This window comes from Protopterus annectens, chromosome 1.part0, assembly GCF_019279795.1.
Source record: "Protopterus annectens isolate FY-2018-M chromosome 1.part0, PAN1.0, whole genome shotgun sequence".
Taxonomy (NCBI): Eukaryota; Metazoa; Chordata; order Ceratodontiformes; family Protopteridae; genus Protopterus; species Protopterus annectens.
Genome location: NC_056725.1, coordinates 1,885,537,970 through 1,886,114,685, shown reverse-complemented (window position 1 = coordinate 1,886,114,685; position 576,716 = coordinate 1,885,537,970). Strand labels below are relative to the sequence as shown.

The 576,716-nt window shown below is 41.5% G+C and overlaps 1 protein-coding gene across 2 annotated transcripts; it reads left to right on the top strand.

Moving 5' to 3' along the window:
* The first annotated feature begins 95,189 nt into the window (after window positions 1-95,189).
* Window positions 95,190-515,652, top strand: SKP2 (S-phase kinase associated protein 2). Of its 2 annotated transcripts, none has more exons than XM_044069967.1 (10): window positions 95,190-95,312; window positions 95,947-96,209; window positions 152,987-153,098; window positions 201,127-201,270; window positions 267,770-267,904; window positions 355,456-355,554; window positions 441,053-441,180; window positions 441,298-441,349; window positions 474,928-475,035; window positions 512,656-515,652. In XM_044069967.1, the coding sequence occupies exons 1-10, from the start codon at window positions 95,290-95,292 to the stop codon at window positions 512,867-512,869; spliced, it is 1,278 nt and encodes a 425-aa protein (XP_043925902.1). In that variant the 5' UTR covers window positions 95,190-95,289; the 3' UTR covers window positions 512,870-515,652. The 2 variants fall into 2 exon arrangements, with proteins under 2 accessions (XP_043925902.1, XP_043925903.1); XM_044069968.1 differs by lacking the exon at window positions 512,656-515,652 and adding an exon at window positions 476,759-476,897.
* The last annotated feature ends 61,064 nt before the right edge of the window (window positions 515,653-576,716 follow it).

Here is a 576,716-nt window from a genome sequence, read left to right as displayed (position 1 = left end):
TAATGCAATAAAGAATACGAAAGTATAAAAGATACAGTATATAGTACAGTTTACAGATATGTACATTCAATGTCAAGCAACAAAGTTCACTGTGATAGATCTAAGGGTTGTACTGTACAGATTCATTTGAACATACATTCTTTCATTTGAAGTGTGGAAATGTTTTACATGCACTCATTTAAAGTAAGTATGGAAACACTTTACATGCACTCATTTAGAGTAAGAAGCTATTTACAAAGTTGAAATTGTGTGCGAGTAGCTATAAGAGTTGCAGAGAGCTTGAATCCACTCTAAGAAATAGTTATGGGAGTTATAGAGAGGTTAGGAACCCAGGAGAAAAAACTCCTTGGGCATTTCCTTAATAGAATTAGGTAGGGTGAAAGCAGGCACATTTCCATTTGGATGACAGGTATGAGAAAAGCTGGGTTTTGAAGTTTTCCAAGTTTGATATTGTCCTTAGTGTGGAAGGGAGAGAATTCCATTTCTTGCCTAGTGAGAAAGAGAGGAGAAGTTGGCCAGCAGGTTGTTTAGGTTTGTGGACAGTAATTAAGTTTTGGTGCTCAGATCTGAGAGTTCTATTAGGGGTGTAGGGGGGAAGGATGTTTGTTAGGGCCGGATATTTTGTTGGGTGAAATACAAGTCTGTGAGCAGTGGTAAGTTGGAGGTAGCCTAGGTAGTTAGTGAGTTCTATCCAGTTCAGAGATTGAAGGGTAGGGCAATGATGGGTGGAATTTTTGAATTTGGAGGCAAATTTAGAGATCTTATTATAGCAGTTTTGTAGTTTAGAGGTGATGGAAGAGGTCAGGTTAGTTAGAAGAGGGGCTCCATATAATAAGGATGGGAGAAGGTAGGCAGTGGTCAGGGTATGCCTAGTAGAGTTGGAGAGAAAGAGATTGTTCCTGTAAAGCATACCTAACTTTTGGTGGGTTTTCTTTATATTTTGTTGAATGTGGATATCGAACTTGAGGTGTTTGTCAATAGTAATACCAAGAAGTTTTGCAAGAGGGACTACTTCTATAGGTGAGCTGGTTTGGCTAAGGACTTTGAATGCATTTTTGTCATAAGAGAAAGTCCTACAGGGAGGGAATAGTAGAATTTTTGATTTATTTCCATCGAGTGAGAGGTGGTTTTGACGCATCTAATTCTCAGTGGTTGAAAACACAGTTTGGGTTTTAGTCAGCAGTTCAGGAAGGTTAGAGGCAGCACAGACTAAAGTTGAGTCATCTGCATATTGAATAAATTTTGCATCAGGAATAGCAGTGTGAAAGTTATTGATGAAGATGTTGAAAAGCATATGTCCAAGGATAGACCCCTGTGGTACGCCGGTTGGAGTAGTTAAGAAGGCAGAGGTGGTGTTCTTCCATTTAACTGCTTGAGATCTACTGGACAGGTAACTTGAGAACCAGGATAAAGTATTTGGTGAGAGATGTAGTTTGGAGAGATGATAGAGAAGGTGATTATGGGAAACAGTATCAAATGCTTTAGAAAGATCGAAAAGAACTGTGGATACTAAGTGTCCTGAATCTTGGGCTTGATTGACCATTTTAATAAGAAGAGTAGTGCGGTTATAGTGCTATGGCCTGGGAGGAAGCCATGCTGGGTAGGTGTAAGGAGTTGGTTTTGGGTCAGGAAAGGCATAAGTTGGAAGTGGATATATTTTTCTCGGATTTTGGAGATTGGTGAGAGCAGAGCAATGGGGCGGAAGTTTGAGATGTTGGTGTTTTTGCTTCCTATGGGAAAAGGAAGAATATAGGCTGTACGCCAGAGTTTGAGAACATATGATTCCTTTATGGATCTGTTTATTATGATGCTGATTGGGAGTGCTATACCATCAGCAGCACATTTTAGGAAGGAGGAGGGAATATTATCAGGGGCGTTGGAGCAAGGTTTTAGTTTGGCCAGAAGTCTTTTTATAAAATTAGTAGAGACAGGTTTGAGCTCGAACATAAGGGGAAGGTTATTAGGGGCTTAGAAGGAGAAGAATGAGGGACAGGTGGGTTATTGTTGGGAAAAGTTTTGGTCAAGTCAGCAATATTTTCTATAAAAAAGTGAGTTAAACTGTGAGCTTAATTCGAGGTCAGATATACTTGGGTCAGGACAGGGGTTATTCTTGGAGTTTGGATTGAGAAGTGAATTAATGGAATTCCAGAACTGTTTGGGGGGGTTTATTATTACTGGACTGGAGCTTACTATAGTAGGATTTTTTGTCCTTAGTGATTAGTTGTTTTGCAAGGTTGTGGAGTTGTGAGTATTGGAGCAGGGTATTGGGTGTTTTATTGTTTTGGTAAAGCTTCCAGGATTTGTCCCTTTGATGCATTATTTGTTTTGTTTCTTTGGATAGCCAAGGAGGAGTATTAGTTTTTAGCAGAAATTTATTAGAATTTAGTAAAAAAAAAAAAAAAAATATATATATATAAATATATATATATAAAAATATAAATATACACACACACACATATATATATATTACACACATATGTATATATATATATATATATATATATATATATATATATATATATATATATATATATATATATATATATATATATATATATATATATTACATATATATATATATATATATATATATATATATATATATATATATATATATAAACACATATATATATATATATATATATATATATATACACACACACACACACACACACACACACACACACACACACACACACACACACACATACATACATCTCCCAAATATGCAACAAAATCTAGAAGATTTCAGATCTCTGCCTGGAAGTGGTTACATAGGTATTTTTATATCCCAGGCAGACTTCAAAAAACTTTTCCTCAGGTAGACAACAAACGTTGCAAATGTGATGAGGCAGAAAATTACAAATGTGTACACTTACCATAAATGTAGATGTTCGAGTGTATTCACTGTTGCAGTCATTACATTTGGGTTATCTGCTTGCAGTAGCCCTCAGTAGGCCTGTAACAAAGTCTTGGGTCCTGCGCCGGTTGCTGTCCCTTCTTCCATTATGTCAGGTTGTCAGGGATATAAAACATGCAGCCGATGCCATTACATCAGTTTTTCTTGGTCCAGATGTCAAGTGCCCCCCTAATGGGAAGCAATCAAATCCATAAATACAAGGATATACCTCCAACAAAAAGGTAAATACACCAAAAAGCTTTTAGAGCATAGTAAGTTAGAGTAGAGGTATAGCCAAAAGAAGAAAGGGGACTGGAGGGAGGGTAACCAGGACTGCAACAGTGAATACACTCGAACATCTATATTTATGGTAAGTGTACACAACTGTACTATGTTCTTAGTGTTTCACTGTTGCAGTCATTACATTTGAGTAGATTCCCAAAGCTAAGGTTGGGAGGAGGAATTTAAATAGAATTCGGACCAGCTATAAGGCCCTGCAAGACTCCAGTGGCAAAACCAGCTCTGGATTTAGAGAAAATAGGCAAATGATGATGCTTGGTGAAAGTATGTACAGAACTCCAGGTAGCAGCTTCTAGGATGTCCCTAGTAGGGACGCCCCTGAGAAAGGCTGTAGGGGTAGATGCAGCCCTGGTTGAATGGGGTCTGATGCCCTGTGGGATACGTTTTCCATGGTGCTTATAGCAGAAATGAATGCAGTGGCCTATCCATTTTGAAATGGTTTGCTTTGAAATAGCTTTCCCCTCTGTCCCTGCAGCAAATGTCACCAGCAGTTGTTCAGATTTCCTTTGAGGTTTAGTCCTGTCCAAGTAAAATCTAAGTTGTCTGTGTACATCTAAAGAGTGCAATATCCATTCCCCTTTGTTCTGTGGGTTAGGAAAGAAGGTAGGCAAATGAATGGACTGATTAAGAGCCACACTGAATACCACCTTGGGCATGAAGGAGGGATTGGTTCTGAGGGACACCCTGTCCGCATGAAAGATGATGAAAGGTTCCACTGCCATAAGGGCCTGTAATTCAGATACCCTTCTTGTAGAAGTGATTGCTAAAAGGAAAGCTGTTTTCCGGGAAAGAACTTTTAAATCTGCAGTAGCAGCTGTCTCAAAAGGAGGAGGAGTGAGTTTATCCAAGACAAAGTTAAGATCCCAGGCTAGAGTAGGAGCTCTCCTGGGTGGCCTTAAATTTTTGGCCCCTCTGAATAACTGCTTGAGCAGTGGGTGAGAGAAGAGGGGAGGCTCTGTGCTATAATGAGCTGAAATGGCTGAGGCATGAATTTTGATGGGGGAAAAAGGCAAGCCCTTATGAAGCATCTCAGTCAAGTATTGTAGAATCCGAGGTAAATTGGGCACTGCTGCGTTCATTCCTTGAGATTGGTTCCAGGCACAGAATCTTTTCCATTTTGCAGCATAAGATTTTCTACTGCTAGGCCTCCTTGCCTCTAAAATGATATCCATCACTGATTTACTGAGGGATGGTAAAGGAGAGATTAGGTAATTAGCCAGGCTGCTAGGTTCAGGGTTTGCAGCTGACTGTGCAGAATCTGGTTCTCCTGCTGAGACAGCAGGGAAGGAGTCCGAGGCAGGTGCCATGGAGCCAAGTGTGACACACTTCGCAAGTGTGGGTACCAGTGTTGGCGAGGCCAGTCTGATGCAATTAAAATTGTCCTTGGCTTGTCCCATTTGATCTTTAATAGTACCTTGGAGAACAGAGGCAGAGGAGGAAAGGCATAAACTGATAGGTTTTTCCAGCTGAAGGATACAGCATCCACTTTCCAAGCTAGCTTGTGGGGAATCCTTGTGCAAAATGTGTCCAGTTGATAGTTCTGGGGGGAGGCAAACAGGTCTATATGGCAAACAGGTCTATATCTGGGCTCCCCCATTTGCTTGTCAACATGTTGAAAATCCTTGGTTACAGTTTCCACTCGTGTGGGTCCATGAGGTTTCTGCTTAGTCCGTCTGCCAGTGTATTTAGTTTTCCTGGCAGGAACTGAGCTTGTAAATTCACTTGTTAGCTCAAGGCTGTGTTCCACAAGGTCATGGCTAGTCTGCAGAGGGAGTAATAATGTGTACCCCCCTGCTTGTTTATGCACCACATGACAGTGGTGGTGTCCGTCTTTACCATTAATTGTCCTTAACGAATGTGGTCCTTGATGGCTGTCAGAGCATTCTGTACAGCTAACATTTCCTTTTGATTTATGTGCAGGTGCATTTGGGTTCCATTTGCCCTGAATGCACTTCCCTGCCAGGTGAGCCCCCCATGCATAGTCTGATGCATCTGTTGTTAAGGTTTGGGTGGCAGGGGGTAATGTGAATGGTAGTCCCCTGTTTTGGTGGCAGGCCTCTACCCACCGAAGGAACTCTAGGCGTAGGCAAGGTATGACAGGAATCCTTGCTTCTTATCTTGTGAATGTTGACACCATAGGCTTTTGAGATACCATTGTAGTTTCCTCATATGCAGCCTTGCATATGGAATTAGAAGAATGCAGGAGGCCATAAACCCAAGGCTTGCAGTATTTGCCTTGCTGATAGCTGGGTTTTTGTGGCCACTTGTCTGAAGTAAGTTGTCAAATTAATCTGTTTCTCTGGCGTGAGGAAAGCCATCTGGGAAGTTGTATTCAAGCTTGCTCCCAGGAATATCATTTGTTGACAGGGTACCAGGTGGGATTTCTTTTCATTTATGGTGAACTCCAGACAAGTCAGTACACTTTGAACAAAGGCCAGATGATTCAAAATGTCCTCGCTTTCTGCCGGAATTAGACAATCGTCCAGGTATGGGTATATCTGAATATTTCTTTGCTTGCAAAATACAATGACTGGAGCTAAGCACTTTGTGAATACCCTGGGCACAGTAGATAAGCCAAAGGGCAGCGTAGAGAACTGATGTAGCCTGCTTTGAAGCATAGGTATCTTCTGCAAGACTCCCTGATAGGCATGTGCAGGTATGCTTCTTTTAAGTCTAGTGCTGCCAACCATGCATCCTTGCCTAGCATAGAAAGCAGCTGGTAAAGAGTCAGCATTTTGAATTTTGGAATCACCAGAAAGGTGTTTAGAATAGAAAGGTCCAGGATGGGACACCATGTATTGCCTTTTCTGGGTACCAGGAAAAGTCTCGAATAGAAACCTTGTCCCTTTTCCTTTTCTGGTACAAACTGAATAGCCCCCATGTTTAAGAGAGAGAGTACTTGATTTTGGGCCTCTGCCCACTGATTTGGGGTAGATCTGGCCACCCGCTTGGTGTTGGTAATGTGTGGAAATGAAATCTGTATCCTTGGGACACTATATTTAAAACCCATTTATCCTGGGTAATGAGTTCCCAGTTTTTGGCCTGCAGACCAATCTTTCCGCCTAAAGGAGCATTCAGTTGGGAAGAGCTTGGAAGCCTTAAAAGCAAGTCATTGAGACAGTTTTCCATGGGAGGGGGGAATCTTACTACTCCCAGGTTTGGGTGCAGAAACCCCCTACTGCCTAGTCTTGTGTGTGCCTTGGGACTGAAACCTGGGGTTTCTGCTGTCTCTGGGTTTGGCTTGAGAAGACCTGGAAGGGTCTGGAAAGGACCTATTTTTAGAGGGCCAGTGCCTACTAAATCTAGGAGGCTGAACTTGTAAGAAATGTTTAACAGTTTGCATGGATTTAGCTTTATCTTCCATCTTTTTTAAGAACTTCCTCAGCCTTGTTGCCAAACAGGCGGTCCTGATTTAAGGGAGCATCCAACAATTTAGCTTTAACATGATCAGGCAAACCTTGCTCCTTAAGCCAAGCATGCTTTCTGAGCACAGACTCAGTAACAGCAGCCCTGCAAGAGGCCTCTAATGAATCAAATCCACATTGCAAAGTATGTTTTCCAACCTGTTCAGCAGAATGCATTAAATCCTGTAATTCTTTATTTTCAGCACAGTCAGGAATTAACATAATTTTCTGTTTAAGCAATCCAATAACATGTTGTTGATACTTTAACATATGAAACTGGCAATTTAAAGCCCTGGCCAAGGTTGCAGAAGTGTAAACCTTCTTACCCCATCTATCCAGCGCCCTGGAGTTTCTATCAGAGGGGGTAGGATTTTTAGCAGTAGAAGCCTTAATGCCAATGGGTCCCTGTGAAATAGTCTCTGGATCCACAATAGGATTTTTAAAAAGGAACTTGTGAGAATCAGGAGCCCTGTAATATTTGTCAGGTTTTCTGGGAGCAGGAGGCAAAGAATCAGGAGCCAAACTAAATTCTGAAAAGGCTTCATCAACAATGTCTAGTACAGGAGGTATAGCTAAAGGCCTATGCTGAGGCAGGAGTAAGAAATCCCTAAGCCTCTTTTTTGAATCAGAAAAATCCTGGCTTTCCCAATGGAAATGCTCCCTTAGAGTATGTAAGGCCTCACCAAAAGAAAAATCCTCTGGAGGGGAAGCAGAGGGAATAGAGTCCAATGCAACAGAATCCTCATAAGTAGATAAGGGCAAATCCAAATTATTAGAAGAATCAGAAAAATCAGAATCCTGTTCAGAAGATTCATAAACAACTTCAGTCCTAGGTCTCTTAGGAGGGGGAGGTTGGCTTCCCTTGATTAGCGTTATAAGATCTTCAGCCATTCTTATAATTTGCTTTTTAGGTATAGAGGCCTGAGCATGTGGCCTGGGCATTGGTTTCTTAGGCATAGTTTGAGATTTTAGCCTAAATTAAGGAGGCGGTTTAATATGCAAGTCCGTAGGCCTGAATACACCCTCAGAAGCCGGTGCCTGCACAGTGGCTCCGGACCCATCCAACGTAGAGACATCCGCAGGTTCCACAATTGAAGCAGCTCGCGGCATACCAGACTCCGAATGGGTCTCAGTAGAGGCCTGCAAGTCCGAAGTAGCGGGTACCAAGGGCTGCAAAAGCACCTCACTGAGTACCGGTGAACTGGCGACTGGCTTAGGAGAAGCGTCGTCGGCAGCTTTGGACCTCGGCGGCCTCTGTCTTTATCTTTGTGCTTTTTCGGAATCCCGGTAGTCAGATGGCTAACCGACGACATTTCTGGATAATTAAACCGAGAACTGAAATATTTAGAAGTGAAAATATACCAACGATGGATAGTGCGCTGATTAAATAAAAGCACAAAACCGACAGCAAGGTATGTCATGGTCAGGGCCTAGGCAAGGAATACAGTACGAATGAAAATCTCTGTGAGGTATTTGCTTTCCACAAGTAATGCAATTATTAACTTTTACTGACATCGGTAAGGAGCAAGAAAAAGTTTCCCCAATGGGGTACTTAGCTTTAGTTGAAGACATCGGTTCTGAAACTCGAAAACAAAAATTTCAGGAGTCAGCCGACTGGCACTTGCAAACTGCTTCTGCTTCAGGCACTGCACAGCAAGAGAGACTGATGTAATGGTGTCGGCTGCATGTTTTATACCCCTGACATCATGGAAGAAGGGCCAGCAAGACTTTGTTAATCAGGCCGACTGAGGGCTACTGCAAGTAGATAACCCAAATGTAGACTGCAACAGTGAAACACGAAGAACATCAGGTAACTGGGAATATATTTTCTGGGAGTGTAATGAGTTGGTAGACTTTAAAAATTCCCTGCAGACTGCTGGAGATACTGGGTGAGCAAGCTGGAGTGACTGGGGAAATTATTTTTTAAGCTGTGATTCAGAGTCTGAATTGCCTAGACATAGTAAGGCCTTGCTGAGTCTAATTATTATGGCTGACAGAAACACAATTACTAGAAAATGGAAATCAAAGTCTAAACCAAGTTTACTAGAAGTAGTGAAGACAGTAACAGAGTTAAACAACTGGAACTGGGCTCTTTAGTAAAGGGTAGGAGCAAATTACATAAGATAAAATGGGAAATGTGGGATCAACACACGCAGAGAAAGAAAAGTTTAAAAGAAGTCAGGCTTTGAGTGAAGTATGTAATGGTTGACTAACAATGACTGGACATGTTAAATGTGATATATAATACTTACAGCTACAGTTGTGTCTCACTGTTTGGAATGTACAATGTTTACAACCAAGACTGTGTCTCTTTGGTTTCATATTTATATATATGCAACATGCCTTGAGGCATTTGGGTTTCTACTAGCATGAACATCACTAATATTTAGTAGTACCTACAAAGGAGCTCAAGCTAGGGGGAAGTGTGGTGGTGAGCTATCTGAAGTGTTTAACCTTACAACAGGAACTAGAGAAGGTTGTCCACTTTCACCATTACTCTTTGCTTTATAGTTATATCCATTAGCCAGGGATATAAGACAATCAAACATAATTGGATATAAATGGAGAAGTCCTAACAAGAAAATAGCTCTTTTTGAAGAAGATAAAATGTGTTAGCATTCCAGAACAGGATATAAAAGTTACATTTGATAAAGAAATATTTCAATAGCATAGCAGGATATAAAGTAAATAAAGCAAAGGCTACAGTAATGAACTATGCTCCAACACATGGCTTGGTACAAAGTTTCTCCTTTTCACGGGGCCATGACAAGATGAGATACTTTGGGATTTGTTTGAAAACAGATGTTCAGCAAGCAGCTAAGGATTTGTTTGAAAACAGATGTTCAGCAAGCAGCTAAGGAAATGTGAGAAGACACTACTCAAAAGATTATAAGAAAGATAAGGCTAAGGAACTGATTATTTACGGATATAGAGAACAGGGCACACATAAGTAAGATGTTTTGGTCCCACTGGTTCTTTATATAGATCAGGCTTGTATACATCAAAGAAGAGACCAGATATGGAAGAATATGAAAAAAATGAAATTGAGTTTCCTTAGGATAACATATGGCAAAGAGTGCAAAGGGAAAAACTAATACTGACAAAGGACTAGGTTGGTTTGGGGCTTCCAGATTATGAGGCATATTACAAGGTCAAGCAACTTAGCTACAAATATCTGATTCAGGATATGCATTATATGCCCAAATGGAAGCACACGATAGGCATAGTGCCCAATGACGTGACAAGTGTATTACACATGGGCATTTGGGCAGATCTAGGAAATTAATATAAAGAGCATTATATATAGCCTGTTTTAGAGAGAGAGGGGGAGAGAGAGAGATGTTGAGCAAGTCTTTAGGTTAAAGGAAAAATTAGATCCTTGAAAAATACAATAATGTCAATAAGTTAAATTAATATAGTAATAAAAAAGACATAGGAGAGAATGTCAAGAGAGTGTTTGGAGAAGAAAGAACAAAAGACTTGAGATTTTGGGAGCAGATGATAAAAGGAGATAAGGTATGAAAATGGGGTGAAGCTAGGCAAGTTTTTAGATTATGGAACTCAGATCAACTTGCATATACAGGTCTAATATTAGAGCTCAAGGAAGATATGCAGAGGCTGGGAATTACTTTTGTTAAACCACAAATAGATTTTATAATTGAAACTACAAAAGAAATGGCAGACCTGAAAGAAAGAGTAACACATAGAGCATATAAGACAATATTACAGTTAAGACAATACAGTAAAATTGTAAAAATAGCATGAAGAAAAGGATTAAATAAAAATATTACAGATAAGCAGATGAGGGAAAAATGTCATAATCCTAGACATACAACTAAATAAAGAAAATTTAGAATGTTTGCATGGAACAGGCAAGTAAAAACTATGGGTAATGCTAGAAGTCAATCTCAAAATGCACTCACTCGAGGCACTCCTTAAAATGGATAACATTGATATCTGTGCAGTGACTGAGACCTAGTTCAAGGCTCCAGAGAGCACCCCTGCACTGCCAGGCTATAACTCATACCACACTTCGGCCATGTAACCTGGACCGAAACACCAAAGGCGGAGGTGTGTCCATACTCATTAAGGATATCCACACCTCCAGGTTAGTTGCTCAGCATAATGCATCCAAGGTTATCCAAGTCCAACTAACTTTGGGCAAAACTGCAATCCAAATTGTAGCTTGCTACAGATCCCCCACCATGCCCCAGGATTCCCACTCCTCTTTTCTTGATGTACTGGAAAATATTAGGGTTCAACCAAACACACTAATAATGGGTGACTTCAACTACCCCACCATTAACTGGGAAAACTACTTGTGTACCAACACCTTAGCTCAACGCTTTCTGGAATTCATAAAGTCCAATGCCCTGGATCAACTTATCCACATGCCCACCAGAGGCAACAATATCCTAGACCTAGTCATTACCAACATGAGTGACCAGTGTTCCACACCTGGTCAACTTCTCGTTGGTCCGATCCGACCAAAAGCTAACCACCCTTGATATCCACACCCCCCCCCCATTAAGGAAACCATGGTAAACAATTTCTCCAAAGCCAACTTCATGCTTCTTAACACAGACGTGGTGAACTTCATGACACCCATGCAGATGGACAATACAGTTACAACTGCTGAATCCTACACAAATGCACTGTATTAGCACTTACACGAGTGCATGGATCATGCTATCCCAAACAGAACCAAGACGCTATCCTCCAAAAAAAGGAAGCCAATCTGGTGGTCCCCTGCCATAAACAAACTGTACAACAGAAGGAAGAAACTGTTGCAAAAGACAGTAAAATCCCATGAGTAGAGGAGCTCCCTGGTCAGCCTCAGTAAGAAGCTGAGATCCCTTATAAGATCCTCCAAAGCTAGCTACGAAAACAAAATCGCCACTTATTCTAAGGACAACCACAAAGCATTCTATAGCTATGTCAAGAATCTCGATGGCAACACCCAGATCTGCTCTGAGTTACAGCACAAAGGCACGAAAATTACAGAACCAACTGATATTGCCAACATCCAGGCAGATAGGTTCAGTGCTAACTTTACCCCCCCACCCCCTATAGGGCCCATATCTATACAGGAAGAATACAGAGTCCCTGTAATCACAACTACACAGGTAAAAGCTGCACTCTCTAAAGCCAAAAGCACAGCATCCATGGGAGCGGACAACATCCCAGGCTGCGTTTTACACGAACTTCAGAATGAACTGGCTCCCCATTTAAGCACCATGTTCAAGAATAGCCTTGCATCAGGCTTTGTGCCCACTGAATGGCACACAGCAACAGTTATCCCACTCTACAAAGGGGAAGCCACCACTGATCCTGGGCACTATTGACCTATTAGACTGACAAGCCTGGTCTGCAAGGCCATGGAACGTATCATCATGGAACTCATAAACAAAGACATTGGTAACCTCCAAACTCTGGATCCCACCCAGTTTGGGTTTGTGAAAGGCAGATCATGCCTCCTGAAACTGATTGACTTCTTTGAGGCAGTCGCCAAAGCCGTAGATGAGGGTAAGGTGGTTCACTTAGCCTATCTTGACCTCGCCAAGGCTTTCGACACCATCCCCCATTCTGGAATTATAGAACTCACTAAACTAGGTATAAATCCCTATGTCACAAGATCGGTTGCCAACTGGCTCACTGACAGAACCCACACTGCAAAAGTTGCAGACTCCAAATCGGACCTCAAAGCAGTGACAACTGGAGTGCCACAGGGTTCGTCCTGGGACCTCTCCTGTTTGGTATCTACTTCTCTGAAGTACAGGCTAACACAGAAGGCCTCTGGCTAACGAAGTTCGCAGATGACTGCAAACTAGGAGCCATAGTCAAGTCCCCAAATGATGAGGACATCCTACAGAAGGGCCTTGCTGAGACAGATGCCTGGTGTCAGAGCCATGGCCTCAAGCTCAATGCCAAAAAGTGCAGTGACATCCCCTTTGGTAAAAGCTCTGTACCCATGAACTACCACATAGGCAGCAATCTACTTAACACCGAATGTGTGATAAGAGACCTTGGGACCCAGGTGGACAGTAGTCTCTCCTTTGATAGTCGCATCGCCACAGTAGTCAGGAAGTCCTTCTACGTGGCACACCTCATCATAAAAGGCTTCTCATCCAGGAAAAAAAGAGATCATTGTTCCCCTCTACTCGACACTCATTAGACCCATTATAGAGTACAACGCCCCTTTTGGAATGTACCTCACAAGACATCTGCAGCAGCTGGAAAGGCCACAGAAGTACCTCACAAAGAGGATTACTGGTCTCAAACAATGCCCTACACTGACCGCCACAAAAAACTCCAGCTTTACTCCGTAGCATATCACCTACTCCGAGGTGATCTCTGCCTAACATATAAAGCTATGTCAAACCCAGAGCTGTTGGACATGCTACACCTAAAGAAATCCCAATCCCTCCGAGCTACATGCTCTAGGGACCTAAACCTTGTCACCACAATAAACAGGAGGGATAGATTCCTGTCCCAGAGACTTCCCATACTCTGGAACAGGCTACCTATCTATGTCAAGCAAAGTTCTTCATTAGCACTCCAAGTAAAATCTTGATGAGTGGATGGGAAATCTGAAATACACCCCAGGGATCACTTCTGTGTCTCTGCTCGACAGTGACACAGGAAAATAACTTTATTGGGTGGCGTAAGTCAGGGAACCTTGTTGGCTAGGCTTATGTAGGCCCTGGGGCTGATAGCCTAGTACCTACCTATGAACCTATGAAATATATTTCTATATCTCTGAGATTTGAAAAATGTTCCTGCATATAATAGGCATAGATTGAAAAGGCTATGGTTCAGAAGGAGATTCTTGTGAACATATATTTTGTACATGTAAAGAGTTGCTCCAGTACAAGAGTGGCCTGAATAATATGCTAGGATACTTGGAAGAGACTTTAACCTCAGTATAGAGATGTTTTTGTTGAGGAGTGTAAAATAATATGTAGTTAAGAAGTGAAAAACTTTTGCTATCTTTAATACTGACAATGGTTAGCAGAAACAAAACGTCATACTAAGAATATGAACCGTTTGGGATCTTAGCACAAATAGGATGTTGACAAGTGACAAAGTATCCAAGATATAAAATAGACTCCAGTACAAGTTGAGAAGTTACTGATCCAGTTGTTAAGACTTGTAGCATAAAATACTATGGTCACTTGTTTGTTTGTCTTTTGGCTTTTCCCGGTAAGGGGTTGCCACAGCGGAACTCCGGTCTGTTAATGATTGGCAGTCAATTTTTACGAAATGCCGAGGTGCCAGCTCGACGGCCAACCTTCAACGAAGGCACGCCCATTTACACACGCATGTCTTTCAAACACTATCCAACCGCGGGGAGGACGTGCAGACTCCACACAGAAGGCACTCCCAAGCCCAGCCGAGAATCGAACAGGAGAACCTCTTGCTGTGAGGTAACAACGCTACCGCCGTACCACCGCGGCATACATAAAAATACTATGGTCACTAATTAATATAAAATAATATGGTCACAAATTAATTCCGGATCCACAGTTATTCTTTGAATGTTTAACTATTTTAATGAGCAATGCTAAATCAAACGTAGTTAAAAATGAATACAATAGCTGATTGTGATACTTGGGATTGCATGCTTAACAAAGCCAAATTATTGATAACTGGATGTATGTACTGACCGTCTTCAATGAGGCTGCTTTTTCAGTACTGCATAAACATAGAAATATAAAATTGTTTTATTAGCAGTCAGTGCTGAAATAAGTGTACCATGCATGAGTGTTTCACAGTATGGTATACTGAAAAATGTTTAAGTATATACATTACTTAAAAGATGGAGCTTATGAAAGCTCCGATGTGGTGGCTCCCGTGCCAAAGAAAGCTAACCATATCCTCTGGCCTTTGAGAAAGAGAGCGGGATTTCTGGTCAATTCTTCCCAAATGAGATACACTACTTTCCTCAAAAAGGCTGCAACTTCCTACAGCAGTGTGGACCAGCCCTTCCGATAAGGAATCCAGAATTCGTATATCCTTTACTTCCTCTTTAAAGGTGTTAAGCTTATTTGGCTTATATGGTGGATTTTCAAAGAGAGATCTCTGATGAAACGCAGCAAATATATAAAGCAGTTGACAGATTGTCCCAAACAGAAACTTCATTTCCAACTATCAGCTGTCCTAGCAGTGACCATCCTCTTGATGTGAATTGTTTACAATACTACTGATGGTTTGGTAAGATACCTGTAAGATTTATTTATTTATTTATTGCATCTGTTTATTGGGAAAGTCCACTGGGCCTAGGAGAGCCCATTTTCAGTGAAGGCCCAGGAAGAAAAGCTCAACATACAAATTATACAGAAAATACAATTTCATTTGCATAAATAGGTAGAAGGCAATACAGTAACAATAAAAGCATGGATTTTAAAATAAAACAGTATAATGTACATGTCAGAGTTAAAGCTGCATTAACAATAATTGATGAGGACAATAGCAGTGCAAAAGACAGGGAGGAATAGGTTCAGGCGGGGTAGTAAGGTACATATATAGAGAGAGGATGAGTATCAAGGTTAGGTAAGGTAACAGGGTTAGGCACAGATAGGATAGTTAAGAGTGCCGACTGGCTAGAAAAAGAGGATGGGAAAGAAGTGGGAGTAGAGTAAGGGTGGTTGTGTCTAGCCAGAGTTATTTTTGGCACGGGCACAGCCAGTAAGAGGAGAGATGTTGTCTAAGAGACCTTTTAAAGATTGCAGGGCTACTGATGGAGGTTATTGTGGATGGGAGGGAGTTCCAGAGTTTGGAAACAGTAAAGGAATAGATCATTTGACCGGCTGAGAGTTGGGGTTTGTCTACTTTGAGCAGGGTATTTTCTGATCTAATGGGGTCTATTTGGTTGGTACAAGGACAGGAGGGAGGAGAAAGAGGGGCATGTTGTGAGTTTGCATATTATTTTATGTGCAGTAGTTAAGTGTAGGTAGTTGAAATAGAGTGGTAGTTCAAGCCAGTTTAGTTGCTGTAAAGAGGAGCAGTGATGTGCTGAGGATCTAGCATTTGTTGCGAATCTGGTGACCTTATTGTAACATGAGTCTAGCTTGGTTTTGAGGGATGAGTGGATATTTGGATAGGGGCACCATATGGCAGGGATGGAAGTAGGAAGGCTGAGGCTACAGCCTTTTTTGCACTATGCTTAAGGTAATAGTTGTGCCTGTGGAGGGTGCCCAGTTTTTTGATGATGTTGAGAATGTGGAGGTCAAATATTAGGTTTTCGTCAATGGTGACTCAAACAGTTTGATGCTAGAGACTACTTCGATGGTGGTATTATTCTGGGAGTGGTTAGGGAATTTGGTCCTATTTAGGGGAGGTTGTTTTTTTGGGAGTGAATAGAATCAGTTTTGTCTTGTTTGGGTTGAAAGCAAGGTGGTGGTTTGACATCCAGTTTTCAGTAGATGTAAAGGCTTGTTGGGTTAGTAGTTGTACCTCAGAAGGGGTTTTAGCAGTGCAGATGATTGTAGAATCATTTGCATATTGGATCATGGTGCCATGAGTAAGGGACTTATGGAAGTTATTGATAAATATATTAAACAGAGGGCCCAATATGGAACCTTGGGGTACACCTGTAGTGATGTTGAGGAAGGGAGAACAGGATTGCTGCCACTTTGTTGATTGATATGTGCCAGAGAGATAGTTTGAGAACCAGTTTAGGGTTGGAGGGGAGACACCTAGATTGCTGAGTTTAGAGAGTAGAAAAGGGTGAAATATGGTGTCGAAGGCTTTTGAAAAGTGGAGACGATTAGATTGGCATCACGTGCTCGATTTACAGTATCCAAAAAGGAAATGAGAGCTGCCTTTGTGCTATGGCCTGGCTTAAAGCCATGTTGGGTCAGGGTGAGAAGTTGGTTATTAACCAAGTGGCTAAATAGTTGAATATGCACATATTTTTCTAATATTTTAGAAATGGGAGAGAGGATAGCGATGGGCCGGAAGTTAGAGATGTCTGAATTTTTGCCGCCTTTATGGAGAGGAAGAATGTATGCTTTCTTCCAGATATTTGGGACGTGGGATTCTTGAATAAACTAATGGGGTAGGCGATGGAGCTTGCGGATATTTTTAGGAATTCAGAGGGTAGGTTATCAGGACGTGCAAGGTTTTAGTTTTAGAAGGAGTTTCATTATGGTGCATGTAGGAACACTACAGAAAGAAAAATTAGGTAGACAGGAAGGTCTTAAATGAGTAGGTGGTTGGTTTGGTGAGTTAGTGTTTATAGGATGAAAGGTGGTGGTCAACTTAGCTATGGTTTCAATGAAGTATGAGTTAAAGAGAGAGGCTATATCAGAGGGTGTTTTATCTGGGTGTGGGCAAGGATTGCTGGTAGAGCCGGGGTGAATTAGGGAGTTGATTGCTCCCCAGAAATTCTGAGGGTTTAGTCTGTGCTGGTCCTGTAGTCCATGGAAATATTTTTTTTGTTCTTAGTGACCTGTTTGGCCTGATTACGTAGTTGCTTATATAGTGCAAGGTCAGGTGGGTTATGTTTTTGCCAGGCTTTCCACACTTTGTCTCTAGTAGACATGATTTGCTTGGTGGATTTGGTAAATCATGTGGCATGATTAGACTTGACTCATTTTAGTCGGGGTGGGGCCACACTATCTAGGATTTTGAGAAATGCTGAATTGAAGGATTCAACTGCTTCATTCAGGGGGGAGGTTCTTAATGGTGACCAGTTGGTATGCTGTAAAATTTCATTTAGGGTTTCTGGTGAGAAGTGTGATAGGTCTCTGGTTTGATCCAGAAAGGCAGTTTGATGGCATAAACTGGTCAAGTTAATGGACTTTGCCAAGGACACTAAGGCATCCTTTATGAATTTCTCCCATTCAGAGGCCTTTGTATATTTGGAACAGAAGTCAAGGCACACCTAGAAAATATGCAGAAGGACAGAAAGACCCTCACAAATGTATACATATTGCATTTCAGCCACTTCAATGTTCCTTTTCAAGGCAACAGGAGAGCTAATGCCAAGTGTACCCCAGGGATCGGTCTTGGGGCCTCTACTGTTTAGGATATACTTTTCTGAGATGCAAGCCAAAACCAGTGGTCTGTGGCTGACCAAGTTTGCAGATGACTGCAAGCTGGGTGCCATCTTAAATTCCCCTAGTGATGTGAACATCCACCAAGATGACCTTACCCAAACTAATGACTGGTGCCAGAAGCATGACCTCAAACTGAATGCCAAGAAATGCATCATTATCCCATTTGGGGAAAATGCTGTCCCCACTAATTAGCACGTTAATAACAATGTCCTAAGCAGTCGTAAAGGATTTGGGCAGCCAGGTTGACAGCAACCCGACTTTTGACCACCATGTTGTCTTCGTTGTACGGAAGGCTTTCTACATGGCCCACCTCATAAGTAAGGGTATTTCATCCAGGAACAAGGAGGTCATAACATCCCTGTACTCCTCCCTTATCAGACCCATTATCGAGTACAATGCCCCTTTTAGCATGTACCTTGCCAAGCACATAGAGCAGCTGGAAAGACCACAGAGGTTCCTGACCAGAAAAAAAAACAGGGTCTCGAACACCTGTCCTATACAGATAGGCTAAAAGCCCTGCCCTGCCCCTCTTCTCAGTCTCGTACACACTGCTCAGAGGTGACCTGTGTCTGACATACAAGGCCATCTCAGACCCAGCCTTGATGGAGTTGCTGCATATCCATAAGTCAAAATTCACTCAGGTAACCTGCACCCAAGGCCTAAACCTGATCTGTGACATTAGTAGAACTTGTTGGCATGATAGATTTGTGTCCCAGAGACTCCCCCATCTGTGAAATAGACTCCCTCTCCATGTTAAACAGAGTACCTTTCCAGCCCTCTTTAAGAGGAACCTGGATTGGATGCGAAACAGAAAATACACCTCTGGGATCCCACCTGTTTCCCTGTTGGACAGGGGAAAAGTACAGTTTTGTACCTACCACAAATGTAGATGTTCGAGTGTTCACCCTGCTGCAGTCATCACACTTGGGTTATCCTGCCATCAGGTGGTCCCGCAGTCGGCCTGAGTTCCAAAGTCTTGGTCCAGCGTCGGTTGCTGTCACTTCTTCCCTGATGTCAGTGCACCAGGGGTATATAAGAGGCATCGACGCCATTTTCTTCAGTTTTTCTTGCCCGAGATGTCAGGTGCCCCCAACAGGTAGGCAAAATATATATATATATTATATATATATATATATATATATATATATATATATATATAACTAGATAAAAATAAAACAATACCTTTAGGCACAAGCAAATACACCACAGAGGTTGTATAGGATAGAGTGGTATAGATAAGTTCAGCTAGTTCAGAGGGGATGGAGGGAGGGTAACCTGGACTGCAGCAGGGTGAACACTCTAACATCCACATTTATGGTAGGTACAAAACTGTACTATGTTCATCGTGTTACCCTGCTGCAGTCATCACACTTGGGTTGATTCTCAAAGCTAAGGATGGGAGGTGGAGTTAAACAGGGTTAGAAGGAGCTAGTAGGCCCTGCAAAACTGCTGTGGCAAAACCAGCTCTAGTCTTAGAATACAGAGGTAAGTGATGGTGTTTGGTGAAGGTGTGCACTGAACTCCAAGTTGCAGCTTCCAGAATATCCTTGGTTGGCACTCCCCTGAGAAAGGCTGCTGATGTAGCTGCAGCCCTGGTGGAGTGGGACCTAATGTTAACAGGTATCAGTTTCCCATGATGCGTGTAGCAGAAACGTATGCAATGCCCTATCCATTTAGAAATGGTCTGTTTTGAGATAGCTTTTCCTTGTGATCCTGTAGCGTAGGCTACGAAGAGCTAGTCAGATTTTCTGAAAGCCTTAGTTTTATCCAAATAGTAATGTAATTGCCTGTGAATTTCCAAAGAGTGCAGGAGTCTTTCTCCTTTGTTCTGGGGATATGGGAAAAAAGTGGGCAAATGAATGGTTTGGTTTATGGCCACACTGGATACCACCTTTGGCATAAAGGAAGGGTTAGTTCATAGAGAGAGACTGTCTTGATGAAAAATGAGGAAAGGCTCCACTGCCATTAGTACCTGTAGCTCTGAGACTCTTCTAGCTGAGGTTATTGCTAGTAGCAGGACAGTTTTCCATGAAAGAAATTTTAAATCAGCTGAAAAATCTGGCTCAAAGGGCGGCAGTGTAAGCTTTTCCAGAACAAAGTTGAGATCCCAAGTAGGTGTTGGTGCTCTCCTTGGCGGTCTTATGTTCTTAGCCCCTCTAAGGTACTGTCTTAGGAGTGGATGTGAGAATAAAGGAGGATCTGTGTTGTAATGAGCTGAAAATGCTGAGGCGTGGATCTTAATAGATGAAAAGGAAAGACCTTTGTACATCTCAGTTAAATATTGTAGAATCTGAGGAATGTTTGGATCAAGGGGATTCAAAATCTTCTCCATTTGTCTGAATAGGTTTTCCTGGTGCTGGGCCTCCTGGCCTCCAGAAGGGTCTATATTATATCCTCGAACGCTTAAAAAAGCGAACGCTGATTGATCAAACTTATTTTCGCGAAACTGCAAAATATCGAAGCAGCAGAAACTTGATTTTTTTCCTAGGGAAAGAATTTGGTTGTCCGTTTCTGTTGCTTCAGTATTTTCAGTGTTATGGTGGAAAGTTACCGGTCAGATTCAGGTAAGTGTGCGATTGTGTGGATGTGAGTGTTAGGGTGATTTAGGTGAGTTAGGGTTAGGGCTCGGGTTAGGTGTGTGTGTGATTGAGTGGACATGAGGGTTAGGGCGGATTTAAGTGGGTTAGGGTTAGGCAGCGAGTGAGGTGAGTGTGCAATAGTGATGGACCTTAGGGTTACGGTTGGGGTTAAGGTAAGTGGGTAGTTAGTGATGTGTGCATAGTTTAGTGTAGGGTTAGGTATCAGATTTTAGGTGTATGTGTGTGGATTTCTGTTTGTTTGGTGTGCTTGTGTTGTGTGTATGTATTTTGGATCAGTGATTTTTTTCCCTGGGAAAAAAATCACTGATCTGACAGTTCGAGATTGTAAGCTTTCACTTAAATTAGATCGATCAATCAGCATTCGCTTTTTTAAGCATTTGATGATATAATATAGACCCCTCCAGAATGACATCCATAACTGCTTTGGATAGAGGTGTTGGCTGGTTGTTTAGGTAATTTGCCATGCAGCCAGGTTTAAAGTCTTGAGCTGGCTGTGTAGAATTTGATTGTCTCGCTGGGTGAGCAGGTGAGGAATTTGTGGTACAATCCATGGTAGGCCGTGGGCCATGTTCCTTAAAATTGGATACCAATGCTGGCGTGGCCAGTCTGGTGCAATGAGTATCATTTGTGGCCTCTCTAATCTGACTTTCAGCAGTACCTTTGCTAGAAGAGGCAGTGGAGGAAAGGCATACACTGTTAATGGTTTCCAACTGAATGAGAGGGCATCCACTTTCCAAGCTTGTGGATGGAATGTCCTTGTGCAAAATTTTTGAAGTTGGTAGTTTTGGGGGCTTGCAAACAGATCTATGTCTGGGCGTCCCCATTTTTGAGCCATCATTGCAAATACTTGTGGATCTAGTTTCCACTCGAGTGGATCCATGATGTTTCTGCTTAGGTCGTCTGCCAATGTGTTTTTCTTTCCTGGCAGGAATTGTGCTTGTAATTGAACCTGGTAAGACAGTGCAGTGTTCCACAAGGTCATTGCTTGCTTACATAGAGGGTAGGAATGTGTGCCCCCTTGCTTGTTTATGTACCACATTACTGTGGTATTGTCAGTCTTTATTATTAGTTGTCCTGGGTGTAAGAGGTCCTTGAAAGCTGTTAGGGCATTCTGTACTGCTAGCATTTCTTTTTGATTGATATGCAGATGCCTCTGATCTGTAGTCTATTTGCCCTGAATGCACTGTCCTGCCATGTGTGCTCCCCAAGCATAGTCAGATGCATCTGTTGTCATAGTTTGCTTGGCTGTGGGTAAGGTGAAAGGCCGACCCTTGTTGAGGTGACATGCCTGTGCCCACCATAGAAACTCCTGTTGAAGGCAGGGAATGAGTGGTATCATTGTTTCCAAGCTGTGGCTGTGCTGAGTCCATACGCTTTTCAGGTACCATTGTAATTTCCTCATATGCAGTTTTGCAAATGGTATTAGTAGTATGCAAGATGCCATGAATCCCAAGGCCTGCAGAATTTTTCTTGCAGGGAGTTGGGTCTTTGTTGCCATTATTTTTAAATATTGAGTCAGCTGTTGTTGCTTGTCTGGTGTGAAATAACCATCTGGGCCGTTGTATTCAAGCTGGCACCCAGGAATATTATGTTTTGTGAGGGCACTAGTTTTGATTTCTTTTCGTTTACTGTGTACCCTAGGCAACTTAGAAGGTGTTTGACAAATGCCAGATGCTTTAAAAGAATGTCCTTGCTTTCTGCTTGAATAAGGCAGTCGTCCAGGTATGGGTATATTTGAATTCCTCTTTGTCTGCAGTATGCAATTACTGGTGCCAGGCATTTTGTGAAGACCCTGGGTGCAGTAGATAAGCCAAAGGGCAGTGCAGAGAATTGATAATGCGTTGAACCTGCAATGAAGCGGAGGTATCTTCTGCAATTTTGTCTGATAGGGACATGCAGATATGCCTCCTGGAGGTCCAACGTTACTAGCCAAGCATTCTTGCCCAGCATGGGAAGAAGCTGCTGTAGTGTTAGCATCTTGAATTTTGGTACTTGCAGATAGGTGTTCAGAGTTGAAAGATCCAGAATGGGTCTCCGTGCTTTGTCCTTTCTTGGGACTAGAAAGAGTCTTGAGTAAAATCCTTGTCCTTGCTCCTGTGTAGGTACCTGTTGAATGGCTCTCATGTCCATGAGAGCTGTAATTTGTTTTTGTGCCTCTGCCCATTGATTTGGTGGCAGGTTTGGCATTCCTTTTATCCTTGGTAAGGTATGAAAGTGGAATCTGTATCCTTGAGAGACAATGTTTAGGATCCATTTGTCTTTTGTGATGATGTGCCAGTTGTCTGCAAAAAATGTTAATTTTCCTCCCAAGGGGGCTGCCAGGAGAGATTTGCTTGTTAGTTTGAGGACTGAGTTGTGTTTGTCTTCTGGTAGCCTGGGGCCTGTCTTCTCCTCCTTTCTGGGTAACAGTACCCCATTGGCAAGGTTTGTAAGGGCCTTGTGACTGACCTCTGCCCCTTGGGCATCTGTATTTGCCTCTCTGTGATGTGTCAGAAGCTGGAAAGGACCAGTTTTTCGTGGGCCAATTTCTGCTGAAACGAGGGGGTTGTACCTGCAAAAAATCCTTGACCGTCTGCATAGACTTTGCCTTATCCTTCATTTTCTTTAAAACCTCTTCTGCTTTGACACCAAATAATACATCCTGCTGTAAAGGTGCATCCAATAATTTTGCTTTAACATGATCAGGAAGGGTTTGTTCTTTTAACCAAGCATGTCTACGTATGACAGAGCCAGTAACAGCTGCTCTACAGGAAGCTTCCAATGAATCAAATCCACATTGTAAAGTATGTTTGCCCACCTGTTCAGCTGCATGCAACAGATCCTGCATTTCCTTGAATTCAAACTGTTCAGTATGGGTGCTCATTTTTTGTTTTAATTGAGACATTAGGAATTGCTGATATTTCAGCATGTAGAACTGACAATTTAATGCTCTCATAGCCAGAGTTGCTGAGGTGTATATTTTCTTTCCCCATCTATCTAGGGCTCTGGAATCCCTTTCTGAGGGCACAGGATTTTTAGCCATAGAAACTTTAGCTCCCTTAGGACCCTGGGAAATTGTTTCTAGATCGGCCACAGGGCTTTTATAAAGGAATTTGTGTGAGTCAGGTACTCTGTAGTATCTGTCTGGTTTGGCTGGAGCAGGAGGTAGAGAGTCTGGATTTAAACTAGACTCCAAGTAAACATCATCCACAATATCCAAAACTGGAGGGATAGCCAGAGGTCTGTGTTGGGGTAGTAAAAGGAACTCTCAGAGCCTTTTCTTAGAATCAGAGTAGTTCTGGCCTTCCCAGTGGAAATGTTCCCTCATGGTATGTAAAGTTTCCTCAAAGGAGTAGTCTTCAGAGGGAGATGCTGAGGGAATAGTGTCTTCAGCATCAGAGTCTTCATAAGGTGGAAAAGTGTAATCCTGCTCCTCAGAAGAATCTGAGGAAATTGAAACCTGGTCAGAGGAATCATAATCCTCCTCTTGTCTTGGTCTTTTATCAGGAGGGGGATGGAAACACCTGATTAGAGTAATCAAATCTCCAGCCATCTTAAGCATCTGTTTCTTAGGCATGGGGCCTTGAACTGTAGACTGATGTACAGTCTTCTTTGGTTTTAAAGGAGTTTTAAGCTTAGCATAAGATTTAATGGTGAGTGTAGTCGGTCTGAAGATACCTTCTGCAACTGAAGGTGTTTCCAATGTACTGGGGTCTACTTCTGCTCCAGTGTCGGAAGGGTCTAATGAAGATGGCTGCGTCGGCCTAGTAGACTCCGCTTGAGAATCTGCAGCTGTCTGGGGTTTCAGTTCTGTGGTCGTCAGGGGCTGCGTAGGTGCCTCACTGAAAACCGGAGAACCGGCGACAGGCCTAGCAGAGGCCTCTGTGTCCGGCTTGTTCCTAGGCTGCCTGTCCTTATCCTTGCGTTTTTTATGCATGCCAGTCGTTGGCTGCTCCGACAGCATGATATAATTAAATTTCCTAACAAAATAATGTCGTGCGAAGTCAAAACGGCGTTTGATTGTTCGTTTATTAAACCTAGTACAAAACCGACAACCTGTGACGTTGTGGTTTGGGCCTAGGCAAGGTATACAAAAGGAATGGAAGTCCTTATGAGGTATTTGCTTCCCACAAGAAATGCAATTGTTAACTTTTTCTGACATTGGACTGAGGCAAGAAAAGGTTTCCCAATGGGGTACTTAGCTTTATTGAAGACTTCGGCCTGAAATTCGAATCGAAAATCTCAGGTGTCAGCCGACCGGCACTTGCGAACTGCTTCTGCTTCAGGCACTGTGCAGCAAGAAAGACTGAAGAAAATGGCGTCGGATGCGTCTTATATACCCCTGGTGCACTGACGTCAGGGAAGAAGTGACAGCAGCCAACGCCGGATCAAGACTTTGGAACTCAGGCTGACTGCGGGACCGCCTGATGGCAGGATAACCCAAGTGTGATGACTGCAGCAGAGTAACACGATGAACATCAGGTGCTGATTTTGTGGGAACAAAGGCGAAATTCTTGGCTAGGATTATAAGGGCCTCCAGACCAATAGCCAAGTATCATCCTATGAACCTATGTGTTTAATGTTTGGCATCAAGGAAAGAAAGCAAAGAACTCGGTAATTTCCAGAAAAGTTACAGTACAGCAGGAAAAGATCCCAGGAAATTAGGCAGCCACGGTCAATCCATGAGTGGTCAACAGCATTGGTGCTACTGTTTTTCTCCTGGTGAGATAAGAAACAGAAGCATTGTATTCCAGCAGCATGAAGCTGTGGTGAGACCAGCATTAGTTGTAGCCCAGTCAGTTGAATCTCCTCTTTTCATCCTTCTTGACACAGCTCATTCTTTCTTTTCAGTATGTACTGCATGATTTGCTGCTGTCTAACCTAACTTCAGAATATCTCTCCAGTACTTAATCCATAAATCATCATGGTCTACTAACTAGTTTCCCCTCAAGTGTTTGTCAGTGCCCTATATAGCCACAGACACCTTGAGTAACATTTTTCCTGTAAAAGCACCCTTGAAGTTCCACCAATACCTAGACGCACACAGGGCAACTAGTTTGCACTGACAAGCACTGTCCCCAAAGCTGCAAAAGAGATAGTCCTGACATTACTTTATATTCTCAGTGCAACTGAGAATTAATTAAAAAAAGAGCCTGTTGCCATGGATATGAACTTTACCACTATTGCCATTACCAGCTTGGTGGATATGAACATCCTGAGGCAATGTAGAAATTGCCTCATGTTTACACATAATCAGTTAATTCTCAAACTGATATGGTATGTGAGAGATGTATTTACACAATGTCTTGGAAGACAAAGCTCTCACATAAAGGCACTGCTAATGTCAATCAGGTAGTAAACATGCTGCACTCATCACACACAGTTCAAAGCAGACACATAGACCCACATATGCTGAAGCACTTAAATGTAACCTTCCTTAACTTCAAAGACCTCCTAGATGAAGTACACGTAACAAATACCCTCACCAGCCCCAAATGCACTCTTTCAAGACAACTCTCACATCAACACATACAGCCACATCTCATGGAGTCTCTACTTCTAAACCCATAAGGCAAGCCACCACACAATCCAACATTCTGGTCATTGGAAACTCCACTGCGAGACACAATGATGTCCCTCTCACCAGGCTGAGTAAGGAGAAAGTTATGGTCAGTTGCTTAACAGGGGCCAGAATCAACCACATTAAGCACACACTCCAGTCACCGGACCACAAGTACCAGTATGCCTCAGTCATAGTCCATGTGGGTTTAAATGACCACAGGCACACCTTCTTAGACTATATGAAGACAGAAATCATGGAGCTTTTGGAATGTGTGTCCCAGACTGGTATGAGCCTAGCACTGAGGAGCATTTTACCTTCTCCAGGGATGATGCCACAATACAAACAGATGACGGCCTTTAATTGGCTTAGTTTCTGGTGCCATTCTAAGGTGTTGCAATATATGTCAGCATGGAATGAGAAGATCTACAGACCATGCTGCTTTGCCAGGGATGGTCTACACCTCTCCCCTTTAGGCTTTTGAGTATTATATAAAAACACTGCATTCCCCCATACTGCCTTTTTTGGGCAATGAGAAACTGAAAGTACTTCTGACATAGCAAAAATGAAGAAAATCTAAAGGTGTTCGTGATCAATGCTAGGAGTCTAAACAAACTCCAGTCCCTACAAGCTATCCTCACCCTACAGAATATGGACTGTGTGTGGCCACTGAGACATGGTTTAAATGCATGGACAGTACACCACACACCAGCAGTGCAAGACAATGCCTTCCACACATTTAGATCAGCTTCTTCACAGACAGGGACTAAAGGTGGAGGTGTCTTGATTTACACCAAAAATAAATATACCTCAAGGCTAGTCAAGCAGGACGATGCACTTGGGTTGCTACACATTCAAATCAGCATAGGCAAAATCTCATACCACTTCCTTGCAAGCTATACGTCCCCCTCTATAACCCAGGAAACCCATAACATTTATTTAAATTTATTGGAAACACTCACCATCCAACCTAATACCATATTCCCGAATGACTTTAATTACCCCACTGTTAACTGGTAATGATATACAACACCAAATGTACAAGCACAAAAATTCCTGCATTTTGTTAACAAACTCCCTGGACCAGATTTGTCAATAGTCTGACTAGGGGTGAAAGCATACTGGATTCTGGTCCTCCCTAATATGGGAGAGTGCTGCATACCCTTCTAGTGTAACATCTTCTCTAATAAGGTCAGACCACAAAATGGTCTTCTTTGAAGTAAAAATAAAATCTGGAGCCCCAGCTAACAGGAATATTCAGGAACTACTCAAAGGCTAAATTTCCTGCTATTAAGTGATAACCTGGCAAAATTCAAGTCTCCCATAAACACTGAGAATACTGCTGCCTATACGGAACTGTTCAAAGAAACCCTATACAACCATGTTAATAGCTGCAGAGAGGCAGCTGTACCTACTGGGAATAAGTACAAAACTCAAAAAATTCCAATCTGAAGGAATCACAACATCAATAGGCTGCATAACAGAAGGAAGAAACTCATGGGGAAAAAATTAGGAGTTGTAGCATCCAAAAGACTAAAAGATCTCAAACTAAACAAACAACTCAGAGGACAAAGCCACATTTGAAGCAAATTTGGCCTCACAAGCCAAGGACAACCACAAGGAATTCTTCATCTATGTCTGGAACCTCAAAGGCAATAGAAAATTGTGTGCAGAGCCCGTTGTTAATGGAGCCACCTATACTGAGCCAGAAGATATAGCAAATCTACCGGCTGACAAATTGCTCCAACTTCACCCCTCTCATCCCCTCAAACTTACCTCAGGAAATACCATGAAATATAACTCCCCCTGTTATCACTAGAGACAGCATTAAGGACTTGTTCTCCAAGGCCAAGAATAATGCATCAATGGGCCCAGACAATATCTCAGGATGCCTTCTAAATAGCATGAAACATGACCTATCAGGCCCTCTGGAACTGCTATATAACTAACCTTAAAAACAGGCTTTGTGCCTCACAAATGGAGAACAGCAGCAGTGATCTCTCTGCACAAAGGTGGGCATTCTACATACAGACCCACAAGTCTCATTACTCTCACATACAAAGCCATGGAAAGAATTATCATGGAAATGATCAATAATGACACAGGAAACCTACGGACACTGGACCCAACCCAATCTGGTTTTGTCAAGGGCAGGTCATGCTTACTCAACCTGGTGGACTTCTTTGAGAAGGTCACCAAAGCAACAGAGAAGGGTAAAATAGATCACACTGCCTATCTTGATCTGGACAAGGCATTTGACAATGCCCAACTTTGGCACTGTTGACAAACTCAAGAGGTTAGATACAAACTCTTATGTCACCGGGTGGAGAGCCAACTTGGCTCACAGGACCCTGGAAGTTAGACCTGAAGAGGCCAGTCACAAGTGGAATCTCTCAAGGATCAGTCCTGGGACCACTCCTTTTTGGCATTTACTTCTCTGAAATGAAGGCCAATGTCAGTAGCCTATGGCTGACTATATTTGCAGATGACTGCAAATTAGGAGCAGTCATAGAATCCTCCACTGACACAAATGTTCTCCACGAAGGGTTGACACAGACAACTAACTGGCGTCAGAGCCATGAACTAAAACTAAATGGCAAGAAATGCATATCATCCTTCAGGAAGTCATTGACCGCTGGTCGCCATCACATGAAAACACACCCGTAAGAGTTGACTCAGTAGTCAGGGACATGGGGGTACTCACAAACAGTAATCTTGCCTTTGACCATCATATGTCTACAGTAGTGAGGAAATCATTCTATGCTGAGCAACTTATAAACAAAGGTGTGGTATCTAGGTCTAAGAAAGTCATTGTTCCACTACAATTGGCATTCATCAGACCTATCATTGAGTACAATGCCCCCTCTGGTATGTACCTAACCAGGCACATCCAACAACTGCAATGTTCAGAAAGGCTCATCATTAAAAGAATACACAGCGTAAGTAACATGCCCAATGTTGACTGCCTCAAGGCCCTATCCCTATATTCCATCTCCTACAGGCTGTTCAGGGGAGATCTTTGCATGGCATACAGGGCACTATCAGACCCCACTCTGATGGACATTCTGCATAACCACAAAACAAATTGTACCAAAATTATCCATTCTAAAGACTTAAACCTGGTCTGTGATATAAACAGGACTTGCTGGAACGGGTATGTATCCCAGAGACTACCCCCTCTCTGGAACAGACTCACCCTCCAGGTGAAGCAAAGTTCCTCCCCAACCCAATTCAACTGTAACTTAGACAATTGGATGGGGAACAGTAAATTCATGTAGAAAACACCAAAAGCCAGCAAGATGGTATCACCATTTATTCAGAGGCACAAAAAGGACAAAACATGTCCAATTCAAAAACTCATACTAGTTTCGGCACCAGCCTTCATCAGTGAGTGAAAATCATTCAAAAATACATGGTCAACGTCAGTTTAAATATGTGAATAAACCAATGACAGTGTAAAGATTTGCATCAAGCTCTCAAATAGGATTTAAAGCAACATGACACTGCTCAAAAAGGAAAATTCATATAGATCCCCATACAATACAAGTATAGTAAATATAGTTCTAATAATGAACTATAATATCATCAAACAAATAATTACATATTGTCATATGTATGATTTAGTCTTGAATTGCAAAGGGAAAAATATATATAAATAGAAAAATGACCAAATAATAAAATGGTTTATAAATGGTCATTGAGACCTGGGGGAAAAAGAGCTCCTAAGTGTGTAATCCAGTATTTTTCCTTGTGGCTCAAAATACCTTGCCATCCTGTTTGGTTTTGCCTATTCCCTGTAATTTTATCAATGATTGTAAACATAAACTTGGCACTGGGATGTTGAACTGTATGTAAGTAGAGGGCATTAGATGCTTTGTGGTTCCGTATATCGCTACGATGTTCCCCAATTCTGATACGTAATGAACGTGAAGTTTTGCCAACATAGAATGATTTACATTGGCACGTGGCCAAATAGATAACCCAGCTAGTGGAACAGTTGCCAAAAATCTTGATGTCATATACTTTGCTAGTATTGGAGCTCGTAAATTGTTTGAGCTGGTTAACATAAACACAAGAAACGCAATGTCCACACCTGAAAGTTCCCAATAGTTCATCCCCCAATATGGTAAGTTGTTTAAATTTAGCTGCCCCACTTTCTCTATGTTTGTAATGAGAAAATAGAGTGCCTAATGTTTTGCCACGTCTGAATGAAAATGAACATTGCTTATCTAGTATTCCCCTCAAAAAATCATTAGCTAATAAGATATTCCAATTTTGGTTCACGGCTTGTCTGACCGTCTGATGATTTTTGCCCAATGTGGTGATTAGTCTCACCTTAGAGTTGTTAATGTTATGACTTTTGTCCCTGTATTCCAACAGTGTCTTTCTATCTTGATTGTCTGAATATGTCCTAGCTAAATCTATATCAGAAATGCTATAACCCCGGTCCAAAAATCTGGTGAGTAAATCAGTTTTGGCTATAGAGTAATCATGTAAGCATGAATTAATTCTCCGAATTCTAAGATATTGAGATTTGGGGATGTTCCGGATGGTGTGGCGTGGATGCATGCTATGTGCATGTAACAGGGTATTAAACTGAGGGTATTTTCGAAAGATTTTGGTGTTGAGTGTGTTATCAATATTACGATATACCGTAACATCCAAAAAAGTGATAACATCTCTATGAAATGTGATTGAAAATTCAATACCCCAGATGTTATTATTCAGATGTTCCAAAAATTCCTGTAGATAGTTCGCATCTGCACGCCACACCATCCAACAATCATCTAAATATCTTCTCCATATGTCTATTTCCACAAGGTATAAATTGTGTAAAGGGTTATAAATCAGGCATTCTTCAAGGTAGGCCATGAAAAGATCTGCATAGATAGGGGCAAAAGAAGCCCCCATGGTGTAGTTGCCAATAGCAATCACCCTGGAAATAGAACACATTTTGTTTAATACATGTTCTGTGAGACAGATAAGTAGAGTATTGAAACCCGGAGAATATAATTCTGACTTAACAAGCCAATATTCCACAGCCTGAAGCCCTGCCCAATGTGGAATGCTAGTGTAGAGGGATTTAACATCCAGAGTGCACATTATCCAATGGGGTTCCAGTTGGCAGTCTTCAATAATTTGTAAAAATTGCGTAGTGTCCTGAATTCTTGCTCTAACCAAGGACAACAGTGGTTTTAGGAATTGGGTTAGAAAAGCAGACAGGGGTTCTGTGAGAGAACCATGACCAGAAACTATAGGCCTTCCTGGTGGATGTGTCAGGGATTTGTGTATTTTGGGTAATAGATACAAGATTTGTTTAGCCGGTTCCTTAACCTGTAGATGTTGGACCGTTTTGTTTGTGAGAATACCCTCCTCCAATGCAGTTTGTAAAAAGATATCTATCTCTTTTTTGAATGTCATGGTTGGATCAATATCCATTTTCATGTAACATTGTTTGTCAGATAGTTGTCGTAAACCCTCATTTATATAGAAGTCCATATTTAAGATCACCACTGCACCCCCCTTGTCAGCTTGAACAATTGCTATGTTATGATTGTTCCTAAGTTCTGATAAAGCCACTCTTTCGGTGGAACTAATATTGTCCCTACCAGTAGCAACCTCAAAAAGGGGGAAGTGTAAATCCTTTAACACCGCTTGTTGAAATATCGCTACATTCTTATTCATAGGTGGCTGAAATGTTGATTTGTGGAAGGTAAAGTCAGTAGATCTTTGAGCATTGGAACTATCCTGTTCTGAAAAAAACAGTTTAAGGTTGAGTCTACGACAAAAATCAATAACATCTAGTGAGGTTTGGTATTCATCACAAAAAAAGCTAGGAACAAAATTTAACCCTTTATTAAGCACTTGTTTTTGTTCTGATGTTAATACATGATCCGATAGATTCAACACATTTTGAAAACCTTGTGTATCTACTTGAGTAGTGCCTGAATTAGCCCTGTCATGGAATCTGTAGATATATTTGTTTCTATGTTTCCTCCCCCCTCTGGATTTCCTACCATGTCTAAAGGGTAATGGGTGTTGGTTTTCTTTTTGAGTGGAGAATTGACAGTGTTAACATATTCACCGTCGGTAGTGGATGACTCCTCCCCTGAGGTACTGGTTTGAAAGTGATCTCTGTTCTTTAATATAGATCTAGGCCTTTTTCTGGACCTACCCCTGTCCATGGTGGATATATTATCTTGAAACCTCACAGATCGTTGCACTTGAAATGGATGTCCTTCATAGTCATTGCTATCCCTGTTAAATTTCTTTATTTTCCTCTCCCTGATAACTTTATCATAGGATGTTAGTTCCTTGGACAACTTGTCTATATGTTCAAAATATTTAGGACTTGATTCATATTTTTTACATGTATTTGCCAGATTTTTAACTTCCGAAAGACATATATCTATTGTTCTTTCATAATAAGAAGCTAAAATTTTCACAAAAACCATGGATCCTTCTTTAAGTGCCGCATCCCATTCTTCATTAAGCCTCTCTTCAGATCTGCTTACAAGTGGGTGCAATTTTATCCGTAGTCCCCTAGGTGCAATGTTTTTATGTAAGTAGGCTTTAAATAGACGGAGATGCCAAATATTGGCTCTTAGTCCTTTCAAGCCTTTTTCCAAATCCCGAAAACAGAACTCACAATTATCTGTGGGATTTGTAACAGGTTGAATGGGGTTGCTGCTTGGGGCTTGGTTAACACCAAAAATAGCCAAGTCTTCCCTATCAGCACACAACCCCTCCAATATTTTATCTAGATCCATGTTGAATGACAAATGTCCAAGGAACAAACAAAAATGTAGTACTAAAAAAATTGTTATAATACTATAAAGAAACAGCAAGAACCATGGAAGGGATGGACAGGGGCAGGACCAAAAACACCCAGAACGAGGTATCAACAAAACTGGGTTGTTTGACTATCCCTGAGATCAATTTCAAATCAGTATAACACTCAAAGTATATCCCTTAAGGAATCAACCCAAATTATATAACTTGCTAGTATCCAACCATTGCCTTGTTTGTCACAAAAATGGCATAAATGTAATATGACAATTACAAGATTTGTAACAAAACATAACTAGGAACCTAGATCAAATGTTGTCTTGTACATATTAATAGAATGCAGCATATATATAATGTTGGCCACTGACAACTTTTGTGAACATGTAAACTCTGTCCACCACATGTAGTCCACTATATGTCAAAAAAACAGATTCAAACCCTTGTTCATCTTTAACTAAAACATAGCCTACAAACAATGTAGTAGACAAGATATCAATACGGTTCAACCAATGTACATCAAAAAGTGGTACTACATGTATGAACAAAACCTGCTTAGCTTGTAATCTATATACACACAGATAAAGTATGTTATAGTCAGAGGCCAATATAGAATGTTAAGCTAACATGAGGGTCCCCTTGATAGTGATCACTAAATAAACTGATATTATATCTTGTTATGTATCAAATCCAATAGCACAGCACTATATATACTGTTCAAAACAAAATGTACATAATATTAAACTCCCATCTATGTATAGGCCAAACCACAGTTGTTATGAACATTCGTGTTAATCAACTATATTATTAAATAAAGAAAATATTAAGAGTGTATTTGCAAAAAGGTTATTGGACCACAAACACAATTATAAAATGTTAATCAACCAAGGTTTGCTTGGTACCAAAACGGAGATGTTGTTAGGAACCACCAAGTAATTTGTTTTTTAAAGGTGTTATCAAAATTGTAAGTTCCAGTTAAATGTGTCAACGGCCCAGAATTACACAACATTAACCCTATACATAACCAGTTGACTCAAAATAATGTCGGACGTTCAGTCCGTACACTAATCATGCCACAATGCGATGTAACACCCCTGGTCAACTGAGAATGAGTAGAACAATGTTAAAAAACAGTTTCCCTGAATACTAATCATTGATCGTGATGAGTAACAGCCATCGCTTGATAAGATATAGTTTAAAGCATTAATACAAGTACATAGTTTGTATAAAGTTATTAAAACAAGCAAAACATGTCCTTATAGTCCCAAACAGACAGTTAGATGAAATGTCATATACGCCAAACATTAACATATGTACATAGTTTCTATCAAGTTATTAAAGAAAGCCAAACATGTACTTATAGTCCCAAACAGACAGTTTGATGAAATATCATTTGCGCCGTGGATCCTTATAGTATGTTGAATTGTTGACAAATCCCGATGTAGAAAAAATAAATAAGAAACCAGTCTAAATGCAGTGTATCAAAATGGAGTCCAACCCTAACACGGTGACAAAAATCTAGGACCAAAACTCGTGAGCATGACAAACACAAAGTTTTAGAAACCATACACTGCAATTCCGTTTCCACTAGTCCAAGTTTTCATATATATTTGACGGATAAATGGCCAACAGTCAAAGATATACGAACAGAATCCAGTTGAAAAATGGCGAAGCCTTGAATCGAGGCCCAATGCTCCCTTACACAGCTCCGTATATAACACAACACCCAGAGAACAGTAAATTCATCCCTGGCTTGGCACCTATGCCTCTAATGGACACGGCCTGTAAATGGTTCATCTCCCAGACCCCTGCCCATAAATGTTTCATCTCCTAAGCCCCTGTGTACACTTATCAGAGGTACCAGAACTTGTCAGAGATTTGGGATGCATAGCTAGGCTTAAAAAAACCCTAGTGGTTGTTAGCCTAGTACACACCTCTGATCCTATAAATCCCTCCCCCAAGTATTAAAAGGAAGGTCCTGATGGGGCTTGCTAAGGCCAAAAGCACACCATCAAAGAGCCCCGACAATATTCCAGAATGCCTCCTGGATAGCCTGAAACATGACCTATCAGGACCACTTTTGAGTCTATTTTCAATTATAGTCTCAGAACAGGTTTTATACCACAAGAATGGAGGAATACAACAGTTTTCCCACTTCACAAGGGTGGACCGTCAACCAGCTCTAGAAACTACAGACTTATTAGTCTAACTACTCTAATATGCAAAGCCATGAATTAATTATCATGGAAATGATCAACAAAGGCATTGGCAACCTTCAAACACTGGACCCAACCCAGTTTAGCTTTCTCAAGGCAAAGTCATGTGTCTACAAAACCTGGTGGGCTTCTTTGAGACGGTCACCAAGGCAATGAATGAGGGAAAAAATGGTGCATACTGCCTACCTGGACATAGATAAGGTGCTTAATACAATACCCCACTTGGGATTAGTTGACAAACTCAACTAACTGTGGATAAGCCCCTACATAACTCAATGGATTGCCAGATGGCTCACAGACAGAACACAGAAGTCAGGATTGGTGATACCACCTCCACTAAGAGACTGGTCACCAGCAAGGTACCTCGGGGCTCTGTGTTGTGACCACTCTAATTTAGCATCTACTTCTCAGAGGTAAAGTAGAATGTTAAGGACCTTTGGCTGTCCAATTCACAGATGACTGCAAATTGTGAGCTATCATAGATCCCCCCATGACACAGACATCTTACTAGAGGGTTTAACACAGACAAATGACTGCTGCCAAAGTCATACACTAAAACTCAATGCCAAAAAAAATGCATTATAGTGCCTCTTGGGAAAACTGCCACCCAAGCTAATTACTCCATCAGTAAGACACTCCTAAGAGTTGAACTGGTAGGCAGGAATCTGGGAACATATGTAGGCAGTAATCTGGCCTTTGACCAACATGTGGTCAAGGTAGTAAAAAAATTTTCTGTGATCGCCAAACTTGGAAATAAGGGCATGACATTCATGGCCAAGGAAGTCATATTGCCACTTTATTCATCCCTCTAGTATAATGCTACCTTCAGCATGTACCCTACCAGACATATGAAACAGGTGGAGTGCCCATTAAGGTTCCTTACTGGGAAAATCCAGGTTTACACACATTTTCCTGTACGAATCACCTTAAAGCCCTCGCTCTCTATACTCTTGTCTCCTACAGGTTATCAACAGGTGATCTGTGCCTGGCACACAAAGCATCATCACATGCAGCTCTGATGGTCTTTTTGCACATTCATAAAATGAACATCATAAGAACAACTAGATCCAAAGATTAAAATTTGTGACATAAATAAGACATGTTGGAGAGACACTTGTGTCTCAGAGGATCCCCATGTTCTGGAACAAGCTCCCCATCCATGTGAAGCAGAGTCCATCCCCAACCTATTCACGCAGAACCTTGACTAATGGATGGTAAATCAGAAATTCACCTTGGGTCTGGCTCCCCATGTCTTTGATAAATACAGGCAGAAAATAATACCCAAAGTAACATACCCCCCGACATAACTTCTAGAAACTTCCTAATATACAACCTCCTGCCCATGATGCATACAGACATAATTGGGTTGGACTGCATGGCTGGTTTAAGGCCCTGGTGGTTACTAGCCTATTATATGCCCATGAACCTATAAAGAATTGGGACATAATCTATCTAAAGTAACCCTAGTCAGATGTTCTTCTGAACTGCAATAAGATTTAGTATACCAAGTACTACAAGTCTCTTCCATTTGTTCCAAGGCTCATTGTAACAGACCACTAGCTACCACGGTAGCCTTCTTTAGAAACTCAGCTCTTAAGATTTGTGTAACAGCTACTGGTCTTCTCTCAATACTTCTGCAATGCACTACAACCTGGATTTGATGTCTTGGTCTACGTCTTCCTTGGTGCAGTATGTTCTTATAAGGCAAGCCACTGAGGACTATCTAACATAGCTGTCCTGCTCTTACACAGAATAGATCTCTTCTTATATTATGGGAAGGTTATACATTTACCACAACAATGGATCTGAAAAGCAGGTCCATCCTATGGGACATACCTACTTAATTTCCCCCAAGTCGATGAAATAGTTTTTGAGTATTAGTTTCACTGTGCATAGTGGCTCAATGACCCAGCTATGGGCCACATAAGATACCAGCTTCCTTTGTTCTTGCCATAAAGGCTTTGCTCACATAAAACCCATTCAGTGCTCTTTGTTAATTAATTGTTCTATTTTTTCTAATCATCTAATGCTTATATGATGTTTACTCCACTGCCTAGCTACCCTATTATGGAAAAATCCCTTTCCTGTTTGTGTTATAATTCTCTAATTGTATACAGTATTTTCTATTTCTTGTCCCTTTGTTATGATCTGTAAACACTATACCTAATATTGTTTTCAGGTTTTCTTCTTTAAGGCATTTAAATGCCCAAATCAAGTCTCCATTTTTTAGTCTGTAGATGAATACATTTTAATGCAATCAGTCTTTCAGTGTAGTTCTTATTAGTAATGCAATTCATGCAGCTAACCTCAGATCTGGAGAGGCAAGGCACACAGGTGCATAATGGGATGAGGGGTCTAGGCAACATGGGAAATTTTTACCTGTCAAGTGGTTCTGATGCTTGATGGCCTTAGTCCTGACATTACATAGGATTGTCCAATCATCTAGATCCATTACTAAGGTAAGTATGTAGCTTTGATTAATTAGAAAAAATAAACCAACAACAACTAATAAATAAAATAAAATAATATAAATAAAATAATATAATAATAAAGAAGTGCTCAGGTTCGATTCTCAGCTGGGGTGCCTTCTGTGTGGAATTTGCATGTCCTCCCTGTTGTCACATGAATTTCCTCCTGGTGCTCCAGTTTCCTCCCACATTCAAAAGACATGCATTAGGTGGATCGGACGTTCTAAATTGGCCACAGGTGAGAATGTGTGTGTGAGTAAGTGGTACGAGTGAACTACTGTGGCAAGGCTAGCCACCCGGCAGTGTAAATCTTGGCTCAAGATGATTGTCACTGCAACAAAAGTGCTGTTATCCAGGCAATGTGGCATTACAGGCAGACTCTGAGCAAGAAATTCAGCAAAGGATAGGTGAATGGAATGCAAAAGTGAAAGCACACGGATTAAACTGAGCACAGATAAGAAAACTGTAATGGCAGCAAACAGGGGTAATCAGGAAGAAGATAGAAGGGAAACAGTGGAACACATTAACAAGCTTCAAGAATCTGGGAGGTGTGGTTGAGGAGAAGGAAAGTCTGAATGAGGAGGTGAAAGCTAGAATCAGAGGGGCTACAGCCAACTGGCACAGTGCGTCAGGGGTGTTTTGTGTGACAGAAGAATGCCAAAGAATCTGTTATACAAACAGTGGTGCAGCTAGTACTACAGTATAGTACAGAGACAGGGGCAGTCAAGGCAGAACACTTGAGGAAGCTAAAGGTGATGAAGTGCCTGAGATGGACAGTAGAATGTACACTAAAGGACTGATGAAGAAATAAGGAAATCAGAGCAGAAGCCCAAGTAGCTCCAACTGCAGAGAAGTTCAAACAAAACAGATTACAGTGGTTTGGGCACATAGGTTCATAGATAGGTACTAGGCTATAGGCCCAAAGGCTTACGTAAGCCTAGCCAGCAAGGTACCATAGCTTACGCCACCCAAGAAAGTTATTTTCCTGTGCCACTATCCAGCAGAGACACAGAAGTGATCCCCGGGTTGTATTTCCTATTTCCCATCCACTCATCAAGATTTTTCTTGAAGAGTGCTAATGAAGAACTTTGTTCGACATAGATGGGTAGCTTGTTCCAGAGTATAGGAAGTCTCTGGGAAAGGAATCTATCCCTCCAATGTGTCCTGTTTATTGTGGTGACAAGGTTTAGGTCCCTAGAGCATGTAGCTTGGAGGGATTGGGATTTCTTTAGGTGTAGCATGTGCAGGAATACACAAGACAATACAGTGAAGAAGATTTGGGACAGACAGGAAGAAGGCAAGCGGAAACAAGGATGTTTGTCAATGAGATGGATGGATTGTGTGACAGAAGGTAGAAGAGTGGCACTGAATTGAGAGAAAGATGATGACTGTTGACACGACACCCTGACTGCATGTATAAAATAGGAAAAAGGGGTTTGATGATGAGAATGATGGTGTTGATAGATGCATACATCATCTTACACTGCAGAAGTGAATACATTTTATAGTCAATGGTGCCTCTCTATCATAAACCCTGCTCCTTACCTCTGCAGTACAATCTCTACATAACCCCAGCACATTCTATACACAGAAACATGCATGCATATATATGTACAGCTATTACACACACACACATTTTATATATATATATATATATATATATATATATATATATATATATATATATATATATATATATATATATATATATATATATATATATATATATATATATATACACACACACACACACACACACACACACACACACACACACATACATATATGTGAGTGCGCATGCGTGAGCGTGTGTGAGAATTAAGGCATCAAGGTTATTCTGTCAGCGGAGTGCAGTGTGTGTGGTAATCAGTCTGAATGGATCTTTGGTCAAGTGTGTGTAATGTTGCTAGGAGGAAGTTATGCTGGGTAAGGTAAATGGTTTGTGAATGTGAAGCTGAAAGTGTCAGATTATCAAAACTTCCAGCATTAGTATATGTTGGTGTGTGTGTCTGCTGGTTATGGTTAAAGGACTAGGGTACGGGACAATTTTAGTGTTGTACTTGTTAACTGTGCGACTGTGTGTGTGTGTGTGTGTGTGTGAGAGAGACAAAGCGAGCGAGCAGAAGGTAAGTGTGCATAGTGTGTGTGCACACAAGTGTTTATGAATTAAGAGTGTTAGGCTGAGGTAATGAGACAGCTTTAGTGTTGTGTATGTACGGTAAAGACATCCTGCCAACCTACTAAAGGGCATTAGCCTTAACACTACCCCTACCCTTAACTCGAACCCCAAACCTTGCCTTATAAATCCCTTTCCGCAACACAACCACTATTCAGACAAATTCTGCATGAAAGTAGTGGCAAGATGTTGGTTATCAGATCACAAAAGGAAACGGTTTTCTTTTTTTTTTTTTTTTTTTCTGTTCATTGTTTTGGGATTTTTTTTTAACTGCTAGAATTGATTGTGTTTGACAGTTTTGAATTTCTAAAGTAATTTTATATGTGTGTGCGGGCTCGCGCAAGCGCGCATGTATATAGGTCTCATGCAGCTGCTCAAACATTATTTGTCTGAGTGCAGAAAAGACATCAAAAAAGATCAAATACTTAATATAGAAGACCACTGTACAATGAGGACTGCAAGTTTGCACTTTCCCTACTGCAGCGCAATCTCAAAGTTGGTAAATAGAAGTAGCAAGGGGCTGTCAGATGCAGGGCGGCTGCCTCTTGCAAAACAGACATTTTAAAAGACTTTGGTTTTTATTTATTTATTTTTTTAAGTTGTGTTTGATTACTACAGTTTTGAACACATTTGTTTGAGTACTCTGTCCTCGATGTTTTATGTTTCGAGGATCTATAGCAGTACAGCACACGTGTTTGTGTAACGTACACATATAAAATGTTCATACAAGTTCTTCTTTTAATGTACCAATGAACAATGTCAGTATGTTGCTATATAATCTGAACAGATAAACTCACAATAATCAGAAAAAAACTACATCTAATAAGAAAATGACCAATCAAAAGTTGTCATTTGTGTACAAAAATGATTTCTAAAAATACAATTCAAACGGATTTCTTATTCTTCCCATGTGAGAAATAAGGCAGACAAGATATCTCCTCAATTAATGTGTCTAAGTAAATAATCATATTAACTGAAAACATGCAATTAAAGTTGCCAACCATACCTCTCAACCTGCAGATACTAGAAATAGAAACTAAAGACCTTGAAACGTAGGTAGATCCTGATAGAAATATAGCCATCTTATTAGCATAATATCTGACTATCAGATAGCACATAACTTTTTCAGATTCCAGTACAAATGTGGGATACTACTCAAACATTTTTAAAAAAACAAACACTGACAAAAATGATGGAAAATATAAACACATTATCAAAGAGACGGTGTAAAATCTGTAGACTTTTAAAATATTTCTACCACACAAGGTCATTTATTCTGCTTCAGAAAATGGGAGATGCAAGATGTGTGTCCTTTCTTTAAATTATTACTGCCACTAGTATATTGGTCATGTAGTGTGTTTTTTTTGTGTACTAAACAACTTCAAAAATCACACGTAATGAGGATGATTCAGAAACCTGTGTGAAGGGGTAAATCAAGCCTGAAAACAGGGACATACTTCCAAAAATAGGGACATCTTGAATAACAGTAAATCAGTCCTGAAAACAGACAAAAAGTATCCAACTGCAGGAAAATCTCTCTCTGCCTAAAATACTGATCCCATAACATTTTTTTTGCTGTTCTGTCAGGTAGCTAGCATATGTAAAAGTCAAACATCTGCTTGTTTAAACATTCATATTAATCTACAGGGCAGAGAGGTATAATAACTGTATAAAAGACCAACCTGTCAAACATTAGTGCATGCATGTAACACACAAGCTGGAACTAGACATAAAAAAAAAGCTGTTACATATAACAGGTGGGCATAATAACTTCTTAACAGAATGACACTTTCTAGATTATCTTTAAATGTAATTTGTCGCAGAAATATATACATAGGATCATAGAAAGTTACTAGGCTACTGGCCCGGCGGCCCTTAGAATTCTAAGAATTTAGCCCATGTTCAAACAAGTCAGCACCTGATGCCCCTGTCCAGCAGGGACACAGGTGGAATCCCAGGGGGTTATTTTCTGTTCCCCATCTGGAATCCCAGGGGTGTATTTTCTGTTCCCCATCCAGTTATCCAGGTTGCACTTAAAAAGGGTTAATGAGGTACTCTGCTTGACATGGTGAGGGAGTCTATTCCATGGAATGGGAGAGTTTCTGGGACACAAATCTGTCCTGCCAACAAGTCCAATTGATGTCACAGATCAGGCTGAGGTCGTGTGTGTGGGTTATTCAAGTGGAGCTTGACTTGCGGATATGCAGTAGTCGCATCAAGGTGGGGTCGGAGATTGCTTTGTATGCCAGACAGAGGTCACCTCTGAGGAGTCTGTATGAGACTTGAGTAGAGGGACAGGGCTTTTAACCTATCTATGTAGGGAAGATGTTTGAGGCCCTGGATTCACTTGGTGAGGAACCTCTGTGGTCTCGCCAGCTGCTGCATGTGATTTGTGAGGTACATGCCGAAACAAGCATTGTACTCAATAATGGGTCTTATAAGGAAGAATATATTAAAAAAATGTAGAGTGAAAATAGATATAATACAGCAGACACATTTGAAAAGAACTGAGCATGTGAATTTGATAAAGAAAGGTTTTCAGGATGGTTATTCAGCAGAATATCTGGGACAAAGGAAAAGGGGAGTACTTACATTAACTGCAAGAGAAGCTCCAACAGTGATAGAAGAGGATAAAAAAAGATAATAATGGTAGATTCGTAGTACTAAGGAGCTACTGCCAAGGGAGGAGAATTATACTGGCATGTATTTATATTCCATCTAAAACTGCTATAATGCAATTTAAGAAAATTTTGGGAGAAATAATCAGTTTTCAGCAGGGAATATTACTTGTAGGTGCAGGCTGGAATTTGATCTGCAGCAGTGAGGATGTATCTGGGGGGCTCAGAAGGGAAAATATAACAAAACAAGGCAGATTTATGAAGAAATTTATGAAAATATTTCACATGGAAGATGTGGCTTCAGTAGTAGTAGGAGTTTGGAGTGAATTTACATATTCCCCAAGATACAAAAACTAGGCTAGGCTAGACAAAACTTATATTCCACAAGAACAAGTGCATTTAATTGAAAGTTTTGACACGTGTCCAACAACTATTTCAGCTCAACTACCAATAATAACTAAAATAAAAATGAGGCACTGGCGGATTCCCACCTATCTGTTGAAAAGAGAGGAATTTAAGGAATGATTAGTGGAAATTATTCACAAGTTATTAGAGAGAACAAACATTTCTTCTGAAAATATAACTAGGGAGTGGGATAAAATTAAAGTGGAGTTTAAAAATAGGGTGGAAATAAAAGAAAGCTTTGGTTAAGAAGTAAGATGATTTTATTTAGAAGGACTGACAAAGGTTAAAGTATTGCAGAATAGCGGAAATCTCACAGAACAAGAGGAGCAACTGCAGAATGCTAGACAGAAAATAAAGGATTACCTCAATAATACACATGAGTTTAGAAAGACTGCTGTTAAGCAACTGTTTTTTGATAACTCCAGAGCACAAAAACTTTTATCACAACTACTTAGACAACAGACAGTAGAAAGGATTGTTGCCGAGCTTACGGAGCCTATAACAAAGAAGATAACAAGAGATCCTATAGAGGTACTTGAAATATTTCGGAAATTTTACGAAAATCTGTATAAAGCACAGAAATATGAAAAACAAGAAAAGGTACAAATGGAAATGTTTATGGAAAATTAAATATGCCAAGGTTAGAGGTCGATTAGGCTCAATTACTAACAGGATAAGAGATGACATAAAAATGATGACTTGTAACTAATCCAAAGGAAAGTTCCCAGGAACAGATAGTATTCCTGGGGAAGTCTGGAAGCTAGGATGGAAAAAATTGCTAAAGATCTGGAAGGTTTTGTTGCACAGTATTTTAAGAGGAGGATTAGCAGTAACATCCTGGAAGAAAGTGGTGGTGGCTTTCTTTAGTTATGTTAGGAACCTGGGTGGTAATTCGCAGATATGCTCAGAATTAGTCCAAAATGACAAAAAATACACTGAACCCACAGACATTGCCAACATCCTAGCTGACAGGTTCAGCACAAACTTCTCCCCCCCTCCCCACCAAAAGGGCAAATATCTATCCCAGCAGAGTGCTGCCCCCCTGACATCTCAGATGCTCAGGTAAGAGCCGCCCTCTCCAAAGCAAAAAACACAGCATCAATGGGACCAGACGGTGTCCCGGGCTGTGTCCTACATGAACTCCAAGAAGAGCTAAACCCAAACATAAAACTACTGTTCAATCTCAGCCTTACTACAGGATATTTGCCCAAAGAGTGGCATACAGCAACAGTGGTCGCTCTCCATAAAGGTGGTGCCTCAACGGATCCTGGAAACTATCGCTCCATAAGCCTGACTAGCTTGGTCTGCAAAGCTATGGAAAGGATCATCATGAACCTCATAAATAAATATATTGGGGACCTACAGACACTGGATCCTACCCAGTTCGGCTTTGTTAAGGGCAGATCCTGCCTCTTAAACCTGGTTGATTTCTTTGAAACAGTCACCAAGGCCATTGACGAGGGGAAGGTGGTCCACACAGTCTACCTGGACCTCGCAAAAGCCTTTGATACAATACCCCATTCGGGCATTATAGATAAGCTCACCAGCTTAAATATAACCCCTATGTCACTAGATGGATTGCAAACTGGCTCAAGGGCAGAACCCACATGGTTAGAATTGCTGGAGCCATGTCAGACTCCAAACCAGTTACAAGTGGTGTCCCACAAGGCTCAGTGGTGTCCCACAAGGCTCAGTCCTGGGACCTCTCTTGTTCGGTATATATTTCTCAGAGGTACAGGCCAACACGGAAGGACTGTGGCTGACCAAGTTCGCAGATGACTGCAAACTGGGCACCATAATCGACTCTCCAGCTGACACAAGCATCCTCCAAAAGGGCCTCATAGAAACAGACAACTGGTGCCAGAGCCATGGCCTCAAGCTAAATGCCAAAAAGTGTATAGTCATCCCCTTTGGCAAAAACAAAGTGCCCACAAATTACCACATAGGTGGTAATCCATTAAGTACAGAAGAAGTAATTAGGGACCTGGGGACCCAAGTTGATAGCAATCTCTCATTTGACAACAACGTGGCCAAAGTGGTTAGAAAAACATTTTATATAGCCCACCTAATCATGAAGGGATTCACATCTAGATCAGTGGAGGTCATCGTGCCTCTTTACTCATCCCTCATCAGACCATAATTGATTACAATGCCCCTTTTGGGATGTACCTTACCAGACACCTGCAGCAACTGGAAAGACCCCAAAAGTACCTCACCAAGAGGATCAAAGGGCTCAAACAGATGCCATATGATGCCCGGTTAAAGAAACTCTAGCTCTACTCAGTGGCATACCGCCTGTTCAGAGGCGATCTGTGCCTGACGTATAAAGCCATGTCCAACTCGGAAGTAATGGACATGCTGCACCTCAGAAAATCCAAATCCCATCGAGCTACGTGCTCGAGAGACTTGAACCATAGCACTGAAATAAATAGGACATGCTGGAGGGACAGATTCATAACCCAGAGGCTCCCTTCTCTCTGGAATAAAATCCCAGTCCAGGTTAGGCAGAGTCCCTCACTGACTCTCTTCAAGAGGAATCTTGATGAGTGGATGGGAGATCGTAGGTTTACCCCGGGTATCACTTCTGTGTCACTGTTAGACAGAGGCACAGTATACTAACCTCGAAAAAGGGCATAGCAAAATAAATTTAAAATGGGTGGCGAAAGCCAAACACATTCTGGCTAGGCTTATAAACGCCCTAGGGCAGATAGCCTAATATGAACCTATGAACCTATAAGTACCTTAAGATGGTAAAGACACATCAGGTGCTGCTTATAGCACAAGGTTGCTATAATTACCTACCTTGTATTCCCCTAGACCTTTACAAACGTGGGAACTGGATTATCCCCGCTGCGCTCGGGCTCGCTCCGTGCTCCACCCTGCCCCGTATCCCACCAGCCCCCAGTACCCCTACATTTATAGTTACGTAGCCACACCTCCTCATTACCCTCTAGCCATTCATTTTCACTGTTATACTTATCTCCCTCCCCCATCCTCATACACATACTCAATCGTCATACATCCCGCATAGATTAACGCTCTGTGATTTCTAAAATAATGAAATCTGCTCCTGCCATCAAAAATATGGTAAAAATAAAAACTATGTGCTTTCTATTACCACTGTTAGCTAGTTTATATCTAATTAGCAAATACGAAGACCAACCATACATAGGATACCACTACCCTAGACAGCAGACGAGAACCTCAGGATCCCCACTCTCTATTAAAGTTAATAACCAACAGCCTTGCTGTATAAAATCTAATACCATCTATTACCACCGAATCAAAATAAACCAAAACCATCCCAAAACCAAGCAAACCCAGAAACTACTACAGAAACTTTTAAGACTTTTATAATATTTTAGTAAAAATATCACCAGTGATTGAGACATCCACCCTAATTCTGGCCCAACATCAATAAACAACCCTGACTGCCCTGCATCTTCCCCAACGACATCCCATTCTCTACAAATTTACCTCCTAAATATCAGAAGTGTCAATAAGAAGGTACATAATTTGCACACTCTCCTAGATACTCACCTACCAGATATAATATGTTTAACTGAAACCTGGCTAAAACCAGAGATCAAAGATAATGAGCTCATCCCACCTGGGTACAATATACATAGGATTGACAGAAACAAAAAAAGGGTGGTGGCGTTGATGCACTCTATAAAAGTAACCTTAACATTACTATCAACTCTACCCAACCACCCCAAATCTCTAATGCTGAAATACTTGCCTTGAAATTGCAACTGAATAAAGAAAAAAGCATAAATTTAGTTGTTATGTATATCCCTCCTGGGAATAATAAAAATACTTTGGAGAACATACTGAGCTGGCTAACTAATAACTACCCACAAGAAACTATAATAATGAGTGATGTTAACATTGACTGGAACCTATGTTCTTCAGAAAATAACCCCACACACATTAACCTTTATGGATTCTCACAAATTATAACCACCTCCACTAGAATAGGAAACTCCAACCAAACAGAAAGTATTCTCGATTGGATCCTTATAAACAGTCACCCCCACATGTACAAGTCCGGGACCCTACCAAATGACATTAGTGATCACCTTATAACATATATTACTAAAAATAAACCAGGTTACTCCACAGTCCCAGTATATAGGTCAGTTAGAAACAAAAAAAAGTTTGACCTCACAAAATTTAAGAATGAGCTGAAATCCTGTAGTTGGGCAACACTCAAGTATCTCCCCCTAGAAGAGGCAGTAGATTACTTTAACACCACTTTCCTAACCATACTAGATACTCACGCTCCTAAAAGACTCATCAAAACTAAAACTAAGATTGCACCGTGGCTCACAATAGACTCTAAACTTAAAATTAAACTCAGAAATAAGGCCTGGGAAACCTGGCGTACAACCAAATCTATCTTAGACCGCACTAAATTCCAACAGCTAAGAAATGTAACTAAAAAAGCCATATTAGCTGACAAAAAAAACTATTACTGCCAACTACAGAATAAACACCAAAATAACCCTCAAAAATTTTGGGCAGGCTTAAATAACCTTCTCCACCCAGGCAAGTCGTCCACTCCGACCCCAGAAGTAGTAATGGATAAAGACCCTGAAGAAATAGCCAATACCTTCAATACTTTCTTTACGAATATTATCCAAACCTTAGCCAACCAACTATCCACCAACAACTTATCGGTAATTGAGAATATCCTAGAACCTATAAATACCTTCAACCTAAAAACCATCCCCACATCCTCAATAAGATCCCTACTACAAAAACTTAAGCCAACTACCCTCTCAGCAGACCTCCTCCCAGCAGAATACCTACAAAAAGCTGCAGATGTCATAGCCTACCCTGTTTCTATCCTTATCAATCGGACCTTTACCGAGTCTATAATACCGTCTATATGGAAAATATCCCATGTTATTCCACTTCATAAAGGGGGGTCCTCCACAGAACTATCTAACTACAGGCCCATAGCTATAATGTCCCCTTTAGCCAAAGTTATGGAAAAATGTATGCATAAACAACTCCTTCAATATCTTATCCAAAACAAACTACTAACTAGTTCTCAGCACGGCTTCAGACCCAACCACAGCACAACGGCCCTCCTCTCCTTTACAGACACAATAAATCATAACCGTAATGACAAAAAAGTGTCATCAGCCCTCTTTCTGGATCTATCAAAGGCATTTGATATGGTCAACCACCAACTACTTCTGGACACCTTAAAAAATCTTTACCTAGATAACTTCACTCTAGACTGGTTCAATGCCTACCTCTCTGGTAGGAAACAAGCAGTACTTTGGCAGAATAAACTCTCCAATTTGCTACCTAACACCATTGGGGTTCCTCAAGGGTCCATATTAGGTCCACTTCTCTTCTCAGTCTTCATTAATGATCTCCATAAAGCCATTCCTGAGGCCATCTGTATTCAATATGCGGACGATTCGACACTAGTATGCTCTGACATATCTCCTGACAGACTATTAACCAAAACTCAAAGCTGCTTTACCAAAGTGGAAAACTGGCTATCTGGTCGTCAGTTAATCCTAAATCCAAAAAAAACTAAATTATTGCTCTTTCAGCCAACCCACAAACTTCACCTTATAGACTTTTCTATAACATCAAATAATGGTACGATTATCTCCCCAGACCCTCACACGAAACTACTAGGAGTCACCATTGATAATAAACTCAGATTTGACACACATATTAATTTAGCCATTAAAACAGTGAACAAAAAACTAGGATCACTATATAGAATCAAAAATTTTCTAACCCCAACGGCAAAAGTGACCATTGCCCGGACACATTTGCTCTCCACCCTTCTTTATGCATCCACAATTTTCACCAACCTGAACAAAACCAACTTAAATAAACTCTCCTGCTCTTACAATCATATTGCAAGATTTGCAACAGGAACTCCATATAGAACTCATCACTGTATCAACCTAAAAAACCTAGGATGGATAGAACTCCCAAACCTTGTAAAAATGACCCAACTTACTGAGGCATTTAAAATACTCAAACACCCTGACAAATGTCCTTCACTTGAGAACTTAGTCTTACCATATACCAACCTAAACAGTCTACGCTCTTCTAACAGGCCACTCTTGAAAATGGTTAAATCTTTCAACGCAGGAGGGGATGCACTATTTACAAACGTCGTTGGAAAAGTTTGGAACTCACTTCCTTTTAGTATTCTCACAATTACTTGTCTACCCCAATTTAAAAAACAACTTTTCCACCACTTCCAGTCGCACTGGCTATGCCAATGCTCATTTCCTGATTAACCCTACCCAGGATACTAATTGTCTTCAATTTCTCGCTCTAACCTAAATCCTCTTTTATTCTTCCTGTAACAAAACTCTCACAATAGACCACTATCCAGTGTCTACTAGTTTCTCACAGGAATAGTCGTCTTCTTACCTACATCTTATGATTGCGTTTTTTTGTTATTTTATCAGTAGAATGTATTAAAGGAAATTACCTATAGAACTTATATTAGTATAATTACTACATTGTTTTATTTGTTCCTATAACATAATGACATGTATTCGTGTAATCATCCACAATATCTAATATGTATATTACTTAACTCACAATTGCTGTTTTTTGTCTGATTTTGGAGCTTTTCTCCCCGGGCCTCCGCTGAAAATGGACATGTATTCAGTCGGATTTCTCCCGGTAAACAAATGTAAAATAAAATAAAATAATAAAATTATATAGGCCCATGTCAATTGTAAACCACAATAATAAAGTGTTTACATCTATAATGGCTAAAATAATGGCAAATGTGATACCAAAATTGACAGATATGGATCAGTGTGGTTTTGTGGAGGGGAAGAAACATTTGACAACATTAACAGAACAATGATGATCCAGAGGGAAGTAGAATGTAAGAAAAAAAAAAAACCCACTGTGGTTGGTGGGTCTTGATGCAGAGAAAGTATTCGACAGAGTAAGCTGGGATTTTATGAAGAGGGCAAAGGAAGCATTTGCATTCCCTGATAGAATCATAACGTTGATTAGGAGGGTGTATGAGAGATCAGAGGCAAAAATTAAAGTGGGTGGGCTCCTCTCTGATAATTTCTATTTGAACAGAAGAACCAAGCAGGGGGTTTCCTCTTTTCCCTTTGCTATTTGAGTTACATTTAGAACCACTGGCAAAGAAAATAAGGGACACAGAAATTCAAAAATATAATGTAGTCAAGAAAAGGTGGCTTTATTTACAGATTATATTATTTTATACCTGATAACCCCCCCCCCCCCGCAAAAAAAGACATTTCAGTGTTGTTGAACATTGTGAGACAGTTTTCAAGTCTTTTCAGGATACAAAATTAATAAAGGAAAAACAAAGGCAATAGCTGTAAACTATATACCCAGACACAATTTGGTTCATCAATATCCATATTTATGGGGACATGAAAAAATGAATTACTAGGAGTATGGATTAAAAAGGATTCTGGTGTGGCAGCTAAAACATGTGGGAAAAGACTAAAGAAAAGATAATATAAAAACTGAGAAATTGGAAGCTCTGTTTTATGGATATGGATAGCAAGATACAAGCAGTTAAAATGTTTTTAGTCCCTTTAGTTTTACACACAAGTCAGGTATATATTTTTAATCAACCAGAGGAAAAGTTGTGGATAGCTATTAATAAAGAGCTAAATGATTGTATCTGGGAATGGAAGAAAGCAAGAGTCAAGTGGGAATAAGCTTCTTCCAATAGAACAAGGTGGTTTGGGATTACCTGATTTGAAGGGGGTATTTCAGAGCTACACGGTTAAGGCTCCTATACATAGTACAAGCAGAAAGCTATAATTCAAAGTCCAAAGGGATAATGACAAAATGGGAGGGGGGGGGCTCAAGAAACAAGGTGAGGCTGAGATTTTGTATACACATCCTTAAGGTGAACAATAACCATACAGGATATTATATTCATAAAGCAGCAGAACGTATACTAAGAACTAAGCCAACACAGGAATGAAGAAAATAGATTCTGCTGATAGGGATGACTGCAATTAGGGATACAGACAATAAGCTGGTATTTATTGGAGATAACTGGCAAAGGAACAAAGGTAGTGTGGACAAATAATTAGAGAAGGAAAGGTAACAGAATGGGAAGAGGCCAAGAATTTATTTGGACAGCAGGCTAGAGATTGCCTTCCCTATCAAGGATTGATAGAGTATAGGCAAAGAGAAATAAACAGGGGGACCCTAAGTGAAGGACCAGCACTGGTAGAATTTTTACTAGAACCGAGAACATAAGCTGCAGTTAAAAAAGGGATAATTAGTAGAGCATTAAAATATTGCATGATAACTAAGAATAAATTAGAGAAGGTTAAAAAGGATTGGGAAGAGATTGGATAAGCAATTCATAAAAAAAAACAATGGGGGGGGGGTATGTATGTCTCCCAAATATACAACAAAGTCTAGAAAATTTAGGATCTTTGCTTGGAAGTGATGACATAGGTATTTTTATACCCAAAGTAGACTCCAAAGACGTTTTCCTCAGGTAGATAGCAAATGCTGGAGTTGTGGAGGAGCAAAAGAAGTAACTGGGAACATTTGTTTGTAGTATAAAGAGTTGGTAAACTTAAAATTCCCTGCAGAGTACTCCATCAGAAATACTGGATGAGCAAACTGGTATAACTAAGGAAATTATTTTTGAGCTATGATACAAAAATCGGAATTGCCCACACATAGTAAGGTCTTGCTGAGTCTAATTATGGTGTTTGCAAAAAAAGCAATTACTATGAAATGGAAATCAAAGTTTATACCAACTCTACTAGAAGCAGTGAATATAGTAACAGAGACAAAAACAACTGGAAATGGGATCTTTAGAAAAGGGTAGGAGCAAATAGAAAACCATGGGAATTATGGAAAAAATACAAGCAGAATAACATTTTGGAGGAATGGGGTTTAAAAGAAGGCAGAATTTGAATGAGCTATGTAATGTTTGACTAACAATGACTAGATAGATAAGTGATGTATAAATGTTTGCAATTAAAATGTGATGATGTGAGGTGGTGCCAGCTATGCCAGAGAAAACAGGGCAGTACATGTGCAACATATGCCAGCATAGCTATTTGGAGTTTTGCAAAAATTGTATGTCATTTGAATAACAAACTGATTTGAACAGATGTGTTAAATTATATTTATAAAGCTGCTTGTGGTAAAAATGTATCAGCAGTGGGTTCTGCTGGACAAAAAAAGAAATATACATGTATGTCAGACTGTATTTTAATGGATGAAATGTATACATTAACAGAGGATGCTGGAAGGGAAGGGGTTAAGCTCAGCTCAGCTAATCTTTAGAAAAATACCTTGAAATTAAATGACATGGTAAAGGCCATAAAGATTTTATTTCACAGGTCTGAATACAGTTAGAGAAGCAATGTCTGGGATGGGATCTTGTTCTTATTGTCCTTAGTGGTGAACCAACTGCTACCCTGGGGTGCCAGAAAATGGCTGGTTAGTCTCTGCAGGAAGGATGGAAGGGTTGAAATTGTTTTACAGTCTCCAGATGCTGAAATAAGCCATAGTAAAGTGCTAGGTGAGTATTGTGACACATATGTGCCAGATTCTGGTTCAGATTCTAGTGCAACTAAATACCAACCCCAGGACCCTTAGATCATCCAATAAACTTATACTCAAGGTTACAAAGTCCCATAATTACTTTGGTGACCCTCTTTTACCCTTCAAAGTAGCCAAACAGTGGAACCTATTACCCCACAATATCTTAAAAAACACAGATCATCCCAGCTTCAAAAAACTCCTAAAGGAATACCTTACTCAACAATGGCTATGCTCCTGTAATACTCCTGGCTAGTTTCTAATGCCTTCAATCAAATATTTTCTATTCTGCTATCTTCTTGTCTTACTTCTACCAAATGAAAATATTACAATGTTTTTTAGTTATATATCTAATGAGTTTCATATTAGTGTCTGTAATAAAGCTTAAGAAATGTAATGTTTTCCCTTTTACATTCACTTTTTTGTAAACTGCAATTGTTGGCAACTGTCAAACTTTTTGTATATTGTTTGTAAATCTTTTAAAAATGTTTGTAATCTTTTTGTACTGTTGTTATGAAGTTTATCTCCCTGGGTCTCTGCTGAAAATGGGCTACTTGCCCAGCTGGACTCTACCCGGTTAACAAATGTAAAATAAAATAAATAGGTTTCTAGTCAGAGGGAGTAGCGTGGGAACCACAGAATCAAGTGACCAGATGTGATGTCATTCTGTAGCCAGCACTGAAACTGTATTTAGATGTTAGTGAGAAATGCAATAGTGACACTCGGCACTCTTGTTTCAGAACGGAGACCACTCACCCACTTCATCTTGCCTTGCTTTAGCAAGTACCCAGGGAATAGTAATTCTTCAGTCAGTGAGGACACTATAGTGAGGCTAGTTAAATATTGTTTTTCTGTATCTGTCTGAATCATTCCATCTGTATTATTTGTCATATTTCCTGTGAATTAAAACTCTGATGTTTATTATAGCTAGATATTCAATGTTTTCTATGTTATTATTTATTACTGAAGATATCTAAATCTTTCAGTGTGTCTGGTCTTTTTAGAAAATAGTTCAACCTTTGAGAGTAACTGCATTTATTTGGTGGCACTGTGGCTTCATGCTCCTGAAAGTCTTGCTGCTTGGTTAATGCTACCATTTCTACTAGTGATTAGGTACACTGGTAAGAGCCTTAAAGTAGCTGGATGCTGGCTATGAATCCACCTTATAGTCCGAGTGGAGGTGGTATAGCTGGTAAATGTGCCAGCCTTTCCCAGTTGTGTGTGAAAATCAAATCTCAGTGTGTGTGTGTGTGTGTGTGTGTGTGTGTGTGTGTGTGTGTGTGTGTGTGTGTGTGTGTGTGTGTGTGTGTGTGCGCCAGCTACTTGGAACAGGGACAAAGAGCATGGATTTCTGCAGTGAGAATGGTGGAGTCTTATTTGGGGCCTGGAGAGGAAAACCCAGTCCCAGGACTGGAGTGTGCTCCATGTGTGCTCTTAAGGGAAATTGTGTTTGGTATAGAGAGCTACATTTGAGCATGCTGTGTGTATTCATTTTTGTTATGTTCCCCACTGGTGTCAGTGGTGAGGACTGAGGCTGAGGCTCCTTGATTACTTGCCCAGAGGAGGGGTGTCGTACATTGGAGAGCAGTGGTGTGGATAGTAATTGACCTTCTGTAGCCTGTAAGCAGTTGTCACTAAAAGTGTGTGTACTCTCAGCAGCCACAAGGTAAACATACATAGTTTAATTTTTCACAACAGTTTTATTTATTTTTGTTAGTTTAGTCATGGGTGGCCGCGGTGGTGCAGCGGTTAGCATTACTGTCTCACAGCAAGAGGTTCTCTGGTTCAATTCTTGGCTGGGGTAACTTCTGTGTGGAGTCTGCATGTCCTCCCTGTGGCCGTGTGGGTTTCCTCTGGCTGCTCCCGTTTCCTCTCACATCCCAAAGACATGCAGTAGGTGGACTGGCCTTAGGTGTGAGTGTGTGCATGTGTGTATGCCTTCTGTAGTAGGTTGGGTGCCGGGCTGGCAACTCGACACCGTAAAACTCCACTGCCAATCGTGAACAGACAGATGATCCGCTGTGGCGACCCCTAACCGGGAAAAGCCGAAAGAAGAAGTTTAGTTTAGTCAGGGAAAGCAGGTAAAGATGTCAGCAGAGGATTATGCCAAGCTGACAGTGAGTCGGTTGTCTAAGGTGTGCAAATCCAAAGGACTGCTGTGTGCCAACCTGACTAAAGAGGAAATTACTTCAGCTTTAGTTGCAGCTACAGCACAGACCAGCAACTAGGAGGACAACCAGTCTAGTGGGATGTGCAGCCCATTGAAACAGAACAGTTCACCTTTTCATCATTGGATTTAAAAGCCCAACTGGAGGGACTTGAACTGGAGGCAAAACTCATGGAATTAAAATCAGCAAAAAGACTGCAGTGTTTGAATGTCAAAGAAAATGAGACATTGTGCATTTGGAGGCCAAAGAAAATGAAAAGCAGCATCACCATGAGAGTGACATGCTGACTCTTCGACAGGAACATGGAGGTAATGGGGAAGGGAATAACCAAATCCCAGAAGTAACAAAGGTCAGTAAATTTCTTCCACAGTATAAAGAAGGTGATATATGAATAAAACTATCAAAATTATTTGAGAGAGTATGTAGACAATGTGATGCTGGCCAACGACTGTGGGTACGGTTCCTGACCAAAGTCAAACTACTGTTTCTAAATTAATTTCTTTCACAGTATAAAGAAGGTGATATATGAATAAAACTATCAAAATTAATTGAGAGAGTATGTAGACAATGTGATGCTGGCCAAGGACTGTGAGTACGGTTCCTGACCAAAGTCAAACTACTGTTTCTAAATTGTCTTACACTAGCTGTTTAAATTATGATGACGTTAAACAGTGTTTATTGGAATGTCTTAACACCTGAAGCTTACAGAAAAAAGTTTTGTGAGCAGACATAAGAAAGTGTACGTGATTATATTGCTGAGCTAAGCATTTATTGTCATAGGTAGGCGACTGGGTGTCAGGGCACCACTTTTGAAAGGCTGACAGACCTTCTGGTGAGGAAACGAGCCCTAGACACATTGACTGAGGACACGAGAATATGGTTGGCAGACCAGGAGTGTAACTCTGCAGATGATCTGGGAAGAAAAGGGGATCTCTACTTAGCAAGCAGGGCACCACTGCACAAGAAGGGGATACCCAGTACTGCACATGGATATAAGGGAACCCATGGTGGGCAGCCTAAACCAACCCAATATATTTCTCCAGTAGCAAGGGAAGCCGCTAGTTCAGGTACACAGCCAGGATCAAGGTTTAGATGTTTTAAATATAACCAGAGGGGCCATGTAGCCCACAAATGTCCACTGAAGCAAGGTGAGGAATGAAAGGTGGGGGAGCCAGCAAGTGGGAATAACAGCATGCCAGTGATAAGTTGTCTGGAGACAACAGGGGTACCAAACTATCACCAAAGTTTGTATCCAATCTTAGTGAATGGAAAACAGGCCACTGCTAAGAGAGAGATGACCTCTGACATAACCACTGTGAAACTTGCAGTAAACAGGAGCAGTACTTACTTGGGCAGTCCATGCCAGTCAGAGCTTTAGGAGAGAACCCTTTCCAAATACCTCTGGCCAGGGTTCACCTTGACTGGAAGGGGGAAAGGAAGCAAGTAGGTGTGTTTGAGGATATCCCTGCTAATGTCTTAACAGGGAATGACTGTGATAATGCAGTACCTTGTGTGCATGCAGTTACACACTTGGAGACAGGCAGGTGGGTCGGGTAGCCTGGGGGAGACCCAGACAGACCCAACACCTGAAGCCAGGGCTGCTGATCTGGCTATTTCAGGGGGGAAGCTATCCTGTAGCAATGAGCCTAAAGGCAAGCCACAGCTGCTGATAGATACTGATGTTTCCTTGGACGGGGTAACTGCAAGGGCAGAGGTGAGTGGTACTACTCAGGCTGACAGTGAGTTGACATTGTCAGAAGATACCAAACTTCCTGTGGAAGGGGTGCTGGGAAGGGTCATAAAGGTAGAGTTGAGACAGGCTCAGCTCTTGGACCCTAGAATACGAGACTTGAGGGAGGTAGCTAAAGAATTACCTGATTCTCAAGAAAAAGAAGAGTCTGTTTACTGGAACAAAGGGTTACTGGCACTTCAAGCCATAGCCCATGACTTTCCTTCTGCAGGTCATATGGGAAAAGTGTACAAACAGACGTATTATGGAGAAAATGTATTGGCCTGGAATTGCAAGGGGATCTAACAGGTACTGCAGAACTTGTGAGCAGTGCTAAAAAGTAGGCAAGGCAGAAGACAAGGTCAAAGGCCCATTGATGCTTTCGCCTGTGATTGAGCAGCCATTTCAGAGTGTAGCTATGGATATTGTGGGGTCTCTGAATACTGCCAGTTCCACAGGGAAGAAATATATCCTAGTAATAGTAGATTATGATACTAGATACCCTGAGGTGGTGGCTCTGTCCTCCATCGAGGCAGAGAAGGTGTCAAATGCTCCATTAGAGAGTAGATTTTCCGAGAGAAATACTGACTGACAGAGGTGTCAGTTTCACATCAGACCTGCTGACTTGTCTATGGGAGCAATGTGGGGTGAAGCAACTAAAGACCACCCTCTACCAGCCCCAGACTAATGGTCTTGTGGAGAAGTTAAACTCTACATTAAAGAGCATGCTAAGGACATTTGCAGACCAGTTTAAGAGATAATGTGACAAATATTTGCCCATCTGCTGTTTGCATACAGAGGGGTACACCAGGAATCCACAGTTTATTTCATCCTTTGAGTTACTGTATGGGCATAGGCTGAGGGGGCCCTTGAATTTGATTTGTGATGAGTGTGAGGGTGACTTTGAATACCACAAGGAGTCTGTTGTGGCATGTGTCCTAAATCTCAGGACAAGGCTTAGGGAGCTCATGGGCCTGGCCCAAGAGAACCTGGCAGGAGCCCAACAGCAAAAAAAAAAAAGGTCTAGTATGACAGGAATGTTCGAGCCCAATAGTATACTGTAGGACAGCAGGTTATGGTGCTCATTCCTGTCAGACACAATAAGCTGCAGGCAGCTTGGGAAGGACCCTTCAAAGTGGTAAGGAAAGTCAGTGATGTTAACTACATAACAGCACTGCTAGGCAGGGGCACAAACTGTACCACATTAACACAATGAAGCCTTACCATGATAGGGAGGCCCTGGTGCTGAGTATTTGCAGTGGATGGCAGGAGGAGTCTGAGGGGATCTGGTGACTGATCTCCTCAGGGAGGCTCGGACTGACCTCAGTGGAAGGGGTAGAAGTGTCCCAGAGTCTATCCCTACCCAGGTTCAAGAAATCTGAGCAGTGTTACAGGAGCTTGGGGGCATATTCACTGGGAAACTTGAATGCACCCACCGGGTGCAGCACCATAGTGGGGTCAGCAATGTCAATGCAGATGGGTTCCCAAGACAGGGTATGGGGTAAAGTATTCCCAGACAAGCTTATTTCTCTCAAGGAACATTTCTCCAGGGTCACTTGAAAAACTAACTTGAGTCTTCAAATGGGGGAAGAGATATGATGATGTGAGGTATTGCTAGCTGTACCAGAGAGAGTAGGGCAGTGCATGTGTAACCTATGTCAGCATAGCCAGACAGAGTTTTGTAACTGATTTGTACAAATGACTGTTAAAAATGTATCAACAGTGGGTCCTGCTGGACAGAAAAAGAAATGTACATGTATATCAGACTGTACTTTAACTGATGAAATGTATACATGTTAACAGAGAATGCTTTAAGGGAAGTGGACAGCCCAGCTAACCTGTAGAAAAATAGCTTGAAGGTAAATTACTTAGTTTAGGCCATAAAGATTTTATTTCACAGGTCTGAAAGCAGCGAGAGATGCAATGTCTAGGCTGGGATTCTCCTCTTATTGTCCTTAGTGGGGAACCAATTGCTATCCTGGGGTGCCAGAGAATGGCTGGTTAGTCTCTGAAGGAAGGATGAAGGGGATGGAATTGTTTTAGTCTCCAGATGCCAAAATAATCCATAGCAAATTCTAAGTATATATTGTGACACATCTGTGCCAGATTCTGGCTCAAGTTTCTAGACAGAGGGGGAAGTGAGGGAACCACAGAATCAAGTGACCAGATGTGATGTCATTCTGTAGTCAGCACTGAAACTGTATTTCCATATTACTGAGATGCGAAAGCTACACTCAGCACTCTGTTTTGGAACTGACAAGACCACTCACCCACTTCATCTTGCCTTGTTTTTAGTAAGTAACCAGGGAACAGTAATTATTCAGTCAGTCAGGAAAATATAGTGAGACTAGTTAAATGTTGTTTTTCTGTATCTGTCTGAATCTTTTGTGTGTTATTTTTCATATTTCATGTGAATTAAAACTCTGGTGTTTATTGTAAATAGATATTCAGTATTTTCATGTTTTCTACTTTATTATTAAATATATCTGAACCTTTCATTGTGGCTGGTCTTTTAGAAAATAGTTTAACCTTTAACCTTTGAGAGTAACTGCATTTAAAACTCTGGTGTTTATTGTAAATAGATATTCAGTATTTTCATGTTTTCTACTTTACTATTAAATATATCTGAACCTTTCATTGTGGCTGGTCTTTTAGAAAATAGTTTAACCTTTAACCTTTGAGAGTAACTGCATTTATTTGGTGGCACTGTGGCTTCATGCTTCTGAAAGTCTTGCTGCTTAGTTAATACCACCATTTGTAGAAGTATTAACTTTACTAAGAGCAATTAAAGTAGCTGGCTGGTGGCCATGAATCTAACTTACAGTCTGGGTGGGGGTTGTATAGCCAGTAAATCTGTGCCAGCCTTTCCCAGGTGTGTGTGTGTGTGTGTGTGTGTGTGTGTGTGTGTGTGTGTGTGTGTGAAAATCAAATCTTAAAGACTGTGTATGTGTCCGATACTTGGAACAGGGACACAAAGCATTTGTGCAGTGAGAAAGGTGAAGTCCTATTTGGGGCCTAGACAGGAGAACCCAGCCCCAGGACTGGAGTATGCTGCCTGTGCACTTTTAAGGATTGTGCTTGGTGCAGAGAGCTGCATCTGAAACTACTATGTGTATCCATTTTTTTAAGTGAATGTTCCTCACCAGTGTCAGTCGTGCGGACTGACGTTCTTTGGTTACTTGCCCAGTGTAGGGATGTCACAATGTCAATATGGTTTGTTTTCATTTATATAAAATGTATGATTGTCTATGTCATATGTGAATTTAATAAAGATGTTTATTTATTTTTTTAAACAAGAAAAGAGAGGTATAATGATGTGGGGAGGGTGTTTTACCTTAAGGGGGAAAGTGCCTGCCCTTTAGTCATGAATTATATCCTTATAATTTAAGAAACAAACTGAGAGTCATCTTGGAGTACACAGTATATTCAAGGAACCCATATTTTTGAAAACCTTGGAGAACATATTCATCATTTCTACCTGCTTTCCTTACAGTATTCATAATGAAAGGCAAGACAGTATGCCACTGTAAAGGTGGATAGAACGAGTCATATGAAAAAACACAGATGGAAGGTGAGGTGTCAGAGGCACAATGAAAAAACTAGAGGGAGGAGGAGTCCATGGCTTTGGCCAGCTAAGAACTTGGTTATATTCAACTGGACGTATAAGAGAATTTAAGTACCTTTATCTGCACTTTTTTTAAAAAAAAATACAGTATTTAATTTGATTTAAACTGTGTATGAAGGAGTGTTGAAGGAATATTTAACTGAAGTTATTCTGCTCTTCAGTAACTTGAACTGAAGCTAGTGTTGGCTGAATTTTGTTATTTGCTAGTAATTACAGGTGTGGGGGTAGCCACATTCTTTGATTTCCTGTCCTTGCATATTTAACTGGTGCATGTGAAATAATTCCTGCTTTAAAACCTCAGCTTTGGCCAGCTAAGAACTTGGTTATATTCAACTGGACGTATAAGAGAATTTAAGTACCTTTATCTGCACTTTTTTTATAAAAATACAGTATTTAATTTGATTTAAACTGTGTATGAAGGAGTGTTGAAGGAATATTTAACTGAAGTTATTCTGCTCTTCAGTAACTTGAACTGAAGCTAGTGTTGGCTGAATTTTGTTATTTGCTAGTAATTACAGATGTGGGGGTAGCCACATTCTTTGATTTCCTGTCCTTGCATATTTAACTGGTGCATGTGAAATAATTCCTGCTTTAAAACCTCAGCTTTGGCCAGCTAAGAACTTGGTTATATTCAACTGGACGTATAAGAGAATTTAAGTACCTTTATCTGCACTTTTTAAAAAAAAAATACAGTATTTAATTTGATTTAAACTGTGTATGAAGGAGTGTTGAAGGAATATTTAACTGAAGTTATTCTGCTCTTCAGTAACTTGAACTGAAGCTAGTGTTGACTGAATTTTGTTATTTGCTAGTAATTACAGGTGTGGGGGTAGCCACATTCTTTGATTTCCTGTCCTTGCATATTTAACTGGTGCATGTGAAATAATTCCTGCTTTAAAACCTCAGCTTTGGCCAGCTAAGAACTTGGTTATATTCAACTGGACGTATAAGAGAATTTAAGTACCTTTATCTGCACTTTTAAAAAAAAATACAGTATTTAATTTGATTTAAACTGTGTATGAAGGAGTGTTGAAGGAATATTTAACTGAAGTTATTCTGCTCTTCAGTTATTCCCACCCACTCACCCTGTTTTTGTTTTGGTGTTAATCTTAGTGGCATTGAAACTGCCCGCCCCTCAGCCTGCCTCTGGGCCCATCTCATTTGCTCACTCACCTGAGTGCAGTGAGATCATATTCTGATTTCAGGCACTCCTACTGTGTACAAAGAGAGCATCTGGGAAATAGAAAAAAAAATTAAGCTTATTTCCTGCCTTTCTTGTTAAGTGGTATAGACTATTTGTAGGCTTCTGAGCCCCCAAGCCCTTCTGTGTTTGAGGGAAGTCTTCTAGCTTGTTTTTTTTCTTATAACTAGCCAGTTTTCTAGTTTCAGCACTCAAATCTGTTTCTTTGATCTCAGCACTTGTTCAGAAAAAAAAAAATAAAAAAATTTCATCTGCTTTTACTGTACTTGTGTTTCTATGTACTTCATTTTATTTTTGCATCATCTTAAAAATACTCAATTGTATTTATTACTGCTTGGTGTAACTCATTCTAAGCCTTTTGGTTTAAACACTTGGGCTTCGGACCAGTTAGTTGTTTTGCACTGAGAGGGTTTGTGGTCTGCACTGTTGTGGCAGAACAGGTAGCTTACATCCTTCTAGGTTGAGAACTGCTGATTGAGGGCTCAGTGTCTGTTATTCTAAAAGTGTATTAATTCTGGTTTAAGCACTTGGGCTTTCAAGCCAGTTATTTTACATTAAGAGGGTTCGTGGTCTGCACTCTTGTGGGAGGAGAGGCTGGACTCTGCCCTTCTGAGCTGGGAATTTATGGTTAAAGGCTTATAGTGCATGCATATCTGAACTGTTTCTTACTGAAGTTGGTGCGCCTTGTTTGCTGTGGCATAGACTGGATTCGGGCCTGCTGGATCTAGCTTTGTTTGTGTAACTTGAGCACTAATCCAGACATTCTCTAAAGTATTCAATGGTATTTATTACTGCTTGGTTGTAACTTGATTAAAGTGTAGCTATCATTCAAGTCTTTTGGATTAAGCACTTGGGCTTCAGACCAGTTGTTTTACATTAGGAAGGTTTGTGGCAAGCACTGTGGTGGCAGGACAGGTAGCTTTCATCCTTCTAAGTTGGGAACTGCTGATTGAGAGCCCAGTGTCCAAGTGTATTAGTTCTGGTTTAGGCACTTGGGCTTCAGGCCTGTTATTTTACATTAAGAAGGTTCATGGTCTGCACTCTTGTGGGAGAAGAGGCTGGACTCTGCCCTTCTGAGCTGGGAATTTCTGGTTAAAGGTTTATAGTGCCTGAATATTTGAACTGTATCTTACTGAAACTGGTACACCTTGTTTGCTCTAGCATAGACTAGATCCAGGCCTGCTGAATCTAGCTTTGTTTATATGCTTGTTGTTTGTTTGCTTGTTATTTCCCTGGAAGCTAATTCCACCTAATACGCAACTTCTCAGCTTCTGTGGATCACTAGTGATATCTGCATTGCTTACTGTACTTATTTCCTTGTTTCACTTGAAAGAAAGTTACTGTTTGTCATTTTGCATTTAGTTACTTGTAACACATTGCACTCAAGTTACCTGGCACTTGCTCACTAAAGCAATTATATAAGTCAGCACTAAAAATTAAAAGCACTACACCCTCACTCCCCACTGGCCCTTGTTTTCAGTTAAGGATTTCCCAATATTATTCTAGCATGTCCAAAGGTCAGTTGTCAATCTCCTCTCGGTCCAGCTGGTGAATCTGGGAATCTTGAGGCAATGTTATAACTGCCTCATGTACACAGACAACCCTCTCCTCCTCCCACATAACACAAATACTTGCGAGAGATGCAGCTATTTAGCCAAACTGGAGGCTGAGCTCTCTCAACTCAGGACTGGCAAGACCAGACAGGAGGAGAAGGCAACTACACACACCACAAAACCAGCCTCACATAATGCTACCACTCCACTGAATCAAACACATAAACACACAAAGACATACTCGGAGGCTCTGAGTAAAAATTTACCTAAACAGCAGAGGCCTCCAAAGCAGACACCCAAACAACTGCTACCTCAAGACACCCCACAAGCAACACATAAACCACAAAAGCAGTGTGCAAAGCAGTCACAGCCCTTAAGGCCAAATACAACACCAAACATACTTGTCATAGGTGACTCCATAGTCAGACACACTGACGTCCCACTCACCAGGCTGAACAAGGAGAGGGTCACAGTAAGCTGCCTATCGGGCGCTAGAATCCGCCACATAACACAAGCACTCGGGTCACTCCACGGCAAGTACAAATATGACACAGTCATTGTCCATGCTGGTGTGAACGACCTGAGATGTACCTCCCTGGACTACATGAAAAGAGACATAGAGGAGCTCTCTGATTATGTAGCCCAGGCAGGTATGACCCTAACCCTGAGCAGTATCCTTCCTTCACCAAGAATGATGCCACAATATAGAGACAAGATGATCAGCTTTAACAATTGGCTTAATGTCTGGTGTCATTCAAAGGGGATCCAGTGTCTGTCTGCCTGGGATGACATGCTTGACAAGCCACGCTGCTCGCAAGGGACGGCTTGCACCTGTCACCCTGGGATTCCGGATATTGGCTAAGGCTCTTGCCACCCCATAGTGCCTTTTTAGGCAAGGCTCAAATTCTAAACCTACCACCCTAGAAAACAAAAATGGGAAGAAACTGAGGGTAATGCTGCTCAATGCCAGAAGTCTAAATCTCAAAATGCACGCACTCGAGGCCCTTCTCAGTATGGAGAACATCGATGTCTGTGCTGTAACTGAAACCTGGTTCAAGGCTCCTGAGAGCACCCGGCACTATTAGGTTTTACCTCATATCATGTGTTGCGGCACCAAAACCCGGACCACACCACAAAAGGAGGGGTGTATCCATATTCATAAAGGATACCCACACCTCCAGGTTGGTGGCAACGCACGAAGCTTCGAAACCATCCAGGTGCAACTAACCATAGGCAAAACTGCTCTACAAATTGTAGCATGCTACAGGCCACCCTCTCAAACTCAGGAACCCCACACAGCCTTCCTGAAGACACTGGAGGGTATAAATGTATCTCCAAACACCATCATATTGGGTGACTTCAACTACCGAATATAGACTGGGAACATTACTCAAGCCCTAACTTTCTAGCCCAACGGTTCCTGGAGTTCATAAATTCAAATGCCATGGAACAGCTAGTCACTGTTCCCACGAGAGGAGAAAATATACTAGATCTCATTGTCACAAACATGGGGACAAAATGCTCCACACCGGAAGTATATCCCTCATTGGTGAGATCTGATCATAAACTAATCTCACTGGAAATCCACATCCCGCCCCCACCCCAAACAAAAGACCATAGTGAAGAACTTCTCTAAAGCAAACTTCACACTACTCAAGACTGGTGTGGTATCCTTCAAGGCCCCTGAGCCAGTGGAAACCACAACCCAAGCTGGAAGCCTTTACAAATGCCTTCTATGAACACCTCCAGGACTGCATGGATCAGGCAATCCCAAATAAAACCAAGACTCTTTCCACAAAGGGCAAACGTCCAGTCTGGTGGACCCCAGCCATTAACAAACTTTACAATAAGAGGAGAAAGCTATTACATGATAGAACAAAATCCATAAAAGGGAAGTCACCCCGATCATTATTAGTAAAAAAATACGAGCACTCATAAAATCAACTAAGGCCAATTTTGAGAGAAAAATTGCCATGGATTCAAAGGACAATCATAAGGCCTTTTTCAGCTATGTTAGGAACCTGGGTAGAAACTCCCAGATATGCTCAGAATTAGTCCAAAATGATACAAAAATCACTGAACCCACAGACATTGCCAACATACTGGCAGACAGGTTCAGTGCAAACTTCACCCCCCTCCCCTAAAGGAGAGATAACTATCCCAGCCGAGTGTAGCCTCCCGGACATCTCAAATGCGCAGGTGAAAGCTGCTCTCTCTAAAGCTAAAAACACAGCATCAATGGGACCGGATGGTGTCCCCGGCTGTGTGCTACACGAGCTAAATGAGGAATTAAACCTGCACATAAGGCAGCTGTTTAATCTCAGCCTTACCACAGGATACGTGCCCAAGGAGTGGTGTACGGCAACTGTGGTCCCACTCCACAAAGGCGCCTCACGGACCCTGGTAATTACCGCCCCATAAGCTTAACAAGTCTAGTCTGCAAAGCTATGGAGAGGATCATAATGGAGCTCATAAACAAAGATATAGGGGACTTGCAGACATTGGACCCGACCCAGTTTGGCTTTGTCAAGGGAAGATCATGCCTTTTGAACTTGGTCGACTTCTTGGAAACAGTCACCAAGGCCATTGATGAGGGAAAGGCAGTCCATACAGCCTACTTTGACCTTGCAAAGGCTTTCAACACAATACCCCACTCGGGTATTGTAGAAAAACTTACCAGCTTAAATGTAAACCCATATGTCACAAGATGGGTTGCAAACTGGCTTAAGGACAGAACCCACAGGGTTAGAGTTGCTGGCGCTATGTCAGACTCCAAGCCGGTCACAAGTGGTGTCCCACAGGGCTCGGTCCTTGGCCCCCTATTGTTTGGCATCTACTTCTCAGAAGTACAGGCCAACATGGGAGGACTTTGGCTGACAAAGTTTGCAGACGACTGCAAACTGGGCCATAGTGGAAAGTGCATCGGACACGGATATCCTTCAGAAGGGACTCACGGAAACAGATAGCTGGTGCCAGAGCCATGGCCTGAAGTTAAACGCCAAAAATGTATAGTCATACCCTTCGGGAAAAACAAGGTAACCCCAAGCTACCATATAGGTGGCAATCCACTAAGCACAGAAGAGGTTATCAGGGACCTGGGGACCCAGGTTGACAGTGGCCTTTCTTTGACATTCACGTTGCTAATGTGGTTAGAAAGACCTTCTACATTGCCCACCTGATCATGAAGGGATTCACATCCAGATCTAGTGAGGTCATTGTTCCCCTGTACTCTTCACTTATCAGACCAATGATCGAGTACAATGCCCCATTCGGGATGTATCTCACCCGACATCTGCAGCAATTGGAGAGACCCCAAAAGTTCCTCACCAAAAGGATAAAGGGACTCCAAAATCTGTCATATGCTGCCAGATTGAAGAAACTCCAGCTCTATTCAGTCGCATACCGTCTGCTCAGAGGTGACATGTGCCTGACATACAAGGCCATGTCCAACCCAGAATTAATGGACATGCTCCACCTCAAAAAATCCAGATCCACCAAAACCACTAGAGCAAGCTACTTAAACCTTAGCATGGATATAAATAGGACGTGCTGGAGGGATAGATTTATCACTCAGAGACTCCCTATGCTGTGGAATAAAATCCCGGTCCATGTGAGGCAGAGCACCTCGCTGACTCTGTTCAAGAGAAATCTAGACCTGTGGATGGGAGATCGTAGGTTTACCCCGGGAATCATCTCTGTGTCACTGCTGGACAGAGGCACAACAAACTAATGGGCACAGTATTTTTTCATATAAGGGGTGGAGTAAGCCACAAAAATTTGGGCTAGGCTTATAAATGCCTTAGGGCAGATAGCCTAGTATAAACCTATGAACCTATGAACCTATAAGTACTGAGTAAATTGGCAATGGTACTACCGAGTCTTGACTAGACTTTTCAACTCATGTGTAGAAAAAGGGGGTAGTCCAAAACACTGGAAAATAGTCATAGTGGCTCCCTTGCATGGAAGATAGCCTAGGTTTTAAGCAGAAAATCAAAGTCTTGTGAGTCTGACCTCTACAGTCAGAAAGATTAGAAAACTGGAGGCTATCCTGGTGAGCAAAAGAATATTTGACTTACAACAGCATACATTCATAAGTAAAAGGTTATGTCAAATTAATCTAATCCACTTCTACGACTGCTGGCATTTGTGATATGCAGATAGTGAGATCAGCTGTGCTGAGCACATCACAGATGTAGCTGTAGCCAGATGGTAGTCTATATATGCAAATGACATTTTTTCCCAAAGTAATAAGTTTAAAAAAAATCCTTTCTTTCATCTCTTGGGTGACTGACACCAGCCAGCTCTGTGCTTTAACATGTTGTGCAAATATGCATGGAAATGCGTGACCTGGTACAGACTTGCTACCTGTTGTGTAGGTCTATACATTTCTATCTCATTCAGACTTAGCTGGACTACATAATTTTTTTCCCTCCTTCCCCCGCACACCTTTTTCTTCCCAAGTTCCTAAAATTCAATGCACTGGCCTGCATGGACAGACAGCAGTCTTCCATCAATCTGTATCCTAAGACAGTGTAATAACTGTCACATACACACAGAAAATGAACCTCTTGCTCAAACAAGTTGATTCTGTGAGAGGTGTAACCACATGGCTAATTTGGAGACAGTCCTCTCAAAATCCCATGTATGCACTGAGCAACGTACTGTTTTACACCCACTCCTAGAAATACATCATCTTCATACTATTGGCATCAAACAGTCATACCTTAATGCCATTAAGAAATCACAACTTAAGACTCCTAGAACTTGTAAAAGTAGGCATCTATCACCTCCCTCCTTCAAATGCATCTACTACACTCACCCCTTCATCAACATGTCACAAACACCCCTGAACTCAAGAAGAATAAATCAGCTTCTGGAAACATTCTAATTGCTGACTCCATTGTTAGGCACACTAATTACATACTCACAGGCTGAACAAGGACAGGGTTACAATCAGCAGCTGTCTCTCAAAAGACAGCATTCCTGACATTTGAAGAGCTCATAAAAAATATCTTCTCCTGTAAGTAAAACTATGATATATAATTATTGTCCATGATGGGAATAATCTGCCATGAAAACCATGCATCAGAACTTGCTGGAACTTTCTATGCATGTTTCTGTCAAGGGTAAAACTATGATCTTCAGTGGCCTCCTCCCCTTACCAGGAGGGGGTGTAGTATGTGTCTTCCTGGGACTAGATGATCAACTATCCTACTTGCTTTGCTAAGGATGGTCTACACCTGCACCATTTTTAGGCACAGCTCATCTAATGAACATCCCAGCCTAGTCAACAAATCAAATCATAAATTATACTACATCAGGATGTCCCTTCTCAATGCCAGGGGACTTAATAACAAACTGCCCAATTTAGAGGCACTTCTCCATAGAGGCTATGCTTGTGCAGTAACTGAGACATGGTTCAAATGTAATGAGGATTTCTTCTGCGACTATCATGCCTTCAATCTCAAAACAGTGGTTTATCTCAATTTTAATTCCAAAACGTGATACCCAATGATCCTCCCAATTGTTGTTCTGTCTTTCGGCTTTTCCCGGTTAGGGGTCGCCACAGCAGAACTCCGGTCCGCTAATAATTGGCATTAGATTTTTACGTGCCGAGTTGACGGCCCTGACGCACAACCTTCAACGAAGGTACGCCCATTCACGCATGTCACCACACAGAAGACGCTCTAGCTGAGAATTGAACAGGACAACATCTTACTGTGAGACGACAATGCTACCGCAGCACCACCACCGCAGTCCAATGATCCTCCCAGTGAACTCACTGAACTCCAGTTTACACAATGTAATTCAGACCTTCAACTTATAACTTGATAATGGTCCCTTCAATTGCCCTGTAGATCTGGACAATTTCCTGCATTCCCCTAAAACATCCCTATTAGAGCTGGATCTCTAATCATCAGTGACTTCAACTACCACAACATAGACTGGGGTTCTTATTAATCTAACACCAGACATGCACATTCTTAAAATGGGTGAATAAGAATTCAGTTCACTGGATCAGATTGTCTATAACCCCACCAAGGTCAGTAATATAGTTCTCAGACTTGGCTCCAGCCTGCTCCCTGCCAAAAGTCAGTCCCTCAGTTAAGTCTGATTGCCAACTGATTACCTTTACCCTCAGAAAATTCCCTCCCCTGGTTACAAACACCATCCTCCTCAGAGACTTCAAAAATGCTAACCTTTTACAACTGTACAATGAAACTGCTACGTTTTTCCAAGACACACTCAAATGGAATTAGGATATGCAATCACCCAAGTCAAGGATCTTTATGGTCATTTAGAGAGGTTCAGCTATTAGGGCTGCCCCTCTACCAGGACCAAACACAGAAACAAAATTCAAGAAAAAAACTCACTGGTGGCTGGTAGATCTTTACAACAGAAGGAAGAAACTGTCTAGTCTACCTTGTAAGGCTAAAACCACTAATTGCAAAGAGAATATAAAGCACCTCACTAAGAAACTGAATAAATCTTCACTTGAACATAGGTTAGTTTCTGAGGGTAAGTATAATTAAGACCAACTTCAGCTAAGTTAGAAAACAAAGGAATAACTCAAATTACTTCTCAGACCTCATCTCTAATGGAACCTCCTATTCATATCCTAATATCACCAACATACTGGCTGACAATTTTGCTCCAAATTTCTCCCTAAAACAATCATCCTTTTCCCAAACATACTGGAGTCACGTCCCTCCACTATCATCTTCCATGGACCATATCCTTATAGTGCTCTCCAAGTCCAAAATACTTCTTCTATGGGCCCTGATAACATACCAGGTTGTATTTTAAACACTGTCAAACAAGCCTTTGCTGATACCCTCCTTACATTACTCAACTTAACCTGCCACATGCTATGCTCCTGAACAATGGTGCACTGTGGTGTTGATCCCCCTTCATAAGGGAGGCCCCACCACTCACCCAAGCAACTACAGGCACATTAGCCTTACTAGTCTTGTCAACAAAGTCATGGAACACATCATCACTGACCTCTTAGATCAAGACATTAAGAACTAAACTTGACCTACAACAATTTGGATTTGTTAAGGGCAGTTCATACCTCCTCAATGTTATGAATTTCATCTGTCAGCACCAGTTTCTGGTTTAAGTCCACTTGTTTTAGTTAGTTCCTGGGTTTTACTCGTCACTCAAGCATTTATCTTTGAAACAATGAAAAATGCTTTTCATGGGCAGAATCTCTGTATGAGTTTTGTTATTGTGCTGGCCATTTTTTTCTTATTATCCTGTTCCAAATGTAACAAAATGTCTTTGATCCTACATACTCTGAAGCAGCTAGATACAGCAACTTAAATCTCACATCTGCCTCTCAACTTCCCAGATTATTGAGATAAACATCATTATCTTCTATATGGTGTAAAGCAAAAAAATAATTTTCCACAAACACTATGCTGTCACAGTTATTAATATATCTTTCCTTCTGACACAGTTTTGTCAGGGGCAGGTCACTGTTGATAGGACTACATCTTTACCAATAAAGGTCTTGGCTACTTTTTCATGGCCATGTTTGGAGCATACCACAGTGTGCCCTTTCAATTAACAAATCTTGAAGTGGAACACCATTCCATTTTATGCTGTTTATTCGTATATTCATAAAGTTAACACCATCTATTCATTTCCGTTTCTCTGGTACAACAGTAAATCTCAGTATCGTTAGTAGACAGCACACACAGAGAAAACTTTTTTTGAGAAGTCTCATGTTCAAATAGTATTTTCTTCACTTCAGTCTCTGATTTTGCAGTTTTTATCAGTTCATCTGAAGCTTCTCCCCCACCCTTTTGAAATTAGACAAGGTAGCTTTTACTTTTTTTTTCTTTTCGGTTTTTACATTGGGAAAGTACTACTGGTTGATCAGTTAACACATCTTGGAAATCTTTTTTTTCTGTTTTGGTAATTTAAAGGAAGCAGGAGACAGAATGGAACAAAAAGACAGAACAGGGGTTATACAAAGAGACTTTCTATGTTTGGACAAATGGCATTAAAATCCTAGCTCTTTGTATTAAAATCGCTGCATTATGACTGCAGCCAATAGCATTAAACTTAGTAAGGACTTATTTTGTTTATGTAATTCAGATCCTATATTCCAGATCATAAGACTCATTTCCTTAGTTACAACCATTTATACCCCCCAACATTTCTGACAGAGTACTCTGTAGGGAATTGTTAAAATCTGCCAGCTTGTCACGCTCCCCAAAATTACTTCCCCAGTTACCTCTCCCTTTTCCATCACACTTCCAGCAGTATGTGCACTGTCAGTATTTAAAATGTGATGATTTAATAAAGATGTTAAAAAAAAAAAAAGGGAAAAAAAAAAGAAAAATGAGAAGCAAAATTAGAGAATGCTTAAAATAATAGTGGTTCCTCCAGGTACTATGCATAAGTAGATGGTGGTGACCTAGAGCACTAAAGCTGACAGGTCACCCTAGCTAGTTTGACCTTCAGCAGCTGGTGCACAGGGTTTTGCCCCCACTGAGCAAGATGCCAGATACCCATGTCTTTTTAGTGCCCCACTATCCCACTCTTTACATTGGGGCTCCAGGGGAGAAAGCTGTAGTCGAGCAGGCTACTTTATACAAGAAAATAAAGGTCCAAATGACAAGTGAAAAAGAAGAAGAAATTATTAATGGAAAAAGGCCATCTCCCATCCTGAGCATGAGGTGGGGAACTGGGATACAACTTTTCTGTACCACTCAATAAGTTTATGCATGAGTTTGGAGTTTCACCCACTCACTCTACTGATTTTTTTTTTTTTGTAGTATAGCTATCAGATGAATGGATGCTATGGGTGCTGAAGTTCAGACAAGTTCTGGCTTATTTTATAGGGAACAGATGATGCCTAATAGTCAGATATCCAAGTACCAGGCATCCACTATTTGGATGCTGGTCTCTCAGACAGGCTTCTGCATTTGACCATAAGAGGTTTGCACAGGAATGTTTTAAGGTGTTGCAGCAATCTTTGGTGGCTTCTTCCACCTCCAAACCTTCAATCATAGGTACTGCAAATCAGAAGAACAGAAAAAAGCCTCCTTCTCCTCCTCTACCCAGTTAGGATAAAGCTGAAATAAGAACTTTGCTTATTCAGATGAGACTGGATCAGTCTCCCAATGGTTAAGATACTGATTCAGGTAATAACGACTTCATCAAGTGATGTTTCATTTGTTGATACCATAAACCTTAGGCATACCCCCCCCAATATTAAATATGACAAATAAAGTTACTAGAGCCCAAAGTACCAGCAACCCCCATATAACTAATTATTTTCAGGATAGGTCTTAGAACTTTATCTATAACCTGATTATATAGAGATATTACAGGACAGAGAATTAAGGTAAATTCCTGCATGCAGATTATGACTAACCCTGCTGTCATAGGCCTGCCTACCTCCAAAGGACAAAGAAATCATATGGTCTGTGTACTCTCCCTAATGGAAAGACAGAAGATGGAGTATTAATGATTAGACCTATAAGGTTCAGTACTAGGCTTTAAAGGAAACAGTACATCCAGCCCATGTTATTCAGGACGTTTCTCATATGAAGAGAAAGATAAAGTTGGCCTAGACTTCAGAAAATATAGGGCCACATGCATTTCTGACTCTCTGGATACTAGCTTCACAACACTGATCTCAGCCATAGTATTACACAGATCTGACTGGTTAAAGGCTCAGTCTTTTGCAGATGATGCCAGAGTTCATTGTTAGATACATATGAATAAAACCCTTCTATATGGTCCTCCTTCAAAATAAAAAATATATATATTAAAACAGCTACAAAAAAGAAAATAAATGGCAAGACTATGGAAAATATAAACATGTTTCTCAATTCCCATGCTCCAATGTTTGTAAGTCTTTGCACTATGAAAGAAAGTGATCAGGAGAGCAGCAACATAACAGAGCAAACAAATAACAGTATAAAAGCAGCACTACGGGAAGAAAAGCAGAAGCAGCCATAATAAACATTTTAGTATGGAAGACTTTTTCTAATGTCACAGAAAAGATTATACCATCATCCATTCCTATCTGCTCTGGACACCCCACCCATTGCAGGAACGCTACTCATATTAACAAATAATTGCTACTGTATCACTGCAGGAAACTGGCGAACATAAAACAAACAGTCTCCACATCTTTACAACACAGAATTTTGTTCTCTCCATTTGCAGGACCAATCCCAGGCATCCTAAAAAGGCCATCTTCAAGCAACCCTTCCTCTGATTCATCAACTTCTCTTACTTTGAGCTATTGCTTGGTGCCTATTCAGAGACAGGAGGGGAGGCTTAGTCATTGTTTTTCCTAGTATCAAAGTCAGAAGAGGGGTGGAGACTTATAGACAAAAATCTTTTAAAATATCAACCTTTCATGTTCTCCTTCCTTTTCATATGCATTATCCTTGATTGGCAACCTTGGATATAAATTAAAAAAGCTCCCCAACCACAGATGTCATAAAAGATAAAATCAAAACAAATCCACCTAGACCCTTTATTGCACCGGCATATCTGTCAGAGTTACTGCCTTTGTCTTCATTAGACTGAAAGAACATATTTAAATGGAGATTAAACAGATGAATACACAAGCCACAAGAAACTGCCTAACCAGTTATTAATGAAATAGTGCTCTACCCTTTAACTTTTCTATGAAATTAACTACTTCATTAATATCTAGATAAATACATGCATCAAGACAGACTTGCTAGGTATACTCCTTTACATCTAAAGCATTTTCTAAGTCCTCCCCTGCAAGTTCACAGTTACAGAATCAATTAAAATAAAATTGTATGAAGTTTTCACACACCTAAGTATGCCTGAAAAATACATTATTGCTTTTATCACTTCTACTGCTATAATCATGTTCATATATCTTAATTTATGGGTAGTACGTCCTACATAAAAAGCTGGACATTTGTGCAGAATAAGCTACACATACCACACATTTGGACACACAAATTATCCATAGACAAGATTCTTTATTTCTTACTACATACCTCGCATAGTTCCTCCTAAATTTACACTGTGGGCAAAAAACAAAACAGACAAAAGAAAACGTATATTTCTTTTTCTTTGTAGTGAACACACTATATTTCTTTTCTGTACTGGACATATCTTTAAAGTTATGACACCTCTAACTATAAATTGCTACAGTCCTACTTTAGATAACATGTCATCATATCAGGCTATTAATCTCCAGTTGTTAACTGCTGTCCATTTTTCTAATGTCTCTTGTAAAAAACAAAAACATACCCAAGCTAGAATCCCAGTTACTTTTAACCTGTGTTTTCGGATAATTCTGGACTGAACGTTGTGTAAAATACAATTTTCCTTTATTTGTTTATCCTCTTTGATGGTATCATTTACCAAGAACTTAGTTCCTCTTAAATGTCTCTGCCAGTACATTACTTTCTTCAACAAAATTATCACCCTTAACAGTTAAATCTGTCGAGCCTGATAGTTTGACCACTAACAATATTTCTTTTTAAAGGTCTTTGTATGTCTGGTAGCATGGAAGCTATTAGTACTGATTTCATTGTCTGCTACTTGTAGTCTCATAACATTTGTATAGTGCAAAGTCTAAATATGTGACTTTAAAATGACAATGTGTGAATTTAAACTTTAAATATTCAGAACACCGATTCATATACAGCTTAAATATTCAGAACACTAATTCATATACAGCTTAAAATAATTCAATGTAGTTTCATCATTTTGTCAATTAATAAAATATCTATAAAGTATGCAAAGAATCTGATATTAGAACGACACACATATTCCAACCCAAATCCTGCTTCTGATAGCATCTGTTCATCATTGGGTATAACAGTACATAAAAAAATCTATGTCTACTGTAACCAAAATATTTCCACTTTCATATTATTATTATTAAGATTATCTATAAAACACAATGGCTATAATGTGTGATTCTCTGTTAGTTACCAAGACTTTGAAAAAATGTTTAACATATATAGTTAGTGGTAGTCTATGAGGGACAAAGGACAATGTTGGTGGGGTAGGAAAAATAGTGCTGATTTTTAAAAATCTGTAAAGGAAAACCTTCCAGATCTATATTACTTTCTTCCCTCCTACTTCCAGATCTATATTACTTTCATCCCTAACTTCTCAATGTCCACAGGAATACCATCTTTTCCCAGAGATGACTCTGATTGACTACACATCACCATTTTTGTCTCGTCCCTTCCTATCTTAGCTATTAACTTTTGAGCTTTGTCTTCCCCTAACAGGGGTTGGGAGGGTGGCCTTGTTGTTGTTGCTTACAAACACAAGGTGCAGGGTTTGAATTGAATCTCACAAATTAATTGGCTAAGAAAAAATGGCTCACAAGGGCAGTTAGCTTAATACTAATCTATGAACCTATGGCATTAAGTTTCTAACAAATATTTCCATTTTGCCCGTTTTGGTTTCTACATCCCTCTGCTTTATACAAATTTCCACAGAATTTCAGAAATATTGAACTTAATGTTGTAGCATATTTTTGCATCTGTAAATATGCCTATTTTTTAGCAAATCCTTGTATCTGTAAATGTTTTATTTCTTATGTGATCCTATTCACATGCCTACAAATGGTCCACTTAGATCAGCACACTACCCCGATAAACAAGCTAATACCTCTGTAGGATCCCTAGTTCCTTATCACAGACTCCCTAAGTTTGGGTACAACCTTTTCTACATTCTGTTGTCAAGTAATCGTGCTAAAAGAATGTTGTGCTCTGGGCCCATTATCAGAAAATAATTACATATCAGTAACCTTTTTAAACTTAAGCACATTATCCAAACAGTCCCTTATTTTCCCTTTAGCGCTCTGCAATTACTCCTCTTCTTATTCTGTTAAGATTCTCATTCTTAGGAAACACAACCATCTTTGACAAACCCTCTAAATGACTACTATTATCTTTTTCCCATATTTCATTCTCTCTTATATTTCTTATTTTTAAACTCTATTTTTATGTTAGCCCACTACCTAGTTATCCCTTCCAAAGAAATTTGTGCCTTCCCTAACGACTCTCAAATTGTTTCCACTACACGTTTCCTAAATCTCTCTCTTTTTACTAGATAAGCAGGAAAATGCAAGTGTCTCCATTTTACTTTACTACCCTGCATCTTTATCTCTGACTTAAGTTACTGAATGTATCTCAAGGATTTCAATTAAATACCCTTACTCTTGTGAAATGTAATTTCTGTCCAGTCTAATCCAGTTAAAGTACATTGGGAAGTAGTATTTAAATATTGTCTGGTTTTCTGCTGGTAATTTCACATTCCATTCTAGGTATTCTCATATACCACATAAGCCCACATCAAATTTCATCTTCTAAATTTTATAGTCTCCATGTATACCCCACTCCCACTTGTTAACACCACTTATCAGCTACTTACAATAAAAGAGTATAATTTGATCATTTCTTTTTTTTTTTTTTGTAAGGGTATACATATGTACACGTATTAAAAGTATACTCAAATGATCAACTAAAGATGGACCCATGCCTTCAAAAAAGGGAAAAAAAAATATATGGGATCCGTACAGATCCCAGACGGCACTTTCTGCCGAAGCAAAAATCACCGAACATACATAACCGAAAGTGCTGTTCACCGAAGCAGCACTTTCAATTATGTATGCTGGTTGTGCCGTTCGCACTACGGTGCGGTTAAGGGAGAATTCCCTTTTCCCCACTGTAGTGCGACCTCGGAGTGAGAATATAAAAGTAGGGGGATGCAGGGAGTCTTGCCCCCCTGCATAAAAGAAGATTTAGTGTTTTTTTTTTTTGAATGGACTTTAACGAAAGCACTTTTTCGGTGAAGTGCGTTTGGGTATTGTGGATTCGGACTATTGAACTTTCGTTCAATAGTCCAAGATCTATATACAAATCAACTTTACTATATTTTAATAACTTTCTCCTTTGTATATTGTACTTTCTTTATTGTCTCTAGATATTTCTGTTAACTTCTATGTAAAACAGACAGTGTACCTTTTCCATGTTGTTCTTGTTTTATTGGAGCTTTTCTCCCTGGGCCTCTGCTGAAAATGGGCTCACACCCAGACGGACTATCCTGGTCAACAAATGTAAAATAAATAAATATATTTCTACAGGAGTCTACCCACTTTTGCTATATTTCCCCTCTAGTTCCCCCTGATCAGAATTATAGCTAGCTCAACCAGCGCCCTACGCCCTCAGCTCTTGAAGTGAACATTGTAGCTATCAGCTCATTACAGTCAGATCCATTCCCCTGTCCAGCTCTTCCACTGAAGAGAAAAAGGATTTCCTTCTACTGGCACACCTACCAGGTAGCCAAATGCCTACCCCAGCCATTCAGCCCCATTTCTGTGCCTTGTCCTAACTCTACTTCTGCATATTTTATTAAAAAGAATAATTTCCTCTTTTAAAACTGTATCAAGCAGCTTGCAGCAAATGTAGAAAACAATTGTCACAATTGTTTTTTTACTTTTAAACTGAAACAAACAGTTGTACAGTTTAGACCACACAAGGAGTGGTACTGCATTAGAGAGAGAGAGATCTGGATTGGTGAGCCATGATTAACCAACACTTTGCACACAGTGAAGTTGCCTCTCTCGCCTTACCCTAGCTATACTACTGCTCTTGATAAATAAATCTTCACTACTGCATATCAGATTCCAGTCCCCACCCAAGCATATGCCCTGCTGGAAGCTAAATTACCATTCCTAAAACTCACTTAAGCTCCATAAAAGTAGCTTTAGGTGGAATGTAAAGACATGCCAATGTAATCCATTTTCCTGCCAATAACCACTTACTATCACAAATCTGCCATTGTTGCATTTCTCCTCCTTCTCCTCTATAATTACTAGAGCCTTTCTTACAATCAGTACTAGTATCCCCCTTTTCCCTTGTCACCGATACTCTGCTGAATAACCCTGAAATCCTTTCTTTGCCAAATTCACATGCTCATTTCTAAGAGCTTAACCTAAAAATATGTTATTTGTGCCCTGTACTTCTTAATATATTCCAGTACTCTTTGCTTCTTTTCAGCACCTAGAATGCCATTCACATTCCATGAAATTAGCAATAACGTGGTCATTTTGATAAGGTGCTACTACTTTCACATATTGTATATGATATATTTTTAAAATAAAACTGTTTAACTTGCAACTTACATGCACACATAATTGTTTGGTAGGCTGATCCTACATGCAGTTGCAGCTTCTTGTCTCTGTTTGGGCCCATGTCATGTTTTCACAGACTTTGTTTCAATAAAAACACTCAAACACAAAACTATGTACATTTTCATTTTAACCCCCAATCCCTTTAACTCACAACAATCACACACAACTATATACACTTTCTAAAAAGGGAAATTACTTCTCCATATACGGACAGCTTTCCCCAAATAAACAGCTAAACCCACAGGCTTTACCCATTTTAAAAAGTTAGGTTTAATTAACTGCACTGCAAATGCATGTTGGAGCATTTGTTCCATCCTACACCTACACCATTCATTTTTGTCCCATCTCACTTCCCTCCCAGATGTGAAAAACTTGCATACTCTCAAGTTGACTGACTTTTAGCCTCAAGAAAGAGTGCCCCGACTACCATTAAGTGATTAGATTTTGCATTGTTGTGATTGAAGCTACTATGAATGCATCTATTTGCATTCTCTTCAATGTATCAGACCTAATGTATTTTCACTGGACTTCTTGTCACTTCTAAGTATTAATTTTAATGTTTCCCTATACAGATGCCTCAATATTCAAGGTTCAGTCATTTCCCGATTATTTTTTCTTTGCTTGCAGACAGGTGTCAGGAACTTTAGACCTCAAAAAAAAAAAAAAAGATAAAGGTTCTGTAATTACATGACACAACTCATCTCAAATGCTAGAAAATTATAATTTTACATGATAAAGCAGTAAACAAAATCCACTCACAAAAATGTAACCCGACTTGTCTGTGTAGCGGTAATAAAGGCTAACGCAGCTTCCCTCCAAAGAGCTTTAATACACACAGAATAACTCACGACAAGAACATATTCCACTCAAAAATCACATTTGTTAAGCGCTTTCATCTGTCATAAGGCAGACTTCATCAGAACAGATAACTTCAGCTACTACTCCATATTTTAAATAAAATTTGGCGCCAAAAACATCATTACATGTTTAAAAGCAGGAACATTTAAAGGTACAAACACTTAGAATAATGTCAAAATTCATATCCTTCAAAATCTTTAAAAAGAGATGAGATAATTGTAATAAAATGTGTCAAAATTCAATGTATATAATTCTACATATAGAGAACGATCTCTCAACTGTCCATAAATATATAATGTATTATTAGATAATAAATAAATGGCAATAAATACATAAATACAGTATAAAATGTAACTTGATAACTGAAATACTTAAAAAACTCTTCTCTACCTATATGTATACTATGTTCTAAATTAATAGCAGTTTCTCACATCCTATCTACACCCTATATTATACTAACTACTATCAATAACAGCATAAATACATTAATATTGTAAGAATATCTGGATTATGTCTATAATAAATATATGTATGCATGTGTACTAATATGCTGTAAAATACATGACTAGTGATAATTCAAAAAACACTGTATAAACACACTGATAAATCTTGTGATACATATGTATAAAACTCTATATAAAAACTATGTAGAATGGTATAATCAATGTGAATGATATGAGTAATGTTTAATTCAAACTGATAAGATTATCGCAGTAATAGAAATGGCTTTATACTAATATAATCATTGAGGCCTGGTTTAGTTGTGGCATCTGTTAACATTTGCCAATTACTTTCTCTACAAGCTAATCTAGATTTCCAGTCACCACCTAATGGGCTTATATATTCTTTATCAATAATTGAGAACTGGAATAAATGATTATTCCCTGCCTCACTGATATGTTTGCAAAGTGAATTGTTCAAATCTTTACATTTAATCTTATAATAGTGTTCATAGATTGTTTTCCTATATAGAATGCAGGGCATTCTCTAAATAAACCACTTCATGCTTTTAATCTTAGTCCCATTCACATTTTCCAATTTGATGTACTGATTATTGATATATTTGCATTGTTTACATCTCCCACATTTCCTAGTAGGGTTGTGTGTAATTTTGTTGATAATACTGCTTGTTCAAGTAATTTCTTTAGATTAGGGGCAGTCTTGTATACAATTTGAGGGTAGAGTCCTATTTTGTCACTATATCCCAATGCCTTGTCAATATTTAACACACTACCTGCTGAAAAACTACTTGTTGATCCTGTCTTCAACTTGGATACATATTTTCCTAATAATTCCATTGATTAGAAACATAAACAATAATGTCTTCAATAAGCTGGATAGGATATCCTCTATCGAGTTGTCTGATTAATTTCATCTCATTCTCCATCTCCTGTCTTGTGGAGTGATACACTGTCCCTTTATAATATTCTTGAATATATGACGTGGATGGTTACACTCTTTCTATAAACCTTTGACAAATTCATTGTTATCTGTTTTGTAAACATATGTGTCTAAATATCTGTCACTAAAATTCACAGTAAATTTTAAAAATTGGTGGTATCATTAATATATTCCACAAATTTAATAATATCATCATTTGATCCCTTCCATAAAATAAAAAACATAATGTTGGAAAAATATTCACTTTTAAATACATAATTAGTCTCCCTTCAAAAGCAATATAATTGTGATCCAGGACTAGGGACAACATATCTAGGGGATACTGGAGAATAAGTCACATACATCTATCGTGACAAATTTATATTCCATATTCCATAAGTCTTTTGACAGTTCATGTTTGGTCCATCTATCTATAACTAGCCCTATATTTTCAATATAGATTTATGTATTTTAATTCTATTATTCAGAAAATATTCTTCTATGGCTAAATCAACTTTATATACTTCATTCATTGATATGTTTTCATAATTCCTGTCTTATATACTGAATTAGAATAAATAACCCTTCATTATTCTAATATCCTTGTTTATTTCTTATATAGTTTTACATACTATCTTTATTAATAACAGGGTTACTGATATTTTCTACAAAATAATTTAATTTGTTTAATACCTTTAAGCCATTAGATACTTCTCAGTGAGGCAGGGGAATAATCATTTATTCCAGTTCTCAATTATTGATAAAGAATATATGGTGACTGGATCTAGATTAGCTTGTTAGAGAAAAAGTTTGGCAAATGTTAACAGATATACATATGTATCACAAGATTTATCAGTGTGTTTATACAGTGTTTTGAATTATCACTAGTCAGTACACATGCATACATATATTTATTATAGACATAATCCAGATATTCTTACAATATTAATGTATTATACTGTATTTATGTATTTATTGCCATTTATTTATTATCTAATAATACATTATATATTTATGGACAGTTGATATATGTAGAATTATATACATTGAATTCTGACACATTTTATTACAATTATCTCATCTCTTTAAAGATTTTGAAGGATATGAATTTTGACATTATTCTAAGTGTTTGTACCTTTAAATGTTCCTGCATGAAGTCTGCCTTATGACAGATGGCGCTTAACAAATGTGATTTTTGAGTGGAATATGTTCTCGGAGTGGAGTTATTCTGTGTGTATTAAAGCTCTTGGTTACATTTTTATAATTTTACATGATTTTAGAGTAAGTTTCCACCTGTATGCAAAACTCACATGTCTTTACCAAATATAAACTCCTGTCAACTAAGCATGGTATTGGGACAAGTTGCAGTACCATGACTGCTATATGGACCCTATTTGATAAGATATTATTCACCATGGATAAAAATAATCTTACTGTAACTCTTTTTATAGAGTTCACTAAACCCTCTGATCTAGGTGGTCACCCCATCCTGTTAAAAATTAGCCTTAGATGCCTCCAAATGGTTTCATAACTACTTATTCAACAGATTTTTCAAAGCCAAGATAGACACAAGATGATATGGCTATGCCTATCTACAAAAAGGTGCTCCTCAAGGTTCATCCCTCTACCACTGCCTTTTCTCCATCTTTGCAAACAAACATCCTTATGACTCATCTTACTTTCAGCTCCCACTATATGTTGATGACACAGAATCATTCAGATCAGGTCTTTCATTCTTAACCTTACAAAATTACAGACAGATTTCCACTTAGTCATAACTCAGCTATATAAAAAAATGCTCTTCTTGACAGAAATACTTCAAATACCTAGGTATCCATCTTGAAAAAAGCCTGACACTTCACTTTCATATCAAAATAAACAAAAGCAAAATTAACTACCTCCATTTCTTGATTACCTTTTTTTGCTAGATCTGCTAGTGAGAAAGGTATACTTTGCACAACCTGAACTTGATCTTCTCTTAATAACAGCTACCTCAAAGAAAAAACACCAAAACTCTGCACAGCATTTCCAACAAAATATATACATTCGTGTAGTAAGAATCTTTGTGTTCAACATCTTTGTATCATGTATAGTAAGGGTTAAAATGTGAAATTGCATTGCAAGCAAAGAAGCAAGTTAAAATAAGCTGTTTTTCTTGTAAAGAATTTGCTGACCAAAGAGGAATGCACAGATGTTACCTTGGTCCAGGCACAAGCTTATCTTGTGACTGACCTCTGACCATCTAAGGCTCCAGTATGTGAATTTATAGCCTTGACTGAAATTCCTTGTCTGGTAACCAGTTACTGTGTACGTGCTGAGAAAGGTATAAAAACTCATGTGAAGTGTACAGAAATTAGACTGCTGACATACCATGTACTTTGTAGCATGTCTCCATGCATGTAAAATAAACCTTTTTGCTTATTTTTATCTGCGTGATTCTTCCAGTATATGCTAAGAGCATTAAAATCTTTTGACAGTTCGTTACTCTTTCTCACAAGCAAAAATATCATTGCCTAACAAACCAGCAAAGCCATTTGGGTACCCACTAAATAGCTGACATTTACTGTGATCTTTATTTTTACTGTTATAATCAGAAGCCATCTCTCCACTAGCTGCCAGGCTAATCTCAAAAAAGCAATACACCTTAGAAAACAAGCACACAAGGGCACAACTTTACCAGTAGAACCAAATTACAATACACCAACAAAAGTTGCTTAATTCTTGGCCCAGACTCTGGAAGTCACTGCCCTCTCACCTAAAACAGCTGACATCTTACATCAAAGGCTGATCACAAGTAAGCCACATCTCCCCCTTAAAACATTCTTATTCCTACCTCATTTTTTCTTATTATTTTTCTCACTTCTCATTAAATGGTTTACAAAATTCTCAGAAAGATTTTGTCGAAAGATTTTACTCTTCTAACATATTCTGGAAGAATCGCACCAAGTTCTTGTAAGCAAGTAAACTGCTACATGATAGTAGTATGCCAGCAGTCTGGCTACTTGTACTTTGAGTTCTGCTTTTATAGACCCTTCTGCACGTACACACAGAACATTCATCAGAAAGTGATAGTTTGATTACTTGTTTTTACCAGCTAGTACCACAGTTATTCTTGCAACATTAACTTTCTTATCAGCAGTTTAAGATTAACTTCTGCATGCCTCAGTGATCAACACATTCCAGAACATTTCAGTTTGCACACAGTGAACATTTTTCTGCTTAACCCTTTATATACAGAATACAAAATATGTTGAACTTCAGTATTTTTCCACATTTCCCCCCTTACAACATTTTGTATACTGTTTATTTTACACAATCCCAGATATGTTTTATACCTTCTCATAATCAGAAAAATATGCTTTTGTAGCATTGGCAGAGATAACCTTCGATATTATCATTTTGATACATGGTATGCAACAGCAGCCAAGCAGCAAAAATATGACTGCACCAACACATACAGCAATTAAGATATTCATTAACACAGAACCCCAGTTTCCAAACAGGTTTTGGAAAAAGTCAGTCAAGGGGTTTGGACCAGGTTTAGTCAGTTCAGAAACTTGTTGAATTATTTCAAGATGGCTCTGATCTCTTGCTCGTTGTCAGGAATAAACGAGCAGCACTCCTCGTGTATGAGAGCGCAAGTACCTCCCTTCGCCGCTAGGGTGAAATCGAGCGCCATACGGTTCTGCAACACTACTGTTCTCATCGCCGTTAATTCATCCGTCACCAATTCTAGCGCTGAAAATGTCGCATTACTCAGAGTCTCTAGCAGTTTTGACAGTTTTCTCAGTTCCCAGATGGATTTTACTGTCCCATACGCTGGCAAAATACCAGCCCAAGCAATTACATCATCACCTAGGTCCATATGTCAGAGTCCTTTGCTGCTGACGTGCGCCAAGTCATGGTGATAAATCCATGACGCATCAATGTTACCTACGGGATTAATAGGTTTATTAAGAGAACGCATTGCATTTTACCTTGAGGTAATGCATTTACATGTCTGATAGCTGGTATCAGATATCCCAAAAAACAACTTCCTGACCAGCCATATGGTAACCATTTATATGCTTTCCTACCACAAATAAAATAACAATCATTCGTTTTGAGGGTGATATTGGTTGGAAATTCATAACTCCCATTTGGCTTTAGCCCTGAAATAACAGGCCATATACATACAGCATTCTTTCAACAAAACTAGTATCATTTACATTGATGTCTTTTTTTATAGCTCCAAACTTGGTCTCACACTGCCCTTCTAGGGTACAATTATGAACTATTGTCAAATTACATTGGCTCAGCCCCACCTTAACTTTTCCAATCTTTTGAAAACACACTGTTCTGTTTTGGCGCCCCAGAAGAGGCAGCGCCACCTTTTCTCTCAGTGGTACTTCTGTGGTTTCAAACAACAAATTATTCCAAGTATCATTTGTTCCCAGAGGGGCTGTCCCTAACATTAAGCCACTATGTACAGTAGGTATTGCAGTACATACCCAACAATTTGAGACATTCATTGAGGATGCATATGCATATTTAATCGCTTGATATGTATTAAAGTTTGGATGCCAGTTGGTGTGTTTGTCTCTTTTTGAATGGCTAGCTTCATTAAAAAACAGAAATGGCCAAAACAGAAATATTACAATCACAATAGTTATAAACAATAAAATATTGCAATAGAACCATTTTCTCTTATTCTCATTATTGTCCTTCATGGTTACTGCTGTCTGTTTGTTCCCCAGGGGGATTCAAGTTTTTATCTAACTTAAAATGTTTTACAATTTTACAATGCGTTAGGTGGATCCATGAGGACCTTTCTTTAATCCGAACTGCCGTTGGAGTTGCGATCAACACCTGGTAGGGGCCCTCCCATTTGGGAGATGCCCAGTTCTTGCGTTTAACGATCTTGACCCAGACCCAGTCGCCTGGTCTGATTTCCGTGATTTTGTCATCTCTTGAACCTGAAAAATAATCATTCGTTAAACAGCTGTTAGTATTGGTCAGCATTTTTCTCATGTAATCTGCTATCTCCTCACCCTTCTCACGTTCCGCAGGCAACAAGTTTTGCCACTGCGGGATGTAATAAGGTCTCCCGTACAATAACTCAAATGGGGTGACTCCTTTTGAGGTGGGAGTTGTCCGCATGGAAAGGAGGGCTAGAGGTAGACGGGTAATCCAAGACTGATGTGTCTCGGCCATGAGTTTTCTCAACTTGCCTTTTAGAATGCCATTGTGGCGTTCCACCAACCCTGCTGAATGTGGGTGGTAGGCACAATGGTGTTTCAGTTCAATTTGGAAAACTGTAGACAGTTTCTGAATTATATGATTAACAAAATGCGTGCCGTTGTCAGAGTAGATGCGTGTAGAAAGTCCAAAGTACGGGACGATGTGATTGACCAAAATTTTAGCCACTGTTTGAGCATCTGGATGTGTCACCGGAAAAGCCTCAACCCACTTACTATCACTAACACAAACTTCTTTAGTTGTGCCGGGGTCAATTCGATGAAGTCCATACATATTGTATGAAATGGATAGGGGGGTGTTGGAAATTATGCCAGGGCAACTCTGACCCCTCCCCCGTGGTATTTAGCACATACTATGCAGGATAGACAAAAACGTTTTGCATATGCAATAAAACCCTTGGTCCAAAAGGTAAGGTGGATAATTCTAACCATAGCTACAGGGCCCAGATGGGAAGGGCCATGCACGACTAGTTCTGCATACCTAAAATGATTAGTAGGCAAAACATATTTATTATCTGGTCCCACATAGATTCCTTTGTTCTGTCTAACACCATACCTAGTCCAGCATTGTTTTTCCTGTACTGTGCTAAGTTCCTGCATGACTTGTAAGGTTTGTAAATCAAACTTATCTGTTGGTTGTAATTCTGTAGGTGTGGTTTCAAGTGAAAAGGTACTGGACATAGCTGCCTCTTTGTCTGCTTTGTCTGCTAGGGCATTACCAAGTGATACCGGATCCTTAGCATGGGTATGAGCAGTGCATTTACAGATGGCCAAACCCCGTGGCCGTTGGACGGCTTGTAGTAATTCAAGGATTAGTTCTTTGTGCATGATGTCTTTTCCCGAGGTTGTAACCATCCCCCTATTTTTCCATTGCTGAGCAAACACATGTACCGTAGAGAAGGCATATTGACTATCCGTATAGATAGTGACATCCCTGTCCTCCGAAAGGAGACATGCCCGTGTTACAGCAATCAGTTCCGCTGCTTGAGCGGATAAGTTCCCGGGGAGTGGTCTTGCCTCTATTATCTGAGTTGCAGTAGTAACTGCATACCCTACTTGCATGGTGCCTGTTTCTGTTTTGCGTGCCGACCCATCTACAAACAGTGTCCAGTCCACATGTAGTAAGGGTTGATCTTTAAGATCCGGTCTTAGTAGAACTTTAGAATGTATGAGATCTAAGCATACATGCGGCATACCGTCTTCAGCAACGGGTAGCAATGTCGCTGGATTTAAGGTAGTGCATCTCTCAATTGTCATGTGTGGCTGTGATAACAGCGTAGTCATACAAGATAAATGTCTGCTAGGTGACAGAAATGTTAACTTGTCCTGCAGAAGGATGACTGCTACGGTCGCGGGACTTTAACGTAAGATCATGGAACAATACCAATGTGGCAGATGCTTGTACCGCCAAAGCGGCTGCAATTACTGCTTGCACACAGTGTGGTAATGCTCGTGCTACTGAGTCTAATTTGCTAGAGTAAAATGCCAATGGTCTTAACTTATCTCCATACATTTGCATTAAAACAGATGTCATAAATCCCTGCCTGCAATCTACAGTCTGTATAAAGGTCTTAGGAAACCCCACTGTCGCTGACCCAGCTATCAGTTGCTTGATTCTAGTGAATGCCTGTACTGCCTTGTCTGTCCAGTGAAGCAAATCTTTTGCCGCCATCGGTATAGCAAAAATTAAGTCTGATAGTGGGTGCACTTCTTCGGCATAGTTGGGAATCCAACTACGACAGAAGTTCGTAATGCCTAAAAAGGACATCATTTCCTTTTTTGTAGTTGGCATGGGGGCTTGTAAAATAGCATTCTTTCTACTGTCATCTAATAGCCTGCCCTTCCCAGAGATAGTATAACCCAGGTAACGTACTTCTAATTTACAAAATTGTAACTTAGACTTATTTACCTTATGTCCTTCGTGTGCCAGAAAGTGTAGTAGTCGAATAGTCTCAGACTTACAGAGTTCTTCCGTAGTCGCGGCCAGGTGGATATCATCCACGTACAGCAGTAGATGGCACCCTTGGGTGGGTTGGAACTGAGCCAAATTGGTGGACATCTCTTGTGAGAAGATGGTCGGACTTTCGCAGTATCCCTGCGGTAATCTGGTATAGGTATAACGCTTGCCCATAAACGTAAATGCAAACCAAAATCTACTATCTTCCTGCAAGGGAATGGAGAAAAAGGCATTACTAATATCAATTACAGAAAAGTAGTTATCTGTTGGAAGGATATCGTTCAGCAGAATAGACGGATCCGGGACCATGGGGGCCCGAGGTACCACCGCGGCATTTATTGCCTGTAAGTCTTGTAACATCCTCCATCTCCCATCCATTTTTTTTACTGGAAACAAGGGCGTATTACACGGGGAGTCTGTGCACGGAATTAATACTCCAGCTTTCAAAAGTGCTGTGATTTCCGGTAAAATGCCCTCCTCTGCCTGCCTACTCAAGGGATACTGCCGTTTATGAGATCTAAATTCTGACTTGGGTGTAATCTTTACCTGTCCTGCCGTTCTAATCAGTCCGATATCGTGCTGACCCTGCGACCATAATGAGTTTGGAATCGTCTGCAATTGAGATTCCTCCATGGGGGTAAGGAGACATAGTCATAATGTCCCAGGGGATTGTATCGGTTCATCTTCCCAGAGGTGCACGGTCGGTCTGGCTTGTGTAATTCAGTTAAGTTTTTGAACCTGAACGCCTTTACCTGCCAACTGTTCTGGTGTCCATCCTACCCATTCAGTTATTTTCTTACCCACGAGGTACCATGACATTCCTTCACCCTCCGTGACTGAAATATGTGTGGTTAATTCATTCTTATACAGCAGCTGCATATCCCTTGTAAGGCTACATGTGACTGCAGAATTACCTAGTGTGTCCCAAAAACGGCTATGCAATACTAGTTTGGTGACTTTAAAACTAAGAAATTTCTTTTCGTATTCTAAATCAGGTCCGGCACATCTTCTGTAATACATTGTGCAATGTAATGGATCTGACACCTTGGATTTTTATTCCGTATTTGCTTAATGCCAAATTTGTAAGATCCGTCACTACACTCTGGGGCCTGTCTCTATCAAATCATTACTATACCAGTAATGTAGATCTCCCTGCCCTCTAATAGCATTGCACTATTTGGTTCAATTCTCCTTGCCACCATCCCAGTGGAAGTTGGGACGGCTGCTATGCCGAACACTTGCATTAAATCTCTTCCTAGTAAATTTACTGGGCAGATTTTTGAAATTATTACTCGGAACCGTATGGTTTGGTTCATCTCTGGGTCGGTAAACCACAGAGGTTTGGACAATGGCTCTTTGTAAATACGACCATTTGCTGCTTTTACAAGCACATATTCATTCGAAGTAACATCGGATGATATGGCAGTACTTCTGACTAACGTTCGTGAAGCCCCTGAGTCACAAAGGAATTCTATGTCTCGGCCCTCAACTTGCAATGTGATCACTGGTTGGGATTCCAATTGCATAGTTGATGCTAGTGCTGTTAGATTTATCATTTGATATTCCTCATTTTCTGCCATTTCCTGTCCCCACCCATCGTCTTCACTTGTACCTACTTCCCCATTCTCACTTTCTTCTTCTTCCTCATACCCTCCATCTACGTCTTTCTGACAGTCATATAGTCATGCGGTACCACCGGAAGCAGCCATCGGTTTCTCCGGTCCTCTGCAATCTCTGGCGAAATGTCCCTTCTTACCGCACTTCCCCCCTCTTTTGCCTACCTTTGAAATCCTCGGAATGACTTACGCCTCCCCGTCCTCCCTCTTCCCCTGCCATGCCCTCTTCCGCGGTTCGCGGAACCTTGAACTAACATTAAAGTTCCATCTTCACTAACTGTAAAAGTCTGGGCTTGTTTATCTTTTTTTTCCTTCAGGTATTTCTCAGCATGTCTAGCATACTCCATAAGGGGCTGTAGACGCGCTGTCCTGTGTGTGATCATATGCTTTTGTATAAAGTTACCAATGGCTGTCTTGCAGCCCTTTAGGAATGCATTTTTCAATTGCTGTTCATAGGGCGAGTCATTTTCCTGATTTTCTACCTTAATCAACCCACTATGAGCATCAAAACGTTGTGTGAGACTATGTAGATAATTGTCTACGGTTTCGTCATCTGATTGAACGCATTGATTAATGCAAGTCCAATCTGCCTTGGGCTTCCAATGTTCTTCTATTTTATCTAAGAGAGTCTTTATTCTGGTTCTACACACTTTGGAGTTAAACGGCAAGGCTCCACCTTCCCCTGGTAGCAGGGGGTCCCAATTTCCACAAATAAGGTGCCACTCTGGTCCTAGGATTTGCCTTATTACTTGTTCAAATTCTACAGCGTTTAATCTATAACTCATTCTCATGCCCCCTACGTCTGTATGGAATTTACGTACATCTACTTTCGGATGGGGAATCCCCTCTACCGCTTTTCGGATGTCATCACGGGTCCACGGTCGGTAGACCAATATTGTAGGACCCTCGCCTCCTGCGCCTGCTTGAGGATTTGCCACTTCTATCAGCGGGTATTCCTCTCCTTCCTGATCTACCTTTTCCTTAATTTTCCAGTGCCCTTCTCTCCTAATACTTCCGCTGCGTAAGTCAAGAGTGTTGTTGGGCTCTCTCTGTAATATAATACTTGGCGTGGGGGGGCCACCCACCGAAGCCTGGTATTGTGGTGGGTCCTGGTCGGGGCACCTCAATAACCTGTGCAGGGTCTGGATACTGGATGGGAGGGCCGAGGATTCTGGTGACTACGACTGACTGTGGAAGTTTCATTATCTTCCTTTTGAACAAAGTACACATCCCTTTCACTTGAATTACCACACCCTTTTTTCAAATTTTGTTCCCTATGTCTCTTATTTGCTTCCTCCAGCCATTTCTGTGCCTGGGGAAACCCCACCTTCTTTTGATTCCTTGTCTTATTTCCTGCCTGTTTGCAGTACTCTTACTAGATTTTGACATTCTGACTTATTTAAACATCCACTAAACCCATGATCTTTTTTCCATTTATCTAAATATTTTACGTTCTTTGGGTGTAAATCAAACATAAACTTTTCATCTTCAGTTTTGTCGTGCCTTTGGCAACTGGTTCCTGTTCCCATTTCTCTTACGAGAAACTATTCCTGTTCCTGAGATCTCTTGTATATGGAATCTATTCACATATACTCCTTATACTTGAGAAAATTAAATTTCTCCCTTGACTAGTCCCTTAAAATTTAGACAAAAATTCCAATCAGAAACAAAAAATAATGTTTTGCTTACCTTTGTGATTCCTCTGCCCTGTTTCGCTGCCACCTCACGGATTGAATCTGGAAAGAGTGACTGGCCTCTAATTTCGACCTGTTTCAGTCGGAGGTCTTTCGTTCGAGGAGAGCCTGATCTCTCCACCTGCGCAGGTTTTCAGCCTCTCTTTGTTCGATTCGCGCCGTGTAGGGGCCGCTCCAACGTTGGGCGCCAGTTATGTCGAAAGATTTTACTCTTCTAACATATTCTGGAAGAATCACACCAAGTTCTTGTAAGCAAGTAAAACAGCTTTATTTTACATGCATGGAGACCTGCTACATGATAGTAGTATGCCAGCAGTCTGGCTACTTGTACTTTGAGTTCTGCTTTTATAGACCCTTCTGCACGTACACACACGTAGCACACAGAACATTCATCAGAAAGTGATAGTTTGATTACTTGTTTTTACCAGCTAGTACCACAGTTATTCTTGCAACATTAACTTTCTTATCAGCAGTTTAAGATTAACTTCTGCATTCCTCAGTGATCAACACATTCCAGAACATTTCAGTTTGCACGCAGTGAACATTTTTCTGCTTAACCCTTTATATACAGAATACAAAATATGTTGAACTTCAGTATTTTTCCACAGATTTTATACAGATCTTTGTTTGTATGAGGATTACTCAATTACTTTTTAATTCAAAATGGTCTACACATTTCTTAAGTAGATTTGTAATGGTTTTAAATTCTAAATGGTCTATATTTAGTAGCTTCATTTAAAAAAATCATTATCTTTGGGTACTGCTACATCGTACATTTTGTACTTTGACTGGTCTTGTTCTTTGAATGCAAATGCCCGCTTCCACATTTTTAATGATTTACAAACATGTTTTGGGTTTTATATCCTCATCTCCAAAACTTCCCAAGCTGAAACTGAAAATGGTACACAAGATCAGTGCTTGACCCAGTATAACAAATAAAAAAAACAAAACAACATATGTCCATTACTGCAAAGTGACTGTTGTGATAAACACAGGAAGCCAGCAGCACACTTGAAACAACTACAGTTGATAGCAACCACAGTGACTCTCAAATCAGGTTACAAGTTTCAGTAAAATCTTTTGAAGCTTCTTTTGAGCAGAATTGTTATAGATCTGATGAAGCTGTGTTGCGAAAGCGCTTATCTTTTTATACTAAAATAAACAGTATATTGGTACTCGTTGCCTAGCTGTTTGATGTTCATTCCATTGGATTCTGTTATATGAAGATTTGTACCTTCTCACGCTGGGGTTTGTCACTGTTTGATTTGATTATTTCCTATTTTCACTCACCCCAGCGCTAACCTGTAGCGAGACTGGAGACCCCTTTTTTAAATTCTAAATGGTCTATATTTAGTAGTTTCATTTAAAAAAATCATTATCTTTGGGTACTGCTACATCGTACATTTTGTACTTTGACTGGTCTTGTTCTTTGAATGCAAATGCCCGCTTCCACATTTTTAATGATATACAAACATGTTTTGGGTTTTATATCCTCATCTCCATAACTTCCCAAGCTGAAACTGAAAATGGTACACAAGATCAGTGCTTGACCCAGTATAACAAATAAAAAAACAAAACAACATATGTCCATTACTGCAAAGTGACTGTTGTGATAAACACAGGAAGCCAGCAGCACACTTGAAACAACTACAGTTGATAGCAACCACAGTGACTCTCAAATCAGGTTACAAGTTTCAGTAAAATCTTTTGAAGCTTCTTTAAAAGCACAAAGTAAAACACTGCTCTATGTAAGCAAACACACATACTAAAAAACTGCTCACAAAGTATAGATATTATATAAATCTCCAAGAGAATTAAAAAATCTCCCAAAAAAGAAAGTGAAGCAAGAGGCACCAAAACAACAAACACTACTCTGTGTAAAAGCAAAACAAGTAATTTGAGGCATCAAGATGATATACAGTAAAAATAAGTTCTAAAAAACTAAACCTGAACTCGACAGGTGAAAAAAAAAAAACAGACAGCGCTGACAATAAAACATACAAATGTAACAGAAACATGAAAAAAAAGCTTGGCAATAATTTACAGTTTATCTGTTCTTGACAGGAAATAATACAAGTCAATAAAAAACTACATTCACACAACCAAAAATACATTACTTTCTTACTGTTAGACTATGTACTACTTTTCCAAACTGAAAAAAAGAAAATAATATAAAATAATGTTAACAGCTACTTAATGAACTTACAACTATTGGAAAACTATATATATATATATATATATATATATATAAACAAATATTTTATCAATTTATTCATTTGTTAACCAGGCAAGTGATCAATTTATTCATTTGTTAACCAGGCAAGTGAAACAGTCCATCTTGGAACCTTTTCAGCCACAACCCAAACTACAAGGACAAAGGTAAATGTGACATATGGACAGTTTAGCAACTGTTATAAATGCTGGACCATAGGTGAATAGGAACATAATTAAAAAAAATATTAATATTACAGCACCTCCACTAAAAAAAAACAAAAACATTCAGATCTCTATTAAAACCAAGTAAAACTATTTTGGGTAAACGTGAAGGCAGAGTTAGTATACTTAATATACGGGAGTGTAAGGACACAGTTCAGTGTAAAACAAAAATAAAAGGTTTCTAATAGGGACACCAATTGTGTGAGACGATCCAGCAAACTATACATACTTAAAGGAGAACCACACCCACAGACTCAAAAAACATGTTTATTTCATCATGGTTTGGGGTTTCCTACATTTTAACACCACTCTGGGACTATTCACAGGTTTTTAAATATTTTTATATGTAATTTCTGAGTCTGACCACATGGGGTCTGGCATCTTAATGTAATTCTGATTGTTTAGACTGTCTCTGGGTATCCCAAAATGCAGTACTCGTCTGTAAAAGGTTACATCATGTAGGCCTCTTCCTAAAGCTCCTGTCACTGCAATGATTTTACACGCACTGTCTTTCAGTCAGTTAGTTTTAAGTAACATTTCATGCCCTTCAATGACTACTTAAAACACAAACAGTGCAAATGCCACATAACAGACATTCAAAGTGCTTTTTACTGCCACTTCTTTTCAGGATGGCTAAATTGCATTTTTTTATGAAGCCTGAATTGTACTACTTTGACTCATCTCCCATTACGCCTAACTTCCATAGCTGTCAAAGTGCAAAGGGTAATATGAGCTGTTACCTGCTGTGATTGACAGCTCACAGCAGGAGACTTGACTCGTGTACTGTTTCCTTGTTCTAGTCTTTACTTTCTGTATGGGTAGGGAAAGGACCTGGGAGCTGTAACATCACAGCATGGGTGGGTTTTTAGGACAGTCATGGTGATGTCAGTTTGGGGAGGCAACTGGCCAGACAACTACCTGGATTCAATGGCCTTGATAACATCAATGAATTGGAGACTGCAGCAAGGGCAGGATAAACGTTTTTTGAAAGTGAAACCTCCCACAGTACATAAGTTACTGTTCTGGTGGAGAGAAAGTCAATTTAAATATTTTAAATGCTGCATGGTTGTATTCATAGCAGGGACAATAAACAGGGAGGAAAAGGACAGAGAAGTTGAGCACTTAATATCATCCCGTTGTTGTCCTTAACTTGGAGAAAAAAACAATACTGTAATCCTTAATATAATCCCATTGTTATCCTTAACTTGGAGAAAAAAAACAATACTGTAATCCGATGTACAATATTCATCTAATCACTGATGCTGCATTGTTGTATTCATAGCAGAGACAATAAACAGGGAGGAAAAGGACAGAGAAGTTGAGCACTTAATATAATCCCGTTGTTGTCCTTAACTTGGAGAAAAAAAACCAATACTGTAATCCGATGTACAGTATTCATCTAATCACTGATTTTCTGCAGTATCCAATCAACATGTTGGGACATAGGAGGAAACAGGATTTTCCTACAAATCGAACACAGAAATGGGGAGAACATGCAATCTTCACACTTACAAAGTCCTGAGATCAGGACTAAACCTTGGAACTGTAAGACAAAGATCATAACCAGGACTCAGTGTGCTAAATTCCTACTTTATGAAAGCAGTAAGGTACTGTGGGTGTGCCAGAATCATTTGCAGCATACTCCATTATACCTTATTGCTTACTCAAATGGTGTAGTTAGCTTACCTGAAAACAGGCTGCAACCAGTTGGGACTAACTTTGTCAACACAAAAAAAAAAAAAAAATCAGAGGAATTCTAGCTAGGAGTCCGAGTAGTATGGAAGTAATTCATTAATGTAGTTCTTTTCATTAAACAATACACGCTTAATAAAATAAACTAAAAATGTGCGTACTAGGAAGGAAAGCCTGACTTCGTCCTAAACAAACAATCATCCACCAAGTTCAAGGCATGCCATACCCATTTTAGTAATTTACCTAAAGAAAGTATCGCAGATTCTCAATACATACATTGTGAGCAAAAAAAGTCCGTTCTTACTTTATTTGTAACGTTGATATCAACTTTTACCTCTTCACTCAGAAGTCATGGGTATCACAAATTATCAAGAACGATACAAATGAAACATCCCTTTAAAATACTGGTATTATTATTAACTTGGGTGTCGTGATAGATTATGTTCCCATCGCACAGCAAGCCCTTTAGCTGTCATTATTTATGGACATTACTTATTACAGCGCTGTGAAAAAAAATCACAATTTCAAGATACAAAGCAGCCTCTAAAGGAAAATTCAGAATTGCTTGCAACAATTGTTTGAAATCATACACTTCTTGCAGCATCATTTCTGAAGGACCCAAACTTGACAAGTATGATGCAAGTGACAGACTCGCACAAGATAAAATCCGTAACATACCAATATGAATTTAAAACAACTGTCATAAACAATGCTCAAATACTGATTTTCTTAAAATAACCACAAAAACATAGCATTAATAACACAATGCGAGCGCCACCAAACCAGTGTGGAAATACAACTATACATCCGCAGCGTGCTGATGACGTTTCCATAACGTCAGGTACAAGCGGGTTGCACAAACTAGCGGTATTTACCGCGGTTTTTAAACAGTTTATTATATTAATATAGTAGTCTAATAAAGAAATAATGGAGCAGCAGTCAAAGTTACGGTATGCAATATGTGGATATGCTTGGTCAGCTTGTAATTCACTACGTGTATTTTTTATTGTTTGTTTGTTTGCACTTTACTTTTAGCTGAGAAAATTAAAGGGTTGTATCATAAGTAGGTGAGCTGTTTAAGTTGTTGCTAAACTAGCCTTTTAGCACAGTAAGTACGTTTACTGCTAAACCTACCTTTTAGTACAGTAAGTAATTTCCTTTAGTAGATCTGCATATCCATTTCTGTTTCTGGAAATGTGAAAACGGGAATTGAGTATGCATGTTACCGAAGTTAATGTTTTTTTCTTTTGCAGAAAGTTCTAACTCCTTTGTTGAATCTGCAACAATTTTAAGGAGTCTGTTTGTGTTTCATATGTTTAAAATGCATGATGTTTCATGTTCCACTTGGCAAGGGGATATCCTCTTAATCTCATACCAAAACAAAAGTAGCCAAAAGATCTAGACAGTATGAGTAGCACTTTCTCAATGTGATTATGTAGACATAGTAGCTGTAATCGCCTCGAAAAGTGTGCAAGCGTGCTGTATGAGGTGCAAAAAAGCTTATTTGATAGCTGATAATAACAAATTACTGTAGTTGTTTAAACTAGCACTGATCTTTTCCCCTCCTTCATCTTTTAACTATAGGAAACATCTACAGGAACTCCCAACTGTTGATAATCATCCTTCTGATTTGTTGTCGTGGGATCCCAGCAAAACTCGACAACTGTTATCTGGGATGGGGGTAGCTCTCATGGACAAAGAGGTGGATGACACTGAAAATACTCCCCACGACATGTTCTTTGGCTGTCTGTCGCCGCCCCCCAAGCGCCAGAAATGCAGGGATCGAAAAAGTGAAAACGCTTTTGTAATTGCACGCAGACCGAGACAGAATCGACGTTTAGAGCCAGGTAATGTGATGTGAATGTTGAGATCATTTAATTTATAGAAAAACATTGAAAGCAGCTAAGAAACAGTATGACATATGGGAGGTGCAGAAACTGTCATATTTGTGTGTGGCATAGCTCGAATTTGAAAATGCATCCATTTAAAAAGCATGTGCAAGCTTTTTGAAGACTACCCTTGAGCGTTTGAGGTAATTGACATCGCAAACCCATTTTGGTCACAGCCTGGATTAACTTGTACACCAATGCTTCCGTAGAACGATGTCTTGGCTGCGCAGTAGCTAACCCCGCCCAAGTCCGTCCTTCAGCAGTGAATGCCCGCCCAGTACCTGGCAAAGTTACAGACCTTTAAGTTGCTGTTTACGGTTCTAATGTGTAGTGTGCGCTACTGTTTTTACACACTATGTCTATACCCTATAATATTGTGGTCGTATTTTTGTATTATTTGTTAAATTTTATTTTAGAATGTGCTTGATTTACGTTTTATCTTTTCGTTACTCCAAAGTAGTTATAGCTGGTTTAAATGCTCGTTAATATATTGTATATAGCATGTAGTCCCTGGTTTTCCAGCCGAGACGTTAATATCGCAATATTTTCTGTATTTTATTGGGGGGTGCATGCCGAAGTCTTTTCATACATAGTTGAGTTTTGCTTGATATTTGTCCTCCTCACGTTGTATATGCATACATGTATGATGTGTTATAACTGGAAATTAAGAATTTATTTAATTGATTCACTTTTAACAGGACTGAATGCGGTCGGGCTGCATCAAATAATGAAGTTACAAACACAGTAGCCCGATGTAGACACGCTAACCTTACCCTAACATTTTAGATCCCAATCCCGTGGAAACTTATCCATTTCCAAACCTGCCCTGCAGCTAGTTTTAAGTTGCGTAGTTTATAACAACCAACACCCAAGAGAGAAAGCTATAGCAAATAATATACTTAACCTAGAACTGATTAGAGAAAGCTATAGCAAATAATATACTTAACCTAGAACTGATTGTGCTTTACTTGTTGCCTGCCTCTACTCTACATACAGCACCCACTATATTCGAACTGCATTAAATGGTATATGTAGATTTATTAATTTGTCCTCTCGACTTGAGAGTCATCGAATCCTTCTCTTAAAAGCTAAATGGCTACTAGTAAAAGTCCCTTCTATTCTGTTACTATCCAACCATAGCTTTAACAATTTCTGTTCATTCTTCAGAAATAAACTACAAATCAAATTCTCCTACTGGTCACTGAGACATCAGGATGACAATGCTCTTATATTTACACTCCCTCCTTTCTCTGTGCTATTCAAATAAATGTTTCAGTAAAATTGTTTCTGCAATTTGTAACCACCTGCCTCCCATCCTGAGATGGACAGTGTAGTAACTGCCCCGTGTTCACAGACAACCATCTACTCCTAGTCCATACAAAATCAACATTTGAGGGATGCAACTATATTAAGAACCTTGAATCCATGCTCTCTCACACCCCATTCAGCTCGTATGACAATGAGCAGGTTGGCAACATGCACATCTCACCACCTACTCCACCTAATCCCACATGCTTACATATGTGGAGGTCGTCACCAGAAACATACCTAAACACCAGAGCCATCACAAACACAAGCACGCTACACATAATACCTCTTCTGCAGAACATAATACACATAATAATTCACACACCTGTTAAGCCCTTAAGGCTAAACACAAAACCAAACATCTAGGTGATTCCATCGTGAGACAAACAGATGTCCCGCACACCAGGCTAGATAAGGAGACTGTCATGGTCAGCAGTCTGTGAGGTGCAAGGATCCGCCATATCACACATGCACTGACTTCTCTCAACAACGAGTACTGTTATGACTCCGTCATGGTCCATGTTGGTGTGAATGACTTGAGACGTACCTCTCTGGATTATATGAAGAGAGATGACTGAGCTCTTGGACTGTGTGCCTCAGCCTGGTATGTCCCTAGGCTTACACAGCATTTTACCTTCACCTAGGATGATGCCTCAATGCAAACGGAAAATTATTCACTTCAATAATTGGCTTAGTTTCTTGGTGTAATTCTAAGGCGATACAGTATCTGTCAGCCTGGGGCGACATCGACAGGCCTCAATGCTTTGCCAGAGATGGTCTTCATCTGTCACACCTGAGATTTTGGCTACTGGCCAAGGCTCTTGCCACCCCAATAGTACCTTTTTATTAGGCAGTGTCTCAAGGACAAAATTCCCGATGTAAAAACTTCATCTAAAAACAACCTCAAGGTTATGCAACTAAATACTAGGAGTCTTAACATGAAACTGCACTCACTGGAAGAATTCCTCATCTTGGAAGACATAGACATTTCCGCAGTCACGAAGACCTAGTTCAAGACTGTGGAGAACACCCCAGCCATATCGGGCTAAACCTCCTTCCACATGTTTAGACCACAAACTGAAGGCATGAAAACTAAAGGTGGTGGTGTATCAGTCCTTGCCAGCTACAGGACCCCCTCCATGAATCGGGGCACCCACTCTGCCTATTTGGATGTACGAGTCTATCAAGGTACAGCGGAACACCATGGTTTTGTAAATTACTTGTGTGCAAACTCCCTTGCCCAAAGGTTCCCTGACTTCATTAACTCCAATGCCCTGGACCAGCTGGTTGACACTCCCACAAGGGGTGCCAACATCCTGGATCTGGTGCTTACCAGTATGGGAGACTACTGTAGCACTCCCACTGTGAGGTCTTCCCTGGTGAGATATGTCCACAAATATTAGTCTCATTCGAAGAACACACCTGACCCCCCCCCCCCCCCCAGCAACAACTAAACCAAAAAAACTTCTCCAAAGCAGAACCTCTTACTGGATGGTACAAATAACTTCACTGCACCTCCCCTCTCAGATGGAACTGGCAACTATGCTGGGTTCTACACAAATGCTTTATACAAACACCGGTATAACTGCATTGACTCCTCTGTATCTGATAGGATCAAAACAAGCTCCTCAAGGAATAGCAAACCTGCCTGGTGGACAATTGCCATTAACAGACTTTACAATAAGAGGAAGAAATTGCTGTCTAAGAGTAAGAGGGAGCAAGGCCTAAACTGGAAACACTCCCTCCTCAGCTTAAACAAGCAAATAAGACTTCTTGTGAAGTCCTTCAAAGCTAATTAGAAATCCAAATTGGCTTCCTCAACTAAGGACAACCATAAGACATTCTTTAGTTACATCCGTAACCTAAAAGGAAAGGCCCAGATTTGTGACAAACTGGTAGTTAATGATACCATATATATTGAGCCTGTGGATGTTGCTAACCTGTTTATCTGACAGGTTCTGTGAAAACTTCACTCCCTGTCCCTGCCATATGTACCCCATGACATCCCTACCACCTGTCCTATACCCTGTAGAGCAGGTCACGAATGCCCTCTCTTGGTAAAAAAACAGCATCTATGGGACCTGATAACATCCCAGGCTGCATCCTACATGGGCTCAAACAAGAATTACCAACACCATTGGGTACTCTCTTCAGTCATAGTCTAAGCTCTGGCTTCATCCCAGCTGAATGCAAAAAAGCCATCGTTATCCCCTTTCACAAAGGTTGGTGCCTCCACTGACCCTGGGAAGTAGACCTATTAGCCTGATGAGCCTTATTTGCAAAGCCATGGAGCATATCATTGGGACCTTAACGACGATATAGGTAATCGCCAAACACGTGACCCTACTTAATTTGGATTTGTCTAAGGGAGATCATGCCTGTTAAACTGGTGGACAGTCACCAAGACCCTTGATGAGGGAAAATCTGTGCATACAGTCTACGATGAGGGAAAATCTGTGCATACAGTCTACCTAGACTTGGCCAAGGCTTTTGACACTATCTCCCATTCAAGAATTATTGACAAACTCACCCAGCTAGCTATCATCCCTTAGATCATTAGCTGGGTCGCTAACTGGCTCACTGATAGATCCCATATAGTCAAAATAGGGGAATCCTCCTCCAGCAGCAGACCTGTAACCAGTGGTGTTCCAAAGGGATCAGTCCTGAGAACTCTACTGTTTGGAATGTATTTCTCCAAAGTACAAGCTAAAACTAATGGTCTGTGGCTGACAAGTTTACTGATGACTGCAAACTGGGAGCGGTCACGGAATCTCCAAATGATGTCAACATCCTACAAGAGAGTCTTGCACAAACAAATGATTGGTGCTAAAGTTATGGCCGTAGCACATTTTTGTTTGCATTGAGTTTATCATCCCTTTTGGTAAGTGCGATGTTTCTGCTAACTACTACATCAGTAACAAAGTATGCACTCTGTGGTGAGAGACCTGGGCACACTGGTTGATCACCATGTCTCCACAGCGGAAAGAAGGGCATTCTGTATTGCTCATCTCATAAGTAAGGGCATTACCTCCAGAAAAAAAGAAGTTATAACTGTGTACTCTTCCCTCATCAGGCCAATAATTGAATATAATGCCCCTTTTGGTATGTACCTTTTCCCAAGCACCTGCAGTAATTAGACCACAATGGTTCCTCAAAAGGAAAAGTCAAGGTCTTCAGCATCTGTCCTATAAGGATTGTCTGAAATCACTGTCACTTTTATTCCGTTTCATACAGACTACTCGGAGGCGATCTCTGCCTTACATTAAGGGAATCTTTGATCCTGCTTTATTGGAAATGCTGCATAGCCTTAAGTCAAATGGTACATGGGTTACTTGCTCTAATGGCCTAACCCTGGTATGTGACAGAACCTGCTGGAGGGACAAATTTGTCTTCCAGAGGGTACCGTGCCTTTGGAATAGACTCCCGCTTCATGTCAAGCAGAGCACCTCAATGGCCCACTTCAAATGCAATTTGGACAATTGGATGGGTAGCCATAAATTCATCCAAGGGGGGTCCACCTGTGCCCCTCTTGGACAGGGGCAATAGGTGCTGATTGTGGAAATGAGGGTAAAACTTGGCTAGGCTTGAAAGGGCACTAGGGTCATTACCCTAGTAACCTCCTATGGTAACAGATATTTTTTTCAATAGAGAACACCAAAAATCAACTTGCATGTATATTTGTTTTATGGACAGAAGCTTAATTCTCCGCTTAGCCAACATTCACCACTTATAAAGTCAGTCTCTTAATAGTATCTTCTTGAACAATCTTCTGTAAATAAGCACATGTGGTTGTATGTCACTGCAGAGACATTTACTTATGAACCAGTAATAACATTTTTTCTACTGTGTGCTACATATTGAACCTAGGACACATTTCGTCAGAAGTTAGAGTAGGTCTTGCAGTTCAAAAACTGGTCTTTATCATAGATTAATAAACTGACTGTTTCTCCAGTAGTAAGAGTTGTATAATAGAAATATGTCTGTGAGAATTATCTTTTCACACTCTAGTATAGAATTAAGCATAACTGTGTTACCAAATAACTGCATTTAGTTTGTGTTACTACTCTGTTCCATGCTATTTACCAACATCACAATGTTCTATATGCTGCAGTTCTGAAGCAAGTGAACTCCATTGTGCCCTTGTGAATGTTTCAAGAAACAAACAAAAATGCATTACTTATTTAGCATGGCTGCTTTATTACGATTGCGTCTTTGCATTTACACTACTTTTGTGTAATAGATGTTTTGATATGATTTCATACTTAAATATGTGCAATTTGAGTAAGTAATTTTTTTTTTGTTTGTTTAGTGTAAAACTGTGTGTGTCTGCACTGGGGTTGTGGTTGAAAATGGTTCAGGATAATCAGGTTAAAATGGAAGCCAAAGCTCCAGAACTTTTCTTTCAGGAAGCCCTCTTTAAACATTTTGATGATCTTGGGCCTGCTGTTGAAACTTTCTTCCTCTTTGTGTAGAAAAGCTGAACCTTCACTTTGTGGTTCATAACGGATTCAGAAAGTGTCTGGTGTAGGTTCAGGAAGCAGGAGTGCATCAGGAATGTCGTTGTTGTGATGCAGTAAATATGGGCTGATTTCTGGGTGATGATTTGATTTAAGGTTTAGAGGACACTTTTTTGAAGAACAATGTCAGATGTAAAAGTGAATCTAGCTTTTTTCCAGACTGTTAAATGTCATATATACTATGTACTAAAAGGTGCATAAAAACTGTAAATGTGAACTCTGGCAGCTTGCACTAAAGTGAGCTTGTATGTCTTTTTGGAGCTTTTCTCTCTGCTTTGACTCTGTAAAGAATCTTTATTACTCTGTTTTGTATACATCTCTGTGTGATATCAAATACATTTCACTGTGATACAAAACTACATGTATGTTGTCAATGTTGTACTTGGGGTATATATGATATTTAACATGTATGTATTTTATGGAGCTTTTCTCCCTGCCCCTCTGCTGAAAAATAACTTTTGTCCAGTCGGACTTTCCCAGTAATCAAATGTAAAATTTAAAATGAGAAATAATCCTAACTGTACTTTTTCTGCAACTGAAAAATGCAGTGTGTGTGTGTGTGTGTGTGTGTGTGTGTGTGTGTGTGTGTGTGTGTGTGTGTGTGTGTGTGTGTGTGTGTGTGTGTGTGTATACGCATACATTTGGGTTGGGGGGTGGTTTGAGTGTTTCCAAAGGGCAGAAACAACTTTTTAGTTAGTGGTTTATATTTTCACTTGAAACAAAATTCCTATTAAAGTATATGGGTAGAATAAATGACAAATTATATGATGCCATGGGAAAGAATGGAATTCCTTCTTGTTAAGGATTAATTTGCTTATTTTTGGAAACATAAGATTTTTTTATTAAACAAAGTGGCAAGTAACCAAAAGTAGTTACTTTGAAAGTATTGCACTTTGGAAAACCGAGACCATATACTGAACAGTCCCACATGCATGTGACTGACAGACATTTCTTGGCCTGCTTGGCAATGAGTCTTTGCAAGAGTGAGGCAGGTTAGTATTTATCAAGCTATGTACATTTTGAATTCCATATACACTTAAAAAAATTAGCTGAAGATGAAATTTAGTGCACACATATAACAGTGTTAACAGTTAATGCAGAACAAATTTAAATGATAGGTGTACGGATCTTGATATGGTTATAACAGCATCAGTTAAAACAAGTATTTGTCAATGCCACATGCTGCTTGTGTAGCATTTGCAGTATTCTATTTGTATGTAATGGCAGAGATTGCTCTGTGGCAGGTTTTAATTTACAGTGGTTACTTATAATGAGGTTGATTTGAAAGTTGCCTAAGGGGAGGAGTCAGACAAGACAAAACACTAAGTCATATTGTTATGATTAAACCGTGATGTAGCGGAAGAATTTCAGTTGTAAAATGATCTCACTGCCATTGCTTTTTAAAATGTATAAATCCTTGGCTCTAGATGATTTGTTACTGAAGTGAAATCCCGACTCCATGTGCACAAATGGGAAAAAGTGTTGTGGGTGGATGGTTGGATGTGCTGCCATGTTGTGTGCATGCATATTTTAATGTGCTTGGGAAATGTAGTGTAGATCAGGCAAATGCTGCCATTGTTTCAAATTTAAATAAACTAATGTTTCAGAAAGCCCGACGTATCCACTAGAAGGCATGTACATAATGTGGTGCAGCTGCACTCAAACTGGAAGTGAAAGTAAAAAGAGAAATGGAGCCTATGAACCTATGAGTGATGATAAAGCACAAGTCTATAGTTTTAAAATGGTAGCACTTTAAAATGTTCTAATAAAACAGTAATTCTAAAATGTTTTATTAAAATACAGTTGAGTCCCTGTTATCTGGTCTCGCTGGGACTGGAACCTAGACTGCATAAACGAATGGCTTGTAATCAGAAAATGCATACAAAATAGCTTTTATAGGTTGTAAATCAGCTAGAATAACCGGATTTGTCAGTATGCATTTTTCTGTTGAATATGAAGTGTAAAGTTCAAATGTCTGTCATTATTTAGCCCAGAGAAGGTGGAAGTGTTGTTCTTCTCTGTCTTGCTAGGATTACGGCAGAAATTTGATGGCCAGTTAGAGAGAAGAAGAAAAAAAAAACTTGTGTTTGGTGTAAGTATTTTTTTTTTTTTTTTTTTTTTTTGATGATGGAAGCAATGGCCCTGATTCGAAAAGACTTGCTGTCAGTGTAAATGACCACTTACTCGTTTTGGAATCTGGTTCCAGTAGTAGTTTATAAATAGACCTTAAACCGAAGTAAGTCTCTTACACGCTGAGAGCAACTCTTTTTCTGGAATCTTGCCCCATGTTTACACAAGCATGCATAGCTTTATATGCAGCTCAGAATGCTAAGTGAGCATTATTTACATAGAAAGATAAGCTGCAGTGAAAAAAAGTATTTATAGAGGTAAGCATAAATTTGTGAGCAATGTTGTACATATGAGCTATGACTGTTGCAAAGTACACATCTGTTGTTTGTCATTTGATTGAATTTGGCCATTTTCCGAGTAATTTTATTGAAAACTCACTTGACAGAAATGTGGAGAGAAGTATATAGAAACTATATGCTGGTGTCATTTGTTATCATGGACGTTCAGGGAAGTGAGAGTAGCAGAGTGTATGGATTGCAATAGTTACTGCCATGTTGTACCCTCCCACATCTGTAGATGATTGTGTCCATGCTCCAGCACTCATTCACTGTGGTGCATTTTTCCTTCTCCAAGGTTGTGTGACCTTGGAGTTGATATAAGTAAGGGGGTGGTGGAGCAAAGCTCCCCACATAGGGAGTGCAGGGGAGCTTGCAAAAACATTTTTATGGTATATTTGTTGTGAAGGTTTTCAGTCAAATGAGTTTTCTTTAAATGGGTTTGACCATTTGGGATTCAATCAAATGACATAGACTCGTATCTATAGCCTAATGTGTACACAAGCACATGGATATAAACTCACTTTTGTACTCGAGATGTAATACTTAACCACAGTCAGCCTTGAGCATTATTTATCAATGAATCCACAGTTGTTATGCATACTCAGGACTGTTTATAGATATAAACAGATATAAATGCATTCACAGAAGTACATACATTCGCATTTTATATATAATTATCTTGTACGTGTACATTTTTTGGCTGTCATTTCCTTATATGTATTTATATATGTTTTGTATATGTAATTCTGGTATGCATGACTACTGTGGACTTGATGCAAAAGGCTGATCGTGTTTATAAGCTATTAAGAGTTGCATGCCTTCATAGAAAACTTTTTCACTACATGACTGCATAGGCACAATTGAAAAACATGCATTTTAATATGTATAATAATTGCATTTTGCATCCTTAATTACTAATGATACAATTATGCACATTTATATACAATGCTGTTAATGAACCAATAAAATAATTCTTTGATAAATTTCCAGTGATGATACATTGTGCAAGCACGCATAATACGTATAAATAATGAGAAAGTTCATATCAACTTTAAAACAATAATTCACATTGTATGGCAAAGGAAAAAAGTTAAAATGCTGAGCACAAATACTAAGCAAAACAACATGGTGTATAAACTTAAGTGAATAAGTTTCTTACCTTCAGTACTATCATCCTCTGTCTGCTACAGCTACTGCTTGATTTAAAATGGGTTTATCTGTTCCTTTTTAGTTAATATGCTATATTCCAACTATTACATTTTGTTTTCTTATGTATAATCAGACAGATGAGAGGAGTTTGGTTCGCTTGTTGATTTGACTGCATAGGCAAATTCAACTACTAATTATTATTTTTATCTGCAGTCATGTATAGAATGGGGGAGTTTTAGACTAAAGGGACCTATGACATGACATGTTTTTTTTTTCTTGTTTTAATTGAAAGTAAAGTTTTACTCAGTCCAAAGCCAATGTTTTAAATTTTTCATAAAAATTTACATAGAAAAAAGTACTCTTTTTATTGTTTTGAATCCAAACATATGCAGCATTTTTTTCAGGCTTGAAATTGTATAGACACAAGAACAGCATTTAACCTTCTAGAATCTGGATTTCTAAGCAGCACAACATGAGAGCTGAACTTGAGACTTTTAGTGCTGGTTGTGGGATATACCAAAGGTGTTGCAGATGCTTCTTTTTATAGCTGCTTATTTAGGAAGACAAATGACTTCAGAGTTCAGTTAAAAGCTGTGAGTTTGAGATGCATGAGAGGTCTTTTTTATCAGTCCTTGGTTTGCTTTTAGTAACTCTAAGATAGGTACTTTGAGGCTTTGACAGCAATGTTTTCATGTGAAGTTTCAAAAACTGCAATGCTTATTTTAAAGCTTGGTTACTGAACATTTTTTTAATCTTTCATGTATGTTTGACAGTAAGAACAGCAGTGATATCTTTACTTCACTGAAAATATGCAGTTTATATTTGTGGTTTCTTGTCTGCCTGTAGTTCCAGTGAGCCATTTTTCACTGGAAACCTGAGGGAAAAAAATGTATGGTCTTAAGTGCATTTTACACTGTTGATAAGATAAAATTTATTGTCTCAATTGTGTAATGTATGCAGACAAGATGTGCACAAATTAAGTTTGGAGTGGGTAGTAATGTTATAATGAAAAAAAGATCTTCATAAGAATGAGCCGAGGCATCCAAAGAGTAGTGTTGCAAGTGGTAGCCAAGATGTACAGGAAGACTCTGATGGGAATGAGTATTTAAAAAAAATGCTCAAAAGGTGAGTAGAAGGATGCACTGCGCACAGCTGAGATTTTAGTTTAATATCACATTGCATTAGTGCTCAAAAGAGTTTCTACCTGTATTAAGATTTCTATGGAGTTTAAGTGCACACACACAGCAACCTAAAAAATGTTAAGTAATAACAGTTTAAATAAGTATGGGCTGATTTGTTTGAAAAAGAGCTTACATTTGTTCCTGTTTAAAAGCCAGAATAGAAAATGCTCTTCTGGACTTTAAATTACTTGCATACAAACTACATTTATACTTTAGTAAAACTGAGATTGAAGGTACGTCCTATAGGAGTATATGCAAAAAAAAACCTAGTGTAGTCAATCCCCCTTGCACCCAATTTTTTCAGTTTTTGAGGAAGTTTGTGAATCTGATGTAAGGAAAAATAACACTAAAAACAAAATGTAGTACAGATGTATGGAAGTTATTAAAACGCATTAAGCAATCGACAGATCAGGCTTATGAAGCCTGATAAAGGTGGGGGGTTGGTTGTATTGAAAATGAATAATTATATAAATAAAATGTTTTGAAGTGTTAATGAGAAAAATATAGCCTACAGGAAATGGGACACCAGTTTAAGAGGAACTGGTTTTAAACAGGTGTTTATCCAGGGGTGACCATGAATATTATTTAGTACCCAAACCCATAATTCCTACGATTTTCACTATCCCTAAAGTACTTAAAAATGTAATGGATCACCCCATGTTCCCGATTGTTGATGCAAAATGTTCCAAGACCTTTTGTATAGCACACTATATTGATTGGCACTTAAAAGATGTGGTGAAAGGGATAACTGCATGTATACAAAGATTCTTGGGACTTTCTAACAAGAGTCTCCAATGATTTGTACAATGATGATTTGACTTTTGTTACTATTGATGTGAAAGACTTATTTTCTGTTATTCCTCGCCAAATTAAAGTTGAATGGTTTTATGATCTTGTATGTAAGAAATCAGACATTGAACTTAATAGGGTCAAAATCTTTAGAATTTTAATGGAGTTATTCCTGGATAATAATTTTATTATGTCTGATGGTTTTATGATCTTGTATGTAAGAAATCAGACATTGAACTTAATAGGGTCAAAATCTTTAGAATTTTAATGGAGTTATTCCTGGATAATAATTTTATTATGTCTGAAGGACAGTTATTTAGACAATGTTCAGGGGTAGTGATGGGGGCTTCATGTGCCCCTGCATTTGCCAACCTTATTATGGCCTATTGGGAGAAACTTCTGTCTTTCCTTTAGGCATCATTGGTCCTTGTATGGGAGATTTTGGATGATGTAATTTTTTGGACAGACACAGTAGACAAATTAGAATTTTTACATTCTACAATTTTTTTTTTTTTTTTTTTTAGAATTTATTATGAACTTTTCTAGTGAGAAAGTAAATTATTTCGATATTGGATATTTCAATTATTAAGAACGGAACTAAGTCGCATTTTGAATTAAATGTGTACAGGAAACCAACATATTCTAACTCCTTATTGCATTATAGTAGTTGGTACCCAGCACATCAGCAAAGATCATTGGTCAAGGGACTGTGTGTGTGTGTGTGTGTGTGTGTGTGTGTGTGTGTGTGTGTGTGTGTGTGTGTGTGTGTGTGTGTGTGTGTGTGTGTGTGTATGTATGTATGTATATATATATATATATATATATATATATATATATATATATATATATATATATATATATGTATGTATAAAACTTTGATTTTTTTTTTTTTTTTTTTTTTTTTAGGATTTTGCGATTAAATTACTTTAAATTTATATGTAGCTACTATTTATGAGGATGGACCGATGAAATATGGTAGGACTTTTGTATCCTGTTGTATTTTGTTATATGGGGAATAATGGACTAGGTTCAGTTTAGTTAAATGAAACTTATTTAATTTTATTTAATTCAATTGTGAATAAGTGTTTGTACTAATTAATTATGTGGATCATATGATGTGTATATGAAATCCAGATATTGGATAAAAGCGCACTCTGTTCACATGAAAGTGTGGTTCCTGAAGGCTCCTGTTTTCTGTTTTTGCTGTTTTGGTTCTGAATATTTCTAACAAGTACTTTGTAGAAAATTTCTGCCAACTCATTACACTCCCAAAATGTATATTCCCAGTTGCTACTTTCTTCCCCATCACACTGCCAACATTTGCCATCTGCCTGAGGAAAAATTCTCTGCAGTTTTCTTGGGGTATAAAAATACATATGCAAGCACTCCTAAATATTCTACGCTTTGTTCTGTACTTGTTAGCCAGAGATATGTCCTCCCATTATCTTCTTGTCAATTGTTTGTTTATCCCTCTTCCAAATCATTTTTTTCTAACCTCCTCCAATTTATTCCTTTAGTTATCAAGCAGTATTTTAACCGTCCTACTAATTAACCCTTTTTAAAAGCAGATTCTGTTCTACATTCAGCTAAAGCCTACAGATCATTTCTTTCACTTAAAATTCCTTTATCCATTTCTCTTTGCCTATACTCTATCTGTCCCTGATAGGAAAGGCAGTCTCCAGCTTACAGTCCAAATATCGTATTAGCCTCTTCCTGTTTTATTATCTTTCCCTCTGTAGTTATTTGCTGCCAATACCTTGGTTCCTTGCCAGTTTTCCACTGTAAATTCCAACCCCCCTCTTGCCTATTCCCTCTACTCCTATTTGCAGTAATCCTTGTCAGCAAAAATCTCCTTTCTTCATTCTCATGTTGGTGTAATTCTTAAAATACTTTCCGTTACTTTGCAGATATAATATTCTGTTTGGCTGTTGTCATTCTCGGTAAGGATTTGCTTCCAACATCCTATACTCTCTTATTTCTTAAATCCCCTCCCCTCCCCCATTTCATCATCTCTTTCCACTTTGAATTGTACCTTTATGAGTCTTAACTGTGTAGCTTTTTAAAATATCCCTTTAAATCAGATAATTCTAAACATCCTTGTTTTGTTGGAAGGATCAGCTTATCCTACTTGACCTTTGCCATCTTCCCCTTCTGGATAAATTCCGATATTTCTTTGTAATCATTATCCACAGCTTCTCCTCTGGTTGATTTTTAAAAATATGCACAATCTATATGTAAAAGAAAAGGACTAAAAACATTTTCACTGATTTGTATCTTGTATCCGTATCCATATACATAAACAAGAGCTCCTTTTTTGTATTATCTTTTTGTTTAGTCTCTTCCCATATAGGTTCATAGGTGGTTACTAGGCTATTGACTCAAAGGTCTTTATAAGCCTAGCTACATGTACCCAATATAATATTAGAGAAAACCAATTAAAGGATCTTGCCTAAACTCTAGATCTTAGTTAGCAATGACTGCCCATGTCTAGGAGGGTCATAGGTGAAATCCCTGGCAGTAATTTACAGTTTCCCATCCTGGCAACGCTTAAACAGGGTTATAGGGGGCTTTGTTTGATGTGAACTGGTATCCTGTTCTAGAAGAGTAGTAGCCTCTGGCAGACATGTCTGTGTCTCCAGCAGGTCCTACTTATGTCGCAGGCCAGGTTAAGTTACCTGGAGCAGGTGAATCTTGTCCCATTTGACTTGCGGATGTGCAGCATTTCCATTAGATTTAGATCCGGGATTGCTGTGTAGACCAGGCACAGGTCTCTTGTAAGCAGTCTGCACGCTACCGAGTGCAGTGGCAGTGACTTCAGCCTGTTAATGTATGACACATGCTTGGAAATTTGTGCCTGGTAAGGTACGTACCAAAGGGAGCATTGTACTCCTATTATTGGCCTGATGAGGTTCGAGTACAGGGGTGTTGTGACCTGTTTTGCTCTTGAGGCAATGCCTTTACTAATGAGGTATGCAGCATAGAATGTCTTCCTTACCACAGACAAATGGTAGTCAAAGATTTTAGGCTAGTGTCAACTTGGGTTTCCAAGTCTCTCTCACTACTGAGTTTTAATACCCTGCAGAGATATTGTTTTTACCGAACGGGATGATTATGCATTTTTCTCTTTTTTTGCATTGAGTTTGAATCCATGGCTTTGGCACCATTCATTGGTTTGTGTAAGTCCCCCTTGAAGTATATTGACATTGTTTGGGGATTCAGTGATTGCACCTAATTTGCAGTCATTAGCAAACTTGGTCAGCCACAGACTTTCTGTTTTGGCCCGACTTCTGATAACTATATTCCGAACAATAGGGGGGCCCAGCACTAACCCCTGTGGAATCCCACTGATGACAGGTCAGCTGGTTGAGCTAAAGTCCCCAGCTTTGACTGAGTGTGACCTGTCAGTGAGAGGTGACAACCCTCCTGATGACATGAGGGTTGATATTCAACTGGGAGAGTTTATCTGTGATGCCTGAATCTGAAATTGTGCCAAAGGCCTTGGCTAAGACAAGATAGGCTATATGCACAGATTTGCCTTCGTCTGTGGCTCTGGTGACGTTTTCAAAGAAATCCACCAGGTTTAACAGGCATCCTGCCTTTGACAAAGCCAAACTGTGTCTGATCAAGGGTTTGAAGATCACATATATCCTCATTTATAAAGTCATGATGATCCATTCCATGGCCTTACAGATAAGGTTGGTTAAGCTTATGGGTCTTGAGTTCCCAGGGTCTGTTGCTGAACCCCCCTTTATGAAGGGGAATGACGGTTGCTGTTTTCCGTTCAGCATGGACAAAAAAATGGTACTCGGGCTGTGGTTGAAGAGAGTACCTAATGAATTTGCTAACTCATGTTTTAGACTATTTAAAATGCAACCTGGGATGCCATCTGGGACATCTGTATCTCATAATGAAATTACCTAGGACTAAAAAAATTTGGTTTAGATGTGCTTTGCCTTGGGGACTTATTTGTTAAGACACTGGTGTTTGTGTTTTTATGTGTACTGAGTGCTGTAGGTGCTGTATTAGGTGTAGCATATTTGTGAGTGGAAAGTCTCTAGCATATGCTGGGGTACGTGTTGAATGCATGGTTTGCACAGGCGGTGTAGTATGTGAGCTGACAACCTGTTTACTGTTTGTGCACGAGAGAGCAAGGATTCCAGATTCTTAGTGTAGATACATCTCTCACAAATTGTACTTGGGTGATTTAGGAGTAGAGGGTTGTCTTTACATGAGGCAGTTTCTACACTGCCTCAGGATACCCATGTCAGTCAGGCTAGTAGGAAAAATGGAGGGGAAACCACTAGATCAAACTTGCTGCTTTCGAAGTGAAATGTGAGATGGATATCGGGGAAACTCCTTAAAAAAAATCCTAAGAAAAAAACTTTAACTTAACACAGGGAGAAAGAAAAGTATTGATTTAGCTAGACCATGATAAATCCAGGCATGTAACGAAGACAGACAAGGGAGGAGGTATACATGTGACCGATAACAACCAAAAGATAGAGAACATGCTGGAGGATAACAGATAGTTATTTACCATGGATGACATAAAAAGAGCATATGATTTATGGAACACTAATCTCACTACATTATGGGAAGAATAACTTATTACTGAAAATCTTTATAATTATTTGTGGAGCCCATGCCAACATTTACCTTACTTTTTTGGAATACCAAAGCCACACCAGAACAGAGAAGACCCACCTTATAGACCAGTGGTAGCAAGTGGAGCTTCCCTTACTGAAGCCACAGCCATTTACCTTGATTACTTGCTGAAACCTTTAGCAGAAAAAACATTATACATAAGAGATTCCGTGGATTTTTTTGAGGAAAATAAAAAAACATTACAGTGGAAGCTGACAGTATTTTATTAACTACTGATGTGGAATCCTTGTACACACGCTCCCTCATATAACAGCAGGTATGGAGTCTTTTACGAAACATAATCAAGGTACACAGGCACAACTGCAAAAGTTAAGCAAGCTCATTAATCTTGTACTGGACTTCACTTTCTTTACTTTCAATGGCAAACACTATAAACAAAAAACTAGTATAGCAATGGGGGCTGCCATGCTCCCAGCATAGCTAACATAGCCCTGGGCAAGTGGGAAGAGGACTTTGTGTTAACACATACTACATGCACCATATCACATGCTATTTAGGTTTTATTGATGACATTTTTATTGTGTGGAAAGGTGACACCTTGCAGCTTGGAGATTTTATCAGTTACCTCAATCAAACAACCCCTTTCCTGAAGTTTACCTCTTCCCACAGCTATACTTCAACCACTTTCTTAGATATGCAGATTTCCAAGGACACCAATAATAACAGAATCACCACTGATCTATTCAGAAAACCAACGATTGTTTAACTTATTACTCCACAGTCAAAGGGGTCTACCTGATAACACTGACACGCCAAAACACCGACAATGAAATAACCGACACGAAACTTCACATGCCCGACAAACCAAAATCCCGACAATCAACAAAATCCCGACAATCAACAAAACAAATACCTTTCCCAAAAAACACACACGCACACCAAAAACCTTACAAACCTACCCTAAACCTTACATACACAACTATCTATGCACTAACCTTAACCCTAACCCTAAGGTCCGCCACTATCGCACACTTACCTTACCCGCACCCTGACCCTAACGCACTTAATCCGCACTAACCCTCAAGTCCGTCACTATCTCACACTTACCTTACCCACACCCTAACCCACTTAACCCGCCCCTAAACCTAAACTCCGTCACTATCACACACTTACCTTACCCACACCCTGACCCTAACGTCCGAACCTATTGCACACTTACCTTAACATGTCGGTGTTCTCAGCATCGGGATTCTCAACTGTCGGTCTTCTCTATCTTCCGGTGTCGGTGTTCTAGTTGTCGGCGTTAGACGTTTTTCAGGTAGACCCTAGTAAAAGTCTATATCCTACAAAAACCAAGTGTGGTGGTGCTGTGGTAACGTTGTCGCCTTACAGTTAGACGCTGTCTGGTTAGATTCTCAGCTAGAGCGTCTTCTGCGTGGAGACATGCGTGAATGGGCGTACCTTCGATGAAGGTTGTGCATCAGGCCTGGCAAGCCGGTACGTAAAAATCAACTGCCAATCATTAGCAGACCAGAGTTCCGCTGTAGCGACCCCTAACCGAGAAAAGCCGAAAGACACAAACAAACAAATGTAGTGAAGTCCCAGGGCTATAGATTAGCTAGAATTACCACAGAGATGGAACCATTTTTGAGAAACCTGAACAACTTTCAGAATGATTTTCTAGGGAGAGGCTTTGAAAGTCAGATGTTAAAAAATATCCTGGAACCCATTATAGAACTGAAAAGGACTGCAGCACCTTCACTCAGCCTCCCCAGTAGGCGAATTTTAAGAAATCCCACAGAGAATAACAAATGCAAAAATAGCTGCATCCTGACATACACTTGGGATTATCACAGTATCAAAAATGTTATTGAAGAAAACTGGGACATTGTCACAGGCAACCCTTTTCTGATTAACATCTTAAGTGAAGCCCCATCCTTTGTTTTATAGGAAGGCCAGGAACATTAGAAGTTTTGTTGAATTTAAACCTAGACCATATGAGAGAAACGCTAAAAGATATGAAACTAATTGTACATTTTGTATATTTATACAGCAAGGTGATAATGATTTTCTTTAAATAAGGGCCAATAAAAACTAAGCCAGTGCAGGAGGTGACTGTAACACTACAAAGGCAATTTACAGGGCACAGTGCAATGAATGTGGTGCATTCTATGTGGGCAAAACTGTAAATAAACTCGAGCGTAGGATTTCATGTCATCTGTCAAAAATCCGCTCTGGATGTAAAATTAATGTACTAGCCAAACACTTTTCTCTTCATAAAAGACACAGGGGTTTTAAGTTCCAGATTCTGGATCGTATAGATATGGGTGATCTTGAAGGAGACATCCCGCATATTCTGGAGAAACATGAACTCATGTGGCAATTAAAGCTGAACTCTTTTTAGGAAGCCTGGAGTAAACTACTACTGTTCAGTTAAAAGTGTACTAGAACTTAGAAAATTGCCACATTGTTTACATGACTAATTTTATTTTATTCTACTAGTTGGTTTTAAATACCATGGCAGTGGTGGTGCAGCGGTTATCATTGCCGCCTCACAGCAAGAGGTTCACCAGTGCGATCCTCGGCTGGGGTGCCTTCTGTGCGGAGTTTGCATGTCCTCCCTGTGGTAGTGTGGGTTTTCTCAGAGTACTCCGGTTTCCTCCCACATCCCAAAGACATGCTGTAGGTGGATTGGACACTCTAAATTGGCCCTAGGTGGGTGTGTGCATGTATGTGCCTTCTGTGGAAGGTTGGGCTGGCAACTCGGCACTGTAAAACTCCATTGCCAATCATGTGCGGACAGGTGATCCACTGTGGTGACCCCTAATCGGGAAAAGCCGAAAGAAGTAGATTCAAAATGATGTGCAACAACAGTACTAACTAATTATACAACTATATATATTTTTATAGATCTTTTTTAGGGTTCTTGTACACAGACCTGAATAAGTCTAGAAGGATGAAAGCTATCTTTAACAATAGGTTATGAAAATAGAATGATTTTTACAATTGATTTTTTTTACATGCAAAATGTTTATTTATATATATTTTTGATTGCCAAATGGACTAAGGTTGATATATTTCCAGCCATGTAGTATATTGTCTTGGATAAAATCACAGACTTAATAATCTACTTGATAATCTGGTTAAATAAGAGGTACCACATCATTATAAATTTTATTTAAAGTACATAAGGGTTATATTATTATGACGGCTACTAAGTAGGGCAGGACCAGCTCGAATGTCACACTGATGAGTGAAGGGATGTGAATTTAACATGTGTACCAATAACACTTTGTTTTACAGCACAATAAACCACTCCCTTGCCTAATAAGTGTGTGTGTATACATATATATAAAATAAAAAAACACCAGTGGTTATCCCCACTGAGCAGTAGTGCATGATGGTGCCCGAAGGTGCACTACGTGTAAACAGATGAATACAGCAAAGCAGTGGCTGGTCACCTAACTCTGTGGAGCTGTGTTAAAACAAGCACAAACGTGGGGTTTATGTGGCAACAGTGAGCAACAATTTAACCAATAAAATTGCTGAAAACTGAGCCCTGTACCAGCAACCTTCGATCAGATTAGTCCTACCTGCACTCTCCTGCCACAAGGGGGGGGGGGTTCTCTGCAAGAAAAGATAGCCTGGTTTAGTGCTCAGTTTAACAAATAGAACTAGATTCAGCAGGTCTGAATCTAGTCTATGCTGCAGCAGACGAAAAGTATGCAACAAATCAGCAAAAACAGTTTTAGAAAATCAGCAATATAGCAAAAGTTTAGTTTAAAAGTGCAAAATACAGTATAAAATTGAACTTCTGGTTAGCGGAACGCAACAGGTTCCTTGGATTGCACAGATGAATACTGCAGAACAGTGGCTGGTCGCCTAACTCTATGGAGCTGTGATAAAACTGTGAGCCTTGGCTGCCATAATTGAAGCCTTTTGAATCCATATTCGTAAATTGCTTCGACTGTTTTGTTTGTAAGTGGAGCATGTTCATTTAAGGTATATGACAGTGCTATCTAAAGGGAGAATATGAATGCTGTTCCAGTTAATATATCTTACGATGGCCAGGACTGCATCTTTAAATTCACATCTTTCCTTGTGTACTAGATTATAGTGGTAGTGTTTCTTGGGGGGGTAGCCACCTAATTGGAGTCGGGGATGGAGACTGAAGTGATATGGTTTGGGGAATTTGTGAGCATCTACTGGATGCTGGAACTTTTTATAACTGGCTTTATTGTATCCGTAGGAGTGGTGATGATTTGGGTGAAGCCATATAAATTGACTGTATTATTGTTAGAAAACTATTATTAATGACTCCAATCTGTATTGCAGCTCCCTCTTATAGCTTCTGATGTTTGCTAAAGCTTATGAAAGGAGTGATGCATAATGTCTTTCATTTAAGTGGGGATACAAAATCTCTGCAGTTTTAATAGCTCGGGTATAAGCGGAGTGGGATGGCTATCTGGTGTTAGAACAAAAAAGTAGGATGTGTATGAAAGTAGGATGTGTGTTATCTAATCTATGTACAGTAAGTTATACTCTGGTAGTAGGATCTCCTCGTCTTTTATATCTTGTTTGAGCCTGGTTTCAGTTAACAACCATGATGTCAGGGAAGTAGAGAGTGATTCACACATGGACCTCTAGGAGTTTTTCTGATGCCTCTGAGGTATAATGCTGTAAAAGTTCAGGTAATTGAATTTAGATGCTTGGCATAATGGGCAAGACGTATTTGCAGTAGTAGTTTGCCAATTCCTTTGTGATAGATGGGGGAGACCTGGGTTTGAATTAATATCTTTTCACGGAGGTTAACGGACAGAGACTTAGCTAGGAGGAAATCCGCTTTAGTTTTGTTTCTTTCATTTATTGTCTGATAGCAAGTCTGTAGATAATGGGTTTGTGAAAGGTATAGATTAATTTGAAAGGTGATTTGTGGATAAAGCCGATTTTTAGACTAGGTGTGATACAGGAATTGAACTAGAGGCTCTGACACTTGAAAACATTGTTGATGAAAAGATGTTGTGAGTTACTGTAAACACACACTCACTCTGTTGGGGTCCCTAAACGGACCAGGAATGAAAAAGGAACAACTTTGCATTGTTTAATTATGATGCACTGCAGTAAAAATGGTTTAAACTACATGCTGTATCAGCTGCATTAAGCAGCAGTCATGTACAGGAATGCACTGTTTTGTTGCATTATATACAAAGCAGCAGAAAGTGGGGTTCCCACAGCCCAAGACAGTTAATGTCAGAACCATGGCCTTAAGCTCAGTGCCAAAAAAATGTCGTTTTCCCCTTTGGGAAAAACCCCGTTCCCATGAATTACCACATTGATGGTAGTCCACTGAACACAGAATGTGCTGTAAGAGATCTGAGAACACAGGTTGATAGCAACCTCTCTTTTGATCACCACATTGCCACTGTGGTCAGTAAGTCCTTCTATGTGGCACTTCTCATTACTAAGGCTTTTGTATCCAGGAAGAAAGAGGTCATTGTCTCCCTTTACTCTTCCCTCATTAGGCCAATCATTGAGTACAATGCCCCTTTTGGCATGTACCTCACTAGACACCTGCAACAACTGCAGAGGCCACAAAAGCACAAAGAGGATCCTAGGCCTTACACACTTGTCGTATATGGACAGACTAAAAAAACTGAAACTATTCTCTGTCTCATATCGCTTACTTAGAGGAGATCTCTTCTTGACTTACATAGCCATGTCTGACCCAGCTCTGTTAGAAGTGCTACATCTAAAGAAATCCCAATCCCTCTGCACCACATGCTCCAGAGACTTCAACCTCATTACCACAATTAACAGAACATGTTGGAGGGACAGGTTCATAACCCAGAGACTGCCCATGCTATGGAACAGACTTCCCATACATGTGAAGCTGAGCACCTCGCTGGCCCTCTTCAAGAGAAATCTTGATGAGTGGATGGGAAATAGAAAATTCACCCCAGGGATAACTCCAGTGGCTCTACTCGACAGAGGCAGTGGGAACTATGCCAGGGTAATCCTATGGCTAGGCTTGTAAAGGCACCAGGGCCATTAGCCTAGTACACACCTATGAACCTAAAAGATGTTGATACTAGCCTAGTTTTTATTGATTTTATTTAAGTAGTAGTACATGCCTAGTTAGTATTGATTTATTTATTTTTTTTTGTTTGGTGGAGGAGGCAGTTGTTTGCTGATCTTGCATGGGTGGGATACAGAAAATTTCAGCCCTTGGTAAGCCTGCAGGTGAAAACGGTTGACCTACAGAAAAGGTAAAGAAGAGGATGGGTGTTTGATAGTATTTACAGGACCTACAGAAGGAGGAGAGACTTTATGTATGTATTTATTTTACATTTTACTTATTGTGGTTGTACACTGATCACAACTAACTGTTTGCAGATATTGCCCAGGTGAAGTAATGTACAAAGAAGAAGAAAAAAGCAAGAGGGCAGAGAGGCAGTAAGCTGTACATATCAAAAGCAGAACAGAAAATAACAATATACAACAAAAACTGTACAACAGCAATTAATAGATGCAGCGAAAATTATGACAGAAGTACAAGTTTTGTAATTCACATGATTATATTTCAGATTTACATTATGGTGGAAATGTGGAGTGGTGAGAGTCAAGGAAGGGGATGGTTGGAGAGTTGGGAGGTGTTGGAGGTTGCAAAGCCCTTCTGTGATGTGGCCTCCTGCTGTGTGGCAGTACAGTTTGATTTGGTATGAAGGAGTTTAAGTTCAGCTGTGAATGTGGAGAAGAGGGGACTGTAGGTCATGTAAGGTGGCTGGGGAGGAATTCCAGTACTTTAGGAGCAAGGATGGAGAAAGCGTGTGGTCAGTGCAGTGTAACCTAGTTTGTGTGGGTTGGAGAAGTATGAAGATGAGAGCCTAGTAGTAGGCCAATTTTGTACTGCATTGGGAGCTGTATGGCATTTCTGAGGGTGAAGCAGTGGTGCCCATTAGAGGGTGAGTTGGAGATAAAATGACAGATTGTTTTCAATAGTTTTGTAGTGTAAAGGAGATTTTCTGACCATGGTTGAGCCAGAAGGATGACTTTGCCTGTTGCTTCCATGCCTTGTTTTGATAGGTAGGTGAGATTTTTCCTGGCCGAGAAGAGAAATTGGTTAACTTCTGCTCTTGATTTTTTTTCTTTATAGGCAATGAATGTTAGTGATTGGTTTAGTCGTAAACTGAGGTTTTTGAATAAGTTGAATGAAGTGTTACTTTGTAGTTAGGAATTGAGGGAGTTCAGATCCTTTAGTAGTTGTGTTTCAATTATAGAGTGGAAGTGGCTGGTCCTAAAGAGTACAGTGTCATCAGTGTAGAGGGGGAAGATCATGAGTTAGTTTAATGAATGTAGAGAAGAGGCACTGGGATAGAATCTTGGGATAGTCCCACTGAAAGAGGTGTGGGCTAAAAGAAGGAAGAGTCTCTCTTAACCGCAGATAATTTGTTTGACAAGAAGTCTTGAAACCAGGTGACAGATGCATTATTAATGCCAATATTCTGATGAGCAAGAAGGAATGGTTGGTGGTTGACAAGCACAAAAGCTTTTGTGAGGCTAATGAGTATTTCTCCTGCCAGGTTATCTTTTGTCTATTATTCAAATATGCGCACACTGGAAACTGAACACCAGGAAATAAAAGTAGCGTTTATTCCTTGAGTGCAAGATTAAGCACTGTCAACTTGTGCTTCATCAGAAACTAGAAATTCTACAAAACAAAAACAATTGTATACATTAAATGATTGATTAATTTATCTTTATCTTTGTTTTTAATGGAGTGATTTAGACTCTGATCATTCTAACCAACAATCACATGTCTTAACATGTCATATATAATGCTTTCTTTCTTTTTTTCTTTTCTTTTTAAACTTGCTCTCAAGAATAAATATTTTTATTTCTTGGTGGTCAGCTCCCAGTGGGCGTTTGGTTTTGGGATTTTTCTCACACCCCTTTGGAGTGTTATTTCTTGATTACCTTTGTCATCAGTTGGGCACCAAAGTGTCTCCATTGTACTACAACCTGTCCAGAATCCATGCTGTGTTAGGATAAGGGAAGGTATTGTTGAATGTAGCTTGAGAATTGTATATAAATGATTTTTTTATAGCACCTTGCCAAGAGAGACTAGGATGGAAATGGAATAAAAGCGTGAAGTGTTTTGGGATTTATTTTTACCACGGGGAAGAAATCTTCATGGAGACTAAATATTTGCGTTAGGGTTGTAACTCCTGTGTTAGGGTCTTGGATGTTTAGTATGGTAGAACAATTTACAGTGTCTGTTGCTGCAGGTCAAGTGAGATCCTTTCCAATAAATAAGGGTATTGGAGGGGTCCTAAACACTAGGCTAGGCACTGTTCAGGTATTCTGGGCAAGTTGAGCAAATATTTTCAGTATCCTTTATAATACGTGTCCAGTGAAATCTGGCTATAATCTTCATCTTTCTCTTAGCCATTCTTTAATTTCTAGCCCAAATATGGCTGTACCAGCTTCATTGCTAGTGATATAAAAGGCTTGGTCACCAACAGCTGTCTTATTATCTGTTCTCTTTCTTTAGCTCTCCTGTAGAGCAACTTATTTTATAGTTCAAATTATTGCTATGAAGTGGAGTGTTGTCTATTTATTTCCCCCGTCTACTCTAGTTGCATTCTGTCTAGCTCTGCTTGGTGTATTGTTTTCCATCTGGGCCTTCTTAAAATTGACACGACTGCAAGTCAACCAGGTCAGGATTACTTTCATTAGTAGCCTGACTAGAGTTGGAAGATGTATCCTTCCTTTTTCCCCTAGAAGGACATGAACAGCCCTTCCTCTCAACTTAGTCTGTCCTCTGAAAAGGGAAATTCATCGAAGCACTTTTCTTCTTCCAGGAGTACTGTCAATTCTGCTGTATGTTGTTGATGGTTCTGTTGCTTGATGTGCCCTCTGAGGTTTGTTTCTGTTCTGGCATGGCAGGGAGAGGCTTATGACTCAACATTATGTGTACAAGCAAACACATGGTGGTAATCGTACTCCCTCAGGCTAATAAACCTTGCACTCCCACTGAAGTAGTACATTTAACAAGTTTGTCTACAACACAGTGACAAAAGGCAGATTCACTAGTTCTTGTAGGAAGTAAAAATTCAGCATTCTCACACTCCATAGGCACATTTTCAAATACAGCCTGTATACCAGCTTGTGGGCTAGCTTAACTAGTTTTACAGGTACAACCCTATTGCTATTAGTTCTACAATACTTTGCTAAGTGTCTTGGCATAGAACATTTAAAATGAACTAGATCAGAAAGTAATACTTTTGTTTGCTGCCAGGCAGAGAGAGAGTTTCAGATGAAGGCTTGCTAGTAACTCTTGCTGTGTGCAAGTCCTAGCTAGAATTTACTCCTTTATAACAAATGTTCTATTGAAACAACTAATGTTTTGGAAGACTTTGGGTCATTTTTTAAAGTTACTAGGGAGTGCCTTTTTAAAATTGGCTACAACTGTGTGTGTGTGTGTGTGTGTGTGTGTGTGTGTGTGTGTGTGTGTGTGTGTGTGTGTGTGTGTGTGTGTGTGTGTGTGTGTGTGTGTGTGTGTGTGCTTTTTTTTGCAACATTCCGGTTCTAACTGCAACATTAATTTGTGATCTTTTCAATTTTGTTTGTGCAGCTGTGATGCTTAGTCCTTCTTCAGTTAAGCACCAACTGTGATGCTTAGTCCTTCTTCAGTTAAGCACCAGCTGTAGCCAATGTTTCTTTTTTCATTTTTTGATGATTATATGCATCAGAACGTTCAGGTCTAGATGGCCTTTTAGGGAGTCTCCAGTCATATGTGAAGACAAAATACTATTCTGCTCCACTACGACCAGTTTTCATATCATTCCTACACCATTAGGTAGGAGACCTTAATGCCGTCCTCTGATTTCAAACTTCTTAAGTGGAACTTTGGTGGAGTAATAGTTTTGAGAATCTCCAGCAAGATGTCCTGTTTCAGGCTATTGAGTATTTACAGGTTTTGTAGGTGTTTAGCCTTGAGAGATGTGGTAGTCTTCTCCAAAGTTTTGAGCAGCTTCTCCATTTTTAAGCACCAGCAGGGGCTATTACAGTACACACAGGTAGAGGCCATTCTCAAAATGAAACATTTCTTTCTTTTATGAGGATAACATTCCTAGTATGCATTCCCATATGGACATGCGTAATGCTCAAAAATGTACTTTTTTTTTCTCGTACAAATTTAGAGGAGCCAACAATTAGCTAAGTTTCTGGTGTCATTCAAAGGTATCTGTCCACCTGGGATAACATGCTTGATAAGCCACGTTGCTTCACAAGAGATGGCTTTCACCTGTCACCCTTAGGCTTTTGAATACTGGCCAACGCTTTTGCCACCCCCATAGTGCCTTTTTTAGGCAAGGCTCAAAAGACAAACCCACCATCGTAAATAGCACAAGTAACCAAAAACTACTCAACACCAGAAGTCTAAACCTTAAATTGCATGCACTCGAGGCACTCCTCCGTATGGAGAATATCGATATCTGTGCAGTAACAGAAACCTGGTTTAAGGCTCCAGAGAACTCCCCAGCACTACCAGGCTATAACTCATGCCATACTTTTTGGCCACAGAATCCTTGACCGAAACACAAAAGGTGGGAGTGTATTCATATTCATCAAGGAGACCCACACCTCCAGGTTAGTGGCACAGCACAATGCCTCAGAGATCATCCATGTGCAACTAACAACGGGCAAAACTGCAATTCAAATTGTAGCTTGCTACAGATCACCCACCATGACCCAGGGACCCCCATTTTGCGTTTCTGGAGACACTGGAAAATATGAAGGTCCTATCAAACGCCCTAATATTGGGTGATTTCAATTACCCAAACATTAACTGGGAGAACTACACAAGTACCAACTCCCTTGTCCAACGCTTCCTAGAATTTATAAACTCGAACGCCCTGGATCAACTGGTCAATACCCCCACCAGAGGTGACAACATATTGGACCTGGTCATCACCAACATGGGTAACTGGTGTTCTACACCGGAGGTCAAACCCTTGCTGGTTAGATCAGACCATAGACTAATCACTCTGGATATCCACACACCCCCCCACCCCCAATTAAGGAAACCACCGTGAAAAACTTTTCAAAAGCAAACTTCATGTTACTTAAGACTGAAGTGGAAAGGTTCACAGCCCCCATGCTAAAGGACAACGCTCTCCAAGCTGCTGAATCCCTTACAAAGGCACTCTGAGCACCTGCAAGAATGCATGATTCGTGAGTCTTGGTTTTGCTTGGGATAGCACTCCTCCAGGAAAAGGAAACCAGTCTGGTCAGCCCCTGCCATAAACAAACTATAAATTAGGAGGAAACTAGTACAGAAAAGAGTAAAATCCCAAGAAGGAAAGGCATCCTTGATCGGTATCGGCAAGAAATTACGATCCCTCATAAAATCATCCAAGGCTAGCTTCGAAAGAAAAATTGCCAAGGACTCCAAAGATGACCACAAAGCATTCTTTAGCTATGTCAAGAACCTAAGTGGAAACTCTCAGATCTGCTCTGAGTTGGTGCAGAATGGCACAAAATACACTGAACCGACTGATATTGTCAACATTCTGAAAGACAGGTTTAGTGCAAACTTCACCCCCTAAAGGGCCCATAACCATACCAGAAGAATGTAGAGCCCTGACAATCACTGACACATTGGTTAAAACAGCCCCATCCAAAGCCAAAAATACAGCTTCAATGGGACCAGATGGTGTCAAAGGCTGTGTCTTACACGAGTTCCAAAATTAACTAACCCCTCACTTAAACACATTTGTTCAAACTCAGCCTCTCTACAGGCTACGTACCCATAGAGTGGCGCACAGCAACCGTTATCCTGCTCCACAAAGATGGAGCCACAACGGACCCTGGGAACTATCGCCCTACAAGTCTGACTAGCCTGGTCTGCAAGGCTATGGAGCACATCATCATGGAATTCATTAACAGAGACATTGGGAACCTTCAAACATTGGACCCTACCCAGTTTGGCTTTAAGGGCAGATCATGCCTCCTAAACCTGGTGACTTCTTTGAGACAGTTACCAAGGCTTTAGATGAGGGAAAGTATGTCCACACAGTCTACCTAGACCTCCAGCAAGGCTTTCAGCACCATTCCCATTCTGGTATTATAGACAAGCTCACCAGCCTGAACATAAACCCCTACGTCACAAGATGGGTTACCAATTGGCTCGCAGATAAAACCCACACGGTGAGAGTTGCAAGTTACAAGTGGTGTCCCCCAAGGCTCAGTTCTGGTACCCCTCCTGTTCAGTATATACTTTTCAAAGGTACAGGCAAGCACCGGAGGACTATGGCTGACCAAGTTCGCAGACTACTGCAAACTGGGGACCATAACTGACTCTCCAGCTGATACAGACATCCTCCGGAAGGGTCTCACTGAGACGGATACCTGGTGTCAAAATCACCTCAAGCTAAATGCCAAAAAGTGCATAGTCATCCCCTTTGGAAAATCAAAGTACCCGCAAACTACTACATATGGGGTAGTCCCCTAAATGCAGAAAATGTAATAAGGGATGTAATAAGGGATCTGGGGACCCAAGCAGATAGTAATCTCTTCTTTGATAATCCTATTGCCATGGTTGTTAGAAAATCCTTCTTTGTGGCCCACCTAATCGCAAAAAGGTTCACATCTAGAACAAAAGAGGTTATTGTGCCCCTCTACTCATCGCTCATCAGACCCATCATAGAGTACAACACCCCATTTGGAATGTACCTTACAAGACACCTGCAACAGCTGGAAAGACCACAGAAGTACCTCACTAAGAGGATTACTGGCCTCAAACAGGTGCCCTATGTAGCCTGACTGAAGAAACTCCAGCTGTACTCGGTTGCATACTGCTTACTCAGAGGTGATCTCTGCCTGACATACAAGACCATGTCCAACCCAGAATTGATGGACATGCTCCACCTAAAAAAAATTAAAAAAAAAAAAACCCAAGATCCACATGCTCTAGGGATCTAAACCTCACCTCAAGGATAAATAGGACATGCTGTTGGGATAGATTTCCTGTCCTAGAGACTCCCCATGCTTTGGAACAGGATTCCAGTGTACATTAGGCAGAGCCCCCTCACTAACACTCTTCAAGAGAAACCTTGACGAGTGGATGGGAAATTGAAAATTTACCCCGGGGATCACTGCAGCGACTCTGCTGAACAGAGGCAGAGGGAACTAATGGCTCTGCTGGACTGAGGCACAGGGAACTAATCTAAGGGGGTGGCGAAAGCCAACACATTCTGGCTAAGCTTATAGATACCCTCGGGCAGATAGCCTAGTACTTACCTATGAACCTAAGCATTCAAGTAGAAAGAGCGAGCCAAAGCTTCTCTTAGTTCACGCACTCACTAATTCACTCATCAAGCATTAGCAGTGGTATTGCATTCTGTTCTTAGGTGGTTAACTGCCCTGGGTGAACTGAGGGAGTGTGTTGCCTGCTGAAACTCATCAGTGTAGTAACCAATTTTGCAGATTTCAAAACTCCGACTTGTTTAGAGAGAGAAAAAGATGCTTTTCAACCTGAGGGTAACATAAGTCAAGAGTACATAGTTCTTGTAAAAACTTTAGTTAACGGTGTAAGCATTTAAAGCCGATGCTTAATGCTTTCTGACCTGCTTTTTATAACTGAATTTTCCAACAAAAAAATTCTGTACCTACAAGCAGCACAGTTTACTCAAGTCCTAGCTTTCAGAAGAAATTGTCACACGCAATTCCTTCTCTACACAAGAAAACGTCTCTCTTAAAAAAACAAAAAAAGGATAACAGTTCTTCCAATGTGTCTTGCAGCAATACTGTTCACTTAATAAGGTTCTTTTTCCAGTCCTTGAAAACTCCTTCAGAAATGTGACATGATTTGGGGCAGTAATCCTTTTGAACTCTATCTGTAGATAACCCTGTTCTCGTTCTCTTGGAGCCCTCCCTGCCTGCCTTAACCTTAAATGGTTGGTTAGCCTAACTGCTAACTGTTGATTTCTAGTTATGACCAATGAGTGAAATGAGGTTTTGGTTTAGGGAGTGGGAGGGGACTCTTAGGCTTAGAGATGGGGTTTTATGAATGCTGTGCAGGATGTAATTTTGGAGGGTTGGTGTAGTTGAAAGTGGGGGTTCGGGATTTTGGTGTATCTGATGGGTTGAGATATGATGACATTTTCATTTATGTTGCTGCTTTTTGTTTAAACAGAGATGTATATGTGTGTGTGTATATATTATTCATATATATATATATATATATATATATATATATATATATATATATATATATATATATATATGGATTCACATAAGACTGAAGCCCACAATCTCAAATCCCATAAGACTGACACCCTTGAAAGCCCAAAAGACTGAAAACACACCGGATACAAACACTGACTATATTCCAGTACAAGGATACAGAGAAACAAAGACAAGAAAAAAACATATTACTTTCCACCAAGTATGAGCGGGGGGGGAGAGCCCCATGTTACCCCCCACACCCCTTGCTACTTAAATATATCAACTCCTGGATTGCACACCACAGAACAAAATGGCAAACATACCATTATGTGTTTCATGACTGCCTGTTGTATTCATAGTATTGTTCTCTTTTAACTTGCTATACTACAGCATAACTCATGTTAGTGTAGTGAAGGGCAATCTCAGAGTTGATAATATTTAAGTAGCAGGGGGTGTGGGGGATGCAGGGGGGGGGCTTGCCTCCCTGCTCACACTTTGTGGAAAGTAATATGGTTTGTCTTGTCTTTGTTTCTCTGTATCCTTGTACTGGAATATAGTCAGTGTTTGTATCCTGTGTGTTTTCAGTCTTTCTTTGAGTTTTTTGAGTTTTCAGTCACACACACACACACACACACACACACACACACACACACACACACACACACACACACACACACACACACACACACACTTTGAACTAGAACAAGGGGACTGGTGTGATACATGAAGGATTCTCTAAACCTACGGTACTAAAACAAAGAATAAATAGTCACGCATAACTAACTGGTTAAAAAAACACAAAAAGAAAAATCTAGCAGACTAGATTTCTAACTGTGTGATACATAGGTCTCAACCTGCTAAGAGACCAAACACAGACCATAGCAGTGTGTGACAAACAGTCAAAATGTGGAACACCCAATTTTCGCACTGCGTGGAAAGCATACTTTGGCCATGTTCTTTCAACCAAAATATACCATATGTAAGTATTTAATAATACACACACACTCTCTTGCAGACACAGATATTTACATATACACACAGATGTAGAAGCAAAAAGACTGGCTCACTCAAATAGAAAAACACACACACACACACACACACACACTTAAAAAGATTCCTTTTAACTGCTGGTGTTTCGGTTATTTACTTTGGTACTGTTTTGCTTCTGTTTGCTATGGTCTGTGTCCCACATTGGCCTCTTAGCCCGTTGAGACCTATGGCTCCAGCCTAAATTTGCCCATGCCCATATAACCTTATCCAATATACAGTAACTTCAGTGCTTGCCTTATTCTCAAACTACTACTCAGTACATTTACCTTGCCTCTTAACATCTACTCTATGTATAGTTCTGAGCCAGTCAACACTTGCATAAAACAATTGGCATAACTTAAACTAGTAACCATTTTATTTCTCATTCTCTCATATTTATTGGCTTAATGTTGCTTTATTATTTAAATTGTATGTGTCATTTTCAAGTCTATATTTTTAGTATTGAAACTGTTGATGTTCTTTCGTCCAATCTCGCCTTCATTTTTACATATGGGTTTGGAGCCGATCCTCTGCTCCGACTCGGCCGATTTTCAAGCTCGAAGACTTCTGGTTGTCTCGTGGCTAAGCAGGTATCCCATGGTGCACCAGTGCAATCCCCAGATCTCGTTTGCTGTGTCGACGAGTTCGGATGTGCTTCTCTTGGCTCTGGCTAAGTCTCTTGCATTTTTTCATTAACTAGTGTTTTTTGCATATTTACTGGAAAGATATATATATATATATATATATATATATATATATATATATATATATATATATAAAGGGCTTTACTTTAATTGTCATCTGTGACCTTAGTAGTAGTATCCTGTGTACCAGTAGTTAGGCGCAGTTGCGCTTTATTGCCTAGATCGTTAGTTTTGGCGGTTTTCGCCGTTCTTAATCAGTAGGTGCTCCTATTGATTAATTTACTGTTAATCGGTTATTGTTAACTGGTGGTCTTTGGCGGGGATCCGCTAAAGTCTTAATCACTTTTACAGTTGCAAATATTTTCCTACTTTATTGAACGTGTGGTGTGGTATACTTGGCCTGTTTGAATTAGAAGACCCAGTTCTTCACAGGTCTAGGCCCATTTAACTTAGAGTACCTAGTCCTCGTGTTACTACTTCACTGCAATTCTATTTAAATAAAATGTCCTGTGTGACTGAATCCCTATCTGTTTGTTTTAGTTGAAAGACCTAGTTTCTCTTACACCAGGCTAGGCCTGTTTAACTTAGAGGACCTAGTCCTCATGTAATTCTTCTGCAGGGCTAGGCCCATTTTAATTAGTGGACCTAGTCCTCCGTTATTCTTTCTCTTTTCTCCTCTGGTTGCTTGTGTGTTTGCAATGTCTAAGGGTAGCAAGGAGCACAAACCCTCTGGGTTAAAAAAATGTATGAAGTGCTCCCAGAAAATGTGTGACGAATGGCCACAGTAGCTGTGTCTACTGCTTGGGAGCCATCCATTTGCAGGAATCATGTTTGTTGTGTTATGCTTTCTCTCCTAGAGTGTTGCAGGAGAGACCGAACAAACTGATACTCAGGGGTCTTCTGAAGCCAACCTTTGAGGAAGCCTTATCTGGTTCGTCAGCTTCTTCGTCTAAGTCTTCAAAGTCAAGATCTGACTCGTAATCAAAAGTTTCAAAAAGGCCTCCGGCACCGGCCGGTGTTTCGGAGCCGCCTTCCAAATTAACAAAATCTGCCTCCTCAACTCCTCAGTCTTTGGAGCCGAAGGAGAGCACCATGGTTTCAGAGTCGGTCACAGGTGCTTCGGTGCCGACTGCTGAACCTTTGGAAATAGTTGACTCTTCTGCTCGGAGCCGGTCTGTAGAGTCCCTACCGGCCTCCTTGCTGGTCAAATCTCCAGTGCCTGCTAGGTCGAGATCCCCTACTTTATCTTCTAGATATTCCCAGGAGTCTTTAGGAAAAATATGTGGAGAGGATGCCTAAATTTTTGTTGGCTCCGACCCAATCAGCTCCGGAGCTGCTCAAACCAGTTTTGCCCTCATCTGTGATTCCTCCTCCGAGCTATGTTGGCTTTTTGGAGCCGGAGTGCTTGTTACCAACGGAGGAACCCTCCGTTGCGGCTCCCCTTGCTATTGCATTGGAGCAGAGTTCGGCTGCGACACTCTCAGCTCTGTCCGTCATGTCCAGGGACCGAAGCTCTTCTGTCGGCGCCGATGGGGAGGGTTTGAAATGATATTAGTCGGGTCCAAGCCTTCCTCTCGATGCTTCCACCAGGGTGAGCTCGGACCCTGCATCTATCTCGGAGCCGATGGCTCAAGCTCCGGCACCGTCCTTTGTCTCTTCAGAGTGGGGATGGTCTTTGGAGCTGGAGAGGTCTGCTTTTGAGGTGATGAGTGTGCTGTCACAATCTACAGCTCCTGCCAGTGGTACAAGCACTTTTCCCCCCTAGGGCTCCCACTTCTGTCTCAGTACCTACTCTCTCCGGAGACAGCAGAGACCCACAGCCTCGGGAGCCACCAGCTGGTGGCCCCCACTCTCCCGTGGCCCCCAAAAGGTCCTTTCGAGGAGCCCCCTCGGAAGAAAGTATGCAAGAGGAAGTATATTGACTCCCAGGATGAGTCTATGACATTGGACACTGACCTCGAGGAGTCGGAGGGGTCCCCCAAGTTGTCCTCTGATGTCTCCTTTGTGGACATTCTAGAGATCCTTAAACAGAGGTGCGACTGGCCCACTGTCAACCCTTCTGATGAGGAGTCTGTGTACCTGAAGGCTTTCGGGTCTCAACCTTCTGCCTCTTGGGTGTCTCCACCTTTCGATGAGCTAATGGATCTGGTTAGTCGGAAGGTGTGGGATACTCCCGATGCAGTGGAGACAGTTCCTAGAAGACCAAATAAGCTCCTGTCTGCCCCTCCTGGAAAAGAATTCTTGTCTAAGTGCGTTCTCGTAGATGCCATGGTGGTGGCGCCACGAAGAAGGAGTTGGCGGAGACTTCTTTCTCTGTTCATCTGCCAAACAAGGAGTCTCGACAGATTTGGAAAGCATGTATTTAGTTCAGTGGCTTTTACACTTCGATCTCTGAACTATCTTACCCATTTCACGAGGTAGCAGAGGGATCTCCTCAAGGAGTTAGGAGATTCCATACAGGGTGCTTGTCCTGAAGCAGTCCCTGATAGGATCTTTGCTCAGTTGTCCACCCTAAATTCGGTAGTTAACTCTTCCATGCGGCTTATCTCCCATGCAGCTGATGGAGCGAGCAGAGCAGCGGGTTCAGGAGTTGCACTTAGGCACCACTCCTGGATGCGCTTGTGTAACTTTGCGGAGCCTTTTAAGTCTGCCTTCACCAATGCCCCATTTGATGGTTCCCCTTGTTTGGTCCCAAGGTGAATGAAACACTCACTCGGTGTGAGCAGGAAAGAAAGACTCTCTCTGCCGTGGGAGTCCATTTTACCGGCCCCTCTCGACCATACCCCAAAGGTCAAAGGGGAGGTAAAATGTGGTTCAAAATGTCCCAGAGGGCCTTTCTGGACACGCAGAGTGAATCCTCCTTCAGAGGCAGAGGAGGAGGAGGAAATTGTAGACGTCGCACTAGAGGCAGGAGCGTTCTGCAATACCAGCAAGGCCGTGATTCCTTTTGAGGGCGGTCTTTTCAGAGCTCCTGATGGTGGGTCCTGACTGCGTTTCTCTGGGGCCAGTCGGGGGTTGCATCTCTTTGTATTCAGAAGCCTGGCTAAATATAACCCAAGACAAGTGGGTACAAAGAGTTGTTACCAGAGGCTATATCATAACCCTTTTCCCTTCCACCGTTTGTTCCCAAAAAGATCCCAGATGTTCCACCCAATCACAGGGATCAGGCAACTGTGGAGATCAACAGGTTGCTCTCAAAAAGTCATCCAGCCCATCCCAGCAGACCAGACAGGATCCGGAACTTACTCTAGGTTCTTTTTAGTCCCAAAACGAACCTGAGACTGGAGGCCAATATTGGACCTCAGCAGATTAGACGAATCCGTGAAGAATTACAAAGTTTTGGATGGTCACACTGCAGTTGATACTCCCGTTGTTAGGGAAAGACTATTTGATGTGATCTCTGGATCTCCAATATGCCTACTACCATATAAAAATGGACAGGACGTTAAGGAGGTATCTGCGCTTCCGGCTGGGAGCCAGGGTGTTCACCAAATGCATGGCAGTAGTGACAGCTCACTTGAGACATCAGGGATTCTAGGTGTTTCCATATTTGGACGACTGGCTCCTGACCGCCCCCCACCAGGCATCTACTCAAGAACGGGGACGCCACCACCCAGCTTTGTGCTCAACTAGGGATCTCCATAAATTGGTAAAAATCTTGCATTACTGCCCTCGCAATCTGTGATTTTTTTATAGGCGCAGAGGTAGACACAGTGGATATGACAGTTCGTCTTCCCGCCGAAAGAGCACAAAACCTCATCTCACAAGTTCACCGTCTTTTTCCACTTCGGAAGGTCAAAGCAAAATGGATTCTTTAACTTCTTGGAATGATGGCCAACCATTCTGTTATTACCTTTTAGCCAGGTTGCACATGAGAATCCTTCAATAGCTCCTGTTCTCCCAGTGGTCATTTTAATGTCTACCGCTGAATCACCCTATTCTGCTGATGGAATTATGCAAAACGGACCTTCGTTCACAGAAGCTCCCTTTCTGCCTACCCAACCCGTTGCCACTGTGACCACGGATGCCTCCCAGGTTGGGTGGGGGGGCATTATCTTGGCAGGACTGTCCATGGCACATGGCAAGAACAAGAGGCTCATCTGCATATCAGCGTTCTGGAGATGAGAGCGGTGCTTCTGGCGTTGCAAGCACTTCAGGACCTTCTTCCTCCAGGTCCGATTACGATGCAATCGGACAACATGTCGGTTGTTTGGTACATCAACAAACAGGGCGGTACCAGATCTTACCCACTCTGTCGAGAGGCCATGCGAGTTTGGGAATGGGCGATTTCTTCCCAGCACTTTCTGGTGGCAACGCACATTCCGGGGACAACCAACATGCTAGCCGACAAGCTGTGCCGGGCAGTCTTACTGCCCCACGAGTGATCTCTGAAACGGGAAATGGTGGAACAGATTTTCCGAAAATGGGGACAACCTTGCTGCGACCTTTCTGCCAGTTCAGTCAGTGCCAAGTGCAGCAGTTATTTTTCCCTAATTCCCCCTCCGGGGGAAACGCCCAGAGACTCTCTGGTCCACGATTGGCCCACAGGACTTCTATATGCTTTTCCTCCATTCCTTCTTATCCCCAAAGTGATACAGAAAGCCAACCGACTGGGAAGCAAGTTGATCCTCACTGCTCCTTACTGTCCTTGTCAGAGAACCAAGCCAACCGACTGGGAAGCAAGTTGATCCTCACTGCTCCTTACTGGCCTTGTCAGGTCTGGTTCCCCTTCCTTGAGCCTCTTCTCTTGGACAATCCTTGGATTCTGGACTCCGTTCCAGATCTATTGACCCACATGTCGGGTTTGCTACACCCCTCTCTCCACACCCTCAAATTGACAGCTTGGCTGCTCCAGTTCCATCTCTAGTCAGGCTTCATGATGTTTCGTCATCAGTGTCCCATATTCTTTTATCCTTGCATAAACCCTCAACCAGAAGGCTGTATGACAGTAAATAGAAAAGGTTCTCTATTAGGGCACAGAAAATGAAAGTGGATCCTTACATCGCTCCCGTTCCTATGATTCTGGAATTCCTTTCTGAACTTTTTCAGCAGGGATCTGCCACGACCACCATCAAAGTACAATTGGCGGCGATCTCACATTTTTATTTAGGGTCTCTAAATGTCAACCTTATGTCTCATAAGCTATGCAAGACTTTCTTGACAGGAGCCACTTTACTGAGACCACCATTACAAGAACCTGTGGCTTCTTGGGACTTAAATTTTGTGTTGTCCAAACTAACATCCCCTCCCTTTGAACCGTCTCATTCATCTTCCTTAAAATATTTGTCTTGGAAGACTGTGTTTTTAGTAGCTATTACATCAGCCAGATGTGTTTCTGAGCTACAAGCCCTGTCTATTAAGCCACCTTATTTAGCCTTTCATAAAGACAGGGTTTCTTTACGTAACGATCCTTTGTTTGTTCCCAGAGTTTGTTCTTCTGCCACATTGAACCAGTCCACTGAGCTTCCAGTTTTCTTTCCCAATCCTAGCAATGTAGCCAAATATAGTTTCCATCAGCTGGATTTTCACAGACCGCTACGTTTTTATTTGCAATGGACCAAAGAATTTCAGAAGTCAGACCAGCTGTTTCTTTTTCCAATTCCAGATTGGGCTTACCAGTTTCTAAGGTGACATTGTCTAACTGGATTTAGAGTTGCATGGCTTTCATCTACATTTCGGAGGGCAGACCTTTACCCCACAGGATCAAGGCTCACTCTACTAGGTCTCTGTCTACCTCTGCAGCCTTTCAAGCCAGGGTATCAATTGATCATATCTGTGCAGCAGCTACGTGGGCTACCCCTCACACCTTCATTACTCATTATAAGTTGGATTTGGCTTTTAGGGTAGAGCATCCTTTGGATCCACGGTGCTCAGGAGTATCTTCCAATGAGCCACCCAAGAATAAGGCGCTAAGGACGCTGTCCCATATGTAAAAATGAAGGTGAGATTGGACTACCTAACATAAAGAAGTTATGTACTCACCATAACGTTCCATGTTTGTAGTCCATCTCAAACTTCATTTTTACCAACCCGCCCTCCTGCCCCCATCCTGGAAGATCTGGAGGTAATACTTTAAATTTCTTGGTTGGCGACCCTTTAGTATTGGTTTGTTGGTTAGGGGTTTCTTTCTGTTTCTAGCGAGCAGCAAATAAGATCTGGGGACTGCACTGGTGCACCATGGGATACCTGCTTAGCCACGAACCAACCAGAAGTCTTCGAGCGTGAAAGTCGGCCGAGTCAGAGCCGAGGATTGGCTCTGAACCCATATGTAAAAATGAAGGGTGAGATGGACTACCAACATGGAACGTTATGGTGAGTACATAACTTCTTTTTTCTTTGTGATGCTGTCGTGCTAAGGGCAAGGTGTTTCATTATATTAAACTATAGTTACTAAATAATTGCCTTTTGTTATTGTAGGCCACTGGACTAGTTATTGCCTGGAAGGGGTCAGTAGGTTAACAACTAATGGGTTTAGAAGCGTAGCTGTCCAAGTGTACCTAATTTACAGGGGCATCCCTAACGCCATTTTATAAGCTCCTCCTAAAATCTTTTGCAGCGGTTATTTTTTATTTGAGAAACTGCAACTTACTTGACAACAGCTATCATTTTAAGCAGCAGTAGTAACATTTAAAAATTTGCCCTCGTTTAGGAAAGTTTGTCTCCAGATTTTTTTAACTATGACCCCGATTCTACGAGTTTATGAACCAAGGGCCTTCATGTGAAAAAAATTGAAAGTATAACATTTATACACACTTTTTAATAGCTGAGCGAAGACGTTATCCTAACAAAATAAGACATTCAAAAAGAAATAAAGCCCCTGTATACCTGTTATGACATGCTACATGCGTAATGTTACTTGGCATCAGTGGCACATAATCTGGAATTATGTGGGCAGTGCAACTCAATATACATTAGAATGAAGTCAGAACAACAGAGGCATATTTAACTGATGCCTGTGAATAAAATATTGCTGATTCTTCAGAGGTCAGACACTGCAGCATATCCTCATGACTTTAACATTCGAGGTGAAACCAGATTAAAATTTTAAAAAGTCTCTCTCCCTGGTTGCGGTGTTAAGAGGTGCAAGAGTGCAAGCTTTCTCTCACTAATTCTGTATCTTATGACAAAGAAAGAAGGCACACTTACACTCACAGACACATGTGGCAGCACAGAGCATGTAATGGGAGGGCACAGAACAGTTCACTCATAAAAGTTTCTTAAGTTGAAGATGTAACTTACTTGACAAAAATCTCAAAGTGGAACCAAGGCTGCAAAATGCGGAACAGCAGAACAGGGGGCTTAACTGATCACAAATGCGGAGCATTCCACACAATCCGGAGCACTTGGCGGCTGCGCAGGTGTGATACCTTAAACCTATTGCATCAGAGGCCTCATGGGATATATGCAAATCACCCTAGTTTTGTAATAAGTGGCAAAATCGTAAGTCATGAACAGGATATTTAATGTATTATAAAGCTATCTCCCACACATTTCTGTTTTCTTTACTTGGAAGTGTTCTTCCCAATTAACTTTGTTAGTTGCTTTTTGAATAGATGTGTTTTTGTAGTAAAAATTAATTTTTACGAATGGTAAATATCCTAGGTGGAGTAGTAGTTAGTTTGATTTTAAGATGATTTTAAATGATTTTGCTTGTTTGTGTTTTTATATCTTTTTAATGCATTTTGTTAATCTTTTATAGCAGTTATTTTGTAGTTAGAGTAGATACTTAGAATTTGACTCTATTTGTCACTAATGCTGTTTTACGAATGTCTGGTTATGGGCACTGTTTTATGTTAACACTTGTTAGGATTTAAATAAATTTAATTTCTAGGGGATTAACTTCCTCAGGTGTTGGCTCCAAGGTGAGAGAAAGGATTTCTGTTTCTGTAGCCCACCTCTCTGAGAGTGTTTTCGGGCAGTGGTGTTTGGCAGAACTCTGAGACAGAGAGACGTTTTCAGATATGGGTATTTATTCTGGGTCTCGGGGAAACCTACCTTCTTTCTTTGTACTACTTTGGACCTTTTGGGGTTGAAGCTAAAGCAGTGTTAGTCCCCCCCCCCCCCACTGCCCTGCAGTAGAAAATCGGCTGCCATCAGCTTATCTCCTCAATCACTGAGTCTACAGGACCTGCCTTACCCCCCAGACTTAACCTGACCCAAGTCTGCGGCCAGTGAGGAGACTGAGGATGATGGTGGAGTGTCATACTGGTGCTGGGGAGTGTGCTGTAGCCCCCATCTTCCCCCTGCAGCCCTGTGAGCACTTCAGTGAATATAGAGCTTGAAGTGTGGAGCTTGCCATGTCCTTTAATGCCGCTGTTGCAGCGTACCCCCCCCCCCCCGGATGGGCAAGGCATTGTCAGCTGCACACTCATGCTCCCCCATGGTGGTCCATCCAGCACCCCTGCTAAGGCGTAGTCAGTGCTTAGGTAGTAGCAAATCTTTTAAGTGTATTCTATTGCATGTGGAGAGGAGGAGGAAGTTCTACCTCCATTGTTTGTATTTGTCTGCATTCTCATACCCTACCCTAATTTTCTTGTTTGTCTGGAGAAGTTTCTTAGGTTCATAGGTAGGTACTAGGCTATCTGCCTGAGGGCATTTATAAGCCTAGCCAGAGTGTGTCTGCTTTTGCCACCCCATTGATTAATTAACTGAGCCTCTGTCAAGCAGAGCCAATGAAGTGATCCCAGGGGTGTACTTTCTGTTACCCATCCACTTGTCAAGGCTTCTCTTGAAGAGTGTTAGTGAGGGGCTCTGCCTAATGTAGTTAGGAATTTTGTTCCAAAGCATGGGGAGTCTCTGTGACAGGAATCTATCCCTCCAGCATGTTCTATTTATTGTTATAGGGAGGTTTAGCTCACTAGAGCGCGTGGCTCGCAGTGACTTGGATTTCTTTAGGTGGAGCATGTCCATCAATTCTGAGGTGGACATGGCTTTAGTAAGTCGGGCAGAGATCAGCTCTGAGTAAGCGATATGCCACTGAGTACAGCCGGAGTTTTTTCAGTCGGGCTGCATAGGACATATGTTTGAGGCCAGTAATCCTCTTGGTGAGGTGCTTTTGTGGTCTTTCAAGCTGTTGGAAGTGTCTTGTGAGGTACATCCCAAATGGGGCATTGTACTCTATGATGGGTCTGATGAGTGACTAGTAGAGGGGCACTATAACCTCTTTATTTCTAGATGCGGACCCCTTAGTAATTAGATGGGCCACATAGAAGGATTTTCTAACTACTTTGGTAATATGATTGTCAAAAGAGAGATTACTATCTACCTGGGTCCCCAGATCTCTTATTACCTCTTCTGTATTAAGGGGGCTGCCGCCTATGTGGTAATTCGTGGGTGTTTTGTTTTTCCCAAACGGGATGACTATGTGTTTTTTTGGCATTTAGCTTGAGGCCATGACTTTGACACCAGGTGTCTGTCTCAGTAAGGCCTTTTTGGAGGATGTCCGTGTCAGCCGAAGAGTCAATTATGGCTCCCAGTGTGCAGTCATTGGCGAACTTGGTTAGCCATAGTCCTCCTGTGTTTGCCTGTACTTCTGAGAAATATATGCCGAACAGTAGGGGTCCCAGAACTGAGCCTTGTGGGACACCACTTGTGACTGGTTTAGAGTCCGACCTGGAGCCTGATATTCTTACCGTGTGAGTTCTGTCTGTAAGCCAGTTGGCAACCCATCTTGTGACGTAGGGGTTTATGTTCAGGGTGGTGAGTTTTTCTATAATACCCAAGTGAGGAATGGTGTCGAACGCCTTGGTGAGATCAAGGTAGGCTGTGTGAACCACCTTTCCCTCATCTATGGCCTTGGTAACTGTCTCGAAGAAGTCAGCCAGGTTTAGTAGGCATGATCTGCCCTTAACAAAGCCGAACTGGGTCGGGTCAAGTGTTTGGAGGTTCCCAATGTCTTTGTTAATGAGTTCCATGATGATGCGCTCCATAGCCTTGCAGACCAGGCTAGTCAGGCTTATGGGGCGATAGTTACCAGGGTCAGTTGTGGCTCCTCCTTTGTGGAGCGGAATAACCATTGCTGTGCGCCATTCTATGGGCACGTAGCCTGTGGAGAGGCTGAGGTTGAACAGCATGTTTAGGTGGGGGGTTAGTTTGTTCTGTAGTTTGTGCAAGACGCAGTCTGGGACACCATCTGGCCCCATTGATGCTGTGTTTTTGGCTTTTGAAAGGGCTGTTTTCACCTGTGCTTCTGTGATTTCCGGGACACTACACTTTTCGGTATTGTTGTGGGCCCTTTTGAAGGTGAGAGGGAAGTGAAGTTTGCACTGAATGTATCTGCCAGTATGTTGGCAATATCAGTAGGTTCAGTATATTTTGTGCTACTTTGCACGATCTCAGAGCATATCTGCGAGTTGCCACTTAGATTTTTGACATAGCTAAAGAAGGCTTTGTGGTTATCTTTCGAGTCCTTTGCTATTTTTCTTTCGAAGTTAGCCTTGGATGATTTTATGAGGGACCTTAGTCTCTTAAAATAACTAGAGGGATAAGTTTAAGTTTTTGGATTAGGTAGAACTTTAGTCCTTTATCTATATAGCATAGTAAGCTCATTAATATCTTCTTTTGTATGGCCAGCAAAGTTTCAGGCATGACTTCTGCGGTTGTATTCCAGGCCATGGATAGTAGCAGCTTGAACATTAAAGCCTGCTTTATAGGAATGTTGTTTATTTAGATCTCTTACTTGACCCACACCTGTTTCCTATCCACGCTTTTCTCCTTAGGTTTTGATAATGGGTCACTGAACTAACTCTCTAACTTTTCTGAGAGGCACATTAAAGTTCTTCCTGCAGCTCTGACATCATTTATTCTGGTGTCCCACTGGGCTAAATCCTTGGCCTGTTGCTGTTTTCAATATTCATTGTACTCTACCTGTGGACCTTCCAAAATGAAAGGTAGTCTGTACTCTTAATTTATAAGGTGGGAAAAACTCCGCACAGACTCGAGCACAGCTGTAGGTCTGGTCTTAACGTTTATACTCCATTTAGTGCTAATGAGGTGTCAATACCTGAAATTTGAATATTGAAAAAGTTTCAGCTACCTCCTTCACATTAACTTGCTTTATTGAGACTCCGGTTCCTTGTGTTCAGATGTACAGATATTTAACCGTTATCCTTCACCTTTATCTACAGTTTCACCTTCATCCTGATTTCATAGCTGAGTTTAGTTGAGAAGGAACTTGTTTATAAAATGATTAGATAAATATTGCTGGACTTGTGCTGAGCCAAAGCTAAGGAAATTCTGATGCCAAAACTTGACTGTGGCTTCATAGGTTCATAGGTTGGTACTAGGCTATCAGCGCTAGGGCCTATACAAGCCTAGCCATAACAATTCCCTGGCTATTTCTTCCCACACTATTTACTTCCCTGGACCCTGTCTAGCAGGGCGACTGACGTGATCCCTGTGATTTCCTTTCTCCCATCCAATCGTCAAGGTTCCTCTTGAAGAGGTCCAAAGAGGCACTCTGCTTGACATGTATGGGCAATCTATTCCAGAGTCTGGGGAGTCTCTGGGTCCGGAACCTATCCCTCCAGCATGTTTTGTTTATTGTGATGACAAGGTTTAGATCCCTGGAGCGTGTAGCTCTGAGGGTTTGGGATTTCTTTAAGTGTAGCATGTCCAACAGCTCTGGGTTTGACATGGCCTTGTATGTTAAGCAGAGATCGCCTCTGAGTAGACAATATGCGACAGAGTATAGCTGGAGTTTTTTAAGATGGTCAGCGTAGGGCATCTGCTTTAGGACTGTGATTCTTTTAGTGAGGTATTTCTGAGGCCTTTCCAGTTGTTGCAGATGTCTTGAGAGGTACATACCAAATGGGGTGTTGTATTCTATAATGGGTCTAATGAGGGATGAGTACAGTGGGACAATGACCTCCTTTTTTCTGGATGAAAAGCCCTTTGTGATGAGGTGTGCCACATAGAAGGATTTCCTGACTGTTGTGGCGATGTGGTTATCGAAGGTGAGACCACTGTCCACCTGTGTCCCTAAGTCTCTTATCACACTTTCTGTGTTTAGTGTACTGCCACCTATATGGTAATTCATGGATACATGTTTTCTCCCAAAGGGGATAACAATACATTTCTTGGCATTGAGCTTGAGCCCATGGCTCTGGCACCAAGCATCTGTTTCTGTAAGGCCCTTTTGTAGAGTATCCATATCATTTGGGGATTCAATAATGGCTCCCAGTTTGCAGTCATCTGCAAACTTTGTTAGAGTCCCTTAGTGTTGACCTGTACTTCAGAGAAGTAGATGCCAAACAAGCCCCAGGACTGAACCCTGTACTCCACTTGTCACTTGTCTGGAGCTGGATTTGGAGTCGGCTACTTTTACAGTGTGGGTTCTATCAGTAAGCCATTTGTCAACCCATTGGGTGACATAGGGATTAATGCCCAACTTAGTAAGTTTATCTATGATTCCAGAGTGGGGGATGGTGTCAAAGGCCTTGGCAAGGTCTAGATAGGCTGTGTGGACCACCTTACCCTTGTCCATGGCTCTGGAGACTGATTCAAAGAAGTCAATCAGGTTCAGGAGACAAGATCGGCCTTTCACAAACCCAAACTGGGTGGGGTCCAGTGTTTGAAGGTTGCCAATGTCTTTGTTTATAAGTTCCATGATAATACGCTCCATGGCCTTGCAGATAAGGCTTGTCAGACTGATGGGACAGTAGTTTCCGGGATCCAAGGTGGATCCCCCCCTTGTGGATTGGGATAACTGTAGCTCTGCGCCACTCAGTGGGCATGAAACCTGAGGTGAGGCTATGATTAAACATGACACCTAGGCGAGGTGCCAGTTCATATTGTAGTTCATGTAGTACACAGCCCGGGATGTCATCTGGTCCCATGGATGCTGTATTCTTGGCTTTAGAGAGTGCGTTTTGTACCTGTGTGGCCGTTATTACTGGAATTTGGCAATCTTCCGGTATTGAGATGGGCCATTTAGGGGGTGAGAGGGGGGTGAAGTTGGCACTGAATCGATCTGCCAGGATATTGGCAATATCCTTTGGATCAGTATATTTAATGCCATTCTGTTTTAGCTCAATGCAGATCTGAGCATTGCCATTTAGATTCTTGACATAGTTATAGAATGCTTTGTGGTTGTCTTTGGAATCTTTGGCAATTTTATTTTTGTAACTAGATTTGGAGGATTTTATGAGGCATCTCAGTTTCTAACTGAGGCCAGTAAGGGAGTTTTTTGCATCCTGGGATTTTCCTCTTTTCTGCAAAAGTTTCTTCCTTTTGTTGTAAAGTTTGTTTATGGCAGGGGACCACCAGATTGGCTTCCTTTTTTTGGATGAGAGCATTTTGGTTCTATTTGGGATGGCACGATTCATGCATGAGTGGATGTGCTCGTACAGTGCCTTAGTGTAGGATTCAGCAGTTGAACTTTCAGTTCCCGTCTGCATGGGTGTTATGAAGTTTGTCACTTCTGACTTGAGTAGCATGAAGTTGGCTTTGGAGAAGTTTTTATGGTGGTTTCTTTACTGGGGGGTGGGGGTGGGATGTGGATGTTAAGGGTGATTAGCTTATGGTCAGACCTGACTAACGAGGGGGTGACCATAGGTAATGACCAGGTCTAGGATATTGGAGCCCCTGGTGGGACTATGGATTAGTTGATCCAGGGCATTGGAATTTATGAATTCCAAGAACCGCTTTGTAAAGGTGTTGGGACATGAGTAGTTTTCCCAGTTAATGGCAGGGTAGTTAAAATCACCCAGTATTAGGGTGTTTGATTCTATCTTAATATTTTCCAGTATGTTTAGAAAGATGTAGTGAGAATCTTGGGGTATGGTGGGGGATCTGTAGCAAGCTACAATTTGGATTGCAGTCTTACCTAGTGTTAGTTGCACTTGGAGAATTTCAGACACATTGTGCTGGCCAACTAGGCTGGTGGTGTGAATATCCTTGGTGAATATTGACACTCTTCCACCTTTAGTGTTTCGGTCCTGGTTTGGTGGCCGAAAAGTGTGGTAAGAGTTGTAGCCTGGTATTGCAGGGGTGCTCTCTGGAGCCTTGACCAGGTCTCAGTTACTGCACAGATATCGATGTTCTCCATTTTTAGGAGTGCCTCGAGAGAGTGCATTTTGAGGTTTAGACTTCTAGCATTGAGTAGCATTACCTTCAGATTTTGCATGCTTGTACCTGTTACGGTGGTAGTTTTGTCCTTTGAAGTTTGCCTTAGGGGTCGGCAGCTCTTAGCACACTAAAATCCTTAATATTTGCCAATGTATGTAGCCCAAGCCATATCCAGACTTCACTACTGTGCTACTCAAAACCTCTTGCTACATTTCCTGTAGTTGAAAGATCCACAGCTTATTTTCCCTTTGCTGATTTTAAAATCTTTTTGCATCTGAATGCTGCCCCAATAAGCTGCACACACTTCAATGTAGCACCTCTTAAGATTCCAGATTAGATGTCTCCAACACATACAATTGTGAATGAGAAATGCTGTTGCTATACATTCCTACACCTTTTCATTTCTGGCCTTTAAGCCTTGCTTTGCTCTAGCAAGCACTGAAGAGTCTTTACTTTTGCTGATGACTTAGTAGTGAGTAGATGCTTGTATGATATGCTGCCAACTGCAGATGTTAGTTTTTATTTGCAGATGTCACAAGTGTACTTTTCATGGGTTCATAGGAGATTACTAGGATAATGGCTTAACAGCCCTTAGAAGCATAGCTAGTATAACTTGACTTTACCCAATATGTGGCCCCTAGGGGCAAGAAGATGGCATAGGTTTGTGCATTTGCTTAGAGTATTTTACAGTTTGCCACTGTCTCTAAGGGACATAGACTCTATCCTCAGGTGTAAATTTGTGACTTCCTCCTTCATTGATTCAAATTGCATTTGAAGTGGGCTAGGAAGTGGCTCTGTTTAACAGGAACAGGAAGCCTTTTCCAAAGAAGGAATAATCTCTGTGGCACACGTCTCTCCAGCATGTTTTGTTTGAGTTGCCCACTAGGTTTAGATCTCTAGATCGGGTGACCCTCATGCTGTTTGTTTTATAGATGTGTAGCAGATCCATCAGGGCTGGATTTGCGAATGCCTTGTAGGTTAAGCTTAGGTCACCCCTTAATAATCGGTAGGAGACATGGTAAAGAGAGAAGGTTTTTAGTCTCTCCACATAGGACATATTGTTAACATCCTGTATTTTCTTTGTGAGGACCCTCTGGGGTTGCTCCAGCTGTCACAAGTGCCTTGTCAAATACATGTCAAATGGCACATTGTGCTTGAATATTTGGTCTAATGAGGACTGAGTACAGTAGGACTATAACTTCTTTGGATTTGGATGCCATAGCTTTAGTTATAAGGTGTGTCACATAAGGTGTGTCACATAGAATGACTTCCTCACCACTGTGTACATGGGATGGTCAAAGTTTGGGCTTCTGTCTGTCTGTGTACCTAGATCTCTCATCTCTGAGTCTAGTGTTAGGGTGTGCTATTGATGTTGACGTTTGCAGGGGTCTTTGGCTTCCCAAATGGTATGATGCATTTTTCAACATTTAGTTTTAGGCCATGGCTCTGCAAGCAATCATTTGTCTGATTTAGACCATCCTGAAGGATATCAACATTGGGGCAGTTGGCTTGCAGTCCTTGACAAACTTTGTCATTCAGAGGCTTTCCACATTAGCCTTGACTTCAGAAAAGTATATTCCGAACAGGAGTGGTCACAGCTCTGAGACTTTGGCACACCACTAGTAACTGGCCTCTTGCTGAATCTGGGTTCTCCCAATTTAACTACATGTGCCCTGTCCTTGAGCCAATTGACTATCTGGTAATGTAGGGATTTATGCCCAGTTTTGTGAGTTTATTTATAATACCGGAGTGTGGAATTGTGTCAAATGCCTTGGCCACCTCGAGGTAGGTGGTATGCACTGTTTTACCCTCATCCATGGCCCTAGTGACTTTTTCAAAAAAATCCCTCCTATTTATTAGGCATAATCTGCCCTTGACAAAGCCAAATTGGGTTGGGTCCAGTGTTTGGAGGTTTCCGATATCTTTATTTATCAGGCCCATGATTATTCTGTCCATAGCCTCCATTACATTACAAAACTAGTAATACTTATGAGTCTGCAATTATCCAGGTAAGTTGATGGTCCTGCTCTGTGCAGAGGATTGACTGTTGCTGTCCACCACTCAACTGGGACAAAGCCAGTCTAGAGGCTGTGGTTAACTAGCGATCCCAATGGGCCTGATAGGTCCTGATTCAAGCTGTTTAAGACGCAACCTGGTATATCTTTGGGCCCCATTGTCGCCCTGTTTTTTAACTTTAGAAAGTGCGATGGCAACCTGTTGTTTAGTGATAATTGAAGGGGGACTTCTGGAGGGTACTTTTGTGGTGGAAAACTGGGGGTGTGAATATGAACCTATCAGCTAGCAGTTTTGCAATGTGTTCTGGCTTGAGTATAGGTGGTTCTGTCCACAACTAATTCCACACATTGTCTGGATGTTGCTGTTGCGATTGCTGACAGAACTGAAAAATGCTTCATGGTTCTCCTTGGCTTTGAAGGCTATTTTTGCCTCAGTCTGCTTTCAGTGTCTTGATTAGTTTCCTAATTTGCTTGTTTAAACTAATGAAATATTTTTTGCTCTGTTGTGCACATTCCCTCTTATTTCTCAACAGGACTTTCTTTCTTTTGTTCTACCAACCTATTAATACCAGGGGTCCCCCAGGGTGGCTTGATTTTTGTGGTTTGACCTGAGCTTATTTTGGTCTGGTACTGCCATTTCTTTTGCAGTTGTTTATATGGTCATAGAGGGTTTCTGTATACATCTGTGCACAGGCTTCTGTGTTTTCTGGGTTTGAAGAGCATGGAAACATAGCTATGTCGTCACTTAATAGGAGGTAGTTTGCCTTACAAAAGTTCTTAAAAGTTTTTGGAGTTGGGTGGGGGTGGAGGTTCTGTTTTTACCTTTATTTCAAGGGAGACCGCTTTATCTGATCTTACCAGTGAAGACATCCCACTTGGGGTGGGGTGGGATGCAACACTCGCCCATATTTGTGAGTACCAGATCTATGATATCTGTACCTGTAATGGGGCTACAGACTAGCTGCTCCAGGGCATTTGAGTTTTACAAAGTCCAGAAATCTTTGGTCCTGCATGTTCATGGTTGAGTATGCCTCCCAGTTAATGGAGGAGTAGTTTAAAATCACCCATGAGAATGGTATTTGGCTGGATGGTGAGTGATTTATAGTAACTTCAGGTATGATGGTTAGGTTTTCTAGTTAATGGGGGGGGGGTCTGTTGCTAGTAAGAATATGGTAAATGGATTTTTTTCCCATGGTTAGTTGGACATGAAGTAGCTCAAGCATGTCATTGTTTCACCAGATATGCTTATCCTTTATGTAGACAGACGGAGCTCTGCCTTTTGCTCTTTCGTGTTCAGTGGGTGGTCGGAATGTATGAAAAGTATTATAGACGTGCAGTGCTGGAGTGCTTTCTGTGGCTTTGAACCACATTTCATTAATTGCACAGATGTCTGCATTATCATGGTGAGGAGTACTAGAGTGCAGTTTCTTGTTGAGACTCCTACCGTTAAGTAACACCTTTAGCTTGTCCTGAATAGCTTTCGCTATGTTCGAAAGTTTGTTTGTTGGTAATGCCTAAAAAAGTACTGTAGGGGTAGATGTTTTTCCAATATCCATAAACCTAGTGGTGACTGGTAAAGACCATCCCTGGCAGAGACCATCCCTGGCAGAGCAGCATGGCCTATCAACCATATCCTCCCAGGCTGACAAGTATTGGATCCTTTTGGAGTGACACCAGTAGCTAAGCCAATTTTCTGTTGGTATTGTGGCATCATCCTTGGAGAGATGGTACAGTGTCGCTCAATGCTAGGCTCATAACTTTTGTTCTTGTTCAGGACACACTGTGTCGCTGAAATTAAGGGATATGGTTGCTGATCCCATGATAGGACTGCAGTCACTGTAACCTCCTGTTCGCCTGACATTGTAAATTGTACCTGATGATCATGCCAGACTTCCATGCAGGAATTATTTATGGACTAGAGAATTTAAAGCGGAACTGGATAATTTCATAACTCTGGAGATGAAGTGGTGATGGGAACTATGGACCTGAATGTCATAATGAGGCACTTCATTTATGTCATGGTGATATGAGGAAGCAAAAAGTCTAGCCTTTAGATTCACAAAGATAAATTGGCAGATCAGGATGATGGAGCTTAATGGAAAAATATCTGAACTGCATGTTTATCCAGGAAGGTGGTGACTGAGATGTTTATCCTGAATAAATTGGTTGAGTGGGCTGGTCTGCATGGAAGTCTGATAAGAATCTCAGCTAAGCATTGCCTAAAAATACTTCTCACCCTCTTAAGTGCAAGAAATCTGGACACGGCCAAAAATAATGGGGGAGCAAAGGCCTAAACATAGGGACAAATTTTAAATATTGCTCCTATAAACTTAAAGTTTCTAGAGTAACCATTTTTATGTTGGCATGCATTTTCTGAAGTATACGAAGTTTGAAAGGTAAATGTGTTTCATTATTTAGTGATTTGAATCCTCAGTGATTTGTCAGAAAACAACAAATATGAGGAATGCAGCAAAAATGTGAGGCAAAACTCTGGACAGTTGAGAGGTATGTGCCTGTGTCAGAGGGATGCAGCTCCGACTGGCCCAAGTGACACATTTATTTTATGGATTGGGTACATGGTGGTGCAGGCAGGAGGGATGGACATGCTCATCTGGGGGAAAACACCTCCATGGCTGATCCCTGAGGAAGCAGTTGATTTGGGGAATGCTGTTGTTTGTCTATGTATAAATGGTAAGCTGCAAGCCCCATTGTAAGTCACCCACGGGGGGGGGGGGTCATGATTCTCAGAGGGAAAGGACATGAGCCTTAAGCAAGAACCTCTCTCTCTTCAGCAATTTGACACTGTCACAGGAAGCCTATGTCTCTTCAAAGGACCTGGACATGGACCTTAGTTGGTCTGCAGGCTGTAGAGTGTGTGTGTGTGTGTGTGTGTGTGTGTGTGTGTGTGTGTGTGTGTGTGTGTGTGTGTGTGTGTGTGTGTATAAGAACCCCTGTGTTCTACATAGTGCATATGGGGTGGTTGAATGCTGTGGATGGGAGACCTAGGCATATTCATGAAGGTGTGAATCTTTCACATAAAAGGAACAGGTACTGACTATTTTGTTTTGGGGCCTAAATAAGGTGCACCAAATTAGAGATGCATGCATATATACAAATGTACTTTTGCGTTTGAATCTAAACAGAGGGCTCAATTTGTGGTATTGACGGAAGGAATGTACTGATAGAGCTGATTTTGTATCATGCTTTATTAAGAAAGTACTTTCACAGGATTTGATTTTGAATTTTTCAGATTCAGGTGAGGGCACTTAAAACTATAAGACTACAACCCCAGTCAAATGGAAGAGGTTAGTCCTAATACAGTGCCCAGGGAAGGAGTAAAGGACTCGTCATCTAAGTCAGGTAGCTTGAAAACACTGCCTGCAAATGAGTTGAAAGAGCCGAGAAAGCCTGTTTACCAGGAAGTATTTCCAGCTTTTCGAATCTGAAGAATTCAGAAGCAGAAGTCTGCAAGTTGTGGGAAATCCAGTATATTGTTTTAAGTTTAAATAAAACAAAAGAACAAAGTAGATATACGCTGTAGAGACTAGAGCTGCCTGTGACCACTAGATTTGTATTTTGGAAAAATGAAAAAATAATTATTTTTGGTTCCCCTCGCACTCATTGTTACCAGCCTGGCCCCCCAGTACCCAACAACCATGCCATATTTACCAGATACTCTTTGACCCCTTCCTTACTCTGTTTTTTTGCTGGGGCCCATCATGGATCCTGAGGGTATCCTGGGTGCTCTGCTTGTCTGTGCTTCCATGCATTTTATTTTATGACCCATCCACCACATTTATTTTATGGATTGGGTATCGACAAGCATCCTCTCACCTGGAGTGGGCATACCCATCCTTTCCTTGCCACTCTGTCAGTTGCCTCAGCTGCTAATAGAACATGGGTCGGCTGGACCATAGTCAGGGCTATATCCTTCTATGCCACCAGGCTGGCTAGTAAAAATTTATTATTACCTGCATCCATGTAACAACAAACTATTATTTTTAAGGCATTCTTTGGATGTGTTAATGCTTAAGTAGCAAATGACTTGACACTTAGTGACTTTTAAAGCAAAGTGATAGTTGTCTGTGTTGACCTATATGGATATTCCATGTGTTTTTGGATGCATCACGGTGGACAGTATGTATTGGTTCAATGGCTATTCATTTGTCTGGATGAATGGTATGCTCACCTATGGATTAGCAGTAAAGAGCATTCTTTGGAGACTTATTTGTCTGTATGATTTATAGCTATATTTTGTGTGTACATTACAGGGAATAAACTGTCAAGTTTTCTTTCTCCATAAAATACTGAATTATTGTCTGTAATCATTTCTGTCAATTCCTATATTAAAACTATCTACTTTTTGTGAAAAATGTTATGAAGTTTACATGCGATGTGCATGAATGGTATCCAATATATATTTTTGCGTTTGATAAAGAATGTGTGTCATTACTTGGAATGTTCAAGGCCTGATTACTTTGGCTAAGGTACAAAGAATTGAGATATTATACAGTCTAAAGCCAATGGCAGTTACATTACAGGAAATGCATCTGAATGTACGTGAGCTGCTGCATTGGTGTGGAGTTATTGGATTAAAGGAATTGCCCCTTGTCAAGTTAAAGGCTTTGTCATTGTTGTCCTGCAGAACAAAGTATACAACTGGTAGCACCTGTCTGCCCATTAGTGATAGCGAAAACCGTGACTGAACAGGGTTGTTATTTCAGGGTGAAAGGACTTTTTGAAGAACATGGGGTCACCCTTGATTAGTATTTTACTTGCCACAAGGGATGGTGTACAGAGAGTTTGGAGAAAGAATGCGAACATTGCTTGGTTTCTTGTTTGTTACTCTGTGCTGTGTTTATAACATTGAGTATGTAAAAAATTTTTTGGGGGGGACTTTGAACCAATCCATCGCCAATGATGATATGTGGGCCAACATGGGAAAAAATGAGCCTCACAGTTGATGTGGAAGAAAGAAAAATGAATTACAAAACAAAATTAAAAGAACTTCAAAGTTACTTGAAGGGAGTGTTGATAGTTTGGTCAAAATGCAGAGAATTTGAGAAGAAATTGCAGTTTTTAGTGATATTTTGAAGGATTTAAGTATTTTAGTAAGACGTCCTGTTCGATTCTCAGCTAGAGCGTCTTCTGTGTGGAGACATGCGTGAATGGACGTTCCTTTGTTGAAGGTTGTGCATCAGAGCTGGCAACTCTGCACGTAAAAATCTACTGCCAATCATTAGCGGATCGGAGTTCCGCTGTGGCGACCCCTAACCGGGAAAAGCTGAAAGTCACAATAAGTTCCCTTGAATATTGAAAGATCTTGGCCAGAAGGCTGAAGCAGTAACACATCCAGAGGGTGATTTGTGGAGCTAAATAATAGGAGAGATGCAGTTATCTTGGGACTCCATATTGATAGTGGAAATATTTTAAGCTTACTATAATGTTTTGCATTATTTTCCAGAACTCGTTTCCAACTGAAATTTTTTTCTGGTCACCTTGGAGAATATCTTTGCTGCTGTTTTGTACAGATGTATTTGAGCCCTATGATGGAAGAAACTTGTTCAGCAACATTTTTCTTAATTCTTAATACATAAATGCATTTACAGAAAAGGCAAAGCGTGCATCTTTGCCCTAATTGGAGAATGGATATTCTCCAACAGGGTGTTTTTAAATGTACAGGTAATGGCTGATAAACACAAGCTGGCCTCACATCAACATATTAAGCTGCTGTGAAGCATACACAGGAAAAAAAATGACGTCCATTTTTTTTTTTTTACACTTTGAATGTGACTTTGCTGTTTAGCAAGCATAACATTTTTAAAAAACTCCGTCTCATGCATAGATACAACCCCCCCCCCCCGTGTATAGTAGAGTGAGAGAGACTGCGACCATGCATGCCAACTTCTTTCAAATATGACCAGCAGTCCTTGGCATCCTAAACAATAAGTATGAAACTGTAATGATTGGAATTATTGATGGACTTTAATCCTCTTTACCAGCAAATCAAACATTCTGCAAGGGACAGAACAGAGCTATATGGCAAAATTAAGACATTTAAGAGACATGGGAGGGTTGCAGTACATTGTACTCTGATTTTTTTTTTCTCCAGTTGATCACATTGTGACATCTGTAGTGTACTCCCTCAAACTGGCTGTAACTGGTGGACATGATTGTATATGCGTGCTCATCTGTGTTTGGTGTACGTAGCTTGTGGATGTGTATGGTCTGTGTGTGCTTACATATGTAGACATTGAATAGTTGAATAACTTTATAGTTTGGGATGTAAAAATACTTCCAACAATTACATATGCAATCTGCAAGTTTGAAACATTGTGTGGTAGGGCTAGCCACCCATCAGTGTAAACCTTGGTTTTAAATGATTCACTGTTGAAGTGACACTACAACCCCATGTTTAAAACTGGGAAATGGGAGATTGTGGATGGATGGATGGATCAGCAAGTTTAAAACATTAGGTAGAGGAACTATTTTACATAAAAAAAAAAAATATTCGGATTCCCTTCAGAGGCTCAAAGTTTCAACATTTCGAACTGCAAATGGTCAAGATCATAAGATTGAAGTTTTGAAAATTCGGACATTTTGAACGGAGATCGCTGTACAGCGTGGAACAGGAAGTTTACTGTTTTCCTCATTGTAGTGCAGTCTACGAGTTGGTATATTTAGTTAGCAAGGGGTGTGGGAGGCGCAAGGGGGTTTGCCCCCCTGCAAAAATGTAAAAAAAATTGTTTCTTATTACAGTTTCAAATTTTGCAGTTCAATGTTTTGAAACTTCGAGCTTGTTAAGTAGATCTGTGTATCTATAAAATTTCAGTAATACAAAATTTAACAACCCATTCTCTTGAGTGTAGTAATGCCCTCCAGAGTAGGCATGATCAGGAAATTAATGCGCTTCTAGGGGTGGTAAGGCCCTTTGTTTTTCCATTGGCCTCAAAAACACCCCCTGGGCATAAGGTTAATTTACGATGCACAACCAGGATAGCACTATTGTATGCTTAAAAGTGAGGTGATGATTGTTGGCAGTTCTGCTTAATATTTCAAGGTCCAGGGTGATATTAGTGATGACGTCATCAGGGAGTAGGCCTGTCCTTTACTCTGTACCTGTATCAGGTGTTATGGAAGGCTAGAACCTTGTTAGAGGAGAAACGGTTTTTACTAATTGGGACAGAAATGAGGAAGCGGAGTTAATAAACTTCAAGTTCACTGGTGTAATGACAGTTGCACTGTCAAGTCAATATAACATTTGAGTTAAGAAAAGTAGACACTAAGGTTTGTGTTTAATTTATGTTTTAGCAAAGATGGATGTGTGTAGTGGCCAAAAGCCTGCTTACAAAGAAATAGTGTATCCATTGCATGCTTCAGTTCTCAACTGCCCTTGAAAGTGTAAACTTTGCTTATAATACTATAGATTGAGCTGCTGAGCATTTCAGTGATAAAAATTTCAATAACCTGAGTAATGAACTGGCTAAATAAAGTGGTGGTATTGTGTGTTTTTTTTGTTAAAACAGGTTCATTTGAACTGTAACAGAGTACATAGTAAAATTAACTAGGCTGAAAATATAGATGGCCAATTTTACTGGACACCATCTCTGCTACTGGCTGGAATGAATCCTGTAGCTTAAAGTCATAAAGCCAGGATTGAAGTAGAGACCTTGTGACTAACTGACATCAACTTTTTTTTTTTTTTTTTTTTTTTTTTGTCAGCTTGTGTATATATATTCTCTACATGTGCTGTGCGTGTGAAAGCTTGCATTGTGTTTGTTTGTTTTTTGTTTGTTTTTTTAATTTGTCTGTGCTTTTCCTGAACCTCCTTATGTATTAGGGTATCATCTTTTTACTACTGTTCTAGATTGTCTTTTCCTAAGCAGTTGGCAGTTTGTGTGTCAAACTGTTGTCATAGTGGTGGAACGTCCTAGCCAAACCTCAGCAGCCTGCATCAGGCAGAATTTCACTTGTTTGTTTTGTGCATTTCATGGGTCAAAGTGGATGTGAGATGGTGACATCAGCTTCACCTTGTACTGTGAGTGTTGTAAAGGCATAGGATGTCAGTAGTAAGTGATGCTTTACAGCGGAGACAAATGCTCACCTGAGAGGATGTTTTGTCTGCTCTAACCCCCCTCCTCTGTACATAAGCTGGTTTGCTGAATGGCATGGTGTATTCTTCAGTTTGGGTCCTTCACAGTAAATATGGGACACCTTGCCACTAGATGATTAAGCTGCATAAAGCCATCCTTCACATACTGAATATGTAACGTGCAACTCCTAGCATACATAATGTCAAGGAGAGGTAGTGAATCTAGATGGTACGAATTCAGACATGACTCTGGAAAGGAAGTAGAAGCCATGTGCAGGCCCACATTTAAGAACTGTCTAGTTCTGTGAAACTTTACAGCTGTGCTAAAAAAAACAAATATACTCTGAATTAAACTGTAAAGTTTTATAGTCCCCCCCCAAAAAAAGATTTTAAATGTTTGAACTTGGAACAGGTTTATTTTAATTTATTTCATTAGTTTTTTTGCAAGTTTTGATTGAGAAGAATGACTAGAACACCATTTTAATTCCTTTGTGAAATTAATTTAGAATTCTTAAACTAAGGTAGGAAATGTATGCTGGAGTAATGGGGGGGGGGGGGGGGCAGAAATCCTGACACCGATCCTGTATGTTGCCAGGCTGCTTTGTGTTTTACCGAAGTTTGCACAACAGATGTAACCATAGTTTGTAGGCTTCCTCACAGGTTTTTAACTTTTTTTTGTTTGTTTTTTTTCTGATTTCAAAGGTGTTTTATGGGAATCCATTCCAGATGAATTGCTACTGGGAATCTTTTTTTTTCTGCCTTTAACTGATTTACTGAAAGCATCACTGGTTTGCAAACGGTGGCATCGTCTAGTGTAAGTGGTTTATTTCTTTTTTTGTCTCTTGAAATTTGGATGTGTAAATATGTACAATTATGTTGTTGGTGACAGTTGACATTGCTGTTGCTTGAGCTGAAAAAAAAATAAATCTGCAAGATCATACAGTAATGATTGTTATTTCACAGTTTAATGTCTATATTAATTGAAAATGTAGTATTGGGGGCCAGTAGAATATAGCATCTAAAAGCCATATTAATTATAAAAAGATGACCATGGAGAAGCCACATACAGTGTTCATCTTGATTCTTTGGCACCTGTTGCTCTGTGATGTCAGAAGTAATAATGCCAGTATTTTACTTTTTTTTCATAACTGCAGAGCAACTGTTGATATGTGACATATTTTCTAGAACAATGCCCTACTCCCAGCACTGCCAGCCTATCACTTGGTTACGCAGGGCCACTACTACTGCCTATCTAGCTAATATCCAGCTTTGACCAAAACATTCTACATGAGTGTTGTCCTTAATGTGATCTTTATCACAGCTGGGGTGTGGAAGCACAATCTAATATTGATCTGGTGTAGTACAACTTGGAAGAATGAGCTCCCTCCAAGTGAGGTGCTAGATGTACATTCAAGTAAAATTAGCTTTTCTGTTTAGTAAGTGTTAATTTATTTGTTATTGATCCTTCTGTTATGCAGAGTCTTCATGTTTTCTGGTGCTGCCATTTCCTCTATAGTAGTTCCTTTGGGACCTTGTTACGTGTGGCTTTTGTCCTGTATTGAAGACATGGAAAATTGGCATCAGAATTTGCTTGAGCAGTGGATACAGTCCTTCCTCAGTTGCCTATGCTGCCTGCATTGTGAATCACAGGACAGAGACTGTTCAAGGCATCCAATATATTGAGGAGGGGAAACTCTCTTCACATTTTCATGGCTATGTGTAGAGGGTACATTTCCTACCTGGTCTTAAATGTTCAGTTTTGGCCTTCTGGAGTACTGAATATGTTAACTGTTTATTGAGAAACTATACATTTAACTTTTTTAAATATTGTACTTACAGTTGCTCAGCAGCAGTTTTTCTAAACTTGTACACATTATCCAGACACTCCTTCATCTTCTGTTTAGCTCACTGCATTTGTACTTCTTGTTCTGTAGATTCCCCTTATTCTGAAATGGTTTACTTTTGTGAGACCATCTAAATAATTATTGTTACTTCTTAATCATATCTTTTTTTTCCTTTTATTTCTACTCTAATTTTTAAACTCCACTTCGATTTTAACCCACTCACTAACTGTGATATCTGGAGAAATTACCTTCCTTAATAATTGAATAATTTCCACTACCCATTCCGTAAATTCCTATGGGGAAGTGCTTGTCTCATTTTTACTTCATTACCTTGCATTTTTATCTCGTGTTATTGGCACATGATCTGAAATAGATGTGTGTTGAAGCTTTCAGTTAAATGTACATGTTCCTGTGAAATGTTGTCTGTCTAGTCTAGTCCAATTATTGTACCTTGGGAAATAATAGAATTCCTACTACTGAGTTAATTTTCCATAACAAATATTTTCATAAATGTCTTCAGAAATTTACCCTCTTGTTACATTTTCTGTTCTAGGGCACCCAGATGCATCCTCAGTGTTGCAAATCAAGTTCCATTCCTTAGCTACAAGTAATATTTCCTACTGAAAGCTGATTAGACCCAAAAATTTCTTAAGCTCCATAACAAGCAGTTTTAGGTGGAATGTAAATATATAGCAGCATACTCCTCCTCTCTGGCTAGTAGCCCCTTACCACTATATAGCTACCATTATCTTTTCTTCCTCTTTTATCAGTACTGGAGCTTTTTTAGCAATTGGTATGGATATTTTGCTAAATATCCATCCTAAAATCCTTTCTTAATCAAAGTTGTATGTTCACTTCCTTCCAGATGTGTCTCCTGAAGCACTTCTATTTGTACTCTCCATTTCTTAATATAATTCAGTACTCCTTACCTATTTGTCTAGACCTGTGAGGCCATTCACATTCTAAAATATGGGTAGTTTAGTCATTATATAAGAAGTTGTTATTCCCACCTATTATATATGACAGTTTTTAAGGGTCTGTTTTCCAGCTTTTATGTTACATGCACCCACTAGTGTTTAGCAGGTTGGTCTTTGTATGTCTTGGTGTTTCCATTTGAACCTATAAGACTTTTTGTTTTACTGAAAACTCTCAAATACACCCCCAGGACACCCCAATAACATATTAACTTAAAACAAACACAACACACAATATACATCTTCAAATAATGAGGTTAACCATCCTGATAGTAATACTTTTCCAAAATTGGCAGCTGCACCCACAGGTATTATCTAACCTAAAATTAAGCTTATCCATGCCAAGGTGCATGTTGGTCTGTGCTCCTACTTAATACTAATTTGTCTTATCTTTATTCCTCTCCAAAATGTAAAAATCTGATTTTATGCTTTCAGAAAACTAACCTTTAACCTTAAGAAAAAAGTGCAGCAGCTATATTTTAAATAAAACTAAATTATACATTGATTTAGTAAATGCATTGAAGTATCCAGGTGCCAGGAAAACTGCTGTCTCTTATTCACTTATAATAATTTCAAACTTTATTTATTTTTACTAAACTGCTTGTTCTTAGAGGGTTTTAATTTTACCTCCGCACACATTGCCCAGAACTTTTGATATTTATTGCTTGCATCTGTAGTCAGCTTAACTCCATGGATACATAAGAATAGAATTTACAGCTGCCCTCAGCTGCAGACTTCTCAACTCGCACTGAACATTTATTTGCTAAAGGAAAATGTTTCAGTACATTCAATGGTCTCTTATTTTTAAAGTCCAGATGCTTGCACAAAAAAATATATTGGATTAAGGCAAGGGCATTAATCCAGACATTTACCTTTTTAAAAGTAGGAGAAAACCTCTCAACTCGTACATTATAATCAGTACAACCCATCCCCCACCCCAGCAGATTACAGCATATTAGGCTGGACAAAAGCATGTTAGTTTTCTTCTCTTTTGACACTGTAATTACTGCATTTATTAAAACTAAAAAATAGTCCTTGTTTACTTTAGGATCTTTATCACATAACCACAATTACTAAAAACGCTTCACTATACAATTTGCAATATATATCATGAAATGTTTTATACAAATATTGTTAAGAATAAAAATTGTTTAACTTGGTTACTTTTATCTTTTAGTGTTCTTCCAAACATTGATGACATGAAATGAGTATATACCTTTCAGCCCCCCTTGCACATATTAACAGAAGTCCAAACTTTCTCAGTCCCTTTTTCTTGCATATCCATACTGCAGAAATGTGATTGATGCTTTAGAGTCTCGCATTTCTCTTCACTAATTTCAGTGTTCCTGGTCATCTTCCTGTTCCATCTCCATCTCCCAACCCCAGTCTATGGTTCAAATCCAAGGTAGTTTTGATTCTTCTAGTAAACTCCTGTGCTTTTTTTTTCTGTCATCAAAGCATTTTCCTTTCAAACATTAGAAAAGGTTTGACTGGCAAAATTTCTCTACTTTCTTATAAGAAGAAAGAGAAGCAGAGTCCCCTCCTGTTTGATGGCTCACTTTTTTTGTTGGATTAGCTTCTGTATTTCCACCTTCACCTGTTCTGCATCAAAAATGACTTGGTCTTCCAGGAAAAAAATATTCTGAAGACAGCTGGATACAACAGCTTGAATCTTGCACCTGCCTGTTGACATTCCCTGATTGGTGGGATAAATTTGCTTCTCTTCTGCTTAGTTTACAATAAATAATCATTTTTAACAAACACTCAGTCTCCAGTTTTTAATACTTTACCCTTCTGCTACCAATTCTTTCTGTTGGTATGATTGCATCTTTACTGATACAGGTATTGGCTGATTTCTCATGGCCACAGTGTGGCCTTTCAGTTAAGTCCTGCTGTGGAAAACTATTCCATTTACTTATTTGCACTTTCATACAAATTCTTTAATACCATCTGTTCTAGTTTCTCTGGTACAGCAGAAAATCTCAGGTTTTCTTTGTGGGCTCTGTCCTCTTCCATTTTTTGAAACCGCTCTTTTGGAACAGTGTCATACTTGGCTAACCCTTTCTTCTTTTTGTTTGACCTCTGATTTTTGCAGTTTGATCAGTTCATCTGAATATTTGTATAAAGTTTCTTCTATTTTTTCCAGCCTTTTATTTGAGTTAATGATAAACGCATTAATGTTTCATTTGTTTTAATCTGCCATTTTTCCTTTTAAAATCAATGGAAGCTATCTCTTGTACCAAAGGTAGAGTTTGAACTGCTTTTTGTTGTACAGCTACAGGATTCTTCACAGTCCATGCTTTCTCTACCTTTTCTAGTTGATTTTTTTACAGGCTAAGTTTCTTTGCTGGCATCCAGGCAGTGTACTTACTAGCTAGTAATTGACTTTTAATAAAATGGGCAGAATGGTTGGTCCTTGGTATTTTAGTTTTCTTTTTTCCACACTGTGAGAACTGCCGTTAAGCCATTGACCAGTGTGCAGCCATTTTGGAAGACCAGTAACACCAAAACCTTTTGCTTTTCAAAACCCTGATGAAGAATATTTGCCCTGGAAACATAAACCATTGGGTGAGAGGCCCAGTACTTAGGATATGTATTTGACCTCATTTTTAGAGATGAGGCCTTTTTATTTGCATAACACTTTGCAGTGATAAGTTTGCAGGAATGTCAGAGTCCTGAAGAAGCTGTAGAACATGGAGGAATAGCAGGATATAGTGTCCACCTTGGCAACTTTGTCCTGTCACTCATCATCAAAACATGCAATACTTGAAATAATTCTAGAAAAAACAGGCTAGAGTCTATATGCATACATTTTCATATAAAGCAGTAGAAACTATACATTGAAAAACTGTTTACACAGCCTGTGATGATGTTTGGTACTATCGGCTATGCCAGGAGAAGTAGGGCAGTGGATGTGTAATAACATATGCCATCATAACTAGCTGGAGTTTTGTAAAGAATTATACGTCATTTGTTTATCAAACTGATTTGTACAGGTACTTGTGTTGAAAATGTATTTGTAAAGCTGCTTGTGTTAAAAATGTACCAACAGTGGGTCCTGCTGGACAGAAAAGAAATACTCTTGTATGTCAGACTGCATTGTAACTGTTGAAATGAAAAATATTGTAACAGAGAGTACTGAAAGAGAAGAGATTAATCTCAGAAGAGGTTAATGTCAGTCCAGCTAGATTCGAAAAATAGTCTTAAATTAAATTACCTGGTTTTAGGCCATAAAGATTGTATCTTACAGTTATGGTTGCAGCCAGAGACAACATGTCTGAAAGCCAGGACTAGAAATCCTACTGTGTATCATCCTTGGGGGTGAACTAATTGCTACCCTGGAAGGGTGCAAGTTTTTGAAATGGGTTTATAGCTTCCAGATGTTATAACACATCTTGGCAAAGCTGTGTATGTGCCTGTGTATATGGTGGCACATGTATGCAAGGTTCTGGCTCAGTTTCTAGGAAAGGGGGTAGTGTGGAAACCAGAAGTCATGTGCCCAGATATGTGATGTCATTCTGTAATCTAGCACTAAAGTGATATTGTAGTACTAGATGAGACAGAAGTCTGAGTTGTCTGTCTGTAAAACCTGACAAAGAAGGATCACTCACCCACTTCATCTTGTCTTGCTCTAGTAAGTGAATTAGAGGACAGTAATTCTTTAGATCAGTCAGGAGAATATAGTAAGATTAGTTAAGTATTGTTTTTTTCTGTATCTGTCTGAATCTTTCCATCAGTGTTATTTTTCTTGTGATTATTTTTCCTGTGATTGAAAGTCTGGTGTTTTGTTGTAAATAAATATTCAGTGTTTCATGTTCACTTTATTACATATATTTAAAATTTTCATTGTGGCTTTTAGGGAATATTTTAACCTTTGAGAGTACTTATATTTATTTGATGATACTGTAGTCAATCCTGAAAGCCTTGCTTTTTTTTTTCAAAATTCTACTATTTCTGTAAGTGTTAAGTTTACTAAGTGTAATTGGATACCTTGGTAAGAGCCTTAGAGTAGCTGGCTTTGGAGTGTTTTGGTGGCAGTATCTACCTTATAGTCTGGGCAGAGGGTAAAGCTGTGCCAGCCTTTCCTAGGTGTGTGTGTGTGTGTGTGTGTGTGTGTGTGTGTGTGTGTGTGTGTGTGTGTGTGCGCACGCACGCTACTTGGAGCAGGGACACAGAGCACTGTTTCACAGAGAGGGTGGTGGAGGACTTTGCTTGGAATACTCTGCTGAAGACTCAACTCTACAGCTGTGGTCAATGTGGAGTCTTATTTGGGGCCTGGAGAGAGAGAATGAGGGATTCAAGTCCTAGGACTGGAGTGTGCATTCCCTTTGTGTTCTTAAGGGAAATTGTGCTTGTTGCAGAGAGCTGCATCCGATAATACCATTTTTGTTCCAAGTGAATGTCCCTCACTGGTGGCCGTGGTGAAGATTGAGACTCCTTGATCACTGGCCCAGAGAAGGGATGTAACACAGCCACTGAAGTTTGCTTATTAAATTGGACTTTTCTCCTTTGGTTTAGACCAAGAACATCCTGCAGAAAGCATCTTGTAAATTAGATTATCAAATGGCAGCTCAAGTCAAATTCTTAACTTGTGAACACATCCAGAGATTAACATTTTCAGAAGGTTGGCTTGGATGCTCTTTCTCCATTTATGAACAAATACAGAGTGGAAAATATGAAATAAAGTATTAACCACCTGCAAACTTGACTGAATTTGAATATTGAAGGTAAAGCATTTGAGGGTCATTGGACTCGTAGAAGGCTATTAAGTACAGCTTTAAAAATTGTGTACAATTGTGTACATTTAGCAGGTGTTAACAGAGGAAAGTCAAGCCTCTCAGCAGAAATAATTTTCGTACCACATCTTGAGGATTATACTGGACTATAGAATTCCGCTGCCAATCTTGGTCATATTCTTTAAAGATAATACCCAGTAATAAAATGTGCTATAAAAAAGGAAATAATTTGAGACTGATATTGTGTATTTTTTCGTGTGCTACCCCCTGAAATATTTTAAAGGAGGACCTGTACTACATGGTGTCAATTATGGAATAAAATTGTGAAATATTCATTATTGCTCCATCTAAAGCAAGCTACCATGTAACTAAATATGTAGTGCACTTGCCTTTGATGCCAGGAAGATCAGAATGCCATGGGGATTATTCTGGCACACGGTGTATTGGATTGATTTACTAGCCCCACCCCTACGCCCACTGTACCACAGCTTCAGTATGTGCTGCACAGCCGAGATCTTCCATTGGATGAGAGTAACTCAAAAATCCCACCTGCTTGACTTGGTGGTAGGTGAGGTGTATATAAAGGATCTCACTACAGTAACTGAAAAGTCTGGAAAGTTTTATATAAAACATAATAATTTACAAGAAGGGAATCATAAGTTGATATTTCCACTTCAACAAAATATACAAGGAAACTTAGCATAACTTGTTTCTGTTTATCCTTTTTCATTAAAAATGATTTACTATTTCTTCTACTTTACACCTTTTAAAATCCACATGCTTTTATTAATTACTCTATAGTGCATTTTACCTTTCATTGATGTATTCTGTTAGGTTTCCCTACTAGAAAACAAAATCCCACAAAGTAGAAATGTTGCTTTTCTGACATCAGTCATGCTTTTATTTCATTTACAATAGTATTGCACCATTTCTTTCTGTCTAACCATTCCATTCTCCATAATATCACTTTTTTATTTTACTGTTTGTCAGGTTTTTTCAGACTTTTCTAAAAGGAAAAAAAGAATATGCTTTATAATATTTAGCAAATAAACAAATTCATGCCAGAGTCTATGATATACATGAGTGAGACTGACTACCCAGACAGCTTGATGTTGATTTAGTGGCTTGAACACTGGATGAGCTAGTTTATAATAGGCTAATGACCACCAGGGTCTTTATAAACCTAGCTGTGGAACCCAACCCAGTTTTGTCCCAGAGTTCCTTGGGCACCTATGTAGTTGGATATGTTAGTAAAGAGGTAGCTAAGGGCTATGCTGGGGGAGTAAGTTAGTTGGAGATTAATTTACTTACCGTCAACCTCTGTCTATCAGAGACATTGGGGCTAGACTGATGGTGAATTTCCAATTTTCCATTCAGTGATCAAGTTTCTTCTGAATAGGGTCAGGTGTGAACTCTGCTTTATTTAGATGGGGAGCTTATTCCATAGCATGGGGATCCTTTGAGATGCACATCTGTCTCTCCAGCATGTTCTGTTTATGTTTCAGGCAAAGTTCAGGTGTTTGGATCTAGTGCTTCTGTTGCTATTTGGTTTGCAGTTATGCAAGAGATCCATCACAGCTGGATCTAAGGATGCCTTTTATGCTAGGCATATAGATTACCTCTCAGTAACCTGTAAGAGACTTGAGTATGGAGATGGGGCCTTAAGGCAGTCTGTGTTAGACAGTGTATTCATAAGCTGGATTTTCCTGGTGAGGAACCTTTTTGAAGCCATTCCAGCTGTTGCAAGTGCCTGGTTAGGTTCACACTAAGGGGGCCATTGTCAATGACCGGTCTGATAAGGGCTGAGTAGAGTGGTACTAGAACTTCCTTGGACCTGGATGCAGTACCTTTGCTTATAATTTGTGTGACATAGAATGATTTTCTTACTGTCTTGGCTACATGTTGGTTGAAGGCCAGATTACTGTCTACATACATTTCCAGATCCCTAACTATTGGGTCATCTCTTAAGGCTGTTTTTATCAGTGGAGTAATTAGCTTGGGTGAAAGATTTCCCAAAGGACACTATAATGCATTCCTTCATGTTGAAGTTTAATGCATGACTTTGGCACTAGTCATTTATTTGCTATACCCTCTTGTAGGATGTTGCCGTCGTAGGGGGGAATCTATGATAGCTCCCAATTTACAGTAATCTGCAAACTTGGTGAGCCAGAGGCCTTTGACATTGGCATCCAATTCTTAGAAGTAAAAGCTAAACAGGAGCAGGCCCAGCACTGATCCCCGGGTACTCATCTGGTGACCAGTTTCCTGGTGTAGGTGGCTTCACCTCTCCCTGACTTCTGGGGTCCTAATTGTGAGCCAGCCTGCAATCCAGTGAATTATGTAAGGGTTTATGCCTAGTTCTGAGAGTTTTGTTACAATACCCCAATCAAGGTAGGTGGTATGCACCATTTTCCTGTCTATAGCCTTGGTGATCCTCATGAAGAAGTTTGCCCTCCCTTAACAAAGCCAAATTGGTATGGGTCCAGTGCCTATAGGTTGCCAGTGTCTTTGGTCCCTTCCATAATTCGTTCATGGCTTTGCATGTCAGACTGATGGGTTTGTAGTTCCTGAAGTTGGGTCGGTTGGTTCACCCTTGTGAAGAGTGATTGGTTGGTCTATGCTCATGAAGAGAGATGACTGTTATGGTCTCCCATTTATTTGGTACGTAACCTGTTTTGAATCTGTAGTTGAAGACTGTCTCAAGTGTTCCAGCTAGGTCATGTTTTAGGCTTTTTAGGAGGCAACAGGGGATATTGTCGCTGCTCGTTGGAGCATTGTGTTTGGCCTTAGCGAGCGTCACAAGGATCTGCTCCCTGTTGATAGTTGGGGGGGATGAGGTTTTGGAGAGAGCCTGATTCCAGCTTGCCCATTCTACAAGATGGAAGTGACCAGGCCCATTGCAGTGGTGGAGCCTGTTGGAGAGAAAATTGAAGAGCAAGCAGCATATGATATGGTGGAATATAGTTGGTGTTACAAAGCTACAGCTACCTTCATGAGGTAGGCACAAGAACATGCATGCTCACAGGTGAAATTATTTGTAGCCCTCATATTTAGGAGTATGCAAATTAGCCACTTGGGGAGGAAGTTGGGATGAGAAAAAGAAAACCCCCTAATGGCTGCTTTGTATGACTGCCTTCACAGATGAGCTTCTACATTGCATGGGGAATGATTGGGCCAGTTTTGTTTTTTTCAAGAGTGACTGCTATTACTGACAACTGGGAAGCAATAGGGGATGTAAAGCACATAAGAAAAATATACAAGAAGTCATACTTTTATTTTGCTGTTCTAATTAATATTTTCCACAATTGTGTTTGCCGGATAAACTTTTGGGTGAATCTGGTACGTATGCTTTTGCTTTCAGGTGTAATTGTATCAGTATAAAATATATTATACACATTTTGTGTAGCAGTAGTTATATCATGAAAAGCAAATTACTATAACGGAACTTAATACAAAATACAGATCTATGTATTCGAATTATTGCTAAAGGCATATTCAGAAAGCTTGATAAAGTTTAATGAATTGGTAGAGCTTATATTAGCACTGAGTGTTCATGTTTACCCTCGCCTCCTTCAGTGGTATCAACTCTCACTTGCCCACAAACTAGTAAACCATCCTCTAAATGTCCCATCCCTCCAGAATCTACTCCAGCTCTTTCGCACCACCAGACCACAAAGATCCAGCAACAAAAATCACTTTCAGATCACTAAAGCCAATAACTCTGCTGGTGAAGCACTATTCTCTTGCACCATAGCCAAATTATGGAACTCCCTTCCACCCACAATTACCTCTGCACCATCATGCACCCACTTCAAAACTTTACTAAAAGCTCACCTAAAAACATGCTGGCTATGCCCTTGCAACTCCCACTCTAATATCGCCCACCCCATCCAACCACTACCTTTCTTTCCACTCCACTAACTACCTTGATTATAGCAAGCTCAGATGCTCATAAGCCTAGTACTTATTATACAGCAGAAACTTCTTATTGCAAAATTTGTTAATGTCTGTCATGTACTTCACAGATAAAGATTCTAGTTGTCTACTGATGTATTATGTTCTTCATCTGTAAATATGTTGTAAGTAATTGCTATGTTAAATTGTTAATCACTCTGTAATCCAATGTAACTACTGTCTGTTTATTTCAACTGTGGAGCTTTTCTCCCCGGGCTTCTGCTGAAAATGGACCTACGTCCAGTCGGACACTCCTGGTCAACAAATGTAAGTAAATAAATAAATGTTACATAATTCTTCTTTTTTTTTTGGCAAGGATAGAATAATTGAGTGGAATAGCAAAATAATAGTAAAAGGTATTTACAGATGTTCATAAAATGGATAACCATTGTAGTAGCCTAGGCTATTTGAATTTTACCTGGCCATATTCTTAGTGTAGAGTTTTCCATGCTCTCAAACCACCAGGAGTGCCTGAGGAGCTCCCTCAAACCACCAGGTGTGCCTGAGGAGCTCCTTATACAGTGTAGCTGAAGTGACAAAATACTTCATTGCTTTTTTTTTTTTTGCCACTGAAGCAAGCCCTTCTTTGATGGGCCTCTGATTCTGTCAGTTGGCTCGCGATCCTTCTACAGGTTGGCAGATAAGTCCCTATTTGAGGAAACCCTTCCTATTTTACTACTATTCTGACTAAACATTTTACTTTTCTTGCCAGTTTTGTTACCTTTGATATAAAACACAGTGACTTGGGCTATTTCCTTGAGATAATACAGTATTGTTGGTGCTTGTGTAAACTTTTTGTGAGGAATGGTTTACTTTTTGATTAAAAAAAATGAAATATTTCACTACCTGCTCTTCAATCATCTTTCCAGGCTTAGAAATGGACTAGCAGTCTTTCTTGCCATGGTTCTTTCTTCCCGTGCTCACACACACACACACACACACACACACACACACACACACACACACACACACACACACACACAGAGACAGACACACACACACACGCACTAAGGAATTTAAAAGGGTTAGGCCTGTTCAGTTGGCCTTAGCCATTGGCCTCTGCTGTGTCCTGTAGTTGTTCCACAGACCAGCCATCTTGCTCTTCTGGTCCTCTTAGTGTAGCCTTCCAAATCACTAAACACTGCTTGTTATCCACTTTTTACATTGTCTGGGAAAGCAGCAGGTAAAAGGTATTAACTTGGCAGGGATGGGGGGTTTTGTATCCTTGGTTCAGTTTACCTAAGAAATGAACATTGTTTAAATGAGGATGTGCTTTGTGAGAAAAACTTCCATCCACCTGTTTTCTATTTCCATGGACAGGCCAGATTTACTGGAATTTGCCAATGTCCTGATTACTGCTTTTCCTCCTCTTCTCAACCTGCTTGGAGAAAATGGAATACTTATAACTTTCAGAATTTTGAGCTGTCAAGCTCGTATGTTACTGTTTTAGCTTTTGTCTTTTTAGAATATACAAAAGTTAATAATTAATCTTCCTTCCTTTTGAGGTAACAAATGAAATGCTTCTGGGGCAGGTGCTTCGCACTTGACAAAACATTTAAAATCTTCTGATACAGTTGACTCCTTCTGTCGGGCTTCTGCATATGGATCAGTTTTGAAGAGACTTGTTGGCTTCCTAATCAAAACCTTCCAGAAGATGTTAAATCTGAAATTTTAATCTCACCTTTGGGGAAAGGAAACTTTCTGGCCATTCTGCAACTGCGATACTGAAGAAGTGTAATGAAAAGGGAAAACTGATATAAGCTGTGATTCAGATTTTCCAACCCTCCTTTTTTAAACCTGTAATGGTTTTTCTTCTTCCTGCACCATCTTTACCCATAAAGAATTTAAACAGCAAGGAGCCAACTGGTCAGGGTTAAAAAAAAAAGTGGCAAGGAGGCTCAAAAAGAAAGAAAAAAATATTGGACATCTCAAGGACAGTCACCCACCTCCACCCTCCGTGAGCATGACTATCCATCTGTTTAGGTTCCTTTTACTTCTCACCCTGGCAATCCTCCTATATTCCTGAAACTGCTTCTTTCCTTATGGCCTCACAGTCTCAGACATTTTGGTTCTAACTGTATTCCATTGGGGATATTCCTGGTGATAGAGAATCCCTTCCTCTTTTTCAGGGGGTCCATCCTCCCCAGGGAACCTGACTTCTCTTTTTCCTCCCATTATGTACAGCATGCTGTTTCAGAGAGTTGCAGAACCAGCACCTGTCAATCTGCTAGTCAAGGTTTTTTCTTTTCAATGCTTCTCCCAAAGGCAACTGCCACATGTGCTTGTAAATCCAGACAAGGTCCGTTTCTTACACCCTGATCTGGAAACTCTAAAACTAGTTTGATGGATGATAGAATTGTAATACCTTTTAAACTCCGAGGACATGGAAGTAGGCACCAAAGGAGGTGAAAAAGCCTGCTACTAAACACACAAAAAAAAATCCTATGTAAACAAGTTGAATAGATTTTCTAGTTAGTGCCACTCAAAGAATTTGAGGACATTTTTCTTTCCCCAGTTGCCTCTGGTTCTTTGTTATTTGTGAGTTACTGTCTAGTGATTTGTTGTACTCTTCTCTTAAGGTACATTTGTCACATTTCTGCTAGTCTACATTTAGAATACTCTTTCGAACAGTGCACAAGTTCAATAGTTTTGAAAGGGGTCTTGCTTACTTGCACGTCTAGGAAATGGGTGTCTCCTTCTCAAGATCTCAACTTGCTTGAAAAGCGTACCTTGTCTTGATTTGAACCAGCTCATGATGATTTGAACAATCAAATAAATTAGATAATAATGAAGTTATTAAAAAAAATTAATGATAAAATATCAAACCTTTTAACATAAAGTAGAGCTAGCTTTAGAAAAAAAATTAAACTTACACAGTTCAGATGACTTCAAAACTCTATATAGATTAGTTAATAGAAGCAAGATGTTAAGCAAAAAGGTACAAATCAGTTTCAGAAATCCTTGCACTAAAATTTTTAGACATAGAGAAAATGCTTAATATTTTTTAAAAAATCCATGAGGATCTCAGAGAGAGAAATAATTGTGATGATTACAAAAATTGACAAGTATTCAAAGAAAAATGTTGCTAATAAACAGACATCTCTGAATAAGCCTATTACCGTAATAAAAGTTAAAGAAGTTTTAAAAAAGGGAAAAGTGGTAAAGCTCCTCCAAGGTTAGATATTTTAAGTGGAACAGCTAATCGATACTCCCACAAGGGGTGACATCTTGGACTTGGTATTAATCGACATGAGTAACCACTGCAGCATCCGTATAGTATCATCCTCCCCGTCCCTGGTAAAATCCGAACACAAAGCGGTCACTTTCGAAGTCACTATCTTTCCCAACCCCCCTCTAGCTAGGATCAGACATAAAAACTTCTCCAAAGCTGATTACAGCCTGCTGAGAGATGGTATAAACAGTTTCACAGCCCCCTCCCCCTCTGTAGGAACTGCCACCAATATCCAAAACTACACCAAAGCACTACATGAGCATTTATATAGATGCATGGAATCAGGCATACCCGACAGGACTAAATCATCCTCTGCAAGGGAGGACTAAATCATCCTCTGCAAGGAAGAGTAAACCTATCTGGTGGACATCTGTAATAAACTCTATAACAAAAGAAAAAAATTGCTGTCCTAGACCAAGAAGGAGCAGGTGTCCAATTGGGAGGCAATGGCTCCTTAGCGTGAACAAGCAAATAAGAGGACTAGTGAAATCCTGCAAAATTGGCCACATCTACTCGAGACAATCATAAGGCCTTCTTCACATATGTCTGCAACCTCAAAGGAAGCACACAGATCTGTTCAGATCTGGTGCTCAAGGACACCACATATACAAATGCTGTAGATATAGCAAATATGCTGGCTGACAGATTCAGCAAAAACTTTACCCCTCTGTCCCCCCCATCAGTAAATCAGGACATCCCCAGTACCTGCCCACTTCCCCTTATATCTATGAAACAGGTCATCGCTGCTCTCTCAAGAGCAAAAAATACCGCCTCCATGGGACCCGATAACATCCCAGGCTGCATCCTATGTGAACTCAGGCAGGAACTTGCAGCACCACTAGGCACCCTATTCAACCGAAACCAGAGTACTGGCTTCGTCCCAGCTGAGTGGAGGACAGCCACTGTCATCCCTTTACACAAAGGTGGAGTGTCCACCGATCCAGGAAATTATAGACTCATCAGCCTAACTAGCCTGATCTGCAAGGCCATGGAATGGATTATCATGGCCCTCATTAACAAGGACATTGGCAGCCTCCAAACACTCAATCTCACACAGTTTGGCTTCATCAAAGGGAGGTCACATCTGCTAAAATTGGTTGACTACTTTGAGATGGTCACCAAAGCCATGGATGAGGGGAAGACTGTGCACACCGCCTACCTTGACCTGGCCAAAGACTTTGACACTATTCCCCACGCGGGCATAATAGATAAACTCTCTCAACTAGGCATCAATCCATATGTTACCAGATAGGTAGCAAACTGGCTCACTGATGGAACCCATGTAGTAAAAATAGGGGAAGCCACCTCAAGCAGTAGACCTGCAACAAGTGGCATACCCCAGGGTTCAGTCTTGGGGCCTCTGTTATTTGGGATATACTTTACTTTTCTGAGGTGCAGGCCAAAACCAGTGGGCTATGCCTGACCAAGTTTGTAGATGACTGCATCTGGATGCCGTAATCAATTCCCCTAGTGATGTGGACATCATCCAAGAGGGTCTCACTCAGACAAATTGACTGGTGCCAGAAACATGGCCTCAAGCTGAATACCAAAAAATGCATCATCATCCCCTTTGGGGAGAGTGACCTCCCCACAAATTGTCACATTAACAACAACGTCCTAAGCACTCAGTTGTGAGGGATTTGGGGACCCAGGTTGATAGCAACCTGACGTTTGACCACCATGTTGCTTCCGTTGTACAGAAAGCCTTCTACATGGCCCACATCATAAATAAGGGCATCTTTTCCAGGTACAAGGAGGTCATAACATCCCTGTATTCTTGCCTTATAAGGCCCATTATCAAATACCTCGCAAAGCACATACAGCAGCTGGAGACCACAGGGGTTCCTCACCAAGAGAATCCAGGACCTCAAACATCTACAATACACAGGCTAAAAGCCCCATCCCTCTACTCTGCTTCATGCAGACTCCTCCAAGGTTATCTCTGTCTGGCATACAAGGCATTCACAGACCCCCACCTTGATGGGACTGCCACATATCCGCAAGTCAAGTTCCAGTCGAGTAACCCGCACGCGTGGCCTCAGCCTGGTCTGTGACATCAACAAGACTTGTTGGTGGGACAGATTTGTGTCCCAGAGACTCCCCCATGTATGGAATAGACTCCCTCTCCACATCAAGCAGAGTACCTCTTTACCCCCTTTTAAGCACAACCTGGATAAATGGATGGGAAACAGAAAATATACCCCTGGGATTCCACCCATGTCCCTGCTGGACAGGGGCATCAGGTGATGATTTGTCTAAACATGGGCTAAAATATTGGCTAGGCTTATAAGGGCCTCAGGGCCAGTAGCCTCCTATGATCTTTTGATAAGTATGGAATTATGTAGTCTGCTTCCACTAAATATTTTAGAATTACTAAGGGACGTTTTCAGAATAATTCAGTGTGACAAAAAAATTCCTTCGTCATGGAAATTTTCTGTAATCTCACCTATACTTAAGGATAATAAGTTAGTTTTCTCATATAGACCTATTCTATTATTAAATGTAGACTGTAAAATATTTGCTTCAATCTTCACTACAAGATTGAGTTATAGTAGAGTAATAAAGATAAAACAGGACTTGTCAATAGATTAACGTATGATAATAAAAAGGGTAGTAACTGTCTTATATTAGTAAAAGGCATGAACAAGAAATTGGCCCTAATTAGCGTAGATATCGAGAGAGAGCTTTTCATTTTGTAGACTGGAACTGCTGGTTTAAAACTTTGAAACATTTGCATTTCCAGAACAATTTATTAGAATATTAAAAAACTTGTATAGCGAGACTCCAAGGCATATGTTAAAATTGGATTTACATTTCTCAAGGATTCACTGTAAACAAAGACACAAAGCAAGGGTGCCCCTCTACTAGTTGCATTAGTTATTGAACCTAGCAAATGGTATAAGAAGCAATGAAAAAATTATGAATTCTCAGTTAACAAGGACTGTCGATCTAAAATACAGCTTTTTGCAGATGATATTTTACTAACTATAGGTGGTTTAAATTGTTTGGTTGAAGAAAAAGATGGGGAAATTTTCAAGAAGTGTCGCTGCTAAAATTAATAATAAAACAAACTTTAAAATCATTTACTAGACAGTAAGTGTAAAAGTAAATACTGGGAGGGGAAAAGAACTAAAACATTTAGGAATAAAAATCAAGATGCGAGTAAGATAATTAATAATTTTGAAATAAAAATAATTTAAATATTATCAGACACATGAATTCAAGATAGCCCTAAAAGACTACCTAAACACTATCTGGACATTGTCATTGTATGAATTCCCCCCTGAACTCTCTACCATATCCTATTCCTTCTCTTCTCATTCTCGTTTTTATACATTCCCTCTCTGAACCCAACCTCCTTCCCTTCCCATCTTGACCACTTACTAACCACCTAATCCTTCTATGATCCTATTTCCCTACCTTAGTTCTCCATAGATCATTTCTTATTTCTCACTATATATTCCTTACAAACAGCTGTCTTATTTTTCTTACTCCCGTTTATCAACAGGATCTTTTCCTTGCACATTACTGCATCTCTTTCTTACTGTTTATATAATTATCTTAATTTAAATATGATACAAAGCTGCATTTTTACTGTTCTTTGTACCTCTGCCTAAATTAAAAATCTCTGTATAATAGACATGTGTCCTAATGTATTAGATCTGTAATGTCTGAATATAATGCTATTGTATTTACTAATTGTAATTTTCTGTGGACCTTTTCTCCCGGAGCCTCAATGAAAAAGGGCTTTAGCTCAGTCGGACTATCCTGGTCAACAAATGTCAAATGAATAAATGACTTACTAAAAATGGGGCAAATATTTTTTTACTTTTAAGGATAGGTTACTACTTATTAAAATAATTATATACATGTTTGTGTGCATGTACTATATATATATATCTACACACACACATGTATAGAATATGTTATTTATTTATATATATCTACACACACACACATGTATAGAATGTTTTATATATATATATATATATATATATATATATATATATATATATATAAAATATATATATATATTGTATTCAGTAGCTTTAATATCTGACGAAAGAACTTTTAAAGAAAATGGAAAAAAATGTTAACTTCATTCTCATGGTATCCTGAAAATCCAATAATTTTTTTATAGAAATCCTATAAATGGGAGTATGGATGTATTGGCTTCCCAGATATAGATATACAAGGAAAGCTTGTCTAAGTTATACAAATTTAATTATAAATAATAATTTTGATGCAAAATTTTGGAACATTTTAGATGGTGAATTGAGTGACCCAATAGATGGTAAGAATAAAACTTTAAAAAAAGTAGTAAACCAGGTGGCTAAAAGTAGATGAATTTAATAAATGGTTAGAGCTTTCACACCAATTCACGATACTTCTTCAGACCATATCACATCACTTCCTTTATATATATATATATATATATATATATATATATATATATATAAATTAATCAATTGTACAATTATTTAGTCAAGTTCTTAAAGTTAACATGTCTACTTAATACCTACTAAACTCATAAAATCAAGCATAACGCATATATTTATGTTAAAACACTAGGCAGTAAATGCATAGTATATTAAAACAACACCTTAAAACGTGTGTGTGTGTGTGTGTGTGTGTGTGTGTGTGTGTGTGTGTGTGTGTGTGTGTGTGTGTGTGTGTGTGTGTATATGTATGTATATATATATATATATATATATATATATATATGTGTGTGTGTATATATATATATATATATATATGTGTGTGTGTGTGTGTGCAAACTTAAAAATATTATTACACATTTCATTTCAGAGGTCTACCTTTTAAATATGGCTTAATAGAAGCTCTTTCATTAAGCCCTGGGGATCTGCTTGCAGCTCTAAAATCCATTTCAGTTCACGTTGTTCTGTCAAGTTTTTTAGACTCCTAGTCTTTGGCTTAAATACAAACATTCTATTACCTTAAAACTAAATTCATGTGTATTGTGAAACAGAGCTGAATGCTTAGCAAGAGCACTTCTATCTATGCCATTGTTTCTAATTGCTCCTAAGTGTTCTCTTATGCATTCCCTTAGTGTCCTATTTGTCATACCCACAATATATAGGAAGTGATGTGATATGTTCATGGTCTGAAGAAGCATCGTGAATTGATGTGAAAGCGCTAATCTTTTATTAAATTTATCTACTTTTAGCCACCTCGTTTACTACATTTTTATTTTCATTTATAGTTAATACAGTTTGTGTAGTAGAGGTTCACAGTGGCATTATTTCTTGAAGAATAAAACTTTGTTACTTGAAGTTTGACTAGTTTGACTACTTGAATTAAGTTTATAGTGGAAAGTTTTTCTGTGGAAATGTATGCATGTAACATTTGTTACTCTATAAAATCTCTTAGTTTTAATAAAATGGCTTGTTCAGTTTGGATATGTAGTAAAGATGTAAAAGCTGATTGGACACACGTTTATTGATTTTGAAAAATGGATATTGGGAAAAGATTAGTGCGTTTTTGAAGGGGTTATGGTCACATAATTGATGTCCTTCAAGGATGCATCTGCAGTCATCACATATGGGTTGTCCTGCCTCAGGCAGCCCTTCGGTCGGCCGGATTCCAAAGTCTGGGTCTGGCGTCGGCTGATATCGCCCTTTCCCCGACGTCAGAACGTCTGGGGTATAAAAGCGTCAGCCGGACGCCATCTTCCTCAGTCTTTCTTGCCACGTGGTGCCCGAAAGCAGAAGCAGTTCACAAGTGCCGGTCGGCCAGCTCCTGTAATTCAGCTACCGAAGACTTCAAAAGCTAAGTACCCCATTGGGGACTCTTTCTTGCCTCAGCCGATGTCAGATAAAGTTAATAATTGCTTAACTTGTGGGAAACAAATACCTCATAAGGATTTCCACTCTTACTGCCTCCCCTGCCTAGGCCCAGACCACGACGTCTCGGCCTGTTCAGCCTGTGCTTCCTTCAACCGACGCACTCTTAGACGTTGGGCGGAGTTTGCAGAGGAATTTTTGAGGCTAGTTTTTCATACAATATGCCGTCGGAGACTCCGACTTCACATTTAACAAAGAAACGGGAGGACAAGGACCGACACACGCGGGCTGCGGTTTCGGCTGAAACCACGGCCAGGCCTACCGCGAGTGTCTCGGTCTCGGCTGAAACAGAGTCCTTGGTACTTCTGACCCCCGAAACCGCTCAACCGACAACCTCGGCCCCGGAGGCCCCTGCTGAGTCTGTTATTAAATTTCCTTCAGAAGCTGGTGTCTTGGAAACTTCCGACACCATTCCTCTAGACAAAACTACACCAGCATGTAGTGCAGCTAGGCCTCCTGCATCCATGGCCATAAAGGCATTCACCAGGGCTAAAGCTGCTAAACATACAAAAGTTATGCCTCCCAGGGTTATTCCTCAGGGACCCTCTACAAGTTCACAGATTCTAACTTTAGCAGAGGACCTTATTTCCTTAATTAGGGGCTCTCAACCCCATCCGGACAGGGGCTCTCAACCCCCTCTAGACAAAAGGCCCAGGGTTGAGCCCTCTGATCCCCACTCCTCAGAGGAGGCCTCTGATGGCTCTGCTCTCTCGGACTACCAGGAGGAGGCTTTTTCGGCCTACGAGGATTCTGATGCAGAGGAATTAATCCCCTCGGCCTCCGCTCCTGATGAACTATCCTTCGGGGAGACCCTTCACACTATGAGAGAGCATTTCAAATGGCAGGGCCAGGAATTCTCTGATTCCAGGAAAAGATTAAGAACTTTTCTGCATTTACCTCAGCATAGACCTTTGGCTATTCCTCCTGTTTTGAATGTCATTGATGATGTGTACTCTTGAGTCTAGCATAACCACTGACACTCTTCCTCCAGCCCCTGTCAAACCCGATAGGTACTACAGGGTCCCGGACTCGCATCTTTTTCTTTACAAGGCCCACTCTGCTGATCCAGAAACTATTTCCCAGGGCCTTAAAGGGGTTGCAGCTGCCATTACTAAAAAATCCACTCCCCTCTGAAAGGGAGTCCAGGGCTTTAGAGAGATGGGGTAAAAAAGTGTTTACTTCTGCTACTCTTTCTATGAGGGCATTAAATTGTCAATTTCATATGATACAGTACCAAGAGTATTTGTTAGATGAATTGCATAAGAAACTGTCTTCACCTGAACCCCTAGATCGCAAATCACTTCAGGATCTGGTACATAACTCCCAGCAGGTTAGCAACCATTTCTTAGTGTGGTTATGATGCATTGGAAGCTTCATGTAGGTCAGCTATGACCGGTGCAGTCATACGTAGGCATGCTTGGCTGAAGGAACAATCTCTGCCAGACCATGTTAAAGCTAAGCTTCTGGATGCTCCACTGGAAAAGCAAAAGTTATTTGGCTCCACTGCTCAGGAGGTCTTAAAGAAATTTGAGGAAAAGGCAAAATCTGTACAAACAGTCAAAGATTTTCTACAAGTCCAACCACCAAGATTCAGCAGAAATTGGCCTACCAAGAATTGGTCCTTTCCGGACACAGAAAGATTTCAGAGAGGCAAGAACAGGCGTGCCAGAGGTAGAGGGCAAGCTAGAGGCTCCTACAGAGGACGTCAATGGCAGCCTCCCAACCAGAGAGGTAGTGCAGGACCTACAACTGCTGCACAAGGACAGACTCAATGACTTTGCTTTGACTCCGCCAACCAGGGCTCAATTAGAAGCACCTTTGGGTGGAAAGCTTTCTTTATTCTCAGAAAATTGGCACAGTATTACAAGAGACAAATGGACACTGCAAATAATAGACAAGGGATACAGGTTCCATTTTCACACATTGCCAAAAAGAAAAGGCATGCCAGACCTGCCACCAAATCAAAGGGCAGAGGCTTTGAAACAAATCTCCAACTTAATGCAAATGAAAGCTATACAAAAGGTTCCTCTTTCAGAACAAGGCCAAGGATTTTATTCCAGACTATTCCTTGTTCCCAGAAAAGAAAATCAATGGAGGCCTATTCTCGACTTGTCCGCACTGAATACTTATCTCATTGTGCCAAAATTCAAAATGCTGACCCTACAGCAACTCCTTCCCATGCTGGGCAAGGGGTCTTGGCTGGTGATTCTAGACCTCAAGGAGGCATACCTGCATGTCCCTATCAGACAAAGTTGCAGAAGACACCTCAGATTTCTTGCAGATTCAGAGCATTATCAATTCTCAGCATTGCCCTTTGGCTTATCTACTGCGCCCAGAGTATTCACAAAATGCCTGGCATCAGTAATTGCACACTGCAGACTTCAGGGGATTCAAATATACCCATATCTGGATGACTGCCTTATACAAGTGGACAGCCAACAAACTTTGGTAAAGGACTTGAATTATGCCATCCACCTACTGCAGGCCTTGGGATATACAGTCAACATTCACAAATCAAGACTTGTTCCATCCCAAACAATAACTTTTCTGGGTGCGGATCTAGACACAACCACCCAAATGGCTTTTCTCACAGAAGAAAAACAAAGACAACTACCGGATTACTTCAAGAATCTGACAAGACAAACTCAGCTGACTGCAAGGAAAATCCTGCAGGCCCTGGGTTACATGGCATCTTGCATTCTTCTGATTCCACAAGCAAGGCTGCATATGAGGAAACTACAATGGTACCTAAGGAGTTTATGGACTCAGCACAGTCGCAGCTTAGAAACTTTGATCCCACTCATTCCATGCCTCCAAAAGGAATTTCTGTGGTGGGTTCAAGCAAGCCAGTCAAACAGGGGTCTGCCCTTCTGCAAGCCAATAGCCAGCCAAACCATTACAACGGACGCTTCAGACCACGGTTGGGGAGCACACGTGGAGGGCAGATGTATTCAAGGACTATGGTCACAAAAGGAGCTACGCATGCACATAAACCAAAAGGAAATGCTGGCAGTGATACATGCAATCGAGGCCTTCAAACTCTTTCTGCATCAAGGCCACCTGCTAATAAGGACAGACAACACCACAGTTATGTGGTACATAAACAAGCAAGGAGGCACCCATTCCTACCCTCTTTGCAGACTGGCAATGAATCTATGGGAACTTTCCTTGAAACTCAATATAGAGCTGCAATCCCAGTTTGTGCCAGGAAAAGACAATATACTGGCGGACAGCTTAAGCAGAAATATCATGGATGCACACGAATGGATGCTGCACCCAGACATCTTCCTACAGATAACACAATCATGGGGAAGGCCAGACCTAGATCTTTTTGCCTCCCCCCACAATCATCAGCTGAAGAAATTCTGCTCAAGGACATACCACCCACAAGCATGGAAAGTGGACGCCTTATCTTTCAGCTGGAGAACACTAACAGTGTATGCATTTCCACCTCTTCCATTAATGACCAAGGTCTTACTGAAGATCAGGACAGAGCAGCCAAAAGTGATTCTGATAGCTCCGGACTGGCCAAGACAGCACTGGTACCCACTGTTAAAGAGCATGTCACGCACGAAACCATGGCCTCTTCCTCAATGGCCACTTCTCCTGACACAGCACAATTACAAAACTCTGCATTCCAACCTGAAAACCTTGCAACTAACAGCCTGGAAAATACCTTGACTCCTCCTCAGGATAAGCTATCCAAGAGAGTGAAGGATATCCTCATGGGAGCTCTTGGCCTTCCACAAGAAAGACATATTCAGCAAAATGGAAAAGATTTCACACTTGGAGCACCACAAAGGGCCTAGATGCGACAGTGATGAACATGGCACATATCCTGGAGTACTTGGCAGAAATGCTCCACAATGGCCTGTCTTACTCTTCCATTAAAATTCATGCTTCAGCAATTTCAGCAGAGTACAATACTGATCCACCTGTTTTTTCTCATCCTCTCCTAAGACAGTTTCTAAGAGGAATTAAAAACATCAATCCTCCAAGGAAACCTCCAGTGCCTACTTGGGACCTTAACTTCGTGTTGGAAAAACTAACTCTGCCTCTCTTTGAACCAGCAGCATCTGCAGAACTACAGTTCCTGTCTTGGAAGGCCGCCTTCCTTCTGGCCATAACCTCAGCAAGAAGAGTATCTGAGTTACAGGCCCTCATGGCAGTACAGCCATTTCTTATTTTTCATCAGGACAGAGTCTCATTGAGAACCAATCCTTCATTTATGCCAAAGGTGGTATCCAGGGTCTCATTAAACCAAGCTATTCACCTGCCTACCTTCTTTCCAAATCCACAAAACAAAGGGGAGAAACTTCTGCACACCCTGGACATACACAGACAGTTGCGCTACTACTTGGACAGGACTAAAAGCTACAGAAAAACTGACCAGCTGTTGGTAGCATAGGCTGCTGGTGCACAAGGAAAAGCAATTTCCAAACAGACAATTTCAAAATGGATAGGGAATTGCATTCGTTTTTGTTATTTCTTTCATGGGAAAACTGTGCCAGCTAACATTAGACCTCATTCCACCAGAGCCACAGCCACCTCCACAGCCTTCTTAAGAGGGGTGGCTACCAAGGGCATTTTAGAAGCTGCTACATGGAGCTCCGTGCATACATTTTCCAAGCATTACAATTTACCTTTATATTCCAGATCCAGAGCAGGCTTTGCTACGGCAGTCCTGCAGGGCATTTTAGCTACATCATCCTTTACATAGATCCTCCACCCCCAGATTGGCTATGGTATTCTACCCATATGTGATGACTGCAGATGCATCTTTGAAGGACATAGTACAGTTTTATACCTACCATAAATGTAGATGTCCGATAGGTATGCATCTGCAGTCAGGTTTATCCTCCCTCCTTCCCCTCTTTGGTATTTATTTGGTACTTTCCCTCTCATAGCTAGCTGGGGTTATCTATTATGGTGTATTTGTTTTATATATAGATATATACATATATATTTCTGTGCAGGTTTGGAATTTATTGCATTTCTCCAGATTTAGCCTTCCTTTGAGGGCACCTGGCATCTGGGGCAAGAAACACTGAGGAAGATGGCGTCGGCTGACGCTTTTATACCCCAAATGCTCTGACGTCGGGGAAAGGGCGACATCAGCCGACGCCGGACCCAGACTTTGGAATCCGGCCGACCGAAGGGCTGCCTGAGGCAGGACAACCCATATGTGATGACTGCAGATGCATACCTATCGGACATCTACATTTATGGTAGGTGCAAAACTGTACTTTAACTAGATCAGTAATATTAATGAATGTTCCTCTTCCTGTATATGTAAAAAAAAAAAAAACAAACAACAGAAAACATTTAGTCTTTTGGCAGTTGCTAGAAAAGTTATTACAAAATATTGGAAATCGAATTTGGTCCTTACATTCAAAGAATTTTTAAATTTAAAAGCAATACTATGTAAAACTGAAAAAAAGTGATCAGGATAAGATTTTAATTTCTTCTTTCCTGTGTATATATTGTAAATGTTAAATTAAGAAAAAATATTCTTAAAAATAATTACGTATAGTACTGTTTTAATATGCAAGTATGCCAGTATGCTGTTTGTAATCTAAAATTAGAGCTGCGTGTAGAACAGCAAACCTAGCGCTGTTCTAGAAGTAACAGCAGCTGGCATTGCACAATAGAGTTACCTAAATATGTAAATAGCATTGTGCATAAGTAGTAGTAGCATTTGTAAAAGTTATTTAATGTCACTGTTAAATAACTGGTATGCTGTTAGAGGAGCTTTATCAAATTAGCTAAAACTAGTACAATGTTAAGAAAGTGTGTGTGTGTACATTTAAATTTTCGAGGGACAGTTCGGCAACCACGGGATGTCTAATAATGATTGGCTGACCCGTGTTGCCAAACCTTCAGTGAATCTCTGTTCAGTGAATGCACACAGTACATTTACACAGATGAAGTCGATCTTGTCATTAGAGATTGCAATACAATGGGGATCGGGAAATTTACCCCTTTTCCCACTGTAGTGAGATCTTGGAGTTGGAATGTATAATGTGCAGGGGGGCACTGCCCCCACAGGGGGGTGCAGGGGGCTTGCCCCCTGCAAATTTATCACGTCACGTGGTGTGCAGTGTCTGACTGCACACCACAGATGTCGAGAGAGGTCGAATTTACAACAGGAAGTGTGTTGATGACGTTTTGACCTTCTCTACTCCATGTTCAATGTTTTAGTTAACATTTCAGGTGGGTCTATCTTTTGAGTCTCGACTATATGATAATAAACCTGTGTGTGTGTGTGTGTGTGTAGTTACACACACACACATACATACATACATACACACACACACACACACACACACACACACACACACACACACACACACACACACACACAAACGTTTTTAACAGTAGTGTTCTAATCTTTGTTGGTATTTATAACCTGACAGTAGTATTTGATCTCTGCTAGAGTTGTAAGAGTGCCACATTTTAGTGTTTTATAGGTAAAAACATTGTATTTGTGTTGCAGACTAAATTGAAATGTACTGTTAATTTAAAAATGTCATGACTGGATTTTTATTACTGTTATAATAATTAGTAGTGTTTGTATTGCTGGACCTGGTCCGGTTGCCTTCTCTGGAGGTTGCAGTTGTTAATATTGGTTTCCAGAAGTGGCAACAATGGTATTTATAGAAAGTTCGTCATCACTGGTGATTCCTTTTGCTGCCTTGCCCTTTTGGCAGGGTATCCCCAGGAAGAATCTTAGTATTGCCACTGTTGCCCTATTGTACTGCTGTAACTATTTGTCCTTTTTTCTTCTTCTTCTAAATGAGTTACTCAAGGTGTACTGGTAATATTGTTTTGTTATCAAAGTTGTTTATCCATTGAAGTCTTGATTTGGTTGGTCTTGTTTAGTGCAAGAAGTGAGGATCAAGGGGCATTGAAAAGAGTTAATGATTATAGTTTGCATCTTTAATTTCAAAACAGTTTTTCTAGTAGTTCTGTTTAAGAAGACATTCAATTAATTTTATGTTGCATTAACTGTATTGCATACAAGTGTGATTACTGGGATGATGTCTTATGTTTAGATTTAATTTTAAACAGTAATATATTTGTAAAAAGTTAAGAAGGTCAGTAGATTTGTAAAATGTAAAACACCTTAATATATATGAATTATAAAGGAATGTGAACAAATTAAGGATGGAAGTAAATATATTGCATTATTCATGCCCAGGATGTCTTATTTTTTCAAGTTTTAATGTGCATATGTTGTGTGTATCTAGGTCTGTAAGGGGTACAGATTTTAAATAATACGGAAGTATCCCAAATGATACAATACTAAAGTAGTTGCATATTTTTAGTTGCAAGAAATTCATGGTATTTGGTGGAAGTAATAAATACTGCATTACGGAACTATTTTGAGGTATTATCGTCATTATTGCTTAGCTTGCTTATTGACTTTTTGTATTTTATTTTTATACTTGCATGGCCACAAGGTTAGTAGTAAAACTGTTGTATTTATTTAGTAACTGTTTTATTATATCTGAATGTTGAAGGAGCACAATTGATTTAGAGTGCTTGTGTTTAGTAAATATGTCAGCAGTGGATAATATGGATCTCTCTTTTTAATGTGAATAGATGGTTGTATGATATGTATAGTAGGATGGTATGCAAATTACATATGTATTAGGTTTAGGAATAACGTGTAGTGAATGGGTAGCATTGCACTTTTTTTGATTAATTTTGTGCAGCTTTTTTTACAGTGAGATGCTCTGCATATTATGAATGTTTAAGGCAATAGGATTTGGAATAATGCAAAAATAGTGTAATATCTGTAAAATTAATTTAATAAGTCAGCATTGACAATGAGCTGCTATAGTGTCATTATCTTTTTGTTTCTTTAACTGCACAGTTTACACTTGAAAACTTTTAACAGATTTGTTTTATGTAGCCAGTAACAAGCAAAGGGCATTTAAAGTGATAAAATAACCATGTGTAATTAATTTCAAAAATGTCCTTTAGTAGTGGTGGTGTGTTTATTAAGGACGCATTTCACTGGAGTGTGTTAAAATGTGCATGCACTTAATTTACAAAAGACTGATTCTGGGGAGGAGTTTTTTTTTTTAAATATATTAATACAATTGTAGAGTTTTAAGAGGGTACACAGATTTCTAAGGTGTGCCTGTTTTATTGATTACAAAAGGATGTATAGCAATGAAGGATGGAAAATCTTTTGGAAATTAATAATGCAGCAGTCTTATAGCATTAATTTTTTTTGAGTGTACTTAAGGCATGCACAAGTATAAAGGTATTAATTGTGTTACTTTCATATTCTGAAACAAGCAACTCTAGTAGTTGTAATGTTGTGCTTTTATAGAACTTGTGTATTACAATGGAGTTGTTATAATTGTGCGTAATGACATCACAATGCTATTAATGTATGCATACTTCTTTTTTTTATTATCCCTTGTAGTTGTCCGACAAAGGCAGGGTGGTAATTTTATGTTTTATTACATTACAACAGGTAATTTTATGTTTTATTACATTACAACAGTGAAGTACTTGGTTGTAATCATGCAGTACATAGTAAAGTAACACAAGGCTAGTGTTGCTTTCATTTCTGCAATACATAATGAAAATAGTACAGGTTGCTGCTCTGTGCAGCACATACTGCACTTATTTCATGATGCCCCCTTTTGCCCAGTACTTAACAATATATGGGCTTGTGACACAAAGGTGAATGTAGAGTAGAATATGAATTTCTAAGTGCAGATCTGACAGTTTGTGTTGCTGTTGCATTTCCAATAACAGAGCTTTGTACCTCACCATTTGTAAGCGATTTAATGCTGTTCTGTGATCTCACTTTGACCACAGTGATAGTAACTGGTTTGCACAGTACTAAAATTTAATGCAAAGTGCATGGGATTATATCCTACTATATTGCAGCTCCACAAGTATTGTTAACTTTACACCAATAATAACATTGCTTTGCACCATACATATTGTAGGAACTCTCCTGTATTCCATGATTTCTATTTGTTCCAGTACACATTACCAATCACCACTGCTTTGTACATCACTTTTTATATTAAAACTCCATATTGAAATAGAAAAGTATTATTATGTACACTGTCAAAAGCACTGTTTTGTGCAGTAGACATAAAAATGAACATCTTTCTGAAACCTAATTTGTACAAAACTGAAGAAAACTTAACAATAGCAACACTGTTTTGCCTTATTTATTTTTTTATTTATTTTACATTTGTTGACCGGGCTAGTCTAGCTGGAGATATTTCCATTTTCAGTAGAGGCCCGGGGAGAAAAGCTCCACAGAGAATACAAAAAAGAAAACATACTTGTGTTTTAAAGAAAGTTTGAATAGACAAAAACTAAGTGAGTTAATTACTGACTCGCACAGTCCACAAAATAAAACAAAAAATACCTAAAACACACAGTGAGGTGAAATGAATTCAGAATAATTTGCAAGACCAGCATCTGACAATGGAGCTCTCGCATGTGCAGCTGCATGTAATTAAGATGGAACAACTGTATACAAACATGTACTGAAATGAGTATTTTACTCCTGTACTGCTGGAAAAAAAACTAAATGAAGGGTTCCTGACTGCACATATAACCTTTAAATTTGTCATTGTAAACTTGAAAACTATTTATTTTCAGTTTATGGTGGTGGCAAACTTAACATGCACATGTTTTAAAGCAACATTTCAAAGTTTGGTATTGAATTTACAAACCGTGTGCACTGCCTCTAAGGAAGAGCATAACAACAGCTTTCCCTTTAAGTACAGAGTGCAAGACACTGCTCACTACTATCGATGATGAACACGTTGAAACTGAGGACCATGTTAAGCCGCTGCTACTTAGTGCAGCTATCAAATATATTGCAGATCTCTTAGCACTTTCAGTGCTGAATCAGTTGCAGCTTCAAATCTGTAGTGCAGCTCTGCTGTCTTGTTCTTTGAGGTTGATAGCAAGATTGCAGCCTTCATGTTCCAGGTATTTTTATAGATATTCCAGCTTCTTTACAGCCGGACTCTTGGTTCCTAGATGTCCAACAAGGGTCATCTGATGATGCTTACCACTAAGTAATACCCACTCCTAATGGATTATCCTATTCCTTTTATCTAGGAACTTTTGGCTCCAGGCTAGGAAACCATCATTTTATCCATTTCCCAAACAGGACCAAGTTAGTAGCCTCTACACATATACCAAGTGGGCCTAGGGATCATCTGTCTCACGAAGTCTGCTGTGGCCTGGCCCAACCACTTGTGTGTGTGTGTGTGTGTGTGTGTGTGTGTGTGTGTGTGTGTGTGTGTGTGTGTGTGTGTGCGTATTTATACAATACACGTGTGTGTATATGACTCCGACATAGTCCATGTTGGTGTGAATGACTTGAGATGTACCTCATTGGACTACATGAAAAGAGACATGGCTGAGCTCTCTGTGTGTCTCAGGCAGGTATGTCCTCAACCTTAAGCTGCATTTTACCTTTGCCTACGGTGATACCTTAATACAAACAAAAAAATGATTGACTTCAGCAATTGGCTTAGTTTCTGGTGTCATTCAAAGGGAATCCAGTATCTGTTGGCTTGGGATGACATGGTTGACAGACCTTGATGCTTTGCCAGAGATGGTCTTCGTCTGTCACCACTGGGATTTCAGTTACTGTCTAAGGCTCCTGCCATTCCCATAGTGCATTTTTTAGGCAGTGCCACAAGAACAAAAAAATCCCAACCTAAAAATACCCTCTTAAAAACAACCTCAAGGTTATGCTGCTAAATGCTATGAGTCTAAACCAGAAACTGCACTCTCTGGAAGATGCTGATATTTGTGCAGTCACTGAGACCTGGTTTAAGGCTGTGGAGAGCACCCCAGCTATACCAGGTTACATTTCTACACTTTCAAACCGCAAACTGGAGGCATGAGAACTAAAGGAGGTGGTGTATCAATATTCATTCAAGATAAATACACCTCTAGATTGGTTAAACAGCACAATTCCCTTGAATTACTTCAGGTTTAATTGACTGTAGTTAAGACCTCTCTTCAGATCATTGCCGGCTATATGACCCCCTCCTTGAATCAGGACAACCACTCGGCCTACTTAGATCTGCTTGAGTCGATCAAGATGCAACCAAACGCCTTGGTATTGGGTGACTTTAATTATGCATCCATAGACTGGGTAAACTTATACGTGTTGTAACTTACTTGTCCAAAGGTTCCTGGACTTCATTAACTCCAATGCTGCCCTGGACCAGATGGTTGGCACACTCACAAGGGGCTCAAACATCCTGGGCCTGGTGCTCACCAACATGGGGAACCGCTATATCCCCCCAGTGTGTGGCCATTCCTGGTGATATCTGACCACATATCAGTCTTGCTAGAAGTAACTATAACACAAGACACCCCCCCCCCCCTTGGCAACAACTAGACTAAACTTCTCCAAGGCCAATTACAACCTCTTACATGACAGCATAAATAGTTTCATAGCCCTTCCCCTCACTGATGGAACAGACGCCTGTGCTGAGTTGTACACCACTGCTTTTATACAAGTACCTGTACATTGTATTAACTCTGCCATATCTGATAGAATCAAAGCAAGATCTTAAAGGAAAAATTAAACCCATCTGGTGGACGACTGCCATTAATAGGCTATGCAATAGGAGAAAGAAATTCCAGTTTTGAGACTGCTCCTTCCTAACAGCAACAAGTTCCTTCCTACTTTTGGACAAGAAACACTCCCTCCTCCACTTAAACAAGCAAATAAGACTCCTAGTGAAGTTCTCCAAAGCTAACGACAAATCATATTAGCTTCCCTAACTAAAGGTAACCACAAGGAGTTCTTTAGTTACATCCTTAACCTCAAAGGTAAGGCCCAGATTTGCACTGAACTCGTAGTTAATAGTATTACATATATAGAACCTGTGGATATAGCAAACCTGCTGGCTGACGGGTTCAGTGAAAACTTCACTCCTCTGTCCCTGCCACATGTACCGCAAAGCATCCCGAACATCTGTCCCCCACCTAGTATCTCCAAGGAGCAGGTCTTAAATACCCTCTCCAAGGCCAAAAACACCACCTTTATGGGACCAGACAGCATCCTGGGCTGTGTTCTATGTGGGTTAAAACAGGAATTATCATCGCCATTAGGCACACTTTTCAATTACAGCCTAAGCACTGGCTTCATCCCAGTGGACTGGAAAACCGCTACTGTCATCCTTTTGTACAAAGGGGGTACATCCATGGACCCTGGGAACTATAGACCCATTAGCCAGACAAACCTTATCTACAAAGCCATGCAACAAATCATCCTGGACTGTATTGACAAAGATATAAAATCTGTAAATGTTGACCCCACCAAGGTTGACTTTGTCAAGGAGTGGTCATGCTTGTTAAACTTGGTGGACTTCTTAGAGACTGTAGCCAAAGCCCTAGACGAGAGCAAATTTGTGCATACGGCCTACCTAGACTTAGCCAAGGCCTTTGACACAATCCCCCACTCGGGCATCGTTGATAAACTCAAGCTAGGTATCAACCTATATATTGTCAGGTGGGTTGCCAACTGGCTCACTGATAGAACTCATATGGTCAAAATAGGGGACTCCACCTCCTCCAGCAGTCCTGTAACCAGTGGTGTTACACAGGGATCAGTTCTGGGACCCCTGCTGTTCGGAATCTACTTCTCTGAATGCAGGCTAAAACTGAAGGACTGTGGCTGCCAAAGTTTTCTGATGACTGCAAACTGGGAGCGATCATTGAAACCCCTAGTGATGTCAACATCCTGCAAGAAGGTCTTATGTAGACTAATGACTGGTGCCAAAGTCATGGTCTTAAACTCCTTAAAAAAATGCATTATCATCACCTTTGACAAGGGTGATATTCCTGCAAACTACCACATTAAATCCTCTTCTCATAATTAAGGGCATTGCCTCCAGAAAAAAGAGGTTATAACCCCCCCCCCCCCAATACTCTTCCCCCATCACTCTACATCAGAGTACAATGCTCCCTTTGATATGTTTCTTTCCAAACACCTGCAGCAGTTGAAAGACCACAAAGGTTCCCTACAAAAAAAATTCGGGGTCTTCAAGATCTGCCTTCTGCAGACAGATTGAAATCATTGCCACTTTACACTGTGTCATACAGACTGAGCAGAGGCAACCTGTGCTGCAAATAGAGCTTTTTCTCACCAAGCTTTAATGGAAATGCTGCACATTCGCAAGTCAAATGGCACATGGGTCACTCTCTTAAAGGACCTTAACCTAGTTTGTGATGTCAACAGAACTTGCTGGAGAGAGAGATTTGTCTCGCACTTTTGTAACAAGCTTCCTACTCATGTTAAACAAAGCCATTTGTTGGCACTATTTAAGCATAATTTGGTTGATTAGATGGGTAACTAGAAATTCACCCCAGGAATTCCACCTATATATAAATGTGTGTGTGTGTGTGTGTGTGTGTGTGTGTGTGTGTGTGTTATATATATATATATATATATATATATATATATATATATATATATATATAAAATGTGCATATATAATGTAATATAGATATTTATATAGAGAGATAAATATTTATATAGCTATAATATCTATATAGATTTTATATAGATATATATATATATATATATATATATATATATATAATCTAGTTTGTCTTTCGGCTTTTTTCCCGGTAAGGGGTCGCCACAGCAGAACTCCAGTCCGCTAATGATTGGCAGTAGATTTTTCCGAAACGCCGAGGTGCCAGCTCGACGCCCAACCTTCAACGAAGGCATGCCCATTTACGCATGCATGTCTTCTGAACGCTACCCAACCGCGGGGAGGACATGCAGACTCCACACAGAATGCACTCCCAAACCAAGCCGAGAATCGAACTGGAGAACCTCTTGCTGTGAAGTAACAATGCTATCGGCGTACCACCGCGGCACATATTTTTGTTTACTAGGAAATTCCGACTGGACACAGGTCCTTTTTTAGCAGAGGCCCGGGGAAAAAGCTCCAACAAGTACAAAATTAGAGAGCTGTACAATAGAGGAATTTTACAATATAATGTTACACTAGTAGATGATCTATATGTGTGTGTGTGTGTGTGTATGTGTGTGTGTGTGTATATGTGTCGTGTGTGATATATATATATATATATATATATATATATATATATATATATATATATATATATATATATATATATATTAGTGTATGTTTTGTGTTTGTGTGTGTATATGGGTTACCTTCAGTTGCCGAATGTCCACTTCCCCGACACACATTTCACTGAGACCAGAACACTAACACTTCAGATCACAGACATCCAGAAAGCCGTTTCCCGCGTGGTAAGTAACTGTTTGGCCATCTACTTGAACTTTGCCCCTTACCCCCGTGGTAGTGCGTTCTCGGAGTTGGTATATTTAGTAAGACGGGTGTGGGTTTAGTTTTTCTTCGGGTACTTCCTTCCGTTGGGATGGCCAAGTGTTTACTTACCCCGCAGGAAACTTCGGCTTTGCGAATGTCTGTGATCTGAAGTTTCGGTGTTCTGGTCTTGGTGAAATGCGTGTCGGGGAAGTGGACGTTCGATGAACTGAAAGTAACCTGTGTGTGTGTATGCATATTTACGCATAATACTCTTGGTCTTTAATGTCCTGGTTTCTTTAGTAGTCTTCCAGCGAATATTTCACAAGAATGTTTTCTGTGGACAACTGATCTTCCTTTTGGGACAGTTGTTGCTGTTGTGCCGGTTTACTCGGAGACATGATTTGAGGAGTTTCTTTGTTGTTGCAATCACAATTGTCACCATCTCTCTCCTCCCAACTGTACTAGTTGTGACAGTTCTGGTTGCTCACTTTCCTTGGCCTGCTAGAACCTCTGTTTAACCCTATCCTCCAGACAGGCTTTATGCCAAACGAATAGACTACTGCACCACTTACTGTTCTATGCAGTGGGGGGGGGGGGTCTCTTCTACGGACCAGGGAGCTACAAACCCATAAGTCTGATTAGCCAAACATGCATGGCCAAGGAAAGAATCATCATGTATCTGATTAACAATGACCCTACCCAGTCATGCCTCCGTAACCTGGTGGACATCATTCAGAAGGCCAATAAAGTTATGGAAGAGGGCAAAACCAGTACAAACTGCCTACCACGACCTGGCTAAGGCATTCTACACAATACCTCACTCGGGCATTACAAAATTGGGCATAAATGGGCCAACATGCAAGAGGGTTTCTCTACAGATGCCCAACACCAGGTGCATATGGAGGAGGCTTAAAGTGTTCTTGCTATGGCAGGACCCCAGGATTCTAGAAGAAGAGGGAGAAGGCTTCAGTGTGGTTGTCTGTCCTTTCCACAGAAGGCTAGGACTTCAAGATCAGATACCCCATTGAAAAATATCCAGAAAACTAAACTCATCTTGACATCTCCTTCCACCAGATGTACACCCAGCCTGTAGGTGCCTGCTTTGTGACCTAGGTTCTCCCTGACCTGAAGATATCCTGAAGGCCTTTTAGGATCTTCAGTCGGGTGCTGAAGTTTGTGTCTGGTGTACCCTCCTCCAAGAAGAAGTTGGATCCATCTCTTGTTCACTCATGCGCTTCTCTGGAAAGTGAGGGGAAATAATTAGATTATGCTTCTCGTATGTCTTTCTTTTTTGGATTTGATACAAATATTGACACCTTCTCCTTTGATTCATCTTTAGAGGTGATCTCCTTTGGCAAAACTCTCTCGCCAAATGAAAGACTATTTCTTCAAATGGGAAGGTAGAGAAGCCTCTGCCCAGAAGAGGTACTATTCTCTACTGGGTCTAGATGCCTCCAAACCAGTGGCTATTCCACTATTACTATGACTTCTGGAGGATGTTTCTTGGCAGTCTGTCAGGAACTGGACTTTGCAGACGTCTGCTTTTAAGAAACCTTATTTACATAGAGCATAGGAGTCCTACAATGCTTAAGTAGGATCCCAGTCACAAATCCACAGTGGTGTGCATGGATCTGGATGAAAGGGTCCAAACTGGTTCCTGCTCATAATACCCTTCCCAGTGTCTCTCTAGATAGATGGTTTCCACATGTATTGTACTATGCTTCTGAGCTATTTACTACCAGATGCACATCACCAAGTTTCAGAGTGCTCTTCAGACCACGTAGGACCTACTCCTTGGGAAGCCAACATTAAAAATATTTAAAAAATGGAGGAAAGGGGGGAGAAGCATGTGGAGTCCAATTCCACTTCTCCTGAATGACGTGTCTTTTGGAGATGCCTTTCTGCCGTATGAGAAATTGCTTGGAAGGGTGAGTATTAACTGGGTAAAAACATTTTTACATCCCCTATGCCATGTTTTGATAGAATTGCCCTTCCAACCCAGGCCTCTGTTTTTCATGAAAGGACAAGGTAACAAACCTAAGGTAAGAAAGTTCAGCTCAGTAAAATATCATAGTCTGATAGAAAGAGATAATCAGTGTAGGGTGGAGGCTTAGACCCTGCTCTCCTGGCATTCCCTGTTTTTTACACCAGGCTGTTTCTAGTCCCCAGGAAAGAGGGCACCTTAAGGCCCAGCCTTAACCTATCCATATTATGTAGGTAGGTATAACAGAAGGGCTAAGATCATGGTAAAAATTAGAAGGTGTAGAACCCAGCGGGATAAAAGCACTCCCATCAAACTATTTGGTCTTCCAGTTGTTTAAAGTTTACCAAAGCCAAATTTGGCCTCCTAGGTCAAGGACAGCTGCAAGGCATTCTTTAGTTATGTCTGCAATCTCAAAGGCAGTGCACAATTGTGTGCAGAGCACATTGTTAATGGAGCCACCTGTACTGAGCCAGAATATATAGCAAACCTATTGGCAGACAAATTTGGCTCTAACTTTTATCTGTCTGTTCCCCCTCAACTTTCTTTTGGGAAATACCATCAAATATAACTCTCCCTGCTATCACTAGGGAACGGGTCCTCAGTGCTCTGTCTGAGGCCAAGAACATGGCCCTGATGAGCCAAGACAATATCCTAGGATGCCTTCTTAACATCATGAAACATCACCTATCAGACCCTTTGCAATTGTTGTTTAACCATAGCCTCCAAACAAGCTTCATGCCTAACAAATGGAAAACAGCAGCACTCATCTGTCTGCTCAAAGGTGGGCAATCTACAGAGTCTGGAAACTACAGACCCACAAGTCTCACTTGTCTCGTATGCAAAGCCATGGAACGAATTGACATGATCAGTAATTTATATAGGAAACCTCTAGACACTGGACACAACCCTATTTGGTTTTGTTAATGGCAGGTCAAGCTTACTGTACCTGGTGGGCGACTTTTGAGAAGTACCCCAAAGCAATGGATGAGGGCAAGACAGTTGACACTTGCCTACCTTGACCTGGCCAAGGCATTTGACACAATACACTACTTGGATGTTTTGATTTAACTGATGTTGGTTATAAATCCTTGAGTCACCCAGTGGATGGCTAACTGGTTTTACAGACAGGACCCAGGAAGTTAGAATTTGGGAGTCCACCTCTACAAAGAGGCCAGTCGGAGGCGAGTCCCTCTGGGATCAGTCCTGGGGCCGCTTCTTTGTGACATTTACTTCTGTGAAGTCAAGGACAATGTCAAGGGCCACCAGCTGGCCAAAGTTGCATACCATTTCAAATTAAGAGCAGTTATAGAACCCACCACCGACACTTATCTGTCAGCCTTCCTGGAGAACATAAGTAACTTGTGTCAGAGCAGTGGACTAAAACTAAATGCCAAGAAATGCATGAGTATCCTTTGTGAAGTTATCCACCCTTGATAACTATCATATTGACAACAAACCCTTAGAGTCAACCCAGTAGTCAGGAACTTCGGGACTTGCACAGACGGTAATCTGTCCTTTGACCATCACGTGCCTACAGTTTGAGGAAACCATTCTGTATTGTGCAACTTGTAAATAAAGGTGTGGCATTTAGGTCTGTGTTGTGCAACTTGTAAATAAAGCTGTGGCATTTAGGTCAAGGAAGTTATTGTTCCACTGTAGTCAGCTTTCATCAGACCTGTCATTGGCTACCCTGCCTCCTTTGGTATGCACCTAACCAGGCACATCCAACAACTGAAACATTCACAGAGGTTATTCAGAAAAGGAATACAGGGCATAAGTAACATGTCCTATACAGACCTCCTCAAAGCCCTATCCCTGTATTCTGTCTCATACAGTCTGTCGAGGGGAGATCTATGCCTGGCTTACAAGGCATTGTCAAACTCCATCCTGATGGACCTCCTGCATATCCGCAAAACAAACTCCACCAGAATTACCAGTTCAAAATACTTAAACCTTAGATGTGAAATAAATAGGACCTGCTGGAGAGACAGTTAGTTATTTATCCCAGAGACTACCCCTTGTCTGGAACAGGTTCTGCACCGATGTGAAGCAGCATTTCTCCCTAACACACTTCAAGTGTATCTTGGACAGTTGGATGGGGAACAGCAAATTCATCCATGGTATTAAACCTGTGTCTCGCAGACTCAGGCAGATGGCAAATGTTTAATCTCCTAGCCCCTTGCTTGTAAATGTTTCATCTCCCAAGCTCCTACCTACATTTATCAAGGGTACCAGAACTTGTCCGAGATCTGGAATGCATGGTTGTTCTTAAAAAGGCCCTAGTGGTTGTTAGTTTAGTTCAAATCCATGAACCTTCTTGAAGGTACCCAGTTTTAAGATGCCAGCTCTTGAGCCTGTGCTCTTCCACCTCAAATTTCCAGAAGCCTTGATGGTCACCCTAGACTTAAAAGATGCCTACCTTCATGTCTCCATCACCAGGACCACAGGCACAATATCAATATCAGATTCTTCACTAGGAGATGCTGTTACTGTTGGTTTTCTTCCTTACTCTTTGGTTTAGGCACTGCACCCAGGGTCTTTACAAAGTAATGGCTGTAGTGCTTGCCTTTTTTAGAACCTAGAACATCCATATCTTCTTGTGCCTGGACAACTGCCTTATTTAGGCACACGCACAGGAAGAGATATTTGGGGCACTGAAGAGTACCATGGATTGAGTTCACCCTGGACTTCCAGAAATCAGTTGTATTGCCTAATGACTGTATCCTCATTTTAGTCTTGTTGATGGCTACTAGCACACAGGGAGAGCATTGTTGCCCCAAGACAAAATGCTAAACAGCCAGGTATATTCGGTCTACTGGCATGGCAGAAACAAACAACACCGAGAGACAATAACAGCAGGCTGGGGTCCATGGCATCCACCATCTCAAAACTAGGCTACATCAGTATTGTGCTGGATTTTCTCGGACCCAACTTGCAATTGTGATTCTAAAACCAATCCTCCTCTGTGTCAACAGAGAAGTGGAATGGTGGGACAGATGGAGAAATGTAAACTTGGGGGGTACCTTTTTTCCTGGAAAAAATTAGACCCTTACAACAGATGCCTGGGATGTGACATGAGGTTCTTTTACTCAGAATCTCAAAATGAGTCTGGGATGCATCACGAAGAAGAAAGCGTACAAGTGTAAAACCGATAACTGTCATTGATTCAAAGCCTGAAAGTTTGACTAGGCTTGGAAAAAAGAACATCTTGCAGGCAGTGACCGACAATACTGCAGTGATATGGTATGTCACTAAACAAGGCTGGTGGTGGGGGAATAAGATTTTATACCCTCTGCAAGTTGGCTAAGATTGCTTGGTATCTATCCCAACAGCACAAAATGACTTTTTAAAAGCAGTGTGCATACCTGCTGAGAACATCTGAACAGATCAAAAGCAGACCGGTAAGAATGAGAGGTAGACTGATATGCATTCCCTGTAGGCTGGACATATATATTTGTTTAGACTTTCTTTTTGAGCCTCTTCCTCCTAATGTTCTAGATCTTCTAGGGGAGAAAGAGGCCCAAAATGATTCACCTTGTCAATCTTCTGGTTCTTCCTAATTAAGCAAATGCCTGGAAGAGAGGTTATAGGTGCTACCAACTTTGACAAACCTTCTCTTGCTTAGCACTAAAGGTCTGTGGACACCCCAGTCTGATGACACTTAAGCTCACTGCTTAGACAATTTCACCCTGTTGCCCTTCCGACATTAATACTCAAAGGATGTGCTGAACATTAAGGAGGGTAGGAATTGAATCTTAAAGAAATCTTGCATATGCAAATGGTAGAGTTTTTCCATTTAGTAACAGACAAAGGGGCACAACCCAAAAGTAACAATAGTGGCCCTGATGCTGTAGTATCTCAGTAAGCTGTATGCTTCAGGTGTGTCTGTAAATATCTTTTAAAGTTCAGTTGATCATTTAAACCTGTCTATAATGGGGTCTGCCCATAGCAAACCTTTGACTAGTGAAAACTTCTGAAAAGTTTTTTTATCTGATAGCACCTTGTCATAGGACTGCCCCACCATAAAATTTGAATTGTGTTAAAGAAAATGTTACTACAGCCCTTTTTGAGCCAGCTGCGTCAGCCCATGTTTACTACTTTGAAAACTGCACTGCTCATCGCCATTACTTCAGCTAGGAAGGAAACTGCATTGGATTCCCTGATGTGCAAATAGCCATTCTTGGATCCACATAAGGTTAATGTGAACCTGAAAACCAGTTCCTCCTTTTTATGACCAAATTACTGAAATAATTCTCCCTCATTCAGACTATACAACTACAAGTGTTCATCCCACATGATTAAAATAATGGTGAAATAATCTTGCAAGCCTTGAATATATGCAAACAACTTAGATGTCACTTGTACAAAACCTAAGATTTAAGGAAAGCTAACCATTTATTTGTCTTTTGCTTAAAAGACTGTAGATGCACCTGTTTCCAAGCAAACAGTTTCAAAATGGCTCCCAGTGTATTAAGTTTTGCTATGTCTGTCAAAGTGAAACTGTGGTAGGCCCAGTCAGGGCTTGTAATACCAAAAATGCTGTGCTACAACTTTCCTAAAGGGAGAATGTACTCAAGATGTTACAGAAGCAGCCACATGGAGATCTGTTTACACCTTCTGAAAGCAATACAGGGTAAACGTTCACGCCAGGTTTAGAGCAGTCTTTGCTCCAGCTATCTTACAAGGCTTGCTGTACTCCAGCCACAGTTCTCTGACCATCGTGCTACCTTCCTAGGGATCTGGGAATTGTCCTAATAGTAACTACTGCAACAGGCTCAAAGGTCTCTTTAAGCAGTGCAGTAAACACTAGATCATAGCTAATGATGTCCTTCATGTTTGGGCATCTACCATCTTCACCGAGGGACTTTATCCTTTATTGAGATTTCTGTAGGCCAAATTTGCTTGTGTGGGTCTCTGATGTGCTTTAGACTGCTAGAATTCCCCTCGTGAGCAAGCTTTTTATGCCAGGTTGAAAAGACTATCAGTTTGAGATCAGCACCATTTTATCTCCTCTGTTGATCAGCCTGCAGGTAATAGTGTATCTTTGGTATCTGTATGATGTAAGCCACTGTTATTGTTTTTTCAAAGTGCATGTGTTAGCACTGTATGACCTAATGGAGGGCAGGAGTGTGGCCCAACACCAGCTAGCTGTTGAGTCCTGCTTCTCTTCCTCTGTTTGAAGACTCCCCACCTTCCCTCCACAGGATCACAACTTAATCGCTGATAGGCTTGCCCATCTGTCTTTTGAGCCTGCTAGCTCGGTAGTGTTAAGTTTGTGTTAATTAAAGATGACCATTTTGCAGTGGCGATCAGCTCTGCACATAGCACATTGAAGCTCAAATTTGGCTTCCTATGCATAAGTGCCCGGCTTTCATAGGGACAGGATATTCCACCTGGATAACCCTTAGTTACTGATGAAGGTGGTTTCAGAGATTTCCATATACCAGTCTATCTGTATCCCAGTTTTGTTTAGTGGTACAAACCAGTGAAAAGAGAGAGAGAACCTTTCCCACATTTTTTTTTTCTTAGCTTTTGCATGAATCAGTTGTGAGACTTTAGGGTGACCAGTTTTGTCTTGTTTGGTTTGTGGGGAGTGATTAGTTTGCCAGGCAGGCACTTTTTTTTCTAGAGCATTTCAACTGCATAATCTTTTATTGTTAGACTAATCACCTGCAAATATGTAACTGCTGTCAGAGCTTGTTCCACCAGAGGATTGGCTGCCTTTATTGCTTACTTAGAGTGCCTATATTGGAGACATTTGTGCTCACACCTTCACTAAGCAGAATTATCATGGCAGTGAACCCAATTCCACAATGCAGGGGCATAAAGTCCTTACTATGTTGCAGAAGACCTGAGATTAATTGGTGGCTCAAGTGCTTGAGATTTGGGGTTGGGGAGCTTGAGTGGCTTAAATCCCAGGAAGGAAGGGTATGCACTTGGACGCACCTTCACATTTGGTTCATGGTGAAGACTGGGATGTGTGTCAGGTATTGTCTACAAGGGGAGTCTGGCATTGGCTGAGTCTCAAGCAGTGGTGTGGATAATGCATCTCTGTTATTGTATGCCAGCTTCTTGGACAATGCTGCTTTACAGAGGATGGAGTTATGCCATAACAGAAAAACACACTTTTCGCAGTATGACCCTGCTTCAAGATGCCTTGATCTTCTCACTGGTCCTGAAAAATTTTGGAGGAAGTCCGTGGGGAGAGCAGGTGGATTTGATAAGCTCAGTGAATAAAAGGAGAGATGCTGGGAGCAGCTGACGGTCCAACAGGCTTGTTGGCTGTTGAAGCACCCTCCAAGAGGAAAAAACGCTGAGAGAAGAAGGGAGCCACTTTTGAGATTTTAAGTATTTTTTCTCTGTTTATTTGCTAAGTTTTTCTGCATAGCTGCCTAGCTTGAGCATTTTCTGGCTTGTTAAACTTGATTTCTATATTAGTAGCTGTATTTAGAGCACAACCAAAAGCTGTTTGCTGAATTTCCTGTTTGCACTTAATTTTAAATCGTTTTTTTCTTAAAACTTGCATATTTTCTGTCCTTGACCTAGCACTCTTCTGTGGGGTCATTTACTGCACTGTTATAACTTGATATTACTTGTGAACCTCTGCTATCTCTGTAAAAACAAAACAAAAAAAAAATCTTGCTTTTTCCCACTTTTCTGAGAGTTAAAAAGTTCAGTTACAGGCTTGCTGTTCCTGAAGTGTTAGAAAGTTTGAGAGAGGCCAATATTGCTTGGGCAGAAGGAGGGGCTCTGTGTACATCAGAGGCAGTGACTAACAATGAGCAGCTACCTGCCCCGTAGAGGTGGTTACTGACTTGAAACTGTAGTTTTATTGGCCACTAGGGGTCATTTCCATAACTCCTTCATTTGTCCTCAGAGGAGTGGTTTAAGGCAGTAACTTGTAGTTTATTGGCTATTTTGGGTCATTTCCTGTCTTTTCCAGCCCCCTGCTATAAAGCACGCTTTAGCTCGATTTAGCCCGATTTAGGAGTTGCTACCGTTGCACACTAGGGCAGCTCGGTTAAGCAGGTTTAAACTATTCGGCTACCTAAAGTCCACTCTTCAAATTTTCCCTTAAAACTACCTTCCTCGAACTATACTACTGATCTAATCAGCGTATCCTATAATTAAAAAGATCATCTCTACTTGACTCCAAGTAGACTATTCTCTATCTGTTAAACGTAGCACTTGCTCCTACAGTACTTATTACCTTGATACGGCACTCTTGTCATAGATAGTACCCCAAAAGGCAACCCCCATTTCTCGGTCACCACGTCCCCGGAATCTTTTTAAAGTTTTTTGTCTATTCCTTCTAGCATGTCGAGGATCAGTTGCTAGTGTCCTCTCCTACTCAGCTGGTGAACCTGGGAATATTGAGGCAATGTTACAATTGCCTCATGTACACTGACAACCCTCTCCTCCTCCCACAAAACACAAATACATGCGAGAGATGCAACTATACGGCCAAACTGGAGGCTGAGCTCTCTCAACATAGGACTGGCATGACCAGTCAGGAGGAGAAGGTTACCACACACACTATAGACCCAGTCTCACATAGTACCATTACAACCTCAAATCATACACATAAACACACAAAGACATACTCGGAGGCTCTGATCGAAAAACTACCAAAACAGCAGAGGCCACGAAAGCAGACACCCAAACAACCACCACCTCAGAACACAACACCTGCAACACATAGACCTCACAGTCAGAGTGTCAAACAGTCACAGCCCTTAAGGCCAAACACAATGCCAGACACACTAGTCATTGGTGACTCCATAGTCAGACACACTGGCGTCCCGCTCACCAGACTGAGTAAGGAGAAGGTCACAGTAAGCTGCCTGTCGGGCGCTAGAATCCGCCACATAACGCAAGCACTCAGGTCTCTCAACAGCAGGTACAAATATGACTCAGTCATTGTCCACGCTGGTGTAAACGACCTGAGACGCACCTCCTTGGACTACATGAAAAGAGACATTGAGGAGCTCTCTGATTATGTAGCTCAGGCAGGTATGACCCTGACCTTGAGCAGTATCCTACCTTCACCAAGAATGATGCCACAATACAGAGATAAGATGATCAGCTTTAACAATTGGCTTAAACACTGGTGTCATTCAAAGGGGATCCAGTGTCTGTCTGCCTGGGATGACATGCTGGACAAGCCACGCTGCAAGGGACGGCTTGCACCTGTCACCCTGGGATTCGGATATTGGCAAAGGCTCTTGCCACCCCATAGTGCCTTTTTAGGCAAGGCTCAAATTCTAAACCTACCACCCTAGAACACAAAAAGGAAAAAACTAAGGGTAATGCTGCTCAATGCCAGAAGTCTAAATCTCAAAATGCACGCACTCGAGGCCCTTCTCAGTATGGAGAACATCGATGTCTGTGCTGTGACAGAAACCTGGTTCAAGGCTCCTGAGAGCACCCCAGCGCTATCAGGTTTTACCTCATATCATGCGTTCCGGCCCCAAAATCCGGACAATACCAAGAAAGGAGGGGGTATCCATATTCATCAAGGACACCCACACCTCAAGACTGGTGGCAACGCACGATGCATCGGAGACCATCCAGGTGCAATTAACCATAGGCAAGACTGCTCTGCAAATTGTAGCATGTTACAGGCCACCCTCACAAACTCAGGAACCTCACATGGCCTTCCTGAAAACACTAGAGGGATAAATGTATCACCAAACACCATCATACTAGGTGACTTCAATTACCCTAATATAGACTGGGAACACTACTCAAGCCCAAACACCCTAGCCCAAAAGTTCCTGGAATTCATAAACTCAAATGCCATGGAACAACTAGTCACCATCCCCACAAGAGGAGATAACATACTTGATCTCATCATCACGAACATGGGAGCACAATGTTCAACACCGAGTGTACCCTCACTGGTGAGATCAGACCACAAACTAATCTCGCTGGAGGTCCTCATTCCCCCCCCACCTGAAATAAAAAAGACCACAATAAAGAACTTCTCAAAAGCCGACTTCACACTTCTAAAGACTAGTGTGGTCTCCTTTAAGGCCCCCGAGCCGGCGGAAAACAGTACTCAAGCTGCTGAATCACTTACAAATGCCTTCTACCAGCACCTGCAGGACTGCATGGATAAGGCAATCCCAAGCAAAACAAAGACTTTTTGTACCAAAGGCAAGCGTCCAGTCTGGTGGACCCCAGCCATAAACAAACTCTACAACAAAAGGAGGAAGCTACTACAAGATAGAGCAAAATCCTTAAAAGGTAAGACACCCTTGATCACTATAAGTAAAAGACTAAGAGCTCTCATAAAATCATCCAAAGCAAATTTCGAGAGAAAAATAGCTAAAGACTCAAAAGACAATCATAAGGCCTTCTTTAGCTATGTTAGAAACCTGGGAGAAACTCCCAGATATGCTCAGAGCTAGTTCAAAATGATGTGAAGATTACTGATCCTACAGACATTGCCAACATACTGGCTGACAGGTTCAGTGCAAACTTCTCCCCTCCCCAAAAGGAGAGATATCTATACCAAACGATTGCAGCCCCCAAACATCTCCAGCCCAAGTGAGAACTGCTCTCTCCAAAGCAAAAACACAGCATCCATGGGACCTGATGGTGTCCCCGGCTGTGTGCTCCATGAACTCAATGAGGAATTAAACCCACAGCTAGGACAGCTGTTTAATCAAAGTCTTACCCTGGATACGCACCCAGGAGTGGCGCACTGCAACTGTGGTACCACTTCACAAAGGCGGTGCCTCCACCGACCCTGGAAATTACCGCCCATTAGCTTGACAAGCCTTATCTGCAAAGCCATGGAGAGGATCATAATGGACCTCATAAATAAAGACCTAGGGAATTTGCAGACTTTGGATCCAACCCAGTTTGGCTTTGTCAAAGGCAGATCATGCCTTTTAAACTTGGTTGACTTTTGAAACAGTCACCAAAGCCATTGATGAGGAAAGGCAGTCCATACAGCCTACCTCGATCTGGCTAAGGCCTTCGATACAATACCCCACTCGGGTATCATTGAAAAACTCATCAGCTTAAATGTCAACCCATACATCACAAGATGGGTTGCAAACTGGCTGAGTGACAGAACCCACAGGGTCAGAGTTGCTGGCGCCATGTCAGACTCAAAGCCTGTCACAAGTGGTGTCCCACAGGGCTCAGTCCTGGCCCCACTCTTGTTTGGCATCTACTTTTCCGAAGTACAAGCAAACACAGGAGGGTTATGGCTGACAAAGTTTGCAGATGACTGCAAACTGGGCCATAGTAGAAAACACATCTGACACAGATATCCTTCAGAAGGGTCTCACAGAAACGGATAACTGGTGCCAGAGCTATGGCCTAAAGTTAAATGCCAAAAAATGCATAGTCATACCCTTCGGGAAAAATAAGGTTACCCCTAGCTACCAAATAGGTGGCAATCCACTGAGCACAGAAGAAGTTATCAGGGACCTGGGGACCCAGGTTGATAGTAGTCTGTCATTCGACACCCATGTAGCTAAAGTAGTTAGGAAGACCTTCTACATTGCCCACCTTATCATGAAGGATTCTCATCTAGATCAAGGGAGGTCATAGTCTCCCTTTACTCATCACTCATCAGACCAATGATTGAGTACAATGCCCCATTCGGAATGTATCTGACCCGACACTTGCAGCAGCTGGAGAGGCCACAAAAGTTCCTCACCAAAAGGATAAAGGGTCTCAAAATCTGTCCTATGCTGCCCGACTGAAAGAACTCCAGCTCTATTCAGTCGCCACCGCTTGCTCAGAGGTGACCTTTGCCTAACATACAAGGCCATGTCAAACCCAGATTTGATGAATATGCTTCACCTCAAAAATCTAGATCCATCAGAGCCACAAGGGCGGGAGACTTAAACCTTGACACGGCTATTAATAGGACGTGCTGGAGGGATAGATTCATCACCCAAAGACTCCCTATGCTGTGGAACAAATCCCGGTACATGTGAGGCAGAGCACTCGCTGGCCTTGTTCAAGAGAAATCTTGACCAATGGATGGGAGATCGCAGATATACCCCAGGGATTACCTCAGTGTCACTGCTCGACAGAGGCACAGCAAAATAATGGGTATAGTTCCCCATACTAAAGGGGTGGCATAAGCCACAAAACGATGGGCTAGGCTTGTAAATGCCCTCGGGCAGATAGCCTAGTATGAACCTATGAACCTATTATGGGGAGCCAAGAATAGGGGAAGAACAGTACTGTCTTGGAAATGACTTGGAGGGGTTTTGGCTACATTTAAGAACTTGGTTTTCTAGAACTCTGTCTGGTCTCTTTGCCTGGGTGATCATTTGGCTCCCTGATGTGTTTACAGCTTCTGATTCGATGTATCCAAGAGCCCATCAAGGACAGTCTTGCATCTAAATTTTGGAACAGACCTCTTGTCATATAATCGGATAACCTGGGAGAGGAAACTCCCACTCATTTATGTCAAGAATACCCTCCCTCTGTTCCCTACAGTTGCTTTCTGCTAACTTCAGCTGTTTGAGTTCTCTGTACATTAGGCACATATATATTTTCTGACACTACTTTATTATACAAAGAATATAAATTGGTAAGATGCCTGCTAGTAGCTCAGGGGTGTGCAGGCGCACTTGAGGAGCACATGCTCATTATATTTGCAGTGTGTATTGTCATGGCATTGATCAGTACAGGCATGTACAAGTCTCTGACTACAGGAGTTTACAGAAAAAATGCTGAATTCTGATTGCTGGGCTGATACCAGGAACACTGGTGTATCTATTTTCTTTTACTTTTTGTACTGCTGAACTTATAGCTAGGAAAAGATTATCCAGATTTACACCTTTGATAACTGGAGGGTATAGTTGTCTGTTCTGTTTAATCCTTGTAACCTTACAGCTTAAGGTTGAAATTTGATGCAGGTTTCTCTTTGTGCTGTTCTGCATCAACAGGTATGACGAGTCCCTCTGGCACAGCATTGATCTGGCAGATAAAACACTTAATCCAGGAGCAATTAGTCATGTACTTTCTGCAGGTGTAGTTGCTATACGATGCCCAAGATCTTTCATAGGGGAGACTATGTTCAAGGATTCAAGGTAAGGATATTGTACATTCTGCTAATACCCTTACTGTATAGTTTGCCTTTAATAACATGTAGGTCTCTCTTGTATGTTTTTTTATTTGTGGATTGTAGAGCCTGTTTTTTTTCCTGTTTAAAAATTAATAGTTTTAATGTTGTACTGTAGTCAGTAGGATAGTGTTCTTGCACTAATCAACAAAATGTTGTTTTTCTTTTTTTTGAATAACCACTGGTGAATTCTTAGTTCACGACACACACACATCCTAGAATATGATAAATGAATAGTACCTGCTGAACATTAAGGAGTTGTTAATTATAGCTGTAGTACATTAGTAGCCATATTGAGCAAACATTGATGGGTTTCGCCTGCTACTCTAAGGAACCTTTTATGTAGGAGTGGTGTTGATGGGGGGGGGGGTTCTAGATACCAGATGCCATTGTTTTGTGACCAGCTTTAATCATTGACAGTTGGATTCATTCACTGTGTCTAGTATATGGAGACTCTGCTTTAACATATGCTTGCTCTTATAGAAAGTAGAAACTGTGTATAGTGAGATGCACCTCTGGTGCTGTCATTTGAAATCTGAGTTGTGCATAGAGAAGCTTCTGCTCAATTGATTGGTTATTAAACTCTAGTACAGGCTTATCAAATCAGCTGACTAACCTTCTACATTGACGTTGCAGAAAAAAACTTCATTAGCTGTATATTTTTTACACAATTTCTAGCCTTTGAACATGTTAAATGAGCACCTGCACCATGATTTCTTGACCTGAAATGTCTTATTTGAAATGTTGCTGTATTAGTAGTTTTTTTTTTTATTTTTCTTCCTGCATTTTAGTGTGGCTAAAACAAAGCAGTTGCCCAGAGAACAGTTGGTTCACACATTAAACAACACTACTATCAAAATCTTAGTATAATCTAACCTAGTCTAATGCCAAACCACAGAGACCACCGAAGGAAACCTCTGTACAATCCAGTCATTGACCAACAGTACCCCACCCAAATACATGTCTAGACAACTTGGATATGCAATTTTAAATGTCTCTGTAGTCTGCTTGGTAAATATGGGCATCTTTGGACAACGTAACAATTGTCTCATGTTCACAGAAAAACATTTAATCCTTTAGGCAACACAGTATGCGAGAGATGCACACAATTTAACTGGAGACAAAACTCTCACATACAAACAAGGTTGTCAAGAACATACACACTAATCCACCACACATATAGTGTCCACCAGACAGACCAACCTATTCTGAGGCACTAAAAAGCAATCTTCCCAAACCTCAAAGACCTCCTAAGCCTGTAAATTGCAATGTCCATCCTCCGCAATCTCTAAAGCACTCACAAAAAGCAACACCAAACACCTTGCATGTGCCTACACCCAGTGGTTTCCTAAGAGTAAAGCCCATAAGTCAAGTAAACGCATTATCCAGGATGCTTGTCATAGGTGACTCCATTGTATGACATATAAATGCCCCACTCACTAGACTGAACAAGGAGGAGGCAACTGTTAGTTTATCTGTAGCCAGGATCCAACAAGTTATGCACGCACTCACGTTACTACACCACAGGTCCTAGTATAATTTTATAATGGTCTATGTGGGCATTAATGACTTGAGGCGTACTTCTGAGAATATAAGAAATAAATTATTGATCTCTTTGAATATGTGTAGCAGCCTAGCAGGCAAGTATGTGCCTTGCATTGAGCAGCATTTGACCTTCAAGAATAATGCCACAGTATGAAGAAAATATTGTATACTTCAATAATTATTGCTTAGTGTGCCTACATTGGAGACATTTGTGCTCTGGTTAGTTGGTTCTCTGGACACGCCTTCGTTAAGCAGAATTATCATGGCAGTGAACCCAGTTCCATGATGCAGGGACATAAAGTCCTTAGTATGCTGCAGAAGACCGGAAGTTAAACAGGGGCTCAAGTGCTTCAGGTTTGGGGGTGGGGTGCTTGAGTGGCTTACATCTCAGGAAGGAAGGGCATGCACTTGAGCACACCTTCACATTTGGTTCATGGTGGAGGCTGGGATGTGTGTCGGGTATTATCTACAGGGGGACTTGGGCATTGGCTGAGTCTCGAGCAGAGGTGTGGATAATGCATCTCTGTTATTGTACGCCAGCTTCTTGGACAATGCTGCTTCACAGGGGATGGAGTTAGGCCATAACAGAAAAACACTATTTTCGCAGTATGACCCTGCTTCAAGATGCCTTGATCTTCTCACTTGTCTTGAAAAAAGTTGGAGGAAGTCCAGGCAGAGGATAGGCGGGTTTGATGAGCCTAGTGAACAAGGAGAGATGCTGGGAGCAGCTGACTGTCCATTATGGGGAGCCAAGAATAGGGGAAGGAAAGTACCGTCTTGGACTTTTCAGGTGTCCTTCCAAGGGAATTCAACAGTTGTCAGCATGGGAGGATATGGTTAGCAAACTACATTACTTTGCAAAGGATGGTCTGTACCTGTCTCCCCCTAGACTTCCAAATATTGGCTAAAACCTTTTCAATCCCTTTATTGCTATTTATATGTAATGACAAATTGACAAACCTACCGATTTAGCAAATAAAACTTAAAGATGTTACTGCTCAGTTCTAGGAGAAACTCCACACCTTACAAGCTCTCCTCACTCTGGGAATATAGGCATCTGTGCAGTTATTGAGACATGGTTTAAATTCACAGAAAGTATTCTGACAGTGCAAGGCTTCAGTCCCTTCCATATATTCTGACCATGAATTGCACAGACGGACAAAATTTGGAGGAATCTCTATATTAACAGCAAGCATAACTCTAAGTTGGTCAGACAGGACAAAGCTCACCATCACCATAGACAAAGTCTCAGACCATATCCTAGCAAGCTGTTGGTTACTTTTCATGTTCCTAGCATCCCATAGCTTGTACCTAGACTACTGGAGATGCCCCCCATTATATCAAATACCCTGTTCCTGGGGGGCTTTATCCTTCTATAGACTGGGAAACATACACTGCCTCATACTCACTAGCACAATTATTCCTGGACTAAACGCAAATATGCTTGACCAGATAGTGTGCACTCCCACCAGAGGTTCAAACAAACTGGACCTGGTACTTGTCAGTATGGAGGAGTGCTGCACCCCCTCCCCAAGTGTCACGTCCTCACTGGTGAGGCTGGACTACAAAGCTGTCTCCTTTGAAGTAAAAAAGAAAATCAGCTTGATAACCCCATTAAACCCTGTAACATTTGGGAATTATTCCAAAGCAGACAACATCTTAAGAGTTTGTTTACAGTTCCTTGCCCCTCCCAACCCTGAGCTCACAGCAACTTGTATGGAATTTACATAGACCCTGTGCAACCACGTAAAAGACTGTATATAGGCTGCTGTACCTACTAGAAGTAAGCCCAAAACATGCTCTAAAAACAGACCACACTGGTGGAATCCTAGCCTTAGCAGAATATATAATAAAAGGAAAAAAGTAATGGCTAAAATCAGGAAGAGAAACTTCCATAATGATAGGAGCTCTCTAATTTAATTAGTTTTTTTAGTTTCCCGTTTAGTTTGTTCAGTAAGGCCAATTTATGAGTTCAAGATAGCATCACAATTTGAAGACACAAGCATAAAGCCTTCTACGGCTATGGCCGTAACCTCAAAGGCAGCCAATATCAGTGTGCCAAACTGGTGGTCAGTGCTGCCACCTTCACTGAGCAGATCAATGTAGCAAATCTGCTGATTTGACAATGTGATGTCCCTGCACTGGCCCAATAACAAGGAGCCTCAATCCTCACCACTGGCAACAGTGGGGGACGTACACACTGGGAGGATGACAAATACACACACAGTAAAGTGCAATTTCCCTTAAGATCACACACAGATCACAGTCGGTCTGGGTCTGGTTTCTCCCGCTTTCTCCAGATCCTCAATACAACTCCCCACTGGCACAGCTATAGGGTTAAAATCTCAGCTGAGTGGCCAAGCCAAAACCACCAGCACCCTCTATCTAACCAGTGCTTTGTGTCCCTGCCCAAGTAGCTGACACACACACACACACACACACACACACACACACACACACACACACACACACACACACACACACACACACACACCTGGCAAAGGCTGGCACAGGTTTACTAGCTAGGCCTCCTTCTGCCCAGACTATAAGGTAGATGTCCTTCAAGAATGCAACTGCAGTCATAACATATGGGTTGTCCTGCCTCAGGCAGCCCTCGGTCGGCCGAATTCCAAAGTCTGGGTCCGGCGTCGGCTGGTGTCGCCTCCTCTCTGACGTCACAACGGCTGGAGTATAAAGGCATCGGCCGACGCCATCTTCTTCAGTCTTTCTTGCCGCGTGGTGCCCGAAGCAGAAGCAGTTCGCAAGTGCCGGTCGGTCAGCTCCTGTGTTTTCAGTACCGAAGTCATCTAAAAGCTAAGTACCCGGGGAACATTTTTCTTGCCTCAGCCAATGTCAGAACAAATTGAGAAAGCTAATAATTGTTTGTCTTGTGGTAAACAAATACCTCATAAGGACTTCCATTCTTACTGTCTTCCTTGCCTGGGCCCAGACCACGACGTCTCGGCCTGTGCTGCCTGTGCTTGCTTTAATAAGCGCACTCAGGCCGGGCAGAATTTGCTGAAGACTTTTTGGCGAATCCTGGCGTATATCATGCCGCCGGATCAACTGACAGCTCAATCTTCCAAAATCGGAAGGACCGACCGCATCCTCGGCCCGTGTCCTCTACCGATACTCCTAGACCCTCCGCTAGTGCTGGTCCCTGCGGGCGATAATTCAGCCACCCCAGGCCGACGACACAGTGTTAACTCCTTCGGTCCCGGAGACCTCTCTGGTGCCGGTTGTTGATTTTCCTCCGGATACCGAAGTTCATGATCTACCTGACACCATTCCGGTGGACAAGGTCACTCCTGCACGTGGGGCTGCTAGGCCTCCTGTATCTATGTCCATCAAGGCCTTTGCACGTGCTAAGGCCGCCAGCCAGGCCAAGGCCCATCCTAAACCTGTTGTCCAGACCCCCTCTTCTGATAAACAGATTATGTCTCTTGCTGCAGACCTTATTTCCCTTATCCGGGGGTCTCGGCCTCACCCAGACAGAGGTTCTCAGCCTCCTGCAGAGAAAAGGCCTAGAACTGAGCAGACTGAAAACCTCTCTTCAGATGAGGCCTCTGGGGATTCTGAGCATTCAGATATTCAAGAAGAATCCTTCCAGGCCTATGAGGACTCTGATGCTGAGGAATCAATTCCCCTCTGCCTCTCCTCCAGAGGATTTCTCTTTTGGTGAAGTCCTGCACTCTGAGGGAACATTTCCAATGGCAGGGTCAGGAATTCTCTGATTCCAGGAAAAGGCTGCATCTTCCTAAAGCTTCCCCAGCACAGACCTTTAGCTACTCCTCCTGTGATGGATGTTTTGGATGATGTTTTCGATTCCAGTGCTAACCCTGACTCTCTCCCCCCTGCTCCTGTCAAGCCAGACAGATATTAGAGTCCCTGACACTCACAAACATCTCTTTAAGGTCCACACCGTGGATTTAGAAACTATTTCACAGGGTCCCAAGGGAGTGGCTACCTCCACTGCCAAAAATCCTTTGCCAGCGGATAGGGAAGCCAGGTCTATGGAGAGATGGGGTAAAAAAGTTTATACCTCTACCACCCTAGCCATGAGGTCTCTTAACTGCCTTTTTCATACGTTTCAGTTCCAGGATTTTTTACTGGATGATTTACAGAAAAAGTTAGCCTCTCCTGAGCCTATTGACAGAAAGGCATTGCAGGATCACATACATAACACTCAGCAGGTTAACAATCATTTTCTTCAGTGTGGTTATGATGCATTGGAAGCTTCATGTAGGGCAGCTATGACTGGGGCTGTGATACGTAGACATGCTTGGTTAAAAGATCAGCCACTGCCAGACCATGTCAAAGTAAAGTTACTTGATGCACCTCTGGAAAAACAGAAGCTTTTTGACGCTAATGCACAAGATGTGTTTAAGTCCATTGAGGAAAAAGCTAAGTCAGTACAGACAGTCAAGGATTTCCTCCAGGTTCAGCCACCCAGATTCAGTAGAAACTGGCCTTCAAAGAATTGGTCCTTCCCAGACTCGGACAAGTTTCAAAGGGGAAAGAACAGGCGTGGCCGAGGCCAATACCGAGGCTCCTATAGGAGACGCCAATGGCAACCTACAAATCAAAGAAGTGCTGCAGCCAGTCCAGCTGCACCACAAGGACAATCACAATGATTTGACTTTCATACCGCCTACAAGGGCTCAGAGAGAAGCACCCTTGAAAATTATCCTTATTCTAAAAAAAACTGGCATATCTTGGACAAGGACAGTTGGGATTGGATTATAGACAAGGGTTACCAGATTCCACTTCCATACTTTACCTACAACAAGGGGCATGCCAAACCTGCCACACCATCAAAGGGCAGAGGCACTCATTCAAGTTTCAAAGCTATTAAGTATAAAAGCAATAGAAAGGTACCTCCCAGGAACAAGGCCAGGGATTCTATTCAAGACTGTTCCTTGTTCCAAGAAAGGAAAACAAATGGAGGCCTATACTGGACTTGTCTACTCTAAATACCTTTCTCATTGTGCCAAAGTTCAAAATGCTAACGTTACAGCAACTCCTTCCCATGCTGGGCAAGGGGTCTTGGCTGGTCACTCTGGACCTCAAGGAGGTATACCTGCATGTCCCAATCAGACAAAGCTGCAGAAGATACCTCAGATTTCTTGCAGGGACAGAGCACTATCAATTCTCAGCATTGCTGTTTGGCTTATCTACTGCGCCCAGAGTGTTCACGAAATGCCTGGCATAAGTAGTGGCACACTGCAGACTCCAGGGAATTCAAATATACCCCTACCTGGACGACTGCCTCATACAAGCAGACAACAGACAAACCTTAATAAAAAACTTGGACTATGTCATGCAATTACTACAGGCCTTGGGATACACAGTCAACATTCAGAAGTCAAGGCTACTGCCATCCCAACAGATTATTTTTCTAGGAGCCAAACTGGACACACAAACACAAATGGCCTACCTCACAGAGGAAAAACAACAGCAGTTACCAGAGTACTTCAAAGGCCTAGCACAGCTCTCCCAGCTGACTGCAAGGAAACTCCTGCAGGCCCTGGGGTTCATGGCATCATGCATTCTCCTGATACCTTTGGCAAGACTTCATATGAGAAAGCTGCAATGGTATTTGAAAAGCTTATGGTCACAACACAGCCAAAGCCTAGAGGATGTAATCCCACTTATTCCATGTCTGCAAAAGGAATTCTTGTGGTGGGCTCAAGCAAGTCAATTAAACAAAGGCATGTTTTTCAACAGACCTCAAGCAGGTCAAATAATTACAACAGACGCCTCAGATCATGGATGGGGGGGGGCGCACATGGAGGGCAGATGCGTTCAAGGTCAGTGGACACCAAAGGAAAGACATCTGCACATAAACCAAACAGAGATGCTGGCAGTGATGCATGCAATCGAGAGTTTCGAAAAATCACTGCAGCAAGGACATTTACTAAGGACAGACAACACCACTGTCATGTGGTATATAAACAAGCAGGGAGGGACTCATTCATACCCCCTCTGCAGACTAACAATGATTCTCTGGGAAAAAGCACTGAGTCTGAAGATACACCTGCAATCCCACTTTGTGCCAGGCAAGGACAATGTACTGGCGGACAAGCTGAGCAGAAATTTCTTGGATCCACACGAATGGATGCTGCATCCCCACATTTTCCTCACAAATAAAAAAGACATGGGGAAGACCGGACATAGATCTATTTGCGTCTCACACGAATCATCACCTGGAAAAGTTCTGTACTAGGACCCACCGTGCATTAGCCTGGGCAACGGATGCTCTCTCCTTCAGCTGGAATTCCCTAAAAATTTATGCATTTCCCCCTCTGCCACTGTTGACCAAGGTGATCCTGAAGATCAAAGCAGAACAACCAACGGGCATTTTGATAGCTCCAGACTGGCCAAAGCAACACCGGTACCCATTGCTGTTGAGCATAACTCGGACCAAACTGTGGCCTCTGCCCCTATGGCCCCTGCTCCTAACACAACACAACTACAGGACTGTTCACCAAAACCTGAAAACATTACATCTGACAGCCTGGAGGTTACTTTAACTCCTACCGCTTCCAGTCTTTCCAAGGCAGTTCAGGACATCTTATTGGAAGCACGCAGACCATCCACCAGAAAAGCCTATTCAGCCAAGTGGAAGAGATTCAGCATCTGGGCTGCCAACAGGGGTCAGGATACAACAGTACTGAGTATACCTCAGATATTGGAATACTTGGCAGAAATGTTTCATTCTGGACTCTCATATTCTTCCATAAAGATTCATGCCTCAGCAATCTCAGCAAGATACAATTGTGATCCACCAGTGTTCTCACATCCTTTTCTAAGACAGTTCCTGAGAGGAATAAAGAATATCAAACCTCCCAGAAAACAACCAGTACCTGCATGGGACCTCAATTTTGTACTGGAAAAATTATCTCTGCCTCCCTTTGAGCCAGCAGCAGCCTCGGAGATGCAATTTCTATCATGGAAAACGTTTTTTCTATTGGCAGTCAAATCAGCAAGAAGAGTCTCGGAGATACAGGCACTCATGGCAGTACCTCCTTTCCTCATTTTCCATCAGGACAGAGTCTCTCTAAGAACAAATCCTTCTTTCATGCCAAAGGTGATTTCCAGGGTGTCTCTAAATCAAGCTATTCACCTTCCTACCTTCTTCCCCAATCCTCAAAACAGAGGGGAAAGACTGCTGCATACCTTGGACATACACAGGCAACTACGCTACTACTTGGACAGAACTAAGGCCACCAGAAAGTCTGACCAGCTGTTTGTAGCCTATGCTGCTGGAATACAAGGAAAAGCAATCTCCAAGCAAACAATTTCAAAATGGATTGGACACTGCATCAGATTCTGCTATTCTTACCATGGAAAAGGTGTGCCAGCCAATATTAGGCCACATTCCACCAGAGCTATAGCCACATCCATAGCTTTCCTAAGAGGAGTGGCTACAAAGGACATTCTAGAGGCTGCTACATGGAGCTCCGTGCATACATTTACCAAACACTACAGCCTGCCTTTATACTCCAGATCCCGAGCAGGCTTTGCTTCGGCAGTCCTGCAGGGCATTTTAGCTACACCATATTTTACTTAGCTCCATCCACCCCCAGCTTGGCTATGGTATTCAACCCATATGTTATGACTGCAGTTGCATTCTTGAAGGACATAGTACAGTTTTGTACCTACCATAAATGTAGATGTCCGATAGATATGCAACTGCAGTCAGATTTTTCCCTCCCTCCTTCCCCTCTTTTCCTTCATTTGGGTCCATTCCCCCTGTTCCTTTTAGCTGGGGGTATCTCCTATGGTGTATCTGTTTATTACTGCTGTGCATGTCTGGAATTGTTTATCCATTCACCAAATTTAGCCTTCCTAGGAGGGCACCTAGCATCTGGGGCAAGAAACACTGAAGAAGATGGCGTCGGCCGATGCCTTTATACTCCATCCGTTGTGACGTCGGAGAGGAGGCGACACCAGCCGATGCCGGACCCAGACTTTGGAATTCGGCCGACCGAGGGCTGCCTGAGGCAGGACAACCCATATGTTATGACTGCAGTTGCATATCTATCGGACATCTACATTTATGGTAGGTACAAAACTGTACTTTTCCACTGCCACCAATCAACTACTTAAGGCCCTTAACAAAGGGTGTCCAATCCTACTGTGTAATGTTACTATTAATGCAAATGGTAGTCTGACCAAGACTTGCAAGGCTATTTAGGAGTGACCTGTACAGTGTCACCAAATACATATGCAAGTACTCTTAAGAGGTTAATATGTATCACAAATATCAGCCACAAAGATAGGTTTAAATATATTTAATAATAAATAAAAACGGAACAAGACAATACTCTGTAAATCAACACAGTAACTTCAGAGTTCAAAATCACATGAAATATTTTAAAACAACATTGTAGGACAGTCTCAAATAAATACAGAAAACATCTAAGGTAATCTTTACTATTTTCCTATCTATATCTAAATCTTACTTACAGCAAGGCAAGTACAGATGGTGATGAGTGGATGTTCTTGCTAGATCCAAGACAAAATACAAAATGCACAGTCTCTCAGAGAGTTCTTCAATTTATATCAAATATAACTGCTGGGTTAATTTGGATGACATCACTTTTTGTCACCTGACTTCAGTTCCCAGGCTAAAACAGTAACTAACTGAATTTAACATCTCTGTGTGAAAAATACATATCTCTCGGATGTTTGCAGATCTTGGAAGTCGTAAAACGATAAAACATTTTTACATTTTAAACCTAGTAATTACTTCTCTTTCAAGGCAATGCAAAAACTACACTGTGTCTGCTACACTGAAACTGAGACGGAACTTTTATAGTACAATCATAAAGCAAATTAATTTTGTTATTTTCTTGAAGTTTTGCAAGTTGGCCCTTTTATGTTCTAGTTTATAGTGTTAAAACATACATTTGCACAGGTATATAGTTTGTATGCATTTTTTAAGTCAGCAAGGCATGCTATGGCTACATTGTAGTTCAGTACATAACGTGCAGTTTTGTATAAGTCATATCAATATTCACAAATGACATAGAATTATTTACAAAATTCCAGATAGCCGGGCTGGCAATATTTCCTTATATCACAGACAAATACGGCTCAAACTTCAGCCCCATTCCCCCCTGCCTACCCACATAAAATACCTACTAGCAACCCCCCCACCCCAACTATTAACAGGGAGCAGGTCCTAGTGCCACTCAATAAGGCCAAAAACATAGCCTCAGTGGGCCTACTAAATAGCTTGAAACATGACCTATCTGGGCCACTTGAGTCACTTTTCAATTATAGCCTCAAAACAGGCTTTGTACCATGAGAATGGAGGACTGCAACAGTAATCCCACTTCACAAAGTTGGACTATCAGCCGACCCTGGAAGCTACAGACCTATTAGTCAGGCTAGTCTAATAACAAAGCCATGGAATAAGTTATCATGAAAATGATCAACCAAGCTCTAGCCAACCTTCAGACACTGGACCCAACTTAGTTTGGTTTTGTCAAGGGAATGCCATGCCTATTAAACATGGTGGACTCCTCTGAGAAGATCACCAAGGCAGTGCATGAAGGGAATATGGTGCATACTGCCTACCTGGACCTGGCTAAGGTGTTTGATACAGTACTTCACTGGGTATAGTGGACAGACTCACTAAATTAAGCATAAAACCCTGCATAACTTGTTGGATTGCCAACTAGCTGACGGGACCCAAAAAGTCAGGATTGGTAATACCATCTCCACCAAGAGACTGGTCATGAGCAGGGGGGGGGTGTACCTCATGGCTCTGTGCTGGGACTGCTGCTATTTGGCATCTGCTTCTCTGGGATAAAGGCTAATGCCAAGGTCATTTGGCTGACCATGTTCTCAGATGAATGCACATTGGGAGGTGCCATATGCCAAAGTCCCAGATTAAAAACTCAATGCCAAGTACATTATAGCCCTTTTGGAAAAACTGCCACCCAGGCTAATTACTCCTTCAATAAAACCAACCCTAAGAGGTGACCCAGTATTGAGGAATCTTGCGAACATATGTTGACAGTAATCTGGCCTTTGGCCAACATCTGGTCAAAGTAGTAATAAAATAATTTTATGCTGCCAATTTATAACTAAGGGCATGGCATCCAGGTCCAAGGGAGTCATACTGCCACTTTATTTGGCCCTTATCAGACCTATCATTGAGTATAATACACCCTTCGGCATGTACCTGATCAGACATGTGCAACAGTTGGAACATCCACAAAGGTTCCTTAAGAGGCAAATCCAGGGTATAAACATATCTTCTTACATGGATTTCCTTAAAGCCCCATTTCTGTACTTTGTCCTACAGGTTACTTAGAGGCAGTCTATGCCTGGCATACAAGGCATCCTCTAATCAAACTCTGGACCTTTTGCCCATCTGCAAAATGAACAGCATCAGAACCATTAGATCCAATTATTTAAATTTTGATAAGACATGGATGAGACGGATATGTGTCTCGGAGGATCCCTATGCTCTACAGCAGGCTCCCCGTACATCTGAAGCAAAGTCCATTCCTAACCATAGTTAAAAATAACCTTGACCAGTGGATGAGAAATCGGAAATTCATGATTGGTCTGGCCCCCGTGTCTCTGATAGTTTGGTCATATCTGTCTGCCTCTGTCTAAAATACCCCCCACATGGCCTCTGGTAACTTCCTAAAATACCCCCTCTTAATCAACACCCATAGTACATGCGGCACAGTTTGGTTAGGTTGCAGGGTTATATAAAGGCTCTGTTGTGCCCCTGTAAACCTAAAAGTGTTCAACATCAAAATTCACGCATACCAGTTCTAGTCCACATGAGCCTTTAACATAATCTGTAGGAACTCATTTGTATCCTTTGATCAGGCTACATACCAAATCACAAAAGTTTCAGGCAACTTTCCAAAAATTTGAGCTGTGGATCCCATGAGTGAGCCTATGCCCAGCACAGTTGATCTTCTACGGCCTGTATTCTGCTATGTAGTTTTAGCAAAAGTTAAAAAAATGTGGTTTGTCTTCAGGAATCATCAATTCATTTTTCATTTTGTTTTTTTAAATATTGCTGCATGTGTGCTTCTGTTTAAACTTCCAAGTTGGAAGAAAAGACAGTTTTGTATAAAAAGTGGGATTTGTGAGTTGCATAGATGCTTTACCCTTGTATAGAAAATCTGTTCCAAACAACCACTCTATCCTCTTATCAACCTGGGTAACAACAACATTTCTATCTTACGTTCTTGAAGAGTTTTTGCTTTACCAATTTAAAACTGAAACTTAAAGAACAGAGGTAGCTCCAAAAGTGAAGATGATTTAATAGTTAAAAGAAAGTTTGGTGAAATTGAAGCTCACAGTGCTAAACATTCCTATATTAAACCACGTCACCCTATTTTGAAACCTTTTTTGTAGGGCTTTTTGAAGTCCTACAAAATTTCGACTGCAAAGCCTACAGTATCAAACTCATAATATACTTCAGATGAAGTTTAAATTTTTATTCCAAAAACTTTTCTAGGTTCATTTAAAAGTGATCCGAAATGCTAAGTAAATTTATTAAAGTCTGTGTGACGGCCTCTCTACCCCGGACCAGTAATCGGGGAGCCTCAATCCTCACCACTGACACCGGTGAGAGACGGTCACTGAAAAACAGGAATAGATATTTTCAGATGCAGCTCTCTGCATCAAGCATGGTTTCCCCCAAGAGCACACAGAGAACATGCTCCAGAGGTGGGGGTGGACTCTGTCCAGATCCCAAACAAGACTCACTTTCGAGGACTGTATCACAGTTCCAAATAGCTAACACAATCACACCTAAGTATTTGATTTTCACACACAAACACTCCTGGGAAAGGCTGGTACAGATTTACTAGCTGTACCCCTTCTGCCCAGACTATAAGGTAACCACGCTGCCACCAGTCAACCAGTCTCAGACTCTTACAAGGGTATCCAGTTCTACTAAGTAAAATCAATGCTAATATAAATGGCGGAAGTGTAACCAAAGTAGCAAGGCTTTTCGGAGTGACCACAGTGCCACTAAAATAAGCACAAGTACTCTCAAGATGTATTCTCTAAAAGACCAGCCACAATGAAATGTATAAAAATATTTAATAATAAATAATAAAACAGAAAACATGAAAATACTAAATATCTAAGTAGAGTAAACACCAGAGTGTCATAGGAGAAATAAAAATAACACAGTTGGACAGATTCAAACAGATACAGAAAAAATGATACTTGGCCAATCTCACTGTATTTTCTGACTGTCTAAGTAATAACCATTCCCTAGCTAACTTAATTAATACACCAAGGCAAGATTAAATGCTGAGATGATTACTTCCACAAGGCAAGGTGATGAGCTTCTATCTGAAACTGAACTAACAAAACAACTGAACAACCTTGGGTCTCTCCTTAAGTGACCACTGGCCTGGTGGGACTGACCTGGTCAATAATATGTAAGTAAATAAACCCCTGACTACTACCCAGATCACCCAGGTTTGAGTATTACATCAGTTGCAAAAAAAGCTGTGTATATGGAAAGTGGGAGTATAGCAGTTGCTGCTGGCTCATCCTGTCATCCTTGAGGGAAGTGGTGGTTGCCATCAAGCCCATTGCCACAGACTACGTGGAGTCTTGCCTGCCATCCAGTAAGGCGTGACTGGTATCATGAGCTTGCTCCTACCAAGCTGGTTAAGGTAGTAGTCATGGAGTGTGTGTTTGTGTGTGTTTGTGTGTGTTTGTGTGTGTTTGTGTGTGTTTGTGTGTGTTTGGTCATTATAGGCCACAGTTATGACTAGAATGCTTACAACTGTTACCCTGGAATAGGGGTTAGGGGTTAAAGTATGAACAGAAAAGCCCTAATGGATGCCTATAAGGTGGCCTCTGCAGTTTGCTCTTGTCTCACAAGAAACAGCTGTTGTCCAGTGGGAAACACCTGGGTTAGGACATGAAAATACTGTTAGTAGTGACACAAAAAGGTGTAATAACTAGCAAGGAGAATGAGTTTGAGGATGCCTTTGTTACTTATTTTAATGGAGATTCAGCCATAATTAGAGGGATTTTAGAAAAAGAATGGGAAAGGTTTAAGAAACTCTGATTTTAGAGGTAATATTTTAAAAAACTCTGAAATGTATTTATAGGAAAGGACAGAACTTCAAAAACGTAGTTGAAAATAACAAAGGAAACAAAACTACTCAAAAAGGGAAAGTAGGCACATATAAATGTGGTTGTTGTCCAGAGTGTATGTTCATCCACAGAGGAGAAACTGTTTAGAGAGTAGAGACAAAACACTTGGTAGTAAATGTTTTGCTAATTGCAACACAGGTGGACTGGTTTACTTAGTAATGTGTGACAAGTGTCCATTTTATATAGGGAAAACAGAAAGGAAATTAAAAACTAGAATCTATGAGCATGACTATATGACATTAGGAACATCTTCTCTTCTTCTCTTTCGGCTGTTCCTGTTGGGGGTTGCCACAGCAGATCTTCTGTTTCCATTTCTTCCTGTCCTCTGCATCTTGCTCTGTCACACCAACCACCTGCATGTCCTCTCTCACCACATCCATAAACCTCATCTTAGGCCTTCCTCTTTTCCTCTTACCTGGCAGCTCCATCCTTGGCATCTTTTTCCCAATATACCCAGCATCCCTCCTCGGCACATGTCCAAACCAAAGCAATCTCGGCTCTCTGACTTTATCTCCAAACCGTCCAACTTGAGCCGACCCTCCCTAATCCTGTCCATCCTTGCCACACCCAGTGCAAATCTTAACATCTTTAACTCTGCCACTTCCATCTCTGACTCCTAGCTTTTTGTCAATGCCAACGTCTCCCATACAACATAGCTGGTCTCGCTACCCTCTTGTAGACCTTCCCTTTCACTCTTACTGGTACCAGTCTGTCAAAAATCACTCCTGACACTCCTTCTCCACCCATTCCACCCTGCCTGTACTCTCTTCTTCACCTCTCTTCCACACTCACCATCACTCTGAACTGGTGATCCCAAGTACTTAAACTCATCCACCTTCACCACCTCTCTTCCACACTCACCATCACTCTGAACTGGTGATCCCAAGTACTTAAACTCATCCACCTTCACCAACTCTACTCCCTGCATCCTCACCATTCCTCTATCCTCCCTCTCATTCACACATGCATATTCTGTCTTAGTCCTGCTGACCTTCATTCTTCTCCTCTCTAGAGCATATCTCCATCTCTCCATGGTCTCCTCAACCTGTTCCCTACTCTCACTACAGATCATAATGTCATCTGCAAACATCATAGTCCATGAGGCCTCCTGTCTGATCTCGTCTGTCAACCTGTCCATCACCATTGCAAATAAGAAAGGGCTCAGAGCTGATCCTTGATGTAATCCCACCTCCACCTTAAACACATCTGTCACTCCCACTGCAGACATCACCACTGTCATACTAACCTTTTACATATCCTGTACCACTCTTACGTACTTCTCTGCCACTCCTGACTTCCTCATACAATACCACAATTCCTCTCTAGGCACCCTATCATATGCTTTCTCCAAGTCCACAAAGACACAATGCAACTCCTTCTGACCTTCTCTATATTTCTCCACTAAAACAACGCAAACATCAAAAAAACAAGCAAACATCGCATCTGTAGTGCTCTTTCCCAGCATGAAACCATACTGCTGATCACTAATCATCACCTCCCTTCTTAACCTAGCTTCCACTACTCTTTCCGATAACTTCAAGGTGTGACTGATCAGTTTTATCCCTCTGTAGTTACTACAGCTCTGCACATCACCCTTATTCTTACAAATAGGTACCAAAACACTTTTTTTTTTTTCTCCACTCCTCAAGCATCCTCTGACTTTCCAAGATTTCATTAAACAATCTGGCTGAAAACTCTGCCATTTCTCCTAAGCACCTCCATGCTTCCACTGGAATGTCATCTGGACCAGCAGCCTTTCCATTCTTCATCCTCATTGTTGTCCTTACTTCCTCCTTGCTAATCTATTTCACTTCCCGATTCATTATCCCCACATCATCCAATCTTCTCTCTCTCATTCTCTTCATTCATCAGCCCCTCAAAGTACTCTTTCCATCTGCTCATCACACTCCTCGCTTGTGAGTACATTTCCCTCACTATCCTTTTTGTCACCCTTACCTGCTGCACATCATTCCCAGCTTGGTCCTTCTGTCTAGCCAATCGGTACATTAGGAACATGTGTATTAATAATGCCCTATATAAACACAAACTTGCATGTCAGAATGCTTGTTAACATTTTTTTTGTGTTAGAAGTAGTACCTAAGGATACAAGAAGGGGTGTATGGGAGACTCTGTTTACAGGGAATTATTCTGGCGATTAACCTTAGAAGCCACCAAGTCTCCAGGCTTGAATGAAGCAGTATCACTGGCCCTTGTTCTTAAGTTAAGAGCAGCAAAGCTGTAATACTATTGTGACTTTTAATTTGGCCACAAGATGGCAGAGGAGGTTAACATGAATGAATAAATAGACTGGTGGAAAAGTACAGTTTTGTACCTACCATAAATGTAGATGTTCGAGGATTCCATTGCTGCAGTCCTTACTATTGGGGTATAGTCCGCGTCCAGTCGGCCCGAATACCAGAGTATAAGGCTGACGTCGGTCAGGGCGCATTAGACTGACGTCAGTACGTCAGGGTACTAATGCGCATGACCGACGTCATATCCTCAGTCTTTTCTTGCCCCAGATGTCAGAAGACCCTAAAAAGACAAGTCCCAAAATACCTGCACCAAAAACATGTACAATATATACAAGAATATATACAAAAATATAAGCATGTAAACTCACCTACACAACCACCCCTAAACACGGAGGGGAAGGAGGGAGGGTAAATTGGACTGCAGCAATGGAATCCTCGAACATCTACATTTATGGTAGGTACAAAACTGTACTATGTTCTTCGTTTCCATTGCTGCAGTCCTTACTATTGGGTAGAATCCCAAAGCAGAGGTAAGGGAGGCTGGCAAATCATAAAGAAGTAGGAGCTGACAACATGCCTTGCAAAACAGCTGTGGCAAAACCAGCCCTAGACTTAGAGTAGATAGGAAGGTGATAATGCTTAGAGAAAGTATGCACTGAACTCCAAGTAGCTGCTTCCAAAATATCCTTAGTTGCCAGCCCCCTTAGAAATGCTGTTGAAGTGGCAGTAGCCCTAGTGGAGTGAGGCCTAATCCCAGCTGGAATCTCCTTGCCATGATGGGAATAACAAAATGCAATGCAAAAGCCAATCCACCTAGAAATAGTTTGTTTTGACACAGGCTTGCCCTGTGAACTCAAAGCAAAAGAAACAAACAACTGCTGAGACTGCCTAAAATCCTTAGTCCTGCTTAAATAATAACGCAATTGCCTGTGTACATCTAAAGTGTGCAAAATCTTTTCCCCTTTATTTTGAGGGTCTGCATAAAAGTAGGCAAATGAATAGTTTGGTTTAAAGCCACACTAGAAACCACCTTAGGCATAAAGGAAGGATTAGTACGTAATGATACCCTATCCTTATGGAAAATCAAAAAGGGCTCTACTGCCATAAGGGCCTGCAACTCAGACACCCTTCTTGCAGAAGTAATAGCCAACAGAAAAGCAGTCTTCCATGACAAGTATTTCAATTCAGCAGTAGCTGCAGGCTTAAAAGGTTGTAGAGTAAGTTTTTCCAACACAAAATTGAGATCCCAAGCAGGAGTAGGAGCTCTACGTGGGGGTCTTATATTCTTTGCCCCTCTAAGAAACTGCTTGAACAAAGGATGCGAAAACAAAGGTGGGTCACAATCATAGTGAGCTGAAATTGCTGCAGCATGAATCTTAATGGAAGAGAAGGACAAACCTTTGTCCAATAACTCAGTAAGATATTGAAGAGCCACACTCAAATTAGGCTCAGAAATCTCCAAATTCTTTGCTGTACTCCAAAATAAAATCTCTTCCATTTTTCTGCGTACACTCTCCTTGTACTAGGTCTTCTAGCTTCCATAATCACATTTAAAACTTGTTGAGGAAGTTGAGACCTGCTGTGTTTCAACACAGAATATGCCAGGCTGTTAGATGAAGAGAGTGAAGCTTGACATTGAGCAGATGACCGTCCTTCTGAGATAACAGATGAGGAATCAGAGGTAAAGGCCATGGAGGCTTCTTTACCAGACTCCGTAGTAGTGGGTACCAGTGTTGCCGAGGCCAATCTGGAGCTATCAAAATCATCCTTGGCCTGTCTTGTCTGACCTTTAATAGTACCTTTGGAAGAAGAGGCAGAGGTGGAAAGGCATACACATGAAGGTTTTTCCAACTGAAAGACAGAGCATCCACTTTCCAAGCTGTGTGATGAAACCCCTTTGTGCAATACTTTGGCAGCTGGTGGTTTAGTGGAGAAGCGAACAGATCTATGTCTGGAGTTCCCCATGACACTGTCAATTTCTGAAATACATGAAGATCCAGTTTCCACTCGTGGGGATCCATGATTTGTCTGCTTAACACATCTGCTAAGGAGTTCTGTGCTCCTGGCAGAAACCTTGCCTGAAGAGTTAGTTGCAAGCTTAGCGCAGTCTCCCATAAAATCATTGCTTGCCTGCATAGAGGATAAGAATGTGTTCCCCTTGCTTGTTGATGTACCACATGACAGTTGTGTTGTCTGTTAGAATCAACACCTGCCCTGGAAGAAGTAACTCCTTGAAAGCCATTAATGCAAACTGGACTGCTAACATCTCCTTCATGTTGATATGTAGATGCTGTAGTCTGGCAGGCCACTTGTCTTGTATCCACTTTCCATTTAGATGAGCTCCCAAGCAATGTCCGAGGCATCTGTCGTTAAAATCTGACTTGCCTCTGGCGGGTCACAGAGAGTCCCTTGTTTAGGTGACATTCCTGAGCCCACCACAAGAATTCTTTTGAAGGCAAGGTATTATTTGAATGACACTGTCCAAATCCTGGCAGTGCTGTGTCCATACATTTTGAGATACCATTGTAGCTTCCTCATATGCAGTTTGGCATTGGGAAGCACCAGAATACAAGATGCCATGAACCCTAATGCTTGAAGGACTGTCCTTGCAGTCAGCACGGACTGATGAGATAGTTGATGGAAGTAAAGTGACAGACTCTTTTGTTTGTCCGGGGTTAAAAAGGCCATCTGGGCTGCTGTATTCAGTCTCACACCCAGAAAGCACATGTCTTGAGAGGGTACTAGACTGGACTTTATTTCGTTCACAGAATACCCTAGGCATCTTAGCACTGCTATAACATATTCAGATGCTGTAGAAGGTCTTCCTTTTCTTGAGCCAGAATCAGGCAGTCGTCCAAGTAAGGATAGATTTGAATTCCTTGAAGCCTGAAGTAAGCTATCACTGGAGCCAGAACCTTTGTGAATACTCTGGGCAGTAGATAAGCCAAAGGGCAATGCAGAGAACTGATAATGAGAATTTCCAGCTCGAAACCGCAGATACTTCCTGCAACTTAGCCTTATAGGCACATGAAGGTAAGCTTCCTTGAGATCTAAAGTTACCATCCAGTGATCTTTGCCCAGCAGAGGTAAAAGCTGTTGTAACGTCAACATCTTGAACTTGGGAATGTCCAGAAAAGTGTTGAGGAGAGATAAATCCAAAATTGGTCTCCACGTGTTCCCCTTCTTTGGTACTAGGAACAGGCGAGAATAAAATCCTAGGCCCCTTTCTGATACAGGGACTGGCTGAATGGCCCCCATCTGGAGTAACTGAGAAACTTGCTTGTGAGCCTCCTTTCTTTGTGGAGGAGGAACGTCTGGCATGCCTTTGAAAGGGGCATTGTATGGAAATAAAATCTGTAACCGTGCTGACTGATATCCACCACCCATTTGTCTTGAGTAATTAAATCCCAATTTTCTTTGAAAGAGCACGCTTAACCTCCCAAAGGAGCTGCCAGACGAGAATCTACTGGCAGCTGAAAAGACAGGTCATTGGGTCTGTTTACGAAAGGACTGACCCTGCCCTCACCAGAAGTCTGAGCAGGTGAACTCCTGTTCTAGGCCTAAAAGAACCTTGAGCCCTGCCCCTACCACGTCTAGACCTACCCCTAGACTGGGAATCATAAGCAGGATATGTCCACCCCTTAGCAGGCCAATTTCTACTAAACTTCGGTGGCTGCACCTGCAAAAAATCTTTAACAGTTTGCATAGACTTAGCTTTGTCCTCCATTTTCTTTAAAACTGCTTCCACAGGCGATCCAAACAACACATCAGACTGTAAAGGAGCATCCAAAATCCTTGTCTTAACATGCTCAGCTAAATTCTGATCCTTCAACCAGGCATGCCTGCGAAGAACAGAACTAGTAGCAGCCACCCTCGAGGAGGCCTGTACAGCATCAAAACCACATTGCAAAGAATGCTTACCCACTTGCTCAGACACATGAACCAAGTCCAGCAACTCTTTACACTCAATACCTTCCGCCAAAGCATCCACCTTAGATTTTAATTGTGAAAGGAGATAATTCTGATATTTTAGCATGTGAAACTGACAATTCAACGCCTCATGGCTAGAGTGGAAGAAGTATACACTTTCTTTCCCCACCTATCCAAGGCCCTTGCCTCTTTATCAGTGGGAACAGGATTTTTAACCACAGAAGCCTTAACACCTTTAGGCCCTTGAGAAATAGTTTCTGGGTCGCCCTAGGACTCTTAAACAAATACTTATGAGCTTGGGCACCCTATAATACCTATCAGGCTTAACAGGAGCAGGAGGCAAAGAGTCAGGATTCAGGGAAGCCTCTGCAAAACATCTTCCACCACATTCAACACAGGAGGAATAGCTAAGGGCCTATGCTGGGGCAAAAACAAGAATTCCCTAAGCCTTTTCCTGGAATCAGAGTAATCCTGGCCTTCCCATTTAAAGTGCTCCCTCATGGAATGCAGAGTCTCTGAAAATGAGAAATCCTCAGGAGGAGAAGCTGTAGGAGTGGAATCATCCACATCAGAATCAGAATAAGTAGGATACTCCTGCAAGTCTTCCGCAGAAGACTCTGAAGCCTCTGAACACTGTTCAAAACTATCAAACTCCGGTTCCACCCTAGGCCTCTTATCAGGCGGGGCATAGAACCTCTAATCATAGTAATCAAATCTTCTGCCATTTTAAGCATATGTTTCTTAGGTACAGAATCCGAAATGCTAGGAGAAGCCCCCACTGAAGCTGAACTAGGCCTACCTTTCAAAGAAGTTTTGGCAACAGAAGGAGAGGCTCTAACTACCTTGGGAAGAGAGGGAAGAACAGTTACCTGAGAAGCCCCTCAGCCTGGCCTACCTCCTGAGAAGGCACATCCTGTAACAGTAAAGTTTCTGCCTGAGACTCCATGGAAACTCCTGGCAAAACCTCTGGCTCCACTGAGCCTTCTAAAGGACCGGCGTCCGGGACTGCCGGTTCATCAACCCTAGGCTTCACTGTTTTGTCCCTGCGCTTCTTGGGCCGGCCGGAGCATCCGGCGGCATTTTATAATTGCAACGCTTCCCAAACACTAACCTGGCACAGTCTAACCTCCTCTTAATAGTGCGTTTGTTAAACCTAGCACAAGAGCGGCAACCAACAACGTCGTGCTCAGGCCCTAAACAAGGTATACACAAGGTATGGTAATCCCTATGAGGTATCTGTTTCCCACAAGAAATACAGTTATTCACTTTTCTGACATCCGGTAAAATACTGAGGCAAGAAAAACCAAAATGTTCTAACGGGTACTTAGCCAACTCTGTTTCGGGTCTGAAACTCCGGTTTCGGAAATATTTCAGAACGCCAACCTGCACTCGCAAAACTGCTTCTGCATCGGACCATGCGGCAAAAAAGACTGAGGATATGACGCCGGTCATGCGATTAGTACCCTGACGTACTGACGTCAGTCTAATGCGCCCTGACCGACGTCAGCCTTATACTCTGGTATTCGGGCCGACTGGACGCGGACTATACCCCAATAGTAAGGACTGCAGCAATGGAAAACGAAGAACATCTTTAGATCCCTTGTTTTTTACACTATTTATATAAAACAAAATATCTTAACATTATATATTTTTAAAGTGTTTTTGTTAACTTGTGATATGTGGTATTTCTTATGTGTATGTATATACATATATTTTTCTAGGATTTTAATGTTCACAGACAATTTATGTATGTAAATTATTTTTAACATTTTTTAAAATGGTTTAATGAACTTTTTTATTTGGTTAATGTTTACTGGTTTTAGTATAAATTACAAACACTTAGAGGGTATGCATTCATCTGAGGAAGTCTTCATAGTGACGAAAACTTATTTTTAACTTGTGGGTGTTTGTGTATTTGTCATGCTTACTGTGGAATTATTAATGGATTACACTCAGCAGCTTGGTGTTTTCTTCCAAAGTGCTCTTTACAACAGTTTTTGTTCATTTTGGTGTTGAGCACCGTTTTTTATGACTTGACAGGATCATCATCAGTCTTTCGGCTTTTCCTAGTTAGGATGATTGTTGGAAATCATCAAGGCCATCCTCCACCTTCCAGCAAGTTAACCTTGTGAAGTATAAGCTTTATTTTAAAACTAATAGCTACCCCACTGCTTGTTTCACATTGCCTGGGGCTCTGAATAATACTTTATGAAACTTGCAGTGGATGCCACAACATAAGATACAAAGATTCAGTAGTAAACATTGGATTGACACCTGAAAGCAACGTTGACACTATGCTGGACTTGTTTCATACAGACTGAGTATTAAATTACAACATTCAATGCAATGCCTCAGGGGGGCAGGCCCTACCTAAGGTAGAGGTGGTAACTTTGACACTTGAGGTACATTGTGGAATTCAGTAATCCTTTTTCACCTCTGTCTTACAGTGGAGTGTTGTTTCATCATTTGGCACAGATTAGGTCATATATATACTAGTCCTTTCTGCACCTTGAATGACTTCCTGGTTTGCTGAGACAGTATCAGACTAAGGTGTAAGATGGTTGTTCTTTCAGCTTTTCCCGGTTAGGGGTCGCCACAGCGGAACTCCGGTCCGCTAATGATTGGCAGCAGATTTTTTTATGGTACCGAGGTGCCAGCTCGATGCCCAACCTTCAACTAAGGCACGCCCATTCACGCATGTCTTTTGAACGTCACTTGACCGCGGGGAGGATATGCAGACTCCACACACAAGGCACTCCAGCCGAGAATAAATTGGGAGAACCTCTTGTTGTAAGACGACAATGCTAACGCTGCACCACCGTTGCTCTGTAAGATGGTACCTTAGGTAAAATAAACAGGTAGAATGGCAAGAAGGTCCTGAGAGTAGGAGAGCATAATGAAAAGAACAAAGCAGTATAACTTTTTTGTAACCAAAGCTAGACAAAAGAAACCATGGAAGAATGGCTACAGTGGTGGTTGGGGAGGGGGGGGGTTTAAACTAAACATTAAAAAGTGAATTATAGCACAGTAGTTCTTGATAAACAAGTTTGTGAGAAAATAGTAGAAGTGAACCAAGGTACCAAAACTAATATAAATGTTATCCCTGTTTAAAAGAAAATCCAAACAAAATGTAGCATAAGTGTGAAATAATTCATTATGCAGTAATGATGGCAAAATATAATAGTTTAAAGAAAAATGTGGTCTAAAAGCTACTTTGCATGTGTTTTAGCTGAGAGTTAGTAAAATAAAGCAACCAGGTAAAAAATACAGAAGCAACCAGTCGCACACTCACTACAACACAAAATGCTACAAAATCCCCGAGTATTGAACACGTTGCAAAAATAAAAGGGCAGATTCAATAAATCCTACACGGTATGCTTATACAGTGGGAGAACTGTGCCTCTGCGTGCACACATGATAGTGCACTGTTTTGGATTCAGTAAGGGGATTTACATGGTGTGTAGAGCTGTGCAAGCAAGGTAAACACTGTGTGGCGAGCTAATTACAGCCTAAGCAGCTGAAATGTGTGCCTAATCAACCAATCCATGATGGAGGAACTATCTGACAAGCTAGAGTCAGTGCTGGTTTTCCATGCAAATTCCAAAATCTGTTGGAATATAGACACGGAAAGGAGTCTACACAGAAAGAATGTTAGAAGTTGCTGTTGCATTAATTCATGTGTATATACAACAGGCTGAAGTCTGTGGTGCTGCTTCTAATAGACCATGGCCAAGAAGAAGAGTTTTCATACCCTGTTTAACTTACTACAATCTGTGTGACACGGTAATTGTAGAACGCTACAGGGTAGATAGAGACACACTGCAGGAACTCTGCCACCTCTGTTGTTCTCAACTCAGACCAAGGATAAACCGAGGGAAACACATAACCAACGGAGACAAAGGTATGTGTAGCACTTCGAATTTTAGCTACAGGAACCTTTCAGAGACTGACACGGGCCATGCTTGGGGTGTCTCACAGGCATCAGCATCCAAGGTCATCCATCAATTCCTGAATGCTATGCTCCAACATGTCAGTGAGCAAATATATTTTTCCTGTACTCCTGAGGACAGGGCCACAGATATGCGGGAGTTCTACCCTGTAGCCCACTACCCTGAAGTACTGGGTGCCATAGATTGCACATATGTAGAAATTAAGGCACCACATGGGGAACAGGGAAGGCTCTACATAAATAGAAAGGGCTTCCACTCTATTAACTACCAAGTCATGTGTAATGCCAAGGGAGTCATCTTGACCATGTGTGCTGGCAACCCAGGCAGTTACCACAAGTCTGATATCTGGCACAACTCCCAACTGTATCAGATGTTCACTGGGGAGATATCCCACAGAGCTATTTATTGGAGGATGCAGGTTATGCACTGGAACCGTGGCTGATGACACCCATCAGAAATGCACACACACCTGCTGAAGAACACCATAATGAGGCACACACACTTGAGCCAGAAATATTATGCAGCATGTGTTTGGGCTGCTGACTTCATGGTTCCAGTGCTTGCATACATTTGTGAGAGCCCTGCAGTACAATACATGTACTGAAATATTCACCATCTGTGCCATGCCATACAACATCATCCTGAGAAAGCAGCTTCGGAAGAATCAACAAGGGGAAGGGCCATTCATCCCACCACCAATGGCAAGGTCACCACAGCCACACACAGGTGAGGAGTCCGAGGGGAACCAGCAGCTGCTGTGGATGTGGGCAGACATAGTCATGCTCAATATGCACTTGCATTGGCTAGGAGACCATGCATAGCACACTCACTCACCAAGGGGCTAAAACAGTCATCTGTGCACATACATATAGTAATATTAATGCTAGGCAGTGCTTACAAACTTTACCTACTCATATAATGGCTATGTACTGCTAGCATCACACAGAGTCAGTCCTGAACTAAAACTGTTGCAAGTGCTGGATTTAGAAGATAAGTGTTGAACCTGGTGTGTATTGTGTATTAATACGAATGAATGGCATAACCTTGCATGTTGTTACTTGGTAAGGTAAACAAGTAAAAGGAGGGTGATTTGTACAGAAATGACTTTAACATGTGACAGCAGAGACTTGTGTGACTACATGTCCTTTTAAGTAGTAGGCCTCAGGAATCAGAGATTCACACATTCATACCTCTCAAAATGTCACAGAATGTCCTCAGTTTGGCCTCATACTTTTATTCTGGCAAATCATTAGAGAGAAGTTAGAAAGTAATGAGACATATTTCAGTGTCAGACTTCACAACCTCATAAGATTATTAAAAACACTGACACAAAAAGTTTGATTCTAAGACCAAAATATGTCAAATGTACAATTGGCAAAACAATAACACAAATGCAGATATACTAAGCATTGTCAGCTATGCACCTTGAGCATTTGACACAGTTGTTCTGTATCCCTGAATCCAAAATATAGAAAATGGGGATATGGCACAGTTATCACTTGCACAGTGTGTGTGTGTGTGTGTGTGTGTGTGTGTGTGTGTGTGTGTGTGTGTGTGTGTGTGTGTGGTTGGTGTGTGTGTGTGTGTGGTTGGTGTGTGTGTGTGTGTGGTTGGTGTGTGTGTGTGTGTGTGTGTGGTTGGTGTGTGTGTGTGTGTGTGTGTGTGTGTGGTTGGTGTGTGTGTGGTTGGTGTGTGTGTGGTTGGTGTGTGTGTGGTTGGTGTGTGTGTGTGTGTGTGTGTGTGTGTGTGTGTGTGTGTGTGTGTGTGTGTGTGGTTGGTGTGTGTGTGTGTGGTTGGTGCGTGTGTGTGGTGGGTGCGTGTGTGTGGTGGGTGCGTGTGTGTGTGCGTGCGTGTGTGTGTGTGTGTGTGTGTGTGTGTGTGTGTGGTGTGTGTGTGGTTGGTGTGTGTGTGTGTGTGTGTGTGTGTGTGGTGTGTGTGTGTGTGTGTGTGTGTGGTTGGTGTGTGTGGTTGGTGTGTGTGTGTGTGTGTGTGGTTGGTGTGTGTGTGTGTGTGTGTGTGGTTGGTGTGTGTGTGTGTGGTTGGTGTGTGTGTAAGAAAGAGAAACAGACAGACAGTTGGATAAAGTAACAAATGGACATTGAGACAAAATAAGCTTTAAGCTTCATGACTGAACCATGTAACTGTTGTGTGTGGGTCTGTATGGGTCTATGACTGTCTGCATTAATACAGCCAAGCTCTACGTCTTGGTACACTGGACAGATGTGAGCCTTGCATGGTAGAGGTGGCAGTTCATCATTCTCATACTTGACCACGAGAACTGGCTCTGCCAGGAGTTGAACTAGCTTGTCCATGCCCATGGTCAGATGCACAGCTGCTACCTGAACGTGACTGATGTTTGTTGGATGAGCTCCCTCTCACGAGGATGCCCAGGACCATGACCCCATGGCCTGACATGTCTGGGTGTGGACACCTCAACCACTGATGGAGCAGTGGAAGTAATGTCACTATGGGAGTGTGATTGGGCTCAGCCACATCGGATAACAGCAGATGATGTGGCTGACTTGTGCCCATGAGGATGCCTTCCCCCTTCCAGCAGACGTTTTGTCAGGCACCGCATGTTCCAACCTGTCATTCATCCAATCCATTGAATCAGCAACACAGTGGAGGCAGTCACGCACGTCAGCTTGTGCCACATCTACAACCCTATGCGTTTCTCTGGAAGATCTATGGGAATGTGCCTGTGCCTCCATGATGGCCCTAAACATACGTTGAGTGGCATGGGGAAGACTCACCAGGATCAGGTGGAGGATGGGCTGTAGGTCTTCTCCGAGCACCCCTAACAACCCTCCTGCATAGCACCTCCCCACACTTTGGCTACAACCAGAGTCAATAGGCATTGAAGCAGCAGTAACCATACTTCCCTGATCAAGTGTCTCACCATCCACCTGTCTAATATCTGAGGGCTCACTGAAATGGGTTGGCATAGGCTTACTGGCTATGTCTGATGGAATTACAAAGGATGGCTGAATGTCAACATCAGGTGGTAAGAGTCCTGTACTTCCACTGTCAGAATCACCTCTGATAACTGGCAAGAAACAGAGGAAAGAAATTATTATAGTCAAGTGTATGCTAACAAAGTAACAGCAGTGCCACTACTACAAACAGTACAGCAATACACACAACATTCCTGATACCCACATTACACTTGTGGATAAAATATATATTTCTTTGAACTGTTCATCACTACTGAGAAAAAAAAATATTTGGCTTACCATGTGCAGTTGATGCTATGCTTCCCATGGATGCTGGTCCTGGAAGAAGTTAAGCCAAAGGTAAAGACAGCATCATCACAATTAACAGTAATACAGGGGCTTAAAACTTTTTCCCCTTTTATATGTCCATTAATGATACTTTTAGCAAGAACCTGGATGACAAATGCAACCTAAGCCCATGTGTAATCAATCAGAATGTGTTAACTGTATCAATCTGCAACTCTGCCCCACCCCCCAAACAAATTGATTGTTAAACAGAAATTGTGTATTGCTGTCAACGTTTTACCATACAGAAGTATTTAACAATTGAGAAACATGAGCCTATCTTGGAAGCTCCTCCTGGGACATGCTTGTTCTCCCTGAAACAGTAGCACCAATGTCAATGATATGCTGTTATGCACTTTCCGGGAGCTGACAGTGGACAGGAGCTCTTCATTTGCTTTTAGTGGTGGCTCTGTTGGAGGCTGCCCCGGTACCCATCCTGTGTGCAGATGAAATCCTGTTAGTGGCCATATGGCACACCTATGTCCTGCTGTGGCCGCCTACTGTGTTCACATTAGCAACTATCTGCTGCCAAATTTGGATTCTGCTTGACAAATCGGCATGTCCCCTCTCCAGCAGAAAGGCGTAGTGTCACCTAAAAGCTTCTACAATGATGATTCCCATGGTCAGTGAAGGGGGTTTTGAGGGATTGGGACACCTGAGTGCCATAGTTCTAGGTGACCTAAAACACAAAAGAGGGATAATACACAAGTAAAAGTCCTGTTTCCAGGTAACACTTAAAAGGTAGCATTTTACCGTTACCTACTGGAGAAACATAAAATGGTCAAGATATTGAAGTATAAAGGAATTTGTGTGATTGTAATAAAGCAAATTTGGATCCAAAACAAGGAGAGTAACTATAGCAAAATATATTCTTTGTGGAAAAACAAAAATGCAGCTTTGCTCCCCCACCCCTAAAAGAACAGGCAAGTGACACATTTTGGTAGCAAACTATCAGAGAAATGATAAAAGTGCTATCAAATGAACTGTCCCTGAAACCTGTAAAGGTTTAACACAGAACATTACATTTTATGCTGTTGCCAGTCAAGTCTAAATGTGGCCAGCACTCCCTTAGAGGTTTGTATGGTACAGCCTATAAGGCTAACTCCCCTGTGTGATTGGCAATATAGGACATTTACATTTCATGGACGTAACAATTGAAGAGTGTACACAGAAAAACAGCTGTAACTTTAGCACTTGTGATGACCGTTCATAAGTCTGTCAGGGCAGTTCACTTTTTCAGATGCACAAACATGCTCATGCCATCGGTACACTTATAAGAAATGCATACATATAAAAGTAGCATTTGCTAATGCATATATATCAACAGATTTTTCTTAATGACATTTTAGCATATGCAGTATATAGTTGAAAAATGCCAGCATACATTATCTAGGTCCGTAGTCTTCTGTGCAGATATATCCCTAAGCAATATACTCATCTGTGTTATCCACATAAACAAGTCTCCTCATCTTCAGGTTCCCCAGCTACATGGCTCCCTTTTTATGGTGTAGATTCAGGGCTGTGAGGATGGTGAAAGTGCAGATGAGGTGTGAACTCATTAGAAGTGCTGAATTCCAATTACTTGGCTCTGTGTATCAGATGTAAACATAATGCAGGCACTTCCTTAGTGTATGTTGATAATGGATTGCAACTGTGAATTACTGTTAGGAGAAGAAAAACACAACAGTAATTCAGACTGCCCTACCTCCAGTGAGTGTGTCAACCAGGTTAGATTTACAAAATGTAGAAGCAATTGTATCAGGGTTTTAAATGTAAGTAAGCACACATTTCACAGTCTGTTTAGTAACATCCAACCTCCCCTTTATTTATTGCCAACTGTATATTATTGCCATTTAATAGCCTTGCATATTTTCAGGGCAATGATGCAGAATGCCTTGCACACTGCACTTCACAGATTACTGCTCAGATAAGACAAGAATGAGCAATAAACACAGAGATGAGACAGAGTTGCATTTCTACAAGCAATAGTCATAAACGGCTATGTGATCATTCTGTGCACTACATCTGAAATTAATACATGTACAAACAGCTGTCATGTTTTGAAAGTACTGTGGATGATGATGCATTTGGTTTTATGCAGTATGATTTCAGTTTCCTGCTGCAAAGCGGTTTGTGTGGCAAAGAGGGATAAGATACCCTTACTGTGATGTTCATCGTGTTTCACTGTTGCAGTCGGCCTGAATTCCAAAGTCCTGGTCCGGCGTTGGTTGCTCTTGCCTCTTCCCTGACGTCAGTGCGCCAGGGGTATAAAAGATGCACCCGACACCATTTTCTACAGTCTTTCTTGCCGCGCGGTGCCCGAAGCAAAAGCAGTTCGTAAGTGCTTTTCAGCTGACCCCTGAAATTTTAGAAATTGAATTTCAGATCTGAAGTCTTCAATAAAGCCAAGTACCTCGTTGGGGAAACTTTTTTCTTGTTCCAGACCGATGTCAGATAAAGTTAACAGTTGTATTTCTTGTGGGAAGCAAATACCTCAAGGATTTTCATTCTTACTGTATTCCTTGCCTAGGCCCTGACCACGACATTACTAGTTGTCGGTTTTGTGCTAGATTTAACCAAAGCACGATTAAGCTTCGGTACAATTTTGCTTTTCATTATTTTGGCAGAAGGTTTAACTATAAAATGCCGTTGGAACAACCGACTACCGGAATTCATAAAAAAACACAAGGATAAAGATAAGGACAAGCATCCGAGGTCCAAAACCGATGACGAAGCCTCTTCTAGGCCAGTCTCCGGTGCTCAGTGACGAGCTTTCGCAACCCCTGACTCCTGCTACCTCAGAGCCACAGGCCACCTCCGACTCCCACGTGGAGACAACTAGGCCTCTGGATACTTAAGGTATTGGCCCTTTGGAAATTAATTCCTCAGATGGGTCCGAAGCCGCTGAGCAGGCATCGGCTTCTGAGGGTGTCTTCAGACCTACACAACTTTATATAAAGCCTACTTCAGCATCCAAGACAAAGTCTAAAGCAGTTTTAAAGACAAGGAAACAAGTACAGCATTCTCCAGGACAGACTTCTATGCCTAAGAAACAGATGCTCAAAATGGCCGAAGACCTAATTACTTTGATCAGGGGTTCCCATCCCCCTCCTGATAAGAGGCCCAGGCAAGACACTGAATATGATTCCTCTGATCAGGTTTCCATTTCCTCTGATTCCTCTTCAGAATAGGGATATTCTATTACTCCCTATGAGGATTCTGATGCTGAAGATTCTATTCCTTCAGCTTCTCCTCCTGAGGACTACTCATTTGGGGAAACCCTGCATACCATGAGGGAACATTTCCACTGGGAGAGCCAAGATTATTCCGATTCTAAGAAAAGGCTTAGAGACTTTCTTTTACTTCCTCAGCACAGACTTCTTGCAATTCCCCCTGTTCTAGACATAGTAGATGATGTATTTTCAGAGTCGGGCCTGTCTCCAGATTCTTTACCTCCTGCTCCTGTTAAGCCGGACAGATACTACAGGGTTCCAGACTCCCATAAATTCCTTTATAAAAACCCTGCTGCTGACCCAGAAACTATTTCACAGGATCCCAAAGGGGTCAAGACTGCTACTGCTAAAAACCCTGCCCCCTCGGATAGAGATTCTAGGGCTCTGGACAGATGGGGGAAAAAAGTTTACACTTCTGCTACCTTGGCTGTAAGGGCTTTAAATTGTCAATTTCATATGCTCAAATATCAGCAATACTTAATGTCTTTGTTAAAACAAAAAATGTTGACAAATTCTGAATGTTCTGAGAACAAAGATTTGCAGGATTTATTGCATGCAGTTGAACAAGTGGGAAAACATACTTTGCAATGTGGCTATGAACTGGAGGCCTCGTGCAGGGCTGCTGTTACAGGTTCTGTTATTAGAAGGCATGCTTTGTTAAAGGAACAGAATCTGCCTGATCATGTTAAAGCAAAATTATTGGATGCTCCTTTACAGCATGATACTTTGTTTGGTGTTAAGGCAGAAGACTTGGTGAGGAAAATGGGGGATAAAGCTAAATGCAGACAGTAAAAGATTTTTTACAGGTACAGCCACCCAGATTTAGTAGGAACTGTCCCTCTAAGAATTGGTCCTTTCAGTGTCAGACAGACCACAAAGACAGATTCAGACGCCCTAGAGGCAGGCAACAGCCCCAGGGCTCATACAGGCCCAAACAGTGGGGTGCCTCTACCTCGAAAAGCGGAGAAGACAAATCACAGCCTTATGGAAAACGGTCCCAATGACTTCCCTCTGCCAATGCCAAGCACTTATTTTTTGGCAGCACCCTTAGGGGGAAAGCTAGCACTTTTTTCACAAAACTGGCACAAGATCACCCAGGACAAATGGGTCTTAAATATAGTCTCTCAGGGCTACCGGTTCCACTTTCACACTCTTCCAAAGGCAAAAGGTATGCCAGACCTGCCACACAATCAATGGGCAGAGGCACAAAAACAAGTTTCATCTCTCATGGACATGGGGGCTATTCAGCCAGTGCCACAAGAAGAGCAGGGATAAGGATTTTACTCAAGACTTTTCTTAGTACCAAGAAAGGACAAAGCCTGAAGACTAATTCTGGACCTGTCTATTTTAAATACTTTTCTGGACGTCCCAAAATTCAAAATGTTGACTCTGCAGCAGCTTCTGCCCATGCTGGACAAGAAGGCTTGGCTTGTAACTTTGGACCTCAAAGAGGCATACCTGCATGTCCCAATCAGACAATCTTGCAGAAGATACCTCAGATTCATAGCTGGCTCAATGCACTACGAATTCTCTGCACTGCCCTTTGGCTTACCTACTGCGCCCAGGGTCTTCACAAAATGCCTGGCACCAGTAATTACATTTTTCAGACAAAGAGGAATTCAAATATATCCCTACTTGGACGACTGCCTTATTCAAGCAGAGACCAAAGATATTCTACTACAGCATCTGGCATTTATAAAAAGACTACTAATTTGCCTAGGGTACACAGTAAACGAAAATAAATCAAAACTAGTGCCCTCTCAAGAGATAATATTCCTGGGTGCAAGCTTAAATACAACTGCCCAGATGGCTTATCTCACTCCAGACAAAGGCAACTGACTTCTTACTTCGAAAACATGGCAACAAACACCTAGTTATCTGCAAGAAAAATTCTGCAGGCTCCGGGCTACATGGCATCCTGCATTCTACTAATTCCATATGCAAGACTGCATATGAGGAAACTACAATGGTATCTAAAAAGTGTTTGGACTCAACATTGCCTCAGCCTGGAAACAGTAATTACTCTCATTCCCTGCCTGCAACAGGAGTTTCGATGGTGGGCACAGGCCTGTCACCACAACAAGGGCCGGCCATTCACTTTGCCCACTGCCAGACAGACACTAACAACAGATGCATCAAATTATGCCTGGGCAGGAAAATGTATTCAGGGCACATGGCCCACAAGCCAAATGCATCTTCATATCAATCAAAAAGAGATGCTAGCTGTACAAAATGCCCTGACAGCCTTCAAGGACCTACTTCATCCAGGACAACTGCTGGTAAAGGCGGACAATACTACAGTCATGTGGTACATAAACAAGCAAAGGGGCACACATTCCTATCCCCTCTGCAGACAAGCCATGACTTTGTGGAACACAGCATTGACTTATCAAGTACACCTGCAAGCACAGTTCCTGCCAGGAAAGACAAATACTTTGGCAGACGAACTAAGCAGAAACCTCATGGATCCTCACGAGTGGAAACTAGATCCACAAATCTTCAGCATGATAGCAGGAAATGGGGATGCCCAGACATAGATCCATTCACCTCCCCTCACAACTGCCAGCTACAGAGATTATGCACTCGGACTTTTCACAAACAAGCATGGAAAGTGGATGCCCTTTCATTCAGCTGGAAAGCCCTTAGAGTATATGCCTTCCCTCCTCTGCTTCTCCTCCCCAAGGTACTCCTAAAGGTCAGACAAGAGAAGCCAAAAATGATACTGATTGCCCCAGACTGGCCACGGCAGCACTGGTACACAATCCTAAAGAGCTTGTCTCAAGGCCCAGCCTGGGTATTACCTCTAATTCCGCATTTGCTGACCCAACAGAACAAATCAGATCCTACACAGCCAACTCAGAACCCTAAATCTGGCTGCATGGAGGATAATGTAACCATTCAGAACACACCTCTCTCTAAAGCAGTTATGGATGTTATTTTGGAGGCCAGGAGGCCCAGCACCAGAAAATCTTATGCAGAAAAATGGAAGAAATTCTGTGCTTGGAACCAGGCGCAGGGAATTGACACGCTTTTACCAAATATTCCTCAGATTTTGCAATACCTAACTGAGATGCTGGACAAAGGCCCATCCTTCTCATCAGTTAAGATCCATGCCTCTGCCATTTCAGCTCATTACAATACGGACCCACCTATTTTTTCTCATCTACTACTAAGACAGTATCTTAGAGGGGCCAAAAACATAACACCCCCAAGGAGAGCTCCAATACCTGCATGGGACCTCAATTTTGTCTTGAAAAAACTCACACTGCCTCCTTTTGAGCCAGCCAATACAGCGGAGATAAAATACTTATCATGGAAAACAGCTCTTCTCCTAGCAATAACTTCAGCAAGAAGAGTCTCAGAGTTGCAGGCACTAATGGCTGTGGAACCTTTATTTATTTTCCATCAGGACAGGGTATCTCTAAGGACAAACGTGACATTTATGCCTATGGTAGTGTCTAGTGTGGCTCTTAACCAAACCATACATTTGCCTACCTTTTATCCAAACCCATAGAATAAGGGGGAGAGACTTCTGCATTCTTTGGACATACACAGACAGCTATGCTTTTACTTGGACAAAGCTAAAGCTTTCAGAAAAACTGAGCAACTCTTAGTGGCATATGCTGCAGGTTCGCAAGGAAAAGCTATCTCTAAGCAGACAATTTCAAAATGGATAGGCCACTGCATTCGTTTCTGCTATTCACAACATGGCAAATCAGTGCCCAAGGGCATTAGGCCACATTCTACCAGAGCAGCAGCCACTTCAGCAGCCTCTCTCAGAGGAGTACCAACCAAAGACATTTTAGAGGCTGCAATTTGGACTTCAGTGCACACTTTTACAAAGCACTACCATTTACCTCTTTACTCTAAATCCAGAGCAGGCTTTGCCACTGCAGTTCTGCATGGTCTTATAGCCTTTCCTAATCCTATTTAGGCCCAGCCACCCAGCCTTAGCTTTGGGATTCAACTCAAGAGTAATGACTGCAACAGTGAAACAAGATGAACATAGTACAGTTGTGTACCTACCATAAATGTAGATGTTCGAGTGTATTCAGTGTTGCAGTCCAGGTTACCCACCCTCCATCCCTCTTTTTTCATTGCTGGTTACCTGTACCTCTCTATTCTATACAACCTATGTGGTGTATTTGCTTGTAGATGAAGGTTATGTGCATGCTTTTTTATGATCATAATATTTTTAGCCTACTCCTTTTGGGAGCACCTGACATCTGGGATAAGAAAAACTGAAGAAAGTGGTGTCGGCTGTATCTTTTATACCCCTGGCGCACTGACGTCAGGGAAGAGGCGACAGCAACCAACGCCGGACCAGGACTTTGGAATTCAGGCCCACTGTGGGTAGCCTGCCAGCAGGATAACCCAAGTGTAATGACTGCAACAGTGAATACACTCAAACATCTACATTTATGGTAGGTACACAACTGTACTTTCTGAAGGCTCATTGGAGTGAGAGTTCAAACCCAGACTAGTGTAAAAATATTCATGTGTCCCAAGAAAAATTTTTGTAGTGTTTTATTTCATAGATCGCTTTTCTTCATTTCATCTAATTTTTCTTTTTTTTCTTTTTTTTTTTTTTTTGTATGCCAGTATTTGTATGGTGAGTGGCTTACTGCAAACAAGGGAAATGGAGAAACATGCCAGTTTTAGCTGTGGCTTATCTTCTTTGCACAACACCTAGCAGTCCACAAACCTGGACTACTAGCACACAGGAAGTAGACAGAACTAGCACACAGGAAGCAGACAGAACACTTATAGACGGGGTGTAAACAGTGTAAATATCAAAACGGATACATTGTTGCAACTTTTGCTTTGTCACACAACACCACTAAATGACTTTGTGCAATGGTGAGCAAGGTTCCCCAACACCTGCAGACAAGATGCAGAGAGTCAATAATTTAAATTGGATACATTCTATTAATTCTGTTGGACACCATGCAAACATGCTAACACCATGCAAACACAGTGTTGCCCAGCAGTTAACACACAAAACTTAATGAATAGGGAATTATGCAACTGCCTGGGTTCTAATACAGGACATTCCAGACATTTTTACTGTTCATTTCACGTTATATTCAATACCACATATAACACTTTAGATAGTGGAGCTTATATAAATTATATGTATGACGGATAAGACACCCTTATGGTGTTTTCAGATGTATGACTAAGGGTATACTGTCTACTGTATTTCTTAACGTGTAATTTGCTATCTAGACTTGGATGTCCTTCACACTTAAATAAGGCACATGCACAAATCTATATACAAGAACCTTGTCAGGTCACATAATACATGGTTAACACCTCAAAACTGTCATCTGTATTTATGAATGATTCATGGCCATGTCTGAGCAGCACTTCTGTGGCAAAGATGGAAAATCACCACTGTGGATGAAAATGTTTTGTCCCTTATGCATAAGCTTGAATCCCACACACAGGTCATGGAATTTATGCCCCCTGTGCATGTCTGCAAAGTTAACTCACCTAACAGTTACAGCAGCAGACACCCCCCAAACTAAAGTCAAGTGCCAGATTAACCTTCCCGTTTCAAAAATTGCTTTCCTTCCTGCTTGCCACTGCTGTTCTTTGCTTAACATCATGCAAACCTGATTGGCATAATTTCTCAGGTTTGGGCAGTACCAGTAAATGTGACAGGAATTGATGGGAAATCATTATTTGCCATTTCTCTACTTTTGGTATTAGACATGTCTGACATAAGGGGAAAGGTGCCCAGTTTAGGGTGCAAAGGTGGGTTGTCCAGGAGTCCATGATATTTACTGGCCTCATGGTAAAGTGCCACAGCCAAAGGCTTCTAAAGAGGGAATATTATGGCTGCCAGTACAAGTCTGAGGCTTGGAGTAGTTTGGCTAAGGCTGTATCCAGTGCGACTGGCATCCCCCATACTAGAGAACTGTATAGGCACCGCTTCAAAGACCTACAAAGGTGCAAGAGGGATACACTCAACTAGTGGTTGACTGAGTTTCACACTGGCCCACAGCTGTGTAAGTATGATAATAAAGAGAATTTTTAATACACAGAAAGCTAAATATAGGCAAGACTGGTATGCATGTTCTTCTGTTTTCTTTTTTTTTTTTTACAACTAATGCCGAGATTGGGTTTAATCAGCAGGCTCGTGCTGAATGTCTGGAGACACTGAGGGAAGCAATTGGTATGTATGCAGCGCAACAAACGTATTATTGTGGCTTTAAAAGTTAATAATAGATTTTTGTATTCTATACAGTAGCCGCAAAGTGAGCATGCATTCCCTAACTGTAAAAGCAAGTATGCATGCATAAGTCTGTAGCACAAACAAACTTTAGGAGTCAAGTGTAAGACTGTAGTCAGAGGTTGTGGGTTCAAATAGCACAAGTAGCAAGTATACAATACTACATTTCCTTCATAATATTACTTTAATTAAAACTCTATACAAGTGGCATAAATGCCCTGTTAACTGAAATCGGTGTACTTTGACCAAGCATGTGTGCAATATATGCACATTGCAAGGATTACTTTGAGTGATTTGCAAGTATAGTTTGTAATTGGTAGGCCGTATGCTTAAATATAATAGTTCATATAAAGTAGTTGTATAATTGTGATAATGCATTGTATGTCGCATATGATGATACTAATTTTAAATCTTTTTTTTCTCTCACCCCAACCCTTATCTCTGTCTCTCTCTCTCTTTTTATTATGTGTCGCCAAAATGTCTCCATGTCATCCATCTGTAACAAATCACTACATGCTTCACACCACAGGGAAATAGGCCAGTCCCGGTGGGTCAGCCTGCTCCCTCTCCACCGGCTTCAGCACTGATACACAGCATATCTGGGAACCAACCTGGCAGCAATGCCTCTGCTGCCCCTGCACTACCTTGTGCCTTCATGTAGCACTGCCCTAGCAGCTGGTGCTGTGGTATCCTCTGGGAGTAGTTGCGGAGGTGGGGATTTCATCACCCACAAGGAGATCTTGTGGTTGGTGCATAGGGTTGCGCACTGATCATTGGTGTATGCCTACACCAAATGGAGAGGCTGCTGTCCCTCATGGTCTATAGCAGGAGAAGATGTGAAGCACTCTACCACCCAGTGGAGTGAGGGGACAGTGATAATAGTCCTGTGGGTGAGGGCAAGATATGTCTCCATGTTTGACCGTTATGAGCTTGCATTGTTCCCTCTCACCCAAGTCATGCTGTCCCCCAACATTTTTGGTCCTTCATTGTCCCTTTGTCTTGTCTTGTTTGTTTGCATTTGCTTCCTCACGTACCCAACTTACCTGACCCACAAACACAGTCCCTTACCCAGCATTCCTCCCTTACTGAATTTAAAGAAAGCACCTCTCAAAAAAAAAAAAAAAGTCGTCCCATGCATAGCTCTCTATTCTGCAGATGTGTCTTGACATACTTGATTTGGTCCACTAGGCTGTAGAACATGATTGTGTCATTGTCATCCCCCTTTGTGGAGGTGACAGGCCAAACTCGGCTAATATTCTGTACATATTTTCAGTTTACACTGTTAAAGAAATGGTTTGCTATGTTTTTCTCACCTCCCTCCTGCACATTCCTGCATTTCTTTCCATTTGTTCTTCTCCTTGCTTGCTCCCCCATTTCACCACTTTCCTATCTACCCCATTTCACCACTTTCCTGTCTACCCTGTTTTAACACCTATAATCTGGTCAAAAAGTAGAATCACTCACAAGTACCAAGGAAACCAGTAGAGCCCTTTACCTTTTGGCCTCTGTTTGTGTGCAGTTTGGCAATGCCATGCGATGGTGACCAGCTCTTCTGTGGTGCGGTTATCTCCTCGTAATGCTGCTTAAACATGTTGTGTTATGTCAAAATACAGTAACAAATGGTGAAGTAGTGTAAAATTTCATTGTGTTATCAGTACTTATTTAAAAATATTACATACACCTGGATTCGAGCCCTATATCATCTGGGCTACAAAATGAATGTGTCAGTGCATTTACACCTGCTGCCACAGAGTCAGTTATGCAACAGGTGTGTTTCATACACTCGGTACTAACTCTCTCAATTTTAGCAATATGCTTTGTGTTTGCATATTGTTTAACTGTGCACAAATAGGGAAGTCAGTAAAAATGTATATCCTGCATGCGCAAACAGTGTGCCAGCCATCTCACAAATCCGCTGCTTGCTGTTGCGCTACACAAAGTAAATAATGGCATGTATTAGATTTGTTTGTTGTCCCCTTAGTCTTCATGCCATGAAACTACATGTGGAAACATAAAAAATGAAAGCCCTATCTAAGAATATGTCACATTCACAATGCAGCCATGTGTTATCTCCCTCCATGCACTGCAACCCCAGTTTCTCTGTACTTGTTAACAAATATGTCAACTACTCTACATAAATTGATAACAAATGTATGGTATACTGTGCACATCTTTAGCATGACAATACACATTCAGATTTTCAAATACTTGTAGTAATGTGGACACCTGTTTGTATATAGTTTGTAAAGCTGTCTCTTAAAGTATACCTGCACATACTACTCATTACACACTCATCAGTCTGGTAACATGCAGAACTTCAACTGTGTTTGACAGTTGAACATGCCTACATATCCATTTCATGCACGTCACCCAACATCATCTCTCCAACATCCAGTGCTGATCTCATCTATCATATGTTGTTCTGCAGTCTTGTAAAAGTCAGACTTGGGTTGTGGTGCTTGCGTAAACTACTGTGTTCTCGAGTTGGTGTACTTGGATAGGTAGGGGTTTTGTTCTAACTGCAGTCAGCTGGGAGGTGTGTGTGTGTTGTGTGTGTGTTTCACTCGCTTGATATTCGAGCATTTTACACCAGCATGTGGGTCACTGCTATTACCATTGCCTCCTCATCAGTTAACAGACTCTGCTTGATGTCATCAGCTGTAGCTGATTTGCAGATGTGCAGTATTCCTATCAGGGCAGGGTCAGAGATGAGCCTGTAGGCCAGACACAACTCACCTCATCTTACACGGTACAGATTACAGTGACGGGGCTTTCAGTCTATCCGCAGACAACATGGCATGATTTGTAGGCCCTGTATTTTCTTGTTAAGAAATCCCTGTGGCCTCCAGCTGCTGCAGGTGTCTGATGAGGTCAAGCAAAAGGGAGCATTAAACTGTCTTAGTGTTCTGATGAGGTTCGAGTACATTGCTATTACATCATCCTCTGATCTGGATACAATGGCCTGACCTATGAGGTTCATGAAGGAGCCTTTCTGTACCACTGTCGAAACTTGGTTGTCGAAGTTCAGATTCCTATCTATGTGTGTTCCCAGCTCTTGCACCACTGGGTTTCAGCATAGGGGGAGTGTTTTCAATGCTGTAGCTAGTGGGGAATTCCACTTAGACCAAAATAATGACACTTTTTTGGCACCAATAAGTGCTATCCCCTCCTGTAGTATGTTATTATCATTGGTGGATTTAATGACTGTACCCAATATGCAAGAGTCCGCAGACTAGGGTAAGCCAAAGGCTGCATACTTTAGCCTGGACTGTCAAACAGATTCAAAACAGTAAATGGACAATCACTGATCCTTGGGGTATGCAGTGATGACAGCTCTACTGATAGAGGTTGATTCACCACCTTTCACAGTATGTATTCTGTCAGTGAGTCAATTGGTTAATCATCTAGTGATGGAAAAGTGAATCCACAGCTTGGAGAGTTTCTCAGTGATACCTGAGTGGAGGATTGTGTCCAATCCTAGGCCAGATCAAGATGGACAGTATGCTTACCTTCATCCAGGCCTATCACACAACATCACAGATCGCCTATAGCGCGACTTAGGATATACACCAATGTGACACAGTTGGATACACACTTCAACACACTCTCTCCAGATGGACTATGTTCCCGTAGAAGGGTGTACATCAACATGCATCCATCTGAGATTTGGGGGGAACAGCACATGATGCATCCATCTGAGATTTGGGGGGAAAAGCACATGATGCATGCATGTATAGACACATCCTGACTCTCCTCATCTGTGCGGTAGCCCCAACATGTTATCATGGACCTTTTCTAAATGACACTAGTAATATTTTGACTGTGTGCAACAGACGTGCGAGTTAATGTTGCATCCATGTCTGTTGCCTGTCCTCAGAGGTCATCGAGGGCATGCATGTTGACAGCACTATCATCCTGTCAAAATTGACCAAGGCATTTGATACAAATCCACATTGAGGTATTCACTCAGCATTGTCACATGTGGCCATAAATACCTATATCACCAAGTGGGTAGATCAGTGGATCACATTTGTGGCATCTAAATATGTTGAAATGTGTAAAGTGACCTATATCTCAGGTCCAGTGATCGTGTCCGTATGCGAGAGCTGTCTGCTAGGCCCTTTCCTGTCCATTATTTGTCACAGACATCACAAATGGTGTACACATTCTGTGTCCAAACAGCTGTCTGAAGGACTACAGATTGTAGGCAGTTACTGACTCCAATTGTGATATATTAGTATAATACAGACAGTATCGACACACACCAAAGATTGCTGCCATAGCCATGACGGCACATGAAATGAAGCAAGAACGGGGGGGGGGGGTTGGTTATGTTAAGAAAACAAACACACAACCCAAGGATTATGTAGCCATCACACCCTATAAGCAGGCCAACTGGTATGTGACCTCTTCCTTGGGTAGATGGTATGTGGAACATCCACCAGCATGTGGCCACAGTGCTGACTACTCCCTACTGAGTATGTGAAGGACATCCACATCACAGGCCCTAATACCTCCATAGTTCACAGCCTTTATCACACCAATGAACGGAGTACAACGCACCCTTTTTCATGTACCTCTCTACACATCTTCCAGTGATGTGCAATTGAAGTGTACCAGCTTTGCCATAGTGAGCTGTCACACATCTTATTGGCCATACCTAGGTATTCTTTTTGTTACATAAACATTACTGCCTAATGGTGCAGATCACCCATCAAGGTGTTACATACACCAGATGCTTGTGTGATACCTGTTCTGATGATGCACACAGTACATACAAAGCTGTTTGACAACATTGATGGCATGGACTACATTCATGATAGTCTGGATTCTGCTCTATATATATATATATATCTGCCATGCACACCAGTCAACTAGCCTTTAGCGTTCCTAATGTCACATAGAGGTATAGCAGTGTACCTCCTAACATCTCCACCATATGTTAGTGTCAGGCCGGTGTGCTTGATTACCATCCTAGATTGCTTGACATGTCATAATAGTTGTACAAGTGTGTGTGTGTGTGTGTGTGTGTGTGTGTGTGTGTGTGTGTGTGTGTGTGTGTGTGTGTGTGTGTGTGTGTGTGTGTGTGTAGAACCATATATGCTCACTCAGAATCACATATGTTATGTCAGAGACATGGGATTACTGGTGGTATTATTCTTATGTTGCCTGTGATTGTGCATGCTTCTTTTACTGTTGTCCATGAGCTTGCAACTTGTTTCCCACTTGTTGGAGACCTCTGCTGACATTACACTCCTATTCAGGCAAATCAGTTTGCACAGCATCACAATATGCACCCGACCCCAGTTGTATATAACATCCTTGATGGATGTTCTCTGCATTATTCATGTCAGGATGCTTATCTCGCAAATACATCTCCATTGTTGTCACCTTGTGTGACAGTCACGTATACATTTTCACTGTGCAGTCTGTACTGTACCATATTGATATGTGATTAGTGTTCTGCTACAACTGCCTTCCCTTGACATGCCCTCATCTGCTATACATTAGGATGTTTCACCAGTCCTCTTGTATCTGTTCATTGCTACAGTTCATCTGTGTGTCCCTATTCAATACACACACTTCCCTTGACTGTTTATTGTAAATGGCAGTCCATATACCCTTGCAGATAATTTACACAACTTTTGTACAGAATGCCTGGAATGGGATTTCACATTACTCTGCACTGCATATACTGTCCTGTACTGTGTTTGGACCATATACATTATTATATGTTAAACCCTGGTAATCATTGTGGCATTCCATGAAATCCTGCTAACCCAGTTTGCTCTATTATAAACACGCTCACTATCTGTGTCCTTTATACAATTTCCTGGCCGGCCAAGAAACCGCTCTTGTTTACGTTTAAATGTGGTGCGCAGCATGATTATGTAATTAGCTCTGTTGCGCACCTCGCAAACACAAACTCCATCTAGGCTTCAAGCAAAGCCTACGCAGAGTTTATTGAATCCCACAAGCAGATTTTTATTGTAAAGCACATGAGCCAAGTGAGTCAGTCAGCTAAAGTACTTTTGGGCTACCAACTCTGGAGAAGTTGCTGGCTCATGATTTGTAGATTATTATTAAAAGTCAGCAAGCTATAACACTGTAATACCATTCTAGGCAAGAAAAATCCCTGTAGAAAACCCAGAATAAGCTCTACTCCATGTAGTGACCCAGGGAAGCAGTGACTGATGAAACCAAGCATTGGGCATGATGGTCAGAAGTTCTGGTATACTTCAAAGACAAAAGCAAAGTTACAGAAAAATGCTGCAAAAATATATCAACACAAAACATTGAACTGGGCAGCTTGAATACTGTAAATATTTTGATATTTTGTAAGATGCAGCAGGCAATTTACTGCAGAACAATTTCTGACCATGGGAGGTCAAAACTCTGAGACCAGCAACACAAACACAAGGTTACATTTGTTAGGGAATGTAATAATTGACACTAGGCAGCCATGTTTGGGGATTGCAAGCATTTCTCAGTGCATTACTTCAGCACCAAGATATAAATGCATCTTAGAAAAGTTTTAATTTAAACAAATAAATAAATAAATGTATATCCAAAACTGCCAAAGAAATATGGTGGTGGTTTTTAATGCAGTTAAATAGTTGAAATGTAGCAGCTGACAGACTAAATAAGCCAACGCAGAGTATAGTGGAGCAGTTGCAATACAAGCCAAGTCTGGTAATCATTTGAAATTTTGTGACCCACTAGAGAGAGTCCCAAAATGCAGAGACTGAATGGTCCAAAAGATCGGACTTGGTATATGCATTTCTAGGAATATTCCCTTTACTCATAGGTATGGCGATCTCAGAGTTTGTATATATAAGTTGTGGGAGTGGGGGTCCGGAAGAGCAATTTTCAAGATTTGCTCTTCTAGTTTTTCGGTCTTTTTTTTTTTTTTTTTTTTTTTTTTTACTTTTAGTGCTGACATTTTAGTAGAGTCTCTCATTAAACAGACACTGAACAGCAGTAGTATAATGCTAAAATAAAATAATTGTTTTTATTCTTAAAACTGATTTATTATACATTTTGCAGTATATAAGATGTGTAGTATGGAAAGCATGTCTTTAATAAATGTACCAATTCAGGTGTAACTAGGACAACTGGATGGCTACAGGAAATTCACCTCTTAGTTTGACACCTATATCTCTAATAGACACAGGCAGCCTGTAAATGGTTAATTTACCAGCCCCCTGCTTGTAACTGTTTCTTCCCCTAAGCCCCTGCTAACACAACCAAGGGTGCCAGAACTTGTCAGAGGTTTGGGATGTGTGGCTAGGCTTAAAAAGGCACCAGTGGTTAACATGCTATACACCTATGAAACTAGGTAAATTGCTTTTATTGGAATGGTATCAAAACTGCTGAAACTAAAAATGTGTAACATTTGCAATTGCAATGCAGTACCTTCTCTGGAGACCATCATGTTGGACTTAACTTCTCCTTCAGCCAAAAGACTTAAGGCTCTGAGAACAGGAAAAACATTTCCAGTTTTTGAATCCAAACCGCAACCACTGCCGTCTACTCCTTGTTCTATGTAGAGAACAAGAGACACTTAGCTTGTTAGTGACAGTCTTCTTAACTTCTGTATGACTTGTATTTTTGGTCAGAGCTCAAATTACACCCCTTTTAATCTACGGGGATTCTACAATTAAATCATGGACTTCTGAATCAGATGTGGCTGGAAATTCTATGCATGTATTTAACTACTGGTAGAGACATGTGCTGGTAAGTTGCTAGTTATAATTCTTCTTTATATTGTCGTATCTATTTAAACCATTGTGTTGTGTATTTCCTTGTGCAAGTTTAAAGCTGCTGCTTTATTTGAATTTACACAATGCATTGCTTAAATTACTTGAAATAAATAAAATTAATTTGATTTTAAATGCACGTGGCTGATAATTTATTATTTAATTTAAGGATTTGACCATTGGAATGGTGCATAATAACCTGTTTGCTTTTACCTTTCAGAGAGTTGCTACTCAGGCTATTGCAACCGTACAGATATTTAACACTTGGCTTATTTTAAGAGTAATTGTGTTTTAGATGCTTTAGTGTGACATGTCTAGGTATTGGTACAATAAAAATAAGGAAAGAGTTGTGAGCAATATCAATAATCACTTCTTAAAGACGTGTGTGTGTGTGTGTGTGTGTGTGTGTGTGTGTGTGTGTGTGTGCGCTCTTGCACAACAATTCTGGTCAAGTTTCAAATACTGTTGTAGAGTGCACCAAAAGGCTCCGAGATGAATGAAATTCAGGAGACCCAGTGATTTTAACTTTGATCATTCGCATATAAATTGACGACAGCTGTGCAGATTGTGAGACTGTAGTCTCTTCACATCACAGATGGTCACTATGCAGAAAAAAACAACTCCACATTTCTAACAGTGAAGTAGGTGTACGGAAAATGCAAACATTTTAAAGGTTTTGAAGTTTTAAAAAATCATGTGAAGTTAATTTAAAATATCACAACATAACCAGTGCTTGCTTGATGAAGTCTTTAAAACATCATGTTTCAGAGCTGACAAGTAGTAGCTTTTTTCACTATCTTGTAGCTGTGTGCTTAGATTGCCTACACCTTCTGTGCTTGATTGCTGCCACCAGTTTCATGGTGCAATTTGTATACCTAAAGATGAATGTGCTATAGTGGACTGTGAAATGATGGCTACAGAGCCCATCCACATGTTCGTGAAGTTGCCTTTGGTGTTGTACCCTTGTCAAAGGGTCATGGAATGTCTGACAGTTCTCAGCAGCCTTTTGGTGGGCCTTCCTTTCTTTAGGTGGACCTGTTACAAATTTTGATGACTGATGCTTTGCCTTGCTTATGATCTGAGGATCCTTTTTAGGCTCCTAAACATTGCATAGGCTGAGATCTGCCTTGAAGAAAGAGACTGCACATCTACATGTTAAAGCTGAAAGTACTTGTGATAATAATGACCTTGAGGAAAAAGCTACTTCTTGGGTTTCTTTGTTCATGTCAGATTTCTAAGTGGGCACAGGATCATACCCCTGTATAGGGAGGCCATTGTCATGTGGTAGTGGATATTAGACAGAAGCATCATTTTTTTTTTCAGTGGTTCACATTCTTAGGGAAGTGTGTGAGCAGGTTGAGATACCCTGAAGTCACTCTTCCAGTCCTCCCTGGAGCTGTGGATTCAGAGGCCGTGTCTAGTACGAGTCTGCCAGAAGAAGATCACAATCTTCTCTCACTCCTTTTCCATCCAGCAGGACAAGAAAGAGCTAATCGTGGACAATCTGCTATGGTACTGTAAATTGCTGTATGCATTCCCATTATTCTTTCTGATTCTGCACCTTAACAAAAAGTGCAGAGGAGAAAGATCAAACCTTTTTTCTTATCACCTTGTTGTGGCTGACAGAGATGTGGTGTCAGGATGTTGAGTTTCTGACAGTACAAAACCTTCTAGCTCAAGCTAAGAACAGAACTTTGCAGATAGGGTGACAACTAGCTACATCTCAGGGGACTTGCGTCTAATGTTGACCATATTGCTTGCTGAATTTGCTGGTTGGGGGCCCAGTAATTATTGAGGTTGCTAGGAATCCTTTCAGCCTGCAGGGCTATGCCTCCAAATGGAAATGGCCCTCAGTTTGGGCATTAAGGCAGCTTGTACCTCCCCAGTCAATCATCTCACTGGTGCATGTGTTGGCTGTCACTGTACATAATGACCTTCTGGAGGACAGGCTTGTATCCCAGCACCAGCTGGTTAAGCAGCTCCTTAAATGAGTATTGCATGCCATCATGTCCTGCATTTATTAATTCCTAGCTTTAACAGTGTTCTGTAGAATAGGGTTAAAATAATGAGTGGTGCTATGTCAAAACAATGTACGTGCCATTAGTATCAAAACCATGATTTTAGCCGCAACTTATGATATAATTTCACATTTAAGGTGCTTCTCCTAATTATCGTGATCACCCATTCATGTGATGAATATTAAAAGTAATTCATGGAATTCATAAGGCAGACTTGAAAATGTAATACAAACTTGAACACATGAAATGGTAATGGAAGAAATGCACTTTTACTGCATCAGTTTTCAGCAAGAATGTCACCTTAGTCCAATTAAAAAAACATCAGCTATTCCTTAGGGAGGCAACCCTCCTTTTGATTACCTTGTAAAATGCAGTAATACCTTGGTTTTATTCTTCTCCTTCAGGTAAGACCTCTTCAGTCTATCTGTCCCTGTTTATACTCTGAATGCAGATGACAGAAATGAATTATCACTGCTCACAAAATCCACAATTTTCTTGTATAACAAGATAATTTATTTAACATCATACTTGCAAGTAAACCATGGTGACCATCTAAAAGCAAATGTATGCTAAAAATATATTTTGTAATTTTGTTTTCCCTCTTTTCTAAATCATTTGCAGTACGTATATTGTCTACAACTAGTTCACTTTACCTTTTCATTTCTTTTTGCTGTTTTGGCTACTGTTATTAAATTGAGTAATGCCTGTTTATTTCTGTCAAATTCAATAGCTTATCGTAACTGTGACGCCCGTGCCCTGGCTCAGCAGTCAAGGAGCCTCAATCCTCACCACTAACACCAGTGAGGGGCGTCTCATATAAGAGGAAAGGATAACAAATACACACAGTAAAGTGCAATTTCCCTTAAGAGCACACAGAGAATGACAGTCAGTCTGGGGCTGGTCGCTCCCTTGCTTTCCAGGTCCCCAATAAGTCTCCCACTGGCACAGCTATAGGATCCAGATCTATGCCTAGTGGGCAAGCTAAAACCTCCAACACCCTCTCTGTCCAACCAGTGCTTCATGTCCCAGCCCAAGTAGCTGACACACACACTTTGAGAAGAGATTATACAATCACACAGACACTTCTGGGGAAGGCTGGCACAGGTTCTCCAGCTGTGCCCCTTTTTCCCAGACTATACGGTAGTACCAGCTGCCACCACCCACTAATATTTATCAGCTACTCAAAGGCCCTTAAAAGGATGTCCAATTATTACTATGCAATATTATTATCCAATTGGTAGTATAGCCCAGGGCTAAGGCTATTGGAGTGTCTTTGTACAATTTTACCAAAGTCATGCAAGTACTCTAAAGAGCTTAAATTATCTCTACAAAAACAGTCACAGTTAAAAGGGTTTAAAATATTTAATAACAAATACTCAAAACACAAGACAATACTTTTACTACAGTGCTAGTCAAGAGTTCAGAGATCACAGAGAAATACTTAATTCAGTAGTACAGTTCTGACATCACAGAAAAACACTTAGTCTAATCTTTCTAGTTTCTAGCTATTTCTAAGAGAAAACACAAGTCTAAGATAAACTTACATATAGAGCAAGACAGTGCTGGTGAGTTGGATGGTCAAGACAAAAATGCTTAATGCTCTCTGTTTTTAAAATTACATTCCTGGTTCCCATTACATCATTCTTCACACTTCCCTGGGTTCCCATTACATCATCCTTTACACTTCCTGGGTCCCCAGGCTAACAGAAAATACATTTACATTCTTCACCTCTGGGCAGAAACCAGAGCAATAAAGGACATTTATGCATGCAAATTCTGGTCATTAACTCTGGCCTTAAAATAATAGGCAAGATGCCTTACTCTGGCTTCAGGTTTTAACATCAAAGGGTCACAACATGATTTACTTGGTCAGTAGAGTGCACTGTTCTTAGATTTTTTTTCAGTTCCACATGTAACACTATTTTTACCATTTAAGACAACAAGCCTGTGGCTTACATTGATATTTACAGATGACAGAATTATTTCCAAAATTCTATCTGGCTAGGCTGGCAGCCTTCACCTATCTTCACCCAATCTTCACAGTAACACACTGCCTTATTGAGCACTTCTAAACAAGGAAGCTCCAGTTTAAATGCAGTCAACCTCTGATAAGGCTAGAACGGTGCACCCAAGTCCCAAAGGCACCTGAATCACATACCTGGCATGCAGGATCCATCTCAGGAAACTCACCAGAGTATAATAGAATATGTAAAGATTTTTTCAGTGAAACATTGTAAATTACCTAGATTTACTAGTACTTCATGGCAAATGCTGTACATATCCTGAGCTTTTTTCATCCAGTCCTTTGGTTTCTCTTTGACTCTCAGCCCAGTCTCTTTTTATCCACTACCCTGCTTTATTTTAGTTGTCAGTATTTCCATCTAGCCTCCAGTAACTGTGAAATTAGTGCAGGTGGTGCTGTTTCTCTAGTGGCTCTGTAAAATCTAGAGCTCATGCAGTGTTTAGATTCTAAGCTCTAAAAGTCATTCAGACCAACTTGTTCTTGAATTTGAATCCAGAAACACCAACTGTCTTCACACAGTATGTGCTCCTAGTACAGCCTTTTAGTTTTTGTCCAGTAATTTAAACCACCTTCACTTGCGGCTCCTGGATAGTTACATCCAATGAGGTAAAAGCAGATTCCTCCATAGTCTTAACTCTTGTTACATAATCAAGTAAAATTAGAAGAACATGTCACACTCTTAGCTGGTTGAGGTTTTATTAACTGACGAAAGTGCTAAATAAAAAACCTCATCTAGCTAAGAGTGTGACTTGTTCTTCTAATTTTACTTTGTTTGAGCATTTCGTGTTTTTTTTCTTGTTATATATTTGTTTCAACATTCCCATTGCCTGTTTTAAATGTAAGGAGGCTCTCCCTGTCTTCCATTGTACAACCATAAAGAAGCATTCATTGTACAAGCATAAAGAACCACTCATGAAGTCTGCCTTATTCTCACCTGATTAGGCTAGTCAATGTTTCCATGCAGAATCATAAATTATCATTGACAAATAAGCCTGACCAGTCTGATCTGTAAGGCTATGGAGCGAATCATTATGGAACTCATAAATGGAGAGATTGGGAACCTCCAGTCGCTGGACCCCACACAGTTCGGCTTCGTCAAGGGCAGATCATGCCTCCTGAACCTGATAGATTTCTTTGAGACAGTTACTCAGGCTATAGATAAGGGAAAGGAGGTACACATGGCTTACCTTGACCTTCCTAAAGCATTTGACACCATTCCCCATTCAGGTATTATTGATAAGCTCACCAGCCTGGGCATAAACCCTTGCGTCACAAGATGGATCGCAAACTGGCTCTCAGACAGATCCCATAAAGTAAGAGTAGCGGGATCTATGTCCGAATCCAGATCAGTAATGAGTGGTGTGCCTCAGGGCTCTGTCCTGGGACCCCTCCTGTTTGGCATATACTTCTCAGAAGTACAGGCAAGCATGGAAGGGCTGTGGCTGACTAAGTTTGCGGAGGACTGCAAACTGGGTGCTATAATAGAGTCTCCGGCTGACATGGAGATCCTCCAGAATGGCCTAAATGAGACTGTTGGATGGTGTCAAAGCCATGGTCTCAAGCTAAATGCAAAAAATTGCGTAGTAATCCCCTTTGGAAAAAACAAAGTAACTGCAGACTACAACATAGGAGGTAATCCCCTGAAATCTGAAGAAGAAATAAGGGATCTAGGGACCCAAGTAGATAGTCAGCTTTCCTTTGATAACCATTTTGCCAAAGTAGTTAGAAAATCCTTCTATCTGACCCATCTGATCACAAAAGGGTTCGCATCAAGATCTAAGGATGTAATGGTGCCCCTCTACTCTTCCCTCATCAGACCCATTATTGAGTACAATGCACCAGTTGGAATGTACCTGGCTAGACATCTCCAGCAGCTGGAGAGACCACAAAGGTACCTAACCAAGAGGATTACTGGCCTCAAACAGTTGCCCTATGCAGCACGATTGAAAAAGCTAAGACTGTTCTCTGTTGCATACCGCTTTCTCAGAGGTGATCTCTGTCTAACGTACAGAGCCATGTCCAACCCAGAATTATTGAACATGCTCCATCTTAGCAAAACCAAATCTACTCGAGCTACACACTCTGGGGATATAAACCTCAACACAACAATGAATAGAACATGCTGGAGGGATAAATTCCCTTCGCAGAGACTTCCCTTACTATGGAACAGGGTCCCGATCTACATAAGACAGAGCCCCTCACTATCACTCTTCAAGAGAAACCTTGATGAGTGGATGGGTAACAAAGTTCACACCGGGGATCACTTCAGCAGCACTACTAGATAGGGGCCAAGGGTACTAGCTGCTAGTACAAGGGTCTAGGGAACTACTAAAGGGGCGGTGAATACCGCACAACGTGGCTGGGCTAATATATCCCTTCGGGCAGATAGTCCAGTACCAACCTATGAACCTATAACCTATGAACCTACAGTAAATAAAAAAAAAATGTATTTGGACTTCGTAAAAGAGGTGCATCCTAGGACTCCCAATTAGCCTACTTCCTTTCCAACAGCTAGCTTTTTCAAAGACACTCCACATTTTCCAGCATCCCATAAAATCTCTATCAGCATATTTATAATTGAATTTAAAATGTGACCTGAAATAGTTCATGGAAAGAACTGGAATACATAAGGCAACACAAAATAATTTAATTCTTGCATTCTCTGTTCTAATTACAGCCATATCATTTTCCACCTTCTAAAATCTGCTTTTAGCCTCTTCAACTCCATATGTGTTTTATTAACCAAGTCTTGTACTAATTTTCTAAGGAAATTCTCTGGTGTTTAATGTAAGGAGCTTCCCACAAAAACCTGTATTTTGCTTTTTGTTTTTTTTTTCTATTGGAATGTAATTTGTGAGTACTTCTCTGTTTACTTGTATTGTATTCCCAAAAATATCAAACCTCTCCAAATGGAAGAAGAATATTTAAATGATGTTCAGGTCTTGTCAGATATATAAGCATTTTATCTGCAAGCAAATAGATTTCCTTATCTCTGACCTCATATCCCCTTGGTTGACATGATCTGTAAATGTAGTCTAGTGTTTCTAGGTATAAGGCAAATAGGATCAGAGACTGTGGACATGTGATAGATCCTCCTTGGTAACCTTAAAAGGTACACAAAGACCCCTGTATGTCTTTATGCAACTATTTAAGTCTGAGTAAATGTCAAAGATGTGCAAGTTGTTTCATATATTCAAAGGCAACCAATACCCTCACTGAATAATACCACTCCATTCTATCAAATGCCTTTTCTGCATCTAAACTTACTAATTCGTCTTAATGTTTTGAGCCATCTTCATTAGCATCCTTGTCTTTATTAATATGGTATCAAATGTCTGATGCCCTTCTTCATAACTTGTAATTACATCTAGCATTGATGGGGCCAGGCTAGCAGCTATAATGGAGAAATAGCTTTTACCTGGTATTGTACAGTGGATATAAAAACACACCTCTGTTAAAATGCCAGGTTTTTGTTATATAAAAAATGAGACCACAATAAATCTTTTCGAAACATTTCCTAACTATAATGTGACCTGCAACATGTACAATTCAATTGAAAAACTAATCTGTTTGGGGAAATGTATAAAAAATAAAAAAACATACAATAAGCTGGTTGCATAAGTGTGCACACCCTTAAACTAATACTTTGCTCTTTCCCGAAAGTCAGCTCATCCTCTTACTAACCCTCCAAAGCCTTACTGATGGTGTACATCTACCACCAGGTACCTAAAAATAGTAAACTTGTTAACCCCCCTCCCCCATAAACCTTACTTCTACATAACTGCAATTTTCTTCTCTCCATGTGCCTTTCACTGCAAGGGAACATACTTTTTATGTGATAAGAATCCGTTCTCTGCATCTAGAGCAGTGATGGCGAAGCTATGATACCCATGTCAAAGGCGACACATGGCGACATTTTGGGTGATACACCAGCGTTCACCAACACCTGAGTTACCAAAGAAACTTCATGAACAAAAATACAAGAAATATGTGACCCTGCATTTATCTGTTTAAAACTTGGCAACAGAAAAGTCATTGATTGATGTTAATCAAATCAAATCAAATGCAATGTGTTGCATGTTTTTTTTTCCAATTCAAAATTACTATTAAAAGTAGGGTAATTTTTTGGTGCACTGTTTTAAGCCCAATTATCAGTGCGCATATTGTTTTCTCTATTGTAAGTTACTGATTTTTATTTTACTTTTATAATACATAGCAACAGACATGATTGGACTGTATTTTTTAAATAAATATGTAAAGAATTTTCTTTTTTGTCAAGATAGGCATTTTCCAAAATTTTGACACTCCAAGCCCAAACAGTTCACCATCACTGATCTAGAGCTTTGAAAACGTTTTTTTTTTTTTTAATCATTTACTCTTATAACCTCATACCCTGAATTAATATTTTATGTTCATGCTCTTCATGTGTCCTGTAATGCTACTATCCAGGGTTACAATTGCTAATCTATCTTTCCTAGACTGATTAGTTGGCACATTTTCATTTCCGGTTAGTGGCCCCAGCTAGTATCTGTCATAAGAATCTTGTTTCTCAGCTTTCCTGCCAAATATGCCCATAAAACTGTGGTAATGGCTGATCACTGTAATGCTTTCATGTTGCCTAGAATAATTTTTCTGAATATGGCACTCTTCATCAAAGATTCTTACTGAATTTGTTGATGTATGCCAGAAGAAAGCATCTGTGTAAAGGTTTTATCTGTAGAAGTGTTCTTGTTGGTATTTTTATACCTCAAGCAGACTTCAGTAAATTTTTCCTCTGGTAGATGGCAATTGCTAGAGGTGTGGTGGGAAGAAGGAAGGTAATTAAGAATGTGTTTTGTTTTTTTTTGGGGGGGGGGTGTAACTAGACTTTAAACATTCTGTATAGAGTAGTTTGTAAGAAATGTTTGGAAAGCAGCTGATTTTAATTAAGGAAATGATTATTGTGTGCTAAAATATAGGACCTGAGCAGGCTAGACTTAGTAAGGCCTTGTTAAGTTTAATGCTTCTGACAGCCAAAAAAAGCAGTTAGTAGAAAATGGACCTCAAAATTTAAACCAAATGTAACCAAAGTACTGAATACTGTAAAGGCGATAATAGAATTGGAATTAGATCTTTAGAAAAGGAAGGAAGGGGCAAACTGTATACAAATAAATGGAATTTTTGGGTAAAATACAAGTGGAATAATGCTCTGGTGGAGGAGTGAAATTTAAGGAAATGCAGGAGTTGAGCAGTTTGTTAGGAGTGAATGATTATTGTCAAAAAAGAAAGCAATATATGTACAATGCAAGCAGCTAATGAAAAATGTGCACTTTTTTTTTTTATAACTGTCCGTCGCGTCATTTAATTGGTCTGAATTTAGTAAGAGTGCTTAACAGATATTTTGTTTTTATATGTTTAAGATTGGCAAATTAGAATTTATTATCTATATAACTGTTAAGTAGATCAACTTTTACTAAATGGAAGTAAGTCTTCAGCTAGGCTTGTGATTTAAGCTTGGTGGTATTTAAATGAGTTATGTTAAGGAAAGAGGAGATTAGACTGCTGAGTGTTCATTTGTGGAAGTGTGCTTAGGCATCCCGTAGAAGCACTATTACTGCAGTATATTAGGGAGTTTTTATGTGTGTTTACATGCTTTTAGTAGTGTAAGATAGTAATATGCCTTCTAGAAATGTAGATATCAAACTGTTCATTTTCAGGATGATGACGTGGGAAAAGTGAGTGAGATCAGCTGCTCCATCAATGCACTGGCAAGATGCCAGCCTGTGCAGCTCCTGCAGTCTGGGTTGTAGTAGTGTATTTGATTTATAGTACTGCATGGGGAGGTTGGATGAATAGCCAAGTCCTGTTTTTGATTCTCTCAGTTTCAAAGGTCCTTACTAAGCTTATGACTAAGAAGACCATTGAGAAGCTCAGTCACATCACCAAGTAGTGATGGGAGACTAGAAATATCCCACATTAAGTAGATTTTCCTCTTCTATCCCAGGTGAAAATTTGCAAAGACCCATTCAGCCATCCAAACTCATTTTAAAAATTGTGAGGGAAGTACCCTTTTTGATATGCAAGGGCGGCCTGTTCTACAAATGGAAAATACTTTGGGTTAGGTACCTTGTGATGTTAATGTGAGATTTACTTCTGTAGAGCTGATGTTTGCTTTACCACTTGTTTTGTTTGGGTGAAGAAGTACAAAGAGTACTGGGTCATTTATAATTTAGAAGGTTAAACATAGATCTCCTCCTCAGGAGTCTATATGACACTGAGTAGATGGACAGTGATTTTAATCCCTCAGTGAAATTAAAGGTATTAGAACCCGAGATCTTTTTGGTAAGAAAACATTGAGAACTCTTGAGTTAGCTTAAGTGCTTTGTGAGGTACATGCCAAAGGGGAAATTGTATTTAAGATGGGCCTAATAAAGGGAAGAATACATTGGGAATTTATCTTTGGACTTTCAGGTGATACCATGGAGGATAAGTTGTGCAAAGTAGAAAAAATTCTAACTATATCAGACATGTGGTCAAAGGAAGGTATTGTTGGCAAAGATACTAAAGTTCCCGATGACTGTATGAGTTTTAAGTGGAGCATTATATTATTATAAGAAACTATACTGCATTGAGGTTAAGCCTATGATTAATGCTTCCTTGGTCTAGAACTTTTGCTTGAGAAATAGAGTATCAGTATTTGATAGCTGCCCTGGTTTGTAATAATCTGCAAACTTGCTTAGCCGTAGTCCATTATTATTAGTTTTTGTGCTAGACTCCACGAAAAATACAATACCCTTTTGTCACTAGCCAGTTTGCCAGTCAGCAGAACTAATTATGGCTTAATGTTCATTTTTTAGAAGAAATAACCCCCAATGGAGAATAGTGTAAGCTTTTTTGCAAATATGATTAGGGTGTGACGAAGTGTATGCCTTTACAAATGGTCTCTCTAACCTTTTCCATTATCTTAACTAGACTGAGCAGGCATTATCATTCTTTAGCAAAGCCAGGCTGGTGTGGATCCAAGGTTATAAGGTCACCTGTATGATTGTTTATTAGCTCTGCTTTAATACGTTCCATGTCCTTGCAAATAATACTAGTGAAAGTAATATGCCTCTTAATTCCCAGCGTCAGTGGAGGGTCTGTCCTTGTGGAAGGTGGGTTTTTTTGGTGGATCTGTTTGACAGGAGAAGTGATCGATAAAGATGGTTTAGAAAAGGAGACAACTTGATGAACATGCTGGCATCTACAGTATGCAGGCGCTTTATCATCTGCATCGTGACTACATATTACCTGTTGCTCCCCCTTTACTCAGCCATCTAAGTATGGATAACTGATGAGAGGCAAAACCAGATAACAGAGAATCCATAACAAAAAGCTGATAAGGATATCCTGACGGATGTGTATTTCTGATTTCAGATGTGTTATTTTCTCTCTTTCACAGCTGTTTGTGGTTATTCTGGTAGCAAAATTGTGTTTTACAATTAGTAATCCATCTCACTCCTAGCAGAACATCTGTTTTGTGCATGATTGCTCTCTTTTGCTAGCCCCCGACAGTTGTACCAATTGCTAGTTTGCTGATGTCATGACAATTCTAGTATTACTGCCATGCAGAAGGAGTATTCTATTAAGCCATTCTAATAATATCTATATTGAATGAATTTGTACATAATTTTTTAACACATCATGTGGTGGTGGGTGGTGTGCGTGTTGTTGCTCAAGACAAGAGGTTCTTCTTTCCCGATTCTCGGCTGGAGTGCCTCTGTGTGTGGAGTCTGCATGTCCCTGGGGTGGGGTGGGCATCACAAGACAAGACATAAATGATTGTTTTTGTTGAAGGTTGAACTTTGAGCTGGCACCTCGGCGTTCTCAAAAATCTACTGCAATCATTAGCGACCACAGTTCCGGCTGTGGTGACCTTAAAGGGAAAAGCGAAGACAGCACTAGTCCACATTAGCTACTAAGAAACAGGAAAATTATTACTTTAAAATTCTGTCACTAGCTCCTTAAAGTTATACGATCTACTAGATTCTCAACTTTGGAGTCTTTTCTTAAAAAAATTCCTGTCAAAACTAACGATTATACAACTGAACAGAGATGAGCAACTCAAAAACTTCACATGCTGATTCCACATTAAGGAAGGAGATCTAGTGCATCCCTACCACTCTCCAGGATTTATCTTTACAAATGGATAGATTTACTGACAACTTTGAAACTTTAAAGATGAACTGTCAACAACAAACTGATATTCTGAAGGAAATACTCCAGCAGCAACAATCCAAAATTCTGAACATTGAAACTTCACTGAATGGCATAGACAAAAGGCTTAAAGAAGATGAATCCCACTGTGAGACCATACTGCAACAAAATAACTGGCTGATAAATAAAGTAGACAACATTGAAAAAGGAGAGAGTAGAACAAATATTAGAATTTTTGGTCTCCCTGAAAAAACAGAAGAAGATATTATTTCCTTCCTAAATTCCTGACTACCTGAATTCTTGGACTTAGAAGGTATGTCCTACTGTATCGAGAGAGCACATAGAGCCATAGGGAAACCTATTTCTTCTTCCTCTAATGCTTCTCCAAGATCTATCATAGTGAAGTTTCTATCCTTTTTAGATAAATAACTTACTCTGAGAACAGCTTGGAGGAAAAGCCCCTTGTCCTTTAAAGGAAACCAAATAAGGCTAGACAATGATTATTCCACAGAGTACTGGAAATGAGAAAAAGCTGTTGGTCATTGGTAAGGCTTTTAAAGCAAAATAAAATTAAAGCACAACTAGTCTATCCAGCCAAAATCAAAATCTATCATCAGAATGAGATGAGATCTTTCAACAATATAGAAGAAACTGTATCTTTTATTCAAAACAATAACATCATCACAGTCCCAGAAGGTATGGACTGGACACCATCTATGACCTTTAAAAGATCATCTGAGAAAAACAACTGGACAGATGTAAGAAAGAAGAAAATGAAAACTGGAGTCAAAGTCACTGGACTTCCTAATTTTCTCAAAGATCAAGCGAAGTCATAAAATGTTTATGGATACCTAGATCTAAAGAAGTATGTATCATTACTTTACTTATCTTACATATGTCTTTATAAAACTTGCAGTTTAAAATTAATAATGCTATATTCCTATTAGATACAATTGCTAGTGATGCCCAAGATATAGGACTAGATGAATTCTGCACACATGTTCATTTGCTTACTGAATTGTCTTTCCTTTTTTTTTTTTGACTTAAGGAAGGAAGAGGGAAGTGGGGTAGGAGGATGTTTGAAACAGGTAATTTTGTAGCTGTCTGCTTGTTTGGTAGTCTGAGGTGGAAAATTTCAGTGTTTGGTTTTGAGTACGCAACGCAAGGAACTCTTGGTGTATTTTATTTGTTTTTTTTTTTTTTGAAATTGTTTCAAGTATTCTGTCATTATAAGACTTCAGCATATTATGGTGTTTTCTTTTCTTCTCAATCCCAGTTACAGTTTAGCGTTTTAACATTCTAAACTGTCTTTTCTCTCTTTCATGATAAACGTAATCACGAGCACTGCTCTGAATTCAAAAGTTGTTTCTACCCTCTTTTTTTCACTCAAGCACTCTCGTGCCTGTCTGTAAACTGAACTTTGTTTAACATTATGAAGCTTGTCTGAATTGCCTTTGCGTACTGTGTCAAAAATCTGTGATCAGCTATACGAGTGTTGCTGACAAACGGGGATTTTCTTTGTCTGTCTCGCTGATTAACAGCCCGTAGTTACTTGAACGTAAGACCAATAAATCATTAAACTAAATGTTAGAAACCATGATAATTATTAACTTGATTCAAGTAAAATAAACTAGATAATGACTTCCATAGTTACCAAGGCGGGACTATGTAAATGGCGATGACATCACTGCTACATTATAAATCTCGAGTGCTTGGGAAGTATTCTGACAGGCTGCAATCACACATACAGTATTATAAAATCCACAGTCGGCTTTCAAAACGTTGGCTTCACATACCTATAATACCAACTGAAATACCAGTTAAATATTTCCCTAACAATCGTATTTCAGAATACTTTGTAATTTATATGAATATTAAGTTGATTATCTGTTTTCAGTAGAAGGAAAGAGAAACTTTGGACTACAAAAAAAACAGTTCATCAACAGCTCCTAGCTTTAATGTCCTATGCTAATTGATAGACTAATTTATTCAACAGTGATGGAACTGCTCCTTATCAGTATCATTCTAGTGCAGGATAAAAAGTTCAAGCTTATCCCCTTTATGGAAATATTACTGTAGGAGTATCAAAATTACTTATTTAGTACTAACAATATCAGAAATAAATCTGCGCATATTGACAGCTGGACATTCGTTCACCACGAAATAATAATGAACAATGACTCTCAAATAAGCCACTACAGTCTGTATAAAATGTTATTCCTTGAATTGGCATAACAGCACCCCAATAGGTGATTTAATGTCTATTTGGTCATGCACTATATGAGATCCCTAGACACTCACCTAAACAAGATCTCATTTCTTCCAGAAAGTCACATTATATTACTAAATACAATCCACTTACCAAAGATCACGCTTTACTAAACTGGCTGCTTACTAATGCCCCTGTGAGAATATTTGCACTAAAGGCTTTCCCACTTTACTGTAACCATTGTATCATCATCATCAAAAAAAGAAAAAAAAAAACACTTCTAAAAAGGTAACTTGGCCAGAACAACATTTGTGCAGACCTAACAATAAAAGCTCCAATGTCTTACTTGCTTAGATGTGTTACAGTAGTTGATCTAGACTAATTGGTATCAGTGAAATTTTATAAAGAAAAAAAAATGCAAAGTAAGATTTCAGAAGTCACAATATCCTAAGTCAGATGTGAATTATTTGAAATGTTTTTTTTTTTTTATTTGCAAGTTAATATCGACCATTATAAGGTAGCAGAGTCTGCTCATTATGTAAATGGCAGTCAGTAGTAAAGACTATTTATACAGTGTGTGCAATTTATTTTAATTAAAGTAGTAATCTGATAAAGCTATACATTTTGCAGCAAAATATAATGTTTTGTTCTCAACTAAACATGCCAAGTATACACATCTTGTCATCAGTCCTGGATGTCGAGGAAATAATTTGGTGACAAATTAGTAGAATATAACATAAAAATTTAGTTACAAATGGCTCTAACACATCTAAACTACCCATGCTTAAAGTCTCTCAGTGGGTTAAATGGAAAAGAGATTTATAGAGAGCGTACAAAATCATTTACTAGTATCATCACTTCACATTTGGACTCGAGCTGTCTCCGTTTTAATTTGTGATATTTACTTCATTTGGTATAACTATGCTGTACTTTACAAAGGAGCCATTGTGGAAATATACATTAAAACTGTTATAAGGGCAGGCCCGTGAGGCACAAATATTTAAGATATGAATACATTTCTGCTTAACCATGTTCAGTGATGTTACTATTAATCTCCATTCTGCAGTTTGTATATAAAGAAGTTAAGCTATTTTCAAAATGTTAAAGCCCTAGAGGATTATGAACGTGTGTGTGTATGTGTGTGTGTGTGTATGTGTATATATATATATATATATATATATATATATATATATATATATATATATATATATATATATATATATATATATACGTGTGTGTCTGTGTATATAAAAGGAAACAAGTACTATGATGCAAACAAAGTTTATACACAAACACAGTATTATTGTAATTAACTAGGTCACCAAGGCCGACCTGGGTAAAAGGTTGAAGTCCTATGTTACAGCAAAAGACTCTCTATGCAGTGTTCAAATGTTCAAATCAATATAAGAAATGTAATGATAAAGGCTAAGGATCATATAGCAAATGTTTCCTTTCATTAAAAGGAAACTGAAAGGGGAATAGAAAGAGGAAATAAAGAGGAAAGACATAAATATGTATGTACAAAAAGAGGGAAAAAGGTGAAGGAAAGAAAAAAAAGAAGGATTTTGCTTGAATTAGTAATGAATCTTACATTTAAATGTGTTTGATATTGTTAACTCTACCAAATTTAACCTCACAATAGTAAAAACTACTCTATTGTTGATGTATTAAGACATGCTTCTTTATATAAAACTTTGCATAATTTGTTAGAAAGTAAATTTATATGTATTAGTTATTGTTGGAATCTTTCCATGACTATATGAACTTTGAGTTTGTGATAGATAGGAACTGCTTGGGTAGCATCTCCTCTGTCAACAATCACCATTTATAAATATACATTCCATTTCCATATGTCCTGCTCATGTTTATATTATGGTAATATTGTTACTATCTAGTAGCAATAGGGAAATATGTGAAATTAATATATAGAGGAGTGACGATCACATAATACCTCTTAGTAAGAGAAATGCTTTGGCAATTAGTTGCATGTAATCTTTATTACTATAAATATTTTAAATGCTGATCTAATACTGTATTGATTTATCCTGATTAATATTGTTATGCTCTATCTTTAAATTACTGAAAATGTTATGTATCCAGATGCTCTTGAGACTTTAATTGATAAATATTATCTATACATGCTTATTATCAAATTGTTAATTCTTCACTTGTATAATAATTCATACAGAAATGATATGTATTTCTTAATCAAAGGCTTATTAGTGAGATTTAATTGTACTAGATACAATTAAACTATGTATTACATCAATATATTGATGTTCCCTCATGTTAATTAATCTATAGAACTTCATAAAATGTATACTCTGGAGCCTCAAGCTGGGCAAATTCATTCCAAAAATTGGAAGTGATGGTTAATCTGACTGTTTTTTTTTTTTTTTCCCCTGTCAGATTAGGAATATTTTACATTCCATGTCAGTTAATGGATTTACTGATTGTTAAAAGTTTAGCTTTGAATATTTCTTTTTTTTCGGCCTGATATTAAATTGTATTTTACATTGGGAAACAACACCTTATTGCTTAAATATAATTCTTCCAAGAAGGGTGTGCAAATCTTATATATTATGATTACTTTATCACATTTATTATACTTTAAACATTAAATAAATAAGATGGATTTGATTTTTTCTTTCCTTAAACGTTAATGGACTAAATAATCCATGGAAAAGACTCAACCTATTAAAATATTTGAAATTAAATAAAGCACAAGTAATAGTCTTGGAAGAAACCCACTTCAAAATAAATGATAGTTTTAGCTGGACCCAAACGAATACTTAAAACTATCCAACTCCTCATTTACCAAAAAGACCAGAGGTGTTCTAACACTATGGAGGAAAAGTGTTATCTCTCCTCAAATTTTTGTATAATTATGAAGATAAGGAAGGACTCGTATCAATTATAATAATAAAATTTAGAAATAGAATTTGGACACTGGTCAATGTCTATTGGTTTCCGGGAATTGGGGTAGCAACAATTAAAACGCACTTAGAACTCATCACTAACAATTCTAAGAGTAGTCTGATTGTAGGAGGAGATTTTAATTGTTTATTGAATGACTCCGAAACTACTAATAAGAGAGCTTTTCGTATTACTGCTATAGGGAAAAATCTTAAAAAATGGGTAGATAACTTAAAGTTATTTGATTTATTTTATCTTAGAAATGATAATTCATTAGAATTTTCCCAGTGTGATTTTAGATGTAGGACTCAAACCAGAATTGATAAAGTATTTATATCCCAAGATCTAAAAACAAAAATATCATGCTTTACAATAGTCCCATGCCCTATGACTGATCATAATGCACTTATTTTTTAAAAGCAGTTTGAAAATTAAAAATATCTTTCATTAAAAGAATACCAGCATACATTGCTAAATTGAAACAGTTCAAACCTTGGCTTGATACAGAGATAGAATTCTTCTTGGATACAAATTTAACCAGCGAAGTAAATGTAGTAATACTTTGGGATTCATTGAAAGCCTACTTATATGGCAAAATTATTGCATGGTTTAATAATAAAATGAAGGAATGGGAGTCGGAATTATCTAATATACAAAAACAAATTGTATTAATAAAGATAATACTAGAACCATTCCACATAAGAAAAAAGAAATAGAATCCTTAAACAAAAAATATAATGACATTTTAACTCGTAAAACCAACTTGGCCCTAGAAAAATTAAGATTAAATTATTTCTCTTATCTCCAAAATACACGTGTAATTTAACACTGAGAGTGAAAAGAAACTCTATTGAAAATAATATTGTGAGTATATTCCATGAAGGGAGAAATAATAAAAAAGTTTCTGATATTGGTGATATTTTGGATGCTTTTAAGTATCACTTCTCAGAACAGTACAAAAAGACATTCAATATGAATTCTCAGAACACAGCTTGAACTTCCTAGTATTTAAGAATCTACCAGAGACTTCGATTAATGAGATTCAGAAACAAATCTGTCTAAAGAAAATTATTGAGAAAATTCAGGAAAGCAAAAATAATAAATCACTAGGTATTGATATTATTAATGAAATATATAAGCTTCTGTCACCTTCTGCTGTATCACTCTTACATAAAGCCCTAAATTAATCTTATTTACGAGGTAGAATTCCTCCCTCATGGAGATACTCATTAATTACGCCTATATTAAAAGAAAATAAAGACTCCCATTTATGCAAATCATATAGACCAATTTCTCTGATTAACAATGATTATAAGCTATTAATGTCTATATTAGTTAACAGATTTAAGAAATCATTAACTCATCTCATTTCAGAGGACCAAACAGGATTCATTTATAACAGACATACCCAAGATAATATTCAAAGAATTATAACTACTATCGATATTATAAATGGAGACAAACAAGAGGCTCTTATAATATCTCTTGATATTGAGAAAGCCTTTGATTCATTAAACTGGAATTATATTTTTAAAATTCTAGAATTATATAAATTCCCCTCTCAATTAATTACTTTTATAAAAAATATTTATTATAATAATTTAGCTTATGCAAAATTAGCTCCATTTGTGTCGGAGTCAATTACAATTACTAAAGGTACCAAACAAGGATGCCCAATGTCTCCGATTTTATTTGCTTTAGCAATAGAACCTCTTTCTTTGGCAATTCAGTCAGATCCTAAAATTATAGGCCTAAATATAAATAATTTAATTCCAAGATGATGTTATTTGCAGATGATATCTTGCTTACTTTAATAAATTCCAAAGAATCCTTACAAGAATTAGATATGTTAGTCAAAACATTTTACTATATTTCTGGCCTTAAAATGAGTAGTTCTAAATCTAATCATATGCTCTTGAATAAAAAAAATTGTAATGATAATACTAATTCAACCAATAATGAAATAATTAGGAAACAGATTTCTTCTTTGAAGTATCTAGGGATTGACCTATGTGAAAATATAGACCTAACTTTTAAACACAAACTATAAAAACATTGTAAACTCACTAAAAACTCTCAAAGAGAAATGGAATAAATTGCATCTAAAATTTGAAGATAGATTACAATTAATTAAAATAATCTTATTGCCAAAAATAAATTACATAGCTCTTTCTATTTCTGTATTACCCAGTAAAAAACTTTTAAAAGAAATAAACAAAACTCTATTAAAATGTATATGGTACCCCAAAAAAATAGAATAGCTCTAACCAGTCATATCAGACCATGGGAGCTTGCAGGAATACAATTTCCAGATTTAGAATCCTATATCAAAGCCTCTAACCTAAAAAACAATATTAAATTGGATAGATCCCAAATACTTTTCGGCTTGGAAAATGCTGCATACAAGTATCATCCTAAATGAAAATAAACTAATAAAAAATTGCAATTAAGTGAATTAAGTAACAAGCGTTGGTATGTACTTTGTATTAATATACAGTATAATACTATTAAATTCACTAATCTAGATTACTTAAATTGTATTTATAAGTCCTTTAGAAGCTTTGTAAATTACAATATTGACATTAAAATATGGATCCAGCTTCTATTCCCCTTTAAAGCTACAAAAAATTTTTTTTTGATAATATTAGTTTAGATGCACTCAGGTATTGGAAAATGAAAAAAATTACATGCTGGTTGCATTGTACAAAATATTTAATTACATAGATGCACAAATTCTGATCAAAGAATATGATCTACCATCATCAGACTGGCTAGTTCTAAATAGTTTGCTTCCATTTACTCAAGACTTATGCAGCACAATACAGAGTTCTTCCTTTAGGTCTCCACCTAAATGCATAACTCTTATGAATGAAGTACTTCATGGTAAATTAATTTCAAAAACTTATAAAATTATTATTACTTATAAGAGTACTCCTAATCAGAGGTTTTGGGATTTTATCACTAAAGATTGCACATTGTCCCTAACTTCTGCGAATAAATCAAATATTTTACATTCTCTTAAACTAACCTCTAACTTACAAATATGGAAAATTTTCTCATGGAAATTTTTGCATAGAGGTTTTTACATGTCTAGTAAGATAGCTAAATTTAGCTCCTCTGAACAGGAGATGTATTGGAGGTGTTCTTTAAAATGCAAGGCCGATTGGTCTCTTATATTTTATGATTGTTCTTGCATTAAGAAAATTTTCTTCAAGCCATCTTTACTGATTCCTTTATATTATCAAAATCATTAATTTTTCTTAATGTAAATGAATCTATTGTATTGAATAACAAAAATGAGTATCTTCTTTGGACAGTTCTAGCAGTAGCCAAAAATGTATTACAAGAAGATGGAAGTCATCCTCCATTCCAACCTTACAAGATTTCAAGATCCTCTTGGTTACAGTGGCATCGATGGAAATAAAAAGTTAAAGAAGCAAGAATATATCCCAGAAAATGGACTGGACTTAACAACCCGTGGACAAGAGTTTCTTCCCTTATTCAGTCATTGAATTTAGATTTGTCTCCATCAAATTAGTCGTATTGAAAGTATGAATGAATGAATATTGTACCATTCTTTACATTTATAACATTTTATATAGTGCTTGAGGCCTTTGTAAAATTTGTATATAGTTTTATTATAATTTGTTGTTTAAATGATTGTTATTGGAAAATCAATAAAAAATTTTGAAAAAAAAAGAATGCCATGTTTTTAATATCTACCAGTGCTGTGCTACTTTTACCTTATAACTGCTGAATTTTTGCCATAGACCTCTTCGTTTACAACATGCAGACCTATCCAATTGTCAGATGACCATATCAGCTCTTGAGGACATCTTTAGTCGCTGTCGGAAACTAGTGAACCTTAGTTTGGAAGGGATGGTACTATCTGATGATATCATTAGGTAAGTAAATAAAAGTAAATGTTAGCATTGCGAATGCTTCATTGTATGTTATTTTAGCTTTTTATTGTGTATATACATTATTCCTGCATTTAGAACACTGAAGACGGAATGGTAGTTCTGACATGCAAGTTTTCATAATGGTCTTAATCCTGAACACTGTTCAGAAATCAAAAAGGATTCCGTCATGGGCACTTTAGGTAGGCATTATCACAAAGATTTTTTTATAGTTATTGAATATTCAAACCGGTATCACACTAAATTAATTTGCATCAATTGCAAATGTGTGGTCATTAGCAAAATCATCACTAATGGAATTAAATTTTTAAAAATGAAATTACTCCCATCTTTGTTTATCAGTACACTCTTCATTCCCTGCCTCAGTGTGGAATGATACAATAATATCAAAAGGGTTTGGAGGAAATTAATCTAAAAGGAGGAATACCTAAAATAGTTTGCACAATACTTACTCTGGATTAATCGAAAGCCATTTCAACATGGTTGATCCAGTTCAGTAAAGTTACTGTCAGCATAAACAAAAAAAGGAGTATTACAAATTCCCTGCCTCAGTGTGAAATGATACAATAATATCAAAAGGGTTTGGAGGAAATTAATCTAAAAGGAGGAATACCTAAAATAGTTTGCACAATACTTACTCTGGATTAATCGAAAGCCATTTCAACATGGTTGATCCAGTTCAGTAAAGTTACTGTCAGCATAAACAAAAAAAGGAGTATTACAAAGCCTTTTGTAGTCCTGGAAATCTTTGTCTTCTGCTTTTTAATAACTTCACAGATGGCTATCACAGTTTATTTTATTGAAAAATGTAAACAGAATGTTAAATCTCCAAATGTTCCTGTTTTCATTCTTTTAATAGCATGGAATGCAGTTCTGACATTAATCGCAGACAGGGTTTTTCTTCCTACCACTACTTTCAAAATCCACATACACTAGATCCATATCAAACCAAGCATTTTCTCAACATATGAACATTTTGGACTTCCAGGATGGCTGCCCACTGATCAACAGCTTATTTTCAGCTGCCCTAGTGACAAAAGAAACTGAGAGATAGGGGCTAGTAAGTGTGCCAGCTTTAGTAAAATTCAATTACTGGCTAGTAAGTACACTTTCTACATGTCCGTAAAGAAGAAACTTAAGAGAACCTGAAAGAAAATAGACAAGAAAAAGTGAAGAGAAAACACTGACTGGGAAAATCCTGCAGCTGTTCAGCAAAAAAAAAAAAAAAAAAGTTTAAGCTTCAGCACAAGAGATCGCTTCCAGAAAATCAAATGTACTCTGAGATAATGAAAACTAATTGAACACTGAAGGATTACATCAACTGAAACAACAAAAGGCTATAAAAATGGAAGAAGGTGAACTGTTAAAAACTGCAAAAATCAGAGGTTGAAATAAAGAAAATATATATATATATATATATATATATATATATATATATATATATATATATATATATATATATATATATATATATATATATATATACATACACACACACACACACACACACACACACACACACACACACACACACACACACATACAAAGAGTATAGTAAGAGGAGGACAGAACACAGACAACATGTGAATCTGGAAGGAACAGACAGTATTAACTGTATGAAATCACAAATAAGCAACTGGATCAGTTCTCTACAGCAGTATTTGTTAAACAAAAGGGCACATTGACTTTGTTCCAAACCTGGCCAAACTACCAAAACCTGTATTAGTAAAGATATAGTCATACAAGCAGAAAGAGTTGATCTTGACAAAACTGTGGCATAAGGGCAAAGTATCAACATTTGGATAAAGTAGAGTATGTGGAAAATTATTATTCATTGTTTACCAGTTAGAAGAGAAGCAAATATATCGCAGCAATAAGGGAATGTTGAGAAGCAGGTGTGAGATTCAAGTTGTTGTATCCAGCTGTCTTAAAAATATTTTGATCCAGGGGGATTAAAGGTATTTCTGATGCAGAGCAGGCTAAGGAGGAAATACATATGCTTGCTTAAAAAAGGAGTCATCAGACAGAAAGGGACTCTGCTTCTCGTTCTTGTGACAGTAAAGCTCGCAGAGACTGTCAATAAAAGTTTTTCCAGTGTCCCAAAGGAAAATAAGAGACGGAAGTACAGGAGCTGATTAGAAGAATTGAGAGTATCTTGGACTTGAACCAGAGTCTGGTGTTGGGAGATAAAAAAAATAAATAAATAAACAGGAAGAAGGCTAGCAACACTGAAACTAGTATATAAAGTATCAGTTACATTTGTGAAATACGACTTTACAAGAAAAAGAGGCTGCTGACTTTGTTAAACTTGTGGGTGAACTGAAAGGCATATACCCAACTTCATGTCATTAATGTTTAGAAGGGCACTTAAAAGTAGCCATAAGTTGACCGTTTCTGTTTTAAAAATTGCATGATATAAACTGCATGTTGTACAGTAAAGCAGATTTATATAATTTGTAGTCAGGGGTATCTAAAATGAGGGGGTAAAGATGAGTCTTCATTGATTGCTGTATGTGATGGTTACTAAAGTAGAAAAGTACTTTTTTGGTTTATGAAATGTAGGCATTAAATGCAAAAGGAGAAGAAAGGCTGGACAAAACCATGTTTAAGTTGATATGCTGTAATCCTGGGCTGTTGGGGAGATGGGGTTTAAATTTTACTGATTATAGAAAGTGATGAGACCTTGGGACACAGGTGGACAGTAGTCTCTCCTTTGATAATCACATCGCCACAGTAGCCAGGAAATCCTTCTATGTGGCACACCTCATCACAAAAGGTTTCTCATCCAGGAAAAAAGAGGTCATTGTTCCCCTCTCGTCACTCATTAGACCCATTATAGAGTACAATGCCCCTTTTGGTATGTACCTCACAAGACATCTACAACAACTGGAAAGGCCACAGAAATACCTCACAAAGAGGATTACTGGCCTCAAAGAGATGCCCTATGCAGACGTCTCAAAAAACTGCAGCTTTACTCCGTTGCATATCGCCTACTCAGAGGCGATCTCTGCCTAACGCACAAAGCTATGTCAAACCCAGAGCTTTTAGACATGCTCCACTTAAAGAAATCCCAATCCCTACAAGCTCCACCTCTAGGGATCTAAACCTCATCACCACAATAAACAGAACATGCTGGAGGGATAGATTCCTGTCCCAGAGACTTCCCATACTCTGGAACAAACTACCTATCTATATCAAACAAAGCTCCTCATTAGCACTGTTCAAGAAAAATCTTGATGATTGGATGGGAGGAAATTCACCACGGGGATCACTTCTGTGGCTCTGCTCGACAGTGGAACAGGAAAATAATTTTCTTGGGTGGTGAAAGCCAGGGTACCTTTGGCTAGGCTTATATAGGCCCTAGGGCCAATAGCCTAGTACCTACCTATGAACCTATGTACAATTGAGATTGTTTTCTCTTACTTTTGCATAGGTGAATGCTTGGGTTAATTCCCTTAGTTTAATCTAAAAGCAAGTTTTATTGTGTAAGCATGTGGGCTTGAAAAATAAGAAAACATGGTGAATCCATTCTTTCCTTTCACAAATGCTCCACATGAGTTAAGTCTGAAGCTGAGGGCAGTTCTACAATAGGTTCTTATCTTTCTATGGAGACAAGCTGATTGAAGGTGCAGGCAATTGAGACAAATGTAAAATTAAAAGGTACAAGGTTAAGTAGCTCAGTAAGGAATAGTTTGAAATTATTTGAAGTGAATAAGAGATGTCAGCTTCCCGTGCATTTAAATACTTCAGTGCATTTACTCGAGAAGAAAATATATTTTAGTTTTATTTAAAGATAGGCAGTGCATTTTCTTCTTAAGGATAACCGTTAATGTCTTCTGAAAGCATACAAGCTGTTTTTCACATCTTGGAGGAGAATAGAGATAAGAAATGAACAGACAGCAATTAGTGTAAGCGGGAACACAGTCTGTAGCACAGGTGCTTTAGCATGGGTAGGCATAATTTAAGGTTAGGTAATACATGTGGTTACAGTTGTTGATTTGGGACAGTTGTTTTATGAGGGTTGAACTTCATTATTTGAAGATGTACATAGTATGTGGATTAAATTAGGAGGTAATGGGGGTGTTCCGGGTGTGTTTTTATAGGTGTGTACTAGGCCAATGACCACAAGGGCCTTCTTAAGCCTAGCCAAATATCTGACAAGTTCTTACATCCTTGATTAGTGTAAGCGGGACCTTGGGAGATGAACCATTTTAAAGGCTACCTTTGTCCATTAGCGACCAGGGATGAATTTCCTGTTCCCCATCCAGTTGTCCAAGTTGCAGTTTAATTGGGTTAGGGAAGAACTCTGCTTCCCATGGATGGGTGAGCTGTTCCAAGGAAGGGTTAGTCTATGGGATACATAACTGACTTTCCAGCAGGTCTTATTTGTGTCACATGCAAGGTTTAAGTCTTTAGAACTGGTAATTATAGTGTTGTTTTGCAGATATGCAGGAGGTCCATCAGGGTGGGGTCTGACAATGCCTTGTATGCTAGGAGTAGATCTCCCTTCAACAACCTGTAGGAGACGGAATACAAGGATAGGGCTTTAAGGTGGTCTGCAGATGACATATTACATGCACCCTGTACTCTTGAGGAATATCTGCAGAAATTCCAACAGTTGTGTGTGCTTGGTTAAGTACATACCAAAGGGGACATTGTAAAGTTTCTCATCATTGAATGATTTCCTCACTACTACAGATCACGTGGTAGTCAAAGGCTAGATTGCTCTCCTTGACTACTGGGTTGACTATTGGGGGTGTGTTAATATTATAGTTACCAGGGATGGGTGACTTCCCAAATGATACTATTATGCATTTTTTGGCATTTAGTTTTAGTCCATGACTTTGACACAAGTTGTCTGTCATCCCTTCTTGGAGAACATTAGTGTCCGTGAAGGTTTCTCTGACTGCTCCTAATTTGCAAGTTTAGTTAGCCAGAGGCCCTTGACAATGGCCTTGATTTCAGAGAAGTAAATGCCAAAAAGGAACAGTCCCAAGACCAATCCCTAAGGAACTCCATTTGTGAATGGCCTTTCTATAGAGGTGGACTTCCAGTTCTAACCTCCTGGGTCCTATCTGTGAGTCAGCTGGCTATTCAGGTGACATAGGTTCATAGGTAGGTACTAGGCTATCTGCCCAAGGGCCTACGTAAGCCTAGCCAGCAAGGTACCGTAGCTTACGCCACTCAAGAAAGTTATTTTCCTGTGCCACTGTCCAGCAGAGACACAGAAGTGATCCCCGGGGTGTATTTCCGATTTCCCATCCACTCATCAAGATTTTTCTTGAAGAGTGCTAATGAAGAACTTTGCTTGACATAGATGGATAGCTTGTTCCAGAGTATAGGAAGTCTCTGGGACAGGAATCTATCCCTCCAGCGTGTCCTGTTTATTGTGGTGACAAGGTTTAGGTCCCTAGAGCGTATAGCTCGGAGGGATTGGGATTTCTTTAGGTGTAGCATGTCCAGCAGCTCTGGGTTTGACATAGCTTTATATGTTAGGCAGAGATCACCTCGGAGTAGGCAATATGCTATGGAGTAAAGCTGCAGTTTTTTTTGAGGTGGTCAGTGTAGGGCATTTGTTTGAGGCCAGTAATCCTCTTGGAGGTACTTCTGTGGTCTTTTCAGCTGCTGCCGATGTCTTGTGAGGTACATTCCAAAACGGGCGTTTTACTCTATAATGGGTCTAATGAGTGATGAGTAGAGGGGAACAATGACCTCTTTTTTCCTGGATAAGAACCCTTTTATGATGAGGTATGCTACGTAGAAGGACTTCCTGACTATTGTGGTGATGTGACTATCAAAGGACAGACTACTGTCCACCTGGGTCCCAAGGTCTCTTTATCATACATTCAGTGTTAAGTAGATTGCTGCCTATGTGGTAGTTCATGGGTACACAGTTTTTACCAAAGGGGATGACCCTGCACTTTTTGGCATTGAGCTTGAGGCCATGGCTCTGACACCAGGCATCTGTCTCAGTGAGGCCCTTCTGTAGGATGTCTACATCATTTAGGGACTTGACTATGGTTCCTAGTTTGTAGCCATCTGCGAACTTGGTTAGCCAGAGGCCTTCTGTGTTAGCCTGTATGTCAGAGAAGTAGATACCAAACAGGAGAGGTCCCAGGACGGAACCCTGTGGTACTCCACTTGTCACTGCTTTGAGGTCAGATATGGAGTCTGCAACTTTTACAGTGTGGGTTCTGTCAGTGAGCCAATTGGCAATCCATCTTGTGACGTAGGGATTTATACCTAGTTTAGTGAGTTTAGCTAGAATTCCAGAATGGGGGATGGTGTCGAAAGCCTTGGTGAGGTCAAGATAGGCTGCGTGAACCACCTTACCCTCATCCATGGCTTTGGTGACTGCCTCAAAGTCGATCAGGTTCAGGAGGCATGATCTGCCTTTTGCAAACCCAAACTGGGTGGGATCCAGAGTTTGGAGGTTACCAATGTCTTTGTTTACGAGTTCCATGATGGTACGTTCCATGGCCTTGCAGACCAGGCTCGTCAGGCTAATAGGTCGATAGTTCCCGGGATCAGTGGTGGCTCCCCCTTTGTGGAGTGGGATAACTGTTGCTGTGCGCCATTCAGTGGGCACAAAGCCTGATGCGAGGCTATTATTGAACATGGTGCTTAAGAGTTTATACCGAACTTTTTGAGTTTCTCAAGAATGCCTGAGCGGAGTGTTATGTCAGATACTTTGGCCAGGTCAAGGTAAGCAATGTGAACCATTTTGCTCTCATCCATTGCTTTTGTGACCTTCTCAAAGTTCAGCAGGTTGAGTGGGCATGGCCTGCCCTTGACAAAACCAAATTGGGTTGAGTCCAGTGCTTGAAGGTTTCCTATGTCATCACTTTCATGATAATTTTTTCCCATGTCTTTGCATATGGGACTAGTGAAGACATATGGATCTGTTGTTTCCAGGGTCTGTAGAGGGCCTAACTTTGTGCAGAGGGATGACTACTGTTGTTCTCCATTCATGAAGTACAAAGCCTGTTGGGAAATTACAGTTAAATAGTAATTCCAGAGATCATCCTTCCTACTATTTAGAAGGTATCCTGGGATAGTGTCTGGGCTTATCAGTCCAGTGTTCTTGGTCTTCGAAAGAGCACTGAGGACCTGTTCCCTATTGATACTAGGGAGAGTTCTATCTGGTGGTATTTCCTGAGGGGAGGTTGAGGGGGAAAGTTAACTCTGAATTTTTTTGCCAGTAGGTTTGCTATATCTAATGGCCCTGTATAGGTGGCTCCATTAGCAATGAGCTCTGCACACATTTGTGCATCTGCTTTGAGGTTGTGGACATAGCTAAAGAATACCTTGTGGTTGTCTTTGGCCAGGGAGGTCAGATTTATCTTAAATTTGACCTTGGTAGACTTTATTTATCCTCTGAGCTGTTTAGCTTGCTGAGAGTGCTTTTATCCTACAGGATACTATGCCTCCTTATTTTTGCCATGATTTTATTCATTTTGATATACACTCTATTGATGTTGTGATTCCACCATGGTACTTTTTTTTGAGTGAACTCTGTACTTCCTGCTGGGAACAGCTGCCTCTATGCAGCAATTAAGAGACGGTTTTGTGGTCTGATCTTGTTGCCAGAGACATTACAACGGGGGTGCGCAGCACTCTCCCATATTAGTGAGGAACAGATTCAGTATGTTTGCTCCCCTGATCAGTGTATTCACAATCTGGGCTAGAGAGTTTGAATTTAAAAATCCAGAAATCTCTGTTCCTGCATTGTTTGTGTCATATATGATTCCCATTAACTCATTATATGCAGATGATAACTGCATCTCCTACTGACGCCTCTAGTCATCAAGTATTGATTGTTCATATTTGCATCAACAATTCCAAAACCATGGTGTGTACAAGGTTTTAAAAGATATCCTCTTAAAGTTTACACAATGGCAAACTCAACTGCATTAATATTTGACCTCTGTCTAGTGCAGGTAAAGAGAGATTAACTGTTGGTTTTATGATATTAATTTATATAAATAAAATTTTCACATTTTTCTAAGTATCTCAGCAACCAAGTAACACAGACAGAACTCTGTAGCCTCTTATAAAATCTTTCAGCTAGATGAATAAAATGCTGGCAGTGTGTGTGTGTGTAACTTGAGTGGTTACTGATATATTGTAAGTTGATTACAAGTGTAATAGATACTCTGTGGACTGTGTGAATTATAAAATTCAAGACCTAGAAGCTAAAGAATACTACCGCTATAAAAATAGTTTGTGCTGAACAGTTTGCCATTAACAGTTATTTCATAAGCCCTATAGTTCCAGAGATATGAACATTTGTTTGAAATATGAGGACATAATTTGGTTCCGTCAAAAGGCTTTGGCTCCGCCCATTGGAAGTTACAGATCAAACTTCCTGAGCTCCATTGGTGTGAAGGAGTTAAAGTTGCCCATGAAAATCAAGTTGGGTTGGCTAGTGAGTGTTTCCAATAAATCTAAATACATGTTATGGGTTTCCCGGGTCATAGAGAGAACTGTAGCTTGCAAGGAAATGGTGTGGGATTTTGGCCACTTTGATTTGAACATGGAGAAGCTCAAGTGTATTGTTCTGCTTGACCAGCCTTGAGGTATATTTACTTTTGATGTAAACAGAGACACCGTCACATTTATTCCCTGTGTGTGTAGTAGCTGGTCTAAATGTGTAGAACGAATTACAGCCTTCAGTACCGATCTTCTTTCTGTGGCTTTAAACCATGTCTCAGTGACTGCACAGATGTCAGCATCCTCTAGGGTGAGGAGTGCTCGTAGGGAGAGGGCCCTCTTTAGATTCCTAGCAGTTAGCTGTAACACCTTTAGATTTTCTTAGTTTTGATTTATATTTAAAGTATTTTCAGCTTGGCATTGCCTAGAAAAGACACTATGGGGGTGGATAATGTTTTGGCTAATATTCAAAAGCCTTATAGGGCAGAGGTGCTAACCATTCCTGGCAAAACAGCGTAGTCTGACCATATCCTTCCATGCTGACAGATACTGCACCTCTTTAGAATGTCACCAGAAACTAAGCTAACTGTTAATCATCTTCTGTCCATATTGGGACATCATCCTTGGAGAAGGTAAAATGCTGCCTCGATGCTAGGCTTATAGCAGCCTGGGACACGCATTCCGAGAGCTCCATGACTACTGTCTTCATATAGTCTAGGGAGGTACATGTCAAATCATTTACACCCACATGGACTGCGAGTCATACTGGTACTTGTGGTTTAATGACCTGAGTGCATGTGTAGTGACTTTCTCCTTATTCATCCTAGTGAGTGGGACATCAGTATGTGTCGCAATGGAGTCTCTAATGAACAGAATGTTGAATTGTGTGCTTGCCTTATGGGCTTAGAGGTAGAGGCTCCATGTGATGTGGTTGTATGTGGTGTTAGTGTTTTGAAAGAGTGCATTTGGGGCTATTGAGGGTATTTGTTACGTGTACTTCATCTGGCGCTTAGGAAGGCTACATTTCAGCATATGTGGGTCAATGTGTCTGCTTTGAACTGTGTGTGATGGGTGTAGCTTGTGTACAACTGACAACCTGATTGATATTAGGAGTGCTTTTATGTGAGAGCTTTGCCTTCTCCCCCATACCATATCAGTTTTTTTTTTTTTTGATGTTCATATCCACCAAGTTGGCAGTGAAGATATTGTGAAAGTTCCTATCCATGGCAACAGGCCTTTTTTTATTGGCAGTTGTGGTGAGAATATAAAGTAATGTCAGAAGTATTTGTTTTGCAACTCTGGGGACAGTGCTTATCACTGCAAACAGGTTGCCCTGTGTGCAGCTAGGCACTGGTGAAATTTCAAGGGTGCTTTTACAGGAAAAATGTCAACTCAAGGTGTTTGTGTCTGTACAAGGCCCTGCAAAACACTCAAGAACTGAGAAGTATAACCTGATTTATGGACGAAGTATTTAGGGAGATGTTCTGAAGTTCGGTTAGACAGCTAATCAAGCAGTGCTTACTGAAAAGGAAAAATAGCTTTGTCAAGAATGATGAAAAGAGGGGGATTCACCTGATTGGCTATTACTAGTGCTGTTCTCACCACAGTTTCACTCTGCTGGGATACAGTGCCCCATTGCTTCTTCTCTAGAGTAGAAGAGTCCAGGGGTCTGTAGGCTTGTTGTAGCATTTTCCTGACTTATGCCTTGAATAGCAACCAGATCAATCAGGAAGGCTCCATACATACACTCGCTGCTTAATCAGTGACCATCTCACCAAGAGCAAAATATAAGCACAAATTCCAAGCTGACTCCTATGAAGAAGTTATCGGGATTTCTGGTCATCAGGAGTGTCCAGGAAATAATGTCCCTGTGCTCCTGCTTTTACCGGGAGCAAAACAAAAGCACTAATTCTAAGATGATTACGGAGAGGTAGAATGTTGGCTGTCCAATAATTGGTGGTCTTGGATTAGATGTTGCAGATTTTTACAAGAAAGATGAAAAATGGGCTAATTTAATAGTTGCAGTGTGCACTAATAGTTAAATATGAAAGAAGAGGGTAAATTGAGCTTTATCAATCTAAGGAGAGAGACACTAATTTTAAAAGAGCAAGATAGATTGGAAGGGGTGTGGATTTAGTATTCTGGCTGTATAGAATAAAGTGGGATGGCCAGTAAATTTTAATAGCTGAAGGGTGTGATTTTACAAAGTGATAATTTTGTGCTTACTGACAATAGCCAATGAAAGAGGAGAGGGAAGTAAATATGTGACCCAATTAACATAAGGGGTGGACAATTACAGAGACAGTTGAGTTGGGGGGAAAAAAAGGCAGCAGAGTGGAGGGTGGGGGAAAATGTAATTTATGTGTGACTCACAAGACACACAGCTGGGGTATTTTTCCTAGCTTAAATATGCAATTGAAAACAGAATACAATTAGAAAACAGTAAAGAAATTACACTACCATGTGCAAAATAAAAGAGGGCAATGAAGCAATACAAATTACAAGTAAGCAAAACAAAATAACCTCTCTCTCACAGTAATCTATGGTAGAGTCTTTTTATTTATTTTATTTTACATTTGTTTACAGGGAAAGTCTGACTGGACATGGGTCCATTTTCAGCAGAGGGTCAGGGAGAAAAGCTCCAGGTTACAGACATATCAGAGTTGAAAAACATTTTCATGTTACAGCATTCATGTAAATATCAGTGACGTGTGGGTATTTCTTTAGGGTTTTCATTTATACAGTTGATGTTTTTTGGTTTGTTTTAAAGATTTAATCTGCCAAACATTAGTGGGTGTATGTAACCCAAGAGCTGGAAACAGAAATTTTAAAAAGCTGTCAAGTATTAGAATGTGGGAATACTTTTTTATTATAATGGCTACACTATTCATATTCTTTTGGAACACAAATAGCTTGACAGATACAGACAAAAAGTAAGTGCATTGGATTATATTAAGAAATGCAGAGTACAAACAGCAATGCTGCAGGAGACACATTTGGAAAGAAATGAGCATGTGAAGAAATGATTTCAAAATGGATATTCAGTAGAATGTTAGGGGCAAAGGGGAAAAAGTAGTAATTGCCAGAGGACTTCCAATAGTGAGAGAAGCGGAAAATGAATAATAATGGTAGATTTGTGGTAGTAACGGGGTACTGGCAAGATAGGAGGATTACGCTGGCATTCCTTTGTATTCTACCTAAAAATGCCATAATGGAGCTTAAATCTTTGGGAAAATCATCCTCTTTCAGCAGGGAATATTAATTGTAGGTGTGGACTAGAACTTGATTTACAACTATCAGAATATAGCTGTGGACTTGGAAGGGAAAATATAACAAAAGAGGCTTGATTCCTGAAGAAATTATGAAAATATTTGGTATGGAAGATGTGAATTCAGTAGTGGGAACTCTTGAGAGAGTTTACATATTATTCCCCAAGGTACAATTTGGCTACACTAGACAAATATATTTCACAGGTACATATGCATTTAATTTAAAGCTTTGACACATATCCAGTAATTCAGAACATGTGCCAATAAAAGCCAAGATGATAATGCAGGGTAATGAAATAAAAAGTAGTTACTAGTGTTTCCCCACCTACCTGTTTAAAGAGCGGGACTTAAGGAACAGGTAGAGGAAATTATTCAAGAGTTATTATGGAAGATGGGAACTACATCAGAAATTATAGCTAGTGAGGGGATAAAATGAAACCATTTAAAAAAGTAAAAGAAATGTGGTTACATAGCAATGGGAATTATTTAGAGTGGCTGACAAAGGTTAAGGTATGCTGCTGTTGGTAGGTCTTGATGCAGAAAAAGCATTCAACAAAGTATCTGGGATTTTGAGTAGGGCAATGGAAGCATTTGCATTCCCATATACAATAATGTTAATCAAGAGGATATATGTGGAATTGTAGGGAAGAATTCAAGGGAGAGGATTTCTCTATGATAAGTTTTATCTGAACAGAGGAACCAGGCAGGGATGTCCTCTTTCCCCTTTATTTGCTTTATATTTTGAGCCATTGGCAAAGAAAATAAAGAACTCAGAAATGCAAGGATATAATTGGTATCGTTCTCAAGAAAAGTTGGCTTTATCTGCAGACTATATGTTTTACATAATAAAACGAAAAAAGGACATTTCAATGCTGTGGAACATTTTGAGATTTTTTTTGGGGGGGGTATGAAATTAATCAAGGTAAAACAAAGGCTATATCTGTAAATTCTGTATCTAGATATGAATTACTTCTGCAACACCCATATGTAAGGGCACATGATAAAATGAAGTATTTACGGTGTTTGATTAAAAAGACTTCTGTTATGACCAATAAGTATATGTGGGCACAGACTAAAAAGATAATAGACTGAAAAACTGGAAGCTCTTGTTCATGGTTACAAGCAGTGAAAGATGTTTTTAGTCCCTTTTATGTTATATACAGGTCAGGCAATTTTTTTATCAACCCGAGGAGAAGCTGTGGAAACTGAGAGTTGAATGAATTTATCTGGGAGAAGAAGAGGACAAGTGGGATAAGTTTTCCTTCCAATAGAGGAGGGTGGTTAAGGATTAACAGATTTGAAGTGATATTTTGGAGCTACAGAGTTAATGCTCATATCCATAACACAAGCAGAAAGCTATAATTCAAAGAGAAAAGGAATGATGAAACGGGAAATTCAGGAAATGAGGAGAGTGGTATTTTGAATGCAGATCCCCAAGGAGAATAGCAGCCATACAGAATTGATAAAGTAGCAGAAAGAGTTTTGAGAACGAAGCAAACATGAGAATGGAGAAATATTTTGCTGATAGGAGTAACTGCAATTAGGGCAACTGAAAGTAGGCAAGTGGGGAAAGAATTTACTGGAGGAAGTCGCAAAGGAATCAAGGTACTGGGAGCAAATAACTAGAGAGGGAAAGGTAATAGAATGGGAAGAGGCCAAGAAGACATTTAGACTGCTGGCTAGAGACTGTCTTCCCTATCTATGATTAATATTGGAGCATAAGGAAAGAGAAAGGGATAGATGGATCCTAAGTGAAAGACCTGCGCTGGTAGAGTTTTTAGTTGAAGATAGAATAAAAGTTGCTGTTAAAAAGGATCATTTAGTAGGGCATATAAAATATTATAGCAATAACCCAAATGTTAACTCACCATATTATTATTTAAGAAAAGAAACATTAAATTTCTTACTATTACTTTTCTTAAATAATGGTATCTTTTAATGCCTGTATACTCTGAATGCATACTGTTGTTCATGACTTACTTTCGGCCATCTACGCGGCGCTATGGCATACGGCTTGCTGTCGTAGCTCAAAGCTGTGGGCAAAAAGCAAGAGAAGCTTTGCTTTTTAAGTTTTTTTTTTTGTTATGCTTTAATAATAAATGATGTTAATGAGACAAGAACAGCATAAAAAACTGACTGCTTTTTAAACTTTTGTCTCCGTTTAATTTTAAAATTTTCTTAAAGCAAAACATATCTTTTAAGATCTTCTCTTTTTAAAAGTTTTTTAAACGCCATGTTAACTCATATGTTAAACTCATTTTAGTTTTTAATTTAACATAAAATATAAGCTTTCTGAGTCTCGTTAACTATTTTAAATCGTCTCTCGCTGTTAAAAATTTTATTAGACATACAGCAGACAGTAAAAAAAGTTATACTAATGGAAAAAGTCCGGGCGACACCTTTTTTTCCATTAGTAAAAACTATTTACAGACGCAGCTGGCTGGCCAATCAGCGTGCACGTTTTGGGGGGATCATGGTATAATGCACAATAACTATAGGTATCTGTCAGAGCAGGTTAGAAACGAATGGGAAGAGATTGGGTAAGCAGTTTACAAGGGGACAATGAGAGGGCATATGTATGGCTCACAAGTATGCAACAAAGTCTAGAAGATTTAGGATTTTTGCTTAGAAGTGCTCCCATTAGTATTTTTATACCCCAAGCAGACTCCAAAGAATTTTACTTCAGGTAGATAAGTTATTGAAGGTCTGATGGGGAAGAGGTAACTGGGAACATATGGTTTGGGAGTGTAATGATTTGGCAGACAGAAGTATTGTGTGGGCAAATCTGTTTAACTAAGGAAATGATTCTTTTGAGCCGGGGCCCAGGATCTGAATAACCTGGACATAGTAAAGTATTGCTAAACTTAATTCTGGTGTTTGCCAAAACGCAATTACTAGAAAATGGAAACCAAAGTCTAAAACAAGTTTATTTGAAGTATTGAATATTATACCAGAGATTATGATAAAAATGGAAGTGGGATCTTTTCAAAAGGGTGACAGCAAATTAGACGGAAGTAAGTGGGAACAATGCATACACAATAATGATCTGGAGAAGGAGTGAGGTTTAGGGGAAAGGAAGTGAGCAATTTATGTAATGCTGGACTGATAATAGTTATGCAAAAGAACATAGGTGATATATAATGCATCTAACTGGGAACTTGCTAATATGATTTTGTTTATATATAAATGTATGTTGGTCTATGTCTTAATTATAATTAATCAACATCTTCATTACATTCTTGTATCTCCTGTTGCCTCCATTAGGAGTGTTTTATTCTAAAATACATGGCTAGTAACTTTGAAAAAAATACTTTGCACATTTTATAGGTGCATAGATAATGATTGATCTGAAGTTATTTTCATTTGATCTTCAACCTGACTAACTTGGATCCGGCACGGATCTGACTTGGCCATATACTCTAGCATCGGATCCAGAGTTAGCTCCTCCCCTACCCATAATGACCTGTTCTCCCTCCTCCCCTCAGATCTTGTTTGCCACTGGCTTTGAACAGCATTGGTTTTCCACTACTCCAAGCTCCGTTAGAGTGTAAGTGTTCTTTTTGGGGTTATCTCTTATCTTTCTCAAATCTTCTTTCCTGTACCTTCTATCCGTGCTGGTGTTGGTCGGTGTTTAAAAAACAAAGGAAAAAAAAGCAAAACTTGTGTGTCTGTCTGTGTGGTCTTTCTTCACATGGTTGACACGCCTACGCCAGGGTTTAGGAAGTGTGGGCATAAGCTTCCATCTTCCGATGCCCACATTCTGTACGTAGTCTGGGAGTTTTCCAGACACCACCTGTTCGATCTGCATGGACTTCAACCCCCACGCTTTGATCGACCGAAGGAACAAACTTATTTTAAAGGGTCTTCTCCCTCCTGCAGAGGCCTCTTCTTCCTCTGGCTTCTGGGACTCAAACTCCCGCTAAGAAGTCCAGAGACAGGGAGAAGGCCCATTCAGAATAGTGGGATCAGCTTAGGAAGAGGTCTGCAGAGTGCTCTTCCTTGGCTGAGCCTCCCGCCAAGTTGCGGATGGATCTGAGCAGGAGTTCTCCTTGGCTCCAGTCTCCTGACTTCTCCCCGGATCCGGAGACCTCTCGGGCTTGTCCCCAGTTGCTACCTCTCCTCTGTGTAAATCTCGGCCAGGGTTGGTGGCTTCTTTAGTACAGTCCACTCTGAGCCTGTCCAAAGCTAAGGTGGACAGGATGATGATGAAGTTTCTTCGGGTCCAAATTCAGCTGGTAGTATTGCCTGCTCCATCTCCCTCCAGGAGCTGGAGCATGCAGTCCGCCTTCCTCCCTATCTCTCCTTCTTCGATCCAACCTGCTGTTTCAGAGCCCTTGGGTCTGAGGTTTTCGGGTGTTGAGGGGTTGGCGCAGATGGTGCTTGGTACCTTAACCCTGACTGTTACCTTGAGCGGTTTGGCTCTGATGTTTTCGGAGCAGACTGACTCTCGGGGCCGTAGCTTTGGTGTTGGATCCAAGGGGGTGGTTTCAACATCGAGACTTTCAGAGTTGTCTCTTCCCTTCGGTGCTTCGGCAGTGTGAGGCTCGACTCCGGCTCCCACCTTGGTGCAGAAAACAGTGGGACAGGCAGCTTCTGGACTCTGCTATGGCTATTCTGCTTTCAGGGGTCCGCTTGCCTTAGGCATTCGAGGTGGTGGAGAAGGTCCTCTTGGCTCCTTCGAGAGCCTTGACACTTTTATTTATGGATTCTGTCCTGGCTCTTTCTATTTCTGGGCTGGAGTCTTTCATCCTGCCCCTTCCGAGATGGTCTGTTGACAGTTCGTCCCAGAAGGTTCCAATCCAGGAACTCCCCAAAGCTTCTGAATTCTCCCCAGAGTTTTCTCATGAGGAGCTCTCTCGGAAGTGTACGTGCAAGAGGAGACAGTCAGACTCCCCCTCTGGTGTCCCTCACTGATGATACTGACTTGGAGGAAGAGGATGACTCCCCCCGATCATCCCTTGATGTCTCCTTTGGGGACATCATGGAACTCCTTCGCCAACGCACTGGGTGGTCTACCCTCAAGCCCAGCCTTGACGAGTCAGTATTTCTGGAGGTGTTTGTCATAGGACTTTCTACCTCCTGGGTGTCCCTCTCTGCACATTCCTTGGTGGATCTCTCTTCCATTATGGCATGGGAGGAACCAGACACAGTTGAGCCCATCCCCAGGTGCCCAGACAAGGTGCTCAGCGCCCCATCAGACAAGCCCCATTGGTCCAAGGGGTCCCCATTCAATGCCATGTTGGTTGTGGGAGCCACTAAGAAGGAGCTGGCTCAGGAGAGCTTCTCGGTCCACCCTCCAGACAGGTAGTCTAGGATGATGGATCATTTTGAGAAGCAGGCTTCTGCTTCAGCCACTTTTGCCTAAAGTGTGCTGAATTATTTGGCACCTGTAATCAGATTGCATTGGGACCTGGTCAAGGAGGTTGGTGAGTCTGCCTCACGGTCCATGTTGACAGAGGAGTAGGTCTTCTCCTCCTCCCACATGGCCACCATCACTGCTATCTCAAATACTTATATGGCAGTTCTCTCCCATGCTACCGAGGGTGCCTCTAGGGTGGTGGGGACCGATTTGGCCATTCGGTGGCATGCCTGGTTCCAGCTTTGCACTTTTTTTGGAGCCCTTCAAGGCGTCTTTCAGGAACTATCCCTACGACAGTTCCACCTTGTTTGGAAAAATGGTTCACGACACGTTAACCCAGAGCAAGGATGGGAAGACCTCGTCTGCTGTGGGGATCTGCTTTTCCACTACAAAAAGATCCTTTTCAAGGAATCAACATAGGGTCAAGAAGCTGTGGTTCCGGAAGTCTCTGAGTTCTCCCAAGGACGCTCTGGATTCATTCCCCCCGCCCCCCCAGGGGCAGAGGGGGGATATGACAGATGCCGCCTTTATGGCAGGGGGGGTCCGAAGAACCAGGGGTCTTGGGATTCTTTCCCGGACAGACCCTTCCAGCACTCCTGAGGGATTACCCGACTGCTTGCCTTTGGAGGCAGTTGGGGGGTCAATCTCTGCACCCAACAGCTTGGGAGTCCATTATGAATGATCGTTGGGTACTGTAGATCACATCCAGAGGATACTCTATCCCCTTTCTTCATCCTCTGTTTCTGCCGAAACACCTCCTGGACATTCCACCAGGTCAACGGGAGGAGGCAGCCATAGAAATCGCCAGGCTGCTCAAAAAGCGAGTCATCCAGCACCCCCCCCCGACCAGTCCAGATCAGGCATTTATTCCTGGTTCATTTTGGTACAAAAGGAAATTGGGGACTTAAGACCCATCCTGGATCTTTCAACCCTGAACCTGTCCATTGCCAAGACGAAGTTTCGGGTGGTTACCCTTCAGTCCATTCTGCCCTTTCTGCAGATAAATGACTGGATGTGCTCTGTTGACCTCCAGGATGCGTACTACCATATCAGGATGGACAGATGCTCCCGGAGGTTCCTCTGCTTCTGTCTGGGAATCTATCACTTTCAGTTCAGAGTGCCCCCTTTTAGACTCAACACTGCCCCCCCCCCCCCGGGTGTTTACCAAAGTCATGGCAGTAGTGGTGGCTCACCTGTGGCTGCAGGGATTTCAGGTCTTTCCCTACCTGGATGATTGGCTTCTCTCCGCTCCCTCCTGGCATCAACTGACTCAGGCCACGGATTATCTTCTCCATATAGCCCCATCCCTGGGTATTATGATAAATCTCAACGTCTCAACTAGCACCGGTTCAGATGTTGGATTTCATAGGTGCTCGCATAGACACTATACAGGGCAAGGAGTTCCTGCCTCTGGACAGACTGTTATCACTTCGGCATCATGTACAGAACATTCTTCAAGACCAGTTTCCCCTTGCGGGCTTGGTTCTTCGGGCGTTTGGTTCCATGGTGGCCACGATAACACTTATTCCTGCCACTTGCCTCCATATGAGGGTCCTTCAATGGACCTTAGCGGTTCAGTGGTCCTTGATAGACCTTTTGTTGTCGCATCTTGTTCAACTGTCTTGTTTGCAGGTACTCCCTTCTTTGGTGGCGCCAATCCCCAGACCTCCTTTTGGGTCCTCCATTTGTTCTTCCCTGTCCCCCAGCCAAGGTGACCATGGACGCCTCCCTGTTCGGGTGGGAGGGGCATTGCATGGGAAGGACGGTCCAAGGCACGTGGTCTGCTCTAGAGACCAGTCTGCATGTGTTCTGGAGATGAGGGTGGTGCTTTTGGCGTTGCAAGCTCTCAATGCCTTTCTTCCTTCCAGGACTATTGCCTTACAGAATGACAATATGCCTGTAGTCTGGTATATGAACGAACAAGGGGAACCAGATCTTATCCCCTTTGCTGCAAGGCCATGAGATTGTGGGAGTCTGCTATCTCCACCGGCCATTTTCTGGTGGCAATGCACATTCCGGGGAATTCCAACATCCTAGTGGACAGGCTCAGCTGTTAGTAGCGGACAAGGTCTTCCTGAAGTGGGGTTGACCTTGCTGTGATCTCCTCTTCTGTCCTTTCAACGTGAAGTGCAGCAAGCATTTTGCTCTGATCCCCCCTCTGGGGGAGTCACCCAGTGGCACTCTAGTCTATGCTTGGCCCTTTGGTCTACTTTATGTGCCCTCCGCTTCCTGTAATTCCCAAGTTTATTCAGAAAGCTCATCGGCTGGGGAGTACAGTTATCTTCACTGCCCCCTTCCTGTCCTCGTCAAGTTTGGTTCCCCACTCTGTGGTCTCATATACTGTCTCCTCCACTCTGTGGTCTCATATACTGTCTCCTCCCTGGACTCTGAATCCAGTTCCAGTTCTGATCACATACCCATCAGGGGTTCCTCACCCAGATTTAGTCAGCCTGAAGCTGGCAGCTTGGCTGCTCCAATTTCCATTATAGCCAGGACTCCCAGTCTTTCTTCTCCTGTCAAAAAGATCCTGATTGTAGCTCACAAGACTTCCACCAGGAAGATCTACTCTAGCAGATGGAAGTGTTTTTTGATCTGGGCTTCTCAGCATGACCTGGATCCCTTTATAGTGCCAGTCTCTGCCATTTTGGAATTTTTAGCATACATTTTTAATAATGGTGTTAGTTTCTCTACTGTTAAGGTACAGTTGGCAGCGATTACTAATTTCCATGTGGGTGAAAATTCAGCCTCCCTTGCTTCCGTCTAAACTCTGTAAGGCCTTTCTGAAAGGTACCTTTCTTCTTCAGGTTCCAGTTAAGGACCCCACACCTCTTTGAGACCTAACCTTCGTTTTGCAGACTTTGGTTTCTCTGCTGTTTGAACCAGCTGCCTCGGTTGATTTGCAGTTTTTATCGTGAAAGACTGATTTTTTTGGTGACTATTAGCTCGGCCAAAAGGGTTTATGAGCTTCAAGCTTTATGTATAGAGCCCTCTTATCTAGTTTTTCATAAAGACGGTGTGTCCCTGCCGACCAATCCATCTTTCTTGTAGAAGGTGACTTCAGAATTGAATATTAACTTGGTCACTAATTTGCCAGTTTTCTTCCCAAATTTCCAAAATAGGGGGAGTACAAATTACACTTACCAGAAGTGCACATACATTTGCATATAAACAAAAGCTTGCGTAAATCGGATCAGCTTTTTGTCTAATTTCCTAAGCCTCATCTGGGAAAGCCTCTCTCTAAGATTACAAGTGCTCACTGGATTTCAGAGTGTATTTCTTTAGCCTATTGAGCTAAAGGTTCGTCTCCACCAGGGCATGTCTGGGCACATTCCACCAGATCAGTCTCTACGTCTGCGGCTTTTTGGTCCAGGATTCTTCTTGATATCTGTTCTGCTGCTACCTGTATTTTTCATTATAAATTGGATCTTCTCTGCAGGAGCAGAGCATCTTTTCTCTCACCTGTGCTCTGGAATATCCTTCCATGAAGACCACCCAGGTTTTTTGGTAGCTAGGGACTCTGTCTCTCAGGTTAAAGATCAAATGAAAAGAACAACTTCAGATAAATAAGTTATGTACTTACCATAATATTCCATCTGAGTTGTTGCTTTTCATTTGTCTTCAACTGTCCCTCCCTCCATCCCCCTGCCTTTTTTTTGGGCTGTGTAGTGGACTGGACTGAAGACATGGGCTCCTTTGTCCTGTCTAGTGAGTATGTGGGACTTTATAGACAGTTGTGCCAGGTTTGATAGGCAGGTATACTATACAAGGTTGGCACTGTTTTGCAACAAACTCAATCTGAGGGGAGGAGGCAGAGCAGGGTATTATGGGTAGGGGAGGAGCTTGGAGTTTGGATCCAATGCTGGAGTATACGCCGAGTCGGATCCATGCCGGATCAGAGTCCCTCAGGTTGAAGACAAATGGAAAGCAATAACTCAGATGGAACGTTAGGGTAAGTACATAACTTATTGTTTAGTTAATTTAGATTACATTTTAAACAAATAGCAGACTGTGACACTGCATCTGATTGGTCTTCCACAGTTCAGCTCAAGGTAATGGAATGTGTGCAAGGAAACATTAACCAAGAAATCTAATGATACAAAAATACATATTATATTGTATTTATATCAGATTCTTTTAAATGGCTTGCTTCTTTTGGTAGATAATGTTCGTATGGATGTGGAGTTTACAGTTCTCTCCATTCCCTCTAGTACAGCTGTTTTGAGTGTTTACCTTTAGGTCCCAGTGGGTGTGGCTTGAGCCATTAAAAATGAAGTTATCTCCTTGCATTTCTAGCAAGTACTCCTTGACAGAGGTCAAATATCAATACAGTTGTGTTTGCCATCATGCATACTTCAAGATAAAATATTCTGATACCTTGTATGTTGCACGGTTTTGGAATTATTAAAGTAAATATGAACAAAGCCTAGAGGCAAAATAGAAGGTAATTGCAGAAACTCGGCTGTAACTAGTGACTCATCTGGATTGTTTACCATAAAGACTTCTTTAAATTGTTCTTAATTGCTGATTTTGTCATAGAAGACTTGTACTGTTATGTTAAAACCAGCTTTTGCTCATTTCATTTCTACTTTCAGATTGGTGGCAGCATTTTATGCATTCTAGTCAATCTGAAGAATTACTTAAGTGGGCCCATTTTGTACGACTGGTAATTTCTAACCTGGTAGCCTAAGGTTAGGACATAGCAAGACAGAAGGATGGGGAAGGGTTTGGGTCTTCCATTTTCTTTTTTCAATTTGTAAATTGTATTTTCACTAATTGTTTTGATCTTTGGCTTGTCACATGGAAATTTTTATTAATTTGTACATGGAAATTTATATTCATTTGTACATAAAAGGAAAGAAAAAGTTGCACTGCAGTCCCAAGTTAAGCTGTTTTAATAATGCATTTAAGCAGAACAGTACTGCTGGGTCACTAAGTTGTGATCCCATTCTTGGTGCATTTAAATGGTTCTGGAGCCAGATGACACCAGCTCTGAGTCCAGTAGCCCCCCTAGTCTCTTGTGTACTGGTGCTAGTGAGGAACTTTTGCAGCATCTATATCTGGCAACCTCCTTTAGGCTGAAGTCTCTTGCATTACCCCACTGGAGGTCAGCTTGCCTTTGCCCCCCTAGTATGCCAGTGATAGCTAAAGTAGTTTGGTCACCATTTGGTCTTGGGATTGCTTCGCAGGCCTTGGGTGTCAACACTTGAATTATCATTAGTGATAGGGAGGATGATATTCCCATTTTGCATGTCCAGGAGAACGTTGAGAGAGACTGTATTGAGGCCTTGGACATGTGCCCATGCACATAGGCTTACAGGGCAGATCACATGCCCAAAGATAGGCCCAAGACACTGGAGCCAAAGTGGTTGTTTGTCGGCCTGCTTTAGCCACTGTTGATTGGGTCTTTACTCCGTACCTTCTAGATCACTACTCAAGACCTCTTCAGGATAGATCATGATTTCTTGGAAATCATTAAGTCTAGGCAGTGGACCTCTGAAGAACCATTTGTGTCAGAATAACTCTGTTAAAAATAAAAGGAAGGCTTCTCCCCAGAGGGAATCCTATACTCCACATCCAAAGGTAAAGGATCTTTTGTTCTGTGAATCAGGGGGTTCTCTGCCTTTTATGTGGGATCTTATAGATGACGAGGCTGATGTAAGGGTGTAATCACGGAGGATCTTTATTTTGGAGATTGCAGAATAATGGAGACCTTCAACTAGAAAACTAAGGAGATTTCCCAGGTGGAGATCATGTACCATTAATTTTTGGGCCTGCCAGAGCAAAGGTCCCTTGGCCATCCCTAATGTGTTAGAAGACCTAGATGATGCTTTTTCTTCTTTCTTAGTCTTATTCACAGCCCCCTTCTAAAAAAAACAGACCATTTTTATATGATGTGTGATCTCTGCAAGGACCTGTACAGAAATCTGGCAGTGGTTTCCATCAATTCCAGGAAGGGGAACTAATGTGGCTGCAGCCAGAAATTCTACTCCCATTCACAAGGAGTTCAGAACAAATATCTTGTTTAGGAAAAAGACATAAACCTCAGTCACCTGGTTATCGGGGCCCTCAACTTCCATGTTCGTAGGTGTGTACTAGACTAATGGCCCTGGAGCCTTTACAAGCCTAGCCTATAGGATTACCCTGGCATCGTGCCACCCGACCTTAGTTCCCAGTGCCTGTGTCGAGTAGAGCCACTGGAGTGATCCCCGGGGTGGGTTTTCTATTTCCCATCCACTCATCAAGATTTCTCTTGAAGAGGTCCAGTGAGGCACTCCGCTTCACATGTATGGGAAGTCTATTCCATAGCATGGGCAGTCTCTGGGTTATGAACCTGTCCCTCCAGCTTGTTCTGTTGACTGTGGTAATGAGGTTGAGGTCTCTGGAGCATGTAGTGCGGAGAGATTGGGATTTCTTTCGATGTAGTATTTCTAACAGAGCTGGGTCAGACATAGCTTTGCAAGTCAAGCAGAGATCGCCTCTAAATAGGCGACATGAGACCGAGAATAATTGGAGTTTTTTGAGTCTGTCCATATAGGACAAGTGTTTAAGGCCTAGAATCCTCTTTGTGAGGTACTTTTGTGGCCTTTCCAGTTGCAGGTGTCTAGTGAGGTACATGCCAAATGAGGCATTGTACTCAATGATTGGCCTAATAAGGGAAGAGTAGAGGGAGACGATGACCTCTTTCTTCCTGGATGCAAAACCCTTAGTAATGAGATGTACCACATAGAACGACTTTCTGACCACAGTGGCAATGCGGTGGTCAAAATAGAGGTTGCTTTCAGCCTGTGTTCTCAGATCTCTTATAAAGCCTTTTGTATTCAGTGGACTACCATCGATGTGGTAATTCATGGGAACCGGGCTTTAACCAAAGGGATGGTGACACATTTTTTGGCATTGAGTTTAAGGCCGTGGTTTTGACACCAGTTGGTCTCAGTGAGGCCTTTGTGTAGGATGTCAGCATCACTTGGAGAGTTAATTATGGCTCCCAAGTTGCAATCGTCTGTGAACTTTGTCAGCCAGGGTCCCTTTGTGTTGGCCTCGACTTCAGTGAAGTAGATACCAAACAGGAGAGGACCCAGGACCGAACCCTGTGGGACTCCATTTGTGACTGGTCGGCAGTCTGACTTGGAGTCAGCTAGTTTCACACTGTGGGTTCTATCTGTGAGCCAGTTTGTAACCCACCTAGTAATGTAGGGGTTGATGCCTAGCTTAGTGAGTTTTTCTATGATTCCCGAATAGGGAATGGTATCAAAGGCCTTGGCCAGATCAAGGTAGGCTGTATGAACCACCTTGCCTTCATCCACAGCTTTGGTGATTGACTCAAAGAAAGTTGACCAGGTTGAGCAGGCATGATCTACCCTTCACAAAACCGAACTGTGTGGGATCCAGAATTTGGAAATTCCCTATATACTTGTTTATTAGGTCCATGATGATGTGTTCCATAGCTTTCCATATCAGACTCGTCGGCCTAATGGGGCAATAGCTCCCAGGGTCTGTAGTCGATCCTCCTGTTTGGAGAGGGATGACTGTAGCAGTGCGCCATTCGGTAGGGACAAAGCCTGAGATGAGGCTGTGATTGAACAGGGCACACAGGTGAGGTGCTAATTCACTCTGTAGTTCATGTAGAACACAGCCAGGGATATTGTCAGGTCCCATAGAAGCTGTATTCTTGGTCTTGGACAGTGCTGTTTTAACCTGTGCAACAGTAAAACTAGGTGCCTGGTAATCTACTGATATTGTGGTTGGTCCTTTGGTGGGGGAGACGGGTAAAGTTGGTACTGAATCTGTCGGCCAGTATATTGGCAGTATCTGTTAGCTAGTTATAGGAGGTGCCATTGTGCAATAGCTCCGAACAAATCTGGGTATTGACGTGGAGATTCTTTACATAAATATAGAAGGCCTTTTGGTTGTCTTTACTATCTGCTGCAATTCTGTTTTTCATAGCTATCTTTAGAGGATTTGATGAGGGATCTTAACTTTTTGTTTAGGCTGATTAGGTAGTTTTTTCCAGTCTTGGGACTTCACCTTATTCGTCATCACTTTCCTCCTTCTGTTGTAGAGTTTGTTTATGGCAGGGGCCCACCAGATTGACTTCCTTTTTTTGGAGGGGAGCGTCTTGGTTCTTTTGGGTATGGCGAGATCCATGCATTTGTGTATGTGTTCGTACAGGGAATTAGTGTATAATTCGGCAGTCATGCAGCTGTTCTCCAATTGCATGGGTACCGTGAAGTTAGCCACCTCTGTTTTTAGGAGCCCAGAGTTAACTTTGGAGAAGTTTTTCATGGTGGTTAACTTTGCGGGGGTTGTGTGTTAAAATTCCATGACTTTCTCCCTGATCAGATAGAACAGAAGGTTAGGGACATTAGGAGGAAGATGCTTGACAAATGCAACTTCAATACCCAGGTTGCTAGGCAGTTCATGAAATGTGACTATATGATGTAGTTCAAGGTGGACCATTTCTAAGGTTTGAATCGGTGGGGGGAGGGGCGGATGCTGCTTGTTACCAGTTCACTTCTTCCTTTTGGCTTGTCTACTGCACCCAGACTATTTGCAAAATGCCTGCCTCCAGTCATTGCCTTTTGCAGGACAAGGGGCATTTTCATATACCCCCACCTGGATGACTGCCTCATTTAGGCTTCACCCAAGCAAGAAATTCAAAGGGCTGTGTAAACTACAATTCACTGCTTTCAGTCCTTGGAATTCTTGGCATTCACTATAACTGCACCAAGGTTCCATTCAGACCAGTCAAGACAAGTCACCTTTTTACAAGCTTCACTGGATGCAGATGAGCAAAAAGCATTCCTCCTCCTCACAAGTAAGATCCTGTTTAGCTTACCCTGCATTATGAAAGAGTTTTTGTGATTGACAGGGAAAGTCTGTCTAAATCTGAGAGTTAGCCATGAAATTGCAGTAGACTTGGGACAGCTCATTCAGAAGCAAGCATATCTGTATAAAGGAGATGTTATTACCCCCAAGGATTCAGCTAACTCCCTTCCATTGCTTTGTAAGGATCTTGATGGTACAAGAGTGATGTTGGCTGAAACCATCTTCAGATCATTCTTACCAAGCACTTCATTTCCATGAATGTCTCCATTTGTCAGTTGGCCTGCTCCCAGAAGTAAGATCAGTACTGTGTGTGTGTACATGTATGTAAATCTCTCTCTCTCTCTCGTATACACCTACTTTTGGCAACATGGAAATGTTCATCTTGAGTCAGATTCTAACGACAGATGCCTCAGACAGGCAAGCAATGATTTTGTGGAGACTGCTCTCAGTTACTAAACCACCAGCTGCCAAAGTTTTGCACAAAAGGTTTCATCCTATTCTGTTTTGAACCATAGTGGGCCTCCACTTCCACGTTACTGGACAAAGGTTTGTCCTTCTGATTGTGACCTACCATTGTTTTCTCATCCTTTGTTCAATCATGGAAGACTGCTTTTATATTATTTGGACAGAACTAAAGGGTTCAGGCAGTCCTATTTCTAAGTGGATTGGGTTTTGCATTGCTTTCTGTTATTCCCATCATGGCAAGGAGATTCCAGCTGGGATTAGGCCTCATTCCACTAGGGCTACTGCCAGATATTTTGGAGGCAGCTACTTGGAGTTCAGTGCATACTTTCTCTAGGCATTATCACCTACCACTTTACTCTAAATCCAGGGCTGGTTTTGCTGTTTTGCAGGGCATTTTGGCAGCTCCTGCTTCCTTATAGTTTGGCCATCCTCCTTACCTCTGCTTTGGGATTCTAGGACTGCAGCAATGTGAGATGAAGAACATAGTACAGTTTTGTACCTACCATAAATGTAGATGTTCAAGATCCACATTTACTGCAGTCAACCCTACCCTCCTTCCCTCTGTAGTTAGTTGGGTTGTCAATATGATGTATATTGTATATATTGTACATCTTTTAGTACTAGGATGGTTGGTTGTTTGTTTGCTGTCTTTGACATCTGGTGATGTCAGTCAAATGCGCTTTGATATTGAGGACAGCGGACTACCCAAGTGTAAGGACTGCAGCAATGTGGATCTTCGAACATCTACATTTATGGTAGGTACAAAACTGTACTTTTCACTGTTGCAGTCCTTACAAAATGCGTTATCCGGCTCCCAGTAACCCACAGTCAGCCAGAATACCAAAGTCTTTGGTATATGATGTCGGCTGCCCTCGGTTTAGGCCTGACGTCAGGACGTCCAGTACAGAAAAAGGCAGCTGACGTCATTTCCTCAGTCTTTCGTGCACCGGAGCCTGAAGCAGAAGCATTTTGCACGAGTGCCGGTCAGCCAAGTACCTTCTTTTTCTATTCCGACTGCTTAGTTGAAGACATACTCAGATAAGTACCCCGTTGGGGACCCTCTTTTCTTGCTTTAACAAATGTCAGAGAAAGTTAATAACTGTCTTGCCTGTGGAAAACAGATTCTGCACTGTGATTTTCACTCCTATTGTATTACTTGTTTGGGCCTTGAGCACAACGTCCCTAATTGTGTTCTCTGTGCTTCTTTCAACCCGTACCATACACTGTAGAGCTAGGATCTTGTTCAAGCATTTCAGAGTTTGGCCTAAGTTCGTCGGTATGACGACTTCTGGTCTCCCGACTTCAGATGTTCCTAAGAAGCGCAAGGATAAGGACCGCGACAGGCTTAGGGTCAAATTAGCCGTCGACGTCCCTGGTAAGTTGCTTGTCGGCCCAGCGGTAGTCACTGAGGTGCTTTCTTTGCCCCTGCAGTCCGCAGATGTTCAGCAGCAGGCATCTGCGGAGACCTTTTCTGAGTCCTCCATACCGCAGGCTTCCACTTCTTCTGACCCATGCCAGTCACCACCTCTGGATCCGGAGCCGCTAAGCAAGTGCCAGCTTCTGAGGCCTCTTTTCTCTGCCCATAGACCAGATCCAGACAGACGACCTTGATTCAGACTTCTGCGGTGGCTAGGACTCACGAGTCCCCCCGCCTTTCTAGCAGGCCATCCAGCCGAAAATCTACTCCTAAGCAGGCGTCTGCCTCCCCTCAAATGCCTCCGGCTCAGATGGTTAAAATGGCTAGTGATCTCTTGACCCTTATCAAGGGCTGTCAGCCACCGCCTTCTAAAAGGATTAGGGAATTGTCCCCAGAAGTGTTCTCTGCCTCATACTCTGAGGTTTCCAGCAACTCTGCTGATGAAGAGGGAAACTCTCCACTTTTTTCTGGTTTTGAGGATTCTGATGCAGAAGACTCCATCCCTTCTGCCTCTCCTCCAGAAGATTTTTGTTTTGGAGGTGCTCTGAATACTCTTGGGGAGCATTTCAAATGGGAAAGTCAGGACTCCCCTCAGTCTAAGATTAGGGAATTCTTGGATTTGCCACAGCATAAGCCTTTGGCTATCCATCCGGTTTTGGAAGTTGTTGATGTTTTCATGGAGAATTCTTTGACTCCTAATTCTGTTCCTCCTGCTCCCAGAAAACCTGACTGGTATTATAGAGTTCCAGATTCTCATCAGTTCCTTTTCAAGAATCCTATTGCTGATCCAGAGATTATTTTTCAGGTCCCTAAGGGTGTTAAAGCCACGGTTGCTAAAAATCCTTCTGACAGGGAATCTAGGGCCTTGAATAGATGGGGTAAAAAGGTTTATACATCCTCCACCCTTGCGATTAGATCAGTTAATTGTCTTTTTCATATGCTTAAGTATCAGCAGCATACTTTGGAGGCTATTAAGGCTAAAACGTGCTGGTGTTCCTTCCCTGATGGAGAGTAAGGACATGCAAGATTTATTGAAATCTGCCACTCTTGTCAGTAAACATTCTCTACGTTGTGGCTTCAACACTTTGGAGGCTTCTTGTAGGGCAGCAGCCACTGGTTCTGTTATTAGAAGACATGCTCGGCTCAGGGAACAGCCCTTTCTGAACCTGTCAAGTCTAAATTACTGGATGTGCCTTTGCACAAGGACAATCTTTTTGGTAGCAAAGCAGAAGAGGTGTTGAAAAAGTTGGAGGATAAAGCCAAATCTATGCAAACTGTTAAGGACTTTCTGCAAGTTCAGCCTCCTCGTTTTAGTAGACATTACCCTTCTAAGAATTGGAATTTTCTTGACCCTAGTAAACAGAGTCGCACTAGGTCTAGGGGTTACAAGTCTTCTAGGGGACAGACTTCCATCCCTCAAAAGGCTAAGCACTGGCAGGCTTCCTATTTGAAATCGGGAAGTTCTAAGCAAAATTCCCAAAGCAAGCCTTCCCAATGACTCCGGCCTTCCCCTGCCTGCCTCTGCAGGCCCAGGGTTTCCTTTGGAGGGAAGGTTAGCCATGTTTGCAAATGTCTGGTTCACCTCACAGATGACAAATGGGTGCTCAAAATAGTATCCCAAGGCTACAAGTTTTCCTTTCACACCTTCCCTGTCCACCAAGGATACCCAGATATTCCCCAAATCAAAGGGCAGACGGAGAGAAACTAGTTTCTTCTTTACTAAACCTGGGAGCAATAGAGCCAGTTCCTGCACTACAGATAGGCCAGGGTTTCTACTCGAGACTTTTCCTGGTCCTCAAAAAAGGGGGCACCTGGCACCCTATTCTGGATTTGTCCATTCTTTTCTGGTTATTCCCAAAGTCAAAATGCTCACTCTTCAGCAGTTGCTGCCAATGCTGGCCAAGGATTCCTGGCTGGTGACTTTGGATCTCAAAGAAGCTTATCTGCAAATCCCAATAAGGGAAAGCAGCAGGCAGTTCCTTCGCTTCAGAGTGGGGAACAGGCACTTCAGTCCTCTGCACTGCCCTTTGGCTTATCTACTGCTCCCAGAGTTTTTACCAAATGCCTGGCTCCAGTCATTGCTTTTTGTAGGCAAAGAATCATTCAGATTTACCCTTACTTGGACGATTGTCTTATTCAGGCAAACTCTCCAGAGCAACTTCTAAAGGATTAGGACGTTTTAAAGAACCTTCTCACCTCTTTGGGCTACACCATCAATGAAAAGAAGTCAAAACTGGTACCCACCAGGGAGATTGTATTCCTGGGAGCGAACCTGAACACAGCCGCCCAGATGGTATTCCTCTCTCAAGAGAAACAGATGGATCTTTCAAATTACTTCAAAAATTTGGCAAGCATGACCCAGCGCGCACTGCAAGGCAATTCCTGCAAGCCCTGGGATTCATGGGTTCATGTATTCTGATGATTCCATACGCCACACTGCATATGAGGAAAATACAATGGTACCTCAAAAACCTTTGGTGTCAATGCACTCAGGATTTAGACTTAATACTTCCTCTGATTCCCTACCTGCAGATGGAGTTCCTTTGGTGGGTGACGTCCTATGCACAGAACAAAGGCCTGCCTTTCTATCCACCTCCTGCCAGCCAGACTCTCACCACAGATGCCTCGGACTACGCTAGGGGAGCACATCTAGATGGCAGATGCATTCAGGGGACTTAGAACTCTCAACAGGTTCATTTGCACATAAATCTGAAGGAATTGATGGTAGTCCAGCAGGCCTTAATGGCTTTCAAACATCTCTCTCCTGGTACTCTTCTGGTCAGGACAGACAACACCACAATCATGTGGTACATCAATGAGCAGGGAGGGACACACTCTTACCCCCTGTGCAGACGGAGCATGATACTATGGTCCATAGCAGCTTCCATGAGCATTCATCTGACAGCTCAGTTTCTTCCAGGAAGGCTCAACACCTTGGCAGACCGGTTCAGCAGGCAGATCCTGGATCCTCACGAGTAGCAACTAAACAAGACCATCTTCTATCGTATCATTCAGCGTTTGGGCACTCCCCAGGTGGATCTCTTCTCATCTCCAACCAACCACCTTCTTCCTACCTTTTGCACCAGGGATCATCACAACAAAGCTTGGAAAGTGGATGCTCTGTCCTTTCCCTGGACACAGCTCTCCATCTATGCATTCCCTCCTCTGCCTCCTCTTCCCAGATTGCTATTAAAGATAAGGGATGAAAAACCAAGGGCCATCATCATAGCTCCAGACCGGCTCTGTTAGCATTGGTATCCACAACTTCTCAGTCTCTCCCAGTCTCTGCCTTGGCGTCTTCCTCCAATACCAGATATCTTGGTTCAGGAGGAGGAGGGAAAATTCTGCATCTTCATCTTCAGACTCTGCATTTGGCAGCTTGGCTCATAATTTAAACATTTCCCAACAAGTGGTTGAGGTCCTTCATGAGGTCAGGAGGCCTAGCACTAGGAAATCTTACGCAGATAAGTGGAAAAGATTCTCCATTTGGATGCAGACTAGAGGGGAAGACCCTTCTCAACCTACTCTTCTTATTATTCTTGACTATTTGGCAGGCTTGCTAAATGGTGGACTTTCCTTTTCTTCTATCAAAATCCATGCTTCAGCTGTTTCTGCTCATTGTTCCTTTGAGCGTCCCATTTTCTGTCATCCCTTGATGAAACAGTTCCTCAGGGGAGCTAGCAATTTAAAGCCTCCTAGAAGGGCACCTACTCCTGCTTGGGATCTCAATTTTGTACTTGAGAAACTTACTCTGCCTCCTTTTGAATTAGCTGCCTCAGCAGACCCGAAGTTTCTCTCCTGGAAAACTGCCTTTCTTTTGGCTATTACTTCAGCTAGAAGAGTTTTCTGAGCTGCAGGCCTTAATGGCAGTAGAGCCTTTTATCATCTTCCATGTGGATCGGGTTTCCCTTTGAACTAATTCCTCCTTTATGCCTAAGGTGGTTTCTAGCCTGTCTCTTAACCAGTCTATCCACCTGCCTACCTTCTTTCCTAACTCCAGCTGTACTCGTTTGCATACCGCTTAGTCAGAGATGATCTCTGCCTGACATACAAGGCTATGTCCAACCCAGAATTGATGGATATGCTCCATCTAAAAAAAAAAACAAATCCCCAAGAGCCACATGCTCTAGAGATCTAAACCTCACCACAATGATAAATAGGACGTGCTGGAGGGATAGATTCCTGTCCTAGGGACTCCCCATGCTTTGGAACAGGATTCCAATCTACATTGGGCAGAGCCCCTCACAAACACCCTTCAAGAGAAACCTTGACGAGTGAATGGGAAACAGAAAATTTACCCCGGGGATCACTGCAGTAGCTCTGCTAGACTGAGGCACAGGGAACTAATGGCTCTGCTGGACTGAGGCACAGGGAACTAATCTAAGGGGGCGGCGAAAGCCAACACATTCTGGCTAGGCTTATAGATGTCCTCTGGCAGATAGCCTAGTACTTGCCTATGAACCCTCAGAATAAAGGGGAAAGTTTACTGCATTTCCTGGATGTGCATAGACAGCTTAGATTTTACCTGGACATAACTAAATCTTTTTGAAAGTCGGATCAGTTATTGGTCAATTTTGCTCCTGGAGCTCAGGGCAAAGCTATTTCTAAACAGACCATTTCTAATTGGATTGCTCATTGTATTCACTTTTGTTAACAGCATGGCAAGGTTCCTCCTCAGAGTATTAGGACCCATTCTATTAGGGCAGCCTCTACCTCAGCAGCTTTTTTAAGAGGTGTACCTACTAGGGACATACTGGAAGCAGCTACATGGACTTCTGTCCACACTTTCACTAAACATTACAATTTGCCCTTGATGTTCATCGTGTTTCACTGTTGCAGTCATTACACTTGGGTTATCCTGCTGGCAGGCTACCCATAGTCGGCCTGAATTCCAAAGTCTTGGTCCGGCGTCGGTTGTTGTCGCCTCTTCCCTGACGTCAGTACGCCAGGGGTATAAAAGATGCAGCCGACGCCATTTTCTTCAGTCTTTCTTACTGCGCGGTGCCTGAAGCAAAAGCAGTTCGCAAGTGCGCCAGTCAGCCGACTACTGAGATTTTCAAAATCGAATTTCAGATCCGAATTCTTCATTAAAGCTAAGTTCTCCGTTGGGCAAACTTTTTTCTTGCTTCAGACCGATGTCAGAAAAAGTTAACAATTGTATTTCTTGTGGGAAGCAAATACCTCCATAAGGATTTTCATTCTTACTGTATTCCTTGCCTAGGCCCTGATCACAACGTTGCTAGCTGTTTGTTTTGCACTAGATTTAACCAATGCACTATTAAGGGTCGGTACGATTTTGCCTTTCATTACTTTGGCCGAAGATTCAATTATATAATGCCGTCGGAACAACCGACGACCGGAGTTTATAAAAAGCGTAAGGAAAAGGACAGGCATCCGAGGTCCAAAACAGATGAGGCTTCCGCTAAGCCAGTCGCCGGTTCTCAGTGAGGCGCTTTCGCAGCCCCCGACACCTGCTACCTCAGAGCCACAGGCCGCTGCCGATTCCCACGTGGAGCCAGCTAGGCCTCTGGATACTCAAGGTATTGGACACTCTGAAACTATTCCCTCAGATGGGTCGGGAGCCGCTGAGCAGGCATCAGCTTCTGAGGGTGTTTTCAAACCTACACAGTTATATGTAAAGCATACTTCAGCTTCCAAAGCAAAAACTAAGGCAGCTCTAAAGACAAAGAAACAAGTACAGCATTCTCCTGGACAGACTTCCATGCCTAAAAAACAGATGCTCAAAATGGCCGAAGACCTAATTACCCTGATCAGCGGTTCCTATTCCCCTCCTGATAAGAGGCCTAGGCAATAGACAGAATATGAATCTTCAGATCATGTTTCCATTTCCTCTGACTCCTCTTCTGAGCAGGAATACTCTCTTCCTCCCTATGAGGATTCTGATACGGAAGAATCTATTCCTTCAGCCTCTCCTCCTGAGGATTTTTCTTTTGGGGAAATCCTGCATACCATGAGGGAGCACTTCCACTGGGAGAGCCAAGACTACTCAGACTCAAAGAAAAGGCTTAGAGATTTTCTTTTACTGCCTCAGCACAGACCTCTTGCTATTCCCCCTGTATTAGACATTGTAGATGATGTATTTTCAGAGTCTGGCCTTTCTCCTGACTCTACCCCCTGCCCCTGTAAAACTAGACAGATACTACAGGGTTCCAGACTCACATAAATTTCTTCATAAAAACCCTGCTGCTGACCCAGAAACTATTTCACAGGGTCCCTTGGGGGTCAAGGCTTCTACTGCAAAAAACCTATCCCCTCTGACAGGGATTCTAGGGCACTAGACAGATGGGGGGGAAAAAAGTTTACACTTCTGCTACTTTGGCTGTGAGGGCTTTAAATTGTCAATTTCATATGCTTAAATATCAGCAATACTTAATGTCACTGCTAAAACAGAAAATGTTGACAAATTCTGATTGTGCAGAAAATAAGGAAATGCAGGATTTATTGCATGCAACTGAACAAGTGGGAAAGCATACATTGCAATGTGGTTTTGATTCTCTAGAGGCCTCTTGCAGGGCCGCAGTTATGGGTTCAGTCATTAGGAGGCATGTTTGGTTAAAGGAACAGATTCTACCTGATCATGTTAAGGCAGAATTACTAGATGCTCCATTTGAGCATGATACTTTATTTGGGGTTAAAGCAGAGGAGGTGTTGAAGAAAATGGAGGACAAAGCAAAATCTATGCAAACAGTAAAGGATTTCTTACAGGTGCAGCCACCCAGATTTAGCAGGAACTGGCCTACAAAGAATTGGTCCTTTCCAGTGTCAGACAGACCACAAAGAGGCAGATACGACGCCCTAGAGGCAGATCACAGCCCCAGGGCTCATACAGGCCTAAACAGTGGGGCGCTCCTACCTCCAAAAGCGGAGAAGACAAATCACAGCCATACAGGAAACAGTCCCAATGACTTTCCTCTGCCAGCACCAAGCACTTATCTTCTGGCAGCCCCCTTAGGGGGAAAACTAGCAATTTTTTCTCAAAACTGGCACATGATCACCCAGGACAAATGGGTCTTGAATGTAGTGTCCCAGGGCTACAGGTTCCACTTTCACACCCTGCCAAGGGCAAAAGGTATGCCAGACCTGCCACACAATCAATGGACAGAGGCACAATAACAAGTTTCATCCCTCATGGACATGAGGGCCATTCAGCGAGTACCACAGCAAGAGCAGGGACAAGAATTTTACTCGAGACTTTTCTTGGTACCCAGAAAGGACAAAGCCTGGAGACCAATACTGGACCTGTCTATTCTAAATACATTTCTGGACGTTCCAAAATTCAAAATGTTGACTTTGCAGCAGCTTCTGCCCATGCTGGGCAAGAAGGCTTGGCTTGTAACTTTGGACCTAAAAGAGGCATACCTGCATGTACCAATCAGACAATCTTGCAGAAGATACCTCATATTCATAGCTGGCTCAATGCACTACCAATTCTCTGCACTGCCCTTTGGCTTATCTACTGTGCCCAGGGTCTTCACAAAATGCCTGGCACCAGTAATTGCATATTGCAGACAAAGAGGAATTCAAATTTATCCTTACTTGGATGATTGCCTTATTCAAGCAGAGAACAAAGGCATTCTACTAGAACACCTGGAGTTTGTAAAATGATTATTGATTTGCCTAGGGTACACAGTAAATGAAAAGAAACCAAAATTAGTATCTCTCAAGAGATAATATTCCTGGGTGCAAGCTTAAATACAACTGCCCAGATGGCTATCTCACGCCAGACAAACAATGGCAACTTACTTCACAATGTTGGCAACAAAGACCCAGTTATCTGCAAGAAAAAATCTGCAGGCTTTGGGCTTGATGGCATCCTGCATTCTGCTAATTCCATATGCCAGACTGCATATGAGGAAACTACAATGGTATCTAAAAAGTGTTTGGACTCAGCATTGCCACAGCCTGCAAACATTGATTACCCTAATTCCTTGCCTACAACAGGAGTTTAGATGGTGGACAATGTCCTGTCACCTCAACAAGGGACAGCCATTCAACCTACCCACAGCCAGGCAGTCAATAACAACAGTTGCTTCAGATTATGCCTGGGGGGCCCACATGGCAGGAAAATGTATTCGGGGCACATGGCCCTCACGCCAAATGCATCTTCATATCAATCAAAAAGAGATGCTAGCTGTTCAGAATGCCCTGACAGCTTTCAAGGACCTACTTCATCCAGAACAACTACTGATAAGGACGGACAATATTACAGTCATGTGGTACATAAGCAGGGAGGCACACATTCCTACCCCTTCTGCAGACAAGCCATGACTTTGTGGGACACAGCATTGACTTATCAAGTACATCTGCAAGCACAATTCCTGCCAGGAAAGAAAAATACTCTGGCAGACGAACTAAGCAGAAATATTACGGATCCCCATGAGTGGAAACTGGATCCTCAAGTCTTCAGCATGATAACAAAGAAATGGGGGGATGCCCAGACATAGATCTTTTTGCTTCCCCTCACAACTGCCAACTACAGAGATTTTGCACAAAGACTTGTCACAAGCAAGCATGGAAAGTGGATGCTCTATCATTCAGCTGGAAAACCCTAACAGTATATGCCTTTCCTCCTCTGCCACTCCTTCCCAAGGTGGTACTCCTAAAGGTCAGACAAGAGAAGCCAAGAATTATTCTGATTGCCCCAGACTGGTCCTGCCAGCACTGGTACCCAATCCTAAAGAGCTTGTCTCAAGGCCCAGCCTGGACATTGCCTCTAATTCCTCACTTACTGACTCAACGAAACAGTCGGATCCTGCACTGCCAACTCAGGACCCTAAATCTGGCAGCATGGCGAATAATGTAGCCATTCAGAACACACCTCTTTCTAAAGCAGTGATGGATGTTATTTTGGAGGCCAGGAGACCAAGTACCAGAAAATGTTATGCAGAAAAATGGAAGAGATTCTATGCTTGGAACCAGGCACAAGGAATTGACACGCTTGTACCAAACATTCCTCAGATTTTACAATACCTAACTGAGATGCTGGACAAAGGCCTATCCTTCTCATCAGTTAAAATCCATGCCTCTGCCATTTCAGCTCATTACAATACGGAACCACCAATTTTTTCTCATCCATTGCTAAGGCAGTACCTCAGACCAGTCTCAGAGTTGCAGGCTCTCATGGCTGTGGAACCTTTTATTATTTTCCATCCAGACAGGGTTTCTCTGAGGACTACCCCCACATTTGTGCCTAAGGTAATGTCCATTGTGGTCCTTAACCAAACCATTCATTTGCCTACTTTTTATCCAAACCCACAGAATAAGGGTGAGAGACTCCTGCATTCTTTGGACATACACAGACAGCTACGCTTCTACTAGGACAGAACTAAAGCTTTCAGAAAGACTGAGCAACTTTTAGTGGCATATGCTGCAGGATCACAAGGAAAGCCTATCTCAAAGCAGACTATTTTGAAATGGATAGTCCACTGCATTCAGTTCTGTTATTCACAACATGGCAAAACAATCCCTAAGGGCATTAGGCCACATTTTACCAGAGCAGCAGCCACTTCAGCAGCCTTCCTCAGAGGGGTACCAACCAAAGACATTTTAGAGGCTGCAACTTGGAGTTCAGTGCACACTTTCACCAAGCACTACCATTTACCTCTCTACTCTAAATCCAGAGCAGGCTTTGCCACTGCAGTTTTGCAGAGCCTTATAGCCTCTCCTAATTCTGTTTAGACCCAGCCACCCTACCTCAGCTTTGGGATTCAACTGCAACAGTGAAACACGATGAACATAGTACAGTTGTGTACCTACCATAAATGTAGATGTTCAAGTGTATTCACTGTTGCAGTCCAGGTTACCCTCCCACCATCCCCCTTTTCTTTGCTGGGACTTATCTGTACTTCTCTATCCTATACAACCTATGTGGTGTATTTGCTTGTAGATGAAGTTAATATTTATGTTATGGCATGCATACTTATTGGCATAAATTTTTAGCCTATCAATTTGGGGGCACCTGACATCTGGGGCAAGAAAAACTGAAGAAAATGGCATCGGCTGCATCTTTTATACCACTGGCACACTGACGTCAGGGAAGAGGTGACCGCAACCGACGCCGGACCAAGACTTTGGAATTCAGGCCGACTACGGGTACCCTGCCAGCAGGATAACCCAAGTGTAATGACTGCAACAGTGAATACACTCGAACATCTACATTTATGGTAGGTACACAACTGTACTTTTTTAAGTCCAGGGCTAGTTTTGCCACTGCAGTGTTGCAGGGCATCCTTACCAACCCTTAAACAGTGGATATTGTTCCTCCCTTTTGTTTTGTTTTTTTCCTGGGCTTTGGGAATCAACCCGTTTTGTAAGGACTGCAACAGTGAAACACGATGAACATAGTACAGTTGTGTGCACTTACCATAAATGTAGATGTTCGAATGTATTCACTGTTACAGACCTTGTCCCCCCCCCCTCCATCCCCAGGACACAGACTGGATTTTTCTTTTCTTGCTCTAACCTTTTTTTGGGGGGGGGGGGCTCCTGACAGTTAAGGCAAGAAAAATTGAGGAAATGGTGTCGGCTGCCACCTTTTGTACCTGACGTCAGGCCTAAACCGAGGGCATCCAATGTCATATACCAAGGACTTTGGTATTCTGGACGACTGTGGGCTACCAGGAGCCAGATAACCCATTTTGTAAGGACTGCAGTAGTGAATACACTCTAACATCTACATTTATGGAAAGTGTACACAACTGTACTTTCTTAATAGTATCTCTTCACCTTAATAATAACAAACAGCTATGTATAGTTGTACTGTACATCCCTCCAGGCCTCGACATTCCCTCCCTTGAAGATTTCTTATCCTGGTCAAACAAAAATATATCACAAGAAACCATCATACTAGGAGATGCCAACATAAACTGACAAAATCTCACATTAGACTCTCCAGCCAACAGCATAAACTTGTACTGCTTTACTCAACTTATCACTACTCCTACACGTGGCATATCCAGTCAATCTGAGTCAATATTAGAATGGATGTTAGTATCACATTCTCAGAATTTCTGTAGTTCAGGCACTCTAACAAATGCCCTGGTGACCACCTTCCAGCCTATACCCTTAGAACCCACACCCAAACTCCCAAAACTCACTCATATAAAGCAATTAGGAACCTCATCCACTTCAACCAGACTACTTATAACTGGGCCCCCCATAAAAACAGTACCTTTAGATGATGCAGTAAATATTTTCAACTTAATTATTTCTTCCTAGATACTCTTAATAGCCTTGTACCAATATGCACCAGACGTATAAAACCTAACCGTGCTCCCTGGCTTACAAAATGAACTAAACATATAATTCTTGTAAGAGACCATGCCTGGAAAGAATGGCAGAAAAATGAATATTTTCTAACGGAACAAAATTTCAAGCAACTCCATAATGAGGACAAAAAACTAGTAAAAAATAAGAAATTCTAAGTGCAACTAACCAACCAACGAAACAACCCAAAAAAGTTTTGGAAATCTGTCTCGTCTTTACAGATCCTGGAACCTTACATAACACAACACCCTCCCCAGACAAAATCCTACAACAAATGGCAAATATGTTTAATGCCCATTTTATTACTTCCATTCAGAAACAAGTTAATAATCCCAATGGTAACAGAATCTAGACTCCCAGAACTCGTGTAGCTCAGTCCAATGCAACAACATCCCTCTCTCATCGCTCCCAACAAACTCTTCTAATACTATCACAACCACTCCTCATTTCACTATACAACCAGTACCCACATCCTTAGTACTTAAACTGTTATCCAAACTAAAACCCTGCTCCCAAACTTCCACCTGAATATTTACAACTTGCTGCCGAATCAGTTGCATACCCAGTCAGTATTCTTATAAATCATTCCATCTCAAAAGCATACGTCCCAAATATATGGGAAAAAAATCTGTCATAAACCCGTTAAATAAATAAAGGTGGAAACTCCAATGAGCTTTCTAACTATTGCCCTATCTCTGTACTCTCCCCTCTATCAAAAATACTAGAAAAATGCATACATGCGCAATTTCTTAAATACCTCACCGACAATTACCTCCTCACCCCAACCCAGCATGGTTTCCGTCCAGCACACAATACCATTACACCCTGCTGTCATTTACTGACCGTTAACAAAGCCCTAAATGCAGGCCTAGCTACATCAGTAATCCTGTTAGGTCTGTCAAAGGCTTTTGACGCCGTCTCATCTTTTACTGTTAAAACAACCAGGAAAGTTGGGCTGCTCCTCTAATACTCTAACATGGTTCTCCTCCTACTTAACAAATAGAGAACAAGCAGGCAAATGGCTCAATGAACAGTCAGAATTCCAATCCAATAATATAGGCGTTCCACAGGGATCCATCCTAGGGGCCCTTACTTTTCAACACCTTCATAAATGACTTTCATAAAGTTTCATTACAAAGTAAACTCATTCAATACTCTGATTCTACCATTGGACGATGCAGTGTTGCAGCGGTAGTGTTGTTGCCTCACCGCAAGATATTCTCCAGTTCAAATCTCATCTGGAGTGCCTTCTCTGCGGGAGTCTGCATGCCCTCCTTGGATTCATGTAGGTTTCTTGCGGGTGCTCTGGTTTCCTACCACATTTCAAAGACGTGTCTGGAGCATTTCTCCCTGTGCCTCCACTGAAAATTGGCTTCGTTCCAAGTTGGACTTTCTGGTAAACAAATGTTAAATAAATTATCTCTTCCTCCAATAGCCTCTTTAACCTCCTTAAACTCACACAAAACTCTTTCATCACCAACCTCCACTCGACCCTTTTTAATAAGTTTCAAGCATGTTGTTATAAAATAGCTAAATTTTCCTCTGGCCTGTCAAACCGTGCACATCATTGTCAAGCTATTTCTCAACTTAATTGGCTTGAAATCCACCACTACCTACACTACATACAACTTACTGTAGCCCACAACTTGTTATTTAAACAAAATAACTGCCCTGCATTCCATTCTTTTCTTCAACCATATACTCCAACCCGCTTGCTTAGATCCACTAATAAACCTCTCTTAAATGTATCCAAACCTAATAAAAGAGCTGGTGAGTATCTGTACTCCTACAGCATTGCCATGCTATGGAATGCCATTCCCTCACACATCACTCAACTTGACTCACTAAAAGCCTTTATATTCATCTTAAAAAAAAAAAAAAAACATATAAATAATCCCACCTGTTCTTGTACAACAAATTTCAACCAACCATAACCCCTTTTAGCCCTCGCTACGCAATAAGTCTACTACTATTTCAAATACAATTCTAATCAAACAGCTAGGAAATAAATCTTTTTACCTCTTGCTGATTTGCGCTTAGACCTTTATGCTTTCTGTTTACATAAAATTTCTACACTGTGACTATTACTATAATTACAAACAGCTAGGAAATAAATCTTTTTACCTCTTGCTGATTTGCGCTTAGACCTTTATGCTTTCTGTTTACATAAAATTTCTACACTGTGACTATTACTATAATTAATGACCTTTTACTATATTGCAAATGTTTGTTTTATTGTGATTATCATATGTCATTTTCATTGTAATGTCTGTGTAGGCTTCTTGCTATTGATCATAGGTTGGTACTAGGCTATCAGCCCTAGGGCCTATGCAAGCCTAGCCATAACAATTCCCAATTTCCTGGATATTTATTCCCACAATATTTACTTCTCTGGGCCCCTGTCTAGCAGGGCGACTGACATCATCCCCGGGGTGAATTTCCTATCTCCCATCCAATCATCAAGGTTCCTTTTGAAGAGGGCCAATGAGGCGCTCTGCTTGACATGTATGGGCAGTCTATTCCAGAGTATGGGGAGTCTCTGGGTCAGGAGCCTATCCCTCCAGCATGTTTTGTTCATTGTGATGACAAGGTTTAGATCCCTGGAGCATGTGGCTCTGAGGGATTGGGATTTCTTTAAGTGGAGCATGTAGATCGCCTCTGAGTAGACGGCATGCCACAGAGTATAGCTGGAGTTTTTTTTAGACGGTCAGCATATGGCATCTGCTTTAGGCCTGTGATTCTTTTAGTGAGGTATTTCTGTGGCCTTTCCAGCTGTTGCCGATGTCTTGTGAGGTACATACCAAATGGGGCATTATACTCTATAATGGGTCTAACGAGTACAGTGGGACAATGACCTCCTTTTTTCTGGATGAAAAGCCCTTAGTGATGAAGTGTGCCACATAGAAGGATTTCCTGACTGTTGTGGCGATGTGGTTATCGAAAGTGAGACCAGTGTCCACCTGTGTCCCTAAGTCTCTCATCACACTTTAGGTGTTTAGCGTCCTGCCACCTATGTGGTAATTTATGGGTACATGTTTTTTTTCCAAAGGGCATAACTATACATTTCTTGGCGTTAAGCTTGAGCCCATGGCTCTGGCACCAGGCATCTGTTTCTGTAAGGCCTTTTTGTAGAATATCCACATAATTTGGGGATTCAGTAATGGCTCCCAGTTTGCAGTCATCTGCAAACTTTGTTAGCCAGAGTCCCTTAGTGTTGGCCTGTACTTCAGAGAAGTAGATGCCAAACAAGAGTGGTCCCAGGACTGAACCCTGAGGTACTCCACTTGTCACTTGTCTGGAGCTGGATTTGGAGTCTGCTACTTTTACAGTCTGGGTTCTGTCAGTAAGCCAGTTGGCAACCCATCGAGTGACGTAGGGATTTATGCCCAGCTTAGTAAGTTTATCTATGATTCCAGAGTGGGGGATGGTGTTGAAGGCCTTGGCGAGGTCCAGATAGGCTGTGTGGACCAGCTTACCCTCGTCCACAGCTCTGGAGACTGATTCAAAGAAGTCAGTCAGATTCAGGAGACAAGATCGGCCCTTTACAAACCCAAACTGGGTGGGATCCAGTGTTTGAATGTTGCCAATGCCTTTGTTTATAAGTTCCATGATAATGCGTTCCATGCCCTTGCAGATCAGGCTTGTCAGACTGATGGGATGGTAGTTCCCAGGATCCAAGGCGGATCCTCCCTTGTGGAGCGGGATAACTGTAGCTGTGCGCCACTCAGTGGGCACAAAGCCTGAGGTGAGGCTATGATTAAACATGACACTTAGGTGAGGTGCCAGTTCATTTTGTAGTTCATGTAGTACACAGCCTGGGATGTCATCTGGTCCCATGGATGCTGTATTCTTAGCTTTGGAGAGTGCGGTTTCTACCTGTGTGGCCGTGATTATCAGAATTTGGAAATCTTTTGGTATTGAGATGGGCCCTTTAGGGGGTGAGAGGGGGGTGAAGTTGGCACTAAATCGATCTGCCAGGATATTGGCAGTATCCTTGTAAAATGTATGTGGAGCTTTTCTCCCTGGGCCTCCACTGAAAATGGATTATGACCCATTGGACTTTCCCAGTCAGCAAATGTCAATAAGTAAGTAAATATAATATATATATATATATATATATATATATATATATATATATATATATATATATATATATATATATATATATATATATATAGGTATAAAGATAATTGCATGGTCTGCGTGAAAGATTCCCCATGGAGACTTGTATTCCCTTTTGTCTATTCTGCCTTGGCCCATAGCATTTAATAGGTGCATGTACATGTTGTGGTAGTTTTACCCAACAGGCACTGTGCTAAATCTCTCTGAGAATTTACAAATAAAAAGGGGAGAAGTGCCTGGTTCTAAGCCACTATGGCTTTGGCCAAGACCTCTGGGAGTCTTCTTCAAAGAAAAAGTACTCTGATAAGAAAAAGTACTCTGATAAGAAATGTGGGAAAAATGTTGGGATATGGGAGGGTGTTCCTCTGAATGACTTGGATCTCCAGAAGTCTGGACATGGTGAGGGAGTTTCACAGATCCTGTCTTTGAAGGTTTTGCTTACAGAAGCCTCTGCTGCAACTGCTCTGCAGGCTGCCACACCACTGGCTTTTTGCATATCCTCCTGGACTGACAACTGTGCCATGTCTTCTGATGCTAAGGGTAGTTTGAGGTTCTTTTGTTGGGGGGGTCTTTCTTGTTACCAAAGAGGAGGGCTGTATTTCCATGATCTGCTTTTAAGGAAGTCCCCAGGGGAATCAATTCAAGGACTAGATCTTCTACATTCATTCCATGGCCTTCAAGTTGTTCATTCTGAAGCCATGAGTCACAAAGCACTGAGGGCTAATCCATTGTCAGTGTGGCTGTACCAGGGTCAGCTGTTTGCCTTACTCTCCAACTTTTCAGGCTTCTTCCCAGCATCTTGTTCAGTTAGCTCGGAACTTCATGTCTTTCCCAAAGTCAAACTGCAAACTCTGGAAATGCCCATGGTATCTGGGGGCTCTTCAGAAAAGAAAAATGTGGATCCTACTATGGAGGATTTTGGATATCCCTTATTCTGAAGCACAGTGAGCTAGTCTGTGTGGGATACATTCCATCTTCTGCTCCTAAGGGTTCTGACACTGAGGGCATCCTATCTTCTGACTGTCCACCAAAAGATTTCAACTTCAGGGACGCCCAAGTTCTAGTGGAAGACAGAATACTCAGAAGCCCATCTTGGATAGAGCTTTTATGATGGGCCTGCTTGAGCCTAGAGTACTTGCTGTTTGCCAGTCATGGATGTTGTGGAGCATGTGTTTCTCAATGTGTGAGAGAGATTCCCTCCCTTCTACTTCCAGGAAACAGGACTGCTTTTACAGAGTCAAGGGGAGCACATAATTGTCTGGTCCAGCTTTGGTGTTCCTGGATTCCAGCAAGGGATCTGCCTTGGCCACAGCCAGGAATCCAGTTCCCATTAACAGAGAGTAGAACATTTGACATATTTGGGAAGAAAGTTTACACCTCTGCAACCCTGTCCTTCAAAGCCTTGAACTACCAGACCTACATGCTTTATTTATCAGCATTCCCTGCTGAAGATGATGAGGACTAAGGCGCAGGGGATATCTGATAAGCATCTGAAGCAGAAGATGCTAGAACTGAGACCTGTCTGCACAAGTGTAAAGACCCTCCCTAAAAATGTGAATATGATTCTGTGGATGCATCATGCAGGGCTGCAGCTATTGGGTCTTTAATTCAGAAAGCTGCTTGGTTGAGGACCCTGCCTGTACCAGACCATATAAATATGGAGCTTCTAAATGCACCTGTGGAAGAGGATGTTTTCTTTGGACTCCCAGTTGAAAGGGTCTTCAAAAAACTGGAAAACTTTGCAGTCTTTGAATAAGTCTTTTCAAACCCAGACATCAAAATTCATCAGAAACTAACTAGATGTTCTGGTCTTGCTTGGGTTATAAAGGCCAAGATTTTAAGGCCATTTAGCAAAAGAGAAAATTCTGAAAGGAATGGTAAGCAGAACCAAAGGAGAAGGCTGGAGGCCATCGTGGATGTAACTCTGAGGGAACTGCACCCCCCCCCCCCCACACACACACACACACACACTCAACCCTCTTACCAATGCTCATGTTTGCCGTCCTTTAGAAAGAATAAGAGGATGCTTAACCATTTTGTTCAGAACTGGGAAAATATTACTCTGGACAGTTCATATTAAACATTTCCCAAGTACAGAAGAATTCCACTTGTTCCAAAAGTGCAAGTCTGGCTAGTTTTCTCTTTGGTGAGATCTACTGGAGCAACGGGTCATTTATAAGAGTGTCCAGGTAAGAGGAACGCACAGGTTTCTACTTCAGACTGTTCTTGGTTCCAAGAAAACAAGGCATGTAGAGATCCATACTGAATCTATCCCAACTAAACAAATTCCTCTTCATTCCAAAATTTAAAATGTTAATTCTCTAAAGCCTTTTATCTCTGATTTTCCCTCATGCCATTATAGTCACATTAGATGTAAAGGAAGCTTTCTCCACAGCCACATTGCCAAAGAAACAGAAAAGCTCTTCAATTTATAGTCTGTGGGGATATTAAACAGTTCACTTTTTTGCCCCTTGGCTTATCTACTGCACCCTAGCTGTTTACCAAACACCTGGTTTGAGTAATAGCCTTCTGCAAGTACAACGGACATTTATATTTACCCTTACATGGATGACTGTCTAATTCAAGTATTTTTTGTGGAGGTGATAAGCAAACCTTTGGACTTTGTCCTGAATTGAGTTAGGAGCCTGGGCCTGTCCATCAGTCTGAAGTCCAATCTTGCCCCCAGAAAGAGCCTAGTTTTTCTTGGGGGTGCTTTTGAAATTGGACCTGCAAACAGCCTTCCTGCCAGAGGGGCACAGTTATCTTTCTGAACATATATCTACAGAATATGTTGGGTAAGAAGGTGTTATGAGTCAAGGAGTTCCTTAGAGTGCTGAACGTCATGGTTTCTTGAACTTTGTGTGTGCCCACATAGACTCTACAAACTAAATCAGAGGAGTCTCTTGTGAAGGTCATAGTGGGATGGACTGTCTGAATGACATTTTGTTGAGTTGGAGCTGTGTTATCCACCACATGATCTGATTGCAGACTTTGTAGAGAAATTGCTCCTGTAGATCTTTCCAAAGAAGTTTGGAAAGCTTTGCTATGCTTGGAAGGGTCCTTGTGGTGGTTATCCTACTATATATCTATGAACATGAGGAAATAGCAGTGGTATCTCTGGAAGAGGTGGTGTCAATACTCCTTACCACTGGAAACCAAAATTCATCTCCTACCTTGTATTAGGAAAGAGATCATCTGGTCAGCTCCAACTCAACATGGAAATGTCATTCAGACAGTCCATTCCACTATGACCTTCACAAGAGACTCCTCTGATTTAGTTTGTGGAGTCTGTGGGCACAAAGTTCAAGAGATCAAAACAAATAAGGAAAAAAACATATACGTGTGAAATAAATCATGGCTGTCACTCTGTGTGAAAGCCTTGTACCAGATTTAGGAAAAAGTTGTCATCCAAATTCTGACAAACAGTGGTAATGTGATTCATCAGCAAACACTTGTTGCACAGACTAGGTCTGGAGATGATGTGTAGCAGATCACAACTAGACCTCAGAAATTGATATTGAGCAGAGATGTCTTACCAGATCTGATCAGGACATGGGGTGGGCCAGAAGTAGACCTTTTTGCTTCACTTCTGAACAGAGAAGCAAGATATTTTTGCTGCAGAACAGGAACACCTGGAGTCTGGAAGATTGATGTGTTTTCTCTCAAATAATCATTTTGTGTTTCTTTCTGCTTTTCTTCCTGTACCACTGATCAGCAGTGTGTTGCGAAACATAAAGGAGCAGAAGCCTAAAGCTGTTGTAGTAGCTCCATTTTGGTAAGGACAACACTGGATGTCCTTCAAGAATGCAACTGCAGTCCTTACATATGGGTTGTCCTGTGGACATAGTTACTCCAACAGGGTCCCACTACTGATAAACAGATCATGACTTTAGCTGCAGATCTAATTTCATATGTTTCCCAGTATCAGGATTTCTTGATGGATGATTTGCAGATTATGTCATTCACTAGACTACTGCCATCCCAACAAATAATTTTTCTAGGAGCCAAACTAGACACAGAATCACAAATCATCTTGCATTCTATTGATTCCACTGGCAAGACTACACATGAGAAAACTACAATGGTACCATCCCACTCATCCCACAGATGCACTCAAGGAAAATGGGCCCCCGACAGACAACACCACTGTTATGTGGTACATAAACAAAGCAGGAGGTACCATCATTACCCCCTTGCAGACTAAACAATGACTCTTGGGAAAAGTCCCTGAAACTGAACATACAGCTGCAATCCCAGTTTGTTCCAGATTGGCCAAGACAGCACTGGTATCCATTACTAAGGAGCATAAGGTTCATCCCAACCTGCAAACTCTGCAGCTGACAGCTATTCAGCCAAATGGAAGAGATTCAACACAGCAATTTCAGCAAAATACAACACTGATCCACCTTTTGAGCCAGCAGCATCTTCAGAATTGCATTTTTTCCTAGTGCAAGGGAAAGCAATTTCTAAAACAAACAATTTCAAATGGATTGGACATTGCATCAGATTCTGTTATTCTTTCCATGGAACTGTACTTTCTCTGTCCTACACAGCTTAGCAAGGGAAAGGTGGAAAATGTGTCAGCAGTTGAACCTTTTCATTCAAAACAAATGGTCCCCTTCTGCACCCCAGTATGGACATAGGCTAACAGTTTGGATAATTTTACCTTCGTCCCAGCTTTGCACATATTCTCTTTGGATGTGCTAAATGTTATGAAGGAAGCTAGGAAACCAAGCATAAGGAAATCATTCCAAACAAAGAAGAAAAGATTCTCCCTCTGGTATGTATCCAGAGACCAAAACCAAATATGGCTCAAGTGGCAATTCACCTAAGTTTACGGACTTTAAGGCTGACAGGCTGGATGATTTAATACTCATGTCTCACATGTACATTCTCTGTGAAGATGTGGTGCATACTTGAGGGAGACCAGGAAAGCCAGTACAAGAAAATCTTGTAGTGGAAAGCAGAAAAGGTTTCTCCCACTAGTGCTGTGGCAGGAGACTGTACCCAATGCCATCACAGATGTTCATCATGTTTCACTGTTGCAGTCATTACACTTGGGTTATCCTGCTGGCAGGCTACCCGCAGTCGGCCCGAGTTCCAAAGTCTAGGTCCGGCGTCGGTTGCTGTGGCTTCTTCCCTGACGTCAGTGTGCCAGGGGTATAAAAGATGCAACCGATGCCATTTTCTTCAGTCTTTCTTGCCGCGCAGTGCCCGAAGCAGAAGCAGTTCGCAAGTGCCGGATCGGCTGACTCCTGAGATTTTCGAAATAGAGTTTCAGAACCGAAGTCTTCAATAAAGTCCCCCGTTGGAGAAACTTTTTCTTGCTCCAGACCGATGTCAGTAAAAGTTAACAGTTGTATTTCTTGTGGGAAACAAATACCTCATAAGGACTTTCACTCTCACTGCATTCCTTGCCTAGGCCCTGACCACGACGTTACTAGTTGTTGGTTTTGTGCTAGATTCAACAAATGCACTATTAAACGTCGGTTTGATTTTGCATTACATTACTTTGGCCGAAAGTTTAACTATATAATGCCGTTGGAACAACTGACCGGAATTCATAAAAAACGCAAAGACAAGGAAAAGGACAGGCATCCGAGGTCCAAAACCGACAATGAAGCCTCTTCTAGGCCAGTCGCCGGTTCTCAGTGAGGTGCTTTTGCAGCCCATGACACCCGCTACCTCAAAGCCACAGGCCGTATCTGACTCCCATGTGGAGACAACTAGGCCTCTGGATACTCAAGATATTGGGCCTACAAAAAATATTCCCTCAGATGGGTCCGGAGCAGCTGAGCAGGCATCTGCTTCTGAGGGTGTTTTCGGACCTTCACAGCTTACTATTAAATCTTCTGCAGCAACCAAAGTACAGTCAAAGATACCATTAAAGGCAAAGAAACAAGTACAGCATTCTCCTGGACAGTCAACCATGCCAAAGTAACAGATGCTTAAAATGGTTGAAGACTTAAATTACTTTGATCAGGGGTTCCCATCCCCCTCCTGATAAAAGGCCTAGGCAAGACACTGACTGATTCCTCTGACCAAGTTTCTATTTCCTCTGATTCCTCTTCTGATCAGGGCTGTTCTCTTCCTCCCTATGAGGATTCTGATTCTGAAGAATCTATACCTTCAGCCTCTCCACCTGAGGATTTCTCTTTTGGGGAAACTCTGCACACCATGAGGGAACATTTCCACTGGGAAAGCCAGGATTATTCAGAATCCAAGAAAAGGCTCAGAGATTTTTTATTTACTGCCTCAACACTGGCCCCTGGCTATCCCCCCCTGTGCTTGATATAGTTGATGATGTTTTCTCTGAATCCAGTCTGTCTCCTGATTCTTTACTCCCTGCACCAGTCAAGCCAGACAGATATTACAGGGTCCCTGACTCTCATAAATTTCTTTGTAAAAACCCTGCTGCTGACCCTGAAACAATTTCTCAAGGTCCCAAAGGGGTTAAGGCTTCCACTGCTAAAAACCCTGTTCCCTCTGATAGGGATTCCAGAGCTCTGGATAGATGGAGGAAAAAAGTTAAAAAGTTTACACTTCTGCTTCTTTAGCTGTAAGGGCTTTAAACTGCCAGTTTCACATGCTTAAATACCAACAGTACCCCAATGTCTTTGTTAAAACAGGAAATGTTTACAAATTCAGAGAATCCTGACAACAAGGAAATGCAGGAATTATTGCATGCAGCTGAACAAGTGGGAAAGCATACTCTACAATGTGGTTTTGATTCATTAGAGGCTTCTTGTAGAGCCGCAGTTACAGGCTCAGTTATTCGAAGACATGCTTGGTTGAAAGAACAAAGTTTGCCTGAACATGTTAAAGTAAAATTATTGGATGCTCCATTACAGCATGATACTTTGTTTGGTGTTAAGGCAGAACAGGTGTTAAAGAAAATGGAGGATAAAGCAAAATCTATGCAGACAGTAAAGGATTTTTTACAGGTTCAACCACCTAGGTTTAGTAGAAACTGGCCTTCAAAAACTTGCTCCTTTCAGGTGTCAGACAGGCCACAAAGAGGCAGATACAGATGCCCAAGAGACAGATCTCAGCCCCAAGGCCTCTACAGACCTAAACAATGGGGTGCTTCTGCCCCCAAAGGAGGAGAAGATAAGTCACAACTTTATAGGAAACAGTCCCAATGACTTTCCTCTAAAAAGGCCAAGCACTTACCTTTTGACAGCACCCCTAGGGGGAAAGCTAGCACTTTTCGCACAAAATTGGCACATAATCACCCAGGACAATGGGTACTGAATATAGTTTCTCAGGGTTACAGGTTCCAATTTCACACCCTTCCAAAATCAAAAGGTATGCCGGACCTGCCACAAAACCAATGGGCAGAGGCACAAAAGAAAATTGCTGCTCTCATGGACATGGCAGCTATTCAAAGAGTACCACAGCAAGAACAGGGACAAGGATTTTACTCAAGACTCTTCCTGGTTTCCAGAAAGGACAAAGCCTGGAGACCAATACTGGACTTGTCAGCCCTAAATACTTTCCTGGATGTTCCAAAATTCAAAATGTTAACACTGCAGCAACTTTTACTTATGCTGGGCAAGAAGGCTTGGCTAGTTACTTTGGACCTCAAAGAGGCATACCTGCATGTCCCAGTCAGACAATCTTGCAGAAGATACCTCCGATTCATAGCTGGCTCAATGCATTACCAATTCTCTGCACTGCCCTTTGGCTTATCTACTGAGCCCAGGGTCTTCACAAAATGCCTGGCACCAGTAATTGCATTTTGCAGACAAAGAGGAATTCAGATATATCCCTACTTGGACGACTGCCTTATTCAAGCAGAGAGCAAGGACATTCTACTAAAGCATCTGGCGTTTGTAAAAAGATTATTAATTTGCCTAGGGTACACAGTAAACGAAAAGAAATCAAAACTAGTGCCCTCTCAAGAGATAATATTCCTGGATGCAAGCTTAAATACAACTACCCAGATGGCTTATCTCACGCCAGACAAACAAAGGCAACTGACTCATTACTTTCAAATGATGGCAACAAAGACCCAGCTCCCTGCAAGAAAAATTCTGCAGGCCCTGGGCTTCATGGCTTCCTGCATTCTACTAATTCCATATGCAAGACTGCATATGAGGAAAAGTACAGTTTTGTACCTACCATAAATGTAGATGTCCGATAGATATGCAACTGCAGTCATAACATATGGGTTGTCCTGCCTCAGGCAGCCCTCGGTCGGCCGGATTCCAGTGTTTCTTGCCCCAGATGCCAGGTGCCCTCCAAGGAAGGCTGTAATCAAATTGGAAGACAAAAACAGGTTTCCAGACAAATAAGTAAGCAATAGATACACCATAACAGATATCCCCAGCTAAGAATAACAGGGATAGGAGTGGACCCAAGGCATAGAGGGGAAGGAGGATATCTATCGGACATCTACATTTATGGTAGGTACAAAACTGTACTATGTCCTTCAAGAATGCAACTGCAGTCATAACATATGGGTTGAATACCATAGCTTAGCTGGGGGAGGTGGAATGCTCTAGAAAAGAGATGGTGTGGCTATCAAACCCTGCAGGACTGCCGAAGCAAAGCCTGCTCTGGATCTGGAATATAAAGGGAGGTTGTAGTGTTTGGAGAATGTATGCACGGAGCTCCTGTAAATCATCTAACAGGTAATCCTGATATTGAAACATATGAAAGAGACAGATAAAGTAGTGGAGGTGAATTGTATAATCAAATTAAAGTCTTCAGGCACCTGAGAGTGCACTTCTGGGGCAAGGCAATGAAGGCAGTAAGAGTGGAAATCCTTATGAGGTATTTGTTTACCACAAGACAAACAATTATTAACTTTTTCAGTAATTTCTGACATCGGCTGAGGCAAGAAACTGCCTGAGGCAGGACAACCCATATGTTATGACTGCAGTTGCATTCTTGAAGGACATCTACAATGGTATCTAAAAAGTGTTTGGATTCAACATTGCCACAGCCTGGAAACAATAGTAACTATAAGTCCCTGCCTACAACAGGAGTTTCGATGGTGGTCCAGGGCCTATCACCACAACAAGGGACAGCCCTTCACCTTACCCACAGCCAGGCAGACAATAACAATGGATGCATCGGATTATGCCTGGGGGGCACACATGGTAGGAAAATGTATTCAGGGCACGTGGCCCAAGGAACAAATGCATCTTCACATCAATCAAAAAGAGATGCTAGCTGTACAGAACGCCCTGACAGCCTTCAAGGATCTACTACATCCAGAACAACTGTTGCTAAAGACGGACAACACCATAGTTATGTGGTACATAAACAAGCAAGGGGGCACACATTCTTACCCCCTCTGCAGGCAAGCCATGACTCTGTGGAGCACAGCACTGACTATTCAAGTACTTCTGCAGGCACAATTCCTGCCAGGAAAGACAAATACACTGGCAGACGAACTAAGCAGAAATCTCATGGATCCGCACAAATGGAAACTAAATCCACAGGTCTTCGACGCCCGGACATAGATCTTTTTGCCTCCCCTCACAACTGCCAATTACAGAAATTCTGCACAAGAACTTATCACTCACAAGCATGGAAAGTGGATGCTCTTTTATTCAGCTGGAAAACCCTAACAGTTTATGCCTTCCCTCCACTGCCTCTTCTTCCCAAGGTACTCCTAAAAGTCAGACAAGAGAAGCCAAAAATGATCCTGATTGCTCCAGACTGGCCACACCAGCACTGGTACCCAATCCTAAAGAGTTTGTCTCGAGGCCCAGCCTGGCCTTTACCTCAAATTCCCCATCTTCTGACTCAACAAAATAATCAGATTCTACACAGTCAACTCAGAACCTTAAATCTGGCTGCATGGCAGGTAATATAGCCACTCAGACCACACCTCTCTCTAAAGATGTTATGGATGTCATTTTAGAAGCTAGGAGGCCCAGCACTAGGAAATCTTATGCAGAAAAATGGAAGAGATTCTGTGCTTGGAACCAGGCACAAGGACTCGAACCACTTGTTCCAAATATACCTCAGATTTTACAATACCTAACTGAGATGCTGGACAAAGGCCTATCCTTTTCATCTATTAAAATCCATGCCTCTGCCATTTCAGCTCATTACAATACGGAACCTCCTATTTTTTCACATCCACTACTAAGGCAGTACCTCAGGGGGGCAAGAAACAGAAGTCCCCCAAGGAGAGCACCAATACCTACTTGGGACCTCAATTTTGTATTCGAAAAGCTCACACTGCCTCCTTTTGAGCCAGCCAACACAGCTGATGTAAAATTCTTATCATGGAAAACTGCTCTGCTCCTAGCAATAACTTCAGCAAGAAGAGTCTCAGAGTTACAGGCATTAATGGCAGTGGAACCTTTCATCATTTTTCATCAGGACAGGGTTTCTCTAAGGACAAACCCAACATTTATGCCAAAGGTGTTTTCCAGTGTGGCTCTTAACCAAACCATTCATTTGCCAACTTTCTATCCAAATCCCCAGAATAAAGGGGAGAGGCTTCTGCACACTTTGGATATACACAGACAGCTATGATTCTGCTTGGAGAAAACAAAAGCCTTCAGAAAAACTGAGCAACTATTTGTAGCTTATGCTGCAGGATCACAAGGAAAGCCCATCTCAAAGCAGACAATTTCAAAATGGATAGGACACTGCATTCGCTTCTGCTATGCACAACATGGCAAATCAGTGCCTAAGGGCATAAGGCCACATTCTACCAGAGCAGCAGCCATTTCAGCAGCCTTTCTCAGAGGAGTACCAACCAAAGACATTTTAGAAGCTGCAACCTGGAGTTCAGTGCACACTTTCACTAAGCACTGCCACTTGCCTCTCTACTCTAAATCCAGAGCAGGCTTTGCCACTGCTGTTCTGCAGGGCCTGGTAGCCTCTCCTAATCCTATTTAGGCCCAGCCACCCAATGTCAGCTTTGGGATTCAACCCAAGTGTAATGACTGCAACAGTGAAACACGATGAACATAGTACAGTTGTGTACCTACCATAAATGCAGATGTTCGAGTGTATTCACTGTTGCAGTTCAGGTTACCCACCTACCATCCCCCCTTTTCATTGCTGGGTCCTTTCTGTACTTCTCAACTCTCTACAACCTATGTGATGTATTTGCTTGTAGATGAAGGAAATGTTATTCTTGTACATGCATGTTTTTTGACATTATTTTTTCCAGCCTTTCCTTTTTGGGGGCACCTGACATCTGGGGCAAGAAAAACTGAAGAAAATGGCGTTGGTTGCATCTTTTATACCCCTGGCACACTGACGTCAGGGAAGGAAGCGACAGCAACCGACGCCGGACCTAGACTTTGGAACTCTGGCCGACTGCGGGTACCCTGCCAGCAGGATAACCAAAGTGTAATGACTGCAACAGTGAATACACTCGAACATCTACATTTATGGTAGGTACACAACTGTACATCTACATTTATGGTAGGTACACAACTGTACATCTACATTTATGGTAGGTACACAACTGTACATCTACATTTATGGTAGGTACACAACTGTACTTTCTCTTGTCCTCCATTATCTGCCAGGCCTATATAAACAGGGCTGTGTTGCACCTCTCTAAAGGTACATGTCTTGGTGCAGTTCTACTTGTAGACTTCCCCTTTCTTCTAGTTGCCAATGAAATAGTTTGTGAAAGGGATGCTTATCTTAGACTCTCCAAAAGAAGGAATTACTTCACCTTGGGATTTTAACTTTGTATGTGAGAAACTTCAACCCCATCCCAGGCTAAACAATCACAATATTGAAACTCCATAAGACCCAGTTTAACCTTTGTTTAGCAATCAAGAAGAGAAGTAAAGAAAAAAAGAGTTGGCATTTTATCACTCGTTCTACATAGAACTCCTGAAGCTTCTGAGCTTTTTGGAATGGCGGTGCACTTCAACATAACATTTGTTTTTCATTGTTGAATATTGATAAGAACTAAGTTAATTTTACTTTTCTCCTTGATCAAACTCTTCTTGTTTGATGTTGTCTTCTACAGCAGAGATCTGTGGTCCAAATTTAAATCATTCATTAAAATTTATCTTGTATTAATGTATTCAGTTAAGTATCTTTAAAAACTATATGTTATATGCTAACGTCTACATTTATATATTACTGTGGAAACTCTTATTTGTGCAATTTCTTACTAGTTTGTTAGATCACAGCTGAAAAAGAAAATGTACCAGACCACCTACCAATCCCCTTCTCCAGTAAGGCTCGGTATCTTGCAGAGACCTATGTCAGATGGAACTTGTCCTTCTGCAGCCCTCCAATCTCTGGGCAGTTTAAGTAGTGATGGTGTCTTGATTGTTGATCTTCAGATATGCCTCATTATTAGCTTTGCCTAGTTTTGTTCTTGTGTATTTTATGCTCGTTTTCCTTTTTGGTAATGAAATGCCGAAAAAAGCACCATTTGGTTCTCCACTACCAGTAAAATAATAAACCCAGAAAACTTCCTCAGAAATTTACACTTATCATGTATAATCAAATTCAAGATCTGAAATGGAGGACTCTAGATGATGGCTTTTTCTGTGCCAGTCTACAGTCATTAACCCCCCCTGGAGCCATGATGACTCTCTTAGGGGGTTTGAGGTGTGCCTGTGATGATCATGACATGATATCATTCTTCAGCTGTATAACTGAGCTCATCCTCCACACCTGCCTCCTTTTTTTAAACACTTACACATTTCCGATATTGGACCTTGCTGTCATTTTTAAAAATTCTCACATTTGCATACTGTTTCGTAATAGAAACCTATGAGAATCTTGAGTGGAGAAGGCAAATGCTTTTGTTATTGGTGACCGGGTTCTCCTTTACACTTGGTAGGTGAGATACAGGTTAAACACCAAAGTCTTCACTTAAAGGATTGACTTGGGTCCACATTTTCATTGGCCATTAGTGGATGCCCAGTTCTATTTCAGTACTTCACTTCTACATATGCAAGGCCTGAGACAGTTGCATCTCCAATTCCTATCCCAGCGATGCATTCTAGACTGGTCAAATCATCCTTCACTGCATAAGTTGACCAGCTGTGGCCTTTGTCCATTTGTCTGCAGAGGTCACTTGATTCTCCCAAACATGGAGTGGGGGTACACAGGCTGAGACTTTGTTTCCTAGGGCTATCAAGGTTTGCTGCCCAAAACTGAGAAAGCAGATACTTAATTGAAACTTGCTGGAAGCGAGAGTCATTGGTACAGGAAAGGGTTCCTAAGGAAAAAATCCAGATGATGCCAAGACCAGTCTATACCACTCTTCTGTAATGTTGCATTTGGGGCACATTTGAGCCCCCCACTGCCTCACACTCTCCAATCATTTTTTCCCCAGTGTTCAGGCCTGACTTTAGAATTATGGGACCATGCAGGGTCATATTTGAGACAGCTGAATAGCTTGAGCCCTTGGCTTCTATGAGTTTCTGTTTGGCTGAACCATCTTTTTAGGAGATCCTGTGTTGTATCAGATCTTCCTTTATCCCTGTGGTTTTGTCTGGGGTACAGTACCATGCCATCCCAGTATTCCCTCCACTGGGGCTGTTGTATGTAGGTGTTGTCTTGGAAGCCTGGAGCCTCACTCTGCTGCTGTGGCCCAGAATAGATGTTGAGCATCATTAAGATTGATGGGCCACGACCTCTGCATGTCCCCCCCCCCCTGCCAGTTCAGGGTTGAGACCAAGGTTATTTTTGCTCCCAGACCTTCTAGTGCTCTTGTTTTCCCAGTGGAGGGAAGGATAGTGAGGCTCAACTGCTTTGGGTTATAACAGTTCCTTTTTGTTCCCTTGTGGAGATCTTCCCAGATGGAAGCCTTTAAATTTGTGTTCTCTGGGTTTGTCTGTCTGTTGGTAGGCCTGGTGGTATGGGAATTCTTCCATAGCTCATTGCCCAGAGAGTCTCACCTTTTGAAAGGGGTCCTGGTTGACATTTTTGACTAGGAGAATACTTTGTCCCTGCCTCATGAAATGGAGTTTCTTTCCTCATTCCCACTTCTGAAAAGGTTGTCTCTATCCGTGATTCATTCTGTTTTCTCTCAGTTTTCATGGGTTGAGATTGGGTACTGGGGTGGAGTGGATCCCCCCCCCTTTTTTTTTTTTCCTGGAAGATTTTACCATTGTGGAGGAGTGGGGCTGATGTGTTTCTATTATTGGGCTGATGAATTTGTGGTTAACCTCCTGATGTAATTAACTGAGGACTGCTCTTTAGTCATTCAGTCCTTGGTGAGTGGACATTCATGCTCTTTGCACTACCAGGAAGTTCCAGCTGCTGACTCTGGTTGTGGTTAACTGCATTTTTTTTCTTATTGCGTTGTCTTGATGTACATGTATCAGACTTGGTTGTCGTCTGTCTTTTGAGTCTTCTGGACTCCTTTCCTGGAATATAATATCAGGGAATGGAGTCAAGAAGATTCAAAAGTATTCTCTGTTCCTGAGTTGAGCTTTTTCTGGCTAGACTTCCCACATAACGTGGTGTTTCTTGGTGGTTCTGGTATAGTCTTTTTTTTTTTCTTCTTGTGGCTGCTTATTGCTTGGTATTCATCCCAGTGATGGAATGCAAAGAAGGTTCTTAGTATTTTGTGTAATAGACGCATTGTATCACTTTGTTCTTTATAGATAATCTCTTTGGGTAGTTATCCTTCTCCCGTCTTCTTGCATGGATCCCCTGGATGATGTTGTTGATTACATTTCTGTGTAAGCTAGATAAGTACATACTGGTATGTCACTCATTAGCAATGGGGAAAAAATTGCACTGCTCATGATTTGTGGGAGGGTGATCTCTTGTTGCTATGGAACAAGCTGGAGTACATGGGAGGTTAGCATGTTGTTGTTAGTCTGTTTTGTGTGTGTGTCTTGGTGACAGATAAGGCTGACCCTGAGGATGGGATCTATCAAGGATGGTCCTTTGATATGCAAAGAACACTGAGGATTATGATCAGGTTTCCAGTTGTAACAAACTTTTGTGTTTATTATGGATGTTGAGGAATTCATGTGGTGTGTGGGACAAAATGAATCTCAAGAGAAAAATCTTGAAATCCATGTCAAGAATACATAACAAGTAGCTATGAACAGAAATACCCAATCGTAATTATTCATATTCTACTGCGGTGGTAGCGTTGCCGCCTCACAGTAAGACTATGTCCTGTTCGATTCTCAGCTAGAGTGTCTTCTGTGTGGAAACATGCGTGAATGGGCGTACCTTCGTTGAAGGTTGTGCTTCAGGGCCGGCAACTCTGCACGTAAAAATCTACTGCCAATCATGAGCGGACTGGAGTTCCGCTATGGCGACCCCTAACCGGGAAAAGCTGAAAGACAGAACAACAACATGGAGTTTCACCTGCTAAGTTATACTACTGGTTACAGAGGAAAAAAGTGTAAAAGCTCAATGTATTTTACAGGTCTGAAAGTCATAAAATACTTAGGGCTGCACGACAGCTATCCACCAGAAGCTAGAAGTGTCACTGATGGACTAACAGTCTTAAAAGCTGTTAAACACTTTAGTCTATTTTTGTATTGCTTCAGCTCAAAATGTTTTGTAACTTTTTTTAGAGATGTTATGGTTTCCTGGTATTTTATAATGAGATGCTTTGTATGCTTTTGCATAAGACTATAGCAAGTTTAGCAGCAGTAACCGGTGTATAAAAAACTTGACGGGCACCTCTGACATCACAGAGGTACAGATGGTTGTATTTTCCCAGATGTTCTTCGTGTTTCACTGTTGCAGTCATTACAATTGGGTAATCTGCTTGCAGGTTGCCCTCAGTCGGCCTGATTAACAAAGTCTTGGGTCCTGCATCGGTTGCTGTCCCTTCTTCCATGACGTCAGGTCGTCAGAGGTAGAAAACATGCAGCCAATGCCATTACATCAGTCTTTCTTGACGTGCGGTGCCCGAAGCAGAAGCAGTTCACAAGTGCCGGTCGGCCGACTCCTGAATTTTTTATTTTCGAGTTTCAGAACTGAAAGTCTTCAACTAAAAGCCAAGTACCCTGTTGGGGAAACTTTTTCTTGCTCCTTACCAATGTCAGTAAAAGTTAATAATTGCATTACTTGTGGAAAGCAAATACCTCATAAAGATTTTCATTCGTACTGTATTCCATGTCTAGGCCCTGACCACGACATGCCTTGCTGTCGGTTTTGTGCTTTATTTAATCAGCGCACTATCAGTCGTCGGTATATTTTCGCCTCTAAATATTTTGGTTCTTGGTTTAATTATCCAGAAATGATGTCGGATAGCCATCCTACTACCGGGATTCTGAAAAAACGCAAAGATAGACAGAGACTGGCTGCCGAGGTCCAAAACTGCTGACGACGCTTCTCCTAAGCCAGTCGCCAGTTTGCCAGTACTCAGTGAGGCACTTTCACAGCCCCTGATACCCGCTACTTCTGATTTGCAGGCCTCTACTGAGACCCATTCAGAATCTGGTATGCCGCGAGATACTTCAACTATGGAACCCACGAATGTCTCTATGTTGGGTGGGTCCTAAGCCGGTGTGCAGGCACCGGCTTCTGAGGGTGTATTCAGGCCTATGGACTTGCATATTAAATCGACGCCTACTTCATTACTAAGGCCTAAATCTCGATCCATGTAAAAAAACAAAAAATAAATAAATAAATAAAACAATGCCCAGGCCACATGCTCAGGCCTCTATGCCTATAAAACAAATGATAAAAATGGCAGATCATCTAATAACTTTAATCAGGGGTAGCACCCCCCCCCCCCCCCACTAGGGCTGAGCTTGATTATTAATCATCTGATCAGGATTATGTTTTTTTCTGACTCTTCTGATGACCTGGTTTTGTCCTTGCCTACTTATGAGGATTCTGATGCAGAGGACTCTATTCCCTCTGCTTTCCCTCCTGAGGATTTTTATTTCGGGGAAACCTTACATACTCTAAGGGAGCATTTTCACTGGGAAAGCCAGGAATTTTCTGATTCAAAAAAGAGGCTTAGGGATTTCTTCTCCTACCTCAGCATAGGCCTTTGGCTATTCCTCCTGTACTAGACATTGTTGATGATGCTTTCTTGGAATCCTGTTTGGCCCCTGATTCCCTGCCTCCTGCTCCCAGTAAACCTGACCGATACTACAGGGTCCCTAAGTCCCACAAGTTCCTTTTCAAAAATCCTATTGCATATCCAGAGACTATTTCACAGGGGCCCAAGGGCATTAAGGCTTCTACTGCTAAAAATACTACCCTTCAGATAGAGACTCCAGGGCGCTGGATAGATGGGGTAAAAAGGTTTATACTTCAGCAACCTTGGCAATTAGTGCTTTAAACTGCCAATTTCATATGTTAAAATATCAGCAACATGTTATTGAACTGCTTAAACAGAAAATGGTGTTGATTCCTGATTATGTGGAAAGTAAAGACTTACAGGATTTAATGCATTCTGCCGAACAAGTTGGAAAACATACTTTGCAATGTGGTTTTGATTCTTTAGAGGCCTCTTGCTGTTACTAGGTCTGTGCTTAGAAGGCATGCTTGGTTTAAGGAACAATCTTTGCCTGATCATGTTAAAGCTAAATTGTTGGATGCTCCTTTAAATCAGGACCGCCTGTTTGGCAACAAGGCTGAAGAAGTTCTTAAAAAGATGGAAGATAAAGCTAAATCTATGCAAACTTTTAAAGATTTTTTACAAGTTCAGCCTCCTAGATTTAGTAGGCACTGGCCTTCTAAGAATTGGTCCTTTCCAGCCCCTTCCAGGTCTTCTCAAACCAAACCCAGACACAGCAAAAATCCCAGGTTTCAGTCCCAGGGGACTCTCAGAATTAAGCAGTGGGGGGCCTCCACTTCCAAGTCTGGAAATAACAAGACACCCCCCTATGGTAAACTGTCTCAATGACTTCCTTTTAAAATTTCCAAGCACTTATCTTCTGACTGCTCCTTTGGGGGGAAAGATTGCTCTTCATGCAAAGAATTGGGAACTCATTACCTAGGACAAATGAGTTTTAAATATAGTGTCCCAGGGATACAAATTTCACTTCCACACGTTGCCAACGCCAAGTGGGTGGCTGGACCTACCCCCAATCAGTGGACAGAGGCTCAAAAACAAGTACTTACTCTCTCAAGCATGGGGGCAATTCAACTGGTGCCAGAAGAGGAAAAGGGACAAGGTTTCTACTCCAGGCGTTTTCTGGTACCCAGTAAAGACCAATCATGGTGTCCAATCCTGGACCGGTCTGCTCTAAACACCTTTCTGGAGATTCCAAAATTCAAGATGCTGACTCTTCACCAATTACTTCCTATGCTAGGCAAAGACGCCTGGTTGGCAGCACTAAATTTAAAAGAAGCATACCTGCACATCCCAATCAGGGAATCTTGCAGAAGATACCTACACGTCAAAGCAGGCTACATGCACTATCAGTTCTCTGCACTGCCCTTTGGCTTATCTACTGCACCCAGGGTATTCACAAAGTGCCTAGCTCCAGATGTTCATCGTGCATACAGCTGCAGTAATCACATATGGGTTCTCTGCCGTCAGGCGGGTCCTCGGTCGGCCGAATTCCAAAGTCTAGGTCCGGCGTCGGTTGCTGTCGCTCTCCTCCCTGACGTCAGTGCGACAGGGGTATATAAGACACAGCCGACGCCATATTCCTCAGTCTTTTGCCGGTGCCCAAGCAGAAGCAGTTCGCAAGTGCCGGTCGGCCAGCTCCTGAATTTACGAAAAATTGGAAACCGAAGTCTTCTTTAAAGCTAAGTACCCCGTTGGGGAAACTTTTCTTGCCTCAGTCCGATGTCAGACAAAGTTAACAATTGTATTTCTTGTGGGAAGCAAATACCGCATAAGGATTTCCATTCCCTCTGCATACCTTGTTTAGGCCCAGACCACGACGTCTCGGGCTGTCGCTTTTGCGCTACTTTCAATAAATGCACTATTAAGCGTTGGGCGGAGTTCGCCCAACATTATTTTGGTAAAGCTTTTGATTATAAAATGTCGTCGGAGACTCCGACTACTGTTTTGTCCAAAAAATGCAAGGACAAGGACCGACACGTGAGGCCCGCGGTCTCCACAGACACCACGCCAAAACCGGCTACACGTGGTCCGGTTCTCAGCGAAACGCCTATGCAGTCCCTGACTACCGACAACACTTCCTTGGCGGTGTCTTCTGTAACCGAGACCGCAGGTTCCGCGGACCTTTCTCAGACAACCAAAGCCACTGTGAGTGTTGAGCCTCCTACTGTGGACAGGTCCACTTCCACCCAGGGTGTCTTTAGACCCTCATCTTCCTTTTCCATTAAGGCCTTCACTAAGTCCAAATCAGCCATGCATCCCAAGAGGCCTGTTGCACAGGGCTCATCCCCAGGCCCCATGCCTAAAAAGCAGATGCTTAAAATGGCTGAGGATTTAATTACTCTTATCAGGGTTTCCCAACCCCCTCCAGACAAGAGACCCAGAGTGGAGGAAGATTCTCCCTCTTCTGAACAGGGCTCCATTTTCTCAAAACATTCTGATGTTGAGGAACACTCGTACTCCCCTTATGAAGATTCCGATGCAGAGCAGTCCATTCCTTCTGTATCTCCCCCAGAGGACTTTTCCTTTGGGGAAACCTTGCACACCTTGAGGGAACACTTCCATTGGTAAGGCCAAGATTTTTCTGATTCCAAGAAAAGGCTTAGGGAGTTTCTTTTGTTACCTCAACACAGACCTCTGGCTATACCTCCTGTCTTGGACATACTTGATGATGTTTACTCGGAGGCTTGTATTAATCTGGATTCCCTGCCTCCTGCCCCTGTCAAACCTGATAGGTACTACAGAGTTCCTAACTCTCACCAATTTCTTTACAAAAGCCATAATGCTGACCCTGAAACAATTTCTCAAGGCCCCAAGGGCATGAAGGCCTCTACTGCCAAGAATCCACTACCTTCCGAAAGAGAATCTAGATCCTTAGAAAGGTGGGGAAAAAAGGTATACACCTCGGCCACCCTAGCCATGAGGGCCTTAAATTGTCAGTTCCATATGCTTAAATATCAGCAGTTTCTGTTATCACAATTAAGAAATAAAATGTCTCAACCTGAACAACCAGATTTGAAGGAATTGCAGGATATGATGCATAGTGCAGAACAGGTGGGTAAACACACCTTACAATGTGGCTATGATGCCTTAGAGGCCTCAAGTAGAGCTGCTGTTACAGGATCAGTCATCTGTAGACATGCCTGGCTTAGGGAACAAAGTTTGCCTGATCATGTTAAAGCTAAACTACTAGATGCTCCTTTACAAAAGGATGTACTATTTGGTACTAATGCTGAGGAGATACTACGGAAAATGGAGGGAAAAGCTAAATCTATGCAAACAGTCAAGGCTTTTCTTCAGGTACAACCACCTCGTTTTAGCAGAAATTGGCCTTCAAAAAACTGGTCCTTTCCAGCCACAGACAAGCCCCAAAGAGGTAGATACAGGCGGCAGAGGACAATCCCAAGGATCATATAGAGGCAGACAATGGCAAACTCCAGCACCAAGAGGTGGCAAAGACAGTGCACAACAATCCAGAAAACAAACCCAATGACTTCCTCCTTTTCATGCCAAGCAAGTCTCAGCTGGCAGCTCCCTTGGGAGGAAAACTGGCATTATTTACAAGAAATTGGCATATTATCACAACAGACAAATGGATCCTGGACATTATAACCAGAGGCTACAGATTTCATTTTCACACTCTTCCGAAAATGAGAGGCATGCCAAACCTGCCACACAATCAAAGGGCAGAGGCACAGATACAAATTTCAAAACTCATGGACATGAGCTATTCAAGAGGTACCTACTCACGAACAAGGTCAAGGTTTTTATTCCAGACTATTTCTGGTACCAAGGAAAGGAACCGACTGGAGACCCATTTTGGACTTATCCATCCTAAATACATTTCTACTCGTACCAAAATTCAAGATGCTCACATTACAGCAGCTTATTCCCATGCTGGGCAAGGAGTTTTGGCTGGTAACATTGGACCTCAAGGAGGCATACCTGCATGTCCCTATCAGACAAAGCTGCAGAAGATGCCTCAGATTTCTTGCAGGTTCAATCCACTATCAATTCTCTGCATTGCCCTTTGGCTTATCTACTGCGCCCAGAGTATTCACAAAATGCCTGGCATCAGTCATTGCCTACTGCAGACTTCAAGGGATACAAATTTACCCTTATTTGGACGACTGCCTGATCCAAGCGGACAGCAAGCACACACTTCTGGAACATCTGGCTTATGCAACACGGTTACTGAATTCTCTGGGATACACAATCAACAAAGAGAAATCCAGGCTAGCACCATCTCAGAAAATAACCTTCCTGGGTGCCAACTTGGACACAAACACCCAGATGGCCTATCTTACGCCAGAAAAACAGGGGCAACTAACTCAGTACTTCAAAATACTAGCAAATTGTACCAGGCTTACTGCAAGGAAAATCCTGCAGGCTCTGGGCTTCATGACATCTTGCATTCTTTTAATCCCATGTGCAAAGTTGCATATGAGAAAACTTCAATGGTACCTAAAGAACATATGGTCTCAACACAGCCACAATTTGGAAACAATAATCCCAATAATTCCATGTTTGCAAAAGGAATTTCTATGGTGGGCCCAAGCATGCCAAACAAACACAGGCCTCCCATTCTGCAAGCCTCAAGCAAATCAAGTCATCACAACAGACGCCTCAGATTACGCCTGGGGAGTGCACATGACAGGCAGGTGCATTCAGGGCAAATGGTCCCAAAAGGAAAAGCACCTTCACATCAATCAAAAAGAAATGCTGGCAGTGATAAATACAATTACAGCATTCAAGGATCTCCTGCATCCAGGACAATTATTGATAAGAACAGACAACACCACAGTAATGTGGTACATAAACAAACAAGGAGGAACACATTCATACCCCCTGTGCAGACTAGCCATGACACTTTGGAACTTGGCTCTGGAATGGCAAATCGAACTTCAAGCACAGTACTTGCCAGGTTTGGAAAACACGCTGGCAGACAATCTAAGCAGAAATGTGACAGATCCACACGAATGGAAGTTGCATCCTCAGGTGTTTACAAAGATAATCCAAGCATGGGGGAGGCCAGACATAGATCTCTTCGCCTCCCACAGGAATCATCAATTGGAAAAGTTTTGTTCAAGGACCTTTCATCCAAAGGCCTGGAGAGTGGACGCCCTTTCATTCAGTTGGACAGCATGGACAGTGTACGCTTTTCCACCTCTGCCTCTTCTGACCAAGGTGCTCTTGAAAGCAAGAGCAGACAGACTGAAGATGATACTGATTGCTCCAGACTGGCCAAAACAGCACTGGTACCCACTCCTGAGGAAGCCTAACTCATACTCCTCCCTGGCCTCTACCTCTAATGCCTCTTTTGCTGACTCAGCACAGCTACAAAACTCTTCACAGTCCGCTGAAAACACTCAATCTTGCTGCATGGAAAATTCCTTAACACCACAACAGACCCTGCTCCCCAAAGAGGTGCAGGATGTCATTCTGGAGGCCAGAAGGCCATCTACTAGAAAGATTTATTCCGCAAAATGGAAACTGTTTTGCTCTTGGAATGAGAAAAAAGGCCAGGACTCCAGAAAACTGAATTTGCCTCTGGTATTACAGTATCTAGCTGAGCTGCTGAAAAGTGGACTTTCATTTTCCTCTATTAAAATCCATGCCTCAGCCATTTCTGCAGAATTCAACACGGATCCACCGTTATTTTCTCACCCACTTCTAAGACCGTTCCTCAGAGGGGCTAAGAATATAAGACCACCAAGGAAACAACCTGTGCCAGCCTGGGATCTTAATTACATTCTAGAAAAATTAACATTGCCTCCTTTTGAACCAGCTGCCTCAACAGACTTGCAGACTCAGCTCGTAGGGTTTCGGAACTACAAGCCCTCATGGCTGTGCAGCCCTTTCTCATCTTCCATCAGGACAGGGATTCCCTTCGAACCAACCCGTCATTTATGCCTAAAGTGGTATCCAGGGTAGCTTTGAATCAAGCCATACACTTACCTACCTTTTACCCCAATCCTCAAAACAAAGGGGAAAGGCTGCTACATTCCTTAGACATCCATAGACAGCTACGTTATTATTTGGACAGAACAAAGCCTTTCAGGAAATGAGAACAACTTTTTGTGTCCTATGCTGTAGGAGCTCAAGGGAAGCCTGTTTCCAAACAGACAATTTCAAAATGGATAGGCCACTGCATACGATTTTGTTTCTCCTATCATGGGAAATCTGTCCCTACAGGCATCAGACCCCACTCCACCAGGGCCACTGCTACCTTACAGCCTTCCTCAGAGGAGTTCCTACCAAAGATATTTTGGAGGCAGCCACTTGGAGTTCTGTACATACCTTCACAAAACACTACCACCTGCCTTTATATTCCAAAACTAGAGCAGGCTTTGCCACTGCTGTGTTGCAGGGCATTCTGGCTCATCCCAGTTCCACCTAGTGCCTACCACCCTGTGCGTAGCTTTGGGATTCTACCTATATGTGATTACTGCAGCTGTATGCACGATGAACATAGCACAGATGTCCTTCAAGGATGCATCTGCAGTCCTTACAAATGGGTTGTCCTGTCGTCAGGCAGCCCTTCGGTCGGCCGGATTCCAAAGTCTGGGTCTGGCTTCGGCTGGTGTTGCACTTCACCCAACGTCACAGCTGCAGTTCTTCGGGTATAAAGGCATCAGCCGACGCCATTTTCCTCAGTCTTTCTTGCAAGCAGAAGCTGTTCGCAAGTGCCGGTCGGTCAGATCCAGAGATTACTACTACCGAATATTACCAAGACTTCTAAAAAGCTAAGTACCCCGTTGGGGACTCTTTCTTGCCTCAGCCGATGTCAGAGAAAGTGAATAACTGTTTATCTTTTGGGAAACAAATACCTCATAAAGATTTCCACTCCTACTGCATACATTGTTTAGGCCCAGACCACGACGTAGCAGCTTATCTAGCCTGTGGTTCTTTTAACCGGCAGACGCTTAGACGTCGGTCGGAGTTTGCTGAACAGATTTTCGGCTCTGAATTTGCCTATATTATGCTGTTGGATCCTCCGACATCGCAAATTACCAAAAAACGCAAAGAAAAGGACCGACACTCGCGGTCCACGGTTTCAGCCTAAACCGCGATTAAGCAAACCGCGAGTGTCTCGGTTTCGGCCGAAACCGAGCAAGCGGTTCTTTCTTCAGCCGAAACCATGCCTTCTACCGAGGCCTCCTCTAACCTGGTAGAATCGGCTTCGGAAACCCAACCTTCTGTTGCGGTTTCTCAGGAATTATCAGACACGATTCCCCTGGATATTTCAACCCCTGCACGTGGAGCTGCTAGGCCTCCTGCAGCCATCTCTATTAAGGCCTTTGCCAGGGCAAAAACAGCCAAAGCTTCAAAAACCAGCTCCCATATGCTTTCTTTGGCTGAGGATCTCATTTCTTTAATTCGTGGATCCCAGCCTCATCCAGACAGGGCCTCTCTCCCTCCTCCAGAAAAGAGGCCTAGAGCAGAGCCCCCTGAGCCAGTATCCGCAGATGATTCCTCTGATGATTCAGAACATACAGACCCTCCTGAGGCTCCTTATTCTCCTTACGAAGACTCTGATGCTGAAGAGTCCATCCCTTCAGCCTCTCCACCTGAGGAATTTTCCTTTGGGGAAACCTTGCATGCTATGAGGGAACAATTTCAGTGGCAGGGCCAAGATTTCTCAGACTCCAGAAAAAGGCTTAGAACTTTTCTACATTTGCCACAACATAGGCCTTTAGCTATACCTCCAGTTCTTTCTGTTGTAGATGATGCATTTAATGATGCTTGCACTGCTCCTGATTCATTGCCTCCGGCTCCTGCTAAGCCCGATAGGTTCTACAGGGTCCCGGACACCCATCACCATTTATACAAGGCTCCTTTTGCAGATCCAGAGACTATCTCCCAGGGCCCTAAAGCTGTAGCAGCTACTTCTTCTAAAAACCCCCTCCCCTCTGAAAGGGAATCCAGATCCTTAGAGAGATGGGGTAAAAAAAGTTTACACCTCTGCTACTTTGTCAGCTAGGGCTTTGAACTGCCAATTTCATATGATTCAATATCAAGAGTTTATGCTTGACCAGTTAACTAAAAAGCTGTCCTCTGAGGAAACTTTAGATAAAAAGTATGTTCAAGAAATGGTACATAACATACAGCAGGTTAGCAACCATTCTTTAAAATGTGGCTATGATGCACTGGAGGCTTCCTTTAGATCAGCCATGACTGGCACAGTTATCAGGAGACATGCATAGTTGAAAGAACAGGCATTACCGGACCATGTCAAATCAAAGCTTTTGGATGCACCTATGGACAAGGTCAATTTATTTGGTTCCCCTGCACAACAGGTACTAAAAAAGATGGAAGAGAAGGCAAAATCTGTACAAACAGTGAAATATTTCTTACAGGTTCAACCTCCAAGGTTTAGCAGGAACTGGCCCTCCAAGAATTGGTCCTTTCCAGACTCCTCTAAGACACAAAGAGGCAGGAATAGGCGTTCTAGAGGCAGACACCAATCCAGGGGTGCCTACAGGGGACGCCAGTGGCAAGGTAACAACCAGCGAGGCACGGATGCAACCACCACCACTACAACAACTCAATCACAGTGACTTGACGGTGGCACCGCCTACCAGGGAACAACTAGGAGCACCCTTAGGCAGAAAACTAACCTTATTTTCAAAGAACTGGCATTGCATCACAAGGGAAAAATGGATTTTGCAAACTATAGACCAAGGTTACAGGTTACATTTCCATACTCTACCAGGAAAGAGAGGAATGCCAAACCTACCACCTACTTAAGGGCAGAAGCTCTAAAGCAAATATCTCAACTATTAAAAATGAGAGCTGTGGAAAAGGTACCATCTATGGAGCAAGGAAAGGGATTTTATTCCAGACTCTTCCTGGTACCAAGAAAAGAAAACAAATGGAGGCCTATTCTAGACCTGTCCGCTTTAAACACATACCTCATTGTTCCAAAATTCAAAATGCTGACCCTACAGCAGCTTCTTCCCATGCTGGGCAAGGAGTCTTGGCTGGTAACTCTAGATCTCAAGGAGGCATACCTGCACGTCCCCATACGACCAATTTGCAGAAGATACCTCAGATTTCTTGCAGGATCAGAGCATTATCAATTCTCAGCATTGCCCTTTGGCTTATCTACTGCGCCCAGAGTGTTCACGAAATGCCTGGCATCAGTAATTGCTCATTGCAGACTTCAGGGGATCCAAATATATCCCTACCTGGACGACTGCCTGATACAAGCGGACAACAAAAACAAGCTAACAGAAGACTTACAAAGAGTCATTTACCTGCTACAAGCCCTGGGATATACAGTCAATTTAAAAAAGTCCAGGCTGATTCCATCCCAAAGAATAACCTTTCTGGGTGCAGAGCTGGACACATCAAGACAAATGGCATTCCTAACTGCAGAAAAGAAAGAGCAACTACCTCTCTACTTCTTGGCATTAACAAAGCAGAACCATCTAACTGCAAGAAAAAGTGCTACAAGCCCTAGGCTTCATGGCATCCTGCATAATTCTGGTCCCTCATGCCAGACTGCATATGAGAAAGCTACAGTGGTACCTGAAGAATTTGTGGTCCCAACACAAGCACAGCCTAGAAACCAAAATTCCAATAATTCCATGCCTGAAGCAAGAGTTCCTATGGTGGGCTCAGGCCTGTCAATCAAACACAGGATTGCCCTTCTGCAACAGTCAACCAAGCCAAACCATCACGACAGATGCCTCAGACCTCGGTTGGGGGGCTCACATGCTGGGCAAATGCATACAAGGCCTATGGACTTAAGACCAGCTGCACCTGCACATAAACCTAAAGGAAATGCTGGCAGTAAAATTGGCAATCCAGTCATTCAGACCTTTTCTCCAAGAAGGTCAGTTGGTGATAAGAACAGACAACACCACAGTTATGTGGTACATCAACAAACAGGGAGGCACACATTCATATCCTCTATGCCGGCTGGCACTGGACCTATGGGATGTGGCTCTCAGCTACAACATTCAGTTACAAGCAATTTTTGTACCGGGGAAAGAAAACATTCTAGCAGACATACTAAGCAGAACAACCACAGATGCCCACGAATGGATGCTGCATCCGGACATCTTCAGAGCCATCGCAAGAAAATGGGGATTACCACAAATAGACCTGTTTGCATCCCCACTCAATCACCAGCTGAAGAAATTCTGCACAAGGACGTACCACCCACTTGCTTGGAAGGTGGACTCCCTATCTTTCAGTTGGAAAAACCTGACAGCATACGCATTCCCACCACTTCCTTTGATGCACAAGGTGCTTCTGAAGATCAAAGAGGAACGTCCGAGGATCATTCTGATAGCTCCAGACTGGCCAAGACAACATTGGTACCCATTGCTGAGGAGCATGTCTCAGGAACAAATATGGCCACTACCCCTGATCCCATTGCTGTTAACACAGAGCAACTACAACATTCTGCATCCAAACCTGAAAACTCTGCAGCTAACTGCCTGGAACATTACATAAGAGCAGTTAACCCAAATTTATCCCAAAGGGTTAAAGACATAATCCTAGAGGCTCGTAGACCGTCAACAAGAAAGAATTATGCAGCAAAATGGAAAAGATATCTCATTTGGAATACTGCAAAGGGGACAGATGTGACACTGGTGAACATAGCCAACATCCTGGAGTACTTGGCAGAGCTCTTCCATGCAGGCCTGTCCTATTCTTCCATCAAGATACATGCATCAGCTATTTCAGCAGAATACAGCTTGGATCCTCCTGTCTTCTCTCATCCTCTGCTCAGACAGTTTCTGAGAGGAATTAAAAATGTAAAACCTCCCAGGAAACCTCCATTGCCAGCATGGGACTTGAACTTTGTGCTAGAAAAATTGACACTTCCCCCTTTCGAACCAGCAGCAACAGCAGAATTACAATACTTATCCTGGAAGACTGCTTTCCTGCTGGCAATAACCTCAGCAAGAAGGGTCTCTGAACTACAGGCATTAATGGCAGTGCAACCCTTCCTGATCTTCCATCAAGATAGAGTGTCCATGAGAACAAATCCTACATTTATGCCTAAGGTGGTATCCAGAGTCTCTTTAAATCAGGCTATCCACCTACCTACATTCTTCCCCAACCCACAGAACAGGGGAGAAAGACTCTTGCATACCTTGGATGTACATAGGCAATTACGCTACTACCTGGACAGGACCAAATCCAATAGAAAAACTGACCAGCTTCTAGTAGCATATGCAACAGGAAAGGAAGGAAAACCTATTTCAAAACAGACAATCTCCAAATGGATAGGAAATTGCATTAGTTACTCCTACCATGGAAAGAAAACTCCAGAGAACGTCAGGCCTCACTCCACAAGGGCTACAGCCACTACCACAGCTTTCTTATGAGGAGTGGCTACCAAGGACATTATAGAGGCTGCTACTTGGACCTCCGTGCATACATTTGCCAAGCATTACGATTTACCTTTATACTCTAGATCCCGAGCAGGTTTTGCCACTGCTGTTTTGCAAGGGATCCTAACTACACCATAATCTCTACTCTTTCCTCCTCCCCTAGTTTAGCTATGGTATTCTACCCATTTGTAAGGACTGCAGATGCATCCTTGAAGGACATAGTACAGTTTTGTACCTACCATAAATGTAGATGTCCGATAGGAATGCATCTGCAGTCAGGATTACCCTCCCACCTTCCCCTCTGTGGTACTCCTAGGGTATTTGCCCATCTTATAGCTAGCTGGGGGGGGATCTATTATGGTGTATTTGTTTGTATATATGTACATACATGCTTATTTTATGTGTTTGCTCTCTACTATTTGGAAACTTTGGCATTTATCCAAATTTAGCCTTACAAGAGGGCACCTGGCATCTGGGGCAAGAAACACTGAGGAAAATGGCGTCGGCTGATGCCTTTATACCCGAAGAACTGCAGCTGTGACGTCGGGAGAAGTGCGACACCAGCCGAAGCCAGACCCAGACTTTGGAATCCGGCCGACCGAAGGGCTGCCTGACGACAGGACAACCCATTTGTAAGGACTGCAGATGCATACATTTATGGTAGGTACAAAACTGTACTTTTGTACCTCCCATAAATGTAGATGTTCCACAGCTGCAGTACAGGTTTCCCTCCCTCCATCCTCTCTTGGTAAAGGACTAGTGGCTAACACCTCCTCACACAACCTAATTTGGGTTATCCTCCTATGGTGTATTTGCTTGCAACTACTATTTTTTGTTTACATTGCATTGCTTGTATATGCGCATATATATATATATATATATATATATATATATATATATATATATATATATATATATATATATATATATATATATAATTTATGTATTGCCTTCCTTCTGGGGGCACCATATATATATATATAATTTATGTATTGCCTTCCTTCTGGGGGCACCTGACATCTGGGCCAAGAAAGACTGAAGAATATGGCGTCGGCTGTGTCTTATATACCCTGTCACTGACGCCAGGGAGAGCGACAGCAACCGACGCCGGACCTAGACTTTGGAATTCGGCCGACCGAGGACCCGCCTGACGGCAGAGAACCCATATGTGATTACTGCAGCTGTATTAGCACTCGAACATCTACATTTATGGTAGGTACAAAACTGTACTTTATTGCATTTTGCAGGAAAAGAAGTATTCAAATATACCCATACCTGGACGATTGTTTTATTCAGGCAGAAAGCCAGGACATTTTGAATCATCTGGCATTTGTAAAAAGGGTTTTAACTTGTCTGGGGTACACCATAAACGAAAGGAAATCACAGCTGGTACCCTGTCAACACATTACATTCCTGGCAGCAAGCTTGAATACAACTTCCCAGATGGCTTACCTCACGCCAGAAAAGCAAAGTCATTTGACAACCTACTTCAAACAAGTGGCCACAAAAACCCTGCTATCTGCAAGAGAAGTACTGCAAGGCTTGGGGTCCATGGCCTCCTGCATTCTTCTAATTCCATATGCAAGTCTGCATATGAGGAAACTACAGTGGTATCTGAAAAGCCTATGGAGTCAACATTCTCACAGCCTAGAAACAATGATTCATGTCATACCTTGCCTACGCCTAGAGTTCTTTTGGTGGGCAGAGGCCTGCCACCAAAACAAGGGACTACCTTTCACACCACCCCCTGCTGCCCAAACCCTAACAACAGATGTGTCAGACTATGCATGGGGGGCTCACCTGGCAGGGAAGTGTATTCAGGGCAAATGGAACCCCAGTCAAATGCACCTGCATATCAATCAAAAAGCAATGTTAGCTGTACAGAACGCTCTGACAGCCTTCAAGGACTACATTCTTCCAGGACAACTAATGGTAAAGACTGACAACACCACGGTTATGTGGTACATAAGCAGGGGGGGGTAAACATTCTTACCCCCTCTGCAGACTAGCATGGCATTGTGGAACACAGCCTTGAGCTACCAAGTGCAACTACAAGCTCAATTCCTGCCAGGAAATTTAAATACACTGGCAGACGGACTAAGCAGAAACCTCATGGACCCACACGAGTGGAAACTGGAACCAAGAATTTTCAACGTTGACAAGCGAATGGGGGAGCCCAGGATGTAGACCTGTTTGCCTCCCCCCAGAACTACTAATTGGACAAATTTTGCACAAGGACTCCCCACAAACAAGCCTGGAAAGTGGATGCTCTATCCTTCAGCTGGAAAAACCTATCAGTCTATGCCTTCCCCCACTGCCTCTGCACTCCAAGGTACTACTAAAAGTCAAACAGGACAAACCAAGAATGATTTTGATTGCTCCAGACTGGCCGTGCCAACAGTGGTACCCCCTCCTGCGCAGTGTGTTACGGTTATCTCCATGGCACCTGCCTCAGACTCCTTCCCTGCTGTCTCAGCACGAGAACCAGATTCTGCACCCTCCGCTTCCAACACTGAACCTTGCAGCCTGGCTAATTACTTAAACTCTCCTTTACCATCCCTCAGTAAACCTGTGATGGATGTCATCTTAGAGGCAAGGAGGCCTAGTACTAGAAAATCATATGCTGAAAAATGGAAAAGATTCTGTGCCTGGAACCAATGTCAAAGGATGAGCACAGCAGCGCCCAATTTACCTCAGATTTTACAATACTTAACTGAGATGCTTCACAAGGGCCTGTCTTTTTCCTCCATTAAAATCCACGCCTCAGCCATTTCAGCTCATTATAACATAGAACCTCCCCTCTTCTCTCATCCACTGCTCAAGCAGTACCTCAGAGGGGCCAGACATTTGAGACCACCCAGGAGAGCTCCAACCCCAACCTGGGACCTTAACTTTGTATTTGAGAAACTGACTCTACCTTCTTTCAAGCCAGATGCTACTGCTGACTTAAAATTTCTTTCTTGGAAAACAGCTTTCCTTTTAGCAATCACTTCAGCTAGAAGGGTATCTGAATTACAGGCCCTTATGGTAGTGGAGCCTTTCATCATCTTTCATGCGGACAGGGTGTCACTCAGAACCAATCCATCCTTCATGCCCAAGGTAGTATCCAGTGTGGCTCTTAATCAGTCCATTCATTTGCCAACATTCTTTCCCAATCCGCAGAACAAAGGGGAATGGATTCTGCATTTTTTTGGATGTGCACAGGCAACTTAGATTCTACTTGGACAGGACTAAACCTCAAAGAAAATCTGAAAAACTGCTGGTAGCATTTGCTGCAGGGGCAGAGGGGAAGGCTATTTCAAAACAAACCATTTCTAAATGGATAAGCCATTGCATTCATTTCTCCTATAAGCACCGTGGAAAACCTACCCCCCAGGGGATCAGACCTCACTCCACCAGGGCTGCATCTACTTCTACAGGCTTTCTCAGAGGCGTTTCTACCAGGGACATCCAAGAAGCTGCTACCTGGAGTTCTGTACATACTTTCACCAAGCAGTATCATTTGCCAATTTTTTCTAAATCCAGACATGGCTTTGCCACTGCAGTCTTGCAGGGCCTTATAGCTGGCCCTAATGCTATCTAAACTCCTCCTCCCAACCATAGCTTTGGGAATCAACCCAAATGTAATGACTGCAACAGTGAAACACGAGGAACATAGTACAGTTGTGTACACTTACCATAAATGTAGATGTTCAAGTGTATTCTCTGTTGCAGTCCTGGTTACGCTCCCTCCTGCCCCCTAACTTCTTTTGGCTATACCTCTACTTTCCATTACTATGCTTAAAAGCCTTTTTGGTGTATTTGTTGTTTTGTTTGAGGTATACCTTTGTGTTTTTATGTTTAATTGCTCCCCATTAGGGGGCACCTGACATCTGGGGCAAGAAAAATTGATGTAATGGCATCAGCTGCATGTTTTATACCCCTAACGTCATGGAAGGATGGACAGCAACCGACGAAGGACCCAAGACTTTGTTAATCAGGCCGACTGAGGGCAACCTGCAAGCAGATTGCCCAAATGTAATCACTGCAACACTGAATACACTCTAACATCTACATTTATGGTAAGTATACACAACTGTACTTTTTGGAATGTAATTATTTTGCTGCATGTACTATATAGACGTTATTTTAAACATAGTTATCTTATGGCTCCCCATTCTATTTAATGGGGTCATCTGGGTAATTTAAGTAACGTATCTGTTTTTCTTTGTAGTGTCATATTAATTTTCAGTATTGCATTATTCTTTGGGTTTTACTACAGCCTATATATTTTAAGAGAACTTTTCATAAATCTTGTATTGAAATGTCCTAAATGTAAGGAAAAGATGGACTTCCAAGACGGCTACACATCGAGTAATGGCTTAATTCTGGCTCTCTGTGTGAAAACAGAAAGCTAGCAGAGAAAGGTAGTAGACCTGGATTTCTGAGTAAATTTCAGTAATTAGTAAGTGCACTGCCTGGATGCCAGGAAGATAGAAATACGGAGGACCAGAAGGAAATTGGCTATACAAGGTGATGAAAAACACTGACTGGGAAAAGTACTGCAACTGTTCAACAAAAAGAAGTGCAAGCTCCAGATATGACTTCCAGTAACCTTGAGGAAAGTATAAATCAATTGCATGCAGACCTGACTAAAATAAATGAAACACTGATGGATTATATAAACTCAAACAATAAAAGGCTGGAAAAAATGGAAGAAGCTTTAAATAAATACTCAGATGGGATGATAAAACTACAAAACTCCGAGGTTGAAATGAAAAAAAAGCCTGGCTGAATATGAAACTGCACAACATTTCAAAAAATAATAGAATTAGAGGACAGAGCATGTAGAGAAAAATTGAGATTTTTTGCTGTTCTCAGGAAGCTGGAAGGAACAGACTGTAATAATTTCATGAAAGCACACTGGACTGGTGTTCTACAACAGGAATTGTTAACTGAAAGAGCACAACATGTGTACGCTCCAAACCTGGCTATGAGAAAACAACTTAGACCTTTAATAGTAAAAATGCAATCTTACCAGCAGAAGGAGTTGATTCTGAGAAAATTGTGGCAGAAAGACAAAGTAGTAAAAGTGGGAGACTGGAGAATGACTACTCATAGTACACCAGGCAGAAGTGGAATACATTTATTCCATTATATAGGGAATGTTGAAAAGCAGGCATGAGATTCAAACTGCTGTACCCAGCAAACTCCAAACTATTTTTCCCTTGTGGAGCAAAAAACATGTTTTCATGAAGTACATGCTAAGGAGGAAATACAAAAGTTTGTCTAACAAAAAGTGAGCTGTGAAACATAAGGAGATTATGCTTCTTGTTCTTCTGATAATAAATACCACAGAGAGACTGTGCCAGTGAAACCTTTCTCAGTGTTTCAACGGAAAATGAGAGCAGGAAAAAAGCACAGGGGTTGACTAGAAGAATTGAGACTACGTTGGAAATGAAGCCAAGACAGGGTTTGGGAGATTGAGATGAACAGGAATAGAACAAGAGAATTTGGAAATATTGGACTTTCTTGGACTTTGTTAAACCTGTAGGGGACTCTAAAGCATATGCCCTACTTCATATCATTAATATTTGGAAAATACTTGGGAGAGGGGAAGAGACAGGAGAGAGTTACGTAAAACAGATTTTTTTCTTAACAGTATTAAGTAGTGCATGATTTTCTTCACAGGTTATAAAGTAATTTTTTTCAGTTATTTTTAAGTATAATGGGGGATACTAGTGCAGATAGGTGCTTCTGTTTATTCTTTTTGTTTCTTCCCCCCTTATCTCTTTCTCATTGTTCAGCTTTAAGAAATGTAAGCACTGCAATGTAAAACCAAAACCAAAAAAAGGGTTCCTGTTAAAAGAGCATGATAAAAGAAAAGTTAATGTACTTTTCTCACCCTTGCATAGGGAAATAACTGGGTTAAGGACGTCCGGTTTATATAGTAACAAGTTTCAACAGAAAGCAAGTAAATGAAAAAGAATATTGAATATTATAAGGTCTTTTTTCTAGCAAACAGTCCTATATCTGGTTCTTACGTCACTAGCAGACAATCTGATAGAGAAATTGCTTGGAGAAAATATCTGATGAAACAACTATTGTTGCGAAAGCGCTCATCTCTGTCTTTTACTTTTTGTTTTCATTAAACATTATTGTGTGTTACCTTGGTGCATTGTGTTTATATTGAAAGAGAAATTGCTTGGAGAAAATGTTTTCTGAAAGTATTCAAGTGTTTTCCCAGTTGGGAGAGCTATAAAGATAAGGCAAAACCAGACAGCACTTAATAGAATCACAGGCTCTACCCTGCATCTTAGCATGGATAATCTTTCTTTCGATTCAGCTCGACTGTGTGTGTGTGTGTGTGTGTGTGTGTGTGTGTGTGTGTGTGTGTGTGTGTGTGTGTGTGTGTGTGAATTTTGAAGTTTTGCCCTATTAAGGGGGGTGAAACTTCAATATTTTAACATGTACTTAGTTTTGTGTTGTTTTTAAGTTAGTATGTTTTATGGGTTATTGAGAATGTGTATGTTTTTATTTGAGGGTTTTCAATAAAACACATAGGCTCAGATGGAGATGACAAGAAACCATTGCATAAAATTTTAACCTGCCAAACAGTACATGCATGCAACACAAAATCTGGAACTTGACATTTAACAAAAAAACTGTTTTACATAAAAGGTGGGAAGAGTAATCCCTCAGGAATGATTCTTTCCATAATTTCTTTAAACTTTAATGGTCTCAAGTTAATACAAAAAAGAAAGAGTAGTGAACTGTTAAAAATACAGAGTGCAAATACCTAAGCTACAGGAGACGCACTTGGAAAGAAAAATTTTCAGGATGGTTATTCAGCAGAGTACCTGGGCAGAGGAAGAGAGAAGTACTTAAATTAATTGCAAGAGGAGCTCCAATATTAATAGAAGCAAAAAAAGGCAATAATGGTAGATTTGTAGTACCAAGGGGCTACTGGCACAGGAGGAGGATTACACTGGCATGTAATTATATTCCACTGAAAACTGCTGTAATTGAGCTAAAGAAAATTCTGGGAGAAATAATCTGCTTTCAGCAAGGAATATTATTTATAGGTGGGGATTGGAAATTGATTTGCCACAATGAAGATGTGTCTGGGGGCCCAGAAAGGGAATGTAACAAAGGAGGGTAGATTTTTAAAGAAATGTATGGAAAATATTTGGCATGGAAGATATGAATTTGGTACTAGGAATTCAGAGTGAATTTATATATTATTCCCCAAGATACAAAAATTGGGCTAGGCTAGACAGAATTTATATTTCACTTGGGCATGTGCATTTAATTGAAGGTCTTGATAGGCACCCAATAACTATTTCAGATCACGTGCCAATAATAACTGAAATAAAAACACAGGGTAATGAAATAAAAATGAGACACTGGGGCTTTCCCACCCATCTGTTAAAAAGAGAAGAATTTAAGGATTGGGTAGTTGAAATTATTCAGGATCTATTGAAGTTTCTATCTTTTCTAATAGTTCCTGAATAATTTATGAAAATATAGCTCAGGAGTAGAATAAAATTAAAGTGGAATTTAAAAATAGGGTGGAATTAAAAGAAATAGAGATATGGTTAAGAAGTAACAATAATTATATAGAGGAACTGAAGTACTGCAGAAAAGGAGGAATCTCACAAAGCAAAAAGAGGAGCAACTGCGTTATGCTAAAACCTCAGCTTTGGCCGGCTAAGATCTAGCTGTATTCAACTGGACGTATAAGAGAATTTAAGCACCTTTTATCTGCACATTTTTCAAATAATACGGCATTTAAATTGATTTATTTGTGTTGCATTGAATATTAACTGAACTGGAAGTTTTGACTCTGTTTTGTCAGTTAGTTCCCCACCCACCCTCCTTGTTTTTGTTTTGGTGTTAATCTTGGTGGCTTTGAAACTGCCCGCCCCTCTTGTAAATTTGTGTTTGGATACTCCTTCTGGGCCCATCTCATTTGCTCACTCAACTGAGTCCAGTGAGATCATATTCTGATTTCAGGCACTCCTACTGTGTACAAAGAGAGCATCTGGTAAAGAAAAAAAATTGTTTTTAAGCTTGTTTCCTGCCTTTCCTGTAAGTGGTCTAGACTGTTTGTAGGCTTTTGAGCCCCCAAGCCTTTCTGTTTTGGAGAGAAGCCTTCTATCTTAATTTTGTTTCTTAGAACTAGCCAGTTTTCTAGTTTCCGCACTTAAATCTGTTTCTTTGAACTTAGCACTTGTTCAGAACCTGTTGTAAGCACTAAATAAGCTGCAAATTACTACAGCACTCAACTTTCCTCACTTGTCTAGAGGAAAGCAGATTTTAGTACTTAATAAATAAGCACCTATCCAGGCATGTCTAAGGGTCAGCTCATGGTGATTTCTCCTGTCTACCTGATGAATCTGGGCATCTTGGGGCAATGTAGCAATTGCCTCATGTACATAGACAACCCTCTCCTCCTACCACCCAACACTACAACTTGTGAGAGATGCACTTATATTGCCAAACTGGAAGCAAAGCTCTCTTCACCCAAGACTGGACCAGACAGTCACGAGGAGAAGGTAAACACTTGCACCACACCACACTCATCACATAGTCCCTCAAAACCTACACCACCAAAACACACACATAGAAACACAAAACACACACCTACATTCACGGAGGCTCTCAATAAAAACCTGCCCAAGCATCAGGGACCTCCAAAGCAGAAACGCAAGCAAACTCCACATCCCAAAACAACCCAAATGACACATAGCCCACAAACTCAGTGTGCCACTCAACCACAGCCCATAAGGCATAACAACGTACCCAACACTCTAGTCATAGGTGACTCGGCAGTCAGGCACTCTGATGTTCCACTCACCAGGCTAAACAAGGAGAAAGTTACTGTCAGCTGCCTGTCGGGTGCAAGAATCTGCCACATAACACACGCACTCAAGTCTCTCCACAACAAGTACAAATATGACACTGTCATTATCCATGTTGGTGTGAATGACCTGAGTCGTACCTCCCTGGACTACATGAAAAGAGACATGGAGGAGCTCTCCGATCTTGTAGCCCAGGCAGGTATGACCCTGGCCCTGAGTAACATCCTGCCATCACCCAGAATGATGCCACAGTACAAGGATAAAATGATTGACTTCAACAATTGGCTAAGCTTCTGGTGTCATTCTAAGGGGACCCAGTATTTGTCTGCCTGGGACGACATGATAAACAGACCACGATACTTTGCCAGAGATGGCCTGCACCTGTCACCCTTCGGATTCCGGATACTGGCTAAGGCTCTTGTCACCCCTATAGTGCCTTTTTTAGGCAACGTTCAAATGACAAATTCACTTCCGTAACAGGTACAAGCAAGCAAAATCTGAGGGTAATGCTACGCAATGCTAGAAGTCTAAACCTCAAAATGCACTCACTCGAGGCACTCCTTAAAATAGAGAACATCGACATCTGTGCAGTTACAGAGACCTGGTTCAAAGCTCCAGAGAGCACCCCTGCATTACCAGGCTATAATTCATACCACACCTTTCCCACCTAACCTGGAACGAAGCACTAAAGTTGGAGGCGTGTCCATATTCATTAAAGATATCCACACGTCCAGGCTAGTTGCACAGCATAATGCATCCGAGATTATCGAAGTGCAACTAACTCTGGGCAAGACTGCAGTCCAAATTGTAGCTTGCTACAGACCCCCCACCATGCCCTAGGATTCCCACTCCTCATTTCTTGATACACTGGAAAGTATTAGGGTACAACCTAACACCCTAATAATGGGCGATTTGAACTACCCCACCATTAACTGGGAAAACTACTCATGTACCAACTCTTTTGCTCAACGTTTTCTGGAATTCATAAATTCCAACGCCTTGGATCAACTTTATTCACACCCCCACCAGGGGCAGCATTATCCTAGACCTGGTCATTACCAACATGGGCAACCAGTGTTCTACACCAGAGGTCAATTCCTCATTGGTCAGATCTGACCACAAGCTAATCACCCTAGACATCCGCATCCCGCTCCCACCACCAATTAGGGAAACCACCGTAAAAATCTTCTCCAAAGCCAACTTCACACTTCTTAAGACAGAAGTGGCAAACTTCATGACACCAATGCAGACGGGCAATAGAGGTACGACTGCTGAATCCTAAACAAATGCACTTTATAAGCACTTACACGAGTGCATGGATCATGCTATCCCTAATAGAACCAAGATGTTATCCTCCAAAAAAAGGAAGTCAATCTGGTGGGCCTCTGCCATAAACAAACTCTACAACAGAAGAAAGAACTTCTGCAAAAAAGAGTAAAATCCCTTTATTGGAGGAACTTCCTGGTCAACCTCAGTAAGAAGCTGAGATCCCTCATAAAATCCTCCAAAGCTAGTTACAAAAACAAAATTGCCACTGATTCTAAAGACACCCACAAAGCATTCTATAACTATGTCAAGGATCTCAATGGCAACACTCAGATCTGCTCCGAGTTATAGCACAATGGCACTAAATATACAGAACCAACTGATATTGCCAACATCCTGGCAGATAGATTCAGTGCTAACTTTACCCCCCTTTCACCCCCTAGAGGGCCCATCTCTATACCGGAAGAATGCAAAGTTCCTGTAATCACGGCTGCACAGGTAAAAAAACACACCCTCCAAAGCCAAGAACACAGCATCCATGGGACCTGACAATATCCCAGGCTGCATTCTACATGAACTACAGAATGAACTGGCATCCTACCTAAGTACTATGTTCAATCATAGCCACAATTCAGGCTTTGTACCCAATGAAGGGTGCACCGCGACGGTTATCCCACTCCATAAAGGGGGAGCCACGACGGACCCCGGGAACTACTGCCCCATTAGCCTGACGAGCCTGGTCTGCAAGGCCATGGAACATATCATCATGGAACTTGTAAACAAAGACATTGGTAATTGCCAAACTCTGGACCCTACCCAGTTCGGATTTGTAAAAGGCAAATCATGTCTGCTAAACCTGATTGACTTCTTTGAAGCAGTCACCAAAGCCATAGATGAGGGTAAGGTGATTCACACAGCTTATCTAGATCTTACCAAGGCTTTCAACACCATCCCCTACTCTGGAATTAAAGATAAGCTCACTAAACTAGGTATAAATCCCTATGTCACAAGATGGGTTGCCAACTGGCTCATGGACAGAGCCCACACTGTGAAAGTAGCAGACTCCAAAGCTGACTTCAGACCATTGACAAGTGGAGTACCACAGGGTTCAGTCCTGGGTCCTTTACTGTTTGGTATCTACTTATCTGAAGTACAGGCTAACACAGAAGGTCTTTGGCTAACAAAATTTGCAGATGACTGCAAAATAGGTGTCGTAATCGAAACTCCTAAAGATGTGGACATACTACAAAAGGGCCTCATTGAGACAGATGCCTGGTGTCAAAGCCATGGCCTGAAGCTCAATGCCAAAAAGTGTATTGTCATCCCCTTTGGTAAAAACTCTGTACCCATGAACTGCCACATAGCTGGTAGTCTACTTAACACCAGAAATGTGATGAGACCTTGGGACACAGGTGGACGGTAGTCTCTCCTTTGATAATCACATAGCCACAGTGGTCAGGAAATCCTTCTACGTGGCTCACCTCATCACAAAAGGTTTCTCATCCAGAAAAAGAGGTCATTGTTCCTCTCTACTCATCACTCATTAGACCCATTATAGAGTACAACACCCCTTTTGGTATGTACCTCACAAGACATCTACAACAACTGGAAAAGCCACAGAAATACCTCACAAAGAAGATTACTGGCCTCAAACAGATGCCCCATGCAGACAGTCTCAATAAACTCCAGCTTTACTCCGTCACATATCGCCTACTCAGAGGCGATCTCTGCCCAACATACAAAGCTATGTCAAAACCAGAGCTGTTGGACATACTCCACTTAAAGAATTCCCAATCCCTCTGAGCTACATGCTCTAGGGACCTAAACCTTGTCACCACAATAAACAGAACATGCTAGAGGGATAGATTCCTGTCCCAGAGACTTCCCATACTCTGGAACAGACTGCCTATCTATGTCAAACACAGCTCCGCATTAGCACTCTTCAAGAAAAATCTTGATGATTGGATGGGAGATGGGAAATTCACCCCGGGGATCACTTCTGTGGCTCTGCTTGACAGGGACACAGGAAAATAATTTTCTTGGGTGGCAAAAGCCAGTGTACATTTTTGGCTAGGCTTATATAGGCCCTAGGGCCAATATCCTAGTACCTACCTATGAACCTAAATAGAAAATAAGGGACTACTTCAATAATATGCATGAGTTTAGAAAGATTGCCGTTTAGCAACTGTTTTTTGATGATCACCCCGGAGAACAAAAAGTTTTAGCACAATGACTCGGGCAATGGAAAGTAGGGCCGTCACCAAGCTTAGGGAGCCTATAACAAGGAAGATAACACGGGATCCTGCACAAGTATGAGACATTTTGGAAATTCGATGAAAGTCTATATACAGCAGAGGAATATGGGAATCACAAAGAGGTACAAATGGAAATGTTTATAGAAGAATTAAATATGCCAAGGCTAGAGGGAGAGAAGGCTCAATTACTAACAGGATAGGAGGAGATTACATAAAAATTGTGATGCATAACTAATTTACAGGATAGTCTCCAGGAATAGATGTTATTCCTGCGGAAGTTTGGAAGCTAGGAGGGGAAAAAACTGAAAGATCTGAAAAGTTTTAACAGTATTTTAAGAGGATGAGAAGTACCAACATCCTGGAAGAAAGCAGCAGTAGCTGTACTCCCTAAAGAGGGTAAAGATCCAGCTTCATACAGGCCCATTTCAATACTAAATCATGATTATAAAGTTTGTCTATAATGGCTAAAAGAATGGCAAAAGTGATACCAAAATTGATATGTATCATTGTGGTTTTGTGGAGAGGAGGCAAACATTTGACAACATAAACAGAACAGTGATGATCCAGAGGGAAGCAGAATGTAAGAAATTACTACTGTTGCTGGTGGGTCTTGATGCAGAAAAGCATTTGATAGAGGAATTGAAGCATTTGCATTCCCTGATAAAATTACAAGGTTGATTAGGAGGATATATGAAGGATCGGCGGCAAAAATGTAAGTGGGTGGGGTTCTCTCTGATCATCTCTGCTTCAGCAGAGGAACCAGACAGGGATGTCCTCTCCTCCCCTTTATTTGCATTATATTTAGAAGCATTGGAAAATAAAATAAGGGACTCAGAAATTCAAGGATATAATTGGTATAGTAGTCAAGAAAAGCTGGCCCTATCTGCAAATGATATTATTTTGTACCTGACAAAACCAGAAAGGGACATAACAGTGCTGTGGAACATACTGAGACAGTTTCAGACCTTTTTGTGATACAAAATGAATGAAGCTAAAACACAAGCAATAGTTATTGGTAAATTATGTACCCACATACAAATAGTTCAGCAATATCCATATTTATAGGGACTTGATAAAATGGATTATTTAGGAGTGTGGATTAAAAACGATAACCAGTGTGGTGGCTAAGGATATGTGGGAAGATACTAAACAAAATATAATATAAAAATTGAGAAAATGGAAGCTCTGTTTATATGGGCATTGATAGTAAGATACAAGCAGTTAAAATTATTTTAGTCCCTTTAGTCATGTATACTTTTATCAGCTGGAGGAGAAGTTGTGGATAGCAATTAAAAAAAAAAAAAAAGAGCCGAAGGATTTTATCTGGGAGGGGAAGACTGCAAGAGTCAAGTAGGATAAGCTTATTCTTACAATAGAGCAGGGCGGATTGGGATTACCAGAGTTGAAGGGGTATTTCAGAGCAATACAGTTAAAGCTCCTATACATAGCACAAGCAAAAAACTAGAATTCAAAATGGAAAGATATGATGAAACGGGGGGGGGGCTCAAATAACAGGGAGAGACTGGGATTTTGAATGCAGACCTTTAAGGAGAATAACAATAATCATACAGAATATTACGGTCTATATTAAAAACACAAAAGTTTACTGACCTGAACACCTAAATGCCGATAGGTCTTCATCGAACCGCGAAGACATCGATCGTCCTCCAAATCTGAAATCCAAAACTTTGAATAGTCATGGTTGGCCCTTCTGTGGTATAGCTCCGTACGTTAAGTGTGTGATAGTTACGGATCTTAGGGTTAGGGTGCGGGTTAAGGTAAGTGCATAGATGGTAATGTATGTTAGATTTAGTGTAGGGTTAGAAGTAGGGTTTTATTGAGTGTATGTGTGTGGATTATTTAGTTTGGTTATAGCTTTTTAAGGTAAGTCTGCGATAGTTACGGACCTTAGGATTAGGGTGCGGGTTAAGTGCATACATGGTGTTATATGCAAGATTTAGTGTAGGGTTAGAAATGGGGTATAGTTTAGGGGTTAGAAGTAGGGTTTTCGTTAGTGTATATATGTGGTTTATTTCGTTTGTTTGTGTAGGTAATATGTAGCGGGCGGTGGGATGGGACAACTATGACATTTCGAGTTTTTGAATTTCGCAGTTTAGGGCGTTCGGTGTATTTACGGTTTGCAGAATATGTGTCTGCATTTAGGTGTTCGGGTAAGTAAACATTCGAGATTTTGATATAGACCCGAATATTATATCCATAAAGTAACAGTAAGTATTCTAAGAACTAAGCCAGCACAGGATTGGAGAAAGGAAATCCTGCTGACAGGGATGACTGCAATTAGGGATAGAAACAGTAGACAAGAGGGGGGCGGGAATATATTGACAAAACTGGCAAAGGAACCAAGGTACTGGGAACAAATAACTAGACAGGAAAAGGTAACAGAATGGGAAGACGCCAAGAACTTATTTGGACTGCAGGCTAGAGATTGCCTTCCATACCAAGGATTGATGTCGGAGTATAGGCAAAGAGAAAGATGTTGGGGGATCCTAAATGAAAGGCCAGCACTGGCAGAGTTTTCAGCAGACTCTGGAACAGAAGTTGCTGTTAAGAAAGGAATAATTAGTGGAGCATATAAAATATTGCATGATGACTACAAGAGTCAGTCAGAGGAGGTTAGGAAGGATTGGGAAGAGATTAGATCAGCAATTCATGAAGAAACAATGGTGGGATATATGTACGTCTTCCAAATATGCAACAAAGTCCAGAAGATTTAGAATCTTTGCCTGGATGTGTTTACATAGGTATTTTTATGCTCCAAGCAGACTTCAAAGAATTTTTCCTCAGGTAGACAACAAATGTTGGAGGATGGGGAAGAAAGGGAACATTTTTTCTGGGAGTGTAATCCGTTGACAGACTTTAAAGACATAGTAAGGCCTTGCTTAGTCTAATTGTGACGGCTGCCAAAAAGCAATGAGTAGAAAATGGAAATCAAAGTCTAAACCAACTTTACTAGAAGTAGTGAAGACAGTAACAGGGATAAAACAACTGGAACTGGGATCGTTAGAAAACGGTAGGAACAAATTACATAGGAAAAAATGGGAAATGTGGGATCAGTATATGCAGAGGAGGAACGAAGTTTAAAAGCAAGCAGGAATTTGAATGAGCTATGGAATGGTTGACTAACAATGACTGGATATGTTAAAAGTTGTTGTTGTTGTGTCTTTCGGCTTATCCCAGTTAGGGGTCACCACAGCGGAACTCCGGTCCGCTAATGTTTGGTAGTGGATTTTTATGTGCTGAGTTATCAGCCCTGATGCACAACCTTCAACGAAGGTACGACCATTCACGCACGTCTCCATGCAGAAGACGTTCTAGCTGAGAGTCGAACCGGACAGCGTCTTACTGTGAGGCGACAACGCTACCGCAGCACCACTACCGTGGGTTAAAAGTGATGTATAATAATTGCAGCTACAGCTGTGTAGGCACAGTTTGGAATGTATAATGTTTGCAAGACTGTGTCATTACGGATTATTTTCATTTATATAAATGTAACATGGCTTATGCCATACATGATATTTCAGAAGTTGTTTCTTGAAAGACCTCATTAATGAAACTACAAGGACACTTTAATGTTTGAAGAGTTTTCTAATAAGGTTTCTGTATAAATATAAGCTGAATTATTTCCAGAGAAAACTTAAGTGTGTATTCTTGTTTCAGATGCATTGGTCACAACTCTGGCCTCAGAAGGTTAAATTTGTGTGGCTGCTCTGGCTTTACTGCAGAAGCTTTGGAGGTCATGATCACCAGCTGTACTAGGTAAGGTACAATTCTGTGTTTTTTTTTGTTTTTACAGCATTTTGTAAAATACATATTCAGAGTTTTTAAACAAGTTCCTACTAAAGCAAACAATTTAGAACTCTGATATTTTCTTCGTGTTTCACTGTTGTAGTCCTGACTTGTGGGACTTCTCACTGTGGAAGCCCTTGGCTGGTTGACTACCAGAGAAAAATCTCCCTCCTCTAACAGTCGGCAGAAGCCCTAAGTGAAATCAGTATGCTTGGGTATAAGGGGAGTCAGCTGGTGCTATGACCTCAGTTCTTTCTTGCTGTTGGAGCCCAAAGCAGAGTTCCAGTCAGTGTGTTGATCAGTCTGCACCAGAGAAAGAAGACTGCAAAAAGCTAAGTACCCTGTTGGGGAATCCTTTTTACATTTTTTGACTGCCAGAGAAAACTAATAATTGTCTCCATTGTGGTATACAGATTCCACACCAAAACTTCCATTCCTTCTGTGTTACTTGCTTGGGCCCAGATCATGACATTTCCAACTGTCATGTCTACGCCCAATTTAATAGTAGAACCATTAGCTGTAGGGCTGAAATTTTAGCTAGGTACCTCAGAGAAATTATCAGGCCATTCCTGTCCTATGGTGTCCACCAGTTGATCTGAAGCTGATGTTCCTAAGCAGAAAAGAGAAAAGGAAAAAAGGCTACAGGCTTAAGGCCTTTGACACCTGCTCGCATTCAGCTGGTCCTCCTAGACTCATCGCTGAAGGAGAGGTGCTTTTGCACCCTTCCACGACTGAGGTGGTGGTGCAGGCTCCTACTGGCCTATTTAGAGTTCATAATGTCTTCAGGTCCCTTGACATGTTCTCAAGCAGTAGGATTCAGTTTGTCAGTTGGGTGTGGGTTCACTTTGCAGGTTTCTGCTTCTGACTGAGCTAATAACGATGATGTATCTGATGTCATTTTCATTCTTCCTCACTGATGAGTTTCAGATCAGACATCAGATCCAGTTCAGCAGGATTTCCAAGATGTATGCATCCGAGTCTCGAGCTCCTCCCTCTTTCGTAAAGCAACATACCTTCCTAGCTGCTCAGATCTGGTTTGCCGCCAGTGCATCCAGATGCGGATTCTTGAGTCTCGAATGTGAATTTCAGACTTGTGTTGAGCTAAGTTTTTCTCTTTTGAGAACTTGTTACATTGTTCGTCACATTTTTCTCACATCTTCCCTCCATCTATAGCTTTCTGCAGACATTGGGGACTGCTGCCTTTCTTTTTCCCCTCCTCCTGCTTTTTCGCCGGTGCCGTTGCACTTGCTTTCTAGCTTTATCTATATAAAATAAAATAAAAATCTTTGCTTATAACATTTTTTTCTGGTTATCTTTTGTAAAATCTTTAGAGATAGAGCGGTTGCTGCTTTTTTGGTGGTCTTGTGTGTGTTTTTTTTTTTTTTTTTTTGTAGAAAGTACAGTGGTCAATTTACTGTTTAAACTTGTCATTTATTGTCAGACTAAATAATGTCTGACAAACCTGCAGGCTTCAAGAGATGCACTTCTTGGAGGCATAAAATCCTTAGCACAGACGCCCACAAAAAGTTTGTCTGTTTAGGACCAGGGCACTTGAATGTTGAGTGTGAGATGTGTACATGTTTTAATCCAAAGGCCTCGTCAGGCAGATGCAACAAACTCATTTTGAAAGGCCTTCTACCTGCATCGTCTCCATCTGGGGCTCAAGCCACCTCTAAGCTTGTCAGCTCCATGGATTTAAAGAGATGAGCCCTCTTTATTTCGCAGAAGGCTTCGTCATAGCTGTGTGAGAAAAGACAAAAAATATTGGAGCCGACTACTTTGAATGTGAGCAAAACTAAGTCATGCTTGGATCCTGTAACCACTTCGGATCTGATAGGTACCATTGTCATTTCAGGTTTTTCTACACCAAGTAACATCACCTCGGATCAATCAAATCTGGCTGTTAGGAGCTGTACACCAGTGGGTCTTATAAAAAACAGTGTCTTTGGCTCCCCGTTCCAAAATTATGCAGACTTAACTAAATCCAGGCCCGCTTCCTCTTCCAGGTCTTGAAGCTTGACAGAGGTCGATGTGGACAGGATGATGCGGGAAGTTCCTCAGAGCTCAGATCCAGATGGGGGTCTTCACAACTCCGTCCCATTTTAGATCTGTGAGTGCTCTGTCACATTTGATACAGACTCCTCCTATGATCCAACCCGTGGTTTTGGAAGCCCAGGATCCTGGATACCCGTGAGAGTCGCAGCTGGATCCAAGAAAGTACCTTCCTCGACTCTGTCCCTTACTAGCTCTGCTCCATTTTTGTTGGATCAGAGTGGGTCTCGGATCAGAGACTTCTCTACCGGGTCCTTGGGGTTGGCTTTTGTTCTCTGTCAGACCTGTCCTTTCCCCTTGGTGCCTTGGCTCTCAACAGCTTGGGTACAACTCTCCTTGGAGGCCTTGGATCTGTTGTTGGTTCTGCTCTCTCTTCCTTGGTTGCTTCAGCTCTGACGGAAAGTGGAGGGGTCTCCCCAGGCCCATCAGCTTTCAGGGCTGTGGAGAGGGCCTTCCAGAGAAGAGTCTCCTCGTATCTTGGATCCTCCCCGTCCTTCATTGGGTCCAAGCACTGAGCCCAAAACTCCTGCCATAGGTCAACCTACCCCTAGAAGCCTCCAGACCACATCCCCTCAGGAAATCCTAGATTCTTCCAATACCTCCCGTGAACATCCCACAGAGGAGATCCCTCAAAAGAAAAAGTGCAACAGAAAGCATGTAGACTCCCCTTTAGAGTCCCTCAGCAAGGACACCAATTTTGATGAGGGAGAAAGGTCACCCCAATCTCCACCTGATAACGTCTTTTTTGGAGACATCCTAGAAGTCCTCAAACAGAAATTTGTCTGGTCCTCCCAATCCCTTTCTTTTGAAGAATCTGTGTTCCTGAAGGCTTTTGGGGGGTGACCTGTCTTTGTCTTGGGTGACCCCCCCCCCCAAGCAGACAAACGTATTGATCTGATGTTATCCATGTCTTCAGTCATCACCACAGGGTCTTGGATCCCATATTGGTACTGAGTCGGCAACATTCAACAGATGGCTAAAAGGCTCTGGCTCCTCCCTCTCCCATAATGCTCTGCTGCCATCTATTGCCCAGATCTCGTTTGCCATGCTTCCTGTGCAAATGCATGTGCTCTGGCTGATTAAGTGAAAATTTCTATTTTTTTTTCCTCTTATCTAGCATAGGTTTTTTTCTTTCTAGAGTAGTTTAGACTAGTTCCATTTGTTTACAATGTTAATCTCCCCTCCATTAGCTTAGTTTAAATAGTGTGTGTGTGTGTGTGTGTGTGTGTGTGTGTGTGTGTGTGTGTGTGTGTGTGTGTGTGTGCGCACGCGCTTTGGCACCCTTTTTCTACTCTTACCTGTTAGGGCTATAACTGTATTTCTATTATTCTCTTGTGCTTTTTTTGTGAAGATAGTTGTTTTTAGTTGTTAGGATGTCTGATAGACAAGCTGGTTTTAAGAAGTATTCCTCATGTGGTCGATAAATGCCTTATTCCGATAAGCACGAGGAGTGTGTGTGTATTGCTTGGGTGTTCTGAACCTGTAGTTTGAGTGCTACCTTTGTGTAACCTCAGGGCTTTAGCGGAGCGCTGCAACAAACTACTTCTAAAGGGTTTGGTCCAAGGGGGCCCTTCGTTTCCCCCTTGAAGGCTTCCTCTTCAATCCGAAGAGGAAGACCTGTTCTCTCCAACCAGTTCCCACCAAGAAACCGCAGCTGTTAGAAGCCAAGTCTACGGAGCCGATCCCAGCTTGACCCACCTTGGATCAGAGGTCTTTGGAGCCAAGAGCAATGGAGCAGTCTGTCTGATCCAGGTCCTCTCTGGGTCAGGGGCCCTCAGATTTGACTGGTTTGTTGGATCTGTCCGCTGAGCCTGTTAAGCCTTTAGATCCGATAGGGTTGTCTGATCTGACAGTTATCTTGGAGGAACTTGCCATCCCTTCCACTTCAAAACTGAGGTCTCATTTGGCTCTGAGGCATCGGATCCATTCCCAAAGCCTGGCAGGAGGTCAGTGAGGTCTCCCTTCAAGTCTACCCACTCGTCTTCTTTAAGATCCTCTAGGAGTCTTTTGCCATCTGACATGGACAGGATGACTTCCCTCACAAATTCCTCGATGAGGCTAATTTCCAATGCAGCAGAAGCTATCTCTCGCAGCTGGTACAGGCATTGCCTAGTGGTGTCACCCCTGGCTATGTTTATGTGGGTTTGTGGAACCCTTTAAGTTGTCCTTTACTAATGCCCCCTTCGGTTCTACTCTTTTTGGACCTTCAGTGAAGGACACTTTGACATGCAGGAAGGGAAGATTCTTGTCTGTGGTAGGGATCAAGTTTTCTGCTCCCCAGAGGTCCCTTTCTAAGACCCAATGGGGAACCAGAAATGTGGTTCCATAAGGCACAGTCTCCCTTTCAGGACAATCCTGATGAATCCTCTTCCAGAGGCAGGGGAAAGGTTTCAGTGAACACTACCACCCTTGAGGCGGGGGGGGTCCACAAAATGAGGGCTAAGGGGAACTCTTCTCTGAGCAGCCCTATCAGCACTCCTGAAGCATTGCCTAACTGCTCTGCCCTGGAGACAGTCGGGGGTCGTATTTCCCTCTACCCACTAGCCTGGACAAACATGACTTCTGATCAATGGGTGTTAAACATCATTTCCAGGGGCTATTTCATTCCCTTTTCACAACCCACTCAGGACATTCCACCCAGTCAAAGGGAGTTGGCCTCCAAAGAAGTTCAACTAAAAAGAGCAATCCAGGAGATTCCAGCAGGACAAAGAGGATCCGGCACTTATTCTCGCTTTTTTTAGTGCCAAAAATGGGGGACCCGTGTCCTATTATGGATCGTGGTGAACTGAATCTTTCAGTAAAGAAATCAAAGTTGTGGATGGTCACTGCTCAGTCCATTCTGCCACTTTTATGCAAGGACGATTGTATGTGCTCTGTGGATCTCCGGAACGCCTACTATCACATCAAAATAGACAAGCATTCCAAGAGATGTCTTTGCTTTTGGCTGGGAGCCAATCATTACCAGTTCAGAGCTCTGCCCTTTGGTCTAACCAGAGCCCCCAGGTGATTACAAAATGCATGGCAGTGTAGCGGCTCATCTTCGGCTGCAGGGGTTCCACATCTTCCCATACCTCGATTGATTGGCTCCTCATGGCACCTTCGAGGCATTGACTGGTTCTGGCGATTCAGCATGTTCTCCCCTCTTCCATCAGCTGGGAATAACAGTCAACCTTGCGAAATCCAATCTGATTCCCACTCAACAGTTGAGTTCATAGGAGTTCAGCTTAACTCCGTTTCAGAGATTACAACTTTACCTCTGCGCAGAATTCAGTTGATACGGGATCACACAGGTATTGGACTTGTCACACCCTCTGGTTCATTTGGTTCTTTGGAAAAGACCATGGATCCGAGAGCCTATTCTTCTTGTTCCTCTGGCCAGGCACCAAATGCATGTGCTACAATGGACTTCAGCTGTCAAATAGTTGGCTCTGCTTCATCCTCTATGACCATAAGACTGACACCTATGTGCAGATGTCACCTCCAGTGATGGCTTCAGTTGCAGGATCTCTCTAGGCAGGCCTTTCTCTGTCTCTCTGTTCATGGCCACAGTAACCACGGAAGCCTTCCTGCTGGAGGCGGGTGGCATTTTCAAGGGAAGACTGTCCAAGGCACGTGGTCCCCAGTAGAGACCAAGTTGCATATAAATGTTCTAGAGATGAGGGCAGTTCTTCTGTTGCAAGCCTTCCAAGACTTCTTCCCTGTAGGGACGATTGCAATTAAGACAGACTACATGGCAGTCATCTGGTGTGTCAACAAACAGGGGGGAAACACGATGTCCTTCAAGGATGCATCTGCAGTCCTTACAAATGGGTTGTCCTGTCGTCAGGCAGCCCTTCGGTCGGCCGGATTCCAAAGTCTGGGTCTGGCCTCGGCTGGTGTCGCACTTCACCCGACGTCATAGCTGCAGTTCTTCGGGTATAAAGGCATCAGCCGACGCCATTTTCCTCAGTCTTTCTTGCCGCGTGGCGCCCGAAGCAGAAGCTGTTCGCAAGTGCCGGTCGGTCAAAACCAGAGATTACTACTACCGAATACTACTTCGAAGACTTCTAAAAAGCTAAGTACCCCATTGGGGACTCTTTCTTGCCTCAGCCGATGTCAGAAAAAGTGAATAACTGTTTAACTTGTGGGAAACAAATACCTCATAAAGATTTCCACTCTTACTGCTTACCCTATTTAGGCCCAGACCACGACGTAGTAGCTTGTCTAGCCTGTGCTTCTTTTAACCGACGGACGCTTAGACGTTGGTCTGAATTTGCTGAGGAGTTTTTCGGCTCCGATTTCGCTTATATTATGCCGTCGGATCCTCCGACTACGCAAATGACTAAAAAACGCAAGGAAAAGGACCGACACTCGCAGTCCGTGGTTTCGGCCGAAACCGCGGTTAAGCCAACCGCGGTGTCTCGGTTTCGGCTGAAACCGAGCAAGCGGTTCTTCCTACAGCCGAAAACTTACCTTCTACCGAGGCCTCTTCCAACCTCGTGGAGTCTGCCTCTGAAATCCCACCTGCTGTTGCAGTTTCTCAGGAACTATCTGACACTATTCCCTTGGGTATTTCAACCCCAGCACGTGGAGCTGCTAGGCCACCTGCAGCCATGTCCATTAAGGCCTTTGCCAGGGCTAAAGCAGCTAAGACTACTAAAACTGTGCCTGCTAAGCCCCCCTCTCACAGGCCTAGCTCTAGTTCACAACTGCTTAGTTTAGCAGAGGATCTCATTTCTTTAATCCGGGGATCCCAACCTCATCCAGACAGGGCCCCTCAGCCTCCACCAGAGAAGAGGCCTAGAGCAGAGCCCCCTCAGCCTATTTCCACAGATGAATCCTCTGATGATTCAAATGATACAGACCCTCCAGAGGCTCCTTTCTCCCCTTATGAAGACTCTGATGCTGAAGAGTCCATCCCTTCTGCCTCTCCGCCTGAGGAATTTTCCTTTGGGGAAACCTTGCATGCTATGAGGGAACAATTTCAGTGGCAGGGCCAGGATTTTCAGACTCAGAAAAGGCTTAGAACCTTTCTGCATTTACCACAACATAGGCCTTTAGCCATACCTCCAGTTCTTTCTGTTGTAGATGATGCATTTAATGATGCTTGTACTGCTCCTGATTCTCTACCTCCGGCCCCTGCTAAGCCTGATAGATACTACAGGGTCCCGGACACGCATTAGCATTTGTATAAGGCTCCTTTGCAGATCCCGAGACTATCTCCCAGGGCCTAAGGCTGTAGCAGCTACCTCTGCTAAAACCCCTCCCTCTGAAAGGGAATCCAGATCCTTAGAGATGGGGTAAAAAGTTTACACTTCTGCTACTCTTTCAGCTAGGGCCTTGAACTGTCAATTTCACATGATCCAGTATCAAGAATTTATGCTAGACCAGTTAACCAAAAAATTGTCCTCTGATGAAGCATTAGACAAAAAAATCTGTTCAGGAAATGGTACATAACATTCAGCAAGTCAGTAACCATTCTTTAAAATGCGGCTATGATGCACTGGAGGCTTCCTTTAGATCAGCCATGACTGGCACAGTTATCAGAAGGCATGCATGGTTAAAAGAGCAGGCCTTGCCAGACCATGTCAAGTCCAAACTATTAGATGCTCCTATGGATAAGATCAATTTGTTTGGCTCTCCTGCACAACAGGTGCTGAAGAAGATGAAAGAGAAGGCAAAATCTGTCCAAACAGTTAAAGATTTCTTACAGGTCCAACCACCAAGGTTTAGCAGAAATTGGCCCTCCAAGAATTGGTCCTTTCCAGACTCCTCCAGAACTCAGAGAGACATGAATAGGCGTTCAAGAGGCAGAAACCAATCCAGGGGTGCCTACAGGGGACGCCAGTGGCAGGGTAACAACCAGCGAAGTACGGCCACAGACACAGCCACCATTACAACTACAGGGCAATCACAGTGACTTGGCACTGGCACCGCCTACCAGGGAACAACTAGAAGCACCCTTAGGCGGGAAGCTAGCCTTATTTTCAATAAACTGGCATTACATCACAAGAGACAAGTGGATTTTACAGACAATAGACCAAGGCTACAGGTTCCACTTCCATACTCTACCAGGGAAGAGAGGAATGCCAAACCTACCTCCAAATCAAAAGGCAGAAGCTCTAAAACAAATAGCTCGATTATTAAGGATGAGAGCTGTGGAAAAGGTACCATCTATGGAGCAAGGAAAGGGATTTTACTCCAGACTCTTCCTGGTACCAAGAAAAGAGAGCAAATGGCGGCCTATTCTAGACCTGTCCACTTTAAACACATTCCTCGTTGTTCCAAAATTCAAAATGCTGACTCTACAGCAGCTTCTTCCCATGCTGGGCAAGGAGTCTTGGCTGGTAACTCTAGATCTCAAGGAGGCATACCTGCACGCCCCCATACGACCAAATTGCAGAAGATACCTCAGATTTCTTGCAGGATCAGAGCATTATCAATTCTCAGCATTGCCCTTTGGCTTACCTACTGCCCAGAGTATTCACGAAATGCCTGGCATCAGTAATTGCTCATTGCAGGCTTCAGGGAATCCAAATTTACCCCTACCTGGACGACTGCCTGATACAAGCGGACAACAAAAACAAGCTAACAGAAGACTTACAAAGAGTCATTTACCTGCTACAAGCCCTGGGATATACAGTCAATATAAAAAAGTCAAGGCTGATACCATCCCAAAGAATAACCTTTTTGGGTGCAGAGCTGGACACATCAAAGCAAATGGCATTCCTAACAGTAGAAAAGCAAGAGCAACTACCTCTCTACTTCTTGGCATTAACCAAGCAGAACCATCTAACAGCAAGAAAAGTACTGCAAGCCCTGGGCTTCATGGCATCCTGCATAATACTGGTCCCTCATGCCAGACTGCATATGAGAAAGCTACAGTGGTACCTAAAGAATTTATGGTCTCAACACAAGCACAGCCTAGAAACCAAAATTCCAATAATCTCATGCCTGAAGCAAGAGTTCCTATGGTAGGCTCAGGCCTGTCAATCAAACACAGGATTGCCCTTCTACAGCATTCAACCAAGCCAAACCATCACAACGGACGCCTCAGACCTCGGTTGGGGGGCCCACATGCTGAACAAGTGCATACAAGGCTTATGGACTCAAGACCAGCTGCACCTGCACATAAATCTAAAGGAAATGCTGGCAGTAAAATTGGCAATCCAGACATTCAGACCATTTCTCCGAGAAGGTCAGTTGATGATAAGGACAGACAACACCACAGTTATGTGGTACATCAACAAACAGGGAGGCACACATTCATACCCTCTATGCCGGGTGGCACTGGACCTATGGAATGTGGCTCTGAGCTACAACATTCAGTTACAAGCAATTTTTGTACCGGGAAAAGAAAACATTTTAGCAGACATATTAAGCAAGACTACCACGGATGCCCACGAATGGATGCTGCATCCGGACATCTTCAAAGCCATTACAAGAAAATGGGGACTCCCAGAAATAGACTTATTTGCATCCCCACGCAATCACCAGCTAAAGAAATTCTGCACAAGGACGTACCACCCACTTGCTTGGAAGGTGGACTCCTATCTTTCAGTTGGAAAACCTGACAGCATATGCATTCCCACCACTTCCTTTGATGCACAAGGTGCTATTGAAGATCAAAGAGGACCGTCCAAGGATCATTCTGATAGCTCCAGACTGGCCAAGGCAACATTGGTACCCATTACTAAGGAGCATGTCTCGGGAACAAATATGGACACTACCCCTGGTTCCATTGCTGTTAACACAGAACAACTACAACATCCTGCATCCAAACCTGAAAACTCTGCAGCTGACTGCCTGGAACATTACATAAGATCAATTAACCCAAATTTATCCCAAAGGGTTAAAGACATTATCCTTGAGGCTCGCAGACCCTCAACAAGAAAAAATTATGCAGCAAAATGGAAAAGAGATATCATTTGGAGTACTGCAAAGGGAGAAGATGCGTCACTGGTAAACATAGCCAACATCCTGGAATACTTGGCAGAGCTCTTCCACACAGGCCTGTCCTATTCTTCCATCAAGATACATGCATCAGCTATTTCAGCAGAATACAGCTTGGATCCTCCTGTCTTCTCACATCCTCTGCTCAGGCAGTTTCTGAGAGGAATTAAAAATGTAAAACCTCCTAGGAAACCACCATTGCCAGCATGGGACTTGAACTTTGTGCTAGAAAAATTGACACTTCCTCCTTTCGAACCAGCAGCAACAGCAGAATTACAATACTTATCATGGAAGACTGATTTCCTGCTGGCAATCACTTCAGCAAGAAGGGTATCTGAACTACAGGCATTAATGGCAGTGCAACCCTTCCTGATCTTCCATCAAGATAGTGTCCATGAGAACAAATCCTACTTTTATGCCTAAGGTGGTATCCAGAGTGTCTTTAAATCAGGCTATCCACCTACCTACATTCTTCCCCAACCCACAGAACAGGGAGAAAGACTGTTGCATACCTTGGATGTACATAGACAGTTACGCTACTACCTGGACAGGACCAAGGGCAATAGAAAAACTGACCAGCTACTGGTAGCATATGCAACAGGAAGGGAAGGAAAAGCAATTTCAAAACAGACAATCTCCAAGTGGATAGGAAATTGCATTAGATTTTGTTACTCCTACCATAGAAAGAAAACTCCAGAGAACATCAGGCCTCACTCTACAAGGGCTACAGCCACTACCACAGCTTTCTTACGAGGAGTGGCTACCAAGGACATTATAGAGGCTGCTACTTGGACCTCCGTGCATACATTTGCCAAGCATTATAATTTACCTTTATACTCTAGATCCCGAGCAGGTTTTGCCACTGCTGTTTTGCAAGGGATCCTAACTACACCATAATCTCCTTTTTCCTCCTCCCCTAGTCTGGCTATGGTATTCTACCCATTTGTAAGGACTGCAGATGCATCCTTGAAGGACATAGTACAGTTTTGTACCTACCATAAATGTAGATGTCCGATAGGAATGCATCTGCAGTCAGGATTACCCACCCACCTTCCCCTCTGTGGTACTCCTAGGGTATTTGCCCATCTTATAGCTAGCTGGGGGGGATCTATTATGGTGTATTTGTTTGTATATATGTACATACATGCTTATTTTTTGTGTTTGCTCTCTACTATTTGGAATCATTGGCATTTATCCAAATTTAGCCTTCCAAGAGGGCACCTGGCATCTGGGGCAAGAAACACTGAGGAAAATGGCGTCGGCTGATGCCTTTATACCCGAAGAACTGCAGCTATGACGTCGGGTGAAGTGCGACACCAGCCGAGGCCAGACCCAGACTTTGGAATCCGGCCGACCGAAGGGCTGCCTGACGACAGGACAACCCATTTGTAAGGACTGCAGATGCATTCCTATCGGACATCTACATTTATGGTAGGTACAAAACTGTACTTTCTTACCCGTTGTACAGAGAGGCCATGAGAGTGTGGGAATGGGCCATGTCCTCCGGATGCTTTCTTACTGCAGCGCACATACCTGGGGATTCCAACTTGTTGGCCGACAAGCTCAACAGATCTATCTTGAGTCCTCACGAGTGGTCCCTAAGTCCTTCAGTGGCGAATCAGATTTTCGACTGTTGGGGTCAGCTGTGCTGCAACTTTTTTGTCTCCCCAGTCAACCACAAATGCAGCAGGTATTTCACCCTGACCCCCCCCCCCCTCAGGGGGAGTCACCAAGGGATGCTTTAGTTCACGATTGGCCTCCAGCTCTCCTTTATGCATACCCTCCTATTCCCTTAATACCCAAGGTTCTGCAGAAACCACAATGCCTGTGGACATCTCTTATCTTTATTGCCCCTTTCTGGCCTCATACAACCTTGGTTTTACTTCGTCTCCACTGAAGTATCCGCCATAGATACTGGATCCCTGCCAGGATCTGATTTCCCATCTGTCGGGGCTTCCTCTCCCAAACCTTCAGACCCTTTGCTTAATCGCATGGTTTCTCCATTTCCAGTGATCATTAAACAGTCCAGGCGAGCCCCAATAAGTGCATTACGAGCCCCAATAAACACATTATTCTGGCCTCCCAAAAACCCTCTGCTAGAAAAGTGTACAGGAGTATGTGGAAAAGGTTCTCGATCTGGGTCAGGCGCAGGAATCTGGATCCCTTTTCTGCTTTTGTTCTTGTCCTCTGTTTTCCAAGAGGGAGCAAGCTTTTCCACTATTAAGCTGCAGTTAGTGGCGATTTCAGATTTTTACGAGCTTTCCGAATCTGCCTTTTCATCTAGGCTTTGTAAGCCCTTTATGAAGGGGGGTTTTCTGCTTCGACCTTCAATTAAGGACCCTTCGCCTCCTTGGGACCTCATACTGGTTCTGCAGTCTTTGACCTTGCTAGTTCCTGTGATCTCAAGTTTCTGTCTTGGAAGACAGCCCTTCTGGTGGCTATCACTTAATTTAGGAGGGTCACAGAAGTGCAAGCTGTCGCCATTACTCCTCCTTACATGACCTTTTACAAGGACAGGGTCTCTTATGAGAAGGAATCCCTCCTTCTTACCTAAGATTGCTTCTTTGTCCACCCTAAATCAATGTATTCAGTTTCCAGTATTCTTCCCCAATTACTCCAACAGAGGGGAGTATATCCTTCATAGCTTGGATGTTCACTGACCGCTGCGGTTCTACTTACGAAAATCTTTAGTCCTATGTAAGTCAGACCAGCTTTTTGTGGCTTTTTCTGCTAACAGATGTGGCTTTCAAGTCTCTAAGGTCACTATTTCTAAATGGATATCTAGCTGCAGCTCTATGGTCTACAATCTTAACCACCTGGAGGTTCCAGGTCATGTCAGGGCCCATTCTACTAGATTGGTTGCAACTTCTTCAGCCTTTGTAGCAAGGCTTTCAATTGATGACATCTGTGCTGTGGCCACTTGAGCTAATCCAGCTTGTAATTGGATATAAAGGTGTGAGGATTTGATTTCTAGGAGTAGGGCTTCTTTTGGCTCCACAGTACTCTGGCATATCCTTCCTTGAGACCTTCCAGGATATATGGTAGCTGGGGACTCTGACCCTGTAGTGATTAATGAAGACATGGATAACATCATATTAAAGAGTTATGTACTTACCACAACTTGGCATCTGTGTTATCCTGCGTCTTCATTCATCACATTTCCCATCCGCCATCCCCCTACCTGGTTCTATTCGTGGAGGAAGTTGGAGTGGTTTCCTTCCACCTTGGTAGGAGTAGCCTTTAGGATTACATTGGCAAACTTAATCTGGAGATCAGCAGGGCATTATGGGAGAGGGAGGAGCAAGTGCCTTGGATCCGTCTGTTGAATGCTGCCGGCTCGGATCCAAGACCCTGTGGTGATGAATGAAGATACAGGATAACACAGATGCCAAGTTATGGTAAGTACATAATTCTCTATTTGGTTTACCACTCGGAGGGAACCGGACACACTCAAGCCCATACTTAAGCTTCCTAATAGGTTCCTTAGTCCAAACTCTGACTGTTTACACTGGAGTAAGGGCATTCCAGTAGATCCCATTGTTGTCAGCAGCCAAAAAAAAGGAGCTAGCTGATCAAAGCTCTGGTGTCCATCCGCCAAACAAGGAGTCCAGAGCATTGGACAGGTATGGAAAGCTCGTTTACGCCTTTGCTACCTTTGTGCTGTGGTTGTTACACTATTTGCCACATTTCACCCACTTGCAGAGAGACCTTGGAAAAGAACCAACAAATTTCTTGCTCAGACCATGTTGGAGGAGGACTTAGAGTTAGGGAGAAACCTTCTTCATCTTTCCTTGCCAGTTCCACGATGAGGCTGATTTTGCATACTTCAGAAGGCAGCTCACAAGCAGCCGGTTCAGGCATAGCTGTCAAAAGACATGCGTGGTTGTGACTTTGCGGAATCCTTCAAGGCATCCTTTATTAATGCCTCTTTGATGGTTACTCCTTGTTTAAACCATCGGTGAAAGATACGCTTATGCGCACAGAGGAGAAGGAAAGATCTTGTCTTTCATGGGGATAAAGTTTTTCACCCCTCAGAGGACCTTTTCTAGGAAACAGCGAGGAGGGAAGGAAACTTGGTTCAGGAAGTCTCTGGAGACCTTTCTAAGACCTGTGCGGAGACGTCCAGAGGCAGAGGGGAGGTTTTTATTTTTACTCAATTTTATTTTCAATTGAATATAACATTTACATAATATTTTTAAGTATCATTTTAAACAACTATATACAATATTCACATTAGCCTGACTTTCAACTATATACACTGTATATTAGTAAATATATAGTAGATGCCCCACACCAGTGGTCACCCCTTCATTGGTCAGGTCTGACCATAAGCAAATCGCCCTTGACATCTACATCCCACCCCCACCCCTCAGTAAGAAAACCTCTGTAAAAAACTTCTCCAAAGCCAACTTCATGCTACTCAAGTCTAAAGTGACAAATTTCATGACACCCATGCAGACGGGAGCTGAAAGTCCAACTGCTGAATCCTTCACTAAGGCACTGTACGAGCACATCCACTCATGCATGAATCGTGTCATCCTAAATAGAACCAAGACGCTCTCCTCCAAAAAAAGGAAGCCAGTCTGGTGGTCCCCTGCCATAAACAAACTATACAACAGAAGAAAGAAACTGTTACAGAAAAGAGGAAAATCCCAGGATGCAAAAAACTCCTTTACCAGCCTCCGTAAGAAGCTGAGATCCCTCATAAAATCCTCCAAAGCTAGTTATGAAAATAAAATTGCCAAAGATTCCAAAGACAACCACAAGACATTACATAGTTATGTCAAGAATCTAAATGGCAATGCTGAGATATACTCTGAGCTACAACAGAATGGCATTAAATATACTGATCCCAAGGATATTGCCAGTATCCTGGCAGATTGATTTAGTGCCAACTTCACCCCCCCTATCACCCCCTAAAGGGCCCATTGCAATACCAAAAGATTGCCAAATTCCAGCAATCACTGCCACACAGGTAGAAACTGCACTCTCCAAAGCTAAGAATACAGCATCCATGGGACCAGATGACATCCCGGGCTGTGTACTACATGAACTACAAAATTAACTGGCACCTCACCTAAGTGTAATGTTTTAATCATAGCCTCACCTCGGGCTTCATGCCCACTGACTGGTGCACAGCTACAGTTATCCCACTCCACAAGGTGGGATCCACCTTGGGTCCTGGGAACTACCGTCCCATCAGCCTGATCTGCAAGGGCATGGAACGCATTATCATGGAACTTGTAAACAAAGACATTGGCAACCTTCAAACACTGGACCCCACCCAGTTTGGGTTTGTGAAGGGCCGATCTTGTCTTCTGAACCTGATAGACTTCTACGAATCAGTCTCCAGAGCTGTGGGCAAGGATAAGGCGATCCACACAGCCTATCTGGACCTCGCCAAGGCCTTCGACACCATCCCCTACTCTGGAATCATTGATAAACTTACTAAGCTGTGCATAAATCCCTACATCACTCGATGGGTTGCCAACTGGCTTACTGACAGAACCCAGACTGTAAAAGTAGCGGACTCCAAATCCATCTCCTGACAAGTGGAATACCTCAGGGTTTAGTCCCGGGACTGCTCTTGTTTGGCATCTACTTCTCTGAAGTACAGGCCAACACTAAGGGACTCTGGCTAACAAAGTTTGCAGATGACTGCAGACTGGGAGCCATTATTGAATCCCCAAATGATGTGGATATTCTACAGAAGGGCCTTACAGAAACAGATGCTTAGTGCCAGATCCATGGGCTCAAGCTTAATGCCAAGAAATGTATAGTTATCCCCTTTGGGGAAAAAACATGTACCGATGAATTACCACATAGGTGGCAGTACACTAAACCCCGAAAGTGTGATGAGAGACTTGGACACAGGTGGACAGTGGTCTCACCTTCGATAACCACATCGCCGCAACAGTCAGGAAATCCTTGTATGTGGCACACCTCATCACTAAGGGCTTTTCATCCAGAAAAAAGGTAATTGTCCCACTGTACTCATCCCTCATTAGACCCATTATAGAGTACAACGTTCTGTTTGGTATGTACCTCACAAGACATCTGCAACAGCTGGAAAGGCCGCAGAAATATCTCACTAAAAGAATCACAGGCCTAAAGCAGATGCCCTATGCTGACCGTCTAAAAAAAACTCCAGCTATACTCTGTGGCATATCATCTACTCAGAGGCAATCTCTTCTTAACATACAAGGCATTGTAAAACCCTGAGCTGTTGGATATGCTCCACTTAAAGAAATCCCAATCCCTCAGAGCCACATGCTCCAGGGATCCAATCCTTGTCATCACAATGAACAAAACATGCTGGAGGGACAGGTTCCTGACCCAGAGACTCCCCATACTCGAATAGACTGCCCATACATGTCAAGCAGAGCTCCTCCTTGGCCCTCTTCAAAAGGAACCTTGACGATTGGATGGGAGATAGGAAATTCACCCCGGGGATCACGTCAGTTGCCCTGCTAGACAGGGGTCCAGGGAAGTAAATATTGTGGGAAGAAATATCCAGGGAATTGTTATGGCTAAGCTTGTATAGGCCCTAGGGCCGATAGCCTAATACCAACCTATGAACCTATAAATATAGAATTGACAGATCAGTTATCAGAGTTACAATATTAATTATTGCAGAGTGTCCAACAAAGATATAACTTTCTTCCATGGATTACTTACCAATGGCCTGGGATAGATTCATGTTTCTTGGATTATCATTGCTGGAGCCTTCCTGTGTCCTGACAGAGTGCTCTTCAAACTATCTGGAGATGTACAGAGCTGAGTATATTTTTCTGGCACTTCAGAGTTGTGTAATGGTAATTGTTGTTTGACTAAGTTTATATCATTGCTGGCTGACTTCAGAGTTGTGCACTGTTATTTTTGCTTCACTGTATAGTTTTTCAGATTTCTGCTGAAGGTGTTGGTTTTTCCATAACCACCTTCCCTATTCCTGTGTTGTTTAAATTTGAAGGCTTTTGCAGTTGCCCACCCCCACTGTAGATTTGATCTGGGACACTCCCCCCAGTCCCATTTCTTTACCTCATTCTACCTAATAGACTCATTCTGCACTTGTTTTTAGTCCTTTTTAATTTAATTGCATTTTTTAAACTGTTTGGTCTAACATTGCTATGGTCTAACATTGCTATATACTCAAGTGTGCTAGCTTGCACTGCATTTGAATTGTTTTTACTGCTGTTTTAGCTACATATATATATATATATATATATATATATATATATATAATATACCTTTCCTGTAACTAGTGTAGTCCAGATTCAGATTTGCTGTATCCAGGACTATATGTAAGCTTCTGAGCCCCCCAAGCTTTCTGTGTTGGAGGGAAGCCTTCTAGCTTATCAGTGGGAGTGGTAAGCACTAGGTAACCTATCTACCGCATAAGGAGTGGTTCTGGCCCAGAAATTGTAGTTATTGGTCGTTCGGAAGTTTTTCCATCTCTCTCAACTTTCTGATTTAAAAGCCCGCACTTGCACTTGTTTCACCCCTTTCCAATAACTAGTTTAGTCCAGATACAGATTCTTAGTTTTAGCACTTGAATTTGCTTATTCGTGATCAGCACTTGTTCAGAACTTGTAAGCACTAATAACCTACTAATTACTGCGGTACTCAACCTTCCTCATTACTTAGAGGAAAACAAGTTTTGGTACTTACTTTCCTCACTTACTTAACAGCTCTTGTACTCACTTTCCTCACTTATCTAGAGGAAAATAGTTTTTTATTCAGGCATTTCCAAGGGTCAGCTCCCAGTGTTCTCTCCTGTCTATCTGATGAATCTGGGCATCTTGGGGCAATGTGGAAATTGCCTCAAGTACACAGACAACCCTCTCCTCCTACCACCCAACACTACAACCTGTGAGAGATGCAGTTATCTAGCCAAACTGGAAGTAAAGCTCTCTCCAATCAAGACTGAACTTGACAGTCAAGAGGAGAAGGTAAACACTTGCACCACACCACATTCCTCACATAGTCTCATTAAATCTACACCACCAAAATCCACACATAGAAACACAAAAACATTCACGGAGGCTCTCAATAATAATCTGCTCAAGTAACAGAGACCTCCAAAGCAGAAATGCAAGCAACCTCCACCCCCCAACACAACCCAAATGACACATAGCCTGCAGAGTTAGTGTGCCACTCAACCACAGCCAATAAGGCAAAATGTACCCAACACACTAGTCATAGGTGACTCTATAGTCAGGCGCACTGATGTCCCACTCACCAGGCTAAACAAGGAGAAGGTTACTGTCAGCTGCTTGTCGGGTGCCGGGATCCGTCACATAACCCATGCACTCAGGTCACTCCACTACAAGTGCAAATATGACTCTTGTCATTGTCCATGTTGGTGTGAATGACCTGAGATGTACCTCCCTGGACTACATGAAAATAGACATGGAAAAGCTCTCCGATCTTGTAGCCCAGGCAGGTATGACCCTAGCCCTGAGTAGCATTCTGCCATCACCCAGAATGATGCCGCAGTACAAGGACAAAATGATTGACTTCAACAATTGGCTAAGCTTCTGGTGCCATTCTAAAGGGATCCAGTATTTGTCTGCCTGGGATTACATGGTCGACAGACCATGATGCTTTGCTAGAGATGGCCTGCACCTGTCACCCGTGGGATTCCGGATTCTTGCCGCCCCTATAGTGCCTTTTTTAGGCAAGGTTCAAATGACAAATTCACCACCATAACAGGAACAGGCAAGCAAAAACTGAGGGTGATGCTACTCAATGCTAGAAGTCTAAATCTCAAAATGCACTCACTCGAGGTACTCCTTAAAATGGAGAACATCGATATCTGTGCAGTGACTGAGACCTGGTTCAAGGCTCCAGAGAGCACCCCTGCACTACTAGGCTATAACTCATACCACACTTTTCCGCCATGTAACCTGGATCAGAACACCAAAGGCGGAGGTGTGTCCATATTCATTAAGGATATCCACACCTCCAGGCTAGTTGCGCAGCATAATGCAGCCGAGGTTATCCAAGTGCAACTAACTCTGGGCAAAACTGCAATCCAAATTGTAGCTTGCTACAGACCACCCACTATGCCCCAGGATTCCCACTCCTCTTTTCTTGATGTACTGGAAAATATTAGGGTTCAACCAAACACCCTAATAATGGGCGATTTTAACTACCCCACCGTTAACTGGGAAAATTACTCCTGTACCAAATCCTTCGCTCAACGCGTTCTGGAATTCATAAACTCCCAATCCCTCCGAGCTACACTTTCTAGGGACCTAAACCTTGTCACCACAATAAATAGAACATGCCGGAGGGATAAATTCCTGTCCCAGAGACTTCCCATACTGTGGAATAAACTACCTATCTATATCAAATAAAGCTCCTCATTAGCACTCTTCAAGAAAAATCCTGATGATTGGATGGGAAATAGGAAATTCACCCCGGGGATTACCTCTGTGGCTCTGCTTGACAGTGACACAGGAAAATAATTTTCTTGGGTGGCAAAAGCCAGGGTACCTTTTTGGCTGGTCTTGTATAGGCCCCAGGGCCAATAGCCTAGTACCTACCTATGAACCTATTATTATTTCCATTGATGCAGTTGTCCTCGGTAAAGTGTAGAATTCTTCTAAGGTCACTGGTGTATTTGAATTCCACCTTCTGGTTATGCATTTCTTAGATATAGCTAGTATTGTCCACAACAAATACATATTTGTCTTATTCAGGTAGGGACCTTCATTTACATTTAATATAATCAATGCTTTAATTAAGGTAAAAGATTCATTAAATAAATCTTGTAAAAATTATTAATTCCATTCGAATATGATTTAATTTTACTACATTCATAAAAAGTATGATTCCAGTCTGCTTTATTTGACTGTTCACACCTCCAGCAAAAAACATTTGTAGTAGAACTGATGATCTTAATTCTATCTGGTGTTAAAAATGCTCTGTGTAAGTATTTCCAATTAAATATTTTCCAGTACTGTGTGTTAGTGGTGCGATTAACTGATAGTAAGATGTTAGATTTAATTTCTTCTGTTAACTGTAATGACTGGCCTTTTTTTTAAGAACTGCCAGTATGATGGTTTGGGAATTGTTTTATATGTTATTATATAAATTCATATAGACAACTTATTAGATTTGGTATATCTTTAAATGAGGAATTATTGATTAATCTGCATAAATTTTGAGTGTACATTAGAATGCTTTATAAGGTTAACCAGTCCTGTGGTGGAATATTGTAAGCAGTTTTTATCATATGTATATCTAAAACATTTCATTTTTTTACACATTGAAGCCAGCATAAGAATCCATTTTGTTCCCAGGAGGTTATTGTTTCCCTATATATTTTGTGAGGAAAGTTCTTAGTGATGGTAAACGGGGCTAAAAGGTCAAATCAAAGTTTTAGATCTATGTTTGCATTGATAAGTTTCCTAAAGGAATTAATGTAATGATTAATCAGAAATGTTTTAGAAGGTTTTGTTATATTATATTGTATACTAATGCATAGTATGTACCAAGGTTTGTTAGATTTGTCTAGTATTAAGAATCTTTTAATAGATTAAATTCATTTATTAATATAACCGTTGTTAATTCTTACCAGTTGGCAAAGTAATTTGGGTTTATCCAATCTATTGTAGTTTTAAGCACAGATGCTTTTATATATGTTTCAATTTCTGGGAAGTTCGATCCTCCTTGTTTCCAGGGTCTAATGTGATGTGTTAGAGCTATTCCATTCTTTTTGGGATACCATAAAAAATGTTATTAAATATGAGTGTATTTCTTTAAGAATGCTTCTTTCAGGAATTAACTGTATTGCTAATGCTACATAAGTATTTTGGCAGTAAGACCATTTTTATTAATTGCAATCTGTCTTCAAAAGTTAATATTATTTTGTTCCCCTTTTCCATATATATTTTTATTGTTTCAATAATGTTTTTATAATTTATTAATGCTGTTTTGTTTAGATTTTTGCATAACACTCTTCCTAAATAATTTAGCGCACGTTCTATGATGGGTTTATCTATAACTTGTAATTCTCTTTTCTTATTTAAAAATAGAAATTTTGATTTTGATCTGTTAAAGTGAAGATCTGAGATCTTATAGAATTTCTCCACTACTTCTTCTTGCTCTTCTAATGACTCTCTGGAGTTTGATAGGGTTAATAAAATGTCACCAACAAAAAGCATTACTTTAGATATGTACTGGTCATAGACTTCTATTTCTTTTATTCTTGGATTATTACATATTATTTCTGCAAGTATTTCTATAGCCAAAGCAAATCGAATAGGAGATAGGGGGCATCCTTGTTTAGTACCTTTCGTTATATGGATAGATTCTGAAGTGTAAGGACCTAATTTAATGTAGGCTAAGTTGTTAATATATATTTTTTTAGTAATAAAATGAAGGGAGGAGGAAATTCAAATAATGCTAAAGTTTTAAATAGATATTCCCAGTTGAGGGAATCGAAGGCTTTGTCTAATCCAATTGCAAGTGTTTCTCTATCTTCTTTATTCACATAATCTATAAGAGTAAGTATCCTGTTAATATTGTTATGTGTGCCCCTGTTATATATAAATCCAGTTTGGTCATTATTAATCGTCTTTGAAAGTGGGATTTTCATTCTTTTAGCTAAGATTGACACGATATATTTTGTAATCATTATTCAGTAATGATATAGGTCTGTATGAGGTGAAAAGGGTCGGTGGTTTATTATCTTTTAGAATTGGCGTTATGAGAGAATATTTCCATGAGGGTGGTATTTTTACTTTTGACTGGACTTCTAGCAAAGTTTTATGAAAAAGGGAGATTACTGTTGAAGGGAAGAGTTTGTAAATTTCCATAATTATACCATCTATCCCTGGAGCTTTGTTCAATTTACTTTCTTTTGTCTTGTCAACAATGTTTTTGTAGGATACAGGTTTTTGTAGGTCTAGTTTTAAGTTTTCTGGAATTTTTTTTATATTGATGAGGTTTGTATCTAAGTTTGTTTGGTTAGTATCTTAATCTTCTTTTTTGAAATGTTCCATATAATGGAACCAGAATACTTTAAGGATGTGTCCTATATCTGACACTTTTTTCCCTTTCTTTTCATGATATATATTACTAATGTTATTTGCTTTGAATTGTATTTTAATTCTTATAGAGAGATTATGTAGATACCTGGGGGAGGTGGCTAATGACTTTACTTTTAATTTTTCCAAAGCTAGACAAGTTTTGTGTGTTAGAATTTCATTATATTTTTTATTTAATTCCTCTGTTTCTTTTTTGACTTCTGGACAATTTTGATTTTTTTCAGATTTTGCTATCAAGAGTCTGGTTTGCAAGTCTAGTGATTCAGATTCCCACTCTCTAACTTTGTTTTGTACCAGCTAAGGGTCTTACCAAATAAATACGCTTTTAATGAGCCTCATACCATGACTCTACTGATTTCTGTTGTATTATTAATTTCAAAAATAATTGTAGTTCTGACAACATCTAAATTCTTTCATTTTCATGATATATGATAGAATTCTAGTTGAGAAGATTAATGGTTTAAACTCTATTTGGAGTTTCATTATCAGTGAGTCATGATCTGAGAAGGGGCATGGAACTACTGAGAAGTTAAGGATTTTTGTTTGTAAATCTTGAACTACGAATAATTTGTTTGTTCTGGTTTGTGTTCCAAATCTATGGTCTTTATGGGAAAATAAAGATTTATCTTTTATTTTAAAAGTGTCTATTAAATGAAATGAATTAATCCATCTTTTTAAGGATTTTAAAATAGTTGCTACGCGAAAAGATTTCTTGGTGGTTTCAGAAGATTCTAAGATGCAATTAAAATCTCCTCCCAATAATAAGGTTTCCTTTATAATTGTTGGAAATAAAATCTAGGTGTTTTTTAACCGTTTTTGCTCCAATTCCTGGGAACCAATATAGGTTGGGTAAAGTCCATATTCTGTTATTAAATTTGACTATAACAAATGCTAATAGACCTTCTTTGTCTTTATATTTATAAATAACTTTTGGAGTGATTATGTTTTTCTTCCAGAGAATCAATACTCCTTTTGTCTTTGTTCTATAGGAGGATTGAGCTAAGACAGTATAGTCCTTAAGGTTCCAAATAAAGCTGTCATTAGTCTTAAAATGCATTTCCTGGGGAAATACTACTTGTGCCTTATTTAGATTTAAATATTTTAGTAAGTCTGAGCTTTTACTTGCATTATTTAAGCCATTAGTATTTAAGGATAATAATGTTAAGTTATTGTTGGAAGAAGCATTTTGTTTCTTTTTTTTTTTTAATTATAGTTGTTATACCATATTCTCTGATAACGATGAATGTTATTTTATGTCTGTAAACTTGGAAGTGCTATTGAATGTTCTTTCTTCTTTAAATAAAAGTAAAGTAGAGTTCTGGTCAGGTTTTAAAAAGTACTTTTATTAAACATTGATTTTAAGTATCAAATACAAGTAAATATGAATTCCCCATTAAATACGGAATGAAAGTAATTCCTAATCCAATAGATAAAGATAGATCTATTGGATTATCACTCATACCTTACAATAGCAACTGAGCTCCATATATTAAATTATTGTATGGAGAATTTTCTTAAGATATATGAAATTCTATATCATTCTATTATTCTATATTTTATACATCAGGGTGGATTACTCGTAGCGTAAACAATTTTGTTGACTTAGAAAATATCCAGTATATAATTACCCTTAAGAGTTCTTAAACATGTGAGATGTCATTTTGGATAAATTAAACACAACGGGGAGCAGGCAGTAGATAAGCCAACATCAAATGGATTATTACTAGAAGAGTTTGACTTAAAAAAAAAAAAAAAACTCTGTAGGAGACAATGGCTAATTACCAATGAAGCACAAATTTACTGTAGGTGTATTGCTCTCCTTTTCTTTTCCTTTCTTCATCCCCACCAACTTCAACTCAAACTTATGAAAATACATGGCTTATCAGTGCTATCCTGTCTCTGAGCAGAGGCGTCCTGCATTCCAGTGTCCAGTGCTTCCACAGGTTTATAGACTTACAAAGAAGAGTCAAACCATGGACTATGATCAGCCTGACAATCCCCACCCTGCATAGGACACCTCCTGCTTCCAGAAGGGGAAATCGCATCAGGTTTAGGATGAATGTATAGGTACCCATATAGTCATCAATACTTGCCTTAGGTAGGTTTTAATCAAGTAGTGTTTAGAGGATCTTAGAGAGTTCACAGGGCAGTTAGAATACACTTAAGCCTCTTCTCCTTTAGCCAAAAACAGAGGTTTCCCTTCTTTTTTGTTATAAAGCAGTACTAATAAAAGTAATTCAGCAAATATAGGTAAACAAAAATAACATTCGGTAGTCCGTCATGAAAATGACTCTCAATCCATTAAACAAACATTATAAAGACAAAACAATAGGGTACTTTTCCGTTATCGGTGCAACAGTCCTAATGTGCTACTGTTGTTGACAATATGGTAATTCCATGTCAATGCAGCTAAAACCACCAATGTTCTTCGTGTTTCACTGTTGCAGTCATTACATTTGGGTAATCTGCTAGCAGGTTGCCCTCAGTCGGCCTGATTAACAAAGTCTTGGGTCCTGTGTCGGATGCTGTCCCTTCGTTTATGACGTCAGGGGTATAAAACATGTAGCCGACGTCATTACTTCAGTCTGTCTTGCCGTGTGGTGCCTGAAGCAGAAGCAGTTTGCAAGTGCCGGTCAGCCGACTCCTGAAATTTTCGTTTTCGAGTTTCAGAACCGAAGTCTTTAACTTAAAGCTAAGTACCCTGTTGGGGAAACTTTTTCTTGCTCCTTACCGATGTCAGTCTTGTGTCTTTCGGCTTTTCACAGTTAGGGGTCGCCACAGCGGAACTCCGGTCCGCTAATGATTGGCAGTAGATTTTTACGTGCTGGCTTGCCGGGCCTAACGCACAACCTTCAACGAAGGAACACCTATTCACGCATGTCACACAGAAGACGCTCTAACTGAGAATCGAACGGGCAACGTTTAACTGTGAGGCAACAACACTACCGCAGCACCATAATTGCATTACTTGTGGAAAGCAAATACCTTCTAAAGATAGTCATTCGTACTGTATTCCTTGCCTAGGCCCTGACCACGACATACCTTGTTGTCGGTTTTGTGCTTTATTTAATCAGCACACTATCCATCGTCGGTACAATTTTGCCTCTATAATTATTTTGGTTCTCAGTTTAATTATCTAGAAATGTTGTCTGTTAGCCTTCTGACTACCGGAATTCCAAAAAAACGCAAAGATAAAGACAGAGACAGGCTGCCGAGGTCCAAAACTGCTGACAACGCTTCCCCTAAGCCAGTCGCCAGTACTCAGTGAGGTGCTTTTGCAGCCCGTGATACCTGCTACTTCTGAGGGTCCGGTATGCCACGACATGCTTTACCTATGGAACCCGTGGATGTCTCTATCTTGGATGGGTCCGGAGCCGCTGTACAGGCACTGGCTTCTGAGGATGTATTCAGGCCTACAGACTTGCGTATTAAATCGACACCGCCTTCATTACTAAGGCCTAAATCTCTATCCATGTCTAAAAAAGTGCCATGTGTTCAGGCCCCTATGCCTAAAAAACAAATGATAAAAATGGCTGAATATATATTTTCTCTAATCAGGGGTAGTCAACCCCCCCCCTCTTTAAGAGGCTTAGGGCTGAATTTGATTATGAATCTTCTAATCGGGTTTCAGTTTCTTCTGACTCTTCTAATGACCTGGATTTGTCCATACCTACTTATGAGGACCCTGATGCAGAGGACTCCATTCCCTCTGCTTCCCCTCCTGAGGACTTTTCTTTTGGGGAAACTTTACATGCTTTGAGGGAGCATTTCCACTGGGAAAGCCAGGAATTTTCTGATTCAAAAAAGAGGCTTAGGGGTTTCCTGCTTCTACCTCAGCATAGTCCTTTGGCTATACCTCAGGTACTAAACATTGTTGATGATGTGTTCTCGGAATCCAGTTTGGCCCCTGATTCTCTGCCTCCGGCTCCTAGTAAACCTGACAAATACTACAGGGTTCCCAAGTCCCACAAGTTCCTTTTTAAAAACTGTGTTGCAGATCCAGAAACCATTTCTCAGGGGCCCAAGGGCATTAAGGCTTATATTGCTAAAAATCCTGCCCCTTCTGATAGAGATTCCAGGGCACTGGATAGATGGGGTAAAAAGGTTTATACTTCTGTGACCTTGGCAATCAGAGCATTAGACTGCCAATTTCATATGTTAAAATATCAACAACATATTATTGGACTGCACAAACATAAAATGATGTTGATTCCTGACATTGTGGAAAAATAAAGATTTACAGGATTTAATGCATTCTGCTGAACCGGCCACGGTGGTGCACCGGTTAGCGTTGCCGCCTCACAGCAAGAGGTTCTCCAGTTCGATCCTCTGCTGGGGTGCCTTCTGTGCGGAGTCTGCATGTCCTCCCTGTGGTCGCGTGGGTTTCCTCCGGGTTCTCCGGTTTCCTCCCACATCCGCTGTAGGCGGATTGGACACTCTAAATTGGCCTTAGGTGTGAGTGGGTGCATGTGTGTGCCTTCTGTGGAAGGTTGGGTGCCGGGCTGGCAACTCGACACAGTAAAACTCCACTGCCAATCATGAGCGGACAGGTGATCCTCTGTGGCGACCCCTAACTGGGAAAAGCCAAAAGAAGAAGAAGAATACATTCTGCTGAACAATTTGGAAAACGTACTTTGCAATGTGGTTTTGATTCTTTAGAGGCCTCCTGCAGGGCTGCTGTTACTGGGTCTGTTCTTAGAAAGCATGTTTGGCTTAAGGAGCAATCTTTGCCTGATCATGTTAAAGCTAAATTGTTGGATGCTCCTTTAAATCAGAACCGCTTGTTTGGCAATAAGGCTGAAGAAGTTCTAAAGATGGAAGCTAAAGCTAAATGTATGCAAACTGTTCAAGATTTCTTACAAGTGCAACCGCCAAGATTTAGTAGGCATTGGCCTACTAAGAATTGGTCTTTTCTAGCCCCTTCCAGATCCTCTCAAGCCAAACCCAGACACAGCAAAAATCCCAAGTTTCAGTCCCAGGGTACTCTCAGAGCTAAGCAGTGGGGGGCCTCCACTTCCAAATCTGGAAATAACAAGACACCCCCCTACAGTAAACAGTCTCAGTGACTTATTTTTTAAATTACCAAGCACTTATCTTTCAACCGCCCCTTTGAGGGGAAAGATTGCTCTTCATGCAAAGAACTGGGAACTCATAACCCAGGATAAATTGGTTTTAAATATAGTGTCCCAGGGATACAGATTTCATTTCCACACATTGCCAACACCAAACAGGTGGCCAGACCTGACCCCAAATCAGTGGGCAGAGGCTCAAAAACAAGTACTTTCTCTCTTAAGCATGGGGGCAATTCAACTGGTACCAGAAGAGGAAAAGGGACAAGGTTTCTATTTAAGGCTTTTCCTGGTATCCAGAAAAGACAAATCATGGTGTCCAATCCTGGACCTGTCTACTCTAAACACCTTTCTGGAGATTCCAAAATTCAAGATGCGGACTCTTCACCAGTTACTTCCTATGCTAGACAAAGATGCCTGGTTGGCAACTCTAGATTTAAAAGAAGCATACCTGCACATCCCAATCAGGGAATCTTGCAGAAGATACCTATGCTTCAAAGCAGGCTACTTTCTTTATCAGTTCTCTGCACTGCCCTTTGGCTTGTCTACTGCGCCTAGGGTATTCACAAAGTGCCTGGCCCCAGTTACTGCATTTTGCAGGCAAAGAAATATTCAAATATATTCATACCTGGACGATTGTCTAATTTGGGCAGAAAACCAGGGCATACTTTTAAATCATCTGGCGTTTGTAAAAAGAGTTCTAACTTGTCTAGGGTACACCATAAACGAAAAGAAATCACAACTGGTACCCTGTCAACAGATTACATTCCTGAGTGCAAGCTTGAATACAACTGCCCAGATGGCTTTCCTCACGCCAGAGAAGCAAACTCATTTGGTAACTTACTTCAGACAAGTGGCCACCAAAACCCTGCTATCTGCAAGACAAATACTGCAAGCCTTGGGGCTCATGGCCTCCTGCATTCTTCTAATTCCATATGCAAGACTGCATATGAGGAAGCTACAGTGGTATCTAAAAAGTCTATGGAGTCAACATTGTCACAGCCTGGAAACAATGATTCCTATCATACCTTGCCTACACCTGGAGTTCCTATGGTGGGCAGAAGCCTGCCACCAAAACAAGGGATTATCATTCACACTACCCCTGCCACCCAAACCCTAACTACAGATGCATCAGACTATGCATGGGGCACTCACCTGGCAGGGAAGTGCATTCAGGGCAAATGGAACCCAAATCAAATGCACCTACATATCAATCAAAAAGAAATGTTGGCTGTACAGAATGCTCTGACAGCCTTCAAGGACTACATTCTTCCAGGACAACTAATGGTGAAGACTGTTATATGGTACACAAACAAGCAGGGGGTACACATTCCTACCCCCTCTGCAGACTAGCCATGGCATTGTGGAACACAGCCCAGAGCTACCAAGTGCATCTACAAGCTCAATTCCTGCCAGGAAAATTGAATACACTGGCAGACGGACTAAGCAGAAACCTCATAGACCCACACGAGTGGAAACTGGAACCACAGATTTTCAACATGTTGACAAACAAATGGGGAAGCCCTAACATAGATCTATTTGCCTCCCCCCAGAACTACCAGTTGGTCAAGTTTTGCACAAGGACTCCCCACAAATAGGCCTGGAAAGTGGATGCTCTGTCCTTCAGCTGTAAAAATCTATCAGTCTACGCTTTTCCCCCTCTGCCTCTGCTCTCCAAAGTTCTACTAAAAGTCAAACGGGACAAACCAAGGATGATTTTGATTGCTCCAGACTAGCCACGCCAACACTGGTACCCCCTCCTGAGCAGTGTGTCGCAAATATCTCCATGGCACCTGCCTCAGACTCCTTCCCTGCTGTCTCAGCAGGAGAACCAAATTCTGTACCCTCAGCTTCCAACATTAAACTTTGCAGCCTGGCTAATCACTTAAATTCACCCTTATCCCTCAGCAAACCTGTGATGGATGTCATCTTGGAGGTGAGAAGACCTAGTACTAGAAAATCTTATGCTGACAAATGGAAAATATTCTGTGCCTGGAACCAGTCTTTAGAGATGAGCACAGCAGCACCCAATTTACCTCAGATTTTGCAATACTTAACTCTGATGCTTCACAAGGGCCTGTCATTTTCCTCCATTAAAATCCACGCCTCAGCTATTTCAGCTCACTATCAGGAGAGCTCTAACCCCTGCCTGGGACCTTAACTTTGTTTTGGAGAAACTCACTCTGCCTCCTTTCGAGCCAGCTGCTACTGCAGACTTAAAATTTCTTTCTTGGAAAACAGCCTTCCTTTTAGCAATCACTTCAGCTAGAAGGATATCTGAATTACAGGCCCTTATGGCAGTGGAGCCTTTCATCATCTTTCATGCAGACAGGGTATCTCTCAGGACCAATCCATCCTTTATGCCCAAGGTGGTTTCCAGTGTGGCTCTTAATCAGTCCATTCATTAGACAACCTTCTTTCCCAATCCACAGAACAAAGGGGAATGGATTCTGCATTCCTTGGATGTGCACAGACAACTAAGATTCTGCTTGGACAGGACTAAATCTCGAAGAAAATCTGAACAACTGCTGGTAGCATTTGCTGCAGGGGCAGAGGGGAAGGCTATTTCAAAACAAACCATTTCTAAATGGATACGCCATTTCATTAATTTCTCCTATAAGCACCATGGAAAACCCATCCCCCAGGGGATCAAATCTCATTCCACCAGGGCTGCATCTACTTCTGCAGCCCTTCTCAGAGGTGTCCCTACCAGGGATATCCTAGAAGCTGCCACCTGGAGTTCTGTGTATACTTTCACCAAGCGATATTATTTACCAATTTTCTCTAAATCCAGAGCTGGCTTTGCCACTGCTGTCTTACAGGGCCTTATAGTTGGCCCTAATGCAATATAATTTCCTCCTCCCAACCATAGCTGGTTGGGAATCTACCCAAATGTAATGACTGTAACAGTGAAACACGAAGAACATAGTACAGTTGTGTACATTTACCATAAATGTAGATGTTCGAGTATATTCACTGTTGCAGACCTGGTTACCCGCCTTCCAGCCCCCTATATTTTCTGACTATACCTCTACCTTCCTTTGCTATGCTTAAAAGCCTTTTTGGTGTATTTGCTTTTGGTTGGAGGTATACTTTTGTGTTTTTGTGTTTATTTTCTCCCCATTAGGGGGGCATCTGACATCTGGGGGAAAAAAAACTGATGTAATGACGTCGCTGCATGTTTTATACCCCTGACGACCTGACGTCATGGAAGAAGGGACAGCATCCGATGCAGGACCCAAGACTTTGTTAATCAGGCCGAATGAAGGCAACCTGCCAGCAGATTACTCAAATGTAATGACTGCAACAGTGAATACACTCAAACATCTACATTTATGATAAGTGTACACAACTGTACTTTCTAAATGCTCATTTCTTAGGGCAGTCTCATTTTCCGGTGGCTGGACTGTTGTTTTACTCTCCCCAATCAAACCTGTTCAAAACAAACAGCACCCAAAGGCGACAGGTTCCTTACATTGTCCTGACAGGATTCCACAACACAACAAGGTCAGGAAATGGAGATTGTGAAAGCCGGCTGAGTTGGTTGTCCTGTCCAAAACGATACAGTGCACTTGGCTGCCGTTGGTCTTTTCGTAACCAGTACCAGATGCCCCTTAAGTACAAGCAATAAGACCTGTACGAATGCACAAGTCACCAGAGAAATGTACAAGTAAAAAATCCTGTTGATAAACAGCCAAGCTCCCTTAATACAGCTGTGTGTAAATCTGACACCCTTACTGATTTGTGATTCAGGCCTCAGTGCATTTTTGATTAGGTTATAAAACTTGCCTTACAGTCAGATGTCACCTTGCTTTTCCTTTTTTCGGGCAACAGTCCTAACGTGCTGCTCTTCTGGACGATTTTGCCTCTTTTTCTGTTTAACATTGCATATTTGACATGACACACATCCACTTGCACTTACTGGTTGCTTTAGAAAAGTCCAAGTGGATTTAAGACACCCACGTTGCACATGTCATGGTGTGAAACAGTGTACAGTACAGCATGCAACACAATAGGTCCATTTTTATACAGCTATCTTACATACACTTGCACTTTTGTAAAGCAACCAGTAACTGCAAGACGATGTGTATCACGTCAAATATATGACGTTAAAAAGAAAAAGAAGATGAATCATCAAGAAGCGTAGCATGTTAGGACTGTTGCCCCGATAACGGAAAAGTAGCAGTAATAGTAATTTCCGAGTTCTTCAAGCTTTCTGATAAAGCAAAATGTTAACAGTAATCTGTTTTAACTAGAAGACTAAAACATGTCAATTCTTCCTCGTATGTATACATTTCTACTTATACTGTACTGTCAAGAACTTTCTTTTGAAATCTGTGCAGTACTTCACTTCTTTCAAATAATTCATTTTTCAGTTCAGTTTATATTTTGCAAAATGGCAACAGCATTTCAAGGGGTCAATTAATGTTTAAACTGATATTTAAATAGCTTATCAGTTTGCCAATCATTAGCAGACCGGAGTTCCGCTGTGGCAACCCCTAACCGGGAAAAGCCGAAAGACACAAACAATCAGTTGCCAAATGAGTTTGTACAGAGTGTAAGGTTACTGCAAACATAACGTGTTGCAAAAAGTAATATGTATCTTTTCGTGTGCTCTAGAGACTGTCATTTGCAAGTAACATATAAAATGTAACATTTATAGAGCAGACAGCTTATGGAGTCAACATGTTAAACTGAGTAATACTTTTTAATCAGGCAGCTTCATTTAAGTGCACATGTAGTTTGGGGACATTTCAGTTAAGTTTCCAGGTATGTGTAATCCAATGTGGGTAGTTCATGAAGTATTTACAAGTTGTCCTATTATGTTACCTAATTTACCCTTCCTTAGGTTATATTTCAATTTAACAGCTAAACAGCATTACTTTTTTATTTGTTATCTGCGAGACTAAATGCACTTTGCAGATTCGCAGTGCCCATAGAAACTGACGCAGTTGTTTTCTGTTGCCATGGCAATACAAATATAGTGGTCCCCAAGCAGTGAATATTAAAAACCTGAAATAGTTCGCGAGGCTAATAGAATGTAAAAAAAAGCCTCACTTCTCTCAACCAACAGTACATTTTTCCCTCCTTTTATATATTTTGTTAATACTAAAAGAAAATAATTTAACTGACAGTATGTATGTAAACGAAACATTTTAGACTTAATCTCGAACATGTCCTGTAACCCAATAAGCATAACAGTGTTTACCATCAATCTAACAAATATTGTAATAACATCTAATTGAGTCCACTTTTCCTCATAAACATGACTCACAATCCATTAAACAAAGCAGTGTCTACCATCTCTCTAATAAACATTGTTTTTGTTCTTCTTTTGGCTTTTCCCTGTTAGGGGTCGCCACAACGGAACTCTGGTCTGCTAATGGTTGGCAGTAGATTTTTTACGGGTGCCGAGGTGCCAGCTCGACTCCCAACCTTCAGCGAAGGCACGCCCATTCTACGCATGTCTTTCAAATGCCACTCGACCGCAGGGAGACATGCAGACTCCACACAGAAGACGCTCCAGCCGAGAATCGAATGGGAGAACCTCTTGCTGTGAAGCAACAGCGCTACCACTGCACCACCACAGCTATATCTCTCTAATAAACATTATAAAGATAAAACAATAGTAATTTCATAGCTCTTTAATCTTTCTGATATAGCAAAATGTTAATAGTAAGCGATTTTAACTGGGAGACAAACATTTCAATTATTCCTTGTGTGTATACATTTCTACTCGTACTGTAGTGTCAAAAACTGTCTTTTAAAATATGTGCAGTATATGTGCAGTACTTCACTTCTTTCAACTCATTAATTTTTCAGTTCAGATTATATTTTTGTCAAAACGGCAGTAGCATTTCAAGGGCACAATTAATATTTAAACTGATATTTTAAATGAATAGCTTATTAGTTGCCAAGTGAGTTTGTACAGAGTGTAAGGTTACTGCAAAGATAACATGTTGCAAAAAGTAATATGTATCTTTTCGTGTGCTCTAGAGACTGTCATTTGAAAGTAACATATAAAATGTAACATTTATAGAGCAGACAGCTTATGGAGTCAGCATGTTAAATTGACTGATACTTTTTAATCAGGCAGCTTCATTTAAGTGCACGTGTAGTTTGGGGATATTTCAGTTAAGTTTCCAGGTATGTGTAATCCAGTGTGGGTAGTTCATAAAGTATTTACAAGTTGTCCTATTATGTTATTTAATTTACCTTGCTTAGGTTATATTTCAATTTAATAACTAAACATTACTTTTCTGTTATTTATCTGCGAGGCTAAATGCACTTCGCAGATTCACAGTGCCCATAGAAACTGCTGCAATTGTTTTCTGTTGCCATGGCAATGCAAATATAGCGGTTCCTAAGCAGTGTATGTTAAAAAAAACTGAAATAATTCACGAGGCTAATAGAATGTAAAAAAAAGCTTCACTTCTCTCAACCAACAGTACATTTTCCCTCCTTTTATATATTTTGTTAATACTAAAAGGAAATAATTCAACTGACATATGTATATAAACGAAACATTTCAGAGTTAATCGCAAACATGTCCCGTAACCCAATAAGCATAACGGTGTCTACCATCAATCTAATAAATATTGTAATAACATCTAATTGAGTCCATTTTTCCTATTAGTCTACCCTATAACTAGATTGTTGTGTCTTTCGGCTTTTCCCGGTTAGGGGTCGCCACAGCGGAACTCCGGTCCACTAATGATTGGTAGTTGATTTTTATGTGCCGAGTTACCAGCCCTGACGCACAACCTTCAATGAAGGTACGCCCATTCACACATGTCTCCACGCAGAAGACGCTCTAGCTGAGAATCGAACCGGACAGCGTCTTACTGTGAGGCGACAACACTACCACAGCACCACCACCGCTGGATCACCCTATAACTAGATTACTTTAGACTATTATTTATCTTGGTATAGGTAGTGGGTTATTAAATATATACAGACTATGTTAGTACAGTAAATAGGAAAGAATATAGAAAGGGAGACAAGATGCAGATAAAAGTAAATAATGAGAAAAAAGTAGACCGAGAAAAGAAAAAAAAAAAAAGAAAGAAAACACACATATTGTGTATGTTGATTAACAATGTATATATTTTTTGTGCTATAACCCTCCTTCTGTGAAAGAAAAGTACCCTGTTTTACATACATGAGGTAATGTAAAAACTCTCGTGTCATCTATTTTCAAAAAATAGAAAGTAGTGTTAAAACAATTCTTATCATATTAGATGCTTTGAGAGATTTGGCTTTTTGACAGGAAATTATTTGTATAACTTCACCAAAGTTTCTAATTATGTAAATTAGTCCTTTATCTGTAAGATTTTATATTTTGAAGAAAAAAATGATTTTTTTTCCTGTTTTATTTAACTAGTTATATGGAACTCTAAAATACTGCTGCTTTCAGTTATCCATTCAGGCTCCGCCCACAGAGGGGAGGTTTTAATGGTAGATGCCAGCCCAGAGGCATGGGGGGTCCACAAAAATCAGGGCTTTAGGGATTCCTTTCCTGATAAGTTCCGTCAGTGCTCCTGAAGTGCAGCCAGACTGTCCATCTCTGGAGGCAGTCCAGGTGGCCATCTGTCCCTGCACATATGACACTTGGGTGCCAAGGATAATATCCAGAGATTACTACATTCCCAGAGGAAACTCCCTGACGTACCACCCAGTCAGAAGGAGCATGCAATTTAGGATGTTCAAAAACCTTTGCAAAAAGAGTCATCCAAAGGGCTCTGACTGAAGAAATATGATTCTGAATTTATTCTCACTACTTTCTGATGACAAAGAAAACAGAGGACCTAAGATCAATTCTGGTTCTCAGCAAGTTAAATCAGTACGTCAAGAAGTCAAAGTTCCAGATGGTAATGGTCCAGTCCATTCTGCCACTTCTACGCAAGGATGGCTGGATGCGCTCTATAGAGCTCCAGGACAAATACTATCATTTCAAAATAGACAGGAGCTCCAGGAAACACTTGCGCTTTCATCTGGGAGCCAATCACTACCAATTCAGAGTACTGCCCTTTGGAGTCACCACAGCTCTCCTGAGTGTTTACGAAATGTGCGACAGTCTTAGCAACTCACCTGAGGCTAAAAGGATTCCAGGTGTTTCCCTATCTCGGTGATTGGCTCCACACTGCCCCAACAAGGCATCAACTCATCCAGGCCAGGCATTACTTAGTTTGGATTTCCAAATCCCTTAGTATCATGACAAGTCTTCCAAAATCAAACGGACTCCTGTATAGGATCTAGAGTTTATAGGAACGCAACTAAACACTGCAACTCAAGTAGCTTCATTACCAATGCATCGTGTAAGTTCTTTGAGACAAGTTCAGGATTTACTGGATCTCCCTGTTTCCCCAGCAAGGTTAGTGCTCCAAATGCTGGGGTCTATGTCAGCTGCTATCATTCTAGCCCCCTTAGCAAGATTTTTCAAGCAAGTTCTACAATGGACCCTGGCAGTTCAGTGGTCCATTCTTTACCAACCTCTATCTGTTCCCATCAAGTTGACTTCAATTTGCAGAAGTCATCTCAAATGGTGGATGCAGTCAAACGACCTGTGTCTGCGCATTTGTTAATAATCCAGACCTGTTTTAACCACAGATTATCGGATATACATATCGCAACATAGTACAGGGGCAGGTGAGCAGGGTCTCTAGGTTATGTCTTCTAGAATCAGATTTTGAAGAGGAGACGACTAGACTTAAGGAGAACTTTAATGATAGGGGCTACAAGCAGAATTTGGTAAATGAAACTGTGGAAAGAGGTAGATCCAAGCGATTCACGGATTATAAGCCCTGGATTTCAAGAGCTTTTGAAAGGGGTGAGGTCAAAAAGAGCAATGAAGCTTTATGCAAAGTCCCGCAGGTCATGTTAAACTATAGCAGTAATACTAGTGATATCTGCAATATAGTGAGGAAGAACTGGAACATCTTGACCAGTGATGGTACACTGGGAGGCATAGTGGGACCTCAGCCCACTTTTAGGTATAGAAGGAATAAAAACTTAAAGGATCTACTATGCAAGGAACCTTCCGTGCCAAATGTGTCCTATGCTTTACCATACTCAATAGGAACGAGTAATTGTGGATTATGTAAAGCTTGTCCCTACATAAATAAAGATACTGTTTTTATTCATCCCATTACCCAAAAAGTGTTTCACTTTAAAGGAAGAGCAACCTGCCGTACAACCAACATAGTATATTTAGCAGAATGCTGTCAATGCCAAGGTTTTTATGTGGGTAAGACGAATAGCATGTTCAAAGTAAGGATTCTTCAGCATCTTTCCAGCATTAGGAATAAAGATGAAAGAAATGCGTCATGTAGACATGTGATTTTGTATCCCACACATACATTTAAATTTAGGGTTATTGTAAATGTTAAACCCAGCACTAGGGGGGGCGATATTGTGCTTCAAACAGAAACTGTAGAAACAAAATGGATTGCTAGCTTAATGGCAAACAGGAAGCCAGGTTTAAATGATTACATACCAATTAAGCCTATTTTGAAAAATAGGCGTGTCTTTCACTGAATGTGCTTGCTATTTCTGAATGTGATTGGCTTTTATATGTATATAAGTGAACCATCTCATTCATTTTATTTATCTGAAGAAGGGTCATCCCGAAAGCGCTTATCTTGTGATTTTAAGAATAAAGAAGATTTTTTAAGCTGTCAGCAGTGTCCAACTTTGCTTCGTTTTTCTTCATTTGTGCTACCTGCTTAAGTTGGACTTTGGCGTCTTACTGGGTATTTGTTTTCTACTATTTTCCTTGGATTTGTGTATCCAGTATTTTGCATGCTATGGCAGCGGAACCTGTTGTGCTAGAAACTACTTCTGTGAATGGACATCAAAACCAAGCTAATAAGAATGCTTTATGGCATCCTAAAAAAGCCCTGAACTGTGGAAATCCATTACTTAATTTGGGCTTTTCTACATGTAAAATAGGCATGAGTGGCTCCAAACCAGTAGCTGTGGATAGGAACTTTGAGGAACTAACCCGTGACTTAACTTTTAAAGTGAACAAATTGCAGAGACTTCAATGGCAGGAATATCATTTAGAGGCTTGTATCCAATATGGCATTGTTCGAGGGGTATGCGGATACTTTGTATGCCAGCACAAGGTGACCGCTACCGAACTTTTGGCCAAATGGCAAACTATCAACATTGAGACTAGTTTTAAGTACATGTCCTTGCTGAATGAGTTCTTTTCTCCGAGTTGGATAATTTAAAAAAGTGACTGAATTGCAACATAAGCTTGAAGCTGAGTTTAGCGATGGGCCATATAGTGAACGCATGGAAGCACTATATGTTACCTTTACTGAGAATGACGATAAATTGAAAAAACAGAAAACGGGTAAATTACAAAGAGATTTCCTGGACTTCACTAATGGGAACATCTTCGTATGGCCCAGGGCCAATGAAAATAGATCGATGGTGAATACTGCTAGGCGATTGGCAGATTCAACCAGGAGGGGAGGGAGGAGTGATGCGATGACGATGACGAACATAGCGTCTGAATGTAACACGTTTCCCACGCCGTTTCAGAAGGAGAAGGAGAGTGGTATCGGAACGCGTTTTGTGACAGCCAATATAACAACACATGAATCAAGGGAGGAAGAACCAACGGCTGACTTGGCTGATGAACAAACGGACACGGAATCTATTCGAGTGCAGGAGGGTCCTGCCAGTGTCACGATTGATGTGACAAACTCAGGTACCAGTTCAAATCATGATGTAGGTACCTGCTCTTCACAACAAATTGTCGTAGTGAACTCTAATTCAGATGGCAATTCCTTGGGGGCACGCCCCAAGATACAAGGAGCGAGCCACAATAGTAAAAAATTTTTTGGGACTGTTACCAGCACCGGTCAAAAAGAAAGGTCCCTGGAAGCGGTCAGTGAGGACAGGGGACCGACAAGAGAAGAAAATTTGGGACTGACTGCTGATAATGATATGGGTATTGTTACTAACTTATCATCTTATGTTTTAAACTCTAGAGAATTAGAGGTGTTGAATAAGGGATTAACCTTTATTCCGAGCAAAAATGGTTGTTATGATGAAATGTTGATAGATATTATGTTATACTGCAGGAATGTGTCACTGAAGTTAATGTATGGTAACAGTAATGAGAAGGATTATTCCCTTAGAAAACCAAGTGGTTTTGTCCATAATTAACATCAAGTTTGAATTTGTTCGTTAGTGCATGTGAGAAAGATATGATAGATTACTACAAGGAAGCAGACTTTAAGAAATATCACAACTTATCTGCTGAACAAAGGATAGCACTGAATAGTCTCATTGCAAACAGGGACATTGTGATAAAAATGCGGATAAGGGGGGTGCCATTGTCCTTATGGACACGACATGGTATAACAACAAATTGAATGAGCTATTACAAGATAGTAACACGTATCTACTCATAAATCCCTAACTGTAAAAAGTATTGTAGATAGGGTGAATATTCAATTAAATGCTCTATTGTTTGAAATGAAAATTTCTGAGGAAACTTATCAGTTCCTCAAAATAGAGAAACCAGTTATTCCGATCTTTAAAGCACTACCGAAGATACATAAATCTATCCAAAACCCACCCCTTAGACCGATAGTATCTGGGAGGGGATGGGTTACGGAGAATGTGTCGATATGGGTGGAACACACTTTAAAACCCTATCTAGATCAAATGGATAATGTGTTGAAAGACACAGCACATTTTTAAGGCTACTAGGTCAATTGAATAAATCCTATAGTAAGAATTTACTGATGGTCACTATGGATATTCAAAGTCTATTCACTGTGATTGACAACAAGTTTGGTATTGATAGTGTACAATTGCTCCTGGGTGACCTAGGAGTTAGTGATGATAAGTCATCACTCATTACATCACTATTAAGCATTGTTTTGGAGAATAATGTTTTTCTGGGAGGTAATGGCATATAGAAAGTTTAGGGGTCGCCATGGGGACCCCCTGCAAATACATATGCAAATTTGGTTCTCTCAATGGGAAAGAACACATGTCATCAACAATGAGGAATGGAGACGCCAAATACAGTTATATCTACGTTTTGTAGATGACATTTTTCTTTGTGGGATGGGACAGAGGAAGAACTAGATGAGTTTATTAACCACTTACACTCCACTACGAAGTTTTTTAGGTTTTCCATCAACATGTCACGCAGTTCCATAGATTTCTTAGATGTATGTGTACAACAGGATACAAAAGGCTTTAGATCCAAGCTACATAAGAAAGATTGCTGGAAGAACTCACTCTTGGCATTTGACAGCATGCACCCTAGATATACATATCGCAACATAGTACAGGGGCAGGTGAGCAGGGTCTCTAGGTTATGTCTTCTAGAATCAGATTTTGAAGAGGAGACGACTAGACTTAAGGAGAACTTTAATGATAGGGGCTACAAGCAGAATTTGGTAAATGAAACTGTGGAAAGAAGTAGATCCAAGCGATTCACGGATTATAAGCCCTGGATTTCAAGAGCTTTTGAAAGGGGTGAGGTCAAAAAGAGCAATGAAGCTTTATGCAAAGTCCCGAGGTCATGTTAAACTATAGCAGTAATACTAGTGATATCTGCAATATAGTGAGGAAGAACTGGAACATCTTGACCAGTGATGGTACACTGGGGGGCATAGTGGGACCTCAGCCCACTTTTAGGTATAGAAGGAATAAAACTTAAAGGATCTACTATGCAAGGAACCTTCCGTACAATGTGTCCTATGCTTTACCATACTCAATAGGAGCAGTAATTGTGGATTATGTAAAGCTTGTCCCTACATAAATAAAGATACTGTTTTTATACATCCCATTACCCAAAAGTGTTTCACTTTAAAGGAAGAGCAACCTGCCGCATAACCAACATAGTATATTTAGCAGAATGCTGTCAATGCCAAGGTTTTTATGTGGGTAAGACGAATAGCATGTTCAAAGTAAGGATTCTTCAGCATCTTTCCAGTATTAGGAATAAAGATGAAAGAAATGCGTTATGTAGACATGTGATTTTGTATCCCACACATACATTTAAATTTAGGGTTATTGTAAATGTTAAATCCAGCACTAGGGGGGACGATATTGTGCTTCAAACAGAAACTGTAGAAACAAAATGGATTGCTAGCTTAATGGCAAACAGGAAGCCAGGTTTAAATGATTACATACCAATTAAGCCTATTTTGAAAAATAGGCGTGTCTTTCACTGAATGTGCTTGCTATTTCTGAATGTGATTGGCTTTTATATGTATATAAGTGAACCATCTCATTCATTTTATTTATCTGAAGAAGGGTCATCCCGAAAGCGCTTATCTTGTGATTTTAAGAATAAAGAAGATTTTTTAAGCTGTCAGCAGTGTCCAACTTTGCTTCGTTTTTCTTCATATATATATATATATATATATATATATATATATATATATATATATATATATATATATACGCGCACACACACACACACACACGCACGAAAGTAGTCATGAACTGTTTCCTATTATGGTAATATCTGAGATATTATTGGTGTGGAGCACATACCTTTTCAAACTAAACGAGGTATGGATTCAGATTGAATCAGAGAAGAAACTAACTTTTTTCACAATTTTAGTAGCCTGTCGAATACGGTTCTTCCTGGGACACTTGTCCCATTATCTTTGAAAGAAGTGGTTATCTGACTAATTCTCAGGACAGGGAGGGTTCCAGTCTTAATAGCCTCATACAGGCCAATGTCAAAGTTAAACCATGATTCTAAACTATGGCCATTCTCGCCAGAACACTGGGAGGCTCCTCTTTTCACTGTTTAGTCTTGATCCGACAAGTTGTACATTTGGGTAAAGTGGGTGAGGCAAAGATGCCACCTTTTCCTTTTTGCACTGTACATTGAATTGTTGGCTTGTTGCCACAGAGCCTCTTCTGTATACTGTAACAGTCACTTAAAGTTGTCACTGACGACATGTTGCCATATCTTACCCACTCAGAGGAGAATCTTTGGTACCCTTTGGGGATATAAAATAAGCAAGGATAAAACAGAAATAGTGGCAGTTAACATATCTCAGCAATAAACATCCAAGACGAAGAATCCTTACAAAACACAAAAACCCCACGATAGGAATCCACTCCAGGATGAAAGCATAATAATTTATTAAGACTTCTGGTACCTCGGCATTTCACCTTCATCTTCATAAAGCCGAAATGCCGAGGTACCAGAAGTCTTAATAAATTATTATGCTTTCATCCTGGAGTGGTTTCCAATCATGAGGTTTTTGTGTTTTGTAATAGACATATCCCAATCTGAAAAGACTAAAATAGCAATTCCATCCAACTATGAAATGGGACAATGGCATATTTAGGCCTGAAGATAGACACACTGACCTTAGGGTCTCTGTAGACCTCCAGTAGGGAAAAAGTGACTAAGGTCAAGTAAGTTGCGTTTCATTAGATGACCTGCAAAAATTGTAGGCCCTAATGTGGTTTCAAGTTCCACTGTTGTATGCTGCTCAGGGGATCCTTCTACCCCCATTCAAACATTTTCTGGCTGCACTCGTATGGCTTGCTTTGAATTTGTTGTGAGAAGAGGGTTGCACCAGGATTTTTTGGGCTGTTGACATTTCCCACATCTCTGGGTAGGCTGAGAATTTCCCATTTGAGTTTGGTCTTACTACAGCTAGATTACAACTCTTATGGAATACTCAGCTCTGGCAAATTATACAACCAGATTTTCTTAATGTGAATGGACCTCACGGTTCTAGTTTGAAGATAAATGGGATTTGCAGTGGCTCTAATGGAAATATTAACGACTTTAGTCTTTTACAATGGATGTTTAGTGTCACAAAACTAGCAATTCAGCCCTGAATGTTAGTTCTTTTTAAGTATTTGAAGAATTCTGCAATTTCAGGTTCAAGTTTGACTGCTGGGATTCTGATGCTGAGGCTGCTACTGTGTCTGTGTTAGAAACACTTGGTACAAGGAAATGCATTGAAATGGACAGCCTTTGGGGAAAATATAAAGGGATTACTATTACTGAAACTTCATATAAGGTTTTGTGTACTGAAAAAATAGAGATACTCCTAGTCTGGACTAGTTGGGTTAGCGTTTTTATCCATCTAAAAACTGGGCTCCCTTTGGTCTTCTTGCCTGATTTCACTAATGTACAGGGCTATAATGGCTACATTGACAGACTCACAAATGGGTACAGATTAATTAGGTAGAGAGATTTGAGGATTACGAACCTGAAGGAGGTTTGATCCTGTTTTATTATCTCCACATTACACCACAAATTCATTCAAGTATTGTTTTTTGGATGGCAAGGCCTGTTCAGATGTTTCTGCATGCTATCTGTTCTACCATGTGTGTTTCTGGCAAATATTCCTGACTGTTGGAGATACGGCAGGTGAGCTTGGGGTGATTGGCTACACATTTTGTGAGTTCAAAGATGTAGAGGGCCTCAAGGAAAGCTGTTTTTATTGTGTAATACATTAAGTCCCAATAAGGTAGTGCCGACTCCTCCTGCATTCTTCAGCTTTTACCAGGGAGCAGAGATGGAAAATACAGGGAAGAGTCTGATGTATAACTACTTTTGGTTGCTAAAAATTTGATAACTCGTGCTTTGAAGAGGTGGGTAACTCTTCGGACAGCAGACCTAGTAGATATAATGTAATAGTTACACACTTTGGAAAGCAATTCCAAAGCACAGGAGTAAAAGGATACACACTGGAGGGTATAAATGTATCACCAAACACCATCATATTGGGTGACTTCAACTACCCGAATATAGACTGGGAACATTACTCAAGCCCAAACTTTCTAGCCCAAAGGTTCCTGGAGTTCATAAATTCAAATGCCATGGAACAACTAGTCACCGTCCCCACAAGAGGAGAAAATATACTAGATCTCATCATCACGAACATGGGGACAAAATGCTCCACACCGGAAGTATATCCCTCATTGGTGAGATCAGATCATAAACTAATCTCACTAGAAATCCACATCCCGCCCCCACCCCAAACAAAAAAGACCACAGTGAAGAACTTCTCTAAAGCAAACTTCACACTACTCAAGACAGGTGTGGTATCCTTCAAGGCCCCCGAGCCAATGGAAACCACAACCCAAGCTGCGGAAGCCCTTACAAATGCCTTCTATGAACACCTTCAGGACTGCATGGATCAGGCAATCCCAAATAAAACCAAGACTCTTTCCACCAAGGGCAAACGTCCAGTCTGGTGGACCTCAGCCATAAACAAACTTTACAATAAGAGGAGAAAGCTATTACATGACAGAGCAAAATCCCAAAAAGGGAAGGCATCTTTTATCAGCACTAGCAAGAAACTACGATCCCTCATAAAATCATCCAAGGCCAACTTTGAGAGAAAAATTGCCATAGATTCAAAAGACAATCATAAGGCCTTCTTCAGCTATGTCAGAAACCTGGGTGGAAACTCCCAGATATGCTCAGAATTAGTCCAAAATGATACAAAAATCACTGAACCCACAGACATTGCCACCATACTGGCAGACAGGTTCAGCGCAAACTTCACCCCCTCTCCCCAAGAGGAGAGATAACTATCCCAACTGAGTGTAGCCTCCCAGACATCTCAAATGCGCAGGTGAAAGCTGCTCTCTCTAAAGCTAAAAACACGGCATCAATGGGACCGGATGGGGTCCCCGGCTGTGTGCTACATGAACTTAATGAAGAACTAAACCCGCACATAAGGCAGCTGTTTAATCTTAGCCTCACCACAGGATATGTGCCCAAGGAGTGGCGTGACGGCAACTGTGGTCCCACTCCACAAAGGCGGTGCCTCTACGGACCCTGGTAATTACCGCCCATAAGCTTAACAAGCCTGGTCTGCAAAGCTATGGAGAGGATCATAATGGAACTCATAAACAAGGACATAGGGGACTTGCAGACCTTGGACCCAACCCAGTTTGGCTTTGTTAAGGGCAGATCTTGCCTTTTGAACTTGGTCGACTTCTTCGAAACAGTCACCAAGGCCATTGATGAGGGAAAGGCAGTCCATACAGCCTACCTTGACCTTGCAAAAGCTTTCGACACAATACCCCACTCGGGTATTATAGAGAAACTTACCAGCTTAAATGTAAACCCATATGTCACAAGATGGGTTGCAAACTGGCTAAAGGACAGAACCCACAGGGTTAGAGTTGCTGGAGCCATGTCAAACTCCAAGCCGGTTACAAGTGGAGTCCCACAGGGCTCAGTCCTTGGCCCCCTATTGTTCGGCATCTACTTCTCAGAAGTACAGGCAAACATAGGAGGACTATGGCTGACAAAGTTTGGATGACTGCAAACTGGGTGCCATAGTGGATAGTACATCGGACGCAGACATCCTTCAGAGGGTCTCACGGAAACTGATAGCTGGTGCCAGAGCCATGGCCTGAAGTTAAACGCAAAAAAGTGTATAGTCATACCCTTCGGGAAAAACAAGGTAACCCCAAGCTACCATATAGGTGGCAACCCACTAAGCACAGAAGAGGTTATCAGGGACCTGGGGACCCAGGTTGACAGTGGCCTCTCGCTTGACACTCACGTTGCTAAAGTGGTTCGAAAGACCTTCTACATTGCCCACCTGATCATGAAGGGATTCACATCCAGATCAAGTGAGGTCATTGTTCCTCTGTACTCTTCACTTATCAGACCAGTGATCGAGTACAATGCCCCATTCGGGATGTATCTCACCCGACACCTGCAGCAATTGGAGAGACCCCAAAAGTTCCTCACCAAAAGGATAAAGGGACTCCAAAACCTGTCATATGCTGCCAGACTGAAGAAACTCCAACTCTATTCAGTTGCATACCGTCTGCTCAGAGGTGACCTGTGCCTGACATACAAGGCCATGACCAACCCGGAATTAATGGACATGCTCCACCTCAACAAATCCACCAAAACCACTAGAGCAAGAGACTTAAACCTTAGCACGGATATAAATAGGACATGCTGGAGGGATAGATTTATCACCCAAAGACTCCCCATGCTGTGGAATAAAATCCCGGTCCATGTGAGGCAGAGCACCTCGCTGGCTCTGTTCAAGAGAAATCTTGACCGGTGGGTGGGAGATCGTAGGTTTACCCCGGGAATCATCTCTGTGTCACTACTGGACAGAGGCAAAACAAACTAATGGGCACAGTATTTCTAACATAAGGGGCAGCGTAAGCCACATAACTTTGGGCTAGGCTTATACCTAGGGCAGTTAGCCTAGTATAAACCTATGAACCTATGAAGTGGTCACCTTGGATAGATTTGAATTGACTTTGTCCCCTCCTTAAGTGTTGTTTAAAGTAAGACTTATTTTGAAATATAGCAGGATCCAAGAATAGGCATGCATGATTGTATTTCATGTAGGGTTATATATTAAGATGGTTCATAATAGCTTTACCTCTTTTACAGTGTTCACGGATTTACTGTTGGATTTATTTTATGAACTAATGAGAGCATTAATTAATATTTATTTCATGCAAGTTGACTTTGAGGTTAGAGATACGAGGACACAGTTATCAGTAGATGATTTTCTGCATGCAGGACCAGATCCAGCACAAGTGGACTTGGGCATCTGCCTAGGACCTGGTGTTGGCTGGAGTTCTGCAAATATTAAAAAAAAAAAAAACTCTCACTATAACTCACATTACTGCTTGACTGCCAGTAATTATTGCTCAGCTGTTCTAGCTCTGGAAAGTCTTTTTCTCATTGGTTCATATGTGTTTGGATGAAATGTAGAGTTAGAGAGAGAGAGAGTGAGAGGCTTCTCAAAGTGTGGTATTTTTGCCATTCATGGGAACACATTTGCTGAAATGGAATTGCAGTTATTTAATGTTGATGAAATTGCATTTGCCATTTAACATTGATGGAACTGGAACAGCAACCATTTGGGACCGTGTTTTGCTGATGTTGCACCATGGAAATGGATTTTTACAGTTTGATATTTTTATATAGGTTTATAGATCAATACCAGGCAGGTTTATAGATCAATAGTAGGCTATTCATCCAGATTACCTTTAGTAACCTAGCCACAGTACCCGAAAACTGTAGGCAGACATTGTCATGATTAGTTATGAAACCTTTCAATGAGGGCTTGAGGGGCCAGGGATGTATTTATGATTGTAGCAGAACAGAAAGCTCAAGTAGGTAAAGCCAAGCCAGGTAACACATCCGTGAAAATCAAACAAGAAAAACCGGCGCAAGGGACCACATGGAAATATAGATAAAATCTTTGTTAAACCACAACAAGCTTCCAAGCTTTCACTAAATACCTTCTCAAGTTGTTTCACACAAGAACAAAGCCAGACATCTTGGATACTAGTCGCTTAATCAAATTCTTATTCTAACTGGCTATAAAATGAATGATTAATAGACGTTAATCAATAAAATTTGTTCCGAATAATAAAGTAATAAATACATTCTACTCATTACAGCCGAGTGACGTCTCCAGACGTTTCTGCAGTTACACCCTACTGCTCCTCTAGGCGTCAAATATTGCCTGTTAATATTTGCATTAATAATTCCAAAACCATGAAAAAAACGCCAAAATTGGTGTTTTGAACCAAAACCATGTTACGTACAAGGTATCGGAAAATTTTATCGTGAAGCATACATGATAGCAAACGCAATTGTATTGATATATGACCTCTGTCAATGGGTATTTATTAAAAATGTAAGGTGATAACTTCAATTTTTAAATGCTGAAACCACGCCCACTAGGAGTTAAAGGTACACACTCCAAAGAGCTTTACTGGAGGGAATGCTAACATGTTACTCATTGCTGTTTCATGTAAAGTACTTCATTTAAAATGCAAGCTTTGGACTATTAACACCATCCATCCCAGGATTAAATCTCTACCTCTTAAGCTTATAGCACTATTTTGGAGTACAATGAATTTAAAGGAGCGTGTCTCATCTGTTTCACTTGTATGCTTCTGTAACGCATTGCTATCAAGCTTCCTTATTTCTGACAAATGGTCACATATCCATTCTTTCAGCTTTCTATTCATTTTGCCAGCGTAGAAGGTAGGACAAACAATACGTGTGGAAATCTACACTAGATTCACAGAATTGCTGTTAAGAGTATGCATTACTTTTATATTCATGATTTGTAACTGCCTATATAAATACATTACTTCTTAATGTATATTGATAAAAAGTACAATCTTTACAGGGGAATGCACCCTTCCTTTAACTAAATTTTATATTTTTAATTGTATTCTTTTCCTTAATTTTTTTAATTTCTGTTTAAAGTCAAATATATTTTATTACTAAAATGTTTCTATACATATATAATTGTGTAGCTCCCTGCACTATGTAAAATATGCCAGAGTTTTCTAATTTCTGAGCTGTATGGTTATTATATGACCATGTTAGTCTCATTATCTTGTCTCCACAAGTTGTCTTCTATGGTAAGAATCCATCTGAGAAAGTCAGTTTACTTGTAGTCTCATGAGTAGACATAATGTACATCTTATCTTCTCGTAGACACGTTTCATTATAACCCCCTCTCTTAAAATCTGCTGTAACTTCTTCCATCTGATGTTCGAGCATTGTTATTTGTATTTAATCTAGCTACCGTTAGCATCTGCCCTTGGATATATTAAAAATAAATCTGTGATGCATACTTGATCTATGCAAATATTGTGTGGACTTTGAACAACGGATTGTTTCATTAAAAAATGAAGCTACGTTGGGTCTACTCATCATACTGTGTCATAGGCTCGGTCATATGCTTAGACAGATACATACCAAAGGGCCAGTTATACTCTATTATGGGCCTAAGGATGGAGGATTAGAGAGGGTATAATAACTTCCTTGGATCGGAAGGAAATATCCTGTTTAGTCTGACAAGGTAAAAGGATTTCTTAACAGCAGATTTATGATAATCGATGAATAGTTTGTTGTATGTGAACGTGTCCAGGTCCTTAATAGCTTAATCAACTTTCAAAGGAGTGTCACCTTTATGGTAGAAGCATGGGTGCCCAGTGTTGCCTAAGGAAGCAATGCTACATTTCTTGGTATTTAGTTTTTAGGCCATTGTCAAGGTACCTATTCGTACTTAGCCCCTCCTGAAGAATCTGGAAGGTAGATGAGGAGTTAGTGACCACTTTAACTTTGCAGCCATGTGAAAACTTGGTAAGGCACAGGCCCTTGATATCAGCATTGACATCACAAAAAACAAAGATGAGTGGGGGGTGAAGCTAGTAACTAAACTTTTTGAAGATATGTGTTCCATACTAATAAATTCAGTTCTGTCAGTTAGCCATTTTCCTATCCAGTGGATAATATGTAGGTTTATGTTTAGTTTCATGCCAAAATGTGAGCTTGTATCAAAGGCCTTGGTTAGGTCCAGGTAGGTAGTATGAACCAGTTTGTATAATACATTAATGATGTATTCAAAAAAGCCCTCCAGATTCAGGAGTCATGATCCCCAAAACTGGCTTGTGTCCATGGCTTGCAAGCACTTATGCCCTTGTTAATAAGTTCCAGAGTGATGTGTTCTACTGCTTTGTAGGTACGGCTGGTGAGGCTTCTTGGTTTGTTTTCTTGATCAGTAGTGGATCCCCCTTTGTAGAGTAGTATGGCTATGGCAGTTCTTCATTCCTTTGGCACAAATCTAGTAGAGAGGCTGAGGCTGAACAGGCTTAATAGCAAATCTTTCAGACAGCATTTGGTGCAGAGAAGAAGTCAGAGTGGCATATTATTAGGATCCAAGAAGTAAGTGTTTTGGCTTTGGAGAGCGCATTCCAGACGTGCTGTGAGATGGTCCGAGGGAGTGGTGTGGGTGTACCACTAATAATTAGGGGGTAGTGGGTAGTTGGGGAGTTAGTGACCACTTTGAGGAAAATCTGCCTGCTATTATGTAGATGGTGTCCTCTGGGAGGGGGGGTTAGTACGTCTTTTTTATAGGTTCTTAGGTAGGTACTAGGATATTGGCCCTAGGGCCTATATAAGCCTAGCCAAAAATGTACCCTGGCTTTCGCCACCCAAGAAAATTATTTTCCTGTGCCCCTGTCGAGCAGAGCCACAGAAGTGATCCCTGGGGTGAATTTCCTATTTCCCATCCAATCATCAAGATTTTTCTTGAAGAGTGCTAATGAGGAGCTCTGTTTGACATAGACAGTCTGTTCCAGAGTATGGGAAGTCTCTGGGACAGGAATCTATCCCTCCAGCATGTTCTGTTTATTGTGGTGACAAGGTTTAGGTCCCTAGAGCGTGTAGCTCAGAGGGATTGGGATTTCTTTAAGTGGAGCATGTCCAACAGCTCTGGGTTTGACATAGCTTTGTATGTTAGGCAGAGATTGCCTCTGAGTAGGCAATATGCGACGGAGTAAAGCTGGAGTTTTTGAGACTGTCTGCCTAGGGCATCTGTTTGAGACCAGTAATCCTCTTTGTGAGCTATTTCTGTGGCCTTTCCAGTTGTTGTAGATGTCTTGTGAGGTACATACCAAAAGGGGCGTTGTATTCTGTAATGGGTCTAATGAGTGATGAGTAGAGGGGAGCAATGACCTCTTTTTTTCTGGATGAGAAACCTTTTGTGATGAGGTGAGCCACGTAGAAGGATTTCCTGACCACTGTGGCAATGTGATTATCAAAGGAGAGACTACTGTCCACCTGTGTCCCAAGGTCTCATCACATTTTCGGCATTAAGTAGACTACCAGCTATGTGGTAGTTCATAGGTACAGAGTTTTTACCAAAGGGGATGACCATACACTTTTTTGGCATTGGGCTTCAGGCCATGGCTTTGACACCAGGCATCTGTCTCAGTGAGGCCCTTTTGTAGTATGTCCACATTGTTAGGAGTTTCGATTATGGCTCCTAGTTTGCAGTCATCTGCAAACTTTGTTAGCCAAAGACCTTCTGTGTTAGATACCAAACAGGAGAGGACCCAGGACTGGAACCCTGTGGTACTCCACTTGTCACTGGTCTGAAGTCGGAGTTGGAGTCTGCTACTTTCACAGTGTGGGTTCTGTCCGTGAGCCAGTTGGCAACCCATCTTGTGACATAGGGATTTATACACCTAGTTTAGTGAGCTTATCTATAATTCCAGAGTGGGGGATGGTGTTGAAAGCCTTGGCGAGATCTAGATAAGCTGTGTGAACCACCTTACCCTCATCTATGGCTTTGGTGACTGCTTCAAAGAAGTGAATCAGGTTTAGGAGACATGATCTGCCTTTTACAAATCCGAACTGGGTAGTGTCCAGAGTTTGGAGATTACCAGTGTCTTTGTTTATGAGTTCAATGATGATACATTACATGGCCTTGCAGACCAGGCTTGTCAGGCTAATGGTGCGGTAGTTCCTGGGGTCTGTCGTGGCTCCCCCTTTGTGGAGTGGGATATCCGTTGCGGTGCACCATTCAGTGGACACAAAGATTGAGATGAGGCTATGATTGAACATGGTACTTGGGTAGGGTGCCAGTTCATTCTGTAGTTCACTTAGAACGCAGCCTGGGATATTGTCGGGTCCCATGGATGCTGTGTTCTTGGCTTTGGAGAGAGTGTTTTTTTACCTGTGCAGCCGTGATTACAGAACTTTGCATTCTTCCGGTATAGAGATGGGCCCTCTAGGGAGTGAGAGGGGGGTAAAGTTAGCACTGAACCTATCTGCCTGGATGTTGGCAATATCAGTTGGTTCTGTATATTTAGTGCCATTGTGCTGTAACTCAGAGCAGATCTGAGTGTTGCCATTGAGATTCTTGACATAGCTATAGAATGCTTTGTGGTTGTCTCTAGTCAGTGGCAATTTTGTTTTCGTAACTCGCTTTGGAGAATTTTATGAGGGATCTCAGCTTCTTGCTGAGGTTGACCAGGGAGTTCCTCCAGTCATGGAATTTTACTCTTTTTTTTTTGCAACAGTGTCTTTCTTCTGTTGTAGAGTTTGTTTATAGCAGAGAACCACCAGATTGGATTCCTTTTTTGGAGGAAAGCATCTTGGTTCTATTAGGGATAGCATGATCCATGCACTCGTGTAAGTGCTTATAAAGTGCATTTGTGTAGGATTCAGCAGTCGTACCTCTATTGTCTGTCTGCATGGGTGTCATGAAGTTTGCCACTTCTGTCTTAAGAAGTGTGAAGTTGGCTCTGGAGAAGTTTTTTACGGTAGTTTCTCTAATTGGGGGTGGGGACGGGATGTGGATGTCTAGGGTGATTAGCTTGTAGTCAGATCTGACCAATGAGGAATTGACCTCTGGTGTGGAACACTGGTTGCCCATGTTGGTTATGACCAGGTCTAGGATATTGCTGCCCCTGGTGGGGGTGTGAATAAGTTGATCCAAAGCATTGGAATTTATGAATTCCAGAAAACGTTGAGCAAAATAGTTGGTACATGAGTAGTTTTACCAGTTAATGGTGGGGTAGTTGAAATTGCCCTTTATTAGGGTGTTACACTGGAAAGTATTAGGGTACAACCTATCAAGAAATGAGGAGTGGGAATCCTGGGGCACAGTGGGGGGGTCTGTAGCAAGCTGCAATTTGGATTGCGGTCTTGCCCAGAGTTAGTTGCACTTGGATAATCTCGGATGCATTATGCTGTGCAACTAGCCTGGAGGTGTGGACATCCTTAATGAATATGGACACGCCTCCACCTTTAGTGCTTCATTCCGGGTTAGGTGGCCGAAAGGTGTGGTATGAATTATAGCCTGGTAATGCAGGGGTGCTCTCTGGAGCTTTGAACCAGGTTTCTGTCACTGCACAGATGTCGATGCTCTCCATTTTAAGGAGTGCCTCGAGTGAGTGCATTTTGAGGTTTAGACTTCTAGCATTGAGTAGCATTACCCTCAAATTTTGCTTGCTTGTACCTGTTACTGTAGTGAATTTGTCATTTGAACCTTGCCTAAAAAAGGCACTATAAGGGTGGCAAGAGCCTTAGCCAGTATTTGGAATCCCAAGGGCGACAGGTGCAGGCCATTTCTGGCAAAGCATCGTGGTCTGTTGATTATGTCGTCCCATGCAGACAGATACTGGATCCCCTTAGAATGACACCAGAAGCTTAGCCAGTTGTTGAAGTCAATCATGTTGTCCTTGTACTGTGGCATAATTCTAGGTGATGGCAGGATGCTACGCAGGGCCAGGGTCATACCTGCCTGGGCTACAAGATCGGAGAGCTCCTCCATGTCTCTTCTCATGTAGTCCAGGGAGGTACATCTCAGGTCATTCACACCAACATGGACAATGTCAGTGTCATATCTGTACTTGTTGTGGAGTGACCTGAGTGCGTGCGTTATGTGTTGGATCCTGGCACCTGACAGGCAGCTGACAGTAACTTTCTCCTTGTTTAGCCTGGTGAGTGGAACATCAGTGTGCCTGACTATAGAGTCACCTATGACTAGAGTGTTGGGTACGTTGTTATGCCTTATGGGCTGTACATTACTGAGTATTAACTCTAAGGCTCTTCAACACAGCTGAAGAAGACTTTGAAGCTGTCCTTAACATAGGTAGCAAGTCTCAATTCATAATTAGTTTTGGAGGATTGATTTTGTTTGAGTTCTTTTTTGATCTTTCTAAGTTCATCTTCGGATGATCGGGTATTAAGTTTGCCTTCACAGGCTGTATGTTTCTTCTTCTTACTGTATATGTCAGGGTTCCACTATAAGAGGGGTTATTCCTGAATTTGACACCGTATTTGTGTCTTATGGTGACAGATGCCTCAATGTATGCTTTGAGGTGTGCATACAAGTTATTCACAAATGTGGAATTATGCAACATGGTATCATTAAGATAAGGAGGGCACTTAATTTCTTCAGGTCATCAGTTAGCTGGATTAGGTCTGCCTTGGGTTTTTTATGGTAAGTCAGATTTTACTCACATTGAGTGTTACCAAACAGTGGTCATATTTTGACCAGTGTGGCATGGTAACTGTAGGTGTTGAGCATGGGGTGGCAGTATTAGTGATATTTTTGAATCTCTGGTTGGGACTTGGACCAGTTGGGCTAGGGAACTTGTATTAATGCAGTCCAGGAATCTTTGTGTGTAATTACTTGAAGTGACATAAGTTTCCCAGGTAATGGAGGGATTGTTGAAATCTCCTAAGCAAACAGTGTTGGGCTCAATAGGGATGTTTGTTTCAGATATGCATCAAGGGCATCAAGTGACTTGGATAGGATTGGCTATTATATGGTATTTGGAATTCTAGTTATGGTGAAAAGGATATGGGTGAAGTTTAATGTCATTATTCTGGCTTTGACAGTGTGTGTGTGTGTGTGTGTGTGTGTGTGTGTGTGTGTGTGTGTGTGTGTGTGATGCCAAGCTACCCTTACCTGAGAGAATTCCATTCTGACAAGTCACCAAGAATTAATGTCAGTCATTAAAGTTTCATAATTGTACTACATGAAGGTTAAGTATGTTAAACAGAGCAGATAACCCTTGACCACTGTCTGGAGAAGTGGCCTGCTCAGAGTAACACAGTAGGCAAATGGAGGTGGAAAGAGTAAAACCGTATACCTTTGACTAGAGAAGGTGCAGAAACTGCTAGACCTTCATTTTATGATAAATCACTGAAGATTTTAGTCAGTAGTCAACGTCAGTCATTAGAGTTTCATGGTGGTGTGTTTTGGAAGTGTCACTTCAGTATTTCACTTAACCTTAGATTTTTTTAAACACCTTTATAGAATTATCACTTATGATACAGGCAGACTTCCTTTTATATAAAAGTAATCGGACCATATTAGCAATTTCAGATTTACAAACATTACATACGTTTTATATCCTATAATCTAGGCAATATGCAACATTACATAAATTAATCATTTCCTGCCTTCTCTTAAACCTCATTCCTCTTCTAAAACATTTTTCTTTCTGTATTCTTCCCACAATTTCCATTTTTGCCTAACATTTTCTAAAGATTCCACGTCTGTTCTTTTATCTCTGTTAAAATATTCAGAGTCTCATAGTTCTTGTTTAGAAAATGCATGCTAATACAATACCTGTTGTTTTGTTAACTTTTAAAGTGAATTAGAGTTCATAGGAGGTTACTAGGCTAATGGCCCTAGGGCCTTTACAAGCCTAGCCATGTAAAAAACAGAGTATACTTATTGACCACATTTAGAAGGTCGATGTTAGAGCGATTTTTATGATCAGCACCAACTGCCCCTGTCCATGAGGGACATAGCTGCCACCCCTGGGGTGAATTTACAGTAACCCATCCAGCTGTCAAGGTTGTAAGGTTGAGGAGTTCTGCTTCACATGGAGTCAAGCTTATTCCAGAGAAGTAGCAATCTCTGGGAGCTATACTTGTCTCTCCAGCATGTTCTGTTAATGTCACAGACTAGGCTGAGATCCCTGGAGCGAGTTACTTTTGTTCCATTTGATTTGCAGATGTGCAGCATTTCCATTAGGGCAGGGTCAGAGACTGCTCTGTGGGCCAGTCATAGGTCGCCTGTCCTCTACCTGTATGATAGAGTACACTGACAGAGCTTTCAGTCTTTCCATGTAGGTCAGGTTTTGGAGGCCCTGGATTTTCTTGGTTAGAAAACTCTGCGGTCTCTGCAGTTGCTGCAGGTGTCTGATGAGGTATACACAGAAGGGAGCATTGTACTCAGTTAGAGGTCTGATAATGGAAGAGTACAGTGGAGTAATGACTTCCCTGGTCTTGGATGCCATGCCCTTATTTATGAGATGTGCAATGTGGAAGGCTTTTCTTACCACTATGGACACATGGTGATCGAAGTTTAGATTGCTATCAGTCTGTGTTGCCAAGTCTCGCACCACTGAGTTTGAGGTTAGAGGGTTGCTGTCTATGTCATAATTAGAAGGGGCTATTTTGCCAAAGGGTGTAATGTGGCATTTTTTTGCATCAAGTTTTAGTCTGTGACTTTGGCCCGAATCATTTTGCTGCATCAGTCCCTTCTGTAATATGTTAACATTGTTGGGGGACTGTATGATTGCACCCAGTTTCTGCAAACTTGGTAAGCCACAGACCAACTTTTGCCTGGACTTCAGAGAAATAGATTCCAAACAGTAGAGGGTCCAGAAAGGATTTTTGTGGCACCCCACTGGTAACTGGTCTACTGGTGGAGGTGGATTCCTCAACTTTAAAAGTGTACATTCTGTCAGTGAGCCATTTGGCTATCCATCTAGTAATGTATGGATTAATTACCATCTGGGAAGAGTTTCTTAATGCTCCCTGAGTGGGGATTGTCAAAAGCTTTGGCCAAATCAAGATAGGCGGGATGTACTGCTTTGCTGTCATCCAAGGCTTTGGTGACATTCTCAAAGAAGTCCACCAAGTTCAGTAAGCAAGATATACTTTTGTCGAAACCAAACTGGGTCAGGTCAAGAGTTCGAAGGTCACCTATGTCCTTGTGGTTAAGGTCCATGATGATTCTTTCCATGTCCTTGTAGATAAGGCTGGTTAGGCTTATGGGTTGATAGTGCCCAGGTCAGTTCATAGACCACCTTTGTACAAGGGGATTACTGTTGTTCTCCATTCTGCTGAAGCAGCTAGTGTTCAAGCTATGGTTAGAGTGTTGAGTGGTTTTGCTAGGTCTTGTTTTAGATTGTTTAGTAAGCAGCCTGGGATGATATCTGGTCCCATAGAGGCCGTGTTTTTGGCCTTGGAGAGCACTTGTTTGACCTGCTCTTTGGAGATATTGAGTAGAGGACTGGTGTCAGGAATGTTTTGAGGTATGTCTGGTGGGGACGGGGGGGGGGGGGGGGGGTGAAGTTACTGCCAAATCTGTCGTCTAGCAGGTTGGCAATTTCCTCAGGTTCAGTGTGAGTGGTACCATCCACTATAAGTTCGGCACACACCTGGGCATTCCCTTTTAGGTTTTGGATGTAGCTAAATAATGCTTTATGATTGTCTTTAGCTAGGGATGCTAATTTAGTCTTGTAACTAGCCTTAAAGGACCTTACAAGATATCCAGTTTGTTTGTTCAAGCTGAGGAGGGTATTCTTCCTCTGAGTAAGTTTCCTCCTGTTCTTAGATATCAGTATATTTCTGTTATTGTGTAACTTATTTATACTTTGTCCACCAGGGTGGCTTGTTTTTTCAGGAGGACCTGGTTTTGTTCCTGTTAGGTACAGCTGAGTCATTGCATTTGTTTATTGGCTATGTCAGCAGGGATTTTGAAACTTTGTTTGATCTTTACTTCAATATTTGAATTGTCCAGAACCCAGTCAATGGAAGGATAGTTGAAATCTCCCATGACAAAGGTGCTTCGCTGTACACTAAACAACTAAAGTCCAGGTAGGTGGTGTGCTTTTCATGGTTCATGGTGGGGGAGTTGTAGCTAGCATTGATGTGGAAGGGTATTTTACCTATAGTTATTTGGATCTAGAGTAGCTCAAGTGTAAATTTGCTTTTAATGAAGATGTATACTCCTCCACCTTTTGGTTCTTTCACGTTCGTTTTAGGGTCTGAATGTGTGAAAGGCATTGTAAACTTGTACAGCTGGGGTGCTGTCTGCAGTCTTGACCAAGTCTCAGTGATTGCACAAACATCAACTTCCTTCTAAAAGGCACAATGGGGGAAGTAGGCATCTTTGCCAGTATCCAAAAGCTTTGAGGAGACAGGTGAAGGCCATCTCTGGCAAAGCAGCGTGGACTGTCAACCATGTCTTCCCAGGCTGACAGATACTGGATCCCCCTGGAGTGACACCAGAAATTAAGCCAATTATTGAACACAATTTTTTTGTCTGTATTGTTGCACCATCCTAAGTGAAGGGAGAATGCTTAGGGCTAGGGATATACTGCCTGGGACACATGATCTGAGTGTTCAGTCATGCCTGTCTTTGTATAGTCTAGAGAGGTATGTCTCAAGTCATTCACTCCAGCAGGTACTATAACAGAGTCATAACTGTAATTGTTGCTGAGTGACTTGAGTGCGTGCACGATTAGAAGGATCTTGGCACCTGACAAGCAGCTGACTGTGACCTTCTCCTTCTTCAGCCTGGTGAGTGGGACATCTATGTCTTACTACTGAGTCACCAATGACCAGAACATTAGGTTTTGAGGTGATGTTCTTTGTGTTTCACTGTTGCAGTCATCACACTTGGGTTATACCTGCCAGGGTAGCCCTTAGTCGGCCCGAATACTAGAGGCATAGTATTTCTGCGTCAGTTGGTGTCGCTTCAGGTCGTCAGTAGTATAAAGTAAGGCAGCCAACGCCATTACATCAGTCTTTCTTGCTGAAGAGCCTGAAGCAGAAGCAGTTCACATGAGTGCGGGTCGGCTGCTACCAGAGTTTTCATTTTCAGAATTGAAGCTAAAGTCTTCTAAAGCTAAGTACCTCGTTGGGGATCCATTTTTCTTGCTCTAACCGATGTCAGAAAAAGTTAACAATTGTCTTGCCTGTGGAAACAAATACCACGCCGAGACTTTCATTCTTATTGCATCACTTGCTTAGGCCCAGACCACGACGTCCCTTGCTGCTGTTTTTGTGCCTTGTTCAATGCCAGAACTATACGTCATTGGGCCCTTATTGTAGCTAGATATTTTCACTCTCAGTCCAATATGACTTCGGTAAGCCGTCCGACAGCAGATGTTCCAAAAAAAAAACTTAAGGATAAAGACAGACTGCACAGTTCCAAACCTTCCGACGATGCTTCCCTTAAGCTAGTCGTCAGTTCTCCATCCTGAGTAAGGTGCTTTTGCAGCCCCTGATGTCTGCTTCTGTGGATTCGCAGGCCGCTACAGAGACCTTTACGGAGTCAGGTATGCCACAAAATTCTTCGGCGACTAAGGATCCTGTGGATGTCTCTACCTTGGATGGGTCCGGAGCTGCTGAGCAGGCACCAGCTTCCGAGGAAGTATTTCGCACTACCGTTACTCGACACAGACCGACTTCTATCATGTCTACCGTTCTTTCGAAAACTACTGAGTTTCTAAGGCCCAGGGTATGAGCCACACCCAAGAAACCAATGACCCAGTCTCAGGCACCTGCTTCCTTACCTCAGTCTCAAATGCTTAAAACTGCGGAAGACCTTATAATGCTGATCGGGGAAGCAAAGCTACCCCTCCCAAAAGAAAGAGATTTGTAGTAGTTTTATCTGAACAGGAGTCCTGAGACTCTGATGCATCTGAATATGAAGACATGCCAACCCCTCTCTGCTTATGAGGATTCTGATGCAAAGGAATCCATTCCTTCAGCTTCTTCACCTGAGGACTTTTCCTTTGGGGAAACCCTACATACTTTAAGGGAGCATTTCCAGTGGGAATGTCAGGACTACCCTCCGTCTAAAAAGAGACTCCAGGAATTCTTAGATCTTCCACAGCACAGACCCTTGGCCATTCCTCCTGTTCTGCATGTTGTGGATGATGTTTTCATGGAATTCAGTTTGACTCCTGACACCCTCCCTCCTGCTCCCAGGAAACCTGACAGGTATTATGGAGTCCCTGACTCGCACGCATTTCTTTTCAAAAATCCTACTGCTGACCCTGAGGTTGTTTCTCAAGGGCCTAAAGGAATTAAAGCAACTTCTGCTAGGAATCCCACCCCCTCAGATAGGGATTCCTGGGCATTAGACAGATGGGGTAAAAAGTATACACCTCTGCTACTCTTGCTATTGGAGTCCTAAATTGTCAGTTCCATATGCTAAAATTTCAGCAACACGCCATGGAACTCCTCAAAGAAAAAAATATATTTTCCTGTTTGTGCAAAAAATAGAGTTTCAAGAGTTAATGCATTCTGCAAGTCAAGTAACTAAACACACTTTACACTGTGGTTTTGACACCCTAGAAGCATCTTGCAGGGCAGCAGTCACTGGCTCTGTCCGTAGAAGGCATGCTTGGCTTAAGGAACAGCCATTGCCAGACCATGTCAAATCCAAATTATTGGATGCTCCCTTGCACAAAGACAACTTATTTGGCACCAAGGCAGAGGAGGTCTTAAAGATGGAAGAAAAAGCAAAATCTATGGAGACAGTTAAGGATTTCCTGCAGGTTCAGCCACCCAGGTTCAGTAGGCATTGCCCTTCCAAGCACTGGTCCTTTCCTGCCCCCTCCAGGTCAGTTCAGCCCAGACCCTGGGGAGGCAAAACCCCCAGACAACAGCCACAGGGAATGCAAAGATCAAAGCAATGGAGTTAATCCACTTCAAAATCAGGGAGTGCTAAGCCACCCCCTGATGATAAGAACTCACAATGACTCTCCACTTCCACCCCCTCCCTCTGCCCACCTGCACTTGCACCTAGTAGGAAAACTCTCCTACGCAAGCACCTGGGCCACCATTACCAACAACAGCTGGGTCCTCAATATAGTGTCCCAGGGATACAAATTTTCTTTCCACACTCTACCAACTCCAAAAGGGTTCCCAGGTCTTCCTCCAAACCAGTGGGCAGAGGCCAAAAAGCAAGCCTTTTCCCTGCTCTCTATGAGGGCAATAGAACATGTTCTTACAGAACAAATAGGCCAAGGTTTCTACTCCAGGCTCTTCCTGGTACCCAAAAAAAGAGGGCATCTAGCACCCCATCCTCGATCTGACCATTTGAAACACTTTCCTGGTGATAAAATTCAAAATGCTCACCCTCCAGCAACTACTGCCTATGCTCTCCAAGAATGCTTGTTTAGCCACCCTAGACCTAAAAGAGGCCTACCTTCACATCCCAATCAGAGAAACATGCAGGAAATATCTACGTTTCAGGGCAGGATCTCTGCACTTTCAATTCTCTGCGCTTCCCTTTGGCTTATCCAATGCTCCCAGAGTTTTCACAAAATGTCTGGCTCCCGCCATAGCTTTTTGCTGACAAAGAAATATTCAAATGTGCCCATACTTAGATGACTGCCTAATTCAGGCAGACAGGAAAAGCTGCTCAAGCACCTGGCTTTTGTAAAGGCCCTACTGACCTGCCTAGGGTACACTATCAACGAAAAGAAATCCAAACTAGTACCCACCCAAAAGATTATATTCCTGGGAGCAAGCCTGGACACAGCATCTCAGATGGCATTCCTTACTCCAGAAAAGCTAACTTATCTGACCGCTTATTTCTTTCAACTAGCCACCAGACCCCAGTTATCCGCAAGGAAAATCCTGCAAGCTCTGGGGTTCATGGCATCTTGCATTCTACTCATTCCATATGCCAGACTGCATATGAGAAAACTTCGGTGGTACCTTAAAAGCCTTTGGTGTCAACACACTCAAGACCTGGAAACTCTTATACCTATAATTCCTTGCCTAAGGAAAGATTTTCTATGGTGGGCAGCAGCATGCAACCACAACAAGAAACTACCCTTCTCACTACCCCTCACCACCCAGACTCTCACCACAGACTCATCAGACTATGCCTGAGGTGCACACCTAGACGGCAGATGTATACATGGCCATTGCAGCCCATATCAAATACATCTGCACATCAACCAAAAAGAGATGTTAGCTGTTCAACATGCATTGACAGCTTTCAGGCCCCTTCTCTCCCCAGGGTCTCTACTGATCAAAACAGACAACACTGTGATGTGGTATATCAACAAGCAGGGAGAGACTCATTCCTACCCTCTGTGCAAGCCTGTCATGACCCTTTGGCATACAGCCTCAGCCATGCAACTACACCTGTTAGCACAATTCCTGCCAGGCATCTTAAGCAGAAACCTTCTGGACCCAAACGAGTGGCAGCTAGACCAAAGAACCTTCACCCTAATAACTCAAAAATGGGGCACCCTGAAGGTTGACCTCCTTGCTTCCCCCTCCAACCATCAGTTCAGCAGGTTCTGCACCAGGGAGCCTCACTGCAGGGCCTGGAAAGTGGATGTCCTATCCTTCCAGTGGATCAACATCTTGGTCTGTGCTTTTCCCCCACTACCTCTCGTTTCCAGGGTAATGATCAAAATAAGGGAGGAAAAACCAAGGACAATTCTAATTGCTCCAGACTGGCCTTCCCAGCACTGGTACCCACTGCTGCGTAGCTCGTCCCTCTGCCACCATGGCATATCCCTCAGATCTCAACCCTCCTGACCCAGAGGGAAGGAGAATTTATGCATCCCCAATTGCAGATGCTCATTTTGGCAGCCTGGCTTATTCCCTGACCATTGAAGAACCTGCCAACCTCAGTAAACAGGTTCTAGATGTTATATGTGAGGCCAGACACCCTCGCACTAAAAAGTCTTATGCTGACAAATGGAAAAGCTTCTGCACCTGAATCCAGGCTAAGGGAGCCGATACGGCACAGCCCTCCCTACCTCTCATCCTAGATTACATAGCTGACCTACTACACAGAGCCACATGCTCCAGGGATCTAAACCGTGTCATCACAATGAACAAATCATGCTGGAGAGAGAGGTTCCTGACCCAGAGACTCCCCATACTCTGGAATAGACTGCCCATACATATCAAGCAGAGCACCTCCTTGGCCCTCTTCAAAAGGAACCTTGACGATTGAATGGGAGATAGGGAATTCACCCCGGGGATCACAACAGTCGCCCTGCTAGACAGGGGCCCAGGGAAGTAAATATTGTGGGAAGAAATATCCAGGGAATTGTTATGGCTAGGCTTGTATAGGCCCTAGGACCGATAGCCTAGTATCAGCCTATGAACACAGTGATATCTTCTTTTCCTTAATTAAAATTCATGCCTCTGCTATCTCTCCTCATTTCAACACTGAGCAACCATTTTTCTCACACCCTCTCATAAAACAGTTCCTAAGAGGGTCTAGAAACTTGAGGCCACCCAGAAGAGCACCTACCCCAGCTTGGGATTTAAACTTTGTGATGGAAAAGCTCACCCTACCCCCCTTTGAACCAGCAGCTTCAGCAGAGTTAGTTTCTCTCCTGGAAGACAGCCCTGCTTCTGGCCATCACTTCAGCCGGAAGAGTATGCGAGCCACAAGCACTCATGGCTGTAGAGCTCTTCATCATCTTCCATGCTAGCAGGGTGTCCCTCAGGACTAACCCATCCTTCATGCCAAAAGTGGTGTACAGTGTGGCTCTCAACAAATCCATTCATTTGCCCACATTTTCCCCTAACCCACAAAACACGGGAGAAAGGATATTACACTCTCTAGATGTGCACAGACAGCTCAGATTCTATCTAGACAGGACCAAATCATTCTGAAAGACTGATCAATTGTTAGTCAGCTTTGCTGCAGGAGCAGAGGGCAAAGCCATATCCAAGCAAACCATTTCCAAATGGATAGCACACTGCATCCATTTCTGCTACAAGCAACACGGGAAACCTCCCCCTAAGGGGGTCAGGACTTACTCTACCAGAACAGCCTCCACTTCTGCAGATTTCCTCAGAGGAGTCCCCACCAGGGACATCCTGGAGGCTGCAACATGGAGATCTGTTCACACTTTCACCAAGCATTACCAACTGCCTATCTTTTCCAAATCCAGGCCAGGCTTTTCCACTGCAGTCTTGCAGGGCATCCTAGCCAGACTCTAGTCTTATTGACTGCCTCCACCCTTTTCCTCAGCTTTGGAATCAACCCAAATGTGATGACTGCAACAGTGAAACACAAAAAACATAGTGCAGTTGTGTACACTTACCATAAATGTAGATGTTCGAGTGTATTCACTGTTGCAGTCCTGGTTTCCCTCCCTTCATCCCCCTTTTCTCTCTCTCTCTCTCTCTCTCTCGCTTTCTCTAGCCTTACAAGGAACGTTTTGCTATTTACTTTCTTCTGGTGGGGTTCTTCCACCATATACTGGCTCCCACTTGGGGCCTCCTGACAGTTGAGGCAAGAAAAACTGATGTAATGGCATCAGCTGCTTTACTTTATACTACTGATGACCTGACGTCAGTCCTGAAGCGACAGCAACCGATGCAGAAATACTACACCTCTGGTATTCAGGCCAACTGAGGGCTACCCTGACAAGGATAACCCAAATGTGATGACTGCAACAGTGAACATACTTGAACATCTACATTTATGGTAAGTGTACACAACTGTAATTTTTGCCTTGGGGAATTAATTGTTGAGGCACTGATATGAGTAGTTATGTGTATTGGTGGATTCTGTTTGTGTACCAGTATGTGTGTGTTTGTGCTTGGGAGGTCTCTGCTGTTTAGGTAGGCTCTTAGTGAGTACCTAGGCATATGTGGTTTGTGTGTCTTAATATTATATTGTGCGAGAGGAAAGGAGTGTGTGCTGACAACCTGTTGGCTGTCTTGTTTGTTTGAGAGGATTGATTCTAATTTCATGGTATAGTTACCTTTCTCACATACTTCATTTGTTTGCTTTAAGAGCAAGTGGTTGTCAGTATACATGAAGCAATTCTTACATTGCTTCAGGATACCCATTCAGTCAGACTGGAGAAATGGTGGGAAACTGTCCGTCCATTATGGCAGGTATATATTACAGTAACTAGTTGGGATAGTCTAGATGGACCAGGTTTCCTGTAAGACTAACAAAAGTGGCTGTTCTGTGGAGGGCTAAGGGTGGAAGACTGCATCAACTCCTCAGTGCGCAGAGTTGCTCACAGGACAGCAGTGTGCAATTGTGTTGTGCACAGAAATTCAGTGGAGCTAAGGAGGGTTCTCTAGCAGATATGTAGTGACAATTGTGTTTCTTAAATGTTTGCATCTGCACAAGGCAGTGCTAAACACTGTTACTTGGTGAGCAAACCTACACAAATGCAGGGCTTAAATACAAGCAAAGGTAAATGTTTTTAAAGCAAACAAACCAATGGTAAAGCCCAAGACTGATCCTTATTCCAGCAGTCCCCAACTCAGATGGATCCTGAGCCTCAGACTTTTGCCATAAGGGTGCAGGGAGGCCCTCTTAATGCTGGATGGCTGTTTTTTTATTGCTTCCAGTCAAAGAACTGTCTGAGACTTAAGGCTTTGAGTTGTTAACAAAGTGTACCTTGTAATCAAACGTGCAAGGTTTGAATCCTTCCACCTCCATTTGCCTACTGTGTTACTTTGAGCAAGTCATTCCGACAATGCCCCTGGTCACCCTGAAAAGGAACACTTTGTGCAATAGGTTAACTAGTTAACAAACCAGTAAAAGTGTAAAATTCCCCAAAGCAGGCAGAAGACAGCTCGATATGCAGCTAAATCCAAAAACTTGATGAACCAGCAAGTAATCGTGCCAAAAAACTGTATTGCAGAGAAAGAAAGTTAGCGCTTTCGCAGTAATATCATACCGCTGCTTCAGACAAACATGAGAACATGTTTTGTCTACTGGCCCTGAACACAACTTTGTCTTCCAGGTATTATGTGTGATCAGCCCAGGTCTGCGAGGTGGTGATGTAGTGACTTGTACTGAGGTGGTCGAGCTAGAGTGGATCTTGAGGTTGACAAATGGACATAACACCTAGTTATGGGGTTGAATGATCATGTCCCCATTAAGCCTGTATTAAGGAATAAACGTCTGTAGGGTGTTTTATTGTTTGTTTACATATTTATGAATATCTTTCATGTTTTATTTATTTGTGCTGTTTTTATTATTATTTTTTATTTTTTATCAAATTTTATGCTAGTAAATATTATCTACTTTATATCCCTTTAAGCTGAGAATGTGGCTGCATGAATGTTTGTTCTATTGGCTGTTAAGCTGTTTGAGATGATGTCATTTGCATACAAATTATTCTGTGCCCATTCATGTTTGTTTGAAGAAGCAGTTTTGTTTGGTTGCTGCAGTTGGGTTTGCTTTTGTTGTTCAAACCAGTAAAAGTAATTAGATTGTGACCATTTTGGGGCCTTTACCCTTGTCTTTACCCCGAATTCTTGGGCAAAGAAGATGAGATGCAATTGTTCTGTTCCTCGTAAAATTTGTAATTTTCTTGGTTACTCTGTTTTGGCTCATTACTCTCTATGAGATTGTTAAGCATGATTTGTGATCCTTTGTTTTCATTAAGTGTATATCAGTTTTAAATTGGTTAAAGCTATTACTGAAAAGTTGCTCCAATTGGTAGACAAGAAGCACTTGTTCTAGTGACAGTCCGCGCAAGTTTTTCTCCAACCCTTACAGCCACTTTTTGTACCTTATTGCTCCTCCTCATACTTCACTTATTTCCTAAACTGTTACTTTTCCTCCTTCTCTCACACCCCAACACTAATTACAATTCTCGCCCTATTCCTTTATCATCCTGCTGATTTCCATAACTACTTTCATATCTCTCTCATTTTTAAGCTACATTCTTCTTGTCTGTCTGTAAATTATTACTGAACTCAAAAACCACCATTGTGCTATAAACTGATTTACTGTTATTTCTGAATTTAGTAATTATCCACTTTAATCTCTCTCGTTTTATTTGTGTTAAAATGTTATGTTCATGCAAGAAATATTTAAAAATTATGTAAATATACTCACGTATATATGTTTTTACCCTGCAATTATAACTGTACATCATGTGCAACTTAAATGTAAAGCTTTTCTCCCCGGGCCTCTGCTAAAAATGTGTTTTGCCCAGTCGGACTTAGTTGGTGTCCACCGGATGTTTGGATGTATCAAGGCAGCATTTTTGAATTCTCATTAGATAAAGAACTTCTTTTTAGTCTCCAGGATTTTGAGGTGTTCTGGAAATTGAAGGAGAAGGGAAAGGTGATGGACACTCTATGACTTGTACCATCCACCCTTCCCAAAATACAGCAGAAATTATCCTAATGAATAAGGACCCTTCTATAGGTGACAATGACAAATGGACAAAAAAGAACACCTATCAAAATAGAAAATAGCACAGGAGGCAAGAAGACCAGCAAAACATCAGACACCCCAAAGGCCAGCTGGTACTATCCCAGACTCTAGTGCCACTCTCCTACCTTCTGTGACAGTCATGTCTGTCTATCGCAGGTCTTTCAAGAAGTCCACCCGTCTCTTGGATATCCTCATTTCCTCTTTCTTCAGTCTTTCCAAAATCTTTCATCGGATCATCATCTGCTTTCCTGCATATGTGACCAAACCGCATTAGTCTCTTTTCCTTGACCATCTCTGCAACTGGGGCTACATTGGCTGTTTCTCTGATGTCCTCCTTTCTTAGCCTGTCCCACAGTGTACATCCTACCACTTTTCTCAGGCATGTTATCTCCATCAAGTTTCCTCAACTGCTCTGCTTTCACTGCCCAGCTTTTTGTGCTATATAGTAGCACTGGTGATGCAGCTATATTGTGCCCCTTATGTTTCATCTTCTTTAGCATTATTCTGTCGTATACTATACCTGGGTTGGCTACAGTGCCTCTTAATCTAACTTTCTACCTCCTTATTCAGATTTCCCTTCTCCTTAACCACCCCTCCCAGATTCTTGAAGCTGTTAACCTGTTTTGTTATTTTCCCTTCCATCTCACTAATAAGCTGCCTCTGATTTCCCCATTTGCTGTCATGACAACTGTCTTGTTTAAAAGAAGTTTCATCCCATATGCCTTCAGTTTTGTCTTTCTCCGTCCTATTTGCTCAAGTTCATTTAACGTCGTCTTACAGTAAGACGGCATCTGCATACAGCAGCTTTATTGAGCTTTCCCCTCTGACCTCTCTATTAATGTAGTCCATTACCAATATGAATAGCAGTGGGGGGAAGGGAAGAGGTTTCTGATGCACACTCATTCCCATTGGGACCCACTTGGTTTAACTGCATTCTAACCTCTACATGGTAAGCTAGTAACGCACATTATTTTTGGTTGCGTTTTTATTCTATTAAGTACTTCTGAATTTGACCTTCTGAGGTGCTTATGGGATTGGCTGTCCAAAAAGGTAAGTCTGCTGTACCTTCTAGTTAGATGGCACAGTCTTTGGTTGCACCTTAATAAATTGCTGATCAGAACAAATACTCCAAGTTTCACTTGATGGCCTTAAAGTACAGAATTTTGTTTATCTTGCTCTAGCCAAGATGCATCTCTGATAACAGAGGTGCTAAGTTTTGAGGGGGTCTACTTTATACCCTCGAAACACGAAAAATTAGAATCGCGTGACACATAGAGCGAACCGCGGATACATCGAATGTACTAAAGCGCGGAAATGTAAACCTTGAACCATCATAATCGGCCAACCCACCATCCGCAACACACTACCTATCCAAACACAATAAAAAAACACATACATACAGTAACCAAATCCCTACTTCTAACCCTTAATTAAAGCACCAAAATCCTACTGCTAACCCTACACTAACCCCACATACACAACTGTCTGTGCACTATCCTTAACCCCTCCCTAACCCTAAGGTCCGTAACTACCGCACACTTCCCCTACGGAGCTATACCCAAACAAACTAAATATTCCATACACATACACTTAACAAAACCCTACACTAAACCTTACATACATTACCTACACAAAACCTTACATACACTACCTACCTATGCACTTACCTTAACCCCTCCCCAACCCTAAGGTCCGTAACTTTCACACACTTACATTACGGAGCTATACCGCAGATGGGCCAACTATGTGATTTTGATATTTCCCCTTTCGCGGTTTCGTTCGTTTGACGTATTTGCGGTTCGCTCTTTCCGTGTCGTGCGATTCGGATTTGTGTTTTACTGCTTTCAAGAGCTTAAAGTAGACCTGTTTTGAGGTACTAGCTGTACGTTTACAAGTGCTGACAGTGGAAAAATGGTAACATCAATATTGGTGGTGAGAATAATACTTTGCATTTTGACCATAGTATACCCACTGGTGTCTACTGCGAAGCTATAATAAAACTTCCAGGAAGTTTCAAGTTACTAACTTTTCATGTTTGCAGGCCACATTAACTGTATGGCTGATTGTAGCAATACAAAGAAGCAGAATGTTTATAACAGACTCCAACTTCCTAGCCTGAACTTTCCTTCGATTTCTGTCTGTTTTTGAAGCTGTTGCTGCTAGGTAGTCCAAGTTTTTCTGACTAGAATTGCTGAGCAACTCACTGGGATTTTTGAATTCCTCAGCTGCATTTAAACCTGTGGCCTCCTGATTCACCATGCTGTTTTTTTTCTATATTGTATATACATTAAGTCCTGTTTTGCTCAATTCATTCATTTTGTTTTTGTTTTTTTCTTTTGCATACTCTGAACCAGATGTTTTTAGTGTTTCACTGTTGCAGTCATCACACTTGGGTTATCTGCCTGCAGGTAGCCCTCAGTCGGCCCGAATACCAGAGACTTAGTATTTCTGCATCGGATGCTGTCGCTTCTTCCATGACATCAGGTCGTCAGGGGTATAAAAACAGGCAGCAGACGCCATTACATCAGTCTTTCTTGCCGAGGAGGAGCCTGAAGCAGAAGCAGTTCGCAAGTGCCGGTCGGCCTCTACCTGAATTTTTTTGTTTTTGAGTTGAATAATCCTGAAGTCTTCTAAAGCTAAATACCCCGTTGGGGATCTTTTTTTTCTTGCTCTAACCGATGTCACAAAAAGTTAACAACTGTCTTGCCTGTGGAAAGCAAATACCTCACAGAGATTTTCATTCTTACTGCGTCACCTGCTTAGGCCCAGACCACGACATCCCTTGCTGTCTGTTTTCTGCCTTGTTTAACGCCTGAGCCATTCGTTGTCGGGCTATCTTTGTCACTAAATTCTTTCGCTCTCTATCTCCGTATTCTGAAATTGTTTTAGTAAGCCATCAGACTACCAATCTTTCGACAAAATGTAAGGATAAAGACAGAGACAAACAGCATAGGTCCAAAACTGCCGACGACGCTTCAGTTAAGCTAGTCGCCAGTCTGCCGGTACTCAGTGAGGTGCCTTTGCAGCCCCTGATGCCCGCTTCTATGCATTCGCAGGCTTCTGCTGAGACCCATTCAGAGTCCAATATGCCGCGAGATGCTTCTTCGACTGTGGAGCCAGCGGATGTCTCTACCTTAGATGGGTCCGGAGCCGCTGTGCAGGCACCGGCTTCTGAGGGAGTTTTTCATCTAACCGATGTTCGAATCAAACTGACAACTTCTTTTTTAACCAAAACTACTGAGTTTCTTAGGCCCAGAGTACACACTACGCCTAGAAAACAGACGACCAAAGAGCATGCTCAGGCACCCATGCCACAAAAACAAATGCTTAGAATGGCTGAAGACTTTATTACGCTGATTAGGGGAAGCCAGCATTCCCCTGCTAAGAGACAAAGAATCCAGTCCCCTTCAGTTTCTGCAGACCAGGAGTACGATGACTGTAACCTTTCTGATTATGAAGACATGCCCTTATCCACCTATGAGGATTCAGATGCAGAGGATTTTTCTTTTGGTGAAACCTTGCATACCTTAAGAGAGCATTTCCATTGGGAATGCCAAGACTAGCCTCAATCCAAAAAGAGACTCTGAGAATTTTTAGAGTTGCCTCAGCACAGGCTTTTAGCTATACCCCCTGTCCTGGATGTTGTGGATGATGATTTCATGGAATCCAGTCTTACTCCAGACACTTTACCTCCAGCCCCTAGGAAACCAAACAGGTACTACAGAGTACCTGATTCTCGCAAGTTTCTTTTCAAGAATCCTTCTGCTCACCCACTTTGGACAAGGATTCCAGATCTTTGGACAGATGGGGTAAGAAGGTTTATACCTCTGCAACTCTTGCTATCAGGGCATTGAATTGCCAGTTTCACATGCTGAAATACCAGCAACATATTATGAAACTTATTAAATGAAAAGTGGTAATTTTTCCAGATTGTGCTGAAAAATAAAGAATTGCAGGAGCTTATGCATTCTGCAAACCAAGTTACTAAGCATACTTTACAGTGTGGCTTTGATGCCCTAGAAGCATCTTGCAGGGCAGCTGTCACTGGCTCTGTACTGAGAAAACATGCTTGGCTGATGGAGCAGACCTTGCCAGATCATGTTAAATCTAAATTACTAGACGCTCCTTTAAATCAGGACTGTTTGTTTGGCACCAAAACAGAAGTTCTTAAAAAGATGGAAGAAAAGGTTAAATCTATGCAAACTGTTAAAGAATTCCTACAAGTGCAACCACCTAGATTCAGTAGGCATTGCCCTTCAAAACACTGGTCCTTTCCAGCCCCTCCAGGCCTTCCCAAACAAGACCCAGGGGAAACAGACCACCCAGACTACAGTCTCACAGTATGCAGAGATCTAAGCAATGGAGTGCCCCCATCCCTAAAGCAGGGAGTGGTAAGCCACCTCCTTATGGAAAAAGCTCACAATGACTTCTCAACCCTACTTCCCAGCCCTGCCCAACTGCTTGTGCCCCTAGGAGGAAATCTTGCCCTACATGCAGAAAACTGAATGTCCGTCATCTAGGACTGATGGGTCCTCAACATTGTATCCCAGGGGTACAAATTTTATTTCCATTCACTGCCAACCCCAAGCAGATTTCCAGACCTTCCTCCAAACCAGTGGGCAGAGGCTCAAATGCAAGTACTTTCCCTGCTCAATATCAGAGCTATTCAGCCTGTTCCAGTAGAGAACAGAGGAGTCAAGGATTCTACTCCAGACTATTCTTGGTACCCGGGAAAGAGGACTTTTGGTGCCCAATCCTTGATCTTTCAATTCTCAACACCTTCCTGGTGGTACCAAAATTCAAGATGCTTACCCTGCAACAGTTTCTCCCTATGTTAGCCAAGGATGCCTGGTTAGTCACCCTAGACTTAAAAGAAGCCTATATGCACATCCCCATAAGGGAGTCATGCAGAAATATCTACGTTTTAGGGCAGGGTCTATGCATTATCAGTTCTCTGCACTTCCCTTTGGCTTATCTACTGCGCCCAGGATATTCACAAAATGCCTGGCTCCAGCCACTGCATACTGCAGGCAGAGAAATATCCAAATTTACCCGTACATGGACGACTGCCTGATTCAGGCAGACAGTCAGGAGTTGCTGCTTTAGCGCCTGCCATTTGTAAAAAAAACCTTCTCACTTCATTGGGGTATACCATCAATGAAAAGAAATCGCAATTGGTACCCAGTCAAAAGATTGTATTCCTGGGAGCAAGCTTGGACACAACTTCCAAGATGGCATTCCTCACTTCAGAAAAGCAGGTGTATCTGACAGACTACTTCAAACAAATGGCCACCAGAACCCAGCTATCTGCAAGAAAAATACTGCAAGCTGTAAGGTTCATGGCCTGCTAATTCCATATGCAAGACTGCATATGAGGAAACTTCAATGGTACTTAAGTCTTTGGTGCCAACATTCTCAGGACCTGGAAACTGTCATTCCTATCATACCTTGTCCAAGGACAGAGTTCCTTTAGTGGGCAGAAGCATGCAACCACAACAAGAGACTGCATTTTACTCAACCCCATGCCGCCCAGACCCTAACCACAGACGCATCGGACTATGCATGGTGGGCTCGCATGGCGGGCAACTGTTTTCAGGGCCACTGGAACCCAAGGCAAATTCTTCTGCACATCAACCAAAAAGATCTGCTAGCTGTATAGAATGCCCTGACAGCTTTCAGACACCTACTCTAACCAGAAGAACTGCTGATAAAAACAGACAAAACCACAGTTGTGGTACATCAACAAGTAGGGTGGAACCCATTCTTATCCACTCTGCGGGTTAGCTATGGCCCTGTGGAACATGGGCTTGGACAACAAAGTTCATCTGCAAACTCAATTTCTTCCAGGCAAACAAAATTCCCTGGCAGACTGCTTAAGCAGAATCTCCTAGACCCTCACAAGTGGAAATTGGAGCCAAGCACCTTCAACCTTCTGATCCAGAAATAGGGGACCCCAGAGGTGGATCTCTTTGCCTCCCCCAACCAACCACCAGTTATGCAAATTCTGTGCCAGAAACCCTCACAGCAGGGCCTGGAATTTGGATGCCCTATCCTTTCAATGGGAAAACTTCTCAATCTATGCCTTTCCCCCCTCTGCCCCTTCTCTCGAGAGTATTTCTCAAGATAAAACAAGACAGGCCAAGGACAATTCTGATTGCCCCGGACTGGCCACACCAGCACTGGTACCCACTTCTGCGCAGCCTGACCGACCCCAACCCTGCTTTCTCTGCAGGAGGGACAGATTTTGCATCCACAATTGCAAACCCTAAATCTTGCAGCCTGGCTTATTCCTTAAACACTCCACCAGCAACCAGGTGCTGGACATCATCCTTGAAGCCAGAAGGCCCAGTACTAGGAAATCCTATGCTGAAAAGTGGAAAAGGTATTGTTCTTAGACTCAGTCTAAAGGAAGGAACACAGCACTGCTATCGATACTTCTAATCCTGGATTACCTAGCAGAACTACTCCACAGGGGCCTATCCTTCTCCTTCATTAAGATCCATGCCTCTGCCATTTCAGCTCATTACAATACTGAGCCACCTCTATTCTCTCATCCTCTCATCAAACAGTTCCTGCGAGGGGCAAACAAGTTAAGGCCACCAAGGAGAGCACCCACCCCTGCTTGGGACCTTTAATTTTGTACTGGAAAAGCTCATGGTTCCCCCGTTTGAACCGGCTGTTTCAGCAGAGTTAAAATTCCTCTCTTGGAAAACAGCCTTGCTTCTAGCCATCACTTCAGCTAGGAGAGTGTCTGAGTTACAAGCACTGATGGCTGTGGAACCCTTCATTATTTTCCATGCTGACAGGGTTTCTCTCAGGACTTAACCCTTCCTTTATGCCTAAAGTGGTGTCCAGTGTGGCTCTCAACCAATCCATCCATTTGCCAACCTTCTTCCCTAATCCTCAAAATAAAGGGGAAAGCATCCTGCACTCTTTGGACGTGCACAGACAGCTCACGTTCTACCTTGATAGAGCTAAGCCTTTCAGAAAATCTGACCAGCTGCTAGTCAGCTTTGCAACAGGAGCAGAGGGCAAGGCCATTTCAAATCAAACCATTTCCAAATGGATAGCACACTGCATCTATTTCTGCTACAAGCACCATGGAAAACCAACCCCTCAGAGGGTCAGAACAAATTCCGCTAGGGCCACATCTACCTCTACAGCATTTTTCAGGGGAGTCCCTACCAGGGACATACTGGAAACTGCTATCTGGAGTTTTGTACACACCTTCATCAAGCATTACCACCTGCCTATATTTTCCAAATCCAGGGCAGGATTTGCTACAGCAGTCTTGCAAGGCCTACTAGCCCAGCCCCAACTCTTCTTGACTGCCTCCACCCTTCCTCAGCTTTGGGAATCAACCCAAGTGTGATGACTGCAACAGTGAAACACGAAGAACATAGCACAGTTGCGTACACTTACCATAAATGTAGATGTTCAAGTGTATTCACTGTTGCAGTCTTTGTTTCCCTCCCTCCAGCCCCCTGGTTTTCTCTATCTCTTTATCTCTCCTCTCTATGGCTATTCCTACTGGTATTGGTATTTACTTTTTACTGGTGGTGTTTTCCCCACCATATACTAGCTCCCTGTTTAGGGGCTCCTGACATTTGGGACAAGAAAAACTGATGTAATGGCATCGGCTGTGCCTGTTTTTATACCCCTGACGACCTGACGTCATGGAAGAAGCGACAGCATCCGACGTAGAAATACGAAGTCTCAGGTATTCGGGCCGACTGAGGGCTACCTCCAGGTAGATAACCCAAGTGTGATGACTGAAACAGTGAATACATGGTAAGTGTACACAACTGCACTTTACTTATGACCTACCTTGGATCTGTGTCCTAGTTAGAAGTAAGATTTCACAATTTACACATAGAACTATAGGTCACTTCTTAATCTGTTTATGTTGACATCTGTCTATGCATTGGTTTCAACTGGCCATGCATTTTATTGTTAATTCCAGTAGTCCCTTATTTTTTCTTGCTGTCTTCCTAAGTTCCTTGCAGTTGTTAAGGCCATCTGAACATGCTACCCATTTCAAATTGTATTGGGTGCCTACTAGAAATTTGACTTCTGGATGTGCTTCAAAAATCTTTTTGTATTTATAAAGTATCAACAAGTGCAAAGGTCACTTGATATGTTTCTGTAGGGGGCTGCATACCCACGCCTCTACTTTCTTTACTGACTTTGAGGTCCTGCTACAAGCTTTGTTTTAGGAAAACCAAATGCTCCCTTTGTATTGAGGATGGACTACATGGGGTTACTTTATTTAGACTTTGTGGATGTGGGGGTACAAATCTCTACATAAACACTGAATTAAACTAATTGTATATTAATCTTATTAATGTAAGTTGAAAATTGTAGTATTGGTTGTCCTAACTTAAATGCTATCATCATTGTAATTACTACATATGAATTTTTTAATTTCTGAAACCTAGATTTTACTTTGCTGTGTCTCTTTCTAGTTGACAGTGTAAGCTGACAAATACTTTAGCATAATCTGAGAAGTATGACATAAGTGAAGACAGTGGCTTAGTGGTAAGTTCTTGGACTCGCGTCTAGGTCCTGGCCTCTGGTCACATTGTGTGGGATTTCACATGTTCTCCCAGTGTGTGCATGATTTTTCTGTGGCTCACTCAACTTCCTCCCACATTACAATAACATTCAGGTTAAATGCATACACAAAATTGGTCCATATAGATGTTTTGTTTATCCTTGCCGTGCGGCCCAGATTGTGACTGAAAAGGACCTGCAGACTAGTTCATTACCTGATTATGGCACATTTTGTCAAAGTCTGTGTAAATCTGATGTTGATTTAACAAAGAGTTATGAGGTTTTGCTCAACTAAAATGCAGTGTTTGTTTCTGTATTTCAGGAATTGAGCATAATCCTATGCATGCCTTGGGTATTTGTTTTTAATATCTGACCAATCACTGTGCACTTGTTCTTTGAGGTTGTTTTTCCAATTTGCATTATTTGCAGTGAATCTAACCTGCCATATTTTATTTCAAAATGCTTTCATGCATCTCTTTGTTCTTTGCTCCCTGCCAGTGTCAGACATTTTGTATATCTTTGTTTTGCAAAGTGATCTTCTGTTCTACTTTTTAAGTAGGGTCACTTAAAATATTAGAGGAGTGACCCTGGTATCGAGCCATGAGGTATCTTTCTTAAGATGAATCCTGTTTGTAGGTAATGGTTTTACTGTGATCTTCTATTTGTCAGCCATTTGTTTTCCAGGGCTTTGCCATTCAACCTTTTTGCCTGTGTGTGTATGACATGTACACATATACATACACACATACATACATGCGCGCGCACACGCCTATATATTATTATGGGGGGATATTGTACAAGTTTTGTCCACAGCTTCTCTTGTCAGTTATTTAAGCTGTTTAATTAGCCATCCAGTAGATTGAGTGACATTCATGTTCCTCTATGAATCTTTGGTGGTTCTCTCTACTGGCCTATAAATTAAGGCATTCCCCCCCTTCATTATTATTTTCTTCCCCTGGGTGAAACTGTCAGCTGCACATTTTTTCTGGCTTTGCTTTGATTTTACAGAAAATAAGTTATATTTGCTGTCTGTTGTCATTTCTATTCTCCCACAGCTTGTTATAAGGCATAGTCTTGTGTACATAGGTTAGTACTAGGCTAACTGCCCTTGTGGGCCATTTTCAGCCTAGCCAATTACCCCATGTGAGAATCAAACCCTGCACCTTATGTTTGTAAGGTAAACACCTTAACCATTATGCCAACCTCCCACCCATTATTATATAATAGTCTTGTTGGATATATTCTCTCATTGCTGTACCTGTGTTATACACTTAATACCTCCAATTTCTCACCCACTGTTAGCTGCAGTACTGTAAATTAGTTTAAAAGCTTCCTGTTCAACAGGTCTCTGAGTTTACTGGGAACAAACCTTTTCTTCCTTTGAGATTTTCCTCAATTGGAGTATCTTAAGGCTCCATCCTAGGGGCCTACCTTATTCACTATCATTGTCAGCGATGTGACATGTACCATTTTCAGCAAAGTCACCCTAATTCGGTAAGTTGATTCCACTCTCTTTTGCTCAGGAAACATTAACAAAATACCTCCACAAATCCCGTACTTTAAGGGAAAAGTTGTTTCCTAACTCTCAAATTTGTTATTCCCACCTTACACAAAAAAACTAAAGTAATAATTTTCTGACCAGATACAGCTATGAAATAAAAAGTGCCCATCAACTCCATTGATAATATGCCAACGGGGCAAGTCACCCACGTACAGTTACTGGGTGTTATCATTGATAATAAACCCCCTTTGATAAACATCTTGATTTTGGTGCATGAAACTTGGTATGTTCTACAAATCAAAACCATATGTAAATGAAGCTGCCCAAAGAATAACTCGGTACTTGCTATTTCCAAGATTTTGTTATATTCCCATACCATCGTAGCCAGTGTTCACAAAACTCAGGTTAAGCTCGAGCAATTTTATAATAAAATTGTTAAATTTGCAGCCAGTCTACCAAACAGAATTCACCACTGCATATCATTACAATGTATAAACTGGCTGGAAATAAACAATACCCCTCACCCTTACACAAGTATAAAAAATGTACATAAAGTTATTTGTAGTCCAAACAAATGTATTTACATTGCAGCTTTAACTGACTTGTGCAATCCACCAACACTACTAAGAAAAGAAAAAAAAGACTTGCAGTTAGCCTGCTGTGCGACTCCTAAGCAATTCACTTAGAAAGGCAGTGCTCCTAGGTCTACCAGGAACAGAACAGTTTGCTCCATGGGCTTACCTGGGCAGCAAAAATAAAATAATAGTAATTAGGAAAAAAAATAACTTGGAAAATACTACAGTTGTCACAGAGGCATTGTGCATGTTGGCAAATTATGGAACTTGATACCTGCAGATCTCTGAGCCAAAAACAGTTGTAATTTCCTTCACAAATTAAAATGTCACCTCACACCCAACTAGAAATGCAATTTTACTTGAAACTGTCTATTAGTTTATACTTTTTGCTTTACCTCATTTTTCTGAGAGCAACTGCAGAACTCTACCATTTTACTCTACTATCTCAGTTATATATATATATATATATATATATATATATATATATATAATATAAAATATGGTTTACCTTCATAACGCCGATCTCAATATGGTCGACCCCACATTCGCGAATACTGAAGTGCAAATGTCCCAAACATCGAATTCCACATATCCGAACAACAAAATATCACCCACTTTTTTACCCATGGTAGCACTGGTGTGGAGGTGTGGCATGGCTGGAAATGTCAAAATTCAACATTTATTCGACATTTTAAAAGTTTTGCATTTCTGGTCATCTGTATCTATGTATAGATATAGATATATATGAGTTTATAATGAATAATCACCAGTGAGTTTGATCAAAACACAAAACATTTAACAAACTTACCAGTCATTAATCGCCACTGAAGTGGTCATAAAAAGTAATTGTAAATGTAAACCAATAGGTTACATTTGTAATTACAAAAAGTGAAACAAAAAAAGCAGCTTTTTTTGTGGGGGGGCTGCACCCCCTCACCCCCAGACGTGGAGGCTGTGCCTCCACACCCCAGGAAATTAAATATGCTAACTCCTGGGTCGCACAAACTCGAAAAAAGGGCAGAAACCCTTGAATTATGTAATGGTTGATATAATGAACTTTGTTTGTAATTCAACAAACTGTACCAGAGAATGAAAACATCACCATTTCACCAAGTGATAAAATGTGTGTGATAACTCGTTTTGCAGTTGTATATAATCATTGTTTATTGTAAGTTTTCATTCCACTCCCACAACACATATATGCATGTAGAGTAAATACCTGCCTCAGGCTTATTAATATTGTAAATACCTAATTATTTCTGACTTGGAAATGTCATCTGTTTCCAGCTATAATAAATCTTGTATTTGTCATATTTGTAAATTGCTATAATTCTGTGTACTGATTGTTTTGATATGAAACTTTTCCTACCCTGGCCTCCTCTCCAAATTGGCTTTGATTCAGTCTGACACTTCGGGTTAACAAATGAATAATGGGAGAATCTTTGTACCCACTGCTTATCTCCAATTCCTCTCCTGGAGAATTGTTTTTTGGTGACATTTACCTCCGCTAGAAAAGTGTCAGAATTGCAGGGCGCCTCACATGTAAAGACAGTTTTATTATGTTCCATATGGACAAAGTCACCTTGTACATTTGATCTCCGCTTTTTTGCAGTCAGTATTTACAGAGATACCACTTAAGCTCCTCATTTACCACTGTGTTTTCCTTCTCTTCAGTGTAAGGGGGAGAGAATCTTTAATTCCCTGGACATTTACATGCAATGTGGGCAAAACAAGACTAAGAAATTTGAGCAGTTTTGTGTTTTTTTTTTTGCTGAAAAGAAGACAGATCTGACTGTATCCAAATAGACTGTTTTTAAGTGGGTGGTATTTACTTCTGCTATAAACTCTGTGTAAAAAATCTGTGTAAAAAAACCTGCAGGGAAAAAAAATCAGGTGTCACTTTGCTACAGCTGCCACCATAGCCTTCCTAAAAAGTCTGCAAAATATCCTGAAAGCAGGTATCTATTTCTCTGTCCATGATTTTTTTTTAAGTGTTATAGATTGGAATGGAAGTCTAGTAGGTTTGCTTCTCCCATTCTGAAAGGCCTGCCACCACCTTCCACTGTGGTCTCTCTAACTCATCCCTAACTGCAAGTACTGCCAACTCAGCAGTCTTTTCTGATGTAATGAGTACAGCAGTGAAGCACAGAACAACTGTAGTAGAGTTGTGCAGTTGCCAAACAATAATTATAGCTATTTGAGTATGGTCACTGCTGCAGTCCAGGTTCTTATCTATCATCTTGGAAAGCCTGTAAGGTGTGTAAATATGCTGTTCACCCTGCCTTCGCTTACATTTAATATTTTTGGATGAGATGTTAAACTGAGGCCCCATTTGCCAACGTTGGTAGAAGTTCGTGTGGATATAAAAGATACCATGACACTTATCAAAAAGAATAGGTGAAGTTTCCAGATACCCTGGCCAAATTTCCCTAGTTAATATGAATACCACCTCTGATCTCCCCTGAAAAAGAGGTCATTGGTGTAATGGGACTAACTTTGTCAACAAATTGTAAATAAAAATAATAAAAACAATGTTTACTGTTGTTCTAGTCAACTCCTTTTTTCAGTATCATAGGTCAGTAAGGTTTCTCCCCGGTAGTCCTTGTAGCCTGGGCTTTCCTTAGTATGCAGGGTTCTCTTGTTATGCATTTTCCACCTATAAAGCTGGAGGAGACTAAGAAATAAAAAAGGCCAGTAGTACATTATCCTTTATACTAGCTGCATGGATGCATTTGTGCTAAAGGTGATGTCAGCCAGCATGGAGAAAACAGGTGCCTGGCTCTGCAAGTCTAGAACAATGTGGACCTCAGCTTCTGACAGTGTCTGCTGATGTAATGACTACAGCAATGACACACTTGAAGAAAGCACAGATGTGTAAATGTTAAATTATTCTTTCTGTTGCAGGAAAATCTGGTTGATTGCATGTAAAAATAGGATCCATTGCTTTGTCTGCATTCAAAATATAATAAAATGAAAGATCTGAAGTTGTTAATTTAATTTGCTCTGCAACCTTTGGGTATTCGGATCCATATCGGATCCGAACTGGCAAATTAATTTCTAGCATCTTTTCCAAGTTCCGAGCTCCTCCCCTACCCACAATGCACCACCATCTCCTGCCTTCCCTCATATCTCGTTTGCCGCACCACAGTGAGCATCGTGGTCTCTCTGCTCTGAGCTCAGGGATAAGTAAGTTGGGATTGTTCTTCCTATTTAGTGTGTCTGTGATCGTTAGTGTATCCTACCTCCCCCATTAGTATAACGCTTTGTTCGTCGGTTCAAAAAAAAAAAAAGTTTTTTGTCTTGTCAGTTGCTGTTAGGCCCACTTTCCCTCTGCGTGTGTGTGTTGCTTTCTTTCTGAAGGGAGTGGGATTCAGTTTTGGACTATGGCTTATTAGCCTAAATCAGTCTTCAAAAAATGTACAGTGTGTGGCCACAAGCTCTCACTGGCTGATGGTCACACTCTGTGCGTAATTTGTTTGGGAGTGCCCCATTTTTCCACCCAGTGTGCTGTCTGTGCGGGTTTTAACCCAATAGCTCTCAAGGATCGAAAGGCCAAATTGGTTGCCAAGGGTCTTCTCCCTGCTTCTATGCTGGATTTTGCCTCGGCCTCTGTCTCCAGTACTCCCACCAAATCTTCCACCCAGACAGGGACTCAAACTCCTGCTTCTTCTGGTGCTGGGGCAGACAAGCAAAAAGACAGAGACAAGGACAGAGAAAGGCTCGAGGATTAAGAAAGGAGGAGGGCTAGGCCTCGCAAGAGATCCCCGGACAGGGAGCCTTTCCTTAGTCCTCCTTCTAAGTCTTCGAGGCCAATTTCTCCACGACTCTGATCACCCCATTTCTAGCCGGAGCCGCTGGAATCTTCGGATCCGAGGCCTTCCTTACCCTTACTGCGCAGACCAGCCAGATCTGAGTCGATTGCTTCTTTGTGATCGACTCTGAGTCTATCGGACTTAGACATGGACAGGATGATTAGGAGATTTCTTCAGGCCCAAATACAGCTGGGAGTTTTGCCAGGCCCCACTCCCTCCGGGGGGGCCTCTATGACCTTTTTCCGCTCCATCTCTCCTTCCCCGATCCGGGCGACTGCTTCAGGGTTTTTGGATCCAAGGCTCTTTGGAGCTGGTAGCTTGGCGCCGACAGTTACTCCAACCTCGACTCCGGCTGTTACCTTGATTTCCTCGAATCAGTCTAGTTCGGATCCAGGTGACTCTCTGAGCCGTGGACAGGGAGTCGGACCCGAAGCAACGGATTCTTTTTCGGATCCGGCTTGTTTGGATCCGAACAGTTCCCTTGGACCTCAGGCTACCCTTGCTTCGGCTCCGATCCCTGCTTCGGATCCAGGGAGGGCTTCTTCCTTGCTGGGTGCCAAGGAAGTACACTCTCCATCGGCGTTCAAAGTGGTGGAGAGGGTTCTCCCGTTCTCCCCCCAAGGATTGAGACCCCAGCCCATCTCCACGGATTCCACCCAGACCCTGCTGCATTTGGCATCTACTCCATTCATCCTGTCTCAAGGATAGCTCGTGCCAGAGGACCCCCAGGTTATTTCCTCTGAGGAACCCCCTGTTGCTGACTAGTCCTTTCGGAGTGTCCCACTGAAGAGGGCAACCGTATGCACAAGTGCAAAAGAGGAGGCATTTGGACTCCCCTGAGTCCCTCACTACGGATACAGACTTAGAGGAAGGAGAAGGATCCCCCAGGTCACCTCCCGAAGATGTCTCCTTTGGAGATATCATGGAGATTCTCAGCCAGAGGGGAGGTTGGTCAGCCCCAAAACCTTCTACGGATGAGTCCGTGTTCCTGGAGGCCTTTGGCGTGGGCCCATCTACTTCATGGGTTCCCCACCAGTGGATCCCTTGGTGGACCTTATCACCACGCGGGCATGGAAGGAGCCTGACATCGTACAGCCTATCCCCAAATGCCCTGACAAGATTCTGTCTCCTCCCACTGACAGACAACCGTGGTCTAAAGGAGTCCCTATTGACGCTATGGTGGTCGCAGAAGCCACCAAGAAGGAACTAGCACAGGCGAGTTCCTCTGTCCACCCTCCGGACAAGGAGTCCTGGTCGGTGGATAGGTTTGGGAAGCATGTTTATTCATCAGCGACTTTTTCCATCCATGCACTGAACTATTTGGCACATGTTATCCGGCTTCAGCGAGACCTTGTCTCAGAATTTATTGTAACCCCCAGAGTCCTTATCGCAGCAGGACAAACAACTGTTCTCAGTGAAAATGTCGACTCTGAAGTCGGTATTGAACACGTCCATGCGTCTCCTGACCCACGCTAGGGAAGGAGCGGCTAGGGGGCTGTGACAGGCGTAGCAATGAGGCGTCATGCCTGGCTCAGGTTGTGTCAGTTTGCGGACTTTTTCAAGACGTCATTTATTAATAGGTTCATAGTTCATAGGTTCATACTAAGCTAACTGCCCTTGTGAGCCATTTTAAGCCTAGCCAATTATCCCTTGCGAGACTCAAACCCTGCAGCTTGTGTTTGTAAGGCAAACACCTTAACCATTAGGCCACTCTTCCCAACCCCAATTAAGATTAATGCCTCATATGACTGTTCCCCCCTTTTCGGGAAGCCAGTACGTGACACTCTTGTCCAGAGCGAAAAAGACGGAAAGACTTTGTCTGCCATCGCGATCCGCTTCTCTAATACTCAGCGGTCCTTTTCTATGAATCAAAGAGGGCAAAAGAAGATGTGGTTCAGGAAATCTCAGTTTTCCCAGGAGTCTCAGGACAGCTAATCCCCCAGAGGCAGAAGGGGACAAGATCGACACCGACCCAGATGTAGAGCAGGTTCTAGGAATTTCGGGTCTAGAGAACCTTTCTGACAGGCCCACCCAACAGCCCTGAGGGGATGCCCGACTGTCATACTCCAGAGGCAGTCGGGGGGGGGGGGTTGTCATTGCACCCAGCAGCATGGGAGTCCATAACTGCAGATTGTTGGGTGCTACAAATAATATCCAGAGGCTACACTATTCCATTTGTTGCCCCAATGGGGCCTACAAGACACCTCCCACATGTTCCACCCACTCACAGGGAGGCCGCAGCTTTAGAGGTTTTAAAGCTACTTCAAAAACGAGCCATCGAACTGGTCCCCCTTTGGCCAGTCAGGATTAGGCATTTACTCCAGGTTCTTTTTAGTGCCAAAAAAGACTGGGGACATCAGGCCCATCTTGGACCTGTCAACCTTGAATCTGTCCGTCGCCAAAAAAAGTTCTGGATGGTCACCTTGCAGTCCATTCTACCTTATCGCCGAGAGTGCGACTGGATGTGCTCGTTAGTCCTCCAGGATGCCTACTACCATATCGAAGTTCACAGAAGCTCCAGGAGGTTTCTTTGCTTCCGGCTGGGAGCCAGTCACTTCCAGTTCAGAGCTCTACCCTTTGCTCTCAGCAGAGCCCCCAGGGTGTTCACCAAGGTAATGGCAGTCGTAACAGCTCACCTGAGGCTTTAGGGAATTCAGGTCTTTCTTTACCTGGACGATTGGCTCTTCGCTGCGTCCACCAAGCGTCTTTTGTGTCTGGCCTGAGATTACTTTCTTCTCTTGGCAGATCGATTGGGGATTACAGTCAGTGTTCACAAATCCCAATTGCAACCAGTACAAGTTCTAGACTTCATCGGGGCACAGCTAGACACTTAGTTTTCTTAACACCAGAAAGGATCTTACATCTCAGGTGTCACATAGCTCAAATAGTGAACCTCAAATTTCAAAGGCGAGTGATGTTCTCCAGGCTCTGGGTTCCATGGCTGCCTCTATATCTATTCTTCCTTGTGCACTCCTTCATATGCGGGTTCTTCAATGGACTCTGGCGGTCCAATGGTCGTGGCTAGACCTGCCCGACCTGCCCATGGATTTTCCGATCAGGATCAGTCACACCTGCAGGACGTCCCTCCTTTGGTGACCAAGTTCACTGGAGATTGTAGCAGGACGCCCCTTCGTGTCATCCCCAGTCCAAGCCACAGTGACCACAGATGCCTCCCAACTTGGGTGGGGGGGACATTATTTAGGAAGGACAATCCAAGACATGTGGTCCCAGACAGAGAGACCAAGTTGCACATAAATGTTCTAGAGATGAGTGCAGTGCTTTTAGCGTTGAAAGCCTTTCACACTATCCTCCCTCTTGGAATGATTGCAATTCAGTCAGACAAAATGTCGGTTGTCTGGTATGTCAGCAAACAAGGGGGAGCCAGATCCTATTCCCTGTGTCCCGAGGCCATGAGAGTGTGGGAGTGGGTGACTTCCACCGGCCGGTTTCTGATTGCAATGCACATCCCGGGACACTCCAACATTTTAGTGAACAGATTGAGTCAGACTATTCTGATGCGGTTACGAGTGGTCTCCGAAACAGTCAGTAGCGAAGGAGATATTCCTTGCATGGGGACAGCCTTGCTGCAATCTCTTTGCATCTCCTTCCAACGTGAAGTGCAGCGAGTTCTTCGCTCTGATTCCCTTCCCAGGGGATGCCCCCAGAGACACTCTAGTCCATGTTTGCGCCCCCCCCCCCCCCCAGGCTTCTGTATGCTTGCCCTCAGTTACCACTCATTCCGCAGTTTCTTCAGAAAGCTTGCCGACTGGGGTGCAAAGTGATCCTCATTGCCCCATTCTGGCCTCGCCAAGTTTGGTTTCCCTTCCTTTAGTCTCATCTTGTAGCTCCTCCGTGGATTCTGATCCCTGCCCGGATCTAATCTCTCATCCTTTGGGTGTGTGCCCTTCCAACCCGAACAGCCTCAAGCTGACAGCTTGGTTGCTCCAGTTCCATTGATTGCCAAGAATCCCGGTCTTTCATTCCCTGTAAAATCTATACTAGTGGCCTTTCGTAAAGCTTCCAATAGGAAAGTTTATTGCAGTAAATGGAAGCCTTTTTCCATTTTGGCCTCTCACAGGAACCTGGATCCTTTTACAGCCCTTGTTCCGGTGGTGTTAGATTAGTATCTTTCAGCAAGGAGCTAGCTTCTCCATGGTGAAAGTACAGTTGGCAGCCGTTTCTAATTTTCATGTTGGGGAAGATAATATTGCTTTTTCTAGGCTGTGTAAGGCTTTTCTTAAAGGTACTTTTATTTTGCGTTTTCCTGTCAAAGATTCGGTGCCTCCTTGGGACCTTACCTTTGTCCTCCAGGCATTGGTGGCTCCCCCCTTTGAACCTGCAGCTTCAGTGGATCTAAAATTTTTGTTTTGGAAGACAGCCTTTCTAATGGCCATTACATCAGCCAGGAGGGTTTCTGAGCTTCAGGCTTTGTCTGCCGTGCCTTCTTATTTGGTCTTCCATAAGGATAGGGTATCTTTCCGTACAAATCCTTCATTCTTACCCAGTCTATTAATCTACCCGTTTTCTTTCCCAATTTCCAAAACAAGGATGAATATAAACTTCATTTGTTAGATGTTCATAGACAACTTAGTTTCCATCTTCATAGAACAAAGTCATTCCACAAGTCCAACCAGTTGTCCATTTCCTTTTCCAAACCTTTTTTGGGAAAGGCCATTTCCAAGATTTCCTTAGCTAGATGGATCACTCTTTGCATTTCACATGTTTACAAAGCAAAAGGTTTATCTCCTCTTGGTATAATTAAAGGTCACTCTACCAGGTCCATGGTGACTTCTGCTGCCTTTTGGTCTAGGGTTTCTTTGGATGACATTTGCGCAGCAGCAACTTGGGCAAATCCACATACGTTCATTTCTCATTATAAATTAGACCTGATTTCCAGAGGAAGAGCATCCTTTGGCTCTGCAGTACTCAGGAATATCCTTCCATGAGGGCCTCTCAGGATTTGCGTAGATGGGGACTCTGTCCCACAGGTTGCAGATATAATGAAGTTAACTACTTCAGATAAAGAAGTTATGTACTCACCATACCGTTCCATCTGAGTAGTTATACTTCATTTTTCTGCAACCTTCCCTCCCTCCTTCCCCCTGACCTTATATCCATAAGTATGTTGGGTTCTTTGGGCTGAGTTTCTAATGTGTATAGTTGCAGTAAACTTGATCTGAGGGCAGGAGATGGTGGTGCATTATGGGTAGGTGTAGGAGCTCGGAGCTTGGAGCAAATGCTAGAAAATAATTTGCCGGCTCGGATCCGATATGGATCTGAATACCCACAGGTTGCATAAAAATTAAGTATAACTACTCAGATGGAACATTATGGTGAGTACATAACTTCTTTTTTTACTGCTTGCTTACAATCCATAAAGAATTTTATTTTTAATGTTTTATGGGATTTTTTTTTAGGTTGGAAGAGTTGAATTTGTCCTGGTGTGACTTTACCCCAGATCACATTCAAGTAGCTGCAAACAACATTTCCGAAAGTCTAACACAATTAAACCTTAGTGGTTACAGGCAGAACTTACTACAATCTGGTATGTTAACCTTTATAATCTAGCTCTATGATGCAACATGTTTACTTCCATTACTGAAGCAGATGATTCTACTGTAAAATCCTTTTTGATGAATTGTTTTCTTTGTATTACTTTCAGATGTTCAGACCATAATAAAAAGATGCCGTAAACTGATCAACATAGACTTCAGGTAAGATGCCTTTCATTGAAGCATCTTTGCTCATGTGTGTCAAGTCTGATTATTGTTATAGTGTTTGATAACTAAAGAAGTCTACTGGGGAATATCATGTTTTCTCTTTCAGTGGCAGCTTGAGAAGAAAATCTCTAAGTTCAAAAATCAAGTTGGAGCAAAAAAATTATGTATCTACATTTTTGTATCTACAAATATCAGGGGTACTTGAATATATTTGGCTGAAATCATTAACTACTGGATAAAGCCATTTTGGTATGCATACACTATTAAACTTTGTTGTAATTTGTCTATATACATAGTTTTTAACCTACAGTTTTATTAATTAACTTGTAAATTGGTATAATAATTTACATGGCAGGATCTACCAAATGTAGGGAAGTTGGGGATGGGATGATCGAGAAGAAAGGAGATAGAAGTCATCAGTAAAAGAGGGATGGAGGAACATAAAAAGGCAGGATGAGCCATCAAGAAAAATGGGGCAGTGGAACATGGACAAAAAAGCTAAAGACTGTAGTAATTGAGTTATGAAGCAAAGCATGAGTTTAGGAAGAGAAGGTGAAAACTGGGAAGTGGAGAGGAATAAGAGGCTAAGGAGGTAGTAAACAAGTGGGAGATGTGATGATGTGAGGTATTGCCAGCTATGCCAGAAGTAGGCCAGTGGATGTGTAACATATGCCAGCATAGCTAGCTGGAGTTTCGTAAAGAATTATATGCCACTTGTATATCAAACTGATTTGTACAGATATTTGTGTTGAAAATGTATCTGTAAAGCTTATTGTATTAAAAATGTACCAACAATGGACCCTGCTGGAGAGAAAAGAAATACACCTGTATGTCAGACTGTATTGTAACTGTTGAAATGAATATATTGGAAGGGAAGAGGTTAATCTCAGTCCAGCTAACTTTGAAAAATAATCTGAAATTAGATTACCTGGTTTAGGCCATAAAGATTGTATCTTACAGTTCTGATTGCAGCCGTAGAGAAAATGCCTGTGAAACCAGGACTAGGCATCCTACCATACTGTCCTTAGGGGTGAACTAATTGCTACCCTGGTAAGATGGAAGACTTTAAATGGTTTTATAGCTTCCAGATGCTATAACGCATCTCAGCAAAGCTCTGTCTGTGTATATGGTAACACCTATGTGCTAGGTTCTGGTTCAGTTTCTAGTAAAGGGGGGGGGGTAGTGCAGGAACCAGAGTTAGATTACCAGATGTATGTGATGTCATTCTATAATCCAGCATTGAAATGATGATCTGAAGTTGTTGTTTTCATTTGATCTTCAACCTGTGGGAATATGAATCTGGTAACAGATCTGACTCTGCCGCCTTTTCCAGCATCAGATCGAAGCTCCAAGCTCCTCTCCTACCCATAATGCCCCTGTCTCCCTCCTCCCCTCAGATCTTGTTTGCAGTGTGTATAGATAGCAGCGTGATCTGTCAGCTCCAAGTTTCCAAAGTCATGATGAAATAGGTCAAAAAGCTTTCACTCTTCTTTTTTCTTCTTTGTGTCTCCTCTCTTAATTCTTTTCCCTACCGGTAGTCCTTTTTGTGCTCATGGGTCAGTTTTCTCCAAAAAAAAAAAAAAAATTCTCTCTCACACTTCCTGGTTTGTGTGTGTGTGTGCTTGGGTTGCTTTGTACTTTGTTTTTTTCTATTGCCATGGCTGACGCCCCTAAGCCGAGCTTTAGAACATGTGCCGAATGTGGCCATAAGTTACCACCTTCGGATGGTAACACTGTGTGTGATATGTCTGGGATTATCCCACCTGGATACCTTCCTGTTCGAGCTGTGCGGGCTTCACCCCCCACGCATTGATCGACAGGAGGAACAAGCTTATTCTCCGAAGCCTCCTTCCCCCTCCTTCTTTTAAGGCCTTTACCACCTCTTCCTCTGCCCCAGCCCCTGGGACTCAACCTCACGCCAAGAAGCCCAGGGACGGAGAGAAACACTCCCATAAGGAGCAGGATAGGCCCAGAAAGCGGTCCCCCGACCAAGCTTCTTTGGCTGAGTCTCCGGCTAAGTCCCTGCCAGATCCCAGCTCAGGTTCCCCTCAGTTCTGGTCACCTCGCTTTTCACCAGAGCTGGAGATGTTCTTCGTGTTTCACTGTTGCAGTCATCACATTTGGGTTATCTGCCTGCAGGTAGCCCTGAGGCAGCCTGAATATCAGAGTCTTGGGATTTCTGTGTCAGATGCTGTCGCTTCTTCCATGACGTCAGTACGTCATGGGTATAAAACATGCAGCCGACGCCATTACATCAGTCTTTCTTGCCGTGCAGTGTCCAAAGCAGAAGCAGTTCACAAGTTCTGGTCAGCCACCTTCTCACCAATCTCAGGGTATGCACAGATCTAAGCAATGGAGTGCTCCCACTTCTAAAACAGAGAGTAGTAAGCCAACATCCTATGGTAAAATCTCAGAATGACTTATCCTTAATTCTTCCAAGCCTTGCCCAAGTACTTGCACCCTTAGGAGGAAAACTTGTCCTACGTGCAAAAAACTGGGAGTACATCGCCCAGGACAGATGGGTCTTGAACATTTGTATCCCAGGGATACAGATTCTACTTCCACTCACTACTGCCAACCCCAAGCGGAGAGGCCCAAAAGCAAGTACTTTCTCTTCTCGGTATCAAGGCTATTCGACCTGCCCCAGCAGAGCATGGGGGACAAGGTTTTTACTCCAGACTGTTTTGAGTACCCAGGAAAAAAAACTCTTGGCGCCCTAGAATGATGCCACAATACAGTGATAAGATGATCAGCTTTAATAATTGGCTTAAATTCTGGTGTCATTCAAAGGGGATCCAATGTCTGTCTGCCTGGGATGACATGCTGGACAAGCCACGCTGCTTCGCAAGGGACGGCTTGCACCTGTCACCCCTAGGCTTCCGGATATTGGCAAAGGCTCCTGCCACCCCCATAGTGCCTTTTTTAGGCAAGGCTCAAATTCTAAACCTACCACCCTAGAACACAAAAAAGGAAAAAACTAAGGGTAATGCTGCTCAATGCCAGAAGTCTCAATCTCAAGATGCACGCACTCGAGGCCCTTCTCAGTATGGAGAACATCGATGTCTGTGCTGTGACAGAAACCTGGTTCAAGGCTCCTGAGAGCACCCCAGCACTATCAGGTTTCACCTCATATCATGCGTTCCGGCCCCAAAATCCGGACAACACCAAGAAAGGAGGGGGGTGTCCATATTCATAAAGGACACCCACACCTCTAGGTTGGTGGCAACGCATGGTGCATCGGAGGCCATCCAGGTGCAATTAACCATAGGCAAGACTGCTCTGCAATTTGTAGCATGTTACAGGCCACCCTCTCAAACTCAGGAATCTCACATGGCCTTCCTGAAAACATTGGAGGGGATAAATGTATCTCCAAACACCATCATACTAGGTGATTTCAACTACCCTAATATAGACTGGGAACACTACTCAAGCCCAAACACTCTAGCCCAAAGGTTCCTGGAGTTCATAAACTCAAATGCCATGGAACAACTAGTCACCATCCCCACAAGAGGAGAAAACATACTTGATCTCATCATCACGAACATGGGATCACAATGTTCAACACCGGAAGTATACCCCTCACTGGTGAGATCAGATCATAAACTAATCTCGCTGGAGGTCCTCATCCCGCCCCCACCTGAAATAAAAAGACCACAGTGAAAAACTTCTCAAAAGCCGACTTCACACTTCTAAAAACTAGTGTGGTCTCCTTTAAGGCCTCTGAGCCAGTGGTAAACATTACTCAAACCACTGAATCACTTACAAATGCCTTCTACCAGCACCTACAGGACTGCATGGATCAGGCAGTCCCAAACAAAACTAAGACTCTTTGTACCAAAGGCAAGCGTCCAGTCTGGTGGACCCCAGCCATAAACAAGCTCTACAACAAAAGGAGGAAGCTACTACAAGATAGAGCAAAATCCTTGAAAGGTAAGACACCTTTGATCATTATAAGTAAAAAGAACTAAGAGCTCTCATAAAATCATCCAAGGCAAATTTTGAGAGAAAAATCGCCAAGGACTCAAAAGACAATCATAAGGCCTTCTGTAGCTATGTTAGAAACCTAGGAGGAAACTCCCAGATATGCTCAGAATTAGTTCAAAATGATGTGATTACTGAACCTACACACATTGCCAACATACTGGCTGACAGGTTCAGTGCAAACTTCTCCCCCAAAAAGGAGAGATATCTATACCAGAGGATTGTAGCCCCCCCCAAACATCTCCAACGCCCAGGTGAGAACTGCTCTCTCCAAGGCAAAAAACATCTCTCCAAGGCAAAAAACACAGCATCCATGGGACCGGATGGTGTCCCCGGCTGTGTGCTCCACGAACTCAGAGGAATTAAACCCGCAGTTAGGACAGCTGTTTAATCTTAGCCTCACCTCAGGATACGTACCCAAGGAGTGGCGCACGGCAACTGTGGTCCCACTTCACAAGGGCGGTGCCTCCACCAACCCAGGAAATTACCGTCCCATTAGCTTGACAAGCCTTATCTGCAAAGCCATGGAGAGGATCATAATGGAACTCATAAATAAAGACATAGGGAACTTGCAGACTTTGGATCCAACCCAGTTTGGCTTTGTCAAAGGCAGATCATGCGTTTTAAACTTGGTTGACTTTTTCGAGACCGTCACCAAGGCCATTGACGAGGGAAAGGCAGTCCATACAGCCTACCTCGACCTGGCAAAGGCCTTCGACACAATACCCCACTCAGGTATCATCGAAAAACTCATCAGCTTGAATGTAAACCCATACATCACAAGATGGGTTGCAAACTGGCTAAGTGACAGAACCCACAGGGTCAGAGTTGCTGGAGCCATGTCAGACTCAAAGCCTGTCACAAGTGGTGTCCCACAGGGCTCAGTCCTGGGTCCACTCTTGTTCGGCATCTACTTTTCTGAAGTACAAGCAAACACAGGAGGGTTATGGCTGACAGTTTGCAGATGACTGCAAACTGGGCGCCATTGTCGAAAACACATCTGACACAGATATCCTTCAGAAGGGCCTCACAGAAACGGATAACTGGTGCCAGAGCCATGGCCTAAAGTTAAACGCCAAGAAATGCATAGTCATACCCTTCGGGAAAAACAAGGTTACCCCTAGCTACCATATAGGTGGCAATCCACTGAGCACAGAAGAAGTCATCAGGGATCTGGGGACCCAGGTTGACAGTAGCCTTCGCTTGACACTCATGTTGCTAAAGTAGTTAGGAAAACCTTCTACATTGCCCACCTGATCATGAAGGGATTCACATCTAGATCAAGGGAGGTCATCGTCCCCCTGTACTCATCACTCATTAGACCTATGATTGAGTACAATGCCCCATTCGGAATGTATCTGACCCGACACCTGCAGCAGCTGGAAAGGCCCCAAAAGTTCCTCACCAAAAGGATAAAGGGTCTCAAAAATATGTCTTATGCTGCCCGACTGAAAGAACTCCAGCTCTATTCAGTCTCATACCGCTTGCTCAGAGGTGACCTGTGCCTGACATATAAGGCCATGTCAAACCCAGATTTGATGAATATGCTTCACCTCAAAAAATCTAGATCCCTCAGAACCACAAGGGTGGGAGACTTAAACCTTGACACTGTTATTAATAGAACGTGCTGGAGGGACAGATTCATCACCCAGAGACTCCCTATGCTGTGGAACAAAATCCCGGTACATGTGAGGCAGAGCACCTCGCTGGCCTTGTTCAAGAGGAATCTTGACCAATGGATGGGAGATCGCAGATATACCCCAGGGATTACTTCAGTGTCACTGCTTGACAGAGGCACAGCAAAATAATAGGCATAGTTTTATTCAAACTAAAGGGGTGGCGAAAGCCACATAACTATGGGCTAGGCTTATAAATGCCCTTGGGCAGATAGCCTAGTATGAACCTATCCTGAATATGCCTATTCTCAACCCCTTCCTGGTGGTTCCAAGATTCAAGATGCTTACTCTCCAACAGCTGCTTCCTATACTAGCCAAGGACTCCTGGCTAGCTACCCTAGACTTAAAAGAAGCTTATCTGCACATTCCCATAAGGGAATCTTGCAGGAAATACCTGTTTCAGAGCAGGCTCTATGCATTATCAGTTCTCTGCACTTACCTTTGGCTTACCTACTGTGCCCAGGGTAGTCACAAAAATGCCTAGCTCCAGCCATTGCATATTGCAGGCAGAGAAATTCAAATTTACACATACTTGCACGATTGCCTGATTCAGGCAGACAGTCAGGAATTGCTACTCCAGCACCTGACATTTGTAAAGAGATTTCTAACTTCACTGGGGGTACACCATCAACAAAAAGAAATTGCATCAGGTAGCCAGCCAACAGATTTTATTTATTTATTTTATTTTATTTAACATTTGTTGACTGGGAAAGTCCGACTAGGTTCCACAGATCCTGTTTTCAGCGGTGGCCCGGGGAGAAATGCTCCAGAAGCATGTCTTTAGAATGTGGGAGGAAACTGGAGTACCCGGAGGAAACCCACGCGAACGCAGGGAGAACATGCATACTCCACACAAAAGGCACCCCAGCCGAGAATCGAACCGGAGAACCTCCAGATTGTATTTCTGGGAGCAAGCTTGAACACAACTTCCCAGATGGCATTCCTCACTCCAGAAAAACAAATGTATTTTACAAACTACTTCAGTCTACTGGCCACCAAAACCCAGCTATCTGCAAGAAAAATACTATAAGCCCTAGGGTTCATGGCCTCTTGCATTCTACTAATTCCATATGCAAGACTGCATCTGAGGAAACTTCAGTGGTACTTAAAATGTCTCTGGTGTCAACTTTCTCAGGACTTGGAAACGGTGATTCCTATCATTCCTTGCCTCAGGGCAGAGTTTCTTTGGTGGGCAGAGACCTGCTACCACAACAAAGGACTCACTTTCACTCTATCCCCTGCCGCCCAAACCCTAACAACAGACGCATCAGACTATGCATGGGGGGGCTCACATAGCAGGACAGGGTATTCAAGGCAAATGGAGCCCAAAGCAAATGCACCTGCATATCAATCAAAAAGAAATGTTAGCTGTCCAGAATGCTCTGACAGCCTTCAAATGCCTTATTCTTCCATGGCAACTATTGATAAAGACAGACAACACCACAGTTATGCGGTACATAAACAAGCATGGGGGAACCCTTTCCTACCCACTCTGCAGGTTAGCCATTGCTCTGTGGGACACAGCATTGAGCAACCAAGTGCACCTGCAAGCTCAATTCCTGCCAGGCAAACTAAATCCACTGGCAGATGAGTTAAGCAGAAATCTAATGGACCTGCACAAATGGAAATGGGAACCCAAATCATTCAAGCTGCTGATCCACAGGTGGGGGGCACCAGAGGTGGACCTCTTCTCTTCCCCTCAGAACTTTCAATTGAGCAAATATTGCACCAGAACTCCTCATTAGCCAAACCTGGAAAGTGGATGATCCGTCCTTTATATGGGAAAACCTCTCAATCTATGCCTTTCCTCCTCTCCCCCTCCTCTTGAAGGTTCTACTAAAGCTCAAACTGGATTTGCCAAGGACAGTCCTGATTGCACCAGACTGGCCACACCAGCACTGGTACCCACCTTTGTGTAGTCTGACAGTACTCCCACCTTGGCACCTGCCTCAGACCCCCCTCCCTGCTGTCCCAGATTTTGCATCCTCAGTTACAAACCCTGAACCTAGCAGCCTGGTTCATCCCCTGAACCTTCAGTTAAACAGGTGCTGAATGTCATCCTAGAGGCAAAAAGTCCTATTACTAGAAAATCCTATTCAGAAAAGTGGAAAAGATACTGTTCTTGGAGCCAGTCTCAAGGAATGGACAAAAATGTATCCAGCTTGCATCATATACTAGATTACTTAACAGAAATGTTCCACAAAGGCCTGTCCATCTCTTCAATTAAGACTCCTGTTTCTGCCATCTCAGCTCATTATAATACTGAGCCACCCCACTTCTCTCATCCTCTGGTCAAACAGTTCTTAAGAGGAGCCAAAAAATTTAAGACCACCCAGGAGAGCTCCCACTCCAGCCTGGGACCTTAACTTTGTATTGGAAAAACTCACGCTTCCACCCTTTGAACCTGCTGCTTCAGCAGAGTTAAAATTCCTCTCCTGGAAAACAGCTTTACTTCTAGCCATCACTTCAGCAAGAAGAGTGACTGAATTGCGGGCCCTTATGGCCGTGGAACCCGTCATTATCTTTCATGTGGACAGGGTTCCCTCAGGACTAACCCATCATTTATGCCACAGGTGGTATCTAGTGTGGCTTTAAACCAATCCATTCATTTGCCAACCTTTTTCCCTAAGAATACAGGGGAAAGGATTCTGCACTCCCTGGATGTGCACAGGCAGCTTGGGTTCTATCTGGACAGGACTAAACATCTCAGAAAATCTGACCAGCTGCTAGTCAGTTTGTTACAGGGGCAGAGGGCAAACCATTTCTACATGGATAGCACACTGCATCCATTTCTGCTGCAAACATCATGGGACAACCTGCCCCACAGGGGATTAAAACACATTCCACTAGGGCTACGTCAACCTCTACAGCATTTCTCAGGGGAGTCCCTGCCAGGGACACCCTGGAAGCTGCAACCTGGAGCTCTATACACACCTTCACCAATCATTAGCACTTACCTATTTTTTCCAAAATCCAGAGCTGGATTTGCTACAGCAGTCTTACAGGGCCGGCTTGCCAGCCCTAATGCTTCTTGACTGCCTCCCACCCATCCACAGCTTTGGGAATCAACCCAAATGTGATGACTGCAACAGTGAAACACGAAGAACATAGTACAGTTGTGTACACTTGCCATAAATGTAGATGTTCGAGTGTATTCACTGTTGCAGTCTTGGATGTTCATCTTGTTTCACTGTTGCAGTCCTAACAAATGGGTTATCCGGCTCCTGGTAGCTCTCAGTCGGCCAGAATACCAAAAGTAAGTAAAAATGATGTCGGTTGCCGTCGGTTGTAAAGGACGTCAGGGTGTCAGATACAAAAGGAGGCAGCCAACGTCACTTCCTCAGTCTTTCTTGCCATGGAGCCCGAAGCAGAAGCTTTTCATGCACGAGTGCCGGTCGGCAGTTTACCTTTGTTGGTTTCCGACTACAAGAGTTGAAGTCTGCTACAGCTATGTACCCCATTGGGGATCCTCTTTTCTTGCCTTAATGAATGTCAGAAAAAGTTAATAATTGCCTTACCTGTGGAAAGCAGATTTCCCATAGAGATTTTCATTCCTATCGCATTATTTGTTTAGGCCTTGACCACGACGTTCCCAAGTGTGATCTCTGTGCCTCCTTTAATCCGCATACTATCCATCGTCGGGCAAAGATTTTGGAGTTTGGTCTAAGTTCATTGGTATGGCATCCGCCAGTCTTCAGGCTTCGGATGTTCCGAGAAACGTAGGTATAAGGACCGCAACAAACCTCAGAAAGCTAAGTCCTTGGATGAGTTTAAGTTGGTCGTCAGTCAGGCAATAGCCAGTAAGATGCCTTTGCAGTCCCTGCAGTCCGCTGATGTACTGTCGCAGGCCTTGATTGAGTCCGAGTCCCTTAGGCCTTCAGCCTCTGTTTTGCTTCCGGCCGGTAGCCTCTTCTGCTGGAGCCAGAGCCGCTAAGCTGACTCCAGTGTCCGAGGCCTCCGTTTTGCATTCTGACAGCAAACGTCTTCCTTCAACCTGTGCTACAACTTTGGCAGTTGCCAGGCCTCCCGAAGCCTTCAGGCTTGCAGGTAAATCTTCCATTCGCAAGCCTGTGAAAAGGCAGGCTCTAGCTTCTTCTTCCCCTCAATCCCAAATGGTTAAAATGGCTAATGATTTGTTAACTCTTATTAGGGGTTCTCAGCCTCCACCTTCTAAAAGGAGTAGGGGTGTTTCCCCTGAGGCTTTGTCCTGCTCAGGTTCTGATTCTTCCAGCATTTCTGCTGATGAAGAGGGATTTTTTCCTTTTGAGGATTCAGATGCAGAGGAGTCCATCCCTTCGGCCTCTCCTCCAGAGGATTTCTCTTTTGGTGATACTTTAAATACCCTCAGAGAACATTTTAAATGGGAAAGTCAGGATCCAAGAAATGGATTAGGGAGTTTCTGGATTTACCTCAGCATAGGCCTCTTGCTATTCCTCCTCTGTTGGAAGTTGTCGATGATGTTTTTCTGGAAAATTCCTTGTCTCCAAATTCGGTTCCTCCTGCTCCCGGGAAACCTGACTGGTACTAGAGTCCCTGATTCTCATCTGTTTCTTTTCAGGAATCCATTGGCTGATCCAGAGTTTATTTCTCAGGACCCCAAAGGAGTTAAGGTCACTGTTACCAGGAATCCTGTTCCCTCTGACAGGGAGTCTAGGAACCTAGATAGGTGGGGTAAGAAGGTTTATACCTCTGCCACCGTAGCTATTAGGGCTATCAATTGTCTTTTTCATATGCTGAAGTACCAGCAGCACACCTTGGAAGCTATTAAGTCTAGGATAGCAAGTGTACCTCTTTTGGCAGAGAGTAAAGACATGTAAGATTTACTGAAGGTCAGTAAGCATTCTTTGCATTGTGGTTTTGACATCCTTGAAACCTCCAGCAGGGCTATGGCTACTGGATCTGTTATTAGGAGGCACGCTTGGCTCAGAGAACAGCCCCCTTCCAGAACCTGTCAAGGCTAAGCCTTTGGATGTACCTTTGCATAAAGACAGTCTTTTTGGCAGCAAAGCAGAGGAGGTACTGAAGAAGATGGAGGATAAGGCCAAGTCCAAGCAAACTGTTAAGGATTTTCTGCAATTTCAACCGCCTCGCTGTAGCAGGGGTTACCCTTCCAAGAGTTGGACATTTCTTGATACCAGCAGACAGAATCGTTCCAGGACTAGAGGTTGCAAATCTTCTAGGAGGCAGGGGGCTACCTCTCAAAGGTCTAGGCGTTGACAGGCTTCCACTTCTAAAGGGGGAAGCTCCAAGCCTGCATCTCAATCAAAACAGTCTCAATTACTTTTTTCAACTTCTGCCTGTTCTTGCTTGCCAGAAGAATCCTTTAGGGGGAAGGTTGGCCCTTTTTGCAGATGTCTGGGCCACTATCACAGACGACAAATGGGTGCTCAGAACGGTGTCCCTAGGGCGCAAGTTTTCTTTCCGCACCTTTCCAGCTCCCAAGGGATTCCCAGACGTTCCTCCAAACCAAAGGGTAGAAGTAGAAAAACGTTGTCTCTGTCTCATCTGGGAGCAAATAGAATCAGTCCCTGCTCAGCAGGTAGGCCTGGGCTTTTATTCCAGACTTTTCCTAGTTCCAAGCAAAGAAGGCACCTGGAGTCCTATTCTGGATCTTTCCATTCTGAACTCTTTTCTAGTAATTCCAAAGTTCAAAATGCTCACTTTACATCAGTTGCTACCACTTCTAGAAAAGGATTCCTGGCTGGTAACCTTGGATCTCAGAGGCTTATCTGCACATTCCTATCAGGGAAAGTTGCAGGCAGTACCTTCGTTTCAGAATGGGCGAGCAACATTACCAATTCTCTGTGCTGCCTTTGGCTTATCTACTGCTTCCAGAGTCTTCACTAAGTGCCTGGCCCCAGTCATTGCTTTTTGCAGGCAGAAGAAAATTCAGATTTACCCATACTTTGACTGTCTGACTCCAGCAAGTTCTCGAACAGGTATTAAAGGATCTGAAATTCGTAAAGACTCCTCTCTTCCCTGGGTTACACTCTCAATGTGGAAAAATTGAAAATGGTACCATCCAAGGAGATAACATTCCTGGGAGCGAGTCTGAACACAGCCGCCCAGATGATATGTCTCACCCAGGAGAAGCAGACAACTCTTTCAGTTTACTTCAAGGACTTGGCAAACCTGTCCCAGCTCCTTGCAAGGAAGTACCTGCAAGCTCTGGGATTCATGGCATCTTATATTCTCATGATTCCATATGCAAGACTGCATATGAGGAAATTGCAATGGTACCTCAAGAATATTTGGTGTCAACACTCAGAGGACCTGGATATGATGATTCCTCTGCTTCCATCTCTGCAGATGGAGTTTCTATGGTGGGCAATAGCCTGTCTACAAAACGAAGGCATGCCTTTTCGGGCACCTCTTGCCACTCAAGTTCTGACTGCAGACACATCGGACTATGCCTGGGGAGCAGACCTGGATGGCAGATGCATACAGGGACGTTGGAACACGCAGCAGATGCACCTGCACATAAATCTAAAGGAGTTAGCTCAGCAGGCCTTACTAGCTTTCAAGCATCTTCTTTCTCCAGGGACCCTGCTTGTCAGGACAGACAACACCACGGTCATGTGGTGCAGGCAAAGCATGAATCTTTGGTCCATGGCAGCATCCTTGGACCTGCATCTCCTAGCTCAGTTCCTTCCAGGAAGGCTTAATGTTTTGGCAGACAAGTTGAGCAGGCAAACACCGGATCCTCATGAGTGGCAGCTGAACAGAGCAGTCTTTTTTACGTCATCATTCAACGTTGGGGCACTCCTCAGGTGGATCATTTCTCCTCCCCAGACAACCATCTGCTACCTCTCTTTTGCACCAGACAGCAGCACAGCAGAGCCTGGAAAGTGAATGCTCTGTCCTTTCCTTGGACGTTGCTATCAGTGTATGCCTTCCTCTTCTTCCCAGAGTATTAGTGAAGATCAGAGACGAACGTCCAAAGACTATTCTCATAGCTCCGGACTGGCCCAGACAGCACTGGTATCCACTGCTTCGCAGTCTCTCCCATCTTCTTCCTTGGCATCTTCCACTGAAGCCAGATCTTTTGGTTCAGGAAAGAGGAAACATTCTATATCCTCATCTTCAGTCTCTCCATTTGGCAACATGGCTCATTGTACGACTCCTTCCCTTTCTTCCTCCCTTTCCCAACAGGTGGTTGATGTGCTGAGGGAGGCCAGGAGGCCTCGCACTAGGAAATCCTATGCTGGCAAATGGGAAAGGTTCTCTCAATAGATGCAGGCTAGAGGAGAGTCTGCTTCTCAACCTACCCTTTCTCTGATCCTGGAATACCTGGCTGATTTGCTTCAGGGTGGTCTCTCTTTTTCCTCTGTCAAGATACATGCTTCAGCCATCTCTGCTCATTGTTCTCTTGAACAGCCCATTTTCTCTCATCCCCTGATGAAAATGTTTCTCAGAGGTGCTTGCAGTCTAAAACCTCCCAGAAGAGCGCCTACTCCAGCCTGGGATCTTAATTTTGTTCTGGAGAAACTCACTCTTCCTCCTTTTGAGCCAGCTGCCTCTACAGATTTAAAGTTTCTGTCCTGGAAGACTGCCTTCCTCTTGGCTATAACTTCCGCAAAGAGGGTTTCGGAGCTGCAAGCTTTGATGGCCATGGAGCCTTTTCTTATTTTCCATGCAGATACTCTCCCTGAGGACTAATCCCTCCTTTATGCCTAAGGTGGTTTCCAGCCTGACTCTTAAAATCAGTCCATACACCTTCCTACCTTCTTTCCTAATCCTCGCAATAGAGGTGAAAGGGATCCTACAGTCTCTTGATGTGCACAGATAGCTCAAGTTTTACCTGAACAGGACTAAGGACCTTCGGAAATCAGCACAGTTATTGGTCAGTTTTGCCCCAGGGCAAGGCTATTTCTAAGCAGAGCATTTCTAAATGGATTGCACACTGCATTACTTTTTTTCTTTTCATGGCAAAGCTCTGCCTCAAGGGGTTAGGACCCACTCTACTAGGGCGGCTTCCACTTCAGCAGCCTTTCTTAGGGGTGTCCCTACTAAAGACATTTTGGAGGCTGCCACATGGTCTTCTGTTCACGCTTTCACAAAGCATTATAATTTTCCTCTGTTTTCCAGAGCCAGGAAAGGGTTTGCCATTGCGGTGTTGCAGGGCATTATCTCCAACCCTTAATGCTGTTGGTTCCTCCCTCCTTTTTTCTCTGGGCTTTGGGAATCAACCCATTTGTTAGGACTGCAGCAGTGAAACACGATGAACATAGTACAGTTATGTACACTTACCATAAATGTAGATGTTTGAGTGTATTCACTGTTGCAGTCCTCGTTTCCCTCCCTCCTTCCCCCTTTTTGTGGTCCTCTCGTATTCTTTTTTTCCGGAGGTACAGGCTTAATTTGTTATTTGTCAAATTGGTTTTTGATTTAAGCCTTACTTTCTGGGGGCTCTTGTTTTATGGCAAGAAAGACTGAGGAAGTGACGTCGACTGCCTCCTTTTGTATCGGACGCCCTGTTGTCCTTTACAACCGACGGCAGCCAACATCATTTTTACTAACCTTTGGTATTCTGGCCAACTGAGGGCTACCGGAAGCCGGACAACCCATTTATTAGGACTGCAACAGTGAATACATTAGAACATCTACATTTATGGTAACTGTACTTTACCCTCTCTCCAGCCCCCTAACTTCTCTTTACTTCTACCTATCCTTTTTGTTTGGCATACCTTATATCATTGGTACATCATGTAATTGCTTCCTATTTAGGGGGCTCCTGACATCTAGGGCAAGAAAAACGTATGTAATGGCGTCTGCTGCATGTTTTATACCCATGAAGCACTGACGTCATGGAAGAAGCGTCAGCATTTGACACAGAAATCCCAAGACTCTGGTATTCAGGCCGACTGAGGCCTACCCGCAGGCAGGTAACCCAAATGTGATGACTACAACAGTGAATACACTCGAACATCTACATTTTATGGTAAGTGTGCACAACTGTACTTTCTCTCAGGCGTGTTCCCCCTTCTCTGCCTTCCTCCAGCACCACTCCAGGTCCGTTTCAGTGGCATCCCTCTATCTGGACCACGTGTTGTCTCTCTGAAGCAGAGGTGGACAGGATGATGCGGCGGTTCATCTGGATTCAGATGGGAGTCTTGCCTGCTCCCTCCCCCTCTGGGGCTGAGAGCATGCAGTCCACCTTTCTTCCCAGTGCCCCTTCTCCAATCCAACCCCTGTGTTTGGAGTCTTCAGGTCTGAGGTTTCCTGGTGTCGAAGGGTCGGCGCCAGAGGTTCCAGGCACCTCAATGCCAGCCATTGCCTTGAGTGACTTTTTTCCAACCTGCTTGGAGCCATCCGGCTCTCAGAGCCGTAGTCTCGGCGCCGGATCTGCGGGGAATGAATAGACTTCAAGGTTTTCAGAGTCAGCCCTTCCAGTTGGAGTCTCGGCACCTGGAGGCTCGGATCAGCTCCCCCGTCAATGCAGAGGATGCTGGATCCAGTACTTCCCTCAGCTTCGGGGATTCGTTCACCCTCTGCCTTTGATGTGGTGGAGAGAGCTTTCTCTTCTCCCTCGAGACCCCTGATGTTGTCTTCCTGAGTCCATCCTGGCTCCCTCTTTTTCTGGTCCAGAGTCCACCATCCTGCTCCCTCAGGGACAGTCTGTCATCACTCCACTCTTGGGAGTTCCCCTCTAGGATCTGCTTGAAGTTTCAGAGTCCTCCCCAGAGTATTCCCCTGAGGAGCTCCCTCAGAAATATAAATGCAAAAGGAGGCACTTGGACTTCCCAACAGTGTCCCTCACAGAAGACACCAACTTGGAGGAAGGGGCAGGTTTCCTCCAGTCACCCACGAGGATGTCTCCTTCAGAGACATCATGGAACTCTAATGCCAGCATGGGGAATGGTCTGTCCCAAAACCCAACCCAGATGAGTCTGTGTTCTGGAGGCATTTGGCATAAGACCCTCTATCTCCCACTGATCCTCTCATGGACTTGATTTTGTCTAGGGCATGGAAGGAACTGGACAACAGTGGAGCCTATTCCCAAGCACTCTGACAAGATTCTCACTGCCCCATCGGACAGGCAGCACTGGTCTAAGGGATCCCCAGTAGATGCAGTGGTGGTTGTTGCAGCCACCAAGAAAGAGTTCACTCAGGAGAGCTTTACCATCCATCTGCTGGACCAAGAGTTGTGGGCCACGGACCATTTTGGGAAGCGGGCTTATGCTTCAGCCACGTTTGCCTTGCGTGTGCTGAATTACATGGCACATGTCATCAGACTTCAGCAGGACCTGGTTAAAGAGTTTTCTGAGTCTGCCCTGGGGTCCATGTCAATAGAGGAGTAGGTATTCTTCTCCTGAATGGCCACCCTAACTTTTATATCCAAAACCTCTATTGAAGCTCCTGTCCCGTGCTACTGAAAGTGCCTCTGGGGCAGACAGCACAGGTGTTGCCATCAGGCATCACGTTTGACTTCTGCTTTCTGCATTCTCAGAGCCCTTCAAGGCATCATTTGCGAACGCCCCCTTTGACGGTTCTACTCTCTTTGGTAAGACCGTTCGCGACACCCTAGTCCAGAGTGAGAAAGATGGGAAGACCTTGTCTGCCATTGGGATTTGCTTCTCAACCCTGCAACAATCCTTTTCCTGGAATCAGCATGGGGTGAAGATGATGTGGTTCTGAAAGTTTCAGGGCTTTTTCCATGATGCTCAGAACTTACCTTCCCCAAGAGGCAGAGGGAGATACTGTAGGAGCCATCCTCATGGCAGAAGGGGTCCGAGGAACCAAGGGTCTTGGGATTCATTCCCGGACAGACCCTCGCAGCAGCCCTGAATGATTGCCCAACTGCTAGTCTCTGGAGGCAGTCAGGGGACATCTCTCTCTGCGCCCAACAGCTTGGGAGTCTATCACAAACTGTCGTTCGGTGTTGCAGATTATATCAAGAGGATACTCGATCCCTTTCCTTCAACACCAAGTCCCTCCCAAACACCTCCTGGACATCCCAACTGTGCAACTGGAAGAGGCAGCAGTGAAAATGTTCAAACTGTTAGAAAAAGTAGTCATCCAGCCCCACACACACACACACACACACACACACACACACACAGACCAATTCAGATCTGGCATCTATTCCAGGTTCTTTTTGGTGCCAAAGAAAACGGGGGACTTAAGACCTATCCTGAATCTTTCAGTCCTAAACCTGTCAGTCGCCAAGACAAAATTCCAGATGGTCACTCTCCAATCCATTTTGCCCTTTCTGCAGATAAACGACTGGATGTGCTCAGTGGACCTCCAGGAGACGTACTGTCTCATCAAGATGGACAGGCGCTCTCTGAGGTTCCTCCGATTCTGGCTGGGAGCCAGTCATCAGTTCAGAGCACTCCCCATTAGTCTCACCACAGCCCCCAGGGTGGTTGCCAAAGTGATGGCAGTGGTGGCTGCTCACCTGCGGCTGCAGGGGTTCCAGGTCTTCCCCCTACCTGGACGACTGACTCCTTTTCCGCTTCCTTCAGGTATCTACTCTGTCAAGCCAGGATCATCTTCTCAAGAACGCCCACCAGTTAGACATAACCATAAATCTCAAGAAGTCCCAGTTGGATCCAGTGCAGGTCCCCAACTTCATTGGGGCTCATTTGGATACCACTCAAAGCAGGGTGTTTTTAACTCAGGACAAACTTCATGTTTCGTACATTGTCCATGCTCAGTATCCATCTGCGGAGTCAGTTCTTTGAGCATTGGGGTCCAAGGCGGCCACTATCACCCTGATCCATACAGCTTGTCTTCATATGAGAGTCCTCCAATGGACTCTAGCAGTTCAGTGGTCATTGCTAGATCTGCCCTTATCTCATCCAGTGTGGTTATCTCGGGCTTGCAAGGATTTGCTCCTCTGGTGGCTTCAATCCCCAGATCTTCTGGGTCGTCCTTTCATCCTTCCTGCCCCAGTGACTATGGTGACTATGGGCGCCTCCTTGCTCTGGTGGGGGGCATTGCATGGGAGGGACAGTCCAAGGCACGTGGTCGTCCCTGGAGACCCATCTGCATATCATCATCCTGGAGATGAGGGCAGTGCTGTTGGCATTGCAAGCTCTTCATTGCCCATCTTCTCCAAGGGGCTATTGCCATCCAGTCAGACAATATGTCTATAGTCTGGTACACAGGATCATAAGAAGTTACTAGGCTATTGGGCGTGAGGCCCTTACAAGCCTAGCCAAGAATTTAGCCCATGTTCCAACAAGTCAGCACCCTATGCCACTGTCCAGCAGGGGATAGGTGGAATCCCAGGGGTGTGTTTTCTGTTTCCCATCCAGTTATCCAGGTCGCGCTTAAAAAGTTTTAACGAGGTACTCTGATTTATGTGGAGAAGGAATCTATTCCACAAAGTGGGGAGTTTCTGGGACACAAGTCTGTCCTGCCAACAAGTCCTATTGATGCACAGACCAGGTTGAGGTCTCGCATGTGGGTTACCCAAGTGGAGCTTGACTTGCAGATATGCAGCAGTCCCATCAGGGCGGGGTCTGAGATTGCTTTGTATGCCAGACAGAGGTCACCTCTGAGGAGTTTGTAGGAGACTAAGTAGAGGAACAGGGCTTTTAGCTTGTGTAGGGTAGATGTTTGAGGCCCTGGATTCTCTGGGTGAGGAATCTGTCTCTCAAGCTGCTGCATATGCTTTTTGAGGTACATGCCGAAAGGGGGCATTGTATTCAATAATCGGTCTTATAAGGGAAGAATACAGGAATGTTATGACCACCTTGTCCCTGGATGAAATACCCTTACTAATGACGTGGGCCATGTAGAAATTCAGTTTGCCATCAGCCAAGTCCCTCACGACTGATTGTATGCTTAGTGCCCTGTTATCAATGTGGTACTCCCAAAAGGGATGATGATTCATTTTTTGGCATTCAGTTTGAGGCCATGTTTGTGGCACCAGTCATTTGTTTGGGTGAGACCCTCTTTGAGGATGTCTACATCACTAGGGGAATTGATGACAGTATCCAGCTTGCAGTCATCTGCAAACTTGGTCAGAAATAGCCCACTAGATTTGGCCTGCACCTCTGAGAAGTATATCCCAGACAGTAGAGGCCACAAGACCGATCCCTGGGGTATACTGCTTGTTACAGGCCTACTACTTGAGGTGGCTTCCCCTGTTTTGACTAGGTGGGTTCTGTCAAATGAGCCAGTTGCTACCCTTCTGGTAACACATGGATTGATGCCAAGTTGAGAGATCTGTTATACCCGAGTGGAGAATAGTATCGAAGGCCGTCGCATGGAGAGAAGGCAGAAGCTATGCTGATGCAGAGGTAATGACCTCCCTGCTATCCAAAACATTCTCCTAATATTGAGAGTTTAAATATACTATGCCTGCTCCCATCCCTGTTCCTATCATCTCTCTTCCTAGGAAGAAGACGAATTGCCATATTCACTGACCAGTGGTTCGGCTGACCAGACATTTTGATGAGGAAGTTGATTACATTAGAATACAAATTCAAGTTCTGGATGTTTCTACTCTTTATGGAAATTACTCATCTGCCCCCCTCCTTGTTTGGGCCAGTTCCAGACTAGCTTTTTGCCTCTTATGTCATAGAAGGAGCCCCTTCTCAAAGTAAGAAAGAACAAGTTTCAATTCAAAACTATTTCTGGTCCCCAGGAATGACGGACTTTGGAGACCTCTAGGCCCTGTTCCCCTTGCTGTTATTTGGAGCCATTACTGTTACTCCAGTCATGAAGGATGCTCACCCTCGTCGCTTCCTGTTAAACAAGGGAAACCAGAAGGTCCTCTACATGGCTAGGTTCCAGAATTTTCAAGTTTGCTTCCTTGTTTTTCAGGCTCTCCAGTGCTCCCAGTTTTTTCACGAAATACCCAAGCACAGTTTTGCTCATATTAGGCTCAAAAAGGATTTTACATCTACTCATGCCTGTATGATTGCCTGATTCAGGTCCTCTTATGTGAAGACTTGGCCAAGACCATATGCTACAAAATGTTCAGCCTGGGCATTCCCATAAACTGTGCCCTTTCCACAGAAAGAGAACTTTGTGAAGGCTGTCTTGGGCACCAAGGACAGCAAGATATTCCTTCCTTCAGAGAACTGCCCCTTGTAATCCTTGTTTTTGAAAGCAGCAGGAAGATCTTGCATGATGGCCAGCAAAATGCTGAAAAAACTAGGGTACTTGTGGGGCTCTGTTTTCTTTGTTCTCGTGGCTAAACTTTACAAGAGACATAAATTCGGTGGTACCTGAGGAAATTGTGGTAGCAGCACTAGCATCCACTGCAACCGGTGATATATATCCATTAATATTAATTGTGCTGATTGGACAGAGGTGTTAACACACATTGATTTTTTTGATTATTTTTACAGATTACTGTTTTTACAATTTAATATATATAAAGCACTTTGTCTATTCAGTATCTTCGTAAATCCTTATCTGTTTAAAAACTTTCATTTGTCTCTGTTAGTGCTTGCTGTCTTTTAGGCTATTGTGTAAACTGAAACATCTCCTCCATGTAATTATCTCTTGGCTAGTGGGGGCTGGTTCTTTTGTGTTCTTGTAAAAAAAAAAGTTTCTGTCTTTTGCACACAGTGCAGACTAGAGAGATTGTTGACTGCAACTGAGCTACAAAATATAAGTATCTTGATTTTTTTTTGATTATTTTTACAGATTACTGTTTTTACAATTTAATATATATAAAGCACTTTGTCTATTCAGTATATTCACAAATCCTTATCTGTTTAAAAACTTTCATTTGTCTCTGTTAGTGCTTGCTGTCTTGGAGGCTATTGTATAAACTGAAACATCTCCTCTGTGTAATTATCTTTTGGCTAGTGGGGGCTGGTTCTTTTGTATTCCTGTAAAAAAAAAAGTTTCTGTCTTTTGCACACAGTGCAGACTAGAGAGGTTGTTGACTGCAACTGAGCTACAAAATATAAGTATCTTGATTTTTTTTGATTATTTTTACAGATTACTGTTTTTACAATTTAATATATATAAAGCACTTTGTCTATTCAGTATCTTCACAAATCCTTATCTGTTTAAAAACTTTCATTTGTCTCTGTTAGTGCTTGCTGTCTTGTAGGCTATTGTGTAAACTGAAACATCTCCTCTGTGTAATTATCTCTTGGCTAGTGGGGGCTGGTTCTTTTGTGTTCTTGTAAAAAAAAAAAAAGTTTTTGTCTTTTGCACACAGTGCAGACTAGAGAGGTTGTTGACTGCAACTGAGCTACAAAATATAAGTATCTTGATTTTTTTGATGATTTTTACAGATTACTGTTTTTACAATTTAATATATATAAAGCACTTTGTCTATTCAGTATCTTCACAAATCCTTATCTGTTTAAAAACTTTCATTTGTCTCTGTTAGTGCTTGCTGTCTTGTAGGCTATTGTGTAAACTGAAACATCTCCTCTGTGTAATTATCTCTTGGCTAGTTGTGGCTGGTTCTTTTGTGTTCTTGTAAAAAAAAAAAAAGTTTCTGTCTTTTGCGCACAGTGCAGACTAGAAAGGTTGTTGACTGCAACTGAGCTACTAAATATAAGTATCTTGATTTTTTTGATTATTTTTACAGATTACTGTTTTTACAATTTAATATATATAAAGCACTTTGTCTATTCAGTATCTTCACAAATCCTTATCTGTTTAAAAACTTTCATTTGTCTCTGTTAGTGCTTGCTGTCTTGTAGGCTATTTTGTCCCACCCTCCCTCCCTGTTGGTGTCTTGCTCTTATACTTGGTGGCTTTGCAGTTGCCCGCCCCTACTGTGACACACCTCCCAGTCTAGTGTCATTAGCTCATTCTGCTTAATACAGAGAGAACATTTGATAAGGCCTTCTGTTCCTCCTTTTTCCCTTTCAAAACGTAAAACAAAACTTTTTTTTTTTTCTCTTTCGCCTGAACCTTCTTGTGTTCTGACTGTCCTTCTCAAACATTTTGGAAATATACAGTATATTTCAGAGCATTTGTTATAACTGTGTTTGCTATAACTGATTTAAGTATTTTTTCTGGCTTTTTGATTATTTACTGCTTAGCGACTGCATTTTAGCCTGTTTATACAGCTCTGCATTCTATTTAAACAGTTTTTGTGTTGATTAACTGTTTTGCACTTTTAAAAAGTTAGTTGTTGCTTAATTTTACCTGTAGGCTAACACACTCAAGTGTGAGTGTGTTAGCCGCTTAAAAGCATTTATAGCATTTACTGTCTGTTTTCTGTTTTTCCTCTGTTATCTGCAAAAAAAAAAAAAAAAAAAAAATCTTGTTTTCCCACCTTACTGAACTAGAATAGTCCAGTCTTCAGAGTTTGCTGATCTCTGGGCTTTGTCTTGGTTCCTGTGCTATTTCATATCCTTATTTGGATAAAAGGAAGCGTCTTTGTTCACCAGTGGGAGTGGGGAGCACTGAGCGGCCTGTTTATCCCTAGAGGAGTGGTTCCAGCCAGAAACTGGTAGTCTATTGGCCATTTTGGGTCAATTCCTAGCTCTTTTCAGCCCCCCTGTAATAAAGCCCGCTTTAGCGCGCTTTTTCGCTTGTATTCAACTCAGCACAGCTCCTTGTGGTGTCCTGCAGAGTTCTACAAGCAGCAGAGAGCAAAAGAGTGACTTTTCCTGATTTAAGTATTTTTTCTGGCTTTTTGATTATTTACTGCTTAGCGACTGCATTTTTCTGTTTATACAGCTCTGCATTCTATTTAAACTGTTTTTGTGTTGATTAACTGTTTTGCACTTTTAAAAAGTTATTTGTTGTTTAATTTTACCTGTAGGCTAACACACTCGAGCGCTAGCCGCTTAAAAGCATTTATAGCATTTACTGTCTGTTTTCCTCTGTTTTCTGCAAAAAAAAAAAATCTTGTTTTCCCGCCTTACTGAACTAGAATAATCCAGTCTTCAGAGTTTGCTGATCTCTGGGCTTTGGCTTGGTTCCTGTGCTATTCCATATCCTTATTTGGATAAAGGGAAGCTTCTTTGTTCACCAGTGGGAGTGGGGAGCACTGAGCAGCCTATTTGTCCCTAGAGCAGTGGTTCCAGCCAGAAAGTTGTAGTCTATTGGCTATTTTGGGTCAATTCCTAGCTCTTTTCAACCCCCTGCTATAAAGCCCGCTTTAGAGCTGATTTAGCGGAGTTGCCCATAGAGCACCATCGGGCAGCCGTTAAACTATTTCTGGCTCCGTAAAGTCTGATTTTCAATTTTGCCCTTAGAACTTCTCTACTTGCAATCTAAACAGTCTATTCTCTATCTCAAAAGCTCAGCACTTGCTCCTAAAGCATTTTTATATAGGTAAAGTTCAGCACTTTCTCCTAAAGCATTTTATATAGGTAAAGTACTTGTATACTAAACAAAGTACTACATTAGCCTAGAATCCCTTGAGTACCCATTTCCCTATAGGTCCCTTCTGACTCAGTTACACAGCAAACTTTTTCACTTTTTCTAGCATGTCGAAGGGTCAGTTGCTAGCGTCCTCTCCTGTTCAGCTGGTGAATCTGGGCATCTTGAGGCAATGTTACAATTGCCTCATGTACACAGACAACCCACACCTTCTCCCACAAAACACAAATACATGTGAGAGATGCAACTATATAGCCAAACTGGAGGCTGAGCTCTCTCAACTCAGGACTGGCAAGACCAGACAGGAGGAGAAGGAAACCACGCACACCACAAACCCAGTTCACATGGAACTTTCACAACTGCAAAACAAACACATAAACACACAAAGACATACTCGGAGGCACTGATCAAAAATCTACCAAAACTACAGAGGCCTTCAAAGCAGACACCCAAGCAACTGCCACCTCAAGACATAAGACATGCAACACATAGTTCTCAAAGTCAGTGTGCTAAACATTCACAGCCCTTAAGGCCAAACACAATGCCAGACACACTTGTTACAGGTGACTCCATAGTCAGACACACTGACGTCCCACTCACCAGACTGAACAAGGAAAAGATCACAGTAAGCTGCCTGTCAGGCGCTAGAATCTGCCACATAACGCAAGCACTCAGGTCACTCCACAGCAAGTACAAGTATGACTCAGTCATTGTCCATGCCAGTGTGAACGACCTGAGACGTACCTCCCTGGACTACATGAAAAGAGACATAGAGGAGCTCTCAGATTATGTAGCCCAGGCCGGTATGACCCTGACCCTGAGCAGTATCCTACCCTCACCAAGAATGATGCCACAATACAGAGACAAAATGATCAGCTTTAATAATTGGCTTAATTACTGGTGTCATTCTAAGGGGATCCAATGTCTGTCTGCCTGGGATGACATGCTTGACAAGCCACGCTGCTTCGCAAGGGACGGCTTGCACCTGTCACCCCTGGGCTTCCGGATATTGGCAAAGGCTCTTGCCACCCCATAGTGCCTTTTTAGGCAAGGCTCAAATGATAAACCTACCGCCCTAGAAAACAAAAATGGAGAAAACTAAGGGTAATACTGCTCAATGCCAGAAGTCGAAACCTCAAGATACACGCCTCAAGCCCTCCTCAGTATGGAGAACATCGATGTCTGTGCTGTGACTGAAACCTGGTTCAAGGCTCCTGAGAGCACCCCAGCACTATCAGGTTATACCTCATATCATGCGATCCGGCCCCAAAATCCGGACCGAACCACAAAAGGAGGGGGAGTATCCATATTCATAAAGGATACCCACACCTCCAGGTTAGTGGCAACACACGAAGCATCGGAGACTATCCAGTGCAATTATAACCATAGGTAAAACTGCCCTACAGTTTGTAACATGCTACAGACCACCTTCTCAAACTCAGGAAACCCACACAGCCTTCCTGAAGACACTGGAGAGTATGAATGTCTCTCCAAACACCATCATATTGGGTGACTTCAACTACCCAAACATAGACTGGGAACATTACTCAAGCCCCAACACCCTAGCCCAAAGGTTCCTTGAGTTCATAAACTCAAATGCTATGGAACAACTAGTCACAATTCCCACAAGAGGAGAAAATATACTAGACCTGATCATCACAAACATGGGGACAAAATATCACAAACATGGGGACAAAATGCTCCACACCTGAAGTATATCCCTCATTGGTGAGATCAGACCATAAATTAATCTCACTGGAGATCCACAGCCCGCCCCCACCCCCAGCAAAAGACCACAGTGAAGAACTTCTCAAAAGCAAACTTCACACTTCTTAAGACTGGAGTGGTATCCTTCAAGGCCCCCGAGCCAGTGGAAACCACAACCCACGCTGCTGAAACCCTTACAAATGCCTTCTACGAGCACCTCCAGGAATGTATGGATCAAGCAATCCCTAATAAAATCAAGACCCTTTCCACCAAAGGCAGGCGCCCGGTCTGGTGGACTCCAGCCATAAACAAACTCTACAAAAGAAAGCTACTACATGACAGAGCAAAATCCCTAAATGGGAAGGCATCTCTGATCAATACTAGCAAAAAACTATGATCACTCATAAAATCATCCAAGGCCAACTTTGAGAGAAAAATCGCTAATGACACAAAAGACAATCATAAAGCCTTCTTTAGCTATGTTAGAAACCTGGGTGGAAACTCCCAGATATGCTCAGAATTAGTCCAAAATGATAAAAAAATCACTGAACCCACAGACATTGCCAACATACTGGCAGACAGGTTTACAGGTTTAGTGCAAATTCCCCCCCCCCCCCCCCCAAAAGGAGAAATATCTATCCCACCAGAGTCTAGCCTCCCAAACATCTCAGATGCCCAGGTGAGAGCTGCTCTCTCTAAAGCAAAAAACACAGCATCAATGGGGACCGGACGGTGTCCCCGGCTGTGCGCTACACGAACTCAATGAGGAACTAAACCCACACATAAGACTGCTGTTTAATCTTAGCCTTACTACAGGATACGTACCCAAAGAATGGCGTACGGCAACTGTGATCCCACTCCACAAAGGCGGTGCTTCTACGGACCCTGGAAATTACCGCCCCATAAGCTTGACGAGCCTTGCCTGCAAAGCTATGGAGAGGATCATAATGGAACTCATAAATAAAGACATTGGGGACCTACAGACACTGGATCCTACCCAATTTGGCTTTGTCAAGGGCAGATCCTGTCTCTTGAACTTGGTCGACTTTTTCGAAACCATCACTAAGGCCATTGATGAGGGTAAGGCAGTTCACACAGCCTACCTTGACCTAGCAAAAGCTCGACACAATACCCCACTGGCATCATAGAAAAGCTCACCAGCTTAGATGTAAACCCATATGTTACAAGATGGGTTGCAAACTGGCTCAAGGACAGAACACACAGGGTTAGAGTTGCTGGTGCCATGTCAGACTCTAAGCCGGTCACGAGCGGTGTCCCACAGGGCTCAGTCCTGGGCCCCCTCTTGTTCGGCATTTATTTTTCTGAAGTGCAGGCAAACATAGGGGATTGTGGCTGACAAAATTTGCAGATGACTGCAAACTGGGCACCATAATTGACACTCCATCAGACACAGACATCCTCCAGAGAGGTCTCATAGAAATGGATAACTGGTGCCAGAGCCATGGCCTTAAGCTAAATGCCAAAAAATGTATAGTCATACCCTTTGGGAAAAACAAGGTAGCCCCTAATTACCACATAGGTGGTAATCCATTAAACACGGAAGAAGTTATTGGGGACCTGGGGACCCAAGTTGACAGTAACCTCTTTTGACACTCACATTGACAAAGTGGTTAAGAAGACCTTCTACATTGCCCACCTGATGATGCAGGCATTCAGATCCAGATGAGGAGAGGTCATTGTACCCCTGTACTCTTCACTTATCAGACCAATGATTGAGTACAACGCCCATCTCGAATGTACCTTACCCGACACCTGCAGCAGTTGGAAAGACCCCAAAAGTTCCTCACCAAAAGGATAAAGGCTCAAACATATGTCATACGATGCCCGACTGAAGAAACTCCAGCTCTATTCAGTCCCATACCGCCTGCTCAGAGGTGATCTGTGCCTGACATACAAGGCCATGTCCAACCCGAATTAATGGACATGCTCCACCTCAAAAATCCAAATCCACCAGAGCCACGAGAGCAAGAGACTTAAACCTCAACACGGATATAAATAGGACGTGCTGGAGGGACAGATTCATCACCCAGAGACTCCCTACACTATGGAACAGAATCCCAGTCCATGTGAGGCAGAGCCCCTCACTGACTCTGTTCAACAGAAATCTTGACGAGTGGATGGGAGATCGTAGGTTTACCCCGGGAATCATCTCTGTATCACTGCTGGACAGAGGCACAGCAAACTAATGGGTATAGTATTCTCATCCTAAGGGGTGGTGAAAGCCACACACACTCTGGCTAGGCTTATAAATGCCCTAGGGCAGATAGCCTGGTATGAACCTATGAACCTATGAACATGCAGGTATACCTGTATGGCCGTCCTGTCCCAGCCGTTGGTGTTTGAAAGGAAGACAACACACAGCACTTTTATTCAGGTGCAGCTTAATTGCAGTACTGAATTTTTGGTAGTCTTTGATGTGATTAAACACATTACATGTGAAAAAATTATTTGAGCTTGTCAGTAGTTAAGTAGAATTTTGTTTAGTTGCTTGTCTGCCAAACGCCATTATAACAAACAGAAAAATAAAACAAATGCAATTAAAAATTAGCAGCAATTAAAAATTAGCAGAAATAAGACAATGTAAGTGATGGAGGACTACTGGATGAGTTTAGTTTAATGACATATTGGAAGATTAATTGTAGAAGGTAAATGACTGCATACTCAAGAAGGTAAATGACTGCATACTCTAACAGAAACAGGCGTGTTTTTAAGAAAAGAAAAAGCAAAAACGTGTTTGTGTTTTTTTCCCCGTTGAAAAGATTTTCACTTTTTAAATTTTTTTCTTTTCTTTATATATTCTGCTGTAGGGAACAGCTGTCCATCTTGCAAGCAGTCAGGAATATGATACCTAACTAATTACCAGTAAGCATTATTGAGTTAAGTTAAGAAGCAGTTTATCTTTGATAATATATAGGAGTATATGTTGCAGGCTTTAGGAACATTTGATGCATACAGTTTTTCAGGCTACTTGCATGAGTGTTTTGGGCACCAAGTTGTTTTCAGGCTGCTACATAAATTAGCACTTTGTTCCTTTGTTCTTAAAAGGGTTTGATCAGTCCTGCCACTCCCTCATTTGCCCGAGCTGCAAGTTGAGTCCAGGTCAGCTGGACTGTAGTCAGGGCTTTATCCCTTTATGCCAAAGCGGTCTCAAGTCTAATTTTGAGAAAATTGAAGAGTTGAAATGAAATTAAATTCAGCTTTTTTTCTAAGTTACATGACCTTGGAGATGACCACCTGCAACATTGCATCATCTAATAAGATATGGTAATATAAAGAATTTGCTAAAACATACACAATATTTTACATTTTGATCAAAGGTGTAATACACTAAGCCATAGTGTTCTGCACTACCAACACAGCTTCCTTTTATATTTTGTTTCTATGAGCTTTCATACATCATCCAGATTGTCCTTGTTTTCTCCATGATGGATGTTTGAGGGCTTTGATGATGGCGCAATCTTGGAAGAGATACTGTTTTATTTAAAAACCCTCCCCCTTTTCAGGGTATATGCTAACTTTTACTGAAAAAAATGAATTATCAGGTACTTGTGTCCTGAAACTTAAGGGGCTGTTAAAAGGGTATCCTTTTCACATACTTGTATTTATTAACCTTTTAGTTGTATTTTGTATGCATATATTTGCACAGAATATTGCTCTAGTTCTTGAAAAACCTTAGGGACTACACAAGTGATAAAGTGCTTCATAATGCAGGTTGCAGCAAAATCTAGGTGTTTTTTATTTTTAGAATAGCAGAGTTTGACTTTAGGGCTACTGTTAAATAAATAAAAATAAAAAAGTGCCTATCCATCCCGGTGTAACCTAATTTGTCAGATCAGTTTACGGAATATGAAATTCTCAGGCTGCCCACTTTTCTTTGGAAGCCCAGTTTAAATCTAGAAAAGAAGATGGGCATTCACTTAAGATATTTCACACTCACTGGAACATACTCTTAACAGACACTCAAGGGACAAGAAGCATTTATTTCAGATAAAGACGGAGTGGCTTCTCCGTATAGAAGTTTACAGACACCTATGGTAACATGCTACAAGACACTGGCGGTGTGATGGCTGTGCTCCAAGTTGTTGTGTGTCTAACTTTTTCTCTTGCAGTCTACTTGCTGCTTTTGTTCATTATTCACAATACTCATTGTAAGCACTACATAAGCTGCAAATTACTACAGCATTCAACTTTCCTCACTTGTCTAGTGGAAAGCAGTTTTTAGTACTTAATAAATAAGCACTTATCCAGGCATGTCTAAGGGTCAGCTTCCAGTGATTTCTTCTGTCTACCTGATGAATCTGGGCATCTTGGGGCAATGCAGCAGTTGCCTCATGTACACAGACAACCCTCTCCTCGTACCACCCAACACTACAACCTGTGACAGATGCACTTATATAGCCAAACTGGAAGCAAAGCTCTCTTCACCCAGGACTGGACCAGACAGTCAAGAGGAGGAGGTAAACACTTGCACCACACCACACTCATCACATAGTCCCTCAAAACCTACACCACCAAAACACACACATAGAAACACAAAACACACACCTACATTCGCGAAGGCTCTCAATAAAAACCTGCCCAAGCATCAGGGACATCCAAAGCATAAATGCAAGCACCACCCCCCAACACAACCCAAATGACACATAACCCACAAACTCAGTGTGCCACTCAACCACAGCCCACAAGGCATAACAATGTACCCAACACTCTAGTCATAGGTGACTCTATAGTCAGGCACACTGATGTTCCACTCACCAGACTAAACAAAGAGAAAGTTACTGTCAGCTGCCTGTCAGGTGCCAGGATCCGCCACATAATGCATGCACTCAGGTCACTCCACAATAAGTACAAATATGACCCTGTCATTGTCCATATTGGTGTGAATGACCTGAGACGTACCTCCCTGGACTACATGAAAAGAGACATGGAGGAGCTCTCCGAGCAGGTATGACCCTAACCCTGAGTAGCATCCTGCCATCGCCCAGAATGATACCACAGTACAAGGACAAAATGATTGACTTCAACAATTGGCTAAGCCTCTGGTGTCATTCTAAGGGGATCCAGTATTTGTCTGCCTGGGACGACATGATCGACAGTCCACGATGCTTTGCCAGAGATGGCCTGCACCTGTCGCCCTTAGGATTCCGGATACTGGCTAAGGCTCTTGCCACCCTTATAGTGCCTTTTTTAGGCAAGGTTCAAATGACAAGTTCACCACCGTAACATGTACAAGCAAGCAAAATCTGAGGGTAATGCTACTCAATGCTAGAAGTCTAAACCTCAAAATGCACTCACTCGAGGCACTCCTTAAAATGGAGAACATTGACATCTGTGCAGTGACAGAGACCTGGTTCAAAGCTCCAGAGAGCACCCCTGCATTACCAGGCTTCAATTCATACCACACCTTTCGGCCACCTAACCCAGAAAGAAGCACTAAAGGTGGAGGCGTGTCCATATTTATTAAGGATATCCACACCTCCAGGCTAGTTGCACAGAATAATGCATCCGAGATTATCCAAGTGCAACTAACTCTGGGCAAGACCGCAATCCAAATTGTAGCTTGCTACAGACCCCCCACCATGCCTCAGGATTCACACTCCTCATTTCTTGATACACTGGAAAGTATTAGGGTACAACCCAACACCCTAATAATGGGCGATATCAACTACCCCACCATTAACTGGGAAAACTACTCATGCACCAACACTTTTGCTCAACGTTTTGTAGAATTCATAAATTCCAACGCCTTGGATCAACTTATTCACACCCCCACCATGGGCAGCAGTATCCTAGACCTGGTCATTGCCAACATGGGAAACCGGTATTCCACACCAGAGGTCAATTCCTCGTTGGTCAGATCCGACCACAAGCTAATCAGCTTAGACATCCACATCCCACCCCCACCCCCAATTAGGGAAACCATCGTAAAAAACTTCTCCAAAGCCAACTTCACACTTCTTAAGACATGACACCCGTGCAGACGGACAATAGAGGTATGACTGCCAAATCCAACACAAATGCACTTTATAAGCACTTACACGAGTGCATGGATCATGCTATCCCTAATAGAACCAAGATGTTATCCTCCAAAAAAGGAAGCCAATCTGGTGGTCCTCTGCCATAAACAAACTCTACAACAGAAGAAAGAAACTGTTGCAAAAAAGAGTAAAATCCCATGACTGGAGGAACTCCCTGGTCAACCTCAGTAAGAAGCTGAGATCCCTCATAAAATCCTCCAAAGCTAGTTACGAAAACAAAATTGCCACTGACTCTAAAGACAACCACAAAGCATTCTGTAGCTATGTCAAGAATCTAAATGGGAACACTGAGATCTGCTCTGAGTTACAGCACAATGGCACTAAATATACAGAACCAACTGATATTACCAACATCCTAGCAGATAGGTTCAGTGCTAACTTTACCCCCCTGTCATTCCCTAGACGGCCCATCTCTATACCGGAAGAATACAAAGTTCCTATAATCACGGCTGCACAGGTAAAAAACACACTCTCCAAAGCCAAGAACACAGCATCTATGGGGCCTGACAACATCCCAGGCTGCGTTCTACACGAACTACAGAATGAACTGGCACCCTACCCAAGTACCATGTTCAATCATAGCCTCACCTCAGGCTTTGTACCCACTGAATGGCGCACCGTGACGGTTATCCCATTCCACAGAGTGGGAGCCACGACGGACCCTAGGAACTAGCGCCCCATTAGCCTGACGAGCCTGGTCTGCAAGGCCATGGAACGTATCATCGTGGAACTCATAAACAAAGACATTGATAATCTCCAAACTCTGGACCCTACCCAGTTTGGATTTGTAAAAGGCAGATCCTGTCTCCTAAACCTGACTGACTTCTTTGAAGCAGTCACCAAAGCCATAGATGAGGGTAAAATGGTTCACACAGCTTATCTAGATCTCGCCAAGGCTTTCGACACCATCCCCCACTCTGGAATTATAGATAAGCTCACTAAACTAGGTATAAATCCCTATGTCACAAGATGGGTTGCCAACTGGCTCATGGACAGAACCTACACTGTGAAAGTAGTGGATTCCAAATCCGACATCAGACCAGTGAGAAGTGGAGTACCACAGGGTTCAGTCCTGTGTCCTCTCCTGTTTGGTATCTACTTCTCTAAAGTGCAGGCCAACACAGAAGGTCTTTGCCTAACAAAGTTTGCAGATGACTGCAAACTAGGAGCCATAATCGAAACTCCTAACGATGTGGACAAACTACAAAAGGGCCTCACTGAGACAGATACCCGGTGTCAAAGCCATGGCCTGAAGCTCAATGCCAAAAAGTGTATTGTCATCCCCTTTGGTAAAAACTCTGTACCCATGAATTACCACATAACTGGTAGTCTACTTAATGCCGAAAATGTGATGAGACCTTGGGACACAGGTGGACAGTAGTATCTCCTTTGATAATCACATCGCCACAGTGGTCAGGGAATCCTTCCACGTGGCTCATCTCATCACAAAAGGATTCTCATCCAGAAAAAAAAAGAGGTCATTGTTCCCCTCTACTCATCACTCATTAGACCCATTATAGAGTACAACGCCCCTTTTGGTATGTACCTCACAAGACATCTACAACAACTGGAAAGACCACAGAAATACCTCTCAAAGAGGATTACTGGCCTCAAACAGATGCCCTACGCAGACGGTCTCAAAAAAACTATAGCTTTACTCCATCGCATATCGCCTACTCAGGGGCGATCTCTGCCTAACATACAAAGCTATGTCAAAGCCAGAGCTGTTGGACATGCTCCACTTAAAGAAATCCCAATCCCTCCGAGCTACACGCTCTAGGGACCTAAACCTTGTCACTACAATAAACAGAACATGCTGGAGGGATAGATTCCTGTCCCAGAGACTTCCCATATTCTGGAACAGACTACCTATCTATGTCAAACAGAGCTCCTCATTAGCACTCTTCAAGAAAAATCTTGATGATTGGATGGGAAATTCACCCCGAGGATCACTTCTGTGGCTCTGCTCGACAGGGGCACAGGAAAATAATTTTCTTGGGTTGCGAAAGCCAGGGTACATTTTTTGGCTAGGCTTGTATGGGCCCTAGGGCCGATGGCCTAGTACCTACCTATGAACCTATGCATGACTGTCCTTAAATATTAGTGACTGTTCACTGTGAAGTTCTATCCCAGTAATTACATTGACTAAACTCCATCATTGTGTACAAAAGGTCACTGTCATGAAAAATATTGGAGGGAAACTGGCGGTTTTCTTAGATGGCTGGCTGGAGAATAATGCTGCACTAATGTTTGCAAATCTTTTTGTAAAGAACTGATTTATTTTATATTGTCTTTGTCCCAAGTCATGGCTGAAACCAGGCCTGCTTATATACACCACCTACCAGGTATCAAATAAAAATAAATATTAAGATTTGCTTTTAAACTTCTTAAATGCACACATTTTTATGTCTTTTACAGCAATGTTTGGATTTACTGCAAAAAGGGGTATTTCCACAATAGAAGAAAGCAGAATAAACATCTTTACCCGATGATAAATTGTAAAGCTTATAGAGAAATCAAGCTATTGCACTATAATTTATTTTGAATATCTGTAAAAACAGTGAGGAAGGTCACGGTATTAACAGTATGTTTGCTTAAAGATTACTTTGGAAGGAAGCTTTCAACCAGGCATTTCATTACTGTTTGTAGGATTGGTTTTATGTGACCCAGAGAAAAGCTACCTATAACGCAGCAGGAACATCGCTGGTGGTGGTAAGCTGTTGGCAAAAAAAATAGTGCACATTAATGTAACTAGGAAAAAGCCCACTACAGTTCGCATATTCAGCTTTTAAATATAATCATATTGGTTGAAGTCAGATTTTTTTTTTGTGTAGACATGGTAAAAACAATCCTGATTATTTCTTCTTCCCTTTCTGTCACGTAGTGATAGTGTAATGCTGACATCAGACTGCCTTGCCTTATTTCACGAGCTTGACAACCTGCAGCATCTTTCTCTTAGTCGATGCTATCATATACCATCAACTGCATTAACGTAAGTAGAAAGCATCAAGTGCATGCAAACACATATCTCACATAGTTTGAACAGCAAGTAATTGAGACATTTTCTGGTAATCTTCAGATGTGGAAATTGTATAACTTCTTTGTAATCTGTTAATGTGTATTTTATGATCATGCAATAGACATGCTGAGTAAAGACTGAAAATCCAAAAAATTAATTCTATATTGTTCTTTGATCCAACTTTGGAGTTCTTTTGCATTGAACTGCTGTTGCAGTTTCCTGTCCTGACACCTCCAGCTTAGTCCGATTCAGAATTGTTTTAGTTCTAATCTTCAAGAACATCTGCATTTCTGCCTAGCACAAACTGTGACTTTATACATCAGACATGGAGGCTATGTGCATCTCTGCTTAGCACAGACTGTGACTGTGTACATCAGACATGGACGCCATGTGCATCTCTGCCTAGCACAAGCGCTGACTGTATATATCAGACATGGAGGCCATGCGCATCTCTGCCTAGCACAGACTGCAACTGTATACATCAGACATGGAGGCAGTCTCCGTCTTTTTTTGCCACTTAAAGTTCAGATATCAGTTGTGGCACTTTTCATACAAAACGCATAGGTTCGGTATGTAAAATGGAAGGTTTATTAGTGTTCCTGTCTTCAGGGGCAGCCTTAGAGCAATTGGCCCAATTTGTCCCACTAGGGCCTCACTCCAACAGGGAGCCCCAGCATTAGGTACTATGCCTTACACGACCCACGCATTTTCCTGCTGGTAGTCTTTCTCCCATAGTAGTTAAAAGTCCAGTATTAGTAAACACAGCTTCACACCTCCTGTATGGCTCACAAAAAAAGTGAAATGCAATAAAATTAAAAAGAGAACAAGGAGAAAGTATGCATCTATCTCCTGTGAGATCCAGGCAGTACTACATAGTTTGGGAACATGTTTACTGGTAAGCTAATGTGCCCCCATCTGGTGACGCACCATGTTGACACAGGGCCTCATTGGTCTATAAAACAAACTCCTTATGGTGTGCCTGAGCGAGTTAAGCAGACTCTGACACAGAAATTACATGATGTTGGATCGGGTAATGCAAGAGTCCACTAGTTTTTAAGTTTTAATGTGTTATCACAAAATATAATAATTGTAATATGTAATATAATGAATGTAATATCATACGGTCCTGATATCTAATCTGAAATGGTCTTAAGTTCAAGAAACCAGGAAGTGGTAGGGTGGCAGATGGTAACTAGATGAGGGGCCCCAGCACAATGATGAAAATTGGGCACCACAATTGCTAAGGTCAGCCCTGCCTGCATTCATTGGATCACTAGCTAACATTTGCACTAGCTTTTCTTGTACTACCTGTGAAAGAAATGATGTGAAGCGATGCCACAGGTATGAATGCTTCTTCCGCGCCTTTACAGGAGTCAGTGTGCAGTCTGAGGACTGTGCCAACTCATTGCAGGTAATTAATAATAATGAAAATGAAAAATCACCCATTCCTCCATTTCTAAAACTAGTAATAATAATAATCTTTTTATTGTTTTTCTGATTTATCATTCACAATTAATTTGTATATGTTATTTATTATCATTATATTCATTTTTATCAGAACTAATTATTATGCTTGCATGATCTAACTGGTTGCTGCTAACACAATATGTTTGGTTTTAAAATATTAAGTTTTATATTAACAGTTTAAATAATTTTAAATATTTTGTAACTTTAAAATGTTTCATTTGTTAATTAGGTGACATGACGGAGGTTATTTAAACGTGATTTGAATGGTATCAAACGTTTTTCTTTTGTCTGAAGAAATCCAATGATTCTGTCGGACGAAAAGTGTTTTAAACAAGCGTTTTATCTGAATAAAGTCTTTTTGTACAGAGGAACTCAGTGGTCTAGCGGATTTCTTGTCTTAACTTTATTCCTTTCACAGATGTGAAAAACAGCTTGTATGCTTTCAGAAAGCATTACGTTTTAGCCTTAATAAAATGCACACTGGCTATCTTTAAATAAGACTAAATTATACTCTGCTCTAGTAAATGTACCGAAGAATTTAGGTACCAAGAAAGCTGCCATCACTTATTCAGTTCCAATAATTTCAAATGTTATTTTTTGACTAAGCTGCTTGCCCTTATAACTTTTTAATTTTGTTTCGCTAAGCAACAATAACCGGATGTCTTGAGCTTTATCTCCTTCAACCGTAGTCAGTGTGTTTCAATGGAAACATAAGCACAGAATGTACAGCTGCCCTCAGTTGCAGACTTCACAGTGAGCAGTTATTTGTTAAAGAAAAACTATTCAGTACATTCAGAGTGGTCTCTTGCATTTAAAGCCTTATTGTTTACACAAAAAAGTGTTTTTAGATTAAGACCAAGGCATTAATCTGGACATTCACCTATGCAAAATAAAAGAAAACATCTCAGCTGTATATATATTATAATCAGTGCACTTTTACACCCAACCCATTATCCAAACGCCAAAGATTACAGCCTATTAACTTAAATGTGCTTTTGTCCAGCCTCTCTAATGCTTTTACCTTGTAGAGCAAATAGTTCTTAAAACTAGTTGGGAAACTCTTCCCCGTCTCACTTCCCCACTGTAGTGTGATCTCAGAATTGGTATATAGTTGGAGGAGGGGTGTGGGGATCAAAGCCCGCCACCTGGACAGGTTTGAAATACTGCCTCTTGTGAGAGGGTAAGTGTTGGCCAACTAGTTATTTTCCCTATCTCACAGGTTCGATGAAGTGCACGTTCAAAGAATGGACATTCAGTGGTTTGCTTTCAATAGTTAGTCCTTTCGATTAACCATAGACCCCAATGGAATAGCAATCCAGTTAATTATTTGTGCTTTCATAAAGTCAGCCTTTTCTTCATTTTGACATCTGATTTTTGCAGTTTCATTTGTTCTGAGTGGCTGTTTAAAAGTTTCTTCCTTTTCTTCCAGAGATTTGTTATTTAGTTGAGACGCGTCTTCAATGTTTCATTTATTTTAATCTGCTCTGAGCACATTTAATTTATTTTTCCCTCTAAATTACTGGAAATTACCAAAGCTGGAGCTTGAATTGCTTTTTCTTGATCAGCTGAAGACTTCCTAAGCTTCTTTGTTGTCATCCAGGCAGTGTACATACTGGTGAGTAACACTGGCAGAATTACTGGCCTTTATCTATCAGTTTCTTTTTTCAGACTGGGAGATCTGAAATGAAGCTGGTGGTCAGAGTGCAGCCATCCGAGAAAGCCATGTTGTCCACCCCTATTGGTCTGTATAGTTACTTCTGTTCTCCTTAAGGGCTTGTTTTTTTAAACCTGTAATCTATCTGCATCCCTCATACTTCTACCTTGCTCCACTGAAATGTTTTGAACTTTGATCTTTAGCTGCCTGCTTGTGCCATATGTAAAAGTATCGCTTGTGTAGCTTTAAAGTTATTTCTTGAGATTAAGTCAGCCTAAACCAACCTACTCAGTAGGAATGATAGACTTATTGCACTTACTCTTCTCCCCTTCTCTTCCCATATAATTTTCTTCCTCTCAATTATTATTCACTTTTCCTGTGGCTGCTAAATGCATGCTGGACCTATGTAAATGACCAAAAGAACTGAAACATTTGCACTGCCTGTATCCTGCAGTCCATGTCCATTCCCATTTGTTTCCAAACATTTTCCACATATCCTTAGCTGCCACAACAGAGTCCTGTTGAACACATATGCTTAAATATGTCCTCCTTTCATGTCACTGTAAATACGAGAATTGTTTAACTTATGTGCCTACACATTAATTAGTTTGTGTTTTAGCCATTGTTTTATATTTCATACCCTGAAAATTCTTGTAGCTGATGTTTGCATCTGGGAATATGTTAACATGATTTGTTTTTTTTTATGTAAAATTGTCTTTTAAGTGATAATTAAAAGTTCCAAACAGTTAACAAATCCTCCTTTCTCCCTCTACTCAGAATAATTTTGTCCCACTTTTTATTTTTTGCCTCTGATCTAATAAATTCTCCTTATTAGCTCCATTATACTGTTTGGGAATGCAGATCCTACTAATGCCCTGGACACCCTGTCAAATATATTCTCTGCATACAACCTACACAATGATGGAGTATATTTTAGATTCCAATTCCCTCTGAATCATCATCGTTCTATTAATGCTATCAAATGTTTGTCTCCCTTCCACAAAACCACATTGATCCATATCTATTGGATTTAGTAACATTTTTAATATAGACATAAGCAGTTTGTAATCATGATTTAGAATCAGAATTTGTCTATGAGATGTGGGATTTGCATGATCATTGCTCTCCTTTGGTAATACTACCACCACTGACTTTTTCCAGAATGCAGGTATCCCCCCCTTCAAAACATTATTAAACACTGCCATCCATATCTTCATCTACATTCATCCTAACTTCCAAATTTCTACTGAAATGCATCCACTCTTTGCTTTGTTGTGCAAAAGATTCTGTCCTTAATCTGTTGTGACAGTAACTGTTGAGCTTCCACTTCAGGCTTTGGAATATATGTTTTTCCAAAATCACTTCCAAATGTAATGTGTGTTTTTCCCGATTTTTTTCAAGTCTTCAGCTCTATATAGAGTTTCAAAAAATTCCCAAATATTCCTGTTATCTCTTCAGGCTCCCTAGTCAACCTTGTCATATGGTACCTGCGTTTTGCCACAGCTCTTTCCACTTTCTGTTGCCTAAGTCTTTCTTAAAACATATATGTTCTGGGATTACTGTCAAAAAACTTTTAGTTATGTACTTACCATAACTTTAGATGTTTGGGATCCATCTCGCCTACATTCTGTACTGATGGGCTCGGAGCCGATCCCTCGGCTCCGACTCGGCACGCTATGCTATAGAGCGAAGCCTCTTATTGGCTGAGCTATTCTCTATCCCAGGATGCACCACCACTAATCCCCCAGATCTTGTTTGTCCGCATTCATGCACACATACATAACTTGTTTATATAACATTGCCAGATGTTTCAAGATGAAACAATAGGATTCGGACCGTCCGATCTCTTCTGATCTCCAAGGAAGGGGGAAGGAGGGTGGGTTATTGAATGTAGAGATGGATCCCAAACATCTAAAGTTATGGTAAGTACATAACTAAAAGATGTTATGTGATCCTATCTCGCCTACATTCTGTACTGATGGGACAGCGTCCCTAGCACCTAAATCCTGGGTGGCTCACTGGAAAACCCTCCTGAGCACTGTGAAACCAAATGAAGCTCGCCCCCAAGATGCCACATCCAATTTGTAGTGGGAAATGAAGGTGTGCGGGAAGACCACGTAGTCAAGAGCACAAATGTCACTAATGGCAAGCTTAGAATGGAATGCTATTGAAGTGGCCATAGCTCTTTTAGAGTGAGCTTTGACAGAGGTCGTAAGCTCTTTATTAGAAGAGGAATAAGCTTGACTAATACAGTCCCTGATCCATTTGGCAATAGTGACCTTTGTGACGGCTTTGCCCAATTTATTATCCGAAAAGGACACAAACAATTGATCTGTTTCCCTTGTTTGTTTGGTCCTATCTAAATAAAAACGCAATTGCCTGTGGACATCTAATGTGTGGAATATGTATTCCGCTTTGAGTACTTTGGAAAGAAAACTGGAAGTTCTAATGACTGTTGTAGACAAAAACTAGAACAAACTTTAGGGACAAATGATGGATTTGGCCTGAGAGATACTCTATCTTTGTGAAAAATCAGGTACGGAGGTTTTACAGACAAAGCTTGAAGCTCTGAAACCCTTCTGGCAGAAGTAACCGCGACCAGAAAGGCAGTTTTCCACGATAGAAATTTCAAATCACATGTTGCTGCCGGTTCGAAGGGGGAGGAAGTTAAGGCACGTAACACCACATCGAGATCCCATGGAGGAGCAGGATGAGAAAACGTAAAAGCGCAGCACCTTTCATGAAGGTCTTACACAATCTGTTGCTCATTAAAGGTGGGTTTATAGATTCATGAAAATTGGAAATAGCTGCCAATTGAACCTTGATGGTAGAGACTGAAGAACCTTGATTGAATAGGGAAGTTAGAAATTTCAGGACTTCCGATACAGGAATAGTGATGGGATCCAGACCCCGGAGTTGAGCCCAAATAATAAATCTCTCCCATTTGCTAGAATACAATTTCTTAGTGGCAGACTTGTGGGCCGAAGATAAGATATGTACGACTTCCGGGTCTAAGGTATGATTCCTGACTATAGTCGGAAGAGGAGGAGCCAAGCTGTTAATTTCAAGGTGTGGAGGGACTGGTGGAGTAGTCCCGACTGATGAACTAATAGGTCTGGGATCTGATCCAGGAACCATGGACCGTCCAGTGCATATTTCCGAAGATAGGGGAACCATACCTGACGAGGCCAGTAAGGAGCAACTAAGATCATTTTGCTCCCCAAGTGAGACGCCTTTTGGATCACTCTGGGAAGGAGGGAAACTGGGGGAAAAGCGTATAGCAAGCCGGTGGGCCAAGGATGGGCTAGTGCGTCCATAGGGCTCTCCCGAGCCGGAGTGAGGGAGAAGAACTTTTTGCACTTCGCATTCAGCGGGGTTGCGAAGAGGTCGCAACAAGGAATTCCCCATTTGCTGAAAATCTGAGTTGCGACCGTATTGTTCAGAGACCACTCGTGTGGAGAGAGGATAGTTCTGCTCAGTCTGTCGGCTATCACAGTGGACTTGCCAGGGATATGAGTCGCCACTAGAAATCGTTTGGTCGACACTGCCCATTCCCAAACTCTCATGGCCTCTCTGCAAAGGGGGTAGGATCTGGTCCCTCCCTGCTTGTTCAGGTACCAGACTACTGACATGTTGTCGGAGTGAACGGCAATTACGCCCTGAGGGAGGTAATCGTGAAGGGCTTGTAGGGACAGAAACACCGCCCTCATTTCTAAAATGTTGATATGAAGGAGGCTCTCTTCCGAATGCCATTTGCCTTGGACTGACCTGCCCAGGGAATGCCCCCCCCCCACCCCATCTGGGAGGCGTCCGTAGTCAAAGTGGCCACAGGAGGAGGTGGAACAAAGGGTCGTCCCTGATCCAGATTGGAGGGCACCAGCCACCAGCGAAGGTCCCGTTTGCAGGTTTCCGTGATCCATATGAGGTGACTGAGAGGGAGATCCTGAAAGGACCACTGTGTTGAAAGAAGCCACTGGAGAATTCTCATGTGCAACCTTGCTAGGGGAACTAGAAGAACCGTGGCGGACATAGATCCCAGTAGCTGCAGGACCATTCTGGCTGGGGCTTTGGATCTGGGAAGTAAGGCTCGAACTTGAGCCTGTATGGTTTATATCCTCTCTGTAGGAAGATAGACCCGCATTCGGTTTGAGTCTATCTCTACTCCGATGAATCTTATGTGTTGAGATGGCAGCAACACAGACTTTGGCCAATTGAAGGTGATTCCAAGGGAAGTGCCCAGTGATATTGTGGCTTGTAGGCTCTGCAATAGTAGATGCTTGGAGGTGGCAGTTAGGAGCCAGTCGTCTAGATACGGAAACACCTGGAATCCTAGACTTCTCAAGTGAGCAGTCACGACCGCCAAACATTAGGTGAACACCCTGGGGGCTGTGGTGAGACCAAAGGGCGGCGCGCGGAACTGAAAATGACTGTCTCCTAGGCTGAAGCGCAGATATCTCCTGGACGCTTGATGTACCATGATATGGTAATAAGCGTCCTTGAGATCTATGGAGCACATCCAAACACCTTTCTCCAGCAGTGGGAGAATGGATTGTAGGGTGACCATTCGGAACTTGGACTATTTGACTGAACGATTTAGAATGCTGAGATCCAAAATGGGCCTCAAGTCCCCGGTCTTTTTTGGCACCAAAAAGAATCTTGAGTAAGTCCCTAATCCGATCTGGTCTGCGGGGACCGGTTGGATGACTCCTTTTTGAAGCAGCTTTGAGACTTCTAAGGCTGCAATTTCCCGTTGACTGGGTGGCGGGTCCGGGATTTTCTTGGATGGAGGTAGGGAGTGAGAAAAGAGAATGGCGTAACCTCCGGCGATAATTCGAAGCACCCATCGGTCCTGAGTGATACCTTCCCAGGCTTTTAGGTGCCTCGAAGCGACCCCGACTGGCTCCGGAGCTACACAGTCAGGCAATCCCTCAGGGATTGTGAAAGGCTGAAGAGCCTCAAAAGGACTCGCGGTCTCCAGTGTTGCGGGGGCCTCTGCCGCCTCTGGGACGGCATCTTCCAGAAGAATTTCCCCCTCCTCTGCCTCTAGAAGGGGGATCGTCCTGCTGTGAGGGATAAGACTTCTGAGATCTACGGAACCACATTTTCCCTCCTCTTTTAGCCTTGGGGTAAGGCCGAAAGGGAGTGGAAAATCGTGCCCCTACGGCAGTCAAAGTCTTACCTTCTTGCTCGCAGCGGGTCAATGTGTCCTTTACCTTGGGTCCAAACAAAGAAGACCCATCAAAGGGAGCGTCGGCAAAGGAAGACTTGAAGGCTTCCGCAAAATGACACAGGCAGAGCCAGGCTTGCCTCCGTAGAGCAATACCTGTACCCGCCACTCTACTCGCCCCCTTGGCCGCATAAGAAATGAGCCTCATGGACGAGTTTGATATGGATGACAGCGTAGCCAACTGAGAGCCAACCGTCTGGGCCAGCTGCTCAGGTAGTATACCCAAGAGAGTATCTGAAAGCTCCTTGATCAGATCCCTCTGAAACCTGGTGAAGTGCGTTAAATAGTTCAGGGATCTTAAGGTAAAGGCCGCTGAACTGAGGGTGCGCTTACCGTACCGATCCATGCTCCTAGACTCCTTATTAGGAGGATGGACGGACGTCGAAGCCTCTGCTACATCTTGTTGGGTAGCAGATGCCACCACCATGGCATCTACAGCCACACCTTTCGTCAAAAACTCCTTTTCTGGGGGTGCTGACAGGAACTTATTTGGGCGAGCAGGCACCGGTTCCACAGAGTCTGGGTGTTCCCACGCCCTTCGACAGATCAAATCTAGGAGCTCGTCGAAGGGCAGAGACACCCAGGAGGCGGAGGGCTGAGCCCCGAAGGCCTTAAGGAACACCGACTTGTCAGCAGAAGGGGGTTTGGAATGCCAGCCGCCTCGTTGTTTGAGGGCTTCCAGGATGTCTGCAAAGGAGACATCATCTGAGGACGACTTAGGGGACCCCTCTGCATCATCAAGATCAGTGTCTGACGTGAGAGACTCATCAAGGGAGTCAACGTGCTTCCTCTTGCACAATCTTTTCCTTGGGGGTTCCTCCGAAGAAGCTTCAGAGGGACCTCCAGGAGGGGGGGAACCCCCAGTGGGGGTGACCTCAGGCCCCGGGGCTCCGCTGTCTAAGGACAGGGGGACTGCCAAAGACCCAGTCTCCGTATGCAGTGAAGGTGCTGCAGAGACCGTGGAGGTAGCCAAAGAAGATTTGGCTAACGCACTCCTCATGGCCCTGAAGGCCGGACCACCAGAATCCTGGGAAGGTCCAACCCCCGTAGCCACAATAGTAGACGGTACCCCCGCAGCCGACGCACCGAGAGGAAGGCTTGGGACCGAAAACATCAGTCCCGAAGCGTCTCCCCTGGGGCCGACAGAGGAGGTCCGCGTACCGAACTCTGACTCGAGAGCCGGGGTTGGAGTAAGGGTCGGGGCCGACCCGAAAACCTCCATCGGCTCCACCAGCACCGGCTCCAACAGTGCCGAGGCTGTTGGAGGAGGAACCATAACTACAGGGTGGACCATCGGCTCCGAAGCCGAATGGGCTGGAGCCGAAACTAACTTTTGGAACACAGGAGACTGGAAAAGTCTTAGGAGCACCCTGTCGATGTCCGAATCAGACATCTTGGAGGATCTAGATGAAACCGATCGGGTCCGAACCGACTTCTCCATCGGCTCCAAAGGACTGGGGGACCGGCTCCGAATGGACTCGACCAATATCTGTTCCGAGGGAGATCCCAAAACAATTTCCCTCGGTGCCGAGGAGGAAGAGTCTGAGCCGGCAACCCTCATCGGCTCCAAAATCAGTGGAGCCGATGAAGGTGACCCGCCTCTCGACGCCCCAGTCCTCGGCTCCGAAACCAGGAGTCGAGACTGGAGGCATCGAGGCAGACCGTTCCGCCCTCGGCTCCGAAGTCCGTGGAGCTGATGGAGAAGCCTGCCTAGGTTTCTTAGCAGTCGGTTCCGACGGGCTGGTCGGAGCCGACGCTTTCTTCTTCTTGGTAGGAGAGGATGAGGAAGATAAGGCCGCCTCGAAGGAGGGTTTAATCAGCTCTTTCAGTATTAATTTATTTTCCCTCTCTTGGAGGACTCTAGATGAAAAGGTGTGACACACGCTACAGGACTCCTGTAGGTGCTTGGCGCCTAAACAATATACGCACGAGGAGTGGTCATCGGTTATAGACATCTTATAACCGCACCTCGTGCACTTTTTGAACCCTGAGGGTCTATGTTCTTTTGACATAATGCCTGTCAAAAAACACTAAAACAGTGGAAAGAAGCACTATCTTGTCAGAACAAATACTTTACCACAATACAAAAAATTTTAACTTTAAACTTTTTTTTTTTTTTTTTTTTAAACGATACAATACAATGACAGAAAACACTAAAAGGGAGGGCCAAGACCCTCTAATTTAAACAGGTACTTGACCTCCTTGAAAAAAAATAAGAGAAACTAGCTGAAGAATAGGGGAAGGCCCCTCTAACTTAAACGGGAAACCTTTCCCTTAAACAAACACACAATTTACCTCAAAAAAAAAGTACCAAAACACACTCGTACAACAACAATAGCTGTTAAAACAGCTTTTGGGTAAGAATAAGGAATTTCCTGACAGGAAACTTTAGAAAAAAACAGTACTTAGCTCAGCCAAGTTTGAGACCACGTCCTAGTTTGTAAGCGGCAAACGAGATCTGGGGGATTAGTGGTGGTGCATCCTGGGATAGAGAATAGCTCAGCCAATAAGAGGCTTCGCTCTATAGCATAACGTGCCGAGTCGGAGCCGAGGGATCGGCTCCGAGCCCATCAGTACAGAATGTAGGCGAGATAGGATCACATAACATCAATGGTTTAAACACAATTTTCCTAAACTCTTGCATGGGCCTGTGTGTGCATTTAGTTTGCACTTATCACTTTACAGTTGTTCCCCTACTTGATCTGCAAGCTTCCCACTCTTCTGCAACATTTTAACTTTTGCCAGTCTTCCCCCATAGTTTTTGTTACTTTTCTCCCACGTGCATTTCCTCCTTAATTCCGCTATACTTTTAAAATCCTTCTCCATTTTATCTCAAGGCCTAAACAGTCCCTTCTGGTTATTATTTCTATTGGTGCATTGTCAAATTCTTTTTGTTAGATGAGTCTGAATGCTTTTAGCAAAATGCACATGCATTTGTTATTGTAGCATCTGTCTTTCCTAGCCAGGGTATTGTATCTTGGAACATAATATGCTTATTCCTTATGAACTGTTGTTCCTGGAGTAGCATTCACCATACACAAATACTTTCATATGTATTTTTTATCACACTACCTCTTCTGATTATAGTTTCCTTTCTAGGGCCCCATATACACTACCTCTTCTAATTATTAGTTTCCTTTCTAGGGCCCCATTATTTTCTAGCACTTTCAGTGCTAGAAAATAAATTATTTTCACTACTTACAATTAAAATACCTTCATGAAAACCTATTGTTTCTCCCATAATTCATTTAAATTCTTTAATTGTAGCTTTAGAGAGAATATAGCCACAGTAAATCTTTGCCAGTATCCCCTCACTGCTACAAATGTTCCATTATATCTTTTTATCCCCCCTCTTCTATCACAATTGAAATGCCTCTACTTATCAATGTAGCACCCCTTTTTCTTTGCCCCTGATATTTTGCTAAATATCCATACTGAAATTCTCTTTATTAAATAGATGCATTAATTTCTATTGAAATGTATCTTATGCAACATGGCAATCTGTACCTTTTAATATAGTTCAGTACTTTTTTCTGTGCCTGTAATGCCATTTGTATTCTGTATTAAAATTGACAAAGCAGCCATTTGGTTAGATCACTTATAGTTCATCAGCTTTGTTGTAAATAATGATCTTCATATGAACAGCGTATGCATACTTTGTAACACTTGACTAGTATGACTGTTACACAATTGAAATTTTACACATTCGTTTGAGCTCCCGTCACATTTTTCCAAAAAGTTAAATTCATTGTACCCCCTCCCCAAATCTGTTTAAAAGTGGAATAAAGGAAGAAATACAGTTAAATGAACAAAATCCCCAAAGCCTCAGATTCACCACAGTGGTCCCTTAGACTGTTTTTTTTTTTCCCCAAATGTCTTCTTCCAGTCAGATAAATATCCTGTTGGGGATTTTCCTCTATTAATTATCTTTTTAAAAAGATCAACAGTTGCTTGGTGTCAAATCCCACATAAAGGTTTTCACTTGTTTTGTCTGTTCTGCTTGGGGCCACAGCACGTCTCTAACTGTCCCAACTGTGCTAGAGTTCAAGCAGAACCCCTCAAATTTAGGGATGAGGTATTAGCCACCCATATGGAGTCCTCAGTTTTGTTTCCCCCAGTAGTTTTGCAACCCCACAGCTAGAACTGGGTCTTTTCAAACATGAGCTTCTGCTAACGTCATTTCAAAGAAATGGAAAAGCAAGGACTCTATTTTCGATAAAGCTCCATCAGTATTTCCTAGGTCGACTGCCCCAGTTAGGGTGCCTTTGCAGCTCACTAGTCCAGCGACTTCTAGGCTTGAACCTTCTGGCATGGCCCCTCGGTAGGCTGCCCCGGTTTCCAGCCAACCCACAACGGTTAGCACAATATAAATGTTGGTTGGGTCTGGGGTCACTCGGAAGGCATCAACTGCCAGTGTTCAGATTGTGGGTCTCAAGGGAGACGTCCTGTGTAATTTGGCTACCAAAATCTTCACCGAAGTTGCAGTCGGACTGCCACAACCTTGGATAATATCTTCTAAACGGATACCTAAACTGAAGCAAACTATTTCTTTTTCTTTGTCCCTGCCCTCAGTCACTTCAACTCGGTTCGAAGCCAATAGCACAGGAATTCATGGTCTTCATGAAATCCAGGGAGCACCCCCACAGTCCTACTCCTGAAGTCTTCCCATCTGAAAGAAGCAGGGGAGGTGGCCTTTCAGGAAGGTTCAGATTCCTCAAGCTCAGAAGATGAGGAGAAGTATCCCTATTCTGGGTAATCCACCACAAAGTTGTCCGGATTCAGACTCTGACACCCTCTCTTCCACCTACCCCCAAACAGGACCTCTCGTTGGGGGGAATTCCTGTCATAAAATGATGGAGGCTTTCAATTGGGAAAGTGAGCAGCTCTCACCCTTTACAGGAAACTGCTGAGTTTGCCTTCTTCCAGGCCACTGTCTATCCCTATTGTACACATAGTACTCTGCGTCATCTTTGAAGACATTGCTTTATATCCCGATTCTTTACTGCCTGTTCCTTTGAAGCTGGAGAGGTTTTACAGAGTGCTTGACTCTCACAAGCACCTTTACAAAAATCGCAAGGCTGACCCCTCGGTAGTATCTAGTGAATCCACCAAAGGTGTACCTAGAAGCAAACTAGACATCCCTTACGTAATGATAGGGAAAGCAGACTATTAGATCTGGCAATACAAAGCTTGTACCTCTGCCACCCTGGCAATGAGAGCACTGACTTGCCAATTCCATATGTTAAAGTACCTTGAATCTCCACAAGACAAAATTCTGTCCAAGATTTACTCTACTGCAGATAGAACCTTTTAGAAGGAAATTCAGGAGACAGCAAGAGAAACTTTGCAAGTCTTCAGACACTTAGTAAAGTGTGGTTATGACTGCTTGGATGCATCATGCAGAGCAGATGCCACAGGTTCTGTCATCTGCAGATCTGCATGGCTCAGAACCCAGCCCCTGTCGCATCTGGTCAAGGCTGAAATACTGGGTGCTTCATTAGACAAAGAATTCCTTTTCTGACCTCCAGCTGAACAGATTCTTGAGAAGCTGAATAAGAAAGAAAATGTATCTGTCTCCAACACCAAAGTAGGCAATACCCCTCAAAACCTTGGCCTTTCCCCCTAAACAATATAATGGCAGGCCTCCACATGTCAAAAGATCCAGACATTACAATAGATAGCAACGAGAACAATTGCACAGAATAGGGAGCTCCAAAGAGCCCAGACAACATGGAGACCAACTGAGACTAGTTTCAACCCCATCCCCCAATACCCTTACCCACTCTTCCCCCTCCAAACCTGAGTCTGGAAGAATCGCTTCCTTCCTAAATCAATGGAAAACCATTATCAGGGACTAGTGTGCCCTCAACATCATAGAAAAGTGGTACTACATCCAGTTCAGAGAAATCCCACCCTTCTTAGGCATCCCAAACCACCAAAAGAACAGGAAAGCCTATTGCCATGTATTTTCAGGGAACTACTTCATCAAGGATCTATTCAGCCTGTTCCTCCAGGTTAGCAGGGAAAAGGCTTCTACTTGAGGATCTTTCTACTTGTAAGAAAGGAGGGCACCTGGAAGCCTATCTTGGACCTTTCAAAACTAAATAAGTTTCTCAATATCCCAAAATTCAAAATACTTTACAAAAACTGACGTCCTTTGATCTTCCAAGATGCCCTCATGGTCACTGTAGACCTAAAGGGTACATACCTCCATGTTTGCATGGTAGACAGCCACAGAAAATACTTAAGATTTGTAGTAACAGGCTCCCACTTCCAGTTCCATGCTTTACCATTTGGGCTATCTACTGCACCCATAATTTTCACAAAGTGCTTAGCTCCACTGATGGCACATTGCAGAACTCTAGGTGTTCATATTTATCCATACTTAGAGGTCCATCTAGTTCATAGAAAGTCCACAGCAGAGTCTCTAGACAACCCTGCAGATCACCATAGACTATTTTCACAACTTAAGTCTCACCTTAAATTTTCAAAAGTCATAAACACATCCTCAAACCTGGATTTTCTTTCTGGGAGCCCTCATAGATTCATCCCAATAGAAAGCCTTCTTTGTCAGGAAAGATATCTTGTCCTGGGAAAACTACCTGACCAGCTTGTTAACAAAACACATCTCGGCAAGCAAATTTCTGATGATTCTGTGTTGCTTGGCATCCTGAATTCTCATGATTCCACTTGCAAATTTCCACACAAGAAAACTTCAGTGGCTCCTAAAATTGTTTGGGAACACAATTCTTGACCCCGAGATATCCTATTGCGTCTTCCTCCATGCTTGAAGAAGGAGCTGCTGTGATGGAATAACAGAACATAGGGGCAAATTTCTCTTTACCAGAAGCAGCTAAGACCATTGCCACAGGCATACCATACATAGCTTGGGGTGGCTACTTAGGTTCCATGAAAATGCAAGGCATCTGGACACCACAAAAGAGAAGGCTGCATGGAAATCAAAAGGAGCTACTGGCAGTTTACTTGGCCATAAAGGCCCTTCAGCAGAATTTAAGCCCACGGACCTTGCAGATTTAGACAACACCACAGTGATGTGGTATATAAGCAAGAGGATACCCTGTCCTACCCTAAGTGCAGTCTCCAGGAAGATTTGGATTCCGACTCAAGAACTAAGACAGACTCTCACAGCATCTCATATTATGGATCAGAGCAGTACCCTGGCAGATTCTCTAGTCAGAGATATTCTAGACCCCAACGAATGGATACTGAAGAGAGAGGTATTCCTGGACCTAACCGTGTAGTGGTGGGTACCCTCAATATACCTTTTCATCTCTTACCATAATAGACAGCTACCAAAGTTGTGTTCCAGAACTCAACAAACAGGGACTTGGAAAATGGATGCTTTCTCTTTCAGATGGACAAACCTGTTCATGTATGCGTTCCTCCCCCTTGCCTCCGATTCTCAGGGTACCAATAAAAGTCAGGGCAGACAGTCCCAGCATGATCCTAGTGTTCCCCTTCAGGTTGAGGCAGTACTTGGTTCTTCATTCTCTTGACCATAAGCAAGGGGAGACTCCACACACTACTGCAGGAAGTAGATCTCGTTAGTCAAGCCAGGGGATCTGTATTCCATTCTCACACACAGATTAACAGCCTAGAGGATTGTGTTTTGACACCAAAAAATGTCACCTATCCTAAGCACATGCTTTCCATTATAGGTTCATAGGAGTTTACTAGGCTAACGACAACAAGGGCCTTAAGTCTAGCCATGCATTCCAAATCTCTGACAACTTCTGGTACCCTTGATAAGTGCAAGCATGGATTTGGGAGATGAACCATTTACAGGTTAACTGTGTCCATTAGAGACATAGGTGCCAAACCAGGGATACATTTCCAGTTTCCTATCCAATTGTCCAAGTTGCAGTTGAATTGGGTTAGGGAGGAACTCTGCTTCACATGGATGGGGGAGCCTATTCGAGAGATGGGGTAGTCTCTGGGATACATACCTGTCGCTCCAGCAGGTCCTATTTATATCTCGGGCAAGATTTAAGTTTTTAGAACGGGTAATTCTGGTGCTGTTTGTTTTGCTGATACGCAGGAGGTTCATCAGAGTGGTGTCTGACAATGCCCTGTATATCAGGCATAGATCTCCCCTTAACAGCGAGTAGGAAATTAAAATACAGGGATACTGCCTTGCGGCAGTCTGCATAGGACGTTTTACTTACACCCTGTATACTTTTAGTGAGGAACCTCTGTGGACGTTCCATTTGTTGGACGTGCCTGACTAGGTACATGCCCAAGGGGGCATTGTACTTCAATGAGAGGACTATTGAATGCTGAATACAGTGGAACGATGACTTCCTTGGACCTAGATACCTAGATCTTTGTTTATAAGTTCTGCAACGTAGAATAATTTTCTCAATACTGTAGACACATGATGGTCAAATGCTAGATTACGGTCTATGTCCCCAAGTCCCTGACTACTGGGTCAATTTGAAGGGGTGTGTTGTCAATGTGATGGTTACCAGTGGTAGATGACTTCCCGAAGGATATTATTATGCATTTCTTGGCATTTAGTTTTAGTCCATGGCTCTGTCATCAGTTCTTTGTCCTTGTCAGCCCTACCTGGAGAAGATTTTCAGTGTGGGATTGTAAAGGCGGCTTGGAAACCTAATACCAGAAAATTATATCTGACAACACGGAAGAGATTTTCCATCTGGTGTCACAGCAAGAACACCAACTCTTCTCAGGTAGACATCGGTTCAATCTTTGATTACCTTACAGGCCTGTTTAGACAGAGACTTTCCTACTCCAGTATTAAATTACATGCTTCTGCCATCTGAGCTTGCCTGCACTGTTCTTCACCTATCATCTTACACCCCGACATATATCCTTTCCTAAAAAAGGTCATTCACCTGAGATTAACCAAAAGAAACTCTGTTCTTTCCAGGGATCTAAATTATATGCTAGAAAAACTTGCCTTGCCACCTTTTGAACCATCTGACTCTGCCTGTCTAATGATGCTCACTTGGAAGACCACCTTCCTTATAGCTATCACCTCAGCAAGCAGTGTCACAGAGCTACAAGTGCTCATGTAAAGAGACCATCATTGCCTTTCCCACAGATAAGGTAACCCTTACAACAAAACGCATCCTTTACGTCTAAGGTGGTATCGGAACTTACTCTAAACCAGGCTATCCATCTGTCAGATGTCCTTCAAGGATGCATCTGCAGTCATCACATATGGGTTGTCCTGCCTCAGGCAGCCCTTCGGTCGGTCGGATTCCAAAGTCTGGGTCCGGCGTCGGCTGATGTCGCACCTTCCCCGACGTCAGAACGCCTGGGGTATAAAAGCATCAGCCGACGCCATCTTCCCCAGTCTTTCTTGCCTCGTGGTGCCCGAAGCAGAAGCAGTTCGCAAGTGCCGGTCGGCCAGCTCCTGTAATTCAGCTACCGAAGACTTCAAAAAGCTAAGTACCCCGTTGGGGACTCTTTCTTGCCTCAGCCGATGACAGATAAAGTTAATAATTGTTTAACTTGTGGGAAATAAATACCTCATAAGGATTTCCACTCTTACTGCCTACACTGTCTAGGCCCAGACCACGACGTCCCGGCCTGTTCAGCCTGTGCTTCCTTCAACCGACGCACTCTTAGACGTCGGGCGGAGTTTGCAGAGGAATGTTTTGGGGCTAGTTTTCCATATAAGATGCCGTCGGAGACTTCGACTTCTCATTTAGTTAAGAAACGGAAGGACAAGGACCAACACACGCGGGCCGCGGTTTCGGCTGAAACCAAGGCCAGGCCTACCGCGAGTGTCTCTGTCTCGGCTGAAACAGAGTCCTTGGTACTTCCAATTACCGAAACCGCTCAACCGACTACCTCGGTCCCGGAGGCCCCGGCTGAGTCTGTTATTGAATTTCCAACAGAAACATGTGTCCTGGAACCTTCTGACACCATTCCTTTAGACAAATCTACACCAGCACGTGGTGTAGCCAGGCCTCCTGCATCCATGTCCATTAAGGCATTCTCCAGGGCTAAAGCTGCTAAACTCTCAAAAGCTTTGCCTCCCAAGGTTATCCCTCAGGGACCCCCTACTGGTTCACAGATTCTAATCTTAGCAGAGGATCTTTTCTCCTTAATTAGGGGCTCTCAATCTCATCCGGACAGGGGCTCTCAACCTCCTCCAGATAAAAGGCCCAGGGTTGAGCTCTCTGATCCCCACTCCTCAGATGAGGCCTCTGATGGCTGTACTCTCTCGGACCACCAGGAGGAGGCTTTTTCGGCCTACGAAGATTCTGATGCAGAGGAATCTATTCCCTCAGCCTCCCCTCCTGAAGAGTTTTCCTTTGGGGAGACACTACACACCATGAGAGAGCATTTCCAATGGCAGGGCCAGGAATTCTCTGATTCCAGGAAAAGATTAAGGACCTTTTTACATTTGCCTCAGCATAGGCCTTTAGCTATTCCTCCTGTTTTGAATGTCATTGATGATGTGTACTCTGACTCTAGCACAACCCCTGATTCTCTCCCTCCGGCTCCTGCCAAACCCGATAGGTACTACAGGGTCCCGGACTCACATCTTTACCTTTACAAGGCCCACTCTGCTGATCCAGAAACTATTTCCCAGGGCCCTAAAGGGGTTGCATCTGGCACTGCTAAAATCCTCTCCCTCTGAAAGGGCGTCCAGAGCTTTAGAGAGATGGGGTAAAAAGTGTATACTTCTGCTACTCTTTCTATGAGGGCATTAAATTGTCAATTTCATATGATACAGTACCAAGAGTATTTGTTAGATGAATTGCATAAAAAACTGTCTTCACCTGACCCCTAGACCGCAAGTCACTTCAGGATCTGGTACATAACTCACAACAGGTTAGCAACCATTTCTTGCAATGTGGTTATGATGCATTGGAAGCTTCATGTAGGTCAGCTATGACTGGCGCAGTCATACGTAGGCATGCTTGGCTGAAGGAACAATCTCTGCCAGACCATGTTAAAGCAAAGCTGCTGGATGCTCCTCTGGAAAAGCAAAAGTTATTTGGCTCCACGGCTCAGGAGGTCCTAAAGAAATTTGAAGAAAAGGCAAAATCCGTGCAAACAGTCAAGGATTTTCTCCAAGTACAACCACCAAGATTCAGCAGGAATTGGCCTTCCAAGAATTGGTCCTTTCCAGACACAGAGAGGTTTCAGAGAGGCAAGAACAGGCGTGCCAGAGGTAGAGGGCAAGCTAGAGGCTCCTACAGAGAACGTCAATGGCAGCCTCCCAACCAGAGAGGTAATGCAGGACCTTCAACTGCTGCACAAGGACAGGCTCAATGACTTTACTTTGACACCGCCAACCAGGGCTCAATTGGAAGCACCTTTGGGTGGAAAGCTTTCATTATTCTCAGAAAATTGGCACAGTATTACAAGGGACAAATGGACACTACAAATAATAGACAAAGGATACAGGTTTCATTTCCACACATTACCAAAAAGAAAGGGCATGCCAGACCTGCCACCGAATCAAAGGGCAGAGGCTTTGAAACAAATTTCCAGCTTAATGCAAATGAAAGCTATAGAAAAGGTTCCTCTCTCAGAACAAGGCCAATGATTTTATTCCAGACTATTCCTTGTTCCAAGAAAAGAAAAACAATGGAGGCCTATTCTCGACTTGTCCGCACTGAATACTTATCTCATTGTGCCAAAGTTCAAAATGCTGACTCTACAGCAGCTCCTTCCCATGCTGGGCAAGGGGTCTTGGCTTGGCTGGTAACTCTAGACCTCAAGGAGGCATACCTGCATGTCCCTATCAGACAAAGTTGCAGAAGACACCTCAGATTTCTTGCAGGGTCAGAGCATTATCAATTCTCAGCATTGCCCTTTGGCTTATCTACTGCGCCCAGAGTATTCACGAAATGCCTGGCATCAGTAATTGCACACTGCAGACTTCAGGGGATTCAAATATACCCATATCTGGACGACTGCCTTATACAAGCGGACAGCCAACAAACTTTGGTAAAACACTTGAATTATGCCATCCACCTACTTCAGGCCTTGGGATATACAGTCAACTTTCACAAATCAAGACTTGTTCTATCCCAAAGAATAACCTTTCTGGGTGCAGATCTAGATACAACCACCCAAATGGCCTTCCTCACAGAAGAAAAACAAAATCAACTACCAGATTACTTCAAAAATCTGACAAGACAAACCCAGCTGACTGCAAGGAAAATCCTGCAGGCCCTGGGTTACATGGCTTCTTGCATCCTTCTGATTCCGCAAGCAAGGCTGCATATGAGGAAACTACAATGGTACCTAAGGAGTTTATGGACTCAGCACAGTCACAGCCTAGAAACTTTGATACCACTCATTCCATGCCTTCAAAAGGAATTTCTGTGGTGGGCTCAAGCAAGCCAGTCAAACAGGGGTCTGCCTTTCAGCAAACCAATAGCCAGCCAAACCATTACAACAGACGCTTCAGACCACGGATGGGGAGCGCACATGGAGGGCAGATGCATTCAAGGTTTATGGTCACAAAAAGAGCTACGCATGCACATAAACCAAAAGGAAATGCTGGCAGTGATACATGCAGTCGAAGCCTTCAAACCCTTTCTGCATCATGGCCATCTGCTAATAAGGACAGACAACACCATGGTTATGTGGTACATAAACAAGCAAGGAGGCACCCATTCCTATCCTCTTTGCAGGCTGGCATTGAATCTATGGGAACTTTCCTTGAAACTCAATATACAGCTACAATCCCAGTTTGTACCAGGGAAAGACAATATACTGGCGGACAGCTTAAGCAGAAATATCATGGATGCACACGAATGGATGCTGCACCCAGACATCTTTCTACAGATAACACAATCATGGGGGAGGCCGGACTTAGATCTTTTTGCCTCCCCCCACAATCATCAACTGAAGAAATTCTGCTCAAGGACATACCACCCACAAGCATGGAAAGTGGACGCTCTCTTTCAGCTGGAGAACTCTAACAGTGTATGCATTTCCACCTCTCCCATTAATGACCAAGGTTTTACTGAAGATCAGGACAGAGCAGCCAAAAGTGATTCTGATAGCTCCGGACTGGCCAAGACAGCACTGGTACCCACTGTTAAAGAGCCTGTCACGCACGAAACCATGGCCTCTTCCTCTATGGCCACTTCTACTGACACAGCACAATTACAAAACTCTGCATTCCAACCTGAAAACCTTGCAACTAACAGCCTGGAAAATACCTTGACTCCTCCTCAGGACAAGCTATCCCAGAGAGTGAAAGATATTATTATGGAAGCTCGCAGCTCGCCGGCCTTCCACAAGAAAGGCATATTCAGCAAAATGGAAAAGATTTCACATTTGGAACACCACAAAGGGCCTAGATGCGACAGTGATGAACATGGCACATATCCTGGAATACTTGGCAGAAATGTTCCACAATGGTCTGTCTTACTCTTCCATTAAAATTCATGCTTCAGCAATTTCAGCAGAGTACAATACTGATCCACCTGTCTTCTCTCATCCTCTCCTAAGACGTTCCTGTCTTGGAAGACTGCTTTCCTTCTGGCCATAACCTCAGCAAGAAGAGTATCTGAGTTACAGGCCCTTATGGCAGTACAGCCATTCCTTATTTTTCATCAGGACAGAGTTTCATTGAGAACCAATCCTACATTTATGCCAAAGGTAGTATCCAGGGTTTCATTAAATCAAGCTATTCACTTGCCTACCTTCTTTCCAAATCCACAAAACAAAGGGGAGAAACGTCTGCACACCCTGGACATACACAGACAGTTGCGCTACTACTTGGACAGAACTAAAGGTTACAGAAAAACTGACCAGCTGTTGGTAACATATGCTGCTGGTACACAAGGAAAAGCAATTTCGAAACAGACAATTTCAAAATGGATAGGGAATTGCATTCGTTTTTGTTACTCCTTTCATGGAAAAACTGTGCCAGCAAACATTAGATCTCATTCCACGAGAGCCACAGCCTTCTTAAGAGGGGTGGCTACCAAGGAAATTTTAGAAGCTGCTACATGGAGCTCCGTGCATACATTTGCCAAGCATTACAATTTACCTTTATATTCCAGATCCAGAGCAGGCTTTGCTACGGCAGTCCTGCAGGGCATTTTAACTACACCATCCTTTACATAGTTCCTCCACCCCCAGATTGGCTATGGTATTCTACCCATATGTGATGACTGCAGATGCATCCTTGAAGGACATAGTACAGTTTTGTACCTACCATAAATGTAGATGTCCGATAGGTATGCATCTGCAGTCAGGTTTACCCTCCCTCCTTCCCCTCTGTGGTATTTCTTGGGTACTTACCCCTCTTATAGCTAGCTGGGGGGATCTATTATGGTGTATTTGTTTTTATATTATTGTGCATGTTTGGATTTTTAAATGCATCTCTCCAAATTTAGCCTTCCTTAGAGGGCACCTGGCATCTGGGGCAAGAAAAACTGAGGAAGATGGCGTCGGCTGATGCTTTTATACCCCAGGCGCTCTGACGTCGGGGAAAGTGCGACATCAGCCGACGCCGGACCCAGACTTTGGAATCCGGCCGACCAAAGGGCTGCCTGAGGCAGGACAACCCATATGCGATGACTGCAGATGCATACCTATCGGACATCTACATTTATGGTAGGTACAAAACTGTACTTTTTCTTCCCAAACCCTCAGAACAAGTCCTTCATTCCTTTCATTTCTGTCTGTGTCATCCCCTCTCTGCCTCCTGTGATCTTACTCTTTCTCACTCCAATTCAGACAACTGGGGAGGTCAGGCTGTCCTCAATCAGGCTGCATGTTCACTGCTCAGAACGACTTGAAGGTGGTGCCAGTGTGGCTTCTTTACCCTGACTTTCAGGTGTTTGTCTTCAGATGTCCATCGGCTAGGGATGATGCAAAAACTCTGGAAATCGGGTTAGTTGTAGGCCTCTGCATAGCAGAAAACCCAAGAATCAGTACTGCAACACTGATCCAGTCGAACATCTACCAGTTATGATAAGAGGGATAAAACTGTACTTTCTTACCATATCAGTTGGTCTTGACGAGACCTTCCTCATTTACTCACATATGTTTTCCCACCATCACCGTTTGCTAGGACAGCTCTTCCATTCTATGATTGCTATTGGAATTCCCTGTAAATAGGCCAAGTGTTCATTTGTTTGCCATTGTACAGATCCTAATATATCCATTTATTGCAGAACATATGCTCACTCAGTGGTTGGGGAAAACTAACCGTCTCAGATGCTAGGTGCATTCCCCTAGTAAGATCTATGACATTAAGGCTTGTAGTAATATATGATTCATTTAACCCCTGAACTTGGGAACATCCACAAAATTTAAGCTGAATTGAAGTGGAACAGTCAATAAATCCAGTATTGGTCACAGATTAGAGTCCTATCTTAGATTTAACTGTTATTTCTAGATGGTAACTCGCCAGGAGCTCCTGCTGACCTAGGCTGCCTGGATAATATTGGGAAGATGGAAGTCTACCTAGTCCCCCTGCCTAAACTGAGTCCTGGTGGTCTTAAGGTACTTCTGCTAATGCTCCTGGAGTAGGCCCCCTGTGACTGTAGTCTCATTTTCATATACTGAAAGAAGTCTCCTTTTGAGTCCAGCTCAAGAGATTACCTTCAATGGCTCAGTGATGGGCTCTCTGTAATGTTAGTCACCCCTGCCTATTAAGATGGAATATCTTAAGCAGTACAGATGAGGAATAATGGTGGGGTCCATGTTTAGACACCAATATCTTCTGGACTAGATGAAAGATGTGGTCTTCATGGTGCCTTTCACAAATGTGAAGATGTTGCAGCAGCCTGTAAGTGCCAGTAGCTGTAGACTCCCCATGTGCTCATAGATCTTTTGTTGCTATCACTTCCTGTCTTTTGGCAATCCCAAAAATCTCAATGTGAATCTTTCTTTCACATACTGCAAATTTTGATGATTGACACTTTGCAGATGGAGTTGGGGTGCCAAATTGCTGCTTTACTGTGACTCAAGAAAAGCGGTCCCCTTTAGAGACTGGGGCTCCACATCTGCCAGCTGGAGCTATGGGGAGTCCTCCTGGTCAAGAAAAACACTGAAGGGGAGGTAGAATCAGAAAAGGTCCAGATTATTTTGCCTGTTTGTGGTCAGTGAACAAGTCATGTTTGTACAGAACATCTGTTGTGGGAAAAAAAAGAAATGAATTAAATAAATGTAGGAGGTAAGTATGTAAAACTGAGCTAAAGTTAAGTAAATCCACAAATTGTGAGAGGATCTGAAAATATGATTTCCTAACACAGTTTTTCTCTTTACAAAGAATGTCAATATGTAAAGCAACATTCACTCCAATTAACAGTGAGGAAATTGCATAGAATTGTCATTGTCATTAAATTTGGTTCACAATTTGTTTACTGCGAGCAGATTCTGATTTGAGGAACACAATTTCCATGCAGTCAAACAGCCATGAAAGACTTTCTAGTCAAGCCTGTGCACAAAGACTGCAGTAATGCATATCTTGATCATGGACCACCTGAGAACCAATTCAAACAAGTGTCTTTGATAGATCAGAATAACTTGCAAGTTCACCAAATGAGTTGGGGGACATGATAATTTTCAGTCATGAGGCCCTTCTTCCACTTAGAATTTTTGTATCCAGTGGAAGGCTCTGTGGCATTCAAGATCACCCCCAAGACACCCAGACTCAAATGAGAGGTCAGATGTCACCCTAACCCTTTTGGAAGATTTTTCTGAAATTGCACTAGGATAGCTTTCTATACCAAAAAGGACCAAAGGGCTTGAAATTGCACCCTCTTAGCCACAACAGTAGACTGGGCTAAGCTTTGATCTTTTTCTTGTGAATCTCACCCTGAAACATCATTAAGCAGAAAGGCTAGAATGGAATACAGAAGTCTTCCTCATCACAGAATTAAGAAGGCACATGTTGGATGGGATACCCAGAGCCAGTCACTCGTGTATGGAGGATGAGGAGTCCCTTCTCCTAAAAGTAATTTACGACTACAAACAGAACACTGGTGAACATTAGGGATAGGTTACAGAGCAAATGGTAGTATCTTATATTGGAAGTTGACCTGACTCGCAGCAAATTAGAAAGACCTGTCTTGGGGTTTCCAAACACTTTCATGCAGTAGACATCTGTCTTGTCAGTGCCATTCATTCTTCCCATCTGGATGGGGTACTTGACGTGCCTTTCAAAATTGTTGAGATCAAGTATAGGGTAGGAACCCCCACACACACACACACACACACACACACACGTACACACACATGCACACAAGTACACACAAAACACTCCAGAAGAAGGAACAAATGGTTTTATATCCTCTTCTTTCTAGTGGAAGAGCAGCTTCTAAACTCCCTTGAAGAGCAATTCAAGTTTTTCTATGAGCTCCACAGAAACCAACTGATCCAATAATGGAGCCCTTGATGAGTGAGAATGCACTCTGAAATCATGGCCATTTAATACCGTATCCAGAACTCTCCTTTCCTTAGTGGTTCTTCAACCTGATTTTAACTTGGAAAATTGTTCTTACATGTTCAACCCTGCAAGGATAGTCAGGACTGCTGTACAGTCACCTGCAAAGTCTCCCCTCTGTGAGGCAGGAGCTCAGAGGAGAAAGCACAGCTGCCTGAAGCTTGGTTACCTTTGTCTACAAGTGATCCTCTTCTACATTGGATATTAGACTGATTTACAAGAGATATTTGTGTGGGGTGGGGGGGGGGCATCATAGAGAGCTCCCTTGTGAAATGTGCTCATTTCTTCTTCTGAAGATCTTTAAGCATACCCAAAAAGAAACTTGCCCCAACATGGTGTGTCCTAAATAGTTCACCCCATTTCCTTCAAGTACAAGATTCTGGGTTGTGTCATGAAGTACAAATGCATCCCAGATGGTACTTCTTTTATCACACCATTAACACAGTTCTAATTGCATGTGAATACAGAAAGGCCTGCAGATAAAGACATAATCAGAGTCTTCTCTATAGACTGCTTTATCCTAGACTACAGCAGTTCTGCTAACTTACCAGGACCTGTTCACCCAGCGAGAGAGGGTAATAAGCATGTAAAATTGGGTAGTTTAGGGCTCTAAATCCCAAGGTGGCAGAGGAAAAAATATGTTGCTCAATTTCTCCATCACTTCATATTGATTGCCCTCTGGCATGACAGCATGATGCTGTGGTCTGTGGGATCCATGTTCCACTGCATTGAAGATGTTATGTAGTATTCTGCTCTAGACTGCTTGAAAAGAGTGGCACTTTATTCTTGGGGAAAAGTGTGTAGGGAGTCTCTCTTTAGAATCAAAAGGTCAGCATTTTCAGTGCTTCCAGGCTACAAAACGAAGAGCATCCCTGAAGACAAGATGTAGAGGGGGGAATGACTTGAGGCTACTCATCCTTCTTCCACAAATGTTATCTGTTTGGAGGGAAGGCATACAAACTAAAGGCCATTGGATAAAGGACCTCCAGTCTGACAATTTCCAGAGAAGTTATCCAAGGAAGCAGTAAAGGTGCATTGTATGACCCATTAACGAAAAAAGAGCTGACCAAATGTCTTCCAGTGAAACTGAGGCCTTTTGTCTCACTTTATTAGAGACTTCTTCAGAATACAAACACACAGTGCCATGCAAAGCTTTAAATAGGCATATAAACTGTGATCTAAGTCATGTGAACAAGAAATTATGTGACTAAACACTTAAGGTACATACTAAATAAATTATACAAAAAATGCATAAAAACAGGTACCAAACAGTGTTCTACTTTGGCAGCCCTCATTTTTTAAATTGCAGTTAATACTTCTTCATTTAAACCTGGAGATACCCCAGAATTTAATCTCAGTTGACCCAATTCCATGTATTCAATCATGTTTTCCCGTTTTCTACCTCGTACTGGATAAGGAACTTGTTCCAATATGAAAAATATGAACGTGTTCAAACTGTTGCTTTGTTGTGCATGGTTACTGAGAGCATTAGTTGAATCTTTGTGTTTTACACTATAATTATGCTCATAAATCCTTTAGTTGAATCTTTGGTTTTTACACTATAATTATGCTTAAAAATACTTTGAGTGGGCATTCCATCTTCCCCACATAAAAACTATCACAGCATATACATGAGGCAATATAAATCACACCATTTGTTCCATAATTATAATATCTCACACAACCAATAGTCCTTTTATATCCTGGTACAGGTATTTAGTTATCATTGATAAATCTGCATTGGCTCTAACAGCCACACTTGGTCATTTTCCTAACACTACCTCAGTAGGAAGCAGAGTTATTTTAATTACTTTCAAGCTTATCATTTAAATTACTGTTCCTTTTGTACATAAGTAAAGACTCCTAACCCAAAGCTTGCTTGGGTGGGACCAGTGTTAATAGTTAAGTCCCAATTATGATGTATTATGTTTTTCAAATCTTTTCAAAAGGTAAATATAGCAGTTTAAAAAAAATGACACTGCCATGCAGGTCATTTGTTTTTCTGACTGAATCAAGTCTTTCAAAATGGGTAGAAAGTCAGTTCCCTTTCTACTGGAAATTTCAGTTGCCAAATTGTGGATTAGTTCCTTGGGGTATCCTCTACCCAGAAACGCTGAAGACAGAATATCTACTTCTTTAATAAACTTCTCATCTGAAATTGGTATAGAAAGCCTAATAACTTGACATTTGACCAACTTTTCTTTTGACAAATAGGGTGCTGGCTGCAAAAATGTAAAAGGCTTCCTATAAACATTAGATTCAAATTGCCCCTCAGTTAGATTTTTGGAAACATGGTCATCTAAAAAGATTCATGGTTGATTTATAATATTGAAAAGTAAATTCTAAAAAGTCAGTTGTAGCATTCAGATAAGTAAAAAAAAATTAGTTCATCCTCCTTACTATCTCCCAATAAAAATGCAGTAATATTTTGGACTTAAACGAACAATCAGACAAGATGTTTCTCCCAGTACCACATAATTGTTGGCATAAACTGGTGCACACTTTGCACCCATGGCCACACCTCTTTTCTAGTTGAAAGATTTCAAGCCTGTATAAACTAAAACAGTGCTGGTGATTACCGGCTGAGTGAGGAAAGTAAACCTACATTTGTTTTTGTCTGTGACTGATTGAGCTGCTTTCTGTTTTACCTGCTCCATTTTGTTTTCTGTTTTAAGAAATCTGCTAGGCCTGGTGTTTTTGCTCTGTGTGAGAGATGGACACTTCTAGGCTGCATATTTCCCATGCTTTTTTTCAATGGTTACATTGTCTCTTGAGTGATACTTAAATACACAGTGAAATTCTGGGCCTTTGAAAGGATTTCAAGCCTGCATAAACTAAAGCACTGCTGGTGATTCAATACTAGTTTTTCCCACCACCTCCCCCTTTAAATTATCTGCTTTTTAAACCTGGTGATTTAAAGCTCCCCACCCCTACTGTAAATTGAGCTTAATAAGCTCTTCCCTTACTGCTGTTGATATATTGAATTCTTTATTTGCCTTTCCTTGTACTTGTATTGAAAAAAATCAATTTTGCCTCTCATTGCTCTACTGCTTTACTAGATCTGAATTCATTATCTTGCTCTTGGATAAAGTCATGTATTTTTACACTTTAGTAAGCACTTGCTTTTACATCAAGAGGTCAGTGGATTTTCCATCTAGTGCACTGGGAGGTAGCCTGGTCTGCTTAGGTTGGGGAAACACTTGAGATTTCTGCATATAGTTTTATTTGGCCAGAGAGGGCTTCTTAATCAGCTTATCTTGTTTTTAGTGCCTTTATAAATTCTGTATAATTGTCTCTTTACTCATTTATACAAGGTGAAGTACTTTTATTGAATAATCACACTTTTATAAATTGTTTAAAGTACACTGCTGTATCCATATCTTTAAGTTTGGGTGTGTTACCATTTTGTATCTTTAAAGTTTGTAATAGCATTTCACTCTGGACACTCTTTATTGTGCTTTTACATTAGGAGGACTGGGATTATTCATCCAGTGGCAATAGGTGTTTACCTCATCTATCTGAGCTGGGAAACACAAAATGGCTCTATGTATTTTTTTGTTTTTACACTTACATAGTGTGACTGTATTTCAGCACCTAAAAAACTGTACTGTCTCCTGCTGCTTTGAACAGTAGTATTGCATTGTATCTAACTGTTAGCTGTAGGTAGTTTGTGGTATTTTCCAAACCAGCTATATTACATTAAGAAGATGTTTTTTTCTGCTCCCTTGTGGCAGAAGTGTGCTGATCTAACTTGTCTGAGTTTGGGATTGCAGGTAGGAGGCTTATTGTGTGCTTTCCTGATTGGTTATTAGCTTAAAATTTGTTTCTCTTTGCTCATATTTAAGCTTTGCATTTGAGTGGGCTTTGGCATAGATACTCAGAGCTGCTTGTCATTTGATGACTTTGCTACTGATTGCTGAGAATCTGCTTTCACCTGGAGCAATCCACTAATGAAAAGACAAAAATAAGTATTTTTTGCACTTCGCTGATATACTGTGACTGTGTTTTAGTAGTTTAAGCTATTTGCTGTTATGTTTGCACTTTATAGAAAAATACTGTACTGTCTACTGCTGCTTTAAGTAGTTAATTGCACTATACTACATAGTATGTTAGTTTTATAGCTGTTGTAGGTGGTTTCTGAGGTCTTGTTACACTTGGACTTCAAACCAGTTATTCTACATTAAGAAGGTGTTTTTCTGCACCCTTGTGGCAGAAGTATGCTGATCTAACCTGTTTCAGTTGGGAATTGCTGGTGAAAGGCTTATTGTGTGCTTTCTGAATTGGTAGTCAGCTTAAAACTCGTTTCTCTTTGGCTGTAGTTAAGCCTCACTTTTACACAGTGCTGTCCTTCACTCACCAGTGACCTGTATAGATGCAAAAGCCTTAGAAGCTCAGTTTTTTCCCCTAAACAGCTGTCAGTGAAACCCTTTCAAGCTTTTCTGCTGTGCTAAGAGCAACTCATTTGCACACTGAGCAGCGTTGCCTATTGATCAGCCTTAGCCTACACAAAGTATAGGTCCCTCCTGTAGTCTCGGTGCTACAGCACGATCCTGTCAAATTAACCCATTCCCTTACCTAATAAAAGCTACATTTAGAATCTGCTATCATGGACAGGCAGTTTCCCATAATTTCTCTGGCCAGCCTGATAGACTTGGGCATCCCTTACCTAATAAAAGCTACATTTAGAATCTGCTATCATGGACAGGCAGTTTCCCATAATTTCTCTGGCCAGCCTGATAGACTTGGGCATCCTGAGGCAATGTAGCAATTGTGATATATAGTGACAACCACTTACTCCTTTCTTTCTTTCATTCTTTGTGAGAGATGTAGTTACACTATTTTTGTCTTTTCATTAGTGGATTGCTCCAGGTGAAAGCAGATTCTCCGCAATCAGTAGCAAAGTCATCAAATGATAAGCAGCTCTGAGTATCTATGCCAAAGCCCACTCAAATGCAAAGCTTAAATATGAGCAAAGAGAAACAAATTTTAAGCTAAACAATCCAAACTAAAAAAAGCCGTAGGGTGGAATGCAATACTAATTCCAGTTCAACACACGAAAGTGACACCATCCGCTTTTATTAAACAAAATCACATGCGTTTTCGTCCCTTAATCTAGGACTTCATCAGATAAAACCACTTAAAAACTTTCAGCTTTTATACTTTAATGACAATCAATTAACCTATAAAATATCATCTTATTATTTCAAATTAACCAATCGATTTCCTTTCTTGTCTCATTAATATTAATTCCTAGAAAGGACTTTCCAAAAAAGAAAACTCATGTGTATACCATACTTTAAAATGAATATAACCAATTAAATATTGAATTTTCATGTGAATAATTAAACATTATGTTAAAAATCATTGGGAAAGTTCATTCATTCAAAATATAAACATAAAAATATATGTACTGAAGAGACTTCTGTGCAAAATTCTGCAAACACTAAAACCTTAATAAAATGCTCCCTCTGGTGTCCAAAACCTGTATGACCTATTAATTCAACCTTTAGTTTTCTTTTATTAAATATGTTGTTCCTTATAACCATTATATAATTCTAAACCATCAATTTTATATATCTGTAAATATGATAATATAAATTAAATTATTTATTATATAATAAATTTATATATATAAAATATATATATAAATACATATAAATAGATATATTTTATAAATAAATAAATACAATTGATAGAATTATTTAAAATTAATGTTTACATGTAATATAACATTATCATAGCTTATTAAGCTAATAACCAATCAGGAAAGCACACAATAAGCCTCCTACCTGCAACTACATAAGGACAAATCAAATGCCAAACAGGTTGTCCTTGTGCACACACTTCCCACACTAAATAAGGACAGGACACATAAACCCACATATGTGGAGATACTCACTAGAAATGTACCAGAAGGTCTGAGGCTACCCAAATGGAAACCACTTACACACACAATGCAAAAGCAATAACATACAACACACACATCTCAACAACTAACCTCATAAGGCGTTACACCACAAAACCTAATGTATTGGTCATAAGTGACTCTTGTGAGACAGACGGATGTTCCCCTCTCTAGACTGAATAAGGAGTGGGTTACACTTAGCTGCCGGTTTGGTGCCAGGATCTGTCAAACACTCAAGTCACTCAACCTTAAGTGCTGGCATGACTACATCATAGTCCATGTGGGGGTAAATGACTTGAGATGTACCTCACTAGACTATATGAAGAGAGACATGACTGAGCTCTCAGATTGTGGTGCAGGCAGGTGTAAGCCTACCATTAAGCACATTCTACCTTCTGAAAGGATGATGCCACAATACAAATAAAAAGTGATTGACTTTGACAACAGAAGCTAATCCAATTGTTAATCTATGGGGATCCAAAACCTGTCAGCCTGGAAGACATGATCGACAGGCCACACTGCTTTGCCAAAGACGGTCTGCACCTATCTCCTGTAAGCTTTCAGATTCTGGCAAAGGCATTAGCCACCTCTACTGTGCCTCTTTTAGGCAGTGTCAAAATAACCAACCTCCCAACATAAAATCCTCCCTAGATAAACTCAAGGTACTGTTGCTTAATGCTAGGAGATTAAACAAGAAGCTGCACTCCCTTGAAGCATTCCTCAGTTTGGAAGATGCTTCCATCTGTGCAGTCACCTAGACATGGTTCAAGGAGCAGAAAGCACCCTGGCCATGCAGGGCTACAATGGCTTCCATACGTTCAAAACACAAACTGACCATGAAGAATCAAAGGAAGAGGTGTATCCATCATCATTAAGGATAAGTATACCTCAAGACTGGTCAAACAGTACAATTCTCTGGAGCACCTCCATGTCCAATTAACTATAGGCAAAGGCACCCACTACATTATAGCTAGCCATAGGTCCCCCACCATGAAAGAGGAAAAGCATACCACATACCTGGACTTACTGGAATCACTTGCTATACAGCCCAACACCTTACTCAAGGGTGATTTTAATCATCCTACCATCGACTGGGAAATATACACGACCACAAACATACTGGCTCAGATATTCTTAAACTTTAATGCAAATGCTCTCGAACAGCTAGTCAGAACACCCACAAGAGGCTCAAATATCCTGGGCATAGTACTCACTAACATGGGAGAGCATTGCATGCCTCCAACCCCCGTGTGATGTCCTCCCTAGTAAGATCAGACTCATTCAGTGTAATTATAAGACCAGATGCCCCATCAAATTCAAAAGCCCTTAAGAATCCCCCAGAGTATACCTGCCCCCCCCCCCATTCCTCAGCCTATTATCTCAAAAGAGAGGTCATCTCGGTGCTCTCTAAGGCCAAAAACACAGCATCAGTGGGACCAGACAACATCCCAGGTTGCCTTTTAAACAACTTAAAACATGTCCTAGCAGACCCACTTGGATCCCTGTTTAACAACAGCCTGCGAGCTAACTGTTCTGGTGGAATGGAGGACAGCAACAGTAACCTCTCTGCACAAAGGGAGGGGGACCAGAAACCGACCCTTGGAATTATAGGCCCATAAACTTGATTAGCCTCATCTGCAAGGCAATGGAAAGAATCATTATGGACCTTGTTAACAAGGATGTAGGTAATCCCCAGACTCTAGACCCAACCCAGTTCGGATTCGTTAAAGGTAGATCATGCCTGTTAAACATTGTTGACTTCACCAAGAAAGTCACCAAGGCCCTAGACAAGGGAAAGATGGTGCATACTGCCTACCTTGACCAGCCAAGACATTTGACACAATCCCATGCTCTGGTACTGCAGAGAGATGCTCCCAATTTGGAATTAACCTCTACATTACCAGACAGGTAGCCAACTGGCTCACCTACAGGGCATGCACTGTAAAAGTGGGTGACTTTATGTCCAGCAAAAGACCAGTCAACAATGGCATACGATAGGGTTCTGTGCTGGGCCCTTTACTGTTATAAATTTATTTCTAAGAAGTCCAGGCAAACTTGGACGGCCTATAGCTGACCAGTTTCACAGATGATTACAAATTGGGAGCAATCACCGAGTCCCCCAGTGATGTTAAAATACTGCAGACAGGGTTAATGCAGACAAATGATTGGTGCCAAAGCCACGGATTAATCTTCTTCTTCTTTCAGCTTTTTCCCGGTTAGGGTTCGCCACAGCGGATCACCTGTCCGCTCATGATTGGCAGTGGAGTTTTATGGTGTCGAGTTGCCAGCCCGGCACCCAACCTTCCACAGAAGGCACACACATGCACGCACGCACTCACACCTAGGGCCAATTTAGAGTGTTCAATCCACCTACAGCATGTCTTTGGGATGTGGGAGGAAACCGGAGGAGCACCCGGAGGAAACCCACGTGACCACAGGGAGGACGTGCAGACTCCGCACAGAAGGCTCCCCAGCTGAGGATCGAACCGGAGAAGCTCTTGCTGTGAGGCGGCAACGTTAACCACTGCACCACCGTTGCCGCCCAAAGCCACGGATTAATCTAAATGCAAAAAATGCATTATTATTCCTTTTGGGAAAGCTGATATCCCTGTTTATTAAATTATAGACAGCAACACCCTAAGTGTAGACGCAATGGTTTGTGATCTGATTTATCAGGTTGATAGCAACCTGAACTTTGTCCATCACATATCTCACATATCCACAATAGTAAGGAAAACCTTCTGTGTGGCACATTTTACTGCATCTAGATCCAAGGATGTTATAATTCTAGTATACATGGCCCTCATCAGACCAATAAAGTACAGTGCTCCCTTTTGCCTGTACTTCACCAAACACATGCAACAATTTGAGAGACCACAGAGGTTTCTCACCAAGAAGTTAGAGGTTACAGAAAACAAGTTTTGCACGGAAAGACTGAAAGCCCTGTCAATGTATTCTGTCTCCTACAGGTTGCTAAGGGGGTGATGTATGCTTGGCTTACAGGGCAGTCTTTGACCTAGCTCTGATGGAAATGCTACACATTTGTAAATCAAACCGCATGAGGGTCACTCACTCCAGGGATCTTAACCTAGCCTCTAACGTGATGAAGCTGATCCTCTTCAAATACAACATAGATCAATGGATGGGTGACAGCAGATTCACTCCTGGGGTGACATCCATGTCCCTCCTGGACAGATGAAGCCGTTATTAACTACCATAGACCCTTACCTCTGTGAACTTCTCACCTAACAACCACCAATTGGGGCAACTTGAGATAAATATGGCTAGGCTTGCAAGGATTCTAGGGTCATTAACCTAGTAACCTTCTATGAAATATTCTCCCTCAAAAAACATAAAATTGTTATTTTAAACAGTTTCTAATGCATTATGAAGCAAACAAATCTCTGCATTGTCAAAAGATGTGTTCATCACAGTGGTTTCATGAAACCAAGTAAGACCAGTGTCAGGGGGATACTGGAAAAAGCAATCTTTCACATCAGCATTTACTGTTAGGGGTATGTTCATTTGTTTGTACATGTCAAACATTCCAAAAATACTACAAGTCTCTTAAAACATGATTGGCATTGTAAAAAAATCTTTTTTAACTTGACATCAATCCATGTGGCAAGTCCTTCAGTTTTAGAACCACATGAAGAGATGATCAGCCTATATGCTGGATCAGAAATTCCTTGTGAATTTTAGGAGTACCAAACACTGCCGGGGTTATAGGAAATTTAACCATCAAAAAATCATATAACGTTTTATCAATAAAACCGTCAGACAATTGGTTTTCATGCCATATGTCGATCCTTCGATATGCAATGTTGATCATGTTCTTAGATGTGGGATCGTATGATGAATCATTGAATAAAACACCACATACCTTAAAATAATGCGTATTGTGGTCAACTACAACCACCCTCGCCCTCAATCTGGTGCTTACTGTTTTTGAGAAGTTATATGAAAAAGACATGAGGGACTTCTACAGTCATAGCAAGCACTTTGTTGTAACCTGAAATGTGATGGGCAGTAGTTATTAGATTCCACTTGTTCCAACAGGTCCATTCAGATCATGAAAGCAGACAAAGATGGAGGTTCCTTATCCAGTAACAGATGGAAACTAGAAAAAAACATGATTAAATACAGGGAAGAGTGCCAAAAGAGATTAAATTGTGGGATGTATCCAGGTTTAAATGAAGAGACGCTATCAATTGTATTTTAAAAATTAGAGTTGTCAAACTGTAAGAACACTTTGTTTGGTACTTGTTTTAATGTGTTTTTTGCATATTTTATTTGGTATGTACCATTGTGTTTAGGCACGATTTCTTGGTCACATGATTTCGATTGCATTATTTATATGGCTATTTAAAAGTTTGTACAGCATCATGTATTTGTATTTTGAAGAGGTCTCTAAAAAACAAAGTGAGACAAAAGTGCTCAATGTCACTGGAAAGTTTGGTCAGCAGCATTCTTTTCATTAATGGTTCTTGGTTTTTGATTGTTTTGACCATTTGTCTGACCTTGGGTTTGCTTTTGAGTTGTTTTAGGTAATAGAACCTCATTTTGCTCACTCCTTCATACATAAGGAGGACTCAAAGGAAAAGTTTTCCAAAACTAGATCTGATGATGGAAAGGGTCTGTGCTTATCAGCAACCTCTGACTCCATGCAGGTAACAGGTGCATATTAAAGGGGGGCATCTGGCCTTACTGTGAGAAGGGCATAACACCAAGGATGAAGCAAACCTACAATGCGTCTTGCACTTGATATCATCTCATATCCTTTCTTTTGTCATATCTTATAAGGAGCTGAACAGTGTACAACACAACTTCAAATAGGAAGGGTAGCCTCCCCAGCTTTTGCTAGTGAAAGCAGGGACTTGGGATGTGATTGGAGGGGAGAATACCCTCTGTCCCCCATGTTCAGCCTTGGAGCACTCACCTGAGCAATTAGGTGCCCACTCCATGCTATCAGCCCAGTTGCCCTTGTGCTATAATGTGAAAAGTGTAGCACTTCTAACCCAGTTTGCAGTCCACATAGTGAATAACTCAAGGAATTTCTCATTTGTCCCTTTCCTGGTCATAAGCAGAAGATGGGTGCAAGGTTAATCATTCACTAGCCAAAACGGAGCTTGCAACTGGGTAATGGGGGGATGTCGCTATAATGGCAGGCTTCATTAAGGGAACTTTTGGCTGATGTTAGACCTCTTTCTTCTTTACCTTCATTCTCCTTTCTGACTTGGCAAGACATCATGAGGAACCTTCCTGCTGATACCTGCATTGACTACCCTCCACATCTGCCATCCTACTTGAATTGTAGTAGACTTTAGGCTTCTCTTGCCCTCTCTGCACAGTAGCTGTGTGCAAACCTTGGCGCTAACGATGTCCCTGCATTTTGTACTTCTTTACTAGGTAGTGTCAGTGCATGGCCTAGATGGTGCTCTGAGGTCTGCATGGACACAGAGAATTTGTAGTTCAGCATTTAACATGGGAACTTTCCTGCAAGACATGATAGTATCAGTGTGCAAATAGAAAGAAAGAAGTGGGGAGCCTAATAAATTCTAGAATGATCAAAGCAGTGAATGTCATGTGCCTTTGAGAGATTTGAGCATCCTTGAGTATGGGAAATAAGAAGCCAAAAATTTGCTGAAGCACGTCTTAGAATAAACAAGGCAGAAAGGCCCACAGAGTAAGTATTTTCTTTTAAAAATTGCCAGCATGTATTCCTATTTTTGTTGTGTAACCGTCTTTTTGAAGTTTACTATGCAGATCACTGGGAGGGGAGGCTAGAAAAGAGAGGATCTGCTTTTTACTCTGTGTTGAAACTGAAAGCATTACAGCTTCCATTTTGGATTGTACTTTGATTTGTTGATGGCTATTTTTACCAACTGAAAAAAACATTTTTTGTTTTCTTTCAGTGAACTTGGAAACATTTCTACTCTGAAGACCCTAAATGTATTTGGAATTGTACCTTGTAACCAAATGCTTCTTTTACGGGAAAGCATGCCTCGCATAAAGATCAACTCTTATCAATTCACATCCATCGGCAGGCCAACCACAGGCAGCAAAAAGAACAAAGCAATATGGGGAATCCAGTGCAGACTGACATTCAATAATTCCCTCACTTCCTAGCAGTGTTGTGTTTGTGTAACTTGTTGATCAGGCGTGGTGCTTTTGCCCTGTCATTGCAGTAATAGAAGAGCTGTAGCAAGACATCATTGGACATTTTGAGGATCTCTTCACTGCTCCTCACAACTTTTATTTCTACCTGGATTATACCATTCCTTTTATTTTCAGATGGCCCTTTGAATGTTTATATTGCCAAATGTGCATAAAACTATCTAATAAAATGTCTGATGCAGCTTGAAATACTACAGATTCTCAAGTATATAAAATCAGCCATCAGAAAAACAGATGTACAGAATGTGTGTTTTGCTATGATTTTTCATACGTGGTCATAAAAACGACGCAAACTGCAGTGCTGTTAGAACAATTCAGGAAGGGAATATTTGCAGCTATTGGATATATTGATCTGATGCTACTGCTGACCCTATTAATCTGTGTGATTTTGCTGGGCCCTGGAGAATTTATGATGCAAGTCTGAATGCTGTACCTTTGCCATTTCATATGATTCACCCGTGCTAGAGTATATGTAATTTTCTTGTCTTTCTTCCTTTTTCGCTTGTTGGCCGCAGCATATGACCTTTTTCTGCTTTTCTAATTTGTGTTCAAAATGCCCTCCTCTCTGTGCTGAGGACACCCAGACACACATGCAACACTGCTGTCTCCACACTATTCCACAGCAGAGCATGGAAGAAGCAAGCTATTCTGTCCTTGAGGATGATATGGGTCATGCTTTCAGAAGCATACAGCAGTTTTGACTGCAGCTCCTTTTCTGGTTCATCTGCCAGGGTAGTGTCAATATCTTTCACTCATCTAGTAGCTTTTCTCAGACACTGATTGCAAACATCTTTTGTGCTGATAGGTCCATGTTTCAGCACCTGCTCATTGCCCCCACCTCCACTGAGCCTGACAAAGCCATTCCCATAGCAGTAGGAAGTAAGCATTCATTTTATCTGTATATTGTACCACTTGGCCAGTCACAATAGGGTTTTAAGTTTTTAATTAGTTTGAATGAACATTACAATTTTTTTTTTTAATTATTGAAATTATAGCGACTGGTTTTGCGTATTGGCGTTTGTCCACAGAACGCTAGCAAGTTCTACAGGGCATTAATGACGTAATATGAACATTTTATACAAAAGTATTAAATATGTATTTGTAAACTGTAGTGCTGCATCTTCTAAGCAGTTCTTTATTACTGCCTGTGTAGATCGTTACTTCTACACACAATCACACATCTCGTTTGAATAGTAGTATTGCAGTCGTGCGTCTGCCTATCTCAAGGTATGCATCGCTGCATGTTCATCACAGCTATGTTGTCCGAAATGCTGTCTTGCTTTATTCCAAGATGGGATTTACCACTCTGGAGATGGTATCATAAACAATGTCATTTAGAGCGATGGACCATGAAGGCTGAGTTTCTCTAGTCATTTAGACCAGTAGATCACAAAAGCAGAGTTTCTTTTTCTACTTCATAGCAAGCTTGTTCTGTTTTATTAGAGATCATGTGATATCTGCCAAGTGGTTGAGCCAGATTGTCATGTTGCAGTACATTGTTAGAAAGTTTTTGTTGTACTCCTAAAGGTCTGATATTTACAATGCTTGGTTGTATATAGCACATTTGCATTCTTGTAGGGTAGCCATGGTTTAATTTGGGAATAGTCATTTCATATGCTGCAAATTGATGAGAGATCCTGCTGTGTATGAATGCATTTTGTCAAAATCATTATTTTTTAATGAAATCTCAATGTTAGTGTCACAGATTTTGTAAAGTGTTTTGTTTTATGAGCCATAATAGAGATGCAGTATGTTAAGGATTTTAATTGGAACTTGCATGTACTGTACTTTTCTCCATACCACTGACTGTTTTTGTGTAACAAACCCACAGTTCATTTCCTGCTGTGGTCCCAGATTAGCCCTCATTTGGAGCCCTTTGGCATCCCTGGATGCAGTTTTAATTGCTGTTAGTTTGAGAGAATTCTTATAAAGGCAAATAAACAGACTAACACACATATTGCATGTGATGCTTTTATTCTGACTTGGACTATGAAAATTTTAGTATGAGCTAACCTGGTGTAGCTCAAATTTTTTTTTCAATTGCACAGACTGTGAAGTTAGTGTGTGAACCAACTCATCCACATTAGGGGTGCAGGATTACTCTCCCCCCCCTACACATTGTAAGTTTAACTTTTTAAGAGCAATAGCAAGCAGTTACCATTAGAGTGAAAATATGCCTCCCTGAAGGTAGACTTCTAGATTGTCCATGTTTAAGTCAACAAGTCTATCTGGCTTGATTAGTGCTGTAAAACACTGCATCCCTAGTTCTCCTTTGAGTAATTTTGCATTGCTCTGTAGCATCCTTGGGTAGTTCAAATTTATATTGTTAACATGCATACACCCATTTCTGACATAAGGCAAGAGTTTTCTCAAATAGACAGAAGCAGACTGCTCTCTGTTGCCTAGGAGAACTGAGGCCTTTGTGTTTGAACTTTCCGTTGAATGATTATGAATACGGTGTAAAGCACAGTGTGGTCATGTTCCACAATGCTACAAGACAGTATTTTCCTTTTTACGTGTAAAAGGTAGACTTTGTTGCTGCCTATTTTCATAAATAATTTTTATAATATAGTGATCTCATTATTTCATAGACTGCAGCACACCTGATCATTGTACCTGACGTAACTGATCAGCTGTTATATCCAAAATTTTCATATTTTTGTACCTTTTATACATTTTACATCGTTGGCTTTGTATTTATTTTACAGAATAATAAATGAACCTTCAACAACCTGTTTCCTGCATGTGTTCTTTTTATTTATCATTTATTGTTATTACTTGAAGGTACTGAGACATAATTAGAGCAGAAGTCTTGGTCTTATTGTCACTGTATGCAGTTTTAGGACTTGATTATACTGATTTCACACCAAATCTCTTATCTTTTTTTAATAGTCATGTGATACTTCTAGGACAGAGATCAGTTAACATTTGCTTACTGTAGTACCAATAAATACCTGGTGAGGGTTATCATGAACATAGAAACAGAACTAAGCAAGTGATCATAAGGACCATAAAAACCTAGTCATATACAACCTTTACGCAGACACTTAAATTTCTTGCCACCCTGAATAATGGAAAGCCACTACATCCAAAGAACTGATTGACTGAAGTGGGTGATGGACAGCTGAATGACAAGCAGCTATGAGTACTTGGTGCACAAGTGGAAAGGATATGGTCATTCTCATGTATTTGGATATGCTACAGATAAATCTTGTGGCAGCACTAACAAGGAATTTGATATATGAATGGTAAATCATTTGGAGGGGGTAACAATGTCATTGTCTGTAGTGTTTCTTTATGAGGACTTACAAAACTAAACAGGCTGTTTTTTTATATTTGGTATGGCTGATTCTATCCATTATAAACACTTTTGCATGGGTCCTGTCTTAATCCTTTAAAAATGGTAAATTACTGGATGCTGGAGAGTGATGGAGTAGCAATACATTCCACCGATTCTTTTGCTATAATATATCAGTGCTAGAATGACCACTCAAGTGATGCTATGTTGTCATTTTTATAGAAATACATATGCACTTCATAACTAATATACCATACTGTGTGCAGGGGATACCAACTTGATGGCTGTCTGAATGGTTGCCCTGCCAGGTTGACCCTCCCCTTAGTGATGGAGAGTGACTGGGCTGATTCACCAAGGAGGAGGCTTTTGATAGACAAAAGACTGTGGCAAAGAAAGCAAAAAAATGTAATTGCCGAAGGTTGAGGTGTTAGATGAGCACTAGCCTCCCACTTCTCCAGCTGGTATAAGGACAGTGTATCCATCCATCTTTGAATCCAGTTGGGAAGAGGGAGTCCCTGCTTGAAAGATAAGGAGCTAAGAGCACTTTTATCAGTATAGTGCTACCCTGGGTGTGATCCTGTCTTTGGGTAGACTCAGGTTCATGAAATCCTCCATGAACTACTACTTCATCATGCTTCACCCCAAAAGAGGTTACACCAGTATAATAAAAGCTGACGAAGGACCTTCAGCTACTCTTGTTTTCTTAATGGAACCTAACTCAAATTATGTCATCTTTCTGTCCTGAGAACTCTTGAGGTTTAATTTTCAGCAATGTCCACACTTGGTTGACTACTGGACTTTTCTCTCCTGCAATCTCCAATTTGGTTCTTGTACTCAGCATGCTTACCATCTGCTTGTACATGCAGTATAATGCACTAGGCTAGGACAGTATTTCTAGTCCTTGCATCCCCATTTCTTTATTGAAGCTCATACATTTATGATGTTTGCAATGGAGAAATGCCTACAATCTGTGCTTAAGAAATGCAAGTAATTAATTAAATGTGCTATTAGCCACCAAATTGTGATCCAAGGCTCACACTGGCATCATCACATCTGTCCTGGGAACACCATGATGTCAATCACTGCTATAAGTTCTAGTAATTTAATCCAGCTTCCCAATCTCAGAGGAAGAATATCAAGGCCCAGCTTGTGTCTCAGAAGATGGCAGGGTTGACATTGTAAGCTGTACAGATCAGCAGAAGAGTCTAAGTTGAGATCTTAGCTTGGTGCTAGAGCACCAAGAGATGCACAAAGTAGACCTCCGTCACATCCTCATTGGAGGTAAGTCCATCCCTGAGATGGCCTCATATGTCACAGTTTCTTTGTGGGAAGTGAGGGATACAGTTCATTTCTGTCCTGTACCTTTGCAAAGAGTAAGGTATCCCTCAGAAACGAATTCCCAGAAACCACCATAGGGAGTTCATCTTAGTATATCAAAATTTTGGAGCCCTGTTTGAATGGCTGGCCCTTGCCTCAACTAGCCTATAATCTAGCAAGCATTTCCTCATGTTCCTAGCAAATGCTTGGTAGCCCACTTCAGATTTTTTTCAGGCCATCCCCAGGACAAGCAAGGCTCAGTTTTGACTAGGGTACATGTCAGTCAGACCCTTAGGCAGTTACTGTTTTGGTAGGATTGTCCTTACAGGTATGATTTGACCTTTGGCGAGCATGGACTGATAGTAGTAGGATCTGCACAAATCTGTCCAGTCCCTGCACCACTTTCCATAGGCATGTTCCCCTGTGCACTGGTGTCTATAACCTGACTTGCGTTTTAAACATATGACTTCATGCTTTTTTATGAGAAAAAGGCTTTAGAGGATCATGATACCCTTATCGGTGAAGGGGATAAAGACAAGACCTTCCCCATCCTGTAGCTCCCACTGGATAACCCTCAGAGTCATGAAGTCTGTCTGTTTTGGAAGAAGGTGAGGAAAGAAGCCTTGAGTCATCCCATCTTTGACTGGTTCTAGCTTTGCAATCTGGAAGTATCCAGGTACGACTTCCTCTGCTTCCATAAAGTGACTGCTCTGTGCATTCCAACTACCTTAGTGGTATGAGATCCCCTCTTAAGTTTTCCAGTGTCTGTAATGTGTAAATGGCTAGTAAATATGACAACAATGGTACAGGTTTGATCTAGCCCTCCTTGAGGTATATAGTTACACTGAATTTTCTAGAACTACTACATAGCATGCAAATCATTATAGACTGCTCATTAACATTAAAGCTATACACAACACGCTTTGAAAACTGTCTCTGTGTGTAAAATTTACACACTACTGATCATAAAAAATAGCAATATTCTAAGCATGTCATATTTAAGTACAAATTGTATTATTTCATTAGCTAAACAAAACTTTCAGCTGTCCATATTTCTTCAGCAATCTTTCATATCTGGAGATTAATATGTCTATTTGCACTGTATCTCTAGTATTACTTTGGAACAGTACTTGCCATGCTGCAGCTTTACTTGGTGGCAACTTCAGGAATCTCTCACTCTGCAACTTTTTTTGACTATCGACATTCTCACAGTCTAATTTCTTGCAACAGGACTTGTAACACTTTTGTTTTTTTCTATTTTTATTTGGATGTGTGAAACTGAGTAAGTGGACTGGTCTTGTACCCCATTCAGACATGAACCCAGATGCATACCATACAAAGATGCAGGTAATTCACATAATTAATTTCATACTACAAAAAACAAAGTCAAATTTTCATTTCATGCCAGAGTTAACAAGTGAAATGATTCAAGTCTTGGCAAAAAAACACACATTTACTGGTCACCAGGTCGATAATTTGAGTTTACACATGGTTCTTCAACACTGCATTCATACATGTGAAATTTCTGCAGTAACTTAAGACAGATGTAATCTGGTATACAGTCAGAATATAATGCCTGCACTGTGAGTCAGCGTAAGTATATGGTGAACTCACAGTAGTACGTTACGAATTCATTAAAACAAACACACAGAAGTTGTAGCTGGAGGAAGCAAATATTTAGGATGTAGGGAGATATATTGCTTGCAATACACGAGAAAGATGTGTATTAGTTGAAACAACCTAGAAAAAGGAAAAATGAGTGTGGGATGAAAGGGAGATTTATATATAAATGAGAGAGAACTTTAGATATCCAAGTTCCTCTTGAAATGTTAATGGTGTGGGGAAATATGGGGGCAGGGCTATTAAGTCCAGCCTTTGTCAATAAAATTGTGCCTTTATACACTTCCCATTAAAGTGCCAAGGAGTTTCCCTTGAAATGATTAATTGATCAGTGAGTTGTCTAATTTCTAGTGGGATCATATTCCAATTTGCAGGAATAATTTTAGTGAAGCTTCTTTCCCTGATTGTCGGATTGAATGAGGACCCAAATAGTGCAATAGCATTACTATCTTTGTTTCTGACTGCATACTGATTGTTCCATTTGTAGTTTGGATCTAAGTACGGGATCATGGAGGACTCTGAAGATCTGACTGTAATAGGTAGGTAGGTAATTGTCTATGTAAAGGGAGGCCATGGTGTTATTAGCAAGGGGTTAGGATGATGAACCAACATATTGCTTTGACAGTGATCTGATATTGCTGAATGCATTTTAAGTATGGGTAATCCAGATTCCAGTTTTGGAGTAAGTACATTTTTAACTGTGACTCTTCTGGCTTTATGGATGGGAAGGTTAGATATTTAGAATGTGGCTTTATGTTGGAAGTGATCTTTTTGATCAGTCTCTGTGAATTTTCAGGGACAGGGTAGGGTCGAGTTAGTTCCAGATACTTGTATGTTTCCTAATGTGACAGGATAGCAGTGCTTACAGGTTTATATGGAGTTCCAAATGTCATTGTTAGTTTTGCTGAGCTTTACCACTAATTGGATAGTGTGGTAAAGCCTTTTGGCAAGTAGATCCAATTCCTGCGGTGTAGTAACTGACTTATAAAGAATATCATCAGTGCAATATTGGAGGGTATAACTTAATGTATTTAATACATACTGAAAACAGAATATGGCATTTTACAGCTGGAGTCTCACTGAGATTCCAGCTGTAAAATTTCCTTCTGAGGTGATAAGGTTAGCTGTCTTGACTTTGAATGTAAACTTTTACAAGCAGTTGAAAAAATATTGAATTACATTCAAATGTTCTGAGCTACAAAAAGACAGCACTCGAAGCAGGTCCCTTTTCTGTTGCAAAAATTATATTGTTTGTAACGGTGTAGATCCCTTAACCCATGATGGGAGTTCATAATTAAGCCATGTTTATTGAAGCATTCTTCAACTTGGTTACATATACTTTTTCAGGAGTTTAGTTACTTGGTATGGTATATAAATGGGATGGTAATAGCACTTGAGCATTTTAGTTCAAATGAGAGCCATGGACAGTGATGACCTCTGACCCTCTTTCTAGAAATTGGAATATTTGCTGAGTATCCTATTTATGATTTCATTAAGTGCTTTTTCAGGTATTTGAGCTTGATAGAGTGGACATAACGTTCTGCTATACTTCTGGAGGATACTTTCAATGGGAAGGAATTGGAGTTTTAAATAATAGAAGAGCTTAAAGTGGATAGGGTGCATTTTATGCTGTGGATCTTATGAGGTATGTTGGTTATTAATAAGTATAAGACAACATGTTTTCCTGTGCTTATGGGTTTATCTACTAGTAGGAACAGACTGTATTCAGAGGAATATCAATCTGGCTTGTTTCTCTGATAGCAGATCTTTGAAATCTGCTACAATGACTATGTTCTGTCAATTTTGAAGCATGCCTCTCAACCTCTTAGTGCAAGAAATCTGGACAAAGTCTGACAAAATGGGGGGACAAAGGCCCAAAAAACAACAGATTTTAAATATTGCTCTTAAAAACTTAGTTTCTAGAGTAACAGGGTTTGTGTTGTACATTTTCTGACGGATTTGAAGTCTGAAATTCAAATGTTATGTCATTACTGACCGACTTCAATCCTCAGATCATCCCAGTGATTTGCCAGAAAATCACAAATTTTATGAGGAATATACCAAAAATATGAGGCAAACATCTGGACAGTTGAGAGGTATGTTTTGAAGATAATTTTATTTAATACAGTTTGGAAGATTTACTGAAGAGGGTCTGCAACATGTTTGATGGATTTATCAGTGTGAAGGCAGATTAGTTTCATTTGGGAGATCTCTACTCAGTTTGTTGGCCACTTTTCATGATGTAAGTTTTGGGTGTTTTTTGACGAGCAACATAGTTCCTTCACCTGTCCATTCTTAGGTCTAAGTATGAAGATGTTATATAAGGAAAGTTGCGGGGCAGACTGATTTCATCCAAGTTTCAGAAATTGTAATTGTGCCTGCCTTATTGACCATCACCCAGACTTCATTGTTTTTACCACCTTTATTATAAGACACGTACATTAGTAGAAAATAAACCATATTAACATTTTTCATTTGCATACATTATATTACTTTAACTGTCATACTGTCCAGCCTTATATAAATTGTTAATTTCCTGCCTTCCCTTAAACCTCACTCCTCCTGAACATTATTCTGCAAATATTGCTTCTACAAATTCCATTTATTTCTATGTAATTTGCTCCGTTGCCTTGGCTGCAGATCCAACTTCCTGTTCTTTTCTTTCTTTTACAATATTACATTTATCAAATACGGTTGGTTTATATTTTGATTTCTACTTTTGTTTAGTCATTGCCATACATAGTCATTGCCATACATATGTCCTCTCATTATTCCCTTTGTAAATTGCTTTTCCAATCTTTCATCTTTTCTAGCCTCCTCTGATAATTATAGAGCAAACTTTATATGTCCAAAGTAATTATCCCCTTTTTTTCTTTTTACAGCAGCAAGTTGATTATGTGAAATGTCAATTATCCAAACAGCCTTCCAAAGTTTTTGGGTTGGAAAAAATCAAAGTCTGAATATACAAATGTTATTTGTATTTGCTTGTGTGCTTTTTGAGCTTGTAGCCCAGTGTGTGAAAAATATTCTTTGTCCACTGGAATTGCTAAATGGTTGAAAAGCGTATTTTCTAAGTTCAGGGGAAAAAAAAAAGATTTTAGAAGTTTTATATCCAGTTCAATGCACATTTGATTATCCAAATTACCCTACGTCCCAATTAGTTTGTATAATTAACTCTTTAGTGTACATTTGACTAACCTCCACCAAGCAGGTTATTCATTTAACTTTTTACAGATGAGTAATGGCCCCAGGTGTATCTGTGGTTGTATCCTAATTTTGTGGCATTAGGTGCTAACTATTGCTTGTTCATGTTTGCATTAATAATTCCAAAACTATGCCACATACAACCTATTAAAATACTTCATTTTAAAGCTCACACAATGGCTTTGACATCTGTCTACTACATGTAAAGAGATTCATTTTTGTTCTTATAGTCATACATTTCTTGTTTTACTAAATATCTCACCAAGACTAATATGAAAGCTCTCAGCCTGATGATTAAAATTTAGCTGACAGCATGCGTGTAACCCTAAGTGACTGCTGAGATATTGTAAGTTGTTTACAAAATATTACAAACAAGTTACTGTGTGTACTGGGACTTAGAACCTAAAGCATACTATTATACAAATAGTTTGTGCTGATGAATTTGTCATTCACATAGCATTTATTTGAAATGTAAAGAAATTACTTAATTCTGTCAAAAATCTTAAGCTCCACCCATTGAAAGTTGCTGTGGAAAATGCCAGAGCTCCACTGGGAGGAATAAGTTGACGCTCCCTATCTGTCTATATTCTGATGTCATATCTAGTTAGGAAGGCAGTGTCTAACATGCAGGCCAATCTTTTTCAACTTTCCCTCTGTAGTTATTTACTCCACATACATTAGTTCATTTGCCAATTTCCTCCAGTAAATTCTAGCCTATTTTCTGTACCCCTGCTTGCATTCATCTCTTTTGTATATAAAAAAATATATATATATATATATATATATATATATATATATATATATATATATAGTTATCCTTTCTCCATTCCCATGCTGGCATAATTTTTAATATACTTTCTGCAACTTTATGAATATAATAATCTACATGGTTGCTATTCTCCATCTTGAGAATCTGCATCCAGAATTCCACTCTCTCCTTATTTCTAGAACTCCCATTCATCATTCCTTTACACTTTGAATTATAACCTTCTGTTTGTGTTATGTAGATGAGCCTTGACTGTGTAGCTCTAAAATATCCCTTCAAATCAGTTATAAAAGAACAAGGTTGTTCAGGATTATCAGCTTATCCCACATAAAATTTGCTCTTCCCCACCAAGATAAATTCCTTCAACTCGATTACTGGCCACAATTTCTCCTTTAGTTTATTAAAAATATGCCTGGCATGTATACAACACTAAAGGCATTTTCACTGCTTGTATCTTGCTAACTAGCTAACTAACTAAGCAAGAGCTTCCAGTTACTCAGGTTTTTGTATTTTTTAAGCCTCTTGCCACAGGTCGAGATCCCTCTCAACAAAGAAAGAGATCCGAGGCCCTCAAGGGTCAGGAAGGGCTTGCTCCAAGAAGTTATTAGTTGAAGCTCTGAATTCTACAGCTATTTTATTAAAAGGATTTAGAATATTCAACTATTCCAATGAAAATATTATGGACACCCACTTGATAACTTAAGATGGGATTTACATATGTTCCTGCAACTAGGTTCACTACAGTAGAATGTCTATTGGAACTGATGCTTGTTAGAAAATTGAATTTGAGTGCTATTTATAACAATAACTTTTTAATAAGAAAAGTACTTACAATCCTCCTAAGATTCCAGTACTAGGTATGTTAGAACATTTATGCACTTGGGCAATTTTTCTGCTTAAACACAATGTGAAGAAAGATGAAAGGGACATAATGATTAGCTTCTTTTGGGTGGACACATATCACCAAGTGTGCTTGAGTTTTTACATAGCGGGAAACCAACTGTCCCTGTTGGCTTTGGCATACCAAAGGTTCATAAAAATGTATTTGAGACTCCTTTGAGGACAGTTGTGTCTGCTAGGCAGTCACGGACCTATCTGTTGGCTATGTACCTGGACTGAAAGTTGAATTCCTTTCTGTATGAGCAGCCTTACATTTTAAATGACTCTTGGGACGTAAGGTGGTTCACTGCAAATATGCATGCAAATAACATTATTTGTCTGCAATGATGTTGATTGATTTGGTTGTATTCTTTTAAAAGAGGGCCCCATTAATGCACTCTACAAAATTAGCATACTATCTTCATGAATTTTATGGAATATGTAGTTGACAGTAACTTTTGTACATTCTGAAGGTGAATATTATAAGCAGGCACAAGGTATGGTGATGTGTGCCCCATTATGCTAACATTGTAATGTGGGCATGGGAAGTTAGACATGTTTTTAATTCCCAATTTATGATGAACGACATCTTTATAAAGTGGAATATTCTCACTCTAAATTGGAGGAATTTGTAGATTATCCAAATACAAGAAATTACCTTATGTTCACATATGCTATTCATGAAAATATTTGCAATTATATGGATATCTTGATTTATAAGGGCAGTGGGTGACTAAAATAAACTATTTACAGAAGACCCACCTTCTCAAACTCATACTTGCATTTTCAGTTCCTATTGCCTGCTCTAGATGGGATTTTTGGTAAAGGGGCAATTTGTCCTTCAAAATGATTACGTTTTTTTTTTTGCCTCTGAATGTAATAAATTGGCAAAAGTGTTTTATGATAGACATTATTCTAAAACCTTTGTTAACGAGATTAAGAGATGAGGTAGGCAGCATCTATATTACATCAGCGCTTTAGTTAATCAAATAGCTAAAGCTCAATCTTGTAATATCGACAGCTAAAATTCTCAAACAGCTGATTCAACCAAAGGAAACACTTCCCTTGGCCAAAAAAAAAAAAAAAAAAAAAAGAACTTTACATCCAAAATCAAGTGTGGGGGGGGGCTTTGCCCCCCCACCCCACCTAACTATACCAACTCTGATGTTGCTTTAAATTGGAGAAATGGGCATACTCCACAGAATGGCTAAGGGAAGTGTTTCCCTGGGTTAAATCGGCCGTTCAACAATTTACGGTTTCAATATTACAAGTTCAAGCTTTACTTATTTGATTAAGTAAAGCTTCAATCTTGTAATATAGAACTGGTAGGCATGTAAGATTTAGCCCTATTTTGAACAAAAATTGATGACAGAAAAACAGCCACTGTCAACTGATTTTACTAAAAGGCTAGTGTTAAGTCATCACCCAATGAACAAAGAAGTTAGGAATATTGTTTGTAAATATTGGCCTTTGTTGGATTCAGATAAGACTATTCTGGGGTGGTAGGTGAGAACTCTGAAACTGTATACAAAAAAGGAAAGAATTTAAAATCTACTTTTGAAAATCCTTTGTGCCAAAATTTAACATCTAAGAAAAGAATAACTAAATGTGGGCAATGTAAGCAATACCCATACATAGTGGAAGAAGACATTATTGTTGTGGATGAGAATTAATTTGGCTTGTCCAAGCAATTGTCTTTCAGTGGGAGTAGTATACATTGCTCTTTGACACTCCTGTGGTGTGTTGTATATAGGTAAAAATGACAGGTCAATGAACAACAGTATATATGAACATAACTTTGATATTCACTTGAATAATGCACTATTTAAGCAAACAATTGACTATGAAAGCTACCAGCTATTTAAATTTGAAGTTTTACAGAAAGTAACATGGGGGGAAGTCCTTGGGCGACTATCCTTAAAACCAAGAACTGCAGTGGCAGCTACATTTAAATTCACTAGACTCCCGAGGCTTGAATGAAAATGTCTCTATTGCAAGTATACTCAAGCTTAAGGCTATGGAATTATAAGCTTACTTAGTAGTCATACAAAGATTTTGTACTCTGTTCCAAATCTGAAAACCAGCTCGGCTGTTATAACAGCTTGCACAAGCCAAAAACTCCTGAGCCAAGTTCTTACCCAGAATGCCTCTCTCAATTACTCATCTCATTTGCCACTCTTCTCATAAAGATGCATCAGCCAAACTTTCCTTGAGCCCAGTAAAAGTTTACTGCTTATTCCATTTATATTTCAGAATTTCTATCTCCTACCTCAATAGCTTACTACCACTTATAGTACTCTAGCTCTGCTTTAATCTTAACAGTTTTTTTGAGTGTTCTATTCCTTTTTTTCCTTCATACTCTTTGGTATCTGTGCTACAATTGCTGGTAGTGCTATCTCGTCCCCCTACCTCTGATGTTTTCTGCCATATCATTTGTAGCCTTTCCTTTTATCATGTGAGTATATCTGCCATTGATCCTTGTCATTCAACATGGCAGATTAAAACTACTGGCTTTAAACCCTATGCTGGTTGTGGCATAAAAATGCCAAACTCCAAAGGTCATGCTTCTTGTGTGTATTGCCTGGGCCCAGCACACTTAAAACAGTAGTGTGACATTTGTCAAGACTTTAGCCACTGCACCCTACTTGAGAGACAGAATAAACTAATTTTAAAAGGTTTATTAGAAACATCCTTTAAAGAGGCCTTGTCTGGTCAGCCTGGCAGTGCTAAATATGAGGTGTCGTCTCCATCTTCCACAAAAAAAGAGAAGTCACTTTGTGCTGATATCACCCTTGACTGGCTCATAAGATGTCAAAACCTTCAGTTCCCACTGCTTCTGCAGAACCAAAGGCAGATCTAAGAAAATCTATGGAACCATCTCCATTGGCTTCAATAGTAGTGACTACCTCGGCACCTCCACTTCTGGTGGCATCCACCTCTCTGCCAACCCTTGAAATTGCCTCCCCTTCTTTGGTGGTGGTTATGATGCAGACAGTATTTTTGGAACAGAGTCCCTCTCCAATGCCTGTAGCCCAGGAACCACATTTTTTCAGCTCCCAGAACCAGATGCTGTCTTGCAGTAGACCCTTTTGTGGGGTAACTAGCAAGTCCCTTTTTGGAGAGCCCATAATCTCCTTCAGCCTTGCCAGTATGGTTCTCTAGGAGTCTGATGGAAGTTGATGTGAGGTTAGTGGAGCAGCTCCTCCTGGCAAGGGGCTTCTCCACTTCTTCCCAGGCTTCACTCCCTGCTGGAGATAGGCATCCTTCTCCAAGGACTCCTCCAGACATTCCTCCTCTAACCACTGTGGCTTTAGAGACCTTTGCTCTGACTTCCACTATTCTGGCTGTCCTAGTGCTCTCATGTCTTCAGCTCCCATCTTCTCCCTGAGTTCCTAGGTTACTTCAGAACCAACGGACTTCCAGGAGCATAGTTCCACAATGCAGTTTGTGGGCTCTTCCTTGGCTCCAACCTTGAAGGAGTTTTTCTTGGAGTGGGGTATGACCATGGTTCCAAGGTTGTCCTTCCCAGTTCTGGGGGACCTACCTTTCAAGTTATGGAGAGGGTCTTGGCATCTGCAGGCTCCCAACTGGTTTCTCCCTGGGATTCCCTCTGGTCCAGAGCTTCGAGCACAGACACTGCAGGACACCCCTGCACCCAGGGCTCTACCTCTTCCAATGCCTCCACAGATGCTCCTACTGAGGATGTGACTTGGAAGAGGTCATGTAAGAGAAAACACCTTGATTCCCCAGAGGAATCTCTCACAGAAGACAAGGATTTTGATGACTGTGCCCAGTCACCCCAGAAGACATCTCCTTTGGAAACATTCTCAAAATATTAAAGCATAGAGGTGGCTGGAAGCCCCAAAAACCTATCCTTATTGGAGTTTGTGTACCTGCAAGCTTTCGGTGCTTGCCCATCTACCTCTTGGGTGATCCCATTGGCTGATGATCTTGTCAAACCGATCATCCAGCAGGCACAGAGGGCCCCTGATTCCATAGAACCATACTTTCAACTCTGAAACACCATCAGCATTGGGCCAAAGTTTTAATAGTAGTTGCCATGGTGGTTGTGGCAGCCACAAAGAAGGAACTGGCGGCAGAATGTTCCACTGTAAAGGATAAATGAAGATAGACACCATCAGACAAAGTTATGTACTCACCATAACATTTAATCTTCATTTATACTCGACATCCCACCCTCCTTCAGACTCCTTGAGGAACTGTCCAAAGTCATGGCTATTTGCTTCCTCATGTATGACTGAGGACAGCCTCTTCAGTGGTTATACTATTACCTTTACCTAATTTCTTATAGCTGCAAACTCAATCCAAGGTCATTTAGAGGGGCAGTCTGGGTAGGAACTTGGCTCACAAGTTTTGGCTTGTGTGAGCTGTTGTAATGGCTGAACTGGTTCTGAGACTTGGAACAGAGTCCCATCTGTCAAGGATGAATACAGATTGATAACACAGAGGGAATATTATGGTGAGTACATAACTTCCTTTTTTTTGGGGGGGGGGGGATCAACAAGGTTTCATATATTTTTACAAAACTTGTTTCAGAATTTATTGGTGGTACACAATGTTTTATTTTACATATATGTTACCATTATATACATTAGTACTGTGTGAATGTTTGGTAGTGTGTCTTTAAGAGAATGGTATAATGTCACCACAAGGACATTTTCAAAAAAAAAAAAAGTGCAGTTTTTACCTTTTGGTTCTGAAGAAGTCCTTAACACAATACAAGGATGAAAGTGCTTGACAACTACTGAATAAAAGTTTTATCGCCTGGCAACAGAACACATGTGGCAGGTTGTTTTTTTTTTTTTATTTAGTTGCAGTTTTGTCTGCGGTTTGGATTTTATGTTTCTCTCCTGACATTCTTAGTTGCTATCATAGAAGTCTTTTTAATCTATACTCCATAGTATTTCATCTTATCATGTCCCTGTAAGCATTGGTATTGTTCAACCAGTTCAGGTGTGGGTAAAAAATTCATGGTTATAGCCTTTATTTTATCTTCATTTATGTGTATATCCAAAAATAACCTAAAACTGTCTCAAAATATTCTACATTGAGATTTATCAAGAACAAAATATCTGCAAATAAAAGCCAACTTTTCTTGATTACCATACTAATTATATCCTTGAATTTCTGAGTCCCTTTTTTCTTTGCCAATGGCTCTAAATATAAAGAAAATAAACAGGAAAGAGGACACCCATACATGATTTCTCTGCTCTAACAACTTAGAGAGGAACCATCCCCCCTTTTAGTGTTATTGCCTGTGATCTTTCATATATCCTCCTAAATAACCTTGTTATTGCTACAGGGAGTGCTAATGCTTCCTTTACCCTACTCAAAATCACAGCTTACTCTGTCAAATGCTGTCTCTGCATCACAGCCCACTAATAGCAGAGGTATTTTCTTACATTCTTCACTGTGGATCATTATCAATCTATGAATATTGGCCCTTTTTTTTTTTGCCTCCCCTTCACACAACCATAATGATCCATATCTATCAACTGTAGTAACACCTTTACCATTCTTTTTAGCTAGTATAGACAAACACTTTAAAATGAGTTTTTACCTTTCTTTGTGTAATACAGCCACCAAAGCTTTTTTTTTTTTCAAGATGTTGATGCTTCTCCTCCTCAAATACTATTGAATAAAATCTTCCAGATCTTTATCACTGTCTTCCCTCCAACCTTCTACAGGAATACCATCTGTTTCTGCTGCCCTCCCTGCAACTGTATGCTGTTGGTTCATGATTTATTGTGCAACTTCTTAGAGAAGATTTATGTTATTTTTTTACCTCTGATGTTTCACTGTTTTGGAAGAAAAGGATGTTTTTTAGACAGGCAAACTCTAGCCATCCCAAGGTGCATAGTCAGGTATAAATTCACACAAACTGTAGACAGGGTACTCCAAAGGTTATCTGAAACCATACAGTGCTGGTTTGTGATTTGTTAGGCAACTACTTGAGAATAATTTTTACTGCTTTAATGAGGTACTACTGTGAGAGTAGTGCAAAGTACATCCAGCATTCTTTTTAGTGTGACTGGTATAAGTCAAGACTGACAACTTTATGAATTATTTCCCTAGTACAATGTTAGCAGTGTATACGTTTTATTATTTAACATTCATCTTATATTGTTTGTGTGACTATCATACAACTGGACTTGGATTGTCAATTGTTTTCATTTCCTTGAATTCTGTGGTCACTGTTTTTATTCCTTTCTGTTTAAGATTTCTTAAATGAAGATGCCATTAATGATTTGCTAAAGCACACATTTCCACACAATGTACTTAATGTTATGTGATAAAGGTAAGATCTATTCCTCATGTCAAAAGTTGGATTACTTGCTTACTATTAGTACTAAATCTACACTTCCTGATTGCATTTGTGCAATTGGAACAGGTTACAGATATTAATAATGGGTGATGAGACTGATAATTACACAAAGTGCAAACAGAACACATTTAGGAAAGGAAGTGTCCACAGACAGAAAAGATCACTCAACCCCATTAAACATGAGACTACTGATGACAACTTTGGGATTCAGAATACAAGTATTCTGCAAGCAGTCTTAGGATTTAGAAGAAAGGAAGCTTTTCACAAGTGGTAACCAGGAAAAAAATGCTTTATGTAGCACCCATATTACAGGGAGCAAACCTTGTTCAATCGCAAAACTTGCAGTCTACAGCAAATAACATTTTTCCAACAGAGAAGGTAAGAGGCAAGAAATAAAACTTGAACTTGGAAGGAGTAAAAGATAGTGAAAGAAAAAAAAAAGACTGAAGTTAACCTGGCTCACTGTGGAAGTACAAACACAGCTGGATTAGAATTGTACAGTTGCAAATGAAGATCATTCCTTTGTAACAATTGAGAGTATAGACATTACTGCATTAGACATGGAAGATTTTTCACATCTAGCCAGAAATTGTTGGAGAAAGTGATTCATAAAATTGCAGAGATTAATAAACATTGAAGTGTTATGCTTGCCCAAAACAATAACACAGGATTTAAATGTCAGGAAATATAGAGATTATTTTTTTCTCATGTTGGTTTAAAAAAAATATCCCATCTTTAAGGACTTGTTGAGGGTTAGTAGGGACCTTGTATAGACCTCTTACAAGGACTTGTGCAGGTGTTAGGACATACTTTTTGCAAATGGCAAGCTAGATCAATATGAATGGAAGTATTTTTTTGGTAAATACTTGCAAGAAATGTGTATAACATGCAAGTCTAATTTTGTAAAAGCATGTATTTAGACAATAGAGTTGACTTGTGAAGACAAGTTTTTTTTTTTTTTTAAACTCCCTCCCTCCACTACAACTCTACTTTTAACTCCCTGTGGGCATGGTTTGAACCTTTAAAACATATGAAGTTATCACATTACAGTTCAAACAAATATTCATATTGCTCGAACCATAAGTGTTACCAGAAAACTGTAAATGGCAAACTCTTCAGAATAAAATAATCTTTACATTAGTGGCATTCATTCAATTTAATGCTTTAAACTGGAAGTCAGAATAAAGGCAGTGAATATTCATTTTGTAATATATAAACAGCTTTTTGAGCTCTCTGTAACTATTCAAGCAAGACATATATTGCCAGCTTGATTTTCATAGAGGGTATGCAGCCCTGTCTTTATATTGACATATTTAAACCAAATATGAACATTATTACAATACAAATATTCAATATCTCTTTAGATGCATTAAACAGGTCAGTTATCAACACAATTGGGTTTGACATCATGCATGCTGTGAAATGAAATATTCTGCTACCTTGTATGTAGCATGGTTTAGAAATTATTATTATTAATGCAAATATAAGTTAACTACAAAAACATGAAGATGTACTCCACTCTAAAGCAGATATACTTCAATCATTTTTGCCAGGTCAGAAATTTTACAATTCAGTGATGGCAAGAGCTGATGTTGGTTGTTAATGCTAGGAGCAATAATCAAAAGTATTTTTTATTAGAAAATTTGCTACAAGATTGATATTGACAACCTTTGTAAAAACACAGTTAAACAATGACTGGAAACCATTTCTGTCAGGGTATGCATATGTGTGTGTATGTATATATAAATGTTTAACAGACATTCTAACAAAAAAACCCACTGGAGGTGTGTTATGATGGGGATTAGATTGTGTGATTATTGCATGTTTGATGACACACAATCTACAGTATTAATGTTAACTCTAACATCAAAGACAACCCTGGAATAGATAACGATTCTGAGCATAAAGGCCACCAAAATCAAGTATTGATGACCTAGGGGAATTAAAACACCTCTTGTGGGAAACACAGGATGGAGGGGAAAAAAATAACAGTGGCTGGGAGACATCAATGTACTATGAACAGGCTGGAGTAGCAACATTGTATGTTCAAGAACACTACTGGGAAACAGAACATTCCAGACACCGTATTCCTAACGCCATGACAGTTACTTAATGTCAAGTTTTACTACAACTGATATGATTATTGGGGGGGATTATAAAGGTTCAATTACCGCTACATAATTCCACCAAGATGAAATCTAAACCAATGCACAGAAGATTAATGATAGATTATACAGAAGCAAAACAGTCACTATGTAAACCTAATCTGAGTGTAGAACAACTGTAAAAGGAATGCAACAGATTCTGAAAGGGAATTTGAATGCAAAAACTAAATCAGTCTCTAGGCACAAAGTCAGGAAGATATATTTCCACAAGAACAAGACAATTAAGATGACGGGAAAAACATAAGAAATGGCAAAATCAAAACTCTGAAGAATGAAGCAACTGGACACGAAGAAAAAAATTATACAAGATATTAAGCATAATGGGGAAACCATTTACAGATACACAAGATGTGGTAGGAGTAAAGACGTGATAAATTGTGTGTATATTCCAAAATTTATTCTCAAACACAACAGATTATAGCTATATTTACAAAACAATTTAATCCCACAAAGGAGATAACTAGTGACATCAGACACTGAAATTAAGTTGGATTATATTGAAAAAGACCTACACAACTGGACTCATGCAATGCACAGGGAAGAGAGAGAATTATTAATGACCTGAAAACACTTATAATGGGGCTGTAAGTTCACATTTATCAGTTATTCACTAGGTCATTTAAGTATGGTGAAATGCACTTGTTAAACTTGTCTTTAAGGAAAATTGAAACAATACAGACCCATAAATTTACTTTCTTGTTGTGGAGACATAACAGACTATTATTTAGAATAAATATCAGCATACATTTGTTGAAAATTGATCCATAACTACCACCATGATCTATAAACTAATTCATATAAATGAAAATTGCGCTGTGATGTAATTTGTATAGACTTAACTTCAGCCTTTGATAGGGTCACACAAAACACTTAACAGTAAATTACAGCTAGGTATTGATGTAATTTGATACCTGCATGGCTTACAAATAGGACATACCTATGGAACAGCTGAAATTCCAGGTTACAGTCAGCCTGTCCCACAGGGCTGTTGTAGGACCACACTTGTTTAGGTTGTATATTTCAGCGCTATCTGAAGATACACTATAGGACAACTTGAAAATGGATTTGTTAAATACAGGGCACAGCCATTTGGGCCCAATAGGATAATATGCTGATAAATAGATTAAAAAAAAAACTAAGCATCTGAGGCTTGGGAGATATAAACTGAAGTGTGATTGAACCTATAGATTCATTTTAGGACTTTGGTGTATAGAGATCCAGTTTTGAGGTTCTTTAATCATAACCATTTGGTTGCACCTCTTTTTGTTGTGTGAGATTCCCCCTTTTTTTAATACTTTAACCTTTGTCAGCTGCTCTACATAATGTATAATACTCAGTGTACCAGATCTCTTCATCCATGAGTTAACAGTGTGAAATAATAATAGCTGTTGCAATAATATATCAGTAAAGAATCAAACAGGATGACAATAACATTCAAGTCTAGTCATTAGACCAGTAAAGCTACAAATTACAGTGGGGGTTAAGGCAGATGTAATATAAATTCAAGCTGTACAAGCAATGTCACAAAATATCACATATACCAGCATTATCAGAAAATACTGCTGATGGAATAAATTATCCAAATATAATCTTAGATTTAAAAATTTTCTGAATTACACCACACACATACAAACCTATCTCCAATACAGTACAAGTCAGAGCACTCAGTGTGTAATCCCTCAAGGTATTGCAATAGTATGACACTGAGTAAAAACCCTTCTCCCTTCAAAAATGTAGGAATAAAACTAGTTAAGAGAACTACTTATTTCCGTGAGAATCACTAATCTTTAGAAACAAAGAGTGAAAAGTGAATCAGGGCTTCCAGCAACACTTTCACAGCAAACTCTAATCCTGAGACAAGATGTGTACAACCCCATTTTCTTGTGTGATTGTCATCCACTTTTGGAAGCATTTCAAGAGTCTTCATGCAGTCCTGGATTGTTTGGAGATATGAAAGGGGGGCGAGTCTGTCCATACAGTCAAGGTTGCTTCCTCTGGGCTGAAACTCCATCCCTAACAGAATTTCCCTTTTTTTTCTTCCTACCACTTTTTCATATACTGGCTCTTTCAGTCATTTGCTGGCTTGCCTTTACCCTGTCTGCAATACTAATGTCTTATGTTTAGTGGGTTAGTTTCTGTTGTACCTTGGCATGAGGGATGAAGAAGCAGTTCTCCAACATGCACAGAAACTTTCCCAAAAAACATTTCCTTGACTAAAGGTGCACTAAGAAGCTGTGCTTTTGTTTCCTCCACAAGGGATTGTAGCCTCAAGGCAAGCGCGCCTTCTGATTAAACAACCAATAGCTGCTGTCCTGGATGCTGCATCCACCATCCACGTATCTGCACTTAATCATATTGAATAATGGTGTGGGTAAGCTCCACCAATTTTGTCATCAAAACAGCCATTAGACACCTCCCCTACTTTTTCCCTCATTGAGTCCGAGTGCTTTTTGAAATTTGGTCTTCTGAGTCTGACAATTAATGGCCCTGAGAGGCCATGGTGGCAGATTTATAAAGCTTCTTTTCAAATCAGTCTAGGACTCCGATTTCCTTATCAGGAACCAATTTGGACTCTTTCTCCTGAGTCACAGGCACAACACTTGGATCCATTACAACATTTTTATAAAGGTATTTATGAGACCACAGGGTCACACAGAACCTGTCTTGTTCCTGGCAAGCTGGAGGGACAGCATCTTCCCACATTCCCACAATGGGAGAAACAGCCACAGGTTTAGGGGTCTCTCTCTCCTGTGCCTCTGAAGTCTCATTTTCTTCTAATATGAAATGGTCATTCATTTTTAGCAATATCTTACCTGAACAAGGCTTCTACTGTGAAAGTCACAGCAGAAATTAATGTTCTCTGCATCAGTATCACATCTTAACTCATTCACTCCAATGGAATGTAACTTCCAATGGGCAGAGATTAAGCCTTTTGACAGAATCAAATTATGTCCTCATATTTGAAGCAAATGTTCAAAGCTCTAGCACCACAGGGATTATGAAAGAAGTATAAATGGCAAAATCTTCAGCTGTAGAATAGTCGAACCAAACTCCAATCCAGGAATACACTTGAAACAAAAAACAACGTCAACCACAGTGCTATCAGAGTCAGCAATAAGGCACAAACCAGTAAATGAGGCAATAAATTTAATCCATAAAAAATGCACCAACTGAGCGCTTTCACCAGTAAAACTGGCTTCTTCAGAGTCGTATACAACACACCCAGCTGTATTCCTTTTATATATCACATCCCCTGCTTCAATTATCCCATTATTCAATTAATTAACAATTCATAAATGTAACCATTTCATAACCATAAGGTTATACAATATTTAAAATTATACTCCAATTGCATTAATCAAACACATTAATATTATTACAAAAATATATGCATTAAAATTAAAATAAAAATAAAAATGTAATTAAATAGTCAAAAACGAAAATAATATCATTTGAAAATAAATATATTTTTATACACTTTAAAATACTCTAATAAAAGTGTATGTATAATACTGACCACCCCAATAACCAGAGGTAATAATATTGTGTAATAAGTAAATCTTCTCAATACTGAATAAAAAATGTCAATAACACTGAATCAATTAAATAAAATATATTAAATAGGAACAAGTTCAAAAAGGTCAAATGAAGTTGGCCCTGTACTTCAATAAAGGTTTTAATGAAATGCTTTCATTAAGCCCTGGAAATTTCGTGGCATTCAATCTAACCTGCCACTCCATTTCACGTAGTGCTACAAGGTTGCTGATATCACAGCAATCATTGGATTTGACTTTATCAACTATAAAAAACAAAAACTTCTTAAATTCAATACAACCCCTTGAATGCAAATAAAGGGCATTGTGTTCATCCTTCCTTTTGATAGAGCTACAATGCTCTCTAATCCTTTCTTTCAAACTCCTTGTAGTCATGCCAACATAAAATGCTTCGCATGACATACAAGTGATGTACACACAGTTCCTTGTACAACAATTGCATACCCCAGGGCATGCAATAGTACACCTAAATCCTGATACAGTCAGATATGCACCCTCGGCTATGTACCTGCATCCTATACAACAACCACATTTACCCATGAATGATCTCCTATATCCATGACTGGTCCTCTCCAGAATGTCCTTCAAATTATATCCCCTACTAAACACTATGTGAGGATCATTACCCAAAATTGTTCTAGTGTTTCTACTCAAAAAATAGTCCCAGATACCCTTTAAACTTGCACAAATTTCGGGTGCTGTGTCGTTATATTTCAAAATGAATATTGGGGCAGTCTCATCAATCTTATTGCTTGATGTCTCATTTTTAGCATTGGTAGCTGATTGTGATGCAGCCCTAGATCTCAAAATGGGTATATATTTTTTACTTCTTTTTTTGTATACTTCCCTTTTAGTTTTAACTAATAATGCCAAAGGGTAACCCCTTTCGAGGAATAGCCCTATAAGGGTATATATTTCTTTTTTTTTATTTATGAGACTACAGGGTCACACAGAACCTGTCTTGTTCCTGGCAAGCTGGAGGGACAGCATCTTCCCACATTCCCACAATGGGAGAAACAGCCACAGGTTTAGGGGTCTCTCTCTCTCTCTCCTGTGCCTCTGAAGTCTCATTTTCTTCTAATATGAAGTGGTCATTCATTTTTAGCAATATCTTACCTGAACAAGGCTTCTACTGTGAAAGTCACAGCAGAAATTAATGTTCTCTGCATCAGTATCACATCTTAACTCATTCACTCCAATGGAATGTAACTTCCAATGGGCAGAGATTAAGCCTTTTGACAGAATCAAATTATGTCCTCATATTTGAAACAAATGTTCAAAGCTCTAGCACCACAGGGATTATAAAAGAAGTATAAATGGCAAAATCTTCAGCGCAAACTATTTTTACAGTGGTAATATTCTTTAGGTTCCAAGTCTTGAACCAAATTTTGAAAGTCACAGTAAACATAGTAACTGTTACATTTGTAGCATTTTGTAAATAACTTACAATATCTCAGCAACCACTCAAGTTACACACATACTGTCAAGTAGCATTTTATCTGTCTAGTTGAGAGCTTCCGTATACGGCTAAGGTGTTCTGTCTGTGCTATTTGTTTGCGGAGATATTTACAAAAAAAAATGTGAAATTATATATATATATATAAATTAATATCATAAAACAGTTAATATATATTTATCTGCACTAGACGTAGGTCAATTGTGCAAGTTTTAAGATGAAATCTTTTATAACCTTGTATGGTTTTGAAATTATTGATACAAATATGAACAAGCAATATTTGAAGCCTGGAGGCATCAGGAGGAATTTACTTCCCAGTGATGCCTCCAGGTGCAGCCGCAGTTATGAGTTAAGGGATAATCTAGGTCTTCAGGTGTCACGCTCTGATGAGTCTGCACATAACAGAGGAGGTGTGTGTCCAGACAGGACTCCAGCCACAGATGAATTTGTAATAGGCTGCTGGCTTTGTAGACTTTGTATAAAACCTTGTGCCAGGATGATCCATTGCTCAAGGAGGTCCAGGGGGTTAGTAAGGAGGTAAAGACTTACCCAGAAGCTTGCAGAGAGCTTGGTCTGGTGATCTGTGCCATTTACTTCTGACAGACTAATCTTGAAGCCTTATTTTCTGGACAGGAGTGCCTGACTTCCACATCACATCCTGCAATGTCTTCTCTCATGAGAATAATATGAATTCTGTCTGCTTCAGAAATTGTAAAATGTGCTTAAGCAACAACCACCTAGGGACTGGAATCAACTGAAGTTAATCCCTATTCTTTAGCATGATGGCCTCACCTCTAGAAAAGATGTATGGTTTAGGGGATATACCCTCAGGTAGGACGAAGACATCGGACCCCCCCCCCCCCCAAGCCACATAATCTGCATCATCTTCTATATCTTCTTACAGAATGTTTCTTTTTAGAAGAGAAGAAATGAGGCTGGAGATGAACCTGGTGAAGCCATCATGGACTGGGCAAAGGCCTCAAGCCTCTTTCTGTCCAAAGATTATTGAAGGAAACACTGCCTACTTCTAGTGGTCTATGGTTGAAACTCTAGACTCTGCAATCCCTTATATCATTGCTCTGGCCCTAAACAAATTACATAAAGATTATGAAAAGCTTTGAGGGGGAGTTAATCTACCACAAATGCATTATCCTCCTTATGCCCTGACATATGGTCAATGTTAGCAAACGAGAACTATATTTAATTTTATATATATATATATATATATATATATATATATAAAATGCTATTCTCCAGTGCAGTACTTATCTATAAATGCTGGGCACCAGTACTGCAATGCTTTCACTGTAAAGAAAAAAATCTAATATGGTGGGCAGATGTGAGTTTTGTCCCACAACCATCTTGACATCCTTAAAGGACTGGCATCTGCCACAATGGAAGGGGGAATGGTTCTGAGGAATGTAAGTCAGGCAAGATACTTGGGCCTTATGTGGCAGACATTCAAGCCTTCAGGACTACTACAACAGTGCTCTAAATGAAGAGCATATGTATCAAATTGCTTACCCAGGGTTATAATTACAGTACCAGCTCTGATAAAGATGTCAAAATGCATGGCTAGATTTACACAGGGTTATAATTACAGTACCAGCTCTGATAAAGATGTCAAAATGCGTGGCTAGGTTATCTATAGTTAACATGAATTTGTTTAAGGGGACAAAAAAGCTGTTTTATCAGTCCACACTGGACTTTCCTTTTACCTTCTTATTTCTTCAAATAACCATTTAATATTCCATTAAGAAAAGATACCAATAAAGCTTTTTAGTGGGGAAAGTGTTCTGCTACTTCCACCTTACAGCTGAACAAATACCAGAGGATCAATGAATGGTTAAGTCTAGTTATGGGTCAGTTTTTCTCCATATCAGTGTCGAACTGAGGAGAAAATCCACAGCTATATATTTATTTAGCAGTAAATTATTTTTTTCTCTCCCTTTAGCTGTTTTAATTAATACCGAGCTGGGGTACTTATTTTAAATAATCACTCAAAACAGTAACTGTGTCAAAATGACTTTGCATTAGTATTGTAAGGAATTTTAGTGATTCATTTAATATCAAGATGGAAAATGTATATCCTTTTCTATGCGTTATTGTCTGGGTTACGTTAAGGATCATTTTTCCTTTGGAAAAGATAACACTGTTAATTTCTGCAGTTAATCTATTCAAATAATGGTGCACCAGTGAGATGTAAAAAGAAATCCTAGAACAGACGGTTCTAAAGATTTTTATGGTCTACACCACAATGACTGTAACCACATGTTTAAAAGACTCATAACAGGCACCAACAATGCTGATATTTTGTTAAGAGATGGGAACTTTTAGTTCACAATCTTTTATGTGAAAATGAGCATTTTTTAAATGCCAAGAGCACTGCAGTAGATTTATCTGACTGCTAGAACTGTTGCTACACTTCATTAACTGAGTTTAGAAATCTTTCAATATCATCCTCATCAGAAGTGAGGGACCCATCTTTCAGTTGGTTATAAATTTGCTTAGCAAATCACAAGTAATTGAAGTGCTAGTAAAAGATGATACGGAGTAAAAAAAAAAAATCTGACATCCCTATGGTATTCTATACAATGTACCTCTCCAGGGTATCGGTCTGTAAAAGAAACCCAGAAAGAACAGGTTAACCAGTTAATTAACCAGATGGTTACACATTGATTGATGATCAAGGCAACAACCCTATTAAAACAGTCATATAAAAGGGGGTGGAGAACATCTCAAACCCTCATTGACGAACAACACATTCTGAATGGTTGGATATCAGAACTTCTCCATTTAAACATATTTATTAAATTAACATATGCTATCTCAAAGTAAAAAAAAAAGATATAAACATCCTCTAATTTTGAAAATATTATTAGATCAGTGCAAATTCTCTAAAAGAGCTGGGGGCAGCCTTTCTCTAATCCAAGCCTTCTACTGGCGCAGGACAATTTAAAATGTCCCTCTTCCCAGCCAGGTTTTGTTTCTGGATACTACTACTTACTTGCATTAGTTGGACAATGTAGTCAAAGCATCTATTAGAAAAAATATTTTTTTCCTCCTGCTTTACCTGCTCACCTACAAAAAAAAAAAAATTCCTCTAAAGTTATCAATGTATTCATGCAGTGTCTGCTAATTACCTTTTTGATAACAATGTTATAAAGTTTAGTAGGTTCATTTTATATGTTTCATAACCCTGTAACACATCTGTCTGCAAAGAAGAAATATTGGAGTCAAGGTCAAATTAAGCTCTTTATTAAAGACTTGCCTTAAAAATCTTTGTAGCTCCTTCTTAAACGATGAGCAGCACCACTATACATTTATTGGATTCCCTCATTCCTCATCATTACACCTCCAACAAATTTCACATATTAGGGATAATCTGCTGGATTCTACCTGGCATATAAAAACAGCAATAAAGGCATTAATAAATAAAAAAAAATCTAAATTATACATGCTGAGTCGGGGTCCAGTATTCTTATTCCATGCCAAACTGTTGACTCTAGCTCCTCCTCTTTATACCTGCTATTCCTTCCTTAAGCTCTCAGAGCTATACAGGCTCTGCCCATTAGCTTAGTACCAGACAAGAGCCTACTCATTGCCTCCTCTTTTTACCCCATTAACTTAGATATGTTCGGAGAGTTCAACTTTATGCCAACTCAGTTTCAGTACATCTAAAAATTAAAGCCCAATATTGACATCTATCTGCTTCCCACAAATTAAACTTTTCTCATGCCTTACCCTAACTCTGCTCCCAGTATTTCAGTCCCATGCCCTCTCTTTCACTGCCATAACATATTACCTTCTTGCCTATTTTAGTGGTTATCCCTACAGGTATGACTTCTATTTTCAACATTTATACCCGGTTATCTTAAACAGGATAATCGATCCTTGGATTAAACAAACAAGAAAATACTGCAGACCATCATCAAATGGATCAAACTTATTATTAAATCCTAAAACGTTTAATTAGGCCATGTTCATACATAAATATAACAACCTAAATATAGCAGTTTGATGATGACCCATAAAGTCTGGCAACCTGAGGCTTCCAATCTCCACAGGAAGGAATACATTCTCCCATGCTTCCCTGGGCTTTTCCCTTTTTCATATCAAGTCTACCAACCCTTTTTCAGCCTATTAAAAAAAAAAAAAAAAAAAAAAAATTGTGGGCAAAGTAATTGGAAAGGCCTGCCCTACATAAATCATATTGGGCAAAATAAACACCTGCACCTTTTAGTACAAATCTAGAATTTCCCTCTAAACTTCAATGTTTATTTGATATTTGTCCGTCCATTTCATTGTTGCAGTATTCCTTACAATAGGGATCTACCGTGAAAGGCAGCCTAACGTCAGACCAGTATGCCAAAGCCTTTTGGTTAAGAGTACACAACATGTCACATGTATGCCCATGCATGGCATAGGGCATAAAAGTGATGTTTGGACATACCATTTCCAGAACTTCTTTGTCACCAGGTTGAATACCATCTTCGATCATCACACAATGCCCATTTTTCTGCCACTTTCGGATAAGTGCCTCATTGGGGTTTTTCATTTTTTTTTTTTTATCTTACATCTGCTTTGTTTCTGGTTGTTGGGTTTCTTGTCATCCAGAAAGGGGAAATGCCAGTGCGGGAGACAGATTCCCCAAAAAGATTGTCACAAGCAGTTTTTGTTCCATTTAAGTGCTTCCCATGACCCCAAGTCTTGTGAGATTTGTCAATCCTTTGTCCCTAAGTTGTTGGGAAGTCTGCTTTCTTCCCTCAAAGCAACAACTTAAATTTTTGGCTAAGGATAACATGGCAGGATCTCCCCAACCCGAAGGCAAGCCATCTGCAAAGAAAAAGGCCAAAAAAGTCTGGTCTGAGTCTTCTGTTGTACTGCCTCCACCAGACGTCTCTCTCGAGGGTGGTGAAAACCTAGAGGATCATCTGGTTTCTTTTTTGGATTCCTCTGCTGTGGGCACTTTGGTGGCCGGCATGGACCCGACGCCATGCACGTCCATGGAAGTTTTGCAGATGTCCTCCTCAGATGTACACAGGGGACTGCTGCTGTTTCTTACTGAAGGGCCTAGGGGTGTTCCTCAAATTTTGGTAAGGGAAGTGGTTCAGAATACCATTATTGAGTACTGTCAGGGGTCATAATCTCCTAAATATTACAAGGCTGACATCCCAGTCAGACAGAAGCAAAAAAACTAAACATTTTGCTACAACAAGACCGTCTCAGAGTGAATGCAAAACTTCACTCAAGGCCCATTTAATGCCCTTATGGCTCTCAAGCCTCCACAGGGTGTGTCTTGTTCCTGCTCCCCCTGCTCTTCTAGCCTTCTTGAGAAACTCAGGGAGCAGGATTCCTTTGAGGATGACGCTGATTCTGATTAACAGTCCCTAAATTATTCCTCCCAAATTCCTTTATCACTTGACTACGGCTCTGAGGAAGAAGTCTCTCATTCTTGACTCTCCTTTTGAGGAGATTTCATTTGGTGATACTGTTTATAGAATAATGGAATTTCTCAAAAGCGACTGTGCTCAGGTGTCTGATGGTCAGAAATAGTACTATGAGGTTCTACAAATGGAGTCTCCCAGACCCTCAGCTCTTCCTCCTGTTCTTGCAGCTTTTCTGGATGCCTTTAACACTGCCTCTCAGACTCCGGACTTCCAACAAACCTGACAGGTTTTATAATGTGCTTGAAGACTGCAAGTTTCTTTATAAGTGCTCTTCTGCTGACCCATATGTGGTGTCTGTGGCTTCTGATAAACTTTCCACTTTGTTGCCTTCCACTAAATTGCAGACATCTGATAAGGCTAGCAGGACCATGGAAAGACTAGGTAAGAAGGTGTATACTTCTGTTATCCTAGCCTTTAGAGCGGTTAACTATCAGACACATATGACTAAGTATGTTCTGGCACTTCACTCTCAAGCTTGTCAAGCTATTTCTGGCCTATCTGATTCTGAGGGGAAGGTCTCTGCTCTTGGTTTGCTTGGGACATCCTCCCAAGTAGCTCACCATTCCATTAAATCCAGTTATGATGCAGCTGATGTTTCTTCCAGGGAAGCTGCTTTTGGAACTGTTTTGAGGAGGTATTCCTGGCTCAGACTTCAGCCTTTACCTGATGATATCAATGCTGATGGATGCTCCTCTGGATAATAAGCATTTGTTTGGTGGTGGTGGTGCTGCTGCAGTCCCTGCAAGAAAAAGGCAAGGCCTTACAGGAGCTGAAGCATATTTTTCTTTCCCCTGTGCCCATGTTTTGGAGGAATTATTCTAATAAGTCTGCATTTCTTTGTAGGCAGTCACGCCTTCCCCCCAAAGGTAAAGAGAGGAAGGGCTTCACTTGCTAAGACTACCCAAACTCCTCCTACTCAGAGGCCTCATTTTCCTGACAAAGCAAGTGCTGTCTGACTATCCTGTTCTTCTCAGTCACATTCCTTTTTCTGTGTATCTGCCTGCCCTTCTTATTTGGATAAAGGTCACCCAAGACTCCTGGCTTGTTTGCATAATTCAACAGGGTTAATTACATGGTTTGGAACCCCCCCCCCTTTTTTGGGCATTCCTCAGCAGCAACTTCCCTTTTTACCAGGGGTACTTCAGGACCTGTTGGTTCAAAGAACAATTCAAGAAGTTTCAACTCCTCACAGGGGGAAGGGATTTTACTCCAGAATGCTTTTGGTCTCAAGGAAAGAAGGCACCTGGAGATTCATTCTGGATCTTTATCAGCTAAACACCTTTTTGAAGGTTCCTTCCTTTTGAATGCTAGCCCTTCAAACCTTGTTTTCTTTGCTACCTCCTCAGGCTTTTCTAGTTTCCCTGGATCTCGAGGATGCTTATTTACACATTCCTATTCATCTCCTTTTCAGGAAGTTTTTACATTTCTCTGTTGCTTCTTGGCATTTTCCATTCTTTGCTTTGCCTTTAGCCTCTCTACTGCCCCAAGGGTCTTAACCAAATGCCTTGCTCCTGTGATTGCTTTCTGCAGGCTATGGGGCATACACATCATTCCCTACCTGGATGACCTGCTTATCCAGGCCTCCTCTCAAGAGAGATCTTACTTCAGCGTCCACACTTTACCAGTTCTCCCTTGCAAACCCTAAAGTTTATAGCAAATATCCAGTCGTCATTCTTGTCTTCTCCTTAGGGTCATGTTTTTCCTGGGTTGCAAGATCCAGACTGTTCCAATGCTGGCATCCCTGCCTCCTCCCAAGGCCTCAACTGTCATTGGTTTCTTTCAATATCTTCTTCCTCTGGCTTCAATCACAGCCAGAGAATTTCTGAGGGCTATGGGTTACATGGCTTCCTCCATGCTCCCCCTAGCCAAGCTCCACATGGGAAAGCTTTAGTGGTTTCTAAAGTCAGTTTGGCTTCAGCATTCTTATCCTTTAGGCTTTCTAGTCCCTCTACTTCCATGCCTCAAGCTGGAATTTCAGTGGTGGATTCTTTAGTTGTTCCTCAACCCAGGGCTTCCTTTTCAACCTTCAATCCCCTCTCCAGAACTTTTCAAAGATGTCTTGGATGTGGGATGGGGGCCTCCTTTGGCCTTCTGAAGGTGCAAGGTCTTTGGTTGCTTCGGCAAAAAAAAGACCACATCAATTTCCAAGAGATGAGTATTCTTCTGCTGGCTCATCAGGCTTTTTATTCTCCTTTTCTTCCAAGCCCCTCAAGATCCTCACAGACAGGGGATTCTAAAATGGTGGACAGCCTGTAAACACACTAGCTGTGCAGCTCCCACATCTCTTCATTCATATCTGATTTCCTGTCTGCACATCCTGAGGAAAAAACTCAATTTTTCAACAGAAACTAAGGCAACATACGTACCTATACAAGCTTTATTTTTTGTCAGAAATCTCTTCTTTTAGAAAATTAATACTTACTACAAGCAGATCCCTAAACCGCATGGTGAGTAGTCTTATAGGCATACAGGCCTAAGGAGTTGAGGAAAAGAAAAAAGAAGATTTGTCTCAACTTAGTTTCAGCAAACATTTTGTATCGTCTGTCTTCTGTACCAGCTCTTCCAAATAGCTATCAAAATCGAAAAGAATGATAATCAACCAGAGCACATGGAAACTCTGACAACCAAGTCTAAGCTGTCTAATATAGTCACTCCAGAAAAAGATATCTTTTCCAAAAGACAGAAAACAAATAAGTCTCAGACAGAATCTACTAAATTAGCCCTCAGATCAAAGCAAGAACAAACAATAAAGCGTGAAGATCTTAAAACTGCCTAACAGCCACGTCAGGCAGAAGTACAAGGATTCTCACACAAACCATCTACTTTCAGTTCTAGCATAGATCAAATTGTGCTCAGACTGGAACAGAATGAGGCAAAATGCATGGAAAATGAAGTGAAAATAAAGGATCCTGAAAATAATCTACAGACTGATGAAAAAATATTAAAGAACTACAACAAAAAGTGCTGGATTTAGAAGCTAGAAGCAGATGTAACAACATTATTATCAGAGGTATTCCAGAGACTGTTGACCAGCGGTGGTGGTGCTGCTGTAGCATTGTCGCCTCATAGCAAGACGTTGTCCCGTTCGATTCTCAGCTAGAGCGTCTTCTGTGTGGAGGCATACGTGAATGGGGCGTGCCTTCGTTGAAGGTTGTGCATCAGGGCTGGTAACCCGGTACGTAAAAATCCACTACCAATCATTAGTGGACCAGAGTTCCGCTGTGGCGACCCCTAACCGGGAAAAGCCGAAAGACACAAAAAATTCCAGACTGTTGAAAGCTCTCAACTTAACACACTAATTAAAGTACACTGTTAAACAATAAAGACCTTCTGGATGATTTAACTATAGAAAAAGCGCACAGATCCATAAGATGCTCACAAACTGCAGATTATTCAAGACAGATTTATGCTAGGATCCTGTACTCAGCACATGTTCAAGCAATACCCTCTGTTTACAAAACTAAAAAGCACTTTACTTGGAGAGGGCATAAAGTCACCAAAAGCCAAGACCTTCCTCTTGAAATCAAACAAAACTGGCAAAAACTGAGTAAATACTGCTCTTACCTGACAGAAAACAACATATGCTTCCCAAATGAAGTATCCTGCCACATTAACTTTTTATCACAAAAATGAAAAAATATCCACTGAGCCACCTGAAGAGGCAAAATCCATTTTCCTTCATCTAATTAAAGTGAATCCAGCATGAAAAATCCTAATTCAACTTTTCTGAGACTTCTGACTGACATTTTCTCCATTTTAAGTCCAAATCCTGCTTACCTTGGCTCTTTTTTAAGGTAAAAAGTAAAATCCGTTTTTTCTGGTATTTTCTAAATAGGCCGAGGGGACCGGTAGCATTGCGACATTCCATTACCCATAATTCCACTGGAATTCAAGAGATAGCAGTAACCTTTCACCTTTCAACTCAATAACCCATCTGCAGCCTTCTGGGAGCCCCAATGCATTACTGGGAATGAATAAAATGGCTGAAAATGCTTTAAAAGTAAAGGAACTTGTTTTGGACTTAGTTATAGGTTCATACTAGGGTATCTGCCCTGGGGCATTTATAAGTCTAGCCCGATTGTGTTTGGCTTACACCACCCCTTGATTTGAGTATACTGTGCCCTTTTTAAAGTTTAGTTTACTGTGCCTCTGTCTAATAGTGACACAGAAGTAATCCCCGGGACAAACCTACGATCCCCTATCCACTCATCAAGATTCTTCTTGAAGAGAGTCAGTGAGGTGCTCTGCCTAACATGAACTGGAATTCTATTCCAGAGTGAAGGGAGCCTCTGGGTTATGAATCTGTCCCTCCAGCATGTTCTATTTATTTCTGTGCTGAGGTTCAAGTCCCTCGAGCGCATGGCTCTAAGGGATTTAGATGTACTGAGGTGAAGCATGTCCATTAATTCTGGGTTGGACATAGCTTTATATGTCAGGCATAGATCGCCTCGAAGTACGCGGTATGCAACTGAGTAGAGCTGGAGTTTTTTTAACTGAGCAGCATATGGCATCTGTTTGAGTGCCTTGATCCTCCTGGTGAGGTACTTTTGGGGTCTTTCTAATTGCTGCAGGTGTCGGGTAAGGTACATCCCAAAGGGGGCATTGTTTTCCATGATGGGCCTGATGAGGGATGAATAAAGGGGCATGATTACCTCTCTTGATCTAGATGTGAATCCGTTCATGATGAGGTGGGCTATGTAGAAGGTCTTTCTAACCACTTTGGCAATGTGGTTGTCAAAGGAGAGATTGCTATCAACTTGGGTCCCCAGATCCCTAATTACTTTCTCTGTACTTAATGGGTTACCACCTATGTGGCAATTTGTGGGCACATTGTTTTTGCCAAAGGGTATGACTATACACTTTTTGGCATTTAGCTTTAGACCACGGCTCTGGCACCAGTTATCTGTCTCTGCGAGACCTTTTTGAAGGATGTTTGTGTCAGCTGGAGAGTCTATTATGGCGCCCAGTTTGCAGTCATCTGCGAACTTGGTGAGCCATAGTCCTCCCACGTTGGCCTGTACCTCAGAAAAGTAAATACCAAACAAGAGAGGTCCCAGGACAGAACCTTGTGGGACGCCACTTGTGACCGGTTTCGAGTCTGACATGGCTCCACCAAGTCTGACTCTGTGGGTTCTGTCTTTGAGCCAGTTTGTGACCCATCTTGTGACATAGGGGCTTATATTTAGGCTGGATAGCTTATCTATGATGCCCGAGTGGGGTATTGTGTCAAATGCCTTTGTGAGGTCCAGATAGGCTGTGTGGTCTACCTTCCCTTCATCTATGGCCTTGGTGACTGTTTCGAAGAAGTCGACCACGTTCAAAAGGCAGGATCTGCCCTTGACAAAGCCAAATTGGGTAGGATCTAGTGTCTGTAGGTCCCCAATGTCTTTGTTTATGAGTTCCATGATGATGCTCTCCATAGCCTTGCAGACTAGGCTAGTCAGGTTTATGGGGCGATAGTTTCCAGGGTCCGTAGAGGTGCCACCTTTGTGGAGTGGGACCACTGTTGCTGTACACCATTCTTTGGGCACATATCCTGCAGTGAGACTGAGATTGTACAGCAGTTTTACTTGAGGGATTAGTTCTTCTTGGAGTTCATGTAGGACACAACCCGGGATGCCATCTGGTCCCATGGAAGCAGTGTTTTTTGCTTTGGAGAGGGCGGCCTTCACCTGAGCATCAGAGATGTTTGGGAGGCTGCACTCTGCCGGGATAGATACTTGCTCTTTTGGGGGGTGGAGAAGTTTGCACTGAACCTGTCTGCCAGGATATTGGCGATGTCTGTGGGTTCAGTGTATTTTTTGTCGCTTAGAATCAACTCAGAACAAGTCTGGGAGTTGCATCCCAGGTTCCTAACATAACCGAAAAAAGCCTTATGATTGTCTTTAGTGTCCTGTGCAATTTTTCTCTCGAAGCTGGCCTTGGAGGATTTTATGAGGGATCGTAATTTTTTGCTAGTACTGATCAGAGATGCCTTCCCTTTTAGGGATTTTGCTCTATCATGTAGTAGCTTCCTCCTTCTGTTGTACAGTTTATTTATGGCTGGGGTCCACCAGACTGGATGCCTGCCTTTGGATGATTGGGTCTTGATTTTGTTTGGGGTAGCATGATCCATGCATTCCTGGAGATGTCCGTAGAATGTGTTTATATAGGATTCTACAGTTTGGGCCGTAGTTTCCACTGACCCTGGGGCCTTGAAGGATTCCACTTCAGTTTTGAGAAGTGTGAAGTTCGCTTTTGGGAAGTTTTTCACTGTGGTTTTCTGGGCTGGGGGTCGGGTCGGGATGTGGATATCCAGTGAAATTAATTTATGGTCTGATCTTACCAATGAGGGATATACTTCTGGTATGGAGCATAGAGTCCCCATGTTGGTAATGATCAGGTCTAGTATGTTTTCCCCTCTTGTGGGAGTGGTGACTAGTTGTTCCATAGCATTTGAGTTTATAAATTCCAGGAACTTTGGACTAAGGTGCTGGGGCTTGAGTAATGCTCCCAGTCTATGTTTGGGTAGTTGAAGTCGCCCAATATAATGGTGTTCGGAGAGATCTTCATGTTCTCCAATGTTTTCAGGAAAGCCGAGTGGGATTCCTGACTTTGAGAGGGTAGTCTGTAGGATGCTATAAACTGAAAAGCAGTCTTGCCCACTGTCAGTTGCACATGGATGGTCTCCGATACTTTGTGCAATACCACTAACCTGGAGGTGTGGATATCCTTGATAAATATGGAAACTCCCCCTCCTTTTGTGGTTCGATCTGGGTTTTGGGGCCGAAAAGCATGATATGAGGTATAACCTGGTAGTGCTGGGGTGCTCTCTGGAGCCTTGAACCAGGTTTCTGTCACTGCACAGATATCGATGTTCTCCATACTGAGGAGAGCTTCGAGTGCATACATCTTGAGGTTAAGACTTCTGGCGTTTAGCAGCATTACCCTTAGTTTCTTGTTCCTTGTGCTGTCTATGGAGGTGGGTTTGACTTTTGAGCCTTGCCTAAAAAAGGCACTATGGGGGTGGCAAGAGCCTTTGCCAATATCCAAAAGCCCAGGGGTGACAGGTGCAAGCCGTCCCTAGCGAAGCAACGTGGCTTGTCGAGCATGTCATCCCATGCTGACAGACACTGGATCCCCTTTGAATGACACCAACATTTTAGCCAATTGTTAAAATCGATCATTTTGTCTTTATACTGTGGCATCATTCTCGGTGAGGGTAAGATGCTGCTCAAGGTCAGGGTCATACCGGCCTGGGCTACACGATCAGAGAGCTCCTCTATGTCTCTTTTCATGTAGTCGAAGGAGGTACGTCTCAGGTCATTCACGCCAGCATGTACAATCACTGAGTCATATTTGTATTTGCTTTGGAGTGACCTGAGTGCTTGCGTTATGTGGCGGATCCTAGCGCCCGACAGGCAGCTCACTGTGACCTTCTCTTTATTCAGCCTGGTGAGCGGGACGTCAGTGTGTCTGACAATAGAGTCACCTATTACAAGAGTATCAGGTGTGTTATTCAGCCTTAAGGGCTGTGACTGCTTGGCACACTGACTTTGTGTGCTATGTGTTGTACGTGTTTTGTTTTGGGGTAGCGTTTGCTTGGATGTCTGCTTTGGAGGTCTCTGTTGCTTAGGTAGATTTTTATTTAGAGCCTCCGAGTATGTTTTTGTGTTTTTATGTGTTTGGTTTGCTGTTGTGGTGGGACTATGTGATACTGGAATTGTGTTGTGTGAGGTTACTTTCTCCTCCTGACTGGTTACACCAGTTTTGAGATAAGAGAGCTCAGCCTCCAGTTTGGCTATATGGTTTCATCTCTCACATATATTTGAACCTGTTTGGAGGAGGAGAGGGTTGTCCATGTACATGAGACAGTTGTAACATTGCCTCAAAATTCCCAGATTCACCAGCTGGACTGGAGAGGTAACCATTGACTGACCTTTGGACATGCTAGAGTAATATAGGGAACTGAATTAAAATGGACTAATAGGGGACAAGGTAATCGCAGAGAGTATAAGAGTAAGTAGTGTTTATGGTTTATTAGTTCTAACTTGTAAAATTACTTATTTGGACCAGTGAGGGGCCTTAGAATGAGAATATGGTGTTTAATTTGAGAGATAGAGCAGTTCTAAGGAAAAAGTGAAGAGCAGACTTTGTGGAGCCAGGAATAGTTTAAATCCAATTAGGCGGCGCTGCCCGATGTTGCGCTATGCGCAAAACCGCGCAAAAGAGGGTTTTAAGAGAGGGAGATCAAGGAGTTAGGAATTGACCCAAAATGGCCAATAAAACTACAGTTTCAAGGCAGTACCACTCCCACAGGGGCAGGCAGGCTGTTCAGTGTTTATCACTGCCACTGATGAACACAGAGACTTCCCTTTAGCCCAAGCAAACAATGGCCTCCAAGAAACTTACAAACAGTTCAGAACAGCAAATCTGTAACTGAACTTTTTTAAATCTCAGAAAAGTGGGAAAAAAGCAAGATTTTTTTGTTTTTTTTAAGGAAAGCAGAAGTTCACAAGTATCAACAAGTTAGAACAGTGCAGTAAATGACCCCACACTAGAGTGCTAGGCCAGAGAGACAGATAAAATGCAAGAAAAAAATGATTTTAAAAATAAGTGCAGGCAGGAAATTCAGTAATCAGCTCTAGGTTGTGTTCTAAATACAGTTACCAACACAAAAATCAAGTTTAACAAGCCAGAAAATGCTCAAAAGTAGGTGGCAATGCAGAAAAATAATCTGAAGCAAAATACTTAAAATCTCAAAAGTGGCTCCTTTCTTCTCTCAGCGTTTTCTCCTCTTGGTGGGTTCTTCACCAACAGCCAACAAGTCCAAGATAATTCCTCCTTTCATCTAGAAACAACCTCAGATGGCTTGCTACTGGCAGCAACTGGACTTAAACGGCTATTTGTAAGCAGATTGACATCTAATCGGTAGATTTTATGCATAAAGAATGTAAAGTTAATACAGTTAACGTAGACAAGATCTGCATACATTACTTACACCTCTGTCTGTTAAGTATGTCATTTTAGTCTGGTACTTATTTAAGAATTTAATGTTAGTTTTTCATATGATACAGCGGCATATATAATTGTTATTAAAACTAATGTTCTCTTCTCAGACAGATCCGTAACATTATGCTAATTATTGAGGGAAGAAAACCTGCTTAAGTACTGAAGTTTTTCTCATTCAAAAGATAGGTTATAGAGACTCTTTACAAATTCTAATTGTTGTTTACTCTATCTAAACTATTTTTGCCGTGCTGCTTAATAGCCTCCAGTCTATAAAGAGGGGGTAAGATAAAAGGACAGTTAAGTAGCATGCATGGAAAATGTGCTAGAAGGCTGATTTCATTTATTTGAGCCTGACTAAGAGGCAGAGATGGCTCATATTAACCAGTTCTGTATTCTTCTTTTAAGCAATAGCAGTGTTGGAATAATGTTACATTACATGTTATTAGTCTCGTTACTTATTTTGTCACTAAAACCACTTGATGACCTGTACAGTATTTAAATCAGCTGGCAACCTGAGGCTAGTTATAGATACTATGGAATGTAACTGGCGATTACCTGCTGTTAATATACCTTTTAGTGCTTTTCTTTTGAGTAGCAATACTTAAGATTCTCTGTCTTATAAAAGCTGACAAGATAAATAATGTTTTATTTATGGTCAGATACCGATCTTTCGAGTAACAATTTTTTTTGAATGGGGAAGCTGCCCCGTGGGTGTTAGTACAGATGCTTGTGTATGTTTGGAACACAATAGGTATTTTTAGCATCCCTCTATTTCATGAATATATTCAAAACCAAACTCAAAGACTTTATATACTTTCATCTCACACTTACTTACCATTACGGAGGGATGGGTGGGTAGGCACACGTAAGGGTGGTAGGAGAGTATAAGTCACTATACAGAATGTATTACATACCACAAATAGCCAACAGAACTCATGTATATCTTTAGTCATTTACTTTACTTCATTATCACTAAAAGTAGAGTTGTGTACCTACCATAAATGTAGATGTTTGAGTGTATTCAATGTTGCAGTCATTACTCTTGGGTTATCCTGCTGTCAGGCGACCCGCGGTCAGCCAGAATTCCAAAGTCTAGGTCAGACATCGGTTGCTGTTGCCTCTTCCCTGACGTCAGTGCGCCAGGGGTATAAAAGATGCAGCTGATGCCATTTTCTTCAGTTTTTCTTGCCACAGATGTCAGGTGCCCCCAAAATAGGCTAAAAATATTATGCCAATAATTATGCATGCAGTAAATAAACATTTCCTTCATCTACCAGCAAATACACCACATAGGTTGTATAAGATAGAGAAGTATAGGTAAGTCCCAGCAAAGAGGGGGATGGAGGGTGGGTAACCTGGACTGCAACAGTGAATACACTCCAACATCTACATTTATGGTAGGTACACAACTGTACTATGTTCATCGTGTTTCACTGTTGCAATCATTACTCTTGGGTTGAATCCCAAAGCTAAGGCTGGGTGGCTGGTCCTAAAGAGGATTAGGAGAGGCTATAAGGCCTTGCAAAACTGCAGTGGCGAAGCCTGCTCTGGATTTAGAGTAGAGAGGTAAATAGTAGTGCTTTGTAAAAGTGTACACTGAACTCCAAGTTGCAGCCTGTAAAATGTCTTTGGTTGGTACTCCTCTGAGAAAGGCTGCTGAAGTGGCTGCTGCCCTGGTACAGTGAGGTCTAATGGCCTTGGGCACTGATTTACCATGTTGTGAGTAGCAGAAACGAATGCAGTGGCCTATCCATTTTGAAATAGTCTGTTTTGAGATAGGCTTTCCTTGAGATGCTGCAGCATATGCCACTAGAAGTTGCTCAACTTTTCTGAAAGCTTTAGTTCTGTCCAAGTAGCAGTGTAGTTGTCTGTGTATGTCCAAAGAATGCAGAAGTCTCTCACTCTTATTCTGTGGGTTTGGATAAAAGGCAGATGAGTAGTTTGGTTGAGGGCCACACTGGACACTACCTTAGGCATAAATGTAGGGTTCTTTCTTAGAGAAACCCTGTCTGGGTGGAAAATGATGAAAGGTTCCACAGCCATGAGTGCCTGTAACTCTGAAACTCGTCTTGCAGATGTTATTGCTAGGAGCAGAGCTGTTTTCCAAGATAAAAACTTTATATCAGCTGTATTGGCTGGGTCAAAAGGCAGCAGTGTGAGGTTTTCCAAGACATAATTGAGGTCCCATGCAGGTACTGGGGCTCTCCTTGGAGGTCTTATGTTTTTGGCCCCTCTGAGGTACTGCCTTATCAATGGATGGGAAAAAAATAGGAGGTTCCATATTGTAATGAGCTGAAATGGCGGGGGCATGAATTTTAATTGATGAAAGGGATAGGCCTTTGTCCAGCATCTCAGTTGGGTATTGTAAAATCTGAGGAATATTTGGTACAGATGTATCAAGTCCTTGTGCTGGGTTCCAAGCACAGAATCGTTTCATTTGTCTGCATAAGATTTTCTGGTACTGGGCCTCCTGGCCTCCAAAATAACATCCATCACTGCTTTAGAGAGAGAGGAGCGTTTTGAATGGTTACATTATCTGCCATGCTGCAAGATTTAGGGTCCTGAGTTGGCTGTGCAGAATCTGATTGTTTCGCTGGGTCTGTAAGTGAGGAATAAGAGGCAGTGTCCAGGCTGGGCCTTGAGACAAGTGTTTTAGGATTGGGTACCAGTGCTGGCATGGCCAGTCTGGGGCAATCAGGATCATTCTTGGCTTCTCTTGTCTGACCTTTAGGAGTACCTTGGAGAGGAGAGGCAGAGAGGAAAGGCATATACTGTTAGACTTTTCCAGCTGAATGATACAGCATCTACTTTCCATGCTTGCTTGTGATAAGTCCTTGTGCAGAATTTCTGTAGTTGTCAGTTGTGAGGGGAGGCAACTAGATCTATGTCTGGGCATCCCCATTCCTTTGTTATCATGCTGAAGACTAGTGGATCCAGTTTCTATTCGTGGGGATCCGTAAAGTTTTGGCTTAGTTCGTCTGCCAGAGTATTGTTCTTTCCTGGCCCGAATTGTGTTTGCAGGTGTACTTGATAAGTCAATGCTGTGTTCCATAAAGTCATGGCTTGTCTGCAGAGGGGGTAGGAATGTGTGCCTCCCTGCTTGTTTATGTACCACATGACTGTAGTATTGTCCATCCTCATCAGTAATTGTCCTGGATGGAGTAAATCTTTGAAGGCTGTCAGGGCATTCTGAACAGCTAGCATCTCTTTTTGATTGATATGTAGATGCATTTGACTTGTAGGCCATGTGCCCTGAATACATTTTCCTGCCATGTGTGCTCCCCAGGCATAGTCTGATGCATCTGTTGTTATTGTCTGCCTTGCTGTGGGTAGAGTGAAAGGCTGTCCCTTGTTGAGGTGACGGGCATGAGCCCACCATCGAAACTCCTGTTGCAGGCAAGGAATGATGGTAATTAATGCTTCCAGGTTTTGACAATGTTGAGTCCAGACACTTTTTAGGTACCATTGAAGTTTCCTCATAAGCAGTCTGGCATATGGAATTAGCAGTATGCAGGATGCCACGAAGCCCAAAGCCTGCAGAATTTTTCTTGCAGATAACTGGGTCTTTGTTGCCAACATTTTGAAGTAATCAGTTAGTTGTCTTTGTCTGGCGTGAGATAAGCCATCTGGGCAGTTGTATTTAAGCTTGCACCCAGGAATATTATCTCTTGAGAGGGTACTAGTTTAGATTTCTTTTTGTTTATTGTGTACCCTAGGCAAATTAATAATCTTTTTATGAACGCCAGATGCTTTAGTAGAGTGTCCTTGTTCTCTGCTTGTATAAGGCAGTTGTCCAAGTAGGGATACATTTGAATTCCTCTTTGTCTGCAAAATGCAATTACTGGTGCCAGGCATTTTGTGAAGACCCTGGGCACAGTAGGTAAGCCAAAGGGCAGTGCAGAGAATTGGTAGTGCATTGAGCCAGCTATGAATCCGAGGTATCGACTGTCTGATTGGTATATGCAGGTATGCCTCTTTTAAGTCCAAAGTTACAAATCAAGCCTTCTAGCCCAGCATGGGCAGAAGCTGCTGCAGAGTTAACATTTTGAATTTTGGAATGTCCAGAAATGTGTTTAGAACAGACAGGTCCAGTATTGGTCTCCAGGTTTTGTCCTTTCTGGGGACTACGAAAAGTCTTGAGTAAAATCCTTGTCCCTGCTTTTGCTGTGGTACTTGCTGAATAGCCCTGATTTGCATAAGGCTCGAAACTTGTTTTTCTGCCTCTGCCCACTGATTGTGTGGCAGGTTTGGCATACCTTTTGCCTTTGGCAGGGTGTGAAAGTGGAACCTGTAGCCCTGGGACACTATATTCAATACCCATTTGTCCTGGGTGATCATGTGCCAATTTTGAGAGAAAAGTGCTAGTTTTCCCCCTAAGGGGGCTGCAAGAAGATAAATGCTTGGTGCTGGCAGAGGCAAGTCACTGGGACTGTTTCCTGTATGGCTGTGCTTTGTCTTCTCCAGTTTTGGAGGTAGAAGCACCCCACTGTTTTGGCCTGTATGAGTCCTGGGGCTGGGATCTGCCTCTGGGACATCTGTATCTGCCTCTTTGTGGCCTGTCAGACACTGGAAAGGACCAATTCTTTGTAAGCCAGTTCCTGCTAAATTTTGATGGCTACACCTGTAAGAAATCCTTTACTGTTTACATAGATTTCGCTTTGTCCTCCATTTTCTTCAAAACTTCCTCTGCTTTAACACCAAATAAAGTATCATGCTGTAATGGAGCATCTAATAATTTTTCTTTAACATGATCAGGCAGATTTTGTTCCTTTAACCAAGCGTGCCTCCTAATGACAGAACCCGTAACTGCGGCCCTGCAGGAGGCCTCCAGAGAGTCAAAACCATATTGCAATATATGCTTTCCCACTTGTTCAGTTGCATGCAATAAAGCCTGTATTTCCTTATTTTCTGTACAATCAGAATTGGTCAACATTTTCTATTTCAACAGTGACATTAAGTATTGCTGATATTTAATCATATGAAATTGACAATTTAAAGCCCTCACAGCCAAAGTAGCAGAAGTGTAAACCTTTTCTCCCCACCTGTCTAGTGCCCTTGAGTCCCTGTCAGAAGGGACAGGGTTTTTAGCAGTAGCGGCCTTAACCCCCTTGGGACCCAGAGAAATAGTTTCTGGGTCAGCAGTAGGGTTTTTATAAAGAAATTTATGAGAATCAGGAACCCTGTAATATCTGTCTGGCTTAACAGGAGCTGGAGGTAAGAAATCTGGAGAAAGGCCAAACTCTGAGAATTTATTTGTTTACTTTATTTAACATTTGTTGACCAGGAAGTCCGACTAGGTTCCACAGATCCTGTTTTCAGTGGAGGCCCGGGGAGAAATGCTCAAGAAGCATGTCTTTAGAATGTTGGGAGAAACCGGAGTACCCGGAGGAAACCCACGCGAATGCAGGGAGAACATGCAAACTCCACACAGAAGGCACCCCAGCCGAGAATCGAACCGGAGAACCTCTTGCTGTGAGGCGACAGCATTAACCGCTGCACCGCCCAAGAGAATACATCTACAATGTCTAGCACAGGGGGAATAGCAAGAGGCCTGTGCTGAGGAAGTAAAAGAAAATCTCTGAGCCTTTTCTTTGATTCTGAGTAATTTTGGCTCTCTCAGTGGAAGTGTTCCCTCATGGTATGCAGGGTTTCCCCAAAAGAAAAATCCTCAGGAGGAGAGGCTAAAGGAATGGATTCTTCAGCATCAGAATCCTCATAGGGAGGAAGAGAGTATTCCTGTACAGAAGAGGAGTCAGAGGAAATGGAAACCTGATCTGAAGAGTCATAGTCTGTCTCTTGCCTAGGCCTTTTGTTAGGAGGGGGATGGGAACCCCTGATCAAGATAATAAGGTCTTCGGCCATTTTGAGCATCTGTTTTTTAGGCATGGAAGTCTGTTCTGAAGAATGCTGTACTTGTCTCTTTGTCTTTAAAGCTGCTGCAGTCTTTGCTTTTGAAGCTGAAGTAGGCTTTACATATAACTGTGTAGGTCTGAAAACATACTCAGAAGCCGATGCCTGCTCGGCGGCTCCGGACCCATCTGAGGGAAAGATTTCAGAGTGTCCAATACCTTGAGTATCCAGAGGCCTAGCTGGCTCCACATGGGAGTCGTCAGTGGCCTGTGGCTCTGAGGTAGCGGGTGCCAGGGGCTGTGAAAGCACCTCACTGAGAACCGGCGACTGGCTTAGCGGAAGTCTTGTCGTCGGTTTTGGATCTCGGATGCCTGTCCTTCTCTTTTTCCTTGTGTTTTTAGAAACTCCGGTCGGTTGTTCCGATGGCATTATGTAATTGAATTTTCGGCCAAAGTAATGATAAGCAAAATCAAAGCGACGCTTAATAGTGTGTTTGTTGAATCTAGCACAAAAACGACAGCTAGCAACGTTATGATCAGGGCCTAGGCAAGGAATACAGTAAGAGTGATAATCCTTATAAGGTATTTGCTTCCCACAAGAAATACAATTGTTAACTTTTTCTGACATCGGTGTGGAGCAAGAAAAAAGTTTCCCCAATGGGGTACTTAGCTTTAATGAAGACTTCGGATCTGAAATTCGTCTGCGAAAATCTCAGGAGTTGGCCAACTGGCACTTGCGAACTGCTTTTGCTTCGGGCACCGCGTGGCAAGAAAGACTGAAGAAAATGGCGTTGGCTGCATCTTTTATACCCCTGGCGCACTGACGTCAGGGAAGAGGCGACAGCAACCGACACTGGACCTAGACTTTGGAATTCTGGCCGACCGCGGGTCGCCTGCCAGCAGGATAACCCAAGAGTAATGACTGCAACAGTGAAACACGATGAACATCTATGATTACAATTTTAGCTTCTTGAAATGATAACTCTAGACTCGTGGAATGTTAAGGGGATCTCAGATAAAGCTAAAATTAGTCCTGTCATGCATATCACATATCAAAATAAATCAATGATAACCTTTCCTTCAAGAAACTCTCATGACCACACAACATTGGGATGGGAAAAGGAAATGGATCTTCTAGAGGGGTTGCAATTATAATAAATCTATCCTATCAGGGGGAGATTCTATCCATAAAAACAAACTCGAGGGTAGATGGGCTCTCTTCACTATCAAGTATAACATAGACAAACCATTACTTTTTATTAACATTGATAGCCCCTGCTCCAACCAACAATTATTTATATATGAAGTATTTAATCTTCTAGCCGAGTACCTGAATCATCTATATGTTATAGGGGGTGAATGGAATGCTCTATTAGACCCAGATAAAGATAGGTCCCACAAAGAGACCAGACAGTCCCACCATATTACAATGGCCTTTGATGATGAATTTTTAAACTCTTTTGATCTATTTGACCCCTATACCAACTTTCAACATGACAAAATATCTAGATTTACCTTCTTCACATCCTCACATAAATCCTGGTCAGGGATAGACGCCTTTTTAATATCTCAGCATTTTCGGTCATTTAGGTTAAGGTATTCCATTTCTCCTAAATCTATTTCAGACCATTCAAAAATTAGTCTCTCCATAAATTCATTACGCCCCAAACAGACCATTTCTTACATTAATAAATGGACATTAAACAATAAAATTGTTCAAAAACAGGAGGTAGCAAAGGAAATAAATAGCAAACTAGTGCAATTAAAGGAGGACCTAATATCTACCCAGATACCTTATGACAAGCAATTGGAAGTGGCTAAAGCAGTTATTATAGGCGTTATAAGGCAAATATCGCCTGGTTTAAAAGAAAATACACTAACACTAGAATAAAATTAGAATCTCAGATTGCTTCAGCTGAGATAGATCTACAATTCAAATACTCAGAAGAATTAGACAAAAAATGGTTGAATGGCAAAAGCAGCTCCATACACTTTACTTAGAAAAACTTTTTTTAGAAAGCAGGTCCCTATACCAATATTCAGAATGGGTGCAAATGCCCTCAAAATTCTTAGCCAGATAAATATAAAGAGCGGACAACCAAGAATCAAATACACTATGAAGGTCAGGTAAATCATGAGGATAAAGACATCCTAAAATGTGTTTGAGACCATATATAAAAAACTGTATAACATGCCCCACCCAAATGAAAAATTTCAAGATTATATGCAAAATCTAAAATTTCCACAAACTACCCAAGGCCAACAAAAACTTCTAGGGGCACCGTTACATCTAAAAGAAATAAAAATTGCAATAAATAAGCTCAAATTGGGAAAATCACCAGGACCGGGTGGATACACCACTGAAGTTTATAAACTATTCTCAGAACCTGCATCAAAAATTCTATTACAAGTATACAACTACATAATACAACACGGCACAACAGATATATACATAAATAATTCAAAAAACATCCTTACACCCAAGCCAAATTCTGACCCAACTGATCCATCTAATTACAGGCCAATAGCCCTCATAAATATTGACCTTAAAATCTTAGCTCAAGTTTTAGCTAATCGTTTGAAAAATATACTCCCCTCTATTACATCTCAAGATCAATTGGCTTTTATGGTAAATAGACAAACCTGTGCCAATACCTTACTAATTGGACACAGCTATTAGATTACTCAAGAAAGATAAAAATCCCATATATGTTATTACCGCTGATGCTAGAAAAGCCTTTGACAGAGTTAACTTAAACAGTCTATTCAATGTAATGCCTCTATTTGATTTTCCTCAAGAATTTATAAAAAAAAGTTAAGGTCCTCTATCAAATGGCTTCCACTTCCATTCAGATAATTGCAGAACCAAACCTATCCCACTCTCTAATGGCACAAGACAAGGATGCCTGCTCTCCCCCTACCTCTAACTTACACCTTGAACCCCTGCTCCTTCTTATCTCACAAAAAGACTTTCACCACATTCCAAGATTACATAACATTAAACTCATGTTCTCAGCCTTTGCTGATGACTTAAAATATTTACCTACAACTTCCCTCGACTGATCTCCCCAAAATACTTAAAGCAATCAATAGGTACTCTGAGATCTTCAATTATAAATTAAACCCTAGCAAGTCCAATCTCTTTACTCTAAATCCTCTTGGACACAAGGATTACTACTTCCCTGAGAGCGAGATTAAGTTAACCTATCAAAGGAAATATCTGGGAATAATATATACCCCGAACTTTGAGGAAATTAAAAAAAAATAACTTAAGGCCATATGTGGAACGCTACTGACAATGACTTAAATAGATGGAAGAACATTAACATATCCTTGCTGTCAAAAGCTAATGTAGTAAAGATGAACCTGTTACCAAGAATCCTTTTCCAACTTAACACCACCTTTTTAAATATTCCCAAAAAAGTCTTTCTAGATATGGAGAAAAATATATATAGATTTCTTTGGTATCCAAAATCTACTAGAATTAGATATGATAAACCTGTACTTCCAAAATCTAAGGAAGGACTAGGATTACCGGACTTTAAATTATACTATAGTGTTATTACCCCATACAAATTACAACAGATAATAAATTATGACCCTACTATGAAAATGTGGTCCCCCTATGGTTAAAAATTTGGTCTCAACAAATTAACTCACTTGGGTACAATCCCAAATCTCTCCTCTTTCTTAACTTAAATCAAAAGTCTGAATATGTAAAGAATTTACATCCAGTTATTAAGCACATGGTAGTAACTACTCAAAAGCTTTTTAATTCAGTACAACTATCTAAGGCCCCCTCCCTCCTCCATCCCCTTCACCTTAATCCCAATTTGAGGCCAACTTATAAATTTATAAGGGTATACTTTATTAAGGGCCCTTACAGTTTGGGAGATCTACAAATGGAGAGAATACGATATAACACAACTTAGAATGCAACTTAATCTTCCAAAGAAATATGTAAGCATTAACACGCTGCAACATCTTACAAATGCCAAATTCATGCCAGATAATGGTGTTATGCAGGATGTAAATCTATTGCGATTAATTCTCAATACCCTGACAATTAAGGGGAAAACTATTTCTAGAGTACACAAACTGGTAATGGATATAAAATGTCAGAATCTTCTATTATTCTCTGCATTCTGGCAAGGGAAATCCCAACAAGTTAATGAGCACAACATAAAGACTGCCACTGAAAATACAGTCAAATTTACTCCATTCAAAAAGCTACTATACATCCAACTAATGATTAATAATGACGCTTACTTCACCCCCACAAAAAAATAATAAATTCAATACTAATCACTCGCCTAAATGCCCGCACTGTCCTAGTAAATCAGCAGATATTCTTCATGTTATGTGGGAGTGCAGCAAAGTGCATACTCTATGGTGTTCATCAAGAGCTACGCTTGAAAAAATGGGTTACAAAAAGAGCACCCTGTCTTGGGAAAAGTACAGTTTTGTACCTACCATAAATGTAGATGTTCGAAGATCCACATTGCTGCAGTCCTTACACTTGGGTAGTCCGCTGTCCTCGGTCGGCCCGAATATCAAAGTATAAGGCTGATGTCGGTCAAGGCGCATTTGACTGACATCAGGACGTCAGGGTACAAATGCGCATGACCGACGTCATATCCTCAGTCTTTTCTTGCCCCAGATGTCAGAAGACCTAAAAATAAAGGTCAAAACCAAAAGACAGCAAACAAACAACCAACCACCCTTGCACTAATTATATGTACAATATATACAATATACACAATATTTACAACCCAACCCACACAACCACCTCTAACTACAGAGGGAAGGAGGGAGGTATTGGACTGCAGCAATGTGGATCTTGAACATCTACATTTATGGTAGGTACAAAACTGTACTATGTTCTTCATCTCACATTGCTGCAGTCCTTACACTTGGGTAGAATCCCAAAGCAGAGGTAAGGGAGGATGGCCAAACTATAAGGAAGCAGGAGCTGCCAAAATGCCCTGCAAAACAGCAGTGGCAAAACCAGCCCTGGATTTAGAGTAAAGTGGCAGGTGATAATGCCTAGAGAAAGTATGCACTGAACTCCAAGTAGCTGCCTCCAAAATATCCTTGGTTGCCACCCCTCAAAAGGCTGTCAAGTGGCAGTAGCCCTAGTGGAATGAGGCCTAATCCCAGCTGGAATCTCCTTGCCATGATGGGAATAACAGAAAGCAATGCAAAACCCAATCCACTTAGAAATAGTTTGTTTTAACACAGGCTTACCCTGAGAACTCAAAGCAAAAGAAACAAACAACTGCTGAGACTGCCTGAACCCTTTAGTTCTGTCCAAATAATATCGCAACTGCCTGTGTACATCTAAAGTGTGCAAAATCTTTTCCCCTTTATTTTGGGGATTTGCATAAAAAGTAGGCAAATGAATAGTTTGGTTTAAAGCCACACTAGAAACCACCTTAGGCATAAAGGAAGGATTAGTACGCAAAGATACCCTATCCTTATGGAAAATCAAGAAAGGCTCAACCGCCATAAAGGCCTGTAATTCAGAAACCCTTCTTGCAGAGGTAATGGCCAACAAAAAGGCAGTCTTCCATGATAAATATTTCAACTCAGAAGTAGCTGCAGGCTCAAAAGGTTGTAGAGTGAGTTTCTCCAACACAAAATTGAGATCCCAAGCAGGAGTAGGAGCTCTACGGGGGGGGTCTTATATTCTTTGCCCCTCTAAGAAATTGCTTGAACAAAGGATGAGAAAACAATGGAGGGTCACATTCATAGTGAGCTGAAATTGCAGCAGCATGAACCTTAATAGAAGAGAAGGACAAACCTTTGTCCAGTAACTCAGTAAGATATTGAAGAGCCACACTTAAATTAGGCTCAGAAACATCAAAATCCTTTGCTGCACTCCAAAATAAAAATCTCTTCCATTTATCTGCGTACACTTTCCTTGTACTAGGCCTTCTAGCTTCCAAAATCACATTCAAAACTTGTTGTGGAAGTTGAGACCCTCTATGGTTCAAAACAGAATATGCCAGGCTGTTAGGTGAAGAGAGTGAAGTTTGACATTGAGCAAATGGCTGTCCTCCTGTGACAACAGGTGTGGAATCAAGGCAAAGGCCATGGAGGCTTCTGTACCAGACTTCTCAGTAATGGGTACCAGTGCTGTCGAGGCCAATCTGGAGCTATTAAAATCATCCTTGGCTTGTCCTGTCTGACCTTTAGAAGTACCTTTGGGAGGAGAGGCAGAGGTGGAAAGGCATACACATGAAGATTGCTCCAATTGAAAGAAAGAGCATCCACTTTCCAAGCTGTGGGATGAAACCTTTTGTGCAAAACTTTGGCAGCTGATGGTTTAGTGGAGAAGCGAACAGATCTATGTCTGGAGTTCCCCATGACACTGTCAATTTCTGAAATACATGAGGATCCAATTTCCACTCGTGGGGATCCATAATTGTCTGCTCAACACATCTGCTAAGGAGTTCTGTGCTCCTGGCAGAAACCTTGCCTGAAGATTGAGCTGTAAACTGAGAGCAGTCTCCCACAAAATCATTGCTTGCCTGCATAGAGGATAAGAATGTGTTCCCCTTGCTTGTTGATGTACCACATGACAGTTGTGTTGTCTGTTAGAATCAACACCTGCCCTGGAAGAAGTAAATCCTTGAAAGCTATTAATGCAAACTGGACTGCTAACATCTCCTTCAGGTTGATATGTAGATGTTGTAGTCTGGCAGGCCACTTGTCTTGTATCCACTTTCCATTTAGATGAGCTCCCAAGCTTTGTCTGAGGCATCTGTCGTTAAAATCTGACTCGCCTCTGGCCGGGTCACAGAGAGTCCCTTGTTTAGGTGACATTCCTGAGCCCACCACAAAAATTCCTTTTGAATGCAAGGTATTATTTGAATGACAGTGTCCAGATCCTGGCAGTGCTGTGTCCATACATTTTGAGATACCATTGCAGCTTCCTCATATGCAGTTTGGCATTGGGAAGCACCAGAATACAAGATGCCATGAACCCTAAGGCTTGAAGGACTGTCCTTGCAGTCAGCCCGGACTGATGAGATAGTTGATGGAAGTAAAGGGAAAGACTCTTTTGTTTGTCCGGGGTTAAAAAGGCCATCTGGGATGCTGTATTCAGTCTTACACCCAGAAAGCACATGTCCTGAGAGGGTACTAGACTGGACTTTATTTCGCTCACAGAATACCCCAGGCATCTTAGCACTGCTATCACATATTCCAAATGATGAAGAAGCTCTTCCTTCCTTGAGCCAGAATCAGGCAGTCGTCCAAATAAGGATAGATCTGTATTCCTTTTAGCCTGAAGAAAGCTATCACTGGAGCCAGAACTTTCGTGAACACTCTGGGCGCAGTAGATAAGCCAAAGGGCAATGCAGAGAACTGATAGTGAGAAGTCCCAGCTCGAAAATGCAGATACTTCCTGCAACTTAGTCTGATAGGAACATGAAGGTAAGCCTCCTTGAGATCCAAAGTTACCATCCAATGATCTTTGCCCAGCAGAGGTAAAAGCTGTTGTAACGCCAACATTTTGAACTTGGGAATGTCCAGATAAGTGTTGAGGATAGATAAATCCAAAATTGGTCTCCACGTGTTCCCCTTCTTTGGTACTAGGAACAGGCGAGAATAAAATCCTAGGCCCACTTCTGGCATAGGGACCGGCTGTATGGCCCCTAGTTGAAGTAACAGAGAAATTTGCTTGTGAGCCTCTATTCTTTGTTGAGGAGGAACGTCTGGCATGCCTCTGAAAGGAGGCAAGGTATGGAAATAAAACCTGTAACCTTGGTGTATGATATCCAATACCCATCTGTCTTGGGTAATTAAACTCCAATTTTCTTTGAAAAGTGCCAACCTTCCTCCCAAAGGTGCTGCCAGGCAGAAGGCTCTGGCAGCTGAAAAGGTAGGTCATTGGGTCTGTTTACGAAAGGACTGACCCCTGCCCTCACCTGAAGACTGTGCAGGAGAACTCCCTGTTCTAGGCCTGAAAGAGCCCTGAGCTCTGCCCCTACCACGCCTAGATCTACCCCTAGACTGGGAATCATAAGAAGGATACGTCCACCCTTTAGCAGGCCAATTTCTACTAAACTTTGGAGGCTGAACCTGCAAAAAATCTTTAACAGTCTGCATAGACTTAGCCTTGTCTTCCATTTTCTTTAAAACTGCCTCAACAGGAGAACCAAACAACACATCAGATTGTAAAGGAGCATCTAAAATCCTTGTTTTAACATGGTCAGATAAATTTTGATCCCTCAGCCAGGCGTGCCTGCGAAGAACTGACCCAGTGGCAGCCACCCTAGACGAGGCCTGTACAGCATCAAAACCACATTGCAAAGAATGCTTACCCACCTGTTCAGAAACATGTACTAAATCTTGTAACTCTTTACAATCAATACCTTCCGCCAGAGCATCAACCTTAGACTTCAACTGTGAAAGGAGATAGTTTTGGTATTTTAACATGTGAAACTGGCAATTCAAAGCCCTCATAGCTAGAGTGGAAGAAGTATAAACTTTCTTTCCCCATCTATCCAAGGCCCTGGCTTCTTTATCTGCAGGAACCGGATTCTTGACAACAGAAGCCTTAACACCTTTAGGCCCCTGGCTAACAGTTTCTGGGTCTGCCCTAGGACTCTTTAAAGATACTTATGAGCTTCAGGCACCCTGTAATACCTATCCGGTTTAACAGGAGCAGGAGGCAAAGAATCAGGATTAAGAGAAGCCTCTGTAAAACATCTTCCACTACATCCAAAACAGGAGGTATAGCCAAAGGCCTATGCTGGGGTAAAACAAAAATTCCCTAAGCCTTTTCCTGGAATCAGAGAAGTCCTGACCTTCCCACTTAAAATGCTCCCTCATGGAATGAAGAGTTTCTGAAAAGAAAAATCCTCAGGAGGAGAAGCAGAAGGAGTAGAATCATCCACATCAGAATCAGAATAAGGAGAGTATTCCTGCAAGTCTTCAGCGAAGACTCTGAAACATCGAAGCCTGCTCAAAACTCCCTAGCTCAGGCTCCACCCTAGGTCTCTTATCAGGAGGGGCAAAGAACCCCTAATCAGAGTAATCAAATCTTCTGCCATTTTAAGCATATGCTTCTTGGGCACAGTTCCAGAAGAACTAGGGGTGACACCAACTGAAGCTAAACCTGGCCTGCCTCTAGGAGAAGCCTTGGAAACAGAAGGAGAGGGCCTAACCACCCTAGGCAGGGAGGGAGTATAGTAACCTGAGAAGCCCCATCACCCTGACCTGCCTCCTGAGAGGCCACATCCTGCAATAACAAGGTCTCTCCTGGGATCCCAAAGAAACCTCCGGTGGAACCACCGGCTCCACCGACACCTCTAAAGAACCGGCGTCCGACGGACGGTTCTTCTAGCCTAGGCTTCACTGCTTTGTCCTTGCGCTTCTTCAAGAAGCGGGCCAGAGCATCCAACGGCATTTTATAATTGCACCGCTTCCCAAAGACTAACCTGGCACAATCTAATCTCCTCTTTATAGTGCGCTTATTAAATCTAGCACAAGAGCGACACCCAACAACGCCGTGCTCAGGCCCTAAACAAGGAATACACAAAGTATGATAGTCTCTATGCGGTATCTGTTTCCCACAAGAAATACAATTATTCACTTTTTCTGACATCCGGTAAACCACTGAGGCAAGAAAAAACTAAAATATTCCCCAACGGGTACTTAGCCAACTTTGACTCGGTCTGAAACTCCGAACGAAAAATTTCAGAACGCCAACCGCACTTGCAATACTGCTTCTGCATCGGACCATGCGGCAAAAAAGACTGAGGATATGACGTCGGTCATGCGCTTTTGTACCCTGACGTCCTGATGTCAGTCAAATGCGCCTTGACCGACGTCAGCCTTATACTTTGATATTCGGGCCGACCGAGGACAGCGGACTACCCAAGTGTAAGGACTGCAGCAATGTGAGATGAAGAACATCGGCTATACTACACATTAATACAAACAATCTCACAAAAATCCTAAAGCACGTCGTCATCACAATTTGTGCTCTTATTAAATTCTACATCTCAAAGAACTGGACTCTTGCTCCCCCCTTTCATGGGAAGGCTTCAGCAACTTAGCCATTAAATACATCTCTTCCCACAAATTACTATACATAACCATCAAACAAATATTATTGCAAATATTGGGAATACTTGCTGAATGTCATCCTTAAGAAGTGAAAAATATTACTCAATGTTAGAAAAGATCTCATTATAAGGAGCTGGTGGGAAATTTTAATTAGAACTTTTCTTTCTTCATTTGTTGGTAATTAGCTGACTGCATAAGGATCTATCCCGTATATAGGATACATCTCTTTTTCCTCACCCCCCCCCCCCCACTGGCAATATCCCATTACTGGTTGTACTTACAGATCCTATCTTCTTACTTAAGACTGGCTTTCTAACAAGTTGGCTGTTAGTGTGAATTCTTTGTACATAATGTATATAGGTTGTTGTTTTTAGTTATTGTTTGTATGTATTGGTAATACATTTTTCCATTTGAAATTGTGTGTATAATGGAAGTTTATTTTATTTTACTATTTACATTTGAAAAACTGAATAAAGACATTTTTGAAAAGAAAAAAAAGATACTTACAGACAATACCACAGTGATGTGGTATGTCAACAAGAAAGGGGGGGGGGACAAGGTCTTATCTCCTTTGCAGGTTAGCCCTTCAGATTTGAGATCTGGCTATCCAGTATCAAGTGACCCTTTAGGCAGTTTACATTCTCTCAGATCAAAACATACTGGCAGATTCTCTGAACAGGTCCATAATACTATCCCATGAGTGGATGCTTCACAGGGATGTGTTTCTGGACATTGTCCACCAGTGGGGTACTCCTCAAGTAGATCTATTTGCCTCCCCTCCGAATAGAACTTTTTTTGTTTTGTACCAGGGCACAATGCTCTCTAGCCTGGAAGGTGGACAGCCTCTCTTTCTTGGAAGGGGATGTTTCTTTATGCCTTCCCTCCCCATTCTGAAAGTCCTGTTCAAGATAAAACAGGATGATCCCAAAATCTTGCTGGTGACTCCCTTTTAGCCCAGACAGCACTGGTTCGCTCTTCTTTTACATCTTGCCAAGGGCAATCATCACAGGTTACCTCACAGGGTGGACCTACTCGCGCATGACGAGGGAGCTCTCATCCTTCTTCACCTGTCCACTCGTCAACCGACATTGTGGGAGATAGGTTTTGATCCCCCACAAACACTTTTTTTCTGAGGATGCGCTTCGGGTCCTGAAGGAGGCCAGGAAACCCACTACTAGAAGATCTTGCTTATCCAAATGAAGAGGTTTTCTGTTTGGTGTGTTTCTCATAACCAGGGCTGACTTACTGTGGATGTTCCTTTGGCTCTCTATTATTTGTGTGAATTGCTCAGTGCTGGGTTGGCATATTCGTCTGTTAAGGGCCACCTTTCAGCTATCTCTGCTCGTCTGCCTTTCATTCTCCCTTTAGCCTCTACATTTAAAGCCAAACAGTTTCTGAAAGGTGTCTTTCACATTAGGCCTCCCAGGAAGCCTGTCCCTCTTTGTTTCAGAAAAACTAACTTGGGCTCCTTTTCAGCCTGCTGCTTCAGTTTCTTTATAGCACCATTCTTGGAAGACTGTTCTTTTGGCCCTTGCTTCTGCCAGACAGGTGTCTCAACTGCATGCCCTTATAGCTGTTCCTCCTTTTTCATTTTTCCATAAGGACAGGATTGTCCCTTTGTACTAATCTTTCCTTTATGCCCACGGTGTTTAATGAGTCATCTCTTAATCAGTCTATTCATTTGTCCACTTTTTTCCCCTTCTCCTCAGTCTGCTAGTGAGAAGGTTTTGCACACCTTGGATTTGTGTGGACAACTCTGGTATTATTTGGATAAAACTAAGGTTTTTTGTAAATTTGAAACAGCTTTTTTGTTTATTTTCAAACTAGGTTTTTAGCTTTGGCTGTTTACAAGCAAACTATTTCTTCTTGGCCTAGCAAACTACTTCTTCTTGGTCTTCTAAAGCCATCTCTTTTTGTTATTCCTTTCATGGTAAGTGTCTTCCTTCTTCTGTTAAAGCTAATTCTACTAGGGCTGTGGCTTCTTCTAGTGCTTTTTTTTTCAAGGGTTTGGATACTAATTCTAACCTTGAGGCAGCAACCTGGACTTCTGTGCATACTTCTAATAAGCAGTATAAGTTGGATGTGATTTCTAGGGCCAGAGTTGGCTTTGCCAGGGCCATTATCCATGGCTTCCTAGAGGCCTCTGCTGGCCTTTCCTCTCTCAATCTTCTTGAACTTTTACACACTCTCTACTGTAAAGAATACTGCAACAGTGATATGGAAGAACACATTATAGTTGTGTAAAATCTTACCATAACAGAAGATGTCCCTCTCTTCACTGATGCAGTATTCGCTCACTCCCTCCACCCCTTGGTCCTTTTTTCCTTTTGGATGTGCTTGTAACCTACCTTAATCCTTAGACTATGCCTACTGGAGCTTTTAAGTTCTGAGGACAGTATGTCCAGACGTCATCTCTATGCCCTACAAAGTGCACCGGGAGCATACATGTGACATACATACCCTTAACAACCAAAAGGCTTGGGTATACTGGCCGGACATTGGGGGATCCCTATTGTAAAGAACACTGCAACAGTGAAGAGAAGGACATCTACTGTTATGGTAAGATTTTACACAACTGTACTTTCTTCATATATGACAGCAGCAAACTTCAAAATGTACTGAACAAACACCTCTCCAAATACTCAAGACTGACACATTTCAGAGACATGGGTAATGTCCATCTAGGGTATACAAACTGATACAGTTTACACAAAACTGAGAGATTTTTATATCCATAGAATTACACAGATATTTTCAATATCCTATCAAATAAACATGCTAATTTAGATGAGGGATTGGTCAAAATTAACAGAATATCATCAGTAAACTGTGAAATCTTAACTCATTAATGCCTGCCACATACAGTTAATTAGTTATTGCATTCCTGATGCTAGCAGGCTGGACTACAACTGGCAAACGCCGAGAGTAGAGTAGAGAAAAAACTTAAATGTGAGATAATCTTTTTCACCTGAATAGAAAAAAGTTGCTCTCTGCACTTCTTGTTCAGCTGAAGTAATTTTCTCACATTTAATGTGCTTAACTCTGCCAATGAATACTGTGACTTCACAAGCCAACAAAGTTACATTGCAGCAAAAGTACTGCATTTTGTCTGCCTTTTAAGCACTGTCACAGCTTGAATGGGACAAGGCTGCCCACACAACCAGCACTGCAAGCATGATTAATATTGTGCAATCATCACGGAGTAAAAAAACAAGGAAACTCCCAACTATACCCTCTTACAGGAGAGTGTTTTACTAAAACTGCTGAAAGGTCAAAACATGGGGCAACAGAAAGCATCCCTAATGAGTAACACTTGTCATGTAAAAAGTTGATAATGCATTGCAGAGACTTGAATTTTGGCAGACGAGACCTCTTATAGGTCCAAAGAATCAAAGAACTAAAGTAGTCCGTTAACGCCATTCATCTTAAAACGTTTAAAAGAAAGGGGTCATAGAACTTGGCTGAAAACCTTCTTCATCCAATCCCGTTAACACCAAAACTACTCGGTTTGTTACACATTTCTCATCAATAAGTGATTTTAGACTATCAAAGGCCTGCTGCCCTTCCACACACCCCATATTCATCCAGGTCTGTAACTTCAGGAAGCTGCCCAGCAGCATAAGCTGCCAAAATTTATAATCAAGGCTAAAAAAATAAAAAAAAGGGTGGGTCTGTAGAGGATGGCAGTGAAGAATTCTTTTCTACCCTATGAATTACAATAGCAAAACTTCGGGCTAGAATTGTTTTTCCTTTATGCCAAAAAAAAAAGTTCATCAGATTTTACACATCTGCAGAATTCTTTTGCACCCTAGTTCACTGGAGTCCATCAGGGCCCAGTGAGTACCCAGAATACCAATTTCTACAGCACAAATTAGAACTTTTTCATCGACTAACAAAGTATTTGCTTGCCCACAATCTAAATGAGGGCATGGGACTTGATCCAATTAGCGTTGGACTTGAATCTCGCATTCATTTATCTGATAATTGCTAATGTATGGGTTAAAATACCTCGTAAAAGATGTAATATTACAGCAGAATTCAAAGCCACCAGTTTCCAAACTCTCAAGTTTAATTTTACAATCTGTCCTTCTCCACCTTCTGTTGACTCAGTCTGACTGACAGAAACTACTGAAACCAGTGTGAATTATAAAATATACAAACTAAAGTTCTGCTTTCTTAAATATCAGTTTAACAGAAGCAGTTTTGTTTGCCTTAGCCATATCTAACTTTTGTCTGCTGATCTGGATCCAAACTACCTAAACATTTTTAAAGCAGTCTGGCATTTTCTTTAGCTTTTATATATTTATTATTTTCTTTTGCCTCACATCAGCTGAATGAAAAAGAAGAATTTAAGTTCTTTATATTTAAACCACAGTTCCCTCAAGATTTCACACTCCCAAACAGACAGGGATATGTCAATGCTTTTCAAATGTAAGGAGATCCATTCCAAAAACCCATAGATTCAACTGAGCATGATCTGACAAAAAAAAGATATGATCCACATCCTGCGCCACTACTGTATGAAGGTGCTCTTAAGTACACAATCATGCCTGAACAATGTTTGGTAATTAGGGGAAGAAGAATAGGTCAAGTATGGGCTGCCCACCTACTAGACATGGAAGTCTACAGTAAAAGAAAAGAAACTCAACTGTGGAGAGACTCATTCTCTTAGGGTCACTACCCACATTTTTATGTTGCGCTATCATATGTCACTCCTACAGCAAAATCATCAGTCTCAGATGAAACACACAAAGGTGAGTCATAATACTTTTTATAGGCTTCTGATCGTTCCATGGGGAAACATACACAGATGCTACTGTAATATAAAGTTTATTTCAGAACTGCTTTACACCTAAAAATCTTCCCTCAATGTTTTTCACCACTTCATCAATCTGTGCATGGAATTGTGACAACCCCACACCTTGCCTGAATCCATCCATCCACAACCCCCTTTTCCCATTTTTACACATGGAGTCAGGGGTGTCACTTCATCAGTGACTATCTAGTGAAGAGGTTTACACCATCACCTGCCGTGGTAGTTCTTACACACACACCCATGGCCAATTTACAGTATCCAAATATGGGAGGAAACTGGTGCACCCAGAGGATACCCATGCAAACACCTGGAGGACATGCAAACTCCACACAGGAGGTATTCCAGCCAAAAAATCGAACCAGGGATCCTCTTGCTGTGAGGCAACAATGCTACTGACTGTGCCACTTGTCCCAATATATACGTAGCAAAATTCACTATTCAATATCCAAATTTCAGCAACATCTCGTGCTCCCCTACATTGAAATGTACCTTCTAAAAGGCTTCCACTGATATGAGGTTTGTTAATCTATCAACGTTTCAACTTATAATATGTAATTCAGTCGTCATTAACACCACACATGCATAGACAGGATACTGTCCCTCAAATTTTCTCACCCTTCATAGCTAAAAAAAACAAAATTACAGCAGTCCTCTATGTCTCGAAGACTCTCTCATATGACACTGAAACTACATAAAAATCTCCCTCATTTGATTGAACGGCTCTATATTACCAAATCGAAAAAGCCATTAATCGAACAGGTTTATGACCGAAAATGCCGATAAAAAAACTGTGTATTGTGAGATCGCGGTACAGTGAAGATTGGAAAATTTGCTCTTTCCTCACTATAGTGTAATCTCGGAGTTGGTATATATAATTATCGGGGGGTGTGGGGGTGCAGACCCCTCAAACATGAGTTCTATTAACCGCATTTTCGGTTATAAAGCCATTCGATTAACGGCTTTTTTGATGTGGTAATATAGACCCTTGTTTGAATAGGGCAATTCATAAAATACTAGTAAAACCTTCACACATTAATATACTTACTAAATTTCTAAATCTCAAAACTATAATACATAATAAAATATTAACAGCTCTGCAAACAATGAAATTACAAAACATGAGGAAAAACAATACTTTAACTTTTAAATTTCTTATGTCCCACAAACCATAACAAAAACACTTAAATTCTAATTTTCACTTCCAAGCTGGAGAACAACAGCTCCTACTTCAATACCTCTCACCATGCTCATGGCACCAAACCCTTGTTGTTCTGTGTGTAAGCTCATGGGAATACAGTCCATCAGAGAAACAATTAACATTATATACACCCACTGATACATACAAATGCTGTTATAAATTAACTTATAAAAATGAGTGAGTAAATAAGCCTACACCAGGATAGAAATTAACACCTTAATAAAACCTCTACATAACTGTATCAGTCAGACCTTCTTATACACTATACATTTAATGGTCCCATGTTATGAAGCATAGTATTTATCATGGTCTTTGAAGTACATGTCCCAGATCCCCAAAACCAAACATATGCATAAAGCAGATCCTCATCAGAATATAGAATTACACTAATAAGCAGGTCAGTATCTCCAATACAAATATAGAACTGCTTGCCAATCATGTTCCTGTGAGAAGACAAATATTTTGTGCCACTAGCGTATAAAGTCCCAGAAACACAAACAATCCTAAAAAGGATTTAATGAAAATGAAGTACTTCCAAAACTCCTTCCTTATCATCCAGCTTAGCCACCTTCTATATGAATATCAGTTCCATTTAGATCACATGTAAACCTTCAAAAATACTTAATGAAACTGAAATAATTTATAAATCTTTCCGTTTTATCAGCCTTGATATCCCTCACACTGCTAACCTAATACTAATATAATCCATCATAAGCAGTAAACTACATATTCTTAAATACGAAACAACAAAGTAGAAATGCAAAGAAGCCAAGCATTAAATACCTGCCAGACCCGAACCCTAGATGGTATTCAAAGTTATACTGCTTATATGTACTTCCAACAGAGTACCAACATAACTTAAAAAAAAAGCTTTGCTTATAAATGAAACCTATGAAATAAAGTACCTTTCACCTTCTGAGTTCAGGTTGCTCCATGTTAAGAAAAAAGAAGTTATGTCTTACCATAATATTCCATCTATATTGCTGATCCTCGTTCAGTCATTACGCATGGGTATTGGTTCCGACCTTGGAACCGAGCCAGCCATTTTCCAAGCTCACGTCAGCTTCAAACTCTCGAGCTAAACTCTTACCCACAATCCCCCTCTCCCTGTTACCTCAGATTGAGTTTGCAAGTCAAAGAAGGTAGAAGCTACCTCTGGTCAAATAACCTAAAGAACCGGATGGTGAGATCCACTAGAAACCACAGGAGGGGGAAGGAGGGAGGGTCGTAATGACTGAACGAGGATCAACAATACAGATGGAACGTTATGGTAAGACATAACTTCTTTATCTGATATTGTTAATCCTCGTTGACTCCTTACGCATGGGACAGAGTCCCCAGCTACCTCTATTCCTGGGAGGCTCTCATGGAAGGACATTCCTGAGCACCATAAAGCCGAAAGATGCTCTTCCCCTGGAGGCCAAGTCCAATTTGTAATGATTGATGAAGGTATGAGGCATAGCCCAAGTTGCAGCTGCACAGATGTCATGTAAGGAAGCTCTGGCATGGATGGCAGCAGAAGTTGCCACCGACCTTGTTGAATGAACTTTCGTGGTAGTAGGCAACGAGATATTGCATTGTGTATAAATAAAGGTCACACAGTCCTTCAACCATCTAGCTAACGTGACCTTAGCAACAGCAGATCCTAATCTAGGTCCAGAAAAAGCCAAAAATAGCTGGTTAGATTTACGAAAGGGCCTAGTCCTGTTTAAGTAAAAATGAATTTGCCTGTGGATATCTAGGGTATGTAGGCAATACTCTCATCTGTTTGAATGACTGGGAAAGAAAACTGGCAATTCAATGGCTTGATTAATGGACATTTCAGAGATCACTTTAAGCAGAAAAAATGGATTAGTTCTCAGAGCCACTATCTCTATGAAAAATCAGGTAATGACTCTTGACACACAGAGCTTGAAGCTCAGAAATACATCTGGCAGAAGTAATGGTGACCAAAAACAAGGTTTTCCATAACAAATACTTGAGGTTGCAAGAAGAGGCAGGTTCAATAGGTGGCATTGTCAGAGCTTGTAGAACTAATGATAAATCCCATGGTTGAATAGGTTCATTAAAAGGTGGCTTCAAATGATTCACACCTTTTATGAAGGTCTTGCACAACTTGTGGGACATAAGAGCGGAATCTTGTACACCCTCATGAAAATTAGAAATTGCAGCCAAAATTAATTCTAATGGTAGAGGCCGGTAGACCCGAGTGAAAGAGGTTGGCCAGATAGTCTAGGATTATCGACACTGGTGCTGAGAAGGGATCTACTTGTTTATCCTTCAGCCAACAGGTAAATCTTTTCCACTTACTCAGATAAGTAATTCTAGTGGAAGACTTATGAGATGCAATGAGAATATCACGTACTTGTAAAGAAAGATCATTCTGCCTGGCAACCAAGGGAATTGGAGTAGCCAAGCCGTGAGCTTCAGGCTGTTCAAGTTGTGATGAATCAGGTTCTGTGGATGTCAGATCAACTCTGGGGTTGGATGGAAAATCCAAGGTCGATCTAGTAGGTGAGGCCAAAGGAGGGGAACCAAATCTGTCGTGGCCAATATGGTGCTATGAGGATCATCTTGCTCCTCAACAGACGGGCTTTCTTCAGAAACTAGGGAATGAGGGGAAAGGGTGGAAATGCACAAAGAAGACCTGAGGGCCAATTGTGGACTAGAGCATCCCTGGGTGACTGTTCCGGAGGGGGAATCAGGGAGAAGTAGTTGCAGCATCTGTAGTTGGTCAGGGATGCAAAGAGGTCGCAGCAAGGACAGCCCTAGTGGTGGAAGATCGCTGCTATCAAGGGATTCAGGGACCA

Coding starts and splice junctions, on each gene's coding strand:
- SKP2 (XM_044069967.1), top strand. CDS start 95,290: ATGGAGCAGCAGTCAAAGTTACG. Junction 153,099..201,126: donor AAACGGTGGCATCGTCTAGT/GTAAGTGGTTTA, acceptor CTGCATCAACAG/GTATGACGAGTCCCTCTGGC. Junction 475,036..512,655: donor ATACCATCAACTGCATTAAC/GTAAGTAGAAAG, acceptor GTTTTCTTTCAG/TGAACTTGGAAACATTTCTA.